The sequence below is a fragment of the Pelophylax lessonae genome (assembly GCF_965119305.1).
Source record: "Pelophylax lessonae genome assembly, chromosome: 7".
NCBI classification, from domain to species: Eukaryota; Metazoa; Chordata; class Amphibia; order Anura; family Ranidae; genus Pelophylax; species Pelophylax lessonae.
Genome location: NC_138774.1, coordinates 111,385,411 through 111,962,126, shown reverse-complemented (window position 1 = coordinate 111,962,126; position 576,716 = coordinate 111,385,411). Strand labels below are relative to the sequence as shown.

At 44.8% G+C, this 576,716-nt stretch overlaps 2 protein-coding genes across 4 annotated transcripts; one reads left to right on the top strand and one right to left on the bottom strand.

Moving 5' to 3' along the window:
* Positions 1-130,610: 130,610 nt before the first annotated feature.
* Positions 130,611-207,537, bottom strand: LOC309560523 (UAP56-interacting factor-like). The gene is made up of 9 exons (XM_082264154.1): positions 207,391-207,537; positions 169,032-169,163; positions 166,938-167,080; positions 153,964-154,061; positions 152,297-152,385; positions 147,507-147,612; positions 147,302-147,376; positions 138,915-139,035; positions 130,611-130,948 (listed from the first exon to the last, which is right to left on the bottom strand). Exons 1-9 carry the CDS (start codon positions 207,464-207,466, stop codon positions 130,853-130,855), a joined length of 936 nt encoding a protein of 311 aa, XP_082120280.1. The 5' UTR covers positions 207,467-207,537; the 3' UTR covers positions 130,611-130,852.
* Positions 207,538-249,017: 41,480 nt separating this feature from the next.
* On the top strand, positions 249,018-530,389 carry LRCH2 (leucine rich repeats and calponin homology domain containing 2). Of its 3 annotated transcripts, XM_082262511.1 has the most exons (21): positions 249,018-249,376; positions 343,192-343,336; positions 343,476-343,602; positions 343,701-343,806; positions 347,093-347,229; positions 358,386-358,519; positions 362,929-363,016; positions 363,222-363,330; positions 370,748-370,851; positions 370,934-371,001; positions 373,363-373,473; positions 389,172-389,249; positions 401,056-401,101; positions 407,378-407,488; positions 420,675-420,719; positions 463,356-463,406; positions 464,647-464,704; positions 471,498-471,610; positions 506,993-507,130; positions 518,310-518,387; positions 529,886-530,389. In XM_082262511.1, exons 1-21 carry the CDS (start codon positions 249,052-249,054, stop codon positions 530,003-530,005), a joined length of 2,292 nt encoding a protein of 763 aa, XP_082118637.1. In that variant the 5' UTR covers positions 249,018-249,051; the 3' UTR covers positions 530,006-530,389. The 3 variants fall into 3 exon arrangements, with proteins under 3 accessions (XP_082118637.1, XP_082118639.1, XP_082118638.1); XM_082262513.1 differs by lacking the exon at positions 389,172-389,249; XM_082262512.1 differs by lacking the exon at positions 463,356-463,406.
* Positions 530,390-576,716: the final 46,327 nt, after the last annotated feature.

Here is a 576,716-nt window from a genome sequence, read left to right as displayed (position 1 = left end):
CATCTGCACACTGACAGTGCTTCATCTCCAATCCATCTACACACTGACAGTGCTTCATCTCCAATCCATCTGCACACTGACAGTGCTTCATCTCCAATCCATCTGCACACTGACAGTGCTTCATCTCCAATCCATCTGCACACTGACAGTGCTTCATCTCCAATCCATCTGCACACTGACAGTGCTTCATCTCTAATCCATCTACACACTGACAGTGCTTCATCTCCAATCCATCTGCACACTGACAGTGCTTCATCTCCAATCCATCTGCACACTGACAGTGCTTCATCTCCAATCCATCTGCACACTGACAGTGCTTCATCTCCAATCCATCTGCACACTGACAGTGCTTCATCTCTAATCCATCTACACACTGACAGTGCTTCATCTCCAATCCATCTACACACTGACAGTGCTTCATCTCCAATCCATCTGCACACTGACAGTGCTTCATCTCTAATCCATCTACACACTAACAGTGCTTCATCTCTAATCCATCTGCACACTGACAGTGCTTCATCTCTAATCCATCTACACACTGACAGTGCTTCATCTCCAATCCATCTACACACTGACAGTGCTTCATCTCTAATCCATCTAAACACTGACAGTGCTTCATCTCTAATCCATCTGCACACTGACAGTGCTTCATCTCTAATCCATCTACACACTGACAGTGCTTCATCTCCAATCCATCTACACACTGACAGTGCTTCATCTCCAATCCATCTGCACACTGACAGTGCTTCATCTCTAATCCATCTACACACTGACAGTGCTTCATCTCTAATCCATCTGCACACTGACAGTGCTTCATCTCTAATCCATCTACACACTGACAGTGCTTCATCTCCAATCCATCTACACACTGACAGTGCTTCATCTCCAATCCATCTGCACACTGACAGTGCTTCATCTCCAATCCATCTGCACACTGACAGTGCTTCATCTCTAATCCATCTACACACTGACAGTGCTTCATCTCTAATCCATCTACACACTGACAGTGCTTCATCTCTAATCCATCTGCACACTGACAGTGCTTCATCTCTAATCCATCTACACACTGACAGTGCTTCATCTCCAATCCATCTACACACTGACAGTGCTTCATCTCTAATCCATCTACACACTGACAGTGCTTCATCTGTAATCCATCTGCACACTGACAGTGCTTCATCTCTAATCCATCTACACACTGACAGTGCTTCATCTCCAATCCATCTGCACACTGACAGTGCTTCATCTCTAATCCATCTGCACACTGACAGTGCTTCATCTCCAATCCATCTACACACTGACAGTGCTTCATCTCCAATCCATCTGCACACTGACAGTGCTTTATCTCCAATCCATCTACACACTGACAGTGCTTCATCTCCAATCCATCTGCACACTGACAGTGCTTCATCTCCAATCCATCTGCACACTGACAGTGCTGCACCCCGCACACTGTGCATAGCACACCCCTAAAACCTGCACCCTGTATGTAACGCACTCCTCAATCCTCTCCTCTGTACACAATGCACCCCTGAACTCTGCACCTTGTATGTAGCACACCCCTGACCTCTGCACTCTGTATATAGGGCACCCCTGAAACTTCCCCTTGTACATAGGGCACCCCTGAACTCTGTACATAGCGAACCCCTGAATGCTGCACTTTATACACAGCTGTCTGAACTCTGCACCCTGTATGTAGCACACCCCTGACCTGTGCACTCTGTATATAGAGCACCCCTGAAACCTCACCTTGTACGTAGCACACCCCTCAACCCTGCACTCTGTATGTAGCACACTCCTCATCTCTGCACTCTGTACACAGTGCACCCCTGTACTCTGCACTCTGTATGAAGCACACTCCTGAACTCTGTACTGTGTGCATTGGGGAACCCCTGAACTCTGCACTCTGTACATAGCGAACCCCTGAAGGCTGCACTTAAGTTCCTCCCACTCTCAGTGCAATTTGGCCGCATCCACTGTTTGATGTGGTTCATGAGTGTGTGTGGGGGGGGGCTTACGTTTCTGCACCTATTCTCTGAGAAAAAGAAAGCCCTGGATAATTTGATATAGCCTTACAGATACAACCAGCTGTTTGAGGTCAACCCTTATGCTGATGTGGCCCGTGATGACATTAACTTTGACCCCACTGGTCTAAAACAACAGATCTTTTATGAGATGTATTGAGAGAGGCCTGTTATCATCATACGGAAGACTAAAATTTTAGTTTTTTGTAGAAGTACTATAGAATATTTTGGATTTAATCATACTTTTTTCCAGAGATGGCCTTGTGCCATACTTATGTCTGAACAAATCCCTTTAGTCAAGTTATTGTTTGTAAAAGGTAAATGGTTACAAATATTTGCTAAACATAAAACAAAAACACCAAAGAAATTAAATACAAAAAAAAAAAACACACAAAAACGCAAAAGGCATACCCAACCATCAGCGCAATAGGCAAGTTAAGCGAAATACTATAAACTTTGGAATACTCTGACTATGTGCCCTGCTCTTCGTTTGTTTGGAATTTTTGTTTTATGTTTAGCAAATATATGTAACTATAAGCAAAATTTTATAAAATCTAAAAAGTAAAATGTAAATAAATGCGGCTTTACAGAATGGCTTCATTAGTTTAATACTAAGGAATATAATACAATGAATACATACAATACATTACTACAATCATTAGTCCATCAAACCATGACCAAGATCTCTAAAATAAATTCATTCTTAACTTGTAGGAATATTATTGGTTTCTGTTGAATGACAATCAAAAGATGAAAGGATTATGTTCAGGTTTGAATACTATTAGGAATATCTTTACCAGCTGAAAGCTGTTACAGTAGTTATTTATTGTATAACCAGTCCCTCTGATTTGGATATTTTTGTTTTTATAGCTACAGATGAATGAACAGAAATCTGGAAAAACCCACGGAGAGGTTTTCAATCTGCTTCTTTGTTTGAAATGTCAACATCCCAGTAATTGTAATTGAGGAAAGACTGCTTAAAGAGAACCTCCAGCCATAAAAATATCACTTTAAGAAGTTGTAATGTTCATTATCTAAAAGCCCCACTATCTAAAAGCCCCGCTTTTTTTAACATCTCTCCCTCTCACCCCCTTCCTATTATTTATTTGTTCCTCCTTACTTTGTGAAGCCAGATATACTCACCTAAGTCCCCCCACCAGGTTCCTTGCTGCCAGTTCCAGCTGAAATCACTGGTCCCCTGTAATGACATCATCCTTTTCTGGATCCTGAGAGGACCCTGCTGCTGAACATCTGATAGAAAGTGTCCATGTCATGAAGCCACTGGTGTGGAGACCTGAAGAAGATCAGCCAGCACATCTCAGATCATCAATTGCGTCCAAATCTTTATTGAAGAATGATCACATCACAAAAGACATAGTACAACATTTCAGAGCCGCACAGGACCCCTTCATCAGGCATTTGATGACACATGCCCGATGAAGGGGTCCTGCGAGGCTCCGAAACATTACACTATGTCTTCTGTGATGTGATCATTCTTCAATAAATGTTTGGTCATAATTGGCGAATATGTGCATTTGATCTGTGATGTTTCCAGTTTCAGCTGGTTGTTGCTGCAGCACCCATTACTCCTAAAGCCTTATCCAGGAAAATGTGCGATTGGAAAATTGATACTACTTTGAGATCTGAAGAGGGACCCTTTTAGGAAGTAAACAGAAGATGAGAAGACTTGGGGCTGCAACCTCATGTGATCGCCACTTAAGGTAAGTAAAAAAGGGCTTTCATATAGAGATTTTTTTCCAGCGATCAGCTAGAGGAGGGTAGGAGGAAGGGGTAGATAGGGGTGAAAACAGTCCCCGAGTGGGGCTTTACCCTTGGTTCACACTGCTGAGGCTTCAAAGATGCATGACTATTGCGCGACTTTGAATCTGACATCCCTGGGTGACTTCATTGCGGCTTGCATAAGACTTATTTAACAGAAGTCAATGAAAGTTGTGTTGAACCTTTTTCTAAGACGTTTCCATTGCTGTTAATGGGGCACAATTTGTCATGCAACTTTGTACTCTCAAGTCGCATGACAAGTTGCAGCAGTGTGAACTGGGGCTCAACGTTAAATATACTGGGGGATAAACAATGGGTAAATGATTCGCACTTGTACTTATTTGTAGGAGGTTTTGTAGGTTTTTTTTTTTTTTTTTTTTTTTTTAATTAAAGTGGTTGTAAAGTCTACATTTTTTTACCTTACAGGGTTTTTTACCCTAAAAAAAAAAAAAAAAGTTGATCCTGTTCCTTTAAAGCATGTTCTACAGCACAGTGCTTGTGCTGTGTCATTTGGCTCCCTGTATCACTTCAAAATACCTGGCTGATCCTGCCTGGTTCTGCCCTCCCCCCTGTAAACTGACCATGGTTTATCATGGCTGCTGAGCCTTGACACCGTGGTTAGTTTACATGCATCAGTCATCCGCAGATCCCCTTCTGTCCTCCTCTCCCTCCCCTCCCTGCCTTTCAGCTAGTGACAGTGTCTGTCCCTCCACTCCTGCGGCTAAAATAACATTTACATTTTTATATAATCCTTTCTGTTTCCTAATCCTGTGTGCCCATTTGTGTGCATTGTATTAAAAAAATTCCATCTATACCTAATTTTAGGGTGCCACTCGGTGCTCACGTGACCGGCCGCTTCTCTCCTCCTTTCCTTCTCTCCTCTCGACTGACGTCAGTGGGGGATTATGGGCCCCTCCCGCTGCAGCTGTCAGATGGAGAGAGGAGAGAGGCGGCCGGTCACATGAGCGCCAAGTGGAGCTCTAATATCAGGTATAGACGGCAATTTTGTTTATAAAATGCACACACAGGGGCACACAGAATTTCGAAACAGAGAAGAATATATAAAAAGTATATAGTGGCTTAACAACCACTTTAATGCATTCCTTGCATTAAGGTAAATAAATTTTAGGTGTCAGCATCCCCCCTCACCCCCCCACCTTTTAATTACCTGAGCCCTAATTCGATCCAGGGCCGTGCACATCTACAGCTCCTCTCTCCCCTCACTTCTGGTTCTCGCTGGCTTTGCTGGAGCACAGGGAGCCATTGTGCTTTCAATCAAAGCCAGTGACGAGGGAGCAGGGGGTGGGGCTAAGTCCCGCTGTCTGTGTCAATGGATGCAGCAGAGGGGCTCGGGTGTGAGCATGCATGAGTGCCCCCAACTGGACAGAGGGGATGGGCCAGAAGCACCTGCGGGGGACCCTAAAAGAGGAAGTTCCAGCAGCTCTCTGCAATTCCATTGCACAGAGCATGTACGTATAGACATTTTTTTCTTTAATTTACCTTTACAATCACTTTAAGGCTTTCTATGGTTGCACAACCCCTTAAGACAAGAGAAGGTTAACTTGCTTATTCTCAGTATAGAGATAAAGTCAGGTGATGCTGCACTGCTGTTATACTGTACATATGCTATCAATAAAAATGAAACAAACAAAACTATATGTGTCCCTATTCCCAACACAATAACATGTGTCACAATATTAATATAATAAATGTATACAAATTAATATCCTTTAGGCTCAGTTCATATATATGTAAATTGGATGCATTTTGATTTGAATGACATGTGAAATAACATACTTCCAAGTTGTTTACATATATGTGGTGCATCCGCAGTGCAAAATTAAAAAGTCCTGTGCGTTTTCTGAGCACTGCGGTGCAGTTCAGATGTAAATTCCAGGCTCGAGTTCTATGACACCCTTTATCTACGATGCATTCAAAAGCACAGAAATCGCAGCTGTGACATAAAAATGGTCCTGAGTAGTGTTGAGCGAACACGGACTGTATTATTCGGGTTCGTACCGAATAATTTGATTTTTGTTACCCGAACACGGACCCGAAAACTTTACTGTATGTTCGGGTTTAAAATCCGTGTTCGGTAATTTTATTTCCTGTTTTGTATGCAATGGCGCGCTTTTAATGGCGGGCTTTCAACAGCCAATCAACAAGCGTTTAACTGGTGTGCCTTAAGCCATCCCAGCCATGCCTACTAATGTATTAGTAGCTGTGATTGGCCATCTGAAGCATGTGACCCATGTCTTTATAAGTTCGAGAGCCAAAGCGCGGCGCGTCATTCTGCTGTAGTTTAGGAAGAGAGCACACATCATACGTGCTGGCTGCTGATTAGGGACAGACAGTGAAAAATTGTGCCCGAAAAGAATGCAGGGACAGGTCGGAGTGTAGGCAGGCACAGTTATTTGAGCATTTTAGGGACAGATTAGGCAGATTAGGCAGGGACAGTCTACATCGATTTTGCTGTGTGGGGGGTGGTGCAGTGAATGATCTTTTTGAGCATTTTAGGGACAGGCTGGAGAGATTAGGCAGGGACAGTCTACATCGATTTTGCTGTGTGGGGGGTGGTGCAGTGAACAATCTTTTTGCCCTCACTTGAGCCCACTGAGGAGGAGGAGGAGGAGGAGGAGGAGGAGGAGGGAGAAAAAAATCTATTTTTATCAGTCTGTTGTGTGCAGCGTTCAGCTATATTTCACTACAGATTGCTGTTCTAATCTGCTATTAAAAAATCAAGTTAAAGGGGAATTTTTTTTTTTTCCCTTCATAGCCTGCTTGCTGCTGAGCTGAACTGACCGTGACATAAGACACTGCTATGCTCACATGTGCTATTGAGTGATTTTCAATTTTTTTTTTTCAAATATTTTATTTTAGAAAAGGAACCACAGTTGAGAAACAAGCTGAAACACGTTCCATACAGATATTTGTAACTGAAATTGCATAACACAGATAGGTGAACAATAACATCACATCGAGATACACAGGATGACCCGATATAATCCAATAACCAACCCTAGATTCGGGGAAGGTGCGGGCACCTCCACCCTAAGTCATGAATGACCAGGCCCCACACAACTATGCGAGGAAACCGTATTATATGAGAAAGGAAGAACCGTTCCCAACCGCCGCTCCCTACTTTTTTCTAAGAGAAAGAAAAGGAAAAAGAGAAAGAGAACGGGGTCCCAGACGGGACCACAAACAAATACCACAAGAAGGGATAATGGAGGAAAGAGGACGAGAGAAAGGACAGGGGGGGGGGGAAGGGGGGTGAGAGGGCCAGATGGGGAAACTCCCCGCATGGACGAACCCACGGGCACACCCGGAGCAATAATCAACCGCAAATCAGAGACCTGCCCTTGTCGGATAGCACAAAGGCATTCCAGAAACCCCAAATCTGAGTATATCGTTCCCTGCGATGCTGCCTCGTGAGGGTGAGGTCCTCCATCCTGTTTATATCCTCCATCCTGCGCATACAGTCCCCAATAGTCGGCACTCCTGTCGTCTTCCAAAGTACCGGAATGCAAGCCTTCGCGGCGCTCAGAACATGAGGGATAATTGATTTTTTGCACTTCGAGATAGGCATAGGGGAAACCTGGAGCAGGAAGAATTCCGGGGTATCCGGGATCTCCCGATCCGACAATTCCCCCAAAAGGGCCCGGACGTCCCGCCAGAAGGGGCGTATTCGAGGACAGGACCAAAAGACATGGAGCATGGTGCCTACTTCACCCTGGCACCGCCAGCAGAGGTTCGACGTGCCGGGGTAGAATTTGCCCAAAAGAGAGGGAACCCGATACCACCGGGTGAGAATTTTATAATTTAACTCCTGCAATTTCGCGCAGGTCGGAGTCTTCAAAGCCAGGGTATACACCTTGAGGCGCTGCGCCGGAGTAAGGTGCAGCCGTAGATCCCGTTCCCACTTGACCAGCCCCGGCAGGACATAGTCTTCCCCCGGGGAGATCAGCAGGCTGTACGATTTAGACAGCGTGCCCGGTAGGTTCCCGCTCCCCACGCAGTATTCCTCAAACGGAGTGAGATCTCTGAAGAAAGAAGATGGATCCGGCAGGGAGCGAAGATAGTGGTGTACTTGGGCTGCATGCCAGAACCCCAGCACAAAGGGGCCGCTAGGCGACATCAGCTCCTCCATCGTTGGCCACCGAGACCCCCTGAGGAAGTGAGTGGCTTGGGAAACGCCCCGGGACATCAGTCCGCGAAATGCCGCTTCCTTCAGCCCCGGGGAGAACTCCGGGTTCCCCAGAACCGGGTAAAGCGGGGACGTCTGTGTAGAAATGGAGGGGTGGGATAAAGCGCGACGAACTGTCGCAAGCGTCACGCCTATCGTCGGGTGTTCTCGAAGGTCCCGTGGCAGGTCTCCCCTGATCCATGGCAGACCCTCCAGGGAAGCGACCGACTGCCCCCGCTCCAACTGCACCCACAATTTGCCTTCGCTATGTCTCCTCCAATCAATCAGCCGGCCTAGGTGGACCGCAAGATGATATTTAGCAACGTCCGGAAGGGCCAGGCCCCCCGAGTGTTTCGGTAAAGTCAGCTGGGCACGAGATAGCCTAGGCCTCCCCTGAGCCCAGATGAATTTCAAAAATACACTGTGGGTTTGAGTAAAGAAAGAGGTCGGGATCCGCACCGGCAAAGCGTGCAGTAGGTACAAGATCTTAGGGAGAATCATCATTTTTATTAAATTGCACCGTCCGAACCAGGAATGAAGACCGGCATTCCAGGTCTGGAGCAGGCCACGAATACGGGCCAGGAGGGGAGGGAAATTCAACTCGTATATCTTGGACAAATCCGATGAAATCTGGGTCCCAAGGTATGTCAGGGCACCCCGAGTCCACTTGAAGGGCAGCGTAGAGGACAAGTGCGTCATGAGGGGGGCCGGGACGCCCACCCCCAAAGCCTCGGATTTATGAAAGTTCACCTTCATATTGGAGCACTGGCCGTACAGGTCCAGTTCCCTCATTAGGTTGGGTGCCGAGATCGCCGGGTTTGAAATGGAGAAGAGCATATCGTCGGCGTAGGCCGACACCTTACACTCCAAGTCCCCAATCCGAATGCCCGAGATGTCCGGATTGGCCCGTACTCTGCCCAAGAGCGGCTCTAGAGAGAGCGCGAACAGCAACGGGGACAGGGGACATCCCTGCCGGGTGCCATTTGTAATGTGGAAAGGGCTAGAAAGTATCCCGTTGCACTTCACTTGGGCCGATGGACAGGAGTAAATATGCCCTATCCAAGACATCAACTTGTCACCGAAGCCCATTGCCCTCAATGTGGAAAGCATGAACCGCCAGTTGACGCGGTCAAAGGCTTTCTCCGCGTCCGTATTAAGTAGAACGCAGGGTATGCCTGACGTCCGGGCTGCGTGGATAAGGCTCAGGACCTTGGAGGTGTTGTCCCTTGCCTCCCGAGAGGGAATAAAGCCCACTTGATCCAAATGGACCAAATGCGGCATATGTTGGCTGAGGCGATTGGCCAGAATTTTTGTAAACACCTTCAGATCCACATTCAGCAGAGAAATGGGCCTGTAGCTGCCACAGCAAGAGGGGTCCTTTCCGTCCTTGGGCAAAACTGAAATATGAGCTCTAAGCGTGTCGGGGGGGAAGGACGACTCCCCTCTGCCCAGCGAATTGAGCCAAGTCACCCAGTGAGGCCCAAGTACGTCCATGTAAGTGGAGTAGTAAGGCAGGGTAAAGCCATCAGGACCCGGGGCCTTCCCAGCCTGCAACGCGCCCACCGCCGCCTGAAGCTCCAGCAAGGTAATAGGGGCCTCCAGCTCCTCTCTGGCCTCAGCCCCCAGGGACGGGAGGTCCACCGAGGCCAGGTAGTCCTCCACAACGGGCGAGGCTCCCCCACGGTCCGGGAGGTTGTACAGGGAGGCATAGAAGTTCCGAAATTCGCCCGCGATCTGCTCGGGCAACGTAGCCGCACCCCCCGACGGAGGCTGAATACGGGGTACGTAAGACGCAAGTCTTTGCGCCTTGACCGAGGCTGCCAGCAGCCTCCCGCATTTGTTCCCCTCCATGTAAAATGCATGGCGCGCCCTCTGGAGATCCGCCCTGGCCCTGGAAAACATAAGGTCCTGCGCCTGACGACGTAGTACAAATAGTTCCTGTTCCTCCGTCCTGTCTAGACGTTGCTTATGGGAGGTTTCCAATTTGTGGATCGCCTCCAAGAGGCGCTGTAACTGTTGCGATCTCTGCTTCTTGAGCCGAGCCCCATGCTTCATAAACACCCCGCGAATGACCGCTTTATGGGCCTCCCATATAATCCCCCTGTCGCAGTCTTCCGCTGTGTTGGTGCGAAAGAACTCAGTAAGTTCCTTCAGGACGTCCGTCCGGACTTCCTCGTTGTTGAGGAGGGAGTCACTTAGACGCCAGAAGCGCGTCCTACCCCGTGTCCCTTCAGACAGTTTATATACAAGTGAGATTGGTGCGTGGTCGGAGAAGGTCATCGTGTCGATCGTGGAGTTTAGCACCGCGTGAAGCTGTCCATGCGGGATCAGGAAATAGTCGATTCTGGAGTACAGCCTGTGGGGTGGCGAGAAGAAGGAGTAGTCCCGCTCCCCACTGTGCTGCATCCTCCATACGTCGACAAGTTGCGAATCATGAAGAGCACGAAGAATCCGCTTCCGGGCAGCGTGGGACACCGAAGAGCTGCCGGAGGAGGTATCCAACCCCGGGGACAGCGGGACGTTGAAGTCGCCGCCCAAGATCAACTGTCCCATCTGGAAGGAGGCCAGTCGTTTGAGGACCCGGGCGATGAACACTTCCTGTCCGTCGTTCGGTGCATAGACGCTCGCGAGCGTCACCACAGTCTCCCCAACAGTACCTCGCAAGAACACGTAGCGACCATTGGGGTCCAGCAGGGAGTCCTGGCAGGTCCAGGGCACCCTGGCAGCCACAAGAATGGACACCCCCCTCGACTTGGCAGCCGCATGCGTGGAGTGATATGAATTAGGGTAGAATCTATTAGTCAGTCTCTGAATACGGTCTGTACGAAAGTGCGTCTCCTGGAGAAACGCGATATCAGCCCGCCGGCGATGCAGGTCGTTCAGAAGGACCTTGCGCTTCTCCGGGACATTGAGCCCCTTGGCATTAAGGGAGACCACAGTGAGCTCGTCCATGGCAAGGGGAAAGAGAAAGAGGGAACAACACCAAGGGAGCGGGGGGGGGGGTCAGGGAGGAGATGGGTCCGACAATAGGAAAAGACAACGAGAGACAGACAGATAAGAGAAAGAGAGGAAACGAAAAGAGAGAGGGGTCGGGGTAAGTACCACCCCCCTCTAGCTAAAGGCAGCTAAGCCACCAGGCACTCAGAGACCCGTAGGGGTACACAAGTGCAGGCCTACGTGGGGAAGTGGGTAGATCAGGCACGGTTCGAACCGCTGCCTCCGGCCCCCACCCAGCCCATTACCAGGAGATGGCAGCGTGGAGAGAGAGACAGAGGCAGTAAAACAGTCAAGGGGGCCGTCATGGAGGCCTCTGATAAGCGGCACATGGAGAGACCCCGGAGACCGCCCCGAGACAAGGCATCCCAGAGGGCCGCTCCAGGACCACAGACATTCAAATCGGCAGCAAAAAACCAAAACTTAAATGTAAACTCTAAATTGCAGTATAAGGAACAGTAACAATAGCATCCCCCCCCCCCCCCCACAATCCACAGACACGTAAAGACCCAGCGTCCACCAAAGTCCACCATCTCCCCCCGCCCTCCCCACACACCCCACCCCGCCTAGCCGAGTAAAGCATACGTCCACAGTCCCCCCACAACCAGGAACCCTGAGTAATACTGCGCAGCCCGTGGCCGCCGCGCGGACCCCGGACCCCATCCCAGCACCCAACTCCCCCAACCGCCACCCCCCCCCCCGTCCATCAGAGACATTATCCATTGCAGGTGGAGGGGTCCCGGGATCCCACGGGAACCCCCCCCACAGAGGTCTTCAGCCCAGGGTCACGAGGCGGCGGGAGGGCCAGAGCAGGCAGCAGTAGAACAGTCCAGATGAGGGGGATGGGATACCCCCAGGCTCCCGCTACAACCGGTTCGCGGAGCGCACCTCACGCCACGGGGCTCCGGCAGTTCATGGCAGGGGAGGCCATCCTGAGGCGGTGGGGTCAGTGTGGGCGCCCGGGCAAAAAACGCCTCGTGGATAAACCGAAGAGGGGGGCGGGTAAACAGCACCAGTGGGGCAGTGGGAAGTCAATGCAGGTCGGGCACCAGCAGCCCGTGGAAGGGATGGAGGGGGCAGGGGCCAAACCGGGGGGGGGATAAGTACTCACACAGCTCACAGTTCCGTAGTGGAAGAAGCTCAGTCCTCCCTGGGAGCCTCCGAGGCACTCGAGCGCTGCCGCTGTCGCTGTGGTCGAGGAGGAAGAGGTGCATCACCGCCAACGGGGCTCCTGCCTCGGCGATCCGACGGGCGCGGGAGGAGTACCAGCCAGTCCGGGACCTGCACCGGCTGCACCCCCAGGAAGGCAAAGAGGGCTGGTAAGTCCGAGGGGGAACGTAAGGTGAATGAGGTGTTAGACTTCCGGACAGTCAGGGCTAGCGGGTATCCCCATCGGTAGGTGGCTCCCTCCCTGCGAGTCAGGTCCAGGACAGGGCGAAGCAGCGCCCTCCGGTACAATGTGGCCCTCGAGAGGTCCGGGAGGATCCGGATCTGTGCTCCATCAAAGTCCACTGTGCGCGCCTCCCAGGCCTTCCGTATCACCAGCTCCCGGTGCGAATAACGGTGGAAACGGCACACAACGTCCCGTGGGCGTTCCGGATCCGGTGACCGGGGGCCCAGGGCCCGGTGGATTCGATCGAACTCCAGGTTTGGGGGGAGAGAGTCACCCAACAGAATGCCAAGGATCGCCGTCACGGATGCCGCCAAGTCCTCCAGTCCTGTAGCTTCAGGAATCCCTTTAAGGCGGACATTGTTCCGCCGACTGCGGTCCTCCATGTCCTCCATGTGAAGTTGCATGGCCATAGCAGTGTCCCTGTGTGCCGCCTGGGTCCGCTCCACAGCCAGAAGGCGAGCGTCCATAGCGGACAACGCCGCTTCTCCGGAGGACACCCTGTCCGCCACCTGTTGCACCTCCTTCCGCACTTGTTGCACCTCCCGCCGGTGCGCGGCCTCCAGGCGGCTGACAATAGATTCAATGTTCCGCGTGCTAGGCAGGGAACGTAAAATAGTCCGCAATTCCTCGTCCATGCCCAGCGATGGAACCATGCCGGTCGGCAACGGGCGGAAGGCTGCAGGAGTGGTCAGAGCTGTGTCTGCTGAGGACGCAGGGGAGGCCGCCATGTCGTTCCCGCCAGATGGCCCAGGGCTCTCCACCGCCGCCATATTGCCCACGGGAGAAGAGGGTTGGGAAGCCACAAAAAAGCGCTGTATCTCCCCCGAGGGACGCGACTTCGTCGATGTCCCGGCTCCTCCAGAGGTCCCCTTGGTTTTCCTCTTCTTGGACGTCCGCATATCTCACTGCCAAGGCTGATTTTAGTCGGGCTGGGGAGGAAAGGCACGGAGCTCAGCAGAAAGACGTCCTCAGCCGGCCATGTCCAGACCACGCCCCTCGTGATTTTCAATTTTATACACTTTTTTCTATTCCACTATTCAATATACACCCTTTTGGGTTAAAAAAAAATTAAATTGTGGCATAGTATGTACTAATCTGCTATTTAAAAATTACAAACTTAAAGGGGAATTCTTTTTTTTTCCCTTCATAGCCTGCTGCAGAGCTGACCATGACATAAAACATAAGACACTGCTGTGTTCGCATGTGCTATTGAAAAATCACCAATTTTATATCATATTTTCTATTCCGCTATTCAATCTACACCCTTTGGGGTAAAAATAATTAAATTGCGGCATAGTCTGTATCGGTACGTGTGAGATACACCTTCCAAATTTTTGGGGCGCATCTTCCACCGCCGAGGATTGCAGGGTGCTTCAGTTTGCCTCCTGTTCCGAACTCCTCCTACTCCTCATCCTGCCTTTAGGGTACAAAAATTGTAATCGGGGCCTAGTCTGGGTCTGTACGTGTGAGATAGATACACCTTTTGATATCATATTTTCTATTCCGCTATTCAATCTACACCCTTTGGGGTAAAAAGAATTAAATTGTGGCATAGTCTGTATCGGTACGTGTGAGATACACCTTCCAAATTTTTGGGGCTCATCTTCCACCGCCGAGGATTGCAGGGTGCTTCAGTTTGCCTCCTGTTCCGAACTCCTCCTACTCCTCATCCTGCCTTTAGAGTACAAAAAATTGTAATCGGGGCCTAGTCTGGGTCTGTACGTGTGAGATAGATACATCTTTTGATATCATATTTTCTATTCCGCTATTCAATCTACACCTTTTGGGGTAAAAATAATTAAATTGCGGCATAGTCTGTATCGGTACGTGTGAGATACACCTTCCAAATTTTTGGGGCGCATCTTCCACCGCCGAGGATTGCAGGGTGCTTCAGTTTGCCTCCTTTTCCGAACTCCTCCTACTCCTCATCCTGCCTTTAGGGTACAAAAAATTGTAATCGGGGCCTAGTCTGGTTCTGTACGTGTGAGATAGATACACCTTTTGATATCATATTTTCTATTCCGCTATTCAATCTACACCCTTTGGGGTAAAAATAATTAAATTGTGGCATAGTCTGTATCGGTACGTGTGAGATACACCTTCCAAATTTTTGGGGCGCATCTTCCACCGCCGAGGATTGCAGGGTGCTTCAGTTTGCCTCCTGTTTCGAACTCCTCCAACTCCTCATCCTGCCTTTAGGGTACAAAAAATTGTAATCGGGGCCTAGTCTGAGTCTGTACGTGTGAGATAGATACACCTTTTGATATCATATTTTCTATTCCGCTATTCAATCTACACCCTTTGGGGTAAAAAGAATTAAATTGCGGCATAGTCTGTATCGGTACGTGTGAGATACACCTTCCAAATTTTTGGGGCTCATCTTCTACCGCCGAGGATTGCAGGGTGCTTCAGTTTGCCTCCTGTTCCAAACTCCTCCTACTCCTCATCCTGCCTTTAGGGTACAAAAAATTGTAATCGGGGCCTAGTCTAGGTCTGTACGTGTGAGATAGATACACCTTTTGATATCATATTTTCTATTCCGCTATTCAATCTACACCCTTTGGGGTAAAAAGAATTAAATTGCGGCATAGTCTGTATCGGTACGTGTGAGATACACCTCCAAATTTTTGGGGCGCATCTTCCACCGCCGAGGATTGCAGGGTGCTTCAGTTTGCCTCCTGTTCCGAACTCCTTCTACTCCTCATCCTGCCTTTAGCGTACAAAAAATTGTAATCGGGGCCTAGTCTGGGTCTGTACGTGTGAGATAGATACACCTTTTGATAACATATTTTCTATTCCGCTATTCAATCTACACCCTTTGGGGTAAAAAGAATTAAATTGCGGCATAGTCTGTATCGGTACGTGTGAGATACACCTTCCAAATTTTTGGGGCGCATCTTACACCGCCGAGGATTGCAGGGTGCTTCAGTTTGCCTCCTTTTCCAAACTCCTCCTACTCCTCATCTTGCCTTTAGGGTACAAAAACTGTAATTGGGGCCTAGTCTGGGTCTGTACGTGTGAGGTAGATACACCTTTTGATATCATATTTTCTATTCCGCTATCTACACCCTTTGGGGTAAAAAGAATTAAATTGCGGCATAGTCTGTATCGGTACGTGTGAGATACACCTTTCCAATTTTTTGGGCGCATCTTACACCGTCGAGGATTGCAGGGTGCTTCAGTTTGCCTCCTGTTCCGAACTCCTCCTACTCCTCATCCTCATCCTGCCTTTAGGGTACAAAAAATTGTAATCGGGGCCTAGTCTGTGTTTGTACGTGTGAGATACACCGTTTTATAAAAAAATTTCTATTCTGCTATTCAATATACACCCTTTTGGAGTGTAAAAAATTTAATTACGGCATAGTCTGTATCGGTGCGTGTGAGATACACCTTTTAAATTTGTTTGCCGCATCTCCTTCCACCGCCGAGGATTGCAGGGCGCTTCATTTTGCCTCCTGTTCCGAACTCCTCCTACTCCTCTTCCTCATCCTCATCCTCCCTTTAGGGTACAAAAAATTGTAATCGGGGCCTAGTCTGTGTGTGTACGTGTGAGATACACTGTTTTATACATTTTTTTCTATTCCTCTATTCAATATACACCCTTTTGGAGTGTAAAAAATTAAATTACGGCATAGTCTGTATCGGTACATGTGAGATACACCATTTAAATTTGTTTGGCACATCTCCTTCCTCCGCCGAGGATTGCCGGGCGCTTCAGTTTGCCTCCTGTTCCGAACTCCTCCTACTCCTCTTCCTCATCCTCATCCTCCCTTTAGGGTACAAAAAATTGTAATCAGGGCCTAGTCTGTGTTTGTACGTGTGAGATACACCGTTTTATAAAAAAAATTCTATTCGGCTATTCAATATACACCATTTTGGGGTGAAAAAAATTAAATTAGGGCATAGTCTGTATCGATACGTATGAGATACACCTTTTAATTGTTTGGCGCATCTCCTTCCACCACCAAGGATTGCAGGGCGCTTCAGTTTGCCTCCTGTTCCGAACTCCTCCTACTCCTCTTCCTCATCCTCCCTTTAGGGTACAAAAAATTGTAATCGGGGCCTAGTCTGTGTTTGTATGTGTGAGATACACCGTTTTATATCCTTTTTTCTATTCCGCTATTCAATATACACCCTTTTGGGGTGAAAAAAATTAAATTGCGGCATACTTTGCATATTTGACTGTGAGATACACCCGTTGTATTTGTATACTGTTTTTCTATTCCGCTATTTAATAAACACCCTTTTGGGGTAAAAAAAATTAAATTGCGGCATAGTTTGCACATTTGACTGTGAGATACACCCGTGCGATACTGTTGTTGTTTTGTTCCGCTATTCAATAAACACCTTTCTAGGGCAAGATCATAAATTACAGAAATATGAGGAGACTGTCAAATAGGGGCCGTGGCCTGGGTCGTGGTGCTGCTGGTAGAGCTCCTGTTGCAAGGAGAGGACGTGGTCGATCTGTGCCAGCTACACGCACAAATGAAACACCTTCCTCAAGTGTGATTAGGCGACAGAACCTGCAGCCGTATTTGGTAGGGCATCATGCGCCTCTACAAGTGTTGAGGCCAGAACAAGTAGAGGCGATAGTAGATTGGTTTGCTGCTGACAGTGCCTCCAGTTCCTTCACATTGTCTCCCACCCAGTCTACTGCAGAGAGGTCAGAGTTGGCACCTGCAGCCAATGTCCAACCGTCTTTCACCTCACCCCCTTGCAAATCAGGCAAGCAGTCTGAGCCCCAAGTCATGCAGCAGTCTCTTCTTCTTTTTGATGACTCTGTCAGCAGGGTTTCCCAGGGCCATCCACCTAGCCCTGCCCCAGAAGTGATAGAGATTGAGTGCAGCGATGCCCAACCACTTATTTCTCAAGATGAGTACATGGAAGGACCATCGCAGCACGTCTCCGATGATGACGAAACGCAGGTGCCAACTGCTGCGGCACTCAGAATTGTGGAGACCGACAAGGAGGGCAGGGGTGAAGACTGGGTGGAAGATGATGTGGAGGACGACGAAGGTCCTCGACCCCACATGAAGGTCATGCAGGTGACCTGAGTAGTTTGGAAGAAGAGGCGGTGGTCGCACAGAGCCACCAGCACAGCAGAAGAGGGAGCAGGGTGCAGAAGCGGAGCGGCCGTGCCCTATACACTACACCTGCTACTGCCCAACGCAGCAAGGGACCGAGCGCACCAAAGCCAGCTCAAAGGAGTTCTCTAGCGTGGAAGTTCTTCAGAAAATGTGCTGATGACAGGACACGAGTGGTTTGCACCCTGTGCAATCAGAGCCTGAAGCGAGGCATAAACCTTCTCAACCTGAGCACAACCTGCATGATCAAGTATCTAAGTGCAAAGCACGAGCTGCAGTGGAGTAGACACCTTCAAAACCCAGAAAGGTCTCTGGCTCCTCCTGCTTCCTCTTCTGCTGCAGTCTCGGCCTCTTCATCCACCTCTGTAGTAATACCGGCACCTGCCACCCAGCAAACAGATGATCTGTCAGCAACACCACCACCTGGGTCACCAACCATCTCCACAATGTCCCGTGGAAGCGTTCAGCTTTCCATCTCCCAAACACTTCAGAGAAAGAGGAAGTACCCCCCTACCCACCCGCGATCCCTGGCCCTGAATGCCAGCATTTCAAAATTCTTAGCCTTTGAAAAGCTGTCATTCCGTCTGGTGGAGACGCACAGTTTTAAAAGCGTTATGTCGGTGGCTGTCCCACAGTACGTCGTGCCCAGCCGCCACTACTTTTCCAGGCAAGCCATCCCTTCCCTGCACAACCAAGTGGGGGAAAAAATCAGGTGTGCACTGTGCAACGCCATCTGTGCCAAGGTCCACCTAACTACCGATACGTGGACCAGTAAGCATGGTCAGGGGCGTTATATCTCCCTAACGGCACACTGGGTAAATGCAGTGGCGGATGGGCCTGAGGCGGATAGCAATTTGGCGCATGTCCTTCCACCACCGAGGATTGCAGGGCGCTTCAGTTTGCCTCCTGTTCCTAACTCCTCCTACTCCGCTTCCTCATCCTCTACCGCCTCCTCATCCGGTCAGCGTAACACCTTCACCACCAACTTCAGCACAGCCAGGGGTAAACGACAGCAGGCATTTTTAAAACTTGCCTGTTTGGGGGAAAAACCACACACCGCGCAGGAGTTGTGGAGGAGCATGGAACAGCAGACAAATGAGTGGTTGCTGCCAGTGAGCCGCTCTGCAGAACAGCACCACTTCACCACCAATAACTGGGCCTCCATGCGAGACCTGTGTGCCTTGTTGCGCTGTTGCGCTTGTTGCGCTGTTTTGAGTACTCCACCAACATGGCCAGTGCCGATGACGCCGTTGTCAGCTTAACTATCCCACTTCTATGCCTCCTTCAAAAAACGATTCGGGCAATGATGGAAGAGGATGTGGCACAGGATGAGGAGGAGGAGGATGAAGAGGTAACATTTCCAAGACTTTCAGGGCAGTCATTCGCAAGTGGCTCCGAGGGTGGGTTCCTGCACACACAAACGCCAGGTATACAATTGACCAGCAGGGGCACAGTTCTGGAGGATGAGGAGGATGAGGAGGAGGAGATGGAGGAGGAGATGGAACCATGTTCACAGCAGGGTGGCACCCAGGCCAGCTCATGGCCATCACTGGTGCGTGGCTGGGGGGATACAGAGGACACAGACGATACACCTACCACAGAGGACAGCCTTTCGTTGCCTCTGGGCAGCCTGGCACACATGAGCGATTACATGCTGCAGTGTCTCCACAATGACCGCCGAGTTGCCCACATTCTAACTTGTGCTGATTACTGGGTAGCCACGCTGCTGGATCCCCGTTACAAGGACAACGTACCGTCCTTAACTCACTCACTGGAGCGCGATCGCAAGATGCGCGAGTACAAGCGCACGCTGGTAGACGCAATGCTGCTGGCATTCCCACCTGACAGCGGGGCCACAGTGGAAGCACAAGGCCAAGGCAGAGGAGGAAGAGGTCGCCAACGCAACCAGGGCACCGCCAGCACCTCAGAAGGCAGGGTTAGCATGGCCGAAATGTGGAAAAGCTTTGTCAGCACGCCACAACAAACAGCAGCCCCAGCAGCTCATATGGAACGTCTTAGCAGGAGGCAGCATTTCACCAACATGGTGGAGCAGTATGTGTGCACACGCCTACATGTAGTGAATGACGGGTCTGCCCCCTTCAACTTCTGGGTCTCCAAATTGGGCACATGGCCTGAGCTTGCCCTTTATGCCTTGGAGGTGCTGGCGTGCCCTGCAGCCAGTGTATTATCTGAACGTGTATTTAGCACGGCTGGGGGCGTTGTCACAGACAAGCGCAGCCGCCTGTCCAGAGACAATGTGGACAAGCTTACGTTCATTAAAATGAACCAGGCATGGATCCCACGGGACTTTTCCGTACCTTGTGCAGAATAGAGATGGATACCGACCTTACCCAGCCATTGTTATATTTTTGATCTTTCTCACTCTTTTGGGGTGTACAATAATTTAAAATGACTGAAAAAAAGCAGTGTTGGCTACCTCGTCCCCCTCCACCGCCGCTTCCACCTACACCGCCACATCCACCGCCACCTCAACCTCCCTCCTACTCCATATGGGCCTCGTCCTTCACAGATAAAGAAAATTGTTTTATTTTTCTGTTTTTTTTTTTGTTGTTTTAAGTTATTTCCCTATCCACATTTGTTTGCAGAGCATTTGCCATGCTCTTAACTACGTTTTGCTGCCATTTGCAGCACTCTAGCCCTTTCCATTGGTGTTTCAGAGCCATTTTAGTGCCTGAAAGTTCGGGTCCCCATTGACTTTAATGGGGTTCGGTGTCCGGGGTAAAGTTCGGAAAAAGTCCGGGACATGGACCCGGACTTTTTTTTCAAGTTCGGCCGAACCCGCCGAACACGGACATCCAGGTGTCCGCTCAACTCTAGTCCTGAGCCATGCAAATTTGTATCAGAACCGCATCAAAAAGACACCTGAACCCCTGAACAAATGCTTTTTTTTATTTGCAGTGAAAACGGACATACAGTTCGCACAGGACATGTGTGAAACCAGCCTAGTAGACAACCCAGTGGACACTGATTATATATGCATCCTCATTAACATCAAAAAATGTGAAGTCTGTGATATTGACAAATTATTCAGTCTCTCGTAAAATTATATTTATATATACGTTTTCTTCCGTGATGTGACACCCCCACACCAGTAGTAATTTGAATTGCCCATAGCATGGAAAGGGAGGCCTTTCTAAATGTTTCCATGTTATGGACAAGGCAAATTTGGCAGCAAAAATATACGAGAGTCTTAAAGGCACCTTACTCTTATTATAATTACCAGAGCACTGGGAAATATACCAAGTGAGTCCCTAGTGGGCAGGAAAAATTGGAGAACCAACAAATGGAGACATTTTGGTGGATAAATGTCTATATGTCTGCTTGCAAGTGATTTAAGGTGAGAGATCCGAGAGCACAGAGATAACACAGGGGGTGCTTGTAGTAATCACAGTGCAATATTGTCTAATGGTAAGGTACCTTTAAGACTCTCGTGTATTCAAGCTGCCAAATTTGCATTGTCAATAACATGGAAAAATATAGAAAGGCTTCCCTTTCCATGTTATGGGCAAAGCAAATTACTACTGGTGTGGGAGTGTTACATCATGGAAGAAGATGTACAGTATCTCACAAAAGTGAGTACACCCCTCACATTTTTCTAAATATTTTTTTATGTTTTTTTATATGACAACACTGAAGAAATGACACTTTGCTACAATGAAAGGAAGTGAGTGAACAGCTTGTATAACAGTGTAAATTTGCTGTCCCCTCAAAAAAACTCAAAACACAGCTATTAATGTCTAAACCGCTGGCAACAAAGTGAGTACACCCCTAAGTAAAAATGTCCAAATTGGGCCTAATTAGCCATTTTCCCTCCCCAGTGTCATGTGACTCGTTTGTGTTACAAGGTCCCAGGTGTGAATGAGGAGCAGGTGTGTTAAATCTGGTGTTATCGCTCTCACTCTCTCATACTGGTCACTGGAAGTTCAACATGACGCCTCATGGAAAAGAACTCTCTGAGGATCTGAAAAAAAGAATTGTTTCTCTACATAAAGATGGCCTAGGCTATAAGAATATTGCCAAGACCCTGAAGCGGAGCTGCAGCATGGTTGTCAAGACCATACAGTGGTTTAACAGAACAGGTTCCTCTCAGAACAGGCCTTGCCATGGTCAACCAAAGAAGTTGAGTGCATGTGCTCAGCGTCATATCCAGAGGTTGCCTTTGGGAAATAGACGTATGAATTCTGCCAGCATTGCTGCAGAGGTTGAAGGGGTGGGGGGGTCAGCCTGTCGGTGCTCAGACCATACGCCGCACACTACATCATAATTGGTCTGCATGGCTGTCGTCCCAGAAGGAAGCCTCTTCTAATGATAATGCACAAGAAAGTCTGCAAGCAGTTTTCAGAAGACAAGCAGACTAAGAACATGGATTACTGGAACCATGTCCTGTGGTCTAATGAGTTCAAGATAAACATATTTGGTTCAGATGGTGTCAAGTGTGTGTGGCGGCAACCCGGTGAGCTGTACAAAGACAAGTGTGTCTTGCCTACAGTCAAGCAGGGTGGTGGGAGTATTATGGTCTGGGGCCGTATGAGTGCTGCTGGCACTTGCGGAGCAACAGTTCATTGAGGGAACCATGAATGCCAACATGTACTGTGACATACTGAAGCAGAGCATGACCCCCTCCCTTTGGAGACTGGGCCGCAGGGCAGTATTCCAACATGATAATGATGCCAAACACACCTCCAAGACAACCACTGCCCTGCTAAAGAAGCTGAGGGTAAAGGAGATGGACTGGCCAAGCATGTCTCCAGACTTAAACTCTATTGAGCATCTGTGGGGCATCCTCAAATGGAAGGTGGAGGAACGCAAGGTCTCTAATATCCACCAGCTCCGTGATGTCATCATGGAGGAGAGGAAGAGGACTCCAGTGGCAACCTTCATGCCCAAGATGGTTAAGGCAGTGCTGGAAAATAATGGTGGCCACACAAAATGTTGACACTTTGGGCCCTATTTGGACATTTTGACTTAGGAGTGTACTCACTTTTGTTGCCAGAAGTTTCGAAATTAATGTGTTGTGTTATTTTGAGGGTACAGCAAATCTACACTGTTATACAAGCTGTACACTCACTACTTTACATTGTAGCAAAGTGTCATTTCTTCAGTGTTGTCACATGAAAAGATCGAATAAAATATTTACACAAATGTGAGGGGTGTGCTACTGTATACAGAAATATAATTTCAAGAGAGACTGAATAATTTATTAATATAACAGACTTCACATTTTTTGATGCTTATGAGGATAACAATGTGATTATAATAACAGTGTGCACTGGATTGTCTATCAAGAATATTAATTTGTATACATTTATATCAATATTGTGACACATGTTATTGTGTTGGGAATAAGGACACACACATAATTTTGTATATTTTGTTTTTATTGATAGCATATATATAAGAGCAGTGCAGCACCACCTAACTTTATTTATATGATATATAGCTGTGGGAACACTATTTGGTGCTAGCAACAGCTTTCACACTTTTACTTATTTATTATTTGTAATATATATATATATATATATATATATATATATATATATATATATATATATATATATATATATATATATATATATATAAAAGTTATTTAGGCACACACCATTGGTAGCGCAGGAGTATACTTAGCCTATTTTTAGTTTCTTCTCAGAATAGGTCCTAGTGAGTGGTTCTGCATCACTTTAATAAGGAAATTAGAATGAAAGCTCCTATGGCAGGATCTGATAGGAATAGTCTTTTTATTGTGTAAGCTGCAGTGGAGCACAGAGATTTTAGCACCAGAGTCTTAAAAGATATAAGAAAAGGTTGTTTAAAAAAAGGTGGTTTAAAGAAAAATGTCATGTATAGATATTTTTACATAGCTACATTGGTTTAGCTTGGACCAATGTAACTATGCATTTGCCATACCTGGCGGATGCCTCTGGAAGATGGAATCACTGGAGCAGACAATGCTACTCCAGTGATCTCCACTAGCTGCTAGGTCCCATGCTGAGCAGCCAACCTGCTGAATTGTGAACAGGGAACAGGTTGGCCACGCTGCATGGGCACCATTCAGAGAATGCTTTGTGTTTTCTGGAGAATGTGAAACCTTCCTGCCTCCCCACCTTGTCAAATCAGAGAACGCTTTGCATGTATTGAGGAGATGCATACAGATCTCTGAATGGCACCTCAGCCAAGCAAGTGACCTTCTGTATTCACAATGCAGCAGGGCAACTGCTCAAATCGAATCAAATCAAATTGCATGACAAGTTGCACCCTATTGTCGGCAATGGCACTGTTTAAATCGGTGCGACGCCGACTTTGCGGCGCAGCATCGATTTGAAAAAGTCATTTCTGAACTACTTTTTGCGATTTAAGGTGCGACTTGCATAGACATCTGTGCATGAAGCCACACAGATGTCTTCAAAGTTGCACCTGAAGTCGCACTGACATGTGGCTTTGAAATCGTGCAATTTCAGATGAAGTCGCACGATTTCAAAGCTGCATTCAATGTGAACGAGGGATAAACATTCAGCATCCTCCAAAAGGACAGTAGATAGATACAGTAGCTTGATAAAGGGAATGGTATGCCTGAAACCGTTGTCTTTTACGTGATTTAATCTTTGTTCTTGTGATAATAAATCAAAATTACAACATTCTGTATCATGCAAGTGAAAGGGATTTGCTTCTACTGCTTGCACACACCGCTACTGTTACTGGCTCAGCTCTGCGCATGTGTGCACCATGTGTAGAAATGTGTGCGTGTGTGAGTATATTGTCTCCAGTTCAGTTTCAAATTACAGTTCCATTTTATTCAGCAGATGATGTAATACTAATATTTACATTATCTACTTCCTCCTAGCCATAAAACGTTCATGTCATATTATGCTGATGACTTAAACAGAATATGACTAGCTACTATAGCTGTGGAAGAATGCAAGGTTTAGTTTCCAGAGCTACAGGGAACAGCAGCCCCACTATGGACTGTTTACAGCACTATACTAACAGAATGAAAAGAAAATGCACCTTCAGTCAGTTCTACTCTCTATAGTTAGAAATCTTTACTTTTCTCAGAAGCTAATCTTTACAGTTACTAGCTTCCTTTGTTAGTTATCTCATTGATACTGATAATATATTTTATTTCCGGGTTCCATGGAGTCTGAGACTTCTCTTTTATAAAACGACATTTATTGAACTCCTTCGGGCTTAAAGCGGTAGTATACCGCTTTTTTTTACTTTTAACTACAGGTAAGCTTCGGCCGACGACCGATCTGCCGATTGTAGGCTTGTTAGTATGATGCCTCCGACAGCCGACAGCGCACATTCGGCCGAAAAGAATCTGTCATGCAAGCATTAAAATTTTTGTATGCCAACACCAGAGCGGCCGATTGTTCGCCAGTCAGTACAGATTTCGGCCGACAGACCGCAGATTTGCAAGACTGGGCATGCTCAGAAAAGGAAAAACACAGGGAAAGTTATCCATTACATGACATCACTTCTGCAGTCGGCTGTAGTCGGCGGACAAAATTCTTGTGCAGTCTTTTGCACTTTTCAACAGACACCGACAGCCCTGGACAAAAGACGGCCGATCGTTCGGCCGACGATCGGTACGTGTGTACGGGGCTTAAGGCTTACCTGTAGGTACAATTAATATCTCCTAAACCTGCACCTGCGCATGCGTTCTGAAGGTCCGGCGGACCTTCAGAGTTCCTTGCCGGAAAATGACGTCATCGCGGCTCCGGCCACTCACAGCGCCGGACCCGCGGAACCCTGAAGAGACGCCGTGGGATCATGTCTGCTCCCACAGCGATGTCCGGGGGTCCGTGTCGGGGCTTCGTTCTACGGTAAGTAATTCATAATGAGCTAGTATGTGATGCATACTAGCTCATTATGCCTTTGTCTTGCAGGGTTTTTTTTTTTTTGTCATTAGAGTTTACTACCGCTTTAAGGGTAAAACAAATCTTAATGCCTAAGCCCAATTTTTCAACTTTGACATGTGTTAATAAAACCGTAAATACTGTATCATCACAACCACTTTGTGCATCTAGGTGGATTATACCTTTTTTAGCACAAATTGGGCTTTCATTTGGTGGTAAATTGTAATCGATATCTCCTTATTTTTTTTTTTATCTAAGAAAAACTGGCCCAAAATAGTAAAAAAAAAAAACATTTATTTCTAAAATTAAACTGTATATTACTTGCTACTACCATAACCTTCCACCAAAGAACAAACCAAAACAAATTCTTCTGCTTTTGACGATCACAGTGATATCATATATGTGTATGTTAGTTGTTGTTTGTACCCGTAGTACAGCCCAGAAACAATAGTGCGCATTTTGCTTTTTTTATTCTACCTAAAACACACTGACAGTAAGTGCCGGTTCACATTTGTGCGATGCGGAACGCTGCGAATATACAGCGTCGCATGCGCACCCCTGGCAGTTCACACTGCCATATATGATACACTGGGGGTGTCAATTAAAAGTTAACGACACCCCCAGATCAGATCTCATATCGCAGTGCAATCTGAAAGTTCGCACAGAATCGGATCACACTAGTGTGAACCACCATGCGATCCAATTCTGCTGCGGACCAAAAAAAAGGGTCCTGTGCGTGTTAAGTGCGATTGTGGTGCGAATTCAGCCATACAAACTGTATGGCTGAATTTGCACCGCACAGAGATCGCATGTAATTTTAGGAGCAGTGCAGTCTGAATTACATGTGATCTCTGTGATCGCACTAATGTGATCCGGCACTAAGGGGTTTATATGCTTAAGCTAGAGAGTGCAAAATTAGTCACAATTCTGCATAGAAACCAATCATCTTCCAGGTTGTATTGCCAAAGCTTAATTGAACAGGCTGAGGTTAGAAGCTGATTGGTTTCTCTGCAGAAATGTGACAAAGTTTACACTCTCTAGCTTTAGCAAATAAACCCCTAACTGACACTGGTACTAACTTAAAAAAAAAAAAAAATAATAATCCTGCCAAAAAAAATACTGACACTGACCTTTGACCCTGACCTTAAACCCTGACCTTGTCCCAAACACTAACCTTGGGGCTGATCTAGATCAAACCTTGATCTAAGTATTCTTGAAAAAAAATGCATTTTCTTTTTTAATTTTTATTATAACAGGGATCAGGTGACCTGGAACCGGACATTCTGGGTCCCAAACATTAGAAAGGGGCCTAGAGCTCTTGGTGAGACCCCTGGGAGATATGCAATTTATTGATTTACTAAAGGCAAATAGGCTGATCACTTTGTAGGGTACTTTGCACTTTGCAACCAAATTTTCCCCAGAGCTTAAAATGTTTGTAACCCTGCAAAAAAATAAATAAAAAATAATATCCTGTTTCTTGCAATTCTTCTCTTCCTAACTGGTAATAAACCTCATTGATCTTGCCAGTTCCTGTGCCCCTTTGCCTCTGCTGACCACGATAATTATGGCTGCTGAGCCCTGATTACCATGGTCAGTTTACGTTCCTCGTCATCCTGCAGCTCTCATCTCTCCTCTGACAGTTTCTCTCCCCTCCCACCCTGTCAGCATGAGAGTGTCTCCTCCCCACCCCTCTGGTCTCTATTCAGCTCCATAATGCAGCACAGATCAATGTATGCCATGGAGATATGCTGCCAATAACGAAAGTGTAAGTGTTTGTTTAAAACGAAATGGTGAAATACCATTTTTGACACTGCAGCTGTGCGGTCACGTGATCCCCTTGTGCTGGCCAGCTGACGTCACAGGGGAAACTCGGCTACTCCTGCCATAGATCAAGGCTGGCCAGCACAGGGGGATCACGTGACCGCACAGCTGCAGTGTCAAAAACAGTATTTCGCCTTTTCATTTTGAACAAACACTTTCGTTAATGGCAGCATATCTGCATGGGATACATGTAAAAGTCAGATAGTGACTTTACAAACACTTCAAAGAATACCCAATTGTGCAAGGAAAATTAAAAATTTTTTTTTATGGTTTTAAACATGATTGGATAATAGATGTCAGTAAAGCTTCACTTAATTCATTAAGCCATGGGGAGAATTTCAATGCAAAGTGGAACTTCCCTTGCAGAGTTAACTGTCCATTCACCATCAGTAAATCAGCCCCGTGATTTCCTAAAGGCAAATAGGTTGTAAACTTTGAAAGGGAAGTTGCCCATTGCAAGGGAATTTTACTTGCTACATGACTGGATGATGAAAGTCAGCAGAGTTTCTCCTCATTCGATAAATTCTTGGCCTAATCCCTTTGCAAAGTGCAAGTTCCCTTGCAAAGTGAACAGCCTCATCGCCTAGTAAATCAACTCCTTTACGTCACCGACCTGGAGAAAACATGTAGCAAGTCAGAATGAAATCAGAATCAGATTCACTCTTTTTCTGGATAAGTGACTGAGTGAAAATATTTTAGCCATTGAATCAGGAGGACAACCAGGAAACAAGCATTTTCAAAATGGGGATCGGCAATGGCAGCCTACATATTACTCTTAGCACAAATACCCAGTCAAGCCAAGGAATAAAAACACTTCCACATTCACCCACTGCAAATTGTTGGATGCTTCTAGTGAACAAAACTTCAACTAGTGAAAAAGTCCTCCTTTAGTAAATCAAGTCCATTATGTTTTCTAAAGGCCCGTACACACGTAGCGATTGTCGGCCGTAAATATTCGGCCACCGACCGATCGGCCGATTGTCGGCTTGTTAGTATGATGCTTCCGACAACCGACTGCGACTTTTCGGCCGAACAGAATCTGGTGTGCAGGCTTTAAAATTTTTGTTGGCCAACACCAGAACGGCCGATTGTTCCTCAGTCAGTACAGAATTCGGCCGACAAACAGCAGATGAGCAAGACTGGGTATGCTCAGAGAAGAAAAAACACACAGAAAGTTAACCATCACATGACATCACTTCTGCAGTCGGCTGTTGTTGGCCGACAAAATTCATGTGCAGTCTTTAGCACTTTTTCAACCGACAGGACAGCACCGGACAAAAGACGGCCGATCGTTCGGCCGACATTCGGTACGTGTGTACGGGGCTATAGTCATGCCTGTTCTTCGCTTTCTTTGTCATTACATAAGACAGTGCAGCCACTCCCAGCGTTGGCCTAATGTAAACATCTAGCTGGTGTGAAGAGGATGAATGGAGTTTTAAAAATGTGCTATGTGAAATGACTTGCGCACTCAAGTGGCTTATGGTAGGTACTCTACCTCTGCACTTCTTCTTAGGAGGTCTTACTACTTACTCCATTCCATCCCTTCAACCTCTTTTAGAAACGTCCACATTTGAAACTTCCAAGAGTTCCACTTTAACAACTGTTGACATATCAGCCACGCAAGACCTGCATTGTTTTCAATAGATTTGCATTGTGAGAAAGAGCAGTATAAAATATTTTTCTATCTATTTACTAAGGGTAGTAGCAGGGCCGGAACAAGGGGTGGGCAGGAGGAGAGGCTGCCCTGGGCATTTTGGTATCATGTGAGGTTCGGGGGCACCACAAGGAGATTGGGGGGAGGGGACTTGTGTTGAGAGGGGACATTTGGGGGTGCAGCCAGAGGTAAGAATTGTTCTAAGAGGGGAAATTTGGGGAGATGTGCTAGGAGTGGGGATTTGGGGGGGGGGGATTTGTGTTGAGAAGGGAGATGGGGGATTTGGGGGGTTTATGCTAGAAAAGGTAACATGGTGAGGGGGGGGGGGGTTGTACTAGGAGGGGAAATTTTTTGGGTGAAAGGAGATTTTTTGCTAGTAGGGATGATTGGGGAGCATTTATGCTAGGATAGAGGACTGGAGGGGGATTTGTGCTAGAAGAGGAGATTAGGAGTGGGGAGGTACACGTATTGCCCATACATCTTGGGGGGGGGGTGCAATTTGGCATGTTCGCCCTGGTCTCTAGATGACCTTGTCCTGGTACTGGGTAGTTGCATAAGGATTAGAAATAGTTAATGTTACTTCATCCTCTTACTGATGATTGAAGCCCAATTGTTCGCTTTTGGTACGTACCCCCACCTTTCTCCACATCCGTTCTATACCCCATCTATGACATCTATTCAGTCTCCTGGGTCAATATAGCGGGAGATTTTAATGCAATCTTAGCTAGGGAGCTTGACACCTCCAGCCCTTCTAGGTTACCAGAAGCAGACCTCTCAAACTGGGCTCAGGCCCTTCAACTAACAGAGGTTTGGAGGTGAAGTACCCCGCACGTCACGCAGTTCTCACACCTCTCCAGCCCACCGCTCGGGTTCCAGGATAAACCCAGCCTTCTGCTCGACCATTACACTACCTCCCAATGTTCCTACTTGCCAACTGGGTTTCGGATCATTCTACAAATGAGGTCATCCTGCAACTCGGAGGGAGGGCTGTTGGAAATTACCCAATCGCTGGCTCAATAATGAACAAGTTACAGAAAACATGAAAGGAAAAAATCGCTCAAGTTTGGGAGTTCAATGAGAGCGGGACAGCTCCACTGATTACCAGGGATGCCTTTAAGGCTACTATCTGGGGGGGACTATGTGTCAGCCATCAAGTCAGCCAGGGTGGAGTATGGTTTGGAATTGAAAGATTTGGAGTCTAAAGAAGCAAATGCTATGACAGCTTTTGCGGCTGGTCCGTCCCCTGAGACATACTCCACTCTGGAACAAGCCCGGGGATTACTCTCTCTGCATATTTCAGGTGAAACTACTGCCGAAGCTAACTTATTGAGTCTGGGGACAAAAACTGGAGAATTCTTGCCAATCTTGTGATGGAACCCAAATACCAAACTGTTGCTCCTCTGATACACACTGCTGTGGGCTGACCCACCTGCCATTTTGGACAAATTCAGGGACTATGCATCACTGTAGCAGTCACCTGACACCCCCCCCCCCCTTGCCTATAGACATTCCCGCCATGTTACAACAATTATCCTTGCCAATCCCTGGTTTAGAGGATGTCGAGTCCCTTAAAGCCATGAACTCAGTACTACGACCAACTTAAGGATACATTTGAATTACCCAACTCCTACTTTTTTCCGGTTCCTACAGCTCTGGCATGCTTTCACTACACAATTTGGGATGTCTCCTTTGCTTTTATACCAGTCTGATATGGAGTGACTCCTCAGGGAGGACTCCCTGGAAAAACCACTATCATCAATTTATAAGGCTTTACAGCCGTCTGTGCATCATGGGCTGGAACTCCTTCGCTCCTTTTGGGTGACGAAACTGCTGGAGCTGGACACGGAGGACTGGGAAGATGTGTGGGAGCTTCCCTTCTCTCACCTCGTATTCTCTAGAAAACGTCTGATCCAGTCTAAAATCCTTCACAAGTACCAGTTTACACCATACAGATTACATAAAATCTACCTAGATTGCCCACTGTGCTGTTGGCGTTGTCAAGCTGACTCTGCAAATTATCTACACATGATCTGGTCTTGCCCTCTTCTACAGGTCTTCTACGTCTACAGGTCTGCCCAAAAAAATTCAATAAGGTGTGGGACATCTGGTTAGAGTTCAGCATCACTGTGACTGAACAGTATGACCCTACAACTAACATGCCTTAAATAGCCCCTTGTATGTGAAATTGGGTAACCATGTTTTATAGGTATGGTAAAGTTACTACATTACTTGCCAAATTAATCGATTTCCATATGCACCTACAGATATCAGCACAGCGGAAATTGGGAAAAGTTGAGTTTGTTGATGATGGGGGTTTTCTTCCCCAACACCCATACCACTTAACATGCTTGAGCACTTCCATATCCTCTCTATTCTAGCAGCAAGTTTTTTGGGATGTTTTAAGTCTACTTAAGTTTTTGTAATGTTTTATTATGTTTTTTTTTTATTTTTTGTTGTTTTTTCTTTATGAGCTGGGGTATGCCCAGAGGCTCTGTTTCTGTACCGTTTTTTTCTTTAAAAAAATAAATAAAAAGAATCTTCAAAAAAAAAAAAAAGTAGTTGATGTTAAGAGAAATTAGTTTCACTTGAACACGTGTGAATTTATTTGTTGGCCATCATTTCACATAACCCATGTGCACCAAAGCTACATGTTCCTTAGAGAGAGCTCATGTGTCTGATTAATTTTATGGGTTACTGTACTCACTGAACTGTAACTGCTTTGCTATTTGGCCCCAATAAAGAAAAAGGCCAGAGCCACAAACATAATTTTAAATGGTTAATGTTTTCTTCTTAAAAGGCATTTACAGTATTCTTTATTCGTGGAAAGACATTTGTGTTATATAAAACATCAAAGGTCATATTTTAGTCTACTTCAATTGGTAGCTCTTTAAAACGGTGACTAGGAAAGCAGAGAGGTTCAAGAAAAGAATTACTAGGTATAGCCTTACTTTTCCTGTAAACTGTAAATAGCATCCATAGCTTGGGAGGGATCAAGGTAACGGAGGTAGAAACCCACAAGAAAACAAAATAACACACATTGAGCGGAGCTCTATTTGCAACTCTGTCTCTAGATATGAGAGACTGATGGTCACATGAAGACATCAGCTGCCACTCTTTGAAGCCTCGGCACAGACACATTTAATGACAATCTTCCAGAGCATGGATAATTGTAGACTTCTACATTTCCATATATAGATTGGCCCTTTCGAGACACACAGCTGAACACCAACAAAAACTCTTCTGTTCCTTCCACAATGGTTTGCCTATTATTATTGGCATGCTCGCAAGAGCTGATTAGTTCTTTTGTTTAAGGAAAATAACAGAAATAATGACACGGAAATTACCAAGCAATCTAAAATGTGTCCATTGTCAGGGGAAAAATGCCAAAGCAGACAAATACAAAGATATTGGGGCAATTAATAGCTGCCATACAAAATATCTTTGGAAAATTTTAGAAAACTTGATAAGGTTCAAAAAGGTTTCAGAATCCAGTTTTTTTTTTTTTTTTTCCTCATGTCACAAGCTTTAGCTGTCAAAATGCCAAATAAAGGAAACAGGCATTAGGTCACAGGAAAAATAAAGAGCCCATTGAGTCTATTTAGAAAAAAGGGAAAGTAGACTGTATGTTTACACTGCACATTTTTTACTTATTTTTGTAGCTAACTGGTAAATGTAACTTTTTCATGCGGACTCATTTACATGAGCTCAGCTCTGTGCCCTGGTTACTTTTCTGTTCTAGCACTGAGCTGTTTGCAAGCAGCCCATGTTAGTGAATGAACACAAACTGAGTGTATAATCTCACCCAGGCAGCTGACTTCGACATGTATGCAGGGATGTGTGCAGGGACCTAGATGGACAGGCTCTGCATTGAGGGACATGCATCTGCCTGTGCACAGCTGATCAGCTGACTTCAGAACTATTTGTCTGAATCAGGGGGCATGTTGGACCTCTGAGAGATCACTGCTTTCTCACAGAGAACAAGGGTCCCCCTCTGTAGTTGATAGTAGGGTTGCACCGATACCGGTATCGGTGCCAATACTAAGCATTAGCACGATTATCCGTACTCATGCAATAGCTCCGATACCTGAAACTGATACTTTCAGGCTCGGTTCTTTCAACTGACAGTGGGATTCCCCCACCGACAGCTGAAATGTAAAAAAGAAAAAAAAAAAGCCAGCAATTATCAGTTGTTAAAGCGGAGTTTCAGTCTGTATAAAAAAATATTAAAAGTCAGCAGCTACAAATACTGTAGCCGCTAACGTTTAATATAAGGACACTTACCTGTCCAGGGTTCCTGTGATATCAGCACCTCAAGGCAATCTGTTCATTGGCTTTGGGTGCAGGCGCCGGCATTTTTAGTAAGGGAAACTGGCATTCACAGCCGTTTTCCTACTGCACTTGTGCAAGTCGTGCTGCGCTTTCTGATAGATCCCGTCATCTACTGAGGGATACACAAGTCCCAGAAGGAAGCGGGGGGGGGGGGGGAGGAGGGCCTGATGAAATTGCTGAAGTGACGTACCTTACCGCCGCGGAAGGTAGGATAGAAGTCCGCCTGAAAAAAGTCAGGAAAGGTACCAAAAAGACTAAAAAAATATATATATCCAAAAATAAGGGTGTGGGGTGCTCTATTATTTAAAGCCTAGTTGGATTTCAGCTTGGAACTCTGCTTTAAGGAGCGGGTCTGCCGCATACTTAACAACCGATGACTCAATCAGCTGTCAGTGGCATTTCCCTGCTGGCAGCTAAAGTGTAACTGAAGTCCTCGCAATTGGAGTTGTCAAAAAAAAAAAAAAAAAGCAGCCTGGCAATGTTTATCAACAACATTGCTCAGCCACTTAGCAGGGAGATAAAAGAAACATTGTTTCTATTTGTATCTCTGTTTTTCTTCATCTAGAGATCAGATGAACTTCAATCTGCAGATGAAGTCAGTTTCAAGCAACCTGCCAAGTAAAAAAAATGTTTTGTTTTTTTATAAATGGTCCTCTGTTTAACCGCCTATTAGCCCCTAATTGAATCTAATCAGCCTTAATTAACTAATTTTTCTTTTCCATTTAATTATTATTTTCCTGCTGATTTCTTTTTTGTTCACTTCTATTTTTTAAACTATTATTAATTAAAACTTTTTTTTTGTTTGCTTTGTTCTTTAAAATTTTTACACCTTTAACACATACTTATAAGTTTCACATTGAAAAAAGCACAAAAAAAAATTTAAATTTAATTTGTAAGTAACTTTTCAATGCTTTGTACCATTGCTGACAGCTGAAGTATAAACAAAACAGTTGCGGTAGGTATCAGTAATAGGTATCGGCAAGTACTAAAAAAAGGTATCGGTACTCATTGTAAAAGGAATGGTATCTGTGCATCCCTAGTTGAAAGAAAGGAATGGGCATTTCTACTCAAGCTTTAGCTACCTCAGAAATAAAATTAACTGTAAGGGCCAGTTCACACTAGAGGATTGACTGTTGGTTTTCCACACAGGAAGAATTCCAGTCATCGCTAGGGCACAAAAAAACAACAACCGTTTTCTTTGTGCCCTGTTCTCACTATAACTTAGCCAGAGGGGTGGTAAAATGTAGACATGCTACATAATATTGCACTTTACTGCTGTGCGGTGAAATGAATGAAGTATTACTTTGTGCACTTCACATAAAGTTAAAAAAAAAAAAAAAGAGCAGTGTGATGCAGTGAAGAACATCACACTGCCCCCTGCCGCACACGACTGCAGCCCAAAAAGGACTTTTGCCCGCGCACTAAACCGCTCCAGTGTGAACAGGCCCTAAGACATTGAACATCTTTGTTTTGATGAACCTTAAATATATTTAACTGATTTAAAATGAGAGATCGATTTTAGCTTTAAAAATATCTATGCAGATCCAATAATTGCTCAATATAATGCAAATACTTAAAAAGGAACATAAAAGGAAACTCAGGTGACTGAATTTCTGATGCCCTTGACAAGAACTCCGATGGTTAGGAGGAGAAGTTCCTATGTGGAATGAAAATGGCACAAATACCATTTTGTATAAAAAAGACAGGTGTGGTAGACTAGTAAAGTGAAGCAATAAGTGAAGAGTCAAAGGAAGTGATTCACTTTTTGCATACCACATCCTCTTGATAAGTATTATAAAGATCAAAATTCCTTAGAAATTATAGGGGGTGTTTTTAGTGTGCTAACACATGAATAAAAGCTTTCTGAATTGTATTTTTTTTACATAAAAAAACAGGGTTTTAGGACTTATACAGATTAACTTATTTAAGACAATAAAAGCATCAATTACAACACCATAATTGTGTAACCCATACAAACATTCTTGCATATACAGATTTCCATCCAACACATTTATTGGAACAAAGTCTATTTTTTCAAGGATGCACATGCAGTTCAAGTCATGAAGTTTACAAGAAAATATATCCTAGAGGTGACATACAGTACATGCATATATTACTTGTTTATCTCATCTACAGTCAGGTCCATAAATATTGGGACATTGACACAATTCTAATCTTTTTGGCTCTATACACCACCACAATGGATTTGAAATGAAATAAACAAGATGTGCTTTAACCACTTGCCGACCGCCGCAAGTACATTTACTGCGGCAGTCAGCCCCTCCTCGGCAAAGCGACGCCCAGGAGCCTGTAGGGGGCGAGCGTGCGCAGCCGGAGGCACGCTCCCGCTCGTTCACGGCCATCCCTGCGTGAGTGACCGGGACTCCAATGTCGCCGGTCACTCGCGATCTCCCGCTGGAGAGGGAGAAAGGCAGGCGGCTTATGTAAACAAAGCCGCCTGTCATTCTCCCTGGTGTAACAGCAGAGACTACACGATCCTGCTATGTAGGATCGTATGTCTCTGTGGTTACTTCAAAAGCCACGCCCCTTTACAGTTAGAAGCATGCCCCTAGGGACACACTTAACCCCTGGATCTCTAATAAAGTTAACCCCTTCCCTGCCAGTGTCATTTTTACAGTAACAGTGCATATGTTTAGCACTGATTACTGTAATAATGCCACTGGTACCCCCAAAATTGTCAAAAATGTTAGTCAGGGGTCCGATCTGTCTGCCGCAATGTCGCAGTCCCGCAAAAAAATCTCAGATCGCCGCCATTACTCATTAAAAAAAAAACAATAAAAATGCCATAAATCTTTCCCTTTGTTAGTAAACGCAATAACTTTTGCGCAAACCAATCAAAATACGCTTATTGCAATTTTTTTTAACCAAAAATATGTAGCAGAAAACAAATTGGCCTAAAATGTTGAAAAATTCTGATTTTTACATTTTTTGGGGGGAATTTCATATAAAAAAATGGGAAAAAATGTTATTTTTTCAAAATTGACGCTCTTTTTTTTGTTTATAGCGCCAAAAAAAAAAATTGCACAGGTGATCAAATACCACCAAAAGAAAGCCCTGTTTGTGGGGAAAATGGAAATCAATTTCATTTGGGTACAGCGTCGCACGACCACGCAATTGTCCATTAAATTCAGGCAGTGCCGAATCGCAAAATAGGCCCTGGTCTTTGAGCAGCCAAATCCTCCGGGGCTTAAGTGGATAACTGCAGACTTTCAGCTTTAATTTGAGGGTATTTACATCCAAATCAGGTGAAAGGTGTAGGAATTACAACAGTTTGTATATGTGCTTCCCACTTTTTAAGGGACAAAAAGTAATGGGACAATTGGCTGCTCAGCTGTTCCATGGCCAGGTGTGTGTTATTCCCTCATTATCCCATTTACAAGGAGCAGATAAAAGGTCCAGAGTTCATTTCAAGTGTGCTATTTGCATTTGGAATCTGTTGCTGTAAACTCTCGATATGAGATCCAAAGAGCTGTCACTATCAGTGAAGCAAGCCATCATTAGGCTGAACAAAACAAAACAAACCCATCAGAGAGATAGTAAAAACATTAGGGGTGGCCAAATCAACTGTTTTGAACATCCTTAAAAAGAAAGAATGCACCGGTGAGCTCAGCAACACCAAAAGAACCGGAAAACAACTGTGGTGGATGACCGTAGAATTCTTTCCCTGGTGAAGAAAACACCCTTCACAACAGTTGGCCAGATCAAGAACACACTCAAGAAGGTAGGCGTATGTGTGTCAAAGTCAACAATGAAGAGAAGACTTCACCAGAGTGAATACAGAGGGTTCACCACAAGATGTAAACCATTGGTGAGCCTTAAAAACAGGAAGGCCAGATTAGAGTTTGGCAAACAACATCTAAAAAAGCCTTCACAGTTCTGGAACAACATCCTATGGACAAATGAGACCAAGATCAACTTGTACCAAAGTGATGGGAAGAGAAGAGTATGGAGAAGGAAAGGAACTGCTCATGATGATCCAAAGCATACCACCTCATCAGTGAAGCATGGTGGTGGTAGTGTCATGGTGTGGGCATGTATGGCTGCCAATGGAACTGGTTCTCTTGTATTTATTGATGATGTGACTGCTGATAAAAGCAGCAGGATGAATTCTGAAGTGTTTCAGGTACTATTATCTGCTCATATTCAGCTCATTGAACGGCGCTTCACAGTGCAGATGGACAATGACCCGAAGCATACTGCGAAAGCAACCAAAGAGTTTTTTAAGGGAAAGAAGTGGAATGTTATGCAATGGCCAAGTCAATCACCTGACCTGAATCCGATTGAGCTTGCTGAAGACAAAACTGAATGGAAAATGCCCCAAGAACAAGCAGGAACTGAAGACAGTTGCAGAAGAGGCCTGGCAGAGCATCACCAGGGATGAAACCCAGCGTCTGGTGATGTCTATGCGTTCCAGACTTCAGGCTGCAATTGACTGCAAAGGATTTGCAACCAAGTATTAAAAAGTGAAAGTTTGATTTATGATTGTTAATCTGTCCCATTACTTTTGGTCCCTTAAAAAGTGGGAGGCACATATACAAACTGTTGTAATTCCTACACCATTCACCTGATTTAGATGTAAATACCCTCAAATTAAAGCTGAAAGTCTGCAATTAAAGCGCATCTTGTTTGCTTCATTTCAAATCCATTGTGGTGGTGTATAGAGCCAATAAGATTACAGTAGAATTGTGTCAATGTCCCAATATTTATGGACCTGACTGTAAATATATGAGTATCACATACAGACCCCATATCATGGATCATAATACATTTTTATAAGGTATTTGTCTTTACCTGTATGTAAAAATTGTCACAATATATTTCTTCAAGAGACAGCAAGGCTAATGACCTTCTATAATATAGAAATGAGATGGGATTATGTAATCCCTAAAAACTTCCAGTACAATGGGTGTATTTCAAAGATGTCAAAGGCGCTTGTCAAAAGCACCTATGTGATAAAAAGTAGCGCCTGCCCCAAAAAGATTTACCCACACCCAGTACATGTATGTATGCAGAGATCTTAGGATACAGTTATTCCACATAGGGATTGTTCTGCCTGGCACCAGTTTCAGATTCCAATGGGAGAGAGAGGAGAGCATTTCTTCTATCATATCCCGCAGCTGCTGAAACCCAAAGCACACTTAGCCAGTTGTCCATTCTGCACCCATGGCATCATCAAGTTGGTGGGTTTGGCACATTATTGATAGTGGGAGATGCAGGCATGCCATCCTCTTTACCATTGCGATCAGTGGCTGGTTGATTTGAAATTTGAGCTGTCCTGTGCACATTTGCTATGTTATCTCAAAGGGTCATTGTATCCCCACTAGTTTTTATCCTGAATTACAGAATCATTAGCCTTTATGTTGTAGAGATCTGAAAATGGGAGTGGTTGAGTAGTTTAGCAAAAAGACAATGGGAGGCCTAACACCACTTAGCCCATAAAAAAGCTTTGGGTTGTTAGCCCCTTTAAGAAGATCAACAGGTATTTTGTTATACTTGCATGGTCCTTAAACCCTAGTACACACGATCAGAATATCGTACAAAAAATATCGCTTTAGAATCGATTGTATGATAATCTGATCGTCAGTACAGAGCTTTTGTCCGAAATTATCCGAAGGGACAAACAGGAAAATGTTTTCATATCATACCAGGTCGTATGATTTTAGTTTATTTAGTACAGTTTTCACCCAAAAATACAATACAAATACATTACATCTCTTCAAAATTAATTTTTGTCATACAAGAATTTTTTTACTTTAGTAACCTGTTCGTTTTCGATATAGAGACTAGCATGCAAAAAAAAAAAAAAAAAACATTATCAGATAATCTCATCGTATGTACTAGGCTTAAAAGGAAGAAGCATGTGGAAATTTGCATGTATTGCAGAAATGTGCTACATTTTTTTTAAATATAGTTTTTTCTATTATCTTGACTTGACAATACCTTTAAGACTTAGGCCCCTTTCAGACGGGGCAGATACGCTTTGATGGACTCCACTTGTTCAGCGGGGATCACTCTGCTAATCCCTGCTGAGCAGATGGATCGTTCCACTGATTCCCACTGAGCAGGCGGATCTCTATGGGGAGATCGGATGAAATCGGACATCCTGATTTTGTCGCATCCACTGACATCCTCCTCCCCATAGAGGACAGGCGGACCCAATCGGTTGGATCGTGTGAAAGGAGCCTTACAACACAACAAAAATGATTTTCCTTCCTTCTCTCTTCATTTTATAGTTCCTTGTTCTACCACTATTTCCCATCTCAAGTTATTGTTTCTGGAGATTTAAAGGCATTCGGGAGGTGATACCTTCTGATGCCAGGTTTTTCTTTTTTTAACGGTAAAGTGAAAGGAGACTATTACCAACAGGGACATAAGCAGACATAAAAACCTGATATAAGTTCTAAGCCTTGCAAAAATAGGATGATTTTTTAAAAGTTCCTGCAAGTGAGAAAATGGGGTCAAATGTTTGGATGCAGAATTATTAAATGTAACGAAGTTTGCCTTTAACATCAATTTTGGTATATCAATTAATGGGTCTGAATACAAAGCCACTGGCCCCTAAATGTTTTTTAGGTGCTCCCATTGACATGCTGTAGGAACCTGCACTAAGTATTCTTTTTGGTTCTTGAGTATACAAGGCCTGAGCCCGTTCACACTGGGGCGACCTGTCAGGCAACCTGGTCGCCTTACAGGTCGCCTTCCATAGAGAAGCTGTGGACCTGTTCAAATAGGAGCGACACAAGTCGCTCCGACTTAGAAAAAGGGTCCGGAGCTTCTTTGGGGCGACCTGCATTGACTTCAATGATATGAAGTCCGTGCCGGCCGCTCCGAGGTCTCGCACCGCGACTTCACAGGTCGTCCCGGGAAGTAGCGTCGCCCCAGTGTGAACGGGGTCAGTATAGTAAAACTGTATCCTCTAGCAAGAGTTCTATGTACCCAGGGCTGCTTTGTAGCTACTTAACGTCTGCAATGAATTTGCTCATGAAAGATCTGTAAAAACAATACTAATTGCAAACCATTCTAATGTTTATGGCTTTATAAAAAGAAATTCTGGCCAGTCTTGACTTCACGTTGTTTTTTCAATATACAATGCATATTAATGTTTTTTCATTGCTACGGAAGAAACAGATCAAAGAAAAGTATTCAGCTAAACTTGGCATCTAAAAGCACGCTGAAGCTCACAGAATTTTTCCTGCTGAGCCTTTTATCATTCTAGGAAAATAGCTAGGTTTAAAAAGGCACATATCTATCCGGTTCAACCAAAAGACAAAAATAAATGAAAAACTTTGCATCCTCAGAACCTTTAACCGGCAGCTGATACAGAGGAAGGTAAAAAAAAGAAAAATCTTTATAAAATGTGGTTCAATTGGCTCTAACAGTAAAAATATTCCTTCCTTATCTTAAAAAAAAAAAAAAAACAGATGCTCACTGAATGAAAAATACACAGCGTTAATTTTCATTAATATTATTGGCCAGGTATATTTTAGTTATAGAAATGGCTCCAGCCTTTTTTCTAATCAATTTAGATTTTGGGCTCACTCAGGGTCCTACTCAGTTCCCAGTCTTTTGGGGCTGGCCTACATCCCCAATGCCAGACAACAGAGACAACACCCTCTCTTGCTATCTGCCTGAGCTGGCCATACTCTGTTCTCTAAGTTCCAGTTCACATATATGCAATGCGGGAACCCTGAGAATCCACTTCCCGCATCGCATTCAACTCGCAGGCAGTTCACACTGCCATATGCTAATTGCTGGGGGTGTCAATGCAAAGTTAACGACCCCCATATCAGTTCGCATATCGCACTGTCAGTTCGGACATGAATCGGATTGCATAGGTGTGAACACCCATGCGACCTGATTCTGGTGCAGAACCAAAAAAGGGTCCTGTGCGAGTTGTGTCCGAATGTGATGCAAATTCAGCCATACAGTCTGTAAGCTTGCTATGGGGGCACCCGGGTTGAGCTGCAGCTCCTTGTGTCCATTCAGATACAGAGCTGCGGTTCGGCCCTGTCCTCCTTCTCTCCTGATTGGCTAACTGACTTTGACAGCTGTGGGGGACAATGGCACCATGGCTGAGTCTCAGCCAATCAGGAGGGAGAGTCTCAGGTGGCCAAGGTACTCGTGGACATCGATGGACTGATATATGGCTCAGGTAAGTGTTAGGGGGTGCTGGGGAGGCTGCTTTACACAGAAGACTTTTTATCTACAGTATCTCACAAAAGTGAGTACACCTCTCACATTTTTATTTTTTTCATGTGAAAACACTGAAGAAATGACACTTTGCTATAATGTAAAGTAGTGAGTGTACAGCTTGTATAACAGTGTAAATTTGCTGGCCCCTCAAAATAACACAACACACAGCCAATAATGTCTAAACCGCTGGCAACAAAAGTAAGTACACCCCTAAGTGTCCAAATTGGGCCCAATTAGCCATTTTCCCTCCCCGGTGTCATGTGACTCGTTAGTGTTACAAGGTCTCAGGTGTGAATGGGGAGCAGGTGCATTAAATTTAGTGTTATCGCTCCCACTCTCTCATACTGGTCACTGGAAGTTCAACATGGCACCTTATGGCAAAGAACTCTCTGAAAAAAGAATTGTTGTTCTACATAAAGATGGCCTAGGCTATAAGAAGATTGCCAAGACCCTGAAACTGAGCTGCAGCACGGTGGCCAAGACCATACAGCGGTTTACAAGGACAGGTTCCACTCAGAACAGGTCTCGCCATGGTAGACCAAAGGAGTTGAGTGCACGTGCTCAGCATTATATCCAGAGGTTATCTTTGGAAAATAGACATATAAGTGCTGCCAGCCTGTCAGTGCTGGAGGGACCTTCTAGAACACAGTGAGGAAACCTATCCTTGAGGCATTAAAGCAAATGTGAGGACAACAGGAGTAGGTCAGCACCTCCGGGAGATCTGAGAAATCAGCCGGGTGGGCTGGAGAGTGTGCAGTCTGGGAGGACTGTGGAAAGAGTGTGCAGTCTGGGAGGACTGTGGAAAGAGTGTGCAGTCTGGGAGGACTGTGGAAAGAGTGTGCAGTCTGGGAGGACTGTACTGGAGAAGTTAGCCAAGAGGGCTAGTGAATAAGGCAGCTGCAGCTAGGTGGGCTGGTAGTGCCTAAAGAGGTGTTGCTGGGATCAGTAGCCACAGGGATGTATGCTGGATACTGACTTTTTGCTACACAAATGTGTGTAATGCGTAATGGGCCGATGCTCCAAATCTGAGTGTTTTTTTGTCGGATTCACAAACAGTGTGTCAGCTTAAGTTCTGTAAGCAAGTGAGGCAGTGAGAAGTGTATATAGACTGTATATTGGAGAAGTTGTCCCTGAAGTTGTTTGAAGTCAAATGGGCATCCCATAATTCCCAATCTCCATCCAAGTTATTACCTTCAATAAATAACAAAAAAACAAAGTACTGGACTGTTCTGTGACTCTGAGTGCCTAGTGACATTTGGTGTGTCTGTGTCAGGTCACCTGTGGCCAGGTGACAACTGCACCCTGTTGGAGGCAGGGGCGCAGCGCAAGGTAGTGAACCCTATAGCAGACTGCTGCGGATGGACCGGAACGTGAACCCAAGATTCCCCAGGGCGCGGAGTCTAAGACCCAGCAGGTGTTCACCAGTGCCTCTAGTGGTGAGGATGGACTTCGCTGCAACTGGGCCCAGGTCGCGGCCCCTGGGGTCCCCCAGGTCACGCTCCGTAGGGAGTGAAGGGAAGCAGCCACTCAGGACACACAGAATGGTGATGGGTAAGCCGAGGTCGGGGTAACAGGCAGACAAGGGTAGTCAAGGTACAGGCCAAAGGTCAGGGTAACAGGCAAGCAGGAATAGTCAGAGGCAAGCCAAAGTCGGTACACAGAGGAGTAGTTACAAGCACACGGCAAACAGGAAACAGGAAACTAATACTGTTGAACAGCAAGGCAGGCCTGCAGTGCGCTGGTTAATATAGGCTTCCTGTGATGACCTGGGCGGGGCAGGAACAGGAAGTAGAGATGATAAAAGCAGCCAGAAGGAAGAGTCTGGCCCTTAATGCAGACATGAGGAACAGGTAAGCCACCAGACATTATTGCATATCCATGACAGTACCCTCCCTCTTACGAGGCCTCCCCCTTCCCCGCTCGGACCCGGGTTTAGAGGGAAACTTCAGATGAAATCTTTTTAACAGACAAGGTGCAAAGACCTCCGATGCAGGGACCCAAGATCTCTCCTCAGGACCAAAGCCTTTCCAATGAACAAGGTACTGAAGAATGCCTCTACAGAGTCGGGAATCCAGAACTTGACTGACCTCGTATTCCTGATTATCCTCAGAGACCGGTGCCATGGTAGGGAAAGGACGAGAAAACTTATTGAGGACTAAAGGCTTCAGAAGGGAAACATGGAAGGAATTAGCATTTGAGGCTTTTGGGGATCTGAAGTTTGAAACAAACCGGATTCAGTTTAGAAATTATGGTATATGGACCAATAAATCTTGGAGCAAACTTCAGGGAAGGCACTCGAAGCTTGATGTTCCTAGTGGAGAGCCAAACTTTGTCCCCTGGCTGAAGAGAAGGTGGTTTACTCCTGCGGCGGTCAGCAAAGCCTTTGAATTTGTCGGCAGCTGCCCGGAGGGAATCATGAACGTCACTCCAGATAGAATTGAAGGACTCCTGAGCTGAAGCCAATGCTGGGATATCCGAAGAACAGGCCATGGGAAGCGGAAGTTGAGGATGTCTTCCATAAACTGCGAGGAAGGGTGTTTTCTGCGAACTGGTATTTACATGATTGTTATGGGAAAATTCCGCCCACGGAAGTAGAGAGGACCAATCGTCATGATGAGCGGAGACTAAGGTGCGAAGAAAAATCTCTAACTCCTGATTAACCCTCTCCGTCTGCCCATTAGATTGAGGATGGTAAGAAGAGGAAAAATCCAAGGCAATATTGAGGGATTTGCAAAAGGCTCTCCAGAAACGAGACGTAAATTGAACGCCCCTGTCGGAAACAATGTGAGAAGGAACCCCATGGAGGGGGAAAATTTCTCGAATAAAAATGGGAACCAAAGCAGGAGCAGAAGGAAGACCAGGAAGGGGAACAAAATGAGCCATCTTGGAAAACCGATCGACTATCACCCAAATGACTGTATTACCGTCCGACAGTGGTAGATCGGTGATAAAATCCATGGCAATATGAGCCCAGGGTTCCTTAGGAATGGGCAAAGGCATGAGGAGACCAGCAGGAGCTTGTGTGGAGGATGTAGACTGAGCACAGACATGACAAGCCTTGACATAGTCTTTGACCTCTGAGCGGAGGTTAGGCCACCAGTAGTGACGGCTGATGAGCAAGAAGGAGCGGAGAACCCCTGCGTGGCTTGCCACCTTGGAATCATGCCCCCAACGAAGAATCTTAGTTCTTAGCTCAGTGGGGACAAAGGTCTTACCAGGAGGAATCTTCGAGTCCAGGGTGGTAGAATGGGCAATAATGCATGACGTGGGGATGATCGGCTCAGGTTCAGGAGTGGACTCCTCGTCCAAAGTGTCAAAGGACCTAGAAAGTGCATCAGCCCGACCGTTACAGGAACCAGGTTTGTACGTAATCGTGAAATTAAAACGGGAAAAGAAAAGACTCCACCTGGCCTGTCTGGGATTCAAACGTTTAGCATTCTGTAGGTACTGTAAATTCTTGTGATCTGTGAAGATCGTTATGGGGTGAGGAGAACCTTCCAAAAGATGACGCCACTCCTCCAGCGCCAATTTGATTGCGAGAAGTTCCCGGTCACCGATAGCATAATTTCTCTCTGCCTGAAAAAATTTTTTGGAAAAGAACGCACATGGTTGACGTTTCTTCTCAAAGAGTTGAAGAAGAACAGCTCCCACCCCCACTGAAGAAGTGTCCACTTAAATAAAGAAAGCATCCCCAGGATTAGGTCTCCTCAAGAGAGGCCCGGAGACAAAGGCCTGTTTCAGATCATGAAAAGCAGCGACAGCTTCGGGGGGCCAGACTTTGGCATTAGCACCCTTCTTGGTCAAGGCGATAATAGGTGCAGCAATGGAAGAGTTATTCCTTATGAACTGCCTATAGTAATTGGTGAAGCCAAGAAAGCGCTGTGTGGCCTTAAGACTAGCAGGAAGGGGCCAGTTGGTAACACGGCCGGCGCTACCTATAGGCAAGGTAGGCACCGGCCTAGAGCGCACACCAGTCAGGAGCGCCGCATTGGCATCCTGCTGGCTGCATGCGGCGGTGAGGAGTGAGCACTTCAGCTGTGCTCTCAGATGGACTGCCTAAGATGACACAGAGAACTCCCTCCCCCGCCCCTACCTCCACCCCCAGCAGGGGAGAAGGTGATGCTCCCGAGATAACTGCGCCCGACTCAGGTATGTGAGGTTCTGCAGTGCAGACAGCCCCCCCGCACTGCTAGTTCCAGTGCTGGCTGCAGAGTATCGCTACTGGAGGGAGTGAGGTAGTATGTTATGCAGCCTAGGTGACAAGTGCTGCGGTATCACTAAAATGCAGATTGCCAATGTGTCCTCTCCTCTCCTGTGTGACTTCTCCTTCCCCCGCCGCTGATTTCATCTTTACACAAGAGGTAGAAGACAGAGGATGCAGCCGGCATGTCTAAACAGAAGGCGGGTACTGTTAGAAAGTTAAGTTAGAAAGCTTTTGATTTGTTTCTAGGGGCGGTCCTGGCAAGCAACCATCTGCCTGGTAAATGAAAAGTTGGACAGCTCCAGCCCTCAGCTCGGACATGTCACATCCTCCCTCTGTCTTCTATCTGCTGTGTAAGGTAAGGGAGGGGGCAGTCACATAAAAGGGACTGAAGTTAAGGAAGGAGGCTGTAAAGGGGATTAAGATACAGGAAAGGTGGGAACTGTGAAAGGGAGTTAGGTGCAAGTAAGCTGTAGAAGAGACTGCAATACAAGGAGGAGGGGGGGGGGAGGACTGGAATACAAGGAGAGGGACTGTGGATGGGACTGGGATAAAAAGAAGAGGGGACTGGAATACAAGGAGAGGGGCTGGGGGCTGGAATACAAGGAGAGGGGCTGGAGGGGGGGGATACAAGGAGAGGGGCTGTAGAAGGGACTGGGATACAAGGAGAGGGACTGTGGATGGGACTGGGATAAAAAGAAGGAGGGACTGGAATACAAGGAGAGGGGCTGTAGAAGGGACTGGGATACAAGGAGAGGGACTGGGATAAAAAGAAGGAGGGACTGGAATACAAGGAGAGGGGCTGTAGAAGGGACTGGGATACAAGGAGAGGGACTGGGATAAAAAGAAGGAGGGACTGGAATACAAGGAGAGGGGCTGTAGAAGGGACTGGGATACAAGGAGAGGGACTGGGATAAAAAGAAGGAGGGACTGGAATACAAGGAGAGGGGCTGTGGGGGGGGGGTGGAGATACAAGGAGAGGGGACTGGATTACAAGGAGAGGGACTGTGGAGGGGACTGGGATAAAAAGAAGGAGGGGCTGAAATACAAGGAGAGTGGCTGTGGAAGGGACAGGGATACAAGGAGAGGGACTGTGGGGGAGAGGGAATGTGGGGGGGGGGGACTGGAATAGAAGGAGAGGGGCTGGGGAAGGGACTGGGATACAAGGAGAGGGACTGTGGAGGGGACTGGGATACACAGAAGGAGTGCCTGGAATGCATGGAGGTGGGCTGTGGAGGGGACTGGGATACAAGGAGGGGGACTGTGGGGGGAACTGAGATACACGGAAGAAGGGGACGGAATGCAAGAAGAGGGCTGTGGATGGGATTGGGGGTTCAAGCTGTAAACAGGACTGGGATACAAGGAATGGGTCTTTGCAGGGTTCTGTGGTGCAAGTAATGGGGGCTGGGGTACAAGTAAAGGGGACTGGGATGCAAGGGGGCTGTGAAGGAGACTAAGTTGCAAAGAAAGATGCATGTGAAGGGGACTTGGATGCAAGGAAAGGTGCCTGAGGACACTAATGTAAAGGGGGAAGGTCTGTGATGTGAAGGCGTTGATGTAAAGTGGACTTGGATGCAAAAAGGTCTGTGATGTAAAGCAGACACTGTATTGTAAAGGGGTGCTGTATTGCTACTATTTGTCTTCAGGTTGTGTCCAGAGGTCTGCAGACAACAGCTGAAGAAATAGATGAAGAGGTGCCGCAAAAATCTCCACCCTGCCACCTCCACCGTATACATGGGCAGGGCAAAGGGGGTGGGGTCAGGGGCGGAGCCAAGGGGGGCGGCAAAATGAGGTTTCGCCTAGGGTGTCAAAAATTCTTGCACCGGCCCTGGTTGGTAATGGCTAAGACCTTCCCAGGATCCATACGAAGGCCCAAACTTGAGACAAAGCATCCTAGAAATAGGACCTCAGAACATTCAAAGGAACATTTCTCCAGCTTGGCATAGAGATTATTCTCTCGAAGGCGCTGGAGTACAGTGCGGACATGGTTTCTATGGACATGCAGATTTTCCGAAAAGATCAGAATGTCATCCAGATAGATGACAACAAACTGGTACAGCAGGTCCCTGAAGATCTCATTGACAAAGTTTTGAAACACAGCTGGGGCATTACACAGCCCAAAAGGCATGACCAGGTATTCGTAGTGACCGTCCCGAGTGTTAAACGCAGTCTTCCATTCATCACCCTCTCGAATTCGAATTAGGTTGTACGCCCCTCTGAGATCCAACTTGGTGAAAATGGAGGCACCCTTCAACCTATCGAATAGTTCAGATATTAAGGGTAAGGGGTATCGGTTCTTAATAGTAACAGCGTTTAAGCCTCGATAATCGATGTAGGGTCTCAAGGTACCATCCTTCTTGGCGACAAAAAAGAACCCTGCTCCTGCAGGTGATGAGGATTTCCGGATGAAACCTTTCTCAAGATTCTCTGCGACATACTCAGACATGGCCTGGGTCTCTGGGATGGACAATGGGTAGGTACGACCCCTGGGCAGCGTTGCCCCGGGAACAAGGTCAATGGCACAGTCAAAAGACCTGTGGGGAGGAAGCACGTCAGCTGATTCATTACAGAACACATCTCGGTAATCGCTGTATGCAGCGGGAAGGTCAGAAGATACAGATGTGGTGGCAACGGAAATTCTCTCCTTTGAGGTCACCTTGGAAAGACATGATGAGAAACATGAGGGGCCCCAAGCCAGGATCCGCCAAGAGGCCCAGTCCACATGGGGAGAGTGGAGCCGTAGCCAAGGAAGGCCCAACACAATGGGGTTAGAGATTTTGGGTAGGATAAGAAAGGATATCCACTCCTGGTGAAGAATCCCTACTGACATCCTAATGGGTAGCGTCTGGAAGCGAATAGGGCCCCCTGGGAGAACAGTGCCATCAATTGGCGAGACCACCAGCGGCGTAGAGAGGGGTGAAAGGGTGAGCTTCATAGAACAAGCAGTTCTCCAATCCATGAAGTTGCCGGCAGCCCCGGAATCCAGATATGCAAGGGTCGACTGAGGAGAAGTGCTTACGTGGAGGCACACTGGAAGAAGAATACGGGAAGGTGATGTTTCTGGGTCCAACATTCCACCTTCTAAATGTATTACCCGAGCGTCTCCCGGGCAAAGCAAACAGGAGACACGAAGGTGGCCCTTGCCTCCACAATAGAGGCATAAGCCCAAAGTTCTGCGTCTAGAACGTTCTTCGGGGGTAAGTCTGGTCCGGCCCAGCTGCATAGGTTCCTCAACAGGCAGAGGATGCTCCACGGGATGGAGTGAGGGGAGCTCAGACTGGCTAAGACCTAGGGAGTGTTGGCGTCTTTTTTCTATGGACCTCTCCTGAAAACGAATATCGATCTGGTTGCATAAAGAGATGACATCGTCCAGACCGACGGGGATGGTTCTTCCCGCTAATTCGTCCTTCACTCGGTCAGAGAGGCCATGCAAAAAGGTAGCGACCAGGGCCTCATTGTTCCAGCTCAATTCAGCTGAGAGGATACGGAACTGGAGAGCATATTGTCCCAGTGAACGGGATTCTTGGCGGAGACGTAAAAGAGCACTAGCCGCTGAAGAGGCCCGAGCCGCCTCCTCAAAGATGTTACGAAAGAGCTTCAAGAAGTCGGGCAGGTTGGAAACTACCGGATCATCCTTCTCCCATAGGGGGGCAGCCCAGGCTAGAGCTTCGCCGGAAAGGAAGGAAATAATATAGGCTACCTTTGCCCGATCTGACAGGAAGTTTTGCGGCTGAAGCTCAAAATGGATGGTACATTGGCTAAGAAATCCCCTGCAGGCCTTGGAGTCTCCAGAAAAACGGAATGGAGGAGATAGTTGCAGCGGATGCGAATCTGTGACTGGCGCGACAGGCCCAGCTACTGGTTGTTCTTGGGGTTGCAGATTCGGGGTCCCCAACGAGGTCTGAAGCTGTTCAAAGCGGGAAGCCAGATCCTGTAGGAATCGCATCACCTGAGTCTGATTAGTTTAATGCGTCTCGAGTCTGTGAACTAAGCTCTGTAATGGATCATCTGGGGGGAGCGGCACGTCAGCCGGGTTCATGGCTGTTCAAACTGTCAGGTCACCTGTGGTCAGGTGACAACGGCACCCTGTTGGAGGCAGGGGCGCAGCGCAAGGTAGTGAACCCTATAGCAGACTGCTGCGGATGGACCGGAACGTGAACCCAAGATTCCCCAGGGCGCGGAGTCTAAGACCCAGCAGGTGTTCACCAGTGCCTCTAGTGGTGAGGATGGACTTCGCTGCAACTGGGCCCAGGTCACGGCCCCTGGGGTCCCCCAGGTCAAGCTCCGTAGGGAGTGAAGGGAAGCAGCCACTCAGGACACACAGAATGGTGATGGGTAAGCCGAGGTCGGGGTAACAGGCAGACAAGGGTAGTCAAGGTACAGGCCAAAGGTCAGGGTAACAGGCAAGCAGGAATAGTCAGAGGCAAGCCAAAGTCGGTACACAGAGGAGTAGTTACAAGCAAACAGGAAACTAATACTGTTGAACAGCAAGGCAGACCTGCAGTGCGCTGGTTAATATAGGCTTCCTGTGATGACCTGGGCGGGGCAGGAACAGGAAGTAGAGATGATAAAAGCAGCCAGAAGGAAGAGTCTGGCCCTTAATGCAGACATGAGGAACAGGTAAGCCACCAGATATTATTGCATATCCATGACAGTCTGGCTGTGCAGAGTGGGGGATCCCATTCTACTTGCGGCTCCCTAGGGGGTACACGACATCTCCATACATAATTATTATTTTTTTTTATCTTTTATCCACTATGATAAATAGGGGCCAAGGTACTGAGTGTAATCTTCAAGTTACTATAAGTCTGGTGGAGGTCTAAATAAGTGAGCCATTGCTGAGTCATTGCTGGCTTTTTGCTTACATGAGGTCACTGCAAAACTATTACAGTAGTCTGCATCAAAGAGACCTCATGTAATGTATCCAGTGTTTTCTGTGAATCACCAAGGACGGAAGTTTCACCTAACGCAGTGTACACGATCATTATTTTTCACAATGGCATAAGTCTATTATTGTAATTGCCTGTTAGTTAGACACATCTTCAAAGGGAGCATGTCAGATCTTGGCCAATATATCTACTTTTAATGGGACCATCTGGAATAGGCAGCAGTATTCACATGTGATAAGAAATTTATTTGCAAAACAGCTGCATCAAATTTCAGTTATAAATTCACTAATGTGTTTTTTTTTTTTAATTCAGACACTAGCTCATTGTTCCAACCTGAATAATGAAGAGTAATAGCCATTATACTGTATATTTATACAAAACTGTTCTTCCTCTCTGCTTGACTTACATATCATCTAACTTAGACACACATGCTCGTATTTAAGTTCTTAAAATCAGAAAGAGGCAAAGAAAAAAAAAAAAACATCACACAGCATACAAAGTTGATGAAAAGCCAACAACTCATAGACTTGTTACAGAAACAAAATAAAAGAATGAAAATAAATAAAAAAAATCAGTGTAAAAAAACATGAAAAACATTTTATCAAAGCTGAACTGCAGGATTTTTTGGATTGCATACATAAATTGGTCCAGTCCGGCACACGGTCAATATGCATACCTTATACCTGACGGGCAGCTGGTTAAGTGTTTTATTTGCAGGATTAACAGGTGAAAATAAAGGGAAAAAAGCCTGAAAAAAATGTAGTCACCTCATCCAAGGACCAGTGAGCTGCAAAATATTATTTTTTCTTTGGTTCAGATACAATTTAGGTGATCATCCTAAAACGTTTAATTGGTATTGGGATAATCAGTGTGTGTAGCAAGGGTGTCCATTGCCTGAATATTCTGTACTAAATGCTAATGCTCTTTCCCATCTCTAAAGTTCAGGAAGTGTGTGTATAGGGATTACAGTGCATCCGGAAAGTATTCACAGCGCTTCGCTTTTTCCACATTGTGTTATGGTATAGCCTTATTCCAAAATGGATTAAATTCCTTATTTTCCTCAAAATTCTACAAACAATACCTCATCATCACAAAGTGAAAGAGGTTTTCTTTAAATCTTTGCAAACCTATCAAAAATAAAAAACATAAAAAATCCCATGTACATAAGTATTCACAGCCTTTGCGCATTACTTTGTTGAAGCACCTTTGGCACTAATTGCAGCCTCAAGTATTTTTGAGTATGATGCTACAAGCTTGGCACACCTATTTTTGGGCAGTTTCTCCCATGCTTCTTTGTAGGACCTCTCAAGCTCCATCAGGTTGGATTGGGAGCATCGGTGCACAGCCATTTTCACATCTCTCCAGAGATGTTCTATCATGTTCTAGTCTGGGCTCTGGATGGCCCACTCAAGCACATTCACAGAGTGGTCCTGTAGCCACTCCTTTGTTATTTTGTCTGTGTGCTTAGGGCTTTTGTCCTGTTGGAAGATGAACCTTCTCCCCAGTCTGAGGTCCAGAGCGCTCTGCAGATGGTTTTTATGAATAATGTCTGTGTACATTGCTGAATTCTTCTTTCCCTTGATCCTGACTAGGCTCCCAGTTCCTGCTGCTGAAAAATATCCCCACAACATAATTTTGCCACCACCATGCTTCACTATAGGGATGGTATTGGCCAGATGATGAACAGTGCCTGGTTTCCTCCAGACATGATGCTTGACATTCAGTCTAAAGAGTTCAATCTTTGTTTCATCAGACCAGAGAATTGTGTTTCTCATGGTCTGAGAATCCTTCAGGTACCTTTTGACAAACTCCAGGTGGGCTTTCATGTGCATTTTACCGAAGAGTAAAAGTCTGGTCACCTCCCTGACTAAGGCCCTTCTCCCCTGTTCGCTCAGTTTGGCCAGGAAGAGTACTGGTGGTTCCAAACTTTTTCCATTTATGGATGATGGAGGCCACTGTGCTCATTGGGCCCTTCAATGCTTCAGAAATTTTTCTCTACCCTTCCCCAGATCTGTGCCTCGATACAATCCTGTCTGGGAGGTCTACAGACAAATCTTTGGACATCATGGCTTGGCTTGTGCTCTGACATGCACTGTTAACTGTGCCTTTCCAAATCATGTCCAATCAGCTGAACTTACCATGGGTGGACTCGAATCAAGTTGTAGAAACATCTCGAGAATGATCAGTGGAAACAGGATGCACCTGAGCTAAATTTTAAGTGCCATGGCAAAGGTTTTGAATACTTATGTACATGCTATTTTTTTTTTTTTGATGTTGTTTATTTTTAATACATTTGCAAAGATTTCAAACAACTTTCTTTCACATTGTCATTATGGGGTATGGTTTGTAGAATTTTGAGGAATATAATGAATTTAATCCATTTTGGAATAGGGCTGAAACATAACAAAATGTAGAAAAAGAGAAGCACTGTGAATTTTTTCTGGATTCACTGTATCTCCAGTAGTAAAGATGTAAATCTCCCTTGTTTTTTCAATGGTTAATGTTTTAATGGCATACAGTACCGCCTTGAGCAAGACAGTTGTGCTCTAACCACACAGAAAATAGTGGATCATCCTGAGAGAATAAATAATGTCTTAAGAACAACACTTGAGATTTTATTTGATTTATTCTAAAGATGACTGACATGAATTTTAACCTTTGGCAGACTTTGCACATTTTAACAGCCCACATTGTGCTACTGGCTAAGCTCTCCTCCACTGTGTTTATGGTAAATACCTTACAGGCTTTCACTTTCATGTGTTCCTGCTAGTCTTCTGATGTCTGGCTCATCCCTTGAGTATTTTTCTACTTAGCAGTGCAGGTGGAATTTAAGTAGTATCATTCATTGGCTTAGTCAATAGATTTTTTTACCTCTTATCTGGTTGTTCGTAAGGCATGATAAAATTCTGAACATGAAATTCACAAACGGTGTGCACTTTATACACTGCTCAAAACAAATTAAAGGAACACTTTGAAAACACATCATATCTCAATAGAGAAAAATATAATGCTGGATATCTATACTGATATGGACTGGGTAATGTGTTAGGAACGAAAGGGTGCCACATTGTTTAATGGAAATAAAAATGACCAACCTACAGAAAAAAAAAAATCCCCATTGAACTCCATGCGCCCAGCGCCCCACATGTAGATTAGGGGGCCAGACGCATGGATAGGGGGGCGGTGCCCCTACGCCCCATATACACCAGCCGCCACTGACCTGGACATACCTTTCAGTAAGCCAACATTTCTGTATTAAAAATCCTTTTTTTGATTGGTCTTATGTATCCAAATTTTCTGAGGTACTAAATTTTGGGTTTTCACTAGCTGTAAGCCATAATCATCAAAATTAAAAGAAAGAAATGCTTAAAATATATAGCTCTGTGTGTAATGAATATATATAATATATGCATTTCATTTTTTGAATTGAATTGCTGAAATAAACTAGCTTTTGGATGATATTCCCATTTTTTTAGATGCACCTGTATATATGAGACAAACCTAACAGAGACAAGGGCTTTTGGAGGGAACTGCAGGGTAGCCTCTTGCCTACTGACTATGGGCTCTGGCTTTTGAAGGGTCTCTATTCTTTGGTAGGTGTGCCTGGGGGGCCTTCAGAGTGGTTTTTGCTTCAAACACGAGTCCATGTTTCCCCGAAACACACAGACCCTGGGAACCTAGGAACTGGATACAGATTTGGGACCCCTGTGTTTTGTTGGGGTGTGGGATCAGCAGCCCAAGCCAATCTTGGCTGCTGCAACCCCTTAGACTGACAGACTCCCAGCCGAAGATTATAATCAGTTCAAACAACCAGATTCTGGTATCTCCTGCTGCTCTGTGTAAATTTGATTAAGATGTCTTTCTCTCATTGTATAATTCCCCCATAGTGTGCCTTCTAGGTGTGAATTATCATTGTTAATTAAGTCACCTATTGTTTCTGTCTGTCTGTTACTCCTCTTGGAGATGTGCTTAGTGTTGTTTCCACTTTACCTCTTTACCGAACCATTGTGGGATGTTTATGTGCTTATGTTTAAATTAGCTGTTCATTAGATGTACTGATGATGTTCCTGTTTACACCAAAGCTAGCGTCGTCTAGTTCTTGGGTGCAATGCTCATCATCTCAGAAGCTGTATCTTGGTGGAAGCACCCAGGCGGGTGCTAGGTGGTCCATCACAAAAAAAAAAAATATATATATATATATATATATATATATATATATATATATATATATATATATATATATACTGTATATAGTGCAGGATGCCAGGGATGGGTCCTGAGTGGTAAACCTGAGTCACCACTACTACTTGGATTGTGGTCCCCCTTTAAGGGGGATCTGAAAGGAAAAATTGCAGCTGCAAGAGATGCCTGAAGAGGTGAGAAAGCGGCCAGCGGGTATCAGTGAGGGGTTGTGTGGAACAGAACACAGTGGTTGAGAGAGCTGTGTGCTGTTTGGCTTCTGAGATGCTGCTGGTCTGTTGTGACTTTTTCCTGGACCTCTGCAGCAGGTGGGGATTTTAAACACTGTTATGGGACAAGTTTATGCTGATGGTGAGCCGAAGCTTTGCTTTTTTCCAGAGTTTATAGATTGTTTTGTTTTTAGACTGAAGTTAAGCTGTTTTGTTTGATTTTTGGAGAAATAAAAACTGTTTGTTTTACAAAGACACATCCAGTTCTTGTTATTTGCTAACTAATATTTACCTTTTTAGTTCAATATGCAACCACTGTAATTTTCTGAAAAAGTAAAATGTCACTTCCATCCAATATGGCAACCTGGCAGCGTTCTGTACAAATGTTGTCTGCAATGTATATAAATCATCTGCAGCAGGTGGTGTTTTTCCCAACACAACCAGTTTTACATTTGAAATAAGTTGTCCGCATTTAGGATACATGCGTAGGCAGATATAAAAGAGTCCAATTTATTCTAGTTATACAGTGCCTTGCAAAAGTATTCGGCCCCCTTGAACTTTGCGACCTTTTGCCACATTTCAGGCTTCAAACATAAAGATATAAAACTGTAATTTTTTGTGAAGAATCAACAACAAGTGGGACACAATCATGAAGTGGAACAAAATTTATTGGATATTTCAAACTTTGTTAACAAATAAAAAACTGAAAAATTGGGCGTGCAAAATTATCAGCCCCTTTACTTTCAGTGCAGCAAACTCTCTCCAGAAGTTCAATGAGGATCTCTGAATGATCCAATGTTGACCTAAATGACTAATGATGATAAATAGAATCCACCTGTGTGTAATCAAGTCTCCGTATAAATGCACCTGCACTGTGATAGTCTCAGAGGTCCGTTTAAAGAGAGCATCATGAAGAACAAGGAACACACCAGGCAGGTCCGAGATACTGTTGTGGAGAAGTTTAAAGCTGGATTTGGATACAAATAGATTTCCCAAGCTTTAAACATCCCAAGGAGCACTGTGCAAGCGATAATATTGAAATGGAAGGAGTATCAGACCACTGCAAATCTACGAAGACCTGGCGGTCCCTCTAAACTTTCAGCTCATACAAGGAGAAGACTGATCAGAGATGCAGCCAAGAGGCCCATGATCACTCTGGATGAACTGCAGAGATCTACAGCTGAGGTGGGAGACTCTGTCCATAGGACAACAATCAGTCGTATACTGCACAAATCTGGCCTTTATGGAAGAGTGGCAAGAAGAAAGCCATTTATTAAAGATATCCATAAAAAGTGTCGTTTAAAGTTTTCCACAAGCCACCTGGGAGACACACCAAACATGTGGAAGAAGGTGCTCTGGTCAGATGAAACCAAAATCAAACTTTTTGGCAACAATGCAAAATGTTATGTTTGGCGTAAAAGCAACACAGCTCATCACCCTGAACACACCATCCCCACTGTCAAACATGGTGGGGGCAGCATCATGGTTTGGGCCTGCTTTTCTTCAGCAGGGACAGGGAAGATGATTAAAATTGATGGGAAGATGGATGGAGCCAAATACAGGACCATTCTGGAAGAAAACCTGATGGAGTCTGCAAAAGACCTGAGACTGGGACGGAGATTTGTCTTCCAACAAGACAATGATCCAAAGCATAAAGCAAAATCTACAATGAACTAGGGCAACGCACCTCCAACAAACAGACACTGCAGTACACCACAATGCATGGTAACATATTTCTACACTTAAGTGTAGAAATATGTTACCATGCACTGTGGTGTACTGCAGTGTCTGTTTGTTGGAGGTGCGTTGCCCTAGTTCATTGGGGTGATCAAAATGGATGGCCTTTCAATATGCTATCACATGTAACATGCCCAGGAACAGATACATATTTTTTTTTTTAATGTTCTAGTGCGCTGCCTAACACAATGTGTGTTAACTTGTGCAAAATGTGTTAACATAACGCACATTGAAATTGGGCAGCACAGTAGCTAAATCGGTAGGGTCATCCGTTTTAATCCCAACCATGCCACTACCTGCATGGAGTTTGCATGTTCTCCTTGTGCCTATATGGGTTTCCCCTGCGTGGCCCCTGTCTAAATTGGCCTTTGTATGTGTAAGAATGTAAATTAAAGTGTTTGATAAATAATGTCACTGTCAGCCCCTCTCGTGTATCCAGTCATAATGCACAGTATTTCTTAAAATCGATTCCTCTAAATACCATTTTTTCAGAGATTTACAGGCCGCTCTCTTCCTCTGTTCCAGGGCTACAAAGGGACAGGCCGAGATCTCCCTCTGAATTCAGCCGGGGAGGTCACGTGACTGACATGCTGGCCCCTCCGCCCCTCCCACTGTAGCCTTGGATCGGAGGTGCAGAGCAGCCGGGAGTCATGTGACCGACCTCAATCTATCTCTAAAAGGTATTTAGAGGCTTCATTTTAAAAAATACTTGCACTGTGCATTATGGCTGTATGCATAAGAAGTGCTGGCAGTGACATTACTGACAGATTAATTTTCTGCTGATAGTGGCAGAAGGGGGGGGGGGGGCAGGGACACAGACACGGAGCTGACAGGTAGGGAGGGAGAGGAAAGCTGCGGATGACGGAGGCATCAAAGGCGTGCACACAGGGTGCACCAGGTCTACCTGGGCGCACCCTAGTCACCCTGTGTGGCACAGATACCCCCTGTTTAAATCCTGATATTTCACCAACACCCTCTAACAGGGCTCCGAAAAAAATTGTAAAAAAAAATAAAATAATAAAAGAATTTTAAATTGTAAGAAATATTTAAAAAACAATATAATAAAAATAAAAACCAAAGACACCATCCATTGCTCTACTGACAACAATCTCTGCCCTACTTTTTGGGTGCACACCCTAATGCAATAAGCTGTGCACACCTATGGGAGGCATGCAAACTAAGGGCAGGGACTGATGTCAATATATATGTAAAGCGCTGTGTAAATTTGGCGGTGCTATATAAGTACCTGAAATAATTATTAAAATGGGCTGCTTAATGCAATGTGTATTAATTTACACGAAGCACATTAATGCAACGCACAAACATAACAAAGTTAAAATGGGCCTTAAACTCAAGAAAATATTCCAGATTTTGTAATCTATAATCTCAATTTTATATATTTTATTTTTATTATTGATATTATTATTTATAAAATGACAAAAAAGCACCTTGAACATTAGCATTACTTGATATGTCCTTACTGTACAATCCTGTATTATTTTTTTTTATCATTCTTTGACCTTACTGATCACTCCTTGCATATCTAATACTGAAGATGGCATTTAATGCTCATGAAAGCAATAATAACATACAATCAATCAAAAAATGAATAGGTCCTAATAAAAAGATCATTTAAAATTATAATATGAGATCGGAGTAACAATAAAAGCATGTGTCAGAGAATGCTAGAAACAAATGATTTGTACACAATACTGCTAGTCTAGGAAACCTTCCAACTTGCACTGATGCCATATTTGAGTAAGGACACTGTTAGCACTATAAATACGCAGCTCCTAACTAGAGGATTGTCGATCAAATAATTCTGATTTGCCAAAGGTGCATCCCCAAATAATGACATGGGAGGGGTGCTGTAAATATTAGCTGTATAACTTTTCACTTATTTAACCCATTCATATCTGTGCTGAATAAATGACTTATCAGTCCTTACTATCTCAATGCAAAGGATAGCATATTTTAGCAAGGCTTGGTCCCTAGGTTGGATATTGAGGAACCTAGGAAGTCACGTATAGATTCATTATTAAAGGGGATAAAGGATAACTATGTATGTCACAGGGAGTGTTCACTTCATGCATTTATTCTGTTTTACTGTGTTTATCACAAGTAAACATTCCCCCTGAACAAACTCTGTTACAAAGGTGTGCTTAAAGTGTAGGTAACATATTAACAGAGAGTAACTCTTAATACTTATATGACAATGACAAACAGCTGCCAGGAATTAGCTTATATTTTATATGTCAGCAATAATGTTATATCTGCTGCTTCTTTATAGATCTGGTTATCCAGGCCTACAATGACACTTGCTGTACTTCCTCAAGAGTGCAAACCTGTATGAAACATTGCTTCCCACATATACGTATCTGCAAGTCAATGGCTCTTGATTTTACCTATGATAATTGTACCATACACATATCAGCTGTTGACTAAACCAGCTAAAACCACAATTATTACCTATTTATAAGAACATTTCTCCACTGGGAAAAAACCCATTGGGTAACATACCGTACTGAAACCTCTATTAATGATATTCACTTTCATTTAAAAATGTAAGGGTTTATCCATGTTAAAGCCTCCAAAGAAAACCCTATGTGTAGACATGTCTCTTTCTGCATCTCTTACCAAAAAAAAATGTGTTTTAGAGCAGGGGGGGGTTAGAGGTTCATATGCTATGACCACTATATGGCCAGATTATTTTGGACAATTGGCCATCACATGAGCTGGTTTGACATCACATTCCAAACCATGGAAATTAATATGAAGAAGGTATAACAGCCTCAACTCTTCTGAGAAGACTTTCCACAGGACTTTGGACTGTGCCTTTAGGACTGTGTGCACATTCAGGCAAAATAGCTAGCAATCAGTGCTCCAATTTATCCTAATAGCTAGCAATCAGTGCTCCAATTCATCCTAAAAACTGTTCATTAGGGTTGAGGTCAGGATTTTGAGCAGGCCATTTGAGCTCCTCCACACTGATGTTTTTATGGATCTGGCTTTGTTCACAGAGGCACAGTCATGCTGAAAAATAAAATTACATTCCCCATACTGTTGCCACAAAGGTGGAAGAGCATGCTTGTTTAAAATATCTTTGTACGCTGTAGCATCAACAGTGCCATTCACTGGAAACAACTAAACCTACTAACCGATCACAGATCGTGGTGAATGGCCAATCACAGCGGCCATTCACCACGTGATCGCACCGTCCAATGAGAGATGATCTCATATGTAAACATATGAGATCATCTCTCATCGCCGGCGCTCCTTCCTCACACGGAGCTTGCAGTGTGAGGAAGGAGGGAGAGATGCACAGCGCCAGGGACACACAGGAATGTAATCAGGGCACCGATCACCATAGTACTAAAGGTAAATAAAACATACACACAGTGCCCACAGTGCCCGCCATCAGTGCCCCCCATCAATGCCCACAATCAGTGCCCATAGTGCTGTCAGTCAGTGCCCATCAGTGCCTGCTCATCTAGGCACTGATGAGCACTGACTGGCAGCACTATGGGCACTGAGTGTGGGCACTGATGGTGCTGCCCATCAGTGCTCATCAGTGCCGCCCATCAGTGCTCATCAGTGCCACCCGTCAGTGTCCATCAGTGCCATCTGCCAGTGCCCATCAGTGCCGCCTATCAGTGCCCATCAGTGCCACCTCTCAGTGCCCAGCAGTGCCACCTCTCAGTGCCACCTCTCAGTGCCCAGCAGTGCCACCTCTCAGTGCCCAGCAGTGCCGCCTATCAGTGCTCATCAGTGCCGCCTATCAGTGTTCATCAGTGCCGCCTATCAGTGCCGCCTATCAGTGCGGCATATTAGTACCTCCTCATCAGTGCCCATAAGTGCCACCTCATCAGTGCCCATAAGTGCCACCTCATCAGTGCAGCCTATCAGTGCCCATCAGTGCCGCCTCATCAGCGCACATCAGTGAAGGAGAAAAATTTATTTTCAAAATTTACTCGCAGAAAATAAGAAAAACTTTTTTTTTCAAAATTTTCTTTTTTTTTGTAAAAAATAAAAAACCCAGAGGTGATTACGTACCACCAAAAGAAAGCTCTATTTGTGTGAAAAAAATGATAAAAATTTCATATGGGTACAGTGTAGCATGACCGCGCAATTGTCAGTCAAAGTGTGAGAGCGCTGAAAGCTGAAAATTGGTCTGGATGGGAAGGGGGTTTAAGTGCACAGTAGGCAAGTAGTTAAAAAAAAAAACAACAACTGGAAGCTGATTGGATTCAATGCAGAGCTGCAATTTTAGCAAGTCAACCCTATGAGATTATGCTATGAAGCCTCATGTTACCCTAATTGAATCACAGATGTATTTCTATGAAGAGTTCATGTTTGTGCAGCTTTTGTGCATTTCTGTAGCATTCATTATTCTGCAGTATGTGCATGTTGCTTTTCTTTTGCCATCCTGCACCTGTTTAGAAAATTGCAATTTACATTTACTCCATGTCTGACCTTTGGGCTGATTACCTATTTTGTTAAAATATCCCACTCCTTCATGCCCCCTTTTACAGTTTTTCAAAGTTGCAAGTTTGTTGATAAAATCAAAATAATCTGTAGCCAGCCTAATACTTTATTTAGTTATACTTGATATACTGTATATTATGAAAAATAATTATAACTTGTACATGGTGGCAGCTGATGAAAGATCCCAGGTCAAGTCCCGGTGTTCTATCAGAATACCGCTACCTATCATGCGTTCCAACATGGCGTTCCAATAGCTTTCCTAATGTGACAGAACATGAAGCAGCAGCAGACATCTTCTTACACCCACCCAAGTCTTGGATTTTACATTTATTTTAGCAGTAAACTCACCTTATATACTGAATCACAGTATTACATTTGTATTATTATTGTATTCTATTAAGTATAGCGAGAAACCTGCAGGTAGAAGGTGGCGACCCCGCACTGCTCACCGACAAACTGATTATATAGTGAAATAGAGTATTTCACTCGGTCGCGGTGAAATAGTCTATTTCAGTATATAAGGTGAGTTTACTGCTTTGTATCACTCGTCTAGTATGGGTGGCCAGGGCCATGGTGCTTTGCTATTACAATAATAAACAGTTTGTTACTTTAAAAGATGACTGCATTTTAATTGTTTTGTGATTCCATTGCCTCAGCAGTAATACAGATAATGGATGCTGCTAGCGAAATAAACACGCATACAAAGCACCCTGTCCTCAAAATCACTCATGTTTGTGCTGCTTTTGTATGGTGTGTTATACTATGAGAGTGACATAGAGGGAGGGTGAGAGAGAAAGAATGAATGAGAAAGAGAGAGAGAGCATGCAAGATAAACAGAGAGAGCACAAAATAGAGGGAGATAACGAAAGAGAGAAAACTAAAGAAAGTGAGAGAGGGTGAAAGAGTGAGAGAGAACAAAAGCGAGAAATAAAAACAAAAAAAGAGAGAGAATTCAAAAGAGTAAGACAGAACAAAAGAGAGAGAGAGAGAGAACGAAAAAGAGAATAAAATAAAGAGAGAGAGAGAACAAAAGAGAGTGGAAGCAAAAGAGAGCACCAAAAAAACTTAAAGAAAGTGTGTGAAAGAGTGAGAAAGAACGAAAGAGGGAGTGAAAGGGAGAGCAGCAATGAAAGGAAGAAAAAAAATAGCAAAAGAGTGAGAAAGAAAAAAAGAGAAAGGGAGCAAAAGAGAGACAGAGAAAACATAAATTAAAGATAAAGAAAGAGAAGAGCGAAAGAATGAGAGTACAAACGAGTAAGTATGAAAGAGAGAAGAAGTGAAAGTGAGAGAGAGAATGAAAAAGTTAGAGAGGATGAAAATTTTCCCCACTCTTTATTAAAGTGCAAATTTTAAAGCAGTAATAAACCCAAAACCAAAAAAGTATTACATTGCAGCTTACCAATCATTGGGTGTGGTGGCTGCATCCGTTTTCCTTTCTTCGGCCCTTTTCCTCCACTTTTACCTGGTGATCTGACCAGTAACACACCGCCTTTATTAGTTGAACACAACTCTGGATAAATGAAAACAGGAGGCACAGCAGACAGCAGCATTGGGGGGGGGGGGGGGGGGGAGGGGGTAGTCTTAAATGTATTAGAAGATTTGGATTCTAACACATTGAAGCCACACTCCAGCTCAAACTTTATCCGGTTGCTGACTGCTCACAGTATATTTACTGCGGCAGTCAGCCCCGGCCAGGCAGAGTGACGTAGGTCTACGTCGCTCGCCTGTCACTCCTTTTAGAGCCAATAGCGGGCCTCGGCTCGTTCACAGAGGAGTGCGGGCGTGTGACCGGCAGACCCGATGTCCGCCGGTCACACTATGATCGCCGGTACAACGGGAGAAAGACAGAGCGGCTTATGTAAACAAGCCGCTTGTCATTCTCCCCTGTGTAAAAATGAAGATCAGACGGTTCTACTATGTAGAACCGTTGATCTTTGTTTTTACACTAGGAGACCTGTCCCCCTACAGTTAGAATCACGCCCCTAGGACACACTTAACCCCTCCCTGTCCAATACAGTTAACCCCTTCCCTGCCAGTGTCATTTTTGCAGTAACAGTGCATATATATAGCACTGATTACTGCAGTAATGTCACTGGTAACCCCAAAAGTGTAAAAAATGTCAGTCAAGGGTCCGATCTGTCTGCCGCAATGTCGCAGTACCGCAAAAATAATCGCAGATCGCCGCCATTACTCGTTAAAAAAAAAAACCACCAAAAATGACAAAAATCTTTCCCTTTGTTAGTAAACGCGATAACTTTTGCGCAAAACCAATCAAAATACGCTTTTTGCGATTTTTTTTACCAAACATATGTAGCGTAAAACAATTTGGCCGAAAATGTTAAAAAATTTTGATTTTTACATTTTTTTGGGGGGGAATTTCATATAAAAAAAAAGTGAAAAATATTGTTATTTTTGCAAAAATTACGCTCTTTTTTTGTTTATAGCGCATGATCAAAAAAAATCGCACAGGTGATCAAATACCACCAAAAGAAAGCTCTGTTTGTGGGAAAAAAGGACGTGAAATTCGTTTAGGTACAGCGTCGCACGACCGCGCAATTGTCCGTCAAAGTCACGCAGTAAAAAATCGCAAAGAACACCCTGGTCAGGAAGGGGGTAAAGTCTTCCGGGGCTTAAGTGGTTAAAATCAGTTATAGCAAACATTTTTTTTTCAAATTTGGGATAAAGGCTTTTTATGATTAAATAAAAGCTCATCCATGTAAACAGATACATTCTGCTGGAGAGCTGGAGAGCTAGAGAGCTTGTGCTTTTGAAAAACAGACTTGCTGACTTGCTAGCTGGTTCACCAGATGAAAATAGCAGAAAGTAAGCCTAAGGCTCCGTTCACATGTCAGCGTATGGATTGCGGGCAGAACCGCCGCGGTTCTGCCCGCGATCCCGAGATTATTGCAAATCGCGGGACACCTGTGCATTGCCCGTTGATTTGCAATAGCCCCCCAAACGCTGAGCGATGTTGCCGCGATTTCCGCCTGCCGAATCGCGGTAACATCGCGCAAAAAAAATCGCGGGACGCAATACACTCCAAAGAAGCTCTTGTACTTTTTTGGGCGTAGTGCGTCCCGCGATTTTTTTTGGCGGAGCCTTAAAAAGGAAACTAATACAGACATCACATCTAAGATTAGTAAGCTGCGATATAATAAATGCTTGCTTTTGGACTTCGAGTGTTTCTAAAGGCTAAATGTTTTTTACCTTCATTCATTCTATGCATGAAGGTAAAAAACCTCCTGAATGCAGAATGAATCATATGGTCACAAATAGTAAAGTTCAATAATCTTTTTTTAACTGAAGCCCTGGTAAAGGGGGATTATATTTCATGAAATGCATTGGTTGGGTTTTAGTGTAAACCAAAAAAAATAATTTCATGGCAGCATACAATGGGTTGTGGCTCCGCCTCCCACAACCTGATAGGACTGGTTAACTATAAATCAAAGACAGACCCAACTCGCAGCATTCTCCTTTTTGTCCTCACCTGATTAGGACTGGATTTGCAAGGTGTCCCTTACCGTTTTGTCGCCCCGGCCTGGTTTAGTCTCTCCTGGGTGGAAGTCCTTCCTGTACAGCCTCTACACGAGCTATATGGTTGGAGCCCCATTCTGACAGAGCAGGCCTGTCAAAGAAAGCTTTAAACAAGCTTTGAGGAAAGCGACAGCATTTTCCCTTTGCTTTCCATATGCTTTTCACCTCTTTTCTCTTTTTTTGTGGGCGTTTGCCATTTCCAAGATGGCTGCAGCAGTGGAAGTACACTCTGAGCATGAAAGGCCGAAAGTGATGCAGACCCTGAGGCCTGTTTCCTGGCTAGCCCTTTTCCAAGATGGTGATCTGAGTATGCTCAGGCCCTGATATCATCACTAATGGCAAAATGTGATAGTTTTCAATGGTTTTATGGCATTTTTGGGCAACACACAATGGAACTCTCTACTCATGCATGGTGGATGCTTATGTGGTCATTGTTTGCGGGTGTGTTTTCCCTTTTTATGGCATTCACCTGAGCTTTTCCTTTCTCCTTCTCAGCTTTGCTCTAGGATCACATCATTGATTGTCTTTATTGGTCTGCCACAGGGCCTTTGTCAAATCTTCTTTCCTCCCACAGCCTACTAAATAGGTGGAAATCATGCCAAACTAACAGCTATTACTTCTCAAAACAGACCTTGAAAGTCAGTCTGGCATCCTGTTATCTGGACAGTACAAATTATTTGTGTTCATTTCCATGGAGTGAACTTTGATAAGACTTTAATTGTAACTATTGCTAAACTTCTTCCACAATTGGTCAATCAGCTTGGTGCAGCAGCTGCCGTTGCGAAGAGGGTTAACAGAAACTATGTGCGCTATTCATAATAAAAACAAGATGTGACCACTGAAAAAGAATGATTAACTGGGGACTGTGTGAGGAAATTCTTAGGAGCTGAATGGCTACATTGCTGGTGGTGAAGTTTAACTCTGAAGCTGGTCATACAAAAGCAGCTTGTCTAAAAATGGAAGATGTTTCTAATCCTAAATGTGTCAATTATTACTCTGTGTTTGGGCCTCACCAACTTCTATTTTCATGTGACATTGTTGCCAATGTTGAGTGGATATTTTTTAGAAACTTAAAGCGGAGTTCCACCCTAGTTATACATTTTTTTATAAAAATACCCCCGGGACAGTCAGGGCTAGCACATTCCACAATGGCTAGCCTCTGATCTGTCCCGTTATGCACTTACCTTTCAGGAGAAATACTTACCTTGAAATTGTCTTCTCCAGCGCTGCCATCTCGGGTGTGGGCAGCTTGAAGCCAGAGCGATCCTCTTCCGCGTCCTCTTCGGTCCTCTTCCTCCTTCTTCGGTCCCACGATGCACTGCACCGGCCCCGACGTCACTTCCGGGTCGCGCGCGTCATCCCTCCACAGCTTCTGGGCATGCCCAGAAGCTGTTTAGAAGGGAATGACGCGCGCGCCCCGGAACTGACGTCGGGGCCGGTGCAGGCGCAATGATTCCTGGGAGCGATGACGTTCAGCTCCCAGGAATCATTGCAAAAGCCAGGAAGTGACGAATCGCCGTGGCCGCCGAGGGGAGGAAGAAGGAAGTAAGGTGAGTATATTTTCTCTAAAAGGTAAGTGAAAAAAAAAAAAAAATTGCGATTATCCATTTGTTTTTCAGGTGACCGGGAGGGAGAAGATGGAGGTAAGTATAAATTTCGGGTGGAACTCCGCTTTAAGCTACAACTGGCCATGCGTTCATTGCTTGCCATTTCTTTACTCCCATTGGACAAAAAAAAAAGGAAAATGTTTCTGGTCCCAAATGTGTCAATTATTAGTCTGTTTTTAGGGCCCAACAATTTTTATGCTTAATTAACATTCTTGCGAATGTTGAGTAGGCATTGTTGGAAAATATGGCCATAACTGCCCTTGTAATTTTATAATTTGCCATTTCTTTGCTCAACTGGCCAAAAATAAAAATATGTTTTTACTTCTTAGCCTGCAGTCACTGGCACTAGGTAAAGTAGTGTGATTTGTTTGTAATGCCCCATACACACGTGCAGATTATCTGCAGACTTTTGTCTGCAGACTTACCTTTTCTATGTAGTGCAGGGGCCTGCCGGATTGCATACAAATTGAAAGTGTTTAGGTTTGACCTCATATTATATGGTTTTGGTAAGTCTGCAGACAAAAGTCTGCAGATAATCTGCACGTGTGTATGGGGCATTAGGTATTCAGTCTGACCAGACTCTGGGGTTGAGCACCCCACCCTTCCACACCTGTACTCTATCCACTAGCAAGCAGATATAGGAGGAGTCCCTTATAGTGCAATCGCACATCTCTCCCAGTAAGGAGTAAAGGCCCGTACACACGTACCGATTGTTGGCCGAAAATGTTCGGCCGCTGAACAATCGGCCGATTTTCGGCTTGTTAGTATGATGCTTCCGACAGCGCACTTTCGGCCGAACAGAATCTGTCATGCAAGCATTAAAATTTTTGTATGCCGATACCAGAACGGCCGATTGTTCGCCAGTCAGTACAGATTTCGGCCGACAGACAGCAGATTTGCAAGACTGGGCATGCTCAGAAAAGAAAAAAGATAAGGAAAGTTAACCATCACATGACATCACTTCTGCAGTCGGCTGTTGTTGGCCGACAAAATTTGTGTGCAGTCTTTTGCAGTTTTCAACAGACAAGACAGCCCTCGGACAAAAGACGGCCGATCGTTGCCCGACGATCGGTACGTGTGTACGGGGCTTTAGTATCTCCAATGGCTTAGAGAGGCTGGATTCATCCTTCTTTTTATGGATAGTGTAGGACTCACTGACAATGGGGTACTTTGACATAGTGGTGGGCTTGAGCACGATATGGCCATATGGTGGGACCAAATCTCCATTTTTATTTATTGATTGCCTTTATATTTGATAGTCATTTCTTTTGCATGTGTGCGCTATTCTTTGTAAATTTGCATAGTGCGATTTAAAGCCTGACTTAAACCACTACTTCAGCACTATTTCTGTGAGATTTGTAATGATTTGATATGACTTCAGCGCTACTTCAGTGAGAGTGGCTGTCCATGTCACATTTAGGAACAGTGATGTTATGAACAAAAGTTTACCTAGCAAAGGGTTAATATTTAACTTCTTTCAGGCTCAAGTAGTGCTGATAACGACACAGGTATGATTTACAGCACGATTTACAATATAGTCTATGGCTGTGAAATCATGCTGAAGTCCTGAAAAAGTAATATATGAACTACTTCTCAAATTGTACTTCTTGAAATAATACCTATTAGGACACTGCCATATAAACACATTAGATGCTACTTCAGGTACAATTTATAAATCGCATGTTGTACCTGAAGTCGTTCCGTGTGATGTGCTTGTGTTATAATGCTATTTATACCTCCAGCTATATTGCTATCTCGACCTTTTCTCCCAAAGAGCCGCTGGAAGTGACAAGCCTATGTGAATGACCATCCACATTTCAATCATTTTCACCAGAGACACAGATTGGACTTCAAAGAAACTTAAGATAGGTAGGTGCCACCCACTTCAGAACATATAAATTGTATTACAAGTCCTTAAGGCCCCTTTCACACAGGCGGACCGTTCAGATCCGCCTGTCCGTTTTTTTTGGCGGATCTGAACGGTCCCCCCATGCATTCCTATGGGGCATCGGATGTCAGCGGAGACATGTCCGCTGACATCCGACCCGACCCGATCCGATCCGTCAAATCTGGACGGATGGAAACCCTATTTTCCATCCGTCCAGCGGATCGGATCGGATGGGATCGGGTGAGAACGGACTGACGGTCCGTTGACATCCGATTTCCCCCATAGAGATGCATGGGGAACTGTCAGCTGTGTCTCTGCAGCTGTGTCAGCTGTGTCTTTCCAATCTATTTACTATTGCAAGCAGAATAAGGATTAAAATAGTCAATGTTGATTGAAAGAGTGACGTTTCCTTTAGGAAATACATACAGTACTTGGATAGAATACATTGTTTTAAACCAAAGTTTGGTGGCACAAATTAGCTGGGATCATAATACTCCGGCTCATAGGCGTGCGCAAAGGGTGTGTCGGTTGTGCCTGGGCACACCCTAATCACCTAGGGCACATTAGCATTATCGCTCTGTTTGCCAGTGAGGAGATGGGAAAGATCTCCCTCGGACCTGCTCTGCCATAAGAGAAGTGCCACACACTTCTATTTCACTTTGCCAGCAGGGAGAGTAATGTACCGGGGCCATATACATGTAGGCAAACACATGCATGTGTATTTAAACTTTGGGGTGCACACCCTAATGCAATAGGCTGCACACACCTATGCTCCGGCTTACTCCAAATAATGCTAACAATAATCCAAATAATACTTTAAATGCATAATAACCTAGTCTATACTTGTATAGCTGTGGCATTTTTTTTTTTTTAAATCCTACAATATGTTTTTTTTATTTTATTTTTTTTTACATCCTACAAGATGTGAAGCATTCCTTTGAATGAAACATTTGATTTACCCAGTTTGTTGTCACATGTGTTTTTTAGTTAAAGTGGAACTTAATTGTATCTAAGCACCACAAATTGAGATGCTGTTTGAATCAATTTTAATATTCACAGCAAACCACACCATCCATCCATGCCTCCATGCTTTATTGTGTTCAGATTTTACTTTGAAAAATACCCTCCTAATATTTCTATTGCTGGGCATCGTGAGAAAGGGCTGATGATTCATGTAGCATTTACTTCCTGGAATCCATCTGCCTTTAGCTCAGGCTTGCAGGCAGGTGGGTGTGCTTAATTGAGAAAGTCTCTCCTCCCCTCCTACAGATGTAAGAGAAAAAAAATGCCCTAAAGAGTCCTGTGATGGATGACATAATTTTGGCCTAGGCCAGAAACCAGGAAGCAATTAAAGAAATGTGAAAAGGAAAATAAAAAACAAGTAAATATAATATATTTCCTTATCTATTTTCTAAATGAAAAATAGCAAACAGGGAGGGTGCCGGATCAGTGTATGGTATCATTTATTCACAAAACAAAATAGCACACTTACATGTTAAAAACCTGTAAATGGCCTAGGGCAAGGGTCTTCAAACTATGGCCCTCCAGTTGTTCAGGAACTACAATTCCCATCATGCCTAGTCATGTCTGTCAATATCAGAGTTTTCCAATGCCTCATGGGACGTGTAGTTCCGCAACAGCTGGAGGGCCGTAGTTTAAGGATCCCTGGCCTAGGGGACAGGATGGGTACACTGTGCAGCCGGTGGTAGGAGTAGCAGAAGCTGGACCTGCTAGGATTGGAGAAAGGCAGCAGTGTCTACGGCTGTCCCTTGTACACCTCAGAGAGCGAGGTTCAACGCCATTGGGATAGGCAGATCGCTACATGTTTCAGGGGCTCTGTACCCTTTGAGCTTGACAACGGGGGTGGGGCCCCTGAAATGCACAGTGGTTTATAGATTGGCAGAGCCACATCAAGTACAGACAAGAAGTTGTGCTGGAAGGAGATTTGCACCTGATTTGGATGAAAGTAAAATTTTGGTGGAAAAAGACTGCTACTTATTCCTTTGATCATTTGCCCATTTTAGGTGTTATATGGACATTTGTAATTATTACATGGACACTTTTTTGGGTGATATATAAATTCATTTTATTGAAGACACCGTTATTGTACATTGAAATGTATTTTAAATGTGTAGACTGATTGATGATATTGATTGTTTTGTTTAAATCTTTTTGGTACAAATTAAAAATAGAAATAGAAGGTTTACTTCCGCTTTAGTTCCGCATTAATAAAGCTGCTTGAATTGGAGCCAGCTGTGTCTATTCCAACTATTTTCTGTAATCTGTGAGAACTTGAAATTTTACACCACCTGACTGCAGATAAGGGAGAGCTTGGTAGACTTTACATGTCTGAAGATCATGTAAGGGCAGAAACGTGCATTTTTGACACCGTAGACTTTAATTTAAGCACCTGAAAAATACTTGAAAAAGGGGTGTTTACATGCATTTTTATGGTGCTCCAATTTCAAAATCTATGGGCGCAAAAACACTTGATCTGACTCTTGTAATACAAGCCGTGCGAAAAAAAAACGTAAAAATATGCAAAAAAAAAAGCCTTTAAGTCCCCTGGCTATGCTCAAGTGTGAATGGCGTTAATCCGCTACATCTAGAGTAGATAAGCCTGTGTCCTGCCAGTATGTGAAGAGTCGGGCCCTTCCTCTCTGTGGGGAAACAGTGATCTCTTTGTAGTCTGGTATGCCCTCCAGCGCTTTCCGATCATTGAGGAGGGTTGTTTCAGACCTCTGCAAAGGTCACTGCTTCCCTGCAGAGAGCAAAGGTTTCACTCTGGGAATAAAGTTAAGTGAACAGTTCGAGCCAAGCAAAAGTTCGGCCTGAACATTGCCTGTTTGCCCATTCAGCGAACACCCAAATTTTGCAGGGCACTTGGTGGGATGTTCGCCCCACCGAGTGCCCCACAATGCACTGTGTGCTGCACAATGCATTCTAGGGCCCTTATTGAATGAAGTATGTCACCTGACTGCTGGTTTGGTGCAAGGCTTTGGCAATTAGGGCACAGAGCACTGTCAAAGCCCTGATTGGACAAAGTGATGATAACATTGTCCAATCATGGCTTAGTGCTGTGATGTACACCGTTCAAAAAAATGAAGGGAACACTTTTTAATCAGAGTATAGCATCAAGTCAGTAAAACCCCTGGGATATTAATCTGGTCAGTTAAGTAGCGGAGGGGGTTGTTCGTTTCAGTTGCTTTGGTGTTAATGAAATTAACAACAGGTGCACTAGATGGGCAACAATGAGACAACATTCAAAACAGTAATGGTTTTACAGCAACTGACATTTTTTTTCCCTGCTCAATTTTTCTGACCGTTTTTCACTAGTTTTGCATTTGGCTAGGGTCAGTGTCACTACTGGTAGCATGAGGCGATACCTGGACCCTATAGAGGTCACACAGGCAGGAAGTCCAACTCCTTCAGGGTGGCACATCAATATGTGCCATTGCCAAAAGGTTTGCTGTTTCTCAAGAGCATGGAGGAGATTCCAGGAGGCGTGCAGTTACTCTCTAGGAAAGCTGGACAGGTCCATAGGTCCTTAACCCATCAGCAGGACCGATATCTGCTTCTTTATGCAAGGTGGAACAGGATTATCACTGGCAGAGGCCTACAAAATTACCTCCAGCAGGCCACTGGTGTGAATGTGTCTGACCAAACAATCAGAAACAGACTTCATGAGGATGGCCTGAGGGCCCGAATTCCTCTAGTGGGCCCTGTGCTCACTGCCCGACACCGTGGAGCTTGATTGGCATTTTCCATTAAACACCAGAATTGGCAGGTCGGCCACTGGTGCCCTGTGCTATTTACAAATGAGAACAGGTTCACCCAGGGCACATGTGAGAGATATGAAAGGCTAGACAATGGAGTCCAAAGTGCCATTAGGTATTGGGATGAACTCCTTGGACCCTACACTGGTACAGAGGGTCCTGGGTTCCTTGTGGTGCGCGACAATGCCCGGCCTCACGTGGTGAGAGTATGCAGCCAGTTCCTGGAGGATGAAAGAATTGATACCATGGAATGGCCTCTGCGCTCGCCTGACCTAAATCCAATAGAACAGTGGTTCTCAATTCCGGTCCTCGGGACCCACTAACAGGCCAGATTTTAAGTATTACCTTGGGGGATGCAGACTAGAATACTGCAATCACTGAGCAGCAAATGAGATCACCTGTGATGTAATTTAGTAATCTTGCAAACCTGGCCTGTTGGTGGGTCCCGAGGACCGGAGTTGAGAACCACTGCAATAGAACACCTCTGGGACATTATGTTTCAGTCCATCTGACGCAGCCAGCTTGCACCTCAGTCTGTTCAGGAGCTCAGTGATGCCCTAGTCTGGATCTGGGAGGAAATACCCCAGAACATCTGTTGTCTCATTAGGATCATGCCCCAACATTGTCAGTCATGCATACAAGTACTTGGAGGCCATACAAACTACTGAGTACCATTTTGAGTTGCTGCAATGCAATTTCAGCAAAATGGACTAGCCTGCTGCATCATTTTTTCACTTTGATTTTCTGGTTGTCTTTGAATTCAGCCCTCTGTAGGTTGATAATTTTTCATTTCCATCAAACGATGTGGCATGCTTTCGTTCCTAACACATTACCCAGTACATATCAGTATAGATATTCAGCATGATATTTTTCCCCATTGAGATCTGATGTATTTTCAAAGTGTTCCTTTAATTTTTTTTGAGCAGTATATTTCAGTTATCTTGCAAACCTGGCCTGTTAGTGGGTCCTCAGGACAGGAGTTGAGAACCACTGCTCTATAGGTGTGAAGGCACCACCAACACTCAAGACCAAGTTTTCCACACCTGTTACTTCTATACAAAGTCTGCAAAAGAGACACCTGACTTTACCTAAAAAAAAATTGTTAATCTTGTTCTGAATGTTCTATCATTTGGCTTCTAATCTTCACATAAGGCTCGCTCACTGTGGTGCAAAACTTTATTTCCATCCAAAGTCTACCAAAGAGACACCAGAATTTATCCAAACAATCTCTCATTTTTTTCCAAGTGCACTCAATTGTGGCCTCATTATACAGACTGGCTTCCCACGCCGTTGTTTACTAAATGAAGAGCCTGCAGGGAAAATCAATTTAAGCCCCAGTTCACATTTGTGCGGCTGCGGAGATCGCATGTAATATCGGAGCGCACTGCTCCTTCATTACATGCGATCTCCTGTGCGGATGCAAATTCAGCCATACACTTTGTATGGCTGAAATTCGCACTGCACCCGCAACAAAGACGCACAGGAGGCATTTTTTCAGCCGCATCAGGATCGGATCGCACAGTGGTTCACACTTGTGCAATCCGATCCTGTGAGAACTGTCGGATCGCACTGCGATATGCGATCAAACTGGGGGTGTTGTTAACATTTAATTGACACGCCCTGCGTATTGCATATGGCAGTGTGAACTGCCTCTTGTGCGGATGCGATGCGGGAACAGGCTGCGAATTTGCAGCCTTCCCGCATCGCACAAGTGTGAACCGGCACTAAATGTCACTTTTTTTTCTTTATAAATGTCAGTTTTGCAGCAGGTTCTATACACGGTACAGGTGCGCCACTTTACAGGCAGACTATGAGACCCCCCAGGCACTATATTCAAAGGTATTTTTAATTTTTATTGTTTCAATTTAAGCATCAAGAAAATCCCTGCTCCTTTAAAAACTATCTTTTAAAAAAAACTTTTTTGCGTGGTCACTTTCACAGGGGCACTTAGAGGAAGGTTATCAGGGAAATGTGTTGGAGATGTTTGGAAGAACTGTATCAATGTTACCCTTCATTACTTTAGTAAAATAACTTTATCGTCCACTTTAACTGCCTGGTCTGAAGTCATTAAAATGGGGGAAATGCCTGACGTATCAAAGAGCAGGGCTTATTCAAGGGGACTAGAGAAGTCCGAGAAGATACAGTACAGAGGTCTAACAAGCAGAGAAGCTATCCTGAAGAAGCTATATTTCTGTTGCTAATGACTTACTACTAGTGTACTAGTAGTGCTAGTACTTGTGTCTAGTGATTAAGCAGCCAACCAGCCAGAAACAGGTGACATGGCATGGGACGGAGACTCTGGTACTGAAGGGATCAATGCTTGGCCAATGTACTGGTGACCATTTCCCCACATACTGGGACCTTCATTGCATCACAGAGTATTTAGAGACCTAGCCTGGGAGTCATGAATGATGAAATGAGGCCTCAGGATGAGAATAAGCTTGGGTTTACAAGTAATGTGCTTTTTGTTTCCAATAGTAACACACGGATCAAAGTCACTGGTATTGGTAGAGACTGGTACAAGCTACGTTGCACTGGTTCAGAAATGCTGCATACCTGGGAAGAGTTTGAAGTATAGCAGAAGTATGTATGTAGTACATATGTGTCAACAATATAGAAGTTTGGCTACAGATTACAAAGAGTCATCATGTGTGCTGTCGGAGGAGTCTCACTTTTAATTCAGAGCGCTGCCTAATGCTCATTTCCCGTGAACGTGGCCTTTGCCTGCCACTGAGGGTACTGGTGAATAGCTCGGGTCCCTGCACTTGGGCACTAAAGCCCGCCAACAGGCTTATAAACTAAGAAAAACCTAGCTGTTAGACCTAGAACCCCTTTTGTTTTGATGCACCTTGAATGTATTTAACTGGTTTAAACCGAAAGTTCAATATGGCTTTAAGTGTCGGTTCACACTGATCCGACCCGACTTCGGGCGACTAATGCCGTCGCCCGTGCACCGCGACTTTGGCGCGGCTTGCAACGACTATACATAATGGAAGTCAATGCAAGTCGCTCCGACTTTGCAAAAAAAAGATGCAGGAACCTTTTTCTAAGTCGGAGCGTCTTGAGTCGCTCCTATTAGAACGGTTTCATTGCACAGCACGGTCCGCTACTTGTCAGGCGACCAAGTCGCCTGACAAGTCGGCAAGTCGGAACAGTGTGAACCAACACCAAAAACCAAGTTTTTTTATTATTATTTTTTAATCTATAAATACATTATATATGCCATCTACAGCTGATACAATGGTGTAATGTGAAGGCAGATTATTGTGAACTGATTTGATTATTTGATCACAATATCCCTTTGTCCCAAAATGTGCGATAAAATAAACATTACACATATAGTGCAAGATCTCAGCCCTAAAAGGTACAGCTGGTTAGCAGACAGACTCCTAGGAGTGTTTTTCTTTTAAAGTTTATATGACCTGAGTAAAAGTGAGATTATGCTTAGCTCAGTATTTTTATTGTGAGTCATTTGGTTTTAATGTATACCTGACGTGGGTTGTTCTTTAGAAGTGATTGAAATGACTGTAAAAATCTGGGCTTGGGTGACCTGCACCCGGCTCTGTTTGTACATCTATTTATCATAGGATTTGTGTGTGTGTCATGTAGGTGTGGAGTAGAAATAAGTGGAGTGATTTTGGTAAAACTGATTGTTGCTGTTGGTGAAGTGGAACTTCATTTTCGCTCACTGAGATGCTTAGATGAAGTGTGCTTGACAAATAAAGACCTAGTCTTATTCTTTCTTTTTTTTTTCCCTTTATTTGGAGAGAGTGGTTGAGTTTTGTTTTATGTATTTATTTAAGTTTAGTTCCATAATTTTTTTTATTGAAACAGTGCAAGTACAATGAGTTACAAATCTGCAAGATACAACTTTTGCTTAAGACCTAAAGAAGAAAAGGAAAAAAAAGCACGGCGGTGACAAATGTCATTGTACATTTACATAATGATCAAAGGAGCCCAATGATGTATTTAGGGAAGTTTAGTTTATTTTGCGCTCTTTGAACTTTGTTTTATTATCCTTTCTTTGTGTTTTTTTTTTTCTTTTATTTGCTTCCTTTTTATGAAAAAATGTAAGATAATAAGGCCAATGAGAAGCTTTTTTTGGTACATCCAGAATAGGTAAAATGAGCTTCTTTAAATCTTGTAGTCCATTTAAAACAAGTCTCCTGGAAAAATAAATCCCCCTTCATTCAGACTTCCTTTACCGCCCTCCGAAGCAGAGATGCTCTCAACAAAGTCAGCCTTCCGTGTGTCCCTTGCTGGTGCCATTTCCAGGTGTTAAGGGGATGTACCTGCACTGGCTGGTCCCCTTTTGCTGATGTCACTGCTGAGGCTCCTCTTCTGGATCCTGAGAGAACCCACTAGACAGCCAGTCAGAAGTGTCCATGTTACACATGCATTGAAGTAGACACCTGAGGTGGGACTCTGCCTCCTGTACACAGAAGAAGAGAGAATACCGGAATATCATAGCTGCAGATTTAGGTTGATAAAAAAAAAGGCATTTGGGCATTTTATTTTAATTTTTTCAATGGTATTGATTAGTTAGAGGGAGTGGGGTAATAGGGGTGTTTGGGGAGTAGCTTTTAAGTCAATTGTACCCTTAAATCAACCAAGAACCAGCCTAATTGTACCTTTCCTCTTGACTCCAATTACCTTCCAATTCCCCTTATCCCAAAGGTGGGTACACACAGATCGAAATTTGGCCAGTTCAGCAGGTGCCGGATGAATTTTGTTCTGTGTGGCCCTCCCTGTTGAACAGACGCTAAGGCTAGCCATACATTATACAATTTTCTGTACAATTTCTTTTAGATTTACCTTCATCTATGTAGTACAGAGGCCTGCCTTATAAGATACAATTGAAAGCGTTGTTTAGTTTTGACCCCATATTATATGGTTTTTGGTAAATCTAACAGAAAATTGTACAAGAAAATTGAACATGTTTTGCCAGCCTATCTGGTAGATTGACTTCTGTCGAACGGCCACGCTGGGCAACTTCCATCAATCAGCACCTGCAGCCAATCGGCTGCAGCCACTGTATAATTGGAGGAGAAAAGAAGCAATCCTAAGAGACTGAATAAAAGCTGACCATTGCAAGAACCCCTCTACGTGTCAATTGGCATCCCTGAACCCTCTAGCTGTCACTTTTGCTGGACAGCTTGGTCTGTTAAAAGAAGTTTAAAAAATGATAGATGTGGACAGTGATTTCCTCTGGCTGCCCACTGCTGTTCGCATGTATCTGCCCATCTACTGTATGTTGGGCTAGGGACAGGTGCATCCATGGCCAGTCATCTGTCCTTTAAAACAAATCGCTCACGGGTGTGCATGTGATGCGTACAGCAATGGACAGCCACAGACAGCTTTGGCTCCTGTCAGCCTGTTATTGCTTTGTACAGGCTTCCTGGTCGCAGCTGTCCTCAACCACCTGCGATTCCAGCCGCAGGATTCTGCAGATTTTTGCAGCAGAGATCTGCTGTCCAGACCCTATAGGATGTGTGAATGATGCCTTACTGGCAGGATCAGCAGGTAATAATTTTACAGGGTGCTCAGAAAAACAAAGACTGCTGTGGTAATGCTATTGACAAACTGCATTATATATTTATTTTATTTTTCCTATAGGTCTACTTTAAAATGAATTATGCATTTTGCAGTTGTACCATCTATGTTACTATAAAATAGGCAAGGAAAGATGGATTTGTTGACAGAATTCATCAGTGAAAATTCTATAGAATCGTACTGCAGCTTTTAATAGTCTCTATCATATTCTGACATTTGAATACAGTATATTAATATTAATATCAAGAATCTTTTTTTATTCTTTGTGGAATAGTCTCAAACAAGGGAATTGATTCCTAGGGCACTTTCACTTGATTGAAAATGTCTCTTTTCTTTTTATATGAATTATTTATGGCATTCTCAATGTCTATGCTAATCCTTAGGCCTACATGAACTTTAAAACTCAGATATATCTTATTTAGATATCAAACATTAATATTCTTGGGGGGGAAAACACAGTATTTTCCTATGATGATCCTTATTGAGGTTATTTTTAACAATATAATATTTATATTGTTAACAAACAGTACAGTAGAGACTTTTTTAGTCCAAGTACATTTGTAGCAAGTACAGAAAATATTTCACAGGATTGCCAGGTGAAAACAGAAGAAAAAAAACTGAAAAGGAAACAAATACAGCCACTGCATCTAAAGAAATGTAGGCTACAATATATTACATTTTGTTTTTGGGTTTTGATATATTTTAAAATTGTTTATTTTCCCTTCCATACACCCAGTAAAGGGCAATCCCAAGGTGATACAAAGAGATGAAAAAATCCTCCTACATACATATGTTGTACCTGTTTGTTTGCAGTCTTCTCTTCTCTACATCCATTCAAAGTGCAGAATTTATAAAGCTTTCTGAACTGTCAGAAAAAAGGTGCCGATAGATGAAAATACAGACTGCAGAGCTCAGTGAGGAGAGCTCTGAGAGCTGATTGGAGGGAAGGGATACACCCTTCCACACAGCTCACAGGAACAGAGCTGAGGCTGTCAATCAGCTGGAGGTCCCTCCCCTGTCACCTTTTTTCTCTTGGTGTCAGGAAAACTTGTCAGAAGTGATTTATGCTGATAGCAGAGGAATAAAGCAGCAGACAGAAATTACACTTTTTGTCCTCCAGTTGTGATCCATTGCTCTGGATTGGGACAAGTACAGACTATAGAAGGATGTTCTTTGTTCATATTTCATGTCTGAGGTTTAAAAGCACTTTAAGGTAAACTGGTAAAATATTTTGTTCTTCAAAAGTTCCCCTCTTGTCTGAAATTGCTATTTAACTGTTTAGCGCTAAATCTCAGCCTATAAATAAAAAAGCTGTGTAGGGTAGGGGTACAGAGGTGCTAGTTCTGAAAATGAGCCACTAGAGGTCACTACAGTTAAGGTTGATAACCCTGTAGTAAAGAGTAGGCAGTATAAGTGCCCAATTAGACGTAAGAGGTGCCCAGTATAGTGGGTGGGGTGTACTTTAGATGGCTGGAAGTGCCAGCTCTTCCTCTGCCAGGGTAAGATATCTTGGGTATGAGGGCTCTGTGTAAATAGTTTGACAGGAGTCCACCTAGTGGTTGGTCATGGAAAGTAGTGCAAGGATCAAGGCATGTTGTACAAAGTGCAATGTACAAAAAGTAATAGTCAATGATCTAGCTTCTGGAATCTGGGGGTATGCAAGGAAGGAGAGGTGCACAACTATTCCCCCTCTTTGTCATAGTATGGGCTGCTCCTCGAATTGTCTCTTATCTCTGCTGTTTTATGTTTGCAATTAAAGGATGTTTATGACAGCAAGAAATCTAGTATAGTCCAAAGGAGAGGACATAACTGGCAGCCTACAACTCTCCCAGCTGGAAGATTTCTGATAATTATATTTGTTATTTGTTACTGCCAATCTATGGTACCCTGTACTGCCAAGTCATACCTAACAATGTTTGGATAGATGCCATCAATAGCGAAAATGGGGCCAAATATGGGACCTTCTGTTTGGTCAATTTCAGATTTCAACAATTTATTGCCATAGCAGTAGGAATACCTAAAACAACGGTGGAGACTTTATTCACAAATGAATAGTGTACAGTAGGCTGCATGATTTTTTAAAGGTGAACTGCAGACAAAGAAGACAAATACAGGTGAAATGCATATATGGGAGCTACCTTACCTGTCAAAGGATTTGTATCTCTATGAATCAATTTCTGAAATTTATACCATTCTGCCACGCGGCATAGTCCTGTCTGCCATAGCAGAACACCTGAGTTTTTATCTACTTTTATTTACTTCATTCCAGTCATTTCTGTGTTTAATTAAAATCAGCAGCTACAATTTGTATAGCTGCTGACTACACACACTCACCTGTCCCAGGATCCAGCGATGTGGTCGCCCGAACCATTGCTTTTCTCCCTCTCCTTTCCTCAGCGCCAGCATTTCAACTGTGGGTGCAGTGTAACTCACGCATGTACAGTGCACACCCGGCTGTGAAGCCTCAAGCTGTCACTGCTGGATGTGCACTACACATGTTGCACCTCTTGAATGGTCGGGCATTCTTTTGGGACCTGTGACGTGTCCCAGAAGACTGCATGGAGGGAGGGTGAGAGGAGAACTTCCTCTTGGATCATCTAGGCAATCCGAGCAGACGAGAGACCAGTTACCTGTCAAACCTGAGTACCTGCTCACCGCCCCAAAAAATGACATGCCTAATGCGGCTGAGGAGGGGGGAGGAGTGCTTAAAGCGGAAATTACCCTTTTGGGTGGAGCTCCACTTTAAAATGAAATGAAACCTAATAAAAAAAAAAAAACATTGACAGGTAGGATTTTTATGACAGAAGAGCTACTCTTCTCCCTGCATGTCAGCGTTTGCATTTGTGTATGTTGCACATATGCTGAAAGTATGGTCAATAATTCCAATGTGCGAAGGGATCGGACCGGGTAAAACCAGAATTATTTTTATTGAAAATGTTTCTGCAATGATAAGGACATGAGGTAGGACTTTTTATTCTGAGGAACACAGCAACTGCTATTCTCATATACAGGAATAACGTCCTCATAGAAAATAACAACCAATTAAACATGTGCTGATATGTTGTTACTCCTCCTGTATCACAGTGGTCTCATAATTTAATATAATATAAGATATATCAACCTAACACTATGATAACCACATTCCTGGTACACTGTAGTCATGTGAGGCGACAGTGTGACCCACTAACATTTGTGCAGTATGTTATTTAATCACACAGTAGTGACAGGAGCCTTTACTGATCACAGGGATGTAAATTCAATCAATTTTGCCCTGTTTATATTCTTAAATATACTCCTTCTTACCTGCAATGATAAGGACATGAGGTATGACTTTTTATTCTGAGGGACACAGCAACTGCTATTCTGTTCCCCCAGGAACAAAAGGTCTAATTTTTAGTTCCTCCCATGCCTTGCTTGCAGTTGAACTTTGTGCTGCCATCTACTGGTCATTTAAGAGGAATGCCATGAAACGGAAATGTGTTTTTTTTATGGGGTACCTGACATTCCTTACATGTACACTGAGCAGCTCATCATACATTTACAGCACTGTGTTGTTACATTGTGATTCCCATGCCCAGGACTGTTATTGTCACTGCCCCAACCAAGTGGCCAAAGTGTTGGAGCCCAGAAGCAGAAAAAGATGGATGTGCCTGTGGCTGACGAGAGTTTTGAAAACGCAGCCCTTTGAGGGGCTCACTAGTAAGTCTACCATATAGTACTAATGTGCTTTGCACACTGGCACATATAGCTAAAAGGTTCTGGGCCTCATTTAAAGCTTTTACTTTAAAGTAAAAGTCAGCGTCACCTGTGGGACCAAGTGATGGGGAGAGCACCGGAGAGGTGGTGAATCCAACGGATGATTGCTGAGGGCCAATGGCTCAGAGAAGCAGCTACACAGGGTCACAGCCATGGTCCTGGACAGGGAGCGGAGTCTAAGAGTCAGCAGTCTGATGGTGAGGATGGACTTGGCTGCAGCTGACTCCAGGTTACAGCCCCCAGGGTCTTCCCAGCTCACACTCAAGGCTGGCTCTGGTGGATGGAGAGGAAGTAGCAGTCCAGGGCAACAAGGTATAGCCAGGAGAACAAGCCAAAGGTCGGGGCAACAAGCAGACAGGGATGGTCAGAAGGGCGAGCCAAAGTCGGTACACGGAGATCAGTCTTCGCACAATTGTTGCTCGGGCAAAGCTGGCTTGCAGTGTGCGGGTTAATATAGTGTTTCTTGTTAGAGACTGGGGTGGGTCCATGCTAACAGAAGATTACTTAAACATACAGGTGTGAGAGCATGGTCCATAAAGCTGATACACAGACCAGAGAGTCCAAAAACTGTCAAAACACAATGTCTCCAGCACGTAGGAAAATGGCCCCTCCAGATAGATGAATTTAGATCTCCATTATACTTGGAAGTGCATAACCACCATTTCGCTGCCCTCAAAGACTTGGGGAAGTCTAAACCACTGCAACCATAAAAACACACAGAGGGCACACTGACCTAGTGCACTATCATGAAACAATTTATTGAATAACAACATGGTAAGTATTATACTCAGAAAAATGCAGTAGATAAAAGCATGTCATAGATCTCAGCAATATCCATCCAACTGTATCAAGATATACAACAGAAAGTAAAGACCCTGTGGGCTAACGCGTTTCAAGGAATTCCTCTTCTTCAGAGCCACCAAGAAGAAGAGGAATTCCTTAAAATGCGTCAGCCCACGGGGTCTTCAGTTTCTGTTGTATATCTTGATACAGTTGGATTGATATTGCTGAGATCTGTGATACGCTTTTATCTACTGTAATTTTGTGAGTATAATACCTACCATGTTTTTATTCAATAAATGAATTGTCTCAGGATAATGCACTAGGTCGTTGTGCCCTCTGTGTGTTTTTATGGTTACAGACCAGAGAGGTATGGAGACACTCAGGTCACAAAACATTACTGCAGATCCATGACAGTAAAACTTATAGATCTTGTCCCTCTCCAATCCCGTAACTTGATAGTGTGCTGCTTCACCTTTCACTGTCAGTTTGCTCTCCCTTCCTATCGGCATACTCTTTGTTAGCACATGAGCACTGCAGCATAACTGAGTGGAATGGCTCCTTTAACTGCTTCTCCCTTTACATTTATACACACCTTAGTGAGTAGAAAAGGATTAGAATGCCTGACCATGATTTTTAGCTGCTTGTGCCCACCTGTCCTGGTGGTGCCCGCATTCTCCATCACTTGTAAAGGCATCACATCAACAGGCGGAGGGGGAATTCTCTCCTTTGGAGTCACAGATAAAACCCACACAGAAGTTTGAACTCTTCCCTAATCTATCTAAAACTAAAAAATTATTTGAAGTTAGGTTTAGCCTCCTTGCTGGCCAAGGCAGTTTTTTTTTTTTTTTTACTAAAAGTGAACTAACCCTTTTAAGGAACATATGGAAAACCTAGCTTATTAGCTTTTTTCTACAACTTTAAAATCATTGAAATAAAAAAAAGTAACTTTTTGAAAACTGCTGTATTTTCTGACAACGCTGTTTTGTGGCTGGCCTCGAGGGTTAAACGTGAGGTGGCAGAAATAACAGAGAAATCATGGCACCGCAGTTTTATACTTTTTCACTTGTGCTGCATTTATGGTTAGGATTTTTCTTTCCTTTGCCCTTATAAGGTTGTAATTGTTTCGGCTTTCAAAATTATATTTAACTTTGGAGACCTCAGCTGAAATCCTCTCTCATTGCAGGATATGATTGTGGGTGTATTTCTGTATGAGGTTACATTGTGCCTGTTTTTCAGTTATATCAGCATAATTGCAAAACTTTGCTGTTATCACTTTACAACTCCTTCTTTGTAGCAGTGCCAGGGAAAACACGGCTATTCCTGGTCAGGATGAAGTTCCGATAGAAAAAAATATTCTTTTCAAGAAAGTATGCTGCAGGTTTAAAACAAAATAACTCTCTATGCGGAAAAGGTAGATAGAACAATCTCTATACTGTATTCTTGTTATCAGTGCCGGGACAAGGTCATCTAGAGCCCAGGGTAAATATGCCAAATTGCGCACCCCCAATTAATTTAGCGCTAATCTGCATGCTTAGCTCCAATCCTCAATTCCCCCCCTCCCCTCCAAAACAAAATTCTCCCTTCTTAACACAAATCCTCTACTCCTCAAATTTTCCCTTAGAGCACAAATCCTCTCTCTCCACCACTTTAAATCCCCCATCCTAGCACAAATCACCCCATCCTAGCACAAATCCCCTGCCCCCCAAATTTCCCCTTCTAGCACAAATGCCCCCCAATCATCCCTACTTGCACAAATCTCCCTCCCCAAAACCCCCCCCCCCCCCTAGCAAAAACCCCCTCCCACCATATTATCTTTTTTTTAGCAAAAACCCTCCAAATCCCCCACCCTAGCATAAATCCCCCCCCCCCGCCCCGCAAAGTTCCCCTTCTAGCAAAAGTGGCACCCAATCATCCCTACTAGCAGAAATCCCTCTCCCTCCACCATATTACCTTTTCTAGCACAAATCCCCACCCCAGCACAAATCCTCTTTCCCCATCTCCCCTGTGCCAAGGGCAGCCGCCCCTCCTGCCCATCCCTCGGCCCGGCCTTGCTTGTTATAGGAACATTAAGGAGGGTATTTATAAAAAAAAAAAATATTTGACCTACAAAACTGCATGTACATTCATTCTGTGCTAAAACCGGCAAAATAGAATCTTAACAAATTATTTTTTTCTTCAGGTCAGATGTTCTTCATTCATAAGAATAGTGAGAATCAGAAAAAGAACACCAGATAGAGCTCATAATCGTCCGATATAAATGCACATTTACTATAATCATCAGTTTTATCTAGTGGCCATAATGTGTTAATGTGATATTTTAAATGGCTCTGACATTTTTTCATAAATACACCCCTAAGTGTATGTAAATCCAATCACTAAAATCTTATCAAAGTAATAGTTTACGATACATATCATTTTATCTAGTGGCCATAATGTGTTAATGTGATATTTTAAATGGCTCTGACATTTTTTCATAAATACACCCCTAAGTGTATGTAAATCCAATCACTAAAATCTTATCAAAGTAATAGTTTACGATACATATCATATTAAATAAATGCCTTTAACGCGGAACTGAAGTTCCCTTATAAGAAACAGAAAGCAGGCCCACTTTTATTGGAGAAGAGACATGCAATGTCTCCTCTGCAATAAAATGCCCCTACCTGCCTGCTTGCTGTTTTTCTTTGGTGCTGTAAACCAAGCTGTACATGTGCAGCTAAAATTACAGTGCTGGGCTGGTCTCTGAGTGCTGGAATGACAGCCTCCTGCACATGTGCATAAGTGACATCAACCCCGCCAGCCAATGAAGAGGCCACAAAGACGAAGATGCCGGCGCTGGCGTAGAACCAATGGACAGGTAAGTATTGAGCCTTTAGTTCCGTTAGTTAGGGTTTTGATCTACGTTAAAGTGGAAGTCCAGAAAAAACTTTTAAAAAATGTGGATCAAGTGGGGAAGTGCTAGGATGCTCATTGTATATTTATTGTGTCCCAATATCTCATTACTGCAGCAAATCAAACCTGGCCTATTGCACTTTCAGCAACAACATCAACAGTAGTGTCCTTGAAGAGGTTGTAAACCTGCTGAAAAAAAAAACCTGCAAGGTAAAGGCATAATGAACAAGAATGCATCACATACTAGCACATTATGAAATACCTTAGAACGAAGTCCTCTTAGCAGCCCCCGATCACCACTGAGAGAGCTGACATCTTCTCCTGTCCTTTCTTCCGGGATTGTGTGAGTGGCCGGTGCTGTGATGACATCACTCCCGCGCGCGAGTGCCCTCAGTTCGGGCAAGAAGCTCTAAAGTTCCGGCACGGTACGCCAGACCTACAGAGCACATGCGCCACTGACAGCTGCTGCATACAGGGTTAATACCTCCTAAACCGTGCAGGTTTAGGAGATATTTATTTTACCTACAGGTAAGCCTTATCATAGGCTTACCTGTAGGTAAAAATAGGAACCCAGGATATACAACCGCTTTAAACAAAGCTTAGGCCTCCAAAGTCCAGTGAGGTGAAAGCTGCTGGATGGGTGCAGGTTGGAAATGAGACTAGATTCAGGATACACTATGAGAATAGAAGGGTATTCCCTTAGCTGCACACCTGTGAAGTGAAAGCAGCCTCAGCTCGCTCCATCAGAAGCCATCACCCCAACGCATTTCGTCCCGATCCCGGAGCTTAATCATGGAGGTTGAGGTACCTTCTCATGGAGCAAGCTAAAGCTGCTTTCATTCACAATGACATGGCCAGATAGGTGTGTGGCTGAGGGAATACCCTGCTATCCTCATAGCAACAGTGGCCTGAAGTAGGAAGCAACCCATAGCAACCAATCAAATTTAAGCTTACTGGAGCCAGCTAACATATATTGTGGTTGCTCTGTCTGTATCACTTTGAAGTGTGTCTAAAACCTAAAAACAAAAATGTCATTTATTGCAGCTTACTTCTCCTTAGATGTGGTGATTGAATTACTTTCCTTTTTTTCTCATGCTTTTTCTCTTAACTTTCACTTCCTGCGAATAATACACATAAGGTTAAAGTCATAAAGCTAACACTGCAGGTTAGGTATACTTATTTTCTCAAAGTGACAACTATTTTCAGCCGAGTCCAATATGATTTGAAAATCACAATCACATGACTAAAATAAAGAGTCTTAGTCTGAAGCTTTGTGAATTGAGCTTTTCTCTTTCTGGGTGACATGACTCACTTTTTACACTGTATCCATGGAGGGAGTCATGGCTGTCACCCAGCCTGGATGTCAAACGTGTCTTCCTTTTTTATCGCCATAACATGAGGGAGGGGGGATTTGAGGTTCACAGACGTGAGATAACATTGTTTGTTCAGCTGGATTTCTGACAGGATCAACAGGCATTTTCTCTATTTAAAATGTTCTTAGCCTGAATAATGAAAACTTATGTAGCCCCCACATGTAAGGACTGGCAAGTTGCCATGTAGCACATTTTTGTTCTTTGGTTTAAATATCCTTTAAAATCATCATTGCTCTGCATGACCTTATTGCATCTTTCCTCTTCAAGAGGGAATGGAATTTCAAGATGGGTTAAGATTGTGTACCACTTCTAATTTTCTAGCTACTTAGTATAAAGTAAAAATGGAAATACAATAATACATCAAAACTTTTACATAGCTATATTACCAGCTCTTTGACTCGGAGCCTGTAATTGCACGTTGACCTGGCAAATTATCCGTCATTTTGCAATTTGGAAGACAGAACAGATATTTTCCAGTGTTTTTCCCCCCAGTGAAAAACTCCTCCAGATCAGCCAGGATATTTATAAAAAACGTTTTCAGAAATAAAAACGTTTTTTAAAACTTGGCTAGCTACTACTACACTATTGCACTGCACTTGTGAAAGCAGTATAATCATTTAAAGTGGTTGTAAAGGCAGAAGGTTTTTTTATCCTAATGCATTCTATGCATTAAGATAAAAAGCCTTCTGTGTGTAGCAGCCCCCCTAAGATTTACCTGAGCCCATCTCTATCCAGCGATGTTCATGAGTCCCTTGGCCATCCAGGACTCTCCCTCCTGATTGGCTGAGACACAGCAGCAGCGACATTGGCTCTCGCTGCTGTCAATCAGTCAGTTAGCCAGTCAGGAGATAAAGGGGGTGGGACTGAACCACAGCTGAATGGACACACGGAGCTGCAGCTTGGCTTGGGTGCCCCCATAGCAAGCTGCTTGCTGTGGGGCCCCTTGACTGTAGGGAGGGGCCAGGAGCAGTGAAGAGGGACCTGAGAAGAGGAAGATCTGAGTCAGTCTGTGCAAATCCATTGCACAAAGCAGGTAAGTATAACATATTTGGCTTCTTTTCTTTCTATTAAAATGAGACTTTACAATCACTTTAAAGCGGTGTTATTGCCTCCCCCTCCAAAAATTAGGTCAGCAGCTACACATACTGTAGCTGCTGACTTTTAATATTAAGACGCTTACCTGTCCTGGAATCCAGCGATGTCGGCACCACAGACAATGTTTCCATGTCCGGTGATGCCGCCCCCTTGCGGCTTCATGGCCGGGTCCCCACTGCGCATGCGCGAAGCGTGCTGTGCTTGGTTACTGGCCTGGAAGCAGAGGAAGGAGGAGGAAGAAGGAGGGGGCAAAACTTCTGACGTACCTAGCCACAGCGAGGTCCAACAGAAGTAGGGAAAGGGTGCCCCCCCGAAAGGTGCCAATTGTGGCATCGGAGGGGGGAAGAGACAGATAAGCGGAAGTTCCACTTCTAGGTGGAACTCTGCTTTAAGAATGCTGCTAGGGCATTAAAATTTTTTTGTAATGTTGGATTTCAATAAAGAAATGTAAAACTGTACACACACATTAAAGTAGAATTTCTAGCTAAACCTAACTAGTCTTAGAAATAGTGATCGACCAATATTGGTTTTTCGTTGCCGATATCGATATTTTGGCCAATGTAGATCGGTATCGGCCGATATGGGCCAATATTTTTGTGCATTTAAAAAAAAATTATATATTTTTTTCTTTGACAGGTACTCTTGTGGAGGGATCTGGGGATCTAAAAGACCCCAAACCCCTCCTCTGCACTTAAAAGCATTCAAAACGACAAGTTTGGCTGTTTTGAATGCTGTCATTTTTTTTAATCTGGCGCCAGACAGTACCCGGAAGTGATGTCACTTATGACATCACTTCCGGGTTTTTGCATGGAGACCCGATCAGAGCCGAATGCGGCTTTGATCGGGTCTTCGGTGGCCGTGCAGGCTGGTTGCCCGGGTATCCCGGTGGGGGGGACGTCCCCTCCCGCTCCTTGTAATGACAGCCGAGCAGCTTCTCAGCCGCATCGGTTGTCATTACAAAACAGCCGACCGTCGGCTATGGATGCCCATACCGGGGTGATGCCTCTAGCTACAGGCATCACTCCAGTACAAGCACTTTGTGAAATATCGGCAATATCGGGAACCTCCGGGGCCGATTCCGATATATCAGGAAAAGTGCATATCGGCCCTCGATATATCGGCTTAGCCAATTTTCGGTCGATCCCTACTTAAAAATGCTCCCTCCCTTCTATGCTGACTAAGCTGTGTAAAATAGATGTACTGTATATACCTACCTATTTCCAGCCCACTCCAATCTTGTCACATGATCTCCCCTGAGTCAGCCAGCGGCAGATGCAGGGGAAAGGAGAGAGTCCTCTGACAATGACTAGTAAAGTCTGGAGTGGTGACATCACAAATAGGCTCCTATTGTCCTTCCACTGTTGGCACTCCCTCCTCTCCTCTGCAACCACTGCTGGCTGACATGGGAGCGCAAGACCACGTGACCAAATCGAAGCGGGTTGAAAATAGGTAAGTATAAGCATCTTTCTTACACAGGTTAATTAGCACAGGTTAGCCCATAATTCTACTTTAGGAATGGTCAAATGACTCTCAATGTCAGCAGTCATTGCTTATCTCATAATCTGGAACACTTGTGCAGTGCAGACATAATGCTTGGACATCTTCATCAGGGCTGGTGCAAGGATTTTCGACCACTAGGCGAAACTTAATTATGCCGCCCCCCTTTGGCTCCGCCCCAGAACTCCACCCTATACATTTGGTATAACTCCACCTGTGTCAGGAGGCGGCGCTATACAGGAAGCATCGGCTCTGCTTCTTCTAGTGCCAGCCTGTGTGTTATTCGGTTACTGTCAGGATCACTATATATGGGGGTGCAAGCCTCAAAAGTTCTCTATGTACAGAGTGCAAGGATCACTTTATATAGGTTGTAAGGATCCCTATGTACAGGGTGCAAGGATTGCTATGTTCAGGGTGCAAAGAGCGCTATGTACAGGGTGCAAGACTCAAAAGTTCCCTATGTACAGGGTACAAGCCTTTAGGAGATCTCTATGTACAGGGTACAAGGATCGCTATGTACAGGGTGAAAGCCTCAAGAGTTCCCTATGTACAGGGTGCAAGCCTCAAGAGTTCTCTATGTACGGGGTGCATGGATCGCCATGTACAGGGTGCATGGATCGCCATGTACAGGGTGCATGGGTCGCCATGTACAGGGTGCATGGGTCGCCATGTACAGGGTGCATGGGTCGCCATGTACAGGGTGCAAGGGTCGTTATGTACAGGGTGAAAGGGTCATTATGTACAGGTTACAAGCCTAAAGAGTTCTCTATGTAGAGGGTGCAGGGATTGCTACATACAGGTTGCAAGGATTGCTATGTACATGGTGCAAGCCTCAAGAGTTCTCTATGTAGAGGGTGCAAGTATTGCTACATACAGGGTGCAAGGATTGCTATGTACAGTGTTCAAGTCTCAAGAGTTCTCTATGTACAGGGTGCAAAGTTGGGTACTGCATGCTTCACAGACCAGAAGAGAGGACAGAGGGGCTGTTGCCAAAGAGCAGCTATAACTTACAGAGTGTGTCCTGCCTGCCCGGATAGTGGAGCTGCCACCACCTGCTGGGATAGTGGAGCTGCTGCCACCCACCGGGATAGTGGAGCCGCTGTTGCCTCCTGAATTAGAGAAGCTGCCGCCGGAATAGTTGAGCTGCAGCCGCCTGCTAAGATAGTGGAGCTGCTGCCAGGATAGTGGAGCTGCCGCTGCCGCTGCCTGCTGATATAGTGCAGCCGTCACCACCTGCTGAGATATTGGAGCTGCTGCTCGGATAGTGGAGCTGCCGCTGCCTGCTGAGATAGTGGAGCTGCTGCCGGCATAGTGGGGCTGGGACATCAGAGGGGTGACACCAGAGCTTTTTTTCAGTGATAGCCCCTTATGCACAGCTCACTGCTTTCACTTTCACATAGAACAGGTGACAGCGCCCCTCTCCTATCGGTGTGCACAGTCCTCCCTGCCCAGTAGTATCTCTATGAGAGAAGGAGGGGGTGGGGATGTGCATGTCAGCTCCACTTTCCCGGTGGCAGCTCCACCATCCCTAGGTAAGCCAGCGGCCAAGGCTGCATCTTAGGCAGCAGTGCGCCCTAGGCGGCTGCCTAATTTGCCCTGTGGTAACGCTGGCCCTGATCTTGATCTGTTCCTACAAACTCCTTTTGGGGTTTTTCCCTTTTATTTGGCCATTAACCACATCCCGCCCGGGCTATAGAAAAATGACAACTGGGCGATGGCTCTCCCGTTCTGACTGGACATCATACGTCGTCCTTTAGAACAAGCCGATCATGCGCGTCCCTGGGGGCATGCAGTGCGTCGATCTGTAGTGTGGTGTGTCGCACCGACACACTGCATCTCCCATTGCAGTAAAGAGCCTATGACGTAGGCTCTTTACCATGTGATCAGCTGTGTCAAACTACAGCGTAACTAGCAAGTGCCGGTTATCGGTTTCTTCTATTCACGCTGACAGGGCATGTGTAAAGGAGAGCTGATAAGCGACTCTCCTGACGGAGGGGGGGGGGGGGTCTGCACTGATAATCAGTGCAGTGATTATCGGTGGAGCCTTATCAGCGATGCCCACCAGTGCTGCCCACCAGAGCCCACCAGTGATGCCCACCAGTGCCCACTAGTAATGCCAATCAGTGCCCACCAGTTATGCCAGTGCCTATCAGTGATGCCTTTCAGTACCCATCAGTGATGCCTGACATTGCCTCCTCAACAGTGCCACCTCATAGTGCCATCCACCAGGGCCGCCCATTATTGCTGCCTATCAGTGCCCAGCCACTTATCAGTGCCCATAAACGCTTCCCACCGGGGCCCATAAGTGCCACCTATTAGTGCCCATCAGTGCCACCTATCAGTTCCCATCAGTTTTGCATATCCCTGCCACCTATCAGTGCCCAATCATTGCTGCATATTAGTGCCTCCCCATCAGTGCCGCCTCATCAGTGCCTGTCAGTGCCACCTCATTAGTGCCGCCTCATCAGTGCCCATGGTTGCTGTCTAATCAGTGCACATCAGTAAACTTACTTATTTACAAAATTTTATAACAGAAACAAAGAAAAACTTTTTTTTTAATTTGTTTAGCAAAAAATAAAAAACCCAGTAGTGATTAAATACCCAAAGCTCTATCTGTCTCAACAAAATTGTAAAAGTTTTGTTTAGGTACAGCATTGCATGACCGCGCAGTTGTCATTAAAAGGGTGAAGGTGTCCTGTATTGAAGTGGTTAAACGCAGGTCCTTCAAAAACTCTCTTCAAAAGATCCCGAGAACACCTGGCAATATGAAGATTGGCTTCACACTATTGTGTTTTAGTAACTCAATGCGCTTATTAGTGTGCACTACTGTAATACCCCACACTCAGGGCATTGTGATGCAATTCAATTAGAATGGCACCCCATTGCAAATGCACTGTAGTATCTGACTGACACACACATACTGTGTGTTAGGGTGTGCTGTATTTTTTTAAAAAAAAGTCTGGTTTCCTTAACACAACTCATGATAACATATGAAATACTACACATTAATGTCTGTTACCGCACAGACAGTATCAGAACAGTAGGTGTGTTAACCCAAAAGCACCCCCCCCATGTTGAGGGCATGTGGCCTGGTATGATTCTGGAGGGAGTCCGCCCTCTTTCCTGGCTTGCTGAGCTGCATGCTCATATAAGGGTCTGGTATAGATTGGAGGGGGGGAGGTGGAGGAGGCACATTGTTTTTTGTTTTGTTTTTTTTTATTTTTTAATTGCCGTTTCACTTAATTTTAGCTGTCAGTGGGGAAGCCCGCAGACAGCTGATGATTCATCGGTCATTAAAGACACGATGGCCAGTTCCCCATCCCACTCCTTAACAACCAGCTATTCTTCACACTGAACTAAAATCGGTAGACCATTTTTTGACCAATACGAATTCGAATCGTTCTGAAAATTTGGAAGTCATTCGAAAATAACAAACAAAACAAAATTAAATTAAACTAATTCTGAAACGAATCTACAAAACAAAATTGGTAACATAATAAATCTATCCAAAACAAAAGAAACACATTTTTATTCTGCACATGTCTAAAGTCTTTTTGAGGCTTTAAGGCAGGCATGTCCAACCTGCGGCCCGGGGGCCGCATGCGGCCCAGAACCTGCAGCAATGCGGCCCACTTCCCCCTGACAATTGTTTTTTTTTTGCTGGGGAGGAAGGAAGTCTAGTCGGGGGCATGGCCACAGCGGCTTCCAACTAACTGTAGGCAGAGGCTGCCTCGGAGGGGATCATCCATTAGCTGTGTTAAATTAGTGCTGGGGTGGGGCGTGGCAGCACGGGAAGGGCGCAGCGGCATTTGATTACTTATATACCTTAACTATAGTATATATTTTATATGCGGCCCGAGAAAATTTCTCTACACTCAACGTGGCCCAGAAAAGCCAAAAGGTTGGACACCCATGCTTTAAGGTAAAGAGATGAGATAAAGGTGTATGCAGGCAGTGTTGTTGTAGGGTGTACACAGGGTGGGCTTCTGCCCACTTACCAATCCTGATGATACCAAGGTTCAAGGAAACAGGATGTCCCAGAACAAGCTCTTGAAGAATCTGCAATGAGTGAAGGGTGTCTGGCCGTGCACCTAGTGATGCTGGGATTCTGCTGTAACTGTACCAGTGACAATGAGAGTGACCCTCGACAGTCACTCGGCCGACAGGGAGCTGGCAATGGTGGATCTGCCCGCTCACTCACTGGAGACTCTCCACACCATTTAGGCCACAGCACTTGCTCGCATCTCCCCGGAGCTGCCAGGTCTCTGCTCTCAGCTAAAGGATGTGGCCCCAAGAAAAAGACTCCTCCCCAGACCAGGCTATTTATGTCCTTACCCAGCATTCTTTTCTCTCTCCTAGCTGGCTGCAACTTTTAGTCTGCAGCAGTCTGGCTCCAATGCAAATCCTGGCTCCTCGGACCACATATCCCATGATCCCTTGCTCTCAGCTGTGGTCTCTGCTTCAGGTCTCTGACTTCAGGTGACGGTGACACAGTGTCGAGGCTGAGCATTAGATGGAAACAGGCTCACTGCAGCTGGCGTTACAGAATGTCCAACGATGACACAGGCAAAGTTAGCCAGCACTTGGCTACATATATATAAAATAAAGGAATTTGTATTGGATAAACATTTTTATATAACTCGCCTGCTATATGTAATATTTCACACTGGCCAGCTGCACCACATAAACATTTTTTAATTACCATTATTTGATTGTTTAGTTGCGGAGCTGACGTTCTTTCCCTGACCGCACCTGACTTCTGGGTTGTCTTCTGACTGACAGGTTGCCATAACAACTGGGCAGGAACTTCCGCCAACACTGCTATTGTTGTGGCAACTTGCAATGAGCGAACTGTGCCACGCATGTCGTTACTGCACAGGCGTGAGATTGGGAGGTGCATGGTGGGTAGCCAGCTGCCCCGAATCCCAGAAGTAAACAGTAGTGGGCTTCAGATGCCCACATCCATCTTGGCTCCTGCCTGCTGACGGGATTATGTAATCTATTACAGATGTAACAATACCAGGTATGAGGACACTTATAACAATAGCCTATTATTGAAGTACAAGTGATAACAATCATGGTGGTGCTTTAAAAAAATGTTATGGAGACTGGAACTCCATTTTAAAGAGGAAAGTGGGAATTAAAAACAACAAACATTTTTATTTAACTAGATGGCTGCAGCTGTCACCTGCTGGCTCAACACTAAGAACTGAGTGATTAAAGACGCTGATCGCTCAAGGGCCATACACACTATACAATTATCTTTAGATTTTTTCCTTCAGACTTACCAAAACCATATAATATGAGGTCAAACCTAAACACTTTCAATTTGTATGCAATCAGGCAGGCCCTTGCACTACATAGAAAAGGTAAATCTAAAGGAAATCTGACAACAAAAGTTGTATAGTGTGTATCCAGCTTCAGTTCTTGGGTCTGCACTGAGCACAGAGCGGTGACTGTCAGTCACATTTCTCAATGGATCTTTACTAGATCAGCAAACTGTGAAGGGGGGGGGGCTGTTTGGATCAGGCTCAGGGTTGCCTTTATTGGCAACCCCCATATTTCTCCTATATTGACCAATTTTCTTTAATTGCAGGTGTGCAGAACTGTACAAAGTTGTCCCTTAGGCAGTAGACTGTCATGTATAAGGGCACCTTAAGAAATAATGTCTCTTTAAAGTCTCTTTATTTACTTATGTATGCATCGCCTAGTGTATTTAGTGACAATTAGCACCTTGATTATAAGTGGCAAGCAGCTGTTGTGAAACATTAGTTAATAAACATTATAAGCATTGTGCATCTATTTCACAGGTTTAAAATTAACACTGTAAATTAAAAGCTTTTTTTATCACAGAAAACAGAACTTCACTTTGCTAACCATGTGATGCACAGGTTTATCTGCTATGTCAACTAACCTACTGTACATTTTAAATATATTAGACAAGTTAACTAGTAGGTGATGCAGTGGTTCTTGCACCAACCCACTTTAAAGCAGTGCTCCAGCCCCCCCCCCCCCCCCCCCCATGGAAAAGTTACAAAATGTAAAGCAGCTACACTTACTGTAGCTGATGACTTTTAATATTAGGACACTTACCTGTCCTGGAATCCAGCAATGTCGGCACCCCAGCTGATGTTTCCATCAGCTCCTGTAAGCCTGTAAGGGAAACCGGCAGTGAATCCTTGTGGCTTCGCAGCTGAATCCCTACTGCACATACTCGAAGCACGCTGCACTTCCTGAATGGCCTGGCGGCAGGAAAGGAGGGGCCAAACTTCTGACGGACCTGGCCACTGCAAGGTCCAAGGAAGTGGGGACGGGTATCTGTCAAAAACAGGTACCTGCTTCCCCCCCCACCCCCCAAAAAAGGTGGCACCGGAGGGGGAGAGGAGACAGATAAGTGGAACTTTCACTTTTGAGTTATTTTAAGTGAACCTGTCCCAGCCTTCCTACTGGGGATAAGAGGATACCTAGTACTTCTGAGTATGGAGGAGCATTTGATTCCCTCTCTTTCCTCCATCAATGTAATGTTAGATGCCTGAGCCTCCATTCGTCAGACACCAGATATAACACATGGGGATGGGGGGGTCATGCAAGCTGTGACCAGAGTAAACTGTAGTTACAAAGGGCTTCTTTTTCTTGTTCTAACCACTGAACAGAGTGTAGGTGGCCACGCAAGCTAGTTTACAGTAGTCTTAGCCCTCTGAATGATGATGTGCAATGTGTTGCCTTCTCACCCCTTTTAACTCCTACAACCCTGATTGCCATAAATGTTTCCTCCTGCCTGTCAGCTATAATGTGCACTGGGTCATTTGTGCAGAGCTCAGACCACATTACGACACCTGCTCTGTGCCGTGGCAATGTGACTCCCATGTGCATACGGAATGAATTTGGAAGGAAGATGGAATCACCCGAGCACTGACAGAGCAGCACTGGAGGTCTTCCTTTGACAGGTAAGTCTGCCATAATGTGATAGTATGGGGTGCTATGAAGCTACAGGGGGCCCAGGTAACATTTTTTTCATAAAGAGTCTAATGCCGCCTTAAGGGGGAGCTATAAAAATGTAGCTCAATCATGTGTTTTCTCCGACACTCCAAACCACAGTTGCAAATTAAGCCATAAAGTATAGCTTTAAGGGACCTTTCCCACTGAGGAGTATTTCAAGCCCTTTTGGGTTAAAAAAAAAAATAAAAAAAAGACCCTGAAAAACTCAAGAAAAATGTTTCCCTTTAAAATCAATAAATGTGTTCACACTGGGGGAGTGTGTTTCCATTGCGGTGAAAACAATTTTCAGATTGCAGCATCTTTGGGGCATGTTTGGGGAGCTAAAAAAAATGCACCAAAAACTCACCTTCCTATTGAAAGCAATTGAAAGCGTGGTAGAAACGTGACGAAAATGCATTTAAGGTTAAAGTTTCCTTTTACCATGCAGCATATATTCTTTTACCATGTAGGGTATGTTCTTACCATTTCTCACTTTCACTCACTTTCTCACTTTCCACCACTCTGTTCTCGGCAAAGGAAGGCCTTGTCTAAGCTCCCAAATGACTTTTTCCAGTGCTTATACTATGGTCTCCTTTCCTTATGTGCACACGGGCCTCAATGGGGATGGGACCCAGTTTTCTCTCACACATTGCACACATGATTTATGGTTGGGATTTTAAAAAGTTGGTCTACATCTAAGCTGCAGCTGCATCTGGTTCTAGAAGCTGCTATGGCTAAAAGAGGATCCATCCCTATCCCCTCCTTTTCTAGCTGTATGCCATTGAGCGGGTGCTGACCTACAGCTGATCACCTGTAATAGCAGTGTGAGTAATAAGAAAGCAGCTGTGTGCTGCAATCAGCTGCTAATGCATTCCTATTAGAGCCGCCCTGCCCTTCCCTGCGCTCTGCTGGTACCAGTCCACTGTCCTCTGCATTGCAAACTCAGTTGTGCTTCTCCGCCCACAAGATGTGAGAAGACACCATGTGACAACAGCACTATCACATAAGAAAGCAACAATAAGTCACATATTTACATATACCCAGTAGTGATGGGTAGTTCACATCACTCCTGGAAGCTAAAATGGGGCACACAAAAGAGACCAAACCAGGTATTGTGGTCCCAAATGAAAAGTAGCTGCCTAAATGAGCATGTGTGGCTTTAATTAAGAAAAATATCAGCTTTATTAAGTATCAAAATAATCCACATTTGCAAAAAGGCTTTTAGGACCTGGAGAATCTGTCATGTGATTACAGCGAAAGGCATTGACATCATCACGCAAGGACGTAATACCACCACGCCCCCCATAAGCTAGAGTGCCAGTGTTCTGCCAAAAACTCCAACTTGCCAAAATCTCCCACCACGTCACTTCTGTTAATTGGAGATTTAGATGATTTGCTGGTTTCAGACCACTGCCAACCTAGACACTACAGTATACGCTATCATGAGTGGACCTTGTTAGTCCGCCTGCTACTAACCAACAACAACATGGCTGCCTCCAAGGTGGCAACAGCTTTTTCCTCCTTACCCGGTGTTCTGTGAAAACAGGCAACTGGTTGTGCACCGTAGTGTACTGGCTGCCAGTGGTCTGTGAAAACAGCAACTTGTCCAAATCTTCAACGATTGCTGCTGGAGTCACCGGAAGTTGGAGATTTTGGCAAGTTGGCGTTTTTGACAGAACACTGGGCGTATCTACTGGAAGTATCCCCAGGTGACCTTCACAGTGGGAGTTGAGTGGTCCCTAAGTGGCATCCTGTGCCTAGCACGCCTATGGCATTACTGTCCAGATGTGGAGGAGCGACACGGCTAAACATTAGAGCAGCAGTTTGAGTGGGTCTCAAGATACCCTTGGAGTCGGTGTTTGACAGGTGGGCGGAAGTCGTGAGATAGTTTTACTGTCCAGCGTATCTGCTTCATGCTGTAGGCCTTGCTCCCTGCATTGATCTGTCACATCCTTTATCTGCTTGTCCTACCACTATTCCCTGAGGTCTGCTAACTCCTATATGCTAATCTGAAGCTGCTTTTCACTTTACTGCCTCTAATTTGCTTGGCAATGCTTTACTCATGTACTAGCCGAGTGACGGCCATTACCCACATACAAACAAATGCTGCATACACCAGCTGCCAGGTTAAAAAGGCACATTAAAAAGTGAGTGTGTTTCTGTATTTTTTATAATAAACTTACCGGAGTGATTTTACATTATGGGATATTCTACCTGTCGTCCTTCCCTATGAGCGGCAATACTGAGTACATTGAGCAGAGTTGGGCAAATCCAGGTGGTGTCGCACAACAAGGGGAATGCCCCCCACAATCCTTTGACCATACTAGAGATAGGTGGTCCTATTCATTTGGTGAATGCATGTCCATATGGGGCACCATAAGCATAGTGGAATAGAGCACAATGTTGAATTTTTAAAGAGCACCAGCACTTTAACACATTGAGATTAAAATTGTGGGACTTTTTATAAATGTTACACAAACTTTTTATGTTTAAATGCATGATTAATTGTTGATTTTGGGTTGCACTTTATGTGCATCACAGATGCTTGTTGAGTGACATGCACGGTCTATTAGAATGTGTTTTTTTTTTTTTTTTTTTTTTAAGTTATTTGTGTTGTAATCGTGCACATGGCAATTGCAGCAGTCATAACAAGGCCCCTTTCACATGGGCGATCCGATCAAATCCGCCTGTCAGTTTTTCAGGCGGACCTGATTGAATGCTCCATGCATCCCTATGGGGCAGCGGGTGTCAGCGGAGACATCTCCGCTGCTATCCGATCCGATCCTGTCTGTGAAATCCGGACGGATGGAAACCCTATTTTCCATCCGTCTGGAGGATCGGATCAGATGGGATCGGATGAGAACGGACAGACGGTCATCCGATCTTCCCATAGAGGACAGAGGGGATCTGCCAGCTTTGTCTCTGCACACAGAGTGGAGACGGAGCTGTCATCCGCCTGCTCAGCGGGGATCGGCGGATCGATCCCCCTGCTGAGCAGAACGGACTCCGTCAGGCGGTGCGCCCGTGTGAATGGGGACTTAGTGTAACTTAGAGTAACACCTCTCAGGTGAGTCTGTGTCTACAATCCAAGGAGGGTGCTGGACCTCGGCTTACCACCGCAAACAGAATATATGAAGAAATTGGTCACACTCCACCAGGAGATTCAGTGAAGAAGATCTTTATTGTACATGCAAAGGTACAAGGTACAGCAGGATGGATATGGTAGACGTTTCACTTGAATTCCACGTGCTTGTTCACCAAGTACAAAGACAAGTGTGTCTTGCCTACAGTCAAGCATGGTGGTGGGAGTGTCATGGTATGGGGCTGCATGAGTTCTGCCAGCACTGGGGAGCTAGAGTTCAATGAGGGAACCATGAATGCCAACATGTAGTGTGACATACTGAAGCAGAGCATGATCCCCTCTCTTTGGAGACTGGGCTGCAGGGCAGTATTCCAACATAATAATGACCAAGATTACCACTGCCTTGCTAAAGAAGCTGAGGGTAAAGGTGATGGATGGATCAAGCATGTCTCCAGACCTAAACCCTATTGAGCATCTGTGGGGCATCCTCAAATGGAAGGTGGAGGAGCGCACGGACCCTAACATCCACCAGCTCTGTGATGTCATCATGGAGAAGTGGAAGAGGACTCCAGTGGCAACCTGTGAAGCTCTGGTCCAAGAGGGTTAAGGTAGTGCTGGAAAATAATGGTGGCCACAGAAAATATTGACACTTTGGGCCCAATTTGGACATTTTCACCAGTGGTTTAGACATTAATGGCTGTGTGTTGAGTTATTTTGAGGGGGCAGCAAATTTACACTGTTATACAAGCTGCACTCTCACTACTTTACATTGTAGCAAAGTGTCATTTCTTCAGTGTTGTCACATGAAAAGATATAAAAAAATATTTACAAAAATGTGAGGAGTGCACTCACTTTTTTGAGATACTATATATACAGTATCTCACAAAAGTGAGTATACCCCTCACATTTTTGTAAATATTTTATTATATCTTTTCATGTTTCAACACTGGAAGTTCAACATGACACCTCATGGCAAAGAACTCTCTGAGGATCTGAAAAAAAGAATTGTTGCTCTACATAAAGATGGCCTAGGCTATAAGAAGATTGCCAAGACCCTGAAACTGAGCTGCAGCACGGTGGCCAAAACCATACAGTGGTTTAAGAGGACAGGTTCCACTCAGAACAGGCCTTGCCATGGTCAACTAAAGAAGTTAAATGCACATTCTCAGTGTCATATCCAGGGGTTGTCTTTGTGAAATAGAAGTATTAGTGCTGCCAGCATTGCTGCAGAGGTTGAAGGGGTGGGGGGTCAGCCTGTCAGTGCTCAGACCACACACCGCATACTGCATCAAATTGGTCTGCATGGCTGTCGTCCCATGTGAGGGGTGTATTCACTTTTGTGAGATATTGTATATACACACACACACTGAACAGTATAACAGCCTCTTGTCAGCAATAGGGTTCTAGTGAACAGATCATCCAGCTGTTTAAAGTGAAGCCAGAATGAAATTAAAATCCAGCTCCAGGCTGGGCATCCCCCCTTCCACAGATCTGTGTTCCATCTACAGCTGTTATATTGTGCCTGCGGAGTGGAGTGGAGTAAGTGATATCTTAACAGGTGTAACATACAATGTAAGCAAAAGGCTGATTCATTGTAAGCCTGCCATCAATCCACACTCAGTTTATCATTCCATTCATTGAGACCATATAATTGCTGACTTGTTTTGTACTAGTAGGATTCAGTAGTGAGGATGAGCTAAATATAGCAAATATTTGGGGATTAAATAGAAATATGATGAGCTTGCAGGATTTGACTTCCAGGAAGGTGAGGGAAAGGTAAGCTAAGCATTTTGAATATTTCCAAACATATGTCTTTGTACATGTACCAGTAAAGGAGGCAGTGCTTCTCTTTCCTGTATCATTTTATTGGAGGAAAAAGTCAGGATCTTCTCTAAGTGTCTAGCAGTAGTATCAGGTATTTAAGGCAGTACTAAATTGTATCTGAGCACCACAAACTACAATTACTACTATTACTACTATTTAATTCATCTTAACCACTTAAGCCCCGGAAGATTTTACCCCCTTCCTGACCAGGCCCTATTTTTCAATTCGGCACTGTGTGATTTTAACGGACAATTGCGCGGTCGTGCGACGCTGTACCCAAATTAATTTGACGTCCTTTTTTTCCCACAAACAGAGCTTTCTTTTGGTGGTATTTGATCACCTGTGCGATTTTTTGATCATGCGCTATAAACAAAAAAAGAGCGGCAACTTTGCAAAAATAACAATATTTTTCACATTTTTTTTATATGAAATTCCCCCCAAAAAATGTAAAAATCAAGATTTAACATTTTAGGCCAATTTGTTTTCTGCTACATATGTTTGGTAAAAAAAAAATCGCAATAAGCGTATTTTTATTGGTTTGCGCAAAAAGTTATTGCGTTTACTAACTAAGGGAAAGATTTTTGTCATTTTTATTGTTTTTTTTTTTAACGAGTAATGGCGGCGATCTGCGATTTTTTTTTTTTGCGGGACTGCGACATTGCGGCGGACAGATCGGACCCTTGACTGACATTTTTTACACTTTTGGGGGTACCAGTGACATTACTACAGTAATCAGTGCTATACATATGCACTGTTACTGTAAAAATGACACTGGCAGGGAAAGGGTTAACTTTATTGGAGAAGGAGGGGTTAAGTGTGTACCTAGGGGCATGCTTCTAACTGTAAATGGATGTGGCTGTTTGTGTAACTACAGAGATATACGATCCTACATAGCAGGACCGTATTCTCCACTTACACAGGGGAGAATGACAGGCGGCTTTGTTTACATTAGCCGCCTGCCTTTCTCCCTGTGTACCGGATGTCCGCCGGTCACACGCGCGGACATGTTAGGGAGTGAGCGGGGGCGGGAGATTTTTTCTAAACAGGACAAATAGAGAGAGTAAATCTCTCTAATGGGGGCATAGACAGCAATAAAAACATGACAGGTGTTGTAATCCATCTCCACATTGTCCAAAACAAAAAAAAAAAAAAAAAGGTTCTGACCTTAGTTATACCGCAGAGATCATACGGTCTTGCTATGTAGGATCGTATATCTCTGTAGTTACACAAACAGCCAATTATATAAACATGAAAAATTCCTTTAAATATCATGCATTTTCTAAAGGAAAAAATGTCATTTAAACTTGCTTGTGGCTGTAATGTATTGTCGGCTCCCGACAATACAGATAAAAAAATGAAAAAAAATGGCGTGGGGTCCCCCCCAAAATCCATACCAGGCCCCTCGGGTCTGGTATGGATTTTAAGGGGAACCCCACGCCAAAATTTAATCCGACCACACAGCCTGGCTGGCCAGGATGGGGATGGGGGCGAGCGAGTGCACCCCCTCCTGAACCATACCAGGCCACATGCCCTAAACATGGGGGGGTGGGTGCACTATGCCTCCATGTTGATGGGGACAGGGGTCTCTTCCCCACAGCCTTGGGCTGTGGTTGTGGGGGTCTGTGGAGGGGGGGGGGGTTATTGGAATCTGCAAGCCCCCTTTAACAAGGGATCCCCCAGATCCCACCCCCCCCAATGTGAATGGATATCAGGTACATCGTACCCATCGAACCCATTCACCAAAAAAGTGTACAAAAAAATTTAAAGACAAATGCCAGTTTTAGACAAGTCCCTTAATAAAAAATAAAAATAAAAAAATAGGGCCCCCGATGATCAATCGCCCACCCATAACCGAAAAATAGAAAAAAAAAAAAGAAGCTCCTGCTTCTTTGGATGCTTCAGGCGCTAATGAGCTGTTTGAGTTTGTCAGCCCTTCATAGGGCCTGGTATGGACTGGGTGGGGACCCCATGCCATTTTTTTCAGCAATGCTGACATAAACTGATATAAACTGAAGTGCCTATATATAACTTTGTGGTATACACTGCACTATCTGATCTGAACAAACTGTAAAAAGCAAATCTCTCTCCCTGCCAGCAATGTATTATTAACTATAGAATTCCACCTATAAATCACCTGCTGGCCAAGGGATTCAAAGCCACAACCTTGCAGTTTACAAGCCTTGTATTCTACCACCTATGCCACCGTCAAGCATGCTTAGGCTGAACACACTCTCCTTGCCCAACTAACTAACTTCTAGCTCACCCTACACAAAGTGGATGAGATATAAGTTAGGGAGAGTGTGTTCAGCCTAAGCAGGCTTGATGGTGGCGTAGGTGGTAGAATGCCAAGCTTGTAATTGAGATGGTTGTGGGTTCTAATCCCCCAGCTAGCAGGTGATTTATTGGAATCAGAGGTCAGAGTCCATGATAATGTGGGAAGTTCCCGCAAAGAAGCCCATTTGTTCATCATTCAACAAACAGGCAATAAGCCAATGTTCAAGTCGAATTTACATTCAACTCAAACTCAAAGCTCATCCCTAATGGTTAAACATTCCCATAGACACACTCCTGAAATTTGTGGACAGACTTCCCAGAAGAGTTGAAGCTTGTTATAGCTGCAAAGGGTGGACCAACTCAATATTAAATCCTACGAACTAAGACTGAGATGCCAATAAAGTTCATGTGCGTGTAAAGGCAGGTGTATAATATGGTAATATAGTCTATATATATATATATATACTATCTGTTTATAAAAAATATATGTATATATTGTGAGGGATTAGCTCGGTGGTAGGCGTGGATGAACCCTTTGGGGGTGCGTTTTCACAGAGAGATAGCCGAGCAGTGATTGCAAACAACACTGTTTTATTCATGCAATTTACTTCACACAATTGCAAGCCTCAAAACAGCCAAAATAAAATAAAACAGAAAATAAATCCTTGCCTCTGTGGGCGGCTACCTTCTCACACACTGGAACCTACCTAAGAGTCTGTCCCCAACCTACTGTTGGGCAGACTTTCTTATCCTACAGCGGATACTCAACAGTCCATGTTTTATCTCTTCACACAGCACATGTTCATTTATAACAGGTCCCTTTACTCTTCACATTGAACACAGTTCATTTAACAGGTCCCTTTACTCTTCACACTCTTCACATTGAACACAGTTCATTTAACATGTCCCTTTTCCTCTTCATATGGAACATGTCCCTTTGTTTTCTTTCCACATAGCAAAACAGTCCATGTCCTCACCTTTGAGAAGTCTTCACACTTGTTTTACCCTCCTTAGCGCACATCACTTCAGGGGGTCTTCTCCCATGCTCACCAGCTTGTCGGGAGGCACACCTCTGACTGTCCTCCTCTCCCAGCCCACACGGCGACAGGAGGCAGCAGTCCTTCTCCCATGCCCACACGGCGTCGGGAGGCACACGTTTGTCTGCCTTCCTCTCCCAGCCCACACGGCGACAGGAGGCAGCAATCCATAGACTTCCTTTGGACAAATTATAGAGGCCTTAACTTCCTCATTCCGAACAGCTGAAGGCCTTTCAACTTCCTTAGACAGTTCTGGCTACCTTTGCAGCCGACACCCTATAGTAATTAGTGAACTTTCCAATCCAGGTGGGAATGTGTCTCCTCTCTGTGACTACACTCCCAGATTTACCTGACTTCCTGTCACAATATATATATATTATTTATAATAATTTATATGTAGAAAGAAAGAAGTCTTCTTCCTTTAATCGCACCAACTTCTCTCCCAGATTCTTCGCCTCTGAGCTTGAGAATCTGGGACAGGATATTTCAGAGTAACGGCCAGTGAAATCTTCAGATCTCACTTTTATAAACTGACCGTTTGTGACAGAATGGTTGTGTGCTGTGATGAGAAGCAGAGAACATGTTCTCTGCTCCTCATCTCAGCTATATAAACCTGTACACATGAGAGATCAGCAGTGATCCTGAGGATCACAGCTTTTCTATCTTTTATAAACAGACACCTTTTACTAGAACATGTAGTTACTGCTTCCTGTGCCTATTTGGTGGATTTCCCTTAACTTTCTGTTTTGTTTGGCACTGGTCAAATAGACAAAAAGTAAGGGAAAAAATTAGCAGATGGGGACACATCAATGAAAAGCCGACAAAGGTTCTAGGTCTTCCCCACCCTACCAAAGCTAAGACTAATATTTTGGCTGGAGGTGGGCTTTACAGCAAATTTGTAGTTACGCTCAATATTACGCTGTCAGTTCTATAGAAAGTCCCTGAACATCAGTCCAGTGTTGTTCTTCAGTGCCCTGAAAGCTTCTTTTCCCTTTACTTGCTCATCAACGAGATGGCCTAGATGGCCAATGGTGAGACACACATAGAGGGATAGGGGGAGGGGCCCAATACCAGCTTTTTTGTTGGCTGTCAGTATTTGCATATCAGAGTGTCCTGGTATAGTATTGATGTGGCTTTGAGAACACTTAGTGGTTGTGTGGTAGCAGTCCTCGAGTTGGATATAACCAAAGGAGTAAAATGAAGGCCCAGGGAGCACCTCAGGGTATCCACTGTAACAATAAGAGGAGAGATCAGAAGAGCCCTTATAGTGTAGTATTTCTGTAGAACTAGTAATTGCAATAATAGTGATTTGGGTAGAATTACATAAAATCATAACTTTCATTTCAGGAAGATGCGGTGACCCTGTCGGATAAGACATGCAACCTTCCTAGTAAACAAATGCAGAATATTCCTGTCTCTGGGCAGGATAGGACTGGTCGCTCTTAATATCTAAGGGGTCCCGGTCCATTGGGGGATATTCAGGAAAAATAATTTTTTTTCCTTCTCAAACAATGTTCAATACACTTAAACACCAATATTCTGAATAATAATAATAATAATCATTGTCAGATTCACATACTGCTGTTATTTACACTGTAATATAATGGTGTAGGCTAACATGCTTATAAACATTTTAATAGTTAACATAAGAAATTAAACAATGCCAATTGTTTAAAGAGTAAATGCCAATAAATCAAAAATTTAACCTCACATGAAATTGTAATATTAGCTAGTAGAAAGTTTACACTGTATAACTCGTTCTTCCTTTATGTTTAGACATGAATATGTATGTTCTGAAAAGGAATGTGCTCACCAAACCTGTGTAAACAAATAAATGCCCTGGGGTACCATTGCTACAGTAGATGTAAAAAAAAAAACCTTATGGAATGTTCTCTTCATGTTTAATTTATCTTGTAGGTTTGACTGGTTTTAGGAGGTGCGATCTGTTTTCTTACAAGAGCTTATATACTAATGGAGCCATTCATACATACTGAACCTTGTACCTCAGTGACAAATTATTTATTATTATACAAGATTCATATAGCGCCAACAGTTTGCGCAGAGCTTTGCAATGTTAAGGCCTTACTTGTTTTTCAGGTTGCCCTCCTCCCATTTCCTAAAACCCTGCATGAAAGTGCAAAAAAGAACCTGTGGGGGCATAAATAGTAAGATGATATGCTCACTTTTTCCACAATTTTCATTCAACAAAATGGTGATGTATCCTGCTGCCAACTAGGTCCCAAGGAATACTGTACTGTCCAGGATTGTATGGGACAGTAGACAGGACTTTCTTACTAAAACTTATCTTATATAAAAAGGATGACACCCACACCAAATGTTGGATTAAGAAAGACCGCGGCCGTTTATTATTTATTTAAATAACATTAAAATTCATCAAACTTTCAACTCATAAATAATAAACCCGACACTACAATCCAGGTTTATAATAATAAAATAGGGAAGCTGACTGGAAAAAACAGGTATCTTGCACAATCTTCCCAGCTACCTGTAAAACTGATTATGATAGGGGCTCATTTCAACCAATCACTGACTAGAATTTTATTTATCCCCCTAGTAACTCAATATCTTCTACAAGCCCGCCAAACTAATTCCTGTCATAGCTGGCTGCCTGTCACTGTCCCATATAGAAAAGGGGGTCATGAACCCCCTTTTCTTTCTATTCTCATGAGATTTAGACTATTCAACATCCTCAGAGGTCTTACCAAAAAAAAAAAATGGCACCTCCCTTGCCTAGGCTCTGCAGGAGAAAGTAACTCAAAAAACACAAGAATTAAAGCATAAATAACTAGGCTGTGTGCCTAAATTCTCACTTACCTATATACTGTTGTCATTGTAGACAAACAAGCAAACACTACAACAAAAACCCTTGTATCAAGAGACAAAAGTAATACAGTGGCTATTCCAATGAGTCTTTTGGCAGGTGGGTTTTAACAAAATATAAAAAAAAAAATATATATATATATATATATATATATATATATATATATATAAATCCTCCAGTAAAAAAGAAGGTATGTTAACCCCCAGCCTCAGAGAATACACAAACAACAAATAAGGTGCACAACCAACTATGCATCCCTGACAAACAAACGGAAAACACACAACCAGGGCCGGCCTTAGGTGTTCAGGTGCCCTGTGTGAGCTAATCTTGTGGCGCCCCCAGCTGTGGGCATGGTACAGGAGAGGCAGTGCTGCGGGCATAGTACAGAAGATGCAGAGGCTGCGGGCAGGGTGCAGGAGATGCAGGGGCTGCGAGCATGGTACAGGTGATGCAGGAGCTGCGGGCATGGTGCAAGAGATGCAGAGGCTGCAGGCATGATGCAGGGGCTGTGGGCATGGTGCAGGAGATGCAGGGGCTGCGGGCATGGTGCAGGAAATGCAGGGGCTTAAGGCATGATGCAGGGGCTGCGGGCATGGTTCAGGAGATGCAGGGGCTGCAGGTATGGTGTAGGAGATGCAGGGCTGGGCGCATGATGCAGGGCTGTGGGCATGGTACATGCAGGGCTCTGGGCATGGTACAGGAGAGGCAGTGCTGCGGGCATAGTACAGAAGATGCAGTGCTGCTGGCATTGTACAGGAGATTCTTCTGGAGAATCTCCTGCACCATGCCCGCAGCACTGTATCTACTGAATTGATGCAGGGACTGCGGAGGGGTCTCACTTACCGTTTGGTGAGGCACCTTGCATTTCAAAATGGCACCACCCTGCCCAAACACATCATCGCGCATGCGCCTTCTGCCCGAGCATAGCGGAGCTTGTACAGGCTTTCCCGAGCAATGGTGGCGCATGCGCAGAGTACCTGTTGGGCCGGCCGTGGCCATTTTTTTTTTCAGGTGCTTTGACCTTTAGCCAGCCCCATCTTCAGACAGTCCTGCTGTGACACGTCCTGGCTGTTTGTAACTGACTGCTGCGAGCTGTGATGGCTGCATGGTACCCCTGTTGCCCATGGCGCCTTGTGCAGCTGCCCAGCTTGAACACCCCAAAGGCCGTTCCTGCACATAACACAATGTAAAACCTGTAGACCAGCTTACTATTGATCACCAATATCTAAGCTCTGCATAATATGTATATTTTAATCGTGTGTTGTATGGTACATGTGATGATACCTTTTTAATGTATATTTTGAAAAAATTTTTACAAAACAGTTTAGTGCTTAGTGCTTACTGGGCTCTCATGGGCATACTTAAACTTCTGTTACCCTTCTAAACCTGCACAAAACATCCTAAGGTTGCAAACTACTCATTCAAGGAAAATATGAAGATGATTAAATATTTCAAAGATGGGTAGACATGTCCCGTTATGGCATTTATGAGATCTAGAGACAAAAGCTTGGGGAAAGATTAATACCTAACTTTTTCCCCTCCAGGCTTCCTCCTGCAGCATCTAAACAAAGGGGGTGTCATTCTCCTTCTGGCAAGACTTCTGAGAATGTTGAAGAGTCTAAATCTCATGAGAAGATAATCCTGGACTGCACAGCATTCCCTGGGTCAAGGGTAAGGGTAATCCGGGTCGGTAACTGGTAATCAAACAGAAGCACAAGGCACAGGAACACAGGATACAAGGTGAACGATAATCCAGAAATTTATGATAACCACTGATTTCTTTTTATAGGCCAGCGAATACTGACAATTAGCATGCTTTACGAACGCCGATGCCCCGCCGCATTTGACCATTCTCAATTGCGTCCCTTTTGCTAATGTGCATGTGCAAATTGCTGCGGCCATATTGGTGCCTCCAGCACCCGAGCCCCAGGCCCCCAGAATAAGGGGCGACTTCAAGCGTCACCGACAGCCTCCACAGCACTCCATCTCCATCTTCCACCCGACTGCCCCAGCTGGCATGACTCATGCCCATTTAGGCCATATTGGGCATTGGCATATTTGCCAGTTCTTCTTGGACTTCTTTCCTGACAATAGGGATGAGAGACAACTTATCTTATATACAGTCCTATATACATTGTTTATATACAGCTCCTCTTCTTCCTCCAGCACACTCTTGCTTGCAGAACTCAGCTATGTCACCCTGTTGTGGTTTTGTAGCAAAGGCCCATTACAGGCAGGGAATCACAGCCCCTATACTTGGAGAACGAGTAGGGTGACACAGCTCACACTTTCCCAGCACTTCTTCTCTGTGGATGGGATTAGCTTTAAAAAAGCTAACTACAGCGCTTGCTGATGAATAGTACATGAATGATAACAAGTATATATCTCAATGATTAAGGTAGTGATAAGAATAAATAAATATCATACAGTAAAATGGATATAGCAATATTGAAAAAAAAACTAAAATATATATAAAATGTGTGAAAAATATATAAATAAATTGTGACTGATGGTATATAAAAGTCCAATGTATATATAAAGTGACTTGGTGCTCAAGAAGATCAAAAAAGTCCTTATATGGTTCAAATGCAATTCAAGGTGCAGGTGCTTAAACGTGATTAAGCACCTGCACTAGTGAAGCATACGTGCTTCACTATGTATATTCTTATTTTAGAATACAAGTTGCTAAAATGTGAGGAGATACATAACACTTGGATTCTCACAAAGGTGCACTTCATCTTTAACCTTTCTAGGGCTGACTATTTTATGGTAATGGGGCTATAGGAATGAGCTGCCATTTAGCCATTGCTGCCCCTATATTTCCTGCACTCTAATTGTTGGGCCAAATCACCTACCTGATTACAAATCTCTAATTTACAAGAAAGTATGGCAGTCATATTACTAAAGCTAAGCCACTGTGCTGGCCAATATTAGGGTAAGTTAAGCAAGTTTGAAATGATACCCTTTAGCATTTCTTCTGCTGTTCCCTGCTGATCACTACAGGAATCATCAGCAGTTCAAATGTCCTGTCTGATAGATGATAAAGGTATCTTCACACATTTTACAAAACATTTGATATTATATTTAAAGGCATTATAAACCTTCCTACCTGTACGTTATGTTTTTCACCTGCATAAGAAATGCATTGATCATGTAGTTTCATAGGGCCTAATTCACTAAGAATAAGGAGAAGAAGTAGTCATTCCACATTTAATTACTCCCAATTAAAATAACTGAGACCTCAACTAGATGAACATGGGAACGGAAAAGTGAGTACAAATATACATTAGTAAATTCCAAATCCATAGTCGCGGTTCCATAACTGGCAATTGCCAACAAGTTTCCTATAGGAAACTGCACTGCAGTATTTAGCTATGATCATGTGTGTACATGTATGCCAATATATGAATTTGGAGGTGTGTATTTATTGCACTGCCTTTTATTTTGTCAAATTTTATATCGTTTGTTTAATCCTGCACTTAACCTTTTGATGGGGGTGGGGTGGGGAGAGTTGTTATATCCTAAAATATTTGACATGGTTAGTGTTCACCTTATTTTCTTCCCTGGTGTACACTATGAAATTTACCCACTTCCTGACTATCGCCACCCTTTTTACTGCAGCAGGGTGGCTCTCCTTTGCAAACCGACGTAGACCTACGTTGCGGTCGCGCGGCACGCTCCCACCCCCACTTGGCAGCGGGGAAGCCGATGCACGGGTCAGGTGGCTCCGCCTGTTGCCTGACACCCGCGATCGCTCCCTGCTAAGAGAGGACGGGCAACTGTTGTGAACACAGCTCTTGTTAGGCCACGTGTACCATGACAGCTGGGTCTTCCCCAGCCCCACCCATTAATCTGTCCACCCGATCCGCGGTGTGCCAAACCCGAGCGCCCGGTAAACAACAGACTGTTCGGCGCTCGCAGTTTTTGTGACAGATTACACTGTCTGTCCTTCTACTTATTGAGTCCCCTACCACCAGCACCTGTCTTTCCTTTCCCTTTCTCCCGGCCTCACTGGAGGAGTTCTTTCCCTGGCAGCTAGGGGCGTCGCTCTGCTCCAGGTGTCGTCTCATGCTACCAGTAGTGACACTGACCCTAGCCAGATGTAAAACTAGTAAAACACTGTCCGAAAAGATGAGTAGGGAGGAAAATAATATATATATATATATATATATATATATATATATATATATATATATATATATATAGATTAGGGATCGACCGATATATCGAGGGCCGATCTGCACTTTCCCCGATATATCGGAATCGGCCCCTGAGGTTACCGATATTGCCAATATTTTGGGAAAGTGCTGTACCGTGGTGATGCCTGCAGCTAGAGGCATCACCCCAGTACCGGCGTCCATAGCCGACGGTCGGCTGTCTTTTTATGACAACCGATGCGGCTGAGAAGCCGCTCGGCTGTCAATACAAGGAGCAGGAGGGGACATTCCCCCCCCCCTTCCGCGCCATGCCCAGGTCTCCCGTCCCACCGGGAGACCCGGGCATCTTACTTGCACGGCCGCTGAAGAGAAGACCCGATCAAAGCCGCGTTCGGCTGTTTTGAATGTTTTTAAGTGCAGAGGAGGGGTTTGGGGTCCCCCAGATCCCCAGATCCCTCCACAAGAGTACCTGTCAACTGTAAAAAAAAATAAATACATTTTTTTTTAAATGTACAAAAATATCAGCCAATATCGGCCAATACCGATATTCAATAGGCCAGAATATCGGCGTCGGCAATGAAAATCCGATACCGGTTGATTACTAATATACTTATATATATATATATACACATATATATATATATATATATATATATATCATAGGAGAAGCAAGCGCACTGATTATTCAGGTGTGTGCTGGCTTCATAATAGGGCCAGAGTTAGAGCTCAGGGCCCCACCCTCCTGAGAGAGGTCAGTGTGCCTGAAGGGAGCCATGTGAGATGCTGCCGGGTATCAGTAGTGTTCAGGTTGGGACAGAGGAAGTCCCAAGCCTGAGAGGAAGCCATGAGGGACAAGAAGAAAAAGCTAGAGAGCTGTACAGAGATAGTCCAAGAGGGACACAAACAGCTATGAAGCTGTAAGGAAGATGCAGAGCTGAGGTGCAGCATCTCTGCCTAAACATTGGGATGTGTTTCAGGATCAAGTGGACCAAACAAAAGTACTAAAGTTTAGGAGGAAACCTGAAGAGGTACTTGGAGCAGTAAAGCTCCTACAAGAGAGACCGGAGGCTGAATGTTATGTTTTACAAAGATGGTGAGAACTAGTGATCGACCAATATCGTTTTTTAGTGCCGATACCGATACCGATATTTTGGTCATCGGATATCAGTATCGGCTGAATTTGGCTGATATTTTCGGACATTTAAAAATTTTTTTTTTTTTTTTCACAGGTACTGTTGTGGAGCCCAAACCCCTCCTCTGCACTTAAAAGCATTCAAAACAGCCAAGTTTGGCTGTTTTGAATGCTGTAATTGTTTTGAATCTGGCGCCAAATACCCGGAAGTGATGTCATGACATCACTTCCGGGTTTTTACATGGAGACCCGTTCAGAGCGGAATGCGGCTTTGATCGGGTCTTCTCTTTGGCGGCCGTGTAGGTGAATGCCCGGGTCTTCCGGTGGGACGGGAAAATTGGGCGAGCCGCGGAAGGCGACAGGAGAGGGGGGGGACGTCCCCTCCTGCTCCATGTACTGATAGCCGAGCGGCTTCTCAGTCACGTCGGTTGTCATTACAAGACAGCCGACCGTCAGCTATGGACGCCGGTACCGGGGTGATACCTCTAGCTGCAGGCATCACTCCAGTGCAGCGCTTTCCTGGAATATCGGCAATATCGGTAACTTTAGGAGCCAATTCCAATATATCAGGGATAGTGCATATCGACCCCCGATATATCGGCATTGCCGATAATCGGTCGATCCCTAGTCAGAACCCCCTGCATGAGAAGACATACTTGTGTTAATTGTGACATTTATTTAAATAAAAGTGGGCTCTCATATTCTTAAAAATCCAGTTTTGGACTGGCGCAACTCATTGAAAATGCACCACCCCAATCTTACAATATATACACTATATTGTCAAAAGTATTGGGTCAACTGCCTTTACACGCGCAAGAATTTTAATGGCATCCCAGTCTTAGTCCCTAGGATTTAATACTGAGTTGGCCCACCCTTTGTAGCTATAACAGCTTCATCTCTTTTGGGAAGGCTGTCCACAAGGTTTAGGAGTGTGTTTGTTTATGGGCATGTTTGACCATTCTTCCAGAAGCACATTTGTGAGGTCAGGCACTGATGTGGATGAGAAGGCCTGGCTCGTAGTCTCCACTCTAATTTAAACTAAAGGTGTTCTATGGGGTTGAGGTCAGGACTCTGTGCAGGCCAGTCAAGTTCCAACACCCCAAACTCGCTCATCCATGTCTTTATGGACCTTGCTTTGTGCACTGGTCCAAATCATTTGGTGGAAGGAGTTATGGTGCGGGGTTGTTTATCAGGAGTTAGGCTTGGACCCTTAGTTCCAGTAAAGGGACTTCTTAAGGCATCAGCATACCAAGACATTTTGGCCAATTTCATGCTCCCAACTTAGTGGAAACAGTTTGGCCCCCTCCTCTTCCAACATGACTGCGCATTATTGCACACAGCAAGGTCCATAGAGACATGGATAAGCAAGTTTGGGATGGAGGAGCTTGACTTTCCTGATCTCAACCCAACAGAATACCTTTGGGATGAATTAGAGCAGAGACTGTGAGCCAGGTCTTCTTGTTCACATCAGTGCCTAACCTCACAAATGCGCTTCTGGAAGAATGGTCAAACATTCCCATAGACAAATTCCTAAACCTTGTGGACAGCCTTCCCAGAAGATTTGAAGCTGTTATAGCTGAAAAGGGTAGGCCAACTCAGCATTGAACCCTACAGACTAAGACTGGGATGCCATTATATTTCATGTGCATGTAAATGCAGGCATTCCAATACTTTTGGTAATAAAGTGTGTGTATATGTATGTATATGTGTATATATATATATATATATATATATATATATATATATATATATATATATATATATATTTCTGTGTGTAACATTTTCCAGGGCTGGCTCTTTTACAGTAACAGAACTATGAGAATGAGCTGTCATGTAGCCATGGTTGGCCCTGTTTTACCTGCACTCTGATCTTTAGATTAGATCACCTGCCTGATCACACATCTCTAGTTTACAGGCAAGTATGGCAATCATACTAATGAGGACACTGTGGAAAGAAAAAGAGAATGTACTGCACACCAGTCCTCTCCTCCCAGGTAAATCAATAGAGTTTGTTTTTGCATTGGGCATGCTGGGAAAGGAGGGGAGACCTTTGGGGCTCCTATAGCTCTGAATCACCGGATGAGCAGAGAAAAGCAATGTGTGATAGCATTTACTGTAAGCTATGGTATAACAAAATGCTGACTATAAGCTGATCTCATTAATAAATCATTAGGGAAGCACAGTAAAGGCCACTGCAAGTTAACTGTAGTATTACATAATACACTGTTTATGCCTTGGACATATGAAGTGATAGAAGTTACTAGCAACCACCACTGATTATATGTAGGCCAGTAGTAGTAATAACCTGCATGTAGAAGGCAGTTATCTTAGACAGCTAGGCTGGAATTTGTTTAGAATAACAATTCATTTGGCTTATTAGGCCTCAGCTATATTTTGTCTTGAGAAGAATTTGGGCTGATTGCCCTCTGGTATTCCCTAAGGAATGAACACTCATTGATTCTACATTACAAGCGGATATGGACATAGGAAGGTTAGTGTACACTGGAATGTTAAGGCTACAAAAGAAAAAAATAGAGAACTGGCTCCAATGGATTGTCACCCCATCACTTATTTGTTTTCTTAAATAAATTTTACTCTTAATAGAGGGCTATAAATATTGTTAAGTACATGCCTCTCTATGGCGTCTTTGATGTTTTTTTCTGTTTTGTGCTTCAGGTGACAAGCTGCCTGCTGTTGCTAGGAAGATGTACCTCAGCTGCTGGAACACTGGTTCAGTGATAAGGCCCGGTTCATACTGGTGTGACTTACGTCCCAACTTTGGGAGCACATGACGCATGACAATCAGTGGTTCCCTATGAGAGCCGTCTTAAGTGGTCCAACACAAGTTGGTCTGCCTTTGAAAAAGGTTCCTGCACTACTTTGGTTCATCTTTGGTCCGACTTCAACCCATTCTATGTCATTGAAGTCGGATCAAAGTCGAATCATCATCTTAACTGATTCGACTTCTGGCTTGCGACTTGTGCTCTAAGAATCTTGAAGGGGAGCCCCACGCCAAAATAAAAAAAAACGCGTGGGGTCCCTCCCTAAATCAATACCAGACCCTTATCCGAGCATGCAGCCCAGCAGGTCAGGAGAGGGGGGGGGGAATAAGCTAGTGCACCCCCCCCCCCCCACCTGGACCATACCAGTCCACATGCCCTCAACATGGGGGGGGGGTGGATGCCATATCCCCCTTGCTTTCTTTTTGTATAATTTATTTGGGTTTGGTTTCCCCCAAAATAAATCAGTGTGACTCACATTTATCTAATACACCTGGGGTCAGCACTTACCTCAGGTCTGTCAGCTAGACTTAGCTCTGGATTATCTTCAGCCTTCCTTCTGGATCTTTTGACCTTCTCTCAGCCAAGAATGGATAATCTCCATGTACTACTTCAACCACCTCAATAATGGGACCTTTCATCCCCTTCCTGCCCAGGCCATTTTTCCGCTTTCAGTGCTGTCGCACTTTGAATGATAATTACTAAGTAATGCAACACTGTAAACAAATAGAATTTTTATAATTTTTTTTTTTTAGACAAATAGGGCTTTATTTTGGTGGTATCGATCACCACTGGGTTTTTTTTTTTTTTTTACTGCAGTACAAATGAAAAAAGACAAAAACATTTGAAAAAAATATAATATAAATAATGTTTTTCTTCGTTTTTTTGTTATACAATTTTGCAAATAGGTCATTTTTCTTCATAAATTTTGACAAAAAAATGACATTTCTACATTTCATTGCTACATTTTTTTGTGGAAAATAACCCAATACACCTTCTGGCAATATTCACTTTAAGACCAGGCCTTCTTCTGACACTTTTTGTTTACAGGTAAAAATCAGTATTTTTGCTAAAAAAATTCTCAGAACCCCAGAACATTACTTATTTTTCTTATCAGAGGCCCTAGAGAATAAAATTGTGGGTTTTGCAAATTTTTATATCGCACAATATTTACACAGTAGTTTTTCAAACACAATTTTACACTCTAAAGCAAAAATACACTTTAATGAACTTTAATGTATACAAACACAATATAATACCCAATATAAAATATGGTGTTGCGCCAAGTAAAAAGATACCAAACATGTCACAATTTAAAATTTTGCACGCTTGTGAAATGGCGCCATACTTTGGTATTTAAAAATCTCCATAGGCGGCATTTATAAGCCTTTGCAGGTTACGAGTTTAGAGTTACAGAGGAGGTATAGTGCTAGAATTATTGCTCTCACTCTGAGATTTGCGGCGATACCTCACATGTGTGGTGCGATCGCAGTTTATGTGTGCGTACAGAACCATCATGTGCGTTTGCCTTTGCACAGGAGCATGGGGGGGACAGGGGTGCTATGAATTTTTTATTTATTTATAAGTAGGACACTGGCAACACTGTGACAGATGTTTTTGTGCACTGGTACAGATGTTGATGAGACACTTGGACAGAGACAGTAGTGCTTGGTGTACTGTGTGCTGCAGTCTGTGTGATCTCTGTGTAATTGAACACTAAAATCATCAGTTACATGAACTGTCATGGCTGCTGCACCCCCAGCTCCCGCCCTGCACTGAGCACTCACTGAGCTCAGCGGGGACAGCCAACACAGAGACATGTGTCTCTGTTTACACTGTGTGAAGGCTGTGATTGGACACAGCCATTACATGATCGGGAGGGCCAATCACAGCACTTTGAAGCAAGCAGTTCGGCCGCAAGAGACTCTTATTGCTGAATGATTTCAATAGGGTTCATTGTTTTTGATAGGATATTTGGTTGTTCCAGGTCTTCATTTATATTTTGGTTAAAGTAAGACATTTTCAGGGTAGCAAAAACATTTAATATTAGATGCTCTGTTTTGCCAATTTTCCAGTGCTTTCTCCTTTTGAGGGCTTTGCAGAGTTTTTCTGTCCTTTTTATGAAATGTTTTAAAGTGGTTGTTTCCAGGCTCATTCATCAAAACTGTTAGTAGGAGTTTCCTCTTTAGAAGGATGCACAATGCCTTTGCATATCATTCTCACTTTTAGTTCAGGATTTCCTGAATGGACTTTAGAAGAGGCGTTTACATGCTGTCATTGGATCACAAATTACATTCAACAACTGGTACAGAATCAATCTGTTCTTCTGCATATAAAACACTTTGTATTTACAAGAATTTGTAAAGTAAATGTATTTTTATTTTAAAACAACAAACATGTAATACTTATCTAATACTAGTGATGGTACAGCGCTCCCCTAATAAGAGTGAAGATAAATAACCTCAATACTCTGTGTGGGTCCTCTATTGAGGATGACAACATAATATGAAAAAAGAAATCAGGAATAAAACAAATAAAAATATGGGTGATAAACAAATGCAAAAAACCCACCACTGTGATGCCAGTGTCCGTGAGCAGAGAGTGTCATGCCTGTAAACTGGCATCAGGTAAAAACTTATGGCATACCAAAAAAAAAGTCCACAGAATAAGTGGGAGTACGTGGGTACTGTGCTGTCATGCTAAAACACCTGCAGTGTCCCTTCGCCTTTACTCATATGCGCTCCTGTCAGTTACCTGATCAGAAGGCAGAGGTGCTAAGAGGGCTTCCCTTGTTGCTAAGATGGAGACAGGGAGTGCTGTGCCCAAAGTAACAGGGGTCGCCAGCTGCAACAGGCTCCGGTGAAGAGATGACTGCTGTGGTAGTAGACACTAGAGCATACTGCAATGCAAGCTTCCTTGGGAGTATCCAGAGAAGTTAGCCAAAGGTTGAGACAGGAGCGAGGTCAGGGTCAGGCCAAGTGGTCAAGCACAGTCTATCAGGCAGTAGAGGAATCCGAAGGAGCAAGCCAGGGGTCATACACAGGAATAGCAGACTAGAGCAGAGTAGGTGAACAAGCCAGTGGTCGGAGCCAGGAAGAGAGACAAGACAGGTGAGGCAAACCGGGTCGGTAATGGGTAATCCAAAGTAAACAAGAGTAGGAACTCACAGGGAAGCTGAAGATCATCCAGCAACTAATGGCTGAAGCAGGCTGGTTTAAATAGGCCACTGGGCGCCAACAATCATCGGGCATTGCGTGCGCCTAGGCGTACATGCATGCAAACTGGCGCATGAATCTTCACCAAGGATGTCTGTTCGCGCATACGCCGTAGCATTCGCAAATTTCTATGTGCCATTGCGCTATTCTGTGGAGTGTGGTCAACCGATCCAGCTCTCTTATGGATGGTTCTCTGACAGCTCCCCTCCACTCTGGACCTAATACAGGTCACTATGCGCCTACCCCTTTAAGGGGTACATAGATCCTCTGGTGGATGGCTAATTTCTCTGTTGGTACTTTCGGTGATCACTGATGGTAAGGAATCCAGACAGGTACTTGCAATGTATCCTAAGATGATCTTGAGCAATGGTGCTCAGAGGAAAGTGGAAAGGACTAACATAGTGCTGAATTTTTATAGCAAACTTGAATAAAAACTCTTTAAAAAAGTATAAAACTCACATTTGTTGGTGCACTCAGATCACAAACATAGCACATAGGGTGTGCAGCCCCCTTATGGATCGCTTGGCTGTTGTGATAGAAACAAATCCACAGGGTTATAGTTTCCTCCTTGTGTGCGCTGATTTCACTAGGCTCTGCCCCAACACATTTCATCACACGTCACGTGACTTAATAGTGACTTTCTTTTTTGAGAATCGAATAAGCAAAGCAAGAATTTCATGCCTTGGTAGGCCATTCACATTGACCAGTAGAGCTAGTTCAGAATTTTTAACTAATCACTAAGCTTCCCCTTCTTTTTCTTTTGCATGTGGATGACTCTCCTTTATCAGAATCTTAATTTAAATCTGTCCTTTAAAGATGTTGATGGTGCAGTATATGCAGCTGCTACATTGGGAGTACATCAGGCCTACATCCAGTGTTTGGGTAAATGGGCGCCTGCAAACTTCAAGATTTATATATGTCCTGCACTTTGCACTTTACACACGCCCCCACCTTTTATAATTATTTAAAAAAAATAGTATGAATAGTTGGCCATGTTTTCTGGTGCTGATGATTTCATTTTTTCCTCCTGTTGAAATTCAAATTCTCTGGCACTGCTGGCAGGGTATATGTGGTTTGTATTTGGAATGGCTGGTTGATCATATTGTGTTAACCTTTCCTCACCTGATTCAAAACTAGAAACAAAAATCAGTCTAAAGTCTGTACAGATATTTATTTAGTATAGCTTTTTATATAATGGTGACAAGTTAAACAGTACTTTGCATACTGTACACTCACGTCAGTCCCTTCCTTTAGGAAACTTACAATCTAAAATCACCAATAATATGTCATTGACTACTTTGACACCATGATTCTAAAATTGGTCATGTTGTCTGAAAAAGTGTACGATGGGAGGTATGTGGCTTTTTCTTAAATCTTTATTTTAAGGTGAAGGCAGCAAGATCCTGTCGAAAAGATCCTAGATATTTTCCAAAACGTTTTATGGCACTGGTTTTAATGGAAATTCTCACAAGCACGGTGGGTGGATTCCCAATCTAATAGACTATGTTTGGATTTTCTCCTGACAGGTCTTTTCATTAAGTTTCGCTAGACCAAGATGGTCAGTGGTGATCAGCATGTATGAGTGTCAGCTCAGGGAGGGACATACTGAACTGTATAGCCACTGTAGAGGCTGTTGCACTAGGACTACTATTGCTATAGGCACCTGTTTCTGGACTGTTGCCATTCCCAAAGAGTAACATGACCTGAAACTTGGGACTTGTTCAAAACATGAACTGAATAAGGTTCAATGGAACAGAAGCTTGTTTTGCTATGTATGCTTTTACTTTGTATCTATATGTACTTAATTTCATTTTGTTCAAATAAACAACCTGTTTTTTGAGAACTGGAATTTTTTTTTGTCTCCACATATAACCCCACTCTACCTATATGGTAATCTAAATGTTTGCTTGGTGCCTAATGAACAGGATCAGTTTATATGTGTGAGATAGACTACTCCGTTTGTACTTAATTTTTCTAATCTGACCTTGGCCTGTACTGTGGGTTACACTTTTGTCTGCCACCTGTCTTGACCCCTTAGCCTATCTTACCATACTTTGGTCTGTCATCTGCTTTGACCTCTTGCCTGTCTGACTACACTTCTGCCTTTCAACTTGGCACCATGCCTGGGTGTCTGCTGTTACTCGGCCTATCCATCCAAGGACTTGCTTTGCACTATAACTGATCCGACCTGTTGCCTCAGCAACACAATGAGACTCCTGAACTTCAAGACACATTCGGTCCTTCAATGCATGGAATTGTAGTTCCTTACCCTGTACCTGGGCAGACAAAAGTATTCGGAGGACATCTCATTTAATGTTAGCCTTGGGGAAACCAGTGAACCTAAAGTCATCTTCCAAAGAGAAGAATACATGGAACCAGCTTATGTTAAGACTAAAATAGATAGTGAAGGGATTGTTTATTTTCTAATGGGCATTGCTTTACAGGATGTGTGTTTTTTTGAGATACTGCAATGTTAGAAATGCTACCCTTGTTACAGGTACAGATTTCACATAGTCAAGAATATAAAACTATTAGGCAACACATACTTGCGCTAACAGAGTCCTGAAATCAACCATCCCATATCAACCAGACCATCCTAGAAAGATAAGCTAATGGATCTCCTATGGCAGGTTACACAAATAACGACAGACTATTGTCCCTGGCCACAGGAGCCCTTGCAAAGTGATAGACCAGGCCCACTGGTGCTACCCGCTCTTAATAAATAGCCCTGCACAGACTCCAAATCAAATTAAATCAAGAGGATGGGGAGTTTGTGGGGGGCTATTTACATACTGGGAGCAGGTAGCCCCAGTGGGTTAACTGAAGAAGAGAAGGAGTCTGTTGATCCTGAACCTTCAAGGGGACCACCATCCATCGAGTGATGTTCTTTGGGAGCAAGAAAGCCAGGCATCCTGTGTACCTCTTCACCTGTTAGCCCACTCCACAGCATTCAGGATGCTCTAGCTGCTCGTCCACCCACAGTTCCAAGGATTTTTATGTGATACAGTGGGTTTGTTTCCCTTAGAGCCCATTTAGACAGGGGCGACACGACTTGCTGGGGCGACCTGTGAAGTCGCGGTGCATAGCGTGCACCGCGACCTCGGCGCGACTTGCACGGACTTCATATAATTGAAGCCAATGCAAGTCGCCTCCAGGTCGCCCCAAAGTAGTACAGGACCCTTTTTCTAAGTCGGAGCGACTTGTGTCGCTCCTATTAGAACGGGTCCTGTGCTAATCAATGGCAGGCGACCGACCGCGACTTGTCAGGCGACCAAGTCGCCTGACAAGTCGCGCTAGTGTGAATGGACCCTTAGACTTTGTTTTTTATATCACTTTTGTTAGTATATACTATTCCATTGTTTCAATTAGACCTTGGATTTTACCTCTACTTTAGAGGTCTCCGCTGTCTCCCCCTTGCCCTGGTTTGCCCTGGCTACCTGCTGGCTTGGGGCTACCCGCTTATGGCCTATTATTCAGTTTTATATTGATTTATACTGTGTCTTGTTTTATTATTTTACGATGGTTTGGAGCTACCCGCTCATAGCATTTTATTCTGTTTTATATTGATTTATACTGTGTCTTGTTTTATTCATTTTACATATTTAAATAGTGTCTTATGGGCACTGTGGCCAATCCTGTGGGGAATATTTCGGAGGGGCTGTGGCAGCATTTTAACAAATTTTAACGTCATGCATAGAATGCACGAGGGTGAAAAAAAAAACCTTCAGCCATGACAAGATTTTAAATCTATATGATAAAGATATAAGTGAACACTTGTATAAATTTAGACATGCCATGTGTATAGATTAGAAAACGCGTTATGGTTGAAATATAGATTTTTATCATTTAGTAAGCAGCATCCCTTAACTAGATGTAGTGTGACGGTTTCCTATCAGCTGACAAATGATGCAGAATTTTAGAGCTCAAAAATAGAAAACCATAACCAATAATTCTGTAGAGTGTACAGATCACTAACTGGAGCAATAGATGCAGAATCCAACATTCTGTAAAGCACTTAGGCTGACCATGTAGGCAGCATTCCATCAGCCTGCAGGGTTTCCTTTGATTTATTTCAGCAGTATGTACTGGCAGCCTAAAAGCTAAGAGCTGTTTATTTCTTGTACTGAACTTTACAGAGTGCTTGTGACCTGGCTGTGAGACTGGGATGATATTCATTTGGCTAACGCACGCTCACAACACACTTTAGAACTATGCAGTGTTCCATGAGCAACATAAACCCATATTCTCTTACTGCCACCTCCTGGTAATAATTGTAATATAGTAAGAATCAAATATCCTCAGCACATTAGACATCATCCATGAAAAAAGACAAGCATGCTATAGTTTACAAAAGCCAACTGAAAATAATAACAAAATAAGTCTACTCTATTAGTATATTGCACCCTATATGAAATATTGTATGGATTTGGGAATAAATATCTTACACTGGGTACATCAGTAATAGATGTTATATTGGGTGTCAGTATAGGATACATAACATTTCTTAACAATGTAAATGTGTTGTTAATCCAGCCATGGGGCCAGCCACTGGCCAGCTGTGTGATTTACACAGGAGTTTTCATTCTGCTACCCACCAGTATATACAGTGACTTGAAAAAGTATTTATACCCCTTGAAATATTCCACATTTTGTCATGGTATAACCAAAAACATAAATGTATTTTATTGGGATTTTGCGAGATAGACCAACAAAAAATTGCACATAATTGTGAAGTGGAAGAAAAATAATAAATGGTTTTCAAACAAATAAATGTCTGAAAAGTGTGGCATGCATTTGTATTCAGCCACCTTTTACTCTGATACCCCTACCTAAATTCTAGTGAAGCCAATTGCATTCAGAAGTCACCTAATTAGTAAAGAGAGTCCACCTGTATGTAAGTTAATCACAGTATAAATACAATGAGAAGATTATATACCCCAAATAGGTGTATATCCTTCGCGCCTATGGTATTCCTATTATAAGGATGAGTTGGTAAAGGGTGGATTAATTAAGTGGTAGCAGCTGCTATAAAGTAAGTAGTAGTTGAGAAGGTAAACCCCAACAATGAGATTTATATAGCGCTTGCTAATATTAATCTAAAATAAACAGTATAAATTATCAAAGTGATATGGTGTATAACAAGTGGATGTGTTGTGTGGGATACACAATAAATAAGATACATTACTAAATTTAATAAGCACAGAAATTTCATAGTATTATTCACAATAAATTATAGTGTACATTGTGATATCAATAATAAATAAAGTGCATAGTGATATCAATAAATATATAAAAATAGGGTTGTGCCACAAAATGTCCAAAAAACAAAGTACGACTCCACCTCTGAAGACGTCATACACTCTGAGGAAACGCGCGTCAGGTGGAACGCACGCTGCACGGCCTGGTGGAACGCAAGCCGGAAGTTACCGCTCTCCACCCACAGGCACCTTATTCAGCAAGCAAAACCTTTAATTTTTTAACTACTTGTACTGTACGATTAACTTTATTGAATAAAGGCAACCTTTAATGGTACTGCACTATTTGGAGCACTTTATTTCCCCCCTAAACGGACCCTGAGGATCGATATCCAGGAGAGGGGTCCCAGGCCACGGAGGGACTACAAGGCCCTGCAGATACCTCTTTCAGGCTGATGAGGCCATAAAGCTCTGAAGGTATTTTTACCATATGGTAGTTAAGACCCACCACATCTGGTGAGTGCACACTCCCTTTAATCCCACTTATCACGCCCAAGTACCAGCAGTTGGACTACTGGAGGATTCGCACCCAGCACCTGCACTTTATTTATTTGGCACCGAATTTACATGTACTAAAGTCACTTATGAACTTTGTTTTTTGGACATTTTGTGGCACAACCCTATTTTTATATATTTATTGATATCACCATGCACTTTATTTATTATTTATATCACAATGTACACTATAATTTATTGTGAATAATACTATGAAATTTCTGTGCTTATTCAATTTAGTAATGTATCTTATTTATTGTGTATCCCACACAACACATCCACTTGTTATACACCATATCACTTTGATCATTTATACTGTTTATTTTAGATTAACATTAGCAAGCGCTATATAAATCTCATTATTGGGGTTTACCTTCTCAACATAAATACAGCTGTTCTTTGAAGCCCTCAGAGGTTTGTTAGAGAACCTTAGTGAACAAGCAGCATCATGAAGGCCAAGGAACACACCAGACAGGTCCGGGATAACATTGTGGAGAAGTTTAAAGCAGGGTTAGGATATGTAAAAAATATCCCAAGCTTTGAACCTCTCATGGAGCACTGTTCAATCCATCATCTGAAAAAATGGAAAGAGTATGGCAAAATTGCAAACCTATCAAGACATGGCAGTCCACCTAGCCAGGCAAGGAGAGCAATAATCAGGGAAGCAACCAAGAGGCCCATGATAACTTTGGAGGAGCTGTAGAGGTCCACAGCTCAGGTGGGAGAATCTGTCAACTGGACAACTAACTATTAGTCATTCACTCCACAAATTTGGCTTTTATTGAAGAGTGGCAAGAAGAAAGCCATTGTTGAAAGAAAGCCTTAGAAGTCCGGTTTGTAATTTGCGAGAAGCCATGTGGGGGACACAGCAAACATGTGGAAGAAGGTGCTCTAGTCAGATGGCACCAAGATTTAACTTTTTTGCCTAAAAGCATAATGTTAAAAAAACATCCTAAGCTTTGTACATCTCACAGAGCACTGTTCAATCCACCATCGGTAAATGGAAAGACTGTAGCCCAACTGCAAACCTACCTGTCCACCTAAACTGACAGGCCAAGCAAGGAGATCATTATTTAGAGAAGCAGCCAAAAGGCCCGTGGTTACTCTGGAAGAGCTGCAAAGATTCACAAGTCAGGTGGGAGAAGCTGTCCACAGGACAACTATTAGTCGTGCACTCCACAAATCTGGCCATTATGGAAGAGTGGCAGAAAGCAAGCCATAAAAATCCCATTTTCAGTTTGCGATAAGCCATGTGGGGGACACAGCAAGCACATGGAAGAAGGTGCTCTGGTCAGATTAAACCAAACTTGAACTTTTTGGCCTAAAAGCAAAATGGATGGATGGAGCTAACTACAGGGCAATCTTAGAAGAAAACCTGTTAGACTCTGCAAAAGGTTTGAGACTGGGGTGGAGGTTCACCTTCCAGCAGGACAATGACCCTAAACATACAGCCAGAACCACAATGGAATGGTTTAGACCAAAGCATATTCATGTGTTAGAATGGCCCAGTCCAGACCTAAATCCAATTGAGAATCTGTGGCAAGACTTGAAAGTTGCTGTTCATAGATGCTCTCCACCCAATCTGACAGAGCTTGAGCTATTTTGCAAAGAAGAATGCGCAAAAATTTCACTTTTTAGATGTGCAAAGCTGGCATAGACATCCCCAAAAAGATTTGTCGCTGTAATTGCAGTGAAAGGTGGTTCTACAGAGTATAGAATCAGGGAGACTGAATACAAATGCACATCACACTTTTCAGATATTTATTAGTAAAAAATGTTTAAACCATTTATCAATTTCCTTCCACTTCACAATTACAGTATGTGCCACTTTATGTTGGTATATCACAAAAAATCCCAGTAAAATACATTCACGTTTTTGGTTGTAACATAACAAAATGTGGAAAACTTCAAGGGGTATGAATACTTTTTACAAGGCACTGTATTTTGGTGTTCCTGCTAACAGCTCTAAAATGTAATATAAATGGAGGATTGATCAGGTAGAGTAATCCCCATAGAAATGACAGTAGCTGTTGTATAGAGCAGAGGTCTTGGCACTAGGTTCCCCAAGAGAGTAAACAAACTGCTAGTTATGCAGACAATAACCCAATAATACATCTGGATAGTTTTGGACTACCCCTAACTGGAAATGTTTCCATTATATGTATTATATTCATTTTAAAGCTGAACTCTGACCAAAAACAATTTTGGCCTCTTGTACTGTAAAAATAATGTCACCATCTTCCCCAAGCATAGAATGCCTTGCATTCATTCAAAATAATACAATGGGATTTCAGAATGGACAAACTGTAGAGCAAGCAGCCAGTTGTGATCTGTGTGCTCCAGCTCGAACTACACGATTTGGCACTGAACGTCCGGTACTGATTGTGCTTTATGAGGGGAATGCAACTACGGGTACCATAAAACACAACAGCATCCTCATATTGCACACTGTTCATTAGTGTTCATTTATTTTTACAGTGTTCAGCTTTAAAGGATTTAAGAATTATAAGCATAAAACATTTTTTACTTAATTAGAACATGATACAGTATACTTTTGTGAGGGCAAGATAGCCAGAACAGAAAAACAAGGCACATATTTACCATATAAATAAATTAAGGGTATAAAAACATTTTTTGTGCATAAAATGTGAAATTTAACCATTTGGGTGTATATAAATAATGACTTTTAATAAAAGCAATACTTAAAATGTTGAAAAAAACCTTAATAAATAGTTTCAGTGGCATTTTGGATATCTCCATTGCAAGCATTAATAACATTTATTATAGCTTCTGTCAAGTTCTTCCAAAGTCTGGTATTAAGGTGTCTCTGTGCTAGGGATCCAATATTTTTGCCCAATAAAACAAATGACTCTCCTTAGATCCTAAGGTTGTTTTCAACTGTACATTCATCCAACATTTTCAGATTGCTTCTGTGCATGCATTGGAGGTAGAAACAGCTGCTAATGTGCCCTGGTTATATAGCATAGTGTGTTCCTCCACTTCAGGCTTTCAAATGGCAAAAACAAACTTTCTGGGGGGTAACAGTTTCACATTTGATTTCTTTTCCTTGATCTAGAGCAGGGGTCCCAAACTGGCAGCCCTCCAGCTGTTGCAAAACTATAATTCCCATGAGGCATTGGAAGGCTGACAGTTACAAGCATGACTCCCATAGGCAGAGGCATGATGGGACTCATAGTTCCGCAACAGATGGAGGGCCATCAGTTTGAGACCCCTGATCTAGAGCAGTGTTTCTCAACCTTTTTTCAGTCGAGGCACACCCCAGAAATTATGGACAGTCTCGAGGCACCCTTTAAAAAATGATGGACAGTCTTGAGGCACCCCATCCTAAAAGTTTTACATAATGCAGCAACATACACACACGTAGGATGCCCAACGTTAGAGGTACAAGTTGGTACTGACTAGTACTTCCAATGTTTCTCTTTTTCCTCATTTTTCCTTCATCACTCAGCTAATATGACCCCAAAACTTATGGAGAGAAGCAGGGGAGGGTCAAACAAGCATGCTACTCAGGCGACTGCCATCCTCCTTATCAACTGATGATGTCATTGGTCATTAGCAGGTCGGCGGCTAGAGGGCCGTAACGGTGCACAATGAAAACCTGTGACTTTGTGTAACGTAAAAGGCAGGCTTCATCCACCCACTGCCTTGTATACAATTTTTGGGAAATGTTTGGGGCATTTTGCTGAGGTACCCCTGAAGAAACCTCAAGGCACACCAGGGTGCCTCGGCACCCTGGTTGAAAAAGGCTGATCTAGAGCATCCGCTTCCTGCTATTAACATGAATGATGTGCAGCGTGTGCATGCACATCATTCATGTTAATGGAATATATAAATCAAGGAATATGAATATAATAAAATAAATCAGAATAGAATAAATATAAATCAAGGAATATGAGCATCCAAACTCAAGCTGTTATCCATAGAATCCTAGAATCCTATGTTACTCATGGAAACCCTCTTTTGTCATTTAAAATGTAAAGCCTAATTGGTTTCAGTTAGATATATTGCTGTAGTCTCTTGTTCTTCAGCCCAAATCTGAGCACAGCTAGTTACAGGATGGATGAAATCACACTTTATATTGTTATTGTCACTTAACTTCCAGAGTGTAGGCCCAAGAAACATGGAAACTCAGCTATCTTCTAGAGCTAGGGTAGTAGAAAAAGTTCATATTCATCATCAGTTTCTTCGTTTTCTTACTTGGTAATGAGGTCTATCCCAAGATATTTGTAAACCTAAAAATGTCCCTGCATTTAAATACTACTCCCAATAAAATTAGTATTATTATTATTATTTTTACTGTCTTCCCAAATGACACTGTCAATATAAATTTAAAGTGGTTCTAAAGGCTAAAAGTTTTTTAACTTTATGCAGCTACCTTCACAGCCCCCCCCCCCCCTAATTCGAACCCAAGACCAATTGCGATCCAGCAATGTGTATGACAGCAGCTGCTCTCTCAGGTCTCTGCCTGATTGACTGAGAGACAGCAGCAGGAGCCAATCACAGCTGACAGCCAGTGAGGAGAGAGTAGGGATGGGGCTGAGCCTGTTCTGTGTGTCTTATGGGTTGGGAACAAGCATGCAAGCAGCTTGCTCTGGGGGCACTTAGAAAAGAGGAGGGGCCAGGAGTGCAAGCAGGGGGCCCAAGAAGAGGAGGATCCGGGCTGCTTTGTGCAAAACCACCATTATTTTTTAATACATTTTTTAAAACATACCGCTTGAGCAGCAAAGTGTAACAAAACCAGGGTTCTTAGGGTTGTGGGTTTGTGCAGGGCCACAAATCAGGTAATGCATACTGCCCGCTTCATACCACAATTCTTACTGAAGTATTAAATCCAAAATATTTCCACGTTCCATTATCTGGAACATAACAGGATGTAACCTTGTGGCATTTGTGAAAGGCCATGAAGAAACCATAGTGAGCAGATGAAAATAAAAACAGCATGTTAGGATTTAGCAGACAAACAGCATGTACTATGACCAATATATACAGTGCCTTGCGAAAGTATTCGGCCCCCTTGAACTTTGTGACCCTTTGCCACATTTCAGGCTTCAAACATAAAGATATAAAACAATTTTTTTGTGAAGAATCAACAACAAGTGGGACACAATCATGAAGTGGTACGAAATTTATTGGATATTTCAAACTTTTTAACAAATAAAAAACTGAAAAATTGGGCAAAATTATTCAGCCCCCTTAAGTTAATACTTTGTAGCGCCACCTTTTGCTGCGATTACAGCTGTAAGTCGCTTGGGGTATGTCTCTATCAGTTTTGCACATCGAGAGACTGAAATTTTTGCCCATTCCTCCTTGCAAAACAGCTCGAGCTCAGTGAGGTTGGATGGAGAGCGTTTGTGAACAGCAGTTTTCAGTTCTTTCCACAGATTCTCGATTGGATTCAGGTCTGGACTTTGACTTGGCCATTCTAACACTTGGATATGTTTATTTGTGAACCACTCCATTGTAGATTTTGCTTTATGTTTTGGATCATTGTCTTGTTGGAAGACAAATCTCCATCCCAGTCTCAGGTCTTTTGCAGACTCCCATCAGTTTTTCTTCCAGAATGGTCCTGTATTTGGCTCCATCCATCTTCCCATCAATTTTAACCAAACCATGATGCTGCCACCACCATGTTTGACAGTGGGGATGGTGTGTTCAGGGTGATGAGCTGTGTTGCTTTTACGTCAAACATAACGTTTTGCATTGTTGCCAAAAAGTTTGATTTTGGTTTCATCTGACCCGAGCACCTTCTTCCACATGTTTGGCGTGTCTCCCAGGTGGCTCATGGCAAACTTTAAACGACACTTTTTATGGATATCTTTAAGAAATGGCTTTCTTCTTGCCACTCTTCCATAAAGGCCAGATTTGTGCAGTATGTGACTGATTGTTGTCCTATGGACAGAGTCTCCCACCTCAGCTGTAGATCTCTGCCGTTCATCCAGAGTGATCATGGGCCTCTTGGCTGCATCTCTGATCAGTCTTCTCCTTGTATGAGCTGAAAGTTTAGAGGGACGGCCTGGTCTTCGTAGATTTGCAGTGGGCTGATACTCCTTCCATTTCAATATTATCGCTTGCACAGTGCTCCTTGGGATGTTTAAAGCTTGGGAAATCTTTTTGTATCCAAATCCGGCTTTAAACTTCTCCACAACAGTATCTCAGACCTGCCTGGTGTGTTCCTTGTTCTTCATGATGCTCTCTGCACTTTAAACGGACCTCTGAGACTATCACAGTGCAGGTGCATTTATACCGAGACTTGATTACACACAGGTGGATTCTATTTATCATCATTAGTCATTTAGGTCAACATTGGATCATTCAGAGATCCTCACTGAACTTCTGGAGAGAGTTTGCTGCACTGAAAGTAAAGGGGCTGAATAATTTTGCACGCCCAATTTTTCAGTTTTTTATTTGTTAACAAAGTTTGAAATATCCAATAAATTTCGTTCCACTTCATGATTGTGTCCCACTTGTTGTTGATTCTTCACAAAAAATTACAGTTTTATATATTTATGTTTGAAGCCTGAAATGTAGCAAAAGGTCGCAAAGTTCAAGGGGGCCGAATACTTTCGCAAGGCACTGTATATCCTTTTTAAGGAGCACAGTAAAAGCAACAAGCTTTTTCTTAGGATAGCATAAAACAGCAGACAACATCCTGGACCTAGATCATGAGAAATATCAGGCCAGCACAGCTTGGTTAAAAGTATTTGTAGCCATTATAGTTTACTCAATATTCTATAAATTCTTTATTGATACATATTGTAATGAATTGGATTTTGTTACACTGTCACCACAAACATATCTGAACACAGCTAAGTTCTATAGCACAGGTCCACAATGCATTGCATTGAATGTGACTTGTCCATCCAGAAGTGGATGTCCTGGAGCAGAAGTTGAGGTTTAGCTGTGTTACTCTCTTCCTGGGAAATAAAATTGATGTTAAGCAAGAGTGACTGTCCGACCCCCTCTTCTGCCGGGTGTAAACTGTCCTTTAATCTTGAGGAAGGAAAACCGATCATTCAGTGTGACATTAGTCTGCAGAATACAGAAGATTGCATTAGCACTTTTCTTTGTAACATTGGCCACGCTTGCTAAAATAACAATCCTTGACACATATCATAAAACATACAACATTTAGGTCATGGTGACCACTGAATAACCATGGAATATAAATGAAAACACAGTTTATATTACAAAAAACAAACACAAGCTTGCCTTTATATCATCTTCTACCTGTGACTACTTATCAGTCTGATGTACCTGGGCTCAGTTTGGAAGTAAGATATACCTGTGCTCAATTCCTAATTGGCTTCTACATGTAATAATCTAAAGGTAAAGGGGTGTGACCACGTTAACACCAAAAATTCTGGATGCATCCTCTGCACACTGGTATATAACCTCTCTAGCAAACTTTCCTGGGACAGATCACGGGTCCCTGAAGAATACGGGACCATTCACAAGGCGTGTCTCGCACGTGTGCAGTAGGAAACCAGTTGTGAAGCCTCAAGGCTTAATTTCCAGTTTCCCTTACTTGCTATGCTGGTGCCTGCGCCCAAAGCAGATTGAAGAATAGGTTCAGGTGAGGACATTCCTGGTTCCCTGGACAGGTAAGTGTCCTTATATTAAAAGTCAGCATCTACATTATTTGTAGCTGCTGACTTCTAATTTTTTGGGGGGAGGCCTGGAGCTCCTCTTTAGGTATGAGGGATTTTCCATATACACTCCTTTGTGGGAGAAGGATACTTTGTTGGAGGTTTGAGGTTTAAAGATAATGTTTTGAAATGTTTTTAACAATCACAAGACAAGTTTCAAAACCCTGGAACCAGCTTGTTTCAATATCTCCAATTTTGGTATGCTATGCGTGCCTAACAGAAGCTGAGTTGCCTTAGATTACACACACCAACAGAGTTGCTTATGGTACTCAATGCTTCTTCTAAAAAGGGGTAGACATGTGCAATTTGTTTCGATCCAAATTTGTTGAACTCAGTTAAAATTCATTTTGTTTATTTATGTAGCACCCTGCTAGGTAGGTGCTAGGAAAAAGCATACATTAGCCCTGTCTGCTTATCAGGGGGCTGGATCTTTTAGCTGTTCTATCACATGCCTCCAGATGTGGCCTGTGGAGTCTGGGGAGTCTCCCCACTGTATCCAATGAGGGATCTTGTTGGACAGTGGAGGAAACCTATAATAACACACCAGGGTTAATGACTGTCCCAGTGGGCAGGATTTGCCGCAGTGCACCCTGGGATTGGAAATAAATCTGGAGGGAGCATGTGACAGAGCGTCTTTTGATGGGAGCATCAGTCCCAGGAGGAGGTGACGGCTGTCTATCTTCCTGTAAAAGTGAAAAGGTGGTCCAGGCAGTCGGCCTAGGGACCGGAGGTTGAGCTGGGCTGCAAGGGATCCATAGTTTCTGACCGAGTGGAGCTGTTGGGCAGAGATCTTCAGGAAAAACAGTGTTGTGAGTACTCAAGATCTGCCCAGGGGTCTGCCTAGGAGAGGGGACCACTCCAGAGAGGTCAAAGGGGATCCAGGAGCCAGCTAACCAGGAGTGTACAGTAAAGGGGGTGCCAAGTAGTGAAACTCTGAAGTTTGGGGAGTAAAGGGGGCACCAGGAAGGGCCCTGAAGTGTTCAGCAATACAGTTTGCATTAAAGTCAGCTACCTTAGGAAGGAGTACTTTTGGGAACTCAAAGGGACTTTTCCACAGTCAGAGGTGAAGGTCTAGTAACTGGCCTAGCCGAGGCCAGTATCAGTCAGCATTAACCAGCATCAGTGAAGCGTTAACCAGCGTCAGTGAAGCGTTAACCAGCGTCAAGCAGCATTTTTCAGTGTCCCTGCCTAATTGTGCATAGTTCAGTTGTTGGAGTATCCCACTTATCCCTTCTCCCATCCAAGTTCTCAAATAAACCCTAAAAATCAAAGAAACTGGACTGGTTCTTGTCTGAGGTGCACACACTTGAAAAACATGTTTAAAGGTACTGTTGTTGCTAGCGGTAACCCAGGGGGACCCACACTCAGCAGCAACATTGGGAGTAGTGCTACATTTGTTCTCTAACAAATTCCAACTTTTCAAAAAGATTAGAACTAGGATCGGTCGAAAAATGATTGACCATTTGAAATTCTGTGTGAAGAAGTAGCTGGTTGTTAAACAGCAGGCCAGGAAGCTGACTGCCTGTGTCCTTAACAACCAAATGTTAAAAAAAATGGCGTAGTGCTCCCCCCAAGTCCATACCAGGCCCTTCGGGTCTGATATGGATTTTAAGGGGAACCCCAAGCCAAATTTCTTTTTTAAAAATGGCATGGTTCCCCCCCAAAATCTATTCCAGACCCTTATCCTAGCTTATCCCCTAAGCCCCCCTGCCTGCAGACCCCAACTAACACAGCCCGGGGTTGTCAGGAAGCGACCCCTGTCCCCATCAACATGAGGACAAGGTGCTTTGAGGTGGGGGGCATGTGGCCTAGTATAGTTCTGAAGGGGGGCCCCTCGCCCCCCCCCCCACTCCTTTCATAACCTGCCGGGCTGCATGCTCAGATAAGGGTCTGGTATAGATTTTGGGGGGTCATGCCATTTGTTTTTTTTTATTTTAGCATGGGGTTCTTCTTAAAATCCATACCAGACCCGAAGAGCCTGGTATAGAAAGAACACTTCTCTATCCTGATCCCCGTGAAGAAGTCACGTGTGACGTAACGTAACGCGTAGGGTCCGGAACCAGAAGTGACGCGGCAGGACACGGACGAAGTGTCCCTATCATTTGTACCACAATTGTTTATGCTGGATGTCGGTTTTTAAACTGTGAAAGGCTATATATTTTTTTTAATAATTATTATCAAAACAACTACACTATGATGCCCCCTCTTTATGCATAACACGGAGCGTGTGGATTTTCGGACTTATTGAGGAGAGTATATAGGAGAATCTAATCCCCACCCGTGATAAGGAGACCACCGGAGGTATACATATAAAGACAGGGGAAGGACTGGAGAAGACCCTGACTTGTAATACCTATATGCTCTAACATATGTGGCTAGAGGTGAGAGGCTAGCACACATATAAGTGTATACACTGAAGAGCACACATGGATTGGAGCACAATACAGAAGGTGGAGGTGGTGTTTATACACAGCTACAACTGCAGAGCAACCTTGGAGAAATAATTCACTGCACAGCACTTTACTACCAATAGACTTTATTTATTTATTTTTTGCACAGAGAATATTTAAGTTGTTTATGGTTAATATCCATTCATTTGCACAAATTTAAGGCACTTTATATGCAAAAAATTGCACACAATTGCTTTATTGTACAATATAATATTTTTTTTGCACCTTAATGGTTTATGCACGTAGGGATTATATTGCACAATTGCACTTTTTTGTCCTAACACAGCATCACTTATACCAAATAGATATGTTTGTTATATATAAGTATATTTGATACAGTATATATATCATTGAATTTTGGATGCGATTCACATGAATTTGAAGAAGGAAAATATTTATTTAAAATTTTATTCATTTTGGTTTAGTACACTAAATGTTTGATTTCATAGATGCACTTTTGATTAATAATATTTAATTTAAAGCAGATGCGACTGGGGCAATTTTAAAAAAATGAAGCCTGTACTCAACACCTTAAACTTGACCTAAAATATACATGAACACCTAAGAGGAGGTAACATCTGGGAGCGCAGTACATTCTTTTATACATTAGTGGCCAATTATTTCTGTTGAGGTAACAGTTTAGCAATAGCGGCACTCAGATTTACATAACCTTACTGTGGTAGTGCGAGGATCATCACAATCCATAACATTTCTCTATTGCCGGGCAATTGCCGGCATTCTTTTCTTTACATTCATCTGTCAGTGGAGAAGCCCGCTGACAGATAACGACTCATGGTTGTTAAGAACACAGGCGGCTTAACAACCAGCTACTTCTTCACACAGAATTCAAATCTGTCGATTGTTTTTCGACCTATCCAAATTCTATTCGTTCTGAAAATTTGAAATTTGTTAGAAAATTAATAAAGGAAACAAAATTTAACTAAAACAAACTAAACAAAATTAATTCCAAAACCAAACCAAACAAATTCCATAACAAAACAAAATTAGCAACATGACGAAACTATCCGTGACAATTTTTTCTGTTAAAAGAAAATTTTGTTCTTTTATTTAAAAACTTGCACCCTGGACGGGAAGTGATGTCATGATGTTGCTCTGATCTTCCAAGGCCATAGTTCTAGTTTTTGTCACTTCTGTGACTAGCCGGCACACTGTCGGATTGTTTCTCAGGCGAACCCGCAGAAACATTAAGCCCGAGAAATACCAGGGAGTGGCGGGAGGTGGGGGGGCATCCCCCCCCCCCCCGCTGCTTCTGAATGCGTTCCAGTGGCTCATGAGCTGCTTGTAAAGATTTCAAGAGAAAGCCAAAAAATTTATTTCAGGGTTTTTTCTGATATCTTTGTCCATAAGCCTGGTAAACCACTTTCAAACTGCGACGTGTGTGTGTATATATATATATATATATATATATATATATATATATATATATATATACAGTGCATTGCGAAAGTATTCAGCCATCTTGAACTTTTCGACCATTTGCCACATTTCAGGCTTCAAACATAAAGAAATAGAACTGTAATTTTTTGTGAAGAATCAACAACAAGTGGGACACAATCATGAAGTGGAACAAAATTTATTGGATATTTCAAACCTTTTTAACAAATAAAAAACTGAAAAATTGGGTGTGCAAAATTATTCAGCCCCCTTAAGTTAATACTTTGTAGCGCCACCTTTTGCTGCGATTACAGCTGTAAGTCGCTTGGGGTATGTCTCTATCAGTTTTGCACATCGAGAGACTGAAATTTTTGCCCATTCCTCCTTGCAAAACAGCTCGAGCTCAGTGAGGTTGGATGGAGAGCGTTTGTGAACAGCAGTTTTCAGTTCTTTCCACAGATTCTCGATTGGATTCAGGTCTGAACTTTGACTTGGCCATTCTAACAACTGGATATGTTTATTTGTGAACCATTCCAGTGTAGATTTTACTTTATGTTTTGGATCATTGTCTTGTTGGAAGACAAATCTCCGTCCCAGTCTAAGGTCTTTTGCAGACTCCATCAGGTTTTCTTCCAGAATGGTCCTGTATTTGGCTCCATCCATCTTCCCATCAATTTTAACCATCTTCTCTGTCCCTGCTGAAGAAAAGCAGACCCAAACCATGATGCTGCCACCACCATGTTTGACAGTGGGGATGGTGTGTTCAGGGTGATGATCTGTGTTGCTTTTACGCCAAACATAACGTTTTGCATTGTTGCCAAAAAGTTTGATTTTGGTTTCATCTGACCAGAGCACCTTCTTCCACATGTTTGGTGTGTCTCCCAGGTGGCTTGTGGCGAACTTTAAACAACACTTTTTACGGATATCTTTAAGAAATGGCTTTCTTCTTGCCACTCTTCCATAAAGGCCAGATTTGTGCAGTATACAACTGATTGTTGTCCTATGGACAGAGTCTCCCACCTCAGCTGTAGATCTCTGCAGTTCATCCAGAGTGATCATGGGCCTCTTGGCTGCATCTCTGATCAGTCTTCTCCTTGTATGAGCTGAAAGTTTAAAGGGACGGCCAGGTCTTCGTAGATTTGCAGTGGTCTGATACTCCTTCCATTTCAATATTATCGCTTGCACAGTGCTCCTTGGGATGTTTAAAGCTTGGGAAAGCTTTTTGTATCCAAATCCGGCTTTAAACTTCTCCACAACAGTATCTCGGACCTGCCTGGTGTGTTCCTTGTTCTTCATGATGCTCTCTGCGCTTTAAACGGACCTCTGAGACTATCACAGTGCAGGTGCATTTATACAGAGACTTGATTACACACAGGTGGATTCTATTTATCATAATTAGTCATTTAGGTCAACATTGGATCATTCAGAGATTCTCACTGAATTTCTGGAGAGAGTTTGCTGCACTGAAAGTAAAGGGGCTGAATAATTTTGCACGCCCAATTTTTCAGTTTTTTATTTGTTAACAAAGTTTGAAATATTAAATAAATTTTGTTCCACTTCATGATTGTGTCCCACTTGTTGTTGATTCTTCACAAAAAATTACAGTTTTATATCTTTATGTTTGAAGCCTGAAATGTGGCAAAAGGTCGAAAAGTTCAAGGGGCCGAATACTTTCGCAATGCACTGTATCTATACATATATATATATCTCACGGTCGGCAAGTGGTTAATAGGAAAGCAGAAGGACTGGCAGGAACACCGGGGATATCAAACAAAGGAAGCAATATAAAGAGAACATGATACTTTATCTTACAAGCACATGGTACAGCAGGCACATATCAGGAATATGAAGTGTTGGGTTTATATATTCTTTAATTTACAGTTTTCAGGAAAATACCATTTTGAAATTATTGTTATTTGTAGGATCACTAGGTGAAAATAAAGCCAAGTCTGAAAAAAACAAAAAAACAAATGCAGCCACCATATTGTATCTAAAGACTAGCAAACTGCAATATATAATAAATTGTATTTTTAGTTTTGGGTTGAGATACACTTTGGCTTAGACCAGAGTAATGTAGCTGCCGTCTTTCACAGTTTGCTGCTCTCGTGCTCCCTTGCAAGTTGTTCATTATTGTCACCACTACAACCACTGTTGCTATGTTATAAAAAGTGCAAATTTTGCTGCACCTATAACCTCTGTGCTGTATGTAATAAACCATCAACATAGAAACTTTATACCATGACTTGCATAAAATATCAATAAAGTGGCTTTGCATGTATAACTTCCTCCAAACAAAATTTTCAGTGCAAAACAAATAAAGTATATTCCTTCAAAAAAGTCCTTAAACACTAGCACCTGTCATTTGGGTCACATTGTTGAGAACCACTAAATGAACTGCACTACAGGCATACCCCACTTTTAAGTACACAATGGGACCAGACCATGTATGTAAAACGAAAATGTACTTAAAGTGAAGCAATACCTTTTTTCCATTTCTCAATGCATTTAAATACACTAGCTCCATAGGAAATCTTGGTCAGCTTGACATGGCATTGCTCCCAAACCATGTGACAAGGACACCAAGCTTGGGGAGCATGTTAAGGGGATCCAGGACTATGACATAGTAGATTACCTAGGCAAGCTGGCCAGCCACAAACAGGATATGTTGTAGTCCTGGGTCCCCTCTCGGTGCTCCCTAAGTTTGGTATCCCTGTCACTTATGGTTTAGGAGCAGTGCCATGTCAAGCTGACCAAGATTTCCTATAGACGCCAATGTTAAAAACCGGGAGTAGTGTCATGCCAAGCTGAACAAGCTGTGTCCTTACTCGCGAGTGTACTTAAAGTGAGTGTACTTAAAGCGGGGTATGCCTGTATATGGTTTTAAAAGTTTAAGGACATTTTTGAAGGACTATAATTTATTTGGAGGAAGTTATACATGTACTTTAATGATATTTTATGCAAGTCATGGTATAAAGTTTATATGTTGATTGATGGTTTAATACATACAGCACAGAGGGTATAGGCGCCGCAACATTTGCACTTTTTATTTTACTTCACTTTGTAGGAACGCAATTCGGTTGGATGCGGCCACCCATTATTAGCCCAGTTGTATGTCATTTTTAGGTAGCCTGGGATAAAAGATTTTTTGGTGCTGTTGCTATGTTAGGCATTACATTCCATGTCTGAATAATTGAGAAAAAAATTGAACATTGACTAAGTTGTGCCTAACAGCACTAGGGTCGCTGGTTCAAATCCCAACCACAACACTACCTGCTTGGAGTTTGCGTATTCTCCCTGTGCCTGTGTGGGTTTCCTCCCACACACCAAAGACATGCTGTTAGTTTAATTGGCTCCTGTCTAAATTGGCCCCAGCGTATGTATGAATGTGAGTTAGGGATCTTAGATTGTAAGTTCCTTGAGGGTAGAGACTGATGTGAATGTACAATGTATACAGCATGTAAAGTGCACTATAGAAGTACCTGTAATAAATAAATAATAACTCACGTGATTAGCCATAGCTCGGAAGTTGAATCTCAAAGGCACACCTTTGGGAGGAGGTCCTGATGGCCGAACTCCTGTTTTCCTAAATTTACCACTAGGTTGCTTTATTCCTGGTCTGATGTCTCTGTGGCATTGAGTAAAATAGAGGAACATTGGTTTTCAGAAATTACATGGCTTAGGTAGCATTTGCACAATAAAACCAAAATATGACAAATGCAATTATCAATACAGCAGGGAGATTCAGTAACTTAAAATAGCAATTTGATATTCAGCAAGTGGGTACAAATATTACAGTAACAGCAGTCACAACAGTCAATGGTGACCTCTGCTATGTGTTATTTCACGTTGCTCTTCTTCCTAATAAAGGGGAACCGAGGCACAGACCTGAGCCCTGTATTATCTCTAACAGTAGTCAGGTTTAGTTTTTTTCCTTTGGTTTGTTTGGTTCTTAGTTTGATTCTCCTTACTTACATTATTTACCTGATTGTCTATAGTGTTCAGAATGCTCAGTTATTCCTGTGTTTTATGTATGCATTGGAACTGAATATTCTACTATAGTTCTTTTTTTTGCGACTCAATGCTTTTTTTGATCCTCTAATGTGGAGTGGGTTTGTCTTACTATTGTACCTTATTGACTTAATGAAACTAAAGTGGAACCGAGATTCTATATTACTTGCCTCCAACCCTCCCTACAACATACAAATGCATAACAGACTTAAGCGCTTATCTTTTCTTCCAGGTACACCACCAACCAGGGGCGTAACTACAGGGGTTGCAGGGGTTGCAATCGCAACCGGGCCCCATGCTCCAGGGGGCCCATGCAGCTCAGATAGGAGGGGGGGGGGGCAGCATGTAGAGGAATCACTGTCCTCCTTTTTCCTCCTGTAGCTGCAGGAGAAAAATGGAGGAGATTGGTTCCTCTGTATGTTGCCCCCATCACTCCTCCTATCCAGTTCACTTGTGTTCTGCTGTCTCTGGGCCCCTGTGTGCTTCCCTGGTTCCCCCCCCCCCCCCACTGTGCTCCCTCCCCTCTCCTGCTGGCTGCTGAAGGGGATGGTTCACAATAGAGAACCAGGAAGGGGTCGGTAAATATGTCATTTATCAGCTCCTTCCTTTTCTGAATGGACAGAGTCATAGTCAGTGACATTGTAAAAAAATAAAATAAAATGATAAAAAAATAATACAATTAAAATACCAAAAAATAAAAACGACTGACACCAGTGGGTGAACTTCCAGGATCGCAAAGGTCAAATCTGCGACCAGGGCCCTGGCATTCCACCACCATTGGGAGGCCCCAAGATGGCAGGAAGGGGGCCCAGTGCAGAACTTGTGAAAGGGCCCCAAAATGAGAGTAAAGGGCCCCAGGATCAGTGGGAAGAGCCCCAGGCTTAAAGGAAAGGGCCCTGGCCAGGGGTCCGGGGGGCCTTTCATGGTTTCTTGCACCAGGGCCCTGAAGGTTCTAGTTACGCCTCTGCCACCAACTCTGTGTACCTATGTTTGTATCTGAATCCTAGTCAGTGGGAGCACAGTATTGTACATGCGCATGCTATGTCCATGCTGGGCTGCTCATAAATCTGTTGATCTATAGGTCACCCATTATAGTCTATGAAGAAATGAGCACATAAGCAGTACTACACCACCAAACATCATCGGTCCAGATGTAGGCAAAGCTGGAATGCAACACAGGCATTGCCGACTACCTGGAAACAAGGTAAGGTAAACAGACATGAGGTCTGTTTTGTATTTATACGTGTTGAGTAGAGCAGGGAAGCACTTGGAACAAGTTAGTATATCATTTAATTTCCACTTAAAACTTGGACCAGAAAATCAGAGGTGGGTAAGCTTCTAAAAATATGCCAAATCTGCCAACAGTTCATCAGATTTCCTTCTGTCAATCTGTCTGCCCATTAGGTTCTGCAATCTTTTTTTTCTTTTATTGTCCTGATAAACTAAAAAAGGGTCTACTGTACCCCTTACTCATTCACTATGGTGCAAGTAAAAGTAAAAAAGACCATTTAATAGAATGAATTAGAAGTATTTAACCACTTGCCAACTGCTCACTGTGCTGCTACTGTGGCAAAGTGGTTCGTTAACGTCTGGCGACGTAGACCTACGTCACCAGACTCTCCCCTATCTCCCCTATCCTGCCGCCGGAGGCTCGCTCCCACTGTATTCAGACACATCGGGAGTCGGGCCAGGGGAGGAGAGGCGATGATCACCGCCGCTCTTCCCCAATCGTCAGGGATCGAGTGAAGAAATCCGCCCGCTTGTGTAAACAAAGTGGGCGGATCTCCTATGTGATAGACAGTGACAGATTACAGGATTCAGCATAGCTGAACCTGCGATCTGTGTCTGTGTCACACAATCCCCTCCCCCCACACACGTCAGTAAGCATGAGGCATAAATTTAACCCCTTGATCACCAACAGTGTTAACTCCTTCCCTGCCAGTGTCATTATTACTGTAACAGTGGATATTTATAGCACTGATTACTGTAGTAATGTCACTGGTACCCCCAAAAGTGTCAAAAATGTCAGTCAGGGGTCCGATCTGTGCGCCGCAATGTCGCAGTTCCGCAAAAAAAAAATCGCAGATCGCCGCCATTACTAGTAAAGAAGAATAAACAATAAAAATGACAAATCTTTCCCGTAGTTAGTAAACGCAATAACTTTTGCGCAAACCAATCAAAATACGCTTATTGTGATTTTTTTTACCAAAAATATGAAGCAGAAAACAAATTGGCCTAAAATGTTAAAAAATTTTGATTTATACATTTTTTTTGGGAATGTTATATATCAGAATGTAAAAAATATTGTTTTTTATTTTCAAAATTGTCGCTCTTTTTTTCAAAAATTTAAAAATCGCACAGGTGATCAAATACCACCAAAAGAAAGCTCTATTTGTGTAGAAAAAAAGGACATAAATTTATTTAGGTACAGCGTCGCACGACCGCGCAATTGTCCGTTAAAATAACGCAGTGCCGAAATCGCATAATATAGCCTGGTCAGGAATGGGGTAAAATCCTCTGGTCTTAAAGTGGTTAAAAATACGCTCATTGAGAATTTTTTTGTCAAAGACATGTAGCTAAATACATTTTGCCCTAAATATATGACAAAAATTGAATATATTGGATATTTTTAAACTGTAAAAGTAGAAAATGTCAATTTTTTCGCAAAATTTTTGCTCTTTTTTTATTAATATCGCAAAAAATGAAAAGCGCAGAGGTGATCAAATACCACCAAAAGAAAGCTCTGTTTGTGGGGAAAAAAAGACATAAATTTTGTTTGGGTACAGGGTTGCATGACCGCGCAATTGTCAGTTAAAGTCGTGCAGTGCCAAGTTGCAAAAAGTGGCCTGGACGTTAAGCAGGAAAATCCTCCGGTGGTAAAGTGGTTAAACTGCTGCGGGTGGGGTGTCAAGCTGGCCTAAAAAATACTGTATATGTCTGCATGCACCTGTACTCATGTAAACCCGATGCTTCTATTCAGTGACATTTACTGTCAATGCTTTTACCTGCTCATGCTCATACAATGTATTTTTTGAACATGCAACCTCTACTTTCGGAAAATACACCGTAGGAGCATGCACAAATAAATGGTGGGAATTTAATCTATGCGTATTTTATGCCTCCACACATCCAGTGCATGACACCCAAGAGTTATGCCCCATACACACGTGCAGATTATCTGCAGACTTTTGTCTGCAGACTTACCAAAACCATATAATATGAGGTCAAACCTAAACACTTTCAATTTGTATGCAATCCGGCAGGCCCTTGCACTACATAGAAAAGGTAAGTCTGCAGACAAAAGTCTGCAGATAATCTGCACGTGTGTATGGGGTATTAGAATTCAGGTCAGGTTTTTAATTCCGTCTCAATAGGGAAATATACCCTCAACTTCTGTCCCTTTGACACCCATACACAAAATGAGGGGAGTGGTTGTCCTTGGGACAGGAAGACACACTTCAGACATTTCTAACCTTTCCCAGTTGTTCCCAATTTTTCTATTTTTAGGAGAGACTTTTCATCACTTACAGCCCTGACAGAAAATGAATGGAAATCTTCCTAATGGGGACACAGACAGCAATAAAAAATCTGAAAGGGTCTAACACTTCCTCACTTTGTCTAAATCACAATATAACTATTTGGCTTCAGTTGGTTGGAAGCAGTTTTTTTGGCCACAAAATAAATGAGCATGCTGGCTTCTTCCTATGCTGATACCCACCATATCTCTTAGTAGTGGGCAGAAGCTGTAAAGGCCCCCCAAAAAAATGCTCCCTCTTCAAAAATAATAGCAAAGTGTTGCAGGACAATAGCCTCTTTTACCCCACCAGTGGTCCTAAGAAGTTGTGGATTCTGGGGTAGGTCATGTCAAATGCTGAACCCTCTCCAGGTCTATTTTGGCACAAAGTATTATATAAACCTAGCTCCCAGCTGTCCCTGATTTTGAGGGCTTGTCCCTGATTTTGAGCAAACTATCAGTGTAACCTTGCATAAAATTTACATCGTTTTGATGTGTTAAATGGACTTGTCACTGGCCTGGTAATGTATGTATATATTCTATATTACCAAAAGTATTGAGACGCCTGCCTTTACACGCACATGAACTTTAATGACATCCCAATCTTAGTCCAAAAGGTTCAGTATTGAGTTGGCCCACCCTTTGCAGCTATGACTGCTTCAACTCTTCTGGGAAGGCTGTCCACAAGATTTAGGAGTGTGATCTCAGCAAATCCCCTACATGCCTTGTGAGTCTAGATATTCACAAGGCCTTTGATAGCGTCAGCTGGCCTTATCTAGAGCACCTTCTTCCTAAATATGGGCTAGGGGATGGGTTCATTCACGGATTTAAAGCTTTATATGAGTCCCCACAAACAAGAGTTCGCCTTCCCCGGTGTAACTCTGAATTTTTTCCCTTACATAGAGGTACGAGACAGGGTTGCCCACTTTCCCCCCTCCTGTTTGCACTAGCAATCGAACCCTTGGCTACAGCCATTAGAAATAATGGCCTTATTACGGGGCATCACAAGGGGGGGAAAGAATACAAATTGAGTATGTATGCGGATGATGTCTTATTATTTTTGTCCAAACCTCATATTTCACTGCCTCACTTGCTGATCGAACTAGAGAGATTTCGATCCATGTCGGGCTTAGGGGTTAACCTCTCCAAATGCTCTCTTATGCCGATTAACCTGCCTAACTGGATGCAAACCTCTATCAGAGAGAGTTTCTCTTTTACCTGGTGTTTGAGATCTTTTCGCTACTTAGGGGTCCAGATTACTCCTCATTATGAATCACTTTTTATATCTAACTTCCCCCCAGTATTTAAAAAGTTAAGTATGTTATTAAAAACGTGGTCTTCGTACCACATCTCGTTTCTGGGGAGAGTTACAGCCATAAAGATGATTATCTTACCTAAGGTCTTGTTCTTCTTTAGGGCCCTTCCCGTTAATGTCCCTAGATCTCATATCAGCTCTTTTCAGCGGGAAATTTCTAGATTCATTTGGAACGGTAAGAGATCCAGATATAACAGTCATATACTTTATGCCCCCCAATCCCAGGGTGGCCTGGGCATCCCAGATTTATTGTCTCGAGTCTCTCCGTTAACATCCTTTTTGGGACACATTGACTCCTGTTTTCTCCCTCTGAGCAGAGAGGACTTATCCCCATGGATAACCAGAGGCCTGGTGAACCATAAAAAGCTCTCAATAGGCAATATCTTCTGTACATTTGAACAACTGGTAGATATACATGGTCTCCCCAGTTCTGAAAGGGACCACTATACCATTGTGAGGGCTTTTTTCCAATCACAGGGCCTCCTTACACTAAACCCTCCATTTACTATTTTTGAAAACATTTGCTCCTCCTCATCTAGGGATCGAGGGCTTATATCTAACCTATACTCACATATTGTTACTAGTACCCTCACAGATAAATATAAGTATATGACTAGATGGGAGCAAGACCTTGACTGTAGTTTCTCCATCCCAGAATGGCACCAGATGATATCAAACATGCGTAAATGTTCACGTTCTAGTGCATGCAGGGAGACACCCTTTAAGGTAGTCACAAGATGGTATTTGACTCCCTCCATGGTCCACTCCTTCTACGGTTCAGTTTCTCCCCTCTGTTTTAGGGGCTGTTCAGAGGAGGGTAATTTACTCCATATTTTTTGGAGCTGCAACCCTTTGCGACCCATATGGGATCATGCACAAAGACTGGTGACTAAATTGGCAGGGACATCGGTTTCTCTCTCTCCTAAGATATGCTTGCTTTTTGTAAAAGTCCCTGGTGTCCCGAAGTCTACATCCAATCTGATCCATACTTTGATGTGTTCCATTCAATAGATGATCGCATGTAACTGGAAATCAGATACTCTATTATGGCCTCAGGTACTCTCCAAGATGGAATGCATTAAACTAACAGAAAAGATCTTTCACTCCCTTCATGGCTCCATGATGACATTCCATGCTAAATGGGACACTTGGGACACTTGTGTTGGGCCTGTTGGTACCTCTAGATTTATATGATATGTCTAACTTGACAGTTCTGACTCCTCATGTGTATTTGACTATTTGATATTCTGCTATACTATGACCAATGCTCGGTGTATACTTGCTATTTTTTCAGAGTATTTTTCTATGCAATATATAGATATTTCTTTATATATGATGTTACATTGTTGACCTGTGTAAGTGTTATTGTTTTTTTTGTACTGACTTTCTAATAAAATCTTTTGTAAACAAAAAGATTTAGGAGTGTGTCTATGGAAATGTTTGACCATTCTTACAGAAGCACGTTTGTGAGATCAGGCTCACAGTCTCCGCTCTAATTCATCCCAAAAGTGTATTGGGTTGAGTTCAGGACTCTGTGCACTGCAGGCCAGTCAAGTTCCTCCACTCCAAACTCGCTCATTCATGTCTTTTGGACCTTGCTTTGTGCACTGGTCTAAATAATGTGGTGGAGGGGGGATTACGGTGTGGGGTTGTTTTCAGGGGTTGGGCTTGGCCCCTTAGTTCCAGTAAAGGGAACTATTAAGGCATCAGCATACCAAGACATTTTAGACAATTTCATGCTCCCAGCTTTGTAGTAACAGTTTGGGGAAGGCCCCTTCTCTTCCAACATGACTGCGCACCAGTGCACAAAGCAAGGTCCATAAAGACATGGATGAGCAAGATTATTGTGGAGGAACATGACTGGCCTGCACAGGGTCCTGACCTCAACCTGATAGATCACCTTTGGGATGAATAAGAGCAGAGACTGCGAGCCAGGCCTTCTCGTCCATATCAGTGCCTGACCTCACAAATGCGCTTCTAGAAGAATGGTCAAACATTCCCATAGACACACTCCTAAACCTTGTGGACAGCCTTCCTAGAAGAGTTGAAGCTGTTATAACTGCAAAGGGTGGGCCAACTTAATATTGAACCCTACGGACTAAGACTGGAATGCCCATAAAGTTCATGTGCATGTAAAGGCAGGTGTCCATATACTTTTGGTAATATAGTGTATATACACAAACACATATACTGTATACACACATACACAGATAGAATGTCCTACAAATGGGGCCTCGTATGTGGTACATAAACCTTTCACATTTTCCCTGACTTTTTTTTCAGGTTACAGGTATTGCAGAAAAGTCTAGCGAGGAAAGGTTTAAAACTGTGAAGGGCATCGTTTTTTTACAGCCTCTGCGCGCTCACAGCCCTCTTGTTTGGAAATACTAACTCATAAGCCTAGTATACAGTACATGAAGGGGACAAATATTTTTATTTCCAGAGAAAAAAAAGCAAAGGAAAAAAAACAGTAGACCAGTTGATATTTGAGGGTATTCGCAATCCTTTAAGGCTGAGTTCACACTGACATTAAAAGCAGGCATTTGAGAGGCGTTAAAAACACCCCTCAAACGCCTATGCACAAGATACAATAGACAGCACACAGTGCTGTTCACACTGTGAAAACATCACATCGCTTCAAAATTAAAGCCTCATGTCGAGTCAGGAGGTGCTTGAAGTCTTTCAACACCTCCCATTCAAGCCTATGGTAACGCTTCGCAAATGTTCTAGCAGGCAGTTGCGGGGCATTTAGATTAGCTTATTAACTGTAATAGAATAGGCATTTGTGGAGCGGTTTTAATCCACTTTAAGGCTTGTCAAACACTTCAGAACTGCCCATAGGGTGTTTGGGGAGCATTTTAACTCTTCATTAATGCTTGTAAAATGCTAGTCCAACGCCAATACTAAAGCTCATTAAAGCAAATCGAATGCCCATACCAACTCTATAGGAGCGTTTATTAAGCGTTAGAAATTTAGTCAAGTGTGAACAAGCTCTAACTGATGTTTCATTTCATACAGATTTCTACTTAAAATGAAAATGAAAATCGTACTTACTGTGAACCTCGATTTGCTTTAGGGTTAGGGACAGATACTGTTAGAGTTGTTCCAAAGCCCTCATCATTCTGCCACCTGTCAAAAAATATATAAAACATCTCAAATTCTAGTTGTTACATTTTGCATATACTTACAAATACACTGTATACATACATAAACACATTACATATAGCAGATCCATACATATAGACATATAAGCACAAACCTTCTGGTGTTCAGCTGCCTTTTACCAGGGTTCATCTTGAACTGCTGTGTTAGATGGAAGCAGACAACATAAAAAGGGTTATATTTCAGTAAGGTAGCCAACACTACTGTAGTTACACCACTAATTCACTTGATTACTAAATCTGTGCTGAAAAAGTTCATAGAATTCCAATTTTTTTAAACTAACCATACGGCAGGAGTGTCCATCTAAAGTGTCAAAAAGCAATATTCCCCATGCACACATTCATGGAAATGGCTATAATGATGCTGAGTGCTGTATTGACACCCGGCTGGAAAACACAGACAATCCGAATGAAGAAATGTCATCAGCACACCAAGGATTCCTCAAAAGGGTCTAAAGCTTTATTTACATGGTCACACGGCACACATACGGCAACATTTCGGAGCCACGCAGGGCCCCTTAATCACTTGCCTGATGTGAATAAAGCTTTGGACCCTTCTGAGGAATCCTTGGTGTGCTGATGACATTTCTTCATTCATCTAAAATGTCACACCTTAATTTCACTTATGCGCCCTTGTGCCAAGACACTTTGGTCACAGAGGTATGTAGTCTGTGTTGTCAAATCACATGATGGATCTTTACCATGTACCCAGGGCTCAAGCACGCACACAGAAAAACAGAAGTACTGGCTATTTTGTGCACCGGGGTAAGATTTTACAAGTAAATATTTATTTAAAAATGGATTACTGATTACTATAGGAATAATTTTACACTTTCATCTTATTTTGAACAAGCTTTTAGTTTTACTTTAAAGACGGCCATACATGGATCGAAATTCGGCTGGTTAAGAAGGGACTGGCCGCATTTTGATTCAGGTATGGGCACACTGGTTTACACAAGCCAATCCATTGATTAACTTGTATACAATCAGACTGTCATGTTTTCCCCAAACAATTAGCTGGCAACCAGAGTTGTATAAAGTACTCGAAACCCATACTTGAGTAAAAGTACAAGTGCTCGATCAAAAAGTGACTTGAGTAGAAGTACTAAAGTATTCAACATTTTTTGTACTTAAGTATTGCAAGTAGTTTTTTTTAAAAATTTTGCTACTCAAGTACTGAAAGTAAAAGTACCAGTAGTTTTGAAAAAAAATTGCTACTCAAGTACTGAAAGTAAAAGTACAAGTACTGTGTTATGTAGTTATTAAAGAAAGAAGTCAAAAGTTTGAACATCATATTGTTTTTTATTATTTCAAATGCAGCTTTTATTTTTGCATATAGTAGCTTTTATTTTCGTATGCGCTGATAATACACATGTTTTGAGCTTCATAAAACCTGCCATCTACTGTTCTGGCAGTGGTAATTTTTATAATTGTAACGAGTAACTATGCAGCACAAAAAAAAAAATATCGGAGTAGAAGTATTGAAATCATTGAAAAAATGTAGTGAAGTAAAAGTGGAAGTAGGAGAAAAAAATTCTACTCCAGGAAAGTACAGATACCGCCTTTCGGTACTTAAGTACAGTAGTGAAGTAGTTCTACTTAGTTACTATACTTAACAGCTGGCAACACGATAGCACCTTGGAAAGATTTCCCCATCAACACTGATTGTGTTGATGGGCAAATCAAGCAATTTCCTTTCCTTTTATCCATTATGGAAGGAAAGAAAATTGCATAATGTATGGTCTTCTTAAGGCTAGTATCTATGCACTGGGGTAACACATACTCATTTGGAGAGGGAGGGACAGGAGTAGAAGCCAATTAACTTTACTGCAGGCCCAGATGATAAAAGTAATATGCTGAAAGGACAAGAGAGCAGTGTTATCACATAGGTGAACTGCTGCTGCTCCTTCACTGTCTAATCACATGCTGGTAGCAGGGAGACGCACAGCTTTATTGCTTAACTACATCAGAAAAAAAGGCAAGTCACCAGCCTGGAGAGGATGTGTAAGGTTCCCTTCACACTGGCGGAGTCCGCCAGCGAATCCGCCCACTCAGTAGGGGATCTCTCCGCTGATCCCAGCTGAGCAGGAGGACAGTGCCACTGATGCAGATTGGACATGGACACAGCTCGCTGTTCACTATGGGGCTGTTGGATGGAAAAGGACCACCTGTCCATTTTAATCTGACTATCATCTGATCCACCAGACAGATAGGGAACGGATCCTCATCCATCTGTTTTCAGACAGGATCGGATCAGTTACCGGCGGGTGTCAGTAGACACATGTCTGCTGAACTCTGCCACTCCATAGAGAGTAATGGATGGTACAATCGGGTCTACCTGAAAAACTGACAGGCAGACCTGATCGGTCCGTCATTGTAAAGGGACCTAAATCTCAGGGTTGGAAAAAGAAATTCCAGAAAATGACATCCAATGCTTACCATAAATTTTCCTTTTCTTGGTGTCTATTTATGGCAGCATAACAGTGACAAAGCTTTGTCCGTATCCTTACCTACAGGACATTATAGAAGAGTGAGAGAGAGACCTGCAGTATTTTGCATAACTATACCAGAACTGAGTGTGGGTCCATACACTGAGTCCACAGAGTCCACAGTTCATACTGCAATGGAAAGACACGGGGAGGGAAAATTATGGTTTTTGAAGCAATTTTCTAGTTTTCTGGTGCTCACTTGGCAACCAACTAGTGATAAATAACTAGCTGATAGGAAGGGTGATGCTGAAAAAGATAAATCTTATTAGCACAAGACATGGAAGCCTGAACAACACTTCTGCCAAATTCAGCTGTGTTGCGATCCTGGAGTTCTATGTTGCAGTGCCTGTGGAACATGTAATGCGATGACCTAGTAGATGACCAGCAGAGAGTCTCTAAGGAGACCCTTGTGTGTGTGTGTGCTGCCCTCAAGGTCAAGATAAATCTTGTCGATTTAGCTCTAACCACAGCTTTTAGGCTCCAGCCCAAAAGCCTTGCAAGCCCCCTGGACAGTCTTGATGATCAAGGATGACATGTCCTTAAAGATGCTTTTTTCAGTCCATCAACAAAGAAGTTGCTTGAAGGCATGATTTTAGAGTTCTGGGCACATCAAGTTTATGAAGAACTAAGCTTTGTGTGGAAGCACCCACTCATTTGTCAGATAAAAGACCAAGGCCAGCTTGGGAATGAAGTAATGGAGTAGTCAGAGCACTACTCAATTTGGAAAGAACAGAATGTACGACAGGCCATACACAGAGCGAACTTCTTTCCTGCAACTATGGGCAGATCGTGTTGACAGGGGGAATTCCTCCCGCCAAGCCATTGAAGACAGTGATTATTGCTAGTAGCTGCCGATAATGGTATGTAGAATCTGGTAGGCTGGTGGTTTTCCCCAGGTAATCAATCGATTAACTTGGATACATTCACCCTGCCCATACATGGTCAGCAGGAACCGGCCGAGATTCAAACCGTCTATGGCTGGCTAAAGGCTCTGTCCTGCTCAGCACATGAAGCACTAAAACTCTTCCCCCGAGGTAATGGCCACCAAAGATTGCCTTTAGTGTAATGAGGAGTTAAGGGGGTCACTCGAGAGGACTTCAAGGACTGTTATAAGGTCCCACTGTGGGAAAACACTCCATGGAGCTCTTAGCTTTAGCACTGCCTTCATGAACTGCTCAACCAAATGGTCACTTGGAGTGATGTGGTGAGTCCTGCGCTGTCTAGGGGAGACTATTCAAAAGGGTTGGTATAGATCCCAGATGCTGCTAGTACCAGAACTGGTAACCATACAGTGTCAAAATCATATAAGGGTGGGGGGTACTGCGCTTCTGGGTTGATTGTGCGTGAACTGTGCTCAGTATTAATGCCTGTCACAAAAGATGGGGGGAACTACACCGTGTGTGGGTGGTTTACATAAATATGGTACTATATACATAAAGTGCAAAATTAATCCATACTCAAATAAATATTCTCACAGTGCTAAAATTACTAAAAAAGGCACTCTAAAGAATACACATAGATAAGAGAATATAAAACCACTTAAGGTGCTGATAATGCAATAGTGACAGATAAAGTGCTCAGGTGCATATACAGATGTGAAAAAAATCAATATAAGCAAAATTAAAGTGTCCTCTGTGCTCCACAAAAATACAGCAATCTGGGTGAAATACAGTCCAAAATGGTTAAGTGAGTGTTCAAGTGGGGGGAATTCCACAGGTGGTGCTTAGGGTGGTGCACCCCACCACCCTAAGCACGGTGTTAGGTGAAGGAGCACCACCTGTGGAATTCCCCCCACTTGAACACTCACTTAACCATTTTGGACTGTATTTCACCCAGATTGCTGTATTTTTGTGGAGCACAGAGGACACTTTAATTTTGCTTATATTGAATTTTTTCTGTATATGCACCTGAGCACTTTATCTGTCACTATTGCATTATCAGCACCTTAAGTGGTTTTATATTCTCTTATCTATGTGTATTCTTTAGAGTGCCTTTTTAAGTAATTTTAGCACTGTGAGAATATTTATTTGAGTATGGATTAATTTTGCATTTTATGTATATAGCACCATATTTATGTAAACCACCCACACACGGTGTAGTTCCCCCCAAACGGTCACTTGCCCATCTCTTTTTTTTTGTGAAAGCTAAATGCTACAGGGTTTCTCACTTACTCCTAAATAGATTTTACCTGGTTCTGTAGGTGTTGATAGGGGCGGAGCTTTACCACTAGCATGCTGCCATGCGGGCACCAGGAAATAAATCTTTTGGCAGAAAAGCTGCTTTGATATAAGTGTTGTAACTGTGTATTTAGTTGTTTGCTTGTCGTTCAACTTAAACATGAAGATCTCCTCAGACATTTTGCATTTTAATTCATACCTCAATTTCCTATATGCCACTACTTACTCTTCTGTTTTCATTAACTGCATTTCTTCTTTGTTGGCCTTGACCAGTTCTAAACTGCAGTGTCCTGTTTTGTGAGTTGTTTCTGCTGTAATAAACATTATATCATTATTACTTGATAGTTACAATTGGAGATTGTGCTAAATTGTGCTTTATTCAAATGTTTCACTATAACAGCTTTTACCACTACATCAGAGACACCAAAACAACCAAACCTTACCTGCATGCTGTACTACCTGGATACTAAGGCATCAGGTTTTTTTTTTTTAGGGAATATGTCAATGCAGAGCAGCAACTTTTTTGGCTCTGAGGAAGGGGGCTCGCCGCTGAAACGCGTCAGTTTCGGGACAGTGAAAGAATGGGAAGATCAGAGAAGACAGGATCAAACAATGCAGAGGATTAACCCCTTAGGTTCCACAGTGAGTATAACAAGCATGGGTTTAGTAACATTCTAAATTCCCAAGCCACATTCTAGTGCTTGGAAAGTTGCACCCCTTCACAGTAAAGACAGAATGTGACAGGCAATGACTGCTTCCATTGGAGTATTTAGAGAGAGCTAAAGCTTTGTCACAGGTTTCCTTTATGTTTGATTTAGGTATACTTTCAAAGCTATTTTCTTATAGTGTAATTTCAACATGTAAATGTACAGTTAATGTTTTACAGTTTAAATACATGTACTGTATGTTTATTAATAAAACTGCCAAAAGATTGAGTCTTGTGATTCACATCTGCCACACTGAACAGCCCGGAAGAGCAATCTATAGCCTGAAATAGCATTTATTTCTGCTTTACATTTACTGCTTCCAGAAAGTTTCCTGTAAATAGGACTGGGGTGATGATGAGCATTCTTTTTCCACTGAATAAGCTGGACACGGAAAGCTTCATAGCTGACCTGGCAAAGAGTTAGTCACCTCCCTGTGCAAGCGTGCAAAATACATGTAAACAGGGCTGGCCTAAGACATTGTGCTGCCTGGGTCCAAGAATGAAATGCTGCCCCCCCAAAAAAAAACCATCACGCCCAACAAAAGGCCCCCACATCCATTATTTTATATAAATATAACCTTTAGAAAATATTATGTATACTGTTATCTTCTTCCATAACTCACCACTGGACCGGTCCACCAAACACCCATTGTCTGTCCTCAGTCCTCCTGTCACTCCTTTGTCTGCAGTGCCCCCCGCCCTAGATGATCCAGCCTGCCCTGCGTGAGATGGAGTGCGCTGATGTCTGATGTCATTGGCGCAGACCACAATCACCTAAGGGAAGTTCCCCAGAGAGGACACTCTGCCTCCTTATACTCATCAGTTTGCACTACGGCGGCAGTATGAGATGGGGAAACGCCACACATAGTGCAAACTGATGAGTTTGCACTACGGGCAGCAGTATGAGATGGGGAAATGCCACCTGTAACTCGTCGCAAACCGAGGACACACAAAACTGCTGTAAAAAAAATTTTGGGAGTCAATTTGCCGCCCCTTTCCAAGTGCTGCCTGGGTCCAATGGACCCAGTGGGACCCATGGTAGGGCCGGCCCTGCATGTAAATCATGAAATTTGCCCAACAGTTTTATAAATCCTTTGGCAGGTAAAACCACACACAAATATACATTTCCTCTGTGTTCTTAGCTGTGTGCTGGAAATTCCACTATCGTTTTTTTTCCACTCACCTCCTGGTTATCATCTGCACAGGTACAGCTGATGCTCTGTATTTCTTTGTGACTTGCTTTGCCTTCTGTGATTGTGCTTGTCCCAAGTTCTGAGAACTCTGTCAACATTGTAAAAGCAAAGACAGACATTATTGGAAATTAAGTCACTTGGGGGTGTAAAGATAATGGATGTTCTATACTTGCCCTTTCTATTGTGAAACAATATTTGGATTAAAGCCTAGCTTTAGTTTTGCTATTAAATAGTTTGTTTGGGGCAAGCTTGTATATAAGGCCTGAAGCACACAGACGTTTGGGAGTTTCGGTGTGCTGAGACAAAAAATCCCTGGTGTGTCCTTTGCACAAGTAAATGACTGTATTAGAACCCCCCCCTGCATTATATATATTTTTTAAAACAGAGGCCCTAGAGAATAAATTTGGTGGGTTTTGCAATTTTTTTTACGTATTTATACGTATGTATTTATTCAGCAGTTTTCCAAACACAATTTTTTTGGGAAAAATTTTTTTTTTTCATTTTAATGCAAAAAAAAAACACAATACATAACCCAATTTTTTGGTAAATTATTGGGGAAGAGGTTCCGTTCACACATGCATGGATAACTGTCGATACAGAAGCCTTTACCTGAGCACCACCGTGCACAAAAATTGCTTGTATTGCCAGCTGTGCGCAGAATGTGTGTCTCCCTGGGCACCAGAAAGGGGAAGGATTTTATGTCTCATCACAGCTACTTAGGGTCCATAGGCATATGCCCTAAAATTATCATAACTCTGGTTTATATCAAGCAGGGTAACATAAACAACAATCAGTACCACTAATATGTAAACAAATTCCTCAGTCTTACGCCTATACTGTGAATTAGTCTCCGCGCTCCAGGAAGCACCAGCACACCGGCTGGTAAAAGTTAAAACCAATGTAGCAGCTACTTAAACAAATAAGCAGTATATTTGGTGATAAATAAATAAAGAATAATAGTAGCGCTTGAAACAGTGTTAAAAAAGACTCTAAAATAAGACTCTAAAATAAACCATAAAGAGTCCCCCAAGATGTCACTCTGGTAAGTGTTGAACTCCTCCCAGCATATGGAGAATAGTCCTATAAAGTCATTCACTGTTGGTGTATCAAAACATCCATCCCCTGAGAATCCGAAACTCCAACAATTCACAAGCCGCAAATCATTCGTGTAGTTCAACAGGGTCACCAGTATTCCACCACCAAGTGCAGGGGGGCAATAAGAAATGGCCACTCACCAGATCACGTTGCTCACTTACTCTCATAAGTGAGCACACCTCACATATAATCAATGCCCACGAGTAGAGATCAGCAAGGGTTAAATCCAAGATTGGTTCAGTGGTTCTCTTCCTCTCATGCTCCCATGTGCGTGGAAAACAAAAAACATTCCCCACTAGTGCAATATGTCTGATACGATTTTATTCAAAAAATACCAACACAGCATACATCGCACTCACTTGTAAAAGAAGTAATAAAAGCTTATCTCGTGTACTGGCAGGTTCGGATCCTCCACTGCTACTGCGATGTGGCTCCACGCCAGATCGGGTAGTCCCGGAAGTCCTCCGCTGTCGTAGTCCGCGATTGGGTGCGTCGTCTGGCCACGCCCCGACGCGTTTCGTCACTTCCTGACTTCAACTGGGGGCGCGGCCAGACAAGCGCTCCCAATCTATTTATGCTTCGCCTCGCGGCGTCGCATCCAATGGTGAAGCAGACAGGTCACCCGGAAGGACAACTCGCCTCATAATACCGGAAATTGAAAGTAGACTGGGAACTTCCTATCGGGCGATGTTGTAACACCACCTCTGCAGACATCAATCCAGAGGAGTCTGATCCTATTGGTAAACCCCGCCCCGGGCCAACCCAAATAGGCGTACAGTCTAATCAAGTGACCTACTGCTTCAATCACCTCGAGAGCCATTGAAAGTCACTCAAACAAGTGAATAACCAATCAATAGTATCTCGGCGCACTCTCAATAGCAACCAATGTTACAGGTTGCAATAAACACTGAAGTAACACAAATGCATAATTCCAAGTTTAGCAAATAAATGCGGACAAATAAAATGTAAAATCTCATATGTAAAATATACTATAGCAAAGAAAATATTGCTAAAGATAGCACATTAAACAAAATTAAAAGGTCAGATATCAAATCCAGAACAGTGTATAAAATCAAATATCACTATCAAATAATTGAAATCCATTCAATATGGTATAGGTTTTAAAAAACTGAAAAATCTTGGATATAGAGTAAAGATGATGGTATATATCTATTCAAAAGTTACAGTCAAAAATAATAATAGTAGACTAAGAGTCACTGATGAAACAATTGAGGTCAAGTTCGATGTTCAAACCCACCGGCGCGAGGGATTGGGTCAGGTAAATCCACTTAGTTTCGCACTTAGAGAGTTCTCTGACCCAATTAGCCCCTCGCCACGGGGCTAATTGGGTCAGAAAATTTTTTTAATTTTAATGCAAAAAAAAAACACAATACATAACCCAATTTTTTGGTAAATTATTGGGGAAGAGGTTCCGTTCACACATGCATGGATAACTGTCGATACAGAAGCCTTTACCTGAGCACCACCGTGCACAAAAATTGCTTGTATTGCCAGCTGTGCGCAGAATGTGTGTCTCCCTGGGCACCAGAAAGGGGAAGGATTTTATGTCTCATCACAGCTACTTAGGGTCCATAGGCATATGCCCTAAAATTATCATAACTCTGGTTTATATCAAGCAGGGTAACATAAACAACAATCAGTACCACTAGCCAATAAAAAATATTATTTTTTAATTATTATTATAAGATTTACAGTGAGGGAAAAAAGTATTTGATCCCCTGCTGATTTTGTACGTTTGCCCACTGACAAAGAAATTAACAGTCTATAATTTTAATGGTAGGTTTATTTTAACAGTGAGAGACAGAATAACAACAAAAATGTCCAGAAAAATTCATTTCAAAAAAGTTATAAATTGATTTGCATTTTAATGAGTGAAATAACTATTTGATCCCCTATCAATCAGCAAGATTTCTGACTCCCAGGTGTCTTCTATACAGGTAACAAAATGGGTGTAGCACCCTACAAATAGATGCTAGGTAAAACTATAGTGGGCCTTGTCTGCCTAACAGCAGGGCTGTGATTTATCTAGTCAGGGTGTCAGGGCTTCCAGATGTGCCTGCTGAGGGGAGAAGTATCCCCACTGGCTCCTGTGAGAGGCTTCTCATAGGGCAGTGTGGGAAGCCCAATCAGGGGACACATCCCAGCTTGTAACTACCCCAGAAGGCAGATTATGCTGCAAAGGATTCTGGGAGTGGGTATAAGTTTGGGGGGAAGTGCGTGGCACGGTGTCATTGGTGGGAGCAGAGTCCCAGGAAGGAGAGTGCGGCTGTCTCTCCTCCTGTCTGAGGAAGGTGGATGTCTCGGGGTATCGCCTGAGAATCCAGAGAGTGCTGAGTTGAGCTGAGGAGATCCGTTGTGCCGAGAGCCTGCGGAGAGAGAGAGGGGTCCAGTCCCAGGAAAGCCTACACAGGTCATGAGTACTGCGGATTGCCCCTGGGGGGTCTGCCTAGAGTCAGAGGGGACCACTCCGGAAGAGGTCCTGGGATCCGGTGTCAGCTAGCTGTAAAGGGGGTACCTAGGTTGAGGACCCTGAAGTTATGAAGGGGGTACATAGTCAGTGGACCCTGAAGAGTTCAAGTAGTAAAGGGGGCACCTGCAGTCTGGGCCCTGAATTGTATTGCATGTGCCAGCTACAGTGATAGCTATTTGGAGTTCTACAAAATACTACCTCAGGCTGTGCCAGGCGGGGGAAAGTATTCAGAGACTTTCACAGTACAACAGTGTCAGGAGTACTACAATTCTCAGTCTTGGATCTACTGGACTATAGGTCGGGGATTCAACACTTCATCTGTTATACAGAGTGTTCTCAGAGTCAGTGAGCGTTGGCTGGCGCCGGCTGGCGTCAAGGGAGCGCCAACAGGCATTTTTCAGGATTGAAGTCCGAATTGTACTTAGTTCAAGCCAAAAGGAGTATCCCACTTATTCCCTTCTCCCATCCCCTTAAAATTATAATAAAGACCACAAACAAAGATGCCAGAGTTGTCACTGCTTCAGTTGTCACACCTGGGGACTCCGTTCACATGGGCTGGCAAGGATTCCGGTACTAATGACAGACCCACATCAGGCCATAGGCCTAGAAACCTTGCTACATGAGATTAGGAGCACTCTCTTAAAGGGAGTGCTCCTAATCACAGCTTGTTACCTGTATGAAAGACACCTGTCCACAGAAGCAAGCAATCAATCAGATTCCAATCTCTTCATCATGACCAAAACCAAAGAGCTGTCCAAGGATGTCAGGGACAAGATTGTAGATCTACACAAGGCTGGAATGGGCTACAAGACCATTACCAAGCAGCTTGGTGAGAGGGTGACAACAGTTGGTGCGATTATTCGCAAATAGAAGAAACAAAAAATAACTGTGAATCTCCTTTGGTCTGAGGCTCCATGCAAGGTCTCACCTCGTGGAGCTTCAATGATCATGAGAATGGTGAGGAGTCAGCCCAGAACTACACAGGAGAATCATGTCAATGATCTCAAAGCAGCTGGGACCATAGTCACCCAGAAAACAACTGGTAACACACTATGCCATGAAGGACTGAAATCCTGTAGCGCCAACAAAGGTCCCCCTGCTCAAAAAAAGCACATGTACAGGCTCATCTGAAGTTTGCTAATAAACATCTGAATCATTCAGAGGAGAACTGGGTTATAGTGTTGTGGTCAGATGAGACCAAAATTGAGCTCTTTGGCATCAACTCAATTCGCCGTGTTTGGATGCGTAGGAATGCTGCCTATGACCCCTAGAAACACCATCCCTACTGTCAAACATGGCGGTGGAAACATTATGCTTTGGAAGTGATTTTCTGCTAAGGGGACAGGACAATTTCACCACATAAAAGGGACGATGGAGGGGACCATGTATCATCAAATCTTGGGTGAGAACCTCCTTCCCTCAGCCAGTGCATTGAAAATGGGTCCTGGATGGGTATTCCAGCATGACAATGACCCAAAACACACAGCAAAGGCAACAAAGGAGTGGCTCAAGAAGAAGCACATTAAGGTCCTAGAGTAGCCTACGCAGCCTCCAGACCTTAACCACTTAAGGACTGAAAGGTTTTACCCCCTGAATGACCAGGCCATTTGTTGCAATTTGACACTACGTGACTTTAACTGGTAATTGCGCAGTCATGCAATGCTGTACCCAAAGAAAATGTATGTCCTTTTTTCCCACAAATAGAGCTTTCTTTTGGTGATATTTGATCACGTCTGTGGTTTTTATTTTTTGCAATATAAACAAAAAAAGACTGAAAATTTTGAGAAAAAAATAAATTTTCTACTTTTTCTTATAACAAAATATCAAATAAACAATTTTTTTGTCATATATTTAGGCCAAAATGTATTTAGCTACATGTCTTTGATATAAAAAAAAAAATCTCAATAAGCGTATGTTTATTGGTTTGCGCAAAAGTTATAGCGTTTACAAACTATGATGTATATACTGGAATTTACACAGTTTTTACTTTCTGACTGCCTATCTCATTTCTTGAAGTGCTAAAATGGCAGGAAAGTACAACCCCCCCCCCCCAAATGACCTATTTTTGGGAAGTAGACACCCCAAGGAATATCCTGAGAGGCATGTTGAGCCCATTGAATATTTATTTTTTTTTTGTTACAGGTGTTTGAAAAATGACAAAAAAAATAAAAAACAATTTTACACTAAGTTGTCATTGAAATGATATATTGCTCACAAATGCCATGGGTATATGTGGAATTACACCCCAAAATACATTCTGCTGCTTCTCCTGAGTATAGGGATATCCCATGTAAGAGACTTTTTGGCAGTCTAGCCACATACAGGACCCTGAAAACCAATCACCACCTTCATGCTTTCTAAGGGCGTAAATTGTTTATTTCACTTCTCACTACCTATCACAGTTTCAAAAGCCATGAAATGCCAAGATAGCGCAAAACCTCCCCAATGACCCCTTTTCGGAAAGCAGACACCCTAAGCTATTTGCTGAGAGGCATGTTGAGTATTTTGCAGATCTCGCTTTTTGTCACAAAGTTATGAAAATTGAAAAAAGAAAAAAAAATACATTTTCCTATTCTTTCTTAATTTTCCAAAACAAATGAGAGCACAAAATACTCACCATGCCTCTTAGCAAATACCTTGGGGTGTCTACTTTCCAAAAAGGGGTAATTTGGGGGAGGGGGGGGGTTTGTGCTATCTTGGCATTTCATGGCCTCCGAAACTGTGTTAGGTAGTGAGGAATTAAAATGAGCACTTTTTCGCCCTTAGAAAACCTGAAGGCCGTGATTGGTTTTTGGGGTGCCGTACACAGCTAGGCTTCCAAAAAGTCTCACACATATGGTATCCCGGTACTCAGGAGAAGCAGCAGAATTTATTTTGGGGTGTCATTCAACATATACTCATGGCATGTGTGAGCAATTTATTATTTAGTAACAACTTTGTGTAAAAGAAAAGATAAAAAAAATTCTAATTTTCCCGAAACTTGTGGCAAAATATAAAATATTCCATAGATTCAACTCGCTATCAGCAAATAGCTTGGGGTGTCTACTTTCTAAAAAGGGGTAATTTGGGGGGTGTTTGAACTGTCCTGGCATTTTATGCCCAATATTAGAAGCTTATGCCACACATCACCCACTCTTCTAACCACTTGAAGACCAAGCCTTTTCTGACACTTTTTGTTTACATGAAAAAATATTTTTATTTTACTAGAAAATTACTTTTAACTCCTAAATATTATACATTTTTTTAAAGCAGAGGCCTTGAGAAACAAAATGGTGGGTGTTGCAATTCTTTTTATCACACAGCATTTGCGCAGAGATTTTACAAACGCAATTTTTTGGGAAAAAAAAACTTTTTAAAGATTGTTGCACAAATACACTATATATTGCCCAATTGTTTGGTAAAATATATAAGATGATCTTATGCCAAGTAAATAGATACCAAATGTGACATGCTTTAAAATTGAGCACGCTCGTGCAGCAGCGACAAACTACGTACATTTTTAAAAGCCTTTAAAAGCCTTTACAGGTTACCGCTTTAGATTTACAGAGGAGGTCTACTGCAAGAATTATTGACCTCACATGCAAAGTGCAATTGCTGTTTCCATATGACACCAGACCAATGCTTGTGTTCACCTGTGCCTTGTGTTCGCACAAACATGGGAAACAGGGGTGCTTGACTTTTTTTTATTATTATTATTATTTATTTTGCTTTTTTATTTTATTTTGACACCTTCCCTTTCATTTTTATTATAATTTTTATTGTTATCACAATAGCAATAAGTAGTGAAAGGTACTAGTTTTTTAAAAAAAAAACTGGGGTCTATTAAACTCTAGATCTCTCCTCTGCCCTTAAAGCATTTGACCACACCAAGATTGGTGTAATAAGATGCTTTCCCAATTTCCCAATCGCGCTGTTTATATCTGGCGAAACTGAAGTCGTGAAATTTTCACGACTTTGGTATCTTAGGCCATAGAGCTGATTGGAGCCATTCTGGTCTCCAATCAGCTCTATGGTCAGCTGACGGAACCACCAGCTGCAGTCTCGGGTTACCCGGTGGGACAGAAGAGCCCGAGAAAGCTGGAAGGTGGCGGGAGGGGGCAAAAGGGGGCGGGAGTCCCCTCCCACTGCTTGTAAAAGCAGTCTAGTGGCTAATTAGTCGCTAGGATTGCTTTTACATGAAAGCCGACCGCTGACTGTAAAAAGTGATACCAAGATGATGCCTAAATCTGCAGATATGACCACTCAAAGTCCAGCGACGTACCAGTACGTTGCTGGTCCTTGTTGGGCATATATTGTAAGGTTCTTTTTTTTTTTCCTGCAGCCTGTGGGTTGAACGAGAAAAGAGAACCTAACAGATTCCTCCATTTACATCGATCTATGTGAATGAAGAAATCTCTGCCAGAAAGTGTGTGGTTTGCCAACCATTAGACCTCCCAGCACCCACCCACTTCTAATGATGGGCATACATGCAATGTTTTTTTTTTTTTCGTTCAGCCAATGGGCTGAACAAAAAAAAAAAAAAAGCACATAACAGATTCCTCCAGTCACATCGATCGAATAATAAGCCAATAAATTTACAGGTACCTAGTGTGACTCACAGGTAAAAAAGCATCTGGTTGGCCTGGACCTGATGACAGATCGGTTTTGAACTGATATAGCACATTGTGGGGACTGCAGGCATGTGCGGGCATGCCCCCAACCCCCGCACCCGACTGACATACAGTTACCGGTTAATCCCATAGAAAATATGTGGGGGGAGCTGAAGGTTCAATTTACCAAGCATCAGCCTCAAAATCCTAATGACTTGGAGAGGATCTGCAAAGAGGAGTGGGACAAAATCCCTCCTGAGATGTGTGCAAACCTGGTAGCCAACTACAAGAAACGTCTGATCTCTGTGATTGCCAATAAGGGTTTTGCCATCGAGTAGTAAGTCATGTTTTGCGAAGGGGTGCCAATACTTAATTCACTCATTAAAATGCAAATCAGTTTATAACTTTTTTGAAATGCGTTTTTCTGGATATTTTTGTTGTTATTCTGTTTCTCACTGTTAAAATAAACCTACCATTAAAGTTATAGACTGATCAAATACTTTTTTCCCCTCACTGTATATGATGGCAACAGTTTGTGCAGAGATTTACAAAAAAAAAAAAAAAGAAAGTAGGCAGTACTGTTACAATACAATTCAATACAAAAACTTTAGATGGCCCTGCTCATGAAATATATATAATCATCTAAAAATATACCTACATTTAAATAGAGGGCAGGAAGTTGCAAATTATTCACAGAAGAGACTGTCTAATCTAGACCTTGCTGCTCTGTTAAAGCACTGCAGTAAAAAAAAAAAAAAAAAAAAAGGACCTTTCCCCTGTAAGGCAATTGCATACTGTGCTAGTATGCATTGCATACTAGCCCATTATGAAATACTTACCTTACAATGAAGCCCTCCAGTGGAGCGATTTCACCGATGACAGCCCCCAAAACTGATATCCAAGGACGTAATATTAACCCCCAGCACTGGTGGCAGTGGACATAATAATAACCCCCCCAGCACTAGTGGTGGTGGATGCAATTAGAAACCCCACTACTGGTGTCGAAGTCGCGGTGCGAAGTAGCATCGCATGTATGTGAACGGGGGCTTACACCAATGAATTGTACTTGGAAAACATTTACATAAGAAATGCATAAATATGGTCATAACAATACATATATGTACAGAAAATGCATGTAAGCAACAGGATTACCCAAACGCATTTTAAAGCATGTATTGCTTCTTCTTCAGGGACATATTGTGCATACAATCTATACTCTGGATTGATAATGCATTCCACATTCACATAAATGGTAAAAACGGGAAAGTCTCAGAACATTAACCCATCAAGTCTAAGTATGACACCAAAGATGTATCTGTTGTCAGAAACAACTGTAGTTGTCTAAGCGGGAGAAAAATATTGTGGCCCGGGCCTGCAACAAATGACAACTGAGGCCACAAAGTTGGACTCGCTAGTATGTCCCGACAGTGTAAACACATATCCGGCCAGTGTCCTCAGCAAAGGACAGTGTCTACCCCCTTGGGATTAACCGGTAACTGTATGTCAGTCGGGTGCGGGCGTTGGGGGCATGCCCGCGTGCACCTGCTGTCCCCGCAATGTGCTTATTCGGTTCAAAACCAATCTGTCATTAGGTCCAGGCCAATGATTTGTGGCCTGGACATGGTGATCAGTTTTGACCAATTGCAGAACATCCTGTCCTTGTGTAATGTAAACGCAGGTACAGGAAATTATGCAATCTTTTCTACTGGAGCCCTTTTCAATTCCAGCGTGAGAGGAGAGAACATCAACTGTGAGTACACAAGCACTACACTGACACCAGTACACATAGGCACAAATCTAACCCCCTGATCACCCCCCAGTTAACCCTTTCTCTCCCTGACACTATATATAGTATACAGATAATTTACTGATCACTGTATTACCGTCACTTGGGATGTAAGTTAGTGTGAGCGGCAGTTAGTGGTAGTTTAGTGACAGTCCCAGATAGGTTTAGGGTACCCGCCATATATCCCCTAATAAGATTCAACCCCCTGATCACCCCCAGTTAACCCCTTCATTGCCCTGTCACAGTGTCACTATTCTAATGTAAAGATCTTTTTTGTGATCACTGTATTAGTGTCACAGGTGACGTCAGTTAGCGTTAAAGTTAGTTAGCATCAATCCAGGACAGAGTCAGATTGCGCGCCTGCATATTTAGTAATACACTTTAACCCATTGTTGCCTGACCGGGCCACAATATATTTCACCCGCTTAGACAACTACAGTTGTTTCTGACCACAGATACATCTTTGGTGTCAAATTTAGACTTGATGGGCAAATGTTCTGAGACTTTGTTTTTACCATTTATGGTATTACATTTCATTGGTGTAAACCTTTTATTATCATAACCCCTCCCCTTTTTTGTATAAATAAACTTTCATAATTTAATATTTCAGTATTGTACTATTAAGTGCCTGTAAATTCCCAAACCTTTAGGGGGAACTCTTTTGTCTGCATTAATATAGGGATGTGGCACACATTATAGATTAAAGGTCACCAAGACCATTTTCTTCATTATTTACAATAATAACCTCAAATATCTAAGGCAGGAGTCTTCAAACGATGGCACTCTAGTTGTTTAGGAACTACAATTACGTGCCTAGTCATGTCTGTGAATGTCAGAGTTTTACAATGCCTCATGGGATGTATAGTTCTGCAACAGCTGAAGGGCCTTAGTTTAAGGATCCCTGATCTAAGGGCTCATTCACAAGTGAGGTTGGGGGGCAGCACAACCCTGCCACACCCAGCATTTTGCCAGTCCAGGCTTATCTTTATTACTGAAGGTTGTTTGTTGGTATTAGGAGAACGGCCATCTTAACCGCATCATGGGCCCCAGGGCAAAGTAATGCACTACGGCCCCTACAAGCTTGCCCCAATTTATGCACCTACTTTCAAGAAATAAAGTATAAATAGTTGATATATCTGAACATATATTTCTTAGTACTTTCAATAACATTTTTTTAAATATTAGGAAAACATACCATAAATCAAAAAACACAAGTAGAAACCAGCGTTCCTCATCCTTCCTTAACCTGCATTTTTTTTTCCAGTGGTCTTTCACATTGGTGGCTGGAGGGAAAAAAATCATGCAGCTGAGCTGTGGTTTTACTACTCCCCTTTATGTTATATTTACATCAGATTCAGAGGGACTGTGGTGGGTGGCTATTCCAGCACAGTCACACAGCATTACAAATGCCTTGTCTCTAGTATGTCCAGTTCACACCACTGTTTTGCAGTGGTGCATGCTGAAAAAAAGTACTGAATGCATTTCTGCGCAGCACAGTGAAAGACTATCCCCCACCTTGTACCACACAGTGGCCAATTGAACTTCATAAAATGTCAGTGTGATATTTCAATAAAGTTTGTTTAAAAAAAACAAAACAGTACAATGCACTACAATCTACACTGCACTGATACTGTACAGCATGTTATAATGCAGCAACAGGGATGAATTAACCCTTAGCTGACAGGGCAGCAGCTACGGGTGAACACATGATGCAGCCATGATGCTTTGCTTCGTGACTGCTGCAAGAATTATAGACCCCAGTTGCACTTGGCAGGCACTACTGCTCTACAAACTCAACCTATTCAAATAAAAGGGTATGCACTGCAACTTAACAGCAACCAGGTGGAATGCACTTGGTTGTGGTGGGGGTGATGCATTTAGGGCGTTAAAACAAATGGTGAGGAGGCGACATATTGCTTCTCCACTGCCTGTCAAACGCCTGATTGCTTTTCAGAGGAGTGGCATTCTTTTTCAATCAGAGACTCAGAACAGCAGAGGAAGGGACATCTGCAGTTGTCAAGGTGGGGGGTTGGTGTTTGGACTTACCAATTTTGCAGCCTGTAGTGTGTGTACTCTAATTTGCCACATGCTGCCCACTTTCCCATACACGCAAAAAACACATTGCTGTGCATGTGCACATCAGGGAGTATGGGCTGCCGGGACAGGCACAGCAGGGATTGGATAGAACACAAGGAGGTGAGGCAAAATCATCGGCCTCCTCAGCACAGTGAGCTGTTCACTCCGAATCCTGTCTCTCAATATCGCACTCACAGGATTTGTGTGGGTGAGATATTGAGTAATAGAATTGGCACAGACAGCACAGTGTGGGCACCCACTCCCAGCCAAGGACTCCCAGCAGGGTGGCGGGTGGGGGCAGAGCCACAGCAACCCCCGCTAGGACGGGCAATGATAAGTTGACAATTTGGAGATCATAGCAGGCAGCAGATGCCGTTGCCCGCTGCTACCAAAACTACAGTTAAAATCACTTCTCAGCACTGCCAGCAGCATTCACCTAGATGCAAGGATCCCGAGCTGGCCCTCATGGGGCCCCAGTTTGTGGGCAGCATTGGCTCAAGGGGCAGCTGCTTTGTGCCCCACAACTATGACTGGGGCAGCTGCCCCTTTTGTCCAATGGTAAAGATGGCCCTGATAGGGAGGTGTTAATTGATGTACATGTGTAGGTGGCTGCAGTGTGTAACGGTGCTACTTGTTGCAGGTTCACATTGGGCCCAACTTATGTTTTTGAACACTGGCCCACTGCATTCTGAAAATGCCCTTGCTCGAACCTTTACCCTGATCCAAGACGGTTGCTGCCAGAACAAGCCACAGTCCAGAACTAGGCATTGCAAATTGGAACTGTTTTACAGATCTGCTATCAAGAGTGTCAGCAAATTTCAGTCATCCACCACCCTTTGTGTAAAAATGTAGTTGCACCCTAAGTTAATAAAACTGAAAGTAACTGAGCTAGCTTTCCCAAAGCCAAGAAAAGAAAAACGAAATTACCGGTGTATTTGGCCTGTGAAGTGGACTCACACCATTGAAGGTTGCTGCGGCTCTTTGCCGTGTAACTGGTCCAAAGGATGCATTTCTTATATTGACACGAGAAAATCTTTGTTGTTTAAAACCAGGCTTTGGTCTGCCAGGCCCTAGGAAATAAAGCACAGGTTAAGCATTTATGGTTCTGCCAAAGTTAGAAATAAAAAAATCCATCAATGTGCTTACTGTGTATTTTCTATGGCCAGTCAGATTTTATTCTGATAAGGAGAGGATGGGAAATACTGCTCCTCATTTTGAACTCTAGGACCCCAGGAGCACATACAGTTAGGTCCATAAACACTATATTTGGACACAGGCACAATTTTGATACTTTTGGCTCTGTGTGCCACCAGAATAAAATTAAAATGAAACAATCCAAATTAATTTGAAGTGCAAACTTTCAGCTTCTCATTCAAGGGTTTGAGTATAATTATCAAGTACAAATTTTAGGAACTGCAACCATGTTAATACACAGTTCTCCCATTTTCAGGGGCTCAAATGTAAGTGGACAAATAAATGTAATCATAAATAAAATGTTAAGTTTTATTTTTTTGTTGAGAATCCTTTACTGGCAATGACTGCATGAAGTCTGGAACCCAAAGACTGGGTTTCCTCTTTTCTAAAGCTTTGCCAGGCTCTAACTGCAGCTGTCTTCAGTTGTTCTTTGTTTGTGGGTCTTTCTGCCTTTAGTTTTGCCTTTAGCAAGTGAAATGTATGCTCAATTGAGTTGAGATCAGGCGATTGACTCAGCCATTGCAGAATATTCTACTTCTTTTCCTTCAAACAGTCCTAGGTTGCTTTTGTAGTGTGTTTTTGATCATTGTCCATCTGTACTGTGAAGCGCCATCTTATAAACTTTACTGCATTTGGCTGAATCCCGGCTGACAGTATATCTCTAAACACTGCAGAATTTATCCAGCTGCTTCTGTCTTCTGTCACATATCAATAAACACCAATAACCCAGGGCCACTGGAAGCCATGCATACCCATGCCACCACACTGCCTGCACCATGTTTTACAGATGGTGTTGTATGCTTTGGATCATGAGCTGTTCCAAGCCTTCTCCACACTTTTTTCTTCCCGCCATTCTGGTATAGCTTAATTCTAGTTTCATCCATCCAAAGAATGCTTTTCTCAGAACTGGCCTGGCTTTTTTAGATGTTCTTTTGGAAAAGTCTAATCTAGTTTTTCTATTCTTCAGGCTTATGAATGGTTTTCACCTTTTTGTGAACTCTCTGTATTTGCTCTTGTGAAATCTTCTCTTGATTGTAGACTTTGACAATATCATACCCACCTCCTAGAGAGTGTCCTTCTCTTGTCTTTCCTCAGAATGTACCAAGCTGTTGATTTTGCCACTCCTAGTGTTACTGCTATCTATCTCTGATGGATTTGTTTCATTTTCGAAGCCTTACAATGGCCTGTTTCACTTGCATGGACAGCTCCTTTGAACGTATGATGTAGGTTCACAGCAGTAGATTGCAAATGCAAACACCATGCTTAGAATAAACTCAAGACCTTTTACCTGCTTAATTGATGAAGAAATAACAAAGGAATAGCCCACACCTGGCCATGAAACAGCTTTTGATTCAATTGCCCAATTACTTTTGGTCCCTTGAAAAAGGGGGGGTGGCTTATTCTTAAGAGCTGTAATTTCTAAACCCTTTCTCCAATTTGGATGTACATACCCTCAAATTAAACCTGAGAGTGTGCACTTTCAGCCCATATCCATTGTATAACTATAGCTTGAATATGTTTTAGTAAATACCTGAAAAAATCTAAAATTGTGCCTGTGTCTAAATATATATGGTCCTAACTGTATACTGTACATATCACCCATCAGAGATCAGCAAATTGATTGACAGATCTGGAAAACTCAAGAAATCAATTTCTTTGCTAAGTCACACATTTTCATTTCACCTGACTTTATGGGCAAATTTGTCTGATCTGCAGAGAACCACGCAATATTTAGATTCAGGCAAAATCAAAAAGGAAAATGTTTTCAAAACTATTGCACTATTTTATTTAGAATACACATGAGATGCAGTTATACTTGATACACACCTTGTTGATTTCTTGGTGGAGCTCTAAAAAACCTCATATTTCTAAAATTTCTTCTTGTCCTTACTTCCTGACGAGCCTGGCTTGAGGATGGCTGAGTGTCCGATTCTTCTTTTTGAAGCTTAATGATGTCATCTAGGTGACAAAATATACATAAGTTGTCCAAATTTAAACCATAAAGAAATTGCACTATATTTAAATGGCACACTCAAATGTTACAGTATGCGTTTTTAAAGGTAAGCCTTGTCATGGGGCCAATTCGATTTTTTTCTGCATTTCTCATAGAGGTTTTGATGTTTCTACTCATCTTTATGCGTTTCAGATTTGGAGGTTACATTCACCATATGACGGATTTTGCATCTGTACATTGTTATAATGCATGTGTTCCTGCGCATTACCTGAACCCAAGTTAACACATGAACTATGGTGTTATTGTAAAGTGTATTTGGAGTGGTGCCCCAATGCACCTTGCAAATGTACCCTGATGAACACCTTAGGTCTCATTCACATGGGCACTAGGGCACATACAGCATTAATAAAGCTATTTTATATTCCCTTACATAGTTAATGTTACATTTGAAAATAAAGTAATATAAAAGAGGAAAAATAGTGAAAAAGTCCTTCAGACGATAAGTGCACCATCCATCACCAGAAAAAGTGTGTGATCCTGAGTGAATGCCTCCCACCTTACAAAATGCTTGCTTACCAGCTAATGGTGACCTCCTATTACAGAAGGTCAATCTCTCTTGTGGCTCAAAACCAAGCCAGGGCCTCTATCCATCCAGGGGGACTTTAAATTGAAGGGAAGGAAATCCGCCACTTTAAGGAGACTCGGTTATAAGAGGTCTCCAAAAAAGATACAAACTTGCCATATCATAAAATCCTTTAAACATTTATTCCATATAAAAACATTGCATTTACAAAAATAGACTTCCAAACACGCATAAAATATACAAGCCAGCCGTCTTCGTGTAGCAGTCCGTCCTTCCGAGAATTGCATATGCAATGACCCCAGCACACCGCTCCACCCAAGCGTGAATAAAGTGTTTGCTTACACATCTGGAGCCACCTGGAACTGCGTGCGGGCAACTTATGTTAGTGAATAGAGATGTAGTGGCCATATACCCCTGTACATCTAAGTTTGATAGATGTGCAGGGACGAGTTCATGATGCCAAACGCACTCTGTCTGCTTTTGAGGCTGTGCACCTTGCCCTGTGTATCTGTCAAACTGGGATGTGCAGTTTGTCCATAAAGCAGCTGCGTCACCCTTCACTAACATAGGTGGCCTGCACACAGCTCCAGGTATGTATGCTTCTATAATGAGTTAGACAAGAAAAAAATATTACCAACTTCCAATATAGGAGATCAGAGCAGGGAGATAAGTGGGAGATAAGTGTCACTTCATACAATATAGACAATTAAAAGTAAATCCAGCTTTATTGGTGCAATAAAAGACACAGAATGTTTAAACGCAGTCCATATCCTAAATATAGCAACAAGGTAATACAATTTTGGAGTCTAGTGGATCAACGCGTTTCACATGTGTACAGTGCTTCATCAGGATCCACTTGCCCTTGGTTCAGACTGATATGGAACATGTAACATATATCACAATCTATAACAAAGAATATATAACATCAGTCTAGACTATATTACAAAGATTAGGTATATACACTGCAGAGAGACAGAGGGCCAAAAATGGAAGAAAGTGGTTAAGAAAAAAGAAATGCACTTGTGTGAATGGGGCTTAATAGCCACCCTTAAAAACTAAACTGCAACCCACATTAGATTTCTTCTTGAAATGCATTTTCATGCAGTAAAATTCATTTCGTTTTTGTCTAGGAAAAGTAGTGTACATACAGTAAGCCCTAAGTGAAAATGTTTATGTGTTATTGGGCCCCCATTTAATATGTTCCAGTTTATTGAATGGCATTCTGTAGCAAACACTCATGTTTTTACTTACTGAAAACCATATTTATTTTATTCCGAAGTGGAAACAAATTATATGAATTTTGGTTGACGCTGTCATATTTGCAAAAAAAAAAATAGACAAACATAAATGAACAATACACTAAATTTTTAGAAAATCATGCTTCTTCAAATGCACATCAATGTAGACAAGGGGAAGGATCTCATTGAAGAGCTCTGTCATTTTTAATAATATGGTGGGTGAGGCGGATTCTTAAGGCACAGACTGCATAATGAATACGTGTCCTTGTTACTTCCTCCATCAAATAGACAGAAGAGTAATTACTGAGCACATTGACAGGATTCTTCTGAGAATGGCCAGTCAGTGAAAGCTGAAGAAGATTCTCCTGCTAGCAACTGCTGCTGTCAGACAAGGCCTGTGTCATTAAAGTGAGTGGGAGGACACAGCTGCTAATGGCCATGACCGGCTGTGTTGTATGCGATATGGTCCACAGCAGAATGAACATACTTAACCCGACGTGGCAGGAGAAGGCTAATGTGATGAGTAAACAACTCGGAAAAGCCTTGACACTAGTCATTGTACGTTTCTCTATTCTTTCTTTTTTTCGCACATTTAAGGTCAACTCTACTTAAAATGCTTCTGTTGTGAGTCAGCATTGGTTGGTTAAATCACCGGCTGTCTGTTTAAATCTCTTAAAGTGAACTTGTGCTTTATGCATGCAGTGCAATGCAACATATTCACTTTAAGCGACCATATTGCTATATTACTGCTTGCAGGAAAAGGCATACTATTAATAGAAAGAGCTTACCTTTGCTCCCACCTGTGCAGCTGAATGCTTCTCCACTGCTGAGAAATAGTCCCCCAAAATCCACTGGGAAACCAACACAAGTGGCAGAAATGGTACATTATATTACCAAAAGTACTGGGACGCTTGTCTTAACATGCACTTGAACTTTAATGGCATCTCCGTCTTAGTCTGTAGGGTTCAATATTGAGTTGGCTCACCCTTTGCAGCTATAACAGCTTCAACTCTTCTGGGAAGGCTGTCCACAAGATTTAGGAGTGTATCTATGGTAATGTTTGACCATTGTTCCAGAAGCGCATTTGTGAGGTCAGGCACTGATGTTGGACGAGACGGCCTGGCTGGATGTCTCCGCTTTAATTTATCCCAAAGGTGTTTAACTGGGTTGAGATTAGGCCTCTGTGCCGGCCAGTGAAGTTAATCCACCTGAAACTCGGTCATCCATGTCTTTATGGACCTTGCTTTGTGCACTGGTCCAAATAATTTGGTAGAGGTGGAATTATGGTGTAAGGGTTGTTTTTCAGGGGTTGGGCTTGGCCCCTTAGTTTCAGTGAAGGGAACTCTTAAAGTGATTGTAAAGTCTTGTACACATGTTATACTTACCTTCTCTGTGCAGTTGGTTTTGCACAGGGCAGCCCAGATCCTCCTCTTCTCTGGTCCCTCTTTGCTGCTCTTGGCCCTTCCCTCATGTTCAGTGCCCCTACAGGAAGCAGCCTGCTATGGGGGCACCCAAGCAAAGCTGCAGCTTTGTGTGTCCTTTGAGACACGGAGCTGCTGTTCGGGCCCCACACCTCTCTCCCCAGGTTGAAGATTGACAGAAGCAGGAGCCAATGGCACTGCTGCTGTGTCTCTGCCAATCAGGAGAGAGACTAGACGGCCGAGGGACTTATGGACATCGCTAGATAGAGATGGGGCCCAGGTAAGTATTCAGGGGGCTATCAGGTACCGGGTGCTGGAGGCCAATGGAGAGAGGGCTTCCCTTGCGGCTAAGTTCCAGACTCCCCTGGAGGTGAGATAGGAGGAGTTGGGCACAAAGTAGCACAGGTCACCTGGGGAGTTGCTTGCAGGAGGACTCAGGGATACTGCTGATGCACTAAGCAGGGGCTTCAGGCAGATGGCAAATGTGAGGTGTGACAGGTCTGTAGAATCACTGTTTAGAAGGATAGTCGGTGCAAGCCAGGATCAGGAGCCAGCTGGGTAACAGAGCAGACTAGTCAAGTGGGAGTCAAAAATCAAACACTATAAGCAGGCAGAAGGTATCCGTAAGACAAGCCAGGATCTAGGACTGGAGCAGACAAGAGACAGGTCAGGAACAAGCCAGGTCAGTAACTAAGGATCACGGGAGCAAGGAATCACAGGAACACAGGTAACAAGCTAAAGATCAATCAGCGACTTCAACCACTGGCAGACTTCCTTATAAAGGCCCATGTGAAGTGCTGGTGGAGATCCTGGGTTTTAGAGTCTTTCCCCTACTGTCGGTACCCTGATGGATGCTGGGTCCTAAAGTCCTTTTCCTGCTGTTGGTACCCTGACAGGGGCTGAGGGGGGCTGCTACACATAGAAAGCTTTTTATCCTAATGCATAGATAGCATTAAGATCAAAAAAACCTCTGCCTTTACAACTCCTTTAAGGCATCAGCATACCAAGACATTTTGGACAATTTCATGCTCCCAACTTTGTGGGAACACTTTGGGGATGGCCCCTTCCTGTTCTAACAAGACTGCACACCAGTGACCAAAAGAAAGGTCCACAAAGACATGGATGAGCGAGTTTTAGTGGAGAAACCTGACTGGCTTGCACTAACTCCTGACCTCAACCCGAAAGAACACTTTTGGGATGAATTAAAGCGGAGATTAGTCTTCTTGTCCACATCCGTGCCTGACCTCACAAATGCACTTCTGGAAGAATGGACGTTATCTCCTTGGACGAAACGCCGTTAGGTCACGGCATGCTGACGTCATCCCCAGAAGCGTATTGAGGGAGCGGATGCACTTTGCCGTCCGGCCGGCGGCTCCACATCCCTTTCGTGACTGTATCTACTACTTGCTTGTAAGTGCATTTCTTTTAATAATAAAGTGGTGTTTGAAGTTTTTACACTATTGGCGCCTTTCTCTTTGTCCGGGCTGGTCTGTTTCCATCCATTGGCAATACCCTGGTCACTGAGATCCTATATTGGCTACATCCACCGGCATCATTTGGGTCCCTGAGGTAACCTGTCTATACGTTGGGGGAGCGCATAGAGTGACTACATTTTTGTGCATCTTATCTGTGGTCTGGTAAGAGGCTTATGGTGTCTTTGGGTGTCACGCTGGTGATTAGATGTACATGGATTATATCTGAACTCTGCTGATCTTTTATCTCAATCTGGTAAGAGGCTGTACGTTCGGTGGTGGTTCTTCCTCCTTTCTCATCACTGGGATAGATATTTATGTGTGTGATACTTTTTTCTGGTAAGCAGCCTCACAATTGGTGACGGATACTCACACTTTATGTGGTGGAATTGATTTTGGATTATTTTCAAAACTTATTGTACGGTATCACGCTATGGAGTGTTCTTCTTCTTTTTTATATGATTTATGACACTTTCACATCGAGTATCCAACGCAGAAACTCCAGGCAATCAAGTCTCCTTGGCATATGAATTTCACCTTGGCATATGAATTTCGCAATTTTAAGTGCCTGTCTGGTAGGCACATTTCCTAAGGGACTTTAGATTGCTGTGTGTGCTGATCAAGATTTTCAACATTATTTCTTTATTCATCCACGTTCACAACTTGGGACATTTTTTTTTGTTGGACATTTATTTTGTTCTATATTATTTAGCGCGACTTATTGTATTTATATTGATTTGAGGGTGTGGTCACACTTGAAGTCGCTGCTTCACTAATTTCTTTGTCACCTTTAGCGCGGTTATTATCCCTTTTTTTCACAGCTTGTGTTGCCAGCCATTGTTCCATTGCACATACTGCCCTAAGCATCTATTCCACTCAATGCACTACCCTGCTGCAGCAGCAGCTTTTACCCTCTCATAGAAAAATACAGGTTGCTGGCAGCAGGACTGAAGAGTGCCCCTATGCCTTCTGAGAACTGAAATGCTGGGCATCTCATGCACTGGGGCCAAATGCCCAGTGTTCATGAGGCCTTAGCCTTACCGCGCCTATCCACCCCACCTATTTAATCACCTGCAGGAATAAAAAGAAGAAGCTCTACACATGAAAAAAGCAACAGGTTCACTTAACTGCTGTTCTCAGATGCACATTCGTCCTTCCATTGTTACCTCCCTGCTCTTCTCAGCCTACTGAGACTAAAAGGAAATACCTGGTACTTCTGAGTATGAAGATCATGTGAGTCATTCCCCTTTCTCCTACATGGCTGCACTAAAGCTTGATTATTGGCAAATCACAACCTAAAGCTTACACATAGCATATCTTCTTCATTATACTTCTGGCAGCCCAACAGAACAAGGTGAGGATATTGCTGCTGTATAATGTCATACATGGGTAAAATACAGTTTTACTTTAGTGCATTCATTTTTAATTCCAGACTTCTCCAGTGAGGCGCTAAGGAAGGTGCTGCCAGGGTCGGGCCAAGACAGAGGAAGAAGAGGCACCTGTTTTTGGCAACATGGTAATTGAGAAGAGCTGGGAACTCTCATGTGGGTAATTCTCATTGGAATTCCTAAAAGAAATAAAGAAGCCAGCATACGTTTAAACTATCCCAAATATACAATACTAAATTATCTGTAATGAGTAGAGCAGGTCTTTAGGTATTCATGAAAACGGAATCCAAATGAACATATGGCAAATATGTAAATCTGCCTGCATCTATGGGCACACTTGATACCCTCTTTGTATAATAGCCTATAGTGTGGTTCCATAACTTCAGCTTTAGGACACTGAGATGTTCTGACTGGTCAGCTTGAGATATCTGCCTATCATCAAACAAGTCATCAGAGAAGAGGGACCTGCCACAATTTGAAAAGGCTACACAAATATATAGGTCACTCAATAGTTCCACTTCTTAGAGCCTTGTGGATGCTAGAGGGCCAAATAACAGATTCTTCACCTTTACACACTTAGACATTGACATCAATGTAACCTTGAATGGCTTCAGATAATCATCATAACAGCACAACAGACCTTGAAGGCTCCATATATTCAGGACATATAATTTTTCTCTGTAGGACAAAAACACAGTCAACTTTTATATGAAAAATGGCCTCAGGGGTGAGAGATAGTACAAGATATGAAACAGTTGTTTAATGTTTCCTTAAAATGAAGAGAATAATATCCAGATGCATTAAGACCATTTTCAAACTCATGTTAAAGCACAAAGGACAAGACACCAGACTTTTTGGAATGTGCGTGTATTGGGGAATGTTTATATTTTTTACCTTTGTCCTTAACAATTGCTGTCCTTTTTCTTTGTTAAGATATTTCTATTTAATGTGTCTATGCCCTGCCCTCTGTTCTTAGAAATTGAAATGGCCCATTGAGGGTGAGTATATGTAAGCAATAGAACAAGCTATTTAGAAGTTGATTTGTGAAAGAATGAGACAGAATGTCATTGTACGTGTCTGAGCAAGAGGTAATCCAAAGTGACACCCCAAACAATGTACTGCAAAGCCTGTAATTCAATAAAGCAGAATGCAGCCAGTGTGTGTAATTGTACATGCATCAGGGTAATACATGTTGGGTAGTCGGGTAGAACACCGTGAATGCAATTTTTACATAATATACCAGTATATAAATGTATAAACTTTTTAGGCTACGTTCATAAAGGTACTCCTGTGTTTAGCTTTTTTAAACACAGCAGAAGCTATCTGGGAATGCCTCCCATATCACTTTTTACACACAGATTTAGCAATGTTTACAGTTCCTAATTGGATCCTGGGCACACAGAATTCTATTTTCTCCACATGAAGGTAAACTGACTGCATCTAAATGTGGGTAATCGCTGAGTTTATCCCACTGGCTGCCACCAACGCAAGGCTTAAGTCAACAGTGGGGGGGTTTTACACAGGCCTACTGTCAGTTTTCAGATAGAAGTTATCCAGTGGCTGTACAGCTGCCAGATATCTTCCACAAACCCCTGGAATTGGCACCAGAGGTGTATTTAGGTTTTGCGTTGCCCTAGGCCTGACTAAACTCTTGCACCCCTAACCTATGACTTACTTTGGCTGTTTAACCCTGATCGAGGATGGGCTATGTCCAGGGGACGAGCCTCACCCCCGATCGCCGCGCTGCGCGCAGTAGCGGGCCGCCTTCATATGACGTCGGCCCGGATAGGTAAAGCCTTCCTGCCGCCTTCATTTTACAATGAGGCGGTATGGAAGTGGTTAATCAATTAAACTGATTGTAAAGGCTATATATTTTTTATTACAATAACAAACATGGTATGGCCACAAACCTCCTCTTCTTGGGTCCCCATCTGTACTCCAGGCTCCTCCTCTTCTCTGTGTGCCCCCATAGGAAGCCACTTGCTATGGGGTCACATCTGCGGGCTCACTCCTGCATTTATTGACACACACAGTGTGGCTCAGTCCATCCCCCTGCTCTCTGCTTATAGGGTTTGACTGACAGCAGCAGGAGGCGAGGAAGAGAGGGGAGAGAAGGCCTAAAGCCTGGATAGTGCTGGATCACTGACAGGCTCAGGTAAGTGTTTGGTTGGGGGGGAGGGAAATAGTAGGATGTTTTTTACCTTAGGCCCCTTTCACACAGGGAGTCCGTCAGGCGGACTCCGTTTTTCTCAGTGGGGGGTCGATCCACCGATCCCCTGCTGAGCAGGCGGATGGCAGCTGTTTCTCTGTGCTGTGTGCGGAGACACAGCTGTCAGGTTCCGCTGTTCTCTATTGGGGGAATCGGATGGGAACTGACCGTCTGTCCATTCTCATCCGATCCGCTGGACGGATAGAAAATAGGGTTTCCATCCATCCAGATTTGACGGATCGGATCGGATTTCAGCGGACATGTCTCCGCTGACATCCGATGCCCCATAGAGATACATGAGGCATCCGTTCAGAGCCGCCAAAAAATTGGACAGGTGGATCTGAACGGTCCACCTGTGTGTAAAAAAACAAACATTTTATACAAACCTGCTCTGTTGCAGTGGATTTGTACGGAGCAACCCGGATCCTCCTCTTCTCTGGTCCCTCTTCGCTGCTCCTGGCCCCTCCCTCCTGTCGAGTGCCCCCCGAGCCGAGCCACAGCTCCCTGTGCCCATTGTGCTCTCTCCTGATTGGTTAGCTGACTTTAGAATGCATAGAATGCATTAAAATAAAAAAAATAAAAAACCTCCTGACTCTTTTAATGCAGGGAATGCATTAAGGTAAAAAACACACACACACACACACACATATAAGGACTTTAAAGTGGTTGTAAACCGCTGGCTTTTTATTTTTTTGTTTGTTTTTTTCGGACCTGCAAGGTAAAGGCATAATGTGCTAGCCTTGCATACTAGCACATTATGTGAAACTTAGCCGAAAACAAAGCCCTCCAGTGATGCAATGTCTTTTTTCCGGGTCCATAAACTCCAGCTGTGTGATTGGCCGTAGCCCCGATGACGTCACTCCCAGCGCATAACATCATGGGTTGCATGTAATATAAATATCTTCTAAACCAGGGGTCTCCAAACTTTCTAAACAAAGGACCAGAGTGTGGCCTGTAGGAGTAGAAAATGTCCTGGGATTAGTAACTACGCCCTGCCACTGGTGTCAGTGGAAGGAATAGTGCCTTGTCATTGGTGTTAGTGAGAGGAATAGTGTCCTGTCATTGGTGTTAGTTAGAGGAATAGTGTCCTGTCATTGGTGTTAGTGAGAGGAATAGTGTGCTGTCATTGGTGTTAGTGAGAGGAATAGTGTCCTGTCATTGATGTTAGTGAGAGGAATAGTGTCCTGTCATTGGTGTTAGTGAGAGGAATAGTGTGCTGTCATTGGTGTTAGTGAGAGGAATAGTGTGCTGTCATTGGTGTTAGTGAGAGGAATAGTGTCCTGTCATTGATGTTAGTGAGAGGAATAGTGTCCTGTCATTGGTGTTAGTGAGAGGAATAGTGTGCTGTCATTGGTGTTAGTGAGAGGAATAGTGTCCTGTCATTGATGTTAGTGAGAGGAATAGTGTGCTGTCATTGGTGTTAGTGAGAGGAATAGTGTGCTGTCATTGGTGTTAGTGAGAGGAATAGTGTCCTGTCATTGATGTTAGTGAGAGGAATAGTGTCCTGTCATTGGTGTTAGTGAGAGGAATAGTGTGCTGTCATTGGTGTTAGTGAGAGGAATAGTGTCCTGTCATTGGTGTTAGTGAGAGGAATAGTGTCCTGTCATTGGTGATAGTGAGAGGAATAGTGTCCTGTCATTGGTGTTAGTGAGAGGAATAGTGTCCTGTCATTGGTGTTAGTGAGAGGAATAGTGTCCTGTCATTGGTGTTAGTTAGAGGAATAGTGTCCTGTCATTGGTGTTAGTGAGAGGAATAGTGTCCTGTCATTGGTGTTAGTGAGAGGAATAGTGTCCTGTCATTGGTGTTAGTGAGAGGAATAGTGTCCTGTCATTGGTGTTAGTGAGAGGAATAGTGTCCTGTCATTGGTGTTAGTGAGAGGAATAGTGTCCTGTCATTGGTGTTAGTGAGAGGAATAGTGTCCTGTCATTGGTGTTAGTGAGAGGAATAGTGTCCTGTCATTGGTGTTAGTGAGAGGAATAGTGTCCTGTCATTGGTGTTAGTGAGAGGAATAGTGTCCTGTCATTGGTGTTAGTGAGAGGAATAGTGTCCTGTCATTGGTGTTAGTGAGAGGAATAGTGTTCTGTAATTGGTGTTAGTTAGAGGAATGGTGTCCCATCATTGGTGTCAGTGTAAGGAATAATGCCCCAAGAGCCGGTAAAAAGCAAGCAAAGGGCCGCATCTGGCCCTTGGACTGCGGTTTGGAGACCACTGTTCTAAACAGTACATGTTTAGGAGATATTTACAGTATCTACTGTATAGGTAAGCCTTATTAAGCCTTATTATAGGCTTACCTATAAGTACAAATTATGCCTTTGAGTTTACTTCCATTTTAGGTCTCAAAGAAGTATAATAAGTCAGATTTAGTCATGTCTAAACACAATCATAAAATCACAGCAAAGTCTCCTGAATATGTCATTGTCCTTCCTCTGTCACATATCAGAAATGACTTTTACTTCTGTCATGCTGATCAGCTTTAAAGAGGTTGTAAACCTCAGAATTTTTTTTTTTTTAAAGTACACCTGAAAGACAAACACATAATGAGCTAGTATGCATCGCATACTAGCTCATTATGATATACTTACCTTAGAACGAAGCCCCGAAGCGCCGACCGCTCACCTCTCCCATGGGTGACATGTTCTGTTACCTTTCTTCTGGGTTCGTGGCATCCAGCCATCTGATTGGCTGGACCTGCATGCGCGCGGAAGCCAATGATCACGGCACGGGGCTCTGAAGGAACGGCCGCTGGTGTCACTGGCTGCATTTAAGGTAAATATCTCCTAAACGGTACAAGTTTAGGAGATATTTACAATACCTATAGGTAAGTCTTATCATAGGCTTACCTATAGGTACAAGTTGCAGAGGAGGGTTTACTTCTTCTTTAATGCAGACCTGTGTATAAAATGACACTGAAGGTTTGAAACAGTGCTTCTTCCATTGCGGGTTAGAAAGTTGACACATTGTAGCAAGCTCAAAAATATACAGCATCTAGCTGTAAATAGCATATCAAAGCCTTTAATCTCTTTGAAGATGAATACATGCATGCTCTAGTTATGGCAGAATATTAAACAGCTACACAATGTATACAAAATGTCCTGATTCAGGTTTTAAGTTGTTTCACTGAAACACTTTCTTTGATCAGAAGTAAATGCTACAATATAAATACTTATGACAGCTTGCCTGTAAAATATATAAATGCTAGTAGCTCAAACATTTCTGATTAAAGTGGAGCTCTAGCTAACCCCCAACAAAAAAAAAATATTGTAGCTGCTGACTTTTAATATTAGGACACTTACCTGTCCAGAGTTCCCGTGATGTCGGCACCCCGGCTGATTTTTCAATCGTTTCTCGGGTGCTGCCGCCGCCATTCCTTGTAAGGAAAACTAGCAGTGAAGCCTTGTGGCTTTACAGCCAGCCCCCTACTGCGTATGCACAAACGCTACGCTTTGTGAATGGCATGGAGGCGGGGGCCAAACTTCCAGGGGACTTTGCGGTGGTAAAGTTCCCCAGAAGTGGGAGCGAGTACCTGTCAACCCCCCCCCCCCCCCCCCCAAAGGTGCTAAATGTGAAAGCAAAGAAGCGGAGTGGGTGGAGCACCATGATGAACTGAAATGCATGGTCTTTAAACCTGGCCTAGCAGGCTTAGAAGGACCAGTAATGGGGTCTTTTGTATAAACCAGCCCTCTCACTATAAAAGTAGGGGCGCAGAGCAGCCATAGTGTTATAGTAGATTTATATGTGTGTCTAAACCTCCCTTTTCTCTGAAGCCCCATCCATGTTGGGTTGTGCTTCAGGAGCTACTGATGCCTCCTCCCTGCCTGTTTAACCCCATTTTTGCTGTCAAATGCACCGCATCCACATGCATTGCACACGGTTGCAGGGTGCTTATGGAGCTTCCCCATTTGCTTCTGTGTGCAGTGTTTGGTGGGTTTGATGCTTGTCAATTACAACATATCATCAGGGCACAAGACTGCTGCTTATGTATATATTATATTTACTGCTAATATAATAACAGCAGTAAATATAATATATACAAAAGCAGCAGTCTTGTGTGATCCGATCCCCAATATTATATATCAGCAGTAAATATAATATATATACAAAAGCAGCAGGCTTGTGTGATCCCCAATATTATATATCAGCAGTAAATATAATATATATACAAAAGCAGCAGGCTTGTGTGATCCCCAATATTATATATCAGCAGTAAAAATAATATGTAATATTGGGGATCACACAAGCCTGCTGCTTTTGTATGTATATATATCAGCAGCAAATGTTAATATAAGCAGCAGTCTTGTGTGATCCCCAGCCCAGGCTGTTTCCCAATATTATATATCATCTGTAAATATTATATATATATATATATACACAATAGCAGCAGTCTTGTGTGACAGTAATAAGCGCCGGTTCACACTACCGCGACGCTACTTCCCGGGGCGACCTCCGAGATCGCGGTGCGAGCAGCGCGCCGCGACCTCGGAGCGGCCGCCACGGACTTCATAACATTGAAGTCTATGGCAGTCGCCTCCTGGTCGCCCCAAAGAAGCTCCGGACCCTTTTTCTAGGTCGGAGCGACTTGTGTCGCTCCTATTAGAACGGGTCCGCAGCTTCCCTATGGGAGGCGACCTGCGGCGACCTGTGAGGCGACCAGGTCGCCTCACAGGTCGCCCTAGTGTGAACCGAGGCTTAGAGAATTATTTTCTATTTTTTTTTCTTGGAGGGGCGCAAGTAAATGGTCTTACCTAGGCCCTAGGGCGCAGAATATTCTAGCACCGGCCCTGCATATGGGGTATACTTTGCTGCGCCCGCAGGATGTAAACTCCCCCGTCCAGCTTAAGGGAGGGTCACACGTCTAAATGAAGGATTGGCAAAGCTGACAAACTGCATAGGGAAAGATTAGGGTCAAAAACACTGTGCCTTTCTGTTCTTACTATTGTGGACATGTTTATCTTATTTTACTTTGTGTTTGATTTGCAGTGATTGTAAGAGCCCATTCAGACTAGCGTGACTTGTCAGGCGACTTGTCAGCCTGACAAGTCACGCTCGGTCGCGGTCCATTGAGTAGTACAGGACCCGTTCTAATAGGAGCGACACAAGTCGCTCCGACTTAGAAAAAGGGTCCTGTACTACTTTGGGGCGACCTCGGAGCGACTTGCATTGACTTCCATTATGTGAAGTCTCTGCAAGTCACTCCGAAGTCGTGGTGCACGGGACTGACAAGTCGCCTCCCCAAGTCGTGCAGAGTCGTGTCGCCCCAATGTGAACCGACTCTTAGCCCCCATTCACACTGGGGCGACCTGTCGCCGTAGGTCGCCTGGCATAGAGAAGCTGCGGATCCGTTCTAATAGGAGCGACACAAGTCGCTCCGACTTAGAAAAAGGGTCCGGAGCTTCTTTGGGGCGATCTGGAGCGACCTGCATTGACTTCAATGTTATGAAGTCCGTGCTGGCTGCTCCGAGGTCGCGGTGCAGGCAGCGCGGCGCGACCTGTGAGGTCGCCCCGGGAAGTCAGATCGCTCCAGTGTGAACGGGGCCTTAGGGGTTTTTTATTTATTTATTTATTTTTTAATAACAAACATGTCATACTTTCCTGCCCTGTGCAATGGTTTTGCAAACAGCAGCCCCGATCCCCCTCTTCCTGGCTCTGAGGAAGAGGCAAATCCTCGAAACCCATCAGCCTGCTAAACTTCTGGAATTCAATCTGTTATGTGATATGTTGTATTGTGGACCTGAAGCCGTTTATATGAAAAGTTGTAATGCATTTGTCAAATTGTGAGTTTAATGCTTACCCCCCCCCCCCCCTTTTTTTTTTTTTTTAATTAAGATTATTGTTGAGGATAATGCACTAGGCCTGTGCAACCTCTGTTTTGTTTTGTAATTTCAGTGACATTAGACTCCCCCAGTTTTATGAGGGCAGCAAGACGTGGCATATCCAGGCAAGGATGAGAATATAGACAATCACCACTTTGGGACCACTTTCAAGGGCAGGATATTTTGTGTACGTTATTTTCAAAGCAATGACAGGCTGACAGGAGCAGTAGTTGTTTGAATATCCAACAGCTACCTGCAGTTAGGGACAGATAATCTGTTCTAGATGTAATCTGTCTGCATCCAGGGCTGATCATCTTTCCCTAACCGCAGGTAACAGCTGCATGTGCGGATACATGCATATCGTGGCGGACAGTTGCAGATCCTGTCAGCCTGTCATTGCTTTAACGAATTGCCGACTGCCCGCCGCAGTTTTACTGCAGCAGGCTGGCTCGGCTGCGCTGGCTTGGCGGCATGCTCCCGCCCCAACTAGGCAGCGGGGATGCCGATACACGGAGGCCGGCACCCGCGATTACCGCAGGGCACCCGCAATCACTCCCAGCTGAGAGAGAAGGACGGCCAGCTGTTGTAAACACAGCTGACCTTTCTCTCTGAAATTATCACAGAGCGCCTGTGATCCTTCTATATAGGATCACAGGTCTCTATGGTCATTTCACAAGCCCATCCCCCATACAGTTAGTAAAAACTCCCCTAGGCTCACACTTAACCCTTTGATCACCCCTAGGTTAACCTCTTCCCTGCCAGTGTAATTATTACAGTAACAGTGCATATTTTTAGCACTGATTACTGTAGTAATGTCACTGGTCCCCAGAAAAGTGTTAAAAATGTCAGTTAAGGGTCCGATCTGTCTGCCACAATGTCGCAGTCCCACTAATAATGGCAGATCACTGCCATTACTAGTAAAAAATAAATAAATAAAAATGACATAAATCTTTCCCCTAGTTTGTAGATGCAATAATTTTTGAGGCTTGCGATTTTGGGCTTATTGCGATATTTTTACCAAAAATATGTAGCAGAATACAACTTGGTCTAAAAGGATGAAAAATTTAGATTTTTTTTTGGGGGGGAGGGGGGGGAATGTTATATAGCAGAATGTAAAAAAATATTGTCGCTTTTTTTTGTTTATAGTGCAAAAATTAAAAATTGCAGAGGTGATCAAGTACTACCAAAAGAAAGCTCTATTTGTAGGGAAAAAGGACATCAATTTATTTCAGTACAGCGTTGCATGACCGCTCAATTGTCCGTTAAAAAAACGCAGTGCAGAATTGCAAAAAATGGCCTGTTCATTAAGGGGGCAAATCCTTCTGGTCCAGAACTGATTAAATAGGCTTCCCAGTCAGAGCTGTTGACAACATCAGTGATTCTTGCTGCAAACAGTCTTAATCGCAAGTATGAATAAGGCCAAAAAAAACATTTTTTTTAAATGTATGCAAATCCTGCATAGTTAGCGACATAAGATAATGTCATACGATATTAGTCTATGTTAGTATGTAAAAGCAGAGGCCTTACTTCCAAGTTATCTACTATATCATTATTTGTAAGAGGAATATTTACTCTGGATTTTGATATAATTATACACAATATCCCATCCCATTCTTAGTCCACAGGGTTCAATTTTGAGTTGTCCCACCCTTTGCAGCTACAACAGCTTCAACTCTTCTGGGAAGGCTGTCCACAAGGTTTAGGAGTGTGTCTATGGGAATGTTTGATCATTCTTCCAGAAGCACATTTGTGAGGTCAGGTGCTGATTTTGGACGAGAAGACCTGGCTCGTATCACTCTAATTCATCTCAAAGGTGTTCTATCGGGTTGAGGTCAGGACTCTGTGCAGGCCAGTCAGATTCCTCCATCCGAAACTCGCTCATCCATGTCTTTATGGACCTTGCTTTGTGCACTGGTCCAAATCATTTGGTGGAGGGGGATTATATTAGTGTGGGGCTGTTTTTCAGGGGTTGGGCTTGACCCCCTAGTTCCAGTGAAGGGAACTCCTAAGGCATCAGCATACCAAGACCTTTTGGATAATTTCATGCTCCCAACTTTGTGGAAACAGTTTGGGGATGGCCCCTTCCTGTTCCAACATGACTGCACGCCAGTGCACAAAGCAAGGTCTATAAAGACATGGATGAGCGAGTTTGGGGTGGAGGAACTTGCAGGCCTGCACAGAGTCCTGACCTCAACCCGACAGGGGTTGAAGTAGAGCACAGACTGCAAGCCAGGCCTTCTCTCCAACATCAGTGTCTGACTTCACAAATGCGCTTCTGGAAGAATGGTCAAACATTCCCATAGACACACTCCTAAACCTTGTGGACAGCCTTCCCAGAAGAGTTGATGCTGTTATAGATGCAAAGGGTGGACCAACTCAATATTGAGCCCTACGGACTAAGACTGGGATGACATTAAAGTTCATGTGCATGTAAAGGCAGGTGTCCCAATACTTCAATACTTCAATACTTCTGGTATTAATATATATATATATATATACAGTGGGTACGGAAAGTATTCAGACCCCCTTAAATTTTTCACTCTTTGTTATATTGCAGCCATTTGCTAAAATCATTTAAGTTCATTCTTCTTCCTCATGAATGTACACATAGCACCCCATACTGACAGAAAAACACAGAATTGTTGACATTGTTGCAGATTTATTAAAAAAGAAAAACTGAAATATCACATGGTCCTAAGTATTCAGACCCTTTGCTCAGTATTTAGTAGAAGCCCCCTTTTGATCTAATACAGCCAGGAGTCTTTTTGGGAAAGATGCAACAAGTCTTTCACTCCTGGATTTGGGGATCCTCTGCCATTCCTCCTTGCAGATCCTCTCCAGTTCTGTCAGGTTGGATGGTAAACGTTGGTGGACAGCCATTTTTAGGTCTCTCCAGAGATGCTCAATTGGGTTTAAGTCAGGGCTCTGGCTGGGCCATTCAAGAACAGTCACGGAGTTGTTGTGAAGCCACTCCTTCGTTATTTTAGCTGTGTGCTTAGGGTCATTGTCTTGTTGGAAGGTAAACCTTCGGCCCAGTCTGAGGTCCAGAGCACTCTGGAGAAGGTTTTTGTCCAGGATATCCCTGTACTTGGCCGCATTCATCTTTCCCTCGATTGCAACCAGTCGTCCTGTCTCTGCAGCTGAAAAACACCCCCACAGCATGATGTTGCCACCATCATGCTTCACTGTTGGGACTGTATTGGACAGGTGATGAGCAGTGCCTGGTTTTCTCCACACATACCGCTTAGAATTAAGGCCAAAAAGTTCTATTTTGGTCTCATCAGACCAGAGAATCTTATTTCTCACCATCTTGGAGTCCTTCAGGTGTTTTTTAGCAAACTCCATGCGGGCTTTCATGTGTCTTACACTGAGGAGAGGCTTCCGTCGGGCCACTCTGCCATAAAGCCCCGACTGGTGGAGGGCTGCAGTGATGGTTGACTTTCTACAACTTTCTCCCATCTCCTGACTGCATCTCTGGAGCTCAGCCACAGTGATCTTTGGGTTCTTCTTTACCTCTCTCACCAAGGCTCTTCTCCCCCGATAGCTCAGTTTGGCCAGACGGCCAGCTCTAGGAAGGGTTCTGGTCGTCCCAAACGTCTTCCATTTGAGGATTATGGAGGCCACTGTGCTCTTAGGAACCTTAAGTGCAGCAGAAATCTTTTTGTAACCTTGGCCAGATCTGTGCCTTGCCACAATTCTGTCTCTGAGCTCTTCAGGCAGTTCCTTTGACCTCATGATTCTCATTTGCTCTGACATGCATTGTGATCTGAAAGGTCTTATATAGACAGGTGTGTAGCTTTCCTAATCAAGTCCAATCAGTATAATCAAACACAGCTGGACTCAAATGAAGGTGTAGAACCATCTCAAGGATGATCAGAAGAAATGGAAAGCACCTGAGTTAAATATATGAGTGTCACAGCAAAGGGTCTGAATACTTAGGACCATGTGATATTTCAGTTTTTCTTTTTTAATAAATCTGCAACAATGTCAACAATTCTGTGTTTTTCTGTCAGTATGGGGTGCTATGTGTACATTCATGAGGAAGAAGAATGAACTTAAATGATTTTAGCAAATGGCTGCAATATAACAAAGAGTGAAAAATTTAAGGGGGTCTGAATACATTCCGTACCCACTGTATATATATATATATATATATATATATATATATATATATATATATATATATATATATATCTTTCTTTATAGACCTTTGAATCATGTTACTTGATGGCTAAAATTAGTAAATCCCACAAGAGTCTCTGTTCCAAGTGTTAACAGGTGCTAAGATTCTCTTGCCAAGTGTTATTGAGCTATACTAATATACAGGAATTTTGTGTTAAAGCTGAACTCCAAGCAGGCAAAAGGGCACATCATTAAGGCCCCTTTCTCATGGATGTACTTAAAGTAGAATTCCAGTATTGATCTAACTAACTTTAAACCTGTTCCCACCCCTCTCCTAACACCTACACTTACTACCCTGCAGCAGAAAGATGCGGACCCCCATAGAAACCCGGCTATCCTATAGGAACCTCTGTGTACTCCGGAGTCCTACAGGGCATTCCTGATACCTCCATAATCCAGGACCACCAGAGGGAACCAGGATCCATCTGAGGGATCATTACCTTCATTACTATATGCGCTCTTTACCCGTGTGGGGTGGGTAATTCTGGTGAGTTGGCTACCTACTCTAGGGGTCACTGAACACCTCACCTTATTACCCACCACAAGGTCACCTCCGGTATTTTTATACAAAGATTTTGTCACCTTTACTCATATATGGACTAATTTTGCCACTTAGTCACTTCATTTGATTGCTATTTGCCACTTAGTCACTTTATTTGACTATATTGGCCATATGGACTATTTTTATCTGCCGACACTCAGTCACTTTAACTGATTATTTATGTGCACAGGTCACTTTACTGCATCTACTGGCTAAATAATTTTTGTGCACATTGCCACTATAATATTCCTCACCTAGATTGCACCTTATCAATTTGATATTCTTGTGTGCACTTGGTCACCTCATCATCAAAAATATTCTTTGTCACTATTTATTAATTTTTAGCACTTTTATTGTTATTTATTGCACTTATGTTTCACCACCTATTATTATTTTTGCACATCGCATAATTTATTTATTGCTCACATTTGTGTATTTATATTTCTGTCACATTACCCACTGGACTTATTGTCCTATTTTCATATTTCCCACCTTTATTTGCCATTTAATAATCATCATCTACACTATTATATATTTTCAGTAGACAGCGCCATTCCCTTACCTTTACCTCTTTATTTTGATATAGCCTTTGGCAATAGTACAGGGAGGCTGCAGCCTACTTATACATTTATACATTCATTTCCTTAGCGCGGAGCCCATTACCTTCATCTACTCAGCTGTGCTTTGTGGCAGATCTCTGTAAATCTCAGAATTGGTGGATATAAAAGAAAATCATTGGGCATGCTAAACAGCTCTGTTTGATGTGTTTCTTTTGTGTATTTAGCTGTTTCCCTAGGGTTCAGTTTTAAGGTAATTCAGCTTGTCTACAATATGTCTATGACAACACGATACACTCTTATAGGGACAGATCTGCAGACACTTTAATGAAATATATGTCATTTTCTGGTTGTTAACATTATGAGTTGCTTTATGTGATTTTTTATTTTTATCAAGCTAAAAAAGTCATAATTTCATTGTTGTTTTCAATGAATAAATATGGACTTAATTTCTTAAAAAGAACGGATGAATTGAAAAAGCTAGGGGAGAAAATGTGAAAAAATATAATACTACCGTTTTCCCTATTAACCACTTAAGCCCCGGAAGATTTTACCCCCATTCCGACCAGGGGGTATTTTGCGATTCGGCACTGCGTGACTTTAACGGACAATTGCGCGGTCGTGCGACGCTGTACCTAAACGAATTTGACGTCCTTTTTTTCCCACAAACAGAGCTTTCCTTTGGTGGTATTTGATCACCTGTGCGATTTTTTGATCATGCGCTATAAACAAAAAAAGAGCAACAATTTTGCAAAAATAACAATATTTTTCAAATTTTTTTATATGAAATTCCCCAAAAAAATGTAAAAATCTAAATTTTTTAACATTTTCGGCCAATTTGTTTTATGCTACATATGTTTGGTAAAAAAAATCGCAAAAAGCGTATTTTGACTGGTTTGCGCAAAAGTTATTGCATTTACTAACTAAGGGAAAGATTTTTGTCATTTTTGTTGTTTTTTTTTAACGCGTAATGGCGGCGATCTGCGATTTTTTTTTGCGTGACTGCGACATTGGGGCGGACAGATCGGACCCTTGACTGACATTTTTGACACTTTTGGGGTTACCAGTGACATTTCTACAGTAATCAGTGCTATACGTATGCAGTTACTGTAAAATGACACTGGTAGTGAAGGGTTTAACTTTTTTTGAGAGGGAGGGGTGGTGTGTGTCCCTAGGGGCGTGATTCTTACTGTGATTGGCTGTGGCTTGAGCTGTAGGAACAGTGATCATGATATACGGTCCTACATAGTAGAACCGTATGATCACTGTTTCTACACAGGGGAGAATGACAGGCGGCTAATTTACATCAGCCGCCTGCCTTTTTTCCTCTCCACCGACGATCGCAGAGTGACCGGCGGACATCGGGTCTGCCGGTCACAAGCGCGTGGGGGTCCGTGACCGCGCGGTAGCGGGAGCGCGCCTCCGGCGACGCGCGCTCGCTCCCCAGAGCCTCACAGGCTAGTGACGTACCCATACGTCACTTTGCCTGTGAGGGGCTGACCGCCGCAGTATATGTACTTGCGGAGGTCGGCAAGTGGTTAAAGAAAATTTGGATAAGTACTATCATCAACAATAAAATCCTAACAGGGATTTAAACACTTCTATCCAAAACCAAATAAAATGTTTTTGGCTTTTGGTATACTTTAACTGCGCTCCTGCGTTTCTGTCTCTTGATAAGGCAGTCTTTCATGGCTCTTTCAGACAGGTGGCAATGCTTTCCATCCTCTAAGAAGGAATCCACGGTGGATTGCTTTTTAGAGGGTGGTATACCAGCAGATGCTAGGCATTTAGGCACTACTGCCTCCTCCTGATTTTATTTTATTTTTTTTGTTGCTTTCATGTGCTTTTTATAACTGCCAAATGCCAATGTAACATTGCAGGACCATGCTGTGTCTGCGAGCCAAGCATTTGGCTTGTGGTTGCGGTGCAGCCCCATTGCTTTCAATAGGCATGTTTGACAGGTGTTGCCAACTGTCAAACTCTGCAGAGTTACGATTTCCACACCCACAAAGTATACAATCCTATCAGGTTCTAATCTCAGAATTCAGGCGGGTGGCCAGGGGAGTGGTAGGATGTGATGGAACATTTTCAGGTCTTTTTTATGAGGTTAGAGAATATAGGATATCAAAGCCATCAACTGCGCGCCAATACAATTTTGATTGCAATTTAAATCAAATTAAAATGTGTCTTAATAATTTTGAACAATAGAGATTAAACAAACAATTTCAGGCATCAAATGTTTTTGAACAAGAAATGTTGCCAATAAGGACCACGTTTTTCAGATTTCTTTATTTCCTTAAATGCACTAGAAAAACATCAGCTGAGTTTGTGAGAGTAACAAAATTGGTTTGGTTCCCCTAGGCCTCATGTACACTGCTGCTGTTAAACTCACGTTTTTGTGAGTTTAGGCATTTCTCTTTTCTGCCCTTGAACTCCCCTAATGTTATCCTATGTGTCCATGCACACATGGACTTTTTTAGCAGTTTAGTAGCAGGGAAGCTTAGAGAATGTTTTCTAAACGTCCTAAAATCACGTTCTGGAGAGGGAATTTTAACCACAAAAAATGCTTAACGCTGTTAAAGGTGCATATACATGTATGAACACTAGACGCATTCAGCACTTCTGCATTTATTTATTTAAATGGTCAGAATAAATTTAAATCCTGGCAAATGAAATAAATAAACTCCCAATTTCCCAAACTCCAAACACTGCTAAACTCAGATAAACTCTGATAAATTGGTTTAAAATAATGCAGCTTAGGTGAGTTTAGAATGCTGATTTTCTACTGCCAGGATAAACAGCATTTACAAGAAACCAGTGTGCATGAGGCCTAAAACTGGGGAGGTCCAGTGCCTGTGCACTCCGCATTAACCTAAACCCATACCTCCCAACTTTTTAAAATGGGAACGAGGGCCATCTAATAGCAAAAGTATGTAGGTATAGTACACACCCCCTGTCTCAGCCTCTTAAAGGAGAGGTATAAAAAAAAAAAAAATGATTGGTTAAACCCACAAGTGCTTTTTTTTACCACTCTTAGGGTCCTTTCACACGAGCGATCCAATCAGATCCGCCTGTCAGTTTTTTAGGCAGATCTGATCGGATCCCCCATGCATTCCCATGTCCGCTGACACCCGCTGCCATCCGCATCCGATCCTGTCCGTGAAATCCGGACAGATGGAAACCCTATTTTCCATCCGTCCAGGGGATCGGATGGGATGGGATCGGATGAGAGCGCACAGGCGGTTTGCTCTCATCCGATTCTCCCATAGAGATGCATGGGGCTCTGATACCTCCCGCTCCTCACACAGAGTGGAGAGGGAGCTGTCACATGCCTCTTCAGCGGGGATCTGTGTATCCATCCCCCGCTGAGCAGCACGGATCCACCTACGGAGGCGGACCGTGTGAAAGAAGCCTTATTCCTTTATACTGGCTTTTGAAATCTACAAATGTAGCAATTTAGAAATTTGATGAACAGTGTAGCATTGGAAAATGCTTTTTGAAAGATAAAAAGTGCATTTTTTGTATAGCTATATAGATGAGACCAAAATGAGGGGCAAATGAGGAGGAAAGAGGGACAGAGGGACTTTGTTCCAAATCAGGGACAGTCCCTCAAAATCAGGGACAGTTGGGAGCGTTGAAACTGCACTACAAAAATGACAGATGGGGTTTGACTGATTGTGCAAACACTTAGGCAGGCATGGATTATGTATCATGACCAGGCAGGCATGGATTACGTATCATGACCAGGCAGGCAAGGATTATGTATCATGACCAGGCAGGCATGGATTATGCATCATGACCAGGCAGGCATGGATTATGCATCATGACCAGGCAGGCATGGAATATGCATCATGACCAGGCAGGCATGGATTATGTATCATGACCAGTTAGGCATGGATTATGCATCATGAACAGGCAGGCATGGATTATGCATCATGACCAGGCAGGCATGGATTATGCATCATGACCAGGCAGGCATGGATTATGCATCATGACCAGGCAGGCATGGAATATGCATCATGACCAGGCAGGCATAGATTATGTATCATGACCAGTCAGGCATGGATTATGTATCATGACCAGTCAGGCATGGATTATGTATCATGACCAGTCAGGCATGGATTATGTATCATGACCAGGCAGGCATGGATTATGTATCATTACCAAGCAGGCATGGATTATGTATCTTGACCAGGCAGGCATGGATTATGTATCATGACCAGGCAGGCATGGATTATGTATCATGACCAGGCAGGCATGGATTATGTATCATGACCAGGCAGGCATGGATTATGTATCATGACCAGGCAGGCATGGATTATGTATCATGACCAGGCAGGCATGGATTATGTATCATGACCAGGCAGGCATAGATCATGTATCATGACCAGGCAGGCATGGATTATGCATCATGACCAGGCAGGCATGGATTATGCATCATGACCAGGCAGGCATGGATTATGCATCATGACCAGTCAGGCATGGATTATGCATCATGACCAGGCAGGCATGGATTATGTATCATGACCAGGCAGGCATGGATTATGTATCATGACCAGGCAGGCATGGATTATGTATCATGACCAGGCAGGCATGGATTATGTATCATTACCAGGCAGGCATGGATTATGTATCTTGACCAGACAGGCATGGATTATTTATCATGACCAGGCAGGCATGGATTATGTATCATGACCAGGCAGGCATGGATTATGTATCATGACCAGGCAGGCATGGATTATGTATCATTACCAGGCAGGCATGGATTATGTATCATTACCAGGCAGGCATGGATTATGTATCATGACCAGACAGGCATGGATTATGCATCATGACCAGGCAGGCATGGATTATGCATTATGACCAGGCAGGCATGGATTATGCATCATGACCAGGCAGGCATGGATTATGCATCATGACCAGTCAGGCATGGATTATGTATCATGACCAGTCAGGCATGGATTATGTATCATGACCAGGCAGGCATGGATTATGTATCATGACCAGGCAGGCATGGATTATGTATCATGACCAGACAGGCATGGATTATGTATCATGACCAGGCAGGCATGGATTATGTATCATGACCAGGCAGGCATGGATTATGTATCATGACCAGGCAGGCACAGACTGAAGAATTTATAAAGATGTAGTAAACAGTTTGTGGTGGAGCTGTGGAAGATAAAACATATAAAGTAAGCTGTCACGAGAGTACTGTGGAGGAAGTCACTGACTTCCTTCTGTAAATGCTAGTTGCCTGGCTGTCCCAGTCTTCAATTCGGAACTCTGTCCATGCACCAGTTGGTGGCACAAAACCACTGAATAATCAAGACCGCCAACCAACCAGCACTTTCATGTACTTGTTATTCAACTATTGAACGTTTTTTCATTTATAAACACCAAGAAAGTCAAAAAGTAATCAGTTCCTGTTTTGGTCAATGATTACACCAGCCTGTCTGGTCTTCTCCCTGAGCTAAATTTGCAGGCTTTTTGAAAGAGATATAACAGATTCCTCCATCCATGCTAAAGCATAGATGAGAAAATCTTGCGCTGAGAGTTACTGCAGCACCAGCTGCCAAAATAGCAGAACAGTATCTGCATCTAATTAGATGCAGACACTGTTCAGCCAACAATTTCACACTTGGCTTCTTAGACAAGAGTCGATTAAAAAATAGACTTTTATTGATATTAAATACTATGGAAGGACCCTACGGATTAATAGAGCCATGGTTGAGAAAGCCTGCCCTAAAGTCTGATTTGAACAACTTAGAAACACCTGCAGTGTGTTTACATTAGAGGACTGATAGCCTGCCAAGATTATGTTACAAAAGAAAGTAGTAGAAAAAGAGCTAAGATTTCTATGCTTCTGTAGTGAACTTTGAAGGTGAATTTCTCAACAATGCTTATAAATACAAAGGTGAATGATGGAAAGTGCTTTCTTGACTTGTTCAGAATATATAATACTTTAGTATGCATAGTTGCACACGAGCACAAGTTCACTTTAAAAGAATACTGACAACACCTTTGTTCTGTTTTTTGCAGTATCTATTATTAGCACTGAGCTCAAGTGGGCAAACATGTTCTGACAGGGAAAGCATATAAGCATACAATAAAAAAAAATCAAGTAATCCCTGAATAATATTAAACATATTAAGTATGGAGATTCAGATTATTATAAAAGCCCACTGGTGACTGGTTCTCTTTATTGCTGAGCTCCAGAAATTCAGCCACTTAAAAAAATGTTCTGTATTGCTAGGGGTTATGTCCTAAAGAGATGGATGCAACCTTATGGAACCATAGTTTACAATTGCATTTTGTTTGGATCATCAGTAGCATAATTTTTGTTTAACTACTGCTATTCTGAAACTTGAAGTTCTGAAGGAAGGCAATGGGGAGGGGGGGTGTCTCTTCACTGCTTGTAAAAGTGTAAAAGCAATCCAATGGCTAGTTAGCTGCTAGGATTGCTTTTACAAGAGAACTGACCATTGGCTCTGCAGGCAGCATCCTGGTATAACCACTTATAGGTCAGCGACACTGGTCGTCAAGTGGACAAAGTGGCTGAATTCCTAGAGTTCAGGTTTAATGAACATTGAGAAGACATTCTGACTTTTGCACTGTTGTAGTGTTTCCTGGATAGTTTTAGTAGTTTCAGAAATCAATTTTACTTGTTGCCTGAGTTTGTGCTTCAGTTTTGGTATCAGTCTGTAGGCCTCTGGGTCTCAACATTACAGTCACATAGAAAACATATGAAGGTCTGAACAGTCATCGGTCTAAAATAGGTTTGCCTCTCTTGACTCATATCTTACTAAAAATAATCCTTCACCGTCAGACTAGCAGATGCCAAAAAGGGAACTTCATACTACATCCCTAATATTTGTTTAGTCATTAGCTGCACTCAGTAAAAGCACTAGAAACCCGAAATCAAAGCAATACTGACATGTCAGCTACTGCAGAACTCCCCCCTGAAGTCTCAGAGGTTTGTTCAGAGATTCCAGGTCCTGTTCATTGTCAAGAACAATTCTGTCTGAGAAGTCAAAGTGCCACTGCCATTCCAACTACTGCGTAATAACTGTCACTAAAATATTCCAAGTCCTATACAAATAGCATGCTATAAGAAGTTTGCATAGAATTCAAATACATTTATTTCATAATCATGAGATACAAAAATTAATTAAAAATGTGCCTCGATTAAGAGCTTTTGTAAGTCATTCAATAAATCTTACTGCTAAAAAACAAAACAAAAAAAAAAATCAATTAAAAAAGCACAGAGTCACTGTCGCAAGACCATTAATTTTAAATACAATCTTACATTCTGTACAAGTTTCTGCGCATAGCAGTGCAGTCAGCATGTGCATAGATGTGTCATGGACCTTGGCTTCAATTGGGCAATTTAAATCTAAGCACCACATAGGCAATTGCTCAATAGTCTTTCAGCTGTATTCCTGTGACCCATGGTCTCTGAACTTGAGCTTGTGCTATGTCTTTATTACTTTATTACAGTTATTTTAATTGTGCTTAAAGGGCAACAATAAAAATGAAAAATTAATTTAAATATAGTGAACTTTGAAGATGAATTTACCCATAATGCTTATAAATACAGGGGTGAATGATGGAAAGTGCTTTCGTGACTTGTTCAGAATATGTAAATACTTTGGTATGCATAGTCTGAGCAAAAGTTCACTTTAATAGAATACCGACAGCACCTTTGTTATGTTTTTTCCAGTATCTATTATTAGCACTGAACTCAAGTGGGCAAAAATGTTCCGACAGGGAAAGCATATAAGCAAATAATAAAAAAAAATTAAGTGATCCTGGAATAATATTAAACATATTAAGTATTAAGATTCAGATTATTATAAAAGCCCATTAGTGACTGGTTCTCTTTATAGCTGAGCTCCAGGAATTAAGCCACTTTCGAAAATGTTCTAGATTACTAGGGGTTAAGTCAAAAGAGATGCATGCCACATGGACTCATTTTTATAGTTTACAATTTACATTTTTTTGGAGCATCAGGAGCGTAGCTCTTGTTAAACTTCTGCCATTCTGACACTAGACGTTCAGGTCCCAGCTCCAGCAGCTGCAGTGTTGCATGCAGCCACTTTGCCCAACCTCCCCCTCCTCCTGTCCAATCACAGAGCATTTTGTGTTATGTGAACTCCTTCACAGAATACATAGGCTTCTGTGAAGGGGCAAGAGAAGAGAGGGGTGGGCAGTGATGCTCTGTATGAGAAAGCAGAGTATTTCCTCTCAGTGACTCAGAGTGTAAAATAGATTTAATCCCTGAGCTACATAAAACTTTCAGATGGAAATTAAAGAGATGACCTGAAAAGGTAATATGTACCTCACTGGACCTAATTCATAGAATGCCAGCACATTTTATAACCACTTGAGCCCCAGTTCCTTTTTGACACTTTTTGTTTACATGTAACAATTAGTATTATTTGCTAGGAAATTTCATAGAATCTCCAAACATTATATATATATATTTTTTAAAGCAGAGGTCCTAGAGCAGGGGTCTCCTAAAAATGGTGCAGTTTACATCCGGGAAAACCGTAAGTGATGTAAGGTCATCACTTCCAGTTACCTATATCATAGAGATGAACAAAGTGGTTTCGGTCTTTGTTCACCTCTATGATCATATGGCAGAAGCGCTGGCTGATCGATCGGGTGTCCCGTGGGAGGAGAGAGCCCAATAAAGCCACAGAAGGCTACAGGTGTGGGGGGGGGGATGTCCCCTATCGCTGCTTGTAAAAGCAACCCAGTGGCTTTTTAGCCGCTAGGATTGCTTTTACAAGAGAGCCGACCATCGGGTCTACAGTTATCATATTGGTGTAACCACTGGAAGGCCAGCGATGGAACCAGTATGTCACTGGTCATCAAGTGGACAACATGGCTGAATTCCTATAGTTTAGCTGTAATGAACATTGGGAAAACATTCTTTATTTTAGCACTGTTGTATTGTTTCCTGGATAGTTTTAGTAGTTTCAGTAGGCAATTTTACTTGTTGCCTGAGTTTTGCTTATCAGTGCCACTGCCTTTCCAACTACTGTATAATAACTGTCACTAAAATACTTCAAGTCCTATACAAATAGCATGCTATAAGAAGTTTAAATAAAAACGTAGACCAAATGGACTATAGCGGCACAAATAACTCAGATGCTAATTGATTAAAATCTTATTACATCTTTATTGGATACAAAAATATATTCTTTAAAAAAATAGTGCAAAAATGCATACAGTACAATAACATATATAGTGTTCTACTGGCTGTTCCCGTCAACCCCAAGTAAATCAAATACGTATATAATGGTCTCTTAATTAGTTCACCAATTGTGAATATCGCAATGGAAGGCATGCTATGAGAAGTTTCCAAAGAATTAAAACACGTTTATTTCATAATCATGAGATCCAAAAATCAATTAGAAAATGTGGCTCGATTGTGAGATTTTGTAAGTAATTCAATGCAATTTACTGTTAGAAAATAAATAAAAATCAATTAAAAAAAAAAAAAGCACAGAGTCTCTGTCGCAAGACCATTCATTTTAAATACAATCTTCAAATTATTTTGTGTACAGGTTTCTGCACATAGAAGTCCAGTCAGCATGTGCATATTTGTCTGCACGTCCATCATGGACCTTGGCTCCAACTGGGCTATTTAACTCTAAGTACCACATAGACAATTGCGCAATAGTCTTTCAGGAGTATTCCTGTGACCCATGATCTCTGAACTTGAGCTTGTGCTATGTCTTTATTACTAAAAGGACCTCTGACCAAGATTCTGCTTACCGACTGCGTACCTCGTAGCCTGCATATTGCTGACCCCTGCTTGTTTCCGACTTAAAACCGATCTAAGGCTAGGTTCACACATATAACTCTGTGAGCTGTGTTAGATTGGGCACAGCAGTCTATTTATTTGCATGGGATGCTGTGCCTGCGTTTCATGCAGGAAAAAGGTTCCTGCACCCAGGGGAGGACTGGGCCAGGGGGCAGGGGGGGAAATTGCCCCCCGGGACGCTCTGGTGCTCTGTAAAAAGGCTGCACCCCTTCTGCCACAGACATGCCCTAAGGATTCCTGGTGAAGAGAAGTAAAAAGTCCCCGCCACTGACCTACTGAGTGCGAGGTGAAGACAAGGACAAAGCGCAGACCTCCCTCCCAGCATGGTGTAAACTGTGTCTGAGCAGAGGTCAGGTCCATGCCCTACTGGAGACTCTCCTCCCCCAGGCAGTCCCGACCGAGCTGTCCCAGCTCCCCCCCAACTGCCCCCTGCTGACCAGCTCGGGAACCCGGATTCTCCTGGTGAGTAAGAGAGTACCTGGAGCGGATTTTCAGCCTGGAATGAGGGTCAGGAGGAGGCCAGGAAATGGGAGAGTGGGAGGGGGGCCGAGTCGCTGCACCATGGGCCTCTGGTGTGTACTTGCCCTCTGAGCCGAAAGTTGCCAGTCAGCCCCTGCCTGCACCCTTTTTAAACCATAGCCGGAGGGAAATTGCATGGTACTTTTGCTTCATGCAATTTCTCGCAGACAAAATAGTGCAGCGGTTTCAGATGTGTGGGAGTGCCATTAAGAATGAAGAGAAGCTCTGCACGTTTGCACAGGAACAGTGCGAATTGGCTGTAGGTGGTTGCGGTGTGGGAACAGGTGCAATTTACGTACTGTCCTGGACCCCCAACCACCCACACAAGTGTGAACCTAGTCTTACAGTGATACTAAACCCAGGAGCCTGCATTCACTATACCTGGTCTCCCACAGTACACAGAACATAGAAATGCAATTATTTTAGTAAACATAACCTACTAAATACATTTCCTCTTTAGCAGTTAGAGCAGTCTTGTGACTTCTATCAGTGTCTGGCCAAGCACTTGTAGGAGGAGTTTTCTAACTGACCTGTGAGACCACAAGACTCCTGACCATCTGTCTGGACAGTGCCGATTGGGCCTGTGCTGATCACATGCAGCCTCCCAAGAAAGGAAAAACCTCTCTAGCAATACACACCAAACTGAACATGTGCAGCCTGACTCCATAGAATCTGTGTTATCAGGAAATGTGTCAGTGGAAGGAAGGGAGGACCAAAGAAGACAGGATCAAACAGCCTTTTTACACAATGCAGAGGATTAACCCCTTAGGTTCAACAGTGAGTATAACAAGCATGCTTTACTACAAATACTGACATTTATTGTTGTTGGTTTAGTAAAACTTTAAGGCACAAATACTTACCTTAGTGTCAATGGTCCAAAGCCAATGAGGTCCCTTGCTGGCTCCAGCATCTTCTCCCCAGGTTCTTCCAGGTGCCAGTCTTCAGCCATTTTGATTGGTGGGATTGGTTTTGGGATGCGCAGGAGTTCAGTCATCCTGGCACACTGTTAGTATATTGGAATGTGAACTGAGCTGTGCATGTGCAGCTCAGTATACATTCTGCAGAGTATTCTGAATAGGCAGGTGTGTGTACTTTATTTCAAAAGAGAGATCTTTTCTGCTGTGAAAGCCTCCCTGTTCATAATTTTATTTTTTATTTTTTTTTAATTTGGAGCTCCACTGTTTATGATCCTGGCCTATGCCCAAATGTATCTAAACCTGATGCATTCTTGGTGTATTACCAGCTGTACTCCTGCAAATGTTGTGCTCCAGAGTTCTGTCACCATTTCCCACACCTACAGTAGATACAGTGCCTTGCGAAAGTATTCGGCCCCCCTGCACTTTGCGACCTTTTGCCACATTTCAGGCTTCAAACATAAAGATATAAAACTGTAATTTTTGGTGAAGAATCAACAACAAGTGGGACACAATCATGAAGTGGAACAAAATGTATTGGATATTTCAAACTTTGTTAACAAATAAAAAACTGAAAAATTAGGCGTGCAAAATTATTTAGCCCCTTTACTTTCAGTGCAGCAAACTCTCTCCAGAAGTTCAGTGAGGATCTCTGAATGATACAATGTTGACCTAAATGACTAATGATGATAAATAGAATCCACCTGTGTGTAATCAAATCTCCGTATAAATGCACCTGCACTGTGATAGTCTCAGAGGTCCGTTTAAAGCGCAGAGATCATCATGAAGAACAAGGAACACACCAGGCAGGTCCGAGATACTGTTGTGGAGAAGTTTAAAGTCGGATTTGGATACAAAAAGATTTCCCAAGCATTAAACATCCCAAGGAGCACTGTGCAAGCGATAATATTGAAATGGAAGGAGTATCAGACCACTGTAAATCTACGAAGACCTGGCCGTCCCTCTAAACTTTCAGCTCATACAAGGAGAAGACTGATCAGAGATGCAGCCAAGAGGCCCATGATCACTCTGGATGAACTGCAGAGATCTACAGCTGAGGTGGGAGACTCTGTCCATAGGACAACAATCAGTCGTATACTGCACAAATCTGGCCTTTGTGGAAGAGTGGCAAGAAGAAAGCCATTTCTTAAAGATATCCATATAAAGTGTCGTTTAAAGTTTGCCACAAACCACCTGGGAGACACACCAAACATGTGGAAGAAGGTGCTCTGGTCAGATTAAACCAAAATCAAACTTTTTGCCAACAATGCAAAACGTTATGTTTGGCGTAAAAGCAACACAGCTCATTACCCTGAACACACCATCCCCACTGCCAAACATGGTGGTGGCAGCATCATGGTTTGGGCCTGCTTTTCTTCAGCAGGGACAGGGAAGATGGTTAAAATTGATGAGAAGATAGACGGAGCCAAATACAGGACCATTCTAGAAGAAAACCTGATGGAGTCTGCAAAAGACCTGAGACTGGGACGGAAATTTGTCTTCCAACAAGACAATGATCCAAAACATAAAGCAAAATCACAAATAAACATATCCAGGTGTTAGAATGGCCAAGTCAAAGTTCAGACCTGAATCCAATCGAGAATCTGTGGAAAGAACTGAAAACCGCTGTTCACAAACGCTCTCCATCCAACCTCACTGAGATCGAGCTGTTTTGCAAGGAGGAATGGGCAAAAAGTTCAGTCTCTCGATGTGCAAAACTGATAAGAGACATACCCCAAGCGACTTACAGCTGTAATCGCAGCAAAAGGTGGCGCTACAAAGTATTAACTTAAGGGGGCTGAATAATTTTGCACGCCCAATTTTTCAGTTTTTTATTTGTTAAAAAAGTTTGAAATATCCAATACATTTTGTTCCACTTCATGATTGTGTCCCACTTGTTGATTCTTCACAAAAAATTATAGTTTTATATCTTTATGTTTGAAGCCTGAAATGTGGCAAAAGGTCGAAAAGTTCAAGGGGGCCGAATACTTTCGCAAGGCACTGTATTTGTTTCCTTCTATCACCCTTGCAGGTCCTGTCTTTGATTCCACGGTTGCTCTGACGACAACTGTGCAGAAGGCCACCACATCATGTCAGGCATTTTGACACACTGGGGTTGATTTACTAAAACTAGAGAGTGCAAAATCTAGTGCAGCTCTGCAAAGAAACCAATCAGATTCCAGGTTTTAGTGTCAAAGCTTAACCACTTTACCACTAAGCCTATTTTTGACACTTTTTGTTTACAAGTTAAAATCAGTATTTTTTGCTAGAAAACTACTTATACCCCCAAACATTATATATATATTTTTTAGCAAAGACTCTGGAGAATAAAATGGCGGTAATTGCAATATTTTTTGTCACGCGGTATTTGCGCAGCAGTCTTTCAAGCGCCATTTTTTTTTGGAACAATTACGAAAAATCACATTTCACTGCATTTAAAAAAAAACTAAACAGTAAAGTTAGCCCATTTTTTAATAGATACCCAACATGTTACGGTTTAAAATTGCGCACACCCGCGAAATGGCGACAAACTACGGTCAATAAAAATCTTCATAGGCGATGCTTTAAATTTTTTTAACGGTTACCAGTTTAGAGTTAGAGTGTAGCTCACTTTTTTTAATTATTGCTCATGCTCTGGCGATCACAGTGGTACCTCACATGTGTGATTTGAACAGCAATTTCATTTGCGGCACGACTTCCATAAACTTTTTCTTTCATGCGCGAGCTAACGGCGACGGGGGCGGCTACATTTTTTTTTCCTATTTATTTTATTTATTTTTTTTAAATTTTAATTTAGCAAAAATGCAAACGGCATTTTTGAATACATTCACTTTTTGAATCTGCCGCCTTTAGCAGCCGAGTAACCCAGACGTGATGTCATGGACGCCGCCTCCGGGTTACGTCTGGCTTTGATCGGGACTCCATCCAGCCGGCGGACGCGCAGAGCCGAGGAAGGCGGCGGGAGGGGGGGGACGTCCCCTCCCGCTCGCCAGGGTAACGATCGAGTGGCTCCCGAGCCACATCGGTCATTACTGCTGGAAAGCTGACCGCTGGCTCTAAAAAACGGTGCCGGGGTGATGCCTCTAGCTAGAGGCATCACCCCAGTATAACCACGCAAAGCCAGCCGACGTAGGTCTACGTCGCTGGTCGTAAAGTGGTTAAATGAACAAGATGAAGTTAGAAGCTGATTGGCTTCCATGCACAGCTTCACTCTCTATTATTATTTAGCTTCACTACTGTCCCTTTAAAGCTGAAAGTGGTTTGAAAGCCTAAACATTTTTTTACCTTAATGCATTTTTGACATTAAGATAAAAAATGTTTAGGTAAAAGTATTGCCCCCTCACCACCCCTCATCCCCCTCATATTTCCCTGAGTGTTCATTTGATCCAGCTCTGTTGCAGGCGTTGAAGCACGCTGTCTATGTATTTGGATACAGGCACAGCAGCTCAGGATCGAGCCTGCAAATGTGCCAAGATAGGAAGTGGCTTCCTCTGGTGGAACCCCAAGAAGAGGAGGAACAAGGAGCGCCAGCCGGAGGACCCTAGAAGATAAGTTTTGGGGCTGCTCTGTGCAATTCCACCTGTTTTTATTATTTTAAAAAAACACTAAATGCCAGTTAACACTTCAGTGATGTCAGACATCGCATGTGATTTGCAGCGCAATGCTCTGCAAATCACATGCGATGTCTGTACATTGCGAATCCAGTCATACAGATTGTATGGCTGAATTTGCATCACATTCAGACTAAAGTTGCACCCTTTTTTTGGTCCACACCAGAATCGGATCGCATGGGTGTTCACACCTATGCAATCCAATTCATGTCCAAACTGACAGTTTGCACTGCGATATGCGAACTGATCTGGGGGTGTCGTTAACTTTGTATTGACACCTCCAGCGATTTGCATATGGCGGTGTGAACTGCCTGCAAGTCATGTGCGATGCAGGAACCCACAGTGGATTCGCAGGGTTCCCGCATCGCATATGTGTGGACCAGTGTTCTATCAGATCTCCCTACCCAATCAGAAATCCATACCTTCGTTATTTCCGGTTCAGATCAGCTGTGGTTTCGTCATGCATCAGCTGTATCCGCGTCAAACGTCCTAGTGCGCATGCCCGCAATAAGTAGGGAAACTTGATAATATCGCAACGGTCGGGCACGCGTCCTAGTGCGCATGCGCGGCAACGGGTTGGGCAGCGGGCAGGGAGATCTCTTATAACAAATATCCATCCGATCTCCATGCCCCACACTGTACCGACCCGACAATGGGACAATCCGATCTCCATGCCCCACACTGTACCGACCCAACAATGGGACAATCCGATCTCCATGCCCCACACTGTACCGACCCGACAATGGGACAATCCGATCTCCATGCCCCACACTGTACCGACCCGACAATGGGACAATCCGATCTCCATGCCCCACACTGTACCGACCCGACAATGGGACAATCAGATCTCCATGCCCCACACTGCACTGACCCGACAATGGGACAATCCGATCTCCATGCCCCACACTGCACTGACCCAACAATGGGACAATCTGATCTCCATGCCCCACACTGTACCGACCCGACAATGGGACAATCCGATCTCCATGGCCCACACTGTACCGACCCGACAATGGGACAATCCGATCTCCATGCCCCACACTGTACCGACCCGACAATGGGACAATCAGATCTCCATGCCCCACACTGCACTGACCCGACAATGGGACAATCCGATCTCCATGCCCCACACTGCACTGACCCAACAATGGGACAATCTGATCTCCATGCCCCACACTGTACCGACCCGACAATGGGACAATCCGATCTCCATGCCCCACACTGTACCGACCCGACAATGGGACAATCAGATCTCCATGCCCCACACTGCACCGACCCGACAATGGGACAATCCGATCTCCATGCCCCACACTGTACCGACCCAAAAATGGGACAATCTGATCTCCATGCCCCACACTGTACTGACCCGACAATGGGACAATCCGATCTCCATGCCCCACACTGCACTGACCCAACAATGGGACAATCTGATCTCCATGCCCCACACTGTACCGACCCGACAATGGGACAATCCGATCTCCATGGCCCACACTGTACCGATCCGACAAAGGGACAATCTGATCTCCATGCCCCACAATGCACCGACCCGACAATGGGACATAGCCATCAAATGGACAGTAGGCATATTGTCCCATTGTCAGGTCGGTGCAGTGTGGGCCATGGAGATCAGATGGATATTTGTTATAAGAGATCTCCCTGCCCGCTGCCCGACCCGCATGTGCAGTAGGACGTGTGACGCAGCTACAGCTGATACATGACGAATCCACAGCTGATCTGAACCGGAAATTACAAGGCTATGGATTTCTGATGGGGTAGGGTTTTCTGATAGAACACCGGCACTCAGGGCTGATTTACACACTCTAATGCACTGCCACTGAAGGCCTTATGAAGGCAGAGGTGCTGATGTGCGCTAATCAATGCATTACATTGTTAAGAATTTTTGTTAGAAATGTATAGAAATGTTACAAAGTGATATTTTTCCAGTTCTATTGGTCCCAGCGGCCCCTTTTACACAACTGTTTTGATCAGAAGATCCATGCAGTCCTATGAACAGTTAGGTGTGAACGAACGACATTCAGGTCCAGGAAAAAAACATAGAAACATAGAAATGCAAAGGCAGAAAAAAAACCAAGTGGTCTATCGAGTTTTTTTTTTTTTTAAATTTGTATGCATTGGTGTGCGCAGCCTATTGCATTAGGGTGTGCACCCCAAAGCTCAAACACACATGAGTGTGTGTTTGTGTGTGTATATATATATATATATATATATATATATATATATATATATTTATATATATAAATACATACACACCCAGACACGCACACTCTTATGACAGAGCCGGCACAGTGAAAGATAAGTATGGTAGCAATTCATTAATGGTAGAATTGGTCGGAGGGCAATGTTTCTCCCTGCAAGCACACAGAGCGATAATGCTAATGAATTGGGGTGATTACGGTGTGCCCAGGCACACCTGGCACACCCCCTGCGCACGCCTATGTTTGTATGCATTTTTTTTTTTTTTTGCATGTTTGTTTTAGGACTGCCTGCTTTCCATTTTTTTGTGGAGCAGATCATAGGTAGTCTGATATAAATGGACAGCAAAATCCATTTACCTCCAGCTGCCATAGAGCTCAGTAGGGTGTACCAATTTACGCTCTGCATACACTGAGCGGGGATGGATGTGACATCTGTCCTGCTTTGCTATAATCAGTGATGCTGTGTGATCAGTGCAGCTGTCTGGTATGAATGAGGCCCAAAGCTGCACATATTTTTCAACACATTCCACTGCCACGTGGCAGTATGAACTGGTAACATGGCTTCTTTTTCTTGCCTATGTATTGCTCCTGCATTAGACAGCACAGCACAACGCATCTGGCGTGAATCGGCATCTAGTGCCCCCTAATAAAAGCACCTCTCACACAGTACACAAACACAGGCTAGGCGCACATTTAACCCTTTGACCACCCCTGATGTTAACCCCTTCCCAGCCAGTGTCATTAGTACAGTGGCAGTGCATGCTTTTTAGCACTGATCACTGTAATAATGTCCCTGGCCCCCAAAAAGTGTCAAAAGTGTCAGTTAGTGTCCAAATTGTCTGCTGCAATATTGGAGTCCCACTATAATTCGCTGATCGCCGCCATTACTAGTAAAAAAGAAAAAAAAATATCCCATAGTTTGTACACACTATAACTTTTGCACAAACCAATCAATATACACTTATTGGGATTTCTGTTTTTACCAAAAATATGTAGCAAAAAAAAAATATTGGCCTAAACTTATGAAATTAGATTTTTTAAATTTTAATTATTGGATATGTTTTATAGCAGAAAGTAAATTGGCTTTTTTTTTTTCTTTATAGCACAAAAAATAAAAAATGTATCAAATACCACCTAAAGAAACCTCTATTTGTGGGGGGAAAAAAGGACATTAAATGTATTTGGGTACAGTGTTGCACGGCCGCGCAATTGTCAGTTAAAGTAACCCAGTGTCGTATTGCAAAAAATGGCCTGGTTAGGAAAGGGGGTAAATCTTTCGGAAGTGAAATAGTTAAAGTTCCAAAATACACAAGGAGCAAAATCCCATGGTCCCTGTTGACATTTGAGCGTTCAGTCTTCTGTAGCTCAACACCCAAAACATTATACAAGTTACTCTTGAAGCAGAATGGGGCAATAGGAGAATGGACTTCGATAGGAGAACCTGAAAGAATGTGTTCCGCTCACTTTTCAGGTGCTCCTATAATAACAATCTCTGGGGCCAAAAACAAGCAATCCTGTCCCATAGGAGCTCCTGTATGGCACTTTTTTTTCTATTAAAAAAGCAAAAGACAAAAAAAATGAACAAATAAAAATTCCTGAGAATTGTTTCCATACAAATGTGAATGAGCCCCACAATTGTCCAGCATGTGACAATGACACCCCAGACTCTGCACTCAGATTAGTACATTTTGTGTATACAGTGAAATGACATGGGTATAGAACCCCCGATCTCCTACCCAGGGACATGTCAATCCTGGTGCTGTCCTGGAGCTCTCCTTCCCCCTGTCCCGGCTCTTCTCCCATGTCCTCCATGGCTGGCTGGGCTCCGGCTGATCACAGGCGGTGGGGAGATTATTCTGTCCTCCCGGCAGGCGCATGCCTCGGATCTCTGCCAGGGACTGAGGACACCAAATAGGGACATACAAGAACCGGCCTCACCGTCTGCCTGGCGGTGCGGGGCGTGTGTACACTGACACTTCATACACTGCCCTGGAGAGATCGGAGAGCACACAACGGTGCCTACCTATAGGGATCGCATCCTGGCACTGAGAGCACCCAACACTGCCTACCTATAGGGATCGCATCCTGACATGGAGAGCACGCACCACTCCCTACCTATAGGGATCACATCCTGACACTGAGAACACCCAACACTGCCTACCTATAGGGATCGCATCCTGGCATTGAGAGCACCCAACACTGCCTACCTATAGGGATCGCATCCTGACATGGAGAGCACGCACCACTCCCTACCTATAGGGATCACATCCTGACACTGAGAACACCCAACACTGCCTACCTATAGGGATCGCATCCTGGCATTGAGAGCACCCAACACTGCCTACCTATAGGGATCGCATCCTCGCATTGAGAACACCCAACACTGCCTACCTATAGGGATCTCATCCTGGCATTGAGAGCACCCACCACTTCCTACCTATAGGGATCGCATCCTGACAGGGAGAGCACCCACCACTACCTACCTATAGGGATCGCATCCTGGCATTGAGAGCACCCACCACTACCTACCTATAGGGATCGCATCCTAACAGGGAGAGCACCCACCACTACCTACCTATAGGGATCCCATCCTAGCATTGAGAGCACCCACCACTACCTACCTATAGGGATCACATCCTGACAGGGAGAGCACCCACTACCTACCTACCTATAGGGATCGCATCCTGGCATTGAGAGCACGCAGCACTACCTACCTATAGGGATCGCATCCTGGCATTGAGAGCACCCACCACTACCTACCTATAGGGATCGCATCCTGACAGGGAGAGCATGCAACACTGCCTACCTATAGGGATCGCATCCTGGCATTGAGAGCACCCAACACTACCTACCTATAGGGATCGCATCCTGACAGGGAGAGCACCCAACGCTGCTTACCTATAGGGATCGCATCCTGTCATGGAGAGCAGCAAGCACTGCCTACTTATAGGGATCGCATCCTGGCATGGAGAGCACCCAACACTACCTACCTATAGGGATCGCATCCTGACACTGAGAGCACCCAACACTGCCTACCTATAGGGATCGCATCCTGACAGGGAGAGCACCCAACACTGCCTACCTATAGGGATCGCATTCTGGCATGGAGAGCACCCAACACTGCCTACCTATAGGGATCGCATCTGACAGTTCAAGGGAACGAACGTGAATTATCTGGGAGCACACAGATTAACCACTTCTGAACTGGAAGATTTTCCCCCTTAATGACCAAGCTATTTTTTGTATTATTTTGACTGAAAATTTGTGCAGTCGTGCGACGCTGTACCTAAAAATAGTTTTCCCCACAAATAGAGCTTTCTTTTTGGTGGTATTTGATCACCTGTGCGATTATAATATTTTGCGTTATAAACAAAAAAAGAGCGACAATTCTGAAAAAAAAAAAAAAACAAACAAATATTTTTCATTTTCTGCAATATTACATTCCCAATTAAAAAAATGTAATTTTTTTTTTTTTTTTATCAGTTTAGGCCAATTTGTTTTCTGCTACATATTTTTAGTAAAAAAGAATTCCAATAAGCGTATTTTGATTGGTTTGTACAAAAGTTATTGCTTCTACAAACTAGGGGAAGAATGTATGTAATTTTTATTTATTTTTTAATTTTTACTAGTAATGGCGGCGATCAGCGATTTTTAGCGGGACTGCGACATTGCGGCGGACAGATCAGACCCCTAACTGACATTTTTGACACTTTTGGGGGGATCAGTGACATTACTACAGTAATCAGAGCTAAAAAAAAAATGCACCGTTACTGTAAAAATGACACTGGCAGGGAAGGGGTTAACCTGGGGGTAATCAAAGGGTTAAATGTGAGCCTAGTGGGTGTTTTCTAACTGTGGGGGGGTGGGCTTGTGAAATCAATACAGAGACCTGTATTTCTCCTATTTATTCCATGGAGAGAACAACGGTCTCTCCACGGGGAGCGATCGCGGGTGCCCAGACTCGGCGATTTGCGGTAACCTGCCAACCTGCCACCAGCGCATCTTAAATAATCCAGTGCACACAGCAAATATATACGTATGCACAGCTATAGTGAATATAGCCCGGCCAAGTATAAATGAGTTCAGGTGCACAACAATACAAAGAAGAAAAAAATAAAAATAAAAATATGTGAAGTCCCAAAAAATATGAAGTGTAATAACAGTGTAGAAAAAGGATTGTGAAGTCCTCCACCGCAACAGTGTTAAATGATTCCTCCACGGTGCGTCCGCTAATGTGACAAGCCCATACGTTTACCAGATACTGGTAAAGAGTGTGCCGTTCAATCTGATCCTTAATTGGTCCAGGTAAAAAGACCACCAGGATTTAGACTGGCTACGGATCGGCGCTGGATGGATGCAGCCTTCAGACGGTACTCAAGTAATATGGGACATAAACGGCTTCCACCGCAGGGTCAGCATATATAAAAAGCAAAGGCTTCCATAGTGAAGTAGGTAAGAACAATACTTTATTGGTACAGGTAAAAAACTCACATTTACACGGTTATATTAGCGCTGTAATAAAGATAGCCGGCAAGGTGCACTGTTGCCCTTCTTCCGGGTTCCACCGGTGACATTCACGTTGAGTTCAGACATTTAAATAATTCTTTACAGTACTTAGCAGGGGAGGACTGGGCCATGGGGTAGGGGGGGGGGGGCAATTGCCCCCTGGGCCGCTCTGATGCCCCGTAAAAAGGCTGCACCACTTCTGCTGCAAACATGCCTAAAGGATTCCTTGTGAAGAGAAGTAAAAAGTCCCTGCCGCTGACCTACTGAGTGTGGGCAGGGCTGCCATCAGGGGGGTACAGCCCATACAGATGTAGGGGGCCCGGGTGTCCCGGGGGGCCCAGTCCCTCGGGATGCCCCGTGCTCCAAGTTGGCACCTCTTTTGTTCCTTTCCTCCCCTACACTGACAACTAGTCTGACTCCCACTGGTGCCACCCGCTGCACTGGCTTCTGACTCCCATCCTGCCGCTGGCTACTGCTGTCAAAATTATTGGTTGCTAGGACTGCCTGGCAACCTAGCAGCCAATCATATGCATTCACAGGCCCCCACAGAGGAGGAGGATGTAACCTGGTGGTCAGGCCCAGAGGGCCCAGGCCTAAAGCTGTGTAAGGGGCCCCAAAATTTCTGTGGGCTGCCCTGAGTGCGGGTTAAAGACAAGGACAGAGCGCAGAGCTCCCCCCCCCCCCCAGCATGGATGGTGTAAACTGTGAGCAGAGGCGAGCTTAAAGCGGAGTTCCAGCCATTTACTCACCTGTCCAACGGTCCAGCGATGCGGCCGCCGGAAGCCTCGATCCTCTCCCTCGGCGCCGGCATCACTGCTGTGGGCACCCGGCTGTTACAGTTTGCGGCTTCACAGCCGGGTACCCACTGCGCATGCGCGAGTCGCGCTGCGCGCCGTGATTGGCCGGCAATCTTCTGGGACCTCTGACATGTCCCAGAAGATTGCAGGGAGGGAGGGGGAGAGGAGAACTTCCGCTCAGGGCGCCGCGGCGCTCCGAGCGGAAGTGGGAGCGGGTACCTGTCAAAACTAGGTACCCGCTCCCCCCCCCAAAAAATGACATGCCAAATGTGGTATGTCGGGGGGTCAGGACTCCCTAAAGCGGAAGTTCCACTTTTGGGTGGAACTCCGCTTTAATGCCCCACTGGAGACTCTCCTCCCCCTGCCAGGCCCCACCTAAGCTGTCCCAGCTCCCCCCAACTGCCCCCTGCTGGCCAGGTCAGGAACCAGGATTTAGCCGGTGAGTAAAAAGTACCGGGAGCGGAGCTTTAGCCTGGAATGAGGGTCAGGAGGAGTGCAGGAAGAAGGAGAGTGGGAGCGGGCCGAGTCACTGCACCATGGGCCTCTGGCTTGTACTTGCCCCCTGGTCTGAAAAGTTAGGAGTTCCTGAGCCATGGCTTTCTTTTTTTTTTTATTTAAAGTATACCTAAAGGCAATTTTTTTTTTAGTTTTGGATAGAGTGGAGAGGGATTTAAACACCTGTCAGGTTTTTATTGCTATCTGTGCCCCCAATAAGGAGATTCACTCTCTATATTTGTCCTGTTTACCATTATCCTTAAAAGTGAAAGCAAAAGGAAATCCCAATTATTGGATTGTCCCCAGAAAAGTAATAGAGGGGAAATCTTCCAATGGGGACACTAGTTCTGGTGACTTGGGGATCCCCAAGGAATTGCTTTAAATTTCAGGGATTTCATCTCACTTCCTGTTTGCCTATGGAAATGTTGTGGAATCTCCACAAAACTACACAGATGGGGAAAAACACATTTGTCAGCAGTTATAACTCCCTCTTGCTCTATTGAAAATAAAAATAAAAAGTTTTGCCTATAGTTCTTCTTTAAGTCAGATTCTAGAGAGAAGGAAGTGAAACTGCTGATTTCCAACTCTGCAATGACTGCATACATCTAATATGTTTACATTATTTTAGTCTGTTCTCTAACAATGGGAATTTGATATAAATAAGCAATATGATAGTTAAATAGGCTAAATAAGATTCCAATATGTGCGAAAGATCCAGCACCTATCTGCATTACCTAAAGAAACCACCAGAGGGAATAGTTTTTGATAGCAGGAAACTATTTCAAAGCTTGAATTCTGCACTGTGCACTTTTTACTAAGCCACTTACTCAAACCTAAAGGTTTTTTTTTTTTTTTTTTTCCAGCACCCAAAAAGTTTGGTAAGAGTACACTGATTTTTTGAACTATGCGTCAGGCAAGCCAAACATACAAGCCTATTTAACCCTAGGAGGACACAATAGTGGATTAAAAAGCAGGGGAGCAGAGACTTCCGAATATGATCCGAATTTAAGGGTTCTAAAATATACAGTGGGTACGGAAAGTATTCAGACCCCCTTAAAATTTTCACTCTTTGTTATATTGCAGCCATTTGCTAAAATCATTTAAGTTCATTCTTCTTCCTCATGAATGTACACATAGCACCCCATACTGACAGAAAAACACAGAATTGTTGACATTGTTGCAGATTTATTAAAAAAGAAAAACTGAAATATCACATGGTTCTCAGTATTCAGACCCTTTGCTGTGACACTCATATATTTAACTCAGGTGCTTTCCATTTCTTCTGATCATCCTTGAGATGGTTCTACACCTTCATTTGAGTCCAGCTGTGTTTGATTATACTGATTGGACTTGATTAGGAAAGCCACACACCTGTCTATATAAGACCTTCCAGATCACAATGCATGTCAGAGGAAATGAGAATCATGAGGTCAAAGGAACTGCCTGAAGAGCTCAGAGACAGAATTGTGGCAAGGCACAGATCTGGCCAAGGTTACAAAAAGATTTCTGCTGCACTTAAGGTTCCTAAGAGCACAGTGGCCTCCATAATCCTCAAATGGAAGACGATTAAAAATGGCCAAACTGAGCTATCGGGGGAGAAGAGCCTTGGTGAGAGAGGTAAAGAAGAACCCAAAGATCACTGTGGCTGAGCTCCAGAGATGCAGTCAGGAGATGGGAGAAAGTTGTAGAAAGTCAACCATCACTGCAGCCCTCCACCAGTCGGGGCTTTATGGCAGAGTGGCCCGACGGAAGCCTCTCCTCAGTGTAAGACACATGAAAGCCCGCATGGCGTTTGCTAAAAAAACACCTGAAGGACTCCAAGATGGTGAGAAATAAGATTCTCTGGTCTGATGAGACCAAAATAGAACTTTTTGGCCTTAATTCTAAGTGGTATGTGTGGAGAAAACCAGGCACTGCTCATCACCTGTCCAATACAGTCCCAACAGTGAAGCATGGTGGTGGCAGCATCATGCTGTGGGGGTGTTTTTCAGCTGCAGGGACAGGACGACTGGTTGCAATCGAGGGAAAGATGAATGCGGCCAAGTACAGGGATATCCTGGACAAAAACCTTATCCAGAGTGCTCTGGACCTCAGACTGGGCCGAAGGTTTACCTTCCAACAAGACAATGACCCTAAGCACACAGCTAAAATAACGAAGGAGTGGCTTCACAACAACTCTGTGACTGTTCTTGAATGGCCCAGCCAGAGCCCTGACTTAAACCCAATTGTGCATCTCTGAGAGACCTAAAAATGGCCGTCCACCACGTTTACCATCCAACCTGACAGAACTGGAGAGGATCTGCAAGGAGGAATGGCAAAGGATCCCCAAATCCAGGTGTGAAAGACTTGTTGCATCTTTCCCAAAAAGACTCCTGGCTGTATTAGATCAAAAGGGGGCTTCTACTAAATACTGAGCAAAGGGTCTGAATACTTAGGACCATGTGATATTTCAGTTTTTCTTTTTTAATAAATCTGCAACAAAGTCAACAATTCTGTGTTTTTCTGTCAGTATGGGGTGCTATGTGTACATTCATGAGGAAGAAGAATGAACTTAAATTATTTTAGCAAATGGCTGCAATATAACAAAGAGTGAAAAATTTAAGGGGGTCTGAATACTTTCCGTACCCACTGTATATATCTACATGAGTAAAAACTGAGATCAAATTCACCTTGATTTATATTTTATACTTTCAATTAGCCCACCTTAGTTTGATGTGGGGACATCATTGTTAAGTTCTAAACACCTACTGTATATTTGCTTGCATTATGCTTACCAAAATGTATCAACACAGACAGGCTTATTGTAGAAAGCCTACAAATACATATCATGAGAGGGTATGTATGGGAGTAATCTCAATTAATGTACGGAATCTTTGCTGAGATTACCTGTAATATACTGTTTGTTGCAATTTGCCACACTTATATGGCAGACGTGGGTCGAGGTCACAGGTAATCCTCAGCATGAACCTGAAAGGAGTTACAAGGAGGGTAAGGTTACATGAGGTTTACAGCTGAACTCTGGGAAATGGTGATGATCCCATACCCCCACACACACACACACACACACACACACTATAAGGGTTACACACATTTTTATTCTAAGGGTGCAGTGGTAAGGTGTAATATCTTACCTTATTTCTTGCTCCAAGATTCTTCCTCTATCGATGTGATTGGTCCTGCGCTGCTGCTTCTTGAAGGGGTTCTTAACCTTGATCGCATGCTCATTTCCTCCATGTACTATTCAGGGTTAATAGCCCTGCAGTGTACATTTGGAGGCCACAGCCTGGAGCTTTGGGCAGCAAAAGAATAGCGCTGGAGCCTACTGGACCTTTAAGCTATGGTAATATCAAGATATGGTAATAACAATCACTGTTCCCTTGACTGCAGAAGGAGCAAATAACTAAATTTACCTAGCAGCCTAACTAGGAGGATTTGTAAAATACTGCTACAACGCACATAAACATCCACAACACTGCCCCCAGCTATATCACCAACCTCATCTTCTTGAGATATAACTCTAATCGTCTACTTCGCTCCTCCAAAGACTTCTTGCTCTCTGGCCCCTTTGTTACCTTCTACCATCCTTTAGGACTTCTCCAGAACCTCTTCCATCCTCTGAAACTCCCTACTCCAATATGTGTGGTTATCTCCTACCCTCTCCGCCTTTAGGCAATTCTTGAACACTAATTTATTCAGGGACGCCTACCCAGTGTCGGGACAAAGGCAATCCAGCACCCAGGGCAAAGTTGCCAAACTGCGCCCCCCTCCCCCTAGGGTTAGGGTCAGGGCGCCCTCATCCCTGCAATAAACCATTGCCCCCAGGGCAGCCGACCCTCCTGCCCATCCTTTGTCCCAGCCCTGTGCCTACCCCATGTGCACCTAAAAAACTGTACTTCAGCCACCTCCATCAGGTAATCCCCCACAGCTATTACTGTATTTTCTGGCGTATAAGACTACTTTTGAACCTCAAGTAAATCCCCCAAAAATGGGGGGTCATCTTATACGCCGAGTATAATATCTCCAAGGTAACCTAAGTATAAGTATTACCGGTAGATGTAATCTCTCAAGACGCTGGCTGTGTGGGAATCCTGTACCGGTATACTGTATGTACCGTAGCTTCGGCTACATACAGTGTATCGCGCTGAGCCGATCAGGGAGAGCGATGTATTCTATTATTGAATGCAAAGCCTGCTCGGATTGGCGGAGTAACATCAGCCCGCCTCTCTGACTCTGCCAATATGAGCAGGCTTTGCATTCAATAATAGAATACATCGCTCTCCCTGATCGGCTCAGCGCGATACACTGTATGTAGCCGAAGCTACGGTACATACAGTATACCGGTACAGGATTCCCACACAGCCAGCGTCTTGAGATTACATCTACTGGTAATACTTATACTTAGGGTACCTTGGAGATATTATGAGAGATTACATGTATTACAGTACTTGGGGTCATGGGCGTCCGCAGAACTTTTTTCAGGGGGGGCATAATTTTAAGGTAACCCATGCTCCGCCCCTTTCCAACAATGTCATGAAGGGGAGGGGCTTTGTCATTATACTTATTTTGAGTATTTATTTTTAAAGAGCAAACAGCAACATTTATTTTTAAAGCATTTGTTAACCTAAAAAAAAAAAGTATCCTGTTCCCTTAAAGCATGGGTATACAGTACAGTGCTTGTGCTGTGTAACTTGGCCCCTTCTATCACCTAAAATACCTGGCTGATCCTGCCTGGCTATGTCCTCCCCTCTGTAAGCTGACCACGGTATACCATGGCTGCTGAGCCTCAACACTGTGGTCAGTTTACGTGCCTCCGTCATCCGCAGCCCTCCTGTCCTCCTCTGTCCTCTCTTCCCCCTCTCTCCCTGCCTGTCTGTTCCTGTGTCAGTGTCCACCCCCTCCCCTCCTGCTGCTGTAGTTTCATTTAAAGTTTAATATCCTTTGTACAATCTGTTTATTAATCCTGTGTGCCCCTGGGTCTGTGCTTTATAAAAATAAGCCATAAGCAAGTTTTCAGGGCGCCACTCGCCGCTCACGTGACCAGCCGCCTTTCTCCTCCTCTCCCTTCCTCCTCCCCTCCTCCTCCCCTCCCAACTGACATCAGTGAGGAATCCTCGGCCCCGCTTGCTGCAGGCAGCTGTCAGACAGGGAAAGGGGAGAGCGGACGGATCACGTGAGCGGCGCTCGGCCCTCTGAAAACTGGTGAAGAACGGCTTATTTTTTTAAAACAGACACACAGGCACACAGGATTATTAAACAGACCAGACAAGATGGTATAAAGTGGCTTAACAACCACTTGAAAGGGGAGGTTGAGATTCCGGAGGGGGGGGGGCATTTGCCCCCTCTTGCCCCTACCTGCGGATGCCCATGCTTGGGATACCTTGGAAATCTAAGAGAAATCTGATGTTTTTCAATGGTGTTGCCTTGCTTCGGAAGGGGGGTAGTCTTATACGGCGAGTATAGCCCAAAACCTATGTTTTAACTTGAAAATTAGGGGGGGTCGTCTTATACGCCGGAAAATACGGTACCTTTTATTTCACCTTCCCCCTTTTAGAGTGTAAGCTAGAGCAGGGCCCTCCTAATCCCTCTATATTGTGCTATCTCCCTTTATTTTGTAAAGTGCTGCACAAACTATTGGCACTATATAAATCCTGTATAATAATATTAATAGTACAATGAATTCACCATTTTTTTGCAATGCCTGTCTATAAGCCGAAATACACTGCAGCTGTGGCTCCCAGGCGTGACAACAAGTGTATTTTACTCTGCAAGAGCTCATAGAGAGTACTGGCAGATAATTCATGATTTGAATGGTGCCTAATTCAAACTAAGCCCACACCAGGGCTACTTTTTCTTCCGCTCTGTTGTGTGCATGCATACGTCTTAGAAAGTTGTGTTAGCTTTACAGCATTGGCTATGTCAGTCAGCACAAGATGGACAAAGGATGCCATTCATTTAGCCTGAGATTTTGGACACTGCCAAATTCAATATAACATAGTAATGTCGCATAATTTATCATGGCATTTATAAACTGTTATTATAAACTATTAACTACAGCTAAGTGACATTTTACACAGGCTTTTCTTTATGTAACTTCTTAGTAAAAAGGCACAATGAGTAAATTGATTCTGAAGGGGAGCATTTTATTTTCCCAGTCAACTAAAAGAAGTAGAACTAACCTAATTACAGCTCTATTCCACCATTACTTTTTTAAAAGCAGATACGAATTTAGTGTAAAAACATTTAACTCTAATAAACTAATAAATAATAAAAAACTTTTCAGGCTTGTGCATAAGAAGACAGAAACTCTTTTTTGCCTGTAGAAACCCATCAGATGATCCTGTTTGTAGTAAAGGCAGGACAAAAAAATCGGAAGTAAAATCTCTTACGACAAACGATCTGTCGAGGCATGCTAAAAAACTGAAGAGGCAGGCTAAAAAATGTTATCGTACGTGAATATAATGTCTGATTTTTGCTTAATTAGTACAGTTTGCGCCCGAAAAAAAATCGTAAGAGCAAGACTATGCATGCTCGGAAATGAAAGAATACAAAACAATTCAACACATGACATCACTTCTGAGGTTGTATTCTGTCATACGGAAATTTTCATATGTTGAAGAACCTCTTCACTTTTAATATGAGTGAATATCAGAGTGAATCTGTATGGGAGTGATCTTTTTTTTTAATTTATCAATCAGCTGCTGCACCTGCAGGGCTCTAATGGGGGAAAACTGCATTCTCCATCCCTTTGGGAGTATATCAACAAAAATGACATGTTTGTTGCAGGGCATGCTCAAAATCTGATTTGGATCTTAGTGCAGACTCCTGGGGACATCAGTAAGCCAATCACACAAGCAGGAAATGACATATCTGGGGGGCATTCTGTATACCATCTTTCCTGGCCCACCTAACGTCAGCACACAACAGTTTACCACCTCCTCTGGAGCTCACAGGACCACCTCTTCCTAGCTAAATAAAAGACAGCTCCCCCCAACTGAAGTGTTCTTTTTTGGTCATGCTCCAGGTCACCTGTGGATTGCAGTTGGTAAGTACTTTGTTTGCTGCAAGTATATCCCCCCCCTGCCAAACCTACCCCTCCATGTCTCCATGTTCAGCCTCTCTTGGAGTTGGAAACCCAGAATGCTGGAAGTAAATCTTCCTAAAATCTGTGTGCACTGTGCAGTGCCGGGACAAGGTCATCTTGAGCCTACCAAATTGCGCCCCCCCTTTCCCCAAGATGTGTGAGCATTATGTGTCAGCAAAAATCCCCCCCCCCAAAAAAAAAAAGAAAACAAGCGCTAATCTGCATGCTTAGTTAAAATCCTCTCATTCAAAATATGCTCCCAGCACAATCCTCCCTCCCCACCGAAAAAAAAGGTCCCCCTTCCTAGCACAAATGCTCTACCCTTCAAATTTACCTCCGAGCACAAGTCCCCTCCTCCCCATTCTAAATCCTCCCTCCCAGCAAAAAAATCACCTCCTGCAATCCCTTATCCTAGCACGAACCCCCCCCTGCCCAAGTTCCCCTCCCTAGCACAAATCCCCCTCCCCTTACCTTTTCTAGCACAAACCCCCCAAATCCCCTAAACTATCACTAATCTTCTTCCCCCATCTCCCCTCTAAACACAAACCTCCCCCCCCAAATCACCACTCCTAGCACACCTCCCCAAATTTCCCCCTCCCAGAACAATTCTTACCTCCTGCTGGCGCCCCCCGAATTCCCCCTCCCAACACAAATCCCCTCTCCTGAATCTCCTTGTGATGCCCCGAACCTCAAATGATACCACAGTGCCCAAGGTAGCCTCCCCTCCTGTCCACCCCTTGTCCCGGCCCTGGCCCTGTGTGCCAAGCTGCGGGCAAATTATGCTTAAACAGCATTAATATTGTGCAGGTGTGGTAATATAAAAGCTCTGCAATGTTGTCATTGCCTCTCCCTTGGGTTTTTTTCCTGTCTTATATATGCAGTGCACCGCTCTGCTCTCCTGGCTTATTTTCAGCCTGAGAGCGGCTGTGGATGATGTCACATGGGCAGGGAGATGGGGCAGCATGGGATGGTACCCGCCAGGCATCAAGCAATAGTGTAAACAGTCTTGGAAGTTTACAGAGAAAAGGACTTCTCTCCCTCCCTCTCTGCAGTCCTGCCAGGTAGAGACTTGTTGCTGTTATTCCCTGCTGTGCAGTGTGTTTCTGGAGATTGGACCGTCTGACTGTTTTTTTTCTCAGATTCTGACTGTGTCTCCTGTCGGCCTCTTGATGTGCTGTCCTGGCTCCCCTGCTATGCTGTGTGCTTCTGTGGGTTTGATGGTCTGACTGGTTTTGTCTCAGACTCTGACTGTCTGCCTCTAGAAGTCTTGCCTGGGCTCACCTGCTGCTGCTTCTGAACTAAGTTGAAGCAGATGAGTCTTAAACAGACTGTACATGTTTTTTGGTGAGAGGTAATATGATTTTCTCCATATATTTTGTGCAAACATAAGCTTGCCACACCTATTAGTGGCACAGAAGACTAGCAAAGGTAGGAGGGGGCAACCTGGGACATATTTTTAAAAGAGTGCTCAAGGACTGCAAAATCGTGATGTTTTTCATTATTTTAGGAGCAGAAGCCCGGAATGCATATGCTCCAAAAAACATAGGACCCGCCAACGTTCATCTTCACCTACCCAGGACAATCCGCATCCCACAGGGTCCTCCACAGGGCAGCTTCCATGCTCCCCAAGCACTCATTGTGGTACTGGCTCACATGCGATGATGTCAGCATGATAGGAAATGCGTTGGCCAGCTCAGGGTGCCTTTTGGGCCTGCATGCAGTCTGCATCGGCAGAGGAATGAAACTGCACAGATTGCATCACAAGGATGTGGATTCTAAGCCCTATTGGGGAGGGTAAAGCAGAAAGTATGCTGCAAATATTCACGCCACAAGCAACACAAAACAAAAGGATAAGAGTTGAAGGGTAAATAAAGAAAGGTCAGGTGCACATACTTTTGATTTCAATGTTATTGGCTCCTTTAGTACTGGGGGCCAGGTGCCCTACCACCACAGAAGCATGCAGATATTTTCAAGGGCCTTCTTTTCCCATAATGACAGAGCATACAGAGCTCGTTAATGAAGGATGGCAGAGACCTCATCAGAAGACCAATTTGCAGTAACAGGTTCTCAAAGCTTTATCCAAAAAGCATAGCTGATAGATTTTTATGCGCTGCAGTTCGAGGGGTGGATGCTGCCCTCTAGCATCTGGCGCATCAAATGTCTTTGCCTTTTTATAACCCAGTTGCCTTTACAGAATACTTTAATAATCCCAAAGAGAAATTAGGAAATTGTTGAAGATCCTATGGATTGAGAATGCATTGGAATGCATCAAAAAAATTCATGCAGAAACCCATCTGGAACTCAGAAATTGTGGTGATCTGGCCATCAGACTTGTAGAGAATCTATATATTGACAGGTTTTGCCTGTCAACCGGCAACAGCGGTAACTTCAATATATAAACTGTTTAGAAATGGCATTAAATTCAAGACTGGAAACTGCAAGATTTGGCACAGTTTCTGGAGGAGTTGAACCTGGCAGCTGACTTTTGGTGGAGGCTTTGATAAACCTAATACAAGTGCTAGCACACTCAGTCAAAGACATGAGAGCGTTGTGGTTACTCTACTGGAGGGGAGATGGGACTTCAACATTTCCTATAATTGTAGGTTATTGTTTGGTCAAATGCTGAACAACGCAATTAAGTGAATGACAGGAGGAAAAGTCTGGACTGTGACCACAGACTAGTAAGAGGAGGCAGCCATCTTTCACTCAAGCTTATTGAACTTCAGAAGGGTGCAGGAGGTCAAATTTTCTAGGGCAAGCTGTAGATTTAACAGATCACACAGATTTGAGGTGCCTCAAAGCTACTTTTTACATGAAATAAAGTAGGTTGCTAGGATGGCTAGAAAGTCTTTTGAAGATGTGCCCAAATAGTGTCTTCCAGTTGGGGCCAGGAGGCCTTAGTGAAGTTGATGATTGTAGCCCCCTTCTGGAGGGTTTGGACGACAATCCTTAAAGACCAGTGGGTCCAGAAGACAGTTCGGTGGGAGTACAATGGAGAATTCTAAAGTTGACCCCTGAATCCATTTTATTCATAACCAACAGATCTCAGAAGAGAAAATGTTTGCAAGATTACATTTAAGGATTTACACTGCTATAAGGCCATCATGCCGGTGATGCCAGAAACAGAATCATCTGGGGGCTTTTCTCCCTAGTTTTTCTAGTACCTAAGGCAGGAGCCTTCTGGCCTGTTTCAGTTTGAAGGAATCAAATGTGTACATTAGTGATGGGCCGAACACCCCCCTGTTCGGTTCGCACCAGAACATTTCGAACAGTGAAAAAGTTATAGCGAACATGCAAACTCTATTAAAGTCTATGAGACACAAACAGGAAAAATCAAAAGTCCTCGTTTTAAAGGCTTATATGCAAGTTATTGGCATAAAAAGTGTATGGGGACCTGGGTACTGCCCTGGGAGACATGTATTAATGCAAAAAATATTTTTAAAAGGATAGTTTTTACAGGAGTGGTGATTTTAATAATGCCTAAAGTAAAACAATAAAAATGAAAAATTCCTTTAAATATTGTGCCTGAGGGGGTCCCCTTAATGTTCCTGTAAAGTGGCGCAATTGTACGATATATGGAGCCAGCTGCAGCAATACTGACATTTGTAAAGGAAAAAATGTAATTTAAACTTGTTTGCGGCTGTAATGTATTGTCAGCTCCCGGCAATACAGATAATAAAAATGGAAAAAACAGCATACGGTTCCCCCCCAGTCCATACCAGGCCCTTTGGGTCTGGTATAGATTTTAAGGGGAACCCCATGCCAAAATGTAATAAAAATGGCATGGGGGTCCCCCCAAAATTCATACCAGACCCCCCTCCGTAACCATACAGGCGGCTTGCCCTCAACATGGGGATGGTGCTTTGGGGTGCGCTCCAAAGCACCTTGTCCCCATGTTGATAGGGACAAAGGCCTCTTCCTGACAACCCTGGGCTGTGGTTGTGGGGGTCTACGGGTAGGGGGCTTATCGAAATCTGTAAGCTCCCTTTAACAAAGGGGCCCCCAGATCCTGCCCCCCCCCCCCATGTGAATGGGTATCGGGTACACCAATAAAGTGTACAAAAGGAAAAACCACATAAGACAGTTTTTGACAAGGCCTTTATTAAAAAGAAAAAAAAACAGTGTCCCTCGATGTAAATCCATCATTAATCACAACAAATGCCGACCTGAAAAATAGAAAGAATTTCAAAAACGCTTTGCCTCTTCTGAGGTGTCCCACCATATGCTGTGCTTCAGCTTTGACAGCTGAAGAACGACATACGGCAGGACGCCTCAGAAGAGGTGAAGCGTTTTTGAATTTTTTTCTATTTTTCAGGTCGGCGGGTGTCGTGAATAATGATGGATTTACATCAAGGGTTGCTGTTTTTTTTTTTTACTTTTTAATAAAGGCCTTGTCAAAAACTGTCCTATGTGGTTTTTCCTTTTTTACATTTTTTTGGTGATTTTTTGGTGGACCCGATACCCATTAGCATGGGGGGGGGGGCAGGATCTTGGGGCCCTCTTGTTAAAGGGGGTTTCCAGATTCCCTTTAAGCCCCCCACCCGCAGACCCCCACAATCACAGCCCGGGATTGTCGGGAAGAGGCCCTTGTCCCCATCAACATGGGAAAAAGGTGCTTTGGGGCGGTTAGGTAGAATATTTTTCAACAAGTGCTTCAAACCAATATTGGCCTAATGAGGCTTTCCAGCAGTAGTTCTCGGGGAGACTCCACTGAAGCTTCTGATGTTTGCAACAGGATACTAATACCAAGACTCAGTCATACAAGATAGGTTCACAGTGCCATGGAATTTTCCATTTTATCTTTGTCTCTCTCCTGTGTCCTTGAATTTAAAGGTGTTTCTGAAAAACAAGTCCATGCCATACAGGTCCTTTCCACCTACCGAGAAGACCTTGGCTTTCACTGCTCTCCCAGATGTCATCAGCACCACCAAACCCATTTCTGATCAAAACAAATCTTTAATGGCAAGGTCAGTGACAGCACCTCAATCCAATGAGACTACTTTAATAGCCTGGCTATGGAATAGGCCAGACTAGAGATGCATGGATCCTCATCCAAGGTTGTTCAGACCTTGGTTCAGACCAGATCATCCATGAACACTACATATGAGAGGATATGAAAGAAGTTTTTGTTTTGTTCAGCAAAATATTTCTCTCCTGTGTCCCCTGCTCTAGCCAATATCCTAGACATTTTACAGTCAGCACTAGAGTTTGGTCTGGCATACAACTCCATTTAAGGTACAGATCTCTACCTTCTCTTTCACAGGCTGCAGATGGGTGAAAAAGCCAGTGACCAGATGTTTCTTGCAGTCGACAATCTATATATGACCTCAAAGGAAATCCTTGTTCCCTCTGTGGGACTTGGGCTTGAATCTGAAAGCACTGGTGCCAGGACCCTTAGCTACAATGGTTTCATTTCCATCGAAGTTCCTCACGATGAAACTAGTTCTTCTGACAGCAACCACTAAGACAGAAGGATGTTAAAGATTGCAACACTTTCCTGCAAGGGCCCTTTGGTGTCTGTCATTTTTTTTTTTTTTACCAGAAATAGTGATACTACCTCTATCTCCAAAGTTCAATTTTAAAGTGGTAAACAGTTTCTAGCAAAACTGGGAAGTAGTCCCTTCAAGTTTTCACAGGAGAGTCACTTGGTGCTCAGCAGGAAGACTTTAGTTCATTACACATGGTCAAGTTACTAACAGTGTACTTGGTCAAAGAGGAAAATGGACCATCTTTTTATTTAGCGATTAGGTCCTCTAGAGCAGGGCTTCCCAAACTTTTTTGGGCCGAGACCCACTTCTGAATACAGTTATTTTTCGGGACCCACTTGCTTGTAATTGAATATTGTAAAGCGCTACGGAATTTGTTGGCGCTACAGTATATCAATGCAAATATTAATAATAATAATGCATATTTTTAAAGGGAGGGGAATGTTAAATTAGAAATATCAATCAATTTATTTTTGAATACACTTAATAGTTAAATAAATATAAGGCTATATAGCACTCACCCTCCTTCCTCTCCCAGCGGTCCATAGTGAAGGTGAAGCCCCTGTTTGCCCTCTCCAGGGCCCAGCACACCTCACCCAGAGTCTCCATGATGCACCCCATGAACATGTCCTACATAACAGCCCACATACGTACTCACTGATGCAAGTATCCTCCTCGCGGGAAATGCAGACCAGCCTCCATAAACTGCATGGGCGGGGTCCTGAATCCATCACTATTTGACTGTTCTGGCTCTCTGTAATTTTCGCAGGCTCGCACAGCACAATTTAAGCAGGCTCTCAGTGAATTCCAGGCTCATCGCGACCCACTCAAATGCAGCTCGCGACCCACCAGTGGGTCCCGACCCACAGTTTGGGAACTCCTGCTCTAGAGTCATCCACTGTTGGATCCAGGGTGATTAGATTGGCATGCAGGAAGTAGGCCTTTCTGCCATGAAACAGTTGCAAGCTTATTTGACCAGAGGGATGGCAGCCTTTGGGGTAGTTATGCCAGGATTGCTTGGAAGATCTCTGTAGGACGGCTAGCTTGAAGTTCTTGTGCAGTCTTCATTCAACTTTACAAACTAGATGTGCGGTCAGTAAGTTTGGGACAAAAAAGATCAATTCTTCTTGGCTTTCGCCGCTTTTCTTTGATGATTAGTGTCTCTTTTCATGTGTTCTCTTCCCCCCTATATTCAGCTATGGTATATACCGTTGTGTGCTGATGTGAGGTGGGCCAGGTAAACTGAAAATATTTATCAAATACTTACTGTAATTTTCCTTTCCTGGCCTATCCTCACGTCAGCACAGGACTCCCTCCCTAGTGGTCTGTCGCAGGCTAGGTTATCGAACTCTTCAGTTGGGTTGGGTCTGTCTTTTATTTAGCTAGGAAGAGGTGGTCCTGTGGGTTCCAGAGGAGGTATTAACCAGTTGTATGATGACCAGTAAAGGAAAATTACGGTAAGTATCTGATAACAATTTTCTGTTATATGCCAAATTACATTGTATTTTACAGAAAATGACATCACCGAAGATTGAAAAGGAAAGGTCATTTTTAATAACATTCAATCACAATATGACTTGTGTCGCAAAGGTATATGCTATATACATTCTTTCTTTTGGTGGTATTTGATGACCGCGCTTATTTCTTTCTTTTTTTTGCGCTATAAACAAAGAAAGACTGGCAAATTTGGGGGAAAAAAATATATATTTTTTTACTTTTTGCTATAAAATATTAAAAAATATAAAAAATCAAATTTCTTCATCAATGTAGTCCAATATGTATTCTAGTATACAGTGCATCCGGAAAGTATTCACAGCGCTTGACTTTTTCCACATTTTGTTATGTTACAGCCTTATTTGAAAATGGATTGCGTAAGTTCATTATTTAAATTCATTATTTTCCTCAAAATTCTACAAACAATACCCCATAATGTCAATGTAAAAGAAGTTTGTTTGAAATCTTTACAAATTTATTAAAATGAAAAAACCCCATGTACATAATGTAAATAATTTTTTATTCACACAAATGGAACTTTCTTTATACATATAATCGAAAAAAGATTTGGCGAACAAAAATCCCAATACGTGTATATCATTTAGTTTATAATATATATATATATATATATATATATATATATATACACACACACACACTATAATACTCCAGGATTTTACACTCAGTGTGAACGAGGCCTAAGCAGCTATAGTAAAGTTTGCAAGAAAAGGCACACTGACTGCACATACACACACTATATTACCGAAAGTATTGGGATACATGAAACTTAATGGCATCCCAGTCTTATCCGTAGGGTTCAATATTGAATTAGCCCACACTTTGCAGCTATAACAGATTCAACTCTTCTGGGAAGACTGTCCACAAGGTTTAGAAGTGTGTCTATGGGAATGTTTAACCATTCTTCTAGAAGCGCATATGTAAGGTCAGGCACTGATGTGAACGAGAAGGCCTGGCTCGCGGTCTCCACTCTAATTCATAGTATTCTATCGGGTTGAGGTCAGGACTCTGTGCAGGCCAGTCAAGTTCCTCCACCCCAAACGCGCTCATCCATGTCTTTATGGACCTTCCTTTGGGCACTGGTGCGCAGTCATGTTGGAACAGGAAGGGGCCATCCCCAAACTGTTACCACAAATCAAGGACATGAAATTGTCCAAAATGTCTTTTTATGCTGATGCCTTTAGATTTCCCTTCTCTGAAACTAAAGGGCCAAGCCCAGCCACTAAAAACAGCATCACACCATAATTCCCTCCTCCATTAAATTATTTGGACCAGTGCACAAAGCAAGGCTCATAAAGACATTGATGAGAGAGTTTGTGGTGGAAGAACTTGTCTGGCCTGCACAGAATCCTGACCTCAACCCGATAGAACAACTTTGGGATGAATTAGAGCATAGACTGCGAATCAGGCCTTCTTGTCCAACATCAGTGCCTGACCTCACAAATGCGCTTCTGGAAGAATGGTCAAACATTCCCATAGATACACTCCTAAACCTTGTGGACAGCCTTCCCAGAAGAGTTGAAGCTGTTATAGTGGCAAAGGGTGGGCCAACTCAATATTGAACCCTATGGACTAAAAACTCGTACACACACCTCGAAAATTGGCAGGGAATTTTCGTCCAACGACCGATCTGCCGATTTTCGGCTTGTTAGTATGATGCTTCCGACAACCGACTCCGACTTTTCGGCCGAAAAAAATCTGGTGTGCAGACTATAAAATTTTTGTCTGCCTTCAAAACACGGCCGATTTTCGTGCAGTCAGTACAGATTTCGACAGGAAAAAAATCTAATGAGCAAGTCTGGGCATGCTCAGTGAAGAAAGAACACAAAGAAAGCTAACCAACACATGACATCACTTCTGAAGTAGATTTTTGTTGGGCGAGAAAATTCGTGTGCAGTCCAACCAACAAAACACAACTCTGGACAAAAGACGGACGATCGGTCGGACGATAATCGTTGCGTGTGTACGGGGCTTAAGACTGGGATGCCTTTAAAGTTAATGTGCATGTAAAGGCAGGTGTCGTGTCCCCATACTTCTGGTAATATAGTGTGTGTGTGTGTGTGTGTGTTATATAGTCTACAAACTATGGCATATATATTTGAAAATTGATAAATCCTTATATACTTGTGACATATCTCATATCTTGAGGTCCTTAAAATGCCAGGACATTACAAATATCCCCTTTTGTTGAGTGGCAAAGGTATGGGAGCAAGTGACTCCCTATGTTCAGTATACACACAGCATGTTGCTCACGCAGCATGTGGAAGAGGAGAACCCTGCTGTATATAGCCCAGACCATTATGATATTATTAACATCTAAATCCCCCAGCAGTGGTCTGAATGTAACACATCAATCAGTGCATGTAAATTAAGGGAAATAGATCATTCCTTGAGCTCAACTTTAATAGGTTTTACCTTTTAATAGGGCAAAATGCATCCGATCAGCAATCATCTTTCATTGCTCTGAGTACTGTAACCTATAATCTCAGACATCATCATGACTCTTTGCATTGCTGTTGAACTAAACCAGAAAGTCATTGGTGTGTATTGGGGAGTTTGTATTATATGTGAATGAATATATAATTCCGACTACTGAGATCTTACTGTACTGGAGGAGAAGACAGATGGAATGGTCTTGGTAAGACCAGCTGGAAAAGCAGTGATTGTATAGAATATAGAAGCTACTGGAATTTCAGGTCTATGATCTAATTCCTAGAATGGGGAACCTGTCCACAACGTTACACAGGACGATTTGCGCTTTTCAAAATGAATGATCTGTCTTTATTCTGAACACTGATTACGGAGTTATAACTGCTGCAAAACGATAAACTAGTTCCAAACATAACTGCGTTGGCATAGCAACCGCATATATTACATGCAGAAATATAACTGGAGTAATTGCTGGAATGATGTCAATGAAGCAAGTTCCTGCCTGTGTTCAAGAACCATAAGGGCTAATGTAAAACAAGCAAAGAACCATATTCAGTGTGATAGTCACCGACCACCCCCAATTTCTCTGGACTGTCCCAGGCTTGTTGGCTGGAAAAGTTTGATAGAGGAAATGTCGGAAATGTCCCTGGTTTTCACAACTGACCTCCTACGTAATAGAATTTTTATAAACACAGTTCTTATCATCTATTAAAGTATACATTCAAGTTTGACAAGGAGAACAAAAAAAAAGTGTACATTCAAGTGATGTTTAGGCGATCATCTGCATACAGCGTATTCCAGCAGCAAGAATCAGCAGATTTTTGCATTGGGGATGACAGGTTTATGCGAACAGCTGTCCCCACTCGGCCTGTGCATAGCAATGACAGGCTGAGAAGAGCAGTCACTCGGTGACCTGTAGACCGGGCTGCTGTTAGAAATTGTTGGGCATTCACCCCTGAGGTGCAGCAGAACAGTGGCACTAACTTTATCCACCTATGACCCGAAAATTGAAAAAAAGTCCCCCTTCTGCTCCCACCTCCTGGGCCCCTCTGTTGACATAATGGGCCTCAAGGAAATGTAATTTAAGCCCTAGCAAGCAGGAGCGGGGGTGTGGTCAAGTAAAATCAATTTATTAATTTAGAAAGAAATGAACAATAAAGCTGCCCTGGGTCCCCCTGTTTAGCTGATGAGACCTAGGCCTAGTACAACAGAACCAGTTGTACTGCCTTATCAATGGCCCTGCCTGTAGATTGAGGTCGATGAGTGACCCTGGTTACAAACAAATTCACTCAGGATCGGATATTCATCCCTAACCACATGAAACTACTGGATGCGTGGATACATGGGAAGAGAAATGGCTCCTCTTAGCCCGTCAATTCATTGTGCAGTTAAAAAAATTAGCAAAATAGAGTTGAACCTGTAGGCCAGGGATCCTCAAACTACGGCCCTCCAGCTGTTGCGGAACTACACATCCCATGAGTCATTGTAAAACTCTGACATTCACAGACATGACTAGGCATGATGGGAATTGTAGTTCCTGAACAACTGGAGGGCCATGATTTGAAGATCCCTGCTGTAGGCTTATCATATTGCTATCTTAAAGTATTGATATTGATGTAACATAAGCTACAGATTTTTGCTAATTTTATAAGGTTAGTTTAACTTTACACAAAAAAATGAAAAGGTGATCTAACCCACAACACCCCCCCCCCCACCCCTCCAGTCTCTGATGCATATACCCCCATCTTCCACTACCTTCTCAAGCTGGTATAAAGGTTTGGTACTTTAAAACATCACTACTCAGCACTGGAGGCTGTAACAGCATAATGCAAACAACGGTAAATACTCATTGATCAGCACAGGCCTTAGGAGTGTGCAGGACTTTATAGCAGCCGTAGAGGGCTGTGGAGGATGAGGATCATACATCACATAAAGAACATGCAAAAGGGACCAGATGGGTAGGGAGGGTTTGGTGAGTTAGTGTCAAGAACCATGATTTAGACTGAGACAGAAAATGCAGTAAAAATCCACACTGTTATGTAATAGTAAAAAGAGTACAGATCAGGAACGTAGTCAAAACACAAGCCAGGGTTCAGAAGCCAAAACGGGTAATCAGACGAGCAGGTAATCAGGAAGCCAGGGATCAGCATAGTCGGAAGCCTAAGATCAGGATCAGGAACCAGAAGGGACGTCAGCCGGGCAAAGTCTTTAACAGGCACTCACACTGGAGATGTTGACCAAGGCGAAGGGACCAAAGGAATGAACAAGGCAGTTTAAAGCGGAGTTCTGGCCTTGGGGGTCAATTTGAGCTAAAAATACCCCCGGGACAGTCAAGGCTAGTACATACCATAATGGATAGCCTCTGAACTGTCCCAGGTCGCATTTACCTTGAAAATTTCTTCTCCAGCGCTGCCATCTCTGGGGTGGGCAGCTGAAGCCGCAGCGCCCCTCTTCGTGTCCTCTTCCATGATGTCGGAGTCCCATGATGTCGGAGTCCCAGAATGCCTTGCACCAGCCCTGCTCGTCACTTCCGGTGCAGGTGTGACATCCCTGCACAGCTTCTGGGCATGCCCAGAAGCTGTTTAGCAGTGAATGCCGTGCCTGCACCGGAAGTGACGAGCGGGGCCGGTGCAGGCGCATTGATTCCTGGGAGCGATGACGTTCAGCTCCCAGGAATCATCGCAAACCGGAAGTGACGGCGCGGGCCGAGGCCGCAGAGGGAGGAAGTGGAAGGAAGGCGAGTATATTTTCTTCTATAATAAGTAAACAAAAAAAAATCGCCAGTATCCATTTCTTTTTCAGGTTGCCCTTAGCAAGCGGATGCCCCAAAATCGATTTTATCGATTTTGAGGCCGGAACTCCGCTTTAAATAGTCACATGGGGTTGGCTGTGGGCAGGAAATGGTAACCAGGCGAGTCACTGTGGAAATAATGAGTGGCTGGTAATTAACCGACATCTGAGCACCCTCTGTGCACTGAGAATAGAGCTGCTAAAAGCCCAGCCCTAACAGTTAGTTCCCCTTTTCATTTTTTTGTGAAAATGTGAACTAACCCTTTACCTTGATCAGAGTAGCTGCTGTTGTAGATTGGTTAGATTTGGCAAGACACATTTGGGGTTGCCACCTGGCTGATTTTTTCCTTGCGCAGTTAGTAAAAATTGTTCTAGTTGGTAATGTTATTAAAAGGAAAAAGACCATGAAGATGGTATTTTTGCATAAAGGGGTGGTAAACCTATAAACACACAGGAGTTTCTTCAGCTGTCTTAAAGCAGTATTAAACCGCACAAAAAAGGTATTAGCTGGAGTTTGGATTTAATTTGTTATTAAAATCCATCTAAATCATCTAGTGTACACCTAACTACTCTCTCCCCAGACTGGCAATGCTGCTGTCAAAATGTCTCTGCTGCTCCTCCAACCAGAGTGGACATCCTAAGACAGGAATTGTGTTACTGACTAGATCAGGGGGTAGGCAACCTTTAAAGCGAAGTTCCGGGCACAAAATCGATATTTTTTTTTTGTGCCCATCCGCTTCTTCACCTTCACCTGAAAAGGAATTGGATAGTTATGTTTTTTTTTTTTAAAACTCACCTTGTAATTGAAGATCAAAAATACTCACCTCAATATTTTTTTTTTTTTTATGATTAATATAATTTACTATGGATTTTTTGCTAAGCAACTCACCTCAATGTACTTCCTCCCTCTGTGCCGCAGCTCCTCCGTCACTTCCTCCTTCGCGATGATTCCTGGGAGCTGAACGTCATCGCTCCCAGGAATCAATGCGACGGCACCGGCCCCGCTCGTCACTTCCGGGGCGACGCCGGAAGTGACGAGAGGGGCCGGCGCAGGCACATTCTGGGAGAAGAGGACGCGGAAGAAGACGCGGAAGAGGATCGCGCCGGCTTCAGCTGCCCACAAGAGAGATGGAAACTCTGTGGAAGAATTTTTATAAGTAAGTATTTCTTCTTGCAAGTAAGTGCGAACCGGGACAGATCAGAGGCTAGCCATTGTGGAATGTGCTAGCCCTGACTGTCCCGGGGGTATGTTTATTGAAAAATGCTTTCTGTGCCCGAACTCCGCTTTAAGAGGTGAAGATCTACCTGATCAACATGAAAGCGATTAAAGATCACAGAGGTTCACCACTCTTTTTTTAAAATAAATTAACTAGCAAGGGCTACCTAAATAGTAAGGAAAACTAGAAAAATGTAATAAAACAAATGTCACTGTAAAAATCGAACGTACACTACCTAAAAGTGGACAGTGTCAGTAGGACAGTGGACAGTGAGGGAACAGTGTCAGTAGGGCAGAGTATGATGTCAGTAGAGCAGTGTACGGTGTCAGTAGAACAGGTGACATGTCAGTCAGTGTAGAGCAGTGGACATGTCAGTAGGGCAGTGGTTGGTGTCAAAAGGGAAGTTGACTTTGGGGCAGATGATGGTGTCATTAGAGCAGTGGACTTTGTCAGTCGGACAGAGGACAGTATCCATAGGGCAGTGGACATTGTTTGTCATTTTTTTTTCTATTACTTTTTTTTTTGCAATGTTTTACATTTTTATTAATTAGTTGTCACAATTTTATTTTCATATTCTTTTTTTTTACAATTTTTTTAGGAGCCCTGCTAGGGGGCTTCGGTGAAATATCAGGGGTCTAACCTGATGTCTCACGTTTGAGAAAGAGACTGAGGACAGAAATTTCCAAGTCCCTTTCTATGCAACCGCAGCTGCACTGGACAGTGAATGAATAGGAAGTTTTCTGTGCTGAGCGGCTTCCTGTTCCTCATCAAACTGAAGCAACACAGTTTACTATGCTTCAGTTATAAATGAAGGCAGTAAGTAATTAGTAACGATCACTCACTGTGTTCATTTAGAAAAGGAAGGGACCAGTAAATTACATATTTGCCAGCCCCTTCCCCGCTCTCCATGCTGAAACATCTCCCACAGAAACCAGTACAAGAGGAGAGGGGAGAAGCTGGCAGTGCTGCAGAGGGGGAGGGGGGGCAGGGAAGTACACAGGAGAATGGACAGCCAAAGTAAGAAAACAGGGACAGGAGGGGTGGTGTGGGCAGCATTTACTATAACTGATCCTCCTTCTTCCTGCACCCGCTGAATGCCGGCGGGAGAGGAGCAGAGGCATCAGTGGGTTCAGGAGAAAAGGGGATCACCTACAGAAAATGCCGCCCTGTCGTCCCTCCTGTCCAGGTTCCGGGGGTTGGCAAGGAAGAATTGCATTCTACCTATTACCTACCCATGATCGACTGGCAGGTCATGATCGATGGTTTGCAGACCCTCGGACCAGATCAACAGGTGAAAATAAAATAAAACAAACCAATGCATCCACAACTTTTAATGATTGGTAAGCTGCAATGTATCAAGTAGTTATTTTTGGATTTATTACCTTCCCAGAAATATTTTTTCCTTCCCTGAAATAGTCTTGAATTTAATTGCAAAGTGCCTTTCAACTTGCTAGAAAATATGACTAGTCCAGGAAGAGTAAATTCCCTAGTACAGCATACTCCCTCTTTGCATGTTAGGATCCTTTCACATGGGGTGGACTCCGCCTGCGATCCGCTTACTCAGGAGGGGATCTGACCTCTGATACTTACTGAGCAGGCTGATGACAAGTCCTTGTCTACTCCACTTATGCAGAGCGGACACAGACACAGCCCTCTCTCCTCTATGAATGGTTGGATGTAAACAGACAACCTGTCTGTTTACATCCAACTGCCAACCAATGAAATCAGGGAGGGTAACGGATCCCCATTTGTCTGTTTTTAGCTGATCTGATTGAATGTAGGCCAGTGTAAACAGTCACATGTTCGTTTACACCCTCAGCTCCATAGAGGAGAATGAAGGTTTTTGGTGGGTTCTGCCTGAAAACGGACAGGTGGACCCAATCGAAACCTTCGTGTGAAAGGGGCCTTATGGTTCTCTCCTCTTCTGGAAGTATCTAATTACTATCTGTGCTGGTCCAGAATCTCTGCCCCATCCTTAACCTCCCTTCATAACTTTTGAAGTAGCTGCTGCAGGAGGAGTGAAGGGAATAGGGAATACTATTGAATGTCATTTGTTGGCAGCTCTGAAGCTGCTCTCATCACATTTAAGATGGCAGCACCCAGCAGAAATCTCAGGGCCTTGGGGAGATCTACACAAGGGGAGGCTTTCCATGTAAATAACATGTGTAGCACCCTCCTAGGAAGGTGCAAGATAAAACATATGTATGGCTCTGTTCTGCTTATCAAGAGAGCCTGATCTGTAGGTTAGCCTGTCACATGCTTCCAAGTGTGACCTGTTGAGTCTGTGGAGTCTCCCCACTGTATCCAATGAGGTACCTTGTTGGAAAGTGGAGGAAACCTAGCCAATAGCACAGCAGGGTTTATGACTGTCCCAGTGGGTGGGCATTGCTGCAATGCATCCTAGGGTTGGAAATAAATCCAGAGGGGGCATGTGACAAGTCCCAGGAGGAGGTGAACGGCTGTCTCTCCTCCTGCTGAAGTGAGGAAGGTTGTCCAGGCAGTCAGCCTAGGGACCAGGGGTTGAGCTGTGCTGAAAGGATCCAGTGTGCTGACCAAGTGGGGCTGCTGGGCAGAAGACTTCTGGAAAAACAGTATCGTGAGTACTTAAGGATCTTCCCAGGGGTCTGCCTAAGAGAGGGGACCACTCAAGAGAGGTCAAAGGGATCGAGGAGCCAGTTAACCCAGTATGTTACAGTAAAGGGGGTGCCAAGTTGTTAAGCACTGAAGGTAAGGGAGTAAAGGGATGCCAGGAAGGGCCCTGAAGTTGTTCAGAAGTACAGTCTTTATCAAGGAATAGCTTGCCTTAGGAATGGATTACCTCAGTAAGCTCAGAGACAATTGAGTACTGTCCGTGATACTTTTTTTATTTGCACTAACATACAATTTTTCAGGACAAGCTTTCGGGGTATGTCCCCTTCATCAAGATCCAAGCAGTACTGATCCACAAAATGTTAGCAGCATGCCCCGAAAGCTTGTCCTGAAAAATTGTATGTTAGTGCAATTAAAAAAAGTATCACGGACAGTACTCAATTGTCTCTGTCGCAAGTGCTCTAATACGGCTACAATTACCTCAGTAAGCTCAAGTGACTCTTTTCACAGCCAAGTGTCAAGTGAAATAGCGGCCTAGCCGTGACTAGCTCAAATCAGCATTACTCAGCGTTAACCAGCGTTAATCAGCGTTAACCAGCGTTAATCAGCATTTTTCAGACCTTCCCTGCCTATTGTGCATAGTTAAGTTCAGTTGGAGTATCCCACTCATCCCTTCTCCTATCCAAGTTCCTAATAATACCTAAAAGCCAAAGAAACTGGATTGGTCCTTGTCTAAGGTTTAACACACTTGGAAATATGTCAGAATGTTCTACTGTTGCTAATGGTAACCCAGGGGAACCCACACACAGCAGCTCCCATGGGAGTAATGCTACACATGCATAAAAGACGCTAAATGAACATATCTTATGGGAAGATTTTTGTTGAAATAAATTATCTAGTGACAGGGTTCTCCTGGAGGAAGAGGCTGCCTCCAGGTAAGCCTACTGACAATTTTTATATGCATTGCATAAGGCTCCGTTCACATATTGGTGTCTTGGATCGCAGACAGAATTGCAGCAATTCTGCCCGCGATCCTGAATTATTGCAAATCGCAGAAACCCTGTGCGATTCCCGTAAATTGCAATGGCACCCCAAACGCGGCGGTCGACAATTTTCGACCAACGAATAGTGGCAAAATTGCGTAAACAAAATCTTGGGACACCTATCACCCAAACAAAGTTCCGGACCTTTTTTTGGGTGATAGGTGTCCCGCGATTCTGTTTGCGCAATTTTACTGTGATTCTTCGCCGACAATCTTGGCAAAATCGCAACCCATTTGGGGTGCCATTGCAAGTCACGGGAATCGCCCCGGCGTTCCGTGATTTGTAATGATTTTGGATTGCGGGCAGAATCACAACGATTCTGCCCGCGATCCGAGACGCCAATGTGTGAACGGAGCCCGAATGTTCCATAGTTGGGAACTCAGATAGAGTGGCTTCACATGTATTTGTAAATGAGTTCAACAGAAATATATATTTCTTACTGTCCCTAGGTCTAAAAGCATCAGCTTAGAACTGTGTCATCAGTCACCTACAGGCAAGAGGAACTGCTTCCTCATTCTCACCTCCCCCAATCATCACTCACAGGAGGACTGTTGCAACATTTTAACTTTTCTGTAACCCCAAAATGGCAGTGACACAGTGGCAATCATGGTAGTAGAGGTATTTAATACATGCGAGCATCCTGCTAGTCCATCAAAAAATGAAAGGGATGACTTAGGCTCAGTTCACACATCTGCGATGGCAGACATTGCATGTGATTTGGAGCGCACTGCTCTAAAAATCACATGGGATGTCTGTGCGATGCAAATCCAGCCATACAGATAGTATGGCTGAATTTGCATCTGATTCGGGCACAAACACGCACAGGACCCTTTTTTGGGTCTGCAGCAGAATCGGATCGCATTGTGCTTCACGCCAATGCGATCCGATTCATGTCCGAATGTCAGATCGCACTGCGATATGTGAACTGATCTGGGGGTGTCCCATAACTTTGACTTGACACCCCCCAGCGATTTGCATATGGCAGTGTGAACTGCCTGTGCTATAAATGTGATGTGGGAACCCTCAGTAGATTCGCAGTTCACATATTTGCAGCTCCAGTTTGCAGTCCGGTGTCCTGCGCGTTTCTGTTCACTAGTTCAGGTGCAAATCAGGTACAAATTTTTCCCTGAATTTGCACCTGAACTGGACCCGAAAGCGCACAGGACACTTTTCAAAACTGCACTGCAGCTTCCCTGGACATGTGTGAACTAGCTCTATTGAAAGCTGGTCACACTCAAATGTTATGCGAGTTGGATGCAGTTAAAAAGGCATCCAATTCGCATATATGTGAACACAGCGCTAAAGCAGCTGACATGGCCACTTACTTTGGCTTGTTTTTCTCTAAGGGCCAGTTCACACCACATGCAGTCCAGTGCATTGGAAAGTAGGTTATATGGTTTTCAAAAGCATAGTTCACACCAGTGCTTTCAGTTCCAGTGCTCTTTACCAAAATACTGGCTGCTTTGATACCTCAGCTGGTTCACTCGGACCAAGTTGGTTTGTGTGCTCTCTCGGGAGGCCCGAGATAACATGACCAAAACCAATCAAAGCCAATCTGATCAATGTGGCCCAGGCGCGACAGATCCCCACGCCTGTTCTTCCGACCGATGCCGAGAAGGCGTTTGAACGGGTGAACTGGTTGTTCCTGACAGAAACTTTGCAGCACGTGGGCTTGGGCCAGAGGATGATGTCTTGGATTGGAGCCATCTATTTGAGACCATCTGCGAGGGTGAAGATAAATGGATCCCTCTTCATGCCTTTTGGTATTTCCAATGGCACATGACAGGGATGTCCTTTGTCCTCTTTGATTTTCATCCTCACCTTAGAACCCTTCCTGAGAACGGTGCACTCCAATGCTGACATCACAGGCCTACCTGTTACCACGTCGCTATCCCCTAAGATAGCGGCATATGCGGATAATCTTCCGTTTCTTCAGACTAATCCATTGATATCCCTTCCTAACTTGCTTAAGGAACTCCTGGGTACATGAAAACCTCTCTTCATACAGGATCAATCAGCAGAAATCGGAGGTGCTGACTCTCTCAATGCCAACTCCCATGACTGCTCTACTCCGGGCAGACTTCCCCTTTAAATGGGGTACGTCCCACATTAAATATCTGGGCATTCACCTCCCGAATAGTGTCGATCGCATCTTTGACTGTAACTTCCCCCCTATTCTTGCCCAGATCAAAAGAGATCTCGGGGACTGGCTGAGGGGACTATTCTCCTGGTTTGGCCGCTGCAGCATAATTAAGATGAATATTATGCCTCGCCTGCTTTACGTGCTCTTCCTATTTCTGTCCCACCAGCCTTCCTGAAAAAGATCAATAGAACCTTTCAAGAATCCTTTTGGCACAAAGCCCCCCTCGCTTATTAGCGTTGCACATCTTGAGAATGCCGAAGCTGAAGGGCGGTATGGCCCTTCCGGACACTATGCTCCACCATGTAACCTGCCACCTGTCTAGAGCTCTGGATTGGTGCAGACACGGTGCCCTTAAGCAGTGGGTACAGATCGAACAGTCCTTGGGGGACACTCCTCTGGAATCACTTCTGTGGTGCCAGTCCCAGGCACCCAGGTCAGTGTCGTCACATCCCACGATTGGTGCCACCCTAAGGATATGTCGTAAAGCATGCCTGGATTTTCAGATTGCCCCTTCAGCATTACCCCTCCTCCAGGTGGTAGATAACCCGGACTTTATGCCCGGGGTAAAAGACCCTGGCTTTCAAGAACTGAAGGCTAAGGGGGTTTACCAAGCTCGACACTTTACCATCAATGGCCAATGGATTTCCAGGCAACAACTTCATACTGACCAAGCCTTCGAGTCTATCTCCTTCTGGCAGAAGGTGCAAATAGCACATTTCTTGTGATCACTACCCCCGCCGTCTTCTCATGTTAGGCGCCTCATGCCTTTTGAATCCCTGTGCACGAAGCGCTCCCCGTTGAGACATGTGATCTCATTACTATACCAATTATTGATAAACCATGTGCCTACGTACTGGCCCCCATACATTGCACGTTGGGAATGAGATCTGGGTTTGTCCTTTACGGACTCACAGGTAGAGAGGCTCATGTTCTTCTCTTACAAAACCTCAGTATGCTCTAAACATCAGGAAGCAGGATACAAACTCTTGACTAGGTGGTATTATACTCCGACCAAGATCCATAAGATATTACCACTCTGTTCAGACCTTTGCTGGAGATGTGGAGAGGAGCCTGGTTCCCTCCTCCAAGTCTTCTGGTCATGCTGCATTCTGCAGTCATATTGGTCCGCAGTATTGGGGCTTATCCAGAAAATCACAAACCATAAGCTCACTTTGGACCCTGCACTCTTTCTGCTGCATCATCACCGGTTTCTGTGGGGGGCCTACAAGAAATCTATCTTGCCGATACTGATTACATCAGCTAAGAACTGTATCCCCCTATTTTTTTTCTCTCTCCTCTCTCTTCTTTTTTCCCATCTTTCTCCTTTGACTACCATACTGTTTCTCCCTGCACCTTTCTGTTTCTTTTTAGTACTCTCTTTTTCTACTTGCTACTGGAAAAAATGTGTTCTCCGGTATGCTTACATTCTGGATGACATTGTTGTGCCTGTGCTTGCGGTTGCCCATCGGGCTGTGTTCCATCACCTTCGTTCGCCGGCCAATAGACAGATGCCGGAGAGGGTGTTGGTTGCACCCGGGGCCCCCAGCAGGCCTGGTTGCTTCTATATCTTTTTATTTTGTATGACATAGCGCAAAGAGCCATTTTGGTTACAGTTGTCTTTTACATTATACATACAGCTGTCTTTTACATTATACATACAGTGCCTTGCGAAAGTATTCAGCCCCCTTGAACTTTGCGACCTTTTGCCACATTTCAGGCTTCAAACATAAAGATATAAAACTGTAATTTTTTGTGAAGAATCAACAACAAGTGGGACACAATCATGAAGTGGAACGAAATTTATTGGATATTTCAAACTTTGTTAACAAATAAAAAACTGAAAAATTGGGCGTGCAAAATTATTTAGCCCCTTTACTTTCAGTGCAGCAAACTGTCTCCAGAAGTTCAGTGAGGATCTCTGAATGATCCAATGTTGACCTAAATGATTAATGATGATAAATAGAATCCACCTGTGTGTAATCAAGTCTCCGTATAAATGCACTTGCACTGTGATAGTCTCAGAGGTCCGTTTAAAGCGCAGAGAGCATCATGAAGAACAAGGAACACACCAGGCAGGTCCGAGATACTGTTGTGGAGAAGTTTAAAGCCGGATTTGGATACAAAAAGATTTCCCAAGCTTTAAACATCCCAAGGAGCACTGTGCAAGCAATAATATTGAAATGGAAGGAGTATCAGACCACTGCAAATCTACGAAGACCTGGCCGTCCCTCTAAACTTTCGAGCTCATACAAGGAGAATACTGATCAGAGATGCAGCCAAGAGGCCCATGATCACTCTGGATGAACTGCAGAGATCTACAGCTGAGGTGGGAGACTCTGTCCATAGGACAACAATCAGTCGTATACTGCACAAATCTGGCCTTTATGGAAGAGTGGCAAGAAGAAAGCCATTTCTTAAAGATATCCATAAAAAGTGTCGTTTAAAGTTTGCCACAAGCCACCTGGGAGACACACCAAACATGTGGAAGAAGGTGCTCTGGTCAGATGAAACCAAAATCAAACTTTTTGGCAACAATGCAAAATGTTATGTTTGGCGTAAAAGCAACACAGCTCATCACCCTGAACACGCCATCCCCACTGTCAAACATGGTGGTTGCAGCATCATGGTTTGGGCCTGCTTTTCTTCAGCAGGGACAGGGAAGATGGTTAAAATTGATGGGAAGATGGATGGAGCCAAATACAGGACCATTCTAGAAGAAAACCTGATGGAGTCTGCAAAAGACCTGAGACTGGGACGGAGATTTGTCTTCCAACAAGACAATGATCCAAAACATAAAGCAAAATCTACAATGAAATGGTTCACAAATAAACATATCCAGGTGTTAGAATGGCCAAGTCAAAGTCCAGACCTGAATCCATTCGAGAATCTGTGGAAGGAACTGAAAACTGCTGTTCACAAACGCTCTCCATCCAACCTCAATGAGCTCAAGCGGTTTTGCAAGGAGGAATGGGCAAAAATTTCAGTCTCTCGATGTGCAAAACTGATAGAGACATACCCCAAGCGACTTACAGCTGTAATCGCAGGAAAAGGTGGCGCTACAAAGTATTAACTTAAGGGGGCTGAATAAATCTTCACAAAAAATTACAGTTTTATATCTTTATGTTTGAAGCCTGAAATGTGGCAAAAGTTCGCAAAGTTCAAGGGGGCTGAATACTTTCGCAAAGCACTGTATGCCATATCTGCTGCAATTATCTATACTCACGGACTCACTGAGTCCATATCTTGTTTTATGCCACAGATAACACTTACTAGTACTTTAATGCTTTGTCTCGTTGATTTTCCTGTGTTTTTTGAATGCCTTTAAATAAAGAATTTCTTTAAAAAAATACCCTTTTTAAACGTAGATAATTTATCCAATATTTTCCTTAAGTATTTTTTTTAATTTCATTTGGGCAATAAATATTCTCCAGGGTACAATCAACTCCCTGCAGTTGTCCCTTTAAAAAGAGGTAACGACCCGCTGGGTCTACCAATCTTTCTTCCAGGCATAACCTTGTATCCCTGGCGAAATCGATTGCCACCCCTTTTGCTTTTTTAATAGGTGAGTCCCCGTAGTACCAGGTCGGGAGATATTTTGAATATATTTTTACATTTGGTTCTTGTGTGATATAAGTCTTCTGCAAGAAGGCAACTTTGGCTAGTGATCGTCTAAGCTCTAGTATTCTATGTCTCTTAGCTGGTGTGTTTAACCCTCTAACATTATATGATATTATTTTCAAATTAATAATTTAATCTATCTCTTCTCCTTTCTCGGTTTATTGCCCTCTAGTCCTCCACCCAGACAAACCGAGTGAGGCGCTTGGGAGCCCATTTTATAGAGCTGCGACATTAACCCGGCATTTAACTCAGCAGGATGAGTGACCATTACCAATAGTACCGCAATTTTCCTTACCTCTCCTCTTTCCTCCCACCCCCCACTCCCCCAAAAACCAAATCTCCCTCTCACACCCCGCCCACTCCCTCTCCTCCCTCCCTCCCCCTCCCTCCACTTCCCCCCACTTCTCAGAAGTATCAAGGCGTACTTCATTTTGAACAGTTCAGTTCTTCTCCTTAGAGGCTAAACGCCACTGTTCCTCTATATTTGCCTCCTCGATATTAGCTTCTTCAGACCAGCCTTGAATTTTTGGAATAGGTACTTCCAGTCTTTCACAGAATTCTCGTAACTCCTCAGGGAATCTCAGTATTGCAGATCTCCCATTTCTTCTACCTATTAAACAGGCCTGGAACCCCCAATTGTAATGGATACCTTGTTTCTGCAAGCATTCCACTAGTGGTCTCAATGTCCTCCTTCTTCTCAGTGTGGCCTGTGATAAGTCGGCAAAAATCTGTATATTCTACCTTCCATACCTAATAGGTGGATTCTTTTTTAGGTTTGCCCAAATTAGGATTTTATCTGAGTAGTTTTGAAACCTTACAATGATATCCCTGGGGGTATCCGCTGAATTGCTCTCAGGTCTCCTTAAACAATGCACTCTTTCCAAATTAATGAGGTCTGTTGTTTCTGTGTCTCCCAGAAATAGATTAAAGATTCTCCTCATTTTATCCATAAATCTTTTTCTTGTTGCTCGGATAGACCACTGACTCTCAAGTTTTTCCTTCTGCTCCTGTTCTCCTGGTCCTCTATCATATATGCAAGGTCTCTATTTTCCCTCTTTAACTCCTTCATTTCTCCCTTTAAGATTTTAATCGAGTTTGAATAGGCTTCCTGTTTCTTCTCCACGTCTTCTACCCGATGCAAAAGATGACCTAAATCTTTATTCATTGCCATTAGATCTGTTTTAAAGGAAGCTTCCAGGGTGTTGGCCATCTCTCTTTTTGTGAGTGAGTGGTCAGTCGATGGTGTTCCAGCATCTAGCCCCGATCCGGCTTCAACTTAATCTTCAATGGCCTGTTAAAGCGGTAGTATACTCTGCTTTTTAATTTTTACCTACAGGTAAGCCTATAATAAGGCTTACCTGTAGGTAAAATTAATTTCTCCTAAACCTGCACGGTTTTGGTGATATTCACCCTGCATGCAGCTGCTGACACCAGTAGCGCATGCGCTCTGAAGGTCTGGCGTATCTTTCCGGACCTTCAGAGCTCCTTACCGGAAAGTGAACTCTGGCGCGCATGTGTGGGAGTGACCTAATCGTGGCTCCCGTCACTCACAGCGCTGGACCTACCCAACTCGGAAGAGACGCCGAGGGAACATGTCAGCTCCCTCAGCGGTGTCCGGGCGACCGTGCGGGGGCTTTGTTCTAAGGTAAGTATTTCATAATGTGCTAGTATGCTATGCATACTAGCACATTATGCCATTGTCCTGCAGGGTTTTTTTTTTTCTTTTACACAGGGGATACAACCGCTTTAAAATACAGTTGACTGAGGTCCTGCTTAAATTCTTTCTTGTTTCGATTTGCTTTGATCTTGCCCCAAGCGGTTTCTCAGATGAGCATTTTTCAATGTTGTCCTCTTGAACCATACATTTTTTAATGATATTAGGGCTAGCACTCACTTTAGAGGCTTTTTCCGCAACTTCTCTTGCTGGTCTGCCCCTCATATCTTCTTTTTTTATTGATGTTCTTAATTTTTTCCAGGGTGTGTATATATAAATATCGAAGTTAGTTTGTCACTGCTTCACAACAAGTGGAAAGTAAATAAATAAAATAATTGAGATAGCTCAGAGAAAAAGAAAAAAAAAAGGATATAACCAATATCAAAACCAACATAACAGTGCAATAGTCTACTGCAAGTTTAAGGCTACATTCACACCTGAGCGTAGCGTTTTTCGCGCGTTTTTTACCGCGATTTTACCGCGATTTTTGCGGCGTTTTTTACCGCGATTTTACCGCGATTTTTACCGCGATTTTTGTGCAGGCGTTTTTAGATTGAATAGAGATCAATGGAAAACGCCTGTAATCTGCCCAAAAAGAAGCTCATGTACTTTTTTGAGCGTTGGGCGTTTTGTATACAGCGTCAAAACGCTCAGATGTGAACAGGGGCCATTGAAATGAATAGGATTTGTCTTGTTGGGCGTTTTGAGAGCTGATCCTAGAGCAGAAAAACGCCCCAAAAACGCCCCAAAACGCCTAGATGTGAACGGAGCCTTAAAACTTAAAAAAAAAAAAATTCAGTTTTGCTCCAAAGTCTTTAGGCTATCTGAAATGAGCAGACATAACAGCAAATATGCGAACCGTAGCCAGATAATGTCCTAGTAGCTCAGATGTTCAAAACGGAGATAGAAGCACGGGGAGAAGCATTAAGCATTAAGCATCATCCTCTTTCTAACACCTAATACAACAAAGGCATTATTATAGTCCAGAAAAGATAAGCATGGAAAGGTCTCTTCTTTGGGCAAATCCGATCCATATCTTTATAACAGGAGATGTAAGAGGAAACACAGGCAACACAGGAGAGGTAATGTGGCAGGATTGTTCCTATGGTGTCACTTATTAAATCATGTGGAGGAAGACCGTCAAGAACTACTCACTCTTTCATTTTTTTTTTTTTTCTATGTCTCCCATAAAGATTGAGTGTGTCAGCAGTTTCCTCTCAGCATGCTACTTCGGGGATATACATGCACATGTGTAATGGTGAAGGGAACTGCAGCAATGAAGGACCTGAGCCCTGACTCAGCCCGTTTCAACACAGAGCGCCACCCAGTCCAAGGCACTCACAAATGGCTCCAATGAACTGGCAACCAGGCAGCCTCTTGCGGTCCTGTAGGGGGGGGGGGGTTTAGCGGTGAAGGCCGGGGTAGGGGATGCAGTTAGCTAGGACAGCCAGGACTTGAAGCTTCACTTTGGCATGGTGTTCGGAGCCCAGAGCACCCCGCCCTCATGTACACGCCCCTCCCCTCATCTCCTTGAACCCAAACTACTAGTGGGAATGTATCACATGCCTATGTCACATTTGCTGCAGCCTCCATGCCCATTGTAACAGATCCCCAATACTTGGACCAAGTATTTCTGTCTTAGGTCTCCAGAAACTCACGTGATGCAGTGACCTGGCACCTCAATTCCCCCCAAACACCAGCCTAAGCTCGATGAAGGGTAAAACAAAAAACATTTTTATTCAACAATTCACTTTCAATATATACAGTCTCATGTGTTTGATTTCATTATCATATGCAAATGTAATTGCATACAGAACATAGTCAACATACCTTGGTCATCTGGAAAGAGACAATAGGTGAATGAGATTGCAACTTTATCATAATTAACTCAACAAACAACAAGCCCCCAAAACAAAGCCAAATATGTAATACAAAACCACCTCTAAAAAGATGACAGCAGAAGACGCAGGCTCGCAGACTGCTCGTCTTCATTTTCAAAACACCTTACTATAAATGTCAATACACATCCCCACAGTATACAATGCTGAGTTTGACTTCATTAGCATCTCTTTAGTCTCTCATTGTGTAGAGAAGTCCTCTGCTGCAACAGGCAGCTTTAGGCCTGCAACATTGATCCCAGTCTCAGAGTCCGTATCCTGGGGTGACATGGACCCGAGTCCAAAGCAACACCACTCCCATGGTCCCCCAGCACATACCCCCACTTACCCCCTTAGCCATAGCCAGAGCTGCTAAAAATAACTACTGCATGACGAAGAAGTGAGAAGAAAAATAGAAGAAGAATTAGACCAATATTTCCTAGTAAACGAAACCTCTGAGGTGTCTTTAACTACAACCTGGGAGGCTCATAAAGCGTACATAAGAGGGATATTTATCTCAATAGGCTCTAAGAAAAATAAGAAAAGAACGGCCCACATAAATCGGTTAGTAGCACAGATTTATGAGTTGGCGCAGAAACATAAAAAGAATCTAGATGTTGAGACAAAATGTTACTGCTAAAAAGAGACAAACTAAGAGAATTACTTGTAGAAGAAACTAGACAATGTTTTAATGGGGTGGCAAAGGAAAGATATAAGTGGGGAAATAAACCCGGAAAATACCTCGCAAAATTACTAAAAAGCAAAAAATCTAATAACTATATCGAAAAAATTAAGAATAGCAAAGGCGAATGGGTGTATTCCACTACAGAAATTGCTAATGTCTTTCAAAAATATTATAAAACTTTATATAATGTACGTCAAAAGTGAAAACTTGAAGTGGAACTTCTCAGAAAACAAAAAATTGTAGAATATATACAGAACTCAAAGCTTCCTAAAATACCAACTGAGAGACTACTAGCCTTAGAGACACCAATATCCCAGAAAGAAGTTAGAGATGCTTTAAAAAACACTCCCTCTGGAAAAAGTCCTGGCCCAGATGGTTATACTATAAGTTATTATAAGAAATTTAGGGAAAAATTGGTCCCGAAACTTTGTTCCTATATGAATGAGATAGGAGAAAATAGAAATGAGAGCTGAATCATTACAGGGCCATATAACCGTTATACCTAAAAGATGGGAAAGACGCAACCCTGTGTTCTAGTTAAAGGCCAATAGCACTGCTAAATACAGATACAAAACTATATGCGAAAATCTTAGCAGCTAGATTGAAGGACTTGATCACAGAATGTGTAATGGTGCTGGTGGCTGAGCCTGACGTGCAGAGTTAGCCTCGTGGGATACGGTAAAACAGGAACACGGATGGGTCACACTGGTGATAGATACAGGCTAGCCCGAGGTGCGGAGTCTAAGTGACAGCAGGTCTTCACCAGAGCCTCTGACGGTGAGGATGGATTTTGCTGCGTGCTGAACACCAGGTCACGGTCCTCAGGGTTGCCCCACCAGGAGGTGAACAAGTCCAGAACCAGAAGCAGATAAGCCGTTAAGGCAGGAGAGTGGTCACAGGAACAAGCCAAGGTCAGGGAGGGCAGCAAGCAGACGAAGTAGTGGACAAGCCGGGAGGTCGATCAGGAAGTCAACAGGAAACAGCAGGTTCAGGATCAGGAAGTACAGGTAAAGCTGCAGACAAGACAGGAAAAAATGGACTGAATTTAAAAAAACTAGAGAATATACCGATTTATTGATAAGAATAGGGGAGTGACCTAAGAGTAAAACAGGATAATTTATTAAAAAGAAGAAGAAGTAGACTGCAATTCTAGATTGGGATAGATATAGGTGAATAGGGGTTGGGGGTGAAGGTTTGGAATTTGGGGAGAAACATTCTGTTCCTGTTTCTGGGAGTTCTGGAGACTTCCAGGGATTTCCTCACTTTGGAGGGATTTCCTCTCACTTCCTGTTTTGGCTATGTGACAGGAAGTGAAGGGGAATCTCCCCAATGGAACACAAGTGGAAAAAGTAAACATAACAGGGGTTCTAACCCTCTCCAATTTATATTAAATGGAAAAAGAAAGTTTTGTCTTTAGTTGTACCTCAACAGTGAATGTTAATTATAGGGCTTGTTTATACATATGTAGTCTTTTGAAAAGTGGCCAGTGGTGGATGGGTTTTCAGAGGGTGCATGCCAAATGGTAGGGAGGTGTTATGTCGCCTCCTCACGGCCTGTTTTACCTCTTAAAAGCCTGCACCTCCCCCGCATGTAACAGTTGCAGGTAGCCCTATTCACTTGAACTGGCTGCATGTGGTGGGCACTAACGCCTGCTGAGCGCAACAGTGGACCATTTTTGCTGCTTTTCTAGACTGGGCGGGGGGAGAGGTTGGCACTACCGGTGTGTATTATGACACTTGATTATGTATCCCAGTGTTTTTCAACCTTTTTTCAACCAAGGTACCCTTTAAAATCTGGCAGAATCTTGAGGCACACCAACCAAAAATGTCAAACTTATGTATCCATTTGCTTCTGCGCGTGAGCACGGAGGGATAGGGGGGCGCATAAAATTTTTTTGTCTAATTTATTTTACTATTTTTTTTTCACTGTCCCTATAATTTTTTATTTTTTTTATCACTTTTATTCCTATTACAAGGAATGTTAACATCCCTTGTAATACAAATAGGGATGACAGGTCTTCTTTATGGAGAGATCTGGGGTCAAAAATACCCCAAATCTCTCCTTTACCTTTTAAAAGCAAAAGACCAAAAAAAAAAGTGTTTATCATTTCCTGCTTTTAAAAAAAAAAATAGTTTACTCCTTCCAGCCTGGACCGGAAGTGACATCACAATGTCGCTCCAGCAAGGCCATAGAGGCGATCAAAGACAATCTACTCTTTCATCGCCTCTGGGACTAGCTGGCCGCACCATTGGATTGTTTTGTTGGGTGAGCAGGGGGGAAGGGGGGACATCCTCTGCTTCTGAAAGTGTCCCAGTGGGTCATGAGCCAATTGGCATGCTTTTATGAGAAAGCCAACTGCCAGCTGTAAAAAACAATACCGAGGTTATGGCAGATATCTTCAGCCATAATCCTGGTAAACCATTTCAAAGCTGCAACGTATATATAGGTATTGCCGTCTTGAAGTGGAAAAAAAAAACCTACATAACACTTGTTACAATTAGGGCACTTTCACATTGACTCACTGCAGTTTGGCCACAGAGCAGGTGTAGTGCAGGATACCCGCGGTTTTCATGTGCGTTACTTGCGGTTTCTCATAAACTTTTATTATGTCCTACATTTTTGGTGCATTTTTTGAAAGCATACCAAAAATGAGGGACATAATAGAAGTCTATGGGAAACCACAGGTAATGCACATGAAAACTGCAGGTATCCTGCACTACACCTGCGCATCCCAGCAAGCCCTTGTTTGCACACCCGACCCGCCCACAGCAACCGATGATGTAATTGGTTGGCAAGATGCGATTGGGAGGCCGAACAGCTTCCTGAGTTCCTGTGGCAGTGGGAAGTGAGTTTTAGAGAGCGGACCAGCACCGTACCAGCACCACTGTAACAACCTACTGCCTGGCAGTAAAAAATGAGCAGATGGCTGGCTAAGTTGGGGTTATTTTGCCGTGGCACACCTGGGGACCCTTCACAGCACACCAGTGTGCCGCAGCACACTGGTTGAGAAACTCTGGTGTATGCAATAATGTACGCTGTGAATCATCCAGGTGCATGTGTATTTATTTAACAGTCATTGATTCACCAGCAATGAATGTCATATTCTCTGTGGCACAAATGAAAGTTCCACTTCTCCATTCAGTATCAATGTCTGTTATGAACACCTCAGTGTGAGGCCTGGAGTTCCTCCCTCAGTGTACAGAGCAGATTGGCCACCCCCCTCTTACACCGACATTGGCTGACTCCTCTCAGAGTTGCAGCTTTGTTTTGGTTTGTCCCCCGTGCAGGTTTCCGCCCCGCCCACCCTCCTCCCCGGCTTTTGGTACAGCCCCTCTCTCAGCGGCGAAAGCGCATGCGCACAGAGCCGAGCACTTGCTAACGGAGTCATTCTAGCAGGGCTATTCCCTGGCAGAAATGGCGGCGAGTCAGACGGCGGCGCTAGCCGTTGTGGGGGTCCCCGGTGGACAGATAGGAGGCGGTCCGGGCCCGGGAGGGGTAGTGCCCGGCGCAGGGGTACTGCTGGGCACGGCGGGCAGTATGTGCCTGGGGGCAGTATCAGGGGTGCCCAGCTTCCCTCATGGACCGCACTGGAGCACGGGCACTATTTACCAGAACACGGCGAGGAGCCTGGACCGGGCCCTGGAGGAGGCGCTCACCACCGGCATCCTCAACCTGAGCGGGAGGAAGCTGAGGGACTTCCCGGGCAGCGGCTACGATCTGACGGACACCACACAAGCAGGTGCGGCCATTGTCAGTGACCCTCCGACCGATCCGGGCACACCATTGTCCTACACCAACACTCCATCATTATCCCTCCATCATAACCCCTATCCTCCCTCTATCATAACCCCTGTCATCCTTCTGTCATCCCTCCGTCATAACCCCTATCATCCCTCTGTCATCCCTCCATCATAACCCCCATCATCCCTCTGTCATCCCTCCATCCTAACCCCCATCATCCCTCCATCATAACCCCCATCATCCCTCTGTCATCCCTCCATCATAACCCCTATCATCCCTATGTCATCCCTCCATCATAACCCCCATCATCCCTCTGTCATCCCTCCATCATAACCCCTATCATCCCTATGTCATCCCTCCATCATAACCCCCATCATCCCTCTGTCATCCCTCCATCATAACCCCAACCATCCCTCTGTCATCCCTCCATCATAACCCCTGTCATCCTTCCATCATAACCCCCATCATCCCTCTGTCATCCCTCCATCATAACCCCCATCATCCCTCTGTCATCCCTCCATCATAACCCCCATCATCCCTCTGTCATCCCTCCATCATAACCCCCATCACCCCTCTGTCATCCCTCCGCCATAACCCCTATCATCCCTCCATCATAACCCCTGTCATCCCTCTATCATAACCCCCATCATCCCTCTGTCATCCCTCCATCCTAACCCCCATCATCCCTCTGTCATCCCTCCATCGTAACCCCTGTCATCCTTCTGTCATCTGTCTATCACCTCTCCATCATCATCATCCTTGTATCACCTCTCCATCATCATCCTTGTATCACCTCTCCATCGTCATCCTTGTGTCACCTCTCCATCATCATCATCATCCTTGTATCACCTCTCCATCATCATCCTCACATCACCTCTCCATCATCATCCTTGCATTACCTCTCCATCATCATCCTTGCATTACCTCTCCATCATCATCCTTGCATTACCTCTCCATCATCATCCTTGCATTACCTCTCCATCATCATCCTTGCCTCACCTCTCCATCATCATCCTTGCCTCACCTCTCCATCATCATCCTTGCCTCACCTCTCCATCATCATCCTTGCCTCACCTCTCCATCATCATCCTTGCCTCACCTCTCCATCATCATCCTTGTATCACCTCTCCATCATCATCCTTGTATCTCCTCTCCATCATCATCCTTGTATCTCCTCTCCATCATCATCCTTGTATCACCTCTCCATCATCATCATCCTTGTATCACCTCTCCATCATCATCATCCTTGTATCACCTCTCCATCATCATCCTTGTATCACCTCTCCATCATCATCCTTGTATCACCTCTCCATCATCATCCTTGTATCACCTCTCCATCATTATCATCATCATCCTTGTATCACCTCTCCATCAATCATCATCATCTTTCTATCACCTCTCCATCAATCATCATCATCCTTGTATCCCCTCTTCATCATCAGCATCATCCTTGTATCCCCTCTCCATCATCAGCATCATCCTTGTATCACCTCTCCATCATCAGCATCATCATTGTATCACCTCTCCATCATCATCATCATCCTTGTATCACCTCTCCATCATCATCATCATCATCATCATCCTTGTATCACCTCTCCATCATCATCCTTGTATCACCTCAACATCATCATCATCCTTGTATCACCTCAACATCATCATCATCATCCTTGTATCACCTCTCCATCATCAGCATCATCCTTGTATCACCTCTCCATCATCAGCATCATCCATGTATCACCTCTCCATCATCAGCATCATCCATGTATCACCTCTCCATCATCAGCATCATCCTTGTATCACCTCTCCATCATCAGCATCATCCTTGTATCACCTCTCCATCATCAGCATCATCCTTGTATCACCTCTCCATCATCAGCATCATCCTTGTATCACCTCTCCATCATCAGCATCATCCTTGTATCACCTCTCCATCATCAGCATCATCCTTGTATCACCTCTCCATCATCAGCATCATCCTTGTATCACCTCTCCATCATCAGCATCATCCATGTATCGCCTCTCCATCATCATCATCATCATCATCATCATCATCATCATCATCATTTTATTACCTCTCCATCATCAGCATCATCCATGTATCGCCTCTCCATCATCATCATCATCATCATCATCATCATCATCATTTTATTACCTCTCCATCATCAGCATCATCCTTGTATCACCTCTCCATCATCAGCATCATCCTTGTATCACCTCTCCATCATCAGCATCATCCATGTATCACCTCTCCATCATCAGCATCATCCATGTATCACCTCTCCATCATCAGCATCATCCTTGTATCACCTCTCCATCATCAGCATCATCCTTGTATCACCTCTCCATCATCAGCATCATCCTTGTATCACCTCTCCATCATCAGCATCATCCTTGTATCACCTCTCCATCATCAGCATCATCCTTGTATCACCTCTCCATCATCAGCATCATCATCATCATTTTATTACCTCTCCATCATCAGCATCATCCTTGTATCACCTCTCCATCATCAGCATCATCCTTGTATCACCTCTCCATCATCAGCATCATCCTTGTATCACCTCTCCATCATCAGCATCATCCATGTATCACCTCTCCATCATCAGCATCATCCTTTTGTCACCTCTCCTTTATCATAATCATCATCATCATCATCATGCTTTTGTCTCCTCCCGTCATCCTCCTCCTCGTCCCCCCGTCATCCTCCTCCTCGTCCCCCCGTCGTCTCTCCATCCCCCGCCTCCCCCCCGTCGTCTCTCCATCCCCCGCCTCCCCCCCGTCGTCTCTCCATCCCCCCCCCCCCGTCGTCTCTCCATCCCCCCCCCCCCCGTCGTCTCTCCATCCCCCCCCTCCCCCCCGTCGTCTCTCCATCCCCCCCTCCCCCCCGTCGTCTCTCCATCCTGCCCCCCCCCCGTCGTCTCTCCATCCTCCCCCCCCCCCCCCGTCGTCTCTCCATCCCCCCCCCCCCCGTCGTCTCTCCATCCCCCCCCCCCCGTCGTCTCTCCATCCTCCTCCCCCCCCCCCCCGTCGTCTCTCCATCCTCCTCCTCCACCTCCCGTCGTCTCTCCATCCTCCTACTCCTGTCATCTCTCCATCCTCCTCCTGTCATCTCCCCATCCTCCTCCTCCTCCTGTCATCTCTCCATCCTCCTCCTCCTGTCATCTCTCCATCCTCCTCCTCCTGTCATCTCTCCATCCTCCAGTCATCCTCCAGTCATCCTTCAGTCATACCTCCAACATGCATCTGTTATCCTGTGATCCCTTCTTCATCTTCATCCTTCTGTCATCCTGACAACATATCTCTTTCATCCCTCCATCATCCCCCTGTCATACCTCCCAACATCCTTCCTGCAAACCTTTGACCTTCCTCCTCTAACATCTCTCTGACAGCGGCCAAATTTCCTCCAGCACCCCTCCTACATTCTTCTCACCTGCTCAGCCTACCAGGGGAGGGCCTGGACCTGTGCAGAGGTGGACTTTAGGGCCCCTTACACACTGTGATGTCTGGTTAATGTATATGAATCCCAGTGTTCTGGTATGCTCAAGAAGCACAATTTCCCCTGCACCAAGTAGTACTTGCATTTAAGTACAGCATTCTGCTTTGTCCAGCCACAGCCTGCTGTAGACTTTGACAGGGGGGCAGGACGCTGTACCAAAATGCTGGGATGCACACACAGCAGCTTGACACCCCCCCCCCCTGTGCAAGGGGCCAAAAGCAACCTGTCATCTGGTCAATAAAGGTGTATATAGCCTCCTTTGTGCTTCAGATCAGACACAGTCCAGTGAAATACATCCAACTGTGCCACTTCATTCATGTCTATGCACAGTAGTGCAATGTGCTGTGTTGCTGTGCACTGACATTCAGTGCTTACTGTGCGCTGTCATAAGATGCTACATTTCTGTGTTTTATCACATTGCGGTGTTAAATGGGGCACTTAGAAAACAATTTGTTTTCTTTGTGCCCTGGTGGTGACTAACGTTGACTAACGTGACTAGCGGAAAAACACAGGTCACTGCACTGTGTGAATGAGGCCTTGAAGGCCTGATCAGTTACTACACATCACTAGTACATCAGTTCTAAAGTCGGTCATACACTGAGCAAATTTCTTTCCTGCAACCATGGCTAGCGATAATCGCATGAAAAATCCGGCAGGATGGATGTACCCAAGTGGATTGATCGATCAACTTGGTACAATCAGCCTGCCCATACATGTTTCGAATCTAAGCTGGTTCCTGCTAAACCACCTGAGATTCTAACCGTTTATAGCTGGCTTAAGAACTAGAAGATTGCAGTTGGATAACTACAATTTGTGAAGTTATCCTGCTACTCTTTGAAGCACCATCTTATCAGAGTCCAATCCAGTGGTTCTCAACTCCTGTCCTCAGGACCCACTAACGCAGCACTTTTTATGGATTTCAGTTATCTTGCAAACCTGGCCTGTTAGTTGTTCCGAGGACAGTAGTTGAGAACCATTGCTCTAGTCTGAGGGTCATGTCTCTGCTGTTAATTGGTGCCTCTCCAATGTCAGACATTGATAAGAAGGTGAAGTGGTTTACTCCAGTGTAGGCAAACAAGGAAATAAAGGCAGATTTCGGCAGTTCATGCAGGAAATGTCAAAGCTGGCATTGATAAAGGAAACTCATCAGTGACTAATGGACTAAAGTTGGGAATGGTGGTTTTAGCACAGTAGAGTAGCAAAGTGCAATCTTTTCCTGGATGTAATGTTTATATTATCAACTTTATCTGTCTGTTTCCATGTGCTGCTGCACCATCGTCTTGCTTTTGTTTACACAGCAATAACATTTCTCCTGATCTTTGTCATATAGTCATTACAGCATGTCACTGTATAATGACCACTTTAAAAAAATCATTAATAGGTATGCCATTGAATGTCTTTCCAATATTGGTGGTGTAATATAAAGGTACTATCTGAGCTTAGATAATTAAAGTATACCTAGCAAACAATTTGTTGTTCACATACTACACTATGGTGGCTCTTTTGTTTACATCTTTATGAGCCCATCGGGTGTGCTTATCATGGAGATACCCTTCGATTTGTGGGGAGTCCAAGTCTGCGTTGCTTGTTTGGTGTAAAGGAGATGGCTAATTCATTCTATACAAGGCACTTCTAGACCACTCTATAATTTTGAGGGTGTCGTGTGCTTCATCTTACGCTAAAGCTGGTTTTTCAAATTACTCTCAGCAAATACCAGTACTTTGATCGACTCCTTTTAAAGACTTTTTATCATTGATAGGTTTACATTAAAAATATATATAACCTGTCAGTAGATTTAAATGTTTACTAGTAAATGATGTGCCCAAGGGTAGATAATGTAGGATAACTTCTATTACTTTTGTTATCCAAGCCCTCTACCCGAGCTTCTTTTTAGAACTAGTTTCACCTTGCTATCCAGGTCTAACCCCCTAATGATGTAAACAGTTCATACGTTACTTTGAGACAGACGTACTGTAGGTAATGCATAGGTTTAGGTCACGGGGATGGAGCCCATTGAAAACTTTATTGTAGCCAGACCTTGTTCCTTTTCTGAGAATAGGGACATGCTATTTTCACCTCACATGCACTACATTGCATATCGCAGTAGTAGGCCTCATGCACATGGATGCTAAGCAGCAGTAAAATCCGCATTGCTTTCTGGTGCCCGGGGTGCCAGGTACAGTTGCCAATTTATCTGCTCAAGTACTATGCTGCTTCTCAAATGGGCCTCTTTTACAACTAGGGAGAAGTGTCGTACATGCATGCGTGTGTAAACGATGCAGAGGCCATCAGTGCCGGTGCTGACCAGAGCACAGATGCATAGCCATTAACTTGTATTGGAGGTTGTACACATCATGCTGGGTGTTTTCCACCTCAGCACATAGGACCCACTAAGCGTGCGTGTGCTTGGGGCTGTAGTAGTGAGTTGGGGTGTTTGAAAATAATCGGCGCATCGATGCATCGCGATTCAGCTTTGCTCGATTCTGCATTGATGCAGAGATCAGCTGAATTGTGATTGCGCTGACGTCATCCCGGCTCCTCCCCTTTGTCACATTCATTTAATGGCTTATTATTAATGGGAAGGCGCTTGGTTATTTTTATTTACATCTATAATTTACCTGCTGCCCCTTTAATTGTAAAAATACAATGATTATTAGAAGTAAAAAAGGCGCTGGTATAGATAAAATATTATTTATACTAGGGTAGAAGTTAAAGTGCTTAGTACTAGTGTACAAATAATGCTGTGAGTATTCAAAATAAAGTGCTTCATTTAATGGCGGCTTAGCAGAGACTCAAACCCAGCCACCTATGTGTTGCCACCTTCCACCAATCCCCCTTCTCTCTCCCCTCATCATCCCGCCCCCTCACCAGCCAATAGAAAGTAACCCCCAGTGTATGAGTCCATGAGGAGCCATGCTGTGTGCACGGGGACATGGAGGGCTGGGTCTGGGGGCGGCTAAGCCTGCCCATGCTGATGCTCCTGCTGATGAGTGATGGCGGCCGGGCTTATGGAACTCCGGGGAGGAGACGGGAGCCATTAGTATTCCCAGCCAGAGGTGTGACGGAGAACTATGAGGTAGAGCCAGGTGAGGGTGCCGCGGGGGGGGGGGGGAGGGGGGATGGGACGGGTGGGTTTCGACACTTAGGGGACTGGACATAGCGAGGGAGGTGCCAGACTGCACTGTCCAAGTTGACCAATACCCTCCCTCACCAACAACCTGTTGCTATATTATACTGTTCCTTCTGCCACCCCTCCCCATTACCATAGGGCTCCCCTGCCCAATGTCACCACGGACCAAGTCCCATCCTTATTGGCCAGCCTCCATACAGTCCTCTGTCCTCACCCCCCCCCCGCACCTCTATTCAGCGAGCATGCAAATATGACAATAAAACAAAAAATGGTGTGTAAAAGCTGTTTTAAAGGTTGTATATTAATTGTGTGCTAGCTGTTAACTAATCATACAGCCCTCGCTTCTTGATTTCTAATGCAGATATGACAGCATGTCCCCCAGCTGGCTGTCAAACTGCCTGATGTCCTCCACAGCCCGTTCCTCCCCCAACAGGTCCCACTATCTCTCGCCCATCCCAATTCCCAGTCTCCCACCCCTACCCCTTGCAACCCTGAACAATCTTGGGTCCCACCCATTCTTATCTCTGGACCCCCCCCCATCCTTCAGTTCCTATCACCCACACACCAGACTTCTCCATCAAATATTATTTCTGGACTCTTCCAGCCTTCCATTACTATCCTCAGATTCTTCCATCCTTCCTTTCTTATTAATGGATTCCTCCTACCCTATCCCCAGACTCCTCCATCCTTCCTTTTCCTATTCATCAATTCCTTCTACCTTATCCCCAGACTCCTCCATCCTTCCTTTCCTATTCATCAATTCCTCCTACCCTATCCCCAGACTCCTCCATCCTTCCTTTCCTATTCATCAATTCCTCCTACCTTATCCCCAGACTACTCCATCCTTCCTTTACTATTGATCAATTCCTCCTACCCTATCCCCAGACTCCTCCATCCTTCCTTTCCTATTCATCAATTCCTCCTGCCCTATCCCCAGACTCCTCCATCCTTCCTTTCCTATTAATCAATTCCTCCTACCCTATCCCCAGACTCCTCCATCCTTCCTTTCCTATTCATCAATTCCTCCTACCCTATCCCCAGACTCCTCCATCCTTCCTTTCCTATTCATCAATTCCTCCTACCTTATCCCCAGACTCCTCCATCCTTCCTTTCCTATTCATCAATTCCTCCTACCTTATCCCCAGACTACTCCATCCTTCCTTTTACTATTGATCAATTCCTCCTACCCTATCCCCAGACTCCTCCATCCTTCCTTTTCCTATTCATCAATTCCTCCTACCTTATCCCCAGACTCCTCCATCCTTCCTTTCCTATTCATCAATTCCTCCTACCTTATCCCCAGACTACTCCATCCTTCCTTTTACTATTGATCAATTCCTCCTACCCTATCCCCAGACTCCTCCATCCTTCCTTTCCTATTCATCAATTCTTCCTACCTTATCCCCAGACTCCTCCATCCTTCCTTTCCTTTTCGATTCCTCCTTCCTTCAGTTCTTCGAAATACTTGAATTTGTTGATGAAAGCCATAGGCAGTAATCGTGATGCATCGTGGAATCGAATCATTGACAGGATAATCGTAATCAAATCGAATAGTGAGACCACTAAATATAGTAGTGAGGAGGGATTCTCCTAATGCTACTGTGCGTTTGACTAACCGCCATCTTTACGATCAATCTGTTGTGTGTATGCTGGTTATTTTACACATCAGTGTTGGCTTAATTAGTATTGTAGGTAGTTTAGTTTATGATCAGGCATGAAGATAGCACTAAGGGTTGTCAAGATTAATATTCTGCCTTTACCAGTCATTCCTTGTACAGTGACCAAATGGTCCCTTGTTAGCTCAGGAACCTAATGTATTGTCCATGATTTTTTAATTGCACATGTAGGTCCCTTTCTACTCCCCATGATACCTCTGCTCAGTGTCTACAGGCGTTCTGCTTATTCAGGGAATTACCCTTCTCCTTATCTCACTCCGGGAATTTTTGTTTCAATATTCTCTCTTCATTCTAGATATGTTATATTCTTTCGTTTTGCTCTCCTGGATGTAAATACGGTACTTTACAGTTTCTAGCCACTTCTTGCTGGTTCCTTGTTGGAAAAGCAAATACCGGTTTCTTGCCATAGGGCATTAGCTTTGTTTTTGTGCCTGTTTCTCACGTTTGGTCTCCAGCTGGACAATTGCTCATCTGTGTGTTGTGTGCACTGTGCTTTTTAGAACCTCTGTTCTTTAATAAATGTAAGTAGTCTGTCCAAGGTACTGTCTTCATTTACAACAAATGCAAGTGGCCTGGCCTTGGAGCACCATTATGTTATTATAAGGTAATTGTCTTGGGGTTCTTTCACACAGGCTTTCCACCCGGCGGACTCCGTTTTTGCTTAGCAGGGGGGTCGATCCGCCGATCCCTGCTAAACAGGCGGATGACAGGTCTGTCTCCGCTTACTTTGCAGAGATGGACCGGCCAGATCCCCGCTCTCCTCTATGGGAGATCAGATGAAAATGGACCGCCTGTCCTTTTTCATTCCATCCGATCCGATCCTCTAGATGGGTGGAAAATAGGGTTTTCATCTATCTGGATTTCATGGACAGTATCAGATCAGATAGCAGTGGGTGTCAGCAGACATGTCACCGCTGACATCTGCAGCTCCATAGGGGTGAATGGAGCATCCGATCAGGTCCGTCTGAAAAAACTGACATGTGGACCTGATCAGAAAGCTTGTATGAAATGGGCCTCATGCTTGCTATGGTTCGAGAACATCTACAAGGATAATTGCTCCAATATTTTCTGTCATGTTTTTTCATGTATTTTTATTGCATTTGCAGAGTGTGTGCAAGTACTGTATGCCATTATAATGCTATAATTGCATATTTCCCTGGCCTGTCTCAAGGGAGTTGCCTGCTTGGACATATAACCATTAACTTAAAACAAAACTAAACCTGCTGATTTTTAATTTCCAAAAAGAAAAGTAGAAGTAAATGCAAAGAAAAAAAAAATGTGAACAGCAGGCAGACTCTTTACTGCAGAAGAGACCTGTAAAGACTACTTACCTACCTGTTCACAATCCTCTGTGGAATGTGCACCGTGCCAGAGTGCAGTGAGTTCCTGGAAGAAGCCAGGTAGATGCCTGCAAGAACCCACATGGCGTTGAAGCATAGGGGATTATTCTTGCCTTCAGTTGTTTTAAATTCAAAGCATGCCTTGAATAATAACACTTTCTAGTGTGCCGATGTTTCCTTTCAACTGGACGGTCAAACCAAAAAATGGTTGGTTTTCTAGCCGATCACACGTGCAGCACTATGGCAATTGCAGATCAAACCAAGCCTAAAATAGCAGCTTCCTTGGCTGCAAAGAATAGGAGGGTTTGGTTACACTTTAACATGCATATAGTGGGGCTCAGGCAATCTTTTTGGCTTTCTCTTTAGAACGTACAAGCAGTTATCCTGTGGGATTCCAACTATATAATGTATACAGGCTTTTTCAGTAAAATAAATTCCAATAACCTATAGCAAAGTAATCAGTTTATTAACCAATGAAATTATACCCAATGGTCAGATGAGCAAGAGTTAAAATATAACTAAAGGCAAAACTTTTTTTTTTGGATTATAGTAATAGAGGAGAAATCTTCCAATGGGGATGCTAGGGGTCCCCAAAGAAATCCCTAAGGCCCTGTATACACTTGAGCGTTTTTCAGATTGTAAAACGCTCATCTCTGAAGTCTCAAAATGCCCAACAAGCAAAATCCCATTCATTTCAATGGCCTCTGTCCCCTTTTGAGCGTTTTGTCACCTTAAGCAAAACGCCTGAAGCTCAAAGTACATGAGCTTCTTTTTTTGGCAGATTACAAGCATTTTTTTGTTAGATGTCAATGCCTGCCTCCAAACACCTGCAAAAAATTGCCTGAAAACTACGCTCATGTGTGAATGGAGTCTTAATTTGCAGGGATTTCCTTTCACTTCCTGTTTGCTTATGGGACAGGAATTAAAGGAAAATTTCCACAATGGGACACAGATCATGAAAAAAAAAAAAATCTGACGGGTTATAACCCTCTCTTAGAATGTCCAAAATAAAAATAAATGTTTTGCCCATCGTTCAACTTTAAGGATTAGGAAGAAATGTAGACCTTAAGTCTGTAAAGTCCTTTTTTTTTTTTCTATTAAGATAACAAACATGTTGTATTTACCTGCTCTGTGGAATGAGTTTGCACAGAGCAGTCCGAAACCTCCTCTTCTCGGGGTGCTTCTCATGAGTTACATATATTTTGAAGCACAGATTAACCTCTTCCTGTCCCGTCCATGCTATAGCCGAAAGACGGCTACAACGCGGACCTTAATTGCCGGGAGGGCGTCCATGTACGTCCTTCTGTGCATGAGCTGCCTGTGCGCTCCCTCTGTCATCAGCGAGTCCATGAGATCCCGGCCCCTTACCACGTGATCAGCTGTCAGCCAACGACAGCTGATCACGTGATATAAACAGCAGCCTGCGATCAGCTTTTTTTTTTTTTACTTCTCACGCTATCCACGTGAGGATAAAAAAAAAAGCTGATCACCGCTGCTGTCAGCGGGACATCGGTCCTGAAGAGGAGAGGAGCATCTATGCCCACCAGTGCTGCCTATCAGTGCCCATCTGTGCCACCTTATCAGTGTTGCCTTACCAGTGCCCATCAGCGCAGTGAAGCATATCGGGGCCGATCAGTGCCACCTCATCAGCGCACATCAACGAAGGAGAAAAATTACCTGTTTGCTAAATTTTAATTTTCGGTCATTTTTTGTTAAGCAAAAAATAGAAACCCCAATAGTGATTAAATACCACCAAAAGAAAGGTCTATTTGTTTGAAAAAATATATAAAAATTGAATTTGGGTACAGTGTTGCATGACCGCGCAATTGTTTAAAGTGCGGCAGCGCTGAAAGCTGAGAATTGTCCTGGGCAGTAAGGGGGTTTAAGTGCCCAGTAGGCAAGTGGTTAAAAAACCTCAATGAGATTTGAAAAAGAACATTGATCAAAATTGGAGAACGCTTTTAGATACCTCCCAGTTATTGGTATTAATCTGGCATCTTGTGCTAATTTCATTAATTATCTGACAAATCCTATTTAACTGGCAGCCTAACTTTCCAGTTTTCACTGACTTTGCAAGATGGTGAGTCGTTCTGAAGTGACTGAAACCCTCTGGCAGCAAAACGTTCAGATGAAGGCCAAAGGGGTGACCCTTTCAGCCATAGCAAGAGAAGTCGTTCCAAATCTGTGATTTCTAGAATATTGCATCTTTACAACATCACAAACTCATTCATGTGCTCAAAGAAGGCTGATCGCCAATCAAAGACAAATGCAAGATAATGCGGAGAATCCCAATGGACAATCGGTTGAACACTGCATCTGCGAAAGCCCACTCTGCAGTGCCCAAACCTCTCGCTGGCAGAATCAAAAGGCTAGACTAACCTTTGCTAAGAAGCTTGTTGTGTGGATAGAGGAGAATTGGTCCAAAGTTCACTTTTAGTGATGAAAGCAAGTTTATTTTATTTGGGTCCGATGGGAAACATTATGTTCGTTGTCAAACTGGGGAAAGACTGAACTCAAAGTGTGTAAAGAAGTCGGTGGAAGATGGAAGGGGAAGTGTCATGGTTTGGGGAATGTTTTCTGAAGCAGGAATTGGGCTTATTATACAACTACATGGCAGAGTGAATGCAAATGTTAATCAGAACCTTCGACAACATGCTGTTCCTTCCCTCTGTTCATCACCCAATCAGCCAGAAATTTTCATGCATGACAATACCCCCTGTCACAAAGCAAATAGGGTAAAGCAGTTCCTTTTGAAGCTGAAAACCTTGAAATAATAAAAATGGCCAGCCCAGAGTCTTGATCTAAACCCAATAGAAAACCTGTGGAAAATCCTTGGTGACAAAGTTATGGTCAAGAAACCCACTACAGTCACCTAATTGTGGAAGAGACTGGAAGAAGAGTGGAACAAAATCGCACCAGAGCAGTGTGATAGACTAGTCCTGTGGCTACAGATGTGTTGACGTCGTTCAAAGCAAGGGCCTGTACACGTTCAGAAATTTTAGTTGTGGTCTTTCTCTGTGCTACAGTCATTGCTGTTTTCTACAAAATAAAAGTGTTTTTGTTTAAGTATCCTGGTTATTGAAAAAAAAAATGCTGTTCTATTAGCATGGTATAGCCACACCAAAAATCCCATCAAATGTTGAGGAATGAAGATTACTAATTTTGATCTCCAGTGTATGTACAGTGGATATAAAAAGTCTACACACCCCTTTTTAAAATGTCAGGTTTCTGTGATGTAAAAAAATAAGACAATGATAAATAATTTTTATTACTTTTTCCACCTTTTTATTGTGACCTATAAACCTTACAGTTCAGTTGAACAACAAACTGAAATCTTTTAGGTGAGGTTTTCTTTGAGGGAAGTAAAAATAAAAAAATAAAATATGGTTGCGAAAGTGTGCACTAGGGCTGAACGATAGTCGATGTGACATCGACTATCGTGCTGTGGGCGTGGGCGATAGTCACATCGCCGAAGATACGATGTAAGGCATAGGCATTAGGCAGGGAGAAGTCGGGATGACTCACAGTGGTTGTAGCAGAACAGCCGACATCCGTCCCACACGTTCAGTCTGCCTGCCTGCAGCTAGCCAGTTCTCCAGCTGATGGTAATATGATCCTAGAGTGAGGAGCTCTGCTCCTCCCTGTAACCAATCAGCGGCTCACAGCACACTGACACTGAAGAACTGGAAACAAGCTTGTATTGTAACAGTTCAGAGTGAAGAGTCGAGTCAGTACGTGTGGGACTGGACGGATGTCATGTCAGGCTGTGTTCTTCTACCTCCTGCCACCATTGAGTCCCGACTGTGCCTAATCCACACTGACTGTCACTGTCAATCCCTACAATAACATTAACCCTGGCCTGCCCTGGCTGTATGGTGCAATCTCCATTTACAATCAGAAGAAGGCTGCGCTGCTGCAATACTTCCATTATTTCCTCTCAATATCGCAATTTATATTGTTGGAAAAAAAAATATCGCAATGTACTTTTTTTCCAATATCGTGCAGCCCTAGACTGTGCACTCCCTTAAACCTAATACTTTGTTGAAGCACCTTTTTGATTTTATTACAGCACTTAGTCTTTTTGGGTAGGAGTCTATCAGCATGGCACATCTTGACTTGGCAATATTTGCCCACTTCTCGTTGCAAAAACGCTCCAAATATGTCAGGTTGCGAGGGCATCTCGTGTGCACAGCCCTCTTCATATCACCCCACAGATTTTCAATCGGATTTAGGTCCGGGCTCTGGCTGGGCCATTCCAAAACTTTCATCTTCTTCTGGTGAAGCTATTTCTTTTATTTGGATGTATGCTTTGGGTCATTGTCATGCCAAAAGATGAAGGTCCTCTTCATGTTCCGCTTTCTAGCAGAAGCCTGAAGGTTTTTTGCCAATATTGACTGGTATGTGGAACTGTTCATAATTCCCTCTACCTTGACCAAGGCCTCTGTTCCAGCTGAAGAAAAACAGCCCCAAAGCATGATGCTGCCACCACCATGCTTCACTATGGGTATGGTGTTTTTATTTCTCTTACGTCCTCCGTCAGTCGCCGCCTCTTCATATTCGTCACATATGGGGTATTAGACTTTGCTCCGAAGGAGTAGCTAGGCAACAGAATATGTTAATAAAGCTTTTAACATATCCAACATATCCCACCCTCAAGGGGTGGTCCCCTCAGTCAATACCCTCCTACTTCCTGCAACCATATCTCAGTTTTAATGTCTAGCTTGTCAGGAGTGACTGGCTCTCTCTGTGCTGGGACTTTATGTCCCAGACTCTTTCTTCTTTTTAATATTTTGGTTTGAGTTTTTCTCTCTACCTTTACTTAGCTGTTGTTTTATCAGCGTTAGTTAGTTCTTCGGACGAAGAGGATCATGCGGACTGGGTCTCGGGCTGATCCCCCTGGTCGCAGGTCGTGGGTCAGTGGCTTCCCAGTCTGCCATCGAGCGTTCAGCCAGGTAACGCTCCTGGCATAGTGAACGACCCATCCCTGTTCGGTGCAGGGATGCTTGGTGAGGTGGCTACCTCACTGGACGCTGTGCGGTTTCTTAACCCACGTTCGGAGCGTCTTGTATGCGACTCTCCCTGCCTCATGTGTAGCGGCTTGTTCGCCTGTGCGGGTCCCCCACACCGTGGTGAGGTAAGTGTATTTATGTGGGGACCTGTCTGTCTGGAGGGGTGTCAGTCTGGGACTGTGTAACCTGTCTCTATGCACACTGTTTGTCTCCCTATCTCTCGGCTGCATGCTGTGGGCTGCAAGGGGGGGGGGGAGTTGTGTGGCACTATGAGTGTCAGCATGATCAGTGTGGAAAGCTGTGTGCTGTGGGGCATGTTTTATGGCATATTTGGGCACTTACAGCGATCGCTGCGGCGATCGGTTCTGTTTTTTTACATACAGACATGTGTGCATTACTGCACTGTGGAGCGACGGTTTCGGCGCCAAAAGACGCCATTTTGCCTGCCCTCGCTCCGGCCGCATGTTTTACATGCATGGCGGCCATTTTCTTGTAGCCTCCATAGGTTTACATAGAGCGCCCTAGCAGCATCACTTCCTCTTCCCAGGAACACCGATCGAGGCAGCAGCAGCGGCGAGGGTCTCCTCAGGTTTTATCCTTCTGTTTCTTGCTATCCATTGCCTGTGTTCAGTTTACATATCCCTGTGGGGGTCTCATTGTGCTTAGTGTGACGCGGTGGGCTGCGCTTGCCGCGCTTGCTGAAAGGGGCAGTTAACCCTTGGTTGTCTGGCATTACAGGGGCAATGGATTCTCAGGAGGGCAAATTTCCTACAGTATTGGTGGAAAGCCAGGGGACCGCTGCTTCCCCCCCAGGGGGGGATTTAGCCACTATTGTGGCTGGCCTTGCTGCTCAGGTGCAAATGCTGGTGGCTGCTCAATCTACCAAAAGGCCCAGAGTTGTGCTCTCCTCTGATTCTGAGGGTGAAGGTGATGGGGCTGTTCTAGCTGGGGCTTCCCTATCGGGGTCCCGCTCCTCTCTTGATCTAGTGGGGTCTGAGGTGGAGGCTGAAGTTGAGGGGGTTGATAATTCTCCCCCTGGCTCGCCTGAAGAGCTTGCAATCATGGATGAGTTGATTGCTTCTATTAAGCAAACGCTACGTTTGCAGGACGAAGTGTGTCCCCCCGCTGCCTTGGCGGCTTATGGGACGCAGAGGAAACGCAGGACGCCACAGGTTTTCCCCTGCAATGCTGATTTTCAGCGCGCTGTTAAGGATCAATGGCGCGATCTGCGCAAACCTTTTGCGGTACCAAGTAGATTCAAGCTGCGTTATCCTTTTTCACCTGCCACTGATGAAAGGTGGTGCGTGCCTCCACCAGTGGATCATGCGATTGCGGTTTTGAACAAGGCCACTGCGATTCCTGCAGAGGGTTCACCCATTTTCCGTGATGCCACAGATAGGAGACTGGAGTCTCTGGCCCGTCATACGTATTCTGTTACGGGTTCTATGCTTAAAGCTCTGTTTGCTTCTCTCATGGCGGCCCAGGCGATCTCAATTTGGACGCAGATGCTTAGGCGCGTCTTGGTGGCCGACTCGGCCTCGCCGGCGACCCTGGATATGGTGGATCAGATCCACCAGGGTGTCATGTATCTGTGTGATGCGGACCTGGACCTGATTCCGTTGGCTGCACGGGTGCACAGTGTGGCGGTGTTGTCTCGCCGCCTGGTTTGGTTAAAATGTTGGTCGGTGGACCAATCTTCGCGTAAGACCTTAGCCAATCTGCCTTATGATGGGTCTCGCCTTTTTGGGGAGTCCCTGGATGTGTTGATTAAGGGAATCACCGGGGGTAAGAGCACTCTCTTGCCCCATTTCCCCAAGGCTAAGGGGGCTTCTGGGAAGAAGCATGCTAATTTTCGGCCCCCTCAGGGGTCCTTTCGTGCCTTTCGGCCGCACTACAAGGGCAAGCCGTTCAAAGGTCAAGGCTCTCAGAAGAAGCCCTGGTCTGGTAAGCAGAAGTCCGGCCAATCCGGACCTGCAGCCCATAACAGTTCGGCCTGAAGGGGCGCCCTCACCCAGTTTTGGGGTGGGGGGACGCTTGCTCGGTTTTCTTCAGCCCTGGTTGGCCCGTGTGCGGGACAGATGGGTTCAGGAAATCGTTCGGTCTGGTTACAAGATCGAGTTTCTCTCTCGGCCGGAGAGCAGATTTTTTCCTTCAAATCTTCAACTGTCTCCGGAGCGCCTGCGGGACCTACACCTGGCGGTGCAGGACCTGAGGGCTCAGGGAGTGGTGGTTCCGGTGCCTCATCGGGACAGATTTCGGGGGTTTTATTCAAACCTGTTCACCGTGCCCAGGAAGGAGGGCAAGGTTCGTCCGATTCTGGACTTGAAGGCTCTGAACTGCTCTGTGCGGGTTTGCAAGTTCCGCATGGAATCCCTGCGGTCGGTAGTGGCTGCCCTGGTTCCGGGGGAATTCATGGCCTCCATCGATTTGAAGGATGCGTATCTTCACATCCCCATCTTCGAGGGTCACCAGAGGTACCTTCGATTTGCCATTGCGGAGGATCACTACCAGTTCGTGGCGTTGCCTTTTGGCCTCGCCTCGGCTCCGCGGGTCTTCACCAAGGTGCTTGCACCGGTTCTGGCATTATTGAGGGCCCAGGGCATTTCTGTCCTGGGGTATCTGGACGACATTCTGGTTCGGTCTGCGACCAGCCAGGGTCTGGAGCAGGACCTGTCTGTCACGATGCAAACTCTGCAGGAGTTTGGTTGGACGATAAATTTTCCAAAGTCGGCACTGAGTCCGTCTGTTCGTCTTCCCTACCTGGGAATGATTTTGGACTCGGTGCAGGCGAAGGTCTTCCTGCCGGACGACAAACTCAGAACTCTTCAGGAGGAAGTCAGGTCCCTCCGGGATGTTCCGCAATCGTCTCTACGGACGTGCATGAGATGTCTGGGATTGATGGTCTCGGCCTTCGAGGCGATTCCCTTCGCCCAGTTTCACACGCGGGGTCTCCAAGCGGAGATCCTGTCCAAGTGGGACGGGCGACCTCAATCTCTGGATCTTCAGATCTCGTTGAGTCATCGCACCAGAAAAGACCTTCTGTGGTGGCTCCAGTCCCCGATGGTGTCCGGGGGCAAGTCGTTTCGTCCTATCTCGTGGACGGTAATCACCACGGATGCCAGCCTGTCGGGCTGGGGTGGTGTTCTGGGCGTTCTGTCCGCCCAGGGAACTTGGTCGGAGGGGGAGTCCTCCCTTCCGATCAACATTCTGGAATTGCGTGCGATAAGTCTCTGTCTTCGTCGCTGGACGGACCGGCTGCAGGGCTGCCCGGTTCGGGTGCAGACGGACAATGCCACGGCGGTGGCCTACATCAACCACCAAGGGGGCACCAGGAGTGCCCGAGCGGCTCGGGAAGTGGCCGACATTCTGTCTTGGGCCGAGACTCATGTCCCGGCGATAACGGCGGTTCACATTCCGGGGGTGGAGAACTGGCAGGCGGACTATCTGAGTCGCCAGACCCTGGATCAGGGGGAATGGTCTCTCCACCCGGCTGTCTTCCAGATGTTGTGCGCGAAGTGGGGTCTTCCAGATGTGGACCTGTTCGCGTCACGTCTCAACAACAAGGTGAGGAGGTTCGTGGCACGGACGCGCGACCCTCGGGCAGACGCGTCGGACGCGTTAGTGGCCCCGTGGCATCAGTACAGACTGATGTATGCGTTTCCACCGATCCAGTTGCTGTCCAGGTTCCTTCGCAGGTTTCAATCGGAACGCAACACGGTGATTCTTGTGGCACCGGACTGGCCTCGCCGGTCCTGGTACGCAGACCTCGTGAATCTGGCGGTCGACGCCCCGTGGCGTCTGCCTCTTCGAGACGATCTACTGTCTCAAGGACCGATATACCATCCTGCTTTACAGTCGCTGGCTTTGACGGCCTGGCTGTTGAAACCGAGGTCCTGAAGGAGAGGGGTCTCTCTCCGGAGGTCGTTCATACTTTGATCAACGCGAGGAAGTCTTCCTCTGGGAAGGTTTACTACCGTACTTGGAAGGCCTATTTTGCCTGGTGTGAGTCCAGGGGGTTTTCACCCCGCACGTACTCGGTGTCCCGTGTGCTGTCTTTCCTTCAAGCGGGTGTTGATCAGCGCTTGGCGCTGGCTACGATAAAGGGTCAGGTGTCTGCTCTGGCCGTTCTGTTTCAACGTCCCGTGGCATCCAACCTTTTGGTTGGCACCTTTATTCAGGGTGTGCAGCATCTGGTTCCTCCTAGGAGGGATCCTCTGCCCCCTTGGGACTTGAATCTCGTGCTATCTGTGTTACAACGTGCTCCTTTTGAACAGATCAGGGAGATCTCGTTGTCTATGTTATCCAAAAAGGTCGCCTTTTTTGGTGGCGATCACTTCGGCTCGCAGAGTGTCGGAACTGGCGGCTTTGTCCTGCAAGTCTCCGTACTTGGTTATTCATTTGGATAAGGTGATCTTGCGACCTAATCCTTCCTTTCTTCCGAAACGTGTTTCGGAATTCCATCTTAATGAGGACATTGTCTTGCCTTCGTTGTGCACGAAGCCTAAACATCCACAGGAGGTGAGATTGCACTCTTTGGATGTTGTTCGGGCGATCAGGGTTTACCTTCGATCGACTGAGTCTTTTCGTAAAACGGACTCCTTGTTTGTTCTTCCAGAGGGTCCTCGGAAGGGCATGGCGGCTTCGGCCTCTACCATCGCTAAATGGATCAGACAGACCATTGAACAGGCCTATGCCTTGCAGGGGAAGGTTCCCCCTGTGCCTGTGAAGGCGCACTCTACTAGATCTCTGAGTACGTCTTGGGCCTGTCGTCATGGGGCTTCTGTAGCCCAGGTGTGTAAGGCGGCGACTTGGTCGACCGTGCACACTTTCACAAAATTCTACAAAGTAGATGTTCGGGCATCGGCAGGTGCTTCCTTTGGCCGCAAGGTTCTTAGTGCGGCTGTTCCCTAGGGTCCCTTGTTGGGGACTCCTGGCTGTTGGGATAAGTTTTGTATCCCCTGGTTTTTGCCTTTTCCTGGGTTGTTGCTCCTGTTGAGCACTTGTTTTTTGCTGTTGCCCAGCTGGTTTCCTTCCTTTGGTAAGGTTCCTTTCTTGAAGTGGAAACTGCGTTGCCTTTCGGCGCGGATGTGTTTCCCACCCCTCATGTTTGCACTGCTTTGGGACGTCCCCATATGTGACGAATATGAAGAGGCGGCGACTGTCGGAGGACGTAAGAGAAAACGGAATTTTTGTAAAATCTTACCTGTAAAATTCCTTTCTCTGAGTCCTCCGACAGTCGCCGCCCCCGCCCCTCTTTTGGGGTTTGGTTGTATACTCTACTGCTATTCCACTAAAACTGAGATATGGTTGCAGGAAGTAGGAGGGTATTGACTGAGGGGACCACCCCTTGAGGGTGGGATATGTTGGATATGTTAAAAGCTTTATTAACATATTCTGTTGCCTAGCTACTCCTTCGGAGCAAAGTCTAATACCCCATATGTGACGAATATGAAGAGGCGGCGACTGTCGGAGGACTCAGAGAAAGGAATTTTACAGGTAAGATTTTACAAAAATTCCGTTTTTTGATATGTGCAGTGTTGTTTTTGCGCCAAACATATCTTTTGGAATTATGGCCAAAAAGTTCAACCTTGGTTTCATCAGACCATAACACATTTTCCCACATGCTTTTTGGAGACTTGAGATGTTTTTTTGCAAAATTTAGCCAGGCTTGGATGTTTTTCTTTGTAAGAAAAGGCTTCCGTCTTGCCACTCTACCCCATAGCCCAGACATATGAAGAATACTGGAGATTGTCATCACATGTACCACACAGCCAGTGCTTGCCATATATTCCTGCAGCTCCATTAATGTTGCTGTAGGCCTCTTGGCAGCCTCACTGACCAATTTTCTTCTCGTCTTTTCATTATTGTTAGTGTCACTGTTGTGCCATATTTTCTCCACTTGATGATGACTGTCTTCACTGTGTTCCATGGTATATCTAATGCCTTGGAAATTCTTTTGTACCCTTCTCCTGACTGATACCTTTTAACACTTAGATTCCTCTGATGCTTTTGGAAGCTCTCTGCGGACCATGGCTTTCGCTGTAGGATGCGACTAAGAAAATGTCAAAGACCTACTAGAACAGCTAAAATTTTTGGGGGTTAATCAGAGCCACTTTAAATGATGGCAGGTGTGTACTAAATTTATAATATAGTCCCACGCTTATAGTGCTCAAAAAACCTCTTCAATCACAATCAAACATGAATATTAGAGATGCACGATTCTGTGTAAAATGAGAATCACAATTTTTTGCTTAGAATAAAGATCACAATTCGCTCATGATTCTTGGCGTAACATCTTTTATATTATTCAAAAAATTGGGCTAACTTTTACTGTTCAGTTTTTTTTTTTAAAGTGTATTTCTCTATCCTTCATTGACGGACGCACTTCTCTGATCCATATCAGTAGAGGTTACTAATGCCCCTTACAGGAGTAGGACACTAGGCAGAAAAAAAGTTCTGGCTACACCTATGGGCAGTCCCGGAGGGTACACCCTCTCTCTTCCTGCATATGATGTCAGTTTGAATCTGCCTAGTCAGGAGTAAGGGCCTAGTTCCTTGCTGGGATCTTTGGTCCTGGCATAAAAGTATTTTCTTATGTAGATTTTTTTAGCTAGCCTTTTTCTTTGGATTTTTTTACTGTGAGATCTTCAAGAATTTATGCCGTGCTGGGCGACGGGCTGGATAATCTAGATCCAGTGGTCACCCCAGTCTGGCCAGCGAGTGCCTGCAGGCCTTAGCTCCGCCCTGGGTTCGGCTGTGACAGTCCCACTGGGCGGGGACTGGCCCAGCGAGTTAAACATCTCGCAAGGACGCACACTATGGTCTCTCTCTGTCTCGCTCTCTCTGTGGGGGTTCATTAGTGCCTGCCTGCCTGACCTCTGGGGGGGGGGGGGTGTGGACCCTGCAGGCCATGTGTCCCCACCTGACCCCCCTCACGGAGGCCCCAGGGCCTTCCGTATCTCCACTGTTCATCAATGCTTTTTCGGCGGTTCGGGAAGCATTTGGGCCCGGGTGGAGGTGGGAGGTACGCAGAAGCGTTTCTCCATCTACCCCTGCCTCATCTGATGTCTCGGATTCTGAGTCTGACTCAGCCGCCACAGATGTGGGCCTCCCTGCCGAGTCTGTTAACTTGCTCCCTGTCCCCCTCGATAATGTGCATGACATTTCTACCTCCCCTGTCATGCATGATACAGGCGCTGGTGGATGCACTAGTTGTTTTTTGGTGCGTGACACCTTGCAATTTAAAGGACAGAGCGGCGGCTGCGCCTGGGGCGCAGGTAGCATCTGGCACTCCCATGCCACCTGGAGCAGCTTATTTTGCTAGCATGCTCATGTAGGATGGGACCGTCTCAGACGTTCCCCTGGGTAGTCTAAGTTGCTGCTAGACGTTACCCTTTTTGAGGTCTAATCCGCCTATGGTGGAGGTACGGTCTCTAGGCTGGATAGGACTACAGTTGTTCCGGTGGAGGAATCCCTTTCCTTTAAGGATTTGGGGGATAGGATGGCACGGGCTATGGCCTGCGATCTGTACTCCCTGGTGGGGTCTGCACTGGTAAAAGTGTTCACGATTGCCCTTGCCACGCAGACAATGCCTGATAGGCGGAGTTCCAACGCCGTGACTTGGTGGGGGGTAAGTCCCTCCTGCCCTGGGGGAGCTGTTGGACCAGCTGGCACAGGAGCTGCAATTTGTTTGTGATGCCGCGCTGGACACGGCTCCCTTATATGGGTCACCTGTCAGTTCGGAAGTGGTTGTACGGCGTATACTTGACTGGAGTGTTGGTCTACGGATCAAACTTCTAAGAAGGCATTTAATGGATCTCCCTTTTCAGGGGGATCGCCTATTTGACGCTGCCCTGGATGACATTATATAAGGGTCTCACCAGGGGTAGAGTGCCTTTCTTCCACAGGCTAACAAGGGTAAGGGCCTTCGTCACAGACGGGGTCCCTCCTTGTTGGCTTACAAACAGTTTCTTTGTCCCTCGGCCACAGTCGATGTGGCGAAGTCCTTCAAGGCTTCCTTGGGGTGGTTCCAAACGACCCTAGTCTGGCGACAAAGAGAGTTTTTTTTCCAAGACCTGCAGACAAGGCCTGCTCGGCCTGGAGGTGCGTCCTCACCCTTCTATGGGGTAGGGGGACGTCCTTTCCGGTTCTCGGACCTGCAGCTGGCCCGGATCCCAGGCAGCTGGGTTCAGAAGGTCATGCGGGCCAGTTGCAAGATCGATGTCTGGCTGTCCCCGGTTCGCTTGCAGGCGTTTTTGGGGCAGTTCAGGCTCTGGTTCAACAAGCTGGACCTACTGGCCCTTTGATGGTTCCGTGCAGATCAAAAATTCAAGATGATATCGTTTCGCACGATGATGGCTTCCCTACATCAGGGGGATTCCTGGCCTCCATAGACATCAAGATGCCTACCTTCACATCCTGTTATGTTCAGGACACCAACGGGTTCTCCGTTTTTTGCCGTAGGGTAGGATCTCTATCAGTTTGTGGCATTACCCCTTGGTCTCGCTTCTGCTACTCGGGTCTTCACAAAGGTGTATCGGCCCTGGTATCCTGGCCGATCTGCTGCTCCGTGTGGAGTCCCCTACGGTGCTGACAACAAATTTGGAAGTCACCATGAGATCTCTGGAGGAGTTCAGGTGGGTTCTGAACCTTCAGAAGTCATCCCTGGTCCCTTCCATGAGACTGGACTATCTGGGCCTGATCTTGGACTTGTCCCCAGGGTCTTTTCTCCCTCCGGGAAACCACTCTTGGAACCTCAGTCTGCGGTTCAGCTGTTACTGTCCAGCACATGGTCATCCCTTCGGACCTGCATGCGAGTTTGGGGACTGATGGTGTCGTCTTTCGAGACGGTCCTTTTCGCTCAATCCCTCTCGAGGATCACCCAGAAGGCAATCCTTCTCGAATGGGACTAGAATCCAAATTCTCTGGACTTTCAGATCCAGCTGAGCCGGGTGACCAGGGAGTCTTGATCTGAGAATCCTTCCTCCTCCTTTTTTACTGGACAATTATCACCGCGGATGCAAGCCTGCCCGGGTGGGGAGGAGTCCTCGGCAGGTTCTCTGCTTAAGGAGTATGGTCCCTGAAAGATCCAGGTTACCGATCAATGTCCTGGAGCTGAGAGCGATCCAGTTTTGCCTAGTTCACTAGATCGGGCACCTGCAGCTGTCCAGTGGACAGTCAATCGACTGCGCCACGACCGTGGTTTGTCATTCACCAAGGGGGCACCAAGGGTGTCCTTGAGGCCTTGAAAGTGGCAGGCATTCTTAGTTGGGCAGAGCGCCTTGTTCCAGCTCTCTCTGCTGTTTCCCTTTCTTAGGTGTGAAATATTGGCAGGCGAATTGCCTCAGTCGACAGGCCTTGGATGCAAGGGAAGGGTCCCTTCATTCGGAGGTTTTCCGGCTGTTGTGCCTTCATTGGGGCACTGCAGACGTGGACCTGCTGGCATCGCATCTACTGGATGGTGCAGAGGTTTGTGGCCCACTCCCTGGACCCTCTGGCGGGAGCAATGGTGGCACCATGGGTTCTGTCATAGGCAAGAACATTCGCTAAGTTCAACATGAATGATGCTGAGAAGTTTAGCATGGTCGTCGTGTGAGAGTGATGGGCCAAGGTCACTGTCAGCTGCGGTCTGCCTTTCCTCCTCTCAAGTTGCTGCCAAGAATTCTTTGCGGGATTGAGGCAGAAGGGATTCCGGTCATTCTTGTAGCTCTGCACTGGCCTTGCCAAGCTTGGTACGCCGACCTGGTCAGGCTAGCCACAGACGTTCATCGGAGACTTCCTCTCAGGGAAGATTTATTGTCTCCAGGGCCAATCTTCCGTCCGGCTTTACGGTCGCTGGCTTTGCCGGCTTGGCTGTTGACAGCCAGGTGCTGAAGGACGGGATTGTCTGCTTCAGTGATTCCCACCCTGCTTGAGGCTTGGGAAGCAACTTCTAGGATTATTTTTTTTCATCATTCGAGAAAGTCATATATTGCGTGGTGTGAGTCTCTTGGGCTCCCCCTCGTTCTTACTCGGCTTCCTTCAAAGGGGAGTTGATCAAAAGTTGGCCTTGAGTACTGTCAAGGGTCAGGTTTTCGGCTTGGCAATGTGCTTCCAAAGACCTGTTGGCCACCCGTTCGCTGGTGCGTGACTTCTTCCAGGGGTTGCAGGACTTGGTACTTCCTGTGCGACCTCCGTCACCTACTTGATTTGGTGCAGTCGGTACTTCAAGAACCTCCTTTTGTAGTATTCGAGGGTATCACTCTGCGCGCAGGGTGTCGGCACTGGCGACATTGTCCTGTCCTTCGTCCGGATCCGTCCTTCACTCGGAAGGTTTTTTAGTGTTCACTTGAACGAGGACATTGTATTACCATTTTGGGTCCTAAGCCCAATCATCCTAAGGAATGTGCATTGCATACTCTGGATAGAGTTCGGGCACTCATGGTGTACTTGGCGACTACTAAGTCTTTTTCGTAAGTCAGGATCGCTCTCTGTACTTACGGATGGCCCATGAACTGGACTGCCTGCGTCTGCTGCGACTATTTCTAGATGGATCGGACAGATGTTGGTACAGGCTTATTCAATTAAGGGTCAGGTCCTACCTTTCCCTGTTTTGGTGCATTCCACCCGGTGCCTAGTGCCTCTCGGGCTTTTCGCCTTGCAGGCATCTGTGCTGCAAGATGGCTACCTGGTAGTCTGTTCACACCTTTACCAAATTTTATAAGGTGGATGTGCTGACATCTGCAGATGCCTCTTGGCCGCAAAATTTTTGCTGGTTGCTGTCTGGAGGGCTTTTGGCCTTCCTTGATGGTGTTTCCTGTTTGTTCTTAGGTGGGCCTCCAGGTCTGCAGACTCCGGCTGTATTACTGGCCGTAGCCGCGTGACATCACTCCCGTGCATGCGAACAGGAGCCGCCAGTCACGGCACAGGGCTCTGAGGAAACGGGCCGTTTCATTAGAGTGGATGCACCAATGACGTCATCGGCTGCATGCAATGTAAATATCTCCTAAACGGTGTAAGTTTAGGAGATATTTACAGCACCTATAGGTAAGCCTTATTATAAGCTTACCTATAGGTAAAAGTCATTAAAGTGGGTTTACAACCACTTTAAACTGCCCTCACAGACAGAAGTTCATTCCCTTGATCTAAAAGAGTGAAATGATACATTGTAAAGCATTGTGTTTATAGTTGTCCAGCAGCCTTAACAATGTTGATAAACATTTGCTGGAGGCTCTTCTTTTTTTTTTCTTTTTGACAGCTGTGAGTGAGCAGAGATTGGCTCTGTAAGGCTCCATGTACACGGGACGTTGTTAAAAGTCCCTTTTGAATGCTGGAATTTTTAGGACGTTTGAAACGTCCGTTCGGTCGCGTTTGTACCCGCGTTTAGCGGCGTTTGCGTTTAGAAGCGTTCCTAGAGGTAAAAAAAATTATTCCCCTTTAAAATGGAAGAACGCTAAACGCGGGTCAGCGCGTTTGGACGCGTTCGGACGCGTTTGTGCGTTTGAAACGCCGGGAAACACACGTTCGAACACAAATAATTGCGTTCTAAAAACAGTCCCTGAACGCAACTGCCTGCAAATGACTGTAAACGACCTGGTGTACATGGACAGATAAGATAAAATGTAGATGGGTTCAGGGGCTTCTGAAAAAAACGCCCAACTGCTCCTAAACGGCCATTTCCAGCGTCCCGTGTACATGGAGCCTAAGAATCGAGGACATGGCGTTTTAAGATAGTGATGGGGGGGTGAATGGAGATTGCAATTTTTAAACAATTAATTGCGCAGGTCTAGTGTGTGTGTGTGTGTGTGTGTGTGTGTGTGTGTGTGTGTGTGTGTGTGTGTGTGTGTGTGTGTGTGTGTGTGTGTGTATCTATCTATATATATATATATATATATATATATATATATATATATAAAACATAATATAAATTATGCATAAAGTGTCAATAATCAATCCATAGATGTGTCCCATCTATCTATGTGTGGAATCACCACACATTAGTATAACAAAATTGTCCATGCAAGTGTATGCATGGACATTTTTGTTATTTTAATGTGTGGCGATTGCATATATATATATATAATTTGTCATATTGCACAATTTTTTGGATTATTATCACTTTATGTATAACTCATATTAAGATATTTATATTTTTTATATATATATATATATATATATATATACACACACACACACGTTTGATTGAAGAGGTTTTTTTGAGCACAATAAGCACGGCACTATATTATATGTCGATTAGTTTAGCACATAAGTGGGATTGTGACCAGTGCCAGCAGCTCAGCTCATCTGTTAATTGAAGCAAGTCGCTCGCAGGAATTATTATATATTAGGTGTGTACTGACTCTTATTTATCATGAGTTTGAATGTGACTGCTTAATTCTGAGCACAGCTCCATCCCCAGTTATAAGAGGGTGTGCACAGTTATGCAGCCATATTATTTATTAATTCTTGTTTTTTCCCTCCCCCAAATGATTTCAGTTTGTTTTTCAATTGGTCGCATTAAAGTTTATAGGTCACAGAAACCTGACATTTTAGGGGTGTATAGATGTTTTATATCCACTGTGTGTGTATTAGGGGAAAAAAGTACATTGCGATATTTGGTTTTTAACGATATATATCGCGATATTTCTCCCGGACAGTCTGCGGAGGAGGGATCAGTGAGCAGAGCTCAGCTCTCCGCCAGGGGATCCGCCACACTTGTAGAACTTCTCCCGCCCGGCCCCGGACAGCCCGAGCCTTGTGTCAGAGCCGGAGTATAGAGGAAGCGGGCTGAGTGAAGTTTCCCAGCAGTAGTACGGTAGTAGCCTTTCTCCCCCGGTGCTCCTCCGCCATGCTCCGGACGTCTCCCCCCCCCTCTCCTGCTGCTTTGCACTGTAGCGCTCTGCAGCCTCTCCGCCGCCATGCAACCTGCCATGCAATCCGCCATGCAATCCAGCTCTGCCTCTTAGTCTCCAGCCGACCATTACTCCGCCCTGCTCTGCCCATTGTCTCTCCATTGAATCTATTTACAAAACATTACAGCTTGATCCCACCCCTGATGCAGCCAGGAGAGACAATGGGCGGAGCAGGGCGGAGTAATGGTCGGCTGGATACTAGAAGCAGAGCTGGGAGGGCTGGATTGCATCGGGCTGGAGGGGCGGAGTTCCGATCACAGCCGAAAGCAAAATGGATGTGTCGGCTGCAAGTCCTTCTCCTCCCCCCGATTCCCGACTTCTCCCTGCCTATGCTAAATATCGCGTCTTGGGCGATATGAATATCGCCCACGCCTGCAGAACGATAGTCGATAACACATCGACTATCGTCAGCCCTAGTGTGTGTGTGTGTGTGTGTGTGTGTGTGTATATGTATATGTATGTGTGTGTGTGTGTGTGTGTGTGTGTATATATATATATATATATATATATATATATATATATATATATATATAATATAGTATATATAAGCAATATTTTCAGGCATTGGCCTGATATGGTTCTGCCATTGTTACCGGTAACGCCTCCAACACATTTAAGTCGAAAACCCAAGTGCGAGAACTGAGACAATGACCATTTCGGCATCTTTGGTTTGTTTTGTTTATTTTGTAATGGGGGTGGGAGAAGGGAATGAGTGGGATACTCATCTGGCTTAACTAGGTTCAACTGGGACACTGTACAGAAAAATGCCTGTTAGCGCTTTCTTGACGCCAGCTGAATGCCGGCCAACGCTCCCTGGCACTTGAAGATATTGTTCTGCTGAACTGTGCTGAAACTTTGACTTTAATACTCAGATTAACTCAGAAGATCCAGGACTGTATGACTTTTGACTTCTGACACTCTGTTGTTTAGCTCAAAAGTCTGGTGAACAGCTCCCTCCAACTGCTTGTGTTGCTGCAACTCTTAACACTTCACTCTTCAGGGCCCAACCACTGGCGCGACCTCTACATTTCAGGATCCTCTTGCTAGGCACCCCCTCTGACACTTCACTGTCCTAATGCTAGGCACCCCCTCTAAAACTTCAGGGTCCTCTCACTAGGCACCCCCTTGACACTAGCTGGCTCCTGGATCTCTGGGACCTTCCCTGGAGTGGTCCCCTCTACACTTCAGGCAGACCCTCAGGGGCAATTCACAGTACTCACGAACTTGGCATGCTTTCCTGGAACTGAATCCCTCTATCTCCACTGGTCCTCAGCACACCAGATCCTCTCTGCAGCTCAGCTCTCTCTCTGGACTCTCAGGCAGCCACCCGAGACACCCAATCATGACAGGAGGAGAGACAGCCGTACCCTCCCTCCTGGGACTCTGCTTCCCGCCAAAGATGCTGCGTAATGTGTTCCCATCAAACTTACACCCATTCCCATAATCCTCTGCGACAGAATCTACCTTCTGGGGTAGATACAGGCCTGAATGAACCACTGATTGGCTTTCCTCCACTACCCAATGAGAATCCTCTCATGGAGCCAGTGGGGAGACTCCCCTCCCAGAAGCCACACCTGGGAGACATGACAGCCCAGCTGAAAATCATGACCCTGCTGTTAGGCAGCCAAAGCCCACTATGCTTTTACCTAGCACCTACCTTGTTAGGTGCTACACATATATACAGTGCATTGTGAAAGTATTCGACCCCCCTTGAACTTTTCAACCTTTTGCCACATTTCAGGCTTCAAACATAAAGATATATAACTGTAATTTTTTGTGAAGAATCAACAACAAGTGGGACACAATCATGAAGTGGAACAAAATTAATTGGATATTTCAAACTTTTTTAACAAATTAAAAAAACTGAAAAATTGAGCGTGCAAAATTATTCAGCCCCTTAAGTTAATACTTTGTAGCGCCACCTTTTGCTGCGATTACAGCTGTAAGTCGCTTGGGGTATGTCTCTATCAGTTTTGCACATCGAGAGACTGAAATTTTTGCCCATTCCTCCTTGCAAAACAGCTCGAGCTCAGTGAGGTTGGATGGAGAGCGTTTGTGAACAGCAGTTTTCAGTTCTTTCCACAGATTCTCAATTGGATTCAGGTCTGGACTTTTGACTCTGCCATTCTAACACCAGGATATGTTTATTTGTGAACCATTCCATTGTAGATTTTGCTTTATGTTTTGGATCATTGTCTTGTTGGAAGGCAAATCTCCGTCCCAGTCTCAGGTCTTTTGCAGACTCCATCAGGTTTTCTTCCAGAATGGTCCTGTATTTGGCTCCATCTTCCCATCAATTTTAACCATCTTCCCTGTCCCTGCTTGTCTTGCTAACTAGATTAGAATCTCCCTTAATGCTCACTGTTATACAAAACAGGCACACTTCTAAGCATAAGACCTATTTTATTCACCTATCTTCTACAATCTAAAATACACCATAATCATGAAAGTAAGAATCAATACATTTACCGGATATTGTATCATCACTCCATGATTGGGGGACTCATCATCGATCATAGGAGGTACCCGTCAATGTCATCTGCATCACACAACGCGTCCGCCGTGGCTAAAAAAAGAAAATCACGTTTTCCCCTGGGCTTTCCCTGAACGTGATGGATAGAATCCCATTAATACCAGGCCTTGCGCAGTCTCGTATACCCCTAATGATTGGCTAATTTTTTTTTTTTTTATTTAAAATTTTTCAGACATTACACAGAATACAACAACAGCTGTAACAAAAACATTTTCATACTTTAAGCATAATGGTGGTCCGAGCAGAGAGCGTCTGCTGGCAAAGTAGGTGGGAGGTGGGTGGAGAGGGAGAGGGGGGGGGAGCCTCAATGGTCCTTGAGGTTGGAAGGTGAATCTGATTGTGGGGGTAAGGTCATGGGCGAGTCTCTGAAGTTAAACCTGTAACGAGCCATAGTGGGATCAGTCTGGGGAAAGGTGTAAGTGATATATCTGTCCCATTTCAGGTGGAAGGATTCCCTTGAAGATGAAGCTGAGAAGTCCGTATTGGCGATATCTATTGTGAGAAGTGTGGAGAGCTCTGATCTGACCCGAGAGAGAGATGGAGGAGATGTGGAGATCCAGTTGCTTAGGATAGTCCTCCTGGCGATTAGTAGACAAGTCAGGATCCACACACGGGGTGTCCTAGAAGGGGGGCTAGACCATTTTTGGAGTCGCTTGTCCCAGTGGCCGAACAGGAGTATCATAGGGTCCTTGGGTAGGCTGAACTTGGTCACGTCCGTAATGTACAAAAGGACTTGGTCCCAAAAGTGACTTATACCGGGGCAGGACCAAAATTTGTGGTGGAGTGAGGGTCTTACCACCAGACACAAAGGGCATTTGTGGGCGTCCGGCATGGTTTTGATGATTGGCTAATTTGATCACTGCTCATAACCGTGATGATCACATGGACTACTAGTTATAGTTAAGTTCTGTCTGTGCGCACTTACGGTCACGCGCCTCTTGCGCAACCCAAAAAGACAGTGACATGCGCAGTTGAAAGACTCAAAGAGGTGTGGCACGTGATCAGGACTTATAAACCAATTATTAGCCATATCCCTCGTGCTGTTTTGAGTCCTTCAGATTTGCTTTTCTGAACTGTAATAACCTTGTTAGTTTCATGGAGGACAGGAGTCATTACTATCACTGACTGAATATGGACTCTATCTAATACTATACCAGTCACTCACACGACCATATCAGAATCGTATCACACTGCTAAAAAAAGCAGGCCCAAACCATGATGCTGCCACCACCATGTTTGACAGTGGGGATGGTGTGTTCAGGGTGATGAGCTGTGTTGCTTTTACGCCAAACATAACGTTTGAAATATCCAATAAATTTCGTTCCACTTCATGATTGTGTCCCACTTGTTGATTCTTCACAAAAAATTAGTTTTATATCTTTGTTTTGAAGCCTTAAATGTGGCAAAAGGTCGCAAAGTTCAAGGGGGCCGAATACTTTTGCAATGCACTGTGTATGTATATATATGTATGTGTGTGTATGTATGTATGTATGTATGTATGTATGTATGTATGTGTGTGTGTGTGTGTGTGTATATATATATATATATATATATATATATATATATATATATATATATATATATAATATAATATAATTACATTTTTTTTTTTTTTTTTTACAACAAATGTACTAAAATATAAAGTATACCATGGCTTTTTTTTTTTCTTAAAGGGTTTGTAAACCTAGGATTTTTATATATATATATATATATGTGTGTGTGTGTGTATATATATCTCTATGACCTTAATGTGCCTCTTTTTGAGCTACTCCTTTGTTGCCTTGGTGGTAGGTTTTGGGTCATTTTTATGCTGGAAGACCCATCCACGACCCATCTTCAGTGTTCTGTCAGAAGGTTCTCAGGATTTTACAATACTAATATATATATATATTAGTATTGTAAAATCCTGAGAACCTTCAGACAGAACACTGAAGATGGGTCGTGGATGGGTCTTCCAGCATAAAAATGACCCGAAACCTACCACCAAGGCAACAAAGGAGTAGCTCAAAAAGAGGCACATTAAGGTCATAGAGTTGCCTAGTCAGTCTCCAGACCTTAATCCTATAGAAGATTTATGGAGGGAGCTGAAACTTCGAATTGCCAAGAGACCACCAAGAAACCTTAAGGATTTAGAGAAGATCTGTCAAGAGTGGACCAAAATCCCCTCTAGAGATGTGTGCAAACCTGGTCAACAACTACAAGAAACCGCTTACCTCTATGCTTGCCAACAAGGGTTTCTCCACCAAGTATTAAATCAAGTTTTGCTTGGGGATCAAATACTTTATTTTTGTCGCTGAACTGCAGCTTAATTTATAACATTTGTTTTATGTGTTTTTTTCTGGATTTTTGGTTGATATCCTGTCTCTATCATTTAAAATATACCTGTGATAAAAAAATATAGACCCTTCATTTCTTTGTAAGTGGGCAAACATGCAACATCTGCAGGGGATCAAATAATAATTTTCCCCACTGTATGCATCTTGGTGCCTTTTTTTCCACATCACAATAAATAAATAATAAAAAAAAAATCTTTAATATATATATTTAAATACTCACAGTATACATACACGTGCTAGATGCTGAATGATACCTATCAAATTGTAAATAATTCCCCAAATTTCACAAACACAATGGCTGTGAACCACACAGGGAAGAGTTTTTTTCCCTATGAAAACTCCATAGGGATGTGTGGATGGGAGAATCCGTTCATATTGTATTTTATTTATTTTTGATCTGTTTTGATCAGCTGGCTGTTGGGGAAAAAAAACAAAGATCCAGCTTAAGGAGAAGCTTTTTTTTACTTGGTAAAGGATTGGAAGTTTTTTTCTTTTCACTAACTGCCAATTGCCCAAGAACAGGAGTCTCCAAACTTCCTAAACAAAGGGCAAAACTGTAGCCAGCAGGAGAATAAAATACCCTGGCATGATTGTAATTAGTGTTTTAGGACTGGTGGTCAGTAGGATTAAAATAATTACATGGCACCTGTGGTCAGTAGGAAGAGGAGCAGTGCCTCAATATTGGTATTGGTGGGAAGAATAATGCTCAATGGTATATATCTGTGAAAGGAAATATACTTTGTTTTTTGGTTCATTATTCGTGTCAGAGGGAGGAATAGTTCCACATAGTTTGAGAAAAAGTGACCCAAGGGCTACATGAAGGCAGCAAGCAAAGGACCACATCTGGCCCACGGGCCGCAGTTTGGAGACCACTTCCCTAGAACAAGAATCACTATGTAGCAGCCTGTTGTTTTTTTTTTTTTTTTTTTTCTCATACATAGGGAAATGCAATCGGCAGACTTTTGTTTACTGAGAAGATGTTAAAACTGATCTCCTATTCAAGGGTATTCCATACACTGCAAAGAGAGACTTAAGGCAGGCTTGAATATGGTGGTTTTTTTTTTAAAACAAACAACATTGCTGTTTTTCTGTACTAGATGATTGCTCTGTATATTTGTCAACTAGTAGAAAATAAAGGTGCGCTGATATAAATGATAAAGCTGCTACCAAGAAATGTGAATAAATAATAGTGAAAAATGGTTGGTGCGCTAAAACTAGGATGTGTCCCCAATCAATGATATAAAAACCTTGATTCTGAACACAATACAAAAAACATAAATAGAATATATCATGTGTATACAAAATTTCCAAACTCAATGTCCATCAAATATATAAATAATATTCCGTGACACTTCTGTAATATATTCTGTGCTGAAATTCAATTGAAATAAACATCCATGTGAAACGATCCCACCACCAGCAGGTTTAACTTCTTACCAGATATATGGATATAAATGGCATAGCTAATCCACATGAACCGAAGTTAATTATTATCCCATCCACCTTCACCCAGCATGTGAGCACACTCAAAGGCCTCTTACCAGATGCAGGGTATATTGGGCATTGGAAATAGACTTTCCTCTTTCCAGGATATAACTTTAAGCTGGCTATCAATCATACGGTCCGCAGATGGAGTGGTGATCTGTCTCTTAAATACTATTTTTAGAAATAAAAATTACCCGTGGGGGTATCATTCATCTAGTCTAAATCAAAGGGGGCCTCTATATTGATCGCTAATAGAATTCCATGGACCAGACAATTCCATCATTAGTCCTGGAATAGATAGGAGCATAGAATGCATTTACGATGAAAAAACTGAGTTTACAACCCCTTTAAGTCCCCTTTCTTCCACATTCTGATGCTCGGTTTGAACTTCAGTGAGTCAATTTCACCATATCTAGATGCCTAAATGCATTGAGTTGCTGCTGAGTGATTGGCTGATTAGCAATTTGTGTTACCAAGCAATTGAACGTTGTGTACTCAATAAAGTGGACAGTGAGTGTATTTCTCAAATTGATTGTAGCAGATTATCAATTACTACTAGGCATTTTCTTTTTTTTTTTTTTTTAGTTCAGCTCTTCATTTATCTTAGAGTAGACACTGGGGTATGTCTGCACTGGTGTGTGTATAAAGTTATAGCTTGGTGTCCTGACCACACAGAAGGAGAATTTCTAAGTACAAGTCCAGCCTTTTAGGCCCTGTTCACACCTGAGCGTTTTTCAGCTCGTAAAACGCTCATCTCTGATGTCTCAAAACGCCCAACAAGCAAAATCCCATTCATTCCAATGGCCCCTGTTTACATATGAACGTTTTGTCGCCTGAAGCTCAAAAAAAGTACCTGAGCTTCTTTGTTAGCAGATTACAAGCATTTTTGTTAGATGTCAATGCCTGCCTCCAAATGCCTGAAAAAATGCCAGTAAAAACGCCTGAAAATGAAGCGCTTGGGTGTGAATGGAGCCTTATCCAGCCTACTTTTCCTAATTGTGTATCCAATTGCAGAAAACAAATGCAGCTCGTTTTTCTCTTTAGGCAGTTTCATGTTTTGCCTTCCAGTCTCTCTGATCTGTGCTGATGACGCCCATGCAGTTTAACATCTACTCTTTTATCTTGCCTAAACACAGGAAAAAAATTAAGCTGATTATCAGTTTTGCAAGCCTGTGCTGGTTTACTTCAGAAGCTGTCATGCCCACCATTATGTATAGAACACCAATATACTCTATATAACTACATTGCTGTAAGTTGCAGTAAATGCTGGAGAAATCATTATGCTTGTGCATGGTTCACTGCACATTATTTATTATTTCATGCATTATTGTGCACAAGATGTATTTACATCTATAATTCGCTGGTACTTGTTTTGTCTAAGTGATTTAGTGGATATACACCAAACCCTTAGGCCCCTTGGACACGATCGCACCGATCATGCCACCTATTCACCTCTATGGGGAGGCGGATGTCAGCGGACATGTGTACTCTGACACCCATCTGCCATCCGATGCCACAAGATCTGCTGAAAACAGACAGATGGCGATACAATCGCCATCTGTCCAGGGGGTCATATCAGATGGAATCGGATGAAAAAAGACATGCTGTATGTTTTCATCCGATCTCCCCATAGAGGAGAGCGGGGCTCCGACAGGCTCTTCTCTGCACAGTGAGCAGAGACAGACCTGTCATCTGCCTGCTCAGTGGGGATCAACGGAGCGAGCGATCCTTGCTGAGCTAGCGGAGTCTGCTGAGTGGATCTGCCCCGTGTGAAAGGAGCCTTATGTGGTTGTACAGTCTGACTTTAAGCCATGTTCTCTTCAAACTCCATATTTCTGCTGCATTTAGTGGTTTTCTTAAAAGATTTATCTGTTTTCAGATGCATCTGGCATATCTGACGTTCTCTACCTTTTGTGTTGTCAGGGGTAGTTTTTAGAGTTGACAAGTGAGTAGTTTGCCTTTAAGGCCCTTTTAAATATTTCTCAGTAGACTTAGGCCCCTTTCACACGAACAATCCGATCAGATCCGCCTGTCAGTTTTTTAGGCGGATCTGATCGGATCCTTTATGCATCCCTATGGGGCAGCGGAGACATGTCCGCTGACACCCGCTGCCATCCGCATCCGATCCTGTCCGTGAAATCCGGACGGATGGAAACCCTATTTCTCTTACGTCCTCCGACAGTCGCCGCCTCTTCATATTCGTCACAATGGGGTTATGACCTTTGCTCCGTAGGAGTAGCTAGGCAACAGAATATGTCAATATTAAGGCTTTTAACATATCCCACCCCCAGGGGGTGGTCCCCTCAGTCAATACCCTCCTACTTCCTGTATCCATACCTCAGTTTCAATGTCTAGCTTGTCAGGAGTAGCTGGATGTCTCTATGCTGGGGCATTTTGTCTCAGCCTTTTCTCTTTTTTGATTTTATTTGAGTTTTTTTCTCTCTCTTTACTTAGCTGTTACTTTTGTCAGCATTAGTTAGTTCTTCTGATGAAGAGGATCGTGCGGGCTGGGTCTCGGGCTGACCCCCCTGGTCGCAGGTTGTGGGTCAGTGGCTTCCCAGTCTGCCATCGAGCGTTCGGTCAGGTATTTTTCCTGGCACGATGAACGACCCATCCCTGTTGGCTGCAGGGATGCTATGGTGAGGTGGCTACCTCACTGGACGCCTTGCGGTATCGCTCCGCAGTTCTCCTGCGTTCCTGGCTGCGACTCTCCCTGTCCCATGTGCAGTGGCTTGATCGCTTGTGCGGGTTCCCCGCGCCATTTAGGAGGTAAGTGTATCTGTGTGGGGACCTGTCTGTTTGGGGGGTGTCAGTCTGGGACTGTGTAACCCTGCCCCTGTTCACACTGTTGGACTCCCTATCTGTCTTAGCTGCACTCTGTGGAATGCAAGGAGGGGGGCTATACTGCACTGTCTCTGTGTCAGAATGTGTGCTGTCTTTTACTGTGTGACAGGCTGTGTGCTGCGGGGCATGATGTGGATCATGTTGTGCATACTTGCGGCGACCGCTGCTGCGGTCCGCCATTGTTTTTACTGTACTGCATGTGTACTGGTGTTTCACTGTGGGCGGGAGCGGCGTTTTCGGCGCCAAGATCGCTCCGGCCTCATGCTGGCACTGCAGGCGGCCATTTTCTTGTAGCCCTCCATAGGCTTTAATAGAGCGCCCTGTATTGCATCACTTCCTCTTCTCCTGGGCGCACCGATCGAGGCAGCAGCAGCAGCGGTGGTCTCTGCAGGTTTTATCCTCTCTGTCCTGAATCCTTGCCTGAGTTTGTGCTTTTCCCTGTGGGGGTCGGCTTGTGCTGGTGTGTGAGTGCGGTGGGCTGCGCTGACCGCACTTTTAAAGGGGCAGTTACCCTTTATTCTCCTGCAAAATTTTTTGGGGGCATGGATTCTCAGGAAAGCAAATTTCCTCTCACTTTGGTGGGAGGCCAAGGGGCTGCTGCTTCCCCCCCAGGGGGTGATTTGGCTGCTGTTGTGGCTAACCTTGCTGCTCAGGTGCAAATGCTGGTGGCTGCTCAATCCACTAAACGGCCCAGAGTTTCAATTTCCTCTGATTCCGAGGGTGAGGGTGATGGGGCTGCTATGGCTGGGGTCTTCTTATCGGGGTCCTGTTCCTCCCTGGATCTTGTGGGATCAGAAGTGGAGGCTGAGGTGGAAGGGGTTGATAATTCTCCCCCCGGCTCGTCTGAAGAGCTTGCACTCATGGATGAATTGGTTGCTTCTATCAAACAAACACTGCGTTTGCAGGATGAGACATGTCCTCCTGCTGTTTTAGCCTCCTATGGGACGCAGCGGAAACGCAGATCTTCACAGGTTTTTCCTTGCACTGATGATTTTCAGCGCGCGGTTAGTGAACAGTGGCGCAATCTGAGGAAGCCTTTTGCTGTGCCAAGTAGGTTCAAGCTGCGTTATCCTTTCACGCCCGCTACTGATGAACGTTGGTGTGTGCCACCTCCGGTGGATCACGCGGTAGCGGTTTTGAATAAGTCCACTGCGATTCCTGCTGAGGATACGCCGGTGTTCCGGGATGCCACGGACAGGAGGCTGGAGTCTCTTACCCGTCATACTTATTCGGTTACCGGTTCTATGCTCAAAGCTATTTTTGCTTCACTTATGGCAGCTCAGGCTGTCGCAAATTGGACGCAGGTGCTTAGGCGTGTCCTGGTGGCTGACTCTGCCCCTCCAGAGACATTGGCTATGGTGGATCAAATCCATCAGGGTGTCATGTATTTGTGTGATGCGGACTTGGGTATAGTACCGTTGGCTGCACGTGTGCACAGTGTGGCGGTGTTGTCACGCCGCCTGATTTGGCTGAAGTGTTGGTCTGTGGACCAGTCTTCGCGCAAGACCTTGGCTAATCTACCCTATAACGGATCTCGCCTTTTTGGCGATTCCTTGGATACACTGATTAAAGGGATCACGGGGGGTAAGAGCACGCTCTTGCCCCAATTCCACAAGGCTAAGGCGGCTCCTGGTAAGAAGACTGCTTCTTTTCGGCCCTCTCAGGGTTCCTTTCGTGCCTTTCGGTCGCACTATAAGGGCAAGCCGTTCAAAGGCCAAGGCTCCCAGAAGAAGCCGTGGACAGGTAAGCAGAAGTCCAGCCAGTCCGGATCCGCTGCCCACAACAGTGCGGCCTGAAGGGGCGCCCTCACCCGGTTCTGGGGTGGGGGGACGCTTGCTTGGTTTTCTTCAACCCTGGCTGGCCCGTGTTCGGGACAGGTGGGTTCAGGAAATCGTTCGATCTGGCTATAAGATCGAGTTTCTCTCTCGGCCGCAGAGCAGATTTTTTCCCTCAAATCTTCAACTGTCTCCGGAGCGTTTGCGGGATCTGCACATGGCGGTGCGGGACCTGCGGGCCTCATCGGGACATATTCCAATCTGTTCACCGTGCCCAGGAAGGAGGGCAAGGTGCGTCCGATTCTGGACTTGAAGGCTCTGAACCGCTTTGTGCGGGTTCGCAAGTTCCGCATGGAATCCCTGCGGTCGGTGGTGGCTGCCCTGGTTCCGGGGGAATTCATGGCCTCCATCGACTTGAAGGATGCGTATCTTTACATCCCCATTTTCGAGGGTCACCAGAGGTACCTTCGATTCGCCATTGCGGAGGATCATTACCAATTCGTGGCGCTGCCTTTTGGGCTCGCTTCGGCTCCACGGGTGTTCACCAAGGTGCTTGCACCGGTTCTGGCTTTGTTGAGAGCCCAGGGCATCTCTGTCCTGGGGTATCTGGACAACATTCTGGTTCGGTCGGCGACCAACCAGGGTCTGGTGTCAGACCTGTCCGTCACAATGCAGACTCTGCAGGAGTTTGGTTGGACGATAAACTTTCCAAAATCGACGCTGTGCCCGTCGGTTCGTCTTCCCTACCTGGGGATGATTCTGGACTCAGTCCAGGCGAAGGTCTTCCTGCCGGAAGACAAACTCAGGTCTCTTCAGGAGGAGGTCAGGTCCCTCAGGGACATTCCGTGCTCGTCCATCCGGACGTGCATGCGCTGTTTGGGATTGATGGTCTCAGCTTTCGAGGCGATTCCCTTCGCCCAGTTTCACACGCGGGGTCTCCAGGCGGAGATCCTGTCCAGGTGGGACGGGCGACCGCAATCTCTGGAACTCCAGATTTCATTGAGTCATCGCACCAGAAGGGATCTTCTGTGGTGGCTCCAGTCCCAGACGGTGTCAGGGGGCAAGTCTTTTCGTCCTCTCTCATGGACGGTGGTCACCACGGATGCCAGCCTGTCGGGCTGGGGTGGTGTTCTGGGCGTTCTGTCCGCCCAGGGAACTTGGTCGGTGGAGGAATCCTCTCTTCCGATCAACATTCTGGAACTACGAGCGATAAATCTCTGCCTTCGACGTTGGACGGACAGGCTGCAGGGCTGTCCGGTTCGGGTGCAGACGGACAATGCCACAGCGGTGGCCTACATCAACCACCAAGGGGGCACCAGGAGTGCCCGGGCGGCTCGGGAGGTGGCCGACATTCTGTCTTGGGCCGAGACACACGTCCCGGCGATAACGGCAATTCACATTCCGGGGGTGGAGAACTGGCAGGCAGATTATCTGAGTCGCCAGACCCTGGACCAGGGGGAATGGTCACTTCACCCGGATGTCTTCCAGATGTTGTGCGCGAAGTGGGGTCTTCCAGATGTGGACCTGTTCGTGTCTCGTCTGAACAACATGGTGAAAAGGTTCGTGGCACGGACACGCGATCCTCGGGCAGACGCGTCAGACGCGTTGGTAGCTCCGTGGCATCAATACCGACTGCTGTACGCATTCCCACCGATTCAACTGCTGTCCAGGTTCCTTCGCAGGTTGAACTCGGAACCGCACGCGGTGATTCTTGTGGCACCGGACTGGCCTCGCCGATCCTGGTACGCAGACCTCGTGAATCTGGTGGTCGACGCCCCGTGGCGTCTACCTCTTCGAGAAGATCTCCTGTCTCAAGGACCGATATTCCATCCTGCTTTACAGTCGCTGGCTTTGACGGCCTGGCTGTTGAAACCGAGGTCCTGAAGGATAGGGGTCTCTCCCCTGAGGTCATTCACACTTTGATCAACGCGAGGAAGTCTTCCTCGGGGAAGGTCTATTACCGTACTTGGAAGGCCTATTTTGCCTGGTGTGAGTCCAGGGGGCATTCCCCTCGCACGTACTCGGTGTCTAGGGTGTTGTCCTTCCTTCAAACGGGTGTTGACCAGCGTTTGGCGCTGGCTGCGATCAAGGGTCAGGTGTCTGCGTTGGCCGTTCTTTTTCAACGTCCTGTGGCATCTAACTCCTTGGTTAGCACTTTTGTCCAAGGGGTGCGACATCTGGTCCCTCCTAGGAGGGAACCCCTGCCCCCTGGGTACTTGAATCTTGTTCTGTCCGTGTTACAACATGCTCCCTTTGAACAGATCAGAAAGATCTCGTTGTCCATGTTGTCCAAGAAGGTTGCCTTTTTGGTGGCGATCACTTCGGCTCGCCGGGTGTCGGAGCTGGCAGCTTTGTCCTGCAGGTCTTCGTATCTGGTCGTTCACTTGGATAAGGTGGTCTTGCGACCTAACCCTTCTTTTCTTCCGAAGAGGATTTTCGGATTTTCACCTCAATGAGAATATTGTCCTACCTTCGCTCTGCGCGAAGCCCAAGCATCCGAAGGAGGTGGATTTGCACTCCCTGGATGTTGTTCGGGCGATTAGGGTTTACCTGAAATCGACTGAATCTTTTCGCAAGTCGGATTCCTTATTTGTCCTTCCAGAGGGTCCTCGGAAGGGCATGGCGGCGTCGGCTTCTACCATCGCCAAATGGATCAGACAGACCATTGAACAGGCATATGCTTTGAAGGGGAAAGTTCCTCCTATGCCTGTGAAGGCGCACTCTACCAGATCTCTGAGTACGTCTTGGGCCTGTCATCATCGGGCTTCGGTGGCCCAGGTGTGTAAGGCTGCGACTTGGTCGTCCGTTCACACCTTCACAAAGTTCTACAAGGTGGATGTTCAGGCTTCGGCTGATGCTTCCTTTGGCCACAAGGTTCTTAGTGCGGCAGTTCCTTAGGGTCCCTTGTTTTGGGCCCTTGGCTGTTTGGGATATGATTTTATCCCTAGGTTATTTGTTTTTTCCTGGGTTGTTGCTCCTGTTGAGCACCTTTTTTTTCATGCTGCCCAGCTGGTTTCCTTCCCTTGGTAAGGTTCCTTTCTCTGATGTGGAGACGACGTTGCCTTAGGCGCGACTGCGTTTCCCACCCCTCATGTTTGCACTGCTTTGGGACGTCCCCATTGTGACGAATATGAAGAGGCGGCGACTGTCGGAGGACGTAAGAGAAAACTGAATTTTTGTAAAATCTTACCTGTAAAATTCCTTTCTCTGAGTCCTCCGACAGTCGCCTCCCCCGCCCCTCTTTTGGGGTTTGGTTGTATACTCTACTGCTATTCCACTGAAACTGAGGTATGGATACAGGAAGTAGGAGGGTATTGACTGAGGGGACCACCCCCTGGGGGTGGGATATGTTAAAAGCCTTAATATTGACATATTCTGTTGCCTAGCTACTCCTACGGAGCAAAGGTCATAACCCCATTGTGACGAATATGAAGAGGCGGCGACTGTCGGAGGACTCAGAGAAAGGAATTTTACAGGTAAGATTTTACAAAAATTCAGTTTTTCCATCAGTCCGGGGGATCGGATCGGATGAGAGCGGACACGCGGTCCGCTCCCATCCCATTCCCCCACAGAGAGCAGTGGGGCTCTGACACCTCCCTCTCCGCACCCAGTGCAGAGACGGAGCTGTCATAAGCCTGATCAGCGGGGATCAGTGGAGGGATCCCCGCTGAGCAGAGAACGGTACGCACCGCACAGCAGACCGTGTAAAAGGACCCTTAGACTTAAATTTCTAACCAATTGTATCTGAAAAGTGTATATTGTGATGCCTCGTTTAAGTTCCCGGCCTGCTGGTTTGGAATCTAGTAGATGTGGTAGTCATGCAGGGGGGATCTCATTTGGACAGTCTCTGTAGAAGTAATCTTTGCACTTTGGTAGATCCAGTGGAGCATTAATGATCCTTTCCAACCTCATATTATATTGCCTTTTCTGCAGTAGGAGAGCAAGAATCCTACAGAACTTAGGCTTGGTTCACATTTGTGCGATGCGGGAACGCTGCGAATATGTGATCCCGCATCGCATCCGCACCCCTGGCAGTTCACACTGCCATATGCGATACGCAGGGGGTGTCAATTAAATGTTAACGACACCCCCAGTTTGATCGCATATCGCAGTGCGATCTGCAAGTTCGCACAGAATCGGATCGCACAAGTGTGAACCACTGTGCGATCCGATTCTGAGGCGGCTCAAAAAATGCCTCCTGAGCGAGTTTGCTGCGGATGCACTGCGAAATCAGCCATACAAAGTGTATGGCTGAACTCGCATCTGCACAGGAGATCGCATGTAATGAAGGAGCAGTGCACTCCGAATGACATGCGATCAGCGCACCTGCAATAATGTGAACCGGCACTCAGTCATCAGCTTTGATCTAAGTGTTACAGAAGTCAAGTTACACACCACTTCCATCTGTTCCTCTGCAAAACATATATACAGTGTGTATATATAACCAGGCAATCAGCCTGTCTGATGAGCTACAAACCTCCGCTATGAGTGATATAAAAAAGGAACCAAAAGCTAGCTTTTTTGGGTTTTTTTTCTTTTTATTTTTTTTATGTTTTTTAAGTGAGTTCATCAAATACAATAACGGGAGGATGTGCACACCAAAGCATTAATATATGACTGAAAGCACAACAGAGCTCTCATTCATTTTTTTTAAAGCTGTCCAGGACAAATAACTCTCTTGTTCTAAATAAGAAAAGTCATAACATTTGTGTTTAGCTTACAAAGACAGGAGGAAGGCATGTGTCTGTCCTAATTGCTGTTCCACTTTAAGGGCTCTTTCACACGGGCGTTCAGTTTTTTTTGCCCGATCAGGTCCTTTTTTTTTTTTGCAACGGACACGGATGACACTTGTGTCATCCGGTCCGTATGTCCGTTTTTCATCCCATCCGTTTGCGGATGAAAAACGGACATAATGTATGTCTATGTAAATACGGATGTCAGCGGATGACAACACTGACATCCGTTTTTACGTCCGTTCCGTTTTTTTGAACGGAAGAAAAAATAGGGTTCTCTTCCGTTCCAAAAAACTGAACTGACGAAAAATGGATGTCAGCGGATGATCATCCGCTGACATCCGTTTTTACATAGAGATACATTATGTCCGTTTTTCATCCGCAAACGGATGGGATGAAAAACGGACATACGGAACGCCTGTGTGAAAGAGCCCTAATAAGCCTCAACCACCCAGGTTTACATGTGCTCCGTCGGATGCCTGAAATCTGACTTGTATCTTAGGCAGACTTCAGGGAAAACCAGTGAGCCAATCACACAAGCAGGAAATTATGTTTCTGGGGTGTGGTCAGTATACATTCTGTGTACAGAACACCTCCAGGTAGCCATATTGCATTGCATTTTCAGAAAATTACAGCAGCTTCAGATTGAAAAGGAAAGGTCATTTTTATTAACATTCAATTATAATATGACGTGTCGCAATTGTATACTCTATATTATTTTTTATTTTATTTGCTCCCCCCCCCCCATGAAAGTGGAGTTACCCTTTAAATAAAACAGCTTTTTTTCTGCAGTACTCCTCTTCTCTCTGGCACTGTGCTCTACAGACCAAACGCTTTGCGGTCAGTGCCAGTCTTCCTCTATCCAACATCATTCTTCCCACTCACTGTGAGCTTAGGCCACCATAGATAGAAATCCTGAGTAATGTGTCATCCCTGTAAGCTTGGGCTTACACTATTGCATGGACACTACAGGAGTGCCGTTCTATGCAGCACATAAGCACCACCACTATCGGACAAGAAGAATTTGGACTTGTGGTGTCATGACAAGCAAGAATAAATTGTAGATTTAAGATATGTATAGTGTTCATTATTAAATGTATTAGTTGTGGATGTGGAAGGGATTGGGCACAGAGAATGCAAAAACTTAAAAGATAAGTTAAACTATAGAAACATGTTACATGTTTCACCCATTTATAGTGTGGCACATATAACATGTTCCTGCATCTGTATCTTCTTTTCTGATCCCTCCCTCATTGTGACAGCAGGTCCAGGTACTAGCTCCCCCCTCCTCCCTAAAAGGTGCCAAATTTGGCAGGGGGGGGGGGGTGTTTGGGAGGAGGAGGACAAGTGTAGCTTCCACTTTTGGGTGGAGCTTCACCTTTAAGTACATCTGTCTTTCCTGATCCGTATACTTGTCTGAGAATAGCGACTTGGTAAATATTGAAGCCAGTAACAGTCGTTTCCTGGGTCAGAGGAATCCATCCACTGAAGTCAATTCCATCTTGATGTTTTCTCAACCTTGAACGCATTTCTTGCACTGTACTTCTTCTTGATATTGTTTCTCTGTGAAATAACCAATAGTCTTAATATCCAGCCATTTTGCATGCTGCAAGGTTTACATCTTAAAGTTCTAATTATACCACATTCTTCTGAACATTTCCCTGCTTTTAATGAATGCTTTTAAACAGCTTTGTGTTGGCATCATGCTTTTTTACCAAACATCACAGTCAGGTTTAAGACATTGCCTTCTTTCTATGCATCTGATTTAGAGAAAGCTATAAATGCTAATTGAAGATGCAAATTCACAGAATACTGACTCTCTGAAATGTAAATGTGAGGAGATTTTAATGTTTAAAAAAATTATATGAATATATAAATACAGTGGATATAAAAAGTCTACACACCCCTGTTAAAATGTCAGGTTTCTGTGATGCAAAAAATGAGATAAAGATAAATCATTCCAGAACTTTTTCCACCTTTTTAATGTGACCTATAAACTGTACAAATCAATTTGAAAAACGAACTGAAATCTTTTAGGGGGGGGGGGGGTAAATAATGTGTTTGCAAAAGTGTGCACACCCTCTTCTAACTGTGGATGTAGCGGTGTTCAGAAGTAAGCAATCAAATCCAAACTCATATTTAATAGGAGTTGGTACATGCCTGTCATCATTTAACCACTTGTCGACTGCCTGATGTACATGTACTGCGGCAGGTTGGCTCTATTGCGAGAAATCGCGTACCTTGATCGCACGCTGATTGGAAAGAGGGAGTGCCAATCAGCAGATCCGGTGTAACGTGAGAATTACCTACCCCGTGAGAAAAACCTACCCTCGTCCCTTCCGGGCAGGAACAGCTGAGCAGCGCAGCAGTGCGCATGCTCAGAGCCCCGGAGACCTAATGAAAAAGATAAGGAGCTGACTACTGGGCATGCGCAGTAGTATGAAAGTATTAGGGTGTCCGTGAAAAAAACCTACCCACGCGGCGGTGACATTAAAACAGCTGTACTACAATATGAGTCATCACCGCTCCTTCCCCTGTGACTACCCTGATCTTGGCTAGTAAATATAAAAGCGGCTGGCGGCTCCGTTATTTATCTTTTCATACACCCGCCTGTGCTTTTATATTTAGTAGCCGACATCAGTGAAGTGTCACGGAAAGGAGCGGAGATGATTCATATTGTAGTACAGCTGTTTTAATGTAACCGCCGCTTTACAGACACTGAGGGAGCACCGGAAGTGACGAGGGTAGGTTTTTCTCACGGGTAGGTAATTTTCACGGAACACCGGTGGACCTGATGTCTGTCGGCCACATGGGATCGTTCCTGAGAATGGTGATCTGCCTTGTTTACATAGTGTGATAGGGGAGAAGATAGAGAACAGGGATCTTAGTCTTCCTCCAGTCAGAGGAACCTCCACACAGTTAGCAAGCACCCCCTAGGGACGCATTTAACCCTGTAATTGCCCCTGATGTTAACCCTATCCTTGCCAGTGTCAGTTCAGTAACAGTGCATATTTTTAGCACTGATCACTGTAATAATGTCACTGGTACCCAAAAAAGTGTCAAAAGTGTCAGTTGTCCAATTTGTCTGCTACAATGTCTCAGTCCTGCCAAAAAAAATAAAAACGCTGATTGCTGCCATTACTAGTAAAAAAATAAATAAAAAATCCATAAATCTATCCCATAGTTCGTAAACGCAATAACTTTTGTGCAAACCAAACAGTTTACGCTAATTGGAATTTTTTTTACCAAAAACATGAAGCAGAATACATATTTCCCTCAATTTATTAAGGAATTGCGATTTTTTTTTTACTTTTTTTATATTGGATTTATTTTATAGCAAAAAGTAAACTTTTATTTTTTTCAAAATTGTCGGTCTTTTTTTTGCTTATTTTTGCACAAAAAATAAAAACCACAGAGCTGATCAAATACCATCAAAAGAAAGCTCTATTTGTGGCATTATTTGAGTACAGTATCGCATGACTGCACAATTGGCAGTTAAAGTAATGCAGTGCCGTATCGCAAAAAAAAGGCACTGGTCATGAAGGGGGTAAACCTTCCAGAGCTGAAGTTGTTAATGCAGAGAATGCATTTAAAGTATAAATAAAGGCAAAACCTTCTTTTTTTTTTTTTTTTTTTTTTAGTTTTGGCTAGAGTGGAAAGATATCTTAACCCCTGTCAGTTTCTTATTGCTGTCTGAGCCTCCGGTTGGGAGATTAAGTGCCGGTTCACACTGCCGCGACCACAAAAGTAGCGTCGCTTCCAGCGCGACTTTGGCGCGACTTCAGCGCGAGGCGACTTTTTGGCCAATCGCAATATGATGTTTTGTGACCTAATTTCCTTTTCCTGTTTTTTTTTTTTTACATATTTCCTTTTTAAGAAAAATGCTTTTTTTAGGGGTTCTGGACATGCTACAGAGCTGAAACTTGACAGGTACACTTTTTAGACCCCCCAGACACTAAATACAAAAAATGACATGCCTGCCTAAAAAAATGCCCAATAAATCCCTGCAAGAAAAACGGCCAGGTTGACAGAAGACATATTCATGTTTTAATAAAAATTATGCTCTTTTCTTGTACAATACAATTTTTTTGCAAAGTCGGATGACAAGTCGCTTCAATTAAGATAAGGAGGCGACTCCCATTGAAGTATATGGGACAGGTCGGATCACTGGTTGCCTCAAAGTAGTACCAGACCCTTTTCTGAAGTCGGAGCGACCTTAGTAGCGGCAATTAAGACGGCACTGATTGAATTACATTGCTTTGGTTATGTCAAGCGACCTGGGGCAACCTGGGGCGACACAAGTGAGTGAGTCGCCCTAGTGTGAATGGGCACTGACCCTCTCTATTTGTCTTGTTTACCATTATCATTGAAAGTAAAAGAAAATACCAAATTTTGGGTTGTTCCCAGAAAAATAATAAAGGGGAAATCTTCCAATGGGGACACTAGTTCTGGTAACCTGGGTGGCCCCAAGGGATTTACCTAACCGATTGAGGACCACCTCGGATGTGTTGCGATTGGTTGCAGCACCAATCAATCAGAGGATGCCAGCTGCTGATTGGTCATTGGTACCCGCCGATCGGCTCCAAATTTTACCACAGAGAGCTCCATGTAGGTAAATAAACTGGGGGCTCTCTGACTGCAGCAATGTGCTGTTTTTTTTTCAGGAAGTAAACTAAACATTGCTTAGTAAAAACAGCAAACAATGTAACACATGTTGGCCACACATTAACCACTTGCTAGCCCTAGATGTTATCCCCTTTCCTGCCAGTGTCATTAGTACAGTGACCGTGCATATTTTTAGCACTGGCCTCTAGGGCTGAACGATAGTCGACGTGATATCGATTATCGTGTTGCGAGTGTGGGCGATAGTCACATCACCGAACATACGATAGTAGGCAGAAGTCGGGACTCACAGTGGTTGTATAAGGTAGCAGAACACAGCCTGACATTTGTCCCACACATTCAGTCTGCCTGCCTGCAGCTAGTTCTCCTGACTAAACGGTGAGCAGCGTGCCGTGAGCAGCTGCACAGCTAAGCAATCACGCGTGCCTGCACACCCGATTGGTTCGCTGTGCCCCTACTCATGATGTGATTGGTTCGCTGTGCCGCGCTCACCGCTCGGTCAAGAGAACTAGCTGCAGGGCGGCAGACTGAACGCGTGGGACAGATGTCATGTCAGGCTGTGTTCTTCTACGTTCTACTACAACTGTGAGTCCCGACGACTCTGCCTTCCACACGGTCAGTGTCTTCTTAACCTGCAGTTCCCATTCCACCCAGTTCCCTACAAAAACATTAACCCTGGCCTGCCCTGGGTTTCTGCACTGATTGACGGCTCTCTCAATATCGCGATATATATCGTTGAAAAAAAAAATATCGCAGTTTTACTTTTTTTCCAATATCGTGCAGCCCTACTGGCTACTATAGTGGTGTCACTGGTTCCTCAAAAAGTGTCTAAAGTATCAGGTGTCCATTTTGTCTGCCACAATATCGCAGTCTTACTATAAGCTGCTGATCGCCGCTATTACTAGTAAAAAAATAAAAATTACATAAATGTATCCCATAGTTTGTAGACACTAGAACTTTTGTGCAAACCAATCAATATACGCCTTTTGGTATTTTGTTTAAAAAAAAATAGCAGAATACATAATTGGCCTAAATTGATGAAGAAATTCGATTTTTTTTTTTTTTTTAAAACATTTTTATTGGATGTGTTTTATTGCAGAAAGAAAGTACCGTATTTATCGGCGTATAACACGCACTTTTTCCTCCTAAAAATGGAGGGCAAAATACCAGTGCGTTTTATACACCGATCAATTTAAAAAAATAACAGTCCAGGCAGCGCTGAGAGGCAGAGGAGGGGGGCGGGCCGGGCCGAGTAGAAGGAAAGAAGAGCGGTTGCTGTCATAGGAAGTCCCGCCTCCTATGATAGACAGCACAGTGATCCAATGCCGGGACTTGTGACGTCTATCATAGGCGCCGGGACTACTGATGACAGCGGCCGCTCGTTCTCGCTTCTCCTTGATCCGGCCCGCCCCCCTCTGCCTCTCAGCGCGGCCTTTTTAAAATACCGGTATGTCACCGCTCTCTGCAATGGCGCTGGCGAGGCTGCTGTTAGTTTGCCCTGCATTGATGGACACTGCGCTGGCGAGGCTGCACTGGGGGACACTTGTGCTGGCGAGGCTGCATTCACAGGCACTGGTAAGACTGCATTTGATTAAGAAAAAAAAAGTTCTGAGTTCAATGCTGTTTATTTCAAATTTAAGCTTTTTTCCTAAAATTTCCCTCCTAAATTTGAGGTGCGTGTTATACGCCGGTGTGTGTTATACGCCGATAAATATGGTAATATTGCTTTTTTTTTTCTTTTTTCTTTAAAATTGCTGTTTTCTCTTACGTCCTCCGACAGTCGCCGCCTCTTCATATTCGTCACATATGGGGTATTAGACTTTGCTCCGAAGGAGTAGCTAGGCAACAGAATATGTTAACAATAAAGCTTTAACATATCCCACCCTCAAGGGGTGGTCCCCTCAGTCAATACCCTCCTACTTCCTGCAACCATATCTCAGTTTTAATGTCTAGCTTGTCAGGAGTGGCTGGCTCTCAATGTGCTGGGACTTTCTGTCCCAGACTCTTTCTTCTTTTTGATATTTTGTTTGAGTTTTCTCTCTATCTTTACTTAGCTGTTATTTTTGTCAGCATTAGTTAGTTCTTCGGACGAAGAGGATCATGCGGACTGGGTCTCGGGCTGATCCCCCTGGTCGCAGGTCGTGGGTCAGTGGCTTCCCAGTCTGCCATCGAGCGTTCAGCCAGGTAACGCTCCTGGCACAGTGAACGACCCATCCCTGTTCGGTGCAGGGATGATTGGTGAGGTGGCTACCTCACCGGACGCTGTGCGGTTTCTTAACCTCCATTGTGTGCGTCTTGAATTGCGACTCTCCCTGCCTCATGTGCAGCGGCTTGTTCGCCTGTGCGGGTTCCCCACGCCATGTGAGGTAAGTGTATTTATGTGGGGACCTGTCTGTCTGGGAGGGTCTCAGTCTGGGACTGTGTAACCTGCCTTAAATCACGCTGCTTGTCTCCCTATCTCTCGGCTGCATGCTGTGGGCTGCAAGGGGGGGGGGGGGAGCTGTATGACACTGTGTGTGTCAGGCTGGGCAGTGTGAGAAGCTGTGTGCTGTGGGGCATGTTTTTTCTTGGCATGTTTGGGCATATACAGCGATCGCTGCGGCGATCTAACATGTATCCTTATATTGGGATGTAATGTGTGTGTTTTTATGCACTGTGGAGCGGCGTTTTCGGCGCCAAACGACGCCATTTTACCGGCGCCCGCTCCGGCCGCATGGTTTACATGCACGGCGGCCATTTTCTTGTAGCCTCCATAGGCTTACATAGAGCGCCCTGGCAGCATCACTTCCTCTTTCCAGGAACACCGATCGAGGCAGCAGCAGCAGCGGGGTCTCCTCAGGTTTTATCCTTCTGTTCTTGCTATCCATTGCCTGTATTCAGTTTGTATATTCCCTGTGGGGGTCTCATTGTGCCGGAGTGTGGTGCGGTGGGCTGCGCTTGCCGCGCTTGCTAAAAGGGGGCAGTTAACCCTTGGTTGTCTGGCATTACAGGGGCAATGGATTCTCAGGAGGGCAAGTTTCCTACAGTATTGGTGGAAAGCCAGGGGACCGCTGTTTCCCCCCCAGGGGGGGATTTAGCCGCTATTGTGGCTGGCCTTGCTGCCCAGGTGCAAATGCTGGTGGCTGCTCAATCTACTAAACGGCCCAGAGTTGCTCTGTCCTCTGATTCTGAGGGTGAAGGTGATGGGGCTGTTCTGGCAGGGACCTCCTTATCGGGGTCCCGCTCCTCTCTTGATCTAGTGGGGTCTGAGGTAGAGGCTGAAGTTGAGGGGGTTGATAATTCTCCCCCTGGCTCGCCTGAAGTGCTTGCAATCATGGATGAGTTGATTGCTTCCATTAAGCAGACGCTACGTTTGCAGGACGAAGTGTGTCCCCCCGCTGCCTTGGCGGCTTATGGGACGCAGAGGAAACGCAGGACGCCGCAGGTTTTTCCCTGCGACGCTGATTTTCAGCGCGCTGTTAAGGATCAATGGCGCGATCTGCGCAAGCCTTTTGCGGTACCAAGTAAATTCAAGCTGCGTTATCCTTTCTCGCCTGCCACTGATGAACGGTGGTGTGTGCCTCCGCCAGTGGATCATGCAATTGCGGTTTTGAACAAAGCCACTGCGATTCCTGCAGAGGGTTCCCCTGTTTTCCGTGATGCCACGGATAGGAGACTGGAGTCTCTTGCCCGTCATACTTATTCTGTTACGGGTTCTATGCTTAAGGCTCTGTTTGCTTCTCTCATGGCGGCCCAGGCGATCGCAAGTTGGACGCAGATGCTTAGGCGCGTCCTAGTGGCCGATTCGGCCTCGGCGGCGACCCTGGATATGGTGGATCAGATCCACCAGGGTGTCATGTATCTGTGTGATGCGGACCTGGACCTGATTCCGTTGGCTGCACGTGTGCACAGCGTGGCGGTGTTGTCTCGCCGTCTGGTTTGGTTGAAATGTTGGTCGGTGGACCAATCTTCACGTAAGACCTTAGCCAATCTGCCTTATGATGGGTCTCGCCTTTTTGGGGAGTCCCTGGATGTGTTTGATTAAGGGGATCACCGGGGGTAAGAGCACTCTCTTGCCCCATTTCCCCAAGGCTAAGGGGGCTTCTGGGAAGAAGCATGCTAATTTTCGGCCCCCTCAGGGGTCCTTTCGTGCCTTTCGGCCGCACTACAAGGGCAAACCGTTCAAAGGCCAAGGCTCTCAGAAGAAGCCCTGGTCTGGGAAACAGAAGTCCGGCCAATCCGGACCTGCAGCCCATAACAGTTCGGCCTGAAGGGGCGCCCTCACCCAGTTTTGGGGTGGGGGGACGCTTGCTCGGTTTTCTTCAGCCCTGGTTGGCCCGTGTGCAGGACAGATGGGTTCTGGAAATCGTTCGATCTGGTTACAAGATCGAGTTTCTCTCTCGGCCGGAGAGCAGATTTTTTCCCTCAAATCTTCAACTGTCTCCAGAGCGCCTGCGGGATCTGCACCTGGCGGTGCGGGACCTGAGGGCTCAGGGAGTGGTGGTTCCGGTGCCTCATCGGGACAGATTTCGGGGGTTTTATTCCAATCTGTTCACCGTGCCCAGGAAGGAGGGCAAGGTTCGTCCGATTCTGGACTTGAAGGCTCTGACCGCTCTGTGCGGGTTCGCAAGTTCCGCATGGAATCCCTGCGCTCGGTGGTGGCTGCCCTCGTTCCGGGGGAATTCATGGCCTCCATCGATTTGAAGGATGCGTACCTTCACATCCCCATATTCGAGGGTCATCAGAGATACCTTCGATTTGCCATTGCGGAGGATCACTACCAGTTCGTGGCGTTGCCCTTTGGTCTCGCCTCGGCTCCGCGGGTCTTCACCAAGGTGCTTGCACCGGTTCTGGCATTATTGAGGGCCCAGGGCATTTCTGTCCTGGGGTATCTGGACGACATTCTGGTTCGGTCTGCGACCAGACAGGGTCTGGAGGAGGACCTGTCTGTCACAATGCAAACTCTGCAGGAGTTTGGTTGGACGATAAATGTTCCAAAGTCGACACTGAGTCCGTCGGTTCGTCTCCCCTATCTGGGAATGATACTGGACTCGGTGCAGGCGAAGGTCTTCCTGCCGGAAGACAAACTCAGGACTCTTCAGGAGGAAGTCAGGTCCCTCAGGGACGTTCCACACTCGTCTCTGCGGACGTGTATGAGGTGTCTGGGATTGATGGTCTCGGCCTTCGAGGCGATTCCTTTCGCGCAGTTTCACACGCGGGGTCTCCAAGCGGAGATCCTGTCCAGGTGGGACGGGCGACCTCAATCTCTGGATCTTCAGATCTCGTTGAGTCATCGCACCAGGGAAAACCTTCTGTGGTGGCTCCAGTCCCCGTTGGTGTCCGGGGGCAAGTCGTTTCGTCCGATCTCGTGGACGGTAATCACCACGGATGCCAGCCTGTCGGGCTGGGGTGTTGTTCTGGGCGTTCTGTCCGCCCAGAGGACCTGGTCGGAGGGGGAGTCTTCCCTCCCGATCAACATTCTGGAATTGCGTGCGATAAGGCTCTGTCTTCATCGCTGGACGGACCGGCTGCAGGGCTGCCCGGTTCGGGTGCAGACGGACAATGCCACGGCGGTGGCCTACATCAACCACCAAGGGGGCACCAGGAGTGCCCGAGCGGCTCGAGAAGTGGCCGACATTCTATCTTGGGCCGAGACTCATGTGCCGGCGATAACGGCGGTTCACATTCCGGGAGTGGAGAACTGGCAGGCGGACTATCTGAGTCGCCAGACCCTGGATCAGGGGGAATGGTCTCTCCACCCGGCTGTCTTCCAGATGTTGTGCGCGAAGTGGGGTCTTCCAGATGTGGATCTGTTCGCGTCTCGCCTCAACTACAAGGTGAAGAGGTTCGTGGCAAGGACGCGCGACCCTCGGGCAGACGCGGCGGACGCGTTAGTGGCCCCGTGGCATCAGTACAGGCTGATGTACGCGTTTCCACCGATTCAGTTGCTGTCCAGGTTCCTTCGCAGGTTACACTCGGAACGCAGCACGGTGATTCTTGTGGCACCGGACTGGCCTCGCCGGTCCTGGTACGCAGACCTCGTGAATCTGGCGGTCGACGCCCCTTGGCGTCTGCCTCTTCGAGACGATCTACTGTCTCAAGGACCGATTTACCATCCTGCTTTACAGTCGCTGGCTTTGACGGCCTGGCTGTTGAGACCGAGGTCCTGAAGGAGAAGGGTCTCTCTCCAGAGGTCGTTCATACTTTGATCAACGCGAGGAAGTCTTCCTCGGGGAAGGTTTATTACCGTACTTGGAAGGCATATTTTGCCTGGTGTGAGTCCAGGGGGTTTTCACCCCGCACGTACTCGGTTTCCCGTGTGCTGTCTTTCCTTCAGACGGGTGTCGATCAGCGTTTGGCGCTGGCTACGATAAAGGGTCAGGTGTCTGCGCTGGCCGTTCTGTTTCAACGTCCCGTGGCTTCCAACTCCTTGGTTGGCACCTTTATTCAGGGTGTGCGGCATCTGGTTCCTCCTAGGAGGGATCCTTTGCCCCCTTGGGACTTGAATCTCGTTCTTTCTGCGTTACAACGTGCTCCTTTTGAACAGATCAGGGAGATTTCGTTGTCTATGTTGTCCGAAAAGGTCGCCTTTTTGGTGGCGATCACTTCGGCTCGCAGAGTGTCGGAACTGGCGGCTTTGTCCTGCAAGTCTCCGTACCTGGTTGTTCATTTGGATAAGGTGGTCTTGCGACCTAATCCTTCTTTTCTGCCGAAACGAGTTTCGGAATTCCATCTTAACGAGGATATTGTTTTGCCTTCGTTGTGCACGAAGCCTAAACATCCAAAGGAGATGAGATTGCACTCTCTGGATGTTGTTCGGGCGATAAGGGTTTACCTTAAATCGACTGAGTCTTTTCGTAAGACGGACTCCTTGTTTGTTCTTCCAGAGGGTCCTCGGAAGGGCATCGCGGCTTCGGCCTCTGCCATCGCCAAATGGATCAGGCAGACCATTGAACAGGCCTATGCCTTGCAGGGGAAGGTTCCCCCTGTGCCTGTGAAGGCGCACTCTACTAGATCTCTGAGTACGTCTTGGGCCTGCCGTCATGGGGCTTCTGTAGCCCAGGTGTGTAAGGCGGCGACTTGGTCGACCGTGCACACTTTCACAAAATTCTACAAAGTAGATGTTCAGGCATCGGCGGATGCTTCCTTTGGCCGCAAGGTTCTTAGTGCGGCTGTTCCCTAGGGTCCCTTGTGGGGACTCCTGGCTGTTGGGATAGTTTTTTGTATCCCCTGGGTTTTTTGTCTTTTCCTGGGTTGTTGCTCCTGTTGAGCACTTATTTTTGCTGTTGCCCAGCTGGTTTCCTTCCTTTGGTAAGGTTCCTTTCTTTGATGTGGAGACTGCGTTGCCTTTCGGCGCGGATGCGTTTCCCACCCCTCATGTTTGCACTGCTTTGGGACGTCCCCATATGTGACGAATATGAAGAGGCGGCGACTGTCGGAGGACGTAAGAGAAAACGGAATTTTTGTAAAATCTTACCTGTAAAATTCCTTTCTCTGAGTCCTCCGACAGTCGCCGCCCCCGCCCCTCTTTTGGGGTTTGAATGTATACTCTACTGCTATTCCACTAAAACTGAGATATGGTTGCAGGAAGTAGGAGGGTATTGACTGAGGGGACCACCCCTTGAGGGTGGGATATGTTAAAGCTTTATTGTTAACATATTCTGTTGCCTAGCTACTCCTTCGGAGCAAAGTCTAATACCCCATATGTGACGAATATGAAGAGGCGGCGACTGTCGGAGGACTCAGAGAAAGGAATTTTACAGGTAAGATTTTACAAAAATTCCGTTTTTTTTTTCTTTTTTCTTTTATGTTTATAGCGCAAAAAATAAAAACCAATATTGAATACCCCCAAAAGAAAGCTCTATTTGTGGCGAAAAAGGAAATCAATTTTTTTTGGGTACTTTGGTAGTTAAATTAACCCAGGGGCCATATCGCAAAAAGTGGCCTGGTTGTGAAGGGGGTAAAACCTTCCGGAGGTCAAGTTGAAGTGGTTTGCAGGAGTTTTTTCTCACTTCCTGTTTTGGCTGTGGGACAGGAAATTAAAGCAAATCTCCCTAATGAAATACAAATGGCAGAAAAAAAAAAAAACTGACAGGGGTTATAACCCTCCTGTACTCTAAAATGAAAAAAAAAAATAAATAAAAAATAAAAAATTTTGGCCATAGTTCTACTTTATGGTGAACTTTAGAAACACTTTAAGCTCCAAGCAGGTTAAACTGTATGGTAAAATATGAATTTAGCTACTGTTAGTAGCCACTCTTGTTCTATCAAAAGAGAAGTATGTTTTTTATTTTTTTTTTTAAATCATACTTCTCTATGTGGATGCAGCAACTGTCCTCCACCAGCTCTAAAGCTGAGAACTGAGTAATCAATCACTTCTGATCGCTCGGTTCTCAGTGCTCACTGGAGTGCTTGGCGGTGGAGGGGCCGACTCGCTGAGAGGCTGAGCCAGGTGCCAGTCCAGGCTCCTGGGTGGATCCTGACTATATGGTCGCAATCTTTCCTGAGCCTGGTCCGACTCTGTGATGTCAGGTGACAGCGGGTTTAGCCCGCTGTCTGCTGAAAATGTGTCACAGGAGGAGTACAACCAAACAAGCTTTGCCTGTACTTCTCCTTTAAAGTACAAATAATGCTATGAAAACAGCTTCCTGTGACAGAGGGCTTGATGTCATCCTAATGTGCTTTTTTTTTAAGCTGGACCATGAGTCTTTGAATTTTGCATCTTAAAGCAATGATTAACTCAAAAAGAAAAAAAAAAAAAATGGTCCCCTGCAAGTTCATTCCAAAATGTGCCCTCCTGTGCTGAGCTGGCTCTTCCCCCGTTGCTTCCATCTTCGTCTCGTCTTCTTTCCAGGTTCATGCTCTTCAGCTGTTTGAATAGTCGGGCCTTAATGGGTGTCCCTTCCACTTCTCTGTGATTTATGTGATCACTGTGGCCAATTACAGCGGGCGGATTGAGACTCAATGGCTGCATGAACAGTGTAAAAAAAAAATATTATACATCATAATGACTGTACAGGGTTTTTCAACCTTTTTTAGTCAAGGTACCCTTTAGAATTGTACACAATCTCAGGGCACACCAGTCTCAGGGCTCAATCTCACCAGGGGTTTGTTTTTTTTTTCTTTTTGCACATCGCACCGCATTCTTAAATGGGGCGCTCTATGATTGTGAAATGCGCAAGAAAGTTGCCAGCATGATTTTTAAATTTGCGCCACACCAAAACACATGGTCCTCCACCCCCCACCCCCCAGCACAAAATCTCTCATCTCAAGCACAGATGTTTGTTACTCTTCCCCTTTGTGCTCCCAGTACAATCCCTCCTCACCACTCTGAAACTTATTGGTGAGATCTGGCTACAGAGTACAGGATTAGTGACGGGCAGAGAGGACGATAGAATCGGGAGGAGGTGTGGCCTGTGCTGCACCCGCTCCCCCAACTCTCATTAAAAAGGGAAGCTTGTGTGGGGACCAAGGATTAAAAAGGTGTCCTTTTTAATCCTTGGTCCCCACACAAGCTTCCCTTTTCGCTTGAATGGGTTGCAGTGGTCGGGGGGGGGGGGGGGGCGCGTACAAAGGGTACAGTTCTTGTCACAGATGCATCTTATGTACATCCCTAAAGGGGGTAGCGGATGAGGGCAGGCAAAAATGTGGCTAACCCGCAAGGCTTTACCGCCCCACAACCTCACACGTAGCCAATCCGTGTCTCCAATCACCACCACACCAGTCAGTGTTGCCAGACCAGTATAAATAGAATCAGTATTCCTGATTGCCCCCACATGAGACCAGTGGAGCATAGAGGTACCTAAATGGAAATTTTAGTACCGAAAATTCAGGATGCACTTGACTGAAACCTAAAATTATTATTTTTTTAAATATATATAATTGTATTATATTAAACTTTTTAATACTATCATGAATTTAAATTAATATTAATTTATTGTTGGCCATTATCGGCACCTTTAGCACAAGAAAAGCTCAAGAAAAATACATTCCTTTCGGTTCTATGCATGTCTTCACACTGGTTCGTTGTGCTTCCATTGTGGTATTAAAAATCTTATGTGCCTAACCACTTAACGACTGCCTAACAACTATATACGTCATTAGTTTAAAGCTAAATACCGGTGTTATGGCAGCAGATAGCTGCCATAACCCCGGTATTTTTTTAAACTGCAGATGGTCAGCTTTCAGGTAAGGGTGGTCCCAGCGGTGGATTCGCCGCGGGATCACCTTTCCAGGGCAGCGGAAGAGGTGCCCCCCCCCTCCCGCCGCATCCCGGCCGTTTTCCCCGCTTACCGGACCCGCCGGCAGCGGGGAAAACTATCCGGTCCCAGATCCTCTTAGGAAGTCGAGTGAGGGCAAGATGGCCCTCACTTGAGACTATGATCTTGGAGGACCGGAGCGACGTCAAACGTCGTTGCCTAGCAACCGGATTAAAGGTCCCTTTTTTTTTTTTTTTTCCATTTTTTAGTGTACTTGTGAGGTCTGAGGTCTTTTTGACCCCAGATCTCACTATAAAGAGGTCCTGTGATGCCTATTTCTAATACAAGGAATGTTTACATTCCTTGTACAGTAATAGTAATAAAAATTATCACATTTTTTTTTTTTTTTAAAGCGGTGTAAAAATAAAAAATAATAAATAAAATAAATAGGGGAAAAAAAAATTAAAGCGCCCTGTCCCCGTTAGCTCGCGAGCAGAAGCGAACACATACGGAAGCTCCGCCCACACATGTCAACAGTGTTCAAACCACACGTGAGGTATCACCACGATCGTTAGAGCTAGAGCAATAATTTGCCCTAGACCTCCTCTGTAACTCTAAGCTGGTAACCTGTAGAAATTTTAAGTGTCGCCTATGGGGATTTTTAAGTACCAAAGTTTGTCGCCATTCCGCGAGCGTGCACAATTTTGAAGCATGACATGTTGGATATCTGTTTACTCGGCGTAACATTATCTTTCACATTATGGAAAAAAATTGGGCTAACTTTACTTTTTCTTTTTTTTTAATTTAAAAAAATGCATTTTTTCCAAAAAAATTGCGTTTGGAAGACCGCTGCGCAAATACAGTGTGATAAAAATATTGCAACAATCTCCATTTTATTCTCTAGTGTCTCTGCTAAAAAAAAATATATAATGTTTGGGGGTTCTAAGTAGTTTTCTAGCCAAAAAACGGATTTTAGCTTGTAAACACCAAGTGTCAAAAACAGGCCTGGTCCTTACGTGGTTACATTTTGGGCAGTTAAAAAAAAAAAGAAAAAACACACCACAAATGCACCTTCCCTTTGAAATGCATTGAAAATGCAGCAAGAAGGCATCAATAACACACCCGCGTAACGTTTTTGATGCGGTTTTTGAGTCATGTGACCTATGACAAACAACACACCATAAGCATGGTAAAATTGTGATAAAATTACAGCCAAATCACCCCTTTCTCTATTGACAAAATGGCGAAAACACAATTTTCGGCTGATATGTTTTGCCTGCCAAAATTTCGGTGCATCTCTAGTAGAGCCAACAACAGTATTCCTGATCGCTGCCACTTTCCAAAATGTGTTAATTTTTGGCGCTTTTCCACTGCATGGAACCGTACCGGTTCGGCACGCTTTTGTGCTTTTCCACTGCGGTACCGCATGCTATGGTGTCGGTACGGTACGGTATAGGTTTGCTTTTCCACTGCATGGAACCGAACGGTACGGTACGGCTCTGAAAAAACAGTACCTACTCGATTGTGGTTCCAACAGGTACCAAACTGGTACCATATCCCACAATCCTTTGCATGCAGTCACTACTAGCCACTGATTGGTCAGAGAATCACACGCACCCCGTTGTTATCCCACCTAACTTTAGTACTACTTTAGTGGAAAAGCAAACCTATACCATACCGAACCGTTCCGACACTATACCATGCGGTACCGCAGTGGAAAAGCAAACCGGGCCAAGCAGGGCCGAGTAGAGCCGAGCCGGTACTAGCCGGTACTTGCAGTGGAAAAGTGCCATTTGAGAGAGTTTCTTCTGTCCTGGAACTCCAGGGACTCGAGACGTATATCATAGGTAGTAAGGAAATTGGATGCATAATTATGCTTCTTGAAAGCCCAACGTTCTCCTTGTATTTTGGGCCCCTCTATGCATCTAGTAAACTGTGAGAAAGTCTCACACTTGTGGTATTCATATACTCAGAAGGTGTAACAGAATGTGTTTTTGTGTGTAAATGTATTTCATTTCCTCATTTTCCCAAACAAAAAAAAAAAAAAAATGCAATTCATGCCTCTTACTAAATACCATGGACTGTCCACTTACCATCCAAAAAGGGGGCATTTTTTTTTTGGGGGGGGGGGAGGGGGTAATTCTACTGTCCTGGCATTTTAGTACATCAGAACTGACCAGTTTTCAAATATACACTATATTGTCAAAAGTTTTGGGGCACATAAACTTTAGTCGCACCCCAGTCTTGGTCCGTAGGTTTCAATATTGAGTTAGCCCACCCTTTGCAGCTATAACAGCTTTAACTCTTTTGGGAAGGCTGTCCACAAGATTTAGGAGTGTGTCTATGGGAATGTTTGACCATTCTTTAGAAGCGCATTTGTGAGGTCAGGCACTGATGTGGACGAGAAGGCCTGGCTTGCAGTCTCAGCTCTTAATTCATTGCAAAGGTGTTCTATCGGGGTGAGGTCTAAACTCTGTGCAGGCCAGTCAAATTTCCTCCATCCTAAACTTGCTCAGCAATGTCTTTATGGACCTTGCATTTTTCACTGGTCCAAATATTTTGGTGGAGGAGGGATGTAAAAATGCATTTGAGCCAGTGTTGCATGCCTGAGTAATTGAGTAAGGTGACAGCGCTGAAATCTGAAAAATGGCCAGGGGAAAAAGTGGGGGAAATAGTCCTGTCTTGAAGTGGTTAGAGTATATATAAATCCAATTGCTAAAATTCCTAAAAAGCCAGTGTTAAAGTGTTATTGTTTTCATCATCTTTCTTTTTGCAGTTTTTATTAAAATACTTTGTGATCCTGAGATTTAAAATCTTTGTGCAGGCACTTATTGCTTATAGCCACATCACTCTGTCTTGTCCGTTGCGACGAAACTAGCCGGGCAGGGCCTTGATAATGATATTTCACACATGCATTTCACCAAGTGGTGAGCTTTTATTTTTACATACTGTTCCTATTATGATCTTTGTGAGTATCTTTTTTTTTAATTAAAGCATTTTTATAAAAATGAATGCAATATAGCTGTTCTAATTTCCTCCATGTCATTTGTGGCAGTAACACTGTTTTAATCGGTGGGGGCACTGGAGACCTCATCCAAAAAAGATTGAGCACTTGATCAAACGGCTGACGCCATCTGACGCCGGAGTGTTGTGGCGTGATAACATTCATCCTTATGGCTGCTTGGTGACCTTGTTGCATGGTTTTGTACACAAGTGCCATTTGACCTCTGTATTAGGAAGTCAAACTATCTGGTTGGGAGGTGGTGTGTACTTGTGGTGTTGCACAGTGAATTGTGTTAGCTCTTGATTTTCACTTAACACATGGACTGTTTTTTTTTAATGTTTTTTCAATACAGTGAAAAAAAGAGCCGTTGGATCATTCCTTAAAGAAGACCCGTCACGGCCCATACTTTCCCAAGGGATATTGTTCATCTTTTTAAAAGCAATAAAAGGGATCAAAAAAAAAAAAAAAAGTACAGTGTACAAAAAATGTAAATATAATGTATTCATTTTTTTTTTTTTTTTTTTAAGTGATTTTGTTCCTGCATTCTCACACTTAAGGCTCCGTTCACATGTAGGCGTTTTGGGGTGTTTTTCTGCTCTAGGATCAGCTCAAAAAAGACCCAACAAGACAAATCCTATTCATTTCAATGGCCCCTGTTCACATCTGAGCGTTTTGAAATTTTAAGCAAAACGCCCAATGCTCAAAAAAATACATGAGCTTCTTTTTGGGCAGATTACAGGCGTTTTTATTTTTTTCCATTGGTTACTAGTCAACCTAAAAATGCCCATAAAAACGCCTGAAAAAACGCCTAAAAAACGCCTGTAAATAGCAACGCCAAGATGTGAACGTTGCCTAAATTGCACACATGTTAGGCATCGCCACAAACATCAGAGCAAGAGCAATAGTTCTTCTAGCACCCTCTAAGCCTGTAAAGTAGTGATGCACCGAAATTTCGTCTGTAGAAAATAGGGTTTTTAGCGTTGTGCCGAAAGGAAAAAAAAGTGCCAATAATGGCTGCCGAAAATGCCCACAATTTTGACAAGATTTTACAGCGAAGTACATTTTTGATGCATCGTTGCTACAATTTCAATGGGTAGGTGAGTTTTGGTGCGCTTTGCTAAATATGCACCAAAATGCAGCAAATATATATATATATATATATATATATATATAAAACCTTTTTGCTATATATACCCGGGATGTGGCACCTCTAGAAGTAATCCAACACGAGCACACTTTGTGCAAAATGCAGCAAGCAACATTTTTAACACCCCTTAAAAAACTGCTGATAATGGCTGACAATAAATTCATATTCATTTAAATTGATGATATTAAAAAGTTGAATATAATTAACTGTTTTCAGTTTTGGCACCGAGTTTTTACATTTTGGTGCACCGCTATTGTAAAGGCTTTTAAAAAGCACGGCCTATGGAGGTACATATCGCATTATGTACCGAGGTTTGGCGCTGTTCCACGGGCATACACAATTTTAAAACATGACATGTTTGGTTTTCTATTTACAGTACTTGGTGTAACATCTTTTAAATTTTACTAACATTTAGGTATTCTGTTGTGTTTTTGTGCATTAAAATTCATTAAAGTGTATTTTTCCCCAAAAATTGCTTTGAAAAACCACTGCATTAACCACTTCTGGACCGGAAGGATTTGCCCCCTTAATGACCAGGCCCTATTTTAGATTTGGCACTGCATTACTTTAACGGACAATTGCGCGGTCATGCGACGCTGTACCCAAACTAAATTTACGTCCTTTTTTCCCCACAAATAGAGCTTTCTTTTGGTGGCAATTGATCACCTGTGTGATTTATATTTTTTGCGCTATAAACAAGAAAAGAGCGACAATTTTGAAAAAAAAAAAAATATATATATATATTTTTCACATTCTGCTATATGACATGCTCAAAAAAAAAAAAAAAAGTAAAAATCAAAATGTTTTAACATTTTAGGCCAATTTGTATTACATAGTTACATAGTTAGTGAGGTTGAAAAAAAGACCTCAGTCCATCCAGTTCAACCTATGATGTGTGTGTGTGTGTTTGCTTTTAACCGTACATTGTATACCCCTGTATGTTGTGGTCTTTAAGGTGTCCATCTAATAGTTTTTTGAAACTATCGATGCTCCCTGCTGATACGACTGCTTGTGGAAGAGAATTCCACATCCTTACCGCTCTTACAGTGAAGAACCCCTTACGCATTTTAAGGTTAAACCGCCTTTCCTCAAGTTTTAGTGAGTGGCCACGTGTCTTATTGTATCTCCTTTCTCTGAATAGTTTGTTCCTTATGCTAGGGTCACCAGTACAGTATTTGTACATTGATATCATATCCCCCCTCAATCGTCTCTTCTCCAGAGAGAATAGGTTCAGTGCTTGTAGTCTTTCCTCATAGCTGATGTCCTCCATTCCCCTAAGTATTTTTGTTGCCCTTCTCTGGACTTTCTCCAGTTCCAGCACATCCTTCCTGAGGACCGGTGCCCAGAACTGGACAGCATACTCCAGATGTGGCCGGACCAGAGTCTTGTAGAGTGGGAGAATAATCTCTTTATTTCTGGAGTGAATCCCCTTTTTTATATATCCCAGTATTCTGTTGGCTTTGCTTGCGGCGGCTTGGCATTGCATGCCACTGCCAAGCCTGTTGTCTACCAGTACCCCCAAGTCCTTTTCCATCCTAGACACACCCAGAGGTTCCCCCCCTAGTGAGTAGCTTGCTTTCTGGTTTCTGGCCCCCAAGTGCATTACTTTACATTTTTCAACATTAAATCTCATCTGCCATGTAGTTGCCCACCCCGTTATTTTGTTTAGGTCCGCTTGCAAGGTTTCCACATCCTGCATAGAAGATATTGGCATGCTTAGTTTAGTATCATCCGCAAATACTGAGATTGTACTAGATATCCCCTCCTCTAGATCATTTATGAATAAATTAAACAGGATTGGTCCCAGGACAGAACCCTGGGGGACCCCACTTTCCACACCCGCCCAATCCGAGTATTCCCCATTAATCATCACCCTCTGGACTCTCCCCTGGAGCAAGTTCTCTATCCAGGTACTCACCCTATGGTCCATACCTACCTTCCTTAGTTTGTACAGTAAGCGTTTGTGGGGAACGGTGTCAAAGGCCTTTGCAAAGTCCAGATACACCACATCCACAGGCCTTTCCTTTATCTAGGTATTCTGCTACATATTTTTGGTAAAAAAATTGCAATAAGCGTATTTTGTTTGGTTTGCGCAAAAGTTATTGCGTCTACTAACTACAAGAAAGATTTATGTAATTTTTAATGTGTTTTTTTTTTTTTTTTACTAGTAATGGCGGCGATCTACGATTTTTTATTTTAATTTATTTATTTTTTTTTTCTGCGGGACTGCGACATTGCGGCGGACAGATCAGACCCCTAACTGACATTTTTGGCACTTTTGGGGGTACTAGTGACATTACTACAGTAATCAGTGCTAAAAAATATGCTCTGTTCCTCTAATAATGATACTGGCAGGGAAGGGATTAACCGTATAGGTAATCATGGGGTTAAATGTGACCCTAGGGGAGTGATTGTATCTGTATGGGGGTTGGACTTGTGAAATGATCATAGAGACATGCGATCATATATAGCAGGATCACATGAGCTCTGTGATCATTGCAGGGAGAAGGACGGTCGACTGTGTTTACAACAGCCGACCGTCCTTGTCTCTCTGCGGGGAGCGATCGCGTGTGTCAGCCGACAATCGGAGCCCCCTTACACCCGCATCGGCTTTCCCGCTGATGATCGGCCCCTAGCGGCCTTCAGGAGAGTGACATAGACCTACGTTGCTTTGCCTGTCCGTGCCACCTTGCCGCTGGTGGTCCGGAACTCGTTAATGTGCACACAGTGGGGTTTATTTACTAAAGCTAGAGCGTGCAAAACCAGCCCCAATACTGCAGAGAAACCAAAGAAATCCGCTTCCAGGTTGCATTGCCAAAGCTTAATTAAACAAGCAGAGAATAGAAGTGTGACTGATTTTGCACTCTCTAGCTTTAGGAAATAAACCCTTGTGTGACATAGAAATATGCAACACCCACCATTTTATTCTCTAGGGCCTCTGCTTAAAAAAAATAAGTGTTTTTCTAGCAATAAATTTTTTTTTTTTTTGCTGCTAGGAGAGAATTGTCAGAATTGACTCGGACAAAGTGGTTTAGGTGGTTATACAGTCAAAAATGTTTTTTTTTTTTACCTTAAAGCAGAGTTCCGGCCTCAAAATCCACTTTGGGCCATCCGCTTGCTCAGTGTCACCTGTAAAAGAAATGGATAGTCCCGATTTTTTTTTTTTTTGTTTTTGTTTACTTACCTTGATATTTAAGAAAATATACTCACCTTTCTTCCACTTCCTCCCTCTGCGGCCGCGGCCCACGTCGTCACTTCCTGCTTGCATTGATTCCTGGGAGCTGAACGTCATCGCTCCCAGGAATCAATGCGTCTGCACCAGCCCCACTCGTCAGTTCCGGTGCAGGCGCGTCATTCCCTGCTAAACAGCTTCTGGGCATGCGGGGATGACGCTGCTGCCCCGGAAGTGACGGTGGGGCCGGTGCAGTGCATTGTGGGACCGAAGAGGATGCGCTGGCTTCAGCTGCCCACACCTGAGATGGCAGCGCTGGAGAGAAATTTTCAAGGTAAGTATTTCTTCTAAAAGGGAAGTGCGATCTGGGACAGTTCAGAGGCTATCCATTGTGGAATGCACTAGCCCTGACTGTCCCGGGGGTATTTTTAGTAAAAAATAATTTCCGAGGCCGGAACTCCGCTTTAATGCATTCCCTGCATTAAGGTTAAAACCGTCCCACTACTTCTTGTGCCACCCTCCTTCCATCTTAACACACAACACTTACCTGTCTCTCCTCACACTCGAGCTGGCCTGGCTGCAGCAGTGCTACTCTCTTACTGGTCTCCCAGGAGACACTGAGAGCAGCGGGACACACAGCCCAGCTCAAGAACGTTCATACATGGGTGCCCCGATAGCACACAGCTTCCTAAGGGAGAACTTGAAAGAAGGAGCCGATAGGGCACCACCATAAAACGGTTAGGGACCTCTCTGTGCAAAATGATTGCACAAGCAGGTAAGTATATCATATTTTTTATTTTAATTTTTTAAAATATGCTTTTAATATCACTTTAAAATACTTTTTTTGTAATATATTTTTCGGCTTTCATAGGTAGTGTGTGCAAGTGAACATTCCAAAATGGAAAGTTTTCTTTGGTAAAGTCTTGGGAATTACTCTCTACAGCTGAGAAAAGAGCATCTTCTCTGGCTGCTGTGTCATCTGTTCTGTGATTTACAGTATAAACAAATAGCATTAATTTGAGCTCTTCAGCGATGAGCTGTCATTCTAAAAACAAACACAGAAGCACCTGAGAAAATTCAGAGCAAAAATGTGAAAGAATTGTAGATGGATAAAATTAGAGAGGCGGTTTATGTCTCCTGAGAAACGCCGGCATTATGCATGTGGCCGCTTTGGGCCTCTTGTACACTGTACTGATGTTTTAGCATCTGCTTTTTTGGACGTAATTCCAGACATTTGTTGTGTGCACGAGTGTTTGCGCATTTTTGTGCGCACAATACATTCCTAGGGAAAATCCATTAGCATTTATGCACATATTTTTGTGTGCAACAGTGCTTAATACTGACAAGGAACAGATTTTTTATTTTTTTTACCCAATAATATGCAGTGCTTGTTTACTCGCTTGTGTGTACAGGCATGTTGTAAACAATGGGTTGCATTGTAGATCAGTAAAATGATGTACTAAGCCTGTTCAAGCTTCAGTATTGAAGAGGCCTCACAAAAGATTTTATTTATTATTAAATTAATAATAAAACCAGCGTCTGTTTTTCTCTGTCGCTCATTGACAGACGTAGTCCTCTTTGATTCATATCAATTGGGTTATACTGCCCTCTACAGGAGTAGGACACTAGGCAGAAAAAAACGTTCTGGCTCCACCTTAGGGGCAGTCCCAGAGGGTATATCCTCTCTCTCTCTCTGCTACAGGATGTTAGTTTTTTTCTGTCTAGTCAGGAGTAAGGACCTAAGTTCCTTGCTGGGATCTTTGGTCCTGGCAAGATTTTTTTAGAAATTTTTTTTCCTTTTTTAGGTAGTTGTTTTCTCCAGTTTTCCTGTGAGATCTTCAAGCAAATCACGCCGGATCTGGGCGACGGGCTGGATGTTGAGATCCAGTGGTCACCCAGGTTCAGCCTACGAGCACGTGCAGGCCATAGCTCCGCGCTGGGTCGGCCGCGACATAGTCCCACTGGACGGGGACTGACCCTGCGAGTTAAACGTCTCGCTTGGACGCCAAGAACCAGCAGAGTCACGGCGTCTGGATTGGTCGACAGCCCCCCACCTTGGTGGAGAGGGGTTCTGTTAAAAGGAGGGTGCCCGTCAGTTCCGGTATGGTGAGTAGATGTTCCCCCTTCCCCCCTGTTGGGTTTATTGGGATACGGGCCCCTCTGTGTGTGGTCGGACCCTTTTTGCATTAAGGTTCCCCCTTTAGCCTATGACATGTGCACATATCTCTCTGTGATAGTGTGATTTGATTGGGAGCTGACGCTCCAGCAGGCTTGGTTTGGGAGCTGACACTCCAGCAAACTTGGTTTGGGAGCTGACACTCCAGCAGGCTTGGTTTGGGAGCTGACACTCCAGCAGCCTTGGTTTCTCCAGCAGACTTGGTCTCCAAGGAAGCCTGGTTTAGATTGACTATATTGAAATATAAGATGCTGGCAATTAGATAGGAGGCAAAGCACCTACCTTATACTAAGGATACAGAGGCGCCATACTCCCGCAGGCCGCACTTACAGGCCGCCGCCAGCCGCTCATAGCCGTTCGCCGGCCGTGGCAATCTTCCGAAGGAACAACACTAGATCGGCAGTCCGCCGCCATTTTGCTGTAGACCACACGCATTGTCTACAGAGGCCGCCCGCAGGTCACGCAGGCCGCCATCATGCCGTAGCCTGGTGTCTCCTGCATGGGGGCGGCCATGTTTGATGTGCCCAGCCTACCTCGAGGAGTAGCTGGGAGCGCCGGAAGGTGTGCAAAGGGGGCGGAGCCACTTCCTTTTACCCAGGAAAGCTAGTACAGGACTTCCCAGTCTGTATAGGACAACGCTGACAGCAGTTTGATAGGAACTTCTCTGCATCAGGTGGTGAGCCCTTGGGGTCTCTCTCTCTCTGTGGGAGTCCAAGAAGCAGGTATGCTGAGGGGCGCTATTGCGCTGGGGGATTACAGATAAAAAAAAAAAGATATTTTTATTTTTCAGATTTTTTACTGGCAAAGTGTCCTGGATTAACATGGACCCTGCCACGCATGTATCTCCACCTGATCCCCTCGAGGTGGCTGCAGGACCCTCCAGTTCCCCACTTAGTATTGATGCATTATCAGCGGTTTTGGAGTCTTTTGTATCCCGGGTGGAAGTGGCCTGTCAGGGACGGGGGGCAAGGAAGCGACCCCCGCCTACCCCTATTTCATCTGAAACGTCAGATTCAGAGTCTGAGCCTGTCACTGCAGGTGCAGGGCCCTCATCTGGGGCTTGTGTCTTGGATACGATCTCTTCAGACAGTGAGGAGGATGTTTCGGCATCTACCATAGCCAGAGAGGAAGCGTTGGTGAACGCACTAATTGTATCTGTCCGAGAAACCTTAGGACTGCAGGTTACACCGTCGGAAGTAGCTGAGACTGAGATCCCTTTTGGTACTAATAGACAGACCAAAATGGCGAAAGTATTTCCCTTGCCCAAATGTTTTGGTAATGTAATTAAGGAAGAATGGGGTCATCCTAAACGAACCCCTGCTATTTCCAAACGCATTATTAGGCGTTATCCGTTAGAGGAATCTCTCCTCAAAAAATGGACAGTACCACCTGGGGTGGATTCTCCAATTTCCAAAATTGAACAAAGCTACGGTTATCCCATTGGAGGATGCTCCGTCCTTCCAGGATCCAGTGGATCGTAAGGTAGAAGCTGTGTCTCGCGCCATCTTTTCCCTGATTGGGTCAGCTTTCAGACCAGTAATTGCTATTGGTCTGGTTTCACAAACTGTGACAGAATGGACCAAGTGGTTACGCCGGGACTTAGAGGGGAGAGACATCCCCCAGGCGGTATCAGATCTGCTGGAACAGATGATACAAGGGCTTCAGTTTGTCTGCGACGCTGCTCTAGACGCCACTCCATTATTGGGGCGAGCTTCAATTTCAGCAGTGGTCCTCAGGCGTACACTGTGGCTAAAGTGTTGGTCAGCGGACCAAGGTTCCAAGAAAGCTTTGGCTAATCTCCCCTTTCAGGGGGAGCGCCTATTTGGGGCCAACTTAGATGAGATTATCAAGGATCTCACTGGAGGCAAGAGCACTTTTTTGCCACAAAATACTAAGGGTAAAGGACCTCGTCCGAGATGGGGGCTTTCCTTTTCCGCTCATAAGAAATTTTTTCGCCCCACGGGCGACAAAGCAAAGCCCTCCAAAACTCCTTCAGGAGGTTTCAAGGGGCGCTGGTCGGGCAAACAAAAGTCCGGCTCTTCCAGACCTGAAGATAAGACTACTAAAGCCTGAAGGTGCACCCCCACCCATACCTGGGGTGGGGGGACGTCTTCGCCGGTTTCCGGATCCATGGCTTTCCAGAATCCCGGACAAATGGGTTCGCGAAGTCATACGGTCAGGTTACAAGATCGAGTTTCAATCACTCCCACCGGTGCGATTCTTCCCTTCCAATATCCGACTATCCCCGGATCGCCTAGAGGCTTTGCGGGGGGCGGTCACGGATTTAATGCAACAAGGAGTGGTAGTCCACGTTCCTTGGACAGAGCGTTTTCAAGGGTTTTTTTCGAACCTATTCACAATACCCAGGAAAGAGGGCAAGGTGCGTCCAATTCTGGACTTAAGAGCACTCAATCTTTTTGTCAAGATACAAAAATTCAAGATGGAGTCTATTCGCACAGTAGCGGCCTCCCTGCATCAGGGGGATTTTTTAGCGTCCGTAGACATCAAGGATGCCTATCTTCACATTCCTATTTACGCAGGACATCAGCGTTTCCTGCGTTTCTCCGTTTCTCCGTAGAGGAGAACCATTATCAGTTTGTGGCGTTACCCTTTGGTCTCGCCTCGGCTCCCCGGGTCTTCACAAAGGTGTTGGCCCCAGTGTTGGCTCTGTTGCGACAACGAGGCATATCGATTCTAGGTTACCTAGACGATCTTCTACTCCGTGCGGAGTCTCCGCAGACTCTGTTACTAAACTTAGAGATCACCAGGATCTCTTTGCAAGAGTTCGGGTGGCTGGTGAACCTGCAGAAGTCTTCTCTGGTTCCCACCAGGAGGTTGGAATATCTGGGTCTAATTTTAGACACATCCAGGGCAAGAGTATTTCTTCCGGTGGGGAAACTCCGGAAGATTCAATCGACAATTCAGTTGTTACTATCCGACAACTGGCCTTCTCTTCGGACTTGCATGAGGGTCCTGGGTTTGATGGTGGCTTCCTTCGAAGCAGTACCATTTGCCCAGTCCCATACCCGAATCCTTCAAGGAGAGATTCTTCTCAAGTGGAACCGGAGTCCAGACTCCCTGGACAATCGGATCCGATTGAGCGAGCGGACCAGGGAGTCTCTGGTCTGGTGGCTTCGGTCCCCGATGCTCAGCCAGAGGAAGTCATTTCTCCCAATATACTGGACGATTGTCACCACGGATGCCAGTCTATCCGGGTGGGGAGGAATTCTGGGCCAATTATCTGCCCAGGGGCTTTGGTCCCTGGAAGAGTCCAGGTTACCGATATATGTATTGGAACTGAGAGCGATCAGACTTTGCCTGATTCACTGGACCGAGCAGCTCCAGGGCAGTCCGATTTGGATCCAGTCGGACAATGCCACAGCAGTGGCTTATGTCAATCATCAAGGGGGCACCAAAAGTGTCCTGGCGGCCATAGAAGTGGCCAGCATTTTTCGTTGGGCGGAACGGTTTGTTCCAGCTCTCTCCGCGGTGTTCATTCCGGGGGTGGAAAATTGGCAGGCAGATTATCTCAGCCGTCAGATTCTGGATCAAGGGGAATGGTCTCTTCATCCAGAAGTTTTCCACCAACTGTGCCTTCGTTGGTGCACCCCGGATGTGGATCTGTTGGCATCCCGGCTCAACAGGAAGGTGCGAAGGTTTGTAGCTCGCTCCCACGATCCGCTAGCAGATGCCGCAGACGCGCTGGTCGCCCCATGGGGGCAGTATCAGCTACTGTATGCCTTCCCTCCTCTCAGGTTGCTGCCGAAGCTTCTTCGCAGGATAGAGGTGAAGGGAATTCCAGTTATCCTGGTAGCTCCGGACTGGCCTCGTCGAGCCTGGTACGCCGACTTGGTCAGGCTGGTAGCGGACGTCCCGTGGCGACTTCCTCTCAAGGAAGACCTGCTGTCTCAGGGACCGATCTTCCATCCTGCTTTACAATCGCTGGCTTTAACAGGCTGGCTATTGAGACCCAGGTGCTGAAGGACAAGGGGTTGTCAACTTCAGTTATTCCTACTCTAATTAAAGCTAGGAAAGCAACTTCCAGAAAGATTTATCATCGCACATGGAAGTCTTATATTGCGTGGTGTGAATCTCTTGGGTTTCCTCCACGTTCTTTTTCGGTGAACCGTATTTTGGCTTTTCTGCAACAGGGGGTTGAGCAGAAGCTGGCCTTGAGTACTATCAAGGGTCAGGTTTCAGCATTGGCAATCTTCTTTCAGAAGCCTTTAGCTACTCATTCCTTGGTGCGGAATTTCATCCAGGGGGTGCGACACCTGGCTCCGCCAGTGCGCGCGCCTTTACCACCCTGGGATCTTAATTTGGTGTTGTCGGTTCTTCAGAAACCTCCCTTTGAAGATATTAGGTAGATTCCCTTGCTTACGTTATCCCAGAAGGTGGCCTTCTTGGTGGCCATCACTTCTGCACACAGGGTGTCAGAACTGGCCGCATTATCCTGTCGTTCCCCATATCTGGTGGTTCATAGGGATAAGGTGGTTCTTTGTCCGAATCCATCCTTCCTTCCTAAAGTGGTTTCAGAATTTCATCTGAATGAGGATATTGTATTACCTTCCCTGTGTCCTAAGCCCAGCCATCATCGGGAGTTTGCTTTACACTCCTTGGATGTGGTTCGGCGATCAGGGTATACTTGAAAACGACGGACTCGTTTTGCAAGACGGATTCACTTTTTGCGATCACGGATGGCCCCAAAAAGGGGTTGCCTGCATCTGCCGCGACTATCTCCTAATGGATTAGACAGACGGTGGTACAGGCTTATTCTATTAAGGGTCGGGAGCCCCCGTTCCCTGTTAAGGCGCACTCCACTCGGGCGCTTAGTGCGTCATGGGCCTTTCGCCATCAGGCGTCAGTGCTTCAGGTTTGCAAGGCGGCTACTTGGTCGTCAGTGCATACCTTTGCAAAATTCTATAAAGTTGATGTGATGGCATCGTCAGATGCCTCTTTTGGCCGCAAGGTTCTGCAGGCCGCAATTTGAGGAGACCGGTGGTCTACCTCGAGGGTTTTTTTCTGTTGGATTTTTAGTTGAGTCTCATCCCTTTTGTCTGATGAGCCTTTAAAACTTCTAGTTGGCACCGGTTGGGCCTTCTAGATTGGATTTTGATTTCCGTTAATCCCACCCCTCATTTGTGGCACTGCTTTGGGACGTCCCAATTGATATGAATCAAAGAGGACTACGTCTGTCAATGAGCGACAGAGAAAAATGGATTTTTGTAAGATCTTACCGTAAAATCCTTTTCTCTTAGCTCATTGACAGACGTAGTACCCGCCCCTCTACTTTTGAGTTGGGTTGGGTTAAATTCTCTGACACTGCTTTGTGACATAACTAACATCCTGTAGCAGAGAGAGAGAGGATATACCCTCTGGGACTGCCCCTAAGGTGGAGCCAGAACGTTTATTTCTGCCTAGTGTTCTACTCCTGTAGAGGGCAGTATAACCCAATTGATATGAATCAAAGAGGACTAAGTCTGTCAATGAGCTAAGAGAAAAGGATTTTACGGTAAGATCTTACAAAAATCCATTTTTTTTTTTTTTTTTTTACAATTTGTAGTTTTATTCGAAAGAAAACATTTATAAGGTTACAGCAATGCAGTATACAGATGCAAGAGAAGAAAAGCTACGATATGACTGGTTACATGAAAGCCTTTTCTGAACTTAGGAAAAAGGGGTGGAGAACTTGGTAAAATGAACTTTGTATTAATTGGTAATAAAGTACATATGAGTCTGACTGTATGTAGTAAAGGTCTACAGGTAGATATCTTGACGTGTGTTGTACACAGAGCTTGTCCTTATGTTAGGGACCAGTATTCATGCACAAGTTGGGGGTGGTGAATAAGAGTGGCTTCCGTGGAAGCATATTTAATGATCGAAGATTATGTTGCTGGAATGTCTGATCAACAGAATTTAAAGAGTGTGAAATTTTGCCGTTGTGAGGCGAGCTTTAGCGAACATGTATTCCAGCATCATATGTTCATTTAGAATACTGACCAATTGCGGAATGGTGGGGGGAGAGTCAGATTTCCAGTTGCGAGCCAGTGCTAGGCGAGCTGCAGTGTGTTTGTGAGTCAGGATGTTGTGGTACCATTTGGGCCAATTGTCCAAGTCAAGCCCTAGCAGGGCCGTTTGTGGTGTCCAGTGACTGTTTTTATGTCTGAGTGAGTTCCTGTTTGTCAACTCGCCCTCAAATCCTTTCTAAGTGCCAGACATCGCATGTGATTCGCACCGCATTGCTGTGCAGATCACATGCAATGTGTCTGCGCGATGCGATTTCAGCCATACAAAATATATGGCTGAAAGTGCATCACTTTCGCACTGGAATTGGATTGCATGGGTGTTCACACCTATACCATCCAATTCCTGCACCATTTCACAGTTGGCACTGCGATCTGGGAACCAATCTTGGGGTGTCATTAACTTTACATTGGTACCCCCAGCAATTTGCAGGTCTCATTGTTAACCACTGTGCGATTCTGGTGCGATGCGGGAACCGGCACTGATTCGCAGGGTTTCCCGCATCACACCAATGTGAACCGGGACTCAGTAGCAGTGGTCAGACGGACCTAAACTAAGAGGAGACAGCATCACTAGAGATGTAAAAGTTTCAGGAAATTTTGAAGCCATTGGAAAAAAATGTTTTCCCTGTTGTTGTTGTTGTTTTTTTTTTTTTTTCAAGAAAAAATATAAATTTTAGAAAAAGTTGAGTAGTTTTACAAATTGAAAGTCATTTGGTTACACTGGGAAGGTGAAGTGCAGTATATATAAAAGCATTAGGGCTCTTTCACACATGGAAATCCGCCAGGCGGACTCAGTTTTTCTCAGCGGGGGATCGATCCGCCGATTCCCCGGTGAGCAAGCGGATGACAGCTGTGTCTCTGCGCTGTGTGGGGGAATCGGATGGGAACGGACCGTCTGTCTGTTCTCATCCCATCTGATCCGCCAGACGGATGGAAAATAGGGTTTCCATCTGCCCGGTTTGGACGGCTCGGATCGGATGTCAGCGGACATGTCTGATGATGATCCAGAAGCAGCAGAAAGGGTATTTTTGGAATGAGAACTCTGGAGGGAAAAGCTACTCGCACTTTCATTCTGGTCCTCATCATTACATTCTGTAAACTATTTTTTAATGTCTTAAGGCCCCTTTCATACTTTTGCGACTTGTCCTGCGATTTGGGACTGCAAAGTTGCATGACAAGTCGTACTGCATGATTTCCAATGAGTACCGTTCATATCTGTACGATTTCAAGTCACAACAACTTCAAAGTAGTATAACTAATAGGGGTACACCAATGAAAAATAAATAAATGCAACCACCCAGCGCCAAAATATTCAAATTAGGATCAAGAAATGTGAAACAAACCTTGATTACAATAGCAGCTACTATAAATAGTAAAGCAATATATAACAAATATGTATGGTAATAAATGAAACCTATATTAGCATATCTTTAAACACCAATAAATTAGTGTATATAAAGGACCGAATGTATAATTTCACTGTAATGAAACAAAAAAACCATATCACTCAGATCACATAAATCCTATTAAGAGACACTGGATATGTCATTTACTCTGAATAGAATCAGTAACTATCAAGTCCATCAATAACTAATGCAAATATATAGGGAAAAATGTAAATTATATAGTCCACTGATTTGGTGCTGAGACACAATCACATAGTGAATGAGAAAATAGTGGTGAGAGAGATCCTTGTGGCTAGAAACAGTCTTTGAATCTAAAATGAACCTTCACCACACCTCGTGGACGATCACCCCCACATGTTGGAAAACTCACCACATATGAATGTAGTATGGGCCCAATATAATCATATTTCTCGACACTGAATCCAAAGATATGTGAGCAGTTCTCATCTCCTCCTTACAAATTGGATCTCGTAGGGTAATATCAGTTGGATCTAGAGCTGCACGATTCTGGCCAAAATGAGAATCACGATTTTTTTAGCTTGGAATAAAGATCACGATTCTCTCACGATTCTCTGTGTAACAAAAAAAAATTGGGATAACTTTACTGTTACGTTTTTTTTTATTCATTAAAGTCTATTAATTGTGTTTGAAAGACTGCTGCGCAAATACAGTGTGACATAAAATATTACAACAATCGCCATTTTATTCTGTAGGGTCTCTGCTAAAAAAAATATATAAAATGTTTGGGGGTTCTAAGTACTTTTCTAGCAAAAAAAATGATTTTAACTTGCAAGCAACAAATGTCAGAAAAAGATCCAGTCTTTAAGAGGTTAAACTTCCTTTCTCCCTGGCAGAGGGAAGGAAAAGATACAATGTAATCATTTTTGTTTATAGTTACTGGGAGACTAATGCTGATAGCTTGCCAGGAGGCTTTTTTTTTTTTCCCACAGCTGTTCTCTCTGCTATGCAGCTATGCAAAGAATCGAGCATATTTCAGGGTTAGATCGTCAGGAGGGGTGAATCGAGATCGCGATTTTCATACGATTAATCGTGCAGCTCTAGTTGGATCCAGAAAGAAAATGAACAATTCATAGTGAAGTCCGTTTAGAACGTTTATTGAAACATCCCATACATCCCTTACATCCCTTACATCCCCTTACAATATGCACTTACAAAGTAACAATCGAATAAAAACATCAAAGCATAGCTGACCGAGCTATCACAGCCTACTATGTGCTCTTCGCTCTCCGTCCTGCTGTGTTCAGCGAGAAGGACAGTTCAGCTACGGCACCCGGCAATCCGCTGCGCTTGGATTTGATCAGATGTGCAAGCCATGTGGTCTCACCCAGACTGTTTTTAGCCACACGGATCTCTCTCACCACTATTTTCTCATTCACTATGTGATTGTGTCTCAGCACGAAATCAGTGGAATGTAATGTCAATTTTTCCCAATATATTTGCACTAGTTATTGATGGACTTGATAGTTATTGATTCTATTCATCAGAGTAAATGACATATCCAGTGTCTCTTAATAGGATTTATGTGATCTGAATGATATGGTTTTTTGTTTCATTACAGTGAAATTATACATTCGGTCCTTTATATACACTAATTTATTGGTGTTTAAAGCGCTGCTAATGTATGTTTAATTTATTAACATACATATTTGTTATATATTGACTTCAAAGTAGTCCCTGCAATACTTTGGGTCGGTTTTAATGCATTTTGAGGTTCATAGACATAGCTTCAAGTCCAGTCAAAATTGCATGACTTTTAGGTTGCATAAGTGTGAAAGGGGCCTTAGGGCACCTCTGGCATGCCAGGATGTGTTTGTTACTTATGGCGCTTTTCCACTGCATGGAACGGATCAGTTTGGCTTGCTTTGGCACTTTTCCACTGCATGGTACCGCATGGTACGTGTTAGAACGGTTTGGTACGGCAGGATCTGGAGGGGGAAACAGCTTCTCCCTGCCTTTGCGGAGCTGGTGGACCAGTTGCTCCCAGGGGTTGCAGTAAATTTGTGATGTCTCTCTGGATGCGGTCCTCTAGTCTCTAGGCTGTCTGTGACAGCAGTGGTCTTTCGGCGCAGGGTATGGCTGAAAGGCTGGCTTGCGGACCAAACTTCCAAGAAGGCCTTATCTGATCTTCCCTTTGTGGGGATCATATGTTTGGATCTGCCCTGCATGATATCATTAAGCAGGATTTTGAGACAAGGGATCTAAATCTGTAAGGACCTGCAGAGGTTCCAATAGGACCTGGTCTGGTAAGCCGTAAGCGGGTCCTTCTGGACCCGTGGACCTCCTGGATTCAAGACAGGTGGGTCCACAAGCTGCTTTGGTCCAGCTACAAGAGCGAGTTTTGGTCTTGTCCTGCAGAAGGGTTCTTTCCTTCCTACCTGTGTTTATCCCCAGACCGCCTGTGAGGTCTCTTCTGGGTGATGCAAGACTTGCTACCACAAGGGGTGATTGTTCCAGTCTCCGAATCGAAACGTTTTTTTTCATGGTTTTTATTCAAACCTGTTTACAGTTCCCAGGAAGGAAAGCGAGGTACGTCCAATATTGGATCTAAAAGTTCTGAACTGCTTGCGCCCGTACAGATGTTCTGAATGGAGCCCATTCGTACAGTAGTGGCATCCCTACATTAGGGGCATCTTCTGGCTTCTACCGATATCAAGGACACTTACCTTCATATTCTGATATATGTCAGTCTTCCGCGCCTCCTCTGCTTGCCGTGGGTGAGGAGCATTATCAAGAGGTCTTGCCTCGGCTCTTCAGGTCTTCACAAAGTGTTGGCCCCAAAGTTGGCATTGTTGCGCCAGCGGGGGATTGCGGTACTGGAGTACCCGGATGATCTTCTGCGAGCAGAGTCGCTGGCTGCTCTAAAAGACAACCGGCAGATTACTGTGTGGACTCTGCAGGAGTTTGGTTGGAAAATAATTTTCCAGGTATTGGATTTGGTTCCGTCCACCTAGTTTGACTATCTAGGTCTGCTATAGACTGGGTGTTCCTCCCATGGGAAAAAGCTCCAAAATCTGCAGGATGAATTTGGCTCCTGTTGTCCAGCAGTCGGTCCTCTTTCAGGACTGGCATGCGGGTACTGGGTCTGATGGTGTCTACCTTCAAGGCGGTTTTGTTTGCAAGGTTCCTCACGAGACCTCTGCAAAGAGAGATTCTTGCCATGTGGGGCAAGAATTTACAGTCTCTAGACAATCTGATCCTGTTGAGCCAGGGTACAAGAGGGTTCCTGATTCGGTGGCTTCACGGCGCTTTGACAGGGAAAATCTTCCATTCCCCTGTACTGGACAGTGGTCACCACGGATGCCAGCCTGTCCGAGTGGGGTGGCATTTTTTGGCACAGTTTTTGCTCAGGGGGTCTGGACTCTGGAAGAATCCAGACTACCGATCAATCTACTCGATATACTGGACAGGTGTTTCATCGGTTGTGTCTCCGATAGGGAGCTCTCGAGGTGTTCCTGTTGGTCTCTCGTCTCAACAGGAAGGTGCCTAGGTTTGTGCACGGTCTCAGAATCCTCTGACCGACATCACAGACGCACTAGTGGCTGTTTTGGGGCCAATATTGTCTGCTATATGTCTTTTCTCTTCTAGAACTTCTGCCAAGATTCCTGTGTAGGTTTTGAGGCAGAAGGGATTATGGTCATCCTAGTGTCTCCAGACTGGACTTGCTGGCCTTGGTATGCAGATCTGACACAGTTGGTCGCCGATGCTCCTTGGAGACTTCCTCTTAGAGATCTGTTGGCCAATGGGCCAATCTTCCATCTTGCCTTGCAGTCGCTGGCTTAATGGCTTGGCTGTCAGAAGCCTGGTGCTGAAGCATAGTGAATCTGAATCAGTGAATTACACGCTGCTGCAAGCTAGTAAATCTACTTTTTGGAAGATTTACCATCGCATTTGAGGAGTGTACTTTGTGGGTGCGAATCTCTTGGGGTTCACCTCCACTCCTTTTCGGTGACTTGGAGTTTGGCTTTCCTCCAATGAGGTTTTGAGCAGCGTCTCGCCTCAGGTACCATCAAGGGCCAGGTTCGCCCTTGGCGGTTTACGTAGGATGTTGGAGCTGGCAGCTTTTCCTTATCGTTCACCTTACTTGGTGGTTCACAGAGATAAAAGTGGTGCTCTGTCCCTGCAAGTCATTCCTTCCTAAGGTCGTCTCTGGTTTCCATTTAAATGAAGACATTGTGTTGCTTTTTTTGTGGCATAAGCACCCTAAAGAGATTGCCTTGCATTCTTTGGATGTGGTTCAGGCAATCGAGGTGCACTTGGTGGCGACTGAGTCGTTTCCTAAAATCGACTTCCCTGTTTGTCCTTATGGATGGACCCCGTTAGGGGCTGGCTGCATCTGCTGAGACCATTTCCAGATGGATCAGGCAGACGGTGTTGCAGGCCTATTCCATTAAGGGTTAGGTTCCTCCTTTCCCTGTTAAGGCGCATTCTATGAGGGTGCTTAGTGCCTCTTGGGCCTTCCGTCATCAGGCGTCGTGGTGCAGGTTTTAAGGTGGCCACCTGGTCGTCTGTGCACGCTTTCACAAAATTTTATATGGTGGATGTGTTGGGCATCTGAGGATACTGCCTTTGGCCGCAAGGTTTTGCAGGCCACTGATGGAGAGAATTAGTCCTCTGAGGGTGTAGTTTTTTTTTGTCAGGTGAGCTCCAGTTGTTTCCTGGTTGAGCTCTTGTATTACCTGGTTGGCTACGTTTAACCTTTTGGGAAGTATGTTTGTTGCTGTGTTCTTCCCACCCCTCATGTTGACACTACTTTGGGATGTCCCAAGGGTCAAGAAGATATGGAGCTGTGTCTGTCAATGAACATCAGAGAAAAGGATTTTACAGTTAGACAAAAATCCATTTTTTTGCAGGTTTATTTATTTTTTAGGAGCCTGTAAAGCATTGCACTCACGATCAGCAGATCACAAGTGCAATCTCATGCTACTGCTGACTGTCTGTGTAGCTGTCTGCCTGTACCCCATACTGACAGGCAGTTACTGAATGACTGGAAGAATCTATGAACTACTAGAGCACTTATCGGCACCCTGGTAGTTCATTGAGAACTACAAGCTGTCAATCACAAAGGCTGTCAGTGCTTGTAAAAAATGAATTGACAAAACTCTGTGACTGAACGATGAGACAGCGTGGGCAGAGCACCACCAGCTACATTATTTTCAAATTATAAAAGCGGGTTCAGCGAGAGGATTCCTGCTGTCACAATTAGAAGGGGGATTGTGGAGAGGTTTCAGGCACAGAAACAGGTTACAGGTTCCACCCTAAAAACTGGCTTATTCAGTAGTGTGTAACACATAAGTTGCAAGGTTCAAAGGGTACAGGGCACCCTGCTCAAATTAGCTCCTATGTTTCACTGAACTGGTAAGAAGGGGAATGTGTGAACTTTGGCTTTGCACTTCGGAATGCGTATGGGAGAAGTCTAGAATGATTAGACTGCTGAATAAATTGGTTTTCTGTGGCTGATTGCAAGTTCCTAACATGCTTTGTCCTCCTTTTGTCAGCCTTTTTTTATTTCTGAGATTATTTTCTTTACTTGAGATATAGTATGATTTTTGCACACAGCCGTGCTGACATCACTGTCATAATAAATTATGGCGATTATTGTCAACAATCCCTAAATAAACTCAGCTGTCTTGGTGGTGTCTTGATGTTGGAAAGATAAATGAGAACTGATTAGCACTTTACAAGGAACGCAAGGGTCACTGCCAAGGAAATCAGGTTGTGTGTGTGTGTGTGTGTATATGTATATACAGTATCTCACAAAAGTGAGTACACACCTAAAATTTTTGTAAATATTGTATTATATCTTTTCATGTGAAAACACTAAAGACATGACACTTTGCTACAATGTAAAGTAGTGAATGTGTAGTGAGGGCCCAATTAGCCCAGTAGTAAGTAGTAAGGGCCCAATTAGCTATTTTCCCTCCCTAGTGTCATGTGACTCGTTAGTGTTACAAGGTCTCAGGTGTGAATGGGGAGCAGGTGTGTAAATTTGGTGTTATCGCTCTTACTCTCTAATACTGGTCACTGGAAGTTCAACATGGCACCTCATGGCAAAGAACTCTCTGAGGATCTGAAAAAGAGAATTGTTGCTCTACATAAAGATTGCCTAGGCTATAAGAAGATTGCCAAGACCCTGAAACTGAGCTGCAGCATGCTGGCCAAGACCATACAGCTGTTTAACAGGACAGGTTCCACTCAGAATAGGCCTTGCCATGGTCGACCAAAGAAGTTAAGTGCATGTGCTCAGCGTCCTATCCCGAGGTTGTCTTTGGGAAATAGATATATGAGTGCTGCCAGCATTGCTGCAGAGGATGAAGGGGTGGGGGGTCAGCCTGTCAGTGCTCAAACCATACACCGCACACTGAATTAAATTGGTCTGCATGGCTGTCATCCCACAAGGAAGTCTCTTCTGAAGATGATGCACAAGAAAGCCCGCGAACAGATTGCTGAAGACAAGCAGACTAAGAACTTGGATTACTGGAACCATATCCTGTGGTCTGATGAAACCAAGATAACCTGATTTGGTTCAGATGTTGTCAAGCGTGTGTGTGGCAGCAACCAGGTGAGGAGTCTTGCCTACAGTAAAGCATGGTGATGGGAGTGTCATGGTCTGGGGCTGGATGAGTGCTGCTGGCACTGGGGACCTACAGTTCATTGAGGGAACCATGAATGCCAACATGTACTGTAACATACTGAAGGAGAGTATGATCCCCTCCCTTCGTAGACTGGGCCTCAGGGCAGTATTCCAACATAACGACCCCGAACACACCTCTAAGACAACCACTGCCTTGCTACTAAAGAAGCTGAGGGTAAAGGTGATGGACTGGCCAAGTGCATCTCCAGACCTAAACCCTATTGAGCATCTGTGGGGCATTCTCAAACAGAACGTGGAGGAGCGCAAGGTGTCTAACATCCACCTGCTCCGTGATGTCGTCATGGAGGAATGGAAGAGGACTCCAGTGGCAACCTGTGAAGCTCTGGTGAACGCCATGCCCAAGAGGGTTACGGTAGTGCTGGAAAATAATGGTGGCCACATAAAATATTGACACTTTGGGCCCAATTTGGACATTTTCACTCAGGGGTGTACTCACTTTTGTTGGCAGTGGTTTAGACATTAATGGCTGTGTGTGGAGTTATTTTGAGGGGACAGCAAATTTACACTGTTATACAAGCTTTACACTTCACTACTTTACATTGTAGCAAAGTAAGAATAAAAAAACACTGGGCCAATGTGTAAACTAATATAATTTTGTAAACTTCAGGGAATTGCAGCTGCTACACGTCCACTATAGGGAAAACAGTATCGCCATGAATTGGAGATTGATATCCACAATTTTAGCAGCGCAAAATTCCTAAATATATATAAAATGCACGCGTATAAAAGGAAAAATCTCCTGTGCATATAAAGTGCTTAAGTGAAAAGAAATCACCCTCAAAGTGAATCCATTTTAAGCATACCAATGCATATGCATAAATATAATACTGTATAACATTCCAAAATATCATAAAATAAGTGCCAATATAATATATGGAAAAAAAAAATATATATAATATATATATTAAATGGTTGCTATAAGGTAAAGGGGATCCACATAATTTGGTAAGCCTTGACTCTTACCACATCACACGAGTGCCTTTGAAGACACCCCCACCATCACTGCCCTCCTGCATGATTGGGATGTTTCACCTGGATAACATAGGCTGCACACACAGAGTTGTTGGACATTGAGTGGAAATTTTGAACAGAGCACATTGGCACTTTATATATGTATATATTGCACATTTAATATATATATATATATATATTCATCTATTATATTGGCACTTATTTTATGATATTTTGGAATAATATACAGTATTATATTTATGCATTGGTATGCTTAAAATGGATGCACTTTGAGGGTGATTTCTTTTTACTAAAGCACTTTATATGCACAGGAGATTTTCCTATTATACGCATGCACTTGTATATATATAATATATATATATTTAGAAATTTTGCGCTGCTAAAATTGTGGATATTTATCTCCAATTTATAGCGATATTGTAGCAAAGTGTAATTTCTTCAGTGTTTTCACATGAAAAGATATAATAATAAAACATTTACAAAAATGTGAGGGGTGTACTCACTTTTTTGTGTGTGTGTGTGTGTATATATATATATATATATATATGTGTGTGTGTGTGTATGTATGTATGTATATATATATATATATATATATATATATATATATATATAATATATCTCTATCCACACACTCACCGACCACTTTATAAGGTACGCCTTGCTAGTACTGGGTTGGACCCCCTTTAGAACTGCCTTAATTCTTCATGACATAGATTTACCAAGATGTTGGAAACATTCATCAGAGATTTCAGACATGATAGCATCACACAGTTGCTGCAGATTTGTCAGCTGCACATCCATGATGCGAACTCCCGTTCTACCACATCCCAAAGTTGCTCTTTTGGATTGAGATCTGGTGACTGTGGAGGCCATTGAAGTACAGTGAACTCATTTGTCATGTTGAAGAAACCAGTTTGAGATTATCTGAGCTTTTTGACATGGTGCATTATCCTGCTGGAAAAAGCCATCAGAAGATGGGTACTGTAGTCATAAAGGGATGAACATAGTCAGCAACAATACTCGGGTAGGCTGTGGCTTTTAAACCATGCTGTTTACTTTCTATTATCTGGAACCAGTCTGCCCATTCTCCTCTGAGAGATATATTGAGGTCCAAACTGAACAGAGACCGCTCCAGGTGAGATGGTACCAGGTGCTGGTCAGATCCGTAATCCAGAAACTGATCAAGAAGAAAGTGACCGCACTCCGAAATGAAAATCAAACAGGAGTGAACTTGGTAATGAGTAAGCGACATTCTTAGTCGTGAAACGCATCTACCTATTGTCCTATGTCTCACAGTTTGAAGTTTTGATGCCTATTTTTGATGTGGAATAAATACACTCCTGTTTGATTTTAATTTCGGAGTGCGGTCACTTTCTTCTTGATGCCCATTCTCCTCTGACATGAGCCAGGCATTTACGTCCACACAGCTGCCACTCACTGAATATTTTCTCTTTTTCGGGCCATTCTCTGTAAACCCTAGAGAAGGTTGTGCATGAAAATCCCAGTAGATCAGTAGTTTTTTTAAATACTCAGGTAAGCCCGCCTGGCACCAACAACCATGCCACATTTAACTACTTGCCGACCAGCCGCCGCAGTTTTAGATTCATTACACACAACTTAAGTAGTGCAAGTCAGTGATGGTCTGGGGTGCCATGTCAGCTGCTGGTGTTGGTCCACTTTGTTTTATCAAGGGCAGGATCAATGCAGCTAGCTATCAGGAGATTTTGAAGCTTTATGGCAGGGGTGGGGAACCTTTTTTCTGCCAAGGGCCATTTGGGTATTTAGAAAATCATTCGGGGGCCGTACAAAATTATCAACTTAAAAATGTGCCTGTTATATTTGGTCAAACAGTTATTTAACTCACCCCTAATGTAATGGCTGCAACTGCTTCTCTTTGGTGAGGTGTGTGATGTTAGCTGGTATTGATGATGTTGCTACTCGCAACTGGTTTTCCAGGTTTGTGTCGGTCAGTCTGGAGCGCAGTCGACTTCGTGGTGGTAAGTTTTGAAAAGAACTGCTGGCGGGTAATGCTGGTGGGCATAGCTGGCTGGTACTGCTGGTGGGTACAGCTGGCTGGTACTGCTGTGGGTACTGCTGTCTCAGGCTGGTACTGCTGGCTTGTACTGTGCTGTGGGTACTGCTGGCTGGTACTGCTGGCTCAAGCTGGTACTGCTGTGGGTATTGCTGATTCAGGCTGGTACTGTGCTGTAGGTACTGCTGGCTGGTATTGCCTTGGGTACTGCTGGCTAAGGCTGGTACTGCTGGCTGGTACTGCTGGCTCAGGCTGGTACTACTAGCTAGTACTGCTGGCTCAGGCTGGTACTGCTGGCTGGTACTGCTGGCTGGTACTGTGCTGTAGGTACTGCTGGCTGGTACTGTGCTGTAGGTACTGCTGACTCTGGCTGGTACTGCTGTGGGTACTACTGGCTCTGGCTGGTACTGCTGTGGGTACTGCTGGTTCTGCTGTGGGTACTGCTGACTCTGGCTGGTACTGCTGTGGGAATTGCTGGTTCTGGCTGGTACTGCTGTGAGTACTGCTGGTACTGCTGTGAGTACTGCTGGATCTGGCTGGTACTGCTGGCTCTGGCTGGTACTGCTGTGAGTACTGCTGGCTCTGGCTGGTACTGCTGTGTGTGCTGCTGGTGGGAAATTCTGGCTAGCAGCGGCGCCGCGCTGGAGGAAGAGGCGATGTTTCCTGTATTGGTCACAGGCGGAGTGCATTTGATATCACTCCGCCTGTGACTCACTCAGACTGTCACAACAGAGCCAGAACTATACAGAAAGCATTGGCTCCATTCTGACAGATCAGCTTAGAGACATAGACTCAGCTGCACAGGGGGCCGGACCAAATGACTTCGAGGGCCGCATATGGCCCCCGGGACATAGGTTCCCCACCCCTGCTTTATGGAGATGAAGATTTCATTTTTCAGCACGACCTGGCACCTGCTCACAGTGCCAAAACCACTGGTAAATGGTTTACTGACCATGGTATTACTGTGCTCAATTGGCCTGCCAACTCTCCTGACCTGAACTCCATAGAGAATCTGTGGGATGTTGTGAAGAGAAAGTTGAGAGACGCAAGACCCAACACTCTGGATGAGCTCAAGGCCGCTATCGAAGCATCCTGGGCCTCCATAACACCTCAGCAGTGCCACAGGCTGATTGCCTCCATGCCACGCCGCATTGAAGCAGTCATTTCTGCAAAAGGATTCCCGACCAAGTATTGAGTGCATAACTGAACATAATTATTTGAAGGTTGACTTTTTTTGTATTAAAAACACTTTTCTTTTATTGGTCGGATGAAATATGCTAATTTTTTGAGATAGGAATTTTGGGTTTTCATGAGCTGTATGCCAAAATCATCAATATTAAAACAAAATAAAAGGCTTGCACTACTTCAGTTGTGTGTAATGAATCTAAAATATATGAAAGTCTAATGTTTATCAGTACATTACAGAAAATAATGAACTTTATCACAATATGCTAATTTTTGGAGAAGGACCTGTATAGCCTAGCAGCCCAGACATTATAGGGCACACCATTCCAGAGTAGCATGGTTCAGCCATTTTCTATCCGTTCTGACCGACCTGGAAAAACACTCCCAGTGTGTCCTTCTCAAATGATGCCTTAACAATAATGTCTTTTTTTTTTATGGGAATCCACATAGGTGTCCTCTTTAAACACTGCCTCCAACCGCTTACAAGGGCACACTGCAAGACTGCAGGCTCTCCCCTTTGTGGGCCAAAGCTGCCTGTGGTTGCCTGTGCTATGCCATAGACTTCTATTGCCTAGGGAGGTTTTGGTGCTGTTTCCGTAAGTGCACCAAAAATCCTGTGTACAGGACTGAAGCTCCTCTTTAAGACCCTGCCTTCTCCCCTTGTGTAATGAATGGAGCAGAAATAGAGATATATCAGTAATATTTGTGCTAGAGCTGCACGGTTCTGGATAAAATGAGAATCACAATTTTTTTTTTGCTTAGAATAAAGATCGCGATTCTCTTGCGATTCTTGGCGTAACATGTATTTTTTTGTTTTATTTTTCATGAAAGGTGTATTTTTTCCCAAAAAATTTTTTTTGAAAGATCGCTTTGCAAATACAGTGTGACAAAAAAGGTTGCAATGATCACCATTTTATTCTATAGGTCTTTGCTAAAAAAAAAAAAAAATATAGGTGTGTGTATGTATACGTGTGTGTGTGTAAGGGCAGCTTTTGTGTAAGGGCAGCAGTATATATACAGTGTGTATGTATGTATATGTGTATATATATATATATATATATATATATATATATATATATATATATATATATATATAAATAATATATGAAATGTTTGGGGGGTTCAAAGTCATTTTCTAGCAAGAAATACGTCCTCTGACAGACGCAGCTCTCCATAGTTTCTTCACCAATGGGTAATGCGCCATCTACAGGAGTAGACTAGGCAGTAAAACGTTATATAAAACGGTATATATACAGTGTGTATGTATGTATATGTGTATGTGTATATATATATATATATATATATATATATATATATATATATAAATAATATATGAAAGGTTTGGGGGGGTTCAAAGTCATTTTCTTTGCTAAAAAAAAAAAAAAAAAAAAATATAGGTGTGTGTGTGTGTGTGTGTAAGGGCAGCTTTTGTGTAAGGGCAGCGGTATATATACAGTGTGTATGTATGTATATGTGTATATATATATATATATATATATATATATATATATATATAAATAATATATGAAAGGTTTGGGGGGTTCAAAGTCATTTTCTAGCAAGAAATACGTCCTCTGACAGATGCAGCTCTCCATAGTTTCTTCACCAATGGGTAATGCGCCATCTACAGGAGTAGACTAGGCAGTAAAACGTTTGAGAAAACTTTTCACCTGACACGCCTATAGGGGCTGTCCCTCATGACATTGCCCCAGACACACTGTGCTCACTAATCAGTTTCTTGCTGTCTAGTGAAGGAGTCGGACCTAGGTTTCCCTTCTGGGACTTCGGTCTGTTTTTATGTTTTTTTGAAAATGTTTATTTCTCTTTACTCACTATCGCTAGCTAGTGTCAGGGGGATCCTCCTAGTGAACTACAAGCGACAGCCGGGCTGAAGGTTTCGCACTGGATAATCTAGATCCTTATGGTCTTCCAGCCTGGCCAACCAGCATGAGCAGGTTGTGGTCCGCCCAGGCCTCACCACAACAGACCCCCGACGGAAGGGGACAAGCCTGTGTGCAGATGCTTCGCTGGGACGCATCAACCTGGAACGCCCTGAGTTGCAGCATACCCCTTTCTGGCTGGCAGCACCCCCACTCAAGGTGGGTGGCGAGCTGTTTCGGAGCGGAGCCCCTCGGTCCATGGTATGGTGAGTGATGCAATGCCCCCTGTGTCCCTGGGACAGATATCTGTGGGGGTGATGTGGCCCACTCCTGGGGATAGCGGAGCTGTGTCCCTCTGATAGATCCCCCCCAGGCCTGTCAGGACAGGTACAACCCTCCCCACTCCCGCTTGGGGTTGCTATAGTGGCATCTGACGCCTGGAGGGGGGAGGGGTATTGTGGTTGTTACCTTGTCCTGGGGGGTCCTTTATGGTGGATTCCGGCGGTCGCCTCATTCTTGGGTGTCCTTTACGCTTGGCGCAGTTTTCGGCCGCCGCCTTAGATGTGGGCATAGGCAGCTTTTGTGTAAGGGCAGCGGCCATTTTTACTAGCTCCCTGTGTGTTTGGCACCGTTTTCGGCTGCAATTTTGAGTGTGAGCATAGGCGCTGTATGGGCGGCAGCCAATTTCCCTGAGCTTCCTATACGTTAACATTAGCCACCATTTTGTGTTAGCCTGGGTGTTCACAGGCACTGCTCGGCCTCTAGTGTTTTGTCACTTCCTGTCCATTTTCTGCAAGCTGAAGACACACAGCGCTGCTGCTCCAGGGGGTAAAATACAGATGCCTTCTGTCTTGGTGGGCTTTCCTAGGGCACATGTTGCTCCTGCAACCTTAAAGGGGGACTCCGGTGGCAGAGCGGTATAGCGCAGTACCTCCCGCGGCCATGATATAAAGGGACAATATGCTTTTTTCTTTAAAACTGCAAATGGAGTCCCGGGACATGAATTCTCCCTCAGACTTTACATGTGTACATGCTGGAACTTCCGGATCGCCATCCCTTATGTCTCTGTCAGCAGCAGTAGAAAACTCTGGCGTCCAAACTGGATCTTGTGATATTACAAGTTGCTATCCAAATAAACAATCCTCTGGATCAGAGCCTGATGTGGTTGCCACGGACGCAGCCTTCCCTGAGGGATCCCTGTCTGGCGAGGAGGATGAGTCCCCCTCAGCTGTGGCGAGGGACCGCACACTTTGGTGGAAGCACTGATTTGATCAGTAAGGGAGACATTGCATGTAGATTATGAGCCCACACAGTCAGGTACAGCGGGTTGTCTTCGGCTCCCTCAAAAGCCCAGAAGTCGGGTCAGGTTTTTCCTTGTCCTGAGGATTTTGCGGCCCTGGATGAGGACCCTCTGGTTTCCAGAGTGTCTGCAGTGGGGGGCGCAATACGCCACATGGTGTGGCTGAAGAGCTGTTCGGCGGACCAGGCTCCTAAGAAGGCCGTGGCTGCTCTTCCCTTTTTGGGTGAACGCCTCTTTAGTGACTCCTTGGATGTGTTCAGCAAGGGTCTAACTAGGAAGCTTTTTCGTGCCTCGGAGGCGCAGGTACATGCAAGCCGTTCATAGCCTCCGGAGGAAACAAGAAGGCTTGGTCGTGTTAGCCCAAGGCTAGTCAGTCTGGTACGTCGGCCAAGTCCTCCTCTGCATGAAGGGACGCCCTCACCCAGTTCAGGGGTGGGGGTATGTCCGCGATACTTTCGGGAACCCTGGACGTCTCTGATTTCAGACAAATGGGTTCACGAATTGATTCGTACAGGGTACAAGATCGAACTCCGGTCTCGCCCAGTGGACAGGTTTCTTGCATCAAATATCCTTCTGTCTCTGGATTGTTTGACCGATCTCAGAGGGGCAGTGCAGGATCTTCTTGCACAGGGCATTATTGTCCCGGCTCCTCAGCAGGACTGGTTTCAGGGTTTTTTACTCTAACCTGTTCACGGTGCCCAGGAAGAAGGGCAAGGTGCATCCAATTCTGGACCTCAAATAGCTGAACTGCCTTGTGCGGGTTCAGACTTTTCAGATGGAATCCATCTGGTCGGTGGTGGCGTGTTTTGTAACAAGGGGATTTCTGGCTTCCATAGTTTAAACCATGCGTATCTGCACATCCCTATTTACATGGGACACCAACGGCATCTTTGTTTCGCGGTGACTGAAGAGCACTATCAATTTGTGGCTAGAGCTGCACGATTAATCGTATGAAAATCGCGATCTCGATTCACCCCCCCTGACGATCTAAACCTGACATTTGCTCGATTCTTTGCATAGCTGCATAGCAGAGAGAACAGCTGTGGAAAAAAAAAAAAAAAGCCTCCTGGCAAACGCCTATCAGCATTATTCTCCCAGTAACTATAAACAAAAATGATTACATTGTATCTTTTCCTTCCCTCTGCCAGGGAGAAAGGAAGTTTAACCTCTTAAAGACTAGACCTTTCTCTGACACTTGTTGCTTGCAAGTTAAAATCAGTTTTTTTTTTGCTAGAAAAGTACTTAGAACCCCCAAACATTTTATATATTTTTTTTCAGCAGAGACCTTACAGAATAAAATGGCGATTGTTGTAATATTTTATGTCACACTGTATTTGCGCAGCAGTCTTTCAAACGCAATTAATAGACTTTAATGAATAAAAAAAAAAAAACGTAACAGTAAAGTTATCCCAATTTTTTTTTGTTACACAGAGAATCGTGATCTTTATTCCAAGCTAAAAAATCCTGATTCTCATTTTGGCCAGAATCGTGCAGCTCTATTTGTGGCCTTACCCTTTGGGCTGACGCTCCCAGTGTCTTCACCAAAATTTTGGCCCAGGTGCTGGCTTTGCTCCGCAAACTAGGGATTGTGGTCCTCGGCTATCTGGACGATCTCCTGTTAAGGGCGAGCTCTTGTGCCACCGTCGTGCGGCCTGGCATTCACAGTTCAGACGCTTTCAGGAGTTCGGGTGGACCATCGACTTCAAGAAATCTGCGCTGACTCCGTCGGTACAACTGAGTTATCTGGGCATGGTCTTAGACTCAGCTCGAGTGAGGGTCTTTCTTCCAGGGAAATTACTACAGACCTTGCAGGGCGAGATCAGGATTCTGATGAACAACGATCTCTCCTCCCTGTGGACCTGTATGGGGGTCATGGGGCTGATGGTGTCTGCCCTCGAGGCGGTCCCATTGGCCCATTTTCACACAAGACCTCTGCCAGCAGAAATTCTTGCCTTGTTGAACAAAGATCTGCAGTCCTTAGACAGAATATGTCTAAGCCGTCTCACGAGGTTGGAGCTCTCGTGGTGGCTTCTGTTCCCTGCTCTGAGTAAGGGCAGGTCCCTTCTGCCACTGTTGTGGACAGTGATCACCACGGATGCTAGCCTGACGGGCTGGGGTGGAGTACTTGACACTCTTGTGTCCAGGGAATGTGGTTGAAGGTGGAATAATCTTTGCCTATATATGTCCTGGAGCTCAGAGCAATCAAACTCTGCTCCATTGGGAGCCTCGGTTACATGGTCTACCGGTTCGGGTTCCAACTGACATTGCCACGGCTGTGGCTTACATCAATCACTAAGGGGGCACCAAAAGTGCCCGGGCGGCCAAGGAAGTGGCCGAGATTCTGACTTGGGCCAAGGCGCACGTTCCAGCTCTCTCTGCAGTTCACATCCCAGGTGTGGAGAACTGGCAGGTGGATTACCTGAGTCGTCAGGTTCTGGATCAGGGGGAATGGTCCCTGCATCCGGAGGTTTTTCGCCTCCTGTGTGCCTGATGGGGAACTTCGGAGGTAGATCTGTTTGCATCTCGTCTAAACTAAAAGGTAGAGTGGTTTGTGGCCAGGGCTCGAGATCCTCTGGACGACACCGCGGACACATTGGTGGTGCCTTGGAGCTGCTATCAGCTGCTTTATGCCTTTCCTCCAATACAACTGTTGTCTCGGTTCCTCCGCAGGTTGGCGGTGGAGGAGGTACAGGTGTTTCTGGTGGCACCAGACTGGCCTCGCCGGTCTTGGTACGTGGACTTGGTAAGGATGGCCGTCGAGCCTCCCTGGCGGCTGCCTCTGAGAGAAGATCTGTTGTCTCGAGGACCAATCTTCCATCCTGCTTTATGGTCGCTGGCTTTAACGGCTTGACTGTTGAAGGCCAGGTGTTCAGAGACAGTGGTCTCTCTGATGCTGTGATTCCTACCTTGTTGAGAGTTAGGAAGGCTACTTCCAGGAAGATTCATCATCGTACTTGGAAGATACAGTATATATTGCCTGGTGTGAGTCGCAAGGGTTGCATCCTCGTTCCTTTTTGGTGGCGAGGGTCTTGGCTTTCTTGCAGAAATGAGTAGAACAATTGTTTGGCTCTGGGTCACGATTGAAGGCCTTAGCCATTTCCTTCCAACATCCCTTGGCGACTAACTCCTTGCACCTTTATTCAAGGGGTGCGTCATCTGGCTCCGCCGAGGAGATTCCCTTTACCTCCGTGGGATCTGAATTTGGTTTTGTCTGTTCGGCAACAACCTCCCTTTTGAGAATAGCAGAGAAATCTCTCTGCCTTGGTTGTCTCAGAAAGTTGCCTTTCTGGTAGCTATCACCTCTGCTCGCAGGGTGTCTGAGTTGGCGGCTGTCTTGCTGTTCGCCTTACATGGTCGTTCATAGGGATAAGGTTGTTCTGCGACCTAACCAATCTTTCCTACCTAAGGTGGTGTAGATTTTCCACCTCAATGAAGATATTGTTTTGCCCTGTAGTGGCGACCTGGTCGTATGTGCACACTTTTACAAAATTCTACAAGATTGATGTGATGGCATCCTGGGATGCTTCCTTTTAGCCGCAGAGTTCTGCAGGCCGCTGCTTGCTGAAGAGATTTGTTCTCTTTATGGGGTGAATTTTTGTTTTGGGGCAAGCTCCTGTTGGATTTAAAGAGCTTTCTGTTGCCCTGTTGGCTATGTTTTCTAGCCTTGAGGAAACGTTACCGGTTGTTGGTTGCGTTCTTCCCACCCCTCATGCCTACACTGCTATGGGACATCCCATTGGTGAAGAAACTATGGAGAGCTGCGTCTGTCAGAGGACGTAAGAGAAAATTGGATTTTTGTAAGAACTTACTGTAAAATCCTTTTCTCTGAGTCCTCTGACAGACGCAGCTCCCGCCCCTCTGTTTTGGGGTTGGTTGTGTCTTATTTCACTTGCTACGAAACTGATTAGTGAGCACAGTGTGTCTGGGGGTAATGTCATGAGGGACAGCCCCTATAGGCGTGTCAGATGAAATGTTTTCTGAAAAGTTTCACTGCCTAGTCTACTCCTGTAGATGGCGCATTACCCATTGGTGAAGAAACTATGGAGAGCTGCGTCTGTCAGAGGACTCGTAAAAAAGGATTTTACTGTAAGTTCTTACCAAAATCCAATTTTTTAACTTGTAAACTACAAATGTCAGAAAAAGGCTTAATTTATAAGAGGTTAAACTGACCTCATTTAGCCCCCGTTCACACGGGGGCGACCTATCAGGCGACCTGGTCGCCTGACAGGTCACCCGCCATACAGAAGCTATGGACCCGTTCTAATAGGAGCGACACAAGTCGCTCCGACTTAGAAAAAGGGTCCAGAGCTTCTTTGGGGTGACCCGGAGCGACCTGCATAGACTTCAATGTTATGAAGTCCGTGCCGGCCGCTCCGAGGTCGCGGGGCGAGCAGCGTGCCGCGACCTATGAAGTAGCGTCGCCCCAGTTCATTCCTTTGATCTAAAATAAGAAAATGATACATTGTAAAACATTGTGTTTATAGTTATCTTCCAGCCTTTGCAATGTTGATAAACATTTTGGAGGCTTTTTTTTTTTTTTCTTGGCAGATGTGAGTGAGCAGAGAACAGCTCTGCTCTGTATGAATTGAGAAAATGCCGTTTTAAGATCGTGAGGGGGGATGGGTGAATTGTGATGACATATATATATTTTTTTTTTTTTTTTATGATTTAATTGTGGAGTTCTAACAGGTAGGCCTGAGTAGGTTCCTATCAGATAATGGTAATGTGCGTTATTGCAATGCAGAGACCACATTTTATATATTAACCCACTTCCTTGTTTTTTTTTTTCTAGACCTCTCTAAAAACAGATTTACAGAAATTCCACATGATGTTTGTCTGTTTGCACCGCTTGAAACCTTAAATTTATATCACAACTGCATCAAGTGCATTCCGGAAACCATTAAACATCTTCAAATGTTAACGTATCTAAATATCAGGTAAGTGAGCACTTCTCACAAAAGCATTCAGTGTTCCCAGCTGCTCTCGCATTTCATCTAGGGTGTTTTTTCTTTTAATACACCAGCTCTACTTCTTGTTGTTCTTGAACATATGACTTTTTTTTTTTCTTCTTTTCAGTCGAAATCTCTTATCAACATTGCCAAAATATCTCTTTGACTTACCACTGAAAGTTTTGGTCGTTAGTAATAATAAACTGGTTTCTATTCCCGAGGAGGTTGGGAAATTAAGAGATTTAATGGAGCTGGTGAGCGTTTTGTTTACATGTTTTCGTTTTTTTTTTTTTCTTGTTGTGATTCATAGTCCTTGTGGTTTAATCTTGATTTGGTTACATGCATTTCTCAGGATGTCAGCTGTAATGAAATACAAGTTCTTCCTTCACAAGTAGGAAAACTCCATTCACTCAGAGAACTTAATTTGAGAAGAAACAATCTGCAAGTCTTGCCAGATGGTAAGCTTTGTTGTAGCTTTGAAAAAGTGCTTTGTCCACAGGTTGCACCAATGGAAATGCCTTGTAATGTGTTCATGTGGGCATGAAAATGTCTATCTTCTGATTTAAAGACTGTAGACTCCATCACCTAAACGCCTGTTTGATGTACAAACAACCCTAAATTGTGTGTGGAAAATCCAGACAGCCATGGTCCTTTCTACTGTCCACTTTATTATTTGTGTAAAAATCAATGAAGGGCTGCTGAGTAAAATGCATGCATTAGGTAAAAGTAAAAGCAAGGCAAACTGAACTGCAAAAAGAACAGCATTATGGTAAATAGTGCATGTTGAGTGAACGGAAATGTAACATGATGACCAATCAGAATAAAGTGATAGAAAGAGAACAGTGTTTCTGTGTTAGAGGTAAAATCAGAAACTATTGGGATATTGTGAACGAATAGTACTGTATGAATAGGTGGTAGTTTTGATTGTGAGTTCAAGTGAATTGTGCTGTAGCAAAAAATGGACTTAAAGAGGTTGTAAACCCGTACAAATTTTTTTTTTTGCAACCTGTAAGAGAAACCCATAATGAGCTAGTATGCATCGCATACTAGCTCATTATGCAATACTTACCTTAGAACGAGCCCCCGCCGTGCCGCCCGCTCACCTGTATGACGGGCGACTGGACATTGCGGGATCGCGGCATCTGCCCATCTGATTGGTCGGAGCCGCAGTGACGTCACTCCCGCGCACGCACGCGGGAGCCGACAGTCACGGCACGGGTCTCTGAAGAAACGGCACGAGCGTCCGTTCCTTCAGAGCGCATGCGCCAGTGACGTCACTGGCTGCATGTAAGGTAAATATCTCCTAAACGGTACATGTTTAGGAGATATTTACAGTACCTATAGGTAAGCCTTATCATAGGCTTACCTATAGGTTAAAGTGTCAGAGGAGGGTTTACTTCCTCTTTAAGGTATAACTTTTTTATATATTAAACCATGAATCTTAAATTGGAACTTGATGACCTGTTCTCTGACTTTAAACTTCAATAACCTCCAAGTAGAATTCCAGTCTTTACCTAACTAGTCTTAAAAACAATTCCTCTCTCCTAACACCAATTCTGACTAACCTGCGAAAGAAAGATCTGTTTGCTTGCCTTTTTTCAACCTGCTCCATTCCAGTCACATTATCAGCTCCCCTGTGTCAGCCAGAAGCCACTGCAGGGGGAGAGGAGGGAGTGCCAACAATGGATGGGCCAAAGTAAGCCTATGGGTGACGTCACCACTTCCGTTTATAACCAGCCATTGTGGAGTGTTTTTCTTTTCTCCCCTGTAGCCTAAGCTGGTTGACACAGGGAAGATAATGTACTCAGAGTGGGCTGAAAATAGGCAAGTATGCAGAAATTTCTTACACAGGTAATCATATTAGGTGTTCGCAGTTGGGGAGGAAGCATTTCTAAGATTCGTTTGTTAAAGCCCGGAATTCTACTTTAAAGTGTATTTCCAAATTAAGATAACTCCTACTTTTATTTTTGTTACATGTCCCCATTTACATAGCATAGCTTAAAAAAAAAATATTTAAAAACTACAGCTTACCTTTTTTGGATGGCCTTTTATGGGAGCTCCAGCAAGAAAAAAACCTTCTACACCAAAATTATGTCTATTTTATCACGGTTACGTAATAGTTTACGTTTTGGGGGTTTTATTCGAGATGTGCAAAGAGATCACACAACTACTTAGAAGTATAACATTTAAGTAATGACAGATAACATGTAATAATATTACAAAATAAAACCAAGATACCTAACTAAATATGCTGTTTCGCCACAGAGTCCCGCCTGCTTGCGCAGCGTGGCACAGATGATCACAGATGCATGCATGATAGCAAGCTCTGAGACAAGACAATTATTTTGCGTTTTAGCTGAAGTATATATGGGACATGAATGTTAGGAAATGGCAAAATCCCCGGCCAACCCCCCCATGCAAGCAACAATTTTACCTTTTATGCCCCATACACACGTGCAGATTATCTGCAGACTTTTGTCTGCAGACTTACCAAAACCATATAATATGAGGTCAAACCTAAACACTTTCAATTTGTATGCAATCCGGCAGGCCCTTGCACTACATAGAAAAGGTAAGTCTGCAGACAAAAGTCTGCAGATAATCTGCACGTGTGTATGGGGCATTAGAGACATTGTCAGTTTTCAGTGACATTCCTTTGGTATGAAGTCATCTAAGGCAACCAGACTTTGGAGTCTCTTAGATGTTGTAAGACAACTTTTATAAGGAAATATGCAGTTTCCCCATCAATGTCATACATCTCAGTATTCTTGGTGGGCATTTTAAGGAGGGGAGGAGGGGATTTCCCCGCTAATCGCACCTTTCCACCTGAACGCCTGAGCTAAGGGCATACGGATTCCTGAAAATAAATGCTACAAAAATCATCTGCCCTTACTCAAGATGGTCATGGCTAGAAAGGCTTTGGGATGTTTCTGAAAGTGATTTTATTTTTAACAAAATAAAGCCTGAAATCGTTAATTTGCTCAGATGCAGTTTAGTTCCACTTTAAGCCTTATCTGTACTGTGCTGTACTATTGCATCCTTTGTAGACTAGATTTGAGCACTGTCTGTTCTAACAAAGGGTTAAAGGTTAAAAAGCTGGACCTTTCCTTTGTATGTTAGAGGATGCTCATCCTGTCTTTTTTTTCATATCCCACTGAACTTGTTGAGAGGCTTGCAGTCCGCCATGAGGGATTCCCATTATTTGCAAGATTTCCTCTTACTTCCTGTTTTGGCTAATGACCAGGAAGTGAAGGTAAATCTCCCCAATGGGAAACAGATGGCAAAAAACTGACAGGAAGTTATAATCCTGTCTTGTGCTATTCAAAAAAAAATTGCCTAAAGTTATACTTTAAGCTGTTTTATGCAAACATGAAATTAAAGTTAGACCTATTTAGATATCATTTGCAATGCCAAGTAATTAGTTATAGCACATTACTAACACTTGCAAAATGGCATCTTGTGCATCTACAGTTTCACAGATGTGTGTCTGCTGGAGCTAGTTAGATTTGTTAATCAGTGCTCTGCATTACTGATCAGCTGTCAGATGGCAAAGCCCTCTCCCCAGGGGAAGTGTGATTACAAAGCATTGTTTTGACTTTTTTTCTGTTTTAACCAGTAATGACTGTTATTCTCTTTTATAGGCCTGTTTATATTTTTAGAAATGTCTTTGTCATCTCTAACTATTAGTCTAGCTTGATACTAACTGTACAAAATATTTACATCTCTTCTTTTGTATTCCCATAGAGTTATCTTTACTGCCTTTGGTAAAGCTGGATTTTTCATGTAATAAGATTACAGAAATCCCTGTTAGTTACAGGAAGCTGAGTCAGCTTGAAGTATTAATATTGGACAATAATCCTATGCAGATCCCTCCAGCACAGGTGAGTGTTCAGGCCATTGATTAACTTTTGCTGTAATAGAACCAGTTTTAAAGTCTGTAAATGTAAAATGTTATTTCTCTTTTGTTCACTGATGGACACAGCTTCAAGTCTTCAGACCATTGAGCCTTATGCTCTCTCTCTCTCTCTCTCCCTCCTGGGGGTCTGTGAATTTTTTTTGTGGGGTCCAGGGTCCCATGCAGCTCTGCGTGTTGCCGCCATTTTGCCGTCGACTCTGTATTCCCAGCTTTGGCGGCCATGTTTGTGTAGTCCGGCGGCCATGTTTGTGTAGTCCAACGGCCATATTTTGGGTTTCCCCATAGAGGTTTAATGGCGGCCATTTTCCTGTAGTCTGATGCAGTGCTGAGGCTGCGGGGGCCTCTAGTGTCAGGTCAGCGTTTCCTCTTTCACGGCAGTGTGGCAGACCGTTTTTGTGCTCTCCAGCTCGGGTGGTGTCTCTGGGGGTATCTATCTTTCCTCTACTATATACAGCGCAGCGGGTGCGCTGATTCTTGTGGTGCCCCAGCGGTTCACAGGGGGGAGGGGCCTCCTGTTTTTCTAAAAAAAAAAAAAAAGTTTTCTTTGCTGAGCAGCGCGGTTCCGTTTAACCCTTTATGGTCATGGAGCCTATGGAGCTAGTTTCTCCACCCGATCCAGTCCTAGAAGCTGTGGGACCCTTTGAGCGGCCATGACGGCAGCCCTGCAGTCGCTAGTAGCCAAAGTAGATCTGGCCCTGCAAAAGAGGCCTGGCAAAAAGCGCCCCCCGCTGCAGCTGATTTGGCGACGCCGGTGCAGTTTGGCACCTGCAAATCTTCCAAGGTGACTAAGGTGTTTCCCTTACCTGCCTATTTTGACGAGATTGTCACTAGTCAGTGGGGTTCCCCGAAAAGCATGGTTGGAATACCTAAGCTTTTTGATATCCCTTTGAGGAGTCTCTTCTGAAGAAACTGACGGTTCCACCATAGATGAATTTTTATGTTTCCAGGCTAAACAAGGCCACGCTTTTGCTGGTGGAGGATTCCCCGTCTTTTAAGGACCCTGTGGACAAAAAAACTGAGGCTCTGGTCTGGTATCTCTTCACAGTAGCTGGTTCAATTTTGAGACAGGTGTTTGCTATATCACCTTGGTATCCCAGACTTTAACGGAATGGGCTAAGATTTTGCCCCAGGATCTGGAGAGGAGTCAACACCCTTCTGAGCTGGCGGATCAGTTGATCCAGGGGTTACAGTATATTTGTGATGCATTCCTGGATGTAGCCCCTTTGGCCATCAGAGTTTCTGTGACAGCGGTTATTCTTCGCTCCATGATCTGGTTGAAGTACTGGTCAGCTGATCTTCCTTTTGTAGGTGACCTTTTGTTCGGTGCCTCTGTGGAAGAGCTCATTAGGGGCCTTACGGGAGGTAAGATTACATTGCTCTTGCAGGTTGCTAAGGGCAAGGAACCTCACCGTAAGCGGGGACCCTTCTTTTCGGCTCACACGCGGCCCTTTCATCCGTCTGGATCTTAGGAAATCCAACCGTAACTTTGCGGGAGGCTCCAATAGACCCTGGAATGGTAAGTCCAAAGTGGGCACTTCTGATTCCACAGACAAGCCTCCCCCAGCCTGAAGGGGCGCCCTCATCCGCATCGGTGGTGGGGAGACGTCTTCGCTTCTTTCCAGATCCGTGGACCTTGCTCATTCAGGACAAATGGGTCCATGAACTGATTTGGTTCGGTTACAAGAAGGAGTTTCGGTCCTTGCCTCGGCAAGGTTCTTTCCTTCCAATTTGCACCTGTCTCCAGAGTGGCTACAGAGCTTTTACGGAGCAGTGCAGGACCTGTTAGCACAAGGAGTTATTGTGCCAGTTCCAGAGTTGGAACGTTTCAACGTTTTTTTTCAAATCTGTTCACAGTTCCTTGGAAGGAAGGCGGTTCATCCGATCTTGGATCTCAAGGCTCTGAACCACTTTGTGCGGGTTAAGAAATTTCGGATGGAGTCCATCCACACAGTAGTAGCTTTCCTTCATCAAGGAGATCTGCTGGCTTCTATCGATCTCAAGGACGCTTACCTTCATATTCCAATAAATGTCGGGCATCAGTGGTTTCTTCGTTTTGCCGTGGGCGAGGAGCACTTTCAAATCGTGGCATTACCTTTTTGGTCTCACCTCAGCTCCTCGGGTGTTCACAAAGGCTTTGGCCCCTGTTTTGGCCTTGTTGCTGCAGAAGGGGATTGTGGTACTAGGTTACCTGGATGATCTGCTTCTTCGTGCAGAGTCTTGCTTGGCTCTAGAAGCCGACTTGGACGTTACAGTGCGCAACTTTTCTGGAGTTCAGGTGTAAATTGAATTTTCAGAAATCGTCACGGTCTCCATCCACAAAGCTGGACTTCATGGGTCTGATGCCGGACGTCAGCCTGGGTGTTTCTTCTTCAGACAAAACTTCTGAAGCTACAGGATGCAGTTCGACTCCTCTTGTCCAACCATTAGTCATCACTCAGGACTTGCATGCGAGCGCTGGGTCTGATGATCTCCACCTTCGAGGCGGTTCCGTTTGCGCAGTTCCACTCCAAATTACATTTGATTCTGATCAAATGGAACAAGGATCCAATGTCATTGGACAATCTGATCCTACTGCTGTGGCATAGATCAATCATCAAGGGGGTACAAAGAGTGTCCTGGCGGCCCAGGAAGTGGCTGGCATCTTGAGATAGGCAGAACGATATGTTGCGGCCCTCTCTGCTGTGCATATTACGGGGGTAGAGAATTAGCAAGCGGACTATCTCAGTCGGCAGACGTTGGATCCGGGAGAATGGTCTCTTCATCTGGAAGTATTTAATCAACTGTGTCTTCGGTGGGGGACCCCAGATGTGGACCTGCTGGCTTCCTGTCTCAACAGGAAGGACCTGAGGTTCGTGTCAAGGTCTCAGGATCCTCTGGCCGACGCCGCAGACGCTCTGGTGGCCCCTTGGAGTCAGTATCGTTTGATTTACCCCTTTCCTCCAATACAACTTCTGTCGAGACTGCTATGCAGAATCGAGGTAGAAGGCATTGCAATCATTCTGGTGGCACCAGACTTGCCTCGCATGTCTTGGTACGCAGGCCTTGTAAGCCTGGTAGCAGACGTCCCTTGGAAACTTCCTCTCAGGGAAGATCTTCTGTCTCGGGGACCAATCTTCCATCCTGCTTTACGGTCGCTGGCTTTAAAGGCCTGGCTATTGAGAGCCAGGTGTTGAAGGACAGAGGGCTGTTGGAGTCGGTGATTCCTTCAGAGCTTAGTAAATGAAGTAATGCTCTTCTGACTTTAATCATCCAATCGTGTCCTATGCATTTTATTGAATTTTCCTTACATGTGATTGGGTATTCTTTGCTCTAGGTAATCAGCTTTAATGTGTCTAGTCAGGAGTATGGACCTAGGCACCCGGCTGGGATCTCTGGTCCTAGCAATTTTCTCCTTCCTACAGCTTTTTCTTTTTTTCCCCTCGGGAGAGCTACAATCAACTGCCAGGCTGGGCGACTGGCTGGATAATCTAGTATCAGCGAGCCCAGCCCAGCCTGGGTCCTGGGATAGTGTGTGTCCCGCACTGGTAGTCTGGAGGGGGTCACAGTGTAGGAGGCTCCTAGGTGCATGTCCTGCTGTTTTCAGTGTGGGTATAGTGCAGGGGGGTCCCAGTGCAGAGTGCACAGCAGAGTCTCCCCTAAATGTGTCCTACCTTCAGGGGGTGTCCCTTTGTAGGGGGTGCAGCATTGCAGAGGGGGCGCAGGAAATATTCTGGCAGCATGATTCAGTGTTTGTAGCTAAAGGTGGTCATTTTCCCTTAGTCTGACTGGTCTCCGGTTGGCGGCCATGTTTGTGTAGCTGGATGATATCATGGAGGCCATTTTCCCTTAGTCTTGGAGATGCTGTAGAGACAACTGAAGCCTCGTGGGGATGCCAAAACTCCTCCACTGCCTCTTCCTCCTCAGTTTCCTCTTCCTGTGCCTGCGACATATGAACAGGGGTAGCGCCCATGATGATTCTGTGTTCGAATTATCGGCGCTCCTCCGTCTGTAGTTTGAGTCTTTGGGGATCCCTGTTATCTCTCTGCTTATAGGTACCCTGAACCTTAAGGGGATCCTTAAGTGGTGCCAAAAGATCATTTTTATACTGCAAGGTCCTCCTTTCCTCTGGAAACTCAGGGTCACATCTCCCCCACTGACACCCCCTCATGGAGGTGGCAGGTCCCTCGGAAACCCCAGCTTCCAATGGCTGCACTGATGACGGTCCTGCAGTCCTTCATGTCCCGGGTGGAAGTGGTGTGTAGGCAAAGGCTCAGGAGGAAGCGTCCCCCACCTTTCCCTGCTCAGGATGTCTCATCTGATTCTGAGCCTAATGCCACTGTGGACGCGGCCCGTCCAAGGAGATTTAATATCACACCCCCTGAACCAATCCGATAGTGAGAATGATTCCTCCATGATCGCAGGAGTGAATGAAAAAGTGCTGGTAGATGCACTTATCACTGCAGTGCGTGAGACTTTAAAAATGGAGGATGCGGTTGATGTAGCCACGGACGTTGCTGTGTTGTTTGGTATGCACTCAGGCATCGTACGCCAAAGGTGTTTCCTAATGTGCCCTTTTGTGACAGGTTTTCCTGTAATGAATGGGAACAACTAAAATTATCCTTTGTGGTCCCCAAATGTTTTGCTGTACGTTACCCTTTTGAGGAGTAACTTTTAAAAAAGTGGACTAGTCCACCAGTGGTAGACCCTTCTGTTTCCAGGTTGAAAAAGCAACCTTGATCCCAGTAGAGGAATCCCCATCCTTTAAGGACCGGGCTGACAAGAAAGCGGAGACTGTTGCACGCAGTATGTTTACTATGGCTGGTTTAGCATTGCGACCAGACTTGGCCTCGGCTTTTACGTCAAGGTCTGGATAATGAGCAGGTTCCCTCTGCTTATGTTGATCAGGCAGACCAGTTAAGTCCAGGGGCTGCAGTTTGTGATGCAGTTTTGGATGCTGCTCCAGGACTGTCCAAGCTATTTGCCTCAGCCCTGGTGTCTCAAACCCTAACTGAATGGGCCAAGCTTTTGTGCCAGGGCCTGGGGGGTGAGCAGATTCATGCTGTTTATGTTGATTTAGTGGACCAGTTGGTCAATGGGCTGAAGTTTATTTGTGATGCAGCTTTGGATACAGCTCCTGTGCTGTCCAAACTTTGTTTTAGCGGTGGTGATTAGGCTGTGCTGTGGCTTAAGAATTGATCCGCAGACCAAGCCTCTAAGAAAGCTCTCATTGAACTACCCTTTCAAGGCGATCACTTGTTTGGGGCTACCATGGATGACATCAAGTGTATCATGGGAGGGAAAGTACCTTCCTGCCACAGTCAAGGAAAAGGAAGGAGCCTCGCCACAGACAAGGGGCCCTCCTTCTCCGCTCATAGAAAATTATTTTGTGCTTCTGGGACAGAGAATAAGGAAAATTGATCTTTTAAATCTTCCCTGGGGAGGTTCCAAGCAACCTTGGTCGGGTAAGCCAAGAGCTAGCTTCCCCGGACCAGCAGAGAAGACTCCTTCAGCATGACGGTGTGCCCTCACCCATTATTGTGGTGGGGGGACTTCTTTGGTGAGCGCCATGGAAATCCGCAAAATGTTACTTTTGGGAGTACCCAGAAAGGGGGAACAAAGCTTGTCTTTTTCAGGTTTTTTAGGTCCTGAGTCTCCTTGGGTGGCTTTAATTCCTACAAAGGTTCAGGTGATGTCTGAACTACCTAAGGTCCCCCCTTATCCCTGTCAAGGGAATTGATTTACCTAGGTCTGATTTTAATTCTGACCAGAATGGTCCTTCCTCTGGAGAAATTTCAGAAACCACAGGCCGTGATTCACTGGCTGCTGTCACACAGACAGTTCTCTCTGCCGATTTTGCATACAAGTTCTGAGTCTGGTGGTATCCACCTTAAAGACAGTTCTGTTTGCACAGTCCTACGTGCAGCTCCTTTAGCAGGTTCGGCTCCAAAGGAGGATACCAAAGTTCCTGATGAGGTCACGGGGTCCTCTGACAGACGCCGCAGGTGTCCAAGGGCCACGGTAAGGCCAGTATCATCCTCAGCTAAGGCTTCTTCCGCAGTTCCTGTGAGGAATCAAGAGCGAGGTTCGTCCAATCATCCTGGTGGCTGTAAACATCCCTTGGGGGCTTCCTTTCAGAAAAGACCAGCTGTCCCAAGGGCTGATCTACCATCCTGTTTCACAGTCGCTGGTTTTAATGGCTTAGCTATTGAAAGCCAGGTACTGAGGATTAGAGTTCTTTCTGGATCAGTGATTCCTACTATGGTGAAGGTGAGGAAGTCGTCTTCCAGCAAGATACATCATCGTACGTGGAAAGCATACATTTCTTGGTTTGAGTCAATTGGCGCTCATCCTCGATCCTTTTCTGTGGCTCAGATCTTAGCCTTTCTTCAACAGGGCTTTGATCAGAAGTTGGCTTGGAGTACCTTTTAAGGGCCCGGTGTCTGCCTGGGCGATCTTCTTTCAGCGACCTCTAGCCACGAACAACATTTAGTTGCCTTTAGTTTAGACATTCTGTTGCCTTCCTTGTGTCCCAAGCCGGCTCATCCCAAGGAATTTGCTTTACATACCTTGGATGTGGTTCGTGTGAGTCAAGTATATCTGGCAGCTACTTTTTTGGAGTCTTTTTCGGAGGTCATACTCGCTTTTTGTGGTTACGGACGGACCAAGAAAATGGCTGGCCGCTTCTTCGGCTACCATCTACAGATGGATCAGACAGACAGTGTCTATGGCCTATTCCATTAAAGGTCAGCGTTCCACCTTTCCCTGTCACGGCACATTCTACTCGGGCGTTGAGTGCTTCTTGGGCCTTCCGTCATCAGGCTTTAATATCGCAAGTTTGCAAGGCCGCCACTTGGTCATCGATGCATAACTTCACAAAATTCTATAAGGTACATACTTTGGCATCTGTGTATGCAGCAAGGCATATGAGTAGTACCATATCTGGATGATCTACTATTCGGCGAGTCAGCAGACAAGCTGAATGCCAATCTACATGGAAAAATATTCTACCTGCAAGGCTTAGGGTGGATAGTGAACGAAGAGAAGTCGCAGGTAACACAAAGCCAAAGGGTCATTTACTTAGGCTACACTATACTGGATGCCAGAATAACCAAGATCTTCCTGACGGAGGAAAAAAATCAGATCAAAGAAGCGATGGTATCTCTAGTAGAGACCAAATTCATGACACTGACGGGGCATGGCAGTACTGGGACTGATGACGTCCTCAATCCCAGCCATCACCTGGGCTCAGCTCCATGTGAGACCATTGCAGAATGACATTTTTGCCCAATGGGAGGGCAAGGCATCATCCCTAGACTAAACCATCTCCGTTTCCCATTCAATCAAAAGAATACTACAGTGGTGGCTCAGGCAACTAACCCACCTCAAAAGCCGCAAATGGACACAGGCCGATCCCATGGGGATCACTACGGGTGCCAGCGCTCTAAGATGGGGAGCACATATGATGTGGACCGCTGTGCGCAAGGAAAGTGGGGCCTCCACTGGTCCCAAGCATGCTCAAACCTGAGGGAGCTAAAAGCTGTAGAGGAGGTGCTAAAAGCATTCCAGCCTACGATTCAGGGCAAAGATGTCAGGGTTCAATCAGAAAATACAACGACGGTGGCATACTTGAACAGAAAAGGGTGAACAAAATCGTCCCCTGTCATGGAACTGACAGAAAAGACTCTATTATGGGGTGAGAAAAATGCCAGATTCATCTCCGCCATCCATCTGAAGGGAACAGACAATGCACTGCAGATTTGCTAAGCCGGATGGTCATAAGACATACGGAATGGTCCTTGAACCAAGAAGCCTTTCTGTGGACTAACCGAGTCTGGGGGGGGGGGGGGATGTGCCCGAGGTGGACCTGTTCACGGCAAAAATAAATACGAAGCTCCCAAAATTCTTCCCTCTAAACCCTATGGATGCTAACATCGGGGGGGAAGCGTTCAACCAAAAACCAAAGCTGGGTTCTCCATGTTATGCATTCCCCCCACCTGCCCTAATACCAAAGTTGATACAAAAAGTCAAGAAAGAAAGGGCGACAGTGATACTTATTGCGCCTCATTGGCCTCAGAGACCATGGTTTAGTCATTTGAAGAATCTTAGCATTCAGCCTCATCGAACACTCACAGACGTACCGAACCTCCTATCGCAAGGACCAGTCAACCACCCAAACCACAAGGTCATGAAACTTTCAGCCTGGTTCCTGAAAGGATGAGGTTACACAACAGGGGTCTGTGTAGCAGAGTGATTGACACCATTCTAGCCAGCAGAAAACCTGTGACCAGAGCCATCTATGAAAAAGTGAGGAAAAAGTTTGTCTTTTGGTACAAGAACCGGGGGATCTCCAGCAAGGGAGCTATTCCTGCAATCCTGGATTTCTTACAAGAGGGGGTGGATAAGGGTATCTCCCATAGCACTTTGAAAGTGCAAGTGGCAGCCCTGTCTTCCCACCTCAACGTTAGGCTGGCGGAAGATATACTTATTAAGAGATTCCTTCTCTCTGAAGAAAGGCAGACCCGTAAAATTCAGCAGAACTCCGACATGGGACCGTTCCACGGTGCTGAAAGGATTCCACTCTACACCCTTTGAACCGCTAGAGGAATGTTCGGAAAAGTACCGTACACTAAAAACTGTACTCCTTGTGGCACTTGCCAGCAAGAAGAGTTAGCGAAATACTGGCTCTATCTATGATAGAACCATACTGTTTTCATCACTCCGGACCCAGCTTTCCTACCAAAAGTTTTTTCAGCTTTCCACAGAACTCAGAATGTGGTTATTCCCTCCCTTCCAAATTCAGTGGACAGCAGAAAGAGAGTTACTTACAACAAGCTGGATGTAAGGAAGATCCTGATAGCTTACCTGGAGAGAACTAAAGGTTTGTGAAAAACAACCTCTCTATTCGTTCTCCATGCAGGCCTCGAAAAGTAGGATAGCCAGATGGATAAAGCTTGCTATTCAGACAGCCTATCAGGCTTTAAACCTTGCCCCGCCGAGCTGAGTCACGGCCCTATCAACCAGGGCTTGGGCATCATCAACCGCTGGAAGAGCCCAGGTGTCACCAGAGCAGACCTGCAGGGCAGCTACAGTCAAGCTTCAATACTTTTGCCAGGCATTACTGCATTGACCAGCTGTCCATACAGGACCATACAGGACCAGATGTTTAGTCGCAAAAGGCTCCAGACTTTATCTCCTCCCTAGTAAGTATTGCTTGCTACATTTTCTCAGATGCTCCACTGTAAGACGATTGGAGAAAACAGAGTTAGGTACCTAGTAAGTCTTTTTCTAAGAAGTCTTCCAGGGCAGCACTTATTCCCGTCCTAAACAACAATAGAAAAAGGGTTTTTGAGGATTTATTAACTACTGCGGTTTACTTTGGTGCTTTGATATTACCGAGGCAGAAGGTATGACTGAAGTTTTTATAATGGTGGACTATTGTGTTTCCTGTTTCAGGTGGCAGGAGTCTATCTCTCAGATGCTGCCCTGAAAGACTTCTTAGATTCTTAGAAAAGGTTTACCGGTGTCCAGGTTAAGGGCTCTTATGTTTAGCCCTGTGTTATTTTCCCACCCCTTATTTTTCTTTTGCCACTGCTTTTGGATGTCCCACTAGATATTATTTATGGAGTGCTGTGTCCTTCGATGAACAAAAGAGAAAATGGGATTTTTGTACTTACCGTAAAATCCATTTCTCTGAGGAAGGACACAGCACCCACCCCTCTATGGAGTTCTGATACTTCGAATACTGCTTGCAATTATACTAAGCTGATTACCTAGAGCAGAGAGGAGAGTTATATACCAGCTAAGGACTGCCCATGGGCACGTGCGTAACCAGGTGTTTTTTGTTCTGCCTAGTCCTACTCCTGGAGGAGGCAATATAACCCTCTAGTTAGAATTTATGGAGCGCTGTGTCCGTCGATGAACTCAGAGAAATGGATTTTACGGTATGTACAAAAATCACATATTTCCTTTACTAAATTAACCCCCTTAAATCAAATGCTGACTTTAGGTCTGCCTTTAAATTGTTTAGACCCTATTTATGAAAAATTGTGAAAGAATTTTAGCACCAAATCAAATTCTCTCATTCTCAGACCTGGGCTGCAGTTGAAATAACTCTTCTCAAACTCCTTTAGAAATGCAGAACACAGACAATACCCGCACTAAGGCTCAAAACAATTATAAAATAGCAGCTGACACAATATTTTAGGTAACCATATGAGCAAAAATATAAAAGGAGTGCAGCGCTAATAATTATAAAAAAAAAACTAAACCAACGTAATCAAACAAGGTGCAAACACCACAATAAAGAATAAATGGAAAAATGGTGCAAAACAATTAGAGCTGTTTAGTCCATAGAGTCTTTGTAAGAAGACAAGTAGAAGAAACCTTGTCCTTCAAATGACATAGACAGCATCCTACTATAACTAAACTTTTTGACTGTTCCTTTTCCTGATTGTCAAGTCTTTATGGTAAGAAGCTGTCTGTGGTGTGAAGGTTTCTTTGTTCAGTATCGCATCTTTGTGAATACCATCAACTACTGATCTTCTTACAAGGACTCTATGGACTTATCTGACCAACTCTAACTGCTTTGCACCACATTCTTCTATTTAGTCTTTATTGGTGGTTGCACCTTGTCTGATTAAGTCTGTTTATGTATGTTTATAATTATTAACGCTTGACTGTTTTTACTTTAAGCGCCGGTTCACACTACCGCGACGCTACTTCGGGTGGCGACCTCCGAGGTCGCGGTGCGAGCAGCGCGCCGCGACCTCAGAGCAGCCGCCACGGACTTCATAACATTGAAGTCTATGGCGGTCTCCTCCTGGTCGCCCCAAAGAAGCTCCGGACCCTTTTTCTAGGTCGGAGCGACTTGTGTCGCTCCTATTAGAACGGGTCCGCAGCTTCCCTATGGGAGGCGACCTGCGGCGACCTGTGAGGCGACCAGGTCGCCTCACAGGTCGCCCTAGTGTGAACCGAGGCTAATACAGCCCAGAGAAAAATGTTTTCTGTTTATTTGCCTTGTTGTATTTGTCTTACCCATTACACTGTGCTTTGTATTCATTTTGTATCATATATTTATAAATACACTTGTTTCTAGTGATTTGTATTGATGTAGTAGTATTCATTTCTTTTGATTTAATTCAGATTTGTTTGAAAGGAAAGGTGCATATATTCAAGTTTTTGAATATTCACGCGTGCTGTAGGACAGAAAAGAAGCCCGATTCATTGGACTTGCCATCACTAGTGAAAAGACTTCCATCACAACCTCTTACAGACAGGTATGCCATACCCATGTTTATTTGATGACTTTGCATTGTGATGAATATGGGGCATATACATTTCTGAATAAAACTGGGCAACTGTTTTTCTGTTTTGGTTTCTCCTTGCCCAGTCAACAAGTAGAGGGAAGAGCCACATTGATTGGCTATTTCCATCAGATGCTACTGAAACGGGTGACAGGTACACTTGATTTCCATTTTAACCACTTCAATACAAGGCACTTTCACCCCTTTCTGCCCAGGCCAATTTTCAGCTTTTAGTGCTGTTGCATTTTGAATGACAATTGCGTGGTCATGCAACACTGTACCTAAACCAAATCTATGTCATTTTTTCTCCACAAATAGAGCTTTCTCTTGGTGGCATTTGATCACCGCAAGGTTTTTCTTTTGTGCTACACAAATAAAAAAAAAAAAAAACCGAAAAGTTTGAAAAAAAATATTTTTTTTTTTTATAAAATTTTGTAAATGGATACATTTTTTTTCAGGCACTGATGGGGTGGCACTGATATGCACTGATAGGCGGCACGGATGGGCACTGATCGGCGGTGCTGATATGTGGCACTGATAGGCGGCGCTGATATGGGTCACTGATAGGTAGCACTGATATGCAACATTGATGGGCAATAATGGGCACTGGTGGGCGGCACTGATAGATGGCAATGATGGGCACTGGTGGGCGGCACTGATGGCAATCATGGGCAGCTCTGATAAGGAGGGCACTGAAAGGGTCCCTTAACCCTGATTAGCATCCCTGGTGGCCATGGGTGAGCAATCCCTAGTGGCACCCCCTAAGGGTCTGCACTGGTAATCAGTGCTCTGATTACCAGCACCTACCCCCCCCCCCCCCCCCCGTCAGGAGAGCCGCCGATCGGCCCTCTCCTCTACTAGGCACGAACTGAGGAAAGCCGATCAATGGCACTTTCTATTTACTATGTGACCAGCTGTGATTGGACCTCAAAAAATCAGCACCTTATTTTTATTCTATTGGTCATGTGCTTTCAGAAAATGTATGGTTTGGGGGGTCTTTTTCAAAATCTTTTTCAAAACCTCCAAAATTTTAGAGAAATTTTTGCGTACATTTGATTTTTGCCATTTCGCAAAAAGGCACAATTTAAAATTGACAAACAGTTATTTATTGACTCAATAAAGGTTAAGCTTTTATATTTAGTAAGAAATTAGCAGAAATATTGTAAAATTTGCTGTGTTGGTATCTGCTAATAATGATTTTAGTATACTTTTTCTGAAAATATCGTTGTAATAAACATTTGCGCAAATATTGTGGGGGTCTTAAAACTCAGTAGCACCTTATTTTTATTCTAAAGGTCACATGCTTTCAGAAAATATATGGGTTAGGGGGGGCGGAGGGGGGAGTGGCTTTTACAAATTCTCGCAGTAGGAAGGGAAAAATAAAAACCTTCAGATTTTGTGAGCAATTTGGATATTTACATTTTTGCATGTTTGATTTTCACCATTTTGCAAAAAGGCGCAATTTAAAAGTTACAAATATTTATTTATTAACTCAATATAGGTTAAGCCTTTATATTTAGTAGGGATTTAGCAGGAATTTTGTAAAAGTAGCTATGTTTTTATCTGCTGATTATTATGGTTTTAGTGTATTTTTAACGAAAATATTGATTTGATAAACATTTACACAAATATCATGGCGCTTTTAAAATCAGTAGCACCTTTTTTTTTATACTACAGGTCATGTGCTTGCAGAAAATATATGGTTTGGGTGGGTCTTTTACAAATTCTTAAAGCTGTAAGGGAAAAGTGAAAACCTTCAGATCTTTAGAGAAATTTGGATATTTACACTTTTCGGTCTGTTCGATTTTCACCATTGTGCAAAAAGGCACAATTTAAAAGTTACAAATATTTGTTATTAACGCAATACAGGTTAAGCTTCTAAATTTAGTAGAAATTTTGTAAAATGTGCTCCGTTTTTTTGTCTGCCATTAATGATTTTAGTGTATTTTTAGAAAAAATATTGTTTGATAAACATTTGCGCAAATATCGCAAGGTTTTAAAAATCAGTAACACACACTTTTTTTTTTTTTTTTCTACTGGTCCTATGCTTTCAGTAAATATATGGGTTGGAGGGTATTTTACAAACTCTGAAAGCTATAAGTGAAAAATAAAAAGGCAATGGAAAAATTGCAAAAATGGTCTGGCCAGCTGAGTTTAAAAGTGGAGCACAGGGCCTGGCAACGAAAGGGTTAAAGCTATAGGTGTGTATTTACATTTACTGGATATGATAGCAAAACATACCATCAGTTCTCTGGGCTATTCAGCAGGCGGGACACTGATATTTTTGTGGCTGCTTTGTTTTGTTTGCCTACTCACTTACTTGGGTCCACCCTGAACTCTGTTGTTCATCTTGCTCCCTTATCTCCATCTATAATTCAGTGCCTGAAAACATATAAGGTTAGCAGGCTTGTGAAATGCAAGTGGAACTGTTTGCCCTGCAACTTGTAATCATTTCTCCTGTATTGAATTGTAACTGTACTGTCTGCCCTCATGTTGTTCAGCACTGCGCAAACTGTTGGCGCAATATAAATTCTGTATACTGTAATATTAATAATCTACCTTGCTCAGATTTCTTTTCTTCTGAAGATTAGGAGGTAAAGTAGTTTTATGCAGTTTTACAAGTATTTGACTACGTGGGATTTTTATTTTTTTTTTTTATTTAAACAAAGCATGTTACTGTAGTCACACAGTTTTTACATATATATATAATTATATAGAGTTATATATGCAGCTACCTTCTAGGACTTGAACACTGGCAAGGGGGGGAGAACCTGCTGGAGAATGCCCTTTAACCGCTTGCCGACCGCTGCAAGACTATTTACTGCAGCGGTCAGCCCCTCACAGGCAAAGCGACGTAGTACTACGCCGCTAGCCTGTGAGGGTCTAGGGAGCGAGCGCATGCTCCCAAAGGCGCGCTCCCGCGCGGTCACGGACCCCCCGCGCGTGTGACCGGCGGACCCGATGTCCGCTGGTCACTCGGCAATCGTCGGTGCAGAGGGAGAAAGGCAGGCGGCTGATGTAACCAAGCCGCCTGTGTAGGAATAGTGATCATACGGTTCTACTATGTAGGACCGTTGATCATTGTTCCTACACCTCAAGCCACAGCCAATCACAGTTAGAATCACGCCCCTAGGGACACACATAACCCCTCCCTCTCAAAAAAAGTTAACCCCTTCACTGCCAGTGTAATTTTACAGTAACCGTGCATATGTATAGCACTGATTACTGTAGAAATGTCACTGGTAACCCCAAAAGTGTCAAAAATGTCAGTCAAGGGTCCGATCTGTCCGCTGCAATGTCGCAGTACCGCAAAAAAATCGCAGATCGCCGCCATTGCGCGTTAAAAAAAAAACCCAACAAAAATGACGAAAATCTTTCCCTTTATTAGTAAACGCGATAACTTTTGCGCAAACCAATCAAAATACGCTTTTTGCGATTTTTTTTTTTTCCCACCAAACATATGTAGCATAAAACAAATTGGCCGAAAATGTTAAAAAATTTTGATTTTTACATTTTTTTGGGGGGAATTTCATATAAAAAATGTCAAAAATATTGTTGTTTTTGCAAAATTGACGCTATTTTTTTGTTTATAGCGCATGATCAAAAAATCGCACAGGTGATCAAATACCACCAAAAGAAAGCTCTGTTTGTGGGAAAAAAAGTAAGTCAAATTCCTTTAGGTACAGCGTCGCACGACCACGCAATTGTCCGTTAAAGTCACGCAGTGCCGAATCGCAAAATTGGCCCTGGTCAGGTAGGGGGGTAAAATCTTCCGGGGCTTAAGTGGTTAATAACCCCTTTCACTCCCAGCAAGCTTCAGTTTTTTGCTAGTGTACCTAGGTGATGGACCTCCTCTCTCTGAGAGAGGGTTACCTTCTTCAATGGAGGTTTTCTCGCTCTCTTCTGGTGCTTCTTATGTCAGGATGTTTCATATATCAAGATCCCTGGCTCTTACCATAGCTACTTCAGCTTCCGGATTGGTTGACTCTTCTGGGCTCCTGGGTCCACTATGGAAAGCGAGGTCAGGATGGAGTCTGACCCTCTTTTATACATGCCTATACAGGACATCTGCCAGCAGTCAAAGATGGAAGCCCTTTAAACATTTTCTGCCCAGGGTGCCTAGATCTATACCCTTACCAGGAAAATAACTTTGTTGCCACTACAGACCATTGTTGTCATGAAGACCCCTATACTATACAGAAAAAAGTTATTTTGCATTGCATTGTTTCCAGCATGTCTGCACTGCATCTTTCTCACCAAAGGCCAGTGGCTGCGTTCTAACTGTTGGTGTACATGAGCTCATAGTTTTTAGTACAAAGTTAAAGATGTGTTACTTTTAATATCCGGTATACATTTTACTGTGCCTATGTGTCTTGTTGCAGCATTGAAGACTTTTATCCAAGTAAAAATCATGGGCCTGACTCTGGGATTGGTAGTGATAACGGGGATAAACGTCTTTCAACGACTGAAGTAAGTTTTCTATGAAGCCAGTTCAAGTTTATAAATAGTTTGTTACTAATTAAAAATGTATTTAACGTTTTTGTTTGGTAGTTATTAGGTGCTAAGGCAACAGATCTTTTCCCCCTACCCTTTGTTAACTGGTTGCAGTGGGTTTGGTGGAATACTGGTTAATCCAGATAATCCTCAGTGATCCAAGCTTTTACTCTCTTTTCAGCCTTCAGACGATGATACAATCAGCCTTCACTCTCAGGTATCAGAATCAAGAGACCAGGCTCTGAAAAATGACAATCACATAATAGGGAATAAGCAGGAGTCACAAAAAGGTAACCATATTTTGACAAAGTTTGTTACTGACAGAATAATTATGGGGAAGACCGAAAATGGTGCTTCGAATAGGTATCAGTCATATACAGCAGTCCTTTTCTACTGCAGTCTGTAAAATAAAATTAAGCATTCAACTCCTCACCCTAACCAGTTATTTCCACTTATATATTTTTAAAGGTTACAATTTTTAGACAGTGGAATTATTAAATTGGTTATTGAACTGGTTTTCTGTTATACCCTTGTATTTTACAGTTTCGTCTTGAACCCCAAATAAATAAGATGGAGTCCTCCAAAATGTTTTTTTTTTTTTTTTTTGCGTTTCACTTGTGTATCTATACTGTCCCCAGGTATATTTTTTTCCTGCATTTGGTGGCCAGACAGTTTAAACATAGGTAGATATGATAGCACTTGGACTAACCTTCACAATTTCTTTCTCGTTCATTGCGAGACAAGGGACATCTTAAACCTTTGGTTATATCGTTGCCTACAGGATTGGGCATTGACAAATAAAAAATATAGGCTGTTTTCAGGCCCAGAATTGTTAGCATGACCTTTTACACATGCTCGGTCTCTGTAGACTCTCTTCTGTGAGTGGGCTATTTAGGCCGATTACTGGGAGCTCTCTCATTTTTCATTAGTCACTGGGTACCTAATTTTGAATCCCTTGTTTTCCTCTGGCTTGCCATGGGGCACTGTGGAACTAAATGTTGATGCCATTCTACTGGGTGTTGCATGCATGGGCTTCACAGACTCTTTCCTGCCAAACAGCCCTGAGAAAGCATCTCCCCTGCTGCTTCAAAAGGCGCATGAAACTTCAATCCCGGATCCGTTCTTTGACACCTCTGACCTTGAGTACTGTACATTGAATGCTGCACTTGTAGCTGCAACATGTTATGATTGTAGATACTGAGTGGATAATTCAACTGTTCTGGGTGTAATGCCACACTGTCCATTAACACGTTGAGGTCTGCCTGCAGCGTGTACCCTGATAGGTCTGACACAGGTAGTGTGCACTAGTGGTAGTGTCCAAGGCTGTCACTGTCCTGGTGTCTTCTGAATGCTTCTCTAACGTTGGGGAAATTTATTCCTTCTCATTTTATGAAAGATGTCAGGCTGGAGACAAGGAAGGTTTGTATATGTTGATGGTTCCATGGGATCAGTACACCCCAATCGATGCCTTTCCTCCCTTGAAGCTTCTTCCTCGACTGCTTTGCAGGATCAAGATGGTAGATCATTCTGGTAGTTCTCAAAGCCAGATTTACCCAAGAGAGCATGGTATTGGGGACCTGGAAAGACTTCTCGGAGATGTACAGTGGGTTTTTCCAGAATACTTGGGTCTTTTGGCCCAAGAAGCAGTTTAATACCCCCCTTTTTGGTCACTGGCTTTAACAGCATTGCTATTGAAGTTTAAATTCTGAGGGACAGGGGCATCGCTTGTTCTTTTTTTTTTTTTTCTCCTTGCTTAATTCTAGGAAGTCTACTTCCCAAAGGTCTTTCTTTAGAAGTGGAAGGAATAATTTGCTTTGTGTAAGTCTAGTGGCTTTTACCACAGATGTTTCTCTGCAGGTGTAGGTTCTTTCTTTCCTTCCTTCAGTTTGGTCTAAGCAACCATTCGGCTGTTAGTGCCATCAAGGGTAAGATCTCCACGCTTGCCTTTGCCTTTCTATCTAATAAAGGTTTCACATTGTATATGTGTTATGGTTCCTGCGCTATCGTAGATTCTATTTATTACCTTGATGCTGCACCACGGGAACTGATACTATAAAACAGTTGTAAATATGAAATAAGTGGGGGTTGTGGTGCACCTCAAAGGTGTAAAAAAAACGTTTTAATTCAAGATTAAAATATTACAAATGTGTACTATATATCTATTTCACATAATTCTTCTGTGTCTCTGATTTTTTTTTTTATGTAGTTTCCTTGTGTAGATATATCCAATGCAGTTATATAGCTTATCACTGTGCTTCTTTTTGATAATGTTTTAAAAAGTGCTCCGTGCTTTGTGTAGAAATAAATAAAATTGCTAGACAATTCATCAACAATGTATCAAAAAAAAATTGTGCAATTAGGCAGATACCTATATCCTAGAATTATCCAGTCTAAATATTCATATAAGACAAATTAAATACTGTGCTTCTTATAGGTGCTGTTAAAGTGCTCAGTGCTTGTGGTTATATTCTTCATAAATATATAAATATGGCTAGACAATTCATAAAACAATGTATCAAATATGTGCAAATCAGCAAAAACACATATCCTAGAAAGTCCAGTCCAAAATAGTGCATGTGATCAATCTTCAAACAATGCTGCTTCAAATTACTTAATATGTAACAACGATATTGTGACTAAAGGTGAATAAGTGGTGTGACTTCTTTTCCTCCACCTTGTGCCACCTCTAGGTGTACTAAATTCTCACCTCAATAACGAGGGTAATACGCCTGTATTATATGTCTGGAAAAGTAATGATTCCCGATCCTCCTCTGCTCCAGCGTAGTATCTTGTTTGCAGCAGGTCCTTCCAAACGTATCCTGTGTATATTCCCGGTCTCTTATAATCACTTAGGGTCCCTTTCAATGGATTTCTTGGGGTTCGGTCTCCTTATTCTATACCTCCTCCTCAAGGGCTCATTAAACAGATAGGACCATCATGGTGTAGTATTACAGACTTTTATTTGAACAATAATGCAGCAAACTTACAATTCAGACTCTTGATTTCAGCATCCGAGTAGTAAACAACGCTATGGGAGCTCTGTCCCATCTTACACGTCGGTTCCGGTGTAGCGTGAGAATTACCTACCCCGTGAGAATTACCTACCCCTCGTCACTTCCGGCCAGGAACAGCTGAGCAGCGCAGCAGTGCGCATGCTCACAGGGCCGGATACCTAAAGGGACGACAGAGGAGCAGACTAGTGCGCATGCGCACTAGTATGGAAATAGCACGGTGTACCGTGGAAAAAACCTACCCACGCGGCGGTTAAATAAAACAGCGGGGTTGCAATACGAATCATCTCCGCTCCTGTGCCTGTCACTTCCCTGCTCTCGGCAAGTAAATATAAAAGCGGCTGGCGTCTCCGTAATTTATCTTTTCATACAGCAGCCGCCGCTTTTATATTTACTTGCCGAGAGCAGGGAAGTGACAGGCACAGGAGCGGAGATGATTCGTATTGCAGCACAGTTGTTTTAATGTAACAGCTGCATTCCATACAGTGCCGTGAACCGGAAGTGACGAGGGGTAGGTTTTTCTCACGGGTAGGTAATTCTCACGGAACACCGGGTTCCTCCTACGCGTTACGTCACGAGACTTCCTCAGGGAGTGCCCACAACGGGATGTGACATGCTTTATATGTCGGCGGAGCCGGAAATGTATTGGCCGCCATTTTTAAAGATCTATATGCGAATTAAGCGGCGGAAGTGTTCGCTCCGCCAGTTTACAAGATCCAATGCCCGATTGTTTCAACCTATTGCGGCTCTATGCATTTAGGCCATTACATTGCATCGTGACTTGTTGTTGTACACTGGAAGTGAGGCTGTTACTATATTAATAACATGTTAATAACATATTCCTCTAATATAATCCCTAATTATATACTCATATATACAAATATGATACCTTTATTCAAACAACGTATATATATATAAACAGTGTAATTAAAATCTTTTTAAAATATATTCCTGTAGAAGAATATTTGAAGGGGTTTATTTATTCAGGACAGTTTTTCTATTTTAATATAGAACTAAATGGCAAATATATGTAGTGGTTTATTAAATGATGGTGTTGGGGTTTATTTGGTTACTACGTCACCTATATGTAGACATCAGACAGTATTATCAGCATAGATATCTCTTGATTATAGTATAAAAATAAATAAATATAAAATAAATAAAATTATTAAAATTATGGTTAGCAGTCGGTGAGGGAAATTTAATAAAACCTATTAAGGGTATAGATGTGGACTTAAATCTCTGTATCTGGATGACTCAATGTGGTGTATAGGAATAATAGATCTTTAAAAATGGCGGCCAATACATTTCCGGCTCCGCCGACATATATAGCACGTCACATCCCGTTGTGGTCACGTGACCTCATGACTTAACGCGTAGGAGGAACCCGGAAAAAAATGTTTTTTTTACACCTTTGAGGCGCACCACAACCCCCACTTATTTCAAAGGTTTCACATTACTACACTTAGTTTGGTGCTCTCTTGTGCTCTATTCTTCCAGACTGATTGCTTCCTACTTGCTGAACAAGACATTTTGTGCAAGGGGTCTCCCATATTGTTTTCCTAGTCAATCCCCTCTCCCTCCATAAGGTTTTGAGTTTGATCCTTTCAGTGCTTCAGAAGCCCCTTTGGAACCCATCAGAGACCTCCATCTCTCTCTAACTCTAACTCACGAGGCAGTTTTTCTGGTTGGTATTACCCCAGCTAGTGGACCAACTGAACAGGCAGTTTTTCCTGCAATAAACCCTTTTTGGTCCTGCATACAGAGATGGTGACTTTAAGATCTAGACCTTTCTTTCTAGTGTGGTTTCCCTTATCGCGGTACTGTCCTTTACTCTTTGTATCCAGTTCTTTGATGTGGTTTGGGCTGTTCGAGTGTGCCTCTCTGCCACTTCTTTATTCTACAAAACCGATTCTTTGTCATTTCAGATGTGCCCAGAAAGGGTGTTATGAGTTCTAGTTCTATAATTTCTTAATGACGCAGACAGACCATAATTCAAGTTTCAGGTTCCACTACTCTTTCCAGTGAATGCTCTCTCCACCAGGACTGCGAGTGCAAATTAAGTGTTTTAGTATCAAGCTTATGTTTCTCAGGTTTACAAGGCTGCTTCTTAGTCTTCAGTTCACAATTTTTCCAAGTTTTACCACATGGAATGTTCGGCCTTTTATGATGCAAACTTAAAGGAGTTGTAAAGGCAGAAAGGTTTTGTTATCTTAATGCATTCTATGCATTAAGATAAAAAGCCTTCTGTGTGTAGCAGCCTCCCTATGCCCCCTCTCTGTCCAGCGATGTCCACGAGTCCCTCGGCCGTCCGGGACTCTCCCTCCTGATTGGCTGAGATATAGCTTGCGGCGCCATTGACTTCTTTGGCTGTCAATCAAAGCCAGTGAGCCAATCAGGGGAGAGAGGGGGCGGAGCCGAACGGCAACGCAGTGTCTGAATGGACACACGGAAGTGCAGCTCAACTCGGGTGGCCCCATAGCAAGCTGACGTCTGTGGGGGCACTCAATGGGAGGGAGAGGCCAGGAGCAGCAACAAGGGCCCTACTTAAAAAAAAAAATTACAGATACTTTACAATCACTTTAATATCATTCAGGCAGCTATTTGAGCTATGGCCAGTTCCGAGTTTCAATTTTTTTCAGCTTGTTGACAGTTATGTGCTATGTTTTGCCCACCCGCCAGCTCAGTTGAACTGCTTTTGGATGTCCTGAAAGTGTAAGACTTCTGGAATTCCTCAGTCGACAAGAAAGAAAATAGGATTTTTGTACTCTTTAAAATCCTTTTGGAGTTCATTGTGGGGACACCATTCCCTTCCCTCACTGCTGAGCCATAAGATCGTGGCCTGGATACGTGCCTCCCTCATCTAACTTCTGTCCTGTGCGTCTGTGTGTCTCTGCAGCTCCCCCTCCTCCCCCTCCTCTCTCCCTGTCAGCTCCATAGTGTTCAGTGAGAACACAATCTTACCTCACGCCCCTCCCCTTTCCTCGCAGCCCCTCCCCACACCTACACCTTCACCCTTCATTACTGACTGGGGGGAATCTCGGTCCCTCCCACTTGGCTCTCTTAGTTCGAGATACAGAGCGGAGAAAGGAGGTGACTACAAAACGAGCACAAAGAAAAAAGCTATTTAGAATTGAAAAAAAAAGCAAACAAACCACCCTGTACTGCTTAACCTCCTTGGCGTTATTCCCGAGTGCGGCTCGGGGTTAATTTTCAGTACCAAAAGCGGTAACCTACCCCCCACCACCCCAGCAATGTTACTTGCCTTCCCTGCGCTCCCCCGCCGGCGTCCTCACAGTCTCTCCCAGCTCTGTGCACGGCCGATTGCTGGCACTTGCCTTCCGGTTCCCTCCCTGCGAGAGTTGCGATGCAGGGAAGATGGAACCGGCGGCAAATTCAAAAGTGTAAATACACTAAATGTCATGATAAAAAGCTGTGATCCTAACAGATCACACTGTATCATGCCATTTCATCACAGGATTGCACCTGGATACTTTTCCAGTGCCCTGCCTGTGCTTTTCCAGTGCTTTGTGCCTGGAAAATTTTGAACGACCATGGTGTCCAAAAAGTGTTTTTTTTTTTTTGCGCAAAAGCGCTTTTAGACGAACTGGAAAACAGCGACAGCGAAACGGAGTTACTTGAAGATGAGCCATAGCTATTTGTGGGAAAATTCGTCATCAGGTACGGAAAGTGACAACAGCGACGATTTGGATATCTCTTTCTGGCACATAGCTTGTGGAATTTGGGAAGTATATCAAATGATTCTTCACAATTTCCAACGGAGCGATGTGCCAGAAAGAGACATCAGAATCATCGCTGTAGTCACTTCACTGTACCCGATGATGAATTTTCCCACGAATCGCTATTGCTCAGTTCTTCAAGTAACTCCGTTTTGCTGTCGCTGTTTTCTAGTTCGTCTAAAAGCACTTTTGGGCAAAAACAACGCTTTTTGGACGCCATGGTCGTTCTCAATTTTCCAGGCACAATGAAACTGGAAAAGCACAGGCAGGGCACCGGAAAAGTCCCCAGGTGCAATCCTGTGGTGAAATGGCATGATACAGTGTAATATGTTAGGATCACAGCTATGTATCATGTCATTTGTGTATTTACACTTTTGAAATTGCCGCCGGTTCCACCCCCCTGCGTCCCAACGCTCGCAGGGAAGGGAACCGGAAGACAGGTGCCGGCATCGGCCGAGCACATAGCAGGACGGTGGTGGGGGATCGCAGGGGAAGGTGAGTTTTAAAATGTAAAACAACAGATTTCCGTGAAAACCAATGTACCACTTTTAGCACAGAAATCTGGACATAATCATACCACCAGGGAGGTTAATGAACAAACACATGGAGGCTAAATCAATTTTACCCATTTGAGTTTACAAGCACGTTAAGATCTTAATTTTGTATTGCTGCTTGATAAATCAGGACCAATAAGTGGTGGTAGTGGTTCTGCTAAATATTTGAATACTACATTCTAGCATTGAAACTCCCAACCCAAAAAAAAAAAAAAAAAGTCCTATGTTCATGTAGAAAGTTTTTCTCCTTACTGACCAAACTCTTCTATATAGTCTGTGGTAAGAGGCGTGGAGTGAGGGCTTGTGTTTTTCATTTAGTTAGATTGCAAGATGATAGCAGAAAAAATGAAGCTGAAAAATAAAAGCAGAGAAGTAACTTTGCTCTCTCCATCAACAAAACAGGTCAGGATCAGGATGGCTATGAATATGATCCCAATGGTGACGATGCTACCTTGTCAGATCATGGTGATGTACAACTTAGTGGTCCTTTTGTTTCTTATATTAAGGTAACTCTTAGAGTATTGATGAGCATTGCTGTAACTGTTCTAAAATGCCCAATCCTAAGATTTGTGCCATTGGGTTTTTCAGGAACGTGGAAAACTTTGTGATAAGTCAGAGAAGGCAGATGAGAATGAAGAATGGGAAGAAGAGCAAAGGTACCGGTAGATATTTTTTGTTCATTCCAAAGCAGTAGTTTAGAAGCAGCAGCTGTAAAGGCGATCACTAACGGACAGCCCTTCTGACCTTCCCTTGCAACCTCCTTTTGTGGTTTAATTTTCTGAGTCACCGATTTTGCTTTCTTCATTCATCAAGGGTCTTAAACTGATAAATTGGAAATGCTGCGTGTAAGCAGAACTACAGCCTTATGATTTAGTTTTATACAGCTTCTGAGGACAGACCTGAAACTGATAAGTTGAAAGAAAGCTTTAATGGTTTGTAGTAATTTTATTTGTTTTATTTACCCCTTCAAATCGCCTGAACACAGTTTTGCAACGTTGCAAAACTCTACATATCATCGCAACTACTTAGTGCATCTTGGTGAATTATACCTTGATTTTTTCAGGCCAAATTGGGCTTTTATTTGGTGGTAAATGGTAATGGATATACCTGATTTGGTTTTTATTAATTTTTTTTTTAATTTAGCTGTAAATTTCTTGCTATTACCCATAACCTACCAAAAATTCTCTCACTGATATTGCAGTAATATTGTTTGTTGTTTGTACACTTAGTGAGGGTCAGAAACAGTTGTGCACATTTTTTTTTTTTTTACTTACATAAAACGTATGGATACTGATACTTTTTTTTTTTTTTTTAATCCTACCTAAATACACTGACCCTGACTTTTTAGCCCAATCATTGACCTAGATCAAACCCTGACTATTTATTTATTTATTGTGTACATATATTTGCTGTTTATATTAACCACTTAAGCCCCAGCCCTATTTCGGACACTTTTTGTTTACAAGTTAAAATCGGTATTTTTCCTACCGTAGAAAACTACTTAGAACCCCCAAACATTATATATATTTTTATAGCAAAGACACTGGAAAATAAAATGTCAGTCATTGCAATATTTTTTGTCACGCGGTATTTGCGCAGCGGTCTTTAAAACGCCATTTTGGAAAAATTACGAAAAATTACATTTCACTGCATTTAAAAAATACTAAACGGTAAAGTTAGCCCATTTTTTTTTTTTGTATATTGTGAAAGATGTCACGCCGAGTAAATAGTTACCCAACATGTTACGGTTTAAAATTGCGCACACCTGTGGAATGGCGACAAACTACGGTCAATAGAAATCTCAATAGGCGACGCTTTAAAATTTTTTAACAGTTACCAGTTTAGAGTTAGAGTGTAGTTCTTTTTTTAAATTATTGCTCACGCTCTGGCGATCGTGGCGATACCTCACGTGTGGTTTGAACAGAGATTTCATTCGCAGCTCAACTTCCATATACGTCTTCTTTCGTGCGCGAGCTAACGGTGATGGGGGCGGCTAAAATTTTTTTTTTTCCTATTTATTTTATTTTTTTATTTAACTTAATTACAGGTTTTTTTAAAAAAAAAAAAAATATGATCACTTTTATTACTGTCACAAGCAATGTAAACATCCCTTGTGACACCAATATGCAGTGACAGGTACTCTTTATGGAGGGATCGAGGGTCTAAAAGACCCTCAACCCCCTCCACTACACTTTCATGTATGCAAAACGCCGAAAACTGCATTTTTGCATACAGCCGTTTTTTTAAATCTGCCACCTTACGGCTTAGATTGGGACTCCATCCAGCCGGCGGACGCGCCGGCTGGGTGCTCGGGTCTCCCGGTGGGACGGGAGGCCCGGGCAAAGTCATGGAAGGCGGCAGGAGGGGGGGACGTCCCCTCCCGCACACCCGGGTAACTATCGAGCGGCTCCCGAGCCGCATCGGTCGTTACCGACGGAAAGCCGACTGTCGGCTCTAAACCACAGTACTGCTAGCTAGAGGCATTTGGGGCTCTCTGTGAGAGTGTACACATATATGCAGCTCGACTGATAAAGACCTGCTTCTGTGAAGCCGCTCATATGTGTACACACGGCATGAGGGGGTTAAAGTGGAGGCTTTCCAAGAAAATCAATGAACCAGTCAAAACAGATTAGGTTTCTCTGGCATTCTGTATACAGATATCCATATGAATTTTGTTGGGTTTAGAAAAAAACTGCAATTTGAAATGGAAGTGTAATTTTAATAACATCAAAGCCCATCTCAAGCCAACCCTTTTTTTTTTTCTTTTCTTTTAGTTTTTGGGTAGGTTGCGCCAGTGTCAGAACCTCTCTCAGCCTTTTTATTGATGTTTGTGTCCCTGTTTTAATGGAAATTGTCTTCTTTCTGTCTGATGGTTGTCGGAACCAAAACTGAGAAGAATACTTTCTTCTTCCCCAAGCACCTGCTATCCCACAGAGACACATTTACTTTTATAGAAGCAGATGATAATCATGGGAATATGTAAATTTGTCAAGTTTTAAACTTTGGTTTCCCTTCAGGCTTCAAAAAGAGCAAATTTTAGTAGAGGCGGAGGAAGAAGATGAAATAAAAGAAGTTACAGATCTGAGGAAAATAGCAGCACAGTTACTACAGCAAGAAAAGCACAACAGGTATGTATACCGTGTTTGTGGCTAAGTCTTTAGTGACTTTCATTTGGACCTTTGTGGACTAAAGGGACTTAAAGAATAAGTACAGTTTTTGAACTTCTTTGCTCCTATAAAATATCATTTAAATATTTATTTTCTCTTGCGTCCTCCGACAGTCGCCGCCTCCTCTAAGTCATCACAATTGGGTATTGTCCACCTGTCCGTAGGACCAGCTAGGCATATAGACTTAGTCAAAAGACAAAAGGCATTAGCATATACACACCCAAGGGGGCTGTCCCATCTGGCCAATACCCCCCCTGCATCACCACTCCCAACTCAGTTTTAATCTGCCTAGCATCAGGACTAGTTAGGCTTTCCTTGTGCTGGGGCTTCTGTCTCAGCCTTCCTGATCTTTTTCTTTGATTTTCTTTGAAAATGTCAGTTTTTTTCTCTCACTTTACTAGCTGTTTATTTTGTCAGCTTTAGTGTTAGTTTATTCTTCGGATGAAGATGGATCATGCGGTGCTGGGATTCGGACTGGCCGCCCTGGTTCTCCAGGGCACTGAGGGTCAGATGGACCCCCAGCCCGCCATCGAGCGTTCAGCTATGGTTCGCCCCGGCACTAAGAACGATTCATCCCTGTTCGATGCAGGGATGCAGCCGTGAGGTGGCTACCTCACAGGACTCGTCTGCGGTGCTGCAGCGTCATGTCCCTGGCTCACGGCACTCCCTGTCAGATGAGGACAGAGGTTTATCCGTGCATAGAGGCTCCCCCACGCCATCGGGTACAGGTAAGTACTTTTCTGTGTGGGGCCTCTGTCTGGGGTGGCAGTCTGTGTTGCTGTGTGTCCCCATGTCTGTGCCTGTATGACTCCCTGTGCGATCCCTGCGGAGTTCGTTTTTGTACAGATATGTCTGTTTGCTGGGGGTCCCTGTCCCTGTGTCACCTTAGGTGCATGTTTGGGGGTACAGCCGTGTGTCTGGTGCGGCGACCGCTGCGGACGAAAATTTGCGCGGTCCGCCATGTTTTTTGCTATGCACACTGTGTTGCCCCTCTGGGGCGAGTATACCGCTCGTTTTTGGCGCCATCCGCCGCCATTTTAGGGGCGGGAGAACGATCGGTTCGGCCGCATGTCGGCGGCCATTTTAGTGAAGCCTCCTATGCTTCCCTATGGGGCAGCCATTTTCCCTGAGGTCTGGCTTATAGCCAGCCCCTCCCAACAGCATTTCCTTTTTCTCTGCGACAGCACAGGCACAGGTAGCAACGATCTGTGGGCTCTGCAGTGTACCCCTCTCAGTCGTCTTCTGCATACTGCTTCTGGCTCAGTTTTTCTTTCTCCTTTGGGGGTCTTCATTGCTGTGACAGTAGCGGTGGGCTGCGCATTCCGCAGCGCTATTTAAGGGGACGGTACACTAATTTTTTGCACTGTAATTTTTTACTGTATTGAGCCGTGGATTCTCAGGAAAGCAAGTTTCCTCCAGCTTTGGTGGGGGGCCCCAGTTCTCCTGTGGCTCCGCTGCGACCTGATCTGGCTGCTGTAGTTGCGACTTTAGTGGCAAATATGGAAATGCTGATGTCTGAACGGGCTGCGAGAAAACGGCCAAGGCTGTCTCTCTCTTCTGATTCAGATGGGGATATGGATGCTGCTGCTGCTGCGAGCGTGCCCTTTTCAGGGTCCCGCTCATCCCTGGACCCCCCGGGGTCTGAGGGGGAGGCTGAAATTGAGGGTGTGGACACATCCTCCCCAGGGTCCCCTGATGAACGGGCGACCATGGATGAGTTAATTGTTTTCTATAAAAGAAACTTTGCATTTAGAGGATGAGCCCGATCCTCCGGGCATTGTGTCCTCTTTTGGGACGCACAGAACCCGCAAGTCTGCGCAGGTTTTTACCTGCCCAGCTGCTTTTCATTACACTGTTAATGAAATGTGGCACACGTTAAAACGTCCGTTCGTGGTGCCTAGTCGGTTCAAATTGCTTTATCCTTTTGCGCCGGCTACGGACTCGCGATGGTGTGTGCCTCCACAGGTAGATCACACTGTGGCCGTGCTGAGCAAGGCTACCTTGGTTCCTACTGAGGATACTCCGGTTTTCCGGGATCCCACGGACCGGCGGTTAGTGTCTCTAGCCCGCCATTCCTATACGGTGGCGGGTTCGTTGCTCAAACCCGTTATGGTGGCTCAGGCGGTAGCTGATTGGATCAAGGTGCGTCGTAGCAACCTGGTGTCTGATGACGTGCCGCATGCCCAACTGGAAATGGTGGATTAGATCCACCAAGGAGTCATGTATCTGTGTGATGCAGCCTTAAATGAGGCCCCCTTGGTGGCTCGCCTCTCGGGCGACTGATATGGCTGAAGAGCTGGTCGGCCGACCAGTCCTCACGGTAAACTGTTGCTGATTTTCCCTATGTTGGCTCTCGTCTTTTTGGCGAGGCGTTGGATACCCTGGTAAAAGGCGTCACGGGGGGCAGGAGCACTATGCTGCCCCAGAACCCGAAGAACTAGTCCTTCCGAGGCAAGCGGGGTTCTGCGCCTAGGTCTAATCAGGGGTCCTTTCGTGCCTTTCGGAACCAATCCAAGGGCAAGCCTTTCAAGGCCCAGGGCAACCAGAAGGAGCTCTGGGCGGGTAAGCAGAAGGCCGGCAATGCCGGCTCGGCGGGACACTCCGCCTCTGCCTGAAGGGGCGCCCTCACCCGTTTCTGGGGTGGGGGGTCATTTGCGCGGTTTCCTCCAAACCTTGGCTGCTCCGGATATCGGACAGGTGGGTCCAGGAAATCGTTCGATCAGGATACAAGATCAAATTCCTTTCAAGGCCGGCAGACAGATTCTTTCCCTCCAATCTCCATCTGCTTCCGGGGCGTCTGCAGGATTTGCATCGGGTGGTGCAGGACCTGCTTGCTCAGGGAGTGGTTGTCCCGGTGCCTCATCGGGACAGGTTTCACTTCACTGTGCCCAGGAAGGAGGGCAAAGTGCGTCCTATTCTGGACCTGAAAGCACTGAACCGCTTCGTGCGTGTTCGAAGGTTTCGAATGGAGTCTCTCCGTTCGGTTGTGGCCTCCTTGAGTCCGGGAGAATTCCTGGCTTCGATAGATCTGAAGGATGCGTACCTGCACGTCCCCATTTTCGAGGTTCATCAGCGGTACCTTCGGTTTGCTATTGCAGAGGACCACTACCAGTTTGTGGCGTTACCTTTCGGTCTCGCTTCGGCACCAAGGGTGTTTACCAAGGTGTTGGCACCGGTCCTGGGCCTGCTACGGGCCCAGGTCATTGCGGTCCTGGGGTACCTGGACGATCTGCTTCTGAGATCGAGAGCCAGCCAGGACCTTGTGTGCGATCTGTCCATCACGGTACAGACGCTCCAGGAGTTGGGATGGACCATCAACGTTCAGAAATCAGCGTTGTCTCCGTCGCTTCGCCTTCCCTATCTGGGAATGATTCTGGACTCTGCTCAGGCAAAGGCATTCTTACCGGAGGACAAGCTCCGGACTTTGCGGGACGAACTCAGGTCCCTCAGGGACAATCCATCCTCGTCACTCAGGACCTGCATGCGGGGCCTGGGGTTGATGGTGTCGGCCTTCGAGGCGATTCCCTTTGCCCAGTTCCACGCGCGGGCTCTCCAGACGGAGATCCTGGCCAGGTGGGACAGACTTCCTCAGTCCTTGGATCTGGATGTCTCCTTGAGTCGCCAGACCAGATTGGCTCTTCTGTGGAGGATCCAGTCCTCGGCGGTGGCGGAAGGCAAGTCCTTCCGCCCTGTGGTGTGGACAGTGGTTACCACGGACGCCAGCCTGTCGGGCTGGGGTGGAGTCCTGGGCAACCTATCTGCCCAGGGCACTTGGTCGGAGGAGGAATCCTCCCTCTCGATAAATGTACTGGAACTAAGAGCGATACATTCCGGGTGTGAAAAATTGGCAGGCCGACTATCTGAGCCGCCAGACCCTGGACCAGGGGGAATGGTCCCTTCACCCGGAGGTCTTTCAGATGCTGTGTGCGAATTGGGGATCCCCAGATGTGGATCTGTTCGCATCCCGGCTAAACCGAAAGGTGAAAAGCTTCGTGGCAAGACCGCGCGATCCGTTGGCGGACGCCTCGGATGCGTTGGTGGCCCCTTGGCATCAGTATCGTCTGCTGTGCGCCTTTCCTCCGATTCAGTTGCTATCCCGGTTCCTTCGCAGATTGGCCTCGGAACCGCACATGGTGATTCTGGTGGCACCGGACTGGCCTCGCCTGGCAGTGGCACCTTCGTGGCACCTGCCTCTGCGGGAAGATCTCCTGTCTCAAGGTCCGATCTTCCATCCTGCTTTACAGTTGCCGGCTTTAACGGCCTGGCTGTTGAGACCCAGGTCTTGAAGGACAAGGGTCTATCCTCTGAGGTTATCCCTACCTTGATCAAGGCTAGGAAATCTTCCTCTGGTAAGATCTATTACCGTACCTGGAAGGCCTACTTCACCTGGTGTGAGTCCAGGGGGTTTTCCACTCGTTCCTTCTCGGTGTCGAGAATCTTGGCTTTCCTCCAGTCTGGTGTGGATCAGCGCCTGGCGCTGGCCACAATAAAGGGCCAGGTGTCAGCACTGGCGGTCCTTTTCCAACGCCCTGTGGCGTCTCATTCCTTGGTGCGCACATTCATTCAAGGTGTGCAACATTTGGCTCCTCCCAGAAAGGAGCCTTTACCTCCATGGGACCTGAACTTGGTCCTGTCCGCGTTGCAGCGGGCTCCCTTTGAATATATCGGGGAGATATCGTTGCCTCTGCTTTCGAAGAAAGTTGCTTTTCTTGTGGCGATCACTTCGGCTCGCAGAGTGTCGGAGCTGGCGGCGTTGTCTTGCCGCTCCCCTTACTTGATAATTCACAGGGATAAGGTGGTTTTGCGACCACCCCCATCCTTCCTTCTCAAGGTGATCTCGGATTATCACCTTAATGAGGACATTGTCCTGCCTTCGCTTTGTTCGAAGCCAATACATCCAAAGGATGTTGTCAGGGCGATCAGGGTTTACCTGTCGTCTACGGAGTCCTTTCGGAAGACGGATTCCCTCTTTGTCCTTCCTGAGGGACCTCGGAAGGGCATGGCTGCGTCCGCAGCGACTATTGCCAAATGGATCAGACAGACCATTGAACAGGCTTACGCCTCGAAGGAACGGGTTCCGCCCTTCCCTGTTAGGGCGCACTCTACCAGGTCTTTGAGTACTTCCTGGACCTATTGGCATCGGGCCTCGGTGGCCCAGGTGTGCAAGGCGGCGACTTGGTCGTCGGTGCACACGTTTTCCAAGTTCTACACAGTAGACGTTCTGGCATCAGCTGATGCTTCTTTTGGCCGCAAAGTTCTCAGTGCGGCTGTGCCATGATGGACCCTTGAGTTTTTTTCTCTGGGTCCCTGGCTGTTGGCATTTGCTTTCCTGGGCTGTTGCTCCTGTTGAGCATGTTTTTTTCTCTGTTGCCCAGTTGGTTCTTACAGTGAATGTAAGATTCCTTTCTCTGATGTGGGTACTGCGTTGCCTTTTCTACGGTTGCGTCTCCCACCCCTCATGTCTATACTGCTTTGGGACATCCCAATTGGGATGACTTGGAGGAGGCGGCGACTGTCGGAGGACGTAAGAGAAAACGGAATTTTTGTAAAATCTTACCTGTAAAATTCCTTTCTCTGAGTCCTCCGACAGTCGCCGCCCCCGCCCCTCTTTTGTGGGGTTCTTATTACCTACTGCTATGCTACCAAACTGAGTTGGGAGTGGTGATGCAGGGGGGTATTGGCCAGATGGGACAGCCCCCGTGGGTCTGTATATGCTAATGCCTTTTGTCTTTTGACTAAGTCTATATGGCTAGCTGGTCCTACGGACAGGTGGACAATACCCAATTGTGATGACTTAGAGGAGGCGGCGACTGTCGGAGGACTCAGAGAAAGGAATTTTACAGGTAAGATTTTACAAAAATTCAGTTTTTTTGAATCTGCAGACTCTATAATCTATGCATATATTATTATATAGAGGAAAGTATGTTTGGCATGTAAATTACCACTAAACTAGCTTGTGATTGGCTGACAAGACTCAGCATAATGGCTTTAGATGTGAGTATGTCCTTGGCTAGATTGTGATTGGCCAACGGATCATCTAAAGGGTTCCCGTTTCCAAGTAATTTCTTTCTTACTGTACATGCTTTTTAATACTTCACAGTAGGCGTGTGCTGCATAGAAGTATTTCTCTTTCGTTCATCGACGGACACAGCGCTCCTCTAATCATGACTATAAGGGTAATATTGTCTCCTTCAGGAGTAGAACTTGACAGAACAAAAAAAACTTGGCTATGGCCATGGGCTGTCCTCAGCTGGTATATAAGCCCCTCTCTGCTCTAGGTATTTAATTTTATTCTGTCTAGTCAGGAGTAAAGACCTAGGCTCCCTGCTGGGATCTTTTGATCCTAGCAATGTTTGCTTTTTTCTCCTTCGGTGCATCTTTTTGCTTTTTTCCTGGGAGATCTACTGCTGGGCTGGGCGACGCGCTGGATAATCTAGATCCAGTGGTTCCCCCCCAGTCCAGCCAGCGAGCATGTGCAGACCACAGCTAAGCGCTAGGTCCGCCATGACATAGCCTCAGGGACAGAGGCTGGCCTGCGAGGTAAATGTCTCGCAGGGTCGCATAAGACCCGGCGCAGGTCCTTGAGTCTGGTGGGGGTCTCAGTGCAGAGGGTGCAGCGGATTCCCCTGGATGTATTTCCTACCATGTGCAGTGTAAAGTACTTTGGGGGTCCCATTGCAGAGGGCGCAGTGGTGCAGAGGGCTCAGGGAGGATCCTGACAGCCTGTACCAAACGTTTGGCATGGTCGGCAGCTGTGTTTGGGAAGTCAGGGATGTCACTGCGGCCATTTTTCCTTTGTTTGGCTTGGTCTCTGGCTGATGGCCATGTTTGTGTAGTCCATGACGTTGTGGCGGCCATCTTTCCTTAGTCTGGCATGATGCTAGTGGCGGGCGGAGCAGTGTGGTGATGCCAGGGCTCCTTTTCCTCTTATTTCTGGGATATATGAACTGGATGGACACTGATGGCAGTTGCTGGGTCCGAATATTTGGCGCTTCTTCAGCTGGTAGTGGTAAGTCCTTGGTGGGGTCCCTATCTCTCTCTCTGCTAATGTGTGCCCTGAGTGTGGGGGATCCATAGTGGTGCCAAAAAACGTATGTGCTGCGGGGTCTCCCTTATCCTGATGGAGCCCCAGGGTCACCTCTCCCCCACTGACCCGCTCATGGAGGTGGCAGGTCCCTCTGAACCTTAGCCCCCTATTGGTTGTGCTGGCGGTGGGCCTACAGTCCTTGGTATCCTGGGTGGAAGTGGCGTGTGGGCAAAGGCCCTAGGAGGAAGCGTCCCCCCGTCTTTTCCTGCTCAGTCTGTCTCTTCAGATTCTGAGCCTGGTGCCTCCGTGGACGTGGCCCATCCGTTGGGACTTCACGCCCCCCCCCCCCCCATCTGTCCATAGTGAGGATGATTCCTCCATGATCGCAGCAGCGATGGATGCAATTATTACTGCAGTGCGTGAAACTGAAAAGATGGAGGACATGGCTGATGTGGCCACAGGCTTGGCTGTCCCTTTTGGTACACACAAGTCATCTCATACAGCTAAGGTGTTTCCTTATTTTCCTTATTTTGACAGATTTATCTATAAGGAGTGGGAACAACCAAAGCAGCCCTTTGTGGTCCCCAAACATTTCTCAGTACGTTACACCTTTGAGGAATTACTTTTAAAAAAGTGGATTAGTCCACCAGCGGTGGACCCTTCTGTTTCTAGGTTGAATAAATCAACCATGATCCCAGTAGAGGAATCCCCGTCCTTTAAAGACCCAGCTGACAGGAAAGCAGAGGCTGTGGCACGCAGCATGTTTACTATGGCTGGTTCGGCATTGCGACCGGTCTTGGCCTCGGCCCTGGTGTCTCTGTCACTAATTGAATGAGCCAAGCTTTGATGTCGGGTCTAGGTAATGAGCAGTTTCTCTCTGCTTATGTTGATCTGGCAGGCTAGTTGGTCCAGGGGCTGCAGTCATGTGATGCAGCTTTGAATGCTGCTCCAGTACTGTCCAAGCTCTCTGTTTCAGCAGTGGTAATTAGGTACATGCTGTGGCTTAGGAATTGGTCTGCAGACCAAGCCTCAAAGAAAGCTCTCACTGATCTGCTTTTTCAAGTTGATCGCCTGTTTAGGGCTACTCTGGATGACATCATTAAGGTTCTCATGGTGGGGAAGAGTACCTTCCTGCCACAGTCTATGAAAGGGAAGGAGCCTCGACTTAAACATGGGCCCTCCTTCTCCGCTCATAATTCTTTTGTGCTTCCGGGGCTGCAGACAAGGGAATAAATCTTTCAAGTCTTCCCAGTGGGTTTCCAAGCAACCTTGGTCTGGTAAGCCTAGAGCTGGCTCCTCTGGACCCTCAGACAAGACGCGTTCAGCATGAAGGTCTGCCCTCACCCAAGACTGGGGTGGGGGGGGGGCAATTTGCAGGTTTCCGGCCCGCATGGACCTCCTTAATGAGCGCCAAGGGTATCCACAAAATGATCCTTTTTGGAGTACTAAAGTAGAGGGGCATAGTTTTGTTTCAGGGGTTTTAGGCCCTGTGTCTCCTTGTGTGGATATAATTCCTGCAAAGGATCGGGTGACATCAGAACTACCTAAGGTCCCCCATATCCCCATCCAGGAAATGTAATTACCTGGCTGTGGACAAACTTCAAGAACCACAAGCTGTGATTTGCCGGCTGCTGTCACACTGAAAGTATTCTCTCTTAACTTATATACAGGTTCTGGGTCTGGTGGTGTCCACCTTCAAGACAGTTCTGTTTGCACAGTCCTGTATGCAGCTCCTTCAGCAGGTTCGGCTCCACAGGAGGATACCAAGGTTCGTGGCGAGGTCACAAATTCCTCTGGTGGATGCCGCAGAAGTCCTAGGGGCACTGTAAGGCCAGTATCATCCTCAGCTCAAGCTTCTTCCACGGTTCCTGCGAGGAATCAAGGGTGAGGGTCTTCCAATCATTCTGGTTGCCTTAAACGTCCCTTGGGGGCTACCTGTCAGAGAGAACCAGTTGTCCCAAGGGCTGATCTACCAACCTGCTTTACAGTCGCTGGCTTTAATTGCTCAGCTATTGAAAGCCAGGTATTGAGGGATAGAGGTTTGCAAGGATCAGTGATTCTTCCTATGGCAAAGGCGAGGAAGTCAAATTCTAGCAAGATATACATGGAAAGCGTACATTTGTTGATGTGAGTTGATTAGTGCTTATCCTCGCTCCTTTTCTTTGGCTCGGATCTTAGCCATTCTTCAATGAGGCATTGACCAGAAGTTGGCCCTGGGTACCATCAAGGACCACATGTCTGGTAATCTTGGCAATCTTCTTTCAGCGACCCATAGCCACGCACTCTTTAGTTCGTACCTTCATTCAGCGTGTTCAACATGTGGCTCCACCTGCACAGTCTCTTTTGCCGCCATGAAATTTAAACTTAGTGCTCTCAGTTCTCCAGAAATCTCCATTTAAGAATATTTGGGAGATTATGCCTACATTATCCCAGAAGGTGGCATTCTTTGTGGCTATTGCCTCTGCCTGCAGGGTATCGGAGTTGGCGGCACTATCCTGTCGTACTACCCATTTAGTGGTCCATAGAGATAAGGTGGTTCTTCGTCCCTGTCCATCGTTCCTACCTAGGGTTGTCTGATTTCCATTTGAATGAGGACATTGTGTTGCCTTCCTTGTGTCCCTAGCTGGCTCATCCCAAGGAATTTGCTTTGCAAACCTTGGCTGTGGTTTGGAAGATTCGGATATATCTGGCAGTCACGGAGTCCTTTCGGATGTCAGACTCGCTTTTTGTGGTTACACAGGGACCAGAGAAAGGGCTAGCCGCTTATTTGGCTTCCATCTCTAGATGGATCAGACAGACGGTGACTCAGGCTTATTCTTTTAAAGGTCAGTATCCTCCTTTCCCTGTCACAACCCATTCTACTCGGGCGCTGAGTACTTCCTGGCCTTCCGTCATCAAGCGTCAACATCTCAGGTTTGCAAGTTGGCCACTTGGACATCGGTGCATACTTGCACCAATTTCTACAAAGTAGATACTTGTGCATCTGCGGATGCTTCTTTTGGCCGCAAGGTTTTGCAGGCTTCTGTTTAAAAGGGGCTGTTCCCTCTTGAGGGGTGTTTTTCTTTAAATTTTTATTTTTCAGATGGGGCTCCTGTGTCCTGGTTGAGCTCCTGTTACCCGGTTAGGGCTCTTGTGTTTAGACTTGGATTTTTTTCCCCATTCCTCATTTACCTTTTGCAACTGCTTTTGGCTGTCTGTATAGTCATGATTAATGGAGCGCTGTGCCCGTTGATGAATGAAAGAGAAAATGGTATTTTTTACCCACCGTAAAATCCACTTCTCTTAGTTCGACGGACATGGCACCCACCCCTCTTAGGAGCTTTTGATACTTCTAATACTGCTTGCTACTAAACTGAATATCTATAGCAGAGAGGGGGTTATATACCAGCTGAGGACGGCCCATGGGCATAGCCAAGCTTTTTTGTTCTGCCTAGTGCTACTCCTGGAGCAGGCAATATAACCCCATAGTCATGATTAATGGAGTGCTGTGTCCGTCGAACTCAGAGAAATGGATTTCACAGTGAGTAAAAAATCCCATTTCTCTTTCGTTCATTGACGGACACCGCTCCTGATTCTACTTAACCATTGGGTTATACTGCCCCCTACAGTAGTAGGACACTAGGCAGGAAAAAGCTTGACTACTCCTAAGTCAGTCCCATGGGGTATAAACCCACTCTCAGCTGTAGGCACTCAGTTTTTTCTGCCCAGTAAGGAGTAAGGACCTAGTTCCTTGCTGGGATCTCAGGTCCTGGTGATTTTTTACTTTTAAATAGAATTTTTTCCTACCTTTGTTATTTTTGTTCCTGTGAGAATCTACATTCAGTTGCTGAACTGGGCGACGGATTGGATAATCTAGATCCAGAGGGTCCCCCTGGTCTGGCCAGCAAGTGCATGCAGATCGCAGCTCCGCGCTAGGTCGGCTACGACATAGTCCCACTGGATGGGGGCTGGCTTGCGAGTTAAACATCTCTCGAGGGTGCATACGAGCTGAGTCGCAGTGTTTCTCCTGGCTGACGGCACCCACATTACGATGGAGTGGTGGTCTGTCTGGAGTCCCGCCCATCGTGTTTCTGGTATGTTAATTAGCTGTCCCCCCTCTACTCCTGGAGGGTTTGGGGGTGGATATGGGCCCCTCCCTGGGATGGTGGGACCCCCAAGGTTCCCTTCCTCCCCCCAGCCCTTCTAAAATTTTGGTAGTCATAGTGGGTCTTTTGGCCCCCCCTCCCTGGGTTAGGTTATGAACTGGCTGTTGCCACATGCTCTTAAGGGGGGGCTGGTTGGAGTTGCTGCTGGCTGGATTTTCCTGGTGCGCAACGTGGGGTTGAGCAGGGTTCCCTGTCACCCTGGGGGTTGGTGATTAGGGCAGGGATGTCCTCCGGGCTCCCTGCGGCTGGGCAAGCAGATAGCGCAGCTGAATTGGGTTGGAAATTTAGGCTGCGACTTTGCGGCTTACTAGTCGGAAACTGCATGAGGCGGCCCCTGTAAGGATGGCTGAAGCCACTGCCTCCCGTTTGGGCATCTGCCCTGCCCTCCTCTCCCCCTGGGTGGTCGACGCTCCTGGGTGCCCATAAAAATTTAGGCTGCGTCCTAGGCCATGCGGCCGAGTCGGTGGCCTCTGTTTGGGGTGGCCCCAGTGCGTTTAGCTGAAGCATCTATTCTTCCTTTGGGCATTCGGCGGGCTGGGATCCGTGCACTTGCGGCCGGGCCTCCACAACAATTTAGGCCGCAGTTTGCTAGGCCATTTAAACAGTGTGTCTGCGTCGCGGTGGGCGGCCCCCTTTTAGGAGGGATATTTCCTATTATGCCCTCTACGGGGGGCTCGTGGGGCACCCCCTTCTTTTTTTGTCTCCACGCACCCTGAGCGCTCAGATAGTGAGGATAATTTCTCTGCTGCTCTAGCCGCGCATGAAAAGGGGCTGGTGGATGCACTGTTTGTGTTAGTGAGACACTTTAAAAATGGAGGTTGCTGCTGATGCTGCGTTCGAGGCGCCGGTCCCTTTTGGCACCCACAGGCCCTCCAAAAGCGGCAAGGGTTTTGCCTTTTCCGCTTACTTTGACAACATTGTCACAAAACAGTGGGGTTGTCCTTATGAGGATTAACTGCATTAAAGGTGGACGGTCCCACTTGTAGTGGATTCGTCAGTTTCCAGGTTAAATAAAGCTACCTTCATTCCAGTTCAGGATTCCTTGGCCTTTAAATATCTAGCTGATAGGAGGGCGGAGGCTCTGGCCTGCCATATGTTCGCTGGGGCTGGTTCAGCACTTAGGCCAGTATTTACTATTGCCCTGGTGTTGCAAGCTCTGAGTGGGCTAAACTTGTACACCGGGACCTGGAGGGGAAACAGCTTCCCCCTGTCTTTGCGAGCTGGTGGATCAGTTGGTCCAGGGGCTACAGTTTATCTGTGATACCTCCTGGATGCGGTTCCTTTGATTTCTAGGCTGTCTGTATCAGCAGTGGTCCTTCGGCGTATTATCTGCCTGAAATACTTGTCTGCAGACCAGACTTTTAAGAAGGAGCTTATCTAATCTCCTCCTTGTAGGGGATTGCTTGTTTGGAGCTTCCTTGGATGACATCATTAAGGGTCTCACAGGGGGGAAGAGTACTCTTCTTCTGCAGGCTACTAAGGGCAAGGAGCCTCATTGTAGACATGGGCCATTCTCTTCGGCTTCCCTCAGGGTCTCAAGACAAGGGATCAAATGTCAGGGCCTCCACTGGAGGTTCCAAGAGGACCTGGTCTGGCAGGCCACGAGCGGGCTCTCCTAGGCCTGCGGACAAGGCTGCCTCTGCATGAAGGGGCGCCCTCACCCGTATCTGGGCTGGGCTACGAGATCGAGTTCGGTCTTATCCTCCGGAAAGGTTCTTCCCTTCCAACCTGCACTTGTCCCCAGATCACTTACGGGTCTCTTTGGGGTAGTGCAGGACTTGTTCCTTCAAGGGGTGATTGTTCTGGTTCCGATTTTGGAAAGTTTTTAGGGGTTTTTACTCAAACCTCTTTATAATTCCCAGGAAGGAAGGCAAGGTATGTTCAATTCTGGACCTCAAGGTGCTAAACTGCTAGTGCGAGTACAGAAGTTCTGCGTGGAGTCCATTCACACGGTATTGGCGTCCCTACGTCCGGGGATTTCTTCTCGCTTTTATCGACATCAAGGACGCCTACCTGCCTAACGCTTCCTCCATTTTGCCATGGGTGAGGTGCATTATCGGTATGTGGCGGGGACCTTTGGTCTCGCCTCCGCTCCTTGGTCTTCACAAAAGTGTTGGCCCCGTTGCTGGCATTGTTTGTATCAGTGGGGGATCGCGGTACTAGGGCACCTGGACGATCTTTTCCGACTGCACTGATGGACAACTGGAGATTGTGCTGCAAACTCTGGGAGTTGGTTGGATTCTGGACCTTGAGGAGTCTGCTTTAGTTCTGTCCATTAAAACTGGACTATCAGGGTCTGACTCTGGACTTGGCCTCAGCCAGAGTGTTTCTTCCTCCTGGAAAAACTCCAGACATTGCAGGAGGGAATTCAGCTTCTGTTGACTGCTGATTAATGTTCTGGATCTCCGAGCGATCAGCCTTTGTCTGGCTCATTGGACAATTCGTCTTGAGTGGTGTCCGGTACAAATTAATTTGGACAATGCCACGTCCGTGGTCTATGTCAATCGCCAAGGGGGCACAAGTAGTGTCCTGGCGGCTTAGTAAGTAGGTGGCATTCTAAGGTGGGCTGACCAATTTGTTCCAGCTCTTAATTTCTGCCATAACTCCTGTGCAGGATCAAAGCAGAAGGGATTCTGTCCAGGCTGACCTCGCCAGTCTTGGTACACCGGTCCTGGTATGGCTGGTCGCCGATGCTCCTTGGAGGCTTCTTCTCAGGGAGGATCTGCTGTCCCAAGGACCGATCTTCTATCCTGCTTTACAGTCGGTGGCTTTGACGGCTTGGCTGTTGAATGTCAGGTGCTGACGGATGGAGGTTTGTCTGTATCGGTGATTCCTACGCTGTTGAAAGCTAGGAAATCTACTTCTAGGAAGGTCTACCATTGTACTTGGAAGACTTAACTTGCGTGGTGTGATTCTCTTGGGGTTCATCCTTCATCTCTGTGGATCAGGTCTTAACCTTCCTTTAATGGGGGGGGTACCTTTTATTTATGGTGTTGGACATTTGGTTCCTTCAGTGGGGGCTCCATTGCCACCCTGGTATCTTAATGTGGTGCTTTCAGCTCTACAGAAGCCTCCCTTCTGGAGGTTTCTCTGCTTGCGCTGCCCGGAAGGTGGCCATTTTTTGGTGGCTATCATCTCTGCGTGCAGGGTGTCGGAACTGGCGGCATTATCCTGTTGTTCACCTTATTGGTGATTCACAAGGATAAGGTGGTGCTTCGACCCTGTCCGTCATTCCTTCCTAAGGTGGTCTCTGACTGTCATTTGAATGAAGACATTGTGTTGCCTACCCTGTGTCCCAGCCTAAACAGCCGAAGGGGAAATTACCTTGCATGCCTTGAATGTGGTCCGGGCAATCGGGGTGTACCTGGCAGCTATGGAGTCTTTTAGGAAGTCAGACTCTATTTGTGCTCACGGACGGACCTCACAAAAAGGTTGTCTGCTTCTTTTCGACCTTTTCCAGATGCATCAGACAGACGGTGGTTCAGGCCTATGGCATCAGGGGTCAGGTTCCTCCTTTCCCTGTCAAGAAGCACTCTACTAGGGAGCTTAGTGTCTCCTGGCCTTAAGTCCTCAAGCGTCAGTGGCGCAGGTTTGCAAGGCAGCCATCTGGTCATCGGTGCACACTTTTACAACATTTTTATAAAGTGAATGTGTTGGCATCTGCGGATGCTTCTTTTCGCCGCGAGGTTTTGCTGGCTGGTTTTTAGAGGACCTGGTCCTCTTAGAGGGTGTATTGTTTTTTTCAAGTGAGCTCCAGTTGTTTATGAATGCGCCCCTTGTTACCTGGTTGGCTATGATTAGCTTTGGGACTTTTTTTCTGCTTTTTCCCACTGCTCATGTTTAACACTGCTTTGGGACGTCCCAATGGTTAAGAAGTATCAGGAGCTGTGTCCGTCAATGAACAAAAGAGAAAATGATGACTTACCGCAAAAATCCATTTCTCTGATGTTCATTGACGGACACACCACCCACCCCTCTTTGGAGTTGGCTTTCTTCGGACTGCTTGTAACAAAACTGAGTGCCTTTTAGCTGAGAGTAGGTGTATACCCCCTGGGACTGCCCATAGGCATAGTCAGGCTTTTTGCTGCCTAGTGTCCTACTCCTGTAGGGGGCAGTAGAACCCAATGGTTAAGAAGAATCAGGAGCTGTGTCCGTCAATGAACATCAGAGAAATTGATTTTTCGGTAAGTCATGAATCCCGTTTTTAGGGCAACATACGTTCTTTGTTTATGTTAGAAGAGTGCACATATTCTTTGAGTCTTTCTAGAACCATTTATCGTAGGCACTTAGCATGCAGTGCGACATCATTTGAAGCTCATTTGTTTAACATTTCTATTTTCATTTCTCTTTCATTAAATGAAACCTTTTTTAATTTTAATCTATCTCTTCTCTTTTCCTTCTACAAAACTAACATTTCCTTCGCTTTCTGGTCTCTCTTCTTTACTACATCTTTGGGTTTGGTTGGCATGTTTGAAATATGGCTACAGACGGAGACCATTAAGTTATAGAACTTCATTCAGTGAAAAGCTCTTCCAGAGGACAAGAGCCGCTGGGCGGGCTTCAAGGTATCCCATTTGAGATTTATTGGGGCCTGTGACTTTGAAAAATACAGCTTTCATGCTTTTAAAGAAGTTTAAAGGAGAACTCCTGTCGGATGCTTAAATTCATAGTTGAAATGCATGTATGCAATAATTTACTAGACAAAATATTTGTAAATCTGTTTATCCTTGTGTTTCACCATCCTCGGATATAGGCCAGTGACATCTGTCACACATTTTTGCTTTCAGTGTCACTTTACGTTCTTGGTGGTTTTTTTTTTTTTTTTTTGGCACTTGTTCTCATACTTCTAGGGCACAAACCAGGAACAGGTTTGTAGATAATCTGCGTGTTTTTTCAGAGACAGACAGTATTCAGGTTAAATGCATCCCAGCAACTAGTTTTTTTAAGTAGGAGCTAAATAGTATAAAATAATGTTCTGCATGGTTGTTTCATTTGGTGACTTGTAAGGTACTGAAGCCAGGTAAAGGAAGTCCGCTCCAGAGCCTGTACACCGGAGGGTCGGCAACCTGTCGATTGTAATCCACCTGTCGATCGCAGCCATCTGACAAGTGGATTGCAACCGACATGCCGCCAGCATCTGATCAAGGTTGCCACCTGTCATATCAGAGCTACAGCAACAGCCGAGCCGAGTTGAGCCGCTGCATGTGTGATCTGAACTGATTACACATGCAGCGCTGCAGCATAGTGCCAAGTTCACTCCTGCACTTGGCACTAGTGTAAAAAGCATGCATTCTGCCAGGTGGAGTGATCTCCACCCGACAGATGGTTTTTAATCCTGGCCTCTGACCTGCTGTCATTCAGAGGCCGGGAGACGGGATAGTAAGAGAGGGCATCCGGCACTGAAAGGGAGCTTGCAAGGAACAACAAGGGTAATGCCTTTTACAGGGGTGTGGGTTTTCTGAACGGAATCCTAATGCTATAGTAATGTGCAGCATGAGGGGGTTAATGTGCTGCCAGTGGTCACTCATGCATTAGTGACTAGTGGCAGTTAATTAACTCCCTAAACCCTTTGTACTGAATTAGTGGCACCAGTGTCAGTATTAATAAACCCCTTTATGCTGCAGCATGAAGAGGTTATTAAACACTGCTGCTGAGCACTAATGCAGCATAAAGGTGTTAATATTTATTGACAGTGGTCACTAAGGCATTGCAAAGGGATTAATTAACTGCCACTGCCCACCGCTTTACCACTGACCATCAGTACAAAGAGGCGTAGGCGGGGGGTGGACCCCTTCCGCCACCTATACAAGCAGCCAAGTGGCTAATTAGCCGCTAGGATTGCTTTTACAAAAACATCATCATCTGACTGAACAAAAAATACCGGGATTGTGCTTGTAGCTGCCGGTATCATCCCGGTATACCAGTTTAAGCCAGCAACGTAAATGTACGTTAGCCGGTCTTAAAGTGGGGAAAGTAGTTAAAGTAGTATTCCAGCTTCAGCCTAACTAGCCATAAAAAATGCCCCCATCCTCCTTACACCTATGCTAACAAACCTATTTTTAGGCCACTCCAATTTGGTTGTGTTATCTCACCTGTGTGAGCCAATGGTGTGTGTACGGGAGAAAAGAGAGCACCAACAACGGCTGGGACATGGGAACCTTTGGGTGATGTCACCACTCCAGGTTTTAGCCGCTTTTAAGCGCTCTCTCCACTGCCTCCGCAACTGGCTGATACAGGAAAGATCACATGACTGGACCAGGCTGAAAATAGGTAAGTATATACATTTTTTTTTTTTACAGTGACATTTGTTTATATTTTTAGAAGTTTTCTTCATGACATCATTTTTTTATTGGGGCTTTTCATTAACAATTAAGAAAAGGAAAAAATGATATCCATTTAGCATTTCCTAGCTTCTACATTTAAAAGTCCTTCCTAAGAGGAGGCACTACAAGGTTTAGGATGTCCCCACCTACTATAAGGGATAATCTATTTTAAGGGACACACTTAAGTATTTAACTGCTATAATGCGTATTTATTGATTAGCATTGCAGTTAAAGGATTTTTTTTAAGGCCAAACTTCATCTTTTTCCAGGAAATTATTTATTTAATCAAGGGACATCATTTGGTTTTAGGGTGCAGCTTTGTAAAATGTAGAATCATTTTATTGTTATACATGTAGACCATTTGGGCCCCCCCTGGAAGCCCAGCTGAAAAACTTAGTTAGCGACCCTCCAATCCTGCCTTTTTGCCAGGATGTGAAAGCTGTTGATTTTCACTCTTTTAATGTTGGGACTGCGCTTCCATTGGTTTTCCATGTCCTAGCAGGATGTGAGGATTACTAACTGGGAGTTTTTCAGCAAATTTATGGTAGGGATTAACCACTTAAGCCCCGGAAGATTTTACCCCCTTCCTGACCAGGGGGTATTTTGCGATTCGGCACTGCGTGACTTTAACGGACAATTGCGCGGTCGTGCGACGCTGTACCTAAACAAATTTGACGTCCTTTTTTTCCCACAAACAGAGCTTTCTTTTGGCCCCCCACCTCTTCAACCTTTGCAGCAATGCTGGCAGCACTCATATGTCTATTTCCCAAAGACAACCTCTGGATATGACGCTGACCACATGCACTCCACTTCTTTGGTTGACCATGGCCAGGCCTCTTCTGAATGTAACCTGTCCTGTTAAACCGCTGTATGCTGCAGCTCAGTTTCAGGGTCTTGGCAATCTTCTTATAGCCTAGGCCATCTTTATGTAGAGCAACAATTCTTTTTTTTTTTTTTTCGATCCTCAGAGAGTTCTTTGCCATGAGGTGCCAAGTTGAACTTCCAGTGACCAGTATGAGAAAGTGAGAGCGATAACACCAAATGTAACACACCTGCTCCCCATTCACACCTGAGACCTTGTAACACTAATGAGTCACATGACACCGGGAGGGAAAATGGCTAATTGGGTCCAATTTTGGCATTGTCACTTAGGGGTGTACTTACTTTTGTTGCCAGCAGTTTAGACATTAATGGCTGTGTGTTGACTTATTTAAGGGGACAGAAAATGTACACTCTTATACAAGCTGTACACTCACTTCTTTACATTGCAGCAAAGTGTAATTTCTTTAGTGTTGTCATATGAAAAGATATTATACAATATTTACAAACAAATATGAGGGGTGTACTCACTTTTGTGAGATACTGACTGTGTGTGTGTGTAAATATATATATATATATATATATATATATACAGTCAGGTCAAAAAATATTGGGACACCGACACAATTCTAATCTTTTTGGCTCTATACACCACCACAATGGATTTGAAATGAAACAAACAAGATATTCTTTAACTGCAGACTGTCAGCTTTAATTTGAGGGTATTTGCATCCAAATCAGGTGAAAGGTGTAGGAATTACAACAATTTGTATATGTGCCTCCCACTTTCTAAGGGACCAAAAGTAATGGGACAGATTAACAATCATAAATCAAACTTTCACTTTTTAATACTTGGTTGCAAATCCTTTGCAGTCAATTACAGCCTGAAGTCTGGAATGCATAGACATCACCAGACGGTGGGTTTCATCCCTGGTGATGCTCTGCCAGGCCTCTACTGCAACTGTCTTCAGTTCCTGCTTGTTCTTGGGGCATTTTCTCTTCAGTTTTGTCTTCAGCAAGTGAAATGCATGCTCAATCGGATTCAGGTCATGTGATTGACTTGGCCATTGCATAACATTCCACTTCTTTCCCCTAAAAAACTCTTTGACATGAAGCATACTGCGAAAGCAACCATTGTCCATCTGCACTGTGAAGCGCCGTCCAATTAGTTCTGAAGCATTTGGCTGAATATTAGCAGATAATATTGCCCGCAACACTTCAGAATTCATCCTGCTGCTTTTGCCAGCAGTCACATGCATTGGCAGCCATACATGCCCACGCCATGACACTACCACCACCATGCTGCACTGATGAGGTGGTGTGCTTTGGATCATGAGCAGTTCCTTTCCTTCTCCATACTCTTCTCTTTCCATCACTCTGGTACAAGTTGATCTTGGTCTCATCTTTCCATAGGATGTTGTTCCAGAACTGTGAAGGCTTTTTTAGATGTTGTTTGGCAAACTCTAATATGGCCTTTCTGTTTTTGAGGCTCACCAATGGTTTACATCTTGTGGTGAACCCTCTGTATTTACTCTGGTGAAGCATTCTCTTGATTGTTGACTTTGACACACATACACCTACCTCCTGGAGAGTGTTCTTGATCTGGCTAACTGTTGTGATGGGTGTTTTCTTCACCAGGGAAAGAATTCTCTGGTCAGTTGTTTTCCATGGTCTTCCGGGTCTTTTGTTGTTGCTGAGCTCACCGGTGTGTTCTTTGTTTTTAAGGATGTTCCAAACAGTTGATTTGGCCACACCTAATGTTTTTGCTATCTCTCTGATGGGTTTGTTTTGTTTTTTCAGCCTAATGATGGCTTGCTTCACTGATAGTGACAGCTCTTTGGATCTCATATTGAGAGTTGACAGCAACACATTCCAAATGCAAATAGCACATTTGAAATGAACTCTGGACCTTTTTATCTGCTCCTTATAAATGGGATAATGAGAGAATAACACACCTGGCTGTGGAACAGCTGAGCAGCCAATTGTCCCATTACTTTTGGTCCCTTTAAAAAGTGGGAGGCACTTTTTACAAACTGTTATACAAACTGTTTTAATTCCTACACCTTTCACCTGATTTGGATGTAAATACCCTCAAATTAAAGCTGAAAGTCTGCAGTTAAAGCACATCTTGTTTGTTTCATTTCAAATCCATTGTGGTGGTGTATAGAGCCAAAAAGATTAGAATTGTGTCGATGTCCCAATATTTATGGACCTGACTGTATATATATATAATTTTTTTATTTTTTTAACTTTTGTTGTCGTTGCTGTTGAGAATTCCCCTTTCTGTTTGATAAAATGTCAACAGTATAGAAAGTGAGGGCAAAGCCCTGGATAGCCATAAAAATCAGACATAGCTTCTAATCCTTCCCCACTTTACAAAATAAGAAAACATTTTTTGAAGGGCAAACACTTTCAGAAAGGGTAAGCTAAACACATCCCTATATAGGAAGTAGATAAAAATGATATGGTTTTTGTTGAATAAGGCAATTTTAGATTTATTATCTTTGTACATCTCCACACACTGCATGTCCCTGTTTAATATACTTCATGGTTGGCTCACCACTCCACCAAACATAAATCAAACTTTGTATCAGTCTGAGTAAAGGTTCACATATTTGCTTTTGTGGCACGTTTTTTTGTGCATGTTCAACTGCGTTTGTGATGCATTTTTTTTGTAGGAGACTTGTTTTTAAACATAAAACCCTGCCAAAATGCCTGTACTTACATGGGGGGGGGGGGGGAGGAGAAGTCCCTGCATCTTTCCAGAAAACACACTGCAGGAAACTGCATAGCAGTGAATGGGACCCATTGGAAATAATGTTAAATGGATTGTAGTGTGTTTCTGTGGTTCCGCAGATGCACTAAAGACTGATGTGAACCTAGCCTAATATATTTGTAACGTATTTGTTGATCAGTGCTGAAGTGACTGCAAGTTTTACTTATTTTGGGAAGCTACACAATGTTTATTCTTTAAAATGGTATTATTTATGATGTCATTATATCCTTGAAAAAAATATATATATTAAAACCAGCGCTAAATAAATAGGTGTAAATGCTACCTGCAGCAGCTGTACACTTAGATAAAACTAAGAAAAATAGATTGCAATATTAAAACAGCGCTACCAGGTAGATAAAATATAAATATAAAGTGCACTATAACCCTCTAATATGTTGATATAAAAGTGCATCAGTGTTGAAAAAAATTATATGCTCATAAATTCATACAGATGTATACTAATAATGTGCCACATATATGATTAAAGTCCAAATATACAGTGGGTACGGAAAGTATTCAGACCCCCTTAAATTTTTCACTCTTTGTTATATTGCAGCCATTTGCTAAAATCATTTAAGTTCATTCTTCTTCCTCATGAATGTACACATAGCACCCCATACTGACAGAGAAACACAGAATTGTTGACATTGTTGCAGATTTATTAAAAAAGAAAAACTGAAATATCACATGGTCCTAAGTATTCAGACCCTTTGCTCAGTATTTAGTAGAAGCCCCCTTTTGATCTAATACAGCCAGGAGTCTTTTTGGGAAAGATGCAACAAGTCTTTCACACCTGGATTTGGGGATCCTCTGCCATTCCTCCTTGCAGATCCTCTCCAGTTCTGTCAGGTTGGATGGTAAACGTTGGTGGACAGCCATTTTTAGGTCTCTCCAGAGATGCTCAATTGGGTTTAAGTCAGGGCTCTGGCTGGGCCATTCAAGAACAGTCACAGAGTTGTTGTGAAGCCACTCCTTCGTTATTTTAGCTGTGTGCTTAGGGTCATTGTCTTGTTGGAAGGTAAACCTTCGGCCCAGTCTGAGGTCCAGAGCACTCTGGAGAAGGTTTTTGTCCAGGATATCCCTGTACTTGGCCGCATTCATCTTTCCCTCGATTGCAACCAGTCGTCCTGTCCCTGCAGCTGAAAAACACCCCCACAGCATGATGCTGCCACCACCATGCTTCACTGTTGGGACTTTATTGGACAGGTGATGAGCAGTGCCTGGTTTTCTCCACACATACTGCTTAGAATTAAGGCCAAAAAGTTCTATTTTGGTCTCATCAGACCAGAGAATCTTATTTCTCACCATCTTGGAGTCCTTCAGGTGTTTTTTTTAGCAAACTCCATGCGGGCTTTCATGTGTCTTACACTGAGGAGAGGCTTCCGTCGGGCCACTCTGCCATAAAGCCCCGACTGGTGGAGGGCTGCAGTGATGGTTGACTTTCTACAACTTTCTCCCATCTCCTGACTGCATCTCTGGAGCTCAGCCACAGTGATCTTTGGGTTCTTCTTTACCTCTCTCACCAAGGCTCTTCTCCCCCGATAGCTCAGTTTGGCTGGACGGCCAGCTCTAGGAAGGGTTCTGGTCGTCCCAAACGTCTTCCATTTGAGGATTATGGAGGCCACTGTGCTCTTAGGAACCTTAAGTGCAGCAGAAATCTTTTTGTAACCTTGGCCACATCTGTGCCTTGCTACAATTCTGTCTCTGAGCTCTTCAGGCAGTTCCTTTGACCTCATGATTCTCATTTGCTCTGACATGCATTGTGATCTGGAAGGTCTTATAGAGACAGGTGTGTGGCTTTCCTAATCAAGTCCAATCAGTATAATCAAACACAGCTGGACTCAAATGAAGTTGTAGTACCATCTCAAGGATGATCAGAAGAAATGCAAAGCACCTAAGTTAAATATATGAGTGTCACAGCAAAGGGTCTGAATACTTAGGACCATGTGATATTTCAGTTTTTCTTTTTTAATAAATCTGCAACAATGTCAACAATTCTGTGTTTTTCTGTCAGTATGGGGTGCTATGTGTACATTCATGAGGAAGAAGAATGAACCTAAATGATTTTAGCAAATGGCTGCAATATAACAAAGAGTGAAAAATTTAAGGGGGTCTGAATACTTTCTGTACCCACTGTATATACAATAAATATAAGGTGACAAAATGTGCAAAAAAATTTATTTTTTTATAAGGTGCAGTCCAAATAGGTGAATAGTCCACTTAAAATTAAAGTGCTGATAGTCATGCTCCACACAAAAAAGTGCCCAGTGCTTGCAACAAGCCCTCTTGGGGATCCACTCACCAGATTTTGGAAAATCAAGAGCCTTAAGCAGATCAACCTCCAGCCTCAGAAATACGGTGCTATAAAGCCTTGGTGTTCCCCAGAATGACAATGGGAATAAGCCTCCAAGGAATGTCTCCAAGATACCTTTGCACACAGGGCCTCAGGAAAAAGAGAGGAAGAAGCCGAGAATAGTGAAGCCCGTAGGGTAATTTTATTATAAAAAAGCATAAAATGTTACTCACCTTGAGTAACATTTTATGCTTTTTTTGGCTCTCCCAAATCTTCATCAGCACTACAAGAGAAATGTAGAGGGATTTATAAAAACATTACATTTATGCTTATATATGATTATATATATATATATATATATATATATATATATATATACACATACACATATACACAACAATTCCAAATTTTCTAAAAATGCATCACTTCAAACAAATGCCATTTGGAAGATATTTGAATGTAAACAACATACCATATTAAAGAAAAAGCCATACAAAAATATGAACATATGCAAACTGTATGTTCTTCTGTATAAATAGGAAGAGAAAATGCCAACTGCAGAATTGGATGCAAGAAAAAAATGACAATTGTATCTATACAAAAACAAAATTATTACTATGCATGATAGAATATATGAAATGGAAATGTAGCAGCTGTATAAAAATCTTGCTTAAGCAAATCGATTGATATCACAGCTAGGTTAAGTCATTGCACCCAATTCTAACTTCTTATAAGAAAGGGAACAGTAAAGGATTTTGAGAAGAAACCTTAAATTACCGGAATTTGAATGGTCTTGGTAGAAGGAGTTACCATAAAAAAATAAAAAGACAATCAATAAATACATTAGGAAAAGTATTTGTTACAACATCACAAAAGACAGGAACTATGGACAGGCATATTGGCAATCAGAGAACTTTAGGACAGTCAAATGACTTATAATGTATCTAGTGTGTTTACCCATGGGACCAGTGATCTGTAAATAGTGTCTCAACATAAAAACAGGATAACAAAGCCAGTGTTATTCATGGCTGTTTAAAAGATAGGTTCATCTTTTAAAAATAAATGTGTATTTATTTTATTTTTTTACAGGAGCCTGCAAAGCATTGCACCTGCAATCAGTGGATGCAGGTTTGGGCTTCTTTAGACACTTTCTCCAGCTTTCTAACCCTACCTCTTTACAGGCTTTCAGTTAAAAAGCTGGAGGAAGTATCAAAGGACTACGAGTGTGCTGAGAGCCGATTAACACCAGGTGTGGTGGGACTGCATTGGGTGGCTATTCCAGCATAGTCCCACCGTTATACAGTGCAAAATGCCTTGTCTCCTATGTGGCCAGTTCACACCACCTCGATGCGGTGGTGTCTACTGAAAACAGTACAGGTCATACTTTTTAATTTTTTTTTTCCAGTCTAGTGCCAGGCAATTCACTAGTCAATGTACTTGTAGTCTATTGAGAGCTACAAGTCCGTCTGCTGTGATGGTGGATGGGACTCATAGCTAAAAATTTAAATGTAGCAGCAGCTGCGGGGAAAAGGAACCCATGCACACTGTCACAGGGGAAGGGGAGTTCACGGGGATGGGTGCTTAGGGATATGTTTCATATTACACCCTAAATATGAATGTAACATGTTCTTAACCACTTAAGCCCCGTAAGATTTTACCCCCTTCCTGACCAGGGGTTTTTTTGCGATTTTTTTTTTTTTTTTTTTTTACTGCGTGACTTTAACGGACAATTGCGCGGTCATGCGACGCTGTACCTAAACGAATTTCACGTCCTTTTTTTCCCACAAACAGAGCTTTCTTTTAGTGGTATTGGATCACCTGTGCGATTTTTTGATCATGCGCTATAAACAAAAAAAGAGCGTAAATTTGCAAAAATAACAATATTTTCACTTTTTTTTTTATATGATATTCCCCCCCAAAAAAATTTAAAAATCAAAATTTTTTAACATTTTCGGCCAATTTGTTTTATGCTACATATGTTTGGTAAAAAAAAAACGCAAAAAGCGTATTTTAATTGGTTTGCGCAAAAGTTATCGCGTTTACTAACAAAGGGAAAGATTTTTGTCATTTTTGGTGTTTTTTTTTTAACGAGTAATGGCGGCGATCTGCAATTTTTTTTTTTGCGGTACTGCGACATTGCGGCGGACAGATCGGACCCTTGATTGACATTTTTGACACTTTTGGGGGGTACCAGTGACATTACTGCAGTAATCAGTGCTATATATATGCACTGTTACTGTAAAAATACACTGGCAGGGAAGGGGTTAACAGTATTGGAGAGGGAGGGGTTAAGTGTGTCCTAGGGTCGTGTTTCTAACTGTGATGGGACATGTCTCCTATTGTAAAAACAGAGATCAACGGTTCTACATAGTAGAACCGTCTGATCTCCATTTTTACACAGGGGAGAATGACAGGCGGCTTGTTTACATAAGCCGCCCGCCTTTCTCCCGCTCTACCGACGATCGTAGTGTGACCGGCGGACATCGGGTCCGCCGGTCACACGCCCGGACTCCTCTGTGAACGAGCCGAGGCGGGCGCGTGCCTCAGCGGGCGCGCGCTCGCCCGCTATTGGCTCAAAACCCGGTGACAGGCTAGCGACATAGATCTACGTCACTCTGCCTGGCCGGGGCTGGCTGCCACAGTAAACATACTGTGCGCAGTCAGCAAGCGGTTAAAGGTGAACCTGGCCTTTTAAATAAAAAAAGAATGAATACAGGTCCCCAGTACCTTGGGAGGAGTCTGGAGGTTACCAACAATGACTGACAGTTGGAAGGGAACAAGTGCATATCCATACTGACAGATGGCAGGAATGGGGAAGCAAGAAATAAGGGAGGAGCTAGTTTGTTAAAGAAATGGAAGTGGTGAGCCCAAATACACTCGAATGTACAAGTTGGGGAAGAAAAGCATATAAAGAGAAGAGTATAGTATATGTATGACTTCAGAACAGGAAATAAGGTTATAAAGCACACGAGGAATAGAAAACACACCTGAAACACAATGAGTAGAAATATGAAAGTAGAACATGCTGGGATTGGTGAACTGTGGGAGTAAAAAGGAAGATCAGCGTATAGTTGGAAAAAAATATAATGGGTAGTGTTGAGAAATGTGAAGAATATGATCTTTTGGACAGTGACACCGTGCAATAGAAGATGTATACAAATAAAACACACAGGAAAAGGGGTAAGAATTGGTGAATTAATAAATGTTTTATTACTATCAGTAAACAAAGTGACAAAAATATTTCTATGTTGGCTTTGGAGTGTACTTAATTTGTAATGGTAACTTATTATTTTTTTTAAACTAAAATACCAGACATATTATACTGGTTTTGCACAGAGCAGCCCAAACCTCCTCTTCTGGGGTCTTTGTGCACCCTAATGGCAAGCTGCTTTTTATGGGATCCCGAGCCAGACTTTGTGCGTCTAGTGACACACACAACACAGCTGAGCCCCCGCTTTCTGCTCACAGGAAGTGTACTGAGACCCTGTGACCTTTAAAATATAACTAAGGGCAAAACTTTTTTAGTTTTAGATGGAGACGAAAGAAATTAGAATGCCTGCCAGGTTTTTATTGCTGTCTGTGTCCCCTTTAGGGGAGATTCACCTTCTATGTTTGCTCTTGTGACCATTCTCACTGAAAGTGAAAGAAAATCCCAAATCTTGAGTTGCCACCATATTACGAAGAGATGAGAAATCTTCCAATGGGCACACCAGTTCTGGTGACCCTGGTGAAGACTAGAGATTTCACATTACCTGCTTTTGGCTTTTTTTTTTTGTAAAGTAGTTGAAAACTGTAAAAATGCATACCTGTGTTGTGTTTCAATTAAAGAGCTTGGCACTGCATTCTGACTGCTGTTTCAGATTGGTGATTAGCAAATGCAAATCTAGGCAGCCCATTTCTAATAGACATTGTGATCTGCAAGTCCTTTGGTGTGTTATTTTGGAAACTCTTACCATGTCAAGGTGTAGCTCAGATCTTTACCCGTCTATTGTTCAACTTTAAATGTACTGAGGGCACAGGTGATGAAGAGGACTTTATTCTCTCTATCTTCTGTGGATACTCAAATGTCAGATCTACGATATAATTTACACTGGGAGGCAGGGATTGCTAGTTTTACAATTTTTGTAGTACTGATGTGATGTATTGTGTGCTCTTTTTAGTGGCCCGTCTGGAGATCACTCACAATTATCACCATGCAGCTGGCCGGTAAGGAACAGTACTTGATAAACACATTTCATTCCCCTGAATGTTTGCTTTCCAGATGAATTACTGTGTTCTTTGGCTTGTAATGTTTAGCTTAAGCTCACTCAGGCTAGCAGGTTCCCCAGTGTGGCTTGTTTGTACCAATCACAAAGGTAGTGTCCTGGATAATATTTTATACATTAAATACAGCATAGACAAAGCCTATAGCTAGACTTCAGAAGCTTCATTTCTACACATTTCAAGATGGGCTCAGACTCTTCACCAGGAAAGGGAATAAAGGAACAGAGCCCTTTCTTAAAAATATTGAAATAAAGCAAATGAAGTCTAGCTACATGCTTTTGTCTGCTTCGGTATTACCACAAGGATGTATTTATCCAGGACCATACCTTTTGTGATTGCTACAAGCCAGCCACACTGGGGAACCTGCCAGCACAAGTGAGCTTAAAGTGTTACTAAAACCAGGACCCTGCATTCACTATATCTTGCCTCTCACAGTACACCGAACATGGAATGCAATTATTTCAGTAAATATAAACTGCTAAATACCTTTTCTCATTAGCAGTATATAGCAGTCTTGTGACTTATATATATATATACAGTGTCTGGTTAAAGCTTATAGAGTTTTCATTCTACTCTGACTGTCCTGTGAGGCTGCAAGACCCCTGGCCCTCTGTCTGGACAGTGCTGATTGGCCCTGTGCAGATTGCATGTGCCCTCTCAAGAAAAAAAAAAAAAAAACACACTAGCAATACACACCAAACTGAGCATGTGCAGAGTGACTCCGAAGGCTCTGTACTATCAGGAGATGGATTGGGGATAGTGGAAGGGGAGTATCAGAGAAGACAGGATCAAGCAGCCTTTTTAAACAATGCAGCTCATTAACCCCTTAGGTTCCACAGTGAGTATAATAAGCATGTTTTACAGTTGGGGGTTTGGTAACACTTTGTTACCCACTACAAGCCTATTCGCTTGTAGTGGATAGCTTTAAGTGGTTGGAAAACCTTACATATACCCAGTGAAATGACTGGCCTCAGGTGATATACATAGATTAAACAAATCCTCCTACTTAAGTTGTATCTGTTTATCTGCAGACTTCTCTTCTCTGTATTCCCCTCAAAGTACAGAATATCCAAGCTTGTCTGAGAGTTGTGGGTGGAGAGCTGAAGTAACACTCTACATAGCTTAGTGAGGAGAGCTCAGAGAGCTGATTGGAGGTAATGGACACAGGCAGTCAATCAGCTGGAAGTCCCTCCTTTTTTCTTTTGGTGTCAGGAAAACGTGTCAGAAGTGATTTGATGCTGATAGCAGAGGACCAAATCAGCAGACAGAAATGACACTTGGGCTTATTTACTAAAGCTGGAGAGTGTAAAATCAGGCTTATTTCTGCATAGAAACCATTTGGCTTTTAACCTCAGATTGTTCAATTAAGCTTTGTCAATGAAACCTGGAGGCTGATTGGTTTCTATGCAGAAGTGAGCCTGGTTTTGCACTCTCCAGCTTTAGTAAATCACTTTGTGCTCAATATTGAGACATGTTCACACTATAAAGGGAAATGTTTTGTTAATTTCCATGTTTGAGGTTTACAACCACTTTAAGCTACACATATGTGCATAAACAGCCATTAAATAAAGCGAGAAGAACCATATATTCACCCACTTTTTCTAATTTAGAGAGGAATTCGTAAACACTATCATGTTTTATTGTCTTTCTCTTAAGTACAGCAGGGATTTAGCCACCCTGAGTTGTAGACTAAGCTCCATCATGTTCAATTAGAATGCCCATGAAGGACCACAATCCAGAACATGGGGGTTGATTTACTAAAGGCAAATTCACTATGCACTTGGAAGTGCAGTCGCTGTAGATCTGAGGGGAAGAGCTAAAATGAGCAGAAACTCTGCTGATTTCTACCAGCCATGTGGAAGCGCAATTCCGATTAACGCTTTATGGTCATGGAGCCTCTGGAGCGCGTTTCACCACCCGATCAACTCCTGGAAGCTGCGGGACCCTCTGGGTCTTAGTCTGCCCTGGCGGCCATGACGGCAGCCCTGCAGTTGCTAGTAGCCAAAGTAGATATTGCCCTACAAAGGAGGCCTGGCAAAAAGCGCCCCCACTCCTTCGCCTGTATCCTCTGCTTCCTTAGAATCTGAGACGGATTTGGTCACCGCGGAAGAGAGTCAGCCCACTGGGTCTGCCTCCATGCATGCTGAGTGCTCTAATAGTGAGGATGAGTCCTCCTCCTTTGCAGCCGCACATGAAAAAGCGCTGGTGGAGGCCATGATTGTTTCACTGCCGAAGCTGACTCCACGACGCCGGTGCAGTTTGGCACCCGCAAATCTTCCAAGGTGACTAAGGTGTTTCCCTTTCCTGCCTATTTTTAAGAGATTATCACTAATCAGTGTGGTTCCCTGAAACGCATGTTGGAATACCTAAGCGTTTTGCTAGGCGATATCCCTTTGAGGAGTCTCTTCTGAAGAAACTGACGGTTTCACCGTTGGTAGATTTTCAGGTTTCCAGGCCAAATAAGGCCACACTTTTGCTGCTGGAGGATTCTCCGTCCTTTAAGGACCCAGCGGACAAAAGAGCTAAGGCTCTGGATCGATACCGCTTCACCGTGGCTGGTTCAATTATGAGACGGTGTTTGCTATCACCCTGGTATCCCAGACTTTTATGGAATGGGCTAAGATTTTGCACCAGGATCTGGAGGGGGGGGGGGGGAGTCATTCTTCTGACCTTGCGGATCAGTGGATCTAGGGGTTACTGTATATTGGTGATGCATCCCTGGATGTTGCCCCCTTGGCCGGCAGGGTTTCAGTGATGGCGGTGATCCTTCACCGCATGATCTGGTTGAAGTACTGGTCGGCTGACCAGGCTTCTAAAAAAGTACTGACTAATCTTACTTTTGTAGGTGACTGCTTGCTTGGTGCCTCCATGGAAGAGATTATCACTCAGGACTTGCATGCATTGCATGCTTGCATTTTATGGTCTCCACCTTCAAGGCGGTTCCATTTGCGTAGTTCCACACCAGACCTTTGCAAAGGGAGATTCTGCTCAAATGGAACAAGGATCCGCTGTTGTTGGACAATCTGATACTGTTGAGTTGGGTTCGAGGGAGTCACTCCTATGGTGGTTCTGCTCCCCGACCCTGCATCTGGGAAAGTCCTTGCTTCCTCTGTTTTGGACTGTAATCACCACGGATGCCAGTCTGTCTGGATGGGAAAGTGTCTTGGGTGTGTGTTCGGCCTAAGGTGTCTGGACTCGGGACAAGTCCAGGTTGCCGATCAACATCCTGGAAATTCGGGCGATCAGACTTTGTCTGTCTCAATGGACGGATCGTCTGCAGGGACGCCCTGTGCAGATAAAATCAGACAAGGCTGCGGCATATGTCAATCATCAAGGGGGCACAAAGAGTGCCCTGGCGGCCCGGGAAGTGGCCGGCATCTTGAGGTGGGCAGAATATGTTCCAACCCTCTCTGCTGTGCACATCCCGGGAGTAGAGAATTGGTAAGCGGACTATCTCAGTCGGCAGACGTTGGATCCGGGAGAATGGTCTCTTCACCCGGAGGTATTTCATCAACTGTGTCTTCGGTGGGGGACCCCCGATGTGGACCTGCTGGCTTCCCGTCTCAACAAGAAGGTGCAGAGCTGTGTCAAGGTCTCGGGCCGACGCCACAGACGCCTTGGTGGCCCTTTGGGGCCAGTATCCTCTGATTTACACCTTTCCTCCAATACAACTTCTGTCAAGACTGCTACGCAGAATCGAGGTAGAAGGAATTCCAGTCATTCTGGTGTCACCAGACTGGCCTCGCCGGTCTTGGTACGCAGGCCTAGTAAGGCTGGTAGCAGACATCCCTTGGAAACTTCCTCTCAGGGACCAACCAATCTTCCATCCTTCTTAACAGTTGCTGGCTTTAATGGCCTGGCTAATGAAAGCCAGGTGCTGAAGGACAGAGGACTGTCAGAGTCGGTGATTCCTACGCTGTTAAAACCTAGGAAACCTACCTCCAGGAAGGTTTATCATTGAGTTTGGAAGGCGTACATTATTTGGTGTGAGTCGCGGGGGGTTTCTCCCTGTTCCTTTTCTGTGTCTTGCCTGCTGGAGTTTCTACAACTGGGTGTAGACCAAGGTTTGGCTCCTGGCACCATCAAGGATTTTTTTTCAAAGGCCGTTGGCGGCGAAATCTTTGGTTCACACTTTTGTGCAGGGAGTTCGCCATCTGGCTCCTCCCGTGCGATCCTTGGTACTTACGTGGGATCTCAATTTGGTACTGTCGGTGCTTCAAAAGCCTCCTTTTGAAAATATTCAAGAAATTCCTCCGCTCACTCTGTCGCAGAAAGTGGCTTTCTTGGTAGCTATCACTTCCGCACATCGGGTGTCGGAGTTGGCCGCGTTGTCCTGTTGGTCACCTTACCTGGGAATTCATTGGGACGAAGTGGTGTTGTGACCCTGTCAGGCGTTTCGGGTTGTCTCGGGGTTTCATTTAAATGAGGATATTGTGTTGCCGTCCCTATGTCCTAAGCCGAAACATCCTAAGGAAATTGCCTTGCATTCCTTAGATGTGGTAAGGGTGATTCAGGTGTACCTGACGGTGACTGAACCTATGAGAAAATCACATTTTTTGTTTGTTCTTACGGATGGACCTCGTAAGGGGCAGGCCGCATCTGCTGTAAACATTTCCAAGTGGATCAGGCACACAGTGGTGCAGGCCTACTCCATTAAGTGTCAGGTTCCTCCTTTCCCTGTAAAAGCGCATTCTATGAGGGCGCTTAATGCTTCCTGGGCCTTCCGTCATCAGGTGTCAGGGGTTCAGGTGTGCAAGACAACTATGTGGTCATCTGTACGCACATCCACAAAGTTTTATAAGGTGGATGTACTTGCATCTTTGGATGTGGCGTTTGGCCGCAAACGTTTGTAGGCTGCGGTTGCAGAGGCTTCCGCTTCTTGAGGGTGTATTTTTTTCCTGGTGGTGAGCTCCAATTTTTCCTGGTTGGCTATGTTTAGCCTTGATGGGAATTCTGCGTTTGCTGTGTTTTTTCCCACTCATATTGACACTGCTTTGGGACATCCCAATGGTCTAAAGACTTGAAGCTGTGCCTTTCAGTGAATGAAAGAGAAAACTGGATTTTTGTCTTACCGTAAAATCCTTTTCTATGAGGTTCCCTGACGGGACACAGCACCCGCCCCTCTGTTGGGGTTGAGTTATAGGTCTTCTGACACTGCTTGGTACAAACTGGAGTCCTACAGCATTAAGTGATGGTATACCGTCTTGGACTGCCTTTATTCCTACTCCTCAGGAGAGACAGCACAAAGCCAATGGTTTAAAGACTTGAAGCTGTGCCGGCAGTGAACCTCGGAGAAAAGGATTTTACGGTAAGGCAAAAATCCATTTTTTTTTTTATCTTCCTTGCATGTCCCCCGCAGATCTACAGCTACTGCGCTGCTGGGATTTGTCTTGGATAAATAAACCCCATAGTGTATTTTAATTACTGTAATTATTGTGGGTACTGACAATATTCGGAAAAGGTAAAAACGAACATTTGAAAATATGGTTGGTGTGGTCAAAAGCCCCATTTCTTTGCTTCCGTTTCTGTTAACCTTGTGACTGCAAATAACATTTTGGTTACATCATGTCTAACCTTTCCTTACATGACTATTGTTATTGCCAGCTGTTGTTTAAATGATTTTGTTGTATTTTTAAAAAAAATACAAAATTATGAACACAGAGTTTTAAATTTAAATGTGTGATTCAGGGGCATATGAACATTGGCTACACCCTCTAAGTTGCATGAGCAAGCTGGCCTGGTGTCACTCAGTGGGCCTTTTAAATCCTTTTGTTACCAAAGTTTAACTCTGTGGGTTTAACAAATCTGTGTGCTGTGCCTAACTTTTAGCTGCAGATGTAAATTTGTATTTTACACTTCTTGGGAGCAAATTAGCTTTTTAGTTGTGACTGGTCTGTTTTTTTTTTCTACTTTTAATAATTGGACAAATATCAAAACATTTTGGGCTTGTGTATGAAATCTGGAGCAAACCTAGTTTCCCATAGTAGTAGTTGCCCATATCAGATATTCAGATTTAATACTTTATAAAAGGGAAGGAATCTGATTGGCTGCTATGCATAGTGTTTCCACTTTTGATCTGTTTTGTTTTTTTGTACTTCCGCTCCATTACAGCCTCTGTGACTAGAAACTGTTTATTTTGGGAAGCCACATGTGAGCTAAATAGATTTAGTTTGCATAGTCTGTTTCTTATTGATATCCCATTCTTGTCTATTTCTGCAGGGAGGAGAAAAGGAAAGAAGTCAGGAACGAGGCTGGGTGGTAGCAGAGAGTGCAGCGTGGCAGACAGAGGAAAGGCGAAGGTCTAAGCAGACCAGAAAGGAATATTTCAAGGTATTTTAATATATAATACAGTGTTTTTTGCATGCTGCTTACATTAAAGTTCTCTTTCGTTCATAGATGGACATATTACTCCATAAATCATAACTACTGGGTTATTTTGCCTCCTCCAGGAGTAGGACTAGGCAGAAAAAAAAACACCTGGCAATGCCCATGGGCTGTCCTCAGCTGGTATATAACCCCCGTCTCTGCTCTAGGTAATCAGTTTTAATCTGTCTAGTCAGGAGTAAGGACCTAGGCTCCCGGCTGGGATCTCTGGTCCTAGCAATTTTCTTCCTACTTACATCTTTTTGTTTTGTTCTCTCGGGATATCTACAATTAACTGCTGGGCTGGTCAACGGCCGGATAATCTAGATCCAGTGGTCCCCCCAGCCCAGTCCACAGCTACGCGCTAGGTCGGCCGCGACATAGCCTCACGGACAGAGGCTGGCCTGCGAGTTAAATGTCTCACAGGGTTGCATACGACCGGGCTTGGGTCTGAGTCGCAGCTGTCCCCTGGCTGACAGCTCCCCTACTCGGTGGCGAGGAGTTCTGTCAGGAGCCTTACCCGCACCATGGAAGGGTAAGTACATTCCCCCACTCTCCCCTTTCCCCTTTTGGTGGTTTTCTTTGGAGTGGATGCTTGTACCCTCCAGTGGCAGTCAGACCTGCCTGCAGGTTCCCTCCTATTTTTAAATCCCTCACTGAGCTGGGCTTCCCCCACTCCCATTCCCCCCTGTCTGAACCTAGAGTCTGGTAGGGGTCCCAGAGCAGAGCAATGCAGGCCCCACTCTTTTATGGTCCTGGGATAGTGTGTGTCCCGCTCTGGTAGTATAGAGGGGTCCCAGTGTAGGAGACCCCCTAGGGGCATGCCCTGCTGTTTGCAGTGTGGGTTTAGTGCAGGGGGGTCACAGTGCAGAGTGCACAGCAGAGTCCCCCCTAAGCCAGTGTCCTACCTTTAGGGGGGTTCCCTTGCAGAGGGTGCAGAGAAGATCCTGACAGCATGCTTCAGTGTTTTTAGCTGATGGTGGCCATTTTCCCTTAGTCTTACTGGTCTCCGGTTAGCGGCCATGTTTGTGTACTCGGATCATGTCACGGGGGCCATTTTCTCTTAGTCTGGCTGGTCTCTGGTTGGCGGCCATGTTTGTGTAGCCGGATGATGTCAAGGGGCCATTTTCCCTTAGTCTGGGAGATGCTGGAGACAACTGAAGCCTGGTGGGGATGCCAAAGCTCTTCCTCTTCCTCCTCCTTAGTTTACTCTTCCTGTGCCCTGGACATATAAACAGGGATAGCATCCATGATGATGCTGGGTTTGAATTCTCGGCGCTCCTCTGGTCAGAAGGGTGAGTCTTTGGGGGTACCTGTTATCTCTTTCTTAGCTGATAGGTATCCTGAGCATTGAGGGGATCCTTTAGCGGTGCCAAAATATCGTTTTTGTACTGCAAGGTCTTCCTTTCCTTTTGGAGCCTTAGGGTTACATCTCTGCCACTGACCCCCTCATGGAGGCGGTAGGTCCCTCTGAACCCCAGCTTCCCATGGTTGCACTGACAGCAGTCCCACAGTCCTTAGTGTCCCGGGTGGAAGTGGCATGTGGGCAAAGGCCCAGAAGGAGGTGTCCCCCACCTTCTCCTGCTCAGTCTGTCCCTTTTGATTCTGATGCCGCAGTGGACGCGGCCTGTCCAGGGGGGATTTAATATCACACCCCTTGATCCATCTGATAGTGAGGATGATTCCTCCATGGTCGCAGCAGTGAATGAAAAAAGCGCTGGTAGTCGCACTTATCACTGCAGTGCGTGAGACTTAAAAAATGGAGGATGCTTCTGATGTAGCCACGGACGAAAAGAGTGGAGAAAGAGATGTACATTGCTCAGGCAGTTGGAACTTCTTAGCCAGCCATGGGTGCAGAACCTCAGATCGCCAGCGTAAACAGGATACAAGAAAAATGGCTGCACACCAAGAGATGGCTCACGATGAAAGGCTTTATTGAACAAGGATTCAAGGTACAGCAAAATAGATGGTAGACATGTTTCACACGACTCACTAGTCTGAGTCGTGTGAAACATGTCTACCATCCATTTTGCTATACCTTGCATCCTTGTTCAATAAAGCCTTTCATCGTGAGCCATCGCTTGGTGTGCGGCCATTTCTCTTGTAGTCACGACAGACGTGGCTGTGTCATTTGGTAAGCAAAAGTCGCATCGTACTCCAATGGTGTTTCCTTATGTGCCCTTTTTTGACAGATTTTCATTTAAGGAATGGGAACAACCAAAATTACCCTTTGTGGTCCCCAAACGTTTTGCTATACATTACGCTTTTGAGGAGTCCCTTTTAAAAAAAGTGGGCTATTCCACCAGCGGTTGACCCTGCTGTTTCCAGGTTGAATAAAGCAACCATGATCCCAGTAGAGAAATCCCCGACCTTTAAGGACCTGGCTGAAAAGAAAGCGGAGGCTGTGGCACACGCAGCATGTTTACTATGGCTCGTTCGTTATTGTGGCCAGTCTTTGTCTCAACCCTGGTGTCTCAGACCCTAACTAAATGGGCCAAGCTTTTGCGCCAGTGCCTGAGGGTTGAGCAGGTCCCCGCTGCTTATTTTGATTTAGCGGTCCAGTTGGTCCATGGGCTGCAGTTTATTTGTGATGCAGCTTTGGAGACAGCTCCTCTGCTGTCCAAACTTTCTGTTTCAGCGGTGGTGATTTGGCGCATGCTGTGGCCTAAGAATTGGTCCGCAGGCCAAGCCTCTAAGAAAGCTCTCATTGATCTTCCCTTTCAAGATGATCGCTTGTTTGGGACTACCCTGGATGACATAATTTAAGGGTATCACGGGAGGGAAAGTACCTTTCTGCCACAGCCAAGGAAAGGGAAGGAGCCTCGCCGCAGGTGGGGGGCCCTCCTTTTCAGCCCTTAGACAATGCTTTTGTGCTTCTGGGATGGAAAATAAGGGAAATAGATCTTTTAAATCTTCCCTGGGAAGTTCCAAGCAACCTTGGTCTGGTAAACCTAGAGCTAGCATCCCCAGACCAGCAGACAAGACTCCTTCAGCATGGAGGTCTGCCCTTACCCATTATTGGGGTGGGGGGACATCTTCTCTGGTTTCCGGCCCTGTGGACTTCTTTGGGGAGCGTCAAGGAGATCCGCAAAATATTTCTTCTGGGGTACCCAGAAAGGGGGATAAAGCTTGCCCTTTTCAGGTTTTTTTTTTTTTTTTTTTTAGGTCTTGAGTCTACTTATGCAGATTTAATTCCTGCAAAGGTTCAGGTGATGTCTGAACTACCCAAGGTCCCCCCTATCCCTGTCTAGAGAACTGATTTACCTAAACCTGATTCTTTTTCTGACCAGGGTGGTCCTTCCTCTGCACAAACTTCAGGGACCACAGGACGTGATTCACTGGCTGCTGTCACACAGATAGTTTTCTCTCCCATTTTGCATTCTAAGTTTTGGTTCTAAGTCTGGTGATATCCCCCTTCAAGACAGTTTTGTTTGCACAGTCTTACATGTAGCTCCTTTAGCAGGTTTGGCTCCACAGGAGGATACCAAAGTTTGTGACGAGGTCACAGGGTCCTCTAACTGATGCTGGCAGGCATCCAAGGGCCACGGTAAGGCCAGTATCATCCTCGGCTAAGGCTTCTTCCACAGTTACTGCAAGAAATCAAGAGCAAGGATCTTTCAATTATCCTGATGGCTGTAAATGTCCCTTGGGGGCTTTTTCTCTGAGAAGGCCAGTTGACCAAAGGGCTGATCTACCATCTTGCTTTACAGTCGCTCGCTGGTTTTAATGGCTTAGCTATTGAAAGCCAGGTACTGAGGGATAGAGGTTTGTCTGAATCAGTGATCCTACTATGGTGAAGGCGAGGAAGTCGATTACCAGCAAGATATACCATCGTACTTGGAAAGCGTACATTTCTTGGTGTGAGTTGATTAGTGTTCATCCTCGCTCCTTTTCTGTGGCACGGATCTAACCCTTTCTTCCATGAGGCGTTGAGCAGAAGTTGGCCTTGAGTACCATCAAGGGCCAGGTGTCTTTCAGCAACCCATAGCCATGCATTCTTTAGTTCGTACCTTCATTCAGGGCATTTGACATGTGGCTCCACCTGTACAGTCTCTTTTGCCGCCATGGGATTTAAATTTATTGCTCTCGGTTCTCCGGAAACCTCCATTTGAGATTATTCTGGAGATTCCCTTGCCTACATCGTCCCAGAAAGACATTCTTGGTGGCTATTACCTCAGCCTTCTGGGTGCAGGAGTTGGCAGCTTTATCCTGTCCTAGTCCTTTTTTAATAGTCCGTAGAGATAAGGTGGTTCTTCGTCCCTGTCCATCGTTCCTACCTAAGGTTGTCTCTGACTTCCATTTGAATGGGGACATTGTGTTGCCTTCCTTGTGTCCCAAGCCAGCTCATCCCAAGGAATTTGCTTGCATACCTTGGATGTGGTTCGGGCGATTCAAGTGTATCTGGTAGATACAGAGTCCTTTGAGAGGTCAGACTTGCTTTTTGTGGTTATGGATGTACAATGACTGCTTCTTTGGGCTAACATCTCCAGATGGATCAGACAGATGGTGACTCGGGCCTATTCTAATAAAGGTCAGGTTCCTCCTTTCCCTGTCACGGTGCATTCTACTCGGGTGCGGAGTACTTCTTGGGCCTTCTGTCATCAAGTGTCAATACCTCAAGTTTGCAAGGCAGCCACTTGGTCACTTTGGTTTACCAAATTCTACAAAGTAGATACTTGGCTGCAAGGTTTTGCAGGCTGTTGTTTTAAGAGGGGTTGTTTCCTCTTGAGGGGTGTTTTTCTTTCAATTTTTATTTTTTGGATGGGTCTCCTGTGACCCGGTTAAGGCTCCTGTGTCCTGGTTAGGGCTCTTGTGTTTAGCCTTGGGTTATTTTCCCCACCCCTCATTTTCCTTTTGCCACTGCTTTTGGATGTCCCACTAGTTATGATTTATAGAGCACCGTGTCTGTCGATGAATGAAAGAGAAAATTGGATTTTTTTACTCAGCGTAAAATCCATTTCTCTGAGTTAATGGAGGGACACGGAACCCACCCCTCTAAGGAGTTTTGATACCTCTATTTAGGGATCAACCGATTATCGGCAAAGCCGATATATCGAGGGCCGATATGCAATTTCCCCGATATATCGGAATCGGCCCGATATATCGGGGCCGATCGGAATTCCGAGGTTACCGATATTGCCGTTATTTCGGGAAAGTGCTTGTAACGAAGTGATGCCTGCAGCTAGAGGCATCACCCCGGTACCGGCGTCCATAGCCGACGGTCGACTGTCTTGTAATGACAACCGATGCGGCTGAGAAATGGATTTTACAGTGAGTAAAAAAAATCCAATTTTTTTTATTTTAAACAAATCTTTACAGCAGTCTTGAAGTCCTTAAAAGCAATCTCCAGTTTTTCTGTGTAATTGTTGGAAAAAGCATTACATAGGTGCCAACACTCATTTTAACCCTTTTTTGACAAGAAACCACTAGTCTAAAAGCCAGGACCAAATTTAGTAGCATTGGTTAACTTGACAATACCTCAGTAATTTATTTTCCTACTTAAGTCTTTTTTACAGCTATAAGTCTTTTAAATGTATGACGTTAACACGTCTGCCCATGATTTCTATTATGAGAATAACAATTGGATAGTTTTTTGTTGTTATTTTATTAAGTTTTCAATCCTATTGTCTTTTTTTTTTTTCCCATAATGTATTTACCTTTTACTCTAATGCACAGTGACGGCTGCAGCGGGTTGCCTTTTCTACTGTGGCGGTTATGCTGTAAATTAATTTGTTGTGACTGATATAATTATCATTCAGCAGCATCACTGTAAGTCCCGGTTCACACATGCGGAAACCCTGCAAATCCTCTGCGGGTTCCCGCATCGCACTTAACTCGCAGGCAGTTCCCACTTCCATATGCGAATCGCTGGGGGTGTCAATACAAAGTTAACGACACCCGCAGATCAGTTTGCAAATTGCAGTGCGGACATGAATTGGATTGCATAGGTGTGAACACCCATGCAATCTGATTCTGGTGCGGACTCAAAAAAGGGTCCTGTGCGAGTTTGGTCCGAATGCGATGCAAATTCAGCCATACAATCTATATGGCTGAGTTTTCATTGTACAGACATCGCATGTGATTTGCAGAGCAGTGCGCTGCGAATCACACTCAATGTCTGTCATTGCATATGTGTGAACCGGCTCTAACTCCTGCAATCTAACCTTTTTTTTATTGAATCCATGCCGAATCTATGGACGGGGGGGCTTGTCGGCGAGTGAAACACCTTGCGAGATCACATAGCCCTGGTTACGACAACGGTTACGGATCAGAATCACAGCATAGCTCTGGTCACAGCGCCCCCATTCCAAGATGGTGCGGTGGACTGCGGGGAGTGGTGCCCACCTAATGCCAAGGTGTGGCGAGTATTATTCCCCCCTCTTTTCCCTGGGAATTACTGGGGTGGTTGCGGGCCCCCCTGTGTCCTTCCTCCCCACATGGTTCCCCCCCCCCTCCTCTCCCTAGCAGGGTTTCTCTTGCATTGGGCATCCTCACCTGCCCCCAGCCTCTCCCCTAGTCCCTCTTTGGGGGTGCATGGGGTGTTTTTTGGGTGGGGGTACAAAAATGGTGCTGGGCTGGGCCAGAGGGCAGTGGGAGTGTGCCGCTGGCGGCCCACTTTTAGGGGTGCCTACACTTTTTACGTGGGGGGGTCCACGTGTATTGTATTTATAACACGTGCATTACCTTACATTTTTCAACATTAAACCTCATTTGCCATGTAGTTGCCCACCCCATTTTTTTGTTCAGGTTAGCTTGTAAGATTACCATGCCCTGTATGGAAGATATTGGCCTGCTTAGTTTAGTATTGTCCGCTAATACTGAGATTGTGCTGGTTATCCCACCCTCTAGGTCATTTATGAATAAATTAAACAGGATTGGTCCCAGGACAGATCCTTGGGGGACCCCAATTTCCACTCCCGACCTATTCTTATTGCACTCTTTGTAATGTTGGAATGCAACCAATGACCCCTCAGCCTTGTATTTTTTTGAAGGCCTTTTCTTTAGTTTTAAAGCGGTAGTATACTCAGACAACCTTACTCTAAATCTGCAATATGTAACTTCAGGTTACTCTTTATAATCATTGTGCCGCATACAGTATGCAAATAAAACGTTCTTACTTGCTCCAACCAATAAACTTTTTCTGAACGCTCCAGCTTGTATGCAGCCGCCGCCATTATAAGTTCTGTCTTCCACGTCCCAACAGTAATGTATTTCCGCCCTCACTCTTTCTCACTCTTTCTTTGTGTCCGTAATCCTGTGCATGCGCATCATTCCCCGAAGCCAAGCCTAGTTTTCGTTTCCGGTTACTTTGGAAACTATGTCCAGTGAATAGGAGCCAATCCTGCTGCTGCCCAGTGTCGCGGGATCTCGGGGCTGACGCCAACATTAGAAAATGATGCAGCCCCGGCATCGATAAAGACAGAGCCCACAGGGCTATAGGCTCCACTAATTCATTTTAAATAAACTGGTTTGGATGGGTATACAACCGCTTTAATATGCGTTTTTATGTTGGAGTTTAGCCACCCAGGGTTTATTTTGGCTCTTTTAAACTTATTCCCCTTTGGAATGCAGTGGGCAATCCCTTTATTTAGTATGTTCTTTGAAGCACACACATTTTTCCCCTCCGTGTTCTTTGTTCCTAGGGTTCTATCCCATTTTATATTGTCTAGCAAAGAGCGCAGTTTAGGGAAGTTGGCTCTTTTGAAATTCAGTGTCCTTGTATTACCCTTGTGTTTCCTATTTCTATGATTTATACTGAAACTTATTGACCTATGGTCACTGTTTCCTAAGTTGCCCCGTATTTCTATATTCGTGATCAGGTCTGTATTGTTAGTAATCAGTAGGTCTAGTAATGCATTGTTTGTTGTCGGTGCGTTCACCGTCTAACCCATGAAATTGTCCTGCAAAGCATTTAGGAACTCACAGGCCTTAGCCGAATGCCCGGTTCCTTCTGCCCAGTCTATATCTGGATAATTAAAATTCCCAATTTTAATGACACTTTCCATCCCTGCTGAAATTTCAAGCTGTGATAAGAGGTCCGACTCCCCCTTTACCCTTTGGTGAGGGGGCCTATTGCATACACCCAGTATTACTTTCCACATAGTACCTTCCCTTTGAAGTTCTACCAGTAGGGATTCTACCTCTTTCTTAGATCCATTTGTGATAGCTTCCCTCATATTTACCTGCACATTGTTCTTGATATTGATATACAGGCATACCCCTCCACCTCTTTTAACTTCTCTATCTCTGCGATATACCCCTGAATGGTCGCCAGCCAATCATGAGAGCTATCAAAGTCAGTCTCTGAAATTCCTACAAAATCAAAATCCTCCTCATACACTAGCAGCTCAATTTCTCCCATCTTGTTGGCCAGATTTTTAGCATTTGTGCTGGCAATCAGAGCATTGTTTACCAGTGCGGACCCTTGGGGGATGCCACTAGAGCCACCAGGGATTGCCCACCCATGGACACCAGGGATGCCAATTGGTGCTCAGGGAGCCTTTTAGTGCCCTCCTCATCAGTGCTGCCTATCATTGCAATCTATCAGTGCCACCCACCAGTACCCATCATTGCCATCTATCAGTGCCCATCAGTGCTGCCTATCAGTGCTGCATATTAGTGTTTCATCATCAGTGCCTCCTCATCAGTGCTTGCCAATGCGGCCTCATCAGTGCAGGAAAAAACGTATTTATATACAAAATTTTATAACATAAACAAAACTTTTTGTTTTTTTCTGAAACTTTTCGGTCTTTTTTTCAGTGTTGCATGACCGCGCAATTGTCATTCAAAATGCAACAGCACTAAAAGCAGAAAATTGGCCTGAGCAGGAAGGGTGTGTAACTGCCCTGTATGGAAGTGGTCAAGGGTCAGGTTCCTCCTTTCCCTGTCAAGGCGCATTCTACGAGGGCGCTCAGTGCCACCTGGGACTTCCGTAATCAGGCGTCAGTGGTTTGCGGTGTGCAAGGCGGCTCCGTGGTCATCTGTACATACATTCACAAAGTTTTATAAGGTAGATGTACTTGCATCTTCGGATGCTGCGTTTGGCCGCAAAGCTTTGCTGTCTGCAGTTGCAGAGGCTCCCGCCTCTTAAGGGGGGGGGGGGGGGGGGGGTTACCTGGTGGTGGGCTCCAGTTGTTCCTGGTTGAGCTCCAATTTTACCTGGTTGGCTATGGTTAGCCCTTGTTGGGAATTATATATATTGCTGTTTTTTTCCCCACCCTTCATGTTGATACTGCTTTACATTCCAAGGGTCTAAGAAGACATGGAGCTGTGTCCGTCAGTAAACGAAAGAGAAAACTGGATTTTTGTCTTACCGTAAAATCCTTTTCTCTGAGGTTCACTGACGGGCACAGCACCCGCCCCTCTTTTGGGTTGAGTTATGTATTCTTCTGACACTGCTTGTTACAAACTGTAATACTTACAAGTCCTATAGCAGGAAGTGATGGTATACCCTCTGGGACTGCCTCAGGGGCGTAACCAAAAAGGTTTCCGCCTAGTCCTACTCCTAAACGAAGCAACATAAAGCCCAATGGTCTCTAGAAGACATAAAGCTGTGTCTGTCAGTGAGAAAATAATTTTACGGTAAGACAAAAATCCAGTTTTCTTGTAAATTTCAGCTGCATTTACCACTCATGTCACTAGGTGGCAGCATTGGCCTACAAATACTTTATCGTGTGTGTGTGTGTTTGTTATATATGTGTGTGTATATATATATATATATATATGTATATATATATATTATAGAGATCTGTGTGTGTTATATGTGCATATATAGAGAGAGAGAGAGAGAGAATATATACAATTTTTTTTTAGCAGCTTGCAGGGTTTTAACACCCTGGAATCAAGAGTTTTGTTTCCAGAAGGGGGGCATTAGCTGCATTTAAATTCAGTTTTATACCCTTATCTACTTGCACCATGTGCCTATACCTCCCATGAGGATCTACACCATTATTGCATGGATGCTTTGAAACTTAGTTAAATAAAGAATGTATGGTGCTTGGCCACAATTAAGGCAAGACTGCTGCACTAAATACATCCCTAAATACTGGACCACCACAAATTCTATAAAAACAATAATGCATTGTCTCTTAAAAGTGTCACATGTGAACCAAAAATTAAAATAATAATGTTTGATACCTTGATACCTTTCAATATCATATATCCACTATCAAGTTAATAGCAATATTTAGTGCAATTAATGTATAAAGTTTGACATTCCCAATAAAATGAAAAAAAATTCCATAAGTGAATACAATTAACAAATCATTAATTCATAAACGAATAACAATCTGAATAAAGTCCATCCAAGCAAGAAAAGTGCTCTGTGCTGAAGGTTTATATGAAAGTGCTTCTGTGTCACAATTGTGTTCCTTAGGGCAAACAGGCTGCTTACCAGATCAAAAGATCTCACAAAGGAGATCATAGGTGCTTAAAAGTATTCCCCCTCTGGAGGACCGACACTTGATTTTGACCATACCACTTGCCGTGGGATATTCTAACAGCCAGCTCCTGCATGTGCATGGATTAAAAACAATCCATGGTGTAATGTAATATCAAGTGACATGTCATTACTGCTGCAATCACCAAGGTAAGTAAATCAGGTGTCTAAATATCTGGATAATGAGCTTGATGGCTAGGTGCATTGGCCTCTGGAGCAAGAACGTCTGGAGCTTTGAGGCAATGGATGGGGAGGTCGCTAGCAGTTATCTACAGGCAAGGAATGCTAATTCGGCACTTGGATAGGTGTAGTGTTTAGAAACTTAAATAGAGCCAGAAGTAGTTTCTGCACTACTTTTGACAACTTTAGGGCCATTTTAATAGACATCTATGCATGAACCCGTACAGATGTCTGTCAAATCGCTCCCCAAAGTTGCACTGACATGCGAGTTTGAAATTGTGCACGTTCAGCTGAATGGTTTCAAACCGGCCCTCAGTGTGAACTGATGCTGTTGCTGGCAGTAGGCTCCGATTTGACATGCGATTTGATATGACAAATCGCATGCCAAATCAGCACAATGTCAACAGGGCTGTAAGTTCCATGAACGATACCTCGAAAAAGATTCCAAAATGCTGTAAGCTTCCCAGAATCGCATTGCATGGGTGTAGGTGTGGAGAAAAAAAAGGGACCTACAGCATTTTGGTGCAAATGTGATGCATTTTGAGCCATACAAAATATATGGCTCAAATCGCATCGCACAGACATCACATGTGATGTGCACAGTAATGCGGTGTGTTTTTTTTTGGTGAAAATCACATGCAGTGTTCATCATGCGCCAGTGTGAACCCAGGCTATGTTCTATGAACGACACCTGGAAACAGAACCCAGGCTTAAAAAAGCAATGGAATATAAAACGTTAGAAAAACGCCAGTTGGCAGCGTTTTTTGGCGTATATTGACATTAGAGCGTTTTTACAGCTGAAAAACACCACTCAAAACCCACTAGTGTTTGTTTTTTGTTTTTTTTTTACAGCCAGAATCTGCCCCTGCCAAAAACTGCTGATAACAGCCTATCTATGCATGGGCAGATAGGATAACATGCTGGGGAGTTTATTGGCTGTAGCAGAAAACGTCTGACACCAAAAACAGCAGCTGTAAAAACGTCCAGTGTGCATGAGGCCTTAATGTTGGAGATGAAGATCCCAACATTATTTGGAAGTAGAATGGCTGCTTCCATAGTTCATTGCTATTTTTTATATATTGAGTTTATGTTTAAAATGTGTTTGAAAAGTAATGTGATAGAATGTTAATACATATACTGTAACTATAATCTACCTCAAGATGGCACTGAAGTTCATGTAGTTGAAAACTGCCATTTTTACCATTACAAGTGTATGTCTGTGTTTGCTGTATATCATTATTGCATTTTAATTCAAATAGTTTTAATTACATTTTTGACATTACACAAAGGTTAAATTGAAACAAGTTAGGCATTATGCAACATTATTGCATTTTAAAGACACACGTCAGCAGTATTGTGGAATACAGGGCTGTGTCTTGATCTAGTACTCTCCAAGATTAGCAAGTTTTTAGTAAAATTTAGATATGAAATAATAAACTGTTGCTGAATAAAAAATGATTGCACAAAAGGTCTCTAACCACAAGTGAGAAATTGGCATATAAATATCTAAATGTTTACTTCACTACAGTGCTATAATTATTATAATGTTGGGTTTACCAATACCTTTAATTTAACCTACATATGTGGTGAAAAAAAGTCATAAAGATTTACATGGGTGAATGCTCTGTAAGCCCCTGAATTCTCTTGGTGCTATGTAAGAAAATTCCAATCCTACCCTACAAGTCAAGGACTCTAAATCCACCCCACTTTCCCCAAAGCTGTAAAAGAGAGGCTCAAACAATTTAATAAAGCATGCATTAGGTGTTTCGGGTGGAGCTTTTGACCTTTGCTGCCACTTTATCATCCTTTTATGCTTTGCTTTTAGTACAGGAGTATTTTGAATCAAACCTGTCAGACTTAGTGGTCAAAATGGGCACTCTGATTGTTGTGGATGCAATAGGTTCCAGGGCTTCATTAGGGAGGAAGCTTGAGTTCTTCTGTGCAAAGTAAAACCAAGATCAGAGAGGCTCACGGAAAAATCTTGTCTGGCTTACAATGTTAACACAACTCAATTAAATGAGTGAATCATGTAATTACATATAGGTACACCCAGTCTAAAGTTCTTTTTTTTTTTTTTAGGATGGCTGACATATTAAAACTGGAGTTGTGGCCTATTATAATAGGATACCTTGTTTCCTAAAAGCATAAATATCTGTTACTTATGGTTGTGCAGATTTGAAAAAAAGTGACACGGGAGAGTCCACAGCTGGATGTTACATAATTACATAGGTCGAAAAAAAGACTTGAGTCCATCTAGCTCAAACAATAAAAAAGAAGTGCAGTTTATAGTAGTCCCTGCAGTGCACACAGGTCATCTCCTGCTATCATGTTGCTATTAAGGATTGAAGATTTTTAGGAGCATAAATTTGAATAGAAAAATGTGTAAATTTGTAGTTTTCCTTGACAGTAATGTGTTTTTTCAAGGGCCAAATTATATTTTACATGTTTAATTTTTTGCAGAAAAAAAAACCCCTGAAAATATTGGTTACAGAAGCATCAAACACCTTATTCCTTTTATTCTGTTTATATTTACAGTACAAGTCTTCTAGGAAGTGCTCAGGTGGAAATGACAACGATGAGGTGAGACATTTGTGATAGTAACCTTCGTGTTTACTGAGGAAACATTTTTCTCAGGTCATCTTTCAGGGCAGCATTGAGAGACGGATCCTCCCACCTGGAAACAGGAAACACATCGTCTACCATTTTAAAAAAGAACATAGCCCTGAGCCTCAGTTCAATGTGTTTGCTCTGGATGCTGGACGAGCAAGAACCATTAGATCATTAGATGTTTGTTGTTTTACACAAATCTTTCAGGCCAACTTGCTAGTTGCAGTGACCTCTGTGTCCAGTTAACTATCATGCTGTTTTTTTTTTTTTTACACTGGTTGTTATGCCTAAACAGGGTACGTAGGAGGAAAAAGGTACATTTTTATACATTCTCCTGTTTTTTGTTTTTATTACGTATTCTTAGACTGAAGTTTCTCTTCCACTGGGGAGGCTGCAACTATCCCCCCAGCTGTGGTGCATTTGGTGCAGATCCCCCCTATAACAGTTTCTTGGCAAACTATATTTTTCTCTGACCTGAGGTGTTATGGCCTAGGTACTCGTGCGGCCCATGCAGTGTCTGAAATAATGGTGGCACACCCACATGGCTTCCAATATGGCATTTTAGGCCTCAGTCATTATGCGGGATGATGTACGTCTGGTCAGAGGGTGAGCTGTGCAAAAACAAAGCACTGCAAACATATTTTTCTCTTACGTCCTCTGACAGGCGCAGCCCGTTTAGTATGCCTTCACCATTGAGTAATGGCGCCCTCTGCAGTAGTAAGCTAGGTAGTGAAAAGATTTAGCAAAAAACTTTACACTAAGACACACTTCTAGGGGGCTGTCCCTCAGACATTCCGGTTCGTGTTCAAACAAACAACGCCACAGCGGTGGCATACATCAATCACCAAGGGGGCACCAAGAGTGCCAGGCGGCCAAAGAGGTGGCCAAAATCCGGTCTTGGGCCGAGGTGAATGTTCAGCGCTTTCGGCTGTTTACATTCCGGGAGTGGAAAACTGGCAGGCAGGACAGTCTTTGGATCAAGGGGAATGGTCTAGGCATCCAGAGGTGTTTCATCTCCTGTGTGCCCGGTGGGGGACCCCGGGCGTGGATCTGTTGGTATCAACAAAAAGGTGGGAAGGTTCGTGGCCGGAACCCGTGATCCTCTGGCGGACGCCACGGACGCGTTGGTGGTGCCCTGGCACAAGTACCGGCTAATTTATGCCTTTCCTCCGATTCAACTATTGTCCAGGCTCCTCCGCAGGTTGGCGTCGGAAACCGGTGCCAGTAATTCTGGTGGCTCCAGACTGACCTTGTCGGTCTTGGTACGTGGACCTCGTGCAGATGGTCGTCGAGCCTCCCTGGTGGCTTCCGCTGCAAGAAGATCTACTGTCTCAAGGGCCGATCTTCCATCCTGCTTTACAGTCTCTGGCTTTAACGGCGTGGCTGTTGAAAGCCAAATGTTGAAAGACAAGGGTATCTCGGATGCTGTCATTCCTATCTTGGTGAAGACTCGGAAGTCTACCTCCAGGAAGATTTACCATCGTACCTGGAAGGCGTATATCGCCTGGTGTGAGTCTCAAGGGTTTCATCCACGCTCCTTTTCAATGGCGAGGGTTTTAACCCTTCATGCAGGAAGGTGTTGATCAGCGCTGGGCACGATCAAAGGTCAGTTGTCGGCTTTAGCCATTTTCTTCCAGCGTCCCTTGGCGACTAATTCCTTGATTCACACCTTTATTCAAGGGTTGCGTCATCTGGCTCCCCCGCGGAAGGCTCCTTTGCCTCCGTGGGACCTGAATTTGGTTTTGTCCGTTTTACAACGGCCTCATTTTGAAAACATCAGAGATATAGCTCTGCCTGTGTTGTCCCAGAAAGTTGCTTTTCTGGTGGCTATCACCTCTGCTCGCAGGGTGTCTGAATTGCCATTCGCCTTATCTGGTTGTTCATAGGGATAAAGTGGTCCTGCGACCCAATCAGTCTTTTCTCCCTAAGGAGGTATTTACTTTCCACCTCAACAAAGATATTGTTTTACCTTCGCTTTGTGCGAAGCCCAAGCATCCCAAGGAATTTGCCTTGCATTCGTTGGATGTGGTCCAGGCAACCTGGGTTTACCTGTCTGCCACGGAGTCCTTTTTGGAAGTCTGATTCCCTGTTTGTCCTTCCCGGGGGACCTCAGAAGGGTTCGGCTGCGTCCGCTGCAATCATTTCCAAATGGATCAGACAGACTATTGTTCAGGCCTATTCACTAAAGGGTCAAGTGCCTCCTTTCCCTGTGAGGGCACACTCTACTAGAGCCATCAGTGCCTCTTGGGTTTTTCGCATTCGGCTTCTGTGGCTCAGGTGTGCAAAGCGGCGACATGGTCGTCTTTGCACACTTTCACAAAATCCTACAAACTTGATGTAATGGCATCCTCGGATGCTTCCTTTGGCCACAAAGTTTTTAGTGCGGCGGTTGTTTGAAGAGACGTGTTGCATTTTGTTCTGGGGTTGGCTCCTGTTGAGCTTCTGTTGCCCTGTTGGCTCCGTTTTTTCTCTGGCCTAGTTGACACGTTGCCTTTCTTTGGTTGCGTCTTCCCACCCCTCACACCTGCACTGCTTTAGGACATCCCAATGGTGAAGGCATACTCAACGGGCTGCGACTGTCAGAGGACGTAAGAGGAAATAGAGTTTTTGGAAGAACTTACCGTAGAACTCTTTTCTCTGAGTCCTCTGACAGTCGCAGGCAGGTTGATGGTCTTCCTGTATTGCTTGCTACGAAACTGGAGAAGAGTACTGTATGGTTTAGGGTAATGTCTGAGTGACAGCCCCCTAGATGTGTGTCTTAGTGTAAAGTTTTTTGCTAAATCTTTTCACTGCCTAGCTTACTCCTCCAGAGGACGCCATTACCCAATTGTGAACGGGCTGCGACTGTCAGAGGACTCAGAGAAAAGAGTTTTACTGTAGGTTCTTACAAAAATTTTATTTTTAGTCTCAACTGAGACCAGGGAAACAGCAGAGCGATATGTACATCTTTGAATTTCCACCATACATAGCTCATGGATAGCTGGCAGTGGGGCTTTATATTTGGAGGCAAATGGAGCAATATGTAGCTGACCATGTGAGAATCAACACATTACCTTCCCCGCAGATCCTGTCACACAGGACAACTCCAAGGTAAGCTGGAGATTACACCTGGTGTACCTCCTTGTACCTACCTTCATCTTTGGTACAGTGTGGGGTACCCTTGGGAGGAGGTCCTCTCTTTGGTGTTGGTTACTATGAATGTTTTTGTGCCTCTTACAAGCTCAGGATGAATGTGCTTTGTGTTACTGTCCATCCTAGGTGTGGCAAGTTGGAGGCAGAAGCTGCAGGGCAGAGTGCCAGCAGCTGAGAGTGCAGCAGAACTTGCAACCTGTCAACTCCTTTTCCTACATTTATTTTGAACTGTTGCAAGGGTACTGGGGTCTGCTTTTTTTTTTTTACATGGGGGACCTGCTGTGGTTTAATAATTTTTCTGTGCTTGATTTTGGGGAAAAACCCCACCCCAGGCAGAACTAGAAACCTAAATTGTGGATCCTGTAACATTTAATTGACAGACCCTTGGACTAAACCGCTATACAAGGGCTACATAGATAAATCCAACACATTAAGGTACTGGATTTCTGATTTGCCATTTGCCACTTCCTTGCTGAGGGTGCTAGCAGCTTTAATTTCCCACTAGGTCTGGACTCGTTAAGAGTAGGCATGGGCTCAGGCATGTTTGGATCGTAGTCATGACCCACCTGAGCAATCCCGCCAGGAAGCCATCACTGCACACTGCCAATCATGAGCAGCATGTTTATGTGCAGCTGCGGGCCAGGGAATGCCTCCCTGTCTATGATTGACGGTGTGCAGTGGCTGCTTCCTGGCGGGATTGCTTAGGTGGGTTGGGACTAGGATACTAACACTCCTGTACCCATCCCTAATCAAGACCTTAGATGCTGAGAGGCTTTCGCTGTGTCTCATCTTGAGTGGATTATATAAAGATACTCAGATTTACTTCAGATTTTTTTTTTTATTGGTTAAATAGGACGAACTTGTCTTTTTTCTTTTTCTCCCTGACTTACTTTGTAACTATATATCTAAGTATTGGTGATAATCACTGCGCAATATGTATGAATAAATATGTAGTATTAATCATTTTCCAAATAAACATTTGGTTATGTTCAGGTCTAGGGATGAAAGCTGGACCTATTATGTGTTACTAGTATCTACTATGCACGCCCCAGTTGGTGTGCTCAACCTTAGACCTTTATCACCTAGAACTCCCTGAGTATCTCCACTGGATAGATGTATAATGCATTGGTAGCCATGGAGCAGGTTAAACCTAGGTCCTGTGATAATGCTAATTGTCTGCTTGATGACCTAGGCATCAATTGCATACAATATGTATTGCTGATTGAGGGGTATTTCCTAGATGAATACCCCATGTCTCTGAACTCATGTTCCAGTATTCTGCTAGTCTATGTCTGTGTGTTTTATCTCTCATGAATATACACATGAAATGGATAAATTAGGAACAGGAACTCTAGTTTCTGAAGTCAAACTAGTTTTCCTCCTTGGTGCGGATTAATGCTTACATGGGAAAATTGCTTGTATATGTGATGCTTCTAATAGCCTGCTTTTGTGCATAAGTGGCCTCATGAATTGGGAAAGGTTAATTAAAGGAATTTTACCTTAACATGGCAATATGGTTGTCTTTATGCATAAATGTACATAGACAATATGTGAGTGAATGGTTTAGGAATACAACTTCAGGGCTGAGGCCTGACCAGAGGCGGAGATACTGGCCAGATGGGACAGGCTCCCCCAGTCCTTGGACCTGAGGGTGTCTCTGAGTCGCCTGACCAGAGAGGATCTTCTGTGGTGGCTCCTGTCCCCGGCTATAGCGGAGGGGAAATCCTTCAGGCCGTTGCTGTGGACTGTGATTACCACGAATGCCAGCCTGTCGGGCTGGGGTGGCGTTCTGGGCAACCTGTCTGCCCAGGGCACTTGGTCGGGGGCGGAATCCTCCCTACCGATAAACATCTTGGAATTGCGAGCGATCAGGCTGTGCCTGATCCATTGGTCGGATCGTCTTCAGGTGCAGACGGACGACGCTACTGCGGTGGCTTACATCAATCACCAAGGGGGCACCAGGAGTGCCCGGGCGGCCCAGGAAGTGACCGGTATTCTGTCAATTTCGGCAGTTCACATTCCGGGTGTGGAGAACTGGCAGGCCGATTATCTGAGCCGCCAGACCCTGGACCAGGGGGAATGGTCCCTGCACCCGGAGGTGTTTCGGATGCTGTGTGCGAAATGAGGATCCCCGGATGTGGATCTGTTCGCGTCCCGGCTAAACAACAAGGTGGGAAGGTTCGTGGCAAGAACGCGCGATCAGCTGGCAGACGCCTTGGATGCGCTGGTGGTGCCTTGGCACCGGTATCGTCTGATATATGCCTTTCCCCCGATTCAGTTGTTGTCCAGGTTCCTGCGCAGGTTGGTCTCGCAACCGAAGTTGGTGATTCTAGTGGCCCCGGACTGGCCACGCCGGTCCTGGTATGCGGACATCATTCAACTGGCCATCGAGCCTCCATGGCGGCTACCGTTACGAGACGATCTACTGTCTCAGGGGACCGATCTTCCATCCTGCTTTACAGTCGCTGGCTTTAACGGCATGGCTGTTGAAAGCCAGGTCCTGAGAGACAGGGGTCTCTCATCTGTGGTCATTCCTACTTTGCGCAAGGCTAGGAAAGCCTCGTCCGGTAAGATCTATTACCATACTTGGAAGGCTTATTTTGCCTGGTGTGAATCCAGAGGCTTCCCTCCTCCTGCCTACTCTGTGGCGAGGGTGTTGGCCTTCCTACAAACTGGTGTGAATTAGCGCCTGGCGTTGACCACCATTAAGGGCCAGCTGTCCGCGCTGGCCGTCCTTTTTCAGCGCCCCTTGGCGTCTAAATCTTTGATTCGTACCTTTATTCAAGGTGTGCGTCACTTGGCCCCTCCTCGGAGGGCGCTTCTACCTCCTTGGGACTTGAACTTGGTTCTGTCCGTTTTGCAACGTCCTCCCTTTGAAAACATCAGGGAAATTGCTTTGCCTCTGCTGTCCAAAAAGGTTGCTTTTCTAGTGGCAATCACTTCTGCACACAGAGTGTCGGAGTTGGCGGCCTTGTCTTGCCGCTCCCCTTACCTGGTGGTTCATAGGGATAAGGTGGTCTTGCGACCCAACCAGTCCTTCCTTCCAAAGGTGGTTTCTGATTTTCACCCTAATGAGGACATTGTTTTGCCTTCGTTTTTTGCGAATCCTAAACATCCTAAGGAGTTTGCCTTACATTCCTTGGATGTTAGGGCGATCAGGGTCTACCTGTCGTCCACTGAATCCTTTCGGAAGTTGGATTCTCTTTTTGTCCTTCCTGAGGGACCTCGGAAGGGTATGGCTGCGTCTGCGGCGACCATTTCAAAATGGATCAGACAGACCATTGTACAGGCCTATTTGATTAAGGAAAGGGTACCACCCTTCCCTGTCAAGGCGCACTCTACCAGAGCGGTGAGTGCGTCCTGGGCCTTCCCAGCATCAGGCTTCGGTGGCCCAGGTGTGCAAGGCTGCGACTTGGTCGTCTGTGCACACCTTTTCAAAATTCTACAAACTTGATGTTCTGGCATCGGCAGATGCCTCCTTTGGCCGCAAAGTTCTGTGTGCGGCAGTGCCTTAAGGGGGCCCTAGTTTTGCAGGTCCCTGGCTGTTGGGGTTGGTTTTCCCCCTTTGTTTATTTGCTTTCCTGGGTTGTTGCTCCAGTTGAGCTTTTCTGTTTCCCAGAGGATACCTTTCTGTTCACGTAAGGTTCCTTTCTCTGACGTGGGTGCTGCGTTGCCTTTGTGACGGTTACGTTTCCCACCCCTCATGTCTACACTGCTTTGGGACATCCCATTGGTGAAGACTGAATGAGTGGGCCGCGACTGTCAGGGGACGTAAGAGAAAACTGAATTTCTCTATCGCTCATTGACAGACGTAGTCCTCGGTGATTCAACACCCTCGGGTTATGCTGCCCTCTACAGGAGTAGGACTAGACAGGAAAGAAAACGTTCTGGCCACACCCTAGGGGCAGTCCCACAGGGTATATCCTCTCACTTCCTGCTCTAGCAAATCAGTTTTTTTCTGTCTAGTTAGGAGTAAGGACCTAGATACCTTGCTGGGATCTTCGGTCCTGGCAGGATTTTTTTCTTAGAAACATTCCTTGGTGCGGAATTTCATCCAGGGGGTGCGACATCTGGCTCCGCCAGTGCGCGCACCCTTACCGCCTGGGATCTTAATTTAGTGTGGTCGGTTCTTCAGAAACTTCTCTTTGAAGATATTAGGGAGATTCCCTTGCTTACATTATCCCAGAAGGTGGCCTTCTTGGTGGCCATTACTTTTGCACGCATGGTGTCAGAACTGGCCGCATTATCTTGTCGTTCCCCATATCTGGTGGTTCATAGGGATAAGGTGGTTCTTCTTCCGAATCCATCCTTCCTTCCTAAAGTGGTTTTCAGAGTTTTTCATCTGAATAAAAGTATTGTGTTACCTTCCCCGTGTCCTAAGACTAGCCATCCTTGGGAGTTTGCATTACACTCCTTGGATGGGGTTCAGAAGGATACACTTGACTACTACGAACTTGTTTTCGTAAGACGGACTCACTTTTTGTGATCACGGATAGCCCTTGAAGGGGGTTGCCTGTGTCTGCCGCGACCATATCTACATGGATCAGTCAGACGGTGGTACAGGCTTATTCTATTAAGGGTCGGAATCCTCCGTTCCCTGTTAGGGCGCACTTCACTCGAGCGCTCACTACTTCCTGGGCCTATCGCCATCAGGCGTCAGTGGTCCAGGTATGTAAGGCGGCCACCTGGTCGTCGGTACATACCTTTACAAAATTTTATAAGATTGATGTGATGGCATCGGCGGATGCCTCATTTGGCCGCAAGGTTTTGCAGGCCGCAATTTGAGGAGACCGGTGGTCTACCTCGGGGGTTTTTTTCTGTTGAAAAATTTCTGTTGAGTCTCATCATTGAGGATGAGCATTGTAAACTTCTAGTTGGCACCGGTTGGGCCTTCTAGATTGGATTTGATTTCCATTTTCCCACCCCTCATTTGTGGTACTGCTTTGGGACGTCCCGAGGGTGTTGAATCACCGAGGACTACATCTGTCAATGAGCGATAGAGAAAAATGGATTTTTGTAAAATCTTACCATAAAATCCTTTTCTCTTAGCTCATTGACAGACGTAGTACCCGCCCCTCTGTTTTTGAGTTGGGTTGGGTTAAATTCTCTAAACACTGCTTTGTGACATAACTGATTTGCTAGAGCAGGAAGTGAGAGGATATACCCTCTGGGACTGCCCCTAGGGTGTGGCCAGAACATTTTCTTTCCTGTCTAGTCCTACTCCTGTAGAGGGCAGCATAACCCGAGGGTGTTGAATCACCGAGGACTACGTCTGTCAATGAGCTAAGAGAAAAGGATTTTACAGTAAGACAGTCGCGCCCCCGCCCCTCTATTTGGGGTTCTTTGGACTTTAACTGCTTGCTACCAAACTGAGTTGGGATGGCTGATAGCAGGGGGCTATTGAACCAGTGGGACAGCCCCCATAGGTGTGTCTATGTAAATTACTTTGTTTTTAACAAGTGTTATGCCTAGCTTGCTCCTATGGATAAGAGGTCAATACCCATTGGTGAAGACTGAATGAGTGGGCGGCGACTGTCAGAGGACTCAGAGAAAGGAATTTTACGGTAAGATTTTACAAAAATTCAGTTTTTACAACAGAACATGGTGTAACATGTCTATGTATGTATGTATGTTCTGTTACTGCTACATGCTCAGTTTCCTTAAGTGGTAATCTACACAACTTCACTCACACCAAAATCACATCAAGCCCCATGGTCCTGGAGGGGCTCAGACTTGAACTATGGTGCAGGGCACCTGCCATTTGATTTCAGATGTGACAAGGACAGAGATCTTGCATATGCAAGAATGTACATTCTGATTGTCCTTGCATATCACTCATATGCAGTTTATTTTTAAGTATACATTATTACAGAGCTGTAAATAGCGCAATATGTTTCTGTGTGGTACATCGGTCTTCTAGGAAGAAGATTGGAAAGTCCCAAAACTTTGTTTCCTAAAGGAAAAGACAGGGGCCAGGGCCAGGTGCATTTTACATTTTGAGATTTGTTTTTCTTTTGGATATAGAATTCTCAATTACTTCCTGTTACTTCCTGTACTGACCCATAGGTTCAGTATGTGGGGAAAAGGTGTGTGCGAGGGAGGGCTAGCTTTTCCTTTTAGCCCTTTATATTTAAAGAGCCCTTTTGAATTGCCATTCTGAACAGACAATGCAAGACTTCTCATAGGTTACGTCCAGTCAACAAGAATCTTATATCAGAGCCCAATCCTACACCCCATAGTACCAATGCAAAGGTTAGTGACTGATTGGCAGTTAAGCAATTTGATTATTTTTATTTCTATAGTATATAGGCTTATTTATTTTTTCACCCTTTTGTACACTGATGGACTAAGGTGTTATTTGTTTAGTCCAGGGGCCTCCAAAGTACAGCCCATGGGCCACATCTGGCTCACTAGGACATTTTTTTTGACCTGCAGCTTAAAGAGGAACTCCAGGCTACTTCAGAAAAAAAATAAATGTCAGCAGCTACAAATACTGTAGCTGTTGACTTTTGATATTTGGACCCCTACCTATCCTGGAATCCAGTGGTGTCTTCACCCCAGCTGTTTATCAATCTGCTCTTGGGTGCTGCCGCCACCATTTCTTGTAAGGGAAACCAGCAGGGAAGCCTTGCGGCTTCATGGCCGGCTCCCTACTGTGCATGCGCAAAGTGTGCTGCACTTTTGAGATGGCCTGGCGGCGGGGAAGGAGGGGGGCCAAATTTCTGGTTGACTTTGCCGTGGGGGGGGGGGGGGGGAAGAAGCAAACAAGCGGAGCTTCCCTTATGGTTGGAGCTCTGCTTTAAGTCCTCAGAATCACTGCAGGGTCAGTCTCTGCTCAAAGTATGTTGTGTTGCAGGACTTGCGCTGCATACTCACATCTGTCAGAATGCAGCGCAGCTCCCTAAACCCGACAAAGCCTGTCAAACCCAGCGCCTCACTGTGTTGGTTGCTAGGACCGCCGGTGTCCTGGTAACCAATTTAAGTACTTCAGTATGCACCTGCTGCACATCTCAACTCCTGCCTCATTTTTTATACAATTTGCCTCCCTCACCCAAATGTGTGGCAGGGAAGTCTGATGGGGAGACACTCATGAGAACCCCAATTTGTGGGGGGCTTTGAAGGGCAGACAAATGAGCAGGGAGCTCTGATGGGGATACAAATATGTGGGGGAAACTGATGCATACACAAATGTGTGGGGATATTCTGATGGAGATACAGGTGTGAGGGGAGACTGATGGGGACCAAATGTATAGGGGGTCCTGACAGGAACACAGATGTAAATGCCTGTGCACACTGGAAGCTTAGCCCCTGTTAATGAGGCTCTGGCATTTAGGTGTGGGTGGAGGGCACAGGTGTGCCATCCATCCCTGCTGCTGACAGCCTGTGAAATTATATTCTATATTGCTGCCCTGGATTCATTTATAAATAAACAGATTTTTTTTTCTTTTTTTTTTTTTTTGGCCCGAGAATTTGTAAAATATACTATGTGAAAGGTTTGGAGACCCCTGGTTTAGACCATGCTCCAAGTAATTATTTGGGCACTTCAGGAGTTGCAGTGGCATGCTTTAGCTATCATGAAACCCTATGATTTTTCCCAGATTTTATAGTTCTTACAATAGTGCACCCCAGGTCAGGGCTCAGGAATTAAGATTTCCTCCCTATTCTTAAACCCATCCAAAAACAGGAAGTAACGTCTCCATATCTACTGTGGCTGATTGGCCTCCTGTTGGGCCAAGGACCAGTGGCACTCGGTGAGCCAAGCTGCGTTACAGCAATAATCATTTTCAGCAATTTCCTCATTGCTTGCAGATAAATTGATTTTAGATAAAGGATTCCTAAAAACCTGTAATTTTCTTTGGGGTTCCTTAGAGTTAAAAACTTTGAGAAAGGCTGGCCTACATACTGTAGTTTAAAAGGTAGAACCTTTTCAGTGGCTTTGGAATTCATTTCACAAGTTTTTTTTTTCAATATAGACGTAAGAAGGGTTCGCATCAACCCCTCTACAGAGCTACCACCTTGTAAAATTTTCTTATGGTGTTTCAAAATATCAGTATGGCCCTATGCGCCTTTCAGGGAAAAACCTATTGAATAGGTCTTGCATGCAGTAACAACCCCACCCTAAGATATTATTTTTTGCTAATCCTGTGTCGCCCTGGAAGATGACTTGAGAAAATAGATACCTGGTAACTCATTTTCTAGGAATCTTCCAGGGCTGCACAGACAGCTTCCTGTCCTTAAGCTCCCATTAATTGCAGAAATTTTTATTTAGCACTTTGTGGTTATATGAATGTTTACCTGTTTTTCTCTCGGTGCTATTTAGTTACTGAGCCTCAGGTATATGTTGCTATTTTTTAAAAATGTTGGGTGATGTGTTTCCTGTTTCTAATTGAGGAGCCTTCTCTCAATGCTGCCCTGGAAGATTCCTAGAAAATGATTTATTAGGCACCTAACTGTTTTTGTTCACGTAGTGTGTTGATTTCCAAGTATACATAAAGCTTTACTATATAAAGATATTTAAACCTTATAAAATGTAGTACTTGGCCCATGACCAATACCAGGAGTATCAAACCTAATAATGCTTAACCACTTCCCGCCTGTAGGACGTCCTGGACTTTGAGTGGTGATACTACAGGCATCATCCCGATTCTTCTTTTTTTTTTTTTTTCCTGCCTGCGATGCTTTTAAATGTAAAAACAATCCTGGGTTGTTTTTAAATGCGGTGGGAGGGGTGTTCCCTATCTCCGATGCTTTTAAGGGCAGAGGAGAGCTCTGGGGTCTAATCAACCCCACATGTCTCAGTAAAGAGTAGCTGTCACTACCCATGTTGTTCAATGAAATGTAAAAAAAAAATAAGGCGCCCCCCTCTTGTGCTTGTGTGCAAAGCCAAGTGCATACTTCTCCCCCACGTACATGTAAACGTTGTTTGCACTGCATATGTGAGGTATCGCTTCAAACGTCCAAGTAAGAGCAGTAGTTCTAGTGCCAGAACTCCTGTGTAACTCTAAACTGGTAACCTGTAAAGGCTTTTAAAGTGTTGCCTATGGAGATTTTAGGTAATGTAGTTTGGCATCATTCCATGGCCATATTTTAAAGCATGACATGTTTGGTATTGATTTACTCGACGTAACATCTTCTTTTATATTATACTAAAATGTGTATTATATTGTGTTTGTGTGCTTTAAAATTCATTAAGGTGCCTCTGCTTATAAAATATATAAAGTTTGGGGGGTTTAAGTAATTTACTAGCAAAAAATATATAATTTCTCTTTCATTCATTGACAGAATCAGCTCCTGATCATAAACATTGGGTTATACTGCCCCCTACTAGGACACTACTTGGCTACACAAGTGGGCAGTCCCAGGGGGTATACTCCCTCTCTCTGCTATAGCCACTCAGTTTTTTTTTTTTTTTTGCCTAGTCAGGAGTAAGTACCTATTTTCTTGCTGGGATCTTTGGTCCTGGCGAAACATTTTTTAGAGAAGTTTTTTTCTCCTGGATTTTTTCCTGTGAGATCTACAATCAACTGCCAGACTTGGTGATGGGCTGGATAATCTAGATCCAGTGGTCACCCCTGTCTGGCCAGCGAGTGCGTGCAGACCTCAGCTCATCTCTAGGTCGGCCGCGACATAGCCCCACTGGATGGGGGCTGGCCTGTGAGTTAAATGCCTCGCGAGGTCACACACAACCAGGTCTCAGCCTGAGTCGCAGCGTTCTACCTTTGGATGGAGGGGGGTTCTGTCTGAAGTTCCTGGTGTGGTGAGTAGCTGTCCCCCCTCTCCCCCTGGAGGATTTTGGGGTGGATGTGGGCCCCCTCCTTGGGACAGTCGGACCCCTGGGTTCCCTTCCTTTCTGCAGGCACACCCCCCCTCCCCTGCCAAGTCCCTCATCCTGCTATTTGAGTGTACTGGCCACTTTCCTGGGATGGGGGCAGGGTGCTTCCTGGCGATGGGGGGTGGGGTGCGTGCCGCCAGCGACCAGACGATCGATTGTGCGGAGGGTGGTTTGTACCTGGTGAGGGCTCCTGGCAGGGCCCCCTGTCCTGCCTGGATCTGTCCTTGAGGGCCTGGTCTCCCTCCTGGGTCCCTATAAGCCTTGTGGTGCCGCCATTTTGTTGTAGCCTGTGTTTCTATACACGGCAGACTGGTTGGAAATAGCAGGGGCCATTACAGTGGAGCCCTGTGGGCATTGATTTTGATGGTGGGAGCCCCTCCTCATCCCCTGGTGCTGACTCCGGGATCATTTTACTTCCTGGTTGCCACACGTGGAGTGCAGAGTCTCATGGTGGCTGCATGTGCCTGTTTCTGTGGGTGGTGAGTCTGGTGGGTTCCTCTCCCTCTCTGCTGAGGATCGCTTGTGTTTTTGTGCCTGGCGACCGGGTGGTGCTGCCAGAGCGGTGGGAGTTTTCCCTTAGCAGTGTTTTACACTTTTTGGGGTCCCCCTGGTGACTCATGGAGTCTTTGGAGCACATTTCTCCAACTGATCCCCTCTCTGAGGCTGTGGGGCCCTTCGGGTCTCAACCATTCATCCATGTACTGACAGCGGTCCTGGAGTCCCTTGTGTCATGGGTGGTGGCAGCAGCTTGCGGGGGATGGGCTAGCAAAAAGCACCCCCCACCTTCCCCTACCTCCTCTGTCCCATCAGATTCTAAATTTGATTTGGCCGCCGTGGACGTGGGTCACCCTGCTGGGTTTGCAACCATGTGCCTGGAATCCTCTGATAGTGAGGATGATTCCTCCACGTCTGCGACCGCGCACAAAAAGGCGCTGGTGGATGCACTGATTGTATTTGTGTGTGAGACCCTGAAGATGAAGGACGCAGCTGAAGCTGCGACAGAGGCACAGGTGCCCTTTGGCACTCACAGGCCATCCAAAGCGGCAAAGGTTTTTCCTTTCCCTGCCTATTTTGACAGAATTGGGGACGACCAAAGCGTCCCCGTGGGGTCCCTAAGCGCTTTACTAGGCCTTACTAGTGAGGAGGTTCTTTCTATGAAGTGGACTGTGCCACCAGTGGTGGACCCTCCGGTTTCCAGATTAAACAAGGCAACCATCATTCTGGTTGAGAGTCCCCAGCCTCTCTGATTTGGCAGTGGTCCTTCAGTGTGTTTTTTGGCTGAAGTGCTGGTCTGCTGATCAGACTTCAAAAAAGGCCTTGACTGATTTTCCTTTTCAAGGAGATTGCCTGTTTGGAGCTACCCTAGATGACCTCATTAAAGGTCTCACAGGGGGGGAAGAGTGCTTTTTCTTACGCAGACTACTAAGGGTATGAAACCTCCTCGTAGACGTGGGCCTTCCTTCTCTGCTCATAAGAAGTTTTTTTCATCCCTCAGGGTCGACAGACAAGGGCTTGAAGCCTTTCAGGGCCTCTTCTGTAGGATCCAAATTAACCTGGTCTGGCAAGCCAAGTTTGGGCTTCCCCAGACCCAGAGACAAGGCTACTTCTGCATGAAGGTATACCCTCACGCGTATCGGGGGTGGGGGGACATATTTGCTGGTTTCCAGACCCTTGGACTTCCTATGAGCAAGACAAGTGTGTCCACAAAGTCATTCGGTCTGGCTACAAGATCGAGTTTCGCTCTTGTCCCCCGGCAAGGTTTTTTCCTTCCAACTTTCGCCTGTCCCCAGACCTCTTACAGGGCCTGTTTGAGGCGGTGCAAGACCTGTTCCTTCAAGGGGTGATTGTCCCTGTTCCGACCTCGGAACATTTTCAGGATTTTTACTCAAACCTGTTCAAAGGCAAAGTGCGTCCACTCCTGGATCTCAAGGTGCTAAAATGCTTTTTGCGGGTACAGAAGTTCAGAATGGAGTCAATTCGAACAGTAGTGGCATTCCTGCGCCAGGGGGATTTCCTCGCCTCTATCGATATCAAGGATGTCTACCTTCATATTCCAATATATGCCAGTCACCAGCATTTTCTCAGCTTTGCTGTGGGAGAGAAGCATTATCGGTTTGTGGCGTTACCCTTTGGTCTCGCATCTGCTCCTCTGGTCTTCACAAAAGTGTTAACTCCGGTGCTAGCTTTGCTACGCCAATGGGGGATTGCGTTACTGGGCTACTTGGACAATCTCCTTCTGTGAGTGGAGTCTCCCTCTGCCCTGGTGGAGAACCTGGAGATCACAATACGAACTCTGCGGGAGGTCGGATGGATTCTGAATTTTCAGAGGTCTGCTTTGGTCCTGTCCACAAAGCTGGAATATCTGGGCCTGACTCTGGACTCGGCCTTAGCCAGAGTGTTTCTTCCTCTGGACAAACTCCACAAGTTGCAGGCTGCAATTTGCCTCCTGCTGTCCAAAAAATGGTCATCCCTCCAGACTTGCATGCGAGTGCTATGCCTGATGTCTACCTTTTTGAGGTGGTTCCGTTTGCACAGTTCCATACGAGGTCCCTGCAAAGGGGAAATTCTGACCAAATGGGACAAGTCTCCGCAGTCTCTGGACAATCAAATCCGGTTGAGTCTGGGCACGAAGGAGTTCCTGATACGGTGGCTTCGTTCTCTGGTGCTACGGCTGGGAAATTCCTTCCTCCCCTTGTATTGGACAGTGGTCACCACGGATGCCAGCCTGTTCGGCTGGGGAGGCGTCCTGGGCAAGCATTCTGCTCAGGAAATCTGGACACTGTAAGAGTCCAGACTCCCAATCAATGTCTTGGAATTCCAAACGATCAGACTGTGTCTGGATCTTTGGACGGATCGTCTTCAGGGTTGTCCAGTGCGCATTCAATCCGACAATGCCATGGCCGTGGCTTATGTCAATCACTAAGGGGGCAAAGGAAGTGTCCTGGCGTCTCTGGAGGTAGCCGGCATTCTAAGGTGGACAGAATGGTTCCTTCCAGCCCTCTGTGCCGTACACACTCCCAGCGTGGACAAATGGCTGGCGGATTACCTCAGTCGGCAGGCGTTGGACCACGGGGAGTGGTCCCTTCATCCAGAGGTGTTTCTTCAGCTGTAAGATATCAGTGCAGCGCTAGTAAAAATGTACAAATAATGAACTCAGAGTGATAAATGAAGAACACATAAGATCCCAGAGAGTGATATCAGAGCTTCAGAATAAAACTTGCAGGTGACTAAGGTGCAAAGCCTCCACCACAGGCAACTTAAATAGCTCACCTCACTGAAAGACCCCTGAATCAACAGGTAGGTCAGTTGCACTTTGGGATGACAGATGGGTAAAGATGAGTTCTCTTATACACATCCACTATAGCAGCAAAATATCCAGGGTTCATACAGGACTGGTGATCGCCAGCCTAAATCTCAAGGGTAGCCCGAACCTGAAATCCTCAGTGTGTAATACATACAAATAAAGAGATGTATAGTGCTCTCTGCTTGAACAGTTACATTTATTAAAAAATCTATAAAAAGCACTTACAAGTCAAGCACTGTAATCTAAGCTCAGTAAAACAGCATGTGAATACAGATGCTTTAAGGATGACCGCATGTGACGTTATGCAACTCCTCCTACTCCCGTGGGTGGGACTTAATCAGCAGATACATATACCCCCTGGGACTGCCCATGGGTGTAGCCAAAATGTTGTTTCTGCCTAGTGTCCTACTCCTGTAGGGGACAGTATAACCCAATGGTTATGAATATCAGGAGCTATGTCCGTCAATGAATCAGAGAAATTGATTTTACGGTAAGTTAAAAATCCAATTTCTCTCACGTCCTCCGACAGTCGCCGCCCCTTCCCAAGTCTTCACCAATGGGTATTGACCTTTGCTCCGCAGGAGTAGCTAGGCACAAGATTTGTTAATAACAAAAGCTTTTAGCATAGACACACCCCTAGCGGCTGTCCCCTTAGTCAATACCTCCCTGCACCAGCATTCCCAACTCAGTTTGATCTTGCCTAGCTTAGGAGTAGCAGGCTTTCCTGTGCTGGGGCGTCAGTCTCAGCCTTCTACCCTTTTTTTGATTTTATTTCCAGTATTTTTTCTTTCTTTACTAGCTGTTATTTTGTCAGCTTTAGTTTAGGGATCTTCGGATGAAGATGATCATGCGGAGCTGGGTCTCTGACTGGCCGCCCTGGATCCCAGGGCTGAGGGCCAGATGGATCCCCAGCCTGCCATCGAGCGTTCAGCTATGGTTCGCCCTGGCTCCATGAACGACCCATCCCTGTTCGCTGCAGGGATGCTGCCTGTGAGGTGCGTCCTGGCTGTGGCACTCCCTGTCATCCTGATAGCGGTTTGTCGCTTGAGACGGCTCCCCACGCCATCCGGTACGGTAAGCACCTTCTGTGTGGGGACCATCTGTGTGGGTGTCAGTCTGTGGCTGTGTGTACCCCCATGTCTGTGTACTATGCAGGCTCCCTGTCAGATCCCTGTATGGATGCATGCCTTTGTGGGCTGCAGGGGGGGGGGGGGCCCTCCCGCTCTGCTGTGAATTCTGTGGGGCAGATTGGACAGACATGCTTGAGCGGCGACCGCTGTTGCGGCCCGCCATTTTTTTTGCAGAAATTGCTATGGACGGCCCTGTCCCTATACAGCGCTGTGTTTTTGGCGCCAATCGCCGCCATTTTGGCGGGCCGCGCTCGTTCGAGCACATGTCGGCGCCATTTTCTTGTAGCTTCGATCCCTCAGCCGAGCGGCCATTTTTGCGGAGCCTTCATAGGCTATATAAGTCAGCCGGTTATTGCATCACTTCCTCTTTCTCTGGGACAGCGATCGGTGGCAGCAGCCTGTTTGTGCTATCTCCAGGTTTTTCCTTCATTGTCCTGTCATTCCTTGCTCAGTGTTCTCTATCCCTGCGGGATCGGTGCATACAGTAGTGTACGGTGGGCTCACCGTGGTGTTAAAGGGACAGTACCCTTTTTTTCCCTTTCATTGCTGTGGGCATGGATTCTCAGGATAGCAAGTTTCCCCCCGCCCTGGTGGGGGACCAGGGGGCTGCTGCACCCCCCGAGGGGGCTGATCTGGCCACGGTAGTGGCATCATTGGTGTCTCAGGTGCATATGCTGATGGCTGAACGATCCGCAAAAAGGGCCAGGTTATCCATTTCCTCTGATTCAGAGGGCGATGTGGCTGCTGTGGCTGGCGTGCCCTTCTCAGGGTCTCGCTCATCTCTGGACCTCGTGGGGTCTGAGGGGGAGGCGGAGGTGGCAGGGGTTGATGCTTCTCCCCCTGGCTCGCCTGAAGAGCTTGCACTCATGGATGAGCTGATCGCCTCCATTAAGGATACTTTGCACTTGGAGGATGAGCCCACTGCTCCTGCTAGGGTGTCCTCCTTTGGGACGCAAAGGACCCGCAAATCAGCGCAGGTTTTTCCCTGCCCTGCTGAATTTCACCATACTGTTAATGAGCAGTGGCGCAATTTAAAGAAGCCCTTTACAGTGCCGAATAAGTTTAAACTGCTTTATCCATTTGCGCCATCCACCGACGAGCGTTGGTGTGTGGCGCCTCAAGTGGATCACGCGGTAGCCGTTTTAAACAAAGCTACTGCGATTCCTTCTGAGGATATCCCAGTTTTCCGGGACCCTACGGACAGGAGGTTGGAGTCTCTTGCCCGTCATGCCTATATGGTTGCTGGTTCTATGCTAAAACCTATTTTTGCTTCAGTTATGGCGGCCCAGGCGGTTGCCGATTGGACGAAGGTGCTCAGGCGCACCCTGGTGGCTGATTCGGCTCCGCCTACCACATTGGCCATGGTGGATCAAATCCATCAAGGCGTCATGTGCTTGTGTGATGCGGACTTGAATTTAGCTCCTTTGGCTGCACGCCTGTCTGGCGTGGCGGTGCTCAACCGTCGCCTGATATGGCTGAAGAATTGGTCGGTGGACCAATCTTCTCGCAAGACGTTGGCGGATTTTCCCTACGTGGGATCTCGCCTTTTTGGCGAGACTTTGGATACTCTGATTAAGGGTGTTCCTGGGGGCAAGAGTACTCTCTTACCCCAGAATCCCAAGCACAAATCTTTCCGTGGCAAACGGAATTCCTCGTTTAGGCCCTCCCAGGGGTCCTTTCGTGCCTTTCGGTCACAATCCAAGGGCAAGCCCTTCAAGGGCCAGGGCTCCCAGAAGAAGCCGTGGGCGGGTAAGCAAAAATCCGGCCAGTCCGGTTCGACAACCCACGCCAGTTCCGCCTGAAGGGGTGCCCTCACCCGTTTCTGGGGTGGGGGGACGTCTGCGCGGTTTCCTCCAACCTTGGCTGATCCGCATTCAGGACAGATGGGTTCAGGAAATCGTTCGATCTGGTTACAAGATCGAATTTCTCTCTCGGCCAGCGGGCAGATTTTTTTCCTCAAATCTTCAGCTGTCTCCGGAGCGTTTGCAGGATCTGCATCTGGCTGTGCGGGACCTGCGGGCCCAAGGAGTGGTGGTTCCGGTGCCTCATCGGGACAGATTTCGGGGGTTTTACTCCAATCTGTTCACTGTGCCCAGAAAGGAGGGCAAGGTGCGTCTGATTCTGGATTTGAAAGCTCTGAACCGCTTTGTGCGGGTTCGCAAGTTCCGCATGGAATCCCTGCGCTCAGTGGTGGCTGCCCTGAGTCCGGGGGAGTTCATGGCCTCCATCGATCTGAAGGATGCGTACCTACACATCCCCATCTTCGAGGGTCATCAACGGTACCTTCGTTTCGCCATTGCGGAGGAACACTACCAATTTGTGGCGTTACCTTTCGGTCTCGCTTCGGCTCCGCGGGTTTTTACCAAGGTGCTGGCGCCGGTCCTGGCCCTGTTGCGGGCACAGGGCATTGCGGTCTTGGGGTATCTGGACGATCTCCTCATACGGTCCAATGCCAGCCAGAGCCTGATGGCCAACCTGTCCACCACGGTGCAGACGCTGCAAGAGTTCGGTTGGACCATAAACATTCCGAAGTCGACTCTGTGTCCTTCGGTTCGCCTTCCCTATTTGGGGATGGTTCTGGACTGTTCAGGCGAAGGTTTTCCTTCCAGAGGACAAACTCCGGATGCTTCAGGACAAGGTATGGGCCCTCAGGGACAGCCAAAGCTCGTCCCTCCGGACATGCATGAGATGTCTGGGGTTGATGGTGTCAGCCTTCGAGGCGATTCCCTTTGCCCAGTTTCACACGCGGGGTCTCCAGGCGGAGATTCTGGCCAAGTGGTACGGGCGTCCGCAGTCCTTGGATCTGCGGATCTCGTTGAGTCACCGCACCAGACAGAGTCTTCTGTGGTGGCTCCAGTCCCCGACGGTGTCGGGGGGCAAGTCTTTCTGTCCGTTGTTGTGGACGGTAGTCACCACGGATGCCAGCCTGTAGGGCTGGGGTGGTGTCCTGGGCGTTCTGTCCGCCCAGGGGACTTGGTCGGAGGAGGAGTCCTCCCTTCCGATCAACATTCTGGAATTGCGAGCGATAAAGCTTTGCCTTCGGCATTGGTCGGAACGGCTTCAGAGCCGTCCAGTTCGGGTTCAGACGGACAATGCCACCGCGGTGGCCTACATCAACCATCAAGGGGGCACCAGGAGTGCCTGAGCGGCTCGGGAAGTGGCCGACATTCTGTCTTGGGCCGAGACGCACGTCCCGGCGATAACGGCAGTTCACATTCCAGGGGTGGAGAACTGGCAGGCGGATTATCTGAGTCGCCAGACCCTGGACCAGGGAGAATGGTCCCTTCACCCGGATGTCTTCCAGATGTTGTGCGCGAAGTGGGGTTCCCCAGATGTGGACCTGTTCGCGTCTCGTCTAAACAACAAGGTGGAAAGGTTTGTGGCGAGGACGCGCGATCCTCAGGCGGACGCCTCAGACGCGTTAGTGGCGCCCTGGCATCAGTATCATCTGATGTATGCCTTTCCACCGATTCAGCTGCTGTCCAGGCTCCTTCGCAGGTTAGCCTCGGAACCGCACACGGTGATTCTGGTGGCACCGGACTGGCCTCGCCGGTCTTGGTACGCAGACCTCGTCAATCTGGCAGTCGACGCTCCGTGGCGCCTGCTGCTTCGAGAAGACCTTCTGTCTCAAGGGCCGATATTCCATCCTGCTTTACAGTCGCTAGCTTTAACGGCCTGGCTGTTGAAAGCCAGGTCCTGAAGGACAGGGGTCTCTCCCCTGAGGTCATTCCCACTTTTGATCAAGGCTAGAAAAGCCTCTTCGGGAAAGATTTACTACCGTACTTGGAAAGCATACTTTGCCTGGTGTGAGTCCAGGGGGTTTTCCCCTCGCTCATACTCGGCTTTCCTCCAGACTGGAGTGGACCAGCGTTTGGCGCTGGCCACGATTAAGGGCCAGATTTCTGCGCTGGCCGTTCTTTTTCAGCGCCCTGTGGCGTCAAACTCGTTGATCCGCACCTTTGTTCAAGGGGTGCGCCATTTGGCCCCTCCAAAGGGAGCCTTTGCCTCCGTGGGACTTGAACCTGGTTCTGTCCGCATTGCAACATGAAAAGATCAGGGAGATCTCGTTGCCTCTGTTGTCCAAAAAGGTGGCCTTTTTGGTGGCGATCACGTCGGCTCGCAGGGTGTCGGAGCTGGCGGCTTTGTCCTGCAGCTCTCCCTACTTGGTGATCCACAAGGATAAGGTGGTCTTGCGACCTAACCCGTCCTTTCTGCCGAAAGTGATCTCGGATTTTCACCTTAATGAGGAAATTATCTTGCCTTCGCTCTGCGCGAAGCCGAAGCATCCTAAGGAGGTTGCCTTACATTCCTTGGATGTTGTCCGGGCAATCAGGGTTTACCTGTCGTCCACTAAGCCTTTTCGCAAGTCGGATTCCCTCTTTGTCCTTTCTGAGGGACCTTGGAAGGGCATGGCGGCGTCGGCCGCGACTATCGCCAAATGGATTAGACAAACCATTGTGCAGGCCTATGCCTTGAGGGGGAGGGTTCCTCCCTTCCCTGTAAAAGCGCACTCTACCAGGTCTTTGAGTACGTCTTGGGCTTTCCGGCATCAGGCTTCTATGGCCCAGGTGTGTAAGGCGGCGACTTGGTCATCCGTTCACACCTTCTCAAAGTTCTATAAGGTGGATGTTCAGGCATCGGCCAATGCCTCCTTTGGCCGTAAAGTTCTCAGTGCCTTAGGGACCCTTGTTTTTGGGTCCTTGGCTGTTGGGGTGTTTTACCCCTGGGTTACTTGTTTTTCCTGGGTTGTTGCTCCTGTTGAGCACGTTTTCCTGTTGCCCAGTTGGTTCTCTTACTGTGTGTAAGGTTCCTTTCTCTGATGTGGGTACTGCGTTGCTTTTTCTGCGGCTGCGTCTCCCACCCCTCAGGTCTACACTGCTTTGGGACGTCCCATTGGTGAAGACTTGGGAAGGGGCGGCGACTGTCGGAAGACGTAAGAGAAAACTGAATTTTTGTAAAATCTTACCGTAAAATTCCTTTCTCTGAGTCCTCCGACAGTCGCCGCCCCCCGCCCCTCTTTTGGGGTTTTTGTGTACTCTTACTGCTATGCTACCAAACTGAGTTGGGAATGCTGGTGCAGGGAGGTATTGACTAAGGGGACAGCCCCTAGGGGTGTGTCTATGCTAAAAGCTTTTGTTATTAACAAATCTTGTGCCTAGCTACTCCTGCGAAGCAAAGGTCAATACCCATTGGTGAAGACTTGGGAAGGGGCGGCGACTGTCGGAGGACTCAGAGAAAGGAATTTTACGGTAAGATTTTACAAAAATTCCGTTTTTTTACATGACGAGAGAAATGTCAGAATTAGTCAGGTAAGGAGGTAGTTAAATTGTATGCGCAAAATAATAAATAAATATATATACAGTGGGTACGGAAAGTATTCAGACCCCCTTAAATTTTTCACTCTTTGTTATATTGCAGCCATTTACTAAAATCATTTAAGTTCATTCTTCTTCCTCATGAATGTACACATAGCACCCCATACTGACAGAAAAACACAGAATTGTTGACATTGTTGCAGATTTATTAAAAAAGAAAAACTGAAATATCACATTTCCTAAGTATTCAGACCCTTTGCTCAGTATTTAGTAGAAGCCCCCTTTTGATCTAATACAGCCTGGAGTCTTTTTGGGAAAGATGCAACGTCTTTCACACCTGGATTTGGGGATCCTCTGCCATTCCTCCTTGCAGATCCTCTCCAGTTCTGTCAGGTTGGATGGTAAACGTTGGTGGACAGCCATTTTTAGGTCTCTCCAGAGATGCTCAATTGGGTTTAAGTCAAGGCTCTGGCTGGGCCATTCAAGAACAGTCATGGAGTTGTTGTGAAGCCACTCCTTCGTTATTTTAGCTGTGTGCTTAGGGTCATTGTCTTGTTGGAAGGTAAACCTTCGGCCCTGTCTGAGGTCCAGAGCACTCTGGAGAAGGTTTTTGTCCAGGATATCCCTGTACTTGGCCGCATTCATCTTTCCCTCGATTGCAACCAGTCGTCCTGTCCCTGCAGCTGAAAAACACCCCCACAGCATGATGCTGCCACCACCATGCTTCACTGTTGGGACTGTATTGGACAGGTGATGAGCAGTGCCTGGTTTTCTCCACACATACCGCTTAGAATTAAGGCCAAAAAGTTCTATTTTGGTCTCATCAGACCAGAGAATCTTATTTCTCACCATCTTGGAGTCCTTCAGGTGTTTTTTAGCAAACTCCATGTGGGCTTTCATGTGTCTTACACTGAGGAGAGGCTTCCGTCGGGCCACTCTGCCATAAAGCCCCGACTGGTGGAGGGCTGCAGTGATGGTTGACTTTCTACAACTTTCTCCCATCTCCTGACTGCATCTCTGGAGCTCAGCCACAGTGATCTTTGGGTTCTTCTTTACCTCTCTCACCAAGGCTCTTCTCCCCCGATAGCTCAGTTTGGCCGGACGGCCAGCTCTAGGAAGGGTTCTGGTCGTCCAAAACGTCTTCCATTTGAGGATTATGGAGGCCACTGTGCTCTTAGGAACCTTAAGTGCAGCAGAAATCTTTTTGTAACCTTGGCCAGATCTGTGCCTTGCCACAATTCTGTCTCTGAGCTCTTCAGGCAGTTCCTTTGACCTCATGATTCTCATTTGCTCTGACATGCATTGTGATCTGGAAGGTCTTATATAGACAGGTGTGTGGCTTTCCTAATCAAGTCCAATCAGTATAATCAAACACAGCTGGACTCAAATGAAGGTGTAGAACCATCTCAAGGATGATCAGAAGAAATGGAAAGCACCTGAGTTAATTATATGAGTGTCACAGCAAAGGGTCTGAATACTTAGGACCATGTGATATTTCAGTTTTTCTTTTTTAATAAATCTGCAACAATGTCAACAATTCTGTGTTTTTCTGTCAGTATGGGGTGCTATGTGTACATTCATGAGGAAGAAGAATGAACTTAAATGATTTTAGCAAATGGCTGCAATATAACAAAGAGTGAAAAATTTAAGGGGGTCTGAATACTTTCCGTACCCACTGTATATATATATACACATAGTGCATCCAGAAAGTATTCACAGCGCTTCTTTTTCCACATTTTGTTATGTTACAGCCTTCTTCCAAAATGGATTAGGTTATTATTTTCCTCAAAATTTTACAAACAATAACCCATAATGACAACATGAAAGAACTTTGTTTGAAATTATTGCAATTTTATTAAAAGTAAAAAAACAAAAAAAATCACATGTACATACATTTTCACAGCCTTTGCCACAACACTCAAAATTGAGATCAGGTGCATCCTGTTACCACTGATAATCCTTGAGATGTTTCTATAATTTGATTGTAGTCCACGTGGGGTAAATACAGTTGAAAGGACATGATTTGAAAAGGCACACACCTGTCTCTATAAGGTGCCACAGTTGAGAGAGCAAAAACCGGCTGTCAGAGTGAGCTGTAGACTAGTTGAAGACAGAGGGCTGGAGGAGAGATTACAAGTCCCAGACAAGGAGCCTGTGTGCGCAGACACACTGCAGGCGGAGGCTACTCCCCTGACAGTCATATAGTGACGAAATGCATAGGGAGGAGGAGCCGATGACTTATGACACAGACACATGCTGGGACATGGTGGCCGTTTCACTGGTTTGAAACACCAGAACAGCCTTACATACACGGGAGCTTCAATACCAATATGTGAGTGGATTTAATAAATTGTTTTATACTTCTACACCATGAGGAGTGTTCTATTTGTTTTTTCATGATATGATACAACTGTGGAGAGGATCGGTAGTGGACTATTGGAGGAACTTTTTACCATCTGTGCTTGATGTTTTTATACACTGTATAGATCTTTGTAGTGAGGGTCTATATTATCTGGTAAGAGGCTGTGTGGTTGGGTGCTGGTGGTGGCTATCACACTTTATTCCTTTCCACTGTGTCTTTATCTCTTACTTATGTACAAGGGATTTTTTTTTATTTTAACTAAATTTGCAAAGATTTCAAATGAACTTCTTCCACATTGTCATTATAGGGGAATTATTTGTAGAATTTTGAGGAAAATAATGAATTTAATCAATTTTGGAATAAGGCTGTACCATAAAATGTGGAAAAAGTGAAGAGCTGTGTGTGTGCTTTCTGGATTCACTGTATTATTTTATTACAGGTATTTATATAGCACTGTCAATTGACGCAGTACTTTACATAAACAAATAAAAATGATTTCTAGAGCTCTGTTCTCACTGAGAGATCATGTGTTTCACCCATCTTGGCTGTGATCTTATTCAGCCAAACCTTGGCTACGTGGGCAACCTCCTGTAAAATAGATCTTACCACTGGCTGTCATTGAACTACATTTAAAACATTTAGAGCAAATGGTTTTAGCTTTAAGCTTTAGCTGTGATGGTCTTCTGGGAGCTCCCTGTCATGTTTCTCATGTGGGTCTTCTATATTCACACATGCGAAAGACACTTAAACTGTAGTGCTGGACTGCAGAATCTAGGTCTTAAGAAGCACCTGATCTGCATTGCCTTTTAGGGACAACATTTCTTTGTTTTTAAGGACACTAGTAGTGGCAAGTGCATGCATCTTCCTCAGCAGAAAAAGCCTAAGCTGCAGCCTGAAAAGGTCCATCTCTTGAAGGTGCTTAAAAAAAGCCGAAGGTGCTTAAAAAAAGCCATTTAATTTTACCAGTCCTTCAAAATCTACACTCAAACCTCCTAAGCTTGGCTCCCAGTTTGCCAGCAGGTTTTGGGGAGCAAGGTTCGCTTAAACGCTCAAACCAACCTTTCTGTGCATGAAGGGGCAGCTTCATTTTCCAGAGTAAGGGGACATTTGAGGACACTTTGAAAGCTTGCATCTCAGATTCTTACACTCTGCAACTGCACAGATTAGCCTATCTCCTGGACCAGAGTGTCATTGACCCAGTTCATGTGGCATAACCGTTTTCAGTGGTTTTACACCAGTTTCCAAACCCAGAGTGTGCATCCACCACAAAGCACTGAATATTTTTATTCGAGCTCAGAAATTACATATGGAATTCACCAAATCTGTTATTGCCTCCCTTCATCAGGAATACTTTTAAGCTTCTGTTGACATCAAGAATGCATACCTGCATGTCTCCATTTGTCCTGTGCATCAGCAATTCCTGTGCTTTATATTGTGATTATAAAATCAAAATCTTAGTAATGCTGAGTTGTAAGGGTGATCTAACCCCCCCCCCCCATAAAAAAAAAATCTTTAACTGCACTTTCTAGATCCCTCTCCCACCCTCAAATGACATATCTATAACTATTCTTTAGATAACAAATGTGCACAAAGTTCAAAAAACATTGGCTGCGACCATAAAACACACACAGGGTTATTTATAAATGGTGTAATAGACACACTTTAGAATTCTTTTAGAGCGTTGCCCTGAAAATGTTGGTGCTTGCACCCTATTAATGTACTTGTTAAAGACAGGTACACAAATCTGTCTTACCACAGTGAACACTTCTTCCTCAGTGCATTCACTCCTGCCCTCCCTCTCTGGCAACTGCGCCCACCACACTAACATGCACATGCCTGAGGCATTCTATACTGGAATTTGCGAAACCTTATAGGGAACAGAGAGACTAGTCCCCCATCAGTAATTGGGAAAACCAACCAGCGGAGAAGTATGGCACCAAACATACAGTAGCTGCCCAATACCCAGACACAAGTGTCTTAAGATTCGAAAATTGTATATTACTTTATTAATTGGAAAAATGTAAATTTAAAAAAAAACACCCCATCAGGCCTGCTTTACTTTTCAAATACAGTGCGCAAAGGTGGAAGGATTCATTGCCTTTATTCAATTTAGTAGCAGTTTTTGAATCCACCCACTATCATGCACTGTTAATCAAAAGTAAAGCACACCTGATGGGGAGCTAGGCTCTCTGTTGCCCATCAGGCTCCACCCACTCGGTGATGAGTAACTTCCCAAACATGGGAAAAAGGGCATCACTCACATCCCCTTTGCTGTTTAGCTAAATTAAATGGGGTCGCGGGTACAGTACTGTGCTGAAAGCTGTCACATACAGTATCGCACAAAAGTGAGTACACCTCTCACATTTTTGTAAATGTTTTATTATATCTTTTCATGTGACATTACTTGAAGAAATGACAATTTGTTACAATGTAAAGTAGTGAGTGTACAGCTTGTAAAACAGTGTACATTTTCTGTCCCCTATAAATAACTCAACACACAGCCATTTATTTCTAAACTGCTGGCAAGAAAAGAGAGTACACCCCTAAGTGTATATAACTAAGTTGCGCTAAAATGTGTTATAAATGGCAATGAATGTCAAATTAAAGCACAATATGATGTTAACTCCAAATGAATGTCCTCTAAAAGTCCCAGATAATCTCCAGAAATAAAACACAGTCCAAAATGTAAATTCCAAAGTCAGAAACGTGTATCACCGGTGATGTAGTCTCCTTACCGGATAAAGGAAAGGGAAAAGCCAAACTCAAATTAGGTCTGCCAATCTCAAATCTGCAAGCTCATATTCATCTCAGGTGATGGATGGAAATCATGTAAAGAAAACAGAAGCCTCCATAGCATAATACTGTTGTTAAATGACACCCTGAGAAGTGCACACCACCACCAGAGCAGATAAGGATAAAAGTTATGCACCAGCACCCCTATGTTCCAAATGCTTACCAGAAGATAGGTAAAGGGACACACAAAAGCCACCAAATTCAAAGGTTCAAAAGATCACCCCAACACCACTGCCTCTTACCAAATCGCATATGGGAAAACGCCAAATGTCCCATGGATGACCCTCGGAACCAGCAGTAGGTGGAACGATCACTCCAAGTCACAACCAAGTATGTAATAAAAGAAAGCTTGATAGTGTAAAACCAACAAACCCTTTATTCACAAATGGTAAATTTCACTCACAAACGTAGGAAGCATCAAGCGTGGATACAGGGATTGAGATGAGCCGCCGGCCGGTCGGCTTCTCCGCCCGTCCTCAACAAGCTGGTGACGTCAGCACGCCGCGACCGACGCACGTTTCGTCAAATATGACGTTTTCACACCCCTAAGTGAAAATGTCCAAATTGGGCCCAATTAGCCATTTTCCCTCCCTAGTGTTATGGGACTCATTTGTGTTACAAGGATGCAGGTGTGTTAAATATGGTGTTATCGCTCTCACTCTTTTACTGGTCACTGAAAGTTGAACATGGCACCTCATGGCAAAGAACTCTCAGGATCTGAAAAAAGAATTATTGCTCTATATAAAGATGACCTAGGCTATAGGAAGATTGCCAAGACCCTGAAACTGAGCTGCAGCACGGTAGCCAAGACCATACAGCAGTTTAACAGGACAGGTTCCACTCAGAACAGGCCTCGCAATGGTCGACCAAAGAAGTTGAGTGCACGTGCTCAGCGTCCTATCCAGAGGTTGTCTTTGGGAAATAGACATATGAGTGCTGCCAGCAGTGCTGCAGAGGTTGAAGGGGTTGGGGGGGGGGGTCAGCCTGTTAGTGCTCAAACCATATGCTGCACACTACATCAAATTGGTCTGCATGGCTGTCATCCCAGAGGGAAGCTTCTTCTAAAGATGATGCACAAGAAAGCCCACAAACAGTTTGCTGAAGACATGCAGACTAAGGACATGTATTACTGGAACCATGTCCTGTGGTCTGATGAGACCAAGATAAACGTATTTGGTTCAGATGGTGTCAAAGGTGTGTGGCGGCAACCTCATGAGGAGTTCAAAGACAAGTGTGTCTTGCCTACAGTCAAGCATGGTGGTGGGAGTGTCATGGTCTGGGAATGCATGAGTGCTGCTGGCACTGGGGAGTTACTTTATTGAGGGAACCATGAATGCCAACATGTACTGTAACATACTGAAGCAGAGCGTGATCCCCTCCCTTTAGAGACTTAGCCGCAGGGCATTATTCCAATATGATAATGACCCCAAACACACCTCCAAGATGACCACTGCCTTGCTAATGAAGCTGAGGGTGAAGGTGATGGACTGGCCAAGCATGTCTCTAGACCTAAACCCTATTGAGCATCTGTGGGGCATCCTCAAACGGAAAGTAGAGGAACGCAAGGTCTCTAACATCCACCAGCTCTGTGATGTCCTCATGGAGGAGAGGAAGAGGACTCCAGTGGCAACCTGTAAAGCTCTGGTGAACTCCATGCCCAAGGCAGTGCTGAAAAATAATTGTGGCCACTCAAAATATTGACACTTTGGGCCCAATTGGGACATTTTGACCTAGGGGTGATCTCACTTTTGTTGTCAGCGGTTTAGACATTAATAGCTGTGTGTTAGGTTATTTTGAGGGGACATCAAATTGACACTGTTCTACAAGCTGTACACTCATTACTTTACATTGTAGCCAAGTGTCATTTCTTCAGTGTTGTCACATGAAAAGATATAATAAAATATTTACAAAAATGTGAGGGGTGTACTCACTTTTGTGAGATACTGTACATGAGTGCTTACCAGCACAGGCACAGCCCATTCTGAGTACTACATACTTCTGTAATCTAGCTCAAAGTTGGTCTTAATTATGGTCCGTTTCCTAAATTGGGAGCTGGCAGTAATAATTTAAGAATTTGTTGCTGCCATAGTAAAAGGTTCCTAAAGTAGTGGTGTAAGAACTGCCTGAATTTGCCACGCATGTTGCTAACATTACCGAGAGATGCTTACCAGGAATAGGTGAAGATTGTTCTTAAGGAACTACTACCAGAAAAGTGTGTTTAGGGCTGTGCTGAATTTGTCTGACAGTTTTTTTAGTGAAATTTATAAAACAGAGTATTTAAAACATATTACAATATATACAAAATGCTTAGCTTGCTAAATCCTCAGTGTCACAGGTTCAAATTTTCTCTATTTGGTGGTGCTCAGATTTGCAGCAGTTATAAAAATATTGGCAGAATGCTTTGCAGCTGTGCACACAAACCTGTTCAGTGTCTCTCCACCTCCCTTTCAAGACCAAGAACACCAATGTGTTCTGCAGCACGCAGAGATTCCTGCAAACAAGTGCTCAGACCTCTCCTCCCTGATGCACATTTCACTACACAGGACTTTTTCAAATCCCTTTTAAAGGGCTGTCACCTGGTCTTTAACTGTTCTAGCAGGTGGACGTTCAGGCTTAATCTGATGCTGCCTTTTGTTGATTTGTCCTTCAGATGGCTCATTGAGCAGCAGGAAGTCCTCAGTTTTCTGTTGTCATCCTCTAAAAGACCACAGATCTCTCCATAAAAAGGACCTGTACCCATGCCATCACAAGGGATATTTTTATTATGAAGTTCAATAAAAAAATAAAATAAAAATTTAGAAGCTTTTTAAAAAATATATTTAAATAAAATAATTATTTTTTTTAAAGCGCATAGGTCACGCCACACATATGAGTAAGAGCAATATTTGTAGCACTAGACTTCCTATTTAACTCTAAATTGGTAACCTGTAAAGGATTTTAAAGCATTACATTTGGATAATTTAGTGTACCCTAGTTGTCATCATTCCAGGGATGTACACCATTTTAAAGCATGATATGTTGGGTATTTACTCAGCGTAACATCACCTTGTATATTTTACCAAAGAATTGGGTGGTATTGTGTTTGTGTGCCCCAAAATTCATTAAACTGTACTTACTTGAAAATTTGCTTTTAACCACTTCTGGACCAGAAGGATTTGCCCCCTTAATGACCAGACCATTTTTTGCAATTCAGCACTGCATTACTTTAACGGACAATTGCGACACTGTACTGAAATAAATAAAAATTGATGTCCTTTTTCCCCCTCAAATAGAGCCTTCTTTTGGTGGTATTTGATCACCTGTGTGATTTTTATTTTTTGCGCTATAAACAAAAAAAGAGCAACAATTTTGAAAAAATATTTTTCTCTATCGCTCATTGACAGACGTAGTCCTCGGTGATACACTACCTTCGGGTTATGTTGCCTCCACAGGAGTAGGACTAGACAGGAAATAAAATGCTCTGGCCACACCCTAGGGGCAGTCCCAGAGGGTATATCCTCTCTCTCTCTGCCTCAGCAAATCAGTTTTTTTCTGTCTAGTCAGGAGTAAGGACCTAGATACCTTGCTGGGATCTTCGGTCCTGGCAGGATTTTTTTCTTAGAAAAGAATTTTTTAAGACCGCTTTTTTTCTCCAGTGTTCCTGTGCGATCTTCAAGTAAGAAAGCTGAACTGGGCGACGGGCGGGATGTTGAGATCCAGTGGTCACCCCAGTTCAGCCTACGAGCGCGTGCAGGCCATAGCTCCGCGCTGGGTCGGCCGCGACATAGTCCCACTGGACGGGGACTGACCCTGCGAGTTAAACGTCTCGCTGAAACGCCAAAGACCATGAGTCACGGCGCCCGTATTGGTCGACAGCCCTCCTACCTCGGTGGAGAGGGGTACTGTCAGGAGTTGGCGCCCGCCTGGTTCCGGTATGGTGAGTAGTATGTTCCCCCTTTCCCCCTGACGGGTCTTGTGGTGAACGCGGGCCCCTCTCTGTAATGGTAAGGATGGGTTCCCCTCTATCCTACAACATGTCACAGATCCCCCTAATTGAGTGTGATTTTTGTGTACAAGAAGCCAGGAGGCTTGGTTTGGGAGCTGACAATCTAATTGTAAAAATGTGAAAATGATTGTAGTCAGTGGCAGTACTAGAACTTTACTGTGATAGTATAAGGTATCCTACCTGTCAGTAGCCACAGGGCGATGTCTATACATGTATACTGCATTCCAGATCATTCCTCCAGCTAAGCAGATGCCTCCCGACGGCCACGGACCACATACGGCCCGCTAGGGTCCGGTACCTCCGACCACGCTGACCACCATGAGGGTGAAGGGTTGTGAGGCCGAGATCCTTCTGCAGACATGCCGCTATTCTGTGCAGGCCGCCGCCATTGTCTGGTAGATCGCACGAGGCCGCCATTTTGGTGTAGCCTCGTGTCTCCAGCATGGGGGCGGCCATGTTTGAGGTGACTCAAACACCTCATGGAGCCAGGGGGAGGAGCCGACAAGCGTGTTAAGGGGCGGAGCCGCCTCTTTTACCCAGGAAATAGGGCCAAAGACTTCCTGTCTGTAACAAGACCAGCACTGAGCAAGCTGATGAAAACTTCTGTGCATCAGGGATGAGCCTTGGGGCCTGTCTCTCTCTCGGTGGGGTCCAAAAAGGCAGGTAACACTGAGGGGCGCTGTTGCGACTGGGGGACACAAAAAAAAAAAGTTTTTTTTTACTTTGTCATTTTTTGTCGCTGGCAAGTGTCTTGTATAATCATTGACCCTGCCGCATAGGTATCCCCACCTGATCCCCTCAAGGTGGCCGCAGGACCCTCCAGTACCCCACTTGTTTTTAATGCATTATCGGCAGTTTTGGAGTCTTTGGTATCCCGGGTGGAGGTGGCCTGTCAGGGACGGGGGTCAAGTAGCGACCCCCGCCTACCCCTATTGTTTATCAGATAATTCAGATACGGATTCGGAGCTGGTCAATGCAGTTGCAGGTCCCTCTTAGGGGGCTGTTGTCTCAGGTAATATCTCCTCAGCAGTGAGGAGCACGTTTCTGCCTCCGCCATAGCACAAGAGTGGTGGATGCACTAGTTGTGTCCGTCCGGGAAACCTTTAGTCTTGAGGTTACACCGGCAGAGGTAGCTGAGACTGAGATTCCTTTTTGGTACTTGTTAGCCTACCAAAAGGGCGAAGGATTTTCCTTTACCCAAATGGGGTCGTTTTGAAACGAACCCCTGTTATTTCCAAACGCATGGCTAGGTGCTATCCGTTTGAGGAATTCCTCTTTATAGGATAGACGGTACCACCTGCTGTCTTGCCACAGACTGTTAGGATAAAAAGTCCTCGTAACGAACGAGGACCTTCCTTTTCTGCTCATATAGAGTTGTTCGTTCCGCGAGGGCGGGCGATAAGGCGAAACCCTCCAAAGCCCCTTTAGAGGGGTTTCAAAGGGCGCTGGTCGGGTAAACAAAGAGTCCGGCTCAGCCAAGCCTGAAGAATATAGCCTGATGCGCCCCTACCCATCTCTGGGGTGGGGGGGGGGATGTTTTCACCGGTTTCTGGAGGACACAGGATCGAGTTTCGATCACTTCCACCGGTGCGATTCTTCCCTTCTAACATTGAACGGTTTCAGGGGTTCTATTCGAACCTATTCACAATGCCCAGGAAAGAGGGCAAGGTGCGTCCAAATCTGGACTTGGGAAGAAATAGAGTCCATCCGTACAGTGGTGGCCTCCCTGCATCAAAGAGATTTCCTGGCGTCCATAAACATATAGGATGCCTATCTTTATATCCCCATCATCGCAGGACATCAGCGTTTTTTCGCTTTCCCAAAGATCATCCCTGGTTCCCACCAGGAGACTGAACTATCTGGGCCTAAGGTTGGATACATCGTGGGCAAGAGAGTTTCTCCTTGCTGGGAAACTCCAGAAGGTTCAGTCAACGATTCGGATGTTGCTGTCCGTCAATTGGCTGGGACTGATGGTGGCCTTCTTAGAGGCAGTACCGTATACCCAGTCTCATACCCGAATTCTCCTGAAGGAGATTCTTTTTTAATGGAATCAGAATTCCGATTCCCTGGACAATCGGATCCGGTTGAGCGAGCGGACCAGGAAGTCTCCGATGCTCAACCAGGGGAAGTCATTTCTTCCGAGAGTATCCAGATTACCAATAAGGGTATTGGAACCGAGAGCGATCAGATTTTGTCTGATTTACTGGATCGAGCAGCTCTAGAGCAGCCCGATTCGGATCCAATCGCATATGGCCTCTTCATCCAGAGGTTTTTCCCTAGCTGTCCCTTCATTGGGACATCCCGGATGTGGATCTGTTGGCACCTTGGCCTAACAGGAAGGTGCGGAGGTTTGTAGCTCGCGCCACGTTCCTCTAGCGGACGCAGCAGAAACGCTGATCGCCCCGTGGGGGCAGTATCAGCTACGGCATGCCTTCCATCCTCTCAAGTTGCTGCGGGAACTTCTTCGCAGGATAGAGGTGGAGGGAATTCCAGTTATTCTGGAAATTCCGGATTGACCTCGTCGAGCCTGGTACGCCGACTTGGCGAGGCTAGTCGCGGATGCTCCTTGGAGACTTCCTCTCAGGGAGGATTTGCGGTCTCAGGGACCGATCTTCCATCTTGCTTTACAGTCGCTGGCTTAATGGCCTGGCCATTGAGACCCAGGTACTGAAGGACAAGGGAGTGTCAGCTTCAGTTATTCCTACCTCCAGTTAAAGCAAGGAAAGCGACTTCCAGCACATGGAAGTCTTATATTGCATGGTGTGAATCTATTGGATTTCCCCCACATACCTATTCGGTGACCCGAATTTTGGTCTGTCTGCAACAAGGGGTTGAGCAGAAACTATCCTTGAGCACGATCAAGGGTCAGGTTTTCGGCGTTAGCAATCTTCTTTCAAGAAACCTTTGGCTAATCATTCCTTGGTGCGGAATTTCATCCAGGGGGTGCGACATCTAGCTCCGCCAGTGCGCGCACCCTTACCGCCTGGTATCTTAATTTAGTGTGGTCGGTTCTTCAGAAACTTCTCTTTGAAGATATTAGGGAGATTCCCTTGCTTACATTCCCAGAAGGTGGCCTTCTTGATGGCCATTACTTCTGTACGCAGGGTGTCAGAACTGGCCGCATTATCCTGTCGTTCCCCAGATCTGGTGGTTCATAGGGATAAGGTGGTTCTTCTTCCGAATCCATCCTTCCTTCCTAAAGTGGTTTTCGTAAGACGGACTCACTTTTTGTGATCACGGATAGCCCTTGAAGGGGGTTGCCCGTGTCTGCCGCGACCATATCTACATGGATCAGTCAGACGGTGGTACAGGCTTATTCTATTAAGGGTCGGAATCCTCCGTTCCCTGTTAGGGTGCACTTCACTCGAGCGCTCAGTACTTCCTGGGCCTTTCGCCATCAGGCGTCAGTGGTCCAGGTATGTAAAGCGGCCACCTGGTCGTCGGTACATACTTTTACAAAATTTTATAAAATTGATGTGATGGCATCGGCGGATGCCTCATTTGGCCGCAAGGTTTTGCAGGCTGCAATTTGAGGAGACCGGTGGTCTACCTCGAGGGTTTTTTTCTGTTTGAAAATTTTTTTGTTGAGTCTCATCATTAAGGATGAGCATTGTAAACTTCTAGTTGGCCCCGGTTGGGCCTTCTAGATTTGGATTTGATTTCCATTTTCCCACCCCTCATTTGTGATACTGCTCTGGGACTTCCCGAAGGTGCTGTATCACGAGGACTACGTCTGTCAATGAGCGATAGAGAAAAATGGATTTTTGTAAAATCTTACCGTAAAATCCTTTTCTCTTAGCTCATTGACAGACGTAGTACCCGCCCCTCTGTTTTTTTGAGTTGGGTTGGGTTAAATTCTCTAAAGACTGCTTTTATGATTTGCGGAGGCAGAGAGAGAGAGGATATACCCTCTGGGACTGCCCCTAGGGTGTGGCCAGAGCATTTTATTTCCTGTCTAGTCCTACTCCTGTGGAGGCAACATAACCCGAAGGTGCTGTATCACCGAGGACTACGTCTGTCAATGAGCTAAGAGAAAAGGATTTTACGGTAAGATTTTACAAAAATCCATTTTTCACATTTCTCAAAAAAAATGTAAAAATCTAAATTTTTTTGACATTTTAGGGCAAATTTGTTTTCTGCTACATATTTTTGGTAAAAAAAATCGCAATAATCATATTTTGATTGGTTTGCGCAAAAGTTATTGCATTTACTAACTACGGGAAAGATTTGTCATTTTTTATTTTTATTTTTTTTTTTTTTTTACTAGTAGTATTTTTTTTTTTTTTTTACTAGGCGGCGATCTGCGATAACTCACATTTTAGACACTTTTGGGGGTACTAGTAACAATACTACAGTAATCAGTGCTAAAAATATGCACTGTTACTGTAGAAATGACACTGGCAGGGAAGAGGCTAACTGTACTGGTGATCAAGGGGTTAAATATGTCCCTAGGGGCGTGATTCTAACTGTCAGGGGGCGTGGCTTGTGAAGTAATCAGAGACATGCGATCTTATATAGCAGGATCACATAGCCTCTGTAAACACTTCAGGGAGAATGACAGACGGCTGTGTTTACATTAGCCGTCTGCCCTTCTCTCTCTGCTGCGGGAGATCACGAGTGGCCGGCGGCCATTGGAGCTGCCGGTCACAGGCGCTGGCTCCCCAGGTAACGAGCGGGGACAGGATCCTGAGCGAGCGACGTAGGGCTACGTCGCTTTGCCCAGCAGTGGCAGAGTGCCGCAGTAAATGTACGGTGGGCGGGCGCAAGTGGTTAATGGCGGCGATCTGCAATTTTTAGCGGGACTGTGACATTGTGGTGGACAGATCGGACCCCTAACTGACATTTTTGACACTTTAGGGGGGGGGGGGGGGGCGTTACATTACTACAGTAATCAGTGCTAAAAATATGCACTATTACTGCAATAATGACACTGGCAGGGAAGGGATTAATGTGGCTGATCCAGGGGTTAAATGTGAGCCTAGGGGAGTGATTCTAACTGTAAGGGGGCTGGGCTTGTTAAACCTGTGATCCTACATGGAAGGATCACAGGAGCTCTGTGATCATTCCAGAGAGAACGGTCAGCTGTTTTTACAACAGCTGCCCGTCCTCTCTCAGCGGGGAGTGATCGCGGGTGCCAGGCAGCAATCGGAGCCGCCTGCCCTGTGCATCAGAGTCTCCGCTGCCGAGTGGGGACGCGAGAGCGGCACGTGCTCGCCCCCTAGTGTATACCTATGTCGGTTTGCGCACAAGGGGCTGCCTGCCGCAGTATAACTGCGGCCGGTGGTCCTTAACCGGTTAATAAACCACTGCACAATATTCGTGTGACATAAACTGCAACACCCTCCAATTTATTCTCCAGGGCCTTTGCTTACATAAAATATATAATGTTTGGGGGGGTCTAAGTAATTTATATTAAAAAAAAAAAAAACACAATTTTACATGTGTATGAGAAATGTCAGAATTGGCCCGGACAGCAAGTGGTAATGAACAATGGTTTTTCTGCTTGCCTTAAAATTATTTCCTTGGTGTCAATTATGAGACCTGTGTCCCACTCCTGTACTCATGATCATGCTGTTGGTATAGCTTTGCTACAAAACAGGCATGCCAATAGTATATGGGGTAGGTGGCAGTATAACCCCTGAAGGTTAATTACTTTCTGTGTCCCTCAATATACTCCAAAGAGAATTTGAGGAGCACAAAAATCTTGTTTTCTTTCATTTCATTTTTTTTTTTTTTTTTCATTTGCTGGTTTTACAAAGAGGGAGAAGGAAAGGACATGACTGAGATGTGCCCCTGACCTGTACATACTTTCAGATGTCAGAACACCCTTCTGTGTTCCTAATAGAAAGGTGCAGTGTTCATAAATTAATCTGCTCTAATTAGGAGTTCTGGCAAGTCTCCCAGAATACAGTGCAGATTCCCAGTTGGCTGTTGACTGCTTGGAGCGTGAATTTTACCTTGTCAGGTCATGCAGAGCAATTTTCATAGTAGAAGAGTAAAATAATTGAAAACAGTGTGATTTCCATTGTCATGCGATTCTGTGCACCTCAAGTCGCATCTGAAATCACATTACTGTGAACCAGGGCGCTTAGCCTTATTAAAATTGTTTGTGGTAAGTGTATTGTCTTGCCTAAGACTAGGCACTACAAGGTTCTGGTCTACTATCTGTTTACATCCTGGACTCAGGGAGGTGCATAGAGGAAGTTTTGAGGTTTTCCAAATGGATAGCAGGCAGTTTTTCTGTGGGTAAAATATTTACTTTTAAAAATTCAAAATGGCTAAGGGCTTTATTTTAAAGTTCTAAAAAGACTTTTTGCCACAAATAACAGAAAAGAAATTACAATGTGCTGGATCATTGATGCATCCTTTATCAAAAAATAATTGTTTGCTTAAACATTTATTTAGGAATTTAATACATGTATCTTTGTGTGTGCATTTAAATTTACTAGTATGATGTCTGAAAATTTTATTCTTCAGTGATATCATTCTATTTACACAGTTACCCATTTGTCTTTTTTTGTTCTATATATCATTTATCGATCTGCAATGCATGTCACATTTTACATGAACCATGTTATACAACTCGAAAATCATATAAATTGGCAAAGCTAGGTGGAACCACCCTGTCCTTACAAAACATTTTCTCAGTGGACACCATCCTTAACTGAAGTACAAATTGAAGGCCTAATGCTGCTCCTAAAAGATGGGAACAGACAAATGGGAATGCACAGTGCCTTGCGAAAGTATTCGGCCCCCTTGCACTTTGCAACCTTTTGCCACATTTCAGGCTTCAAACATAAAGATATAAAACTGTCATTTTTTGTGAAGAATCATTAACAAGTGGGACACAATCATGAAGTGGAACGAAATTTATTGGATATTTCAAACTTTTTTAACAAATAAAAAACTGAAAAATTGGGCGTGCAAAATTATTCAGCCCCCTTAAGTTAATACTTTGTAGCGCCACATTTTGCTGCGATTACAGCTGTAAGTCGCTTGGGGTATGTCTCTATCAGTTTTGCACATTAAGAGACTGAAATTTTTGCCCATTCCTCCTTGCAAAACAGCTCAAGCTCAGTGAGGTTGGATGGAGCGCATTTGTGAACAGCAGTTTTCAGTTCTTTCCACAGATTCTCGATTGGATTCAGGTCTGGACTTTGACTTGGCCATTCTAACACCTGGATATGTTTATTTGTGAACCATTCCATTGAAGATTTTGCTTTATGTTTTGGATCATTGTCTTGTTGGAAGACAAATCTCCGTCCCAGTCTCAGGTCTTTTGCAGACTCCATCGGGTTTTCTTCCAGAATGGTCCTGCATTTGGCTCCATCCATCTTCCCATCAATTTTAACCATCTTCCCTGTCCCTGCTGAAGAAAAGCAGGCCCAAACCATGATGCTGCCACCACTATGTTTGACAGTGGGGATGGTGTGTTCAGGGTTATGAGCTGTGTTGCTTTTACTCTTTGCATTGTTGCCAAAAAGTTCGATTTTGTTTTCATCTGACCAGAGCACCTTCTTCCACATGTTTGGTGTGTCTCTCAGGTGGCTTCTTGCAAACTTTAAAAGGGATTGTATACCAGCGCTATGGAGTTGTACTGAATCAGGCTCAAATGGTGGTGTAAGCTGCCTCCAACCTACCTCTGAGGCAGTAAATAGAAAAAGCAAAAAAGTTGGACCCGGCGCTACCACTTTAAATCGTGCATGTGCAAATTAGAAAAGTGCATATAGTGCTAAAGTGCACCCAATAAGATATAAAATATAAAATATATGTATAGTATATAAAGTGCTACGTGCTATTTATGGGCTGTGCTTAGTGTGCCACATTGTAAACATCATATGTTGTACATATAAAGTGCCGAGTGCTGATAATGCCAAGAACCACGTGTAGTGATTAAGGAGACAAATAAACAAGCAAAGTTATGGCGTTGGTGGATGCCCCACCAAAAACACCGCTGCTTACCGCACTCTCTCGGCCAATGCCTCGACACTTCCTGGTCACGCACTCTCTCGGCCAATGCCTCGACACTTCCTGGTCACTTTTCTTCATTGAATTCAGCTGCCAAATAAAAGATCCACTACGTCATGGTATAAATGAGCATATGTGCTTTAGTGGCTTTACACTGTTGAAATGCAAGGAGTTGGAAAGTGGACTTTCCAACTCCTTGCATTTCAACAGTGTAAAGCCACTAAAGCACATATGCTCATTTATACCATGACGTAGTGGATCTTTTATTTGGCAGCTGAATTCAATGAAGAAAAGTGACCAGGAAGTGTCGAGGCATTGGCCGAGAGAGTGCGTGACCAGGAAGTGTCGAGGCATTGGCCGAGAGAGTGCGGTAAGCAGCGGTGTTTTTGGTGGGGCATCCACCAACGCCATAACTTTGCTTGTTTATTTGTCTCCTTAATCACTACACGTGGTTCTTGGCATTATCAGCACTCGGCACTTTATATGTACAACATATGATGTTTACAATGTGGCACACTAAGCACAGCCCATAAATAGCACGTAGCACTTTATATACTATACATATATTTTATATTTTATATCTTATTGGGTGCACTTTAGCACTATATGCACTTTTCTAATTTGCACATGCACGATTTAAAGTGGTAGCGCCGGGTCCAACTTTTTTGCTTTTTCTTTCTTGCAAACTTTAAACTACACTTTTTATGGATATCTTTAAGAAATGGCTTTCTTCTTGCCACTCTTCCATAAAGGCCAGATTTGTGCAGTATACGACTGATTGTTATCCTATGGACAGAGTCTCCCACCTCAGCTGTAGATCTCTGCAGTTCATCCAGAGTGATCATGGGCCTCTTGGCTGCATCTCTGATCAGTCTTCTCCTTGTATGAGCTGAAAGTTTAGAGGGACGGCAAGGTCTTCATAGATTTGCAGTGGTCTGATACTCCTTCCATTTCAATATTATCGCTTGCACAGTGCTCCTTGGGATGTTTAAAGCTTGGGAAATCTTTTTGTATCCAAATCGGGCTTTAAACTTCTCCACAACAGTATCTCGGACCTGCCTGGTGTGTTCCTTGTTGTTCATGATGCTCTCTGCGCTTTAAACAGACCTCTGAGACTATCACAGTGCAGGTGCATTTATACGGAGACTTGATTACACACAGGTGGATTCTATTTATCATCATTAGTCATTTAGGTCAACATTGGATCATTCAGAGATCCTCACTGAACTTCTGGAGAGAGTTTGCTGCACTGAAAGTAAAGGGGCTGAATAATTTTGCACGCCCAATTTTTCAGTTTTTTATTTGTAACAAAGTTTGAAATAATAATAAACAATAAATTTCGTTCCACTTCATGATTGTGTCCCGCTTGTTGATTCTTCACAAAAAATTACAGTTTGAAGCCTGAAATGTGGCAAAAGGTCGCAAAGTTCAAGGGGGCCGAATACTTTCGCAAGGCACTGTATATGTGCAACGCAGAAATAACAAAATTCTATAGGATTATTCCAGTCTTTATTACAAAGTAAAAAAAAAAGACGAAGATGTTTTAAAGAAGTCTTCTGTTTATGCAAGTATCTAGTATGGCGGATTGATGCATTTTGTGAAAGGCTCGCTTCCCCTGGACACCAATCACTAGGACATTTTTATAAAATCACACTACTGAGACGCCATGAGCAATATGGCCTCCATTTTACATCTTATCACCAGGCACTCACAATTATTGTGTGAAGTTTGGTAACTACCAAGATGGGACTCTGTTGCATTGTAAGGTTCTTCCCTTGTCTTGGTGAATATTTTGTGATTTTAAATTAATGTCTTGGCAATTTATCTTATGGAATGACACACTCTGTAGAAAGAGAATGAATTGACTTTCTGTATATGTAAGGGGCATGGGTCCTGAGGAAGAGAGTTTTTCACAAAACGCATCGACCCAAGATTCCATATACTAGATACTTGCATACACGGAAGATTTTGTTAAATGTCTGTATTACTGTTTATATGTATATATATATATATGTATGTATATGTTTTTAAAAAAAAAAAAAACGTTGTAATAAAGATGTGAATGATTTTATATAAATGTGTGATTTCTCTGTGGCATCTAATTGCCTCTTCCTGCCTTTTAGGGACGGTATAGGGCCCTCAAATCTTTTATATTTGCTCAGCTGGAAATATGATGCTTGTATATACTAATGTGCAATATGTACACTAAAAGCTAGGCATTGTTTCAGGTTACTGTATGAAAACAGGACATAATTAGCTAAGAATATTACTGTGCGGAAAAACAAATCTGGTAAATGTGTCTTCATCACTTTGAATTATGGTACTGATAACCCTAGTACTGCTTAAACCATGAACTTGTGTAATACATTGCAAACAGTGATTCAGTAACCAAATATGTACGTTTAAAAATATATATTTTACAAATCTACTTTACCTATTTAAAGCTATACTATTTTAATTAAATATTAAACACAGCCCCTGGCAGTTTTTATATAATTTTTTTAATACACCAATACATGATTAAAAAGGTTACATAGGACATTGGGAAACACAGAGAAAGGCCACTGGTTTGATATAATGTTTCCTCTTGTTAAAACCAAGTTGTATTTTTGGAATATACTATTGGGTGATGAATATTCCTAAAGCAGTAATTCTAGAAAATCCTAAAAACAGAACTGAAGACAAAACATTCACATAGTTCACTGTCTGGTCTACACATGCAATGTAGAATAACTACAGTCTGATAACTATTTTGTTTTTGTTTTTTGTTTTTTTCATTTCATTTTAGCAAAACAGTGATAGTGCAAATGTGTCACCCTCATCTCCAGTCTCATCAGAGGTACATGTTATGTTTTGGTTTTCTTTTATTTCTGGGTCCAGTCCACCTAAATCAGAATTTTATTTAAGAAGTGATGCTGGAAGGATAAATTGCACACTGGGTGTCCTAGTTGCTTTGGCTTCCATGGAGGCTCTGCTCCTGCTGCTGTCTTCGTATAACAAAAAAGTTAACATTTTAAGGGAGGGTTATAACCCCTGTAAGGTTTTGCAATGTTTGTCCCACTGGGGAGATTTACCTTGACCTTTGACAGGGGTTCTAAACTTCTAATCCCTCTCCCTTCTATCCAAAACTTTTAAAAAGTTTTGTCTTTAGTTATGCTTTAAATGTTAAAGTAACACCCCATTCTGTTGTGCTCTATTGGGAGGCCAAAGCTGGGAACATGGCATAGTATTTCAATTTCAATCCTGAAAGATGTACATTAATCTAGTGTGTGTGAATGCAGTGGCAGCTACTCGCAACTGAAATATTAATTTTGATGAGACAACCATTTAAAATGTTTTATTTTCCATGTGTTTTTTTTTTTTGCTAGCAATTATTTTGACATGTTTGAGTGATTTAGGTCATGGTGGATTTCTGCTGGTCTCAGCGTATGGTGGGCAGAGGTCTGCCTGTTCTGCTCACTGAGTTTAGATGGGAATAAACTAAGCAAGTCAAAATGTTTTCAGAGAAAATGCTCTCCTTTTTTATTTTCCATTTGAGCAGTGCCAGCCTGCCTCCAATTCAAGTTGTGATGAACAAACTAAAATGGATCATGAGAGCAAGCACTGCCAATTTAAAGGCCGCTTCAACCCAAAATTGATTGAGAGACAAAAGCCAAATTCTGATTTCTTGAAGACTCAAGTGGCAAACTTTCCCCTTAAGTACTTCTAATAAAATCTAGTCATTTGTTCCTTCTTGTGGGAGATTCAACGTAATGCCTGGACAAGCAGCAGTATTGAATTCTTGCCGCTGGAGTGCAAGAGATTTAAGAAGCCAGCTTGTGATTCCACTTCCCAACAGTCTCTGAAAACTGAATAAATATGAGTTGCCGGTTATTTGGAAAAATTGAATATACTTTTCCTGTTGCCTTTATATATATATATATATATATATATATATATATATATATGTTCATTATTTGCCAAATGAATCATTATCTATTATTTGCATAGACCTATCAGTACATGAGCTAGGAACATGTCACTTTTATTTTTGAAGAATATCTGGTTCATCGTAACTTTACTGTTTATTTCCATTTTAGGACTGTGAACGGTCACATAGTAGCTCTCCAACGCCATTTGGATTAAAGCCGAGATCAGGTAAGCATTCCCAAAAACGGAAGTTTTTTTTTTTATTAAAAACATTTTGCTGGTGAGGATTGGGTGCCAAATAAGATGATATTGCAGTCCAACTAAGGAAATACCCCTGCCATTTTCCTAAAAAATAAGTTTGTCATTTCAGATTGTATCTGCAGCATGGCCTACAGGTTAAAGAGGAGCTCCACCCAAAAGGGGGAAGCTCTGCTTATCTGCCTCCCCCCCCCCTCCTCCACTGCCACATTTGGCACCTTTGGGGGGGAGCAGGTATCTGGTTCTGACAGGTACCCGCTTCCACTTACAGCTGAGTTTGTGGGCAGCAAACTCAGCCAGAAGTTTAACCCCATCCTCCTTCCCCCGCCGCCGGCCCAATTAGATAATGCAACATGCATTGCTCGTGCGCAGTAAGGAACCTGTTGTGCAGCTGCACGGTTTCACTGCCGGTTTCTGGAAGTGGAGATGGCTACGGCGGCAGCACCTGATAGCCGATTGGAAAATTGCCCGGGGGAAAACACCACTGGACTCCTGGACAGGTAAGTGTCCTAATATTAAAAGTCAGCAGACACTGTATTTGTAGCTGACTTTTAATTTTTTCTGCAGGAGCCTGGAGCTCCTCTTTAAATAACAATGACGGTTGGGTGCAATGGTACTTTGAGCTTAAAAATAGCTTATACATTGCATTTAATCCATTGATCAGATGTAAACAACACACCAAATTGGGCAGAGATTTTCAACTGGAAGCTACCAAATCCCCTGGTTGTATGAGAACCAAATGATCGGTGTATTAAACTTGACCTTTGAATGATTTAAAAAAAAAAAAAAAAAAAAAAAGTTTTTTTGCAGATTCTCTGCACTATTGAACCTGAAATCAGCCAAAAGTTTGATCCATGGGTGGCTCTGTCAGCACCACTTGGCTCAAAAAAGTTGATTTCTCAAAGACCCTTGCAAATGAGCTAGGCGAGAAATTCTAGACTGAACATTGACACATCCAGTCAGGTGCAGGCACTCTTTGGCTATTTTGTCAGTCGGTGATCAGGTGTAGGAGAATTTTTCTTTTTTTTTTTTCTTTTTTTTTTGATTTTTGTGGTGGGTCATGATTCGTTGCAAGTAATTTAGGGCTAAAAATTGTATTTTCATATCGTACAGGGCAGGTCTTGTAGTCGAGAAATCATTTTTCCCCCTGATGGAGCAAACTGGATCAAGCTTTGCTTGGGTTTTCTGCCTTTCTCTGGATTTACTGTGGGTATAAAATTTTGCATATAGAAGTGTATAATTCCCTCCTCCCCCTTTTTATTGGTTGCATTAGATAGACTTGTGTCTTTTTTTCAACCAGACTATCTATGTAACTATTTCATAGACCACGGGTTATATGCAGGCTATCCTCAGGAGATTGGGCACTTCCAAAAAACCTTACTAGGCCTGCCTTTAGTGCACACTCATAATCTCATCCATTCTGTGAGACTAGCTTTGTGCACTCGATCCTGCTTTAAGCGATTTCTGTTGCATGAGGTAGAACAGGTATAGTTAGTCCCAGGGTGCTTTACAGGTCCGGCGTGGTCCCATCTTTATAGTTCCCAGACCCTGAAGACCCCTTTAGTAGTATGCCCACTGTTATGGGCAAAGCCTGGACCCCTAACAGACCTAGCATTGTGGCTAAGGTAAGACCGGGTTTCCCTAGAATTTGGACCGGTTTCTGACTATCAATCTACATCCCTTAGTGCTTAGCACACAATGTGGATACATAAGCAGAGGAATTAGGGGTTGCTCCTTGTTATTCCTGTCTCGGTTTTCGGTGCCATAAGTTATTTTAAAATTGCTATATTTTTTTTCTGTCCAGAATTAGTCTCAGGGTGATGATTTAGCCGCAATACCCCACAATTGACACACTCCTGCCAAAAAAACACACAAAATGTTTTCTTGTTGCCTACTGCTACAGAGGTATAGCCACAGGCACATGATTGGTGGCTGGGTTAATGCAGCTCCTGCATTCCCAAAATGCAAAACCCCATTCTTCGGCCTAATGTTCCAGGAGTACCCCACACCTTATCAATTGTGGATCACAGGCACAAGGGAGATGGGACAAAGTGGGTGAATAACATGCAGTCCTGTCCTACAGGAGACTCTGAACACATCTCAAGGTGATACCTATTCCCTTGCCCTAGACCTAATGTCCTATTATGACACCAATCCCCTTCCCTGACTTGAGAACTAGAGATCGACCGATTATCGGCAACACCGATGTATCGGGGCCGATATGCACTTTCCCCATTATAACGGAATTGGCCTTTGGATTACCCATATTTTCCTGATGTCATTGCGTTGCGCCACGTGCCTCCGCACACTGGGCAGTTCTTAGGCCGCCTCCCTCAGCTTCGTTACAGTGTGTTTTACCTGCCGTGGCCACACTCTGCATGCTGCACAGTCGGTCGGGGACAGTGAGTGATCTACAGTGAGTGATCTAGTAGTCCTTCAAAATCGGTGACCAATCACAGTCTGACACACGTTCTGTAACACAGCCGCCGTGGTCACCCACCACCCACAGCTGCCCGGTGCCAGCTGGCAGTCATCCAGTCCCACACAGGCACACACCCACTGTGTACCAGCTAGCCACAGGCCCTGCCTGAGTCTTGACTCCTGACTGTACCAGCTAGCTTGCCAGTCACAGGCCCTGGGCCTGTATGTGCCAGCCTCCCACCTCACAGGGTGCCAGCCACCCACCACACAGGGTGCCAGCCAGCCACCAAAGGGTGCCAGCCAGCCACCAAAGGTTGACAGCCAGCCACCCACCCACCCGGTGCCAGCCAGCCATCAAATGGTGCCAGCCACCACAGGGTGCCACTGCCAGCCAGCTACCAAAGGGTGACAGCCACCCACCCACCCGGTGCCAGCCAGCCATGAAAGGGTGACGTGCACAAAGGTGCTTAAGTGCCTGGAAAAAGGTGCAACATCATGCCATAAATCCAGTGCTGTGGAATGTGCCAATAATCCCCCTTTGGATAATCCACTTACCGAACTTAAATGACCCCTAGGCTGTACAGCTATAGAGGGTCAAAGAGGCTTGTGTCCTGGTAGGGAACCTGGTTAGAAATCCTTGGAGGTCTGATGTTCTCAATGCCCCGGTATGCATATATAGGGAAAGAAAGCTCACAATAGTGTAACTCCGTTAACAATCTTTTATTGAATAAACATAAGAGTATCACTCACATTTGGTAGAATAAAATCAGGCAGGCAATAAAATGAAAGGAAGGTCTGGTAATCCTTCCTGGTTGCGGTGTGCGCTCGGGTTAGCCTTGATCCCGGCGTGCGTTCCACTGTCCCGGAAGTGACGTGCCAATGGTCGTAGACCGGAAATTGCGTCGACACGTTTTGCCCTCCCCTTGGGCGTTATCATATGCCTTTGATAACGCCCAAGGGGAGGGCGAAACACGTGAACGCAATTTCCGGTCTACGATCATTGGCACGTCACTTCCGGGACGGTGGAACGCATGCGGGACCAAGGCTAACCCGAGCGCACACCGCAAACAGGAAGGATTACCAGACCTGCCTTTCATTTCATTGCCTCCCTGATTTTATTTTACCTAATGTGAGTGATACTCTTATGTTTATTCAATAAAAGATTAACGGAGTTACACTATTGCAAGCTTTCTTTCCCTATATATGCATACCGGGGCATTGAGAACATCAGACCTCCAAGGATTTCTAACCAGGTTCCCTACCAGGACACAAGCCTCTTTGACCCCCTCTATAGCTGTACAGCCTAGGGGTCATTTAAGTCCGGTAAGTTGATTATCCAAAGGGGGATTATTGGCACATTCCACAGCACTGGATTTATGGCATGATGTTGCACCTTTTTCCAGGAACTTAAGCACCTTTGTGGATCGTTTTTTGGACACTTGCTTATCTCACTATTTATTGGACTATCACAGTATTTATTGTATTTTCACTATATATTATTTTATTAACACGTTCTGTTATTATTCAACAATTTATGATATCCATAATTGGAGTACCATATTTGTGTATTTATGCACTTGGTTTGCACATGGCACTTTAAGATTATTTATGATTATTACTATGTAAGCACGAACCTTTTTGCGCTGTATTTTGGCACTTTACATTGAGAATTTGGTTATTACTTAATTTTTGCAAAGCAGCACTTAGGTTAATGTACGTTTTATTTGGTTTATTTTATTTTTAGTTATCCATAGCGCGGTATATTTCTATTTTTTCACATTTGAATCATTTACTGTCTGTTCCCATGTACCATAAACACTGTACTCCAAGGTTTATCAGCTCTCAGACCTAGAGTGGTTGAGGATGAGATTTTTTTTTCTAGAAATACTGTAAAACATTTTAAGAGTCTTACCTACATTGTTAGTGACTCAATAGAAAGAGGGAAGTGTGTATGCTTAGCCCAGACTCTTACTTCAAAAAACATAAAATTAAACTTTGATGGCAGTGCAACCACGTCTGAGAACATTTTGATAGAACACAGATAACATCTAAACTATTTGAACAGTGGCAAGTTTGTGAAACAATCAGAACAGATGTATATACAGAGCTCCACCTGGAATGCAGTTAGTAAGATTAGAGTGGAACAATTCTACTGGAAGACCCCTGGTCAGCTCTAAAGAAGTACCGAGCTACTGTCTGAAATATAATTGAAATCCTATTTTATGGAACAATTTTTAACCTTTTGTTGGCTGAGCTCCCTCGTATGTACTGTAAACAAGCATACCCTTTGTAAATAGTTAAACCACTCTGAAATTTTGCAGTTGGTGTTTAGCCCATCATCTCTACAACCTGACATGGATTTCTTGCATCTAGCTTTAAATCTACACGTCCAAAGGTGCTTTATCTTGTGATAAATATTGTAGGCACATACTGTATATCCACAAATGATTGATGCACGTGAAAATAAACCAAAATCCTTCTTGGATGGCTATCATTAAGCAATATGGGTAACACATTAATAGAATGGCTTTTTATTTAATCGCACCTGCTCAGTGTCCTTTTAAAGCTACGCTCACCAGTGTTAAGGAAGTTGTACAGTCTTTTGGATGAAAAGAAACCTTCCATTAGTCTGGCTTTATTCTACATTTGTCAGATCTGTTTTTACATGTAGAGAGAAGTACAGCCCCCACTGTGCTTTTTGCCTACTCAGATGTAAGCATGTGAACATTCACTGTGCGCTTAAACCCCACAGTGCTGTGGTCACATCTCCACCCCCTTTTCTCCAGGCCATACTAAAATCTGAACCTCTGGTTGTACATTTTGTGAGTTTTCAAAAATGGGGGGGGGATGTGACCGTAGTGCTTGCATTTGAGCAGACATGGAAGGAAAATATGAGCTGTACCCCCCCCCCCCCCCCCAAACACCCACACCACACATGTAAAAGAATAGAGTTAACACCTGTAGAATAAAGCCAGCATGCGGGTATGTTTTTTTTTTTTATGCCTACCAGATGGATTACTGCTGCAAAACTAGTGCCACCTTCTGTACACTTATTGACAACTCATGAATGTCCATTTCTTTTTTTGTCTGTTTTGCAAGATATCGCATGAGCAGCAGCATTCAGCAACTGTTACAACCCACCAGCAAAATAAACAGGTTTAGGGGGTGTGTGAAGTGATTGGCGTTGCCTATGTTATATCAATGAAGGTGTACTATGTAAATAAAATGTCATCCAAATCCTGCTACCAACATATTAATCACATGTAATTAAATAGTATCACATGAACCATATATACAAAGGACATATATATCACGTGCAAATAGTGCAATAAAGTGACAAGTGGTAATTTTAAACAGGTAGATGCTGATAATATATCAAAGTGGCTCGAATAAATAAAGTGCTGAGTGGTGGTGCAAAATTTGCTGGATAAGATTAAATAGATATTCTTATGGTAATATAGGTGGGGATTTAAAAAATATATAAAATATATAAATTAAATATAGACAAATATAGACAAATAAAGTGCAAATGCTACAAAATTCTGGTGTTAAGGTGACAAGTGTGAAAAATGGCAAAATCCACAAACTTGTTGTGCAACAATATAAAGGAACAAAATATTAAAGTGACAGGTGTAAAGATTCACTGTATCCACATACTTGTGGCTCAGCAAGAAAATATCAAGGAAAAAAATGGACTGTGAAAATTGATGATAAATCAATAGGTGATTTAATTAATATTTAAAATGTAAAAAGTTCCATAAGTAGTTAAGTGCAAAGTTCAAAAATATATATATTATAAGGTGCTTTCTTGAGGTGATCTGGAGTGGGTGTGCGGGTGAGGAATCTTGTGCTCCCCTCTCAATACAGCCCGCACTTACCACAGCTAAATACCCCTACAGCTTGTAGTTAATATTGGGGTTCACTCCCGTATGGCAGGGGTCCTGGACCCTGATAACCTTAGCTGTGGTCCTTCTCTAAGATCATCTCCCAGGGGTGCAATTTAGGCTCATAAACATCAATGGACATCAGTATCCCAAGGGTAATAGAAGGTAATCCCAGGTCATATATAAAGGAAGAATGCTTGTGATGACATCACATTGAGCAATGAAAGCTGCTTCTTGAAACAGGAACAAGATCTTAATGTTCTAGCAGGAGCAAGGCTACAAGAAGGGCAGGCTGGTCAATGACACGACCGGACCGATTTGCCAGCGTTGCCAGATGCCCAGTTTCTATTCCCCCTTCTTTTACCTGAAGCTGGCCAGTTCTGCTATAGCGTTCATTTAAAAGTTCATTTCATACCTTACCTGTTCTTTGAGAGTATTAATTAGTGTTTTCCTTGCAGCTTTTAGTCGTTCCTCCCGACAAGACTATGGATCTGTAGATCCAGGCTTCACTATGAGAAGGAAGATGGAACATCTGAGAGAAGAGAGAGAACAGATCAACCAACTGCGTAATGTATGTGTTCATAATATAGGACTGGCTGTGGGAGCATTGTGGGGCTTAATATGAAAGAAGAAACAGATGCTTAAACCTCATACACATGATGAGAATATCAGACCTGTGATCGTCCATTTTTTTTTTTTTTTTTTTTTATTTAGTTTTTTTTTTTTGCATGCTAGTCTCGTATTGAAAGTAGAGGTTACTCAACCTATAAAAGGAAAGGTCTTGTATGACAGAATACAACTTCAGAAGAGCTGTGATGTATTGTAGTTTATTCTTTTGTTTCTGAGCACACATAGTCCTGCTCTTCTGTATTGTTTTTTTTTTGGACGCAAAATATACTGATTGAGCGAAAACTGTACGATCTAGTATTGTATAGAGATAGACCGATTATCGGAGACCGAAATGCACTTTCCCCGATATATCGGTATCGGCTCCGGAACTGGCTGATATTGCGGATATTTTTGTGTCCTCATTTTGCCTTCTTAGGCCACCTCCCTCACCCTGGACAGCCTCGTCTGGAGTCGGGACTAGTCTTGCGGGAGTGTATCACAGCCATACACCCACCCACAGCAGCCCGGTGCCAGCCAGCCACCCACATCCACAGCCCCTGTACCAGCCAGCTACCCACAGCCCCTGTACCAGCCAGCCACCCACAGCCCCTGTGCCAGCCACCCACCTACTACAGGGTGCCAGCCAGCCAGCCACCCATCGCAGGGTGCCAGCCAGCTAACCACCCACTACAGGGTGCCAGACAGCCAGCCACCTACCACAGGGTGCCAGACAGCCAGCCACCCACCACAGGGTGCCAGCAAGCCAGTCATTAAGCATTAAACAAAAATTAACATGTTCAGTACCAGATTTGTGTCAAAAATTGTCTTTATTTTTCAAAACTTTTTTTTTTTTTTTTATAACCAAACTTTTTTTATTGAAGTAAAGTAGGCATATACAAGTAGGAAAGGCAAACATTTCCTTACATGAAATTGCATATCAAGTTGCATGACAAAGGTATATAATTACAGTTCACTGTGTAACGTTACATTGTCGTATTTTCAATAAACCCTACAATTTTCTTGCATAGCTGCCATGTGGGGGGGGGGGGGGTGGTTCTACCCTGTTCACGTGGACTATTACTACATTCCCAATCAACTCCTATTGTGTCATTACCCCTGCAGGCTATGAATGGGACGCAAGGGAGTCACCCCCAAGGGGAACACACTGTGATCGGGTATCCCTCAATACTGCTACTGGAGGGAGCAAGTGCGCCACTACCAGCCCCCTTGGCCCAGCAAAGGTTGATTGTATACTCCAGACCGTAGTCGAGGGAACCACCACCACCCTCTGTCTGGCCAACCATAGGGTTTTCCTGGATCTCACTAGACCCTAAGCACTAGGGTGTTCTAACAAAGGTAGAAAGAGGTTAACAGGGGGGGGGGATCATGTGGGTAGGGTTAGGGATGGAGGAAGGGGAGAACAAGGGAAGAGGGGGGGGGGTGGTAACTAGGAACCTGCCACTGGAGGAGAAGCTTAGAAAGTACTGGCATGTGCTTCAAAGAAAAGTCAGAGAGCCCTCGAGGTCCAACTTAATATCATCAACATTTAACAGTAGGAGCTGTCAACCATAAGTCCCATTTTTTGTGGAAAGTACCCGCCTTTTTTACCTTATACACTAGCATCCTTTCCATTTCACAGTTAGAATTAACTCTCCTATGGACATCCTCGATTTTTGGGATTTCGGGAGATCTCCAAAGTGCAGCTATTGCTATTCTTGTGACAAACAGTATATGTGCCACTATTGTTCTGCCTGCAATAGGGAAATCATCCACTCCTATACTTAAAAGCGCCATAGCTGGGTTCAGAGTACACTTCTTTCCGCACACCTGTGAGATTAGCGAAGAAACCTGTCTCCAAATAGGGCGAAGTTTAGGGCAGTCCCATAGCACATGGTGCAAATTACCCCTTTCCTGGCAGTCCCTCCAACATAAAGGCGAGATGCTAGAGTCTATCGCGTTCAGCCTAGAGGGGGTCATATAATACCTATGTAGAATTTTTTGAGCATTATCCCAGTGGTCAATTCAGGCCGAGGCCTTAGTGTTTAGTTTCATTGCAGCGGACCACTTAACAATATGGAATGATTGATCTAAGACCTGTTCCCATTTAAGCATAGGTTGGGATTTACGTACAAGCAAGCTCTGATGGAATAGCTTATAGAAGAGTGAGATACCTTTCCCCGTAGATTCCTGGGAACCTATAAGGAACTTCCAGATATGGAGGGGTACTGTGAAGGCGGGGAGAGGGTTGGTTTTATGCCAAGAGCGTATTTGGTGCAATGTAAAGGTTTCCAGCACACTTGGCTGTCTGTCTGAGGATTCTAGAATATTAATTCCCTGCTTTCGCCAACTGGACACTGAAAGACCCGGGATCAGGTATGAGTAAACCGCTAGCGGTATAGATAGTTTCTTAACTCTCATGTCACCACAGTCATATTTAAGTAGCCTCTGCCACGCAGATATAGAAGCCACAATGGTCGGGTATATGGGTCTATTTACATTGTGTGTAATGCTCGCAGCCATCGCCAAAGCTGGTAAGTCGTGGCCGGCAGTCACCTGACGCTCAATTTGATTCCACCAGTTGTCTGCTTGGTTCGAGAACCAAAATCTAGTGTGATCTAAAAGCGTAGCATGGTGATAAGCTTGAGCGTCCGGCAACCCCGTACCACCTGCCTGCTTAGAATCGTACAGTTTAGACATAGCTATTCTAGGTCTCTTACCGTCCCAAATAAACAGCCTAAGTTTGGTAGCCAATTTTTCAAAGAATAATTGAGGGATCGGGATGGGAAGGGTTCTGAACAGGTATAACAGCTTGGGGAGGATTTGCATTTTATAAGCTGCTATTCTACCAAGCCAGGACAATTGAACTTTCCTAATCTGTTGGAATTCCTCTTCTATTTGGGATAGCAGTGGTGGGAAGTTACATTCATAGAGTTTTTCAATCGGGGAGGTCAGTTGAATACCTAAGTTTGTGATAGAGGGGTGGTCCCAATCACACGAGAATAGGCTTCTTAGAGTTGGAATTTGCGTCTTAGGTACACATACCGGGAGAGCAGAGCACTTAGTCTTATTCACTTTGTAAAGGGAAACCGCTCCAAAGTGATCCAAAACGGTCTGAACCGCCACCAAAGATTTCGCAGGGTTAGTCAGGGTAAGGATTATGTCATCTGCAAACAGACCCAGTTTGTGTTGCGTAGAGCCTATCTGAATACCTTCTATCTTAGGGTTTGCACGAATGGCCTCCGCTAGCGGTTCAATAACCAGTGAAAAAAAAAACGGTGAAAGCGGGCATCCTTGACGGGTCCCATTGGTCAGAGCAAAGCTTTGTGATAGTAGGCCATCCGTGTATACCCTCGCCGAAGGATCAGAGTATAAAGCCATAATGGCCGCGTGAATACTGCCCCCAAAACCAAACTTCTCTAAAATGGCTGCCAGATACCCCCAGTGGACTCTGTCAAACGCTTTTTCGGCGTCAAGCGCCAACAGTACCGACGGCGTCCGGTGGATTTGCAGGTGGGAAAGGAGATCGATCATACGCCTCGTGCCATTGGGTGCCTGTCTGCCTTTGACAAAGCCCACTTGGTCCAAACCTATAAGAGTCGGAGTAACATGGAGCAACCTATTTGCTAATACTTTGGCATAAATTTTAATGTCCACATTCAGGAGCGAAATGGGCCTAAAGTTTTGGGGGGCGTCAGGTGTTTTTCCTGGTTTAGGTAGGGTAATTATCACAGCCTCCAGCATTTCTCTGGGGAAGGAACCCTTAGAGATTGCTTCATTAAAAACTCTAGCTAGATGAGGGGCCAGGCTATGAGGGAATGTCTTATAATATTCGGCTGAGAAGCCGTCTATCCCCGGCGATTTGTGTAGAGGGAGCGATTTAATCACAGCAAGAATTTCTTCCTGCGTGATAGAGGAATTCAAGTCCTGAAGCATAGACGAGTCCAGGCTAGGGAGGTGAAGGGCTTCCAAGAACTGCTGTATGGCGTCCTCGGTGGGCATCGTTTCAGAGTCGGAGTTTGCGAGATTGTAAAGAGACTCATAGTAATCTTTAAATACTGCGGCAATGTCTGTTGATTAGAGACCACCTTATTCGTCCTATGGTGCTTAAAATGGGGGATACGTGCCTTTATTCGCCTCTGTTTTAACTGGGAAGCCAAAAGCTTCCCAGCCTTGTTACCATGGGAGTACCAGGACAACCGCATCCTTTTAAAATGAAAGTCATACTCTGCAGTCAATATGTTCCTGAGTTCCAATCGTAGGGAAGTCAACTTCTTTAGTATCTCTTCATTACCTAATTGGGTCGTCTTATGCTGCCTCTCTAAGTCGTTTATGTCGCCTTGTAGTCTTTTTATTCTGTTAGTTTTGTCTCTCCGCAGCTTAGCCGCTTGTTGTATAAGGAGGCCCCTTGCCACAGCCTTGTGCGCACACCAGACCGTGGCAGGGGAGCATGAACCGTCAGCATTGAATTCAAAGTATTCTGTTACCTTCTTATGTAGGTCCTTGCTGTATTGCGGATGAGACAACACATAGGTGTTGTTTCTCCACAATGGCCTATGAACCGTGGCAGGACGTTTTTCCAAGTCCAACGTGATCGGTGCATGGTCCGACCACGTGATGGAGTGGATACATGCACTGGAGACCTTTTGAAGAGTGAACTTATCTGTCAGAAAAAAATCTATTCTGGAATACTTGGCGTGTACCGCCGAGAAAAAGGAGTAGTCGCGCTCAGTGGTGTGGAGACATCTCCAGGGGTCATACAGGCCCTCCCCATAACAGAAAGGTCCTATGTTTGGCCTTCGTCTCCGCCCCACTGAGGAGCAATCAACATCTGAATACATTACAGCATTGAAGTCTCCACAAATAATCACAGATCCTTGCTTAATGCTATTTGCCATTTGAACCATTTTTTTTATAAATTTAACCGGTTTTTTGTTGGGTGCATATATGTTCAGCAGGGTGTAAGGAGACCCGTTGATTTCCGCAACCAGCAGAACATATCTGCCCATGTCGTCGTGTCTCTCCTCTAGCAGCTTAAAAGATAGCGTGTCCCTTATAGCAATCAATGTTCCATTGTGTTTGGTCTGTGCGTTTGAAACACATACATACGGAAACTTGGGATGCGAGCATCTGGGAGCTTTGTCCTTGCTGAAGTATGTCTCTTGTACGCAGAGGATATCGCATTTCATTTCCAATGCAGTCTTCCAAAGATTCCTCCGTTTCGCTGGGTGATTCAGGCCTCTGACATTCAAAGACATCAACCTAAGTGACATGACATCCTTCTGTAGTGCTCTGGCTCCCTCCAGTGGCAGAAAAGGGAAAGGCAGGGGAAAGAAAAAATGCAAAAATCATTGGGCAAGAACATAAATAGGCCACAACCGTAGGCCAACAAAGCTGGTAACTTTCTATCAGCATAGCGTCTATAGAGTAACTCTCCAGAACTGTCGGGGTGTGAGAAATCTCACACTGAAAAGTGGGGTGAGGAAATATGAGCCGTGCCCGGGTCCTAGGGCTCCAGCCAACTCCTGCATAACAAACATAGAACTCCTGAGATGCAACTGTTCAGTTCTCATAAGACTCAATTTGGTTTGCTTGCACTGGATCTACCCCTCGAACCAGAAGCCTGAGCCTGCAGATTATCTTCCCTAGGGAGAAGCCCCCATTGGCGCAGGAGATCAAGTCCTTTTGCCATAGAATGGATCACATGTAATGAGTTGTTCATAGTAACCAGTAATTTAGCCGGAAATCCCCATTTATAGAGGATTTTATGGTTCCTTAAAATTTTTGTGATAGGGACCAGGTTATGGTGGCCGCTAACGTGGCTTGGGAAAGATCAGCATAGAGCGCAATCCCTCCATATGGGTCAGGAAGAGAAGCATTTTGTCTGGAGTACCTCATCAATTGATCTTTTACATGAAAGAAGTGAATCCTTGCTATCACATCTCTTGGCACTGATTCAGGAATGTGTGCTGGTTTGGGCAATCTGTGAGCTCTATCAATAATCACATCTGCTTTAGAGAGATCCGGGATAGTTTTAAGCATCAACTGCTGCAAATATGGGGTGAGATACGCCGGTTTCACAGACTGAGACCCCCCTGAATTTTATATTGTTTCTGCGGGACCTGTCTCCAATATCTGCCACTTTCAGCCTCAGCTGCCTCAGCTCTTCTTCCAGCTCAAAGTGCTCATCTACCAGCTCATTGTGGGCCCCAGTAAATTCATCCATCTTTGTTTCAACATAGTCCACTCTCTCTTCCATATCAGATAGTTTCCTGTTAGTAACCTTCATGTATGATTCCATATCCTTTTGTAGGGCTCCCCTCAGTGTTTGTATTAGGTCTTTCATGGCACTGTCAGTAATGGGCTGCCCCGTGGTGGGGAATGCATCCAGCTTCAGGCCGCATTCATTTATATCCTCCTTCTCCCCCCCTGCTGCAGTGTCCATATCCTCTGCTGTATGTGTCCCTGTGTATCTCATTTTCTGCTTGGCAGGGCTAGCTGTAGGGGAGGGGGTTCGTAGTGGCCGAAAATCAGCCGACTCACCCTGATCCTGGTCGTGTGGGGATGAATGGGCGCTCCCTTTGCCTCGTGGAGACCTGCTGCGGTGTCTCGTAGCGGCGCCATCTTGCCTGGAGCGCCCCGGCGCTGGGGTGAAGAAGTCGGACAATTTCCGTGGCTTCTCCCTCTCCTTTCTCTTCCCCGCCGATGCCATCATGTGCTCCGGGCGTTCGGGGTGCTGTAGGGTGATTTGTGGCCGAAAATCCCTGCTGTGGATGCCGCTGCGGATAGCTGTGTGGGACCCGAGGATCAGAGCAGAAGGCTCACACGTCCATCATCTCCGGCTGCCGGCTCCGCCCCCCCATTTTTTATTTTTCAAAACTTTAAATGTACAAAATATCGGCAGATATCGGCCAATACCGATACGTTGTGACCAAAATATCGGTATCAGCCCTGAAAAAAACATATCGGTTTATCCCTAGTATTGTACAAGAAAAAATTAAATTTCTGTCCCTTTGGATAATTTCTGATGGACTCTCGTGATTGGCTCTCGAAAGCTGTGTACTAAAGATCAAATTATCCGGCAATCGCTTTGGAAGTGGTATTTCTCTTTCGTTTATTGAGGAACACAGCTCTTCATCTTCATGACCGTAGGGTTATGCTGCCCCCTGCAGGAGTAGGACACTAGACAGAGCAAAGCTTGTAAAACAAAAATGCAGCGCTAAAATAGCTTGTATACAGTCCATAGCATAACATGAGTCCACTTTAAGATGGTATATTGAGCATTCAAATCCACAAAGGACACCTTGACAAGTGAAGATCTATAATACTGATGAAAGAGACTGGAACGGTAAGCACCTCCACCACAAAGAAAAAAGCCGATTGGCCTCTTACCAGATGTTTATGAACGCTGCTCTCACAGTGGTCACAAATAGCCTTATGGTCATATAGGAGATCAGCCCCGGAAACTGCCGATGGAAAATCCCAGATGATCCAGGAGCCAGGACAAATCAGACAACACCTCTCCCGTATGTCAAGACACAAAAGGGGGAAGACAATAGTGCAGTACGTTCCAACAGATGAAAGTTTATTAAAAATAGATGCACTCACCAAACATATGTAAAAACAAGCCTTCAATGAATGTATCAGATGCAGATAGAACCGCTGTGAAGCGGCAAGTCCGTTCCGGCTTGTGACGTCGATACATGCAAAGAACTCCGCCTACATGTTTACATGTTGTAGAGAAAATCTTGAGCATGCTTATGTGGCAGTCCAGGGGGTATACACCCACTGAATAAAATAGAGATTATTGCGCTAACTTTAAAAAATGTAAGCAGCTGACATCAAACACTGAACTAAGGAGGGTGATAAATCAATAAATACAAAAATATGTGCAGCGCTAGAAGAAAAAAATTCCCAACAAAATAAATTGTCCAATCGCAGGAAACATTCCACAAATAAAGTAAACAATTGATGGTGAGAAAAAGTCCAATATATAATGGTGCAAATCATATATAAGTGCAGCAAATCCCGTCACCAGTGAAGGTAGAAATATATTGCTCTCACCAGATGGATGGGACCCCAAAACACCTTATAGTGTAGGAGTCAAACAGGCTTAAAAATGATGGAGTGTCCCCACAGATTTTTCACCGATTCCAACGGCAACCATGCAAATCTCCGGTAGATGGAATAGTTCAGAGATTCCCCTTCCACATGGTGGGTGGTAAAACCGAAAAAAATGGAGGGACATATAGCGTAATATTGCTAAAATCAATTTGCTGACTTTATCTTTTGAAAAAGGCATTTATGCCGAAACATGTAAAGAGGACTTGGTCAGCCCAGCTGTTTTACATCTTATATGCCTGTCTTTCACGGATGTCTGTAAGTGTATCAGCTTTATTGATATTAAATTGATTTTAGCAATATTACGCTATATGTCCCTCCATTTTTTTCGGTTTTACCACCCACCATGTGGAAGGGGAATCTCTGAACTATTCCATCTACCGGAGATTTGCATGGTTGCCGTTGGAATCGGTGAAAAATCTGTGGGGACACTCCATCATTTTTAAGCCTGTTTGACTCCTACACTATAAGGTGTTTTGGGGTCCCATCCATCTGGTGAGCGCAATATATTTCTACCTTCACTGGTGACGGGATTTGCTGCACTTATATATGATTTGCACCATTATATATTGGACTTTTTCTCACCATCAATTGTTTACTTTATTTGTGGAATGTTTCCTGCGATTGGACAATTTATTTTGTTGGGAATTTTTTTCTTCTAGCGCTGCACATATTTTTGTATTTATTGGTATACACCCACTTCCTGCGATAGGTATTCATTTTTTTTCTGCCTAGTAAGGAGTAAGGACCTAGTTCCTTGCTGGGATCTCTGCTCCTAGCAATTTTTTTCTGTTTAAATTTAATTTCTCTTACGTCCTCCGACAGTCGCCGCCTCTTCATATTCGTCACATATGGGGTATTAGACTTTGCTCCGAAGGAGTAGCTAGGCAACAGAATATGTTAACAATAAAGCTTTTAACATATCCCACCCTCAGGGGGTGGTCCCCTCAGTCAATACCCTCCTACTTCCTGCAACCATATCTCAGTTTTAATGTCTAGCTTGTCAGGAGTGGCTGGCTCTCTCTGTGCTGGGACTTTCTGTCCCAGACTCTTTCTTCTTTTTAATATTTTGTTTGAGTTTTTCTCTCTACCTTTATTTAGCTGTTATTTTGTCAGCGTTAGTTAGTTCTTCGGATGAAGAGGATCATGCGGACTGGGTCTCGGGCTGATCCCCCTGGTCGCAGGTCGTGGGTCAGTGGCTTCCCAGTCTGCCATCGAGCGTTCAGCCAGGTAACGCTCCTGGCATAGTGAACGACCCATCCCTGTTCGGTGCAGGGATGATTGGTGAGGTGGCTACCTCACTGGACGCTGTGCGGTTTCTTAACCCCCATTTTGTGCGTCTTGACTTGCGACTCTCCCTGCCTCATGTGCAGCGGCTTGTTCGCCTGTGCGGGTCCCCCACGCCATGTGAGGTAAGTGTATTTATGTGGGGACCTGTCTGTCTGGGGGGGTGTCAGTCTGGGACTGTGTAACCTGCCTCTATTCACACTGCTTGTCTCCCTATCTCTCGGCTGCATGCTGTGGGCTGCAAGGGGGGGGGGGGGAGCTGTATGACACTGTGTGTGTCAGACTGGTCAGTGTGAGAAGCTGTGTGCTGTGGGGCATGTTTTTTTTGGCATGTTTGGGCATATACAGCGATCGCTGCGGCGATCTGACATGTATTCTGATATTGGAATGTAATGTGTGTTTTAATGCACTGTGGAGCGGCGGTTTCGGCGCCAAACTACGCCATTTTGCCTACACCCGCTCCGGCCGCATGGTTTACATGCATGGCGGCCATTTTCTTGTAGCCTCCATAGGCTTACATAGAGCGCCCTGGCAGCATCACTTCCTCTTTCCAGGAACACCGATCGAGGCAGCAGCAGCGGCGAGGGTCTCCTCAGGTTTTATCCTTCTGTTTCTTGCTATCCATTGCCTGTGTTCAGTTTGCATGTTCCCTGTGGGGGTCTTATTGTGCTCGAGTGTGGTGCGGTGGGCTGCGCTTGCCGCGCTTGCTTAAAAGGGGCAGTTAACCCTTGGTTGTCTGGCATTACAGGGGCAATGGATTCTCAGGAGGGCAAATTTCCTACAGTATTGGTGGAAAGCCAGGGGACCGCTGTTTCCCCCCCAGGGGGGGATTTAGCCACTATTGTGGCTGGCCTTGCTGCTCAGGTGCAAATGCTGGTGGCTGCTCAATCTACTAAAAGGCCCAGAGTTGCTCTTTCCTCTGATTCTGAGGGTGAAGGTGATGGGGCTGTTATGGCAGGGGCCTCCTTATCGGGGTCCCGCTCCTCTCTTGATCTAGTGGGGTCTGAGGTGGAGGCTGAAGTTGAGGGGGTTGATAATTCTCCCCCTGGCTCGCCTGAAGAGCTTGCAATCATGGATGAGTTGATTGCTTCCATTAAGCAAACGCTGCGTTTGCAGGACGAAGTGTGTCCCCCCGCTGCCTTGGCGGCTTATGGGACGCAGAGGAAACGCAGGACGCCGCAGGTTTTTCCCTGCAATGCTGATTTTCAGCGCGCTGTTAAGGATCAATGGCGCAATCTGCGCAAACCTTTTGCGGTACCAAGTAAATTCAAGCTGCGTTATCCTTTTTCGCCTTCCACTGATGAAAGGTGGTGTGTGCCTCCACCAGTGGATCATGCAATTGCGGTTTTGAACAAAGCCACTGCGATTCCTGCAGAGGGTTCCCCTGTTTTCCGTGATGCCACGGATAGGAGACTGGAGTCTCTTGCCCGTCATACTTATTCTGTTACGGGTTCTATGCTTAAGGCTCTGTTTGCTTCTCTCATGGCGGCCCAGGCGATCGCAAGTTGGACGCAGATGCTTAGGCGCGTCCTAGTGGCCGATTCGGCCTCGCCGGCGACCCTGGATATGGTGGATCAGATCCACCAGGGTGTCATGTATCTGTGTGATGCGGACCTGGACCTGATTCCGTTGGCTGCACGTGTGCACAGCGTGGCGGTGTTGTCTCGCCGCCTGGTTTGGTTAAAATGTTGGTCGGTGGACCAATCTTCACGTAAGACCTTAGCCAATCTGCCTTATGATGGGTCTCGCCTTTTTGGGGAGTCCCTGGATGTGTTGATTAAGGGGATCACCGGGGGTAAGAGCACTCTCTTGCCCCATTTCCCCAAGGCTAAGGGGGCTTCTGGGAAGAAGCATGCTAATTTTCGGCCCCCTCAGGGGTCCTTTCGTGCCTTTCGGCCGCACTACAAGGGCAAACCGTTCAAAGGTCAAGGCTCTCAGAAGAAGCCCTGGTCTGGTAAACAGAAGTCCGGCCAATCCGGACCTGCAGCCCATAACAGTTCGGCCTGAAGGGGCGCCCTCACCCAGTTTTGGGGTGGGGGGACGCTTGCTCGGTTTTCTTCAGCCCTGGTTGGCCCGTGTGCGGGACAGATGGGTTCTGGAAATCGTTCGATCTGGTTACAAGATCGAGTTTCTCTCTCGGCCGGAGAGCAGATTTTTTCCCTCAAATCTTCAACTGTCTCCAGAGCGCCTGCGGGACCTGCACCTGGCGGTGCGGGACCTGAGGGCTCAGGGAGTGGTGGTTCTGGTGCCTCATCGGGACAGGTTTCGGGGGTTTTATTCCAATCTGTTCACCGTGCCCAGAAAGGAGGGCAAGGTTCGTCCGATTCTGGACTTGAAGGCTCTGAACCGCTCTGTGCGGGTTCGCAAGTTCCGCATGGAATCCCTGCGGTCGGTGGTGGCTGCCCTGGTTCCGGGGGAATTCATGGCCTCCATCGATTTGAAGGATGCGTACCTTCACATCCCCATATTCGAGGGTCATCAGAGGTACCTTCGATTCGCCATTGCGGAGGATCACTACCAGTTCGTGGCGTTGCCCTTTGGTCTCGCCTCGGCTCCGCGGGTCTTCACCAAGGTGCTTGCACCGGTTCTGGCATTATTGAGGGCCCAGGGCGTTTCTGTCCTGGGGTATCTGGACGACATTCTGGTTCGGTCTGCGACCAGCCAGGGTCTGGAGGAGGACCTGTCTGTCACGATGCAAACTCTGCAGGAGTTTGGTTGGACGATAAATTTTCCAAAGTCGACACTGAGTCCGTCGGTTCGTCTCCCCTATCTGGGAATGATACTGGACTCGGTGCAGGCGAAGGTCTTCCTGCCGGAAGACAAACTCAGGACTCTCCGGGAGGAAGTCAGGTCCCTCAGGGACGTTCCGAACTCGTCTCTGCGGACGTGTATGAGATGTCTGGGATTGATGGTCTCGGCCTTCGAGGCGATTCCTTTCGCCCAGTTTCACACGCGGGGTCTCCAAGCGGAGATCCTGTCCAGGTGGGACGGGCGACCTCAATCTCTGGATCTTCAAATCTCGTTGAGTCTTCGCACCAGGGAAAACCTTCTGTGGTGGCTCCAGTCCCCGTTGGTGTCCGGGGGCAAGTCGTTTCGTCCGATCTCGTGGACGGTGATCACCACGGATGCCAGCCTGTCGGGCTGGGGTGGTGTTCTGGGCGTTCTGTCCGCTCAGGGGACTTGGTCGGAGGGGGAGTCTTCCCTTCCGATCAACATTCTGGAATTGCGTGCAATAAGTCTCTGTCTTCATCGCTGGACGGACCGGCTGCAGGGTTGCCCGGTTCGGGTGCAGACGGACAATGCCACGGCGGTGGCCTACATCAACCACCAAGGGGGCACCAGGAGTGCCCGAGCGGCTCGAGAAGTGGCCGACATTCTGTCTTGGGCCGAGACTCATGTCCCGGCGATAACGGCGGTTCACATTCCGGGAGTGGAGAACTGGCAGGCGGACTATCTGAGTCGCCAGACCCTGGATCAGGGGGAATGGTCTCTCCATCCGGCTGTCTTCCAGATGTTGTGCGCGAAGTGGGGTCTTCCAGATGTGGACCTGTTCGCGTCTCGTCTCAACAACAAGGTGATGAGGTTCGTGGCAAGGACGCGCGACCCTCAGGCAGACGCGTCGGACGCGTTAGTGGCCCCGTGGCATCAGTACAGGCTGATGTACGCGTTTCCACCGATTCAGTTGCTGTCCAGGTTCCTTCGCAGGTTACACTCGGAACGCAACACGGTGATTCTTGTGGCACCGGACTGGCCTCGCCGGTCCTGGTACGCAGACCTCGTGAATCTGGCGGTCGACGCCCCGTGGCGTCTGCCTCTTCGAGACGATCTACTGTCTCAACGACCGATATACCATCCTGCTTTACAGTCGCTGGCTTTGACGGCCTGGCTGTTGAGACCGAGGTCCTGAAGGAGAGGGGTCTCTCTTCGGAGGTCGTTCATACTTTAATCAACGCGAGGAAGTCTTCCTCGGGGAAGGTTTATTACCGTACTTGGAAGGCCTATTTTGCCTGGTGTGAGTCCAGGGGGTTTTCACCCCGCACGTACTCGGTGTCCCGTGTGCTGTCTTTCCTTCAAACGGGTGTTGATCAGCGTTTGGCGCTGGCTACGATAAAGGGTCAGGTGTCTGCTCTGGCCGTTCTGTTTCAACGTCCCGTGGCTTCCAACCCATTGGTTGGCACCTTTGTTCAGGGTGTGCGGCATCTGGTTCCCCCGAGGCGGGATCCTCTGCCCCCTTGGGACTTGAATCTCGTTCTATCTGTGTTACAGCGTGCTCCTTTTGAACAGATCAGGGAGATCTCGTTGTCTATGTTGTCCAAAAAGGTCGCCTTTTTGGTGGCGATCACTTCGGCTCGCAGAGTGTCGGAGCTGGCGGCTTTGTCCTGCAAGTCTCCGTACCTGGTTATTCATTTGGATAAGGTGGTCTTGCGACCTAATCCTTCTTTTCTTCCGAAACGAGTTTCGGAATTCCATCTTAATGAGGATATTGTCTTGCCTTCGTTGTGCACGAAGCCTAAACATCCAAGGGAGGTGAGGTTGCACTCTCTGGATGTTGTTCGGGCGATAAGGGTTTACCTTAAATCGACTGAGTCTTTTCGAAAGACGGACTCCTTGTTTGTTCTTCCAGAGGGTCCTCGGAAGGGCATGGCGGCTTCGGCCTCTACCATCGCCAAATGGATCAGGCAGACCATTGTACAGGCCTATGCTTTGCAGGGGACGGTTCCCCCTGTGCCTGTGAAGGCGCACTCTACTAGATCTCTGAGTACGTCTTGGGCCTGTCGTCATGGGGCTTCTGTAGCCCAGGTGTGTAAGGCGGCGACTTGGTCGACCGTGCACACTTTCACAAAATTCTACAAAGTAGATGTTCAGGCATCGGCGGATGCTTCCTTTGGCCGCAAGGTTCTTAGTGCGGCTGTTCCCTAGGGTCCCTTGTTGGGGACTCCTGGCTGTTGGGATAAGTCTTGTATCCCCTGGTTTTTTGTCTTTTCCTGGGTTGTTGCTCCTGTTGAGCACTTGTTTTTTGCTGTTGCCCAGCTGGTTTCCTTCCTTTGGTAAGGTTCCTTCTTTGATGCGGAGACTGCGTTGCCTTTCGGCGCGGATGCGTTTCCCACCCCTCATGTTTGCACTGCTTTGGGACGTCCCCATATGTGACGAATATGAAGAGGCGGCGACTGTCGGAGGACGTAAGAGAAAACTGAATTTTTGTAAAATCTTACCTGTAAAATTCCTTTCTCTGAGTCCTCCGACAGTCGCCGCCCCCGCCCCTCTTTTGGGGTTTGCTGTATACTCTACTGCTATTCCACTAAAACTGAGATATGGTTGCAGGAAGTAGGAGGGTATTGACTGAGGGGACCACCCCCTGAGGGTGGGATATGTTAAAAGCTTTATTGTTAACATATTCTGTTGCCTAGCTACTCCTTCGGAGCAAAGTCTAATACCCCATATGTGACGAATATGAAGAGGCGGCGACTGTCGGAGGACTCAGAGAAAGGAATTTTACAGGTAAGATTTTACAAAAATTCCGTTTTTTCCCTCCTTTTTATTGTTTTGTTCCTGTGGGAATCTATCAACTGCCGGACTGAGCGACGAACTGGATAATCTAGATCCTTAGGGTCCCCCCCAGTCAGACCAGCGAGCGCCTGCAGACCGCAGCTTCATACTAAGTCGGCCGTGACATAGCCATAGTTGAGGGGGGCTGGCCTGTAAGTTAAATGTCTCACGAGGGCGCTATGAACTGGTTTCAGCCTGAGACATAGCGTTTCCTTCTGACCGACAGCACCCACATTAGGTTGGAGCGGTGTCCACCCTGTTCCTGGTGTGGTAAGTAGCTGCCCCCCTCTACCCCTGGAGGGTTTTGGGATGGACGTGGGCCCTTCCCTGGAATGGTCGTCTGACCCCCGGGCTCCCCTCCTTCCCTGTTCACGTTTCCCTTCCCCCCGAGCTCGGTGGTCTATTGTGGCCTGTGCCCTTCATCTGCTCAAACCCCCCCCCCCCCCCGGGAAGAACATGTCTCTTCTTTTTTTTTTTTAGGTGAAATGGGGTGCTGTGGAACCGAAATGATCACTTCTTTAGGAGAATGGGCTTGGGGGTGCATGCCAGGGTCCCCCTCCCTGTTAAGATAGTTTTTTATCCGGCCCTTGGACCCCCGGGAGCCAGGGTGCGCCGCCATTTTCGTGTAGCCTGGTTTGCTGCAGATCGGCGGCCATGTTTGTGTAGCCTCAGTGGCCATTTTCCTGTGCTTTTCCATTGAAAAATAGCGGTGGCCATGTTTTTGGAGTTTAGATGGGTGGTGATTCGGCGGTGCTAATTTACAGATCTGTCCTTTCCTGATCGTCGCGCAGTGTGCAGATAAGCTTACTGTGTGCTGACCGGTGGTGGTGAGTGCCTGGGGTGAGTGCCTCCCTCTTGCTGCTATACAGTGGTAGGTCTGTGCTGGGCCTTGTGGTGCAGACAGCGCGGTGGGTGATATAGAGATATAGGCTCCTCACACCTGAAACAGGAAACGCATTAGTCCACCATTATAAAAATGCCAGTCATACCTTCAGCCTCAGTTTGATTGTTTCCTCCGGACCCACAGAGCTGCATCTGTTTATTTTCTTCAGTCTCTGTACTATTTGCAGGAGGCTATTGGACCAGCCTCCCATCCGGCTCAGCGAGCCTTGGGCAGTGCGGGTCAGCACATTGGGGCAAGCAGGCCCCCCCCTGAGGTTTCACCCTACTGAGAGGTATGCAACTGTCCCCCCCAGCTGTCAGGATGCCGGCTTACAGTGACGCACTTTCGGTCCGCCTCCTCCAAGAGGATGGAGCTGTGTACTTCTGCTGACGTCGCTTCCGCACGGCGGTTCAGTTTTTAAACAAGCAAACTCGTAAAACATAACATAAACAGAAGGTGATGGGGCCATTTTCTCTATAGTTCATTGACGGACGCAGTTCTCTCTGATTCATATCAGTAGGGTAATACTGCCCCCTACAGGAGTAGGACACTAGGCAGAAAAAAGTTGTGGCTACGCCTATGGGCAGTCCCGGAGGACACCCTCTCTCTTCCTGCATAGGATGTCCGTTTTTTTCCCTCTAGTAAGGAGTAAGGACTTAAGGCCCGTACACACGTACCGATTGTCGGCCGATTGTCGGCTTCCGACAGCGCATTTTCGGCCGAACAGAATCTGTCGTGCAAGCATTAAAATTTTTGTTGGCCAACACCAGAACGGCCGATTGTTCGCCAGTCAGTACAGATTTCGGCCGACAGACAGCAGATTTGCAAGACTGGGCATGCTCAGAAAAGAAAAAAAGACAAGGAAAGTTAACCATCACATGACATCACTTCTGCAGTCGGCTGTTGTTGGCAGACAAAATTCGTGTGCAGTCTTTTGCACTTTTCAACAGACAAGACAGCCCTCGGAGAAAAGATGGCCGATCGTTCGGCCGACGATCGGTACCTGTGTACGGGGCTTTAGTCCCTTGCTGGGATCTCTGGTCCTGGCATATAAAGTTTTTTACGTAGATTGTTTTAGCTAGTCTTTTTTCTCCGGGACTTTTTTTCCTGTGAGATCTTCAAGCAATTATGCCGGGCTGGGCGACAGACTGGACCCCCATATCCAGTGGTCACCACAGTCTGGCCATCAAGCACGTGCAGACCTTAGCTCCGCGATGGGTCGGCCGCGACATAGTCCCACTGGACGGGGACTGGCCCTGCGAGTTAAACGTCTCGCCAGGACGCACACGACAGGGTCGAGGCCGATGTCGCAGCGTTCCTATTTGGCCGACAGCCCCCCCACTCCGGTGGCGTGGGGTCCTGTCAAGAGGTGGCACCCGCCTGTGTTCCCATTATGGTGAGTAAATGTCCCCCTCCCTCTCCCTGGCGGATTTTGGGGTGGACGCGGGCCCTTTCCCTGGGTCGGTCGGACCCTCACACTCTTGGGTTTCCCTCTGTCCTGTTGGGACCCCCCTCCTCTCCACCCCCTTCCCCCTACGTGGGAGACTGTTTGGGCCTACCTGAGCCTGGGGCCTAGTGTGCAGGCCGCATGGGGGGCCGGGGGAGAGCGCTGTCCACAGTGCTCAACAATCGTGCGGGGGGGAGGGGCCCTTGGTGGGTTTTTTTTCTGAAGTGGATGGTGTCTATGGGAGTTTGGGGGTCCCCCTGTGGTTCCCGATTCCCGTGATTCCCGTGCAGGGCCGCCATTTTGTTGTAGCCTCTGTCTGCTCCTATGGAGGCAGCCATCTTGGTACACCCGTTTTCGGCCATTTTGCTGTTGATTTTTTGCTGTGAAGGCCGATGGGAGTGCCTAAAAGTTCAGTGAGTCTTGAGGGTAGTCTCTCCCTCTCTGTGGGGGTCCCTTAGCGCGTGCCTGACCTCCGGGGGGCGCTGTGGGGCTGTTTAAAAAAAAAAAAAAAAAGTCATTTTTTTCTTTGAAATTTTGCTGGCTGGTTCCTCAGGTTAAGTATGGCCTTTCCGGATCTCCACTGTCCGTCGATGCCTTTTCGGCAGTTTGGGACGCATTTGGGCCCCGGGGGGTGGTGGTAGGTGCGCTAAAACGTTTCTCCACCTACCCCTGCCACATCTGATGTCTCGGAGTCTGAGTCTGGCTTAGCCGCCACAGACCTGTGCCCGATGTAGGCCTCACTGCCAGGTCTGTTACCTCGCGCCCTGTCTCCTCGAATGATGAGGATGACATTTCCACCTCCCCTGCCGCGACAGGTGCTGGTGGACGCACTGGCTGTTTTCAGTGCGGGGCACCCTGCAATTTGGGGGTCGCAGCGGCGGCTGCGCCTAGGGCGCATGTGGCATCTGGCACTCACATGCCATCTGGAGCTGCTCTGTTTGCTGGCTGCTCTTATAGTGGTGGTGGTGGCTTCTCTACATCAGGAGGCTTCCTGGCCTCTATAGACATCAATCTGCCTACCTTCACATCCCGTTATGTTCTGGACAGCTACGGGTCCTCTGTTTTTTTGCAGTGGGGAAGGATCTCTTGGTTTGTGGCGTTACCCTTTGATCTCGCTTGTGCTTGCTAGGGTCTTCACGAAGGTGTTGGCTCCAGTCCTGGCGCTGTTGCGGCCCTGGTTTCCTGGCCACTCTGCTTCTCCGCTTGGAGTCCCCTACGGTGCTGACAACTAAGTTGGTTGTCACAGTGAGAACTCTGGTGGAGTTCAGGTGGGTACTGAACCTTCAGAAATCATCCCTGGTCCCTTCCATGAGACTGGACTTTCTGAGCCTGACTTTGGACTCGTCCTTAGTCAGGGTGTTTCTCTCTCCGGGGTCAAAATTCTTGGCACTTTAGACTGCGGTCGACTGTTGCTGTCTCGCACATGGTCTTCCCTTTGGACCTGCATGCGAGTTCTGGGACTGATGGTGTTGTTTTTTTTTTTTTTCCAAGACGGTCCCTTTCGCTCAATCCCCCTTGGGGATCCCCCAGGAGGCAATCCTTCTCAAAGGCGACTGGAATCCAAACTCTCTGGACTTGCAGATCTGGCTGGGCCGGTTGCCCAGGGAGTCTTGCGCTGGAATCCTTCCTCCCCATCTACTGGACAATTGTCACCATGGATACAAGCTTGTCTGGGGTGGGGAGGAGTCCTCGGCTTCGGGAGTGTGGTCCCTGGAGGATCCAGGTTACCGCTTATTGTCCTGGGGCTGAGAGCGATCCAGCTTTGCCTAGTTCACTGGATCGGACACCTGCAGCTGTCCGGTGCACTTTCAATTGACTACGCCGCGACCGTGGCTTGTGTCTTTGCGGCCTTGGAAGTGATGATTCTCGTTGGGCAAGAGCGCCTTGTTCCGGCTCTATCTGCTGTTCTCTTTCCAGGTGGGGAAAATACACAATTGGTAGGCGGTTTGCCTCAGTCGACAGGCCCTGGATGCAGGCCAATGGTCCCTTCATCCAAAGTCGTTCCAGCAGTTGTGCCTTTATTTGGGGGCATTCCGGATGTGGTCCTGTTGGCATCACATCTACAGGATAGTGCAGAGATCATGGCCCTCTCCCGGGACCCTCTGGAGGGTGCAATGGTGGCACCATGGGTTCTGTCATGGGCAAGAACATTCGCTAGGTTCAACATGTACGATGCTGAGAAGTTTGGCGTCGTCACCTGATGCCGGCAGTTGTGCGAGAGTGCTCCCGGATGGGCCGAGGTCTGTGTCAGCTGCTGTCTGCCTTTCCTTCTCTCAAGTTCCTGCCAAGAATCCTTTGCAGGATCGAGGCGGAAGGGATTTCGGTCATTCTCGTGGCTCCGGACTGGCCTCGCCGAGCTTGGTACGCCGGCCTGGTCAGGCTGGCCGCTGGCGCTCCTTGGAGGCTTCCCCTCAGGGAAGGTGTCTTATCTCTGGGCCGATCTCCCGTCCGGCTTTACGGTCGCTGGCTTGCCAGCCCAGCTTGCCGGCTTGGCTGTTGTAAGCCAGGTGCCAAAGGATGGAGGCTTGTCTGCTTCAGAGATTCCCACCCTGCGTAAAGCGCGGGAAGCGTCTTCTATGATGATTTTTTTTTTCCTATGAGAAAATCACGTATTGCGTGGGGTGAGTCTTCTTCTTGGGCTCCCCTTTGCTCTTACTCAGGGGCTGGATCTTGGCTTCCTTCAACAGGGGGTTTGATCAAAAGTTGGCCTTGAGTACTGTCAAGGGTCAGATTTCGGCTTTGGTAATTTTTATTCCACAGGCCGTTGGCTGCCCATTCCCTGGTGCGTAACTTTTTCCAGAGGGTGGGACACTTGGTTCTTCCGGTGCGACCTCCGTCACCAACTGGGGACCTTGGTTGGTGCAGTCGGTTCTTCCAGACCCTCCTTTGCGAGTATCGAGGGTATCCCCTGCTAACCTTATTGCAGAAGGTGGCCTTCTTGGTTGCTGTCACTCTGCACGCAGGGTGTCGGCACTAGCAACATTGTCCTTTCGTTCTCCCTATACGTTGGTTCATGGGACCAGGTGGTACTTTGTCCGAATCCGTCCTTTCCTCCAAAGGTGTTTTCTAGTGCTCCTTCTGTGATTACAAGTTTCCTCCAGAATGGAAAAAAACCCTATGTCAGAAATGCATCAATAAAATGGTGGCCAAAGAATCACAGGGGTTTATTAAAAATATGCTTAATTCCTTTAAAAAGGAGATTAAAAGCACAATGGGTCCCTTTCGTACAGCCATAGAAAAACTGGAGGCTCCAGCCAGGCCAGCACACCATCTAACAGCATGTCACCCATCCCCTCATGCAACAGGGATGAGGTGGAGCAGAGATCTGATGCAGATAACTCTGAATCAGAATCTGAAGGGGGCCTTTGCTCGGACTCAGATAATGAGGGCCCAGTATCAGAGGGTAAACTTTTTCCCTCGGAAGACATGGATAATTTACTGAGAGCCATTGCAAATACATTGGGTATTAGTGCAAAAGATCGCAGAGCTTTCTCTACATGTTAAGATCTACAAAGGTTTACAACCAAAAAAGCCTACAACATTTCCAATACATAAGTGTCTAAAAAACTTAGTTCAAAAAGAATGCGAAGAACCGGAAAAGAAGCTCTTTACCCCAGCTGCAATTAAATGCAGGTATCCGATAACAGGGGAGGATACTAAACCCTGGGCTAAATTCCCCAAGGTAGATGCTTCGCTCTCCAGAATCACAAACGTAGCTTTCAACGACTCCGGAACTTTCAGTGATCCTATGGATAAAAAGATAGAAGTGCTTCTAAGAAGAGCCTGGGAAGCAGCAGCAGCAGCAAAATCCAGCCATAGCTTCCACCTGCACGGCCAGGACCTTATTAGTCTGGCTGACACAGTTGCAAGAACTGCTAGAATGGGATACCCCAAAAGAGGAACTGGTAAAAAACATTCCCATTCTAACCAGAGCGGCAGCATTCACTGGCCTAATTAATTCAGCTACGAGAGGCCTGTGGCTGAAGTCACGGGAAGGAGACATCACCTCCAAACATTGATTGTGCGGCATCCCCTTTACATGCGATTTACTGTTTGAACTCGACCTGTAAATGGTATTGGACCGAAGCGCAGCCAAAAACAAGGGATTTCCTCAAACCAAAAAGAGCAAGGGGAAAACTTTCGCCAATCTAGAAGATTTGATAAGATGGGTCCAAAAAAGCGCTGGACACAAAAAAAAACATACAAAACAAAGAGAAGTTTATCCTCAAGCCTTCTGTCCTAAAAAAACAAAAAACAATGATGGTCCCCGGGCGGGGAGAAGCGGGGCGCTTCTCACTTGCCAGGGGAGAATATCAGGGAAAACGCAGTTTTTCCTTGGCTCAGTATCAGTAGGCTACTCAATCGTTTTCAGGACTAAGGGTAGAGCGTATATGAAGTAAAGCTGCTACTATCTCGAAGATCCCATGCAGGCTCAAGCCAGAGGGGACCTTGCTTTAGTCGCTTAAGAAACCTGGGCATACAGCCTCATCCAACACTTCCAGACATCCTGTACATCCTGTCACAAGGGTTGATCAACCACCTGAAGTATAAGGTAATGAAGTATTCGGCCTGGTGTCTGAAAGGACAAGGTTGCCGAGCAAATGTCTGTCTAACAGGGTGATTGAAACCATCTTAGCCAGCAGAAAACCAGTGACTGTTGTCATCTGGTATGAGAACAAAGACCCCGACAACGGGGCTTTTCCGGGAATCGTAGATTTTTTACAGGAAGAAGAGGACAAGGGCTTTTCCCATAACACTTTGAAGGTTCAAGTGGCAGCCCTATCTTCCCACGTACATATTAGGCTGGCGGAAGACACGCTTAGAAGAAGATTCCTTCTCTCATTAGCAAAAGACACACCCATGAAGTGCAGCAGAACTCAAACATGGGACCTCACCACGGTACCCTCTTGGCACCCTTAAAATCACTGGAAGATAGTTCGGATAAATACCTTATACTAAAAACAGTACTCCTGGTAGCATTGGTATCAGTAAGAAGAGTCAGCGAAATTCAGGCTCTATCCATGACAGAGCCTTACTGTTTAATTCTGTCAGATAAAATTATGCTCATGCCAGACCCATCCTTGCTACAAAAAGTCTCCAACTTCAGAATTTAGGAGGTGGTTATTCCTTCCCTACCGAATTCTATGGATAGTAGAAAAAGAGTCCCTTAAAACAAGCAGGATGTAATAGAGATCCTGATGGCTTACCTCGAAAGAACTAAAGTGTGGTGAAAAACAACCACTCTATTCATCTTCCATGCAGGAGTGAACAAAGGGAATTTGGCTTCAAAAAGTAGGCTAGCCAGGTGGATAAAGCTTGCTATTCTAACAGCTTACCAAGCACAGAGTCACGGCCCACTCAACCAGAGCTTAGGTATCGTCAAGTGCAGAAAAACCCAGAGCAGATTTGCAGGGCAGCGACATGGTCGAGTTTCAATATCTTTGCAAGGCATTACCGTATCAACCAGCTGTCCAGTTAGGACCAGATATTTGGTTGCAAGGTGCTCTAGACTTTTTTCTTTCCCTAGTAAGTATTGCTTGCTGCATCCTCTCAGTTGCTGCCCTGGAAGACTATTAGAGAAAACAGAGTTAGGTACCTGGTAACTCTTTTTCTAAGAAGTCTTCCAGGGCAGCATCTGTTCCCCTCCAAGACAGCATTATAAAAGGGACTTTGAGGATTCAAAGAGCTTACTGAGGGTTCTTTCCGTGCTTTGATATTACTGAAGGCTAAAGGTATGACTGGCCTTTTTATAATGGCGGTCTAATGTGTTTCCTGTTTCAGGTGGGAGGAGCCTATCTCTCAGGTGCTGCCCGGGAAGACTTCTTAGAAAAAGAGTTACCAGGTACCTAACTCTGCTTTTTACACTTTGTGGTGCGGATTCCCCTCTCCATTCATGGAGTCACTGAAACTTGTTTCACCACCTGATCCCCTCTAAAGCTGCCAGGCCCTCCGAGGCCCCACAACTGGCTGCATTGACGGCGGTCCTGGAGTCCTTTGTGTCCAAAGTGGATTTGGTCCTGGGCAAACGAGTTAATAAAAAGTGTCCCCCGTCTTCGCCTGCTGCCTCTTTCTCCTCAGATCCAAGATCTGACTCGGTTGCCGCGGATGCTAGTTACCCTTCGGGGGCTGCGTCCACGCATCCTGTGTGCTCTGATAGTGAGGATTACTCCTCTGTTACTCTAGCCGTACATGAAAAAGCACTAGTGGATGAACTGATTGTATTGGTGCGGGAAACCTTTCATATGGATGATAATGCGACTAACGCAACATCGGAGGCGCGGGTCATCTTTGGCCCCCACAGGTCCTTCATAGCAGCTAGGGTGTTCCCCTTTCCCGCTTTCTTTGACAATATTGTCTCAAAACAGTGGGGGTCACCAATATGCACCTTTGCAATTTCTAAGCGTTTTGCAATGGCATACCCTTAGGAGTCCCTGCTTAAAAAATGGATGGTACCTCTTGTAGTGGACTCCCCAGTTTCCAGGTTGAATAAAACCACTGTAATACCGGTTGAAGAGTACCTGGTCTTCTCTGATGCGGCTGATAGGAGGTCGGAGGTTGGAGGCCTTGACCCACCATATGTTAACTGTGGCTGGGTCTGCGCTTAGGCTGGTGTTTACCATCACCCTGGTGTCACAAGCTATGACTGAATGGGCAAAAGTTTTACGCCGGGACCTGAAGGAGAAACAGCTACCTCCTGCCTTTATGGAGCTTGCGGATCAGTTGGTCCAAGGGCTACAGTTCATCTGCGATGCCTCTTTGGATGTTGCTCCCTTGCTTTCTACACTGTCTCAGCGGTGGTCCTGCGGCGCATTTTGTGGCTGAAGTGCTAGTCTGCGGACCAGGATTCTAAGAAGGCCTTGTCCGAGCCTCCATTTGTGGGGGATCACCTGTTTGGAGCTGCCTTGGATGACCTCATCAAAGGCCTCACAGGGGGAAAGAGTACTCTTCTTCCCCAGGGTTCCAAGGGTAAGGAGTTCCATCGCCAATGGGGACCTTCCTTTTCTGCTCACCCCTCAGGATTGTCCCTCAGGATCTTAAGACAGGTCCTCCAATGGGGGTTCCAAGAAGTGTTGGTCAGGCAAACCAAGAGCAGGGTCTGTCAGGCCTTTGGACAAAAACTCCTCTGCATGAAGAGGCACCTTCACCTGTTTCTGGGGTGGGAGGATGTCTTTCCGGATCCGTGGATTTTGTGGACAAGTGGGTCCACAAAGTCATTTAATTCGGCTACAAGATCGAGTTTCGATCATATCCGCCAGAAAGGTTCTTCCCTTCCAACCTGCACTTATCCCCAGATCGCTTAACGGGTCTCTATGGGGCAGTGCAAGACTTGTTACTTCAAGGAGTGATTGTTCCGGTTCCGATGTCAGAACGTTTTCAAGATTTCTATTTAAACTTGTTTACGGTTCCCAGGAAGGAGGGTAATTTGCGTCCAAGTCTGGACCTCGAGGCACTGAACTACTTTGTGCGGGTACAGAAGTTCAGAATGGAATCCATTCGCACGGTGGTGCTGTCCCTACATTAGGGGGACTTTCTCGCATCCATCGACCTCAAGGACACTTACTCTCACATTCCCCTTTGTGTCGCCCATCAGCGCTTCCTCCTCTTTGCCGTGGGCGAGGAGCATTATCAATTTGTGCCGTTACCCTTTGTTCTCGCCTCCGCTCCTCAGGTATTCACAAAAGTGTTGGCCCCGGTTCTAGCATTACTGCGTCAGCAGGGGATCACTATACTGCGGTACCTGTACGATCTGCTATTGCGAGCAGAGTCTTCGACTTCCCTGTTGGCCAACTCCATTAAATTTAGATCTGAGAAATAAAAATCTTGTTCAGGAAGAACAAATTTTTACAAAATATCAGTTTAAAAGCCTCCAAGCATTACAAAAATATAAAATAAAACTGACCATAAGCCATTCCATTTTCCTTTCAACCGCTTAAATACTGCCGTACATATATATATATATATATATGGCCTTGTATTGAAGCAAATATATCGAGATCATGCCTGTGGCTACAACCATGGTCTTGGTATCTTTTTTTTTTTTTTTTTTTGTACCAGCAATGCCCTTCATGGTAAAAGCAACCCTAGTGGTTAAACATTCATTGGATTACTTTTACAATCGGCAGAAGGGGGTCTCATCCCTCTCCCGCTGTGGCCTTTACCTTGGCTCTCCGGTCTGATAGCGACCAGTAGCATTGGCTCCTCCAGACACAGTGAGAGTTGATGTTGTTGTTCCCATTGTCCGATGCCAGAAGGCACAAGGATTTTGGTTTCGGTTTGTTTGTTTACAATCCATTGTTGGCTTGTTGTTCATCCCTTGTGACAATACAAAAGTTATAAAAAAAAAAAAAACCTTAAAGGGTACGATGTAAAAAGTAAAAAAAAAAAAAAAATAGAAATAATGTGAAGTTTTTTTTTAAAGCACCCCCATCCTCTCGTGGTCACTTGCACAGGCAAACACATGAGCTAGTCTCTTACGCTTATGTAAGCAGCGATTGCAGCACATGTAAAGGTATTGCTGCGAACATCTAAGCGAGAGCAATAATTCTTGGGCCAGACCTTCTGTGTAACTCTAAACCGGTAACCTGTAAAGGCTTTTAAAGCGTCCCCTATGGATAATTTAAAGTACTGCAGTTTGTTCCCATTCCACAGGCATGCGTGATCCTGAAGCGTGGCATGTTTGGTATCTATTTACTTGGCATAACATCTTTTCATATATTGTCAAAAAATGTGGTATTGTGTCTTTTCTAGGGCCTCTGCTTAAAAATAAATGCATAATGTGTGGGGGTTCTAAGCAATTTGGTAGCACAAAAATGCAGAGGTTTACATGTATGACAGAATTACTTGGGCAGCTAGTGGTTAAAAATTGCTTCCCTGATTATTTGTTTTTTCCCCGGATGAGGTAATGCTTTTTGAGAGCTTGGGGAAACATAAGCTGTCAATTGCAGTTCCTCCAAATGATTAAAAAAGTGCCAGGTTACTTCAGCATTTTAAAAGGCATGTAGGTTTGTTTAGAGCAGAAATTTAGCCAGCATTTCAATAACTCCTTAGTATACTCCTCTATTTGGCTATATCATATACACCGGATCAATGCTGACATGTTTCAGCCATTACAGCCTTACTCATAGCATGAATTACTTTAAATATGTTTGTTCTTTTATTTTAGTAGCTCTCTGCGAAACATTTTATTAAATGCTCTGTAAGGAACAGCTTGTCTCGTACCCAATAGTACTAAACCATGCAAAACTAAAACAAATGTTGTGCAAGACTTTATGCCATCAAACTGTATATTTAGTGGAATTGTTTTGATTATGTTGTAGGTTTCGTAAAATTCATTATGTTACAGTTTACGTATTTTAGTAGAAATGTAGCTTACTTTTTCATAACCAGAGGAAAGGTTAAAATTATTATTTTTTATGCCTCATTCACATGGCCATCCAGGGCCATACACTTCCCAAATCAGAATATTTCTGCTGCAGGTACAGCCAGATGTTTGTGTGTGGCTGTGGATAGGAAGCCTATACAAATCACAACATTCCTGGCTACATCCATACACACAAGTGTGATCATGAAGTACGAACGTAGTCACCTTCTAACAGGAAGTCAGATCACAGAAGCAAAATTAATGCTGATAAAAAAAACAAGTCATGATTCAGAGTTTGGTCTCAGGTGGATGGTCATATTTTTTTTTTTTTTTTACCACCACTTCCACCAAGAGCCCATATAAGGTACTTGAACACATTCTTTTGCCATTTTGTCATGAGGAGTTCACTACAGGATGGCCAACAAGTGAATTGCTATGCATCCTTCTCCAGACATGCTTATTTCCTCACCACATCCTACTCCATGAGTACCCCACAGAGGAACAGCCAAACTGATGGCAACAGATACACCAGGTGCAAGGGTACTGTGGAAGACATTCAGAGAAACCTTTGCTCTGGTGAAGATATGCAAAACACTCAAGCTGGTCAAAGCAACAATGCCTCCATTGCACCAGAGCAGAACTCTATTTTAACACCTGTGGCTGCACCTGATTCTAGCTGTATCTCAGGCGTGCAATGACTGGCCTATCTGACCAAGACAGATCTCTCTGTAGCTATGTCAGACTTTTAAAGACAGTTACAGCCGTAATACAGACATCCCTTTTCAGAGCTCAAAAGCTCCAGGCTACTAACCCCCATCTCCACCTTCCCTACTTGAGTCAAAAGTAAATCTACATGCTCTAGAAGCAGTAGGAATTAGGAGACTGAAGATGACCTAGAGTTAATGGGGCTATAGAAGCTTTCTCACTCCCAGGCTTATAATACATCTGATACTCTGGCCTCATCAAAATGCTTTCCAATATAGACACTTCTACTGTGTGCAAAAACCTTTGCATAGTTACACTTGAGTCCCCTCCATCTTACATTGCCCTTTTGGGTACTAAGAGATCTGCCAAGTCTTAATAGACATTCACCATCATGAACAAATAGATTGCGAAATTTATGATGGTTGGAAAGAGTACTTCTAAAAAGACTTTCACTGACTTCTCTGAAAATCATCGCTGAGCTCTATCCAGTGGAAAATGTACTAAAATGTGAACTGTTCTCGTAGTGGACCCTGCTGTCTATTCTAATATTTTACTGTGCCTTTAGAAGATATTCCTTGAGTTAAGGATTCTGAAAATGTGTGATGTTCTTAACAACTCTTTTCTCTAGCAGGCTTAGCTCTGTAACCAGCTATTGCTGCAGACTTGATTTGTCAAACTACTTGAAGCAATCAACGGGATCCTGTATTCCGAGATCTAGTTCATTTTCCTAGAACAATTCATGGTGCAGATTTCAAGAATCTACAAAAGTGAAAATATATCAGCGCATACACCTCTACTAAAGACAAAAAGCAGCTGACACTCACAGTTAATCTAAATAACCAAAAAAACAATGATAGGAAATTAGTGCAGCGCTAAAACTAAAATGAATCAATTGAATAGGAAATATAGTCCATGCAAAGGAGGAAGGGCCCCGTGTGGATAAAGATGCACTCAGAGCCAATGCTGTGGTCTTGAAACTACAAATCCACCACCAGATAGAATGGCCTCTCACCTCAAAGCACTGACCACAAAGGGTCAAAATCACCAGGACAGATTCCACTTGCAACTGAACACTAACGATAACACCTTTGGCAGAATGGATGGATGGGATGATCCCAGTTGCTCCAAATACCTCCAGGGGATATCGATTAGACAATCCAAAAGCTTGCTGTCTTAGTGGTGTGACTCAAAGAAAGGCAAGGGATCGCACATAGTGAAGTATGTCTAACACATTTATTGATTAAAACATAAGAAAGCCTCTTACTTAATAACAGCATACAGCAGGCACATCACATCCTCTCTTGCTGAACAGTCATACACTTCCTCGAGCGACTCTGAGACAGCGGGTGATTTCACGGCTCCTCCCTTCCGCACGTGTGACGTCCCATAAGGGAAGGGACTTCCTCAGCGGCTTGTGTAGGAGCCTGTCATCCCCGCAATATATAGAGCCAATGAGCTGCAACTCGTCCATAAGATTACAAGGCAGCCAGGTATTCACTTCTTCCGTCCCGCCCCAGTGTGTGTTTTTTTATTGTCACACTAACACACCCATCTGAAGCCGGGAACGAACATACCAGCACTGCCCTGGTTAACCCCCTGTTGACACAGCCAGAACGTAGCAGCCTTACTACAACAACATTACCCATCCTCAAATAAACTGCCATAATTAATGGATATAAAGAGTATAAAGAATGGACAATGGGATAAATAAATATTGAACAAAGACTAAAAAAATGATGATAGGCTGCAATGTTATCCCTCTTATCTTGAAACACAATTGGGGACAAAAACGCATTACTATCCACCATTATGAACTATATTTTAAAAGTACATTTCAAAATAAATATAGAACAAAGGTTAAAGAACTGATATGCTGCAATGTTGTCCCTCTTATCTTGAAACACAATTGGGGACAAAAACGCATGACCATCCACCATTATGAACTATATTTTAAAAGTAAATTTTGAAATAAATATAGAACAAAGGCTAAAAAAATGATAGGCTGCAATGTTATCCCTCTTATCTTGAAACACAATAAGGGACAAAAACGCATGACTATCCACCATTATTAACTATATTTTAAAAGTAAAATTAAACAATAATATTATTGTGCTAAACACCCATGTATTTAAAACCAGGAAATAAATACGATAGGGGACAATAAATATTATTATAACACTTATTAAAAATCCTTAAATAAAATTTCTATGAAATTTCTTTTATAAAAATTCTTGGTTTAAGATGGAGCCGTAAATGCACACCTACTGTCTCACGGATTACAAAGCTCACAAAATAATAAAAACAATCACATCAGTATCATCAATAGTATTACAGTCCTCAATATCACATCATTATCAACAACAGTATAAAAGACCTTAATATTAATACAATACTCCCATATCAGCGGTTGGATATAAAGCAATTTAAGTCAAAATCGACGTTTAACCCTCTTGGCACTGAGACTTTCGTCTCATAAATCCAATAGGATTCACGTCGACTCAGTTGTCTCACAAAATTTCCACCTCTCCAATGCTTTTTTACTTTTTCCAACCCCCAAAACTTCAGGTCTCGTGGGTTCCTATTGTGGCACTGTCTGAAATGCCTAGAGACAGAATGAAATCTGAAACCCTTCTTGATGTTATTCATATGCTTGGCCACACGCACGTGCAATGCTCTTGATGTGCGTCCGATATACTGCAACCCGCAGCTGCACTCAAGCATATAAACAACTCCAGTAGTTGAACAAGTGATAAGGTCAGCAATTTTGTATACTTGACCCGTAGCACTGGAAGAAAATTCCTTACGTCTTTTATTGTTTACTTTAGAAGTCCTACAAGATATACATTTCCCACAGGCATAGAAACCTGTGAGAAAAGAAAATAGTTTATTTTCTCTCTGGATAGGAGGATCAATAACTCCAGGAGCCAACCTATCCCTAAGGGTAGGGGCTTTCCTATAGACAAATAGCGGTTTTTCAGGAAGATTCGGACCTAGAATTTTATCTTGTTTCAAGATGGACCAATGCTTCTCAATAATTTTTTCAATCTTTTTATGTTGTATGCTATAGTCCATCACTATTCTATAATTATTGGGATCTGTCTCTTCTACCTTGATCTTATTTGTTATCAGGGACTTCCTATCCAGATTGTTTACTATCTGTAGATCTTTATTTAAGGTTCCTGCGTCATAACCTTTTTGTAGGAATCTTTCCGTAAGCGTTTTGGATTGATCCAAGAAGTCAGTGTCTGACGTGCAATTACGCTTCAAACGCACATACTGACCCCTTGGGATGTTACATAGCCACACCCGATGGTGACAACTGTCTAGAGGTATGTACGAATTGCGGTCAGTGGGCTTGAAGTAATTAGCAATTGGCCATTCTTTATACTCTTTATATCCATTAATTGTGGCAGTTTATTTGAGGATGGGTAATGTTGTTGTAGTAAGGCTTCTACGTTCTGGCTGTGTCAACAGGGGGTTAACCAGGGCAGTGCTGGTATGTTCGTTCCCGGCTTCAGATGGGTGTGTTAGTGTGACAATAAAAAAACACACACTGGGGCGGGACGGAAGAAGTGAATACCTGGCTGCCTTGTAATCTTATGGACGAGTTGCAGCTCATTGGCTCTATATATTGCGGGGATGACAGGCTCCTACACAAGCCGCTGAGGAAGTCCCTTCCCTTATGGGACGTCACGCGTGCGGAAGGGAGGAGCCGTGAAATCACCCGCTGTCTCACAGAGTCGCTCGAGGAAGTGTATGACTGTTCAGCAAGAGAGGATGTGATGTGCCTGCTGTATGCTGTTATTAAGTAAGAGGCTTTCTTATGTTTTAATCAATAAATGTGTTAGACATACTTCACTATGTGCGATCCCTTGCCTTTCTTTGAGTCACACCACTAAGACAGCAAGCTTTTGGATTGTCTAATCGATATCCCCTGGAGGTATTTGGAGCAACTGGGATCATCCCATCCATCCATTCTGCCAAAGGTGTTATCGTCCGTGTTCAGTTGCAAGTGGAATCTGTCCTGGTGATTTTGACCCTTTGTGGTCAGTGCTTTGAGGTGAGAGGCCATTCTATCTGGTGGTGGATTTGTAGATTTCAAGAATCGCTCTCATTAAAGTCCAGATTTGCAGAATCCTATGGCTCAAATTCTTGACAGCTGAAGCAGTCTGTAAAGCCCTTTAACATGGGGCACACTCTGTTTTGATCAACAGGGGATCTGTCCACTTACCGATCAGACCGGGCGGATGAGAGGACCATGTCCATTCACTCTCTGCAGAGTGGATACAGAAAGAGCTCACTCTGCTCAGGGGCAGTCGGGTGTACACTGACTCCGCTATCCATTTACACTCGAATTGCCTCTGATCCAATTTGCCTAGATGGAGGAGAAAGGATCCCCCCCCCCCCCATTTCTTTTTTTTGCATACTAGATTGGATTGGTGGTAGGCACGGTGTAAGCAGACACACGTCTGTTAACACCTGCTAGTCCATAGTGGGGAATGGACTGTCTGATCAGGTCTGCCTGAAAAAATAACTGGCAAACCTGATCGGAATGGTCGCGTGAAAGGGGTTAAGTTACCTTGCTCATATGCCCTCTGAAGATGGACATCTCTTTGATGCACGTGATGAGTTGATCAAGGAGGTCACAGAAGGAAAGGCATTTCACCGACAACGAAAGGCTTCAAAACCTTCCTCTTGGGTGGCTTTTACCTTCTTTAAATGAAGAGCACTGCATCACTCTCCCCAGGGTTCATTGATGCCAATATTCCCTCCCAATCTAAGTTTTGGAGAGCAGCCATCTTCTTTGGAAAATTTGCCCTCTTAAAGTTGAGTATATTTATATTTCCAGTATGAGCATGTTGTTTACAGCTATCATTAATTTAAATCTTATTATGGTCACTGCTACCCAGGTGTTCTTTTATATGAACATTGGTAATAAGCACTGCAGAGTTTGAGATTTTTAGGTCCAGCAGAGCATCATTCCTAGTCGGGGGCCTCAATAAACTGGACCATAAAATTGTCTTGTAATAGGTTAATACATTTTTGCCCTTTAACTGTCCCAGCAGTTCATTACTCCCATCAATTTCTGGGTAGTTAAAATCCCCGTTAATATAACCTTGCAGCCCTTTCTATCTGTGCAAGGAGCGGTGTCTCCATCTCCTCACTGGGAAGGTCTATAACCAACTCCCAATGATAACCTTTGTAGTACGCATAGCCATAATGCTTCAGACTCCTCATACTCTCCATCAGCTAGGTCCTCTTTCACACTTGCTTTGAGATCACTTCTCACATAGAGACAGACACCACCATCCCTCTGTTTTACCCTGCCTTTCCGAAAGAGGGCATAGCCAGGAATATTAATAGCCCAGTCATGTGAAGAATGAAGCAAAGAATCAGCAATACCAATTAAATCCTAGTTTCTCTTTCGTTCATTGACGGACACAGCTCCAGAATCTTCTTGACCATTGGGTTATGGTGCCCCCTACAGGAGTAGGACACTAGGCCGAAAAAAGCTTTACCACACCTATGGGGCAGTCCCAGGGGGTATACTCCCACTTCCTGCTATAGGCATTAAGTTGTTTTTTGCCTAGTCAGGAGTAAGGACCTAGTTCCTTGCTGGGATCTCTGGTCCTAGCATTTGTTTCCTTTTTAAATGGAATTTTTTTCCCTCTTTTATTATTTTCTGTTCCTGTGAGAACTACAATCAACTGCTGGACTTGGCGATGGACTGGATATTGCAGATCCTTAAGGTCTCCCCAGTCCGGCCAATGAGCGCACGCAGGCCTCAGCTCCACGCTTGGTTGGTTGTGACAAAGCCCCACTGGGCAGAGGCTGTCCTGCGAGTTAATTCGCAAGGGCTCATATGACCTGGTTGCAGCCTGAGTCCTCCTGGCCGACATCACCCCCATTTGGGTGGAGAGGTGATCTGTCTGGAGCGGTGCCCACCTGGTTCCACGGTATAGTAAGTAGTTGCCCCCCCCCCTCTCCACCTTGAGGTTTTTGGGGTGGACGTGGGCCCCTCCCTGGGATGGTGGGACCTCCAGGTTCCCTTCCTTCTCCCCAGCCCCTCTAGGGTCATTGTGGGTCTTCTGTACCCATGAATGTACTTGGATGGACTTGCATCTTTGGATGCAGCGTTTGGCCGCAAAGTTTTGCAGGCTGCGGTTGCAGAGGCTTCCGATTCTTGAGGGTCAATTGTTTTCCTGGTGGCAAGCTTCACTTGTTCCTAGTTGAGCTCCTGTTGTTACCTGGTTGGCTAGGTTTAGCCTTGTTGGGAATTATGCGTTTACAGTGTTTTTCCCACCCCTCATTTTGACACTGCTTTGGGACATCCCAATGGTCTGAAGACTTGAAGCTGTGTCTGTCAGTGAATGAAAGAGAGAACTGGATTTTTGTCTTACCGTAAAATCCTTTTCTCTGAGGTTCACTGACACACAGCACCCACCCCTATGTTGGGGTTGAGTTATTTTTTCTTCACACTGCTTGTTACAAACTGGTGTTCTACAGTGATGGTATATCCTCTGGGACTGCCCCAGGGTCGTAACCAAATAGCTTTCCGCCTAGTCCTACTTGTAGAGTGCAAGAGCATAAGCCCAATGGTCTGAAGAATTTAAGGTGTGCCTGTAAGTGAACGTCAAAGAAAAGGATTTTACGGTAAGACAAAAATCCAGTTTTTTTCCTCATGCACCAAAGCTTCAAACTCACCTCTTTTGCTTGGCAGACTTCTGGCATTGGTGAATGAACATTTTAAAGTGGACTTCTTCGTGGCTTCTCACGTCTTCCAAATGTGTTTCTGAGATAGAAGCCTAGCATTGAAAGAGCCTTTTCTGATCCTTTACAACGGTAAAAAGTGGTCTTGCGTCCAAGACCCTTCATTCTATCCAAGATGGTCGCTGCCCTTCACCTTAATTAGGACTTTGTGCCGTTCTCCAAAGCATCCAAAAGAAACTGTTCTTCATTAGCTGGATGTGGTCAGATCTGTCAAGGTCTATCTGACATCTATGATCTCTGTTAAAAAAACACACTTTATTTTAATTGACAATAAGGTTTTGTAAAGGACACTCTGCATCTATGCCCACTACTCTGATTCATTGCTCGGGAGTGTCCCAGGGTCTATGAAATATGCAGCCTGTAACCTCTACTGTACAATTAAAATAAAATGAATTTTGACTTACCTGGGAATTTCATACCTTGGAATACAGGACATAGACCACCCTACCCTCTGTTCCGTTCTGTGTTACTCTGCATTACAGAGAGGGTAGAGGTATGGGGCATACCCAAAGCTTTGCCAGTGTCCAGTCAGCTTATAACTCTGTCTCCATGTCTGTCTTCAGCTTCTGTCCTGTACTCTACTTTAAGATATGGAATTTACAGGCAAGTCAATATTTTTGTTTTCCTCTTAATGTTCACTCCATGTCTGACATAGTTTTTTTAAAATTATTGCACATTTTTCATTATGTGTTACCGACCTTGCAGTCCTTCCTATACTTATTTGCCACTGCTGTCAATGTTGTTTGCTTATGTAATATCCAGGATTAATAGAACGCCCCATCTCTGCTTTCTTTTACTGATTGACACCAGTTCGATTGTCTCCCAGGTTCTTGCCCCTGATATAAACTACAAGTCAGCGTGCATACACATATCTTAGCATTATAAAACCGCTTCGTAATGCACAATATCGAAAAAGTGCTGAGGTTACTAGGAAATCTAGTTTCTTTGGACACATCACGTGTATGTGCACCCACTCTCCAGCACGGTTGCACAAAAATGTAAGATAGTGAACCAACATGCATGTGGGTAAAGTATTAAAATGTTATATTTGCTCTATTAAATAAGGTTAATAAAAAATGCATATATTTGCATTTTATTATTAAGTTCTACTTTATAGATGAAGCTATAAGCTTTTTATGTATTTTCATTGTGTATATTCGTTTTCTACAATTGCAGTTAATACAGTCCTGAGTAACAGGAGAATATCCTTACACTGTTTTCACAGAATCTTGAGTCCAGGCTTAAGGTCATTTTACCAGATGACATTGGAGGAGCACTTATGGATGGTGTTGTGTTGTGTCATCTTGCTAACCATATACGACCCCGTTCAGTTGCCAGCATTCATGTTCCATCACCAGCAGTGGTAAGAAATTATTTTTATATACGTATTCGAATGCTTCACTTGCACAGGAGTTTTCACAGTTGGCTGTAAATTGCTGATCCTAAATATTAGTATCTATTAGAGACTGGCGCAGACCATACTGTATTTTTACACACTTCTTTGTAGGACCACTAATAAAGTGCTAAGTAACTTTTAAAGCACCACAAATACTAAATATATACTAAATATCTGGCTCCTTTACAGAGCAGTAGTTTATATACTTTTCGTGCTGCTGCAGCTTTTGCACCACTCCTAACATTGGGAAAGTTTGGAAGAAAGGGATTGACCTTTTTTAAGCACATATCAATGATTCTAAAGCTGAACTACAGGCAAACTAAGTACAAAGTTGAATTATATAAAGGAGACTAGTTTACCCGCCAGAGTATTTTTGTTTGCCAGTCTTGTGAGCCAGGCAACCTAATTAAGTTGGCGACTTTTCTCCGCTGCAGTTAAAGTGGTTTAAACCCCTACATATACCCAGTGAAGTGACTATCCTTAGATGATACACATAGAGGAAACAAATCATCCTCCAAGTTGTGTCTGTTTATCTGCTGCCATCTGTCCTGTAGATCACTTCAAAGTGCGGAATTTACAAAAGATCTCTCAGCTCTGAAAAATAGAGGGCAAATATCTGTTGTTACTCTCTGCAGAGGTCAGTGAGAGCTGATTGGAGGGAAGGGACGCACACCCCTTCATACAGAAAACCGGAACAGAGCTTAGGCTGCCAATCAGCTGGAGCTCCCTCCTCGTCGCCTTTCTACCTTTTTGGTGTCAGAAAAACTTGTCAGAAGTGATTCATACAGATAGCAGAGGAACAAGGCAGCAGACATAAATGACACTTTGATTGAGACAAGTACACACTATAGAGCAATATGCTTTGTTCCTAGTTAATGTCTCAGGTTTACAGCTATTTTAACCACTTGGAGCCGACTGTATGCAAATATGCGGCCTCTTGGTTTATAGGGCTGAGGGGCCACATATTTGCATGAATCTCTGTGTATACACCTGTGCTGAGAGTGGGCTCACTGCATGCTCCCAGCACCGTTACTGTCGCCTAACCCAAAGCTCCCGATCGCTCATTGCGATCTGGAGTTTTCGGACCACGTGGCAGCCTTTCACTGCGGTCATGTGATCTTAAGCTGTGCCCTGCCTCCTGGCATCCTAAACCTCTTAAAGGGCCAGGAGGCGCCGGTGCAGAGAGGTTAGAAATACAACTTTGTACACAGGCTGCTCTTCAGTCTGTGATTGGAGCGATGCATCAATGGAGCTCTAATTTGCTCAAACTGCTGCTCCTCCCTCTTCCAGGCTGTGTAGGGGATTACATAAGTATCATTATCAGGACATATCCTGAGTTTAGCTACACTGCAGCAGTCATAACCTGCTGTAGACTATCTACGCATGACTCCCAAAGGGTCTATAGTTACAAATGTTTGATGTTTGCACTACATAGCAGGGCAGGCCTTGCCCAATGCTCCTGTATGAATGCAATGTTGAAAAAGTAATATTAAGTTGTCTGTTGGAGCCTACATAAAATTTAGCCTGTTCTAGCAAAACCGTTAATTTAAATGGTCTTGGAACCAATGTAAAGAATGTGTGTTGTTGCATGATAAATATAAGTTTAAAAAAATAAACCACTTCCATACCAGGTAAATTCTAGCATTCCTCTTCTCCATGTAAAAATCATCATTTTTTTTGTTAGAAAATTACTCGGAAACCCCTAAACATTATATAGATTTTCTTTTAGCAGAGACCATAGGGAATAAAATGGCGGTCATTGCAATTTATGTCACACGGTATTTGTGCAGCAATTTTTATAGCACAATTTTTTTCCTGGGGAAAAAACACTTTCATGAATTAAAAAAAAAAACGAAACCTAACATGTCACGTTTTAAAATTGCGCTCACTCGTAAAATGGTGGCAAACTTCGGTAAATAAAAACCTCTATAGTCTACACTTTAAACATTTTTTACAGGTTAACAGTTTAGCGTTCCAGAGGTGGTCTTGTGCTAGAATTATTCCTTTGGCTCGAACGTTCGCAGCAAAACCTCACGTGTGGTTTGAACGTCGTTTACATATGCAGACGCGACCTACTAATGCATTCACTTCTGCGTGTGAGCATGAGGGGATAAGGGCGCTTTAATTTATTTATTTTTTTTTACTTTTATGCCTGTTACAAGGAATGTAAACATCCCTTGTAATAGGAATAGGGCATGGCAGGTCTTCTTTATGGAGAGATCTGGGGTCTATAAAACCCCACATCTCTCCTCTAGGCTGGAAAGCCGAACACACGGCAGTGTTTCCTTAAACTGCCGGGGCTGGATGTACCATCATAACATCATGCGCAGCCTCCGAGAGTCAGTGATGACCCGGGACCATCTGGTCCTCATTCAGGTCTATGGTAAACTTCCACTGACTGCCAGAGCATAGCCTAGTAATAATCACGTGTAAAATCCGGCATGCTGGTTGTACCCAAGCTGATCAACTTAGGTACATTAGGCCTGCCCATACATGGTTCAAACCTTGGGCGGTTCCTGCTGAACCGTCTGAGATTTGAACGGTCTATGGCTGGCTTAATTCACCTAGTAGATTTGTTGCTGAATTTCCATATCAAGATTCACCTATCTCTTTTACTGATAGTATAAAACATTGTTCAATATTACACACACTACCAGTGGATCCAAAGTGTGAGGCATTAAATGTAGACCACCAAGACTAACTCAGCGTTTCATGTCCTTTCATAACAGCACATGTAGTAAACCAAACATACAGGTTCCTGACCTACCGTGCACTTAAAGCGGAGTTCCACCCTGGAATTTTTTATTTTTTTTTTAAATACCCCCGGGACAGTCAGGGCTAGTGCATTCCACAATGCTGGCTAGCCTCTGATCTGTCTCGGGTTGCACTTACCTGTTAGGACAAATACTTACCTTGAAAAAGTCTTGTCCAGCGCTGCCATCTCAGATGTGGGCAACTTGAAGCCAGCGCGATCCTCTTCGGCGTCCTCTTCCGCCTTCTTCGGTCCCACGATGCCCTGCGCCGGCCCCACCGTCACTTCCGGGCGCGCGCGTCATCCCTCCACAGCTTCTGGGCATGCCCAGAAGCTGTTTAGAAGGGGATGACGCGCGCGCCCCGGAACTGACGTCGGGGCCGGTGCAGGCGCAATGATTCCTGGGAGCGATGACGTTAAGCTCCCAGGAATCATTGCAGAGCCAGGAAGTGACAAAGGGCCGCGGCCGAGGAAGGAGGAAGAAGGAAGTAAGGTAAGTATATTTTCTTCGCTACGAGGTAAGTAAAAAAAAAATGCGATTTGCCATTTGTTTTTCAGGTGACCCGGAGCGAGAAGATGGAGGTAAGTATAAAATTAGGGTGGAACTCCACTTTAAGTTTCTTCTGTAAATAATAGCTCTGATTTGCAAGCATCTTTGTTAGTATTCAGGTTGATTCCTGTGTCCTTGAATCCCCTGGACTTCAAGCCAAGTTCTTCATAGATGGGGCCTTGACTACTATCCTAGATAAGATTAGACCACACCCTTCCAACTCTAAGCCCCATTAAACTGTTAAACGGCATAAATGTAGTTGGAAATATAGGTTTTGGCATTTGACAGTTGAATAATCCAGAGTGGAGCTTGGTCCAAACTTTGGCATAAGCCAAGGCCTTTGATCCAACGGGCCCCATCAGGAACAACTTGGAGGTTGTACATCGATGTGTGTGGGCATCACAGCGTATCGGCTCCTAATCACTGATACATTTTAGGCAGGTTCAGTTTCACTTCTTTTCTAGCAATCTCTCCCTAATTATTGTCTCATCTGATTTGTTAAAGAAGCTGGGGTGCTGGTATGCCCTCATTGTATAACTTGCAGTATATCTAGTCTTGCTTAAGAGCAGACACCACAGCAGGGGTGGGCAACCTTGGCACTCAAACTGTATTGAAACTACAAATCCCATCATTCCTATGGCGGCTGTCTGCCTCTCGGAATGCCTCAGGGGACGTTCCACAGCAGCTGGGGTTCCTAGGTTTCTTATCACTGCACTACAGGTGCATTTTATTTCCATAGTTAGCTAGCCAGAAAACCCTCTCCTCCTGTGTGTCCTAGTTTTAATTTGCAACATGAGGCTTGACTTCTATGATGTCAGGAAGATCTTGCAGATGTTACTTTCAATAATTCTCTCAATAATAGATCTGTTTGCAATTACTAAAAATATACTACACATCTTTTATGGGTTTCATGTGGCTCATAGCAATGGTGTTTTGTCTTTTTATTGTTCCGATAAAGGTGGAGGAAAAAAATAGTGTTGACATCTCAGCAAAACATTACATGCATAACCCCTTTACAGCTTTACCCAGTAAATTAGTTATTTGGAAAACTGATTAGAAAGCAACATTTTGAAAGACAGCAGCAGACCTGTGACTGTGCAACGGATCATTGGTTCAGTTACTGGAAGAAAACAATAAATAAAACAATAAACCACCTGTCACAGAACATTAGATCTCCAACTGATGAATGCAGAATAAACAGTTTACAGGGTTTAAAATTCCCCCTGAAAGCAGACATTTCTTCAGAGTTTAGTATAAGCTTTCAATTACATGTTTAACTTTATGAATGTGAAGTTTTAACAAAGTGTTACTCGTAAATAGCCTAAGAAGTTCTGTGGAAACGTGATCTTAAAGGAGCAGTAGCCCCAAAACAAAAAGCTTGTCAAAGTGGACACACTGATATAGAGGAACCAGTCAGTCCAATCAAAAAGACAGTTATTGAAATTATATTCTAGTTCCCACTATGTGCTATATTGCTTCCCTGATCAGAATTGATTGTAGATTTACTTGTGGAAAAGAGCTTTTTCTCCCCATTGCCGATGATGTGGCTGTCTGGAGCCAACTTAGTGCTACTGCGCCTACACCAGCGCATGCTGTAGAAATGAATGGGGCTCTCTGGCTGTTCTTCTGCCTGTAGGCCTAAAATGTTAACAGGAACAAAGAAATACACATAGTAGCCACTGCCTTTTAATTGTACTTACTTGTTTAGAAAATTGGTCATTAACGGAGAGGCCATTTTCCAAATCCTTCTTTAGGTTTTGCAGGCTGCATTCTAGTTTGGAACTAGCTTTCCTTACATTGGATCTGAAAAAGGTTTCACAGACCAGTTCAGTGCACTATTTAGTTCCAGCTTTCAGAAATGTCCATCAGGAATTCAGGCAAGATTCAATTGGAGATCAGTAGTCCTGCATCAGGGATCCCGCAGCTTCCAATAGAGATCTGGGAAGATCCAGTACGCTCAAACGACAAAAGAATAGTAGCACGGGATCCTGATTAACATAGTAGGAATCATTTTTTGAACAATTAAAATAGCACACTTGTAGGATTCTTGACATTCAGCACAAGGATTGGATGTGAATCATGCAAAACTGTTAATAATGTGCATCGGTAGCTTTTGCTTCCCAAGTCCGCATAGGGAATCCGTATTCGCAGTTGTCAAAAAGCCGCCAATGCCCAGAGTCTTTCTGCGCTATCCACTGCATCCTGGCAACCCCCCTACATGATACTGAGAGGGAGATCGGAGCAGGGGGGGTTAACTTGATTCAAAGGAACCGTCCTCCTTTGTCAAAAGTTTTACATTGGATCTGAATAGCTTTGATTTCTATGTGCAAAACAAACCTAATTATATATATATTGCATATATCTTTGCAGAATTCATTGCAGGGTCCCTTTTGTTTTGTCCCTTGATGCTGCTGTGGTTGTCTTAGTTGCCAGGATAGGGAAACATTTTTTGGCAGTGTTAGAAGAGCCTAGGTGACTGCAGATTGGTGGAGAAAGGGAGAGATGAGGGCACTCTGGTGAGGATGGCTGTCTGGTCCTTTGTTGCGGCGGAGGGGTTGCACTGAGGGACGTGGAGGAACGAGGAAGTGGAGAGGCATATGGCGCCCCGGGGTTCCAGAACCAAGCTGGAACGCACGCAGCCGATATGACGTCAGGTGAAGGCAGTGGGCGGTAACGCATTTCAGAGCATGCGCAGCTCCTTCATCAAACCCAAGTCCATGTTTGTTAGCGGGCTTATAAGAGAAAAGGAGGAGGGGAAAAGCTGGCCAATTGGATGGTGGAGAAAGGGTAGGGGAGCTGGCTTGCTCGTTAGTGGCTATGGGAGTGTATTGTCAGGAGCACACATACGATCGTACCATGGCACTGATAATGGAAATAAATAAAATTATAGGGTATGCAGAAATGGAAGAAAAGGGACAAGGGTATATGGAAATTAAGGCAAAGGGGGAGGGGAGCGGGCTTATTCATATATAATTGTGGAGGTGTATTGCCTGAGGATTGTATTAACCACTTAAGCCCCGGGGGATTTGGCTGCTAAACGACCAGGGGGTATTTTGCGATTCGGCACTGCGTGATTTTAACGGACAATTGCGCGGTCGGGCGACGCTGTACCTAAACGAATTTGACGTCCTTTTTTTCCCACAAACAGAGCTTTCTTTTGGTGGTATTTGATCACCTGTGCGATTTTTTGATCACGCGCTATAAACAAAAAAGAGCGTCAATTTTGCAAAAATAGCAATATTTTTCACATTTTTTATATGAAATTCCCCCAAAAAAATGTAAAATTTTTTTAACATTTTCGGCCAATTTGTTTTATGCTACCTATGTTTGGTAAAAAAAATCGCAAAAAGCGTATTTTTATTGGTTTGCGCAAAAGTTATTGCGTTTACTAACAAAGGGAAAGATTTGTCATTTTTGTTGTTTTTTTTTTTAACGTGTAATGGCGGCGATCTGCGATTTTTTTTTTTTGCGGTACTGCGACATTGTGGCGGACAGATCGGACCCTTGACTGAAATCTTTGACACTTTTGGGGTTACCAGTGACATTACTACAGTAATCAGTGCTATACATATGCACTGTTACTGTAAAAATACACTGGCAGTGAAGGGGTTAACTTTTTTTTTGAAAGGGAGGGGCTGTGTGTGTGTCCCTAGGGGCGTGCTTTCTACTGTGATTGGCTGTGGCTTCAGATGTATGAACAGTGATCAACGGTTCTACATAGTAGAACCGTATAATCATCCTTCATACACACAGGAGAATGACAGGCAGCTTGTTTACACAAGCCGCCTGACTTTCTCCCTCTCCCCCGACGATCGCCGAGTGACCGGCGGACATCGGGTCCGCCGGTCACACGCGCGGGGGGGTCCGTGACCGCGCACTCGCTCCCCAGAGCCTCACAGGCTAGCGACGTAGACCTACGTCGCTCTGCCTGTGAGGGGCTGACTGCCGCAGTAAATATACTGTGAGCAGTCGGCAAGCGGTTAAAAACAGCTGTAAGCAGGAATACACATAAGGTCGTACCCTGGCAATCATATTGGAAACAGCTGTAAGCAGGCATACGTATACGATCGTACCATGGTGGTAGTGATATGGGTAACACAATAAGCTATTGTTGTGATAACGTGCATAGTATATATGTCAAGTTGTTTTATAGTGTGTCACGGTAGGGGGGGGAGTGTTAAAGATACATGGAATCTCAGGGATATCCAAATATAAAGAAAAAAAAAATTATACATATAGAAGATGAAACAATATTTATGATATAGAAGAGGAGTATGGGGCAAAATATGATGACATTTAGGTGTACTAAATATGAGGTTGTTGGGGATGGTGCAGATACGATATGGATGTATGGTATACATATACGTGGAGATCATAGCACGCATATATGTGTGATCAGAGTGCACCTAATGCTGGGTTACGAGTAGTAATGGAAGGTATGTAAATGCTTTTGAAGACGATTGAGTGGTTGTTATCTGAGTTTTTTCTTTATATTATATATTTTTATTAAATTTTTCAAAACCCATACAAAGTAAATATAAGACAAAAGAAGAAATGGGGAAAGAACCCAAAAAAGTCTTCTTTCTTTCATTTCTAACATTTTCAATTATAAAAACATTGCCTCTTCCTCCCTCCCCCCAACCTCATATGTTCTCCATATTAGCCATCAGTGAATTTCATTAACAATCTTTGGAGAAAATATTCTCCCTCCCTTCTCCATCATATTATCGTGAATTATACCCCTAAGTGATTAATTCATATTATCAATCATTAAGGGGGAGATATCTCCCATCTCAAGAACCTTTCTACACCTCAGTGTCATGATTCTCCTGTATTAAGGGGGAAAAAAAAAAAAACAACCCCCAATTTTTCCCTCTTTCCCATTATCTTGAATTACACTCCTATGTTATTATTTCTATTATCAAATCATAAGGGGGAGATTATCCCCTAAACCAACCAATACCATAATTCGTAAAAACATACAGTGGAAAAGGAAAAAAAAAAGGGGGGGGGGAGAAAAAAAAATGAGGAAGAAGGGGAAGGAATTTATGCTTATTGCTCAATCAAATACTAGTCTCACAAAACTCCACTCTTCAATGTCTGAGAGCGTCTGTTAATCTATATTTAAACGGATCCTTTAATTACCTCTAATTTCATGTCAAAGTGAAAGAAGAAGAAGAGAGAGAGAGAGAAGGGGAAAAAAAAAAAGGGGGAAGAGAGTTTCCCCTAAGGAGTGACCACCCCCCTAAGGGATGCACCTCAAGTATAAATTGTAAGAATATAGACGATACCAAGTCCAAAGTCTATTTCCAATCATGTTAAATGTCAATTATTTCCTCTGAGTATAGCCTCCAACCCGCCCATATTTCTTGAAAAAGAGACTGCTGACCCCGGGAAACCAGCACCCTCCTCTCTGCCTCCATGATCTTGGTTGCTATCTGAGTTGATGTAGTGCATGGGGCGGTGTCCAATTCTAAAGTATGGTGTTGATATCCAGTTCTTCATTCATATCCCCTTGACTTTGGATGCGGTCTCTTTTTTGTTAACTGATGTGTCTGGGTCTAGATATGTAGTATATTCTTTTTCAATGAGTGTCAGTGGGTATCCTTTTTCTAGAAATTTTTGTTTGAGTGTTTCACTCTGACACTGGTAGTTGGATTGTTTTGTACAATTATGTCTGAGGCAACATAATTGACTCTTGGGAAGATTGTTTGTTGAGCCAGTGAGGATGGTGGCAGCTGTTGTAATGTAAGAAGGAGTTTCCTGCGGTTTGTATGCTGTAATTTTGGCGTAAATAAGGCTATTTTCATGGTACAGATCTAAATACAAGAATTCTAAGTATGTGTTATTTTGTACGGAAGTGAAGGTTAGGCTTATATTCTTGTGTTTGCAGTGGGAGACTAATTTGTCTGTTGTTGGTGTCTCCAACCTAGATGATGATGACCTCATCGATGTAGCAAACGTAAAAGATGATGTTGGGCATAAAGGGGTTGTTCACCCATATGTATTGTGACTCCCAGTGACCCATGGTCAGATTCGCATATGAGGGGGCAAAATTTGTACCCATAGCTGTGTCGTGGGTTTGAAGATGGTAGTAATCTTGGAACTGAAGGTAATTATGTGTTAAACAGAATAGCGTGGCATCTAGAATGAACTGGATTTGGTTGGGATGGATGTGTCTTTCATCAAGAAATGTTGTAAGGCCTGCAGACCGACATTGTGAGGGATAGAGGTGTACAAGGATTGAATGTCTAGGGAAATTCAAGAATATGAGGGTTCCCATCAATATGGGCTTAAAAGCTTGGGTAGATGCATTCCGTCTCTTATGTAGGATTGTAAATTTAGTACAAACGGTTGCAGGAAATGAATGAGATTCCACTGGTAAAGCTTTTAATGGAGGCTACTATCGGCCTGCCCGGGGGATTGATAGTGCATGTATGCACTCTTGGAAAATGATAGAAGTATGGTGTGTGATATTTTCTGACTAGGGATGACGCTTCACTTTTGGTAATAACGTGATCTGTGAGTACTCGTTTAACCAAGAAGGTCGCTTCCTTGGTGAAATCCAATAATGGGTCATTAGTTCGTTTGAGATATGTGTGTGTCTCCCAGCATTCTTTTTACCTCCTTGATATAGTCACTCTTATCTTGGTGTACAATGCTGCCACCATTGTCAGCAGGTTTTATTGTAATGGAGTCATTGGTTTTAAGGGTGCTAAGAGCTTGTCTTTTGCTGTGTAAGGTTGTGTCTTTGATGGTGGTGTTGGCTGCTTTGGCACATCTGCATTAAGTCCATATAGACCATGCGATAGAAGTTTTCTAGGCATGGTCCTTTGGATTGTGTTGGATAAAAGTTTGATGGGGGGGTCGAAAGGTAGTATGCTGTACTGGAGGAGGGAAATCAGGTGTTGGGTGAAGAGGAGGGCATCTAGTTCTGGGTCATCTGGATTGAGGAAGGGTCTTGTCCCTTCTTAGTAGAGCTTGTCTAGTATCTCCACAGTGCATTTTTCGTCTATATTAAGGTTGCATGTGGGGGTGGCAATATTGTTTTTTGCAGATTGGTGGTTGTTGTTGCAGACTGTATATGAAGTTACAATTATACTGTATATACATGCGGTTAGATATATGTATTTATTCTCTATGTAACAGGTTTTATGCAAGCTGTTCCTTGGGGCAAAAGGAGACTTACTAGTGACAGCTGGCAGTTGTCCAGGAGTTTACTGGACTTGATACCTAAAGTACATTTCTGTCTTCTGTATTTTTTAGAACAGGTAGCAATTGTACTGTTCTCAGGGGGATTTATGGGGTGTAAAATGTGCCTAAGTGTTAGATTTTGTGAGACCGACTTATTGTATTATACCAATTTGATAAATAACCCATTGTCCTGCTGAAAAGTAACTCTGTATAAAACATTTACCTGGCCACATCTTGGTGTATCTGTGTTCAAATGATGAAAGCACAAATTGATGCGGATTACAAGCTGTGCCAGATTGCAGGCTTGAATGCTGGTAATAATTTAATGAACAAACACGTCTTGATTTGTACAAGATTGGGACATATTATGGTGGAAACTTGCATGATACCACCCCTCCTCTCCATAAAGATCTCCAGATCTTATATTAAACAAAAAATGCAATTGAAAAATACAAATACAGTTAAAACAAATCCACATGTTATAATTGACTTAATAAGTGCAGCTTGAGGACATTTCTTAACAAATAAGAAACGAGTAAACAAATATTTGCTTAGTTCTTCAGAAGATCATAATATGAAGCTATCATCAGTATTATATATTAGGTATTTAAAAATTAACTGTATGTTGTCAATGTATGTGTTTTTTTTAGCCTAAACTCAGCATGGCAAAATGCAGGCGCAATGTGGAAAACTTTCTGGAGGCATGTAAAAAACTTGGAGTTCCACAGGTGAGTCTCATTTTCATACAAATACAGATTGTTTATCAGTTTTACTGTCAGTGGACTGTTGGAATCATTTGAGCAGATCAGTTCTTACCATGTATTCTTGTTTTTAGTAAATTTCACCCCTCTCTGCCAAGTCCTGGCATCCTATTAAGTTGTTTTAGGAGCTGGGGTGCGGGGACTTTTCCTGATCATGAGACCACCTTCATTGGCTGTCACAGGGGTCACCTGTTCGGAAGACTATCTTGCCACCTCCCATTAACAAGAGCTGTCTATGATCGCTTGGCCACTGTACTAGGATCACACAATGTACATACTCTTAGTACAGAAACCTCAGCTGTCTTTGGAAGCATATATGCATTACTTGGGCGGCAAGAGGTTACTTTTTGAATGTCTGAAGATTTCCAGAGTGTTTATAGAGTTTGGCAGGTTTAGCTGATATCTATCACTCTGATCTTTATTTTTGTTACTTTTTATGATTTTATGTTTAAAATCAGAGCTTGCACTAAAATGCAAGGTATGCTTACTTCCCAATGTTCTTTCCTTCCCAAAATGCTGAGTTTTAATTTAAAAAAATGACCCCCACTTTCTCCTGCTGCTCTTGGATGAGGGTAATGTCACCATCCTTTCAGCAAGATCCCGTGAAATACTGAATAGTCCAAATCCAGCAAAAAAAGTGCTTTTGCACTGTACTGGGGCGCCATTACATAAAGTATTGGCTATTCAGCATGCCTTAGGATCCCATCTGAAGGATAGTGAGGTATACAGAAGATAAGAAGTAAAATATATATATATATATATATATATATATATATATTATACAGTATATATATATATTATTATGTTTTTCTTTTTTAATTCCCCTCAGCCCCCCTCCTTTTTGTTAAAGATCAGCATCAAAGTGCTTGTGACTTCCCCTAAAACCTTTCTGACATAACAGCAATATTAGAACAAGTAACAATTAGTCTTTAAATTGTATTTCTGCAGACCCGCCTTGAATCTAAAGCTGGTCTTACTCTAAAACCATTTTGTTTGAAAAGTTTTGTTTCTAGAACTTTCATTCTGTTTTCTAATTGTTAGTGGGGTCAAAACAAGGTTTTTTGTTTTGACCGCAGTGATGGAGAAAAAAAAAAAAAACCAAAGGAGCAGTATCGAAATGGTTTCTCAAATGCACACATTTCTAATGTGTGAAGTTTTCATTTGGGAAAGTCTGTTCATTCCAGAATTGAGTGATAACTGCATACACAATTTTGAAGTACTTTCAAACTACATTTGTCAAGTCATCAACTTTTCGTACAAAGGTTTATTTGAAAATCTACCAGTGTATGCCAAATATCTCAAAACTATATAAATTAACAGTGCAGCGCATAAACAAATATTGTGAATTGTTCATTAAACTAAATAAACATACATAATTCACATAGATCAATGTGAATCAAAGTAAACAATGAAAGTCCAAAGTGAATAAAAAGTCCCAAAATATGACTCCCTGTGTATTTGAAAGAGAATCCTGGAATAACTCAAGTGACACTCAGGACAGAAGCAACACTAGAGGCTTACCAGAAATCCTTTTTACAGGATGTTCAGTACTCGCTTTAACAATCAGATTAAAACTGGACGTTAGCTCATAGGACTTCCGATAATATGTGTAATCCGACAGTGTATGCCAAGCTTTAGTCCTGTCCTTTATATTGGGCATCAAAGTCTGGCAAAGTTGAGACTTGATTTCCTCTTTAAAGCAGCATTAAACAAAAAAACAAGAATTTATTATTTAGTGTTTTTTTTTTTTTTAGGATTGGTCTTAATTATTTTCACCTGGTGGTCCGGCCAGTGATTCTGTTATTTTTTTACTTCCTTTAACATCTGTCCAGATAAAGTAGCAGTTAGAGGTTGAGACGAACCATTTAACACTGAGAGGTGTGCTTACAATGGTCAGTTTTTGTTTAATCCTATAAAAACTTTACTCCAAAGGGAAAAAGGAAAAAAAAACTGACACCCAGACTGACAATGCTGCTATTCAAAGGTGCTTTACTACTTCATCCAGAATGCCTATGACTGGAAGTGTGATACTGGCTGGATCTAACTAATGCAGCTACTAATACATTTAAGGATTGGATTTTGTACTTTGCCAGATAAATCTGCCATAGTGCGCAGTTATGCTGTGCAAACATGTACACTACTCAGAAATCCCATCATTAGAAAATTTTTCTTTGCTTGGCCACTGTGATAATGCATTGTAGCTGTCTGAATCAGGAATGTCTACATTTCAGTTGTCTGAATCAAGGCTAGCTGGCCTTGTTTATAAAGATGTTATCTGTACTGTTATGTAGGCCAATTTTAATTTAGGTGATTAACTTTGGTAACTTGATCAGCCAATTTGTTTTTAACATAGTAAACTTCTATAATAAGCTTTTTTTAAATAAAAGTAAATGTGAACCTTTCTGCCACTTTACCTTTTTAGGCAAAGTGACAGATTCTATTAAAAAAATAAATAAATAAATAAATAAATCTCCCACCATGCCACTCTGATGCTCTATTGGAGCCCTTGATGATAGTTGGGTGCTTACAGGTATGCATGAGCTCTGGTATGGGAGCACCTCCTAGGGTGCAGAACATGGGTCTGAGCGGTCAATTTCAATATTAATTCTAAGCAAAAGAACAAACGGGCCGCTGGATTCTGATTTTCTAAAGGTCACTAAAATTGTCCCTGGGCACACTGGCTCTGGTTGGGCAGCACTCCACAAAATAGGACCACTCTCAGAAAGAAAATGAGAAGACAACCACTTCTCAGGTGAGCACTCCCGGGGCCATCGGTGCTCGCCACCGCTGCAACAGTAGAAATTAAGGAAAAATCGGCCGAACACCACCAGCTGCTAGGAAGATGAATCCTTTAATAACATACGTCAAAGGTATACAGGATACAGAGATAGACGTGTTTCACACTTTCAAAGTGCTTGTTCCCTACAATAGGAAACTCGTCTATCTCTGTATCCTGTGTACCTTTGACGTATGTTAATAAAGGATTCATCTTCCTAGCAGCTGGTGGTGTGCGGCCGTTTTTCTCCCTAATTTCCACCCTCAGAAAGAAGGGAAAGGACCCAGAGTTGAGAATCCACATAATACAATCTAATGAGAGCGTCAAACAACTGGGCAATGGTCCAAGCTCCTTTAATGATCAAATTGATTCATAGCAAAACCGATCCAATGCATTCATGGATGGAATATTCTGCCTCTTCAGCATGGATTAAGAACTCTGAATAGGGTCAAATTGACTCAGGTGAGCAGACACCAAATTAAAAAAAACACTGTTGATTTTACTGTTTGGAAAGTTTCAGAAGGGCAGGTTACACTGGTGTTAGTGAATTGGCTGCATTCACTAACACTGGAGTAACCTGCTCTCTTGAAACTTTTCAAACAGTGAATCACAGTGCTGTTTTATCTTCTCTCCTGAGTTCATTTGAGCTCCATCAGAATTCATAAAGTAGAACTTTGTTTTTGTTTTTTTTGCCATCTGTGTCCCATTGGGGAGATTTCCCTTCAGTTCCTGTCCCATAGTCAAAACAGGAAATAAGATGAAGTGAGGAAATCTCTATTTCGCTATCGTTCACGGGCGCAGTCTCTGATCTTCATATCAGTAGGGTTATACTGCCCCGTACAGAAGTAGGACACTAGGCAAAAAAAAAAGTTCTGGCTATGCCTATGGGCAGTCCCAGGGGGTATATCCTCTCTCCCTGCTATAGGATGTAAGGACCTAGTTTCTTTCTGGGATCTCTGGTTCTGGCAAAAGTTTTTTTTTTTTTTCCTAGTTCGCTTTTTCTCCAGATTTTTTTCCTGTGAGATCTGCAAGCAACTAAGCCGGATCTGGGCGGCGGGATATATAGATCCAGTGGTCACCCCAGCCAGCGTGCGCAGACCCCCAGCTCCGCGCTAGGTCGGCCACGACATAGTCCCCACTGGATGGGGAATGGCCCCGTGAGTTAAACATCTCGCCAGGTCGCATACGACTGGGTCTAGGCTAGGGATAGACAGATTATCAGCAAGGCCAATATATCGAGGGCCGATATGCACTTTCCCCGATATATCGGCATCAGCCCTGGAACTGGCCGATATTGATGATATTTTTGTGACGTCATTCTGCCTTCTTAGGCCGCCTCCCATGCCTTGGACAGCCTCGTCTGGAGTCGGGACTAGTCTCACGGGAGTGTATCACCCACCCACAGCAGCCCGGTGCCAGCCAGCCACCCACATCCACGGGCACTGTACCAGCGAGCCAGCCACGGGCACTGTACCAGCGAGCCAGCCACGGGCACTGTACCAGCGAGCCAGCCACAGGCCCTGTACCAGCGAGCCAACCAGCCAGCCACAGGCCCTGTACCAGCCAGCCAGCCAGCCACAGGCCCTGTACCAGCCAGCCACAGGCCCTGTACCAGCCAGCCACAGGCCCTGTACCAGCCAGCCAGCCACAGGCCCTGTACCAGCCAGCCAGCCACAGGCCCTGTACCAGCCAGCCAGCCACAGGCCCTGTACCAGCCAGCCAGCCACAGGCCCTGTACCAGCCAGCCACAGGCCCTGTACCAGCCAGCCACAGGCTCTGTAACAGCCAGCCAGCCACAGGCCCTGTACCAGCCAGCCAGCCACAGGCCCTGTACCAGCCAGCCAGCCACAGGCCCTGTACCAGCCAGCCTGCCACAGGCCCTGTACCAGCCAGCCAGCCAGCCACAGGCCCTGTACCAGCCAGCCAGCCACAGGCCCTGTACCAGCCAGCCAGCCACAGGCCCTGTACCAGCCAGCCAGCCACAGGCCCTGTACCAGCCAGCCAGCCACAGGCTCTGTACCGGCCAGCCAGCCAGCCACAGGCCCTGTACCGGCCAGCCAGCCAGCCACAGGCCCTGTACCGGCCAGCCAGCCAGCCACAGGCCCTGTACAGGCCAGCCAGCCATCCACCACAGGGTGCCAGCCAGCCACCCACCACAGGGTGCCAGACACCCAGCCAGCCACCCACCACAGGGTGCCAGAAAGCCAGCCATTAAGCATTAAACAAAAATTAACATATTCAGTTTCAGATTTGTGTCAAAAATTGTCTTTATTTTTCAAAACTTTAAATGTACAAAATATCGGCAGATATCGGCCAATACCGATACGTTGTGACCAAAATATCGGTATTGGCCCTGAAAAAAACATATCGGTCTTTCCCTAGTCTAGGCCCGAGTTGTGGCATTCCTATTGGCCGACAGCCCCCCAACTTCGGCTGGGAGGGGTTCTGTCAGGAGATGGCACCCGCCTGTTCCTGGTATGGTGAGTAAATGTTCTCCCTTCTTCCCCTGTTGGATTTTGGGGTGGACGCGGGCCCTCTCCTAGGACGGACAGACCCTCACAACCCCCGGGTCCCCTCTGTCCTGTCACGCACCCCCCACCTACCTGCCCCCCCTCACTACTGGGACTGTGGAACGGTTGTAACTACTCCCGGGGAATGGGATCAAGTATCAGGCCGTGGGTGGGGGCGGTGGGTGCGCCGCTGGCAACGAACGATCGTGTGTGTGGGTGGGGGGGTTTACCTGTCATTCCCAGGGCCCCCTTCCTGTCGATCCCATCCAGGAGGCTGGGGGGGTTCCCCCATGAGGGTCCTCAGTAGCTCAGCAGGCTGCATTTTCTTGTAGCCCATGTGTGCTCTGCAAGATTTGGTGGCCATATTGGTACACCGGGCGGCCATTTTGCGGTGGATTTCTAATAGGAATCACTGGCAGCCATGTTTTGGGAGTTCCTGGAGGCCGTTTTTTCTTGGTGGAGCCCCTCCCTATACCCTAGTGCTGATCCTCAGATCTTTCTTTCTGGATGGAGATCGCTGCAGACACGTGCTATGCAGACATTCTGGGCCTCCTGGTGCATCTTTGGTGTAGGGTGGGGTCTCTCTCTCTGCTGGGGGTCTTCAGTGCGCTCTGCCTAACATTTTTGGGGCGCTGTAGAGCGGTGGGAGGTTTTGGAAAAAAATAAAATAAACATTCTCAACTTTTTGCTGACAGATTCCACTGGTGCAACATGGACCCTGCAGAACATGTCTCCACCTGACCCCCCCCAAGGAGGCCGCAGGGCCCTCCAGATCTCAGCTGTCCATAGATGCACTTTCAGCAGTCCTGGAAATCGTTTGTGTCCCGGGTGGAGGTGGACTTTAAAGGGCGAGGTGCCAAAAAACGCCCTCCGCCTACCCCTGCCTCATCTGATTTGTCAGATTCGGAGTCTGATTCAGCCACCGCAGATGCAGGTCTCCCCGACGGGTCCCTGGTGGGGTCTGCACTCAGACCGGTGTTTTCTATTGCCCTTGTGCCACAAACCTTGACTAAATCGGCTAAGATACTATGCCGTGACCTGGAGGGGAAACCTCTTCCTCCTGCCTTTGAGGAGCTTTTGGACCAGCTGGTGCAGGGGCTGTGTATTGTTTGCGATGCCACGCTGGATGCTGCATCCATTTTGGGCCGACTGTCAGTTTCGGCTGTGGTCCTCTGGTGTATACTTTAGCTAAAGTGTTGGTCTGCGAATTAGACCTCAAAGAAGGCCTTGACTGATCTTCCTTTCAAGGAGATCACCTGATTAGGGCTACCCTGGATGACCTTATCAGAGGTCTCACTGGGGGTAAGAGTACTTTTCTCCCGCAGGCTAACAAGGGTAAGGACCCGCGTGGCAGACGGGGCCCCTCCTTTTCAGCACATAAGAAGTTTTTTCGTCCCTCAGGGTCAGTCGATAAGGCAAAGTCCTTCAAGGCCCCATCGGGTGGTTCCAAGCAACTCTGGCCTGGCAGACAAAAGAGTTTCTCCAGACCTGAGGACAAGGCCCCTTCGGCCTGAAGGTATACCCTCACCCGTATCTGGGATGGATGGGGAAATGTCTTCGCTGGTTCCCGGACCTGTGGTTATCCCAGATACAAGACAAATGGGTTCGCACGGTCATACGGTCTGGGTACAAGATCGGGGTTCGATCCGTTCCACCATGAGACTGTCCCCAGATCGCTTACAGGAGCTCTTTGGGGCAGAGCAGGACCTGGTACAACAAGGAGTAATAGTTCCGGTTCCGTGTGCGGAACGTTTTCAGGGCTTTTATTCAAACCTGTTTACGGTCCCCAGGATGGAAGGCAAGGTGCGTCCAAAAATTCAAGATGGAATCCATTCGCATGGTGGTTTCTCCCCTACATCAGGGGGATTTCCTGGCCTCCCTAGACCTCAAAGATGCCTACCTTCACATCCAAATGTGTGCAGGACATCAACGGGTTCTGCGTTTTGCTGTGGGAGAGGATCACTATCAGTTAGTGGCATTACCCATTGGTTTCGCCTCTGCTTCTCAGGTCCTCACAAAGGTGTTGGCTCTGTTCCTTTCGCTGTTACGACAGCAGGGGATATTGGTCCTGGGTTACCTGGCCGTTCTGCTTCTCTGTGCGGAGTCTTCCATGGTGCTGGTGACAATTTTGGAAATTACCATGAGAACTCTGGAGGAGTTTGGGTGGATTCTGAACCTTCAGAAGTCGTCCCTGGTCCCTTCCATGAAACTGGACTTTCTGGGTTTGACTTTGGACTCATCCGCAGCCAGGGTGTTTCTTCCCCCGGAAAAACTACAGACTGCGATTCAGCTGTTGCTGTCGAGCAAATGGTCGTCCCTTCGAAATGGAACAAAAATCCATATTCCCTGGACAATCGGATCCAGCTGAGCCAGGTGACCAGGGAGTCCCTGATCTGGTGGCTTCGGTCCCCGATGCTCAAACACGGGGAAATCCTTCCATCCTTTATAATGGACAATTGTCACCGCGGATGCCAGTCTATCCGGGTGGAGAGGGGTTCTCGGCAGGTTTTCTGCTCAAGGAGTCTGGTCCCTGGAAGAATTCAGGTTACCGATAAATGTACTGGAGCTGAGAGCGATCAGGCTTTACCTTGTCCACTGGAACGAGTACCATCGGGGTTGTCTGGTGCGTATTCAATCGGACAACGCCACGGCTTATGTCAATCACGAAGGGGGTGCCAAAAGTGTCCTTGCAGCCTTGGAAGTGGCCAGCATCCTCCAATTGCCGAATGCTTTGTTCCAGCTCTCTCCGCTGTTCACATTCCAGGAGTGAAAAATTGGCAGGTGGATTTCCTCAATCAGAAAAATAGGATAAACAAGCGCCTTGGACTCCAAGGCAAGTTATCAAGGGGATAAGTGCAGCTAATTAATTGCAGATAATCTGCATAATAATGGAAGGAAATGGCAATCAGCGCAAGACCTTAATATTCCCCTGAATAATATTGTCTGCAATTTGTAATCTGATTTAATTAAAAAAGGTAATGAAAGAAATATCAAAAATAAATATAAATAAAAAAAATAATAATTATATGTACCACCTGAAGTGGAAGTGATGTGATGTCTTGTGTATGTATATGTAAACCAAATTTGTAAGGAAATGTTGATATAATTATATGAAGAAAGTGCAGTGCAGGATGTCCGCAATTATGTCAACAATACTGACAAAAATAGCTAAATATTCAATATGCAAAAACTGAATAAGAAAGTGCACCATGCAAAAAGGAGCAATGTGGCTTAAATAAAAAATCTGAATAATGGAAGTATGCAGTACCAAATACCTATTAAGAAAGTGCCCAGTGCAATAATAAATGCAATTATAAAAAGTACATAAATTGATGAATTAATAATAGTATAAACCATAGTGCAAAAATAAAATATTGACCAGAATCCTGGAAATTTTATACAAAGTACATAAAAAATGTGTAAAACAAATTTGTAAAAATTCAAATCACATTTCATAACCCCATATATATGAAATACAAGCAAGACATATGACTTTATAATAATATCTTTGACAAGAGTCCACAGTTTTTCAAACAAGAATATAACAAAGTGCCGGTGCAGGAATGGTGCCACAAGCCAGTGCTAACAACCCACATAAAGCAGATTTCCTTAATCGGCAGACCTTCAGATCAAGGGGAATGGTCTCTCCATCCGGATGTGTTCCAGCAGTTGTGCCTTAGTTGGGGCACTCCAGATGTAGATCTGTTGGCGTCTCTGATCAACAGAAAAGTGCAAAGGTTTGTGGCCCGCTCCTGGGACCCTCTAGCAGATGCCACGGACGCGCAGGTGGCCCCGGGGGTCAGTATCAGCTGATGTATGCCTTTCTTCCTCTAGTTGCTGCCAAGACTTATTCGCAGGATCGAGGCGGAAGGTATTCCGGTCATTCTTGTGGCTCCGGACTGGCCTCGCCGAGCTTTGTACGCTGACTTGCTGCAGACACTCCTTGGAGACTTCCTCTCAGGGAGGATCTACTGTCTCAAGGGTCAATCTTCCACCCTGCTTTACAGTCGTTGGCTTTGAAAGCCAGGTGCTGAAGGACAGGGGTTTGTCTGCTTCAGTGATTTTTACTCTGCTTAAAGCAAGGAAAGCGACTTATAGGAAGATCTATCGTACATGGAAGTCGTATATTGCGTGGTGTGAGTCTCTTGGGGTTCTCCCTCGCTCTTATTCTGTTGCTCGGATCTTAGCTTTCCTTCAACAGGGAGTTGATCAAAAGTTAGCCTTGAGTACTATAAAGGGTCAGGTTTCGGCCTTGGCAATTTTCTTCCAAAGGCCACTGGCCACCCATTCCCTGGTGCGTAGCTTTATCCAGGGGGTGCAACACTTGGCACCTCCGGTGCGACCTCCGTTGCCACCTTGGGACCTTAATTTGGTTATGTCGGTTCTCCAGAAAACTCCTTTTGAAATTATTTGGGAGATTCCTCTGCTTACCCTATCCCAGAAGGTGGCCTTCTTTGTGGCTATTTCTTCTGCGCGCAGGCTGTCGGAACTGGTGGCGTCCTGTCGTTTTCCCTATCTGGTGGTTCTTGGTGGCTACTGAGTTTTTTTGAAAGTCAGATTCGCTCTTTGTACTCACTGATGGCCCAAAGAAAGGGCTGCCTGTGTCTGCAGCTACTTGGTCGCCTGTTCATACTTTTACAAAGTTTTACAAGGTGGATTTGCCGGCATCTGCAGATGCCTCTTTTGGCCACAAAGTTTTTCAGGCTGCCGTTTTAAGGATGTTTTAGTTTCCCTTAAGGGTGTTTAATGTTTTTTCAGGTGGGTCTCATCTTGTTGTTCTGATGAATCCTTTGTTGCCTGGTTGGCTATGGTTTAGCCTTGGGGAATTATTTTTCTGCTGTTCCCACCCCTAATTTTTATGGCACTGCTTTGGGTCATCCCTACTGAAGATCAGAGACTGCGTCCGTCATTGAATAATAGAGAAAAATTGGATTTTTGTCTTACCGTAAAATCTTTTTCTCTGAGTTCATTGACTGACGCAGTACTCGTCCCTCTATTGAGTTGGGTTGGTGTTCTTTTCTCTGACACTGCTTTGATACAAAACTGAGGGTATACCCCCTGGGACTGCCCATAGGCATAGCCAGAACTTTCTTCTGCCTAGTGTCCTACTCCTGTAGGGGGCAGTAAATCTACTGATATGAAGATCAGAGACTGCGTCCGCCAATGAACTCCGAGAAAAGGATTTTAAGACAAAAATTAAAACCCAAAATTTGGGATTTTCTTTTACTTTCACTTTTGATAACAGCAACACTGGTTTCTTTTAAACATGTTTATCCTGTCAGGAGAAAATCAGCGTTATAAACTCACATACGCTTCATTTTTTATTAAGTAATCTAGGTGAGTTTATCAGAGTTTAACAGAGTTTGGGTGTTTCTTTATTGGCCAGAATTTTAATTTATTGTGGCCTTGGAAAAAAACGCTGAAGTGCTAAACGCGTCTAGCGTTTATGAGCGTTTAACAATGTTCATCGCTTTTTGTTTTTTTTTTTCCAATGCTCAGCGCTTTTTTTGTCCTGAACGTGATTTTAGGGCGTTTAGAAAACAGAAAAACTCCCCTGCTGATAAACTGCTAAAAATGTCCATGTGTGCATGGACACATAGGATAATATAGAAGGGAGTTTGAGGGCAGGAAAAAAAGATAACGCCTAAGCTCACAAAAACGCGAGTTTAACAGCAGTAGTGTGCCTGAAAAAATAACAGGACACATGGAGAGGAGGAATCAGAGGCACAGACAACAATAATAACCTTTATGGAGCGCTATGTCCGTCAAACTCGGATAAATGGATTTTATGGTAAGTACAAAAATCCCATTTTTTCATTACTTTTACTTTTAAGCCCTGATGAAGGGGGAGTTTGTTTCTCCCCTGAAACACATTGGCTTTATTCTGCTATGAATTAATTTGATCAAACTACCTTCTACTCGTGGAAATTTGGTGGTCTCATCTGATTGTGTGTGCCAAATTCTTGTCCAATCCTGACTCCAACAGGGCACGTTGGGTGGTGTTGAAGGGAGGGGAGCAGAGGTTCTTACAATAGAACACAACACCGTACCCTGAGGGGGGCAAATATTTTAAATAGTTGAATTACTTTTCGAATTCAGACGTTGTATGTTCACCCTCAGTTTCTGTCATGGTCACTTGAGATTTCATAGTATGTTTTTTTTCTTTGTTTGCTTTCCAGGACAAGCTGTGTTTACCCCACCACATCTTGGAAGAGAGGGGATTAGTAAAAGTTGGAATCACAGTTCAAGCACTGCTAGAACTTCCACTGCTGAGAGCTTCACAACTTTCTTCAGTTTAATCCCAAATTAAGTACTGACACTCTTAGGACTTGATCTCAAGCCTCAAGTCTGGACTGTTCTGAGATCTGCTCCTCCGAAGCTATGTTAGCCCTAAAAGGGAATTGTGCACACCTGCTGTATTATCACTAATTCTAGTGAACTGCAGTGGTATATTTTTAGACATTTGACATATTTTAAAATATTTCTGTCTGTGAAATGCATCTGTAAGAGGTGTCTTTTTCTGCATGTTTGTGTGTTTATGAATATGTGACATATTCAAAAAATACACAGTTTTAACACCATGAAAAGCCACCTTAAAGTGAACCTGTTAGTTCTGGCCATAATATTCCCTTATATAGAGCATATTGCCCTTTGAAGTCAAGCAAATGTACAGCTGTTTTTAGACCAGTTTCTCATCCAAGGGGGAGTGTGAGCATTTATGAGCTTATCCTTGAAGTTGTCTTCTATAAAACATGTCTAGAAAAGTAATCTGTTGGATGCTGAAGGTGCCAAACTCCATAAAGTTTCTGTCAGATGTGTCACACTTTGGATAAACTAAGCAGTGTGCAGAATTAGATCAGTGCAAGTATGGTGTCAGTGAGCACTGACAACTGCTCCCAGCTGAGAAGATGTATAGTGTCAGTGAGCACTGACCACTGCTCCCAGCTGAGAAGACGTATAGTGTCAGTGACCACTGACAACTGCTCCCAGCTGAGAAGACGTATAGTGTCAGTGAGCACTGACCACTGCTCCCAGCTGAGAAGATGTATAGTGTCAGTGAGCACTGACCACTGCTCCCAGCTGAGAAGACGTATAGTGTCAGTGACCACTGACAACTGCTCCCAGCTGAGAAGACGTATAGTGTCAGTGAGCACTGACCACTGCTCCCAGCTGAGAAGATGTATAGTGTCAGTGAGCACTGACCACTGCTCCCAGCTGAGAAGACGTATAGTGTCAGTGAGCACTGACAACTGCTTCCAGCAGAGAAGACGTATAGTGTCAGTGAGCAATGACAACTGCTCCCAGCCGAGAAGACGTATAGTGTCAGTGAGCACTGACAACTGCTCCCAGCCGAGAAGACGTATAGTGTCAGTGAGCACTGACCACTGCTCCCAGCTGAGAAGATGTATAGTGTCAGTGAGCACTGACCACTGCTCCCAGCTGAGAAGATGTATAGTGTCAGTGAGCACTGACCACTGCTCCCAGCTGAGAAGACTTATAGTGTCAGTGAGCACTGACCACTGCTCCCAGCTGAGAAGACTTATAGTGTCAGTGAGCACTGACCACTGCTCCCAGCTGAGAAGACGTATAGTGTCAGTGAGCAATGACAACTGCTCCCAGCCGAGAAGACGTATAGTGTCAGTGAGCACTGACAACTGCTCCCAGCCAAGAAGACGTATAGTGTCAGTGAGCACTGACCACTGCTCCCAGCTGAGAAGACGTATACTGTCAGTGAGCAATGACAACTGCTCCCAGCTGAGAAGACGTATAGTGTCAGTAAGCACTGACCACTGCTCCCAGCTGAGAAGACGTATACTGTCAGTGAGCACTGACCACTGCTCCCAGCTGAGAAGACGTATACTGTCAGTGAGCACTGACCACTGCTCCCAGCTGAGAAGACGTATACTGTCAGTGAGCACTGACCACTGCTCCCAGCTGAGAAGACGTATACTGTCAGTGAGCACTGACAACTGCTCCCAGCTGAGAAGACGTATAGTGTCAGTGAGCACTGACCACTGCTCCCAGCTGAGAAGAAGTATAGTGTCAGTGAGCACTGACAACTGCTCCCAGCTGAGAAGATGTATAGTGTCAATGAGCACTGACAACTGCTCCCAGCTGAGAAGACGTATAGTGTCAGTGAGCACTGACAACTGCTCCCAGCTGAGAAGACGTATAGTGTCAGTGAGCACTGACCACTGCTCCCAGCTGAGAAGACGTATACTGTCAGTGAGCACTGACCACTGCTCCCAGCTGAGAAGACGTATAGTGTCAGTGAGCACTGACAACTGCTCCCAGCTGAGAAGACGTATAGTGTCAGTGAGCACTGACCACTGCTCCCAGCTGAGAAGAAGTATAGTGTCAGTGAGCACTGACAACTGCTCCCAGCTGAGAAGATGTATAGTGTCAGTGAGCACTGACAACTGCTCCCAGCTGAGAAGTCGTATAGTGTCAGTGAGCACTGACAACTGCTCCCAGCTGAGAAGACGTATAGTGTCAGTGAGCACTGACAACTGCTCCCAGCTGAGAAGACGTATAGTGTCAGTGAGCACTGACCACTGCTCCCAGCTGAGAAGACGTATAGTGTCAGTGAGCACTGACAACTGCTCCCAGCTGAGAAGACGTATAGTGTCAGTGAGCACTGACAACTGCTCCCAGCCGAGAAGACGTATAGTGTCAGTGAGCACTGACCACTGCTCCCAGCTGAGAAGACGTATACTGTCAGTGAGCAATGACAACTGCTCCCAGCTGAGAAGACGTATAGTGTCAGTAAGCACTGACCACTGCTCCCAGCTGAGAAGACGTATACTGTCAGTGAGCACTGACCACTGCTCCCAGCTGAGAAGACGTATACTGTCAGTGAGCACTGACCACTGCTCCCAGCTGAGAAGACGTATACTGTCAGTGAGCACTGACCACTGCTCCCAGCTGAGAAGACGTATACTGTCAGTGAGCACTGACCACTGCTCCCAGCTGAGAAGACGTATACTGTCAGTGAGCACTGACAACTGCTCCCAGCTGAGAAGACGTATAGTGTCAGTGAGCACTGACCACTGCTCCCAGCTGAGAAGAAGTATAGTGTCAGTGAGCACTGACAACTGCTCCCAGCTGAGAAGATGTATAGTGTCAATGAGCACTGACAACTGCTCCCAGCTGAGAAGACGTATAGTGTCAGTGAGCACTGACAACTGCTCCCAGCTGAGAAGACGTATAGTGTCAGTGAGCACTGACCACTGCTCCCAGCTGAGAAGACGTATACTGTCAGTGAGCACTGACCACTGCTCCCAGCTGAGAAGACGTATAGTGTCAGTGAGCACTGACAACTGCTCCCAGCTGAGAAGACGTATAGTGTCAGTGAGCACTGACCACTGCTCCCAGCTGAGAAGAAGTATAGTGTCAGTGAGCACTGACAACTGCTCCCAGCTGAGAAGATGTATAGTGTCAGTGAGCACTGACAACTGCTCCCAGCTGAGAAGACGTATAGTGTCAGTGAGCACTGACAACTGCTCCCAGCTGAGAAGACGTATAGTGTCAGTGAGCACTGACAACTGCTCCCAGCTGAGAAGACGTATAGTGTCAGTGAGCACTGACAACTGCTCCCAGCTGAGAAGACGTATAGTGTCAGTGAGCACTGACAACTGCTCCCAGCCGAGAAGACGTATAGTGTCAGTGAGCACTGACCTCTGCTCCCAGCTGAGAAGACGTATAGTGTCAGTGAGCACTGACCACTGCTCCCAGCTGAGAAGACGTATAGTGTCAGTGAGCACTGATCACTGCTCCCAGCTGAGAAGACGTATACTGTCAGTGAGCACTGACCACTGCTACCAGCTGAGAAGACGTATAGTGTCAGTGAGCACTGACAACTGCTTCCAGCAGAGATAACGTGTGGTTTTATTGGTGGACAACTTCACAGTGAGTGCTAAGCTTAGGAATGCACAAAATGCTGCAGGTGTAGTGGAGGACTCACCTGAGAACTGACCCTAAAAGCTGCCATCTGCTCAGCTTACAAATCTATAGTCTTTTATATATAAATGCAGGTACTTAGAAAATTGGAATGAATATTGCTTTCATCAGACTGCTAGTGACCATATGACCTTTATACCTTGCTGAGCAGGGAAGGTTATTGAAATGCCTGTCACTGAAAAAATGAATTTGGTGGTGGGGGGGGGGGGGGGGGGGATAAAGCTAGGCTGTAAAAGGATCAGCTCCAGTACTTAACTTTCCTGGGGTGGTGTGCTAAATTTTCTAGTAACCTAGCTAGCCTGTAAAGAATCCGCTCCAGTACTTAAATTTGCTGGGGCGGTGTGTTTGTTAAATTCTGTAGTAACATAGCAGCTGGTGAGAGAAATGCCTGCACTTCTAGAAGTGTCCTCTACCAGCAACACTCAGAGCTCTTCCAGTGAGCAAATGTTTCACACACCCCTGCCAGAAAGGTAGGTAAAAAGCTTTTTATTTTTACAGGCCGAATCTGTTTATCCTCCCAAGTGACTCCTTATATCCGCCCAATCATAAAGTGCACTATGCATAATATAAAGGGCTACTCTGACTGAAACTGACAGATTCTTTTTTGTTTTCTTATAATATAGTGCTGTAGAACAATGTAAATAATCTGATCTAGTCCTAGTAGTTTATTTTTCACCAGTGAAATCAGTTTAACAATGATTAGTTTTGAGGTATTATTTATTGCACTTACAGTAATTTATATATGTTTTTTTTTTCTGGCATCTGGGGTATTTTACTTTTGTGATTTTAGTGACTGCTAAAAAAGGGAACTGACCTAATTTCTCTGGGTTTTATATATGTATATATTTGTAATTTTTTAAGTATTATTTTTATAATCTGAGTTGGTGCCAAAATATGATTTTTTTTTCTTCTTCTTCTGTTGTAGACTGTTTACATGTGAAGTGCCTGTGTAACTGACCTTTATAGAGTCCAAATTTCCACAAAGTGAACTGAGACTTTCCAATGTCAGTTTTGTAATGTCAAGAATTTAACAGGGTTTCACATATTGTTTGTTTTTTGTTACTTTTTAGGTTACTTTGTAATGTGGCATTTAATTTGCAGACTGAGCACTGGATTTCCATTGTAAATATTTTTTTATATAGTTTTGCATTTAAGCTAAAATTATGTTTGAAGACTGGATCTTTGATTTGCTCGGGTTAACATTCTTAATGCATTTCATTATCGGAAGTAAATATCTTTTTATATAAATAATCAACAATCAGTGTGCATTGAAGAGTGACATTGTCACTAATTTGTATATTCAGTACTAGGTGGAATCTACTGTGTGAGAGAAAAAAAATGCGTTGAGTCACATTTCTTAAAGTGCCTCAAAGAAAAAAAAATCTTACCTAGCAACCTGCTATCTTATCTCTCTCTCATGCATTAGAAAAATTAAAAGAAAAATCTAGGTGGTTTTCATCTACAATAGTCTCTTCCTTTCTTATTAGAGGCTCAATCGGCAACCATTGCCAAAATGCATTGCAATTGCTTTTATAGTATTAATGCAGCATAGTCTTTCTAAAAACATGTTCTTTCCTTTCACTTTTCCTTTCAGTGTCTTGGGCTGTATATGTATGAAGAATATCTCCTGGTTTTGGATTGGACCAGAGAATAAGAACTAACAGCAGTAAAGCAATGCTGGGGTTACAGCTGCTGCACCTCTGAGCCCAAAGCCTTGAATATAAACAACTATTCTCTACTGGGAGCAGGATATTGTGTTTAAATAAGGAGCAGATTAAGTCCCTAAATATACTGTGAATCGTTATCACTTCCTCCTACAAAGCCAGAGCAGATATTATGCAGTCCAGTGTCCTAATGCCCAAAAACATTTTGTGTGCATATCTCCTTCCTTAGGAATATATTTGTAGAAAAAGTTTAAAGACTAAGTTCACATTTCCAGAAAATAGCCTATGCTGTCAAGGGGCCCCAGTGGTATTGCAAAACTGTGGCTTTGTAAGATGTCCATCATTGTAAATACTTAAGGTGATTTATTTACTTTTTTTAAAAAAAAGAAGGTATACTTTACTTGGTCCATGCCATGATATTGCACAGAAAGATTTCTTTCCTCCTCTTCTGGCAGTCCCCATCTGCGTTATCGGTTCCTCTCTCCTTTGGGTGCACGTTCCGATTGGGTGCTGAGTCGGGCTGTGTGTGTCCATAGATGCATACAGCGCTGCTAAGCCACTTCCCCCCAATCCCTCCTCACAGGAGTTTGACTGGCGGCTGCATGAACCTATGGGCCCTACTGTCCTCAGTTTTTCCTGTGATAGCCAGAAGTGTGGGGAGCAGGAGGCTGCATTGGAGCAATGACATGGAGCTAGGTGTTTGGAGATGGGGGAAGTGCAGGTAGTGGCCGTGTTAGTGGTTGTTAAGTCGCATCTATTAATTACTTTAATCCTCTTTGTTTTAGGTCCCTGTTTAGTACGGTGTATGTGTTTTCTTAAAACTCTAAATGCCTTCTTTGCACAGTGCTGCTGTGCAGTCATGTGTCCTCCCTCTGCTTCCCTTCCCGATCTAAGAGACTACAGAGGGAGGGGATGAAATTCCTTTCTGATGTATGCAAGAGGACAGAGGGAGAACACGTGACTGCACAGCAGCACTGTTTAAAAAAGGTATGTAGCATTATAATTATAAAAAAAACCACACACACCCTATAGTAAACATTGAGCTAAAACAGAGAGGATGAAAGTAATTAATAGATGTGACTTTACAAGTACTGAAGCAGCTGCAGAGAATAGTATTACTCAAGGCAGGAAGGGAGAAGATCGACTTCACAGTTCACACACAGACTACGGGAACCACAGGGAGAGAGGGGAGGGGGAGATGCAGAGACACTGAGGAGAGAGCAGGATAACAGAAGCACGCAATCTGACCACGCTATCATAAATCAGCAGCCATTTTCAGCATGATCATTACCCACAGGGCAACACAGGAACAGCCAGGATCAACCAGGTGTATTGTACAACATGGAAAGAGCCAACTGACACTGCACAAGCTATATATCATGCCTTAACGAGACAGGAGCTTGCGGTCTGCTCGGCAGACTCTGCTTTGCTCAGCGGGGGATCGATCCGCTAATCTCCGCTGAGCAGGTGGATGACAGGTCCGTCTCTGCCCACTGTGCTGAGACGGACCTGTCGGAGTCCCACTCTCCTCTATGGGAAGATCAGATGAAAACAGACTGCCTATCCATTTTCATCTGATCCTATCCGATGAAAACAGACTGCCTATCCGTTTTCATCTGATCCTATCCGATTCGATCTTCCAGATGGATAGAAAATAGAGTGACCATCCGTCTGGATTTGGCAGCCAGTATCAGATCTGATAGCAGCAGTTGTCAGCGGACATGTCACCGCCTACATCTGGCACTCCATAGTGGCGAATGGAGAGTATGATCAGGTCCACCTGAAAAACTGACTGGCAGACTTGATCAGAAAGCCTGTGTGAAAGGGCCCTTATGGTAACAACCACTTAAATGCAGGCCATTTGAGCCTCCCTTTCTCTCCGGAGCCTAACTAAAAACTGCAAGTCACTAATCCCCACATCCTGCCTTGTTGCTAAGATGTGAAAACCAGTGGTCACTCACTCCCAGCATTACAGGTCTACAGGTGTGACAATAAAATGAATGAGCATTTTACAAAGCTGCACAACTTTATAATACCTACTTGGGCCCTATGACTGCGTAAACTATTTTATGAAAAAGGCGAGCTTAGCTTTTAATGGTTGAGTTGTTTTAATTTTAACACTTAGAATTATTCTGTAACACATGTGGCACTAAGCTAGCAATTGTGTTTATGCTGCTAAGCCATTGAAGGCTTTGTGATTTATGGTAGACTGACAAGAGGCAGGGGAAAAACAATTTCTCTTTCATTCATTGACAGACACCGGTTCTGATCTTCTTAACCAGTGGGTTATACTGCCCCTGTCAGGAGTAGGACTCTAAGCAGAAAAAAAGTCTGACTACGCCTATGGGCAGTCCTAGGGGGTATACTACCTCTCTCTGCTATAGGTACTCAGTTTTTTTTTTCTGCCTAGTCAGGAGTAAGGACCTAGTTCCTTGCTGGGATCTCTGGTCCCGGCAATTTTTTACTTTTTAGATTCAATTTTTTTCTTCTGTTTTTTTTTCCTGTAAGATCTGCAATCAACTGCCAGACTGGGCGACGGGCTGGATAATCTAGATCCAGTGGTCATTATAGTCTGGCCAGCAAGCGTGCGCAGACCTCAGCTCCGTGCTAGGTCGGCCGGGACATAGCCCCACCAGACAGGGGCAGGCCTGCGAGTTAAACGCCTTACAAGGTTGCATATGACCAGGTCTGGACATAAGTTGCAACGTTCCTTCTGGCAGACAGCCCCCCATTTCAATAGCGAGGCGTTTTGTCTGGAGTGGTGCCCGCCTGGTTCCTGGTAAGGTGAGGAGCTGCCCCCCCCCATCCCCCTGGAGGATTTTGTGGTGGATTTGGGCCCCTCCAAGGGTTCATCAGACCCCTGGGTTCCCCTCATTCCCATTAGGCACCCCCCTTCATCTGTCCCCCCCCCCATTCCTACCTCCCCTCCACTTATGCTGGGGCTGTGTGGATGGTCTGACCCCCTTGGATCGGGGCAGGGTGCTGTGCTAGCGATGGGGGCGGAGGGGTGCACTGCCGGCGACCAGACAATCTGCTGTACCTAGTGGGATCTTCTGCCAGGGCCACCCATCCTGCCTGGGCCTGTCCTTTAGGCCTAGGGATCCCTCCTGTGTCCCTTGGAGCCTCTTGGTGCCGTCATTTTCTTGTAGCCTGTGTGTTCAATGCACAACGGCCATGTTTTTGTAATCCAGTCTCCATTTTGCGGTGGTTTGCCATTGAAAAAAAGCAGTGGCCTTGACATTGGAGCCTTCTGGGCGGCGATTTCGGTGGTGCAAGCCCCTCCTCATCCCCTGGGGCTGACTCCTGGATCCTTTTGTTTCTTGAGTGCCGTTCGTGCAGTGCAGATTCTCCTGGTGGCTGCGGTGCCTGGTTTCTGCAGGGTGGGGAGTCTGGTGGGGTCGTCTCCCTCTCTGCTGAGGATCGATTGATGCTCTGTGACTGGCAACCCGGTGTTGCTGCAAGAGCGGTGGAGGTTGTCCCTTAGAAGTGTTTTACACTTTTTTTTGTGGGGTCCCCCTGGTAACTCATGGAGTCTTTGGAGCACATTTCCCCACCTGATCTCTGGGGCTTCGGGGCCTTCCGGGTCCCATCCATCCATGCACTGATGGCGGTCCTGGATTCCTTTGTTCCCAGGTGACTTTTGGGCGACGGGCTCGCATAAGGGGCCCCCCGCCTTCCCCTGCCTCATCTGTCTCCTCACATCTGATTTGGTTACCCTGCTGGGTCTGGGACCACGCACCCTGAATCCTCAGATAGTGAGGATGATTCCTCCTCTTCTGCAACTGCGCATGAAAAGGCACTGGTGAACGCACTGATTGTATCTGTGCTTGAGACTGAAAGTTGGAGGACGCAGCTCGGCTGCGACGGAGGCGTAGGTTCCCTTTGGCAGTCACAAGGCATCCAGAGCGGCGAAGGTGTTCCCTTTTGCCCTCCTATTTTGACAGAATTGTCACTAAGAATGGGGATGACCTAGTGACTCGGCTCTCTGTTTTGGCAGTGGTCCTCCGGTGTGTCATTTGGCTCAAATGCTGGTCTGCGGACCAGACCTCTAAAAAGGTCTGGCTAAACTTCCCTTTCAAGGAGATCGCCTGTTTGGTGCTACCCTGGATGACATCATTAAGGGTCTAACCGGGAGGAAGAGTACCTTTCTTTCACAGGCTACTAAGGGCAAGGACCCTCGTTTGTAGATGTGAGCCCTCCTCCTCGGCTCATATTTTTTCGTCCCTCAGGGTCGACCGACAAGGGCTCAAAGCCCTTTGAGGCCTTCTTTGGAGGATCTAAACGAATTTGGTCTGGCAAGTCAAGATGGGGCTTCTACAGACCCGCGGACAAGGCCCCTTCAGCTTGAAGGTACGCCCTCACTCGTATCTGGGGTGGGGGGGGAAGTCCTCACTGGTTTTGAGACCCGTGAACTTCCCAGGTACAATACAAGTGGGTCCACGAGGTCAAACAGTCTGGCTACAAGATCAAATTTCCTTCTTACTGTCTGGTAAGGTTCTTCCTTCCAACGTGTGACTGTCCTCGGTCCGCTTACAGGCTCTTTTTGGGGCAGTGCAACACCTTTTACTTCAAAGGGTGATTGTCCCGTTTCTGACATCAGAACGTTTTCAAAGGTTTTTACTCAAACCGGTTTACAGTCCCCAGGAAGGAAGGCAAGGCATGTCCAATTCTGGACCTCAAGGTGCTAAACGGCTTTGTGCGGGAGCAGAAGTTCAGAATGGAGTCCATTCGCACGGTGGTGGCTTCCCTGCATTGGGGATTTTCTTGCCTCCATCGACATCAAGGACACTTCCCCTTACATTCCAATATGTGTCGTCACCAGCGCTTCCTCCGCTTTGCCATGGGAGAGGAGCATTATCAGTTGGGGCGTTACTCTTTGGTCTCGCCGGGTCTTCAGGAAAGTGTTGGCCCCAGTGCTAGTATTGTTATGCCAATGGAGGATCACGGTACTGGGCTACTTGGATGACCACCTTCTGCGAGCGGAGTCTCTACGACCTTTGACGGAGTTTGGCTGGATTCTGAATTTTCAGAAGTCTGCTCTGGTTCCGTCCACAAAGCTGGATTCTCTTGGTCTGACTCTGGACTCGGCCTTAGACTGAGTGCTCCTTTCTCTGGACAAATTCCAAAAACTGCAGGCTGCAATTAGTCTTCTGCTGTCCAGCAGATGGTCATCCCTCTGGACTTGTGTGCAGGTGCTGGGCCTGATGGCGTCTACCTTTTTTGAGGCGGTTCCATTTGCACAGTTCCATAGGAGGTTCCTGCAAGGGAGATTCCTGCAAAATGGGACAAGAATCCGCAGTCTCTGGACAAATAGATCTGCCTAAGCCGGAGAATGAAGGAATCCCTGATATGGTGGCTTCATTCTCCAGTGCTTCGGCTGGGCAAAATCCTTCCTCCCCTTGTATTGGACAGTGGTCATCATGGATGCCAGCCTCTCCGGCTGGGAAGGTGTACTTGACAAAAATTCTGCTCAGGGGATCTGGACACTGGAAGAGTCCAGACTACAGATCAGTGTCTTGGAACTCCAAGCGATCAGACTGTGCCTGGAACATTGAACGTATTGTCTTCAGGGATGTTTATTCGGACAATGCCACAGCCCTGGCTTAAGGTAATCACCAGGAGGAGCACAAGAAGTGTCCTGGCAGCTCTGGAGGTAGCCGGCATTCTAAGGTGGGCAGAACGGTTCGTTCAGCCCTCTCTGCTGTACGCATTCCAGGGGTGGAAAACTGACAGGCAGATTACATCAGTTGGCAGGCGTTGGACCAAGGGGAGTGGTCCCTTCATCTGGAGGGGTTTCTTAGTTGTGTCTCTGGTGGGGCATCCCTGAGTTGGATCTGTTGACGTTTTGGCTCAACAAAAAGGTGCAGAGGTTTGTGGCTCTGTCATGGGACCCTCTGGCGGACACCACAGGTGCGCTAGTGGCCCCATGGGGTTAGTACAGTCTGATTTACTCATCTCATGATCATCTTAGTGGCCCTGGACTGGCCTCTCCAGGCTTGGTACGCTGATCTGGTACGGCTGGTCGCCGATGTTCCTTGGAAGTTTCCTCTCATGGAGGATCTGCTGTCCCAAGGGCCGATCTTCCATCCTGCTTTACAGTTGCTCGCTTTGACGGCTTGGCTGTTAAACGCCAGGTGCTGATAGGTAGAGGTTTTGTCTGAGTCGGGGATTCCAACGCTGTTAAAAGTGAGGAAATCTACTTCTAGGGCGATCTACCACCATCGTACGTGGAAGACATACATTGCGTGGTGTGAGTCTCTTGGGGTTCATCCTTGCTCTTGTTCGTGTGGCTCGGATCTTGACGTTCCTTCACCGGGGGATTGAGCAGAAAACTGGCTTTGAGTACTATCAAGGGTCAAGTGTCAGCCTTAGCGGTCTTCTTTTAACGGCACTTGGCCACATACTCCCTGGTACGTACTTTTCTTTAGGGAGTTTGGCACTTGACCCCTCCAGTACGGTCTCTGTTGCCGCCTTGGGACCTTAATTTGGTGCTCTTAGTCTTCCAAAAGCCTCCTTTGAGAATCTTCGGGAGATTCCCCTACCTACGCTGTCACAGAAGGTGCCCTTTTTGGTGGCTATCACCTCTGCTTACTTGGTGGTTCACAGAGATAATTTGGTTTTTCGTCTCTGTCCATCGTTCCTTTCTCAGGTTGTTTCTTCTTTTTATTTGAATGAAGACCTTGCGTTGCCTTCCCTCTGTCCCAGGCCAAAATATTAAAAGGAAATTGCTTTGCATGCCTTGGATGTGGTCTGGGCAATTAGGGTGTACCTGGCAGCAACAGAGTCTTTTAGGAAGTCAGACTTCCTATTTGTGCTCACGGATGTGCCCGGAAAGGGTTGTCCGCTTCCTCTGTGACCATTTCCAGATGAATCAGACAGACGGTGGTTCAGATCTATTTCATCAAGGGTCAGGTTCCTTCTTTTCCTGTCAAGGCGCATTCTACTCGGGCACTCGGTGCCTCCTGGACCTTCCGTCATCAGGCGTTAGTGACGCTGGTTTGCAAGGCGGCCTCCTGGTCGTCCATGCACACTTTCACAAAGTTCTATAAAGTGGATGTGTTGGCATCTGCTAATGCTTTCTGTGGCCACAAGGTTTTTGCAGGCTGCTGTTTAGAGAATCTGGTCTTCTTTAAGATTGTTGTTTTCAGGTGAGCTCCAGTTGTTTTGGTTCAGCTCTTGTTTACCTGGTTGGCTATAGTTAGCCTTGGGAGTTTCTTTTTCGCTGTTCCCACCCCTCATGTTTAACACTGCTTTGGGACGTCCCAATGGTTAAGAAGATCAGGAGCTGTGTCCGTCAATGAACAAAAGGGAAATGGGATTTTTGACTTACCCTAAAACCCATTTCTCTGATGTTCATTGACGGACACAGCACCCACCCCTCTGTGGAGTTGTAATTCTTCTGACACTGCTTGTAACAATACTGAGTACCTATAACATAGAGAGGAAGGAAGTATACCCCCCTGGGACTGCCCATAGGCATAGCCAGACTTTTTTTCTGCCTAGTGTTTTACTCCTGCAGAGGGTAGTATAACCCAATGGTTAGGAAGATCAGGAGCTGTACAGTAAGTCAAAAATATCTTTTTTTTTTTTTCTTTAACCCTTTTGTGAATGTATGTTAAGTCTCTTAAAGTACAAATAAACTAATGAGAGAAGCATACATACTGCTGTTGCTAATCACTGCTAAAAATGGTTGTTAATGCCTGGCTGTCACAATGACACCTCTGCTTTCCCATTTTTGAGTTGGTGACCAGGAATGAGTAGAAAGAAAATAATTTTTGACTTTCCTTACCAGAGTATTTGTTCTGGGTCAGTGACTCAAGATATTGAAACCAGTAGTTCAGTATAACAACCCAGCACATAGCATTTTAAAAAGTCGGCGTATGAATCCTCTGTGCTTTTCTTTTGACAGGTTCATGATAGAAGATTAAAGTGCTAGTTCCCATAGCATTCTGGTTTTCTTTGCTGTCCCTGTATCTAGTTCATTCAGACTGCTTATTGGCCAGGGTATGATCTTATAGGTTTTGGAGGTGTCTTATAACACACGTCCTTGATTATCAACAGTGCTTGTTTTCCTGACATCATAGATCACATTACTAAATGTCTAGGCATTAGGTCGCATGGCCAGCTACTGTGGCAAACTGTAGTTTTGGTTTATACAGCAAGCGCAATTCATGTCTTCCAGTGTAAGAAAGAGGAAGGTGTTGAGGGGTTTTTCGTTTAACTGTTTTTCTGCAGCATTAATCTGAAAATGTTTTAATATGCTGTATGATTTTCATGATTATATTAGATACACAGCTCAGTTTGTCATGACATGAATTCCACATTCCACAAATATTCTTTTGACATTCTAGTCAATGTTAACATGATTGCATCTCACAATTTGTATAGATTTGTCAGCTGCACATTTATGCTGTGAATCCTCACTTCTACCACATCCCAAAAGTGTTCTAGAGATTTGCCTACCATCTGTGCGACTCAGCAGAAATTAACATTCTTCAGACCTGGCTACATTTATTTTCTGTAGCTTTTCTGTCAACACAAACCAGTCTGGCCATTTAACTCTGACCTCTGATCAAAAAGGCTTTGCTGTTCACAAAACTGCTGCTCAGTGGATTTTTAACTTTCACACCATTCTGAGTAAATTCTACAAACTGTTGTGTGTGAACGTCTCGGAAGATCAGCAGCTATAGAAGTACTAACTGACATGTCTGCCATCTCCGAAGATCAGCAGTTCTAGAAATACTCAAACCAGCACATCTCACCCCAACAATCAAATCCTGTCAAAAACGATGGGATCATGTTTTTCCTGTTACCTGATGTTTTAATGTGAACATTACCTGAAGCTCCTAATTTGTATCCACATGACCTTATTAATTTTGCTGCTGCCACCTGATCGGGTGATTAAATACTTGGCACAAATTAACAGGTGTTCCTAATAATGTGTTCTGTGTATTTGTGTCGTTCGATATTTACACACATACTAAGGACTGAGAGAGATGCATATGCTTTTGAGAGTGGTTCAAGCAATCTCCTTAGTGACCTTGTGGTACTAGGCAAAAACAGTCCAGGCTCTTTTGCATCCAAAGTGTATGTTTTGAATGAAGAAATCTCTCATGTTACAACAGTGCAACGAACCATCATCATTTATCAAATCCTGTTTTGTATATCACACACACTTTTATATTAAGTACTTATGAAGCCATATTGAAAAACAAGGGGTCCTGTAAAAAACTGGAGGATAGTGGAATTTTTATGGTCTATCTGCCCTCGTTCTTTTGCGGGTCAAATCATGAATGCAGGCAGTTTTTTGAAGTTGGTATCCACTTTTCCTACAGTTTTATACAATACCCATTCAGCACAGCCAAGGTGAAAGCTGCTTTTACTACCTCTGTATTGTGGCAAACATAAAAATATAATATCTTGTTATATTGTGATTCCAGGTAAACTGTATTTTCTTTTAATGATATAGCTGGCTTTTTTACCTTTTTTTTTTATTCTGTATTTTACTTTGTTGTAAATTTGCTCGAAGGAAGGAACAAATATGTACAGGTGTAACTGCAGAAAGACTGTTGAGTGGTTGTGATATTCAGTTTCCTCCACAGACTATACCCATGCAGTTTCTTTAAAGGGTTAGTACATCTGCCTGTGCAGAGACGGGACATCTGTTGATGTAAACAAGCTTGTGCAACTTTGACAGAAATTTAAGAATACCCTTGCTATATATTTACGTACCTCATGAGGCCTGACCTGAAAATTCCCCGGACGTTGCTATACGAGACACCAGCTATTACTGTTCACCTTCACCATTACAGAAGCGTGTGATTTCTCTGATTCAAACCACCTCATGCACACTTTCTCTCTTCTGATGCAGTAGTTCTGAGCTCAGAGTTTGACTGTGATGGTAAAAGTGAACAGTAATAGCTGGGTCTCACTTAGCAATGTCCTGGAAGTTTTCAGGTCACCAAGTACGTAAATGGCCTACACCTATAGCAAGTGATTATTCAACTTTCGTCCAAGCTGCACAGTTTTGGTCTACAGATGCCCCTCATCTGCATAGGCAGATTCTTGGTAAAAGTGAACTAACCCTTTAAGTGTTCGCTCTATGAAAAGGGGGTAATGGGCCACCTACCTGAGTCCATTAGCAACCTATGTAGGTCATGAGACTTCCCACAGGCCCAGCAGAAGGGTCAGAGTTTTGGAACTTTAATTCAGGTACAGAAATTGCTACACTTCTGGAACTCCACCACATCGTTTGGCTGTCATAACTACAGCACTGCTTGCAATCTTTGAATTCTTGTTCTCATGTGTCACAAACCTATATATTCTGTTTATGCCTAGGGCTGCTTTTCTTTTGACTTTATTATGAAAAAGAAAAGTGAAAAGTCATTATATCAATATTAAATAGTGTTTTTTTGTTGTTTTTTTTTTAAATAGTGTGTATAATAGTGTTTTGAAACCCATGACAAATTAGTATTGTTTCCTACATTAAAACTGTATTCTCAATATAACATTCTTGGCGCTTGAGTGATAAACATCTACCAAATGCCCATATTGTAGGGCGCCCATAGATGGCATTATATGAGCGAAGCATAATTTCTTATTAGCAGACCTTGTATGACAACCTTCATCCAAAGTGTTCATGTTGTAGTGGATAAACAATCTGAGAGTTTGAGAGTAACCTATTTATGGGCAGAATTTAGGCAGAGAAGATCTAGGACCCTAACAAATACTCTGGACATGTGTGGACAACTATAAATGCCCGCTGGCTCTCCATTGACCAACCTGGAGGTCATTCTTTATTTTTTTCCATGGCACATAACTTCTTAGCAATCTGCTGCAAAAACATTTTATATACATTCATGTCATGCAAGCAGTCTTACGGTTCTGAGCCCTCTATAATATGCATGGTCTATTTTAGATCCTTTTACACCCTTGATAGCACCAGGGTACTGCAGTGCAGTATTGAATGTGGGCTTCACTTTTGCAAGATTGCAGTGCGCTGACCTAAACACAACATTTGAAAGATAAAGAAAATGTTCTTTTCGTTGAGATTACTGGAATTGTCTTTCTTTAATCCTGTGTACTCCATTGTCTTAAGCACTTCCTTATTGGTGAAATTCTTTTGAAATGTTTTTGTCATCTATTATTAGTAATTCTGCAAAAGTTAAGAACCCACAGCAATGGAAAAATTCTGTTCAAAGGACATCTGCTTAACAAAGCTTTTGACAATGCCAAGTTCTTGCCTGTGTTCTATGACTAGACAGATTTGGCAACTACCTGTAGCAATACTGTGACTACACACTTCCCAATATTTAAATTAGGTGTTAATAAATCAAACATCTCTTGCAGGGTTTTCATCCTGTCTGGTTTTATTAGTAGTTGTTAAACATGTACCACCACTATTCATCCTTTACATGCAGGTTTCCCAACTTGCAAGTATTATTGTTTATCTTTTCTGTAAAGAGCACCTTTTCCTAGGTACACCACTATACTTTGTTGGCCACGTGAGTAAGAATATCACAGGAAGACCTGAAAACTCATGCCTTTGAATTGAAGAAGTTTCACTGCCTATAATTCTATGGTATCTGCCTGTCTTTGTCCACAATTTGAATTGGGTTGTCAATAAAAGGAGAGATCTGGCAATGAAAATGTGATTCCTCCATATCATTGCTCACATCACAGAACTGGCATGTCCTCTTGGTAACTTTAGTGATTATTATGTACATGCAGCTCCCATGTAAAGACTCCTTTCCTTTTTACCATAGAAATTGAAATGATCAGGTAACTGTTCTCTTTCACACATACAGACCGTTCATTTCATCGGTTCAGTCACGTCAAAATGAATGAAGGTATTCATCCGTTTTTCATCCGTTTTTTTTACATCGTTTTTCATCTGATCCATTTTTTTATTGGAAGAAAAATAGGGCTTTCGTCCGTTCCAAAAAATGGATATTGACGGAAGTGGATGAAAATGGATGATCATTCGTTATCATCCGTTTTTCCATAGAGATGCATTGATGTCCGTTATTCTTCTGTCAACGGGTGGATGAAAAACGGACAAACGGTCCGTATGTGTGAAAGGGGCCTAATACAGACATTTTCAATTATTTTGGAAACATTTATATGAAGGATCAGGACCCACCCCCTTAGAGAATTCCCTGCTTTGCCAGATCCTCTAACAATCTTGCATTTATGAGGCTTTGCCCTTCCTAAGATCAGGTAATAATGATCTCTGCTCTAAATTGACTTCCTCTTCTTTGGCGCGCTTTTGATCCTCTAAAATAAACCTTTTATCATTTTTTTCTCGATTTTCAAAGCTGCTACCCAGGGTAAATAGGTATCTGTGCTTACCCTGAGTTACCCTGAGTCAGTTCTGTACCTTGTAATAAAATGAGTTGTTTTTTTTCTTTGTATTTTCTCTGCAGGAAAATCTGATCTCTGGAGAGGAGATTAGAAGAGACTATGTAGAGGCAGGAAACTTCCTTAACGTGAGACTGAAGGGTGTGAGCTCTATCAGTAATTAAGCATGTGCAATTAAATGTTCTGCACTGCATGGTCTTTACAGGCACACACGTCTGAAAAAAATCACAAAATATAGAACTTGTGTGGCCATGCATCCTCCTGACAGTTTACTCCGGATGTGGGTTTACATGGTATGCAAATTTAGTTGAACATTTGAGACATATTTGTTAATAGTTTGAGACATCTAAACAGCTTTAAAACTCATAAATTATGGAAGTGGTTTTGTTTAGAGTTCTTCAAAGTAGGCTTAGTAGTGCCTTATATGGCTTAACAGCAAATCTTTGGGAACCACTGCTGTAGATTTCATGCGGGATGGAGAGTGAGAAGCACTTTGTATTTTTCCTATGTGTGCTTTTCCCTGTAATTCTTCTCTTACACAAGAGTCTATGCTTGGAGGCTCTGGATACACTTCACAACCTGTAAATAGGATGAAAGAATCTAAGTATATGCAAAGCAGGGAGAAGAAAACTAGTACTTTGTGCACAGGAAAGACCATAATATTGGAGAAGAAATACCTATTGCTTTTGCACCTCAACACTACAGCTGCAGCTTTAAAAATTTACCTGTAAAAACGTAATAGGTTGTGTACTTTTTATATTTTTTTTAATATGACCAAGAAAACCTGGAAAAAACAAAAGCTGCTGCTGCCAGCTGCTAAGTAGACATATAAGAACTGTGTCTATATTTGCTCTCTGAAGGAGTAAATTAGTTTGCATTGTTTGGCAAAAATCACCTTTGTATGCGTGAAAGGCTTTTGTAGGTGTTGCAAGAGGAACATGTTGTAGAACATTACACTTCTGCCAGTGCATTTCAAATCAATAACAATCTTAAAGAATGGCTATGATTACAGCATGTATATTGGTTAAAATTCTTTTCACTGAGTTTTCTTTTTATATGTCTGATAAGACAGACCTTTTTTCATTTTATATTTATTACTTGAAAGAAGCTAGGAAGGGAAGGTCTGGAGTAGCACTCGGTGTGCAGACTTAAAATGGACTAATGCCCCGTACACACGTGCAGATTATCTGAAGACTTTTGTCTTCAGATTTACCTTTTCTATGTAGTGCAAGGGCCTGCCGGATTGCATACAAATTGAAAGTGTTTAGGTTTGACCTCATATTATATGGTTTTGGTAAGTCTGCAGACAAAAGTCTTCAGATAATCTGCACGTGTGTACGGGGCATTATATTAAAATATTTTGTTAGCAGTCTTTCTAGGATGAATCTATTTGAACTAGTAGATGGGCTGAAACTCTTCTCCTGAACAAAATGCTTGTTGCCTTTGATGCTGGCCACATATCAGAAGGCCTAGGTAGAGTAAGTCATATGGTGTCCTTTAAGTAAAAGCATCAGAGTTCGAATTGGCTGATCCTCCCCTTCACCAGAGATCATGTGACAACATTTTAGGCCCTCACGCATGTCAACCACTGATGGCAGCATTGAACAGCATATTTTTATAAAGGATAACTAGTTAAACCCTTCTATTACTCTTGTCAGTCTTATCTATTGCCCTTTAATTCCTGCATGACTGTTATTTGAGAATAAGGCTGGGTACACGCGGGTTGATCGATTGACTTTCAGCCCATGTGTATAGCTCTCTCTGTCCAACAAGCGGGTCTCATGACCAACTTCTGTTGAACGAGCATGCTGGAAAACCAGCATCTGATCAGCGCTCACAGCCAATGGCAGTGAACACTGATCAGTGTGTACTGACGGGGTGGCAGCCCCCTGTCAGAATACAATAGCTCATTGGGGAGATTGCCACACTAACATTGCTTGTGTTAGTACAACGATCTGTAAATTATTTTTTTTTTGTTTAGCCTGCTGGGAAGAAAGCTTGGTGTGTACCCTGCTTAAGTTCAGTTTAGGATTATGTCTGCATTAATTTCTTTTTAATTTGATCATTCTTGGCTTTTTTATTTCTGTATATGTAAATATTTGTAATACCGACAACATAATGAACATGTAAATACTTTTAAATTTTGAACTTTTTCATTCTAAAAAAAAAAAACTGCCATTTTTTTGTGAATGCTTCCAGATTTTCTATGTTAGTCTTCAAAAGCCCTTTCTTTTTTTTTTTTTTTGCAACTGTAAATAGATTAATTTTTACTGATCTTGCATGAATAACCTGCCTAAAGCTGTATATATTGTATTAATAAAATACAACTTTCATTAACAAGGTTGTAAGGAGTCTTTGTTATACTGCTACAGCAAATCAGAGCATCAGAATTATACTATAAACCAGATTTAAGAAAAATGCTTTTGGGGACCTCTTTCTGAAGATGCAAATTACCTGGTAGTAATGTTGATCATTTAGTTCTGTTTCACTGACCTCCAAACAAGTATGCAGGAAGAATTGCAGTAAGGGCATGCTGATGATAGCCAGGCAACTAGCATTTTCACATTGGGTTTCCTTTAATAAGTCATGTGTTCCCTGAAAAAGCAAGACTAAGTAAATTTTTAAATGGAAACAATGTATCCTATTTCTTATTTTTTAATGTTACTTTTGTAGTTCTTACCCTTAATTGTATACAACCTTTCCAAACGTTTGCCTAAATTTTAGGTTGGTAGTTTGGGAATGAAAGCAAAATCGGTACTGTAGTTCTGAAAAACAATTGCTCTTATTTAGCACATGTTCATAAATAATACTATACAGACCCGGACTGGGACAAAAAATAGGCCCGGGCATTTTGGACTGAGCAGCCCGCGGGGGGGGCGTGGCGGGGAGGGACGTTCGTCGGGATGCTTGATGATGAGAGGATTTAATGTTCCAGGATGTGTGGATTGGATTACGGTACCTTTTTTAGTCTAATCTGATAGATTGGGTCCGATTTAGATCAGAGCTGCCATATGATGCGTTTTTTTTTGTCTTACTTTAAATCCTGTTTTGATGGTTGAGTCCTAAAATTAGTATGAAGCAGCACAAGATGAGGGTTACTCTAATCAAGTAGTAGACCACCTTTTTGGGCACAGTGTGCCGAAAAATGTTTTAAAAGAAATTGGGAGTGCCAGATACATAAAAAAAAAAAAAAAAACTGTCAACTTCATATAAAGTAACTGCTGTAAACCGCTTGAATAGTAAGAAATCAAGTGAGCTTTGCACCTTCACACATCAGATCACCCCAATTCCTGCACCTTCACACCTCAGATCACCCCAATTCCTGCACCTTCACACCTCAGATCACCCCAATTCCTGCACCTTCACACCTCAGATACCCCCAATTCCTGCACCTTCACACCTCAGATACCCCCAATTCCTGCACCTTCACACCTCAGATCACCCCAATTCCTGCACCTTCACACCTCAGATCACCCCAATTCCTGCACCTTCACACCTCAGATCACCCCAATTCCTGCACCTTCACACCTCAGATCACCCCAATTCCTGCACCTTCACACCTCAGATCACCCCAATTCCTGCACTATCACACCTCAGATCACCCCAATTCCTGCACCTTAACACCTCAGATCACCCCAATTCCTGCACCTTAACACCTCAGATCACCCCAATTCCTGCACCTTCAAACCTCAGATCACCTGGCAGGCTGGCACTGGCAGCAAATATTTTATTCAAATCAGGATTTCTTCTGCAAATAGGCTGGCTTTCGAGTCAGATAATTACCAAAATCTATGTCACCATGACACATGATCAAAACATTAGGAAAAATAAGGTTTTCTTCTGCAAATAGGCTGGCAGTGGCATCAGATCAGACAATTAACAAAAAACAATCTCATCAGACACATGACATGACCAATTCAAATCAGGATTTCTTCTGCAAATAGGTTGACCTGGCACTGGCAGGCATAGTACTAGACTAGTACTATGCCTGGCTGCCAGTGCCAGGCCAGCCTATTTGCAAAATAAATCCTGATTTGAATTAAATTGTTGCTGCCAGTGCCAGCCTATTTGCAGAAGAAATCCTGATTTCTTTGAATAAAATTGTTGCTGCCAGTGCCAGCCCGGCCTATCTGCAAAAGAAATCCCTAAGTAGAAGTCACTCCTCTCTCCAGACCTCCACTTACCTTGGGTGTGCGGTGCGGCTGCAGAGTGTTCCCGCTGGACATAGTACAGGAGATGGTCAGAGACTGCAAACATGATACAAGAGATGGTCAGAGACTACGGACCTGATACAAGAGATGGTCAGAGACTGAGGACGTGATACAAGAGATGGTCAGAGACTGAGGACGTGATACAAGAGATGGTCAGAGACTGAGGACGTGATACAAGAGATGGTCAGAGACTGAGGACGTGATACAAGAGATGGTCAGAGACTGAGGACGTGATACAAGAGATGGTCAGAGACTGAGGACGTGATACAAGAGATGGTCAGAGACTGAGGACGTGATACAAGAGATGGTCAGAGACTGAGGACGTGATACAAGAGATGGTCAGAGACTGAGGACGTGATACAAGAGATGGTCAGAGACTGAGGACGTGATACAGGAGATGGTCAGAGACTGAGGACGTGATACAGGAGATAGTCAGAGACTGAGGACGTGATACAAGAGATGGTCAGAGACTGAGGATGTGATACAGGAGATGGTCAGAGACTGAGGACGTGATACAGGAGATGGTCAGAGACTGAGGACGTGATACAGGAGATGGTCAGAGACTGAGGACGTGATACAGGAGATGGTCAGAGACTGAGGACGTGATACAGGAGATGGTCAGAGACTGAGGATGTGATACAGGAGATGGTCAGAGACTGAGGACGTGATACAGGAGATGGTCAGAGACTGAGGACGTGATACAGGAGATGGTCAGAGACTGAGGACGTGATACAGGAGATGGTCAGAGACTGAGGACGTGATACAGGAGATGGTCAGAGACTGAGGACGTGATACAGGAGATGGTCAGAGACTGAGGACGTGATACAGGAGATGGTCAGAGACTGAGGACGTGATACAGGAGATGGTCAGAGACTGCGGATGTGATACAGGAGATGGTCAGAGACTGCGGACGTGATACAGGAGATGGTCAGAGTCTGCAGACATAGTACAGGATATTGGCAGAGACTGCGGACATAGTACAGGAGAAAGTCGGAGACTGCAGACATAATAGAAGATAGAAGAACACTAGGGGGGCCGGAGAGCACAGGGAAAGCAGATAGCACTGGAGGAGCTGAAGGGCAAGGGGGGGGGGACTGGAGAGAATTAAGGGGGGGGGGGTTGGAAAGCATTGCAGGGGGGTTGGAAGGCGCAGGGCGTGGATAGCACTGGGGGGGGGGCAGGCAGGGAAAACAGGGGGATGGAGAGCATGGGGGGGGCTGGAGAGCACTGGGGGGACTGGAAATCACTTAGGGGGGAGCCAGGGTGCACAGGGGGTGGAGAGCACTGGGGGAGCCAGAGTGCATAGGGGGGATTGAAAAGTACTATGGGGACTTGAAGAGCACAGGGGGGGCGCGCTAAGATCACTGGGGGAGTGGGGAGCAGTAAAAGAAGTTGTATAGGAGGGGGATGGGACAGCTGCATATAGAGAAATTTATTATATTTCCATATTTCTCCTGCAGCCGCAGAATGCCTGCAGAGAGGAGAATCAGGCATCCATCCAGCGGCAGCAGGGAGGAATAGGTAAACATCAAAAATCCTCTATATGCAGGCTGCAGCCGCCCCATCCATCCCCCTCCTATTGAGCAGTCACACACGGCCGGGGCTGCACAGCACTGTCTGCAGGCAGGCACTTACCTTCTCTGCTCTTCTCTCCCCGCCGCCCCCCCCCTGCGAGCAGCCCGGAGTTGGACCGAAGGAGCTGCCATCTGCAGGCTGCAGGTGCTTGAGATGCCGTCCGATCAGTGGCAGGGCTGGGCTGGCCGCGCCGGGCAGGACACCGGCGGCCGGCGGGAAGTAAAGTAACACACGCTGAACTTCTTGACTTCCGTCTCCGCGGCCAATCAGCCTTCTGCTCAGGGGGGTGTGACTCACACCTCCCCTGAGCAGAAGGCTGATTGGCCGCGGAGCCGGTAAGCTGAAAACTGGCAAGTACATCGGCCGGTGTTTGTAATTTTGCGGCCGCAGTGAGGGAACTTACTTTTACCGTGGATGACTCGCGGCGCCGCGGCCCACCGGGACAATGCCCGCTGTGCCCAATGGTCAGTCCGGCCCTGATACTATATAAGCAAGGTGAGGTGCCTAATTTTAAGTGATAAATAAAAATGAATTTTCCTATTTAAAGTGCTATAGTGTTAATTGGTAAATAAAGACTCAGTGTAAAACCAACATCAAAGTTAATACACAAAATGCTCTCCTTAGTTGGAGTGTTATAAAGTGTTTAAGTGCAGACAGTAAGTAAAGTAAACCCCCCTCCATTGCGGGGGTTACGTTCCGGACCCAGCCGCGAAAAGTGAAATTCCGCGAAATAGAAAAACCCTATTAAAATGCATTGTAGGCATGTTTATTTTACTGTCACTGTACGTGTAGAAGCATTTTAACGTCTTTAAACACACTTTTAAAACAATAGAAACTCGTTTAAACACATAAAAGATACTAAGAGACATAGCAAGAGCTATGGAAAACACAAAAATATTTCATTTTTAATGATTTATATAGTAAAATAACATTACAAAAAAAAACGCGAATTACCGGGACCGCAAAAACTGAACCGCGATGGAGCGGGGGATTACTGTAAATAATTATTGTGCCAGTGAAAAAAGATGTGTTTGAAAGCACACTTGGTATGATGTGTGCCTTGCCTGTACAAATAGTGATCCGTGCCATAAATATTATAATAAATAAAATACAGTAAAATCACATCTGTGCTGATAGCGAATAAATACAACAGTAAATAGTGCTCATGCAGTGAAATAATAGTCCCAAAAAACCAAATCAACAGTCTTTCTTGCTGGGTAAATCCGTGGTGTTTAAAGGAATATATATTCAATAATCGGTAAAAAACAGCTAATCTGGTGTTATTAAAGTGCTTCCAATGCTTTAAGGGTGGTGTGGGTGATGGGTGAAACACACAGGTGCACTCCTCCAATTGCTCCCGCACTCACCGGAGGTATGTACCCCTACAGGGGTAACAAGCCTTATTGCAACGTTGTCTGTGAGACTCCTGAGGGAGGGGGGAGGGGAATGTCCTCCTTTTTTGCCAGATAATAGGATCTCCTCTTAAGTGCAGTCGATGATGATATGTAAGGAAGAAGTACTTATATAGTGATGTACCGTTTAAAAAATAGCTTTATTGCAAAAAATTAAAAGTCTACTGCTTAGATGCCCGTTACCATTGAGTTTTATGTGAGTACCTGACTTTTAATTTTTTGCAATAAAGCTATTTTTTAAACGGTACATCACTATATAAGTACTTCTTCCTTACATATCATCATCGACTGCACTTAAGAGGAGATCCTATTTGGCAAAAAGGGGGACATCCCCCTCCCTCAGGATGTTGTATTTATTCGCTATCAGCACAGATGTGATTTTACTGTATTTTATTTATTATAATATTTATTGCACGGATCACTCTTTGTACAGGCAAGGCACACATCATACCAAGTGTGCTTTCAAACACATCTTTTTTCACTGGCACAATAATTATTTACTTACTGTCTGCACTTAAACACTTTATAACACTCCAACTAAGGAGAGCATTTTGTGTATTAACTTTGATGTTGGTTTTACACTGAGTCTTTATTTACCAATTAACACTATAGCACTTTAAATAGGAAAATTCATTTTTATTTATCACTTAAAATTAGGCAGCGCCACTTTACCTCACCTTGCTTATATATCTTGATATAGCCTTCTGGCCATATTTTGAGGTAAGCTGCAGCCTTCTCTTTTGTCCACAAGCGCAGAATTTCTTATCTCTATCATAAATAATACTGCTAGACTAGTATGCTGAAGCTTTAAATCTGTCAAAACCACTTCAGTCCTCTATAACTGTATATAGTCCCTTATGGACCAGAGCTATCTTTACATTTCAGTTAAAGTTCAATCTAAAGATTCAATAATAACTTTTGTCTTTCAGTTATGATAATTATAATAAATACATATTGTTTATAGTTTTTGATACAAGTAAGGATTGTTCTTGGCAATATTGTCTTAAATATAGTTTTTATTTTCTTTGCAATCTATAGATAAAAAAGTGCAAATGAAAGAAACTGGAAAGCAACACAATAAGGGGGAGAAATGAATAACTAAAGGGTTTATATTGTACGGTTGGAGGAAGTGATACCTTCTTTGCACAAACTGATCATTTTTCAGAACAAGCTAAAAATGTTGACTTCTGTTTGACACAAATGTTTTCAATGTTGATTTTAGTTTTCTAAATCCGTATTAGATGCATACTTATGACAACTTTCACCTCTAGGACTATAACTCTTGCATTCAATCTCATAATAATTATTTACAGCTTTTGTGAATATTTTTCACAAAATAATTAATTTTGTAGTTTAGTGAATCAAGCATTTTTGCCTTAAGAGTGACAAATAGGATATCACTCTGACATTGTAAAATAATGGATGAGTTCCAACCTAAATGTTCAGTGGGAAGTCGGAATCTGCAAGATGCAAAGATTTCTAGTGTTGTTGTTTCTATAGAGGAAATCCATTCTGATATCCGGACAGTTCTGTGGAAGTGTTTTTCTTTCTTTAATGTGGATTTCCTAAGAATGACTGCCGAAAACTATTGTGGAACACAAGTACCTTAACTGCAAAATTAGAAAATAAAAAATTGTAATCCAGCCTGCGTCCAGAGTGAATACAGTGAGGGAAAAAAGTATTTGATCCCCTGCTGATTTTGTATGTTTGCCCACTGACAAAGAAATGATCAGTCTATAACTTTAATGGTAGGTTTATTTTAAAACCGTGAGAGACAGAATATCAAAAAATATACAGAAAAACACATTTCAAAAAAGTTATAAATTGATTTGCATTTTGAGTGAAATAAATATTTGATTCCCTTATCAATCAGCAAGATTTCTGGCTCCCAGATGTCTCTATACAGGTAAAGGGAGTGTTCCTAATCTCCGCTTGTTACCTATACATAAGACACCTGTCCTCAGAAGCAAGCAATCAATCAGATTTCAATCTCTCCACCATGGCCAAGACCAAAGAGCTGTCCAAGGATGTCAGGGACACGATTGTAGACCTACACAAGGCTGGAAATGGCTACAAGACATTCGCCAAGCAGCTTGGTGATAGGGTGCAACAGTTGCAATTATTTGCAAATGGAAGAAACACAAAATAACAGTTTCTCTCAGTCTGGGGCTCCATGCAAGGTCTCACCTCGTGGAGTTTCATTGATCATGAGAACGGGGAGGAATCAACCCAGAACTACACGGGTGACTCTTGTCAATGACCTCAAGGCGGCTGGGACCCTAGTCACCAAGAAAACAATTGGTAACACACTACGCTGCAAAGGACTGAAATCCTGCAGTACCCGCAAGGTCCCCCTGCTCCAGAAAGTACACGTACAGACCCATCTGAAGTATGCTAATGTACATCTGAATGATTCAGAGGAGAACTGGGCCAAAGGGTTGTGGTCCGATGAGACCAAAATCAAGCTCTTTGGCATCAACTCAACTCGCCGTGTTTGGAGGAGGAGGCATGCTGCCTATTACCTCAAGAACACCATCCCCACCGTCAAACATGTAGGCGGAACATTATGCTTTGGGAATGTTTTTCTGCTAAGGGGACAGGACAACTTGACTGCCTCAAAGGGAAGATGGACGGGGCCATGTACTGTCAAATCTTGGGTGAGAACCTCCTTCCCTCAGCCAGGGCATTGAAAAATGGGTCGTGGGTGGGTATTACAGCATGACAATGTTCCAAAACACATGGCCAAGGCAACAAAGGAGTGGCTCTAGAAGAAGCACATTAAGGTCCTGGAGTGGCCTAGACAGTCTCCACACTATAATCCCATAGAAAATATGTGAAGGGAGCTATAGGTTTAAGTTACCAAATGTCAGCCTTGAAACCTTAATGACCTGCAGAGGATCCTCAAAGAGGAGTGGGACAAAATCCCTCCTGAGATGTGCACAAACCTGGTGAGCAACTACAAGAAGCGTCTGACCTCTGTGATTGCCAACAAGAGTTTTGCCACCAATTTCCAAGTCCTGTTTTGCAAAGGGGTCAAATACTTATTTCACTCATTAACCTCTTGCCGACCACCCGCCGCAGATATACCGCGGCAAGGTGACTCGGCTGCACGAATCACCGTACCCATACGTTGCTCCTCGGGAGAAAGCGTAGGGGCACGTGCAGCGATTTGTGAGAGGGGAAGCTGATCTGCAGGGCCATTGGCCGCTATTGCCGCCTGGCACCTGCGATCACTCCCCAGGAAGACAGAACAGCGGTCTGCCGTTATAAACACGGCAGACCGTTGTTCAGTCAGCAATCAACACAGGGCTCCTGTGTTCCACCCTCTAGGCATACATTTAACCCTTTGATCGCCCCAGGTGTTAACCCCTTCCCTGCCAGTGTCGTTACTACAGTAACAGTGCATATTTTCAGAACTGGTTACTGTAGTAATGTCACTGGTCCCCCCAAAAATGTCAGGTGTGTGATCTGTCTGTCGCAATGTTGCAGTCCCACTAAAAATTGCTGATCGCCGCTGTTACTAGTAAAAAATAAATAAAAATAACAAATCTTTCCCCTAGTTTGTATACACAATACATTTTAAGCAAACCAATCAATATACACTTATTGGGATTTTTTTTATCAAAAATATGTGGCAGAATACAAAAATTTTTATTGGGAATGTTATATAGCAGAAAGTAAAAAAAAATGTATATTTTTTTTTTATTCAAAATTGTCGCTCTTTTTTTGTTTATAGCGCAAAAAATAAAAATGGCACAGGTGATCAAATACCACCAAAAAAAGGACATCAATTTTATTTGGGTAGTATTGCACGACCGCGTAATTGTCAGTTAAAATAACACAGTGCCAAATCACAAAAAATGGCCTGGTCCTTAAGTGGTTAAAATGCAAATCAATGTGTAACTGTCTCTCACTGTTAAAATAAACCTACCAGTAAAATTATAGACTGATCATTATTACTTTGTTAGTGGGCAAACCTAAAAAATCAGCAGGGGATCAAATTCTTTTTTCTCTCACTGTGTGTGTGTGTATATATATATATATATATATATATATATATATATAATATATATTTAATTTCTCTGTCGTTCATTGACAGGCGCAGTCTGTTCTTCATATCAGTAGGGTTATACTGCCCCCTACAAGAGTAGGAAACTAGGCAGAAAAAAAAGTTCTGGCTACGCCTATGGGCAGTCCCAGGGGGTATACCCTCTCTCCCTGCTATAGGATGTCAGTTTTAATCTGCCTAGTCAGGAGTGAGGACCTAGTTCCTTGCTGGGATCTCTGGTCCTTGCAAAAGTTTTTTTCTAGATAGCTTTTTCTAGCTAGTTTTTCACTGGAATTTTTTCCACAAGCAACTATGCTGGATCTATGCTGGATCTGGATGACGGGCTGGATATATAGATCCAGTGGTCACCCCAGCCAGCCAGCGTGCGCAGACTCCAGCTCCGCGCTAGGTCGGCCGCGACATAGTCCCACCGAATGGGGTCTGGCCCTGCGAGTTAAACACCTTGCAGCATTCCTATTGGCCGACAGCCCCCCCACTTCTGTCAGGAGATGGTGCTGCCTGTTCTAGATATGGTAAGTAAACTGTTCCCCCCCCTCTCCCCCTGGCAGGTTATTGGGGTGGACGGGGGCCCCTCCTTGGGATGGTGAGACCCTCACTTTCCTGGGTTCCCCTCTGTCCTGTCACACACTCCCCCTTTACCTCTCCCCCCTCACTACTGGGGTGTTTTTTGTGGTGGTGGAGCTCCTCCCCATACCCTAGTGCTGACACTCAGGTTTTTCTCTGATGATCGAGATCACTGCTGCAGACACGTGCTGTGCAGACATTCTGGGCCTTCCTGGTGTATCTTTGCTGCAGGTGGTGAGTCTGGGGGGTCTCTCTCTCTCTGATGGGGGTCTCTGTGATATCTGCCTGTCCTCTTGGGGGTGCTATAACGTGGTGGGACTTTAAACCACTTTAAGACCGGAAGGATTTGCCCCCTTTCTGACCAGGCCCTATTTTGCGATTGGGCACTGCGTTACTTTAACGGACAATTGCACGGTCGTGCGACGCTGCACCCAAATAAAATTGATGTCCTTTTGTTCCCACAAATAGAGCTTTCTTTTAGTGGTATTTGATCACCTGGGCGATTTTTTTATTTTTTGCGCTATAAACAAACAAAAAAAGTGACAATTTTGAAAAAAAATTAACTTTCTCTTACGTCCTCTGACAGTTGCCGCCCACTCATTCATTCTGAACGTCTGGGTATTGGCCTTCTCCACAGGAGTAAGCTAGGCAGAAGATTTTGTTAGAAATAATCACAAAACCTTTGTATAGACACACCTACAGGGGGCTGTTCTTCTGGTTAATACCCCCAGCTAGCCTCATTCCCAATTCAGTTTTCTGCTGCCTAGCTCAGGAGTAGGCTGGGTTTCGCTGGCTGAGACTTCGGTCTCAGCTTTTTTCTTCTTTTTATGCTTTTTTTCTAAAAAAGGTTTTTTTCTTTTAAAAGATAGCTTTTTAATTTCTCCTTCGCTTAGTTAGTCGGACTTTAGACGACTACAGCGTTTGCAGAGCTGGGCCTCGCACTGGTTGTTCTAGAACCTTACGGACTCCCAGCCTGCCATTGAGCGTTAGCAGGTTATTGGTACGCCCAGGCCTCGCAAACGACAGTGTCCCTGGCGTCAGGGATGAGCCTGCGTAGTTGCTATCTTCGCTGGGATGTCTCAACTGCGGTACTCCCGTGTGTTGCTAGCGTCCCCTTCGGCTGACTGCACCCCCACTGTGGGAGGTTTCCTGTCGCAGAGCGGTGCCCACGTTCGCTGGATCAGTGAGTACCATGACTAACCCTCTGTCTCTGGACCATGTTTGTTGGGGTGTGTATGTGGACCCTCTGTTTGGGGATGACAGTTCAGTATGGGTTCTGTAATGTCCCCCTCATGGCTGTAGGTGCGGCCCGTGTGTCCCTTCCCTGTCCCTGCGGGGGCGCTGTCGCGGTTTGACCGCGGGGTGTGGGGGTCTCCTACGTCTCAGGGGGGTGCTTGTGGTGCTCTGTGGGGGGGACAGCGCATGGTGTTTTGGGGCCGCAAATAGTGCTAATCCGCGCGGCCGCCATTTTGGGTGTGGGCAGGCTGTTCGGCCTCATAGTGTGGGCAGCAGCCATTTTCTGTCATCCTTTTGGTGCCGATCAGGCGCCATCTTTAGTGTGGGCATGATGTCTTTTGTGGGCAGCGGCCATTTTCCCAGGGCTTTCTCCCCATTGACTTCTATTGGCAACCATTTTCTTGTGGCTCAGGGCTTGCTTTGCCTCTAGGGGCGTGAGGTCACTTCCTCCTTCTTCCCTTCAGATCCTTAGCAGCACGGGCAAGTATAACACACTGTGGGGGGCTTTTTACTGGTTTCTCTGGCCTGGATTCCTGCTAGCACTATTTTTTACAGATTCCTGTAGCAAGGGACAAGGTCTCCATTTGTGGTGCAGGTTTGCGGTGGGGGCCGAATTTAAAGGGCCAGCATCACTTAATTTGTGTATTGCTATTATGGAGTCCCAGGATAGCCAATTCCCCACAGACCTGGTGGGTGGTTTAGATACTCCTGAATCCACTTCCATAGCCTCTCTATCTGCTGCACTTGCGACTTCAGCATCAAAAGTGGATTTGCTGGTGTCTGACTGGGTTTCCTAAAAAACCGCCTATACCCTCTGTCTTCTGATTTAGAGCCAGATATGGTTGCCACGGACAATGTCCCCCCTGAGGGGTCCCTGTCCTCTCATTTGGATGTGGAGGAGGAGGATTCATCCTCTGGGTCAGCGCGAGACCGCGCTGCGGTGGACGCGCTTATCAGCTCTGTTAAGGAAATGTTAAATTTGGATGATGAGCACCCCTGTCGGGTAAACGTGTTTCCTTTGGGACCCGCAAAGCCCAAAAATCGGGTCAAGTTTTTCCTTGTCCCGAGGAGTTTCGCGAAACAGTGAATGACCAATGGCGCCGTATCAAACATATGTTTGTGGTGCCCAAGAGATTTCAGTACAGTTATCCCTTTGCGGATCTGGTGGACTCTCGCTGGACTGCGGCTCCTAAGGTGAACCACACTGTGTCCAGGTTAAATAAAGCCACTTTAATGCCCGTGGAGGATTCCCCGGGGGTTTAAAGACTAGGCGGGTGGAGACACTTTCCCGCCACATCTATCTGGTTGTGGGTTTCTTGCTGAAGCCCGTGTTTGCTTTGGTAATGGTCTCTCTGGCTGTAGCAGAGTGGGCCAAGACGCTTAGGCGCACTCTAATTGCTGACTCCGCCTCTTCGGCTGCGCTGGAGATGGTGGATCAAATGGCTCAGGCCGTACTGTACCTGTGTGACGTGGCCTTGGAAGAGGCCCCTTTAGTCGCAAGGCTGTCGGCGGTCGGGGTTGCAATCCGCCCTCTTTTAAACCTAACCAGGGGTCCTTTCGTGCCTTCAGGACACAGGACAAGGGGAAGTGCTTCAAGGCCTCTGGTTGCCAGAAGAAGCCATGGGCGGGTAAGTCCAAAGGCGGACACGCTGGCACAGAGGCCCAGTCCACCTCGTTCTGAAGGGACGCCCTCACCCATCTCAGGGGTGGGGGGACGTCTGCGTTGTTTTCCCGAGCCCTGGCTGTCCAAGGTTCAGGACAGGTGGGTTCAAGAACTCATTCGTTCAGGGTACAAGATCGAATTTCAGTCTCGCCCCGCAGACAGGTTCTTTCCCTCAAATCTTCAGTTAACTCCCGATCGTTTCCGGGATCTCCGCTGGGCGGTTCAGGATCTCCTCGCCCAAGGGGTGGTTGTCCCCGTTCCACAGCGGGACAGGTTTCGGGGTTTTCACTCCAATCTGTTCACAGTGCCCAGAAAGGAGGGAAAGGTGCGTCCGATTCTGGACTTGAAGTTTCTGAACCGCTTGAGTCCAGGGGATTTCTTGGCTTCCATCGATCTCAAGGATGTGTATCTACACATTCCTATCTATGAGGGTCATCAGAGGTACCTCCGCTTCGCAATCGCGGAGAAGCATTATCAGTTCATGGCCTTGCCTTTCAGCCTTGCTTCGGCTCCAAGGGTTTTTACCAAGGTGTTCGCTCCTGTTCTAGCCTTGTTAAGGGTACAGGGGATTGCCATCCTCGGTTACATGGCCGATCTCCTATTAAGGTCGAGTTCCAGTGCCACTCTGTTGCGCGATCTTTCGATCACGGTTCAGACGCTCCAGGAGTTCGGGTGGACCATCAATTTTTAGAAGACAGCTTTGTCCCCTTTGGTTCATCTCCCCTACCTGGGGATGATTCTGGACTCCGCCCAGGCGAAGGTCTTTCTTCCGGAGGACAAGCTCCGGATCTTGCAGGACGGGGTCAGGTCCCTCAGGGACAACGAGTTCTCCTCGCTTCTGACCTGCATGCGGTCCCTGGGCTTGATGGTGTCGGCTTTCAAGGCGATCCCATTTTCTCAGTTTCACACGAGATCTCTTCAAGCGGAGATTCTGGTCAAGTGGGACAGACATCCTCAGTCTTTGGAAAGGAGGATTTCTTTGAGCCCCCAAGTGAGATCGGATCTCCTGTGGTGGCTCCAGTCTCCAGCTCTGACGTAGGGCAAGTCCTTCCGACCGTTGCTGTGGACTGTGGTCACCACGGACGCTAGCCTGTCGGGCTGGGGTATAGTTCTGGGCAAGTTGTGTGCCCAGGGCACTTGGTCGGTGGGGGAATCCTCCCTACCGATAAATGTCTTGGAACTACGGGCAATCAGGCTCTGTTTGCTCCGTTGGTCGGATCGACTTCAGGGCTGCCCGGTGCATGTACAGACGGACAACGCAACGGCGGTGGCTTACATCAATCACCAAGGAGGCACCAGGAGTGCCCAGGCGGCCAAGGAAGTGGCTGAGATTCTGTCCTGGGCCAAGGCGCAGGTCCCAGCGATTTTGGCAGTTCATATTCCAGGTGTGGAGAACTGGCAGGCGGACTATCTGAGTCGCCAGGCCCTGGACCAGGGGGAATGGTCCCTACACCCGAAGGTGTTTCAGATGCTGTGTGCGTGGTGGGGATCCCCGGATGTGGATCTGTTGGCGTCTCATCTCAACAAGGTGGAAAGGTTCGTGGCACGAACGTGCGACCCTCTGGTGGACGCCTCGGACGCGTTGGTGGTGCCTTGGCATCGGTATCGCCTGATTTATGCCTTTCGCCCAATTCAGTTGTTGTCCAGATTCCTCCACATGTTGGTCTCGGAAACTAGGTTGGTGAATCTGGTGGCCCCAGATTGGCCGCGTCGGTCTTGGTACGCGGACATCATGCGAATGGTCGTCGAGCCTCCCTGGCGGCTTCCGCTTTGAGACGATCTTCTGTCTCAAGGGCCGATCTACCATCCTGCTTTACGGTCACTGGCTTTGACGGCGTGGCTGTTGAAAGCCAAGTCTTGAGAGACAGGGGTCTCTCGTCTGCAGTCATTCCTACCTTGCTCAAGGCCAGGAAGGCCTCCTCTGGTAAGATTTATTATCATACCTGGAAGGCTTATTTCGCCTGGTGGGAGTTGCAGGGGTTCCATCCCCTCTCCTTTTCGATGGCGGGGGTGTTGGCTTTCCTGCAAACCGGTGTGGATCAGCGTCTTGCGCTGACCACGATTAAAGGCCAGTCGTCTGCACTGGCCATTCTGTTTCAGCGTCCCCTGGCGTCAAATTCCTTGATCCGCACCTTTATTCAAGGGGTACACCATCTAGCTCCCCTAGGAGGGCACCCTTGGGACCTGAATTTGGTTTGGTCCATTTTGCAATGTCCTCCCTTTGAGAACATCCGAGAGATTCCTCTGCCTGTGCTGTCACTGAAAGTTGCCTTTCTAGTGGTGATCACATCTTCTCGCAGAGTGTCGGAGTTGGTGGCCCTGTCCTGCCGCTCCCCCTATCTGGTTGTTCATAGGGATAAAGTGGTCTTGCGACCTCATCAGTCCTTCCTTCCGAAGCTGGTTTCAGACTTCCACTTCAATGAGGACATCGTCTTGCCTTCGCTGTGTGCGAAGCCTAAGCATCCTAAGGAGTTTGCTTTGCATTCCTTGGATGTGGTCCGGACGATCAGGGTCTACCTGTCGTCTACTGAATCCTTCAGGAAGTCGGATTGTCTTTTTGTCCTTTCCGAGGGACCTCGGAAGGGTACGGCTGCATCTGCGGCAATCATTTCTAAATGGATCAGACAGACGATTGTGCAGGCCTATTCAATTAGGGATCAGGTTCCGCCTTTCCCTGTCACAGCGCACTCTACCAGAGCGATTAGTGTGTCTTGGGCCTTCCGCCATCAGGCGTCGGTGACCCAGGTGTGCAAATCGGCGACCTGGTCGTCCGTGCATACCTTTACAAAGTTTTACAAACTTGATGTATTGGCATCAGCGGATGCCTCTTTTGGCCGCAAAGTTTTGAGTGCGGCAGTGCCTTTGGGGGAGACAGGGTAGTTTTTTTGCCTGTCTCCTCCTGTTGAGGTTTCTTTCTTGTTTGTTTTACTGGGTTCGTGCCTGTTGAGCTTTTTGTGGCCCGGTTGTTTTCTGGTTCAGATAAGATTCTGTTCTCTGACCTGGGTGCTGCGTTGCCTCTTTGACGGTTGCTTTTTCCCACCCCTCACATCTACACTGCTTTGGGACGTGCCAGACGTGCAGAATGAATGAGTGGGCGGCGACTGTCAGAGGACATAAGAGAAAATAGAATTTTTGTAAGAACTTACCGTAAAATTATTTTCTCTGAGACCTCTGACAGTCGCCGCCCCCGCCCCTCTTTGGGGTTCATGGATCTCTGTACTGCTTGCTACCAAACTGAATTGGGAATGAGGCTAGCTGGGGGTATTGACCAGAAGGACAGCCCCCTGTAGGTGTGTCTATACAAAGGTTTTGTGACTATTTCTAACAAAATCTTCTGCCTAGCTTACTCCTGTGGAGAAGGCCAATACCCAGATGTGCAGAATGAATGAATGAGTGGGCGGCGACTGTCAGAGGACAGAATTTTACGGTAAGTTCTTACAAAAATTAGATTTTTTTTTTCACATTCTGCTATGACATTCTCAAAAAAAAAACATTTTTAAATTTAACATTTTAGGCCAATTTGTTTTCTGCTACATATTTTTGGTAAAAAAAAAAAATCGCAATAATCGTATTGTGATTGGTTTGCGCAAAAGTTATTCGTCTACTAACTACAGGAAAGGTTTGTCATTTTTATTGTTTTCTTTTGTTTTGTTTTTTTTACTAGTGATGGCGGCGATATGTGATTTTTTGAGGGACTGCGACATTGCGGCCAACAGATCGGACCCCTAACTGACATTTTTGACACTTTTGGGGGTACCAGTGACAATACTACAGTAATCAGTGCTAAAAATATGCACTGTTACTGTAATAATGCCATTGGCAGGGAAGGGGTTAACCCTGTGAGTGAACAGTGGGTTAAATGTGAGCCTAGGGAAGTGATTCTACCTGGGGGGGCGTGGCTCCTGAAATGACCATACAGACGTGATCCTATGTAGAAGGATCACATGGGCTCTATGATCATTTCAGGGAGCAGAACGGACAGCTGTGTTTACAACAGCTGCCCGTCCTTCTCTCTCAGCGGGGAGCGTTTGCGGGTGTCAGGCCGCAATCAGAGCTGCCTAACTCATGCATCGGCTTCCCCGCTGCCGAGTGGGGGCGCCGCCTAGTTTCACACACGTGACCGACGTAGGTCTACATCGGTTTGCGCAGGAGAGCCACCCTGCCACAGTAAAAAGACGGTGGGTGGTCGGAAAGTGGTTAAAAAAAAAAAATGTTTTCAACTTTTTGCTGTGGGGTTCCCCTGGTGCAACATGGACCCTGCAGAACATTCTTCCCCATCTGCCCCCCTCAAGGAGGCCGCAGAGCCCTTGGTATCCCCGCTATCCATAGATGCACTGTCGGTGGTCTTTGAATCCTTTGTGTCCCGGGTGGAGGTGGCCTGTAAAAGGCGAGGTGCCAAAAAATGCCCCCCACCTACCCCTGCCTCATCTGATGTGTCCGATTCTGAATCTGATTCAGCCACTGCAGAAGTGGGTCTCCATGCCGGGTCTACCTCCTAGCGTCCTGTCTCCTCTGATAGTGAGGATGACACCTCTTCCTCTGCCACCACGCAAGAAAAGGTGCCAGTGGACGCACTGGTGGTATCTGTGCGTGAGACCCTAAAAATGGAGGACGCGACTGTGACTGAGGCGCAGGTTACGTTTGGCACTCACAAGCCATCCAGAGCAACTAAGGTTTTCCCCTTCCAGCATATTTTTGACAACCTGGTCAAAAAAGAGTTGGGACCACCCAAAGTGTCACCCTGGGGTGCCTAAGCGGATTTCTAGGAGCTACCCCTTTGAGGAATCCATTATTAAAAAGCGGACTGTGCCACCTACGGTCTCCAGACTAAATAAAGCTACCATAATACCAGTGGAGGATTCCCCCGTCCTTTAAGGATCCGACGGATAGAAAGGCGAAATCTGTGGCCCGGAATATGTACTCCCTGGCGGGGTCTGCACATAGACCTGTGTTTACTATTGCCCTTGTGTCAAACTTTGACTGAATGGGCTAGGTTACTACGCCGTGACCTGGAAGGGGTAAAACTTCCCTCTGCTTTTGCCGAGCTGACGGACCAGTTGATTCAGTGGCTGTACTTTGTTTGCAATGCCTCACTGGATGTGGCTCCACTATTGACCCGACGGTCAGTTTCAGCAGTGGTCCTTCGGTGTATACTTTGGCTAAAATGCTGGTCTGCGGATCAGACTTCTAAGAAGGCGTTGACTGATCTACCTTTTTGGGTTGATTGCCTGTTTGGAGCTACCCTTGATGACATTATCAAAGATCTTACAGGGGGTAAGAGTACTTTTCTCCCACAGGCTAACAAGGGTAAGAACCCTCGTCTTAGACTGGTTCCCTCCTTTTCAGCACACAAGAAGTTTTTTCGTCCCTCAGGGGCGAGTGATAAAGGATCAAAGTACTTCAAGGCCTCCCCAGGTGGCTCCAAGCGACCCTGATCTGGAAAACAGAAGTCTGGTTTCTCCAGACCTGCGGATAAGACCCCTTCAGCTTGAAGGTGCGCCCCCACCCGTATCTGCGGTGGGGGGATGTATTTTTCGGACCTGTGGGTATCCTGGCTACAAGACAAGTGGGTCCATGAGGTCATATGGTCCGGCTACATGAGCCAGTTTCGATCTGTCCTGTGCTCTATTTGGGGAGTTGCAGGACCTGCTATAACAAGGAGTAATAGTTCCGGTTCTATAATTCTGTTCGCACGGTGGTGGCTTCTCTACAACAGGGGGATTTCATGGTCTCCATAGACATCAAAGATGCCTTCCTTCACATCCCAATATGTTCAGGACATCAATGGTTTCTGCGTTTTGCTGTGGGAGAGGATCATTATCTGTTTGTGGCATTACCCTTTAGTCTTGCCTCTGCCCCTCGGGTCTTCACAAAGATGTTGGCTCCGGTCCTGGCTTTATTACGCCAGTGGGGATTTCGCTACTGGGTTACCTGGACGATCTGCTTCTCCGTGCGGAGTCTCCCATGGCGCTGGTGACAAACTTAGAGATCACTATGAGAACTCTGAAGGAGTTTGGGTGGATTCTGAACCTCCAGAAGTTGTCCCTGGTTCCTTCAATGAAACTGGACTATATGGGCCTGACTTTGGATTTGTCCTCAGCCAGGGTGTTTCTTCCCCTGGAAAAAATTCAAAAGCTCCAGACTGCGATATAGCTATTGCAAATGGTCGTCCCTTCGGATTTGTATGAGAGTTCTGGGACTGATGGTGTCGTCCTTCGAGGCAGTACCTTTCGCTCAATTCAACACGAGAATTCTCCAAAAGGAAATTCTTCTAAAATGGAACTAAGATTCACATTCCCTGGACAACCAGATCCAGCTGAGTCCAGTGACCAGGGGGTCCCTGATATGGTGGCTTCGGTCCCCGACGCTCAAACAAGCACTACAGGGAGGCTGTGTTCCCAAGTAGAATGCAAAGAAGCAAACTGGCCATGCTAAGATGGATAGGCTTCCATGCCCGTATGTGGTCAGGTAGAAATAGGAAAGCAGGGGGACTGGCAGAATCACCAAGATGAGAAAGATGTCACCAGCGCACCAAGGATCTCCATAAATGGTCCAACTTTTTATTCATTACAAGTACTTACAGGTGATATGCCTGCTGAGTTCCTGCGAGGCTCTGAAACCTTGCCTTTGTGACTATGATGTGATCTTGAATAAAGCTTTGGACCCCTTTCGGGGGGTTTTTTGTGTGCTGGTGACATATTTCTCACCTTAAGCCCTGGTTCACATTGATTGCGGCTTTGAAATACTACGACTTCAATTGAAATTGCACAATTTCAAAGCTGCATGTCAGTGCGACCTGGCAGACATCTGTGTGAATTCATGCACAGATGTCTATGCAAGTTGCACCTGAAATCACCAAAAAAAGTGCAGGAACTCCAGGCAAGTAGTGTTGTGGTTAAGAATTGAAACAGCGACCCTAGTACTGCTAGGCAGAAGTTCAAGCCACTGTGCTGCCCACTTGTGCAATTGCTATTGCCTGACGCCCAGGAAATGCAGTTTCCAACGCGAATAAACAAAACAATATATCTGGCGCAGGGGTGATTCACTAAGATAAACAATTTAAATGAAAAAATCAAGTCCATATAAAATTGTCCATTAATAGGCATAGTACATAGTATGGATGGCTGCAGCTATCCTCAGAGTCTAGCAGGCTCTATGTCTAGAGGAAGAAGAAAGGGAGGGCAAAAAGGAAGTGTAGTATAGAAGCAATTTATTTTCACACAAGGGTTAAAAGAACTCACAGCATGTAGGAGCATACAAGGTCATAAAAGATGATGTATAAGAGGAGCTGTCCCAGACTGTCCCTGATCAAGATCTGAGCGATCTGCTGGGCTGTAAGATGTAGCAGACAGCAACACGGAAATTCAGTTGTCCTGTGGCCACCAGGAACAACCATCGTGGACCGCAAGGAAATTACGTCACCGGAATCGGAAGCTGTCGGACTAGACTCCTCAAACAAGTAGGCTACGTACAGCTCCTTCTACATGCCTAACATGCCTTGTATAACGGTGTAAATTTGCTGTCCCCTCAAAATAAGTCAACACACAGCCATTATTGTCTAAACCGCTGACAACAAAAGTGAGTACACCCCTAAGTGAAAATGTCCAAATTGGGCCTAATTAGCTATTTCCCTCCCTGGTGTCATGTGACTCGTTTGTGTTCAGGTGTGAATGAGGAGCAGATGTGTTAAATTTGGTGTTATTGCTCTCACTCTCTCATACTGGTCACTGGAAGCTCTACATGGCACCTCATGGCAAAAAACTCTCTGAGGATCTGAATAAAAGAATTGTTGCTCTATATAAAGATGGCCTAGGCTATAAGAAGATTGCCAAGACCCTGAAACTGAGCTGCAGCACAGTGGCTAAGACCACACAGTGGCTTAAAAGGACAGGTTCCACTCAGAACAGGCCTCGCCATGGTCTACCAAAGAAGTTAAGTGCACATGCTCAGCATCATTTCCAGAGGTTGTCTTTGGGAAATAGACGTATGAGTGCTGCCTGCATTGCTGCAGAGGTTGAAGGGGTGGGGGGTCAGCCCGTCAGTGCTGAGACCATACGCCACACACTGCATCAGATTCGTCTGCATGGCTGTCGTCCCAGAAAGAAGCCTCTTCTAAATGATGCACAAGAAAGCTCGCAAAACAGTTTGCTGAAGACAAGCTGACTAAGGACATGGATTAATGGAACCATGTCCTGTGGTCTGATGAGACTAAGATAAACTTATTTGGTTCAGATGGTGTCAAGCACGCTTGACGGCAACCAGGTGAGAAGTATAAAGACAAGTGTGTCTTGCCTACAGTCAAGGATTGTGGTGGGAGTGTCATGGTCCGGGGCTGCAAGAGTGCTGCCAGCACTAGGGAGCTATAGTTCACTGAGGGAACCATGAATGCCAACATGTACTGTGACATTCTAAAGCAGAGCATGATCCCCCTCCCTTCGGAGACTGGGCCGCAGGTCAGTATTCCAACATAATGACCCCAAACACACATCCAAGACTACCATTGCATTACTAAAGAAGCTGTGGGTAAATGTAATGGACTGGCCAAGCATGTCTCCAGACCTAAACCCTATTGAGCATCTGTGGGGCATCCTCAAATGGAAGGTGGAGGAGCGAAAGGTCTCTAACATCCACCAGCTCCGTGATGTCGTCATGGAGGAGTGGAAGAGGACTGCAGTGGCAACCTGTGTTGCTCTGGTGAACTCCATGCCCAAGAGGGTTAAGGCAATGCTGAAAAATAATGGTGGCCACACAAAATTTTGACACTTTGGGCCCAATTTGGACATTTCACTTAGGGGTGTACTCACTTTTGTTGCAAGTGGTTTAGACATTAATGGCTGTGTGTTGACTTATTTTGAGGGGACAGAAAATTTACACTGTTATACAAGCTGTTCACTCACTACTTTACAATGTAGCAAAGTGTCATTTCTTCAGTGTTGTCACATGAAAAGATATAATAAACTTTTTTCAAAAATCTGAGGGGGTGTACTCACTTTTGTGAGATACTGTAAGGGCCAGTTTATAAAAATGAGACGCAACTGCTCTAACGAAGCTAGAACTTCATTTTTTACGGACCTAAATGATTTCTTACCCTGGAGAAAGTGTGTTATGTGCAGAGAAACTAGAATCACCACATGCATATGTACGTAATTTTACTCCAACACCACACATAAAACCTATCTAGCATATGCCTTCATTACTTTCAATACTAGATATGTTGTATACATGTTGGAATGTCCTTGTCAGAAGCAATATGTAGGGAGAACTATTAGGCGCCTCCGCAACTGTCTAAGGGAGCATGTATACAACATAAAAAGAGCTTTTATGGACCATCACTTGTCTGCCCATTTCAGGAGATTTCATAGAAGGGATGCAAGGGTGCTTAAGTTTGTTGCTACATCATTGGAGAGGCAATAATAAGAAAAAGGAGGTCTCCAGGAGGGGAACAGAATGGATACATGAGGTAGGCTGTTTGGTGATGAGAGGTCTCAATGAAGACCTAGATATCAACTGCTTTCTGGATAACAGTTAGCATCTGCACTTCAGACTGTCGGTTTCCATGGGGGTTCCCCTTCCCCATTTCATCTTAGGGCAATAGTACCTCCCTGTCCTATATACATATAAATATCTACCCATATAACCGATATTCATATATTGATACTCTGTTGTTGATGGTGCATATATGCACCAAATTATGTTGATATTTTTGGGTATTGCTGTTATTATGTATACTTCCTTATCTAACTGCATAGTGATTGTAATGGTTATGTAATGTTATGGTCACATAATCAACCTCTTAATTAGAGGTTTATCCATAAATGCAAATCCTATGTTCCATTATGTGTGTATTTTATGTCTGCTCAGTAGTTTTAGCAGATATATTCTTTAGTCGTACCATTTTGCGACTTTATACGAACCCACGTATAGGTTTACTAATGTAATCTAACTGATTTGATACATGTTTCTACTTCCCATTAGGCCGGTTGCTTTTGATTGACACTAGTGACATTAAGATGGCGCCTGGACTACTTCCGGTCTGTCATAATATGGGGGTGTGACTACTTCCGGCGGCAATCGGACCAACATCCGGGTCTCTGGCTATTTAAATTCAGTAAGTACCGGATGCCAGTGATAGGCAGATCCCTGTGAGAACGTGTTTGCAAACTAAACGTGTCGGGAGGGGTCTACACACTGGCGTTCTGACTGCCGTATTCCTACTCCAGAAACGGTGCTCTGCATATCGTTTTATGCAGTTCATCCAGCACATGGTGATTGAAAAATTGGCTCTACAGGCCAGGTCAGGCTTCCAGTTCTCAGTTGGTTTGGATACAAGGCACATTATTATATGGCTTCTGCTGAGTGCATCTAATTGGTGAAGGGAGAGCACACCCCAAGCAACTGCCTTATTTACTCGAGGTGTACCATTAGTCACTGCATTTCCTTTTTGTTAGCCTGGTGAATGCTTTGACACTCTGCACATATAACGGAATCTTTACACTACCTTCCGGATTATGGACTATTCATATCTGGATTATTGTTTTGGTTTACTGTTTTAGCACATTTGTGCTTATCACTTTAATTATTGTTTATATATTACTAGCATTAGCGCTGCACATATTATGTATACATTCACAAGGAGGTTATATATTCACCTTTTATGTGCTAGTGGCTGTTGTTTCAGATTCATAGCACTCACTTTGCACATGTTTTTGATTTCATGTTTAATATCTAGACAATGGGATGGGTGAGTTAGAATGGAATCAATTAATGCACCAAGACGAATCCTGGGTTCTCGGGATAGGGGAGGAGATGGTAATACAAACTGCACTATGATTGGACCAAGTAAAGGCGTAATAACTGATGACAGGATTTCTGGGGCCATGCCAACACTTGGGAAGATATGATCAATCCTAGAAAACAATTTGTGTGGATGGTAGTAATATGTAAAGCGTTTACACGCTGGACTGAGCTCATGCCAAAAGTCTAACATGTTATGCTTGGAGATAAGTTGCTGAAATGAAAGCTTAGGGAAACAGGAGGAGGGAGAAGGGGGATATTTATCCAAGAAGGGAAAAAGAACTTGGTTCGAGTCTCCACATAAAATCACTGTTCCTAACTTGTGTGAATCAATTACATGAAAAAGATGGGAAAGAAATGATAATGGATGTTTATTAGGAGCATAAAACAGTATGATACAATGGTTACATCAACATCAGAAATGTGCCAAATAAGAATGAGGTAGCGGCCTTCAGGATCTTTAATTTTAGATGAAAGTACAAATGGGGTTGTGCGGGGAACAGCTGTAAGAACACTTTGTTGTTTAGTGGCTGTATGTACCTGGGGATAAGAGGAGCTGAAAAAAATTAGGAGTAGATTGTTCAGTAAATAGGTCTCCTGTAGGAAAAGAATGTGAATTTTAGCTGCGGCAAATTAATGGAATGCTTTAGTGCATTTTTGTGGTATATTGACCTTGGACATTTAGTGTCAAAATGTTTAAGGCGACCATATTGGTAATATAGCGAGTTGCATAATAAAAACCTTAAGTTCTGACAGTAGGATCGCATTCAATTCACTATAGGGGTAGAAAAAAGAAAAAGCTGGAAGAAAAAGAAAGGAATTGGCTCTTGTCGAGCAGATATTACTAAGATTTGTAAAATAATAAAGAGAGCTAATAGCTCAACCGAACAGTGCACTGGGGGAGTGACAAGTGGTCCACCAGAGGCTGAAGAGCTGCCTTCAGAAGCCCACATAATAATTGGTATCGGAGGGTAGCAAACTACAAAAGCACCACCAAAGGGAACACTGCCAACAATAAAAAGTAATACATAAATAGAAATTATACCATTGTCCCAAAAAGTTCCATACCCATCAATGTGTCATGAGAAGGCATATGAAGAGGGATGGAAGGGATGGGGTAAGGTGTATGCAAGTAACAAAAAACATCACAGAAAACATTAAAAACATTAATAAGAGCTTGAGGCTATGTAATAGACCAGCAGTAAAGTAAGTAGTTAAACAATAGAAAAAAGTTTGCATCGAGTTCTAAACTGGTAAGACAAAAAAGTTTACCAAACATCTAGTTAGTTAGAAGTTAAAGATATAGAAACACCTGACGTTGAGTCAAACAAAAAGAAAAAAGTCAGTCCATAGAGTCCTCAGGAGTTGGCGTAGGAGAAGAAAAAAAGGACCACGTTTTGATTGCCCTTGGCAACTTTTATTTCCCTCAGCACCAGCTGATTTCTGCAGGGAACAGGGAACCATTCGACTTTGTGCATTGCTTTGTTGAGAGGACATTCTAGAAGCTGGATGTTTTGTAAAGAAGATTGGAGTGCTTCAGCAGAACGGCAGACATATTTAGATCCTTGGTAGGTGAAATAAATTGAAAATTGAAAGCCCCATTGATAGGAGATTTGATATAGTTGTAAAACTTAAAGAAGTGACTTCAAAGCCTGACGCTTAGTATGCTTAAGAGGTGAGCAGTAAAGATGATCAGGTGCATGCAATGGCACTAGCAACTATGTAAATTCTAACTTGTCTATGTTGTATGTCGATTATATGGTTGTGAATGACAGATGAAGGGATGTTAGTAAACAGTTTGGGTTTTGCATGATGTTATATAGTATAGTGTTTCTCAACCTTTTTTTTCTGTCAAGGCATCCTTTAACCGGTTGCCGACCGCCGCACGACTATATACTGCGGCGGTCAGCCCCGGCCAGGCAGAGTGACGTATCGGTACGTCACTCGCCTGTCACTGACTTGCGAGCCTATCGCGGGCGGGCGCGCGCGCGCCGAGGCGCGCGCCCGCCGCGGCTCGTTCACAGGCAAGTCAGTGCGTGTGACCGGCGGACTCGATGTCCGCCAGTCACACTGCGATCGCTCCTGTGAAGGGAGAAAGACAGAGCAGCTTGTGTAAACAAGCTGCCTGTCAGTTCTCCCTGTGTAAAAGTAAAGATCTGACCGTTCTACTATGTAGAACGGTTGATCTTTGCTTTTACACCAATAGGAATGTCCCTACACAGTAGAAAGCACGCCCCTAGGACACACTTAACCCCTCCCTGTCCAATAAAGTTAACCCCTTCCCTGCCAGTGTCATTTTTGCAGTAACAGTGCATATGTATAGCACTGATTACTGCAGTAATGTCACTGGTAACCCCAAAAGTGTCAAAAATGTCAGTCAAGGGTCCGATCTGTCCGCCGCAATGTCGCAGTACCGTAAAAAAAATCGCAGATCGCCGCCATTACGCGTTAAAAAAAAAAACACCAAAAATGACAAAAATCTTTCTCTTTGTTAGTAAACGCGATAACTTTTGCGCAAACCAATCAAAATACGCTTTTTGCGATTTTTTTTACCAAACATAGGTAGCATAAAACAAATTGGCCGAAAAATGTTAAAAAATTTTGATTTTTACTTTTTTTTTTGGGGAATTTCATATAAAAAAATGTGAAAAATATTGTTATTTTTGCAAAATTTACGCTCTTTTTTTGTTTATAGTGCATGATCAAAAAATCGCACAGGTGATCAAATACCACCAAAAGAAAGCTCTGTTTGTGGGAAAAAAAGGACGTCAAATTCGTTTAGGTACAGCGTCGCACGACCGCGCAATTGTCCGTTAAAGTCACGCAGTAAAAAATCGCAAAAAAACCCCTGGTCCTTTAGCAGCCAAATCCTCCGGGGCTTAAGTGGTTAAAATCATGGACAGTCTCGAGGCACCCCATTCTAAAATTTAAAATCCGATTCTAATTGTTTTACATATTGCAGCAACATCGACACAGGTAGGACACCCAACATTAGAGGTGATTTATTCTTCCAATGCAAATACACTTTTGCACACTGATACTGACTAGTATTCCAATGTTTCTCTTCCCCCTAAAGTGATTGTAAAGGTTTTTTTTTTTTTTTTTTTTTATAAATAACAAACATGTTATACTTACCTGCTCTGTGCAAGGGTTTTGCACAGAGCAGCCTGATCCTCCTGTTCTGGGGTGCCCCGGAGGCGCTCCTGGCTCCTTCTCTTCATTGAGTGCCCCCACAGAAAGCCACTTTTCATGGGGGCACCCATGTGGGCACGCTTGCAAGTTCCACTGCTGCGTCCGTTGACACAGACAGTGGGACTTGGCCCCTTCCCCCGCTCCCGAGTCACTGCATTTAAATGAAAGCAGCTGGAGCCAATGGCTCCTGCTACTATCAATCTATTTAACGAGGACCCGAGACAGAGGCTGGAGCTGCTGGGCTTGAGCTCGTCACTGGAATGATCGGGTTCAGATAAAAAAAGGGGGGGGGTCTGAGGGGCAGCTGAAG

Bases quoted from the DNA above. Each gene is read 5' to 3' on its own strand.
- LRCH2 (XM_082262511.1), top strand. From the start codon at position 249,052: ATGGCGGCGAGTCAGACGGCGGCGCTAGCCGTTGTGGGGGTCCCCGGT. The intron at 249,377-343,191 runs GTGCGGCCATTG...TTTTTTTTCTAG, and splicing joins GACGGACACCACACAAGCAG to ACCTCTCTAAAAACAGATTT. The intron at 463,407-464,646 runs GTACATGTTATG...TTTCCATTTTAG, and splicing joins CATCTCCAGTCTCATCAGAG to GACTGTGAACGGTCACATAG.
- LOC309560523 (XM_082264154.1), bottom strand. From the start codon at position 207,466: ATGGAGGACATGGGAGAAGAGCCGGGACAGGGGGAAGGAGAGCTCCAG. The intron at 147,377-147,506 runs GTTTGTGCTTAT...ATTTTTTGACAG, and splicing joins AGGCAGCTGAACACCAGAAG to GTGGCAGAATGATGAGGGCT. The intron at 130,949-138,914 runs GTGAGTTATTAT...TGTATTCTGCAG, and splicing joins TCCGAGCTATGGCTAATCAC to ACTAATGTCACACTGAATGA.